At 36.6% G+C, this 525,843-nt stretch overlaps 44 protein-coding genes, 6 long non-coding RNA genes and 1 other non-coding gene across 90 annotated transcripts; 23 read left to right on the top strand and 28 right to left on the bottom strand.

The window, feature by feature from the left end:
* Positions 1-54,223: 54,223 nt before the first annotated feature.
* Positions 54,224-55,726, bottom strand: LOC143302750 (uncharacterized). The gene is made up of 3 exons (XR_013058543.1): positions 55,543-55,726; positions 54,764-55,454; positions 54,224-54,614 (listed from the first exon to the last, which is right to left on the bottom strand). It is a non-coding gene; the product is annotated as an uncharacterized LOC143302750 (long non-coding RNA).
* A 597-nt stretch (positions 55,727-56,323) lies between these two features.
* On the top strand, positions 56,324-57,421 carry Sbat (LSMD1 domain-containing protein Sbat). The gene is made up of 2 exons (XM_033338009.2): positions 56,324-56,591; positions 56,851-57,421. The coding sequence occupies exons 1-2, from the start codon at positions 56,529-56,531 to the stop codon at positions 57,091-57,093; spliced, it is 306 nt and encodes a 101-aa protein (XP_033193900.1). The 5' UTR covers positions 56,324-56,528; the 3' UTR covers positions 57,094-57,421.
* On the bottom strand, positions 57,229-58,709 carry LOC117158746 (uncharacterized). The gene is made up of 5 exons (XM_033337971.2): positions 58,231-58,709; positions 57,951-58,153; positions 57,728-57,851; positions 57,454-57,655; positions 57,229-57,381 (listed from the first exon to the last, which is right to left on the bottom strand). Exons 1-5 carry the CDS (start codon positions 58,282-58,284, stop codon positions 57,326-57,328), a joined length of 639 nt encoding a protein of 212 aa, XP_033193862.1. The 5' UTR covers positions 58,285-58,709; the 3' UTR covers positions 57,229-57,325.
* A 901-nt stretch (positions 58,710-59,610) lies between these two features.
* On the bottom strand, positions 59,611-65,003 carry Grp170 (hypoxia up-regulated Grp170 co-chaperone protein). 2 transcript variants are annotated; one of them, XM_033337950.2, is made up of 9 exons: positions 64,836-65,003; positions 64,206-64,343; positions 63,161-64,121; positions 62,797-63,059; positions 62,581-62,714; positions 62,314-62,507; positions 61,652-61,940; positions 61,134-61,563; positions 59,611-61,063 (listed from the first exon to the last, which is right to left on the bottom strand). In XM_033337950.2, the coding sequence occupies exons 2-9, from the start codon at positions 64,341-64,343 to the stop codon at positions 60,656-60,658; spliced, it is 2,817 nt and encodes a 938-aa protein (XP_033193841.1). In that variant the 5' UTR covers positions 64,836-65,003; the 3' UTR covers positions 59,611-60,655. The 2 variants fall into 2 exon arrangements, with proteins under 2 accessions (XP_033193841.1, XP_033193826.1); XM_033337935.2 differs by having other exon boundaries at positions 62,269-62,507; positions 64,836-65,001.
* A 608-nt stretch (positions 65,004-65,611) lies between these two features.
* LOC117158754 (transmembrane protein 50A) lies at positions 65,612-66,876 on the bottom strand. Of its 2 annotated transcripts, XM_076618962.1 has the most exons (5): positions 66,858-66,876; positions 66,485-66,641; positions 66,171-66,277; positions 65,942-66,102; positions 65,612-65,860 (listed from the first exon to the last, which is right to left on the bottom strand). In XM_076618962.1, the coding sequence occupies exons 2-5, from the start codon at positions 66,581-66,583 to the stop codon at positions 65,760-65,762; spliced, it is 468 nt and encodes a 155-aa protein (XP_076475077.1). In that variant the 5' UTR covers positions 66,584-66,641; positions 66,858-66,876; the 3' UTR covers positions 65,612-65,759. The 2 variants fall into 2 exon arrangements, with proteins under 2 accessions (XP_076475077.1, XP_033193887.1); XM_033337996.2 differs by lacking the exon at positions 66,858-66,876 and having other exon boundaries at positions 66,485-66,697.
* Positions 66,877-67,007: 131 nt separating this feature from the next.
* Zfrp8 (Zinc finger protein RP-8) lies at positions 67,008-68,493 on the top strand. The gene is made up of 4 exons (XM_033337959.2): positions 67,008-67,492; positions 67,568-68,012; positions 68,090-68,192; positions 68,262-68,493. The coding sequence occupies exons 1-4, from the start codon at positions 67,129-67,131 to the stop codon at positions 68,430-68,432; spliced, it is 1,083 nt and encodes a 360-aa protein (XP_033193850.1). The 5' UTR covers positions 67,008-67,128; the 3' UTR covers positions 68,433-68,493.
* On the bottom strand, positions 68,492-72,497 carry LOC117158991 (uncharacterized). Its single transcript, XM_033338446.2, has 5 exons — positions 72,285-72,497; positions 70,109-71,467; positions 69,800-70,034; positions 69,511-69,713; positions 68,492-69,434 (listed from the first exon to the last, which is right to left on the bottom strand). The coding sequence occupies exons 1-5, from the start codon at positions 72,349-72,351 to the stop codon at positions 69,058-69,060; spliced, it is 2,241 nt and encodes a 746-aa protein (XP_033194337.1). The 5' UTR covers positions 72,352-72,497; the 3' UTR covers positions 68,492-69,057.
* A 2,050-nt stretch (positions 72,498-74,547) lies between these two features.
* LOC117159031 (stromal cell-derived factor 2) lies at positions 74,548-76,139 on the top strand. The gene is made up of 4 exons (XM_033338514.2): positions 74,548-74,734; positions 75,131-75,326; positions 75,391-75,615; positions 75,689-76,139. Exons 1-4 carry the CDS (start codon positions 74,659-74,661, stop codon positions 75,855-75,857), a joined length of 666 nt encoding a protein of 221 aa, XP_033194405.1. The 5' UTR covers positions 74,548-74,658; the 3' UTR covers positions 75,858-76,139.
* Positions 76,140-76,156: 17 nt separating this feature from the next.
* LOC117159018 (palmitoyltransferase ZDHHC22-like) lies at positions 76,157-77,852 on the bottom strand. Of its 2 annotated transcripts, none has more exons than XM_033338494.2 (2): positions 77,656-77,852; positions 76,157-77,362 (listed from the first exon to the last, which is right to left on the bottom strand). In XM_033338494.2, the coding sequence occupies exon 2, from the start codon at positions 77,214-77,216 to the stop codon at positions 76,407-76,409; it is 810 nt and encodes a 269-aa protein (XP_033194385.1). In that variant the 5' UTR covers positions 77,217-77,362; positions 77,656-77,852; the 3' UTR covers positions 76,157-76,406. The 2 variants fall into 2 exon arrangements, with proteins under 2 accessions (XP_033194385.1, XP_033194394.1); XM_033338503.2 differs by lacking the exon at positions 77,656-77,852 and adding an exon at positions 77,451-77,585.
* A 180-nt stretch (positions 77,853-78,032) lies between these two features.
* Positions 78,033-84,347, bottom strand: Naprt (nicotinate phosphoribosyltransferase). 2 transcript variants are annotated; one of them, XM_033338473.2, is made up of 11 exons: positions 84,077-84,347; positions 83,444-83,614; positions 83,244-83,370; positions 82,819-83,030; positions 82,081-82,199; positions 81,810-82,003; positions 80,937-81,122; positions 79,782-80,007; positions 79,379-79,699; positions 79,167-79,295; positions 78,033-79,104 (listed from the first exon to the last, which is right to left on the bottom strand). In XM_033338473.2, exons 1-11 carry the CDS (start codon positions 84,144-84,146, stop codon positions 79,027-79,029), a joined length of 1,833 nt encoding a protein of 610 aa, XP_033194364.1. In that variant the 5' UTR covers positions 84,147-84,347; the 3' UTR covers positions 78,033-79,026. The 2 variants fall into 2 exon arrangements, with proteins under 2 accessions (XP_033194364.1, XP_033194374.1); XM_033338483.2 differs by lacking the exon at positions 80,937-81,122.
* Positions 84,348-84,626: 279 nt separating this feature from the next.
* On the top strand, positions 84,627-93,482 carry LOC143302730 (uncharacterized). 4 transcript variants are annotated; one of them, XR_013058486.1, is made up of 4 exons: positions 84,627-85,187; positions 88,869-88,944; positions 93,147-93,251; positions 93,359-93,482. It is a non-coding gene; the product is annotated as an uncharacterized LOC143302730 (long non-coding RNA). The 4 variants fall into 4 exon arrangements; XR_013058483.1 differs by having other exon boundaries at positions 93,147-93,385; XR_013058485.1 differs by having other exon boundaries at positions 84,627-85,191; positions 93,147-93,385.
* On the bottom strand, positions 87,867-93,484 carry LOC117161532 (uncharacterized). 2 transcript variants are annotated; one of them, XM_033343137.2, is made up of 5 exons: positions 93,323-93,484; positions 91,983-92,216; positions 91,685-91,914; positions 91,210-91,590; positions 87,867-91,136 (listed from the first exon to the last, which is right to left on the bottom strand). In XM_033343137.2, exons 1-5 carry the CDS (start codon positions 93,482-93,484, stop codon positions 90,791-90,793), a joined length of 1,353 nt encoding a protein of 450 aa, XP_033199028.1. In that variant the 3' UTR covers positions 87,867-90,790. The 2 variants fall into 2 exon arrangements, with proteins under 2 accessions (XP_033199028.1, XP_076474905.1); XM_076618790.1 differs by lacking the exon at positions 93,323-93,484 and adding an exon at positions 92,468-92,899.
* A 940-nt stretch (positions 93,485-94,424) lies between these two features.
* Positions 94,425-99,533, top strand: LOC143302731 (uncharacterized). The gene is made up of 2 exons (XR_013058487.1): positions 94,425-94,537; positions 94,725-99,533. It is a non-coding gene; the product is annotated as an uncharacterized LOC143302731 (long non-coding RNA).
* On the bottom strand, positions 95,128-96,199 carry Bug22 (cilia- and flagella-associated protein 20). Its single transcript, XM_033343324.2, has 2 exons — positions 95,583-96,199; positions 95,128-95,510 (listed from the first exon to the last, which is right to left on the bottom strand). The coding sequence occupies exons 1-2, from the start codon at positions 95,856-95,858 to the stop codon at positions 95,205-95,207; spliced, it is 582 nt and encodes a 193-aa protein (XP_033199215.1). The 5' UTR covers positions 95,859-96,199; the 3' UTR covers positions 95,128-95,204.
* stau (double-stranded RNA-binding protein Staufen) lies at positions 96,623-103,652 on the bottom strand. 2 transcript variants are annotated; one of them, XM_033342954.2, is made up of 10 exons: positions 103,465-103,652; positions 102,920-102,995; positions 102,562-102,770; positions 101,930-102,472; positions 101,648-101,856; positions 101,238-101,573; positions 100,608-101,136; positions 100,270-100,478; positions 99,985-100,165; positions 96,623-99,470 (listed from the first exon to the last, which is right to left on the bottom strand). In XM_033342954.2, exons 2-10 carry the CDS (start codon positions 102,973-102,975, stop codon positions 99,460-99,462), a joined length of 2,283 nt encoding a protein of 760 aa, XP_033198845.1. In that variant the 5' UTR covers positions 102,976-102,995; positions 103,465-103,652; the 3' UTR covers positions 96,623-99,459. The 2 variants fall into 2 exon arrangements, with proteins under 2 accessions (XP_033198845.1, XP_033198836.1); XM_033342945.2 differs by having other exon boundaries at positions 96,623-100,165.
* Positions 103,653-104,296: 644 nt separating this feature from the next.
* On the bottom strand, positions 104,297-112,910 carry IntS6 (integrator complex subunit 6). 4 transcript variants are annotated; one of them, XM_076618779.1, is made up of 10 exons: positions 112,519-112,910; positions 112,048-112,399; positions 111,793-111,870; positions 110,397-110,636; positions 110,123-110,303; positions 109,309-110,033; positions 108,958-109,230; positions 108,544-108,877; positions 107,694-108,437; positions 104,300-107,584 (listed from the first exon to the last, which is right to left on the bottom strand). In XM_076618779.1, exons 2-10 carry the CDS (start codon positions 112,162-112,164, stop codon positions 107,376-107,378), a joined length of 2,901 nt encoding a protein of 966 aa, XP_076474894.1. In that variant the 5' UTR covers positions 112,165-112,399; positions 112,519-112,910; the 3' UTR covers positions 104,300-107,375. The 4 variants fall into 4 exon arrangements, with proteins under 4 accessions (XP_076474895.1, XP_076474894.1, XP_033198768.2 ...); XM_033342877.2 differs by having other exon boundaries at positions 112,048-112,910; XM_076618781.1 differs by lacking the exons at positions 112,048-112,399; positions 112,519-112,910 and adding an exon at positions 111,953-112,041.
* A 99-nt stretch (positions 112,911-113,009) lies between these two features.
* Positions 113,010-115,859, top strand: LOC117161482 (deoxyribodipyrimidine photo-lyase). Of its 2 annotated transcripts, none has more exons than XM_076618787.1 (6): positions 113,010-113,243; positions 114,061-114,187; positions 114,262-114,590; positions 114,662-115,212; positions 115,278-115,519; positions 115,593-115,859. In XM_076618787.1, exons 2-6 carry the CDS (start codon positions 114,076-114,078, stop codon positions 115,751-115,753), a joined length of 1,395 nt encoding a protein of 464 aa, XP_076474902.1. In that variant the 5' UTR covers positions 113,010-113,243; positions 114,061-114,075; the 3' UTR covers positions 115,754-115,859. The 2 variants fall into 2 exon arrangements, with proteins under 2 accessions (XP_076474902.1, XP_033198945.2); XM_033343054.2 differs by lacking the exon at positions 113,010-113,243 and adding an exon at positions 113,794-113,994.
* On the bottom strand, positions 115,204-150,993 carry LOC117161426 (uncharacterized). 2 transcript variants are annotated; one of them, XM_033342968.2, is made up of 11 exons: positions 150,484-150,993; positions 150,215-150,394; positions 149,359-149,589; positions 148,926-149,288; positions 148,516-148,855; positions 148,295-148,422; positions 148,146-148,205; positions 123,640-123,845; positions 122,854-123,053; positions 116,273-116,517; positions 115,204-116,203 (listed from the first exon to the last, which is right to left on the bottom strand). In XM_033342968.2, exons 2-11 carry the CDS (start codon positions 150,281-150,283, stop codon positions 115,901-115,903), a joined length of 2,145 nt encoding a protein of 714 aa, XP_033198859.2. In that variant the 5' UTR covers positions 150,284-150,394; positions 150,484-150,993; the 3' UTR covers positions 115,204-115,900. The 2 variants fall into 2 exon arrangements, with proteins under 2 accessions (XP_033198859.2, XP_076474897.1); XM_076618782.1 differs by lacking the exon at positions 149,359-149,589 and having other exon boundaries at positions 150,215-150,989.
* On the top strand, positions 116,780-117,921 carry kune (claudin). The gene is made up of 2 exons (XM_033343312.2): positions 116,780-117,072; positions 117,154-117,921. Exons 1-2 carry the CDS (start codon positions 116,937-116,939, stop codon positions 117,654-117,656), a joined length of 639 nt encoding a protein of 212 aa, XP_033199203.1. The 5' UTR covers positions 116,780-116,936; the 3' UTR covers positions 117,657-117,921.
* sinu (claudin family member sinuous) lies at positions 119,078-120,692 on the top strand. The gene is made up of 2 exons (XM_033343279.2): positions 119,078-119,558; positions 119,658-120,692. Exons 1-2 carry the CDS (start codon positions 119,282-119,284, stop codon positions 120,044-120,046), a joined length of 666 nt encoding a protein of 221 aa, XP_033199170.1. The 5' UTR covers positions 119,078-119,281; the 3' UTR covers positions 120,047-120,692.
* Positions 124,871-148,122, top strand: LOC117161518 (uncharacterized). The gene is made up of 5 exons (XM_033343105.2): positions 124,871-126,565; positions 132,045-133,085; positions 137,393-137,834; positions 142,228-142,591; positions 144,925-148,122. The coding sequence occupies exons 2-4, from the start codon at positions 132,387-132,389 to the stop codon at positions 142,512-142,514; spliced, it is 1,428 nt and encodes a 475-aa protein (XP_033198996.2). The 5' UTR covers positions 124,871-126,565; positions 132,045-132,386; the 3' UTR covers positions 142,515-142,591; positions 144,925-148,122.
* Positions 150,994-153,850: 2,857 nt separating the features above from the next.
* Positions 153,851-155,503, top strand: Hacd1 (3-hydroxyacyl-CoA dehydratase 1). 2 transcript variants are annotated; one of them, XM_033343255.2, is made up of 5 exons: positions 153,851-154,324; positions 154,550-154,667; positions 154,736-154,971; positions 155,095-155,276; positions 155,348-155,503. In XM_033343255.2, exons 1-5 carry the CDS (start codon positions 154,254-154,256, stop codon positions 155,425-155,427), a joined length of 687 nt encoding a protein of 228 aa, XP_033199146.1. In that variant the 5' UTR covers positions 153,851-154,253; the 3' UTR covers positions 155,428-155,503. The 2 variants fall into 2 exon arrangements, with proteins under 2 accessions (XP_033199146.1, XP_076474906.1); XM_076618791.1 differs by lacking the exon at positions 153,851-154,324 and adding an exon at positions 154,425-154,467.
* A 467-nt stretch (positions 155,504-155,970) lies between these two features.
* Sirt2 (Sirtuin 2) lies at positions 155,971-161,485 on the top strand. 6 transcript variants are annotated; one of them, XR_013058480.1, is made up of 9 exons: positions 155,971-156,178; positions 156,712-156,844; positions 157,091-157,333; positions 157,451-157,807; positions 157,907-158,102; positions 158,181-158,373; positions 158,458-158,550; positions 159,025-159,118; positions 161,211-161,485. XR_013058480.1 is itself a non-coding variant. In XM_033343150.2 (7 exons), the coding sequence occupies exons 1-7, from the start codon at positions 156,161-156,163 to the stop codon at positions 158,524-158,526; spliced, it is 1,209 nt and encodes a 402-aa protein (XP_033199041.1). In that variant the 5' UTR covers positions 155,971-156,160; the 3' UTR covers positions 158,527-159,007. The 6 variants fall into 6 exon arrangements, 5 of the variants coding, with proteins under 5 accessions (XP_033199041.1, XP_033199059.1, XP_033199050.1 ...); XM_033343150.2 differs by lacking the exons at positions 159,025-159,118; positions 161,211-161,485 and having other exon boundaries at positions 158,458-159,007; XM_033343159.2 differs by lacking the exons at positions 155,971-156,178; positions 159,025-159,118; positions 161,211-161,485 and adding an exon at positions 156,487-156,641 and having other exon boundaries at positions 158,458-159,007.
* On the bottom strand, positions 158,706-163,937 carry LOC117161398 (2-oxoadipate dehydrogenase complex component E1). Its single transcript, XM_033342892.2, has 13 exons — positions 163,609-163,937; positions 162,381-162,670; positions 161,972-162,191; positions 161,516-161,865; positions 161,206-161,427; positions 160,960-161,117; positions 160,624-160,891; positions 160,320-160,527; positions 159,845-160,257; positions 159,655-159,775; positions 159,331-159,519; positions 159,181-159,266; positions 158,706-159,116 (listed from the first exon to the last, which is right to left on the bottom strand). The coding sequence occupies exons 1-13, from the start codon at positions 163,778-163,780 to the stop codon at positions 159,009-159,011; spliced, it is 2,805 nt and encodes a 934-aa protein (XP_033198783.2). The 5' UTR covers positions 163,781-163,937; the 3' UTR covers positions 158,706-159,008.
* Positions 163,197-206,283, top strand: LOC117161566 (cell growth regulator with RING finger domain protein 1). 2 transcript variants are annotated; one of them, XM_033343208.2, is made up of 6 exons: positions 163,197-163,336; positions 186,691-186,848; positions 203,079-203,250; positions 203,383-203,524; positions 203,774-203,881; positions 204,273-206,283. In XM_033343208.2, exons 2-6 carry the CDS (start codon positions 186,695-186,697, stop codon positions 204,723-204,725), a joined length of 1,029 nt encoding a protein of 342 aa, XP_033199099.1. In that variant the 5' UTR covers positions 163,197-163,336; positions 186,691-186,694; the 3' UTR covers positions 204,726-206,283. The 2 variants fall into 2 exon arrangements, with proteins under 2 accessions (XP_033199099.1, XP_033199092.1); XM_033343201.2 differs by lacking the exon at positions 163,197-163,336 and adding an exon at positions 179,389-180,227.
* Positions 164,076-168,697, bottom strand: LOC117161432 (uncharacterized). The gene is made up of 7 exons (XM_033342978.2): positions 168,557-168,697; positions 166,577-167,008; positions 166,443-166,493; positions 166,181-166,273; positions 165,403-166,123; positions 164,698-165,139; positions 164,076-164,409 (listed from the first exon to the last, which is right to left on the bottom strand). The coding sequence occupies exons 1-7, from the start codon at positions 168,615-168,617 to the stop codon at positions 164,176-164,178; spliced, it is 2,034 nt and encodes a 677-aa protein (XP_033198869.1). The 5' UTR covers positions 168,618-168,697; the 3' UTR covers positions 164,076-164,175.
* On the top strand, positions 166,914-169,378 carry LOC143302729 (uncharacterized). The gene is made up of 5 exons (XR_013058482.1): positions 166,914-167,048; positions 167,139-167,200; positions 168,315-168,451; positions 168,525-168,926; positions 168,988-169,378. It is a non-coding gene; the product is annotated as an uncharacterized LOC143302729 (long non-coding RNA).
* LOC117164893 (uncharacterized) lies at positions 169,416-171,172 on the bottom strand. Its single transcript, XM_033348313.2, has 4 exons — positions 171,161-171,172; positions 170,678-170,912; positions 169,940-170,229; positions 169,416-169,867 (listed from the first exon to the last, which is right to left on the bottom strand). The coding sequence occupies exons 1-4, from the start codon at positions 171,170-171,172 to the stop codon at positions 169,724-169,726; spliced, it is 681 nt and encodes a 226-aa protein (XP_033204204.1). The 3' UTR covers positions 169,416-169,723.
* Positions 171,770-175,567, bottom strand: LOC117161647 (uncharacterized). Its single transcript, XM_033343350.2, has 3 exons — positions 175,105-175,567; positions 174,224-174,367; positions 171,770-172,827 (listed from the first exon to the last, which is right to left on the bottom strand). Exons 1-3 carry the CDS (start codon positions 175,156-175,158, stop codon positions 172,531-172,533), a joined length of 495 nt encoding a protein of 164 aa, XP_033199241.1. The 5' UTR covers positions 175,159-175,567; the 3' UTR covers positions 171,770-172,530.
* Positions 177,726-178,800, bottom strand: LOC117161641 (acylphosphatase-1). Its single transcript, XM_033343338.2, has 4 exons — positions 178,579-178,800; positions 178,498-178,514; positions 178,047-178,156; positions 177,726-177,973 (listed from the first exon to the last, which is right to left on the bottom strand). The coding sequence occupies exons 1-4, from the start codon at positions 178,718-178,720 to the stop codon at positions 177,859-177,861; spliced, it is 384 nt and encodes a 127-aa protein (XP_033199229.1). The 5' UTR covers positions 178,721-178,800; the 3' UTR covers positions 177,726-177,858.
* LOC117161660 (uncharacterized) lies at positions 200,577-201,914 on the bottom strand. The gene is made up of 3 exons (XR_004465063.2): positions 201,278-201,914; positions 200,990-201,169; positions 200,577-200,908 (listed from the first exon to the last, which is right to left on the bottom strand). It is a non-coding gene; the product is annotated as an uncharacterized LOC117161660 (long non-coding RNA).
* Positions 206,284-207,688: 1,405 nt separating the features above from the next.
* On the top strand, positions 207,689-210,291 carry LOC117161522 (protein odr-4 homolog). Of its 3 annotated transcripts, XM_033343125.2 has the most exons (8): positions 207,689-207,797; positions 207,875-207,984; positions 208,248-208,430; positions 208,523-208,725; positions 208,795-209,146; positions 209,216-209,429; positions 209,496-209,678; positions 209,760-210,291. In XM_033343125.2, exons 2-8 carry the CDS (start codon positions 207,889-207,891, stop codon positions 209,915-209,917), a joined length of 1,389 nt encoding a protein of 462 aa, XP_033199016.2. In that variant the 5' UTR covers positions 207,689-207,797; positions 207,875-207,888; the 3' UTR covers positions 209,918-210,291. The 3 variants fall into 3 exon arrangements, with proteins under 3 accessions (XP_033199016.2, XP_033199010.2, XP_076474904.1); XM_033343119.2 differs by lacking the exon at positions 207,689-207,797 and having other exon boundaries at positions 207,804-207,984; XM_076618789.1 differs by lacking the exon at positions 207,689-207,797 and having other exon boundaries at positions 207,970-208,092.
* Positions 210,292-210,367: 76 nt separating this feature from the next.
* Positions 210,368-217,560, bottom strand: app (Palmitoyltransferase app). 5 transcript variants are annotated; one of them, XM_076618786.1, is made up of 9 exons: positions 216,576-217,559; positions 216,322-216,482; positions 216,030-216,188; positions 215,818-215,955; positions 215,590-215,744; positions 214,620-214,737; positions 214,432-214,544; positions 213,538-214,330; positions 210,368-212,036 (listed from the first exon to the last, which is right to left on the bottom strand). In XM_076618786.1, the coding sequence occupies exons 1-9, from the start codon at positions 216,779-216,781 to the stop codon at positions 211,732-211,734; spliced, it is 2,148 nt and encodes a 715-aa protein (XP_076474901.1). In that variant the 5' UTR covers positions 216,782-217,559; the 3' UTR covers positions 210,368-211,731. The 5 variants fall into 5 exon arrangements, 4 of the variants coding, with proteins under 4 accessions (XP_076474901.1, XP_076474900.1, XP_076474898.1 ...); XM_076618785.1 differs by having other exon boundaries at positions 210,371-212,036; positions 214,228-214,330; positions 216,576-217,554; XR_013058478.1 differs by having other exon boundaries at positions 211,897-212,036; positions 212,706-214,330; positions 216,322-216,395; positions 216,576-217,560.
* Positions 217,561-218,060: 500 nt separating this feature from the next.
* LOC117161487 (uncharacterized) lies at positions 218,061-223,076 on the top strand. Of its 5 annotated transcripts, none has more exons than XM_033343066.2 (6): positions 218,061-218,198; positions 220,256-220,497; positions 220,584-221,096; positions 221,166-221,273; positions 221,365-221,514; positions 221,588-223,076. In XM_033343066.2, the coding sequence occupies exons 1-6, from the start codon at positions 218,150-218,152 to the stop codon at positions 221,972-221,974; spliced, it is 1,449 nt and encodes a 482-aa protein (XP_033198957.1). In that variant the 5' UTR covers positions 218,061-218,149; the 3' UTR covers positions 221,975-223,076. The 5 variants fall into 5 exon arrangements, with proteins under 5 accessions (XP_033198957.1, XP_033198979.1, XP_033198971.1 ...); XM_033343088.2 differs by lacking the exon at positions 218,061-218,198 and adding an exon at positions 218,370-218,810; XM_033343080.2 differs by lacking the exon at positions 218,061-218,198 and adding an exon at positions 218,923-219,312.
* On the bottom strand, positions 222,824-224,935 carry PCNA (Proliferating cell nuclear antigen). The gene is made up of 4 exons (XM_033343232.2): positions 224,583-224,935; positions 224,206-224,371; positions 223,983-224,127; positions 222,824-223,578 (listed from the first exon to the last, which is right to left on the bottom strand). Exons 1-4 carry the CDS (start codon positions 224,801-224,803, stop codon positions 223,325-223,327), a joined length of 786 nt encoding a protein of 261 aa, XP_033199123.1. The 5' UTR covers positions 224,804-224,935; the 3' UTR covers positions 222,824-223,324.
* Positions 224,936-225,212: 277 nt separating this feature from the next.
* Positions 225,213-228,389, bottom strand: Pof (RNA binding domain-containing protein painting of fourth). The gene is made up of 6 exons (XM_033342998.2): positions 228,269-228,389; positions 227,353-228,021; positions 226,785-227,287; positions 226,307-226,703; positions 225,838-226,191; positions 225,213-225,689 (listed from the first exon to the last, which is right to left on the bottom strand). The coding sequence occupies exons 1-6, from the start codon at positions 228,278-228,280 to the stop codon at positions 225,633-225,635; spliced, it is 1,992 nt and encodes a 663-aa protein (XP_033198889.1). The 5' UTR covers positions 228,281-228,389; the 3' UTR covers positions 225,213-225,632.
* A 712-nt stretch (positions 228,390-229,101) lies between these two features.
* eIF4E4 (eukaryotic translation initiation factor 4E4) lies at positions 229,102-230,598 on the top strand. Its single transcript, XM_033343297.2, has 4 exons — positions 229,102-229,259; positions 229,658-229,836; positions 229,927-230,244; positions 230,348-230,598. Exons 1-4 carry the CDS (start codon positions 229,230-229,232, stop codon positions 230,460-230,462), a joined length of 642 nt encoding a protein of 213 aa, XP_033199188.1. The 5' UTR covers positions 229,102-229,229; the 3' UTR covers positions 230,463-230,598.
* Positions 230,599-230,740: 142 nt separating this feature from the next.
* Fadd (fas-associated death domain protein) lies at positions 230,741-232,449 on the bottom strand. Its single transcript, XM_033343244.2, has 4 exons — positions 231,772-232,449; positions 231,511-231,666; positions 231,305-231,435; positions 230,741-231,231 (listed from the first exon to the last, which is right to left on the bottom strand). Exons 1-4 carry the CDS (start codon positions 232,103-232,105, stop codon positions 231,100-231,102), a joined length of 753 nt encoding a protein of 250 aa, XP_033199135.1. The 5' UTR covers positions 232,106-232,449; the 3' UTR covers positions 230,741-231,099.
* Positions 232,450-232,743: 294 nt separating this feature from the next.
* On the top strand, positions 232,744-234,997 carry LOC117161474 (RNA-binding protein NOB1). Its single transcript, XM_033343041.2, has 6 exons — positions 232,744-232,902; positions 233,084-233,216; positions 233,304-233,515; positions 233,594-234,065; positions 234,127-234,461; positions 234,571-234,997. The coding sequence occupies exons 1-6, from the start codon at positions 232,831-232,833 to the stop codon at positions 234,829-234,831; spliced, it is 1,485 nt and encodes a 494-aa protein (XP_033198932.1). The 5' UTR covers positions 232,744-232,830; the 3' UTR covers positions 234,832-234,997.
* A 70-nt stretch (positions 234,998-235,067) lies between these two features.
* Positions 235,068-235,140, bottom strand: TRNAM-CAU (transfer RNA methionine (anticodon CAU)). Its single transcript has one exon. It is a non-coding gene; the product is annotated as a tRNA-Met (tRNA).
* A 167-nt stretch (positions 235,141-235,307) lies between these two features.
* LOC117163374 (ribonuclease P protein subunit p40-like) lies at positions 235,308-239,338 on the top strand. Of its 2 annotated transcripts, XM_033345599.2 has the most exons (6): positions 235,310-235,981; positions 236,086-236,230; positions 236,373-236,537; positions 238,458-238,583; positions 238,664-238,847; positions 238,919-239,338. In XM_033345599.2, the coding sequence occupies exons 1-6, from the start codon at positions 235,862-235,864 to the stop codon at positions 239,259-239,261; spliced, it is 1,083 nt and encodes a 360-aa protein (XP_033201490.1). In that variant the 5' UTR covers positions 235,310-235,861; the 3' UTR covers positions 239,262-239,338. The 2 variants fall into 2 exon arrangements, with proteins under 2 accessions (XP_076474994.1, XP_033201490.1); XM_076618879.1 differs by lacking the exon at positions 238,458-238,583 and having other exon boundaries at positions 235,308-235,981.
* Positions 236,536-238,410, top strand: LOC117163353 (uncharacterized). The gene has a single exon (XM_033345560.2). The coding sequence runs from the start codon at positions 236,572-236,574 to the stop codon at positions 238,141-238,143; it is 1,572 nt and encodes a 523-aa protein (XP_033201451.1). The 5' UTR covers positions 236,536-236,571; the 3' UTR covers positions 238,144-238,410.
* Positions 239,339-239,473: 135 nt separating the features above from the next.
* Positions 239,474-244,099, bottom strand: Kap3 (kinesin associated protein 3). Of its 2 annotated transcripts, none has more exons than XM_033345514.2 (17): positions 243,894-244,099; positions 243,619-243,736; positions 243,363-243,528; positions 243,079-243,285; positions 242,862-242,998; positions 242,471-242,798; positions 242,222-242,400; positions 241,883-242,152; positions 241,583-241,801; positions 241,342-241,507; positions 241,134-241,259; positions 240,963-241,067; positions 240,766-240,851; positions 240,495-240,681; positions 240,333-240,423; positions 240,103-240,244; positions 239,474-239,969 (listed from the first exon to the last, which is right to left on the bottom strand). In XM_033345514.2, exons 1-16 carry the CDS (start codon positions 243,917-243,919, stop codon positions 240,106-240,108), a joined length of 2,550 nt encoding a protein of 849 aa, XP_033201405.1. In that variant the 5' UTR covers positions 243,920-244,099; the 3' UTR covers positions 239,474-239,969; positions 240,103-240,105. The 2 variants fall into 2 exon arrangements, with proteins under 2 accessions (XP_033201405.1, XP_033201426.1); XM_033345535.2 differs by having other exon boundaries at positions 240,969-241,067.
* Positions 244,100-244,343: 244 nt separating this feature from the next.
* LOC117163383 (inosine-uridine preferring nucleoside hydrolase-like) lies at positions 244,344-245,788 on the top strand. 2 transcript variants are annotated; one of them, XM_076618880.1, is made up of 5 exons: positions 244,344-244,519; positions 244,603-244,794; positions 244,863-245,154; positions 245,230-245,366; positions 245,441-245,788. In XM_076618880.1, the coding sequence occupies exons 2-5, from the start codon at positions 244,603-244,605 to the stop codon at positions 245,786-245,788; spliced, it is 969 nt and encodes a 322-aa protein (XP_076474995.1). In that variant the 5' UTR covers positions 244,344-244,519. The 2 variants fall into 2 exon arrangements, with proteins under 2 accessions (XP_076474995.1, XP_033201512.1); XM_033345621.2 differs by having other exon boundaries at positions 244,344-244,794.
* A 182-nt stretch (positions 245,789-245,970) lies between these two features.
* LOC117163410 (bublin coiled-coil protein) lies at positions 245,971-246,713 on the bottom strand. The gene is made up of 3 exons (XM_033345661.2): positions 246,498-246,713; positions 246,129-246,312; positions 245,971-246,024 (listed from the first exon to the last, which is right to left on the bottom strand). Exons 1-2 carry the CDS (start codon positions 246,604-246,606, stop codon positions 246,146-246,148), a joined length of 276 nt encoding a protein of 91 aa, XP_033201552.1. The 5' UTR covers positions 246,607-246,713; the 3' UTR covers positions 245,971-246,024; positions 246,129-246,145.
* Positions 246,714-247,604: 891 nt separating this feature from the next.
* Positions 247,605-249,296, bottom strand: LOC117163392 (peptidyl-prolyl cis-trans isomerase E). Of its 2 annotated transcripts, none has more exons than XM_033345632.2 (4): positions 249,162-249,296; positions 248,887-249,056; positions 248,190-248,552; positions 247,605-248,085 (listed from the first exon to the last, which is right to left on the bottom strand). In XM_033345632.2, the coding sequence occupies exons 1-4, from the start codon at positions 249,193-249,195 to the stop codon at positions 247,768-247,770; spliced, it is 885 nt and encodes a 294-aa protein (XP_033201523.1). In that variant the 5' UTR covers positions 249,196-249,296; the 3' UTR covers positions 247,605-247,767. The 2 variants fall into 2 exon arrangements, with proteins under 2 accessions (XP_033201523.1, XP_033201532.1); XM_033345641.2 differs by having other exon boundaries at positions 248,190-248,549.
* A 74-nt stretch (positions 249,297-249,370) lies between these two features.
* On the top strand, positions 249,371-251,922 carry Ssadh (succinic semialdehyde dehydrogenase). The gene is made up of 2 exons (XM_033345573.2): positions 249,371-249,511; positions 249,741-251,922. Exon 2 carries the CDS (start codon positions 249,744-249,746, stop codon positions 251,277-251,279), a length of 1,536 nt encoding a protein of 511 aa, XP_033201464.2. The 5' UTR covers positions 249,371-249,511; positions 249,741-249,743; the 3' UTR covers positions 251,280-251,922.
* LOC117163367 (lipid droplet-regulating VLDL assembly factor AUP1-like) lies at positions 251,803-253,904 on the bottom strand. Its single transcript, XM_033345586.2, has 3 exons — positions 253,644-253,904; positions 252,224-253,128; positions 251,803-252,152 (listed from the first exon to the last, which is right to left on the bottom strand). Exons 1-3 carry the CDS (start codon positions 253,682-253,684, stop codon positions 251,920-251,922), a joined length of 1,179 nt encoding a protein of 392 aa, XP_033201477.1. The 5' UTR covers positions 253,685-253,904; the 3' UTR covers positions 251,803-251,919.
* Positions 253,905-254,360: 456 nt separating this feature from the next.
* Positions 254,361-261,268, top strand: LOC117163345 (TBC1 domain family member 14). The gene has a single exon (XM_033345548.2). It carries the CDS (start codon positions 255,206-255,208, stop codon positions 257,060-257,062), a length of 1,857 nt encoding a protein of 618 aa, XP_033201439.1. The 5' UTR covers positions 254,361-255,205; the 3' UTR covers positions 257,063-261,268.
* Positions 261,269-261,377: 109 nt separating this feature from the next.
* On the top strand, positions 261,378-434,141 carry LOC117161771 (uncharacterized). Of its 5 annotated transcripts, none has more exons than XR_013058465.1 (4): positions 261,378-261,709; positions 261,919-262,028; positions 291,742-291,966; positions 432,634-434,141. It is a non-coding gene; the product is annotated as an uncharacterized LOC117161771 (long non-coding RNA). The 5 variants fall into 5 exon arrangements; XR_013058462.1 differs by lacking the exon at positions 432,634-434,141 and adding an exon at positions 410,314-410,653; XR_013058466.1 differs by lacking the exon at positions 432,634-434,141 and adding an exon at positions 372,443-372,611.
* Positions 434,142-484,873: 50,732 nt separating this feature from the next.
* Positions 484,874-492,012, bottom strand: LOC117160500 (toll-like receptor Tollo). The gene has a single exon (XM_033341272.2). It carries the CDS (start codon positions 491,387-491,389, stop codon positions 487,460-487,462), a length of 3,930 nt encoding a protein of 1,309 aa, XP_033197163.1. The 5' UTR covers positions 491,390-492,012; the 3' UTR covers positions 484,874-487,459.
* Between the last annotated feature and the right edge of the window lie 33,831 nt (positions 492,013-525,843).

Below are 525,843 nucleotides of genomic sequence, written 5' to 3'. Positions count from 1 at the left end.
TCTTACCGATCCTCGAAAATGGGCCTTATCGTACTCCATCGGTTCGTTACCGATCTCTGAGAAGTGTTTTGAGGTAAATTTCTTTTCTAGTGATCTGCAGTTCTTTTAGAGGAAATGTCTGGGAAGATACGCTGGTACAGAAGGTATACCTATAGATGTTTGGTTGATGTTAATTAGATTTTGTTTGAAACTAATTGTGGATGGTAGATGAATAATTTTTAGCAAACTGAATTCTGAACACTCTGCGCTTTGCGTACTGAAGTACGAAGTTGTACGACAAGTTGTGCAGACGAGACTCTTGAAACTTTTATGACTCAAACTTGAGGCTCGAGTGTGTAAACTGTGTTCTGGTAGAAAAGTTCTATTGGCACTGGAGCTTCGGTGGAAAACATTATGAAACGATGATCAGATATCAATGAGAATCTTAACAGAAAAAACAGTTCAACTCAAAGCACCCAATGTCACTCAGAAGCATTCTAATCTAATCTAATCTAATCCAAAGATTTTATCCCAGGGATCATAAATCACAAGAGAATTCTCAAATGTTGTTCAACATACGCACGACGTAAACCATTGGCAATAATCGGAGATCAAAGAAACGAGATGAATCAAAACTCTCGAACTGAAAACTAAATTTTTCTTCGTAGCCTGTTCACGGCCGCGCGTTAATAAAATACAGACATCGTGGCGAGCCATGCGGCACGATTTAACCTTCGATTAAGGGAGTCAAGCCGGTCGTGACTTACCGTAATGAGTCGAACACACGTACACAGAGCGCATATATCAAAGTTATATAGCTGCGAGAGATAATTCCGACTGATGGCGCGAGCACCTCGCGATGATGTTTTCTACGAGCGAAGAAGCGCGAGAGATTCTGGGTCAATAATAATTTACACGGCTCGCATCGACGAATACCGTAATTTCACCGTTGGTCTATCGTGTCATTTTCATCATGTTTCAACGACCGAAACCCACTGTCCCTTCCAACATCCGTTCTCGAAATTACTCGACCAGCTAGAAGTGCTGGAATGCGACTGTCGCGGGTATTTTAATAGGATCCAATGGAAGATGATGTCCCCGCATTGCTTTCGTAGAATACTAAGCCAACGCGGCCTAAATTACCACGAGAATTACAAGAATAATATCACCGTTTCCACCGGACGATAACCTCATTCCTGTCCTGGCGAATTTCGACAATGAACAGAGCGAAAATTAATAGGTAGAATGTGGTGAGCGTTCCGATAAAAGAGCCGTAGAGTATTAACCTAATTGAATCGAAAATTGCTGGGATCGGTGGTGCAGCGATACGAATACTGTGGAGAATTTTCCAGGGGGAAATTGTCCGCGTTCCATGGCGATAACACGATCGTAACAATACTTGGGATATCCCCGACGTAATCGGGACTGGGGCTAATATAATCGAAAGAGATAATTAGTCGCGGCAAGTAACCGACCGTGCCGGATGAAACGCGTAATCAACAATAATCGTGGCGTGAAATCGCGTTGGTTAAAGAGCGAGTTTCGATTTGCATCGAGTCGTGCAAGAATTTCTTGATCATCGGCCTCGTTAGCGGCCCTCTCCCGGATAAATATAGAGATAATCGCGGTGACAAAGTCTCCTCGTGTGTCTAAACACGTTAATTAGTCACGCCTTCGATTAGACAGCCTGCCTGACAGCGATTGCTCGTTATCGCTTGGCCACGAAATACGTGTAAAGCGATTAGTTTAATCGACGGCGATTACTCTGTCCGCGATCTTTCATTTTCACCATGTACGTTTTATTTTTATTTTTATCCGTCACTGTTAACGATGACTTCGAAATTGCATGTGAAAATTACTTTGCCCTTTTCCGGTCCGTACGTGAGAAATTAAAAAGGATAAAAGAAAGGAAAAAATACTGAAGTACATGTAAAGCATTTTAATCGCCCGATAATTAGCTGCAGCGAGTGATAGCTATTACCTGCTCGTACGTTGCTGCAAAAAAACCGGTCATTTGCCTATCGCCAACGATTAACATCATGATCGATCGTTCTATCTCAAATATTTAACATTCATTTGCTTATTCGTTTGCCTCGGGCTTTTTACATATTACCGGGTAACGCACGATCGTCCGTAAAAAAGCGAGGTTACTGAGAAAATTGGCTGAGAGAACGGCCGCAAAAAATTGCACGCGATAAATCCATCGGTTTCTAATTGAAATTCAATAATTCCATTGCAGGCATTAATTTTTTAAATCTCATATTGCTCGGTATCCCTTTTATTTCTAGTTTTGTTTCGAAAAGAAAAAGGTTATAAATTTCTACAGTATCTTCTTCCCCCTTTCCACCCTTTATCGGTGAAAACAATGCAAGAAACGCCGGTGAACTATAAAGGATTAAACCTCTGACTATTGATATAGTAGAGTTCTAAGCAATTTTTTAAAAATACCACATCTCCGCGTGATTTTTCATTTCCAAGGTTTTGTTTCGAAAAGACACGGATTATAGGTTTGAAAATTTATTCCTACAATAATTTTCATCCCTTTTCCAGTCTTTATCAATGGGAACAATACAAGTAACGCCAGAGAAGCACGAAGGTTTAAACCGCTGTCTTCCGACATAAAACTCTAATCTCTGATTTAGCCTTAAATCCCAGCATATACAGCAATTTCGTAAGTAACATATCTTATGGTATCTTTTTTACCTCCAAGAATTCTATCTTAGAAAGAAAATATTTGAAAATGTTTATTTTTACGTGAAGTTTCCTCCTCTCATTTAAGAAACAATTTTCGCTTTATCAATACCTCTGTAACGACACCAGTGCAGTGCAAAAGGTTAAACCACTGACATAAAACTCTGATCTCTAATTTAGCCTGGATAGTCCGACCGTACACAGCAATTTCTGAAGTAATACACCCCCGCGTGCCTTCTCACCTTACCCGGCCGATATAAAAATCCTGTACCAGGAACCCATAAAACCTTCACATCGACGATAATCGAAATAACAAAATCGAAAAGAGGAACGTGCAGAGGAAATATTCGGATAAAGGGGATTCGGCGAGAGCGCATCCTCTGGCAAGCGAGTATTTTAATTAGGGCAGGCTTTCGAGATCGGCGATACGCTGGAGTTGGACGTGCAGGGTGGGCGGCGTCGCGCAATCAAGGCTCGCAGAAAACTGGATTAGCGGCCGTTCGCCTCTTTCTCTCTCTCGTTTTTGTCGCGACGCTTATCAACCGATAAGTCGTGGAACAAGGACGTCCCATTTGCGCGGTGCGGCGCGCTGAATCCTTTTCGCAGGCGGTTCCTATTATCGAGCGAACGACGCGCCTTTGCCGTCCGCGCGAACGATGACGCGGCCACTTTGTGTCAGCCAGCGTGAAATAAAGTTCGATCACAGACCCTCTGCGTCCTTTAAATTTCATTTACTTTTCGCTATTCCAAAGGGGTAGTGGTAAAGATCGTTTTCCAACCTGGAGGAAAGCATCGAATTCTTCGAAGATTTTTGGCAATTATTGTGACGGCCAGAAGGATCTTCAGCTCCCCTTCTTGAATTTTCCCAAAGATACGATTCGAACAGATGGTGTCTGATGGAAAGCAGATACGAAAATTGGTAGAATTTTATAAGACAGCTGTGAAAGGAAGGTTATACTCTCGAGAATGATGCTTTGTTGTTTCTTAAATAAATACTTTTCTGGGATAATGGTTTTATAGAAGCCAGCTTTCTTATAGAAGGCTGCTTTGCAAATTTATCACCTTCCTCTTTTCGAAATAAAATTCTTCCTTTCAAAATCTTTTACCATAGAGGTGGGCTAAAGTTACTGGTCATATCATATGATAAAAATCTTGAAGCTGCTATAATGATTACAGCAACTGTACCACATAACGAAAATGTAAACGAAGGACTTGTCCCGTAGAAGCTTTTTCCCAAAAACAAAAACGAAAGAGGTAGGATCGCGTTTCAGGGGCAGGGACCGACGATCCCTGAGAGATCGCGGTGACGCTGACGTCCTGAACGAGTACGAATTTTTTCTGGCGGTTTCGTTGGCAGGATGCGGGGCGGCGGATCAGAAGTCGGCCAGAAGGGCCCGAGAGGGAGACAAAAACGCATCGGGTCCGGTGTCAGCGGGTGACGGATGGGCCCGTAAGCCCGTCCAAGGCCTATCTCTGGTCCCCACGAATCCTCTCGTTGTTGCGTCGTACCGCGTTTACTCCGGTAAACTCGTTGATCCCGGTTGCGTTTCCTCTTCGACTCGAACATAAACGAGGCCAATCGAGTCTCGGGAACACGAGTCGACGAAGAATGAAACCTCTAGGAAGGAACAAATTACCCGTGGAATCCTCATACGTTTCTTCCTGCGCTCGTTTTTATCCTCTCCACCTATTCTAGACGTAATTGATTAGATAATCCTCGGCTGGACAACTTGCAAGACGTCCGCAAGCTTCTTCCATCGAATCGACCGTTCCACGACAGTCTAACCCAGACACCATCTGTCGGCCGTCCAATTATATCCAACAAAAATTCACGCTGTATCAGCGCCAAGGGGCAAATTGATCTATCCGGAGCGTTCCAACGACGACGCACGGAACTCGACACTTTATAACTCACGGCAGCCCTGGCCTGGTTCACCGGGAGTAACACGTGTCAACCGTGTTGAATCAGGCCGGCTTGCTTTTTAAACGGCGACCATCCGACACAGGATGCGTTCACGACGCCGCCGCTTTCCTGATAAACCGCAGCGTTATTCCAGGACCGCGGCGACCGCCAAGTGCCGGCAAGAGCTCATCGGTTTTTGCTCGTAACCAGTAGAATTCTGGACAAACGCGCGACCAGAACGGGGACACAAAGAGCGGAGGCAACGAGAAACGCGTGGACAACGATGGACCAGATCAAATGCCACGGACATCTTCTCCGGCTGATGAATTCCTTCATCTCGCGTCCGTTCGAATTCCAAGCTTCTTCGCTGCAGATCCGCTTTGCGTCTCTTCCTCGTGCTTTTCGTATCTTATTTCAGACGTCAGATTTAACGAAACACGTTCCGGGATTTATCGAAGTCGCCTCGAGAACCTTTTGGAATAGTTGGTAGAATATGCCTTGGCGACGTTCGAAGGTAATTCGATGGAAGCGATACAGCATAACTATAAATCGTGGATCGTTAAATGGTGACACTAAGAGTTGCACGTGTCTTATCGAAACATCTTGAATCTCTGGTTGTTAAAGTTATTTGTGGATTAAAATATAAAGTTGCCCCGTGACACCTTACGCGAAAGCTAGAAAGTTTTGCTTTTCTCAAATTCTCCCTTCAAATTATTGCCGAGTTCCTTATTTTCCGCTATACGTTTCGAATTGCCGTTTCAACTTCAGAACGTGTAAACTTTGGCGTCACCATATGTTCTATCAATATTTTCTCGAAGCAAAGTTCTACGTATTTGGATGTTTCTGCTGGATCGCTTTTCTCCCTTTCTCCTAACTCTGTTTCCCCCTTCAGCTTCGACGGACATTTAATTGGATGGATCGAAGAGACATCGACCGGCGAAACGACCAGCCTGCGTAACAATGGAGGCCCACCCAACTTTTTGCGCCGCGGCTCTCTGCTCGCAGTTACGGTGCGATGCACTCGTGCTCCACCGCGTGGAAGTAACATCAAATCGAGATCGATTCACCACGAAACGATCGAACGGTCTTACATAAAAGCGTGGTAAATCGACCGAGAGATAAACATCTTTTTAAATATTATCCCTATCTTATCTTCCCCTGAGTTATTATGTTCTACGTAATCTGCCGAATCTGATCATTGTATCGTCCTAATGACTGTACATTCTTCGAACCCCTGAATTTTTCGTCAAATAGATTCTTTTAATTCCAAATGTCAAATCATATCAACCATTGTATCGACTGTGGAACTAATCGATGTTCCACATCTCAACCGACAAACTTTACCAACAAGTTTGGAAGCTCATTTTGAGAAAAATATGTTATACATATACATCATTCCGTACTCGTTGAGACGAGCTGTATATTTTCTGATGTTTATGTTTGATATCGATTGATCGTTTTGAACAATTTATGCCAGTCTAAATTAGTATGGCTCAGTGTAAAAAATAGTTTGAAATAGCTGATTATCGTTAAAAGTTAAGTAGATTGAATGCATCTGATTATCTGTGATTTATACTACTTCCATATTTCGGAAACGAAGACGAATGTACCTATGGCATATATAATATTTTTTGCTGAAAATGTCTATCCAAACATGCCAATATTCTGTATATACGATATACCCTCGTCCATAACGTTCTAATACCCTCGTTCTAATATTGAGGCACTTCATAGTTTCGTATAAGATGCGATGATTAATTTACGTTCTGAAGAAAACGATCAATCGATCGTAATTTCGCATTCATGCGAGATAACGATGCAAGAATTCGTAAAAAGTAGATGTAAGAGTTACGAGAAGAACACGATCGATTAAGAACCAAAGGTTAAATCTATACAATCTCCTAATGTTGTATTTAATATTGTATTTATTGATCTCAGTCCGATGACATAAAAAAACCAAAACCTTGGTTTTACATAGTTTATAAACATAAAACTTACAGATAACTTACACACGCGTCTCAATCTCCTGGTAGAAATCTCTTGTTAAAAAAGTTTTGCGTGTATTAGACGCAAAACTCAGCCAAGTTTACTCAAAATCTGTATTAAAATTTGGAGCAGAATAAGGAAAGATATTATAGAAAAATGAATGACACGATCGAAGAGGAATTCGACGAGCGTTCAGTGGAAATCGAGGTGACTTTCTCCCTTTCAATCTGGCGTTATCTCGTCAAGGTTGATTATTTTATGAACACTTCAGGAGATCCAATCTTCGTTATCGCGATCGAGACGAAACGACAGAACAGACGTAGCGCGTCTCCCTCTATTCGGACAATCCACGTTTAAGGATCTCTCGCTCGCACTTGATAGACCAGACCGACCGGGTTTACAGCTTTTCAATATCTAATCGAGCGAACAAATTATGCCGGCCCGTGTACCATGGCGCACCGTTGACGCGGAATGATGGATCGTTCGCGTGGTCCTATCCACCACTACGCCCGATGCACTCGGTGGAATCTGAAAACCAGAAAACTGGCGATCTCTCTTTTTCTGTTCTACGCGAAATTCGGTTGAATTCACCTGGATTCGAGTGCATTTGAACGTGGAAACATTATTCATTATTAAGGGACAAATAGTGAAATATGTAATACGTAGAAGAGATTTTGTTTAATAATGCATAAAACAGATTGTGTTGTTTTCGAACACCGGGAACATTTCCACGAATAAAAAGATAGTTTATTTTAACACTTCAAGAATCCTAATGGAAAGAAATGTTAAACAAATTCCGGAAATTTCTTTTCATGGTCACAGTGCTAATAAATGATAATAAAGTAAAATTCAATAATTTAATATAATTTTATTTAACTTTATTTACGAGCCTGATCGATTTTGCGTGTAAAATATCTTGCATAATACAAGATAACATCGGTGAGACGAGAATAACGCTGACTACTGTTATATAAAATTTAGATAAGTATAATTTAGAAGCAAATACATAAGTTCAAACCATATTCGATTAGAATAATTGCTTTACATTGTAGCAATAATGTAAATTGGAAGAAAATAATAGTTCAAATAAAATGTTGCGTCAACGTAATATTTCATACACACATTGATCCTTAGTAGACAAAAAGTATTCGACATGTAAAACCTTATAGTGAAGAAAGCTGATGTATGAAGGGAAACGAAAAAGCGTAGAAAAACGAAAAATGTCCTTAAAACATCCAAGCTTCATTCATGAAATGAAGGAAACAAACAGATTATCGCCAATGCCAGTGATCTAAATCAATTCAAACCAATATTCTAATCCAGTAACAAGGATCGAAGGATCTCCTACATCGTCGAATTAGGAGACGACGAGCATTCGAACTAAATCCCCAGAGTTTCGATACCTTCGATAGACAAGTTCGCGTGAAACGGACGTTGGGATCAGGGGCTATCAGAAAACCGGGGAGTGCTTTGATATTTACCGAGTTGGAGGAGCTCCGTATCGCGGATTACGAAAATTGCCGGGAACGATATCGGAAAGGGCCGAAGAGAGGAACGGCCCTCGCTATTAATATTACGAGGCCGTGTTTCGACGAACGTGCCTTAGGATAGCTCGAAACGATCCCGGCCCCTCTTATCTGCCCCGTTTCTTCCTCGTTTAAGGTTCGCCAAGGCTTCACAAGGCGCATCCTTAAGGATTCAACGAGTACACCGCTTATCTCGGTCAGACGAGAAGCTATGGTGGCTATAGGAGAAAATGAGATTCGTATAACCGCGGATCGAGACGCGTCTATGCATAGTGGATGGAGGCCTCCGAGTCATTTTGATGATTCCCTCAGATATACGACGCAGATTAACCAGCTGCACCACGGTTTCGATTGCGTTACACTTCGCTTTCATTGTTCCAAGTTCGTGCGACCTTCCCCGCTTCTCTTTTCTTTTCTCTTTTAAAATTTTTTTTTATTTCAAATCCCTCGCTGATATCGCAGGGGATACGTACCGGGATGATTTATATGGAAAAGGCCGATGGAAGCCGCTGGATCCACGCCAAATTCGTTCGTTTTTGCTCCAACTTTATGAACGTGTCACGCAGCCCCGTTCCCGATGATGCTGTTAGCGGTGAAAACTAATTTCGCTCGGCGATGCGAACTTTAATCTGCATTCGATTAAGCCTGTCCTGAGTCGCGAATCCCTCCTCCTCTAATACCCTGATCAATTATCGTTCACAAATGTACCAATCGTTCGCCAAAATCGCAACTTCGTAAGCCCCAAGATGAACGTGAGATATTAACTGAATGATAAATCGTGCCACGGGGAATTTAAAATAATTTGTCACGTTCATCGAGAAGAATCTTTACACTCGAATTGGCTGTTGGCAGACAATAACGGCGAACATGATTTTATTAAAATACTGTAATCCTGTTGGCAGCCATCAAACATAAAGGAAGAGGGATGAAAAAATCATCGTAAGAGCGAACAATAGTCTCTGTCAGCGAGCTTATCTCGCGACGAAACGAGGGAAAGTCGGATCGCGTGTTATGAGGCCACTTTTCGACGTCTCCGAGAAGCTCGACGATCGCAATTTTCAAATCAATTAAGAGCGAACGTCGGACGGAGCGAAGTCGAGTAGTAACGAGGTGCCACCGATCTGATAGTGGCAGTTGAAGCTGGAGAAAAGGAGATGGCCGTTAGTAGAAGGGGAGCGAAGAAAGAAGCCTTTACTCGAGCAGTCACGGTGGCCAGTCGGCAGCGTGTAACATTACGATAGTGATTTATATCTGTTGAGAGTACAGAGGCGTCGGTAATGCACTCGGAAGCTGCGAATCAACCAACGATCCAGGCGTTATAAAGCCCGTCCACCCCTTGTCTCGCCTGATCTAATTATAATTTATTGAACTCCTTAGCAGGCAGTACAACTGCGAGAGAATCGTAATAAGCGACACGCTAATGACTAATGACCAGCCACGGCCGGGCGAAAACGCCGTGATTTATTTCCGGTACCGGCAGTTGTTGCATTGTAAACCGGATAGGCCGAGGAAAATAGAGTGGCGCGGGGGAGAACCGGTGTAATATCCATCGAACGATAATTAATTATCAGGTCAGCCTGTCGATAAAAACTGCGCGCCGTTCCTTTGAATCTAAATAGACGCATCTCGACACAGGGTTTCAGGGTTTAATACTTCGTTACGTGAGTGCATGCTATTATGAGAACGTTGAGTTGGTAAGTTTTTAGTTATTACATGTTAAAATGAAACGATGAAGCGTCAGGGTAACGGAATAACGTGCTATCTAATGAAAACTCTAGACATAGAGTTTTCCTCGGAAAAAGAGAATTTTAGAGAGTTATGGAAAACAGTCTACGAGCCACGTCTCTATGTTAAGCGGGAGGGAAAGAGATACGAGGTAGAAGAGATAGAATGATAGGAGAAAATGTATATTGTAGAGGACACAAGCCAAGGCTTTGACAAGTATGCACCTGTCGGAGTACATTATCGGACATATCACACGGCAAGACATTGACCAATACATGGGCGAGAAGATTGTTAGATATCACCAAATATATTATGTAACATGCAAGGAATACAGTTAGACACGTACTTTTCTAAGCACACGCGATACACACCACTAAAAAAACGTAATAGATATCATCGAGTGTATATTTCTACGACACTGTATAACTAAGTAGATAGAGAAAAACAATCTTTTTAAACGTATCGTTATCGGGGCAACATTTTACTCGCAGATCCCTACCGACAAAGAGATTCATACAACCCCTTTTTAACTTGGGTCAATGACTTTTATACCGGTATACTTCCAGCGAGAGATTCGCCAAGTTTGCAGCGGCAAATCGGGAACAATTTGAATAAGAAATGTCCTAGCGAACTTGAGTGAACTTTATCAACCGAGTGTAGAACAAATTCAAGAAGGAGGAGGAGGAGGAGGACGGCACGCATCTACGAACGTTAAACAACTAAAAGAACGGCATCGTTTTGCGAGGCAAAGAAAAAGGAAAATGAAAGGAGGGTGAATAGGGGAAGCTAGGGTTGCAAGTTTTCGTCGCACGGTATAGCGAGAAGACCATTAAGAAGGCAAGTCGATGGAGGCTTCTTGCGAACCTGTATCGCCTTACCCTTCGTCGTCTCCTTTTGGTTTAATTAAATTCTCGAAGTGGCGGTGCCTTGCACCCCTTTTTTTTCTCTCTTACCCTCGACACCCCTCTCTGTCCCTCCAGACCGCTCGTTTCTTCCAACTGTACCTTCACGTGGTCAGACCTCTTAGGCGTGAGAGTGGTTCCACGCACACATAGCGCCGTTACTAATTGACGGATGAATTAATTAGCGGGAATGATCGATCGTATCCGCCCGCCCACCAATAGGATTTATTTTCCGCGGGTACCACCACGACGCACAGCTACCTGCATGTATTATGACCCGAGAAAACCAAGATCAGGACTCGATAAATGAAGTAGAAAGTGAAATCTTACAGACCATAAAATACGTCTAACCCGATAGTAGCCCGAGATTTAAAAGATTAGATGTACATGATATAACTTAATATGAATGAGACCGGTAGGGTAAAAACAAGTGCAGACTGAAGATGGTTTCAAAGGGGCTGTTTTATCGAGGTTGCAACCAACTCGAAAGTTATACAGAATTATCTAGGACGCGTTACCAACAATTTAAACATTACTTGAAAATCACTGAAAAGTCATCAAGGTCGTGACATTAGTAAATGTGACCATCGCACTTGTTTCATTTCTGTCGGAACGACCGAATCAAATCAAATTGCTAATACTTAAATTATCTAAAAATGCTAATTCATCACGGTATCACGCTATTTTATAGTTCTCAATAGGCAAGTACCGTAGCAAATAACATTATCATTGATAGAAGGAACGCAAGGAAATATATGCATCCATTATTTTCCACGACTGTTGCGTGAAATGAGAAGAAACTGTTTAACTTTCTTCCATTCCCCTGCACTTAACGGTCGTTCGAGGGCGGATGCGGCAAGGGTCCGCCGATCAATCGTGCGATCGCGTGAGACACGTACCGAGGGAGTTTGGCACCGCATTAATTACCGGTCGCCAACAATGGCACAATAATTAACAATTACGCAGTTTGATAATTATATACCTGCTGGCTGAGTTATCGCCTGCCGTTTGCCGTGACCGGGCCCTGTGTTTCGCGTGCTCACACACGCGTACACACGCGATACCACACCACCTGCAGGCCAAGCGTGGCGCATAGAAGGCAATAAATACACGCGGATCCGGCGGGCCAACGATCTAATTATGCCCGAACAATGGCACCGTATCGGACGTCCCATTGAAAACCTGATAAAGCAGATAAAACGCGAGTAGTCGAGTTCGACGTCCACCATCGTGTTAGTATATAGGAAATCGACGAATTTTAAAAGAGACTCGTCGACCTCAAACTCCCTTCCCTTACCATTCCTCCTGAATGGCACAGCTACGGCCCGCCATAGTGATTTATCTCTCCGGTTCGTAGGAGTCTCGGTTCTCGCGCACGGGACGCGCGTTGAATCCGTCTTGATTTATAACGAGGCCGCGGCTCGCATCGATGCTTCATAATGCCTTGTAATTACCGATGGTTCCCTTAAAAATTACGCCGTCCGAGATAAGGTTCCGTCGCTCGGGCGACGAAACTTCTCGTCCCTAGGCATTCCCTGATTAATGATACGAACGACGTGCGTGGGACTTCACCATGCAATCGTCCCTCCGCCACGAGAACTCTCTCTGGTCAATAGCGACCCTCGACTCCGAGCTACGAGATCGCGTGCGATTTATTGCCGATTCGCTGGTGAAACGCTACTGTTTCAAACGTCGTGGAATTATCGAGTGTTCGTAGAGTCGCTGGAAAGTTCGCAACAACGCGAGAATCGTCAGGGTAAATTGTGTAAATTCTTTTCGTCTGATTTATTTAGGAAAAGTTAAATTTTAATTTTAATACGCGAAATATCAAGGACTGAGTGAAATCGTGCCCCTGTAATATGATTTATATAAAATTTCTCTGTATCTCTCGCTTGATATGTTGGATTTTGAAACGTTGAAGCGTTGGATTTTTTTACTACTCTTTCTTTATGAATTGAAATTCAATTACTCTGCGGTCAAATTAAAGAGAGTGCTACTAGTAAACTTATTGTCTACCGTTAAGCTTTTAAATTTTCTTCTAGCAGTACCATCGTTCGAACCAAAGTGCTGATCAGCCGTATGAAAATTGTATAGGATCTGAAAGAACGATAATTTTAAAAATCAGTATCGAAAACATCGTATCTCGATGTGTTCCAATTAGTAAACTCATTCTGGTGAGAAGTAGAAAATATATTTACTTTGATCAAAGAATACAGACGTACGATCTAGTATTTTCTTGGAAAAAAAATGTTGATGTCTCGTAGAATAAAATTCGCGATGCCGAAACACGAATCGATTTTCCGGTTCCCCCCTCCACGTGTTCTTGCGCTGGTTTTCGTCCAGCTGTAAATTCTTTCACGTAACGTGACCCATGTAACGCGCGAGCGTATTACACCGCGCGAACCTATTTACGCGACGAACGTCTGCCTCCTATTCACGACGGTCCGTTGAATAACACGAGCTAGAGGGTGAGAGACACTTTCTATCGTGGTTATCATACATTTACATTAGGCGGCCGTTGGCGAAACGCGGAACGAGTATTTCATAGACGACGTTAAATCAGCAATTTCGAGACGTCACCGATGGAAATGAAGTCGTGCCTCGTGTCCATATAAAAACAAAATTACATCTACTCTTGAAATAGACGATTGCACAAGAATAGCAGGTGAAAAAATACTCAAAATTACGCGAAAGCAGTACAATTCAAATATTGAAAAATATTATAAAGTGGGAACGTTGCAAAAATTAAGAAAATATCAAGCGTTATACCACCATCATAAAATAGTCCTCTCTTTTCTTCGGTCAGTTTAATAGAATTATGAATTACGGTCGAAAATGTGTACACTTCTTTAATGTTTCAAAGTACTGACAACCACTACCAAAAGTGTAGAAAAGCGAATTTTACAGGTGCGTTTTGAATAGTTAACTGGTGCGTGGTAAATTTTGATTCATGGGGAATACATTTTGTGTATAGAATAAAATATACATCGTTAGGAACTAAAGCTTCTTTATACATGCATAACTCGTCAAAAGAAGTCGATGTTGGTAAAAAAATTCAATCAGCGAAAGAATACAAGCTGTTAAATTTTGAATGACGTTACACGATGTAAGATAAAATTTGTAGTATGAAAAGACCACGTAGTTAAATTAAGACCAAGACCATCAGCGCGGAAATCTGTGCTCGAAGCCGAGGTGACCCGGTTCCCAGTGCATGTTTTATTTATCGAATTCATCGGTGGCCGATGCAACGCGCCGCGAAACAGCGGCAATGTGCCGCGCCACGTCACGACGAAGACTGAGAAAGGTGGTACGTACGCGGTGTGATTTATGGGTGCAACACCTGACGGCATTTTGTTCGCTTTTGCATCAGCGTTGTTACGTTGGCAGCCAGTTCCGCCCTTTTTTACCCCCCTCGCGCTCCATTAGTAATGCCTCGGTCATTACGAGCCCCAGTCGATTTCCCGTGGCTAATAAATCCCGATGAAATTTCCATCCTCGCCCTTCTTTCTTTTCTCTCTTTCCTAGGGGAGCTCGTCCGTCTAAGTCTCTTTTTCGAAGAAAAGACCAACCCCTCGCGACCAAACCATCGGAACAACGGCAACCGACATAATATCCTGACAGATTGAAATTCAACGCATTGTGGCCATTTTATTATCGATATTTATTATGATCGGTAGATAGTAATTTTGTTATATGAAATATTTCGAAATCGCTTGTTGTTTCGTTTAAAAGTAAGTAAAAGCAGATTTTAATTTAACATCGAAATATGATATATTTAAGAAAAAGCTACCGCCTTTAGAAATAGTTAAAACAAAAAGGAGTGGATTATATTGCAAGATTATTAATGAAAAAGCGATAAAAATCTAAAAACCCCTGACTGTGAAATACAAAACGCCAGATATCTCCATAACGTGTTAAAAGGGTAACATACGGTTGGTTGCGATAGCTACGACATAATCTATGCGAAGTCATCTTGAGTTTGTAAAAAAGCAGATCGCAGACTTCCTGCTTGGAAGTCGGTCTGTTTTCGAAGTAAATCAACCCTTGATTCTTACGATAAATTCAAGAGGGACGAAAAATGAAAGAAACCACGAGTAATTTAATCGTGTAATTACAATTTGTACGGACGCCACTTTTAATCCCCGTTCCTCGGACAAACACCGTTATCGAAGCCCAAATAAAGAATCTGGCCGTGGATAGAAAGTCGTCGTCAAATATTTAATCCTAGCGCCGCGCCAGTATTCCGCGATCAATATTATCCTGAGACACGATTGCCGCGAGAATTTCTCACTTTATTTCAACTTTTCGCCTCGCGATCGGCGAGAACAAATTCCTCTCCTTGGTCAGTGGAAAATTTTCGAATATACGACCTTTGGCCGACGATTGGTTTTCAAAGGTAATAGGTCTTTCCCTTTTCACACAATTACACGAGGAATAGCTACGATAATCAGGAAAGAGTTCGTTAACTGTAACGAAATTATACGACAACGCAATATACCTGGGGAATATAGATAAAATAATCTACATATTATTCTGACAAGGTTCAAAAAAATGTATCACGATATTTCATAAAAGCTTACTACACAAATCAGAGGCGCGTGGAGGAATTTCCATAACTTGAAAAAGATATTTCAATCTTTTTGTACTTCGTGAAATTATAAAATTTATATCAGCGAAAGAAAAAATATGTAATGGGAAAAGAAATATTAAGCAAATTTTTGGAATTTCTCTTCGCAATGGCAATGCTAAAAAGCAGAATTCAACAATATCAATCGATTGGAGAAAGAAATTGTAAAGGCGACCAAAAATAAAATAGACCTAACAGGGCTGTCTTCGATTAACTTCGGTTCCACGTGATAATTAAGAGAACCTCGAAATAAACGTCATCCATAAAATCGTCACGCTCGCAGTCATAATTGTTTCAACGATCCTTATGATGGGTATTCACCGATCGCAACAAATGTTCCTTTTGTTGAGAAATTGCTCGATGATCCACGGTAAACGACGGATTTTAAAGGATCTCGAGATTCTCGTGCACGATACGAGGAAGCTTCCATTTGGATTTCACGAGGTTTATCTTTTCAACGAATCAATGGCAACACCAAAACCAGACAAAGAGAAATCCACGGCATTCAACTCTGCGACAATCCTATAATAGAACCGTTGCCCGATCCCCTATATCGCGTCGTTAAAATAATTCACGACTCGACCGACTAATCCCTATTTCGCGTGGTCGCAGGCAGAACACATACTTCGTTGAGCAGGATAAACGCCTTGAATCGACGCATTCCAATTTAATATCGGATTAAGCCGACAATCATGTTTTTCATACGTTCCTTGTTTCTCAATCTAACAATATTGTACGATCAGTTCTAGTATGTATCACGATAATTTCCTGCATGAAATTGTTCAGAGTGGTTAGTTGGTTTAATACTGGGGCTACTATAGATATTGTAGACACATTAATAATTAGAATTAATATGTCGATTATAAATCCATTTCTCGGTACCTATAATGCTGTATATTAATAAACGATACTTCTTTCTGTGTTATAAAACTTTACACATGAGTTTGAATATATATTATTATGAAATCTTTTTCCACAATTTCGTGATTTTTAATTCACATGCTTAATACACGTAATTTCAAATTGTACTATATGTATATTCCACATGTATGATATATATTATTAATTAATACATGTTTAACATATATTATTACTTAAAACCACAGTTGGTTTATTTAATAATTTGCAACCGCAAAAGATTGTTGCTCGACTTATCGTCCCTTTGCGCCATAAAGAGTTCCGATTAAACTCGAAAATTGTACGTAAAAATCCTTGGACATGGTGTTCATTATGGTTGCATACCGATAACCATAACGCCTGACGAAGCCCGGAAGCTACGATAAATTATTATAAAAGCGTAGCGAAGCGTAGGAAAAGGCGATCACGTGCATCCTTCCGCACGCAGAACCGACATGACGGACGCTCAATGGACCCGGAAATTGATTTTATTCGTCTCGGTTGGTGGACACGACGCGCGAGACAGCGTCAAACAGTCCCGCCGCCGCGCTCGAAATATCAATTTTCACAACAAATATGTCCATAACTTTGCCCGAATAAATCTGAGAATGAGAACGCGTGCGCGCGAGAACGATGCTTAGAAGCCCTCAGCGATACAGAGAGAAGCGCACGCTATGATTTATCGCGCGGCTAAGTAAATTCAAGACCTGTTGTGCAGCCAACTGGTCAACGATGTTTCCTTTCGTTGACGTGGCAATCTGCCAAAAATTTCTTCTCTTTTCTGGTACGGTCATTTTTATTCGATATATCGATCGCGCTTTGTAGTACGAGACATACGGTACTGTATAAAGGTCTTAGACCTAACAAATAGAAATGTTGCGGTGGAATATAAGAACGTAAAAACGTGAGACGTTTTATTTCAATTCCATTGTTATTTCTAAAAAAATAATTGTCCAAGAATCGGTTATTTCTTAACAAGCTAATAAATAGCTCGAAGAAAAAAAATTTCGTCGAGCAATTTTTTTCCTCGGCAATTTTCTAACTCATTTTCTGTATATTCGAAGCATTTCTAAAAAAAAAGTCATAAATCAAGGATTCACTAATAAAACTTTGCACGGTGCTGTATTTTCAGAAGTAGCTGCTTATTTCGTCAAACGAAGCACAGTTCGAGTGTTTTCTCGATAAATATTTTCGAAATGATTACTTTTAATTTCGTTGGAGTACACTCGACCCTCATCGCGGAAACTTGTTAAAAATACTTTTAACTTGTCAAGATACTCATTAACCGGCGACGGCCTGCACTGTTCTACTTATAGAATAGGATCCTCCAACGGATCCTATTTCTACTTGAGAAATCAATCTTAATACTCATCTGCCATTGCGTAACTGCAACTTATTACCCTCTTGTTCACCAACGAAGAACACCAAACGAGGCACCGTCATCGCAACGCTTTCAATTACGAGACAAACGACTCTTTTGTGTTTTCCCTTATATTTCAATGGAAGGAAGCGACGCGTAGGATGCAACCACGCGCCTCTATCATCCGAACACCTCACGATCGCAATAAATCAACGTGCAACCTAATTAACCGACGGCCCAGCCCATAATGGGGGTTTCATTACCAGCGAGCACGCTAATTACGTGAATCCACGACTGACACCAGGTGAACATAAGTTTACGTGACCGTTTCACGGCCCACGATTTCGCGTTACTGTCTTTGATTGCTGATCGTTCCGTTGAATTCTCCAATTAGCCTGTCCGTCCAGAGTGACGTTCGTTCTACCATCGGGCTATCTCACACGAACCGAAAACTTCGTTTAGTAATACATCGAGAAGCTTAGCATCTGATCTGTCGAATCGAGACGATTAATCTCAAACGCGATGCAATTTTGATAAAAGTACCAACAATGATATCGTGGAATATTATAAAAATGTAGGAGAGATAAATTATATTTACCCTCGCTAGTTTAGGATTAAAAGCAATCTAGCCAGGTGTTCATTTATCTTTATTAATTTTTAATTCCGTGACGTCTAACAGAGCCTGGTTAAAAAGCGACCCAGTTAAAAGTGTTAAAAATCCTATGGAAATAATCATATTACCGCCAGCTATTCCTCAACGTTCCTCGGCCGGAAATCGCGTCGAATCGATCACCGCAGCGGAATTAGCGAACAACGTAAATCTTCACGGTGACCCGATCAATTTCGCGGCATAAACCGATAAACTCGAAATGTTTCGAGCGCGTCGCGCGCGGAATATTCAATGGGGGCCGCTGTATAAAATTGCCGGTGCTTTATCAAATTTTTTTTTTTGTCTGCACCATGTTCCTCCGTTTACAGGTTATATCCGCCCGTTCTTTTATCACCAGAGTGCCAGTGCACTGGCGTGATTCTGTCCGCGTGACTTGCTGACGCGATACGACAACGGCGACAAATGGAACAAGTTGCATGAAGAAAGTTAAGGGCGAGACGGAAGCGTTGTCTATTTTAGAAACGAAAAGGGAATGGCAAATGATTCGCTATTCGGTTTTCAAGAGGGGGGGTGAGTAATAAACAAACGTCGCGAGATTGGAAAATAATACACGACTAGAAAGCATTTTCATGAAACGTGCTTCGACGATTAATATGATAAAACGAGGACTCCGATACGCGAACGGTAATTGTTCGATCGTTTTTGGCTACGAGCGAGTTGTGATTACGTTGATTGTAAAACACGGTGTAATGCCATCCCCGTAATTACGCAGCCTTTATTTTCTGATCTGGAAAACAACCGAACGTCACCACGGAATTTACTCGTAATTGCGTATTCCACGTTGTGGTAATCGGCAGGTTTCATTTTCTTTCCAATCCGGCGAGGAATTGGTGGATAGCATATAACACAATCGAATCGTATCAACCCTTGCCCGGAGGATGGTGGCTCACCTCTGTCAAAAGCGTTGAACATTTATAGTAACAAGGCACAGAACCGAATTAATATACTTTTCATATCTCAATATAATAATAAAATTAGATCTTTTATCGATGAGGCTTAGGAAAGATAAACTTGAAATATCTGAATCAAAATTAATCTAGCGTCCTGCTTTTGAGAATTAACCCTAGAACAACTGAAAGGGAAGTTTATCTCGAGTCCGCCAGTTAGAAATTATAGAAAGTTCATTAGCCCTCTGATTCCGACAATTTCCAAAAAATTATTTAATATTCAGCAATTTAGCAAAGATATAAAGACACGAGAATCGAAATGAAGGACACGAGCTCAAACTCTAGCGGACTATTGCTTTCTACACAGTTAGATAATTCGACTATAGACAAAGGGGCTGATTTTTCGAGCAGATACTACCGAGTCTCGAGGAATGAATATTTAATTAAACGTTGAGGATGTTGTCTCGCGAAAGGGAGAGCAAAAGATCTTTGAATGGTTCGAGGGTGGAACGACGGACTTCCGCTGGAGAATTCGAATGCACGCGGAAGATGAGCGAACCCTGATACCCGATGATTTGATCGTTAAGAAACTTTTGAAAAGTTGCAGCTCCTTGAGAACACGCCGCCAGTTACTCTTGCACGGTTAAAGAACGGCGGGACCTTCTGTTTTCGACTGACTGGTTGAAAAGAAAAGTTTACCTTGTCCGTGATTAAAGGGAAGAAAACTTATCTCTTGATCTACGCACCTGGCTAGCTATCTTAGAGAGCATCCGAGAGAACTTGGCGCAACGATAATGAGATTTCGAATCAGAACGAAGAATCTCCTCTATCTACCTCATTGATTTCTTCCTTTAGCTAAGAGGGTAATGCAGGTACAGTATACGCGCTTGAAATTATTCGGATAGAACTCGAAGAAAAAACGGACCGAGAGATAGATGAATCTTCTTACATGGCACGTAGAAATTATTAAAAAATTAGAGGAAATAATAAAAGAACGGTATAATTATAGGAAAGCTTTGCATGAAAAGTCCAGATGCTGTTATTAAGAGATAAAGAGGCTACGCGAAAATTGAATTTTCCTTCAAATTTATAGCGATACACTATGCAGTGATATAGGTAAAAAAAGAACATATAAATTACAACATATAAATTAATATACAACATATAAATTAACACATAAATTTAATTTAAACGTAAATTAGATTAAACGTAAGTGGTCCAAGACTCTCAGATAGCACTGTGTTAGTTCCGTTACGAAACAATATCGAAAGCGGAACATAAGATAACAAAAGTGACTTATGATGATAGGAGATTGTTATATTCTGTGTTTACGTTCTCGGTTCGTTTGACCCCATTTTCAAATTAATCAACTTCAAACCAAACGATAATAATACATCATAACAGAACTACTTATGCTCAGAACAGGGTGAATAGTAAATTTAACATGTACGACCAACAATAAGTACGTATGACATGAAAGTTGTTAATACGCAGTTCGCCAGAAAGGAGGCATTTTAATGACACCAGATCCGGCACGGAACTTTCTGTATTCACTCTGAGTATTCGTTCTAGGCGTCAGACAAGATTACCGGGAATGTTACCGCGTTCAACTAGCTCTTTGATACATTAACTGGCGTCGCGATGATGATGTAACATCGCCTCTTAAACTAACGCTTGCTCGAAATACAAGGTGTAATGGCTCGAGGTGCTGAGTTCCATAATTTGTCGCGTTCAGACATAGAGAACGAACAAACACATCGTATTTACGCTGATCGATCCGATTTCGAAACATTATGCCACATGGGAATTGCGTTGTCAATTATTGTCGACGGGCTAAACACTTATTTGCATGATGAAGCGATTCTACGAGAGATAATCGTTGGGAGATATAGAAAGCTTCGAAACTTCTGATGAATACGTTATTTAGACTGGCTAGAAAGATGACAGAAGGGAAAGGTTTACGTTACAATTTTGAGGGAGGAAGAAAAATCGAATATAGTAGTCTTCGGGAACGACTTAATTCCAATTTCGAGTTGCGGAAGCTTTTCGAATTACGCGGAAAACTCAGTGTAACAGCAATATTTATTACCGTGTAAAAGTTTCCAGAGGTTGTTTCTAAACAGGCAACAGCTCACTTCTTGAGATAACCGGAAGCGGTTACGTTTTCGTAACGTGCAGACGTTGCTCGCGTTTGCGCGTAATCCATTCGCATTAAATTTTGCGCGTAAAAACGCGAAACCGTAAGAACGCAACTGGCGCTCTTTATGGTTTAATTACATTCTTTCCTCGCCGCATACTTTATCTCCATAAACATTCTTACCCTGTAAAGGATAGTAGATACTTAAAAACCTTGCTATTACGAGACCAAATGAAAATTGTTTCTCGGTCACGCCCAACCCAAATAGTAAGATAATAATACTAATTGAGGAGGTGGATAAATGATAAAATTTTCTTCTAAGAGTGAGATACATAAACTCCATATTTGTTCAGATGATTTTGTTTTAGGTTTCCACAGTTTCGCGATTATATATTAGTATTTTGAATCGATTACAGATGTTTACATGAAAATTTAATTTTATCCAGGATTTCAACGGCCACATTGAAATCTTCTTCGCAAGATTGTCTGATCAATATGAAGGAAGAAATATCAAACGAATCCTTTCAACTGCCTTTTATAAATACGATATTAGAGACAGAATTCAATAACGTACATTAAAAGCGAGAAGGACAATTGGAAATGAAATGTTGAGTAAAATACCACGTCGATTCTTAATGTGTTAATCACTACAAACAATGGAACAAAGGAAGCACAATAAAACGCGACAAACAATGAAGTGAAAGTAGGATGAAAATTGCTATAAAATCTGATCAATGAAGAATAGTTTCCGAGTCGACGACAACAGAAGGGGAACAAATTAACTTTTCCAATCATAATTTACACGAGCCTGAACAGGGCTAGATTAATGCGCAGCATTAAATCAATTGTGCTAATGCGGCCCGTTGCATAAATACGCAAAGCTCGTTAAAAACAAAAATTAATGCCCTCCGGTAGTCTCGCGGCGGTCACGGCACGAACTGCGATATTTCCGCGTTTCACGGGCCCGCGATCGTTAAGTACGCCCGGCTAACAAAATTATCGCCGGCACCCGGCCGCCGTCGAAATCGAAATTAACATCAAAGAGAGGCTCCATATGCCGTTGGCCCCTATTTATCGATCGAATCACTTAGCCAATGCAAAAATCGACCGACAGTTTCAGGCAACTTTGGCGATCATCCACACTCGATTAGCTGTTAATCGACTATCAGTAGGTTGAGCTCTTTTCCATGAGGTACGAGAGAAAAATAGATATATAAAATATACACAAGGTATTTTAGTTTCTCTAGTTTTAGCTGACAGCACGAAGAAATTAAATTCATTACTTCAGAAAAGCGATTTTCATTCTATTCCATCTTAATCAATCAATTACTCAAATCAGTTCACCACGTGTACCAATATTTTTCTGTGAAAGTTTCTCGATCTCTGACATGGGACCAAGAGCTACAGGAAACCAATATTTCGTATTTTTATTATGACCTCTTAACGAAACTCTAAGTTTGCCAGAAAGAAACTACTAGGACACCTTGTATATCATACTGGTATTTCCACACGATTACTCAATGTTAAACAGACTTTTTTTTTAGATTGTAAATAACTCAAGGTGTAATTACAAGTTTTAGTTTAGGAGCAAAGAATATCTGTTAAAGAATTCGGTTCGGACAGGTATAAATCTAAGCGATCACGATTCACGTCGGTGAAAAAGCATAAATTTTAAGAAAGAGATATCCAATTACCAGAACGATGCGTTTCATTGTGCGAAAAAACCGCCGCAACAAAATAACAGTCGGTGAAAGTAACGAGAAACGTCGATTTAACTGGTCCCGTCCCGATCCCGGTCAATTGAACCGTTTCTATTTTCGATGCATGGAACAGCTTGAAACGATCCGCTCGCTGTTCCCCGTAAATTGTCATCCGCGATTGTTCGTTCCTCCTACGTAAATCTATTACCCGCAACGCGGAGCCTTCGCGCCAGCCAGGTGCATCGTGATGTCTATCCCATAAAGTCCCATAAAATGAAACCAAGTTTGATCAACGTTATGGAACTCGATTTATCGTCCCTATACTCTGTTCGCTTGCAATTCCTATGTTCCACGGCGATAGAACTATCTACTAGTTGATTTTTCTCGTGATTGTGCGATGATACGATAACAATTTTAAGAATTTCTTAATTTTAGAATTAACAATCCTTATAAATTTGAAATAACAAAACTGATCGATGAAACTGATTTAAAAATTGCATCGAATTTTAAAAAAATTAATTTGCTTTTTGACACATTTCACGTGTGTCAATTTAACAGTTTATTTATCTATCCCACTATTTCTAATAATTTTATTTCAAGCGTTGAAATCAGGACTTGCGTATCATCCTATACAATGTCCTCTCCGACATTTCTGTAAGAAACAACAACTATATTAAGACTCACCAGAAGACAGCTTAGACCTCTGTAACAGCCAAGTCTGTAACGCAAGACGTTCCCTGTGCCTGCAGAAGAACTCCGGCCTGATCCCATGCCTCTTGAGGAACTCGTCGCACTTTCTGAATGCGGCCAAAGCCTTGGCCGCCTCGACCTCGTCGATGTCCGCGAGAACATTCGGGCAGGAGCTTCGTCTCGATGACGAGGAACGCTCCTCGTAAGTCTCGTCGGGCAAGAGCATCCCCATTCCCGCGGGATAGGATCTCCAGGACCACCAGCACCGCTCGACGATCCCCTCGTCTTCCTTTCGACAGCTGTCGTCGGTGTTCACGCCGCTCTGGCAACTTCCAGCTCGCGGCACTCGTCCAAAGCACATATTAATCCCGGCCCTTTGCCTCAGAAAACCGTTTCTAATTGGCCAGGAAACGAGTCTCAAGTTGCTTCACGCAAAAGCTGCTTCTTTTTCTTTTATTCCCTCCGTCTTTCTTGGCCGCTTTTCTTGCGATGTTCGCGGCCCAACAGTTAATTTTCCGCGGCGCGAGTGACGGCCTGCTTCGTCGATCTCACCCCTAGAGCAGAGGGGCGACACGGCCTTAATGAGATTTCATCTCGATTAATAGGATTTCATCGCGGAAGCAGTCGGTCGCCCGAAGCGCGACCTCTTTCACGCGTACCACTGTTGTTGCAGGCATATTGCTTGGCAGATATTTTTTTCCACTTGGCAAGGAAGGTGGCTTCAACGGCGCCTTCGTTCTCGATTTCTCCCAGGTCGCTAATTGAATCGAACACCCGGCGAATCGGTTTATTGGCTACGAAAGCATCCACACCTTCCCTCTTGGATGATAGTCAAGCCTCAAAGATTTCCTCCAGGAGTTGTTCGACTCAGCGTGGTACGTGGCTCGAATTCGAACACATCCGTTTCGTAATCTCCGTGAAATCGATCGTCCACACACCGGTAGATCGGCATCGATCCGGATCACGTCGCAAGCGTTGATACTCGGCTTTCACCCGATTCGACATTTTGCGTCTCAGCTTTGCCCGCTCTGTTCCATGCTTTCGCTGTTGATCGCGTCCAGAACCGACTTTCCAACGGTGTTTCCACGGTACAGGGAGATCGCTTACGTTTCACACACTTCCGCGCCATCGTTCTTCCAGACGAGACGACAGGTCCTCTGGGTGCCCTGGAAAAGGAAGGACGTCGCTTGTGAGCCACAGGTTTAACATCAGAATCTCATGTTTCTCTGTGTCTATCGACCCTTTGTCCTTTTTTTTTTTTTAGTTACAAGAAATCATCGTTTGTAATAACTAAACTGTGAGTGTTTATGAATTTTTGATATATACAAATTTGGGAATGCACAGAATGTACGTAGTATGCAGAAATGTATTAAACATTTAAAATATTCGTTAGAGTGTTTAGCGAGGTAAACGAATCTCTTTTATGTTTTCGTTTCTTTAGTTATCACCAATTTGAATTCTACGCGATTCAATTTAAAAAATGCTACAAATTTTGATTGGATGACATTCCGACTCGGATACGCGCCTCTTTTTCCCAGCTGCTGAAAGCTTTTTTTGTTTTCATCGGTGCAACGATAAAAAGTGTCGTTTCGGTTAATAATAGAACTTTGAATTCCCAGCGTGGAAATTGATACATTTCCTCGTTTATGAGACACGAATAAAACAACGGTATGCTAAGAGTTATAGCGGATATTCATGGGATTATGGGAGACAGCAGTACGATTTAATAGCGCGACCATTTCCATTTTAGAGGGTTGGCCAACAATAAACATATTAACGGTCCCGTTACCACCGTTACAGTAACAATACACGTTTTCATTCAACCCCGACACGTTGACGTATTTTCCAGCATTTGCTCAGTTTTTACACGCCGCGCAATATTCCTTTCACGTTCAATTTCGTCGCAACTGTTAAACCCTTTTTGTACATTTAAAAGGACGCTCATCGATAAAGCATTTTTTTTCTTGTTTTATGATCTTGTTTAGTTAACTCGGTGGATTCTGCCAACGATGATGAGCTTGCGCGAAAGGTAAGTTCGCCAAACTTGTTTCGTCGTTTCCAAGAAAGATTAGCCAACATCGCCATACAGAGAGAATGTAAGACGAACCTAGAACATTAATTAACGAAAACACGCCGTCGATTCGACTGAAAAAGTCTCGCGACAAGCCGATCGGTAGCGTTGACGGTCCTACAACACGCGAACACGCCGTAGCCCTTGGTTAATCCTGCTTAATCGTCAACACACATTATTGTCGTTTATGGAATCTTCTTCGATATCTTAAGAATCGTACACAATAACAGGGATATGTCACTGAAAGTTCTACATTACCTTTTTACCGTATAGCAACATTAAAGTAAGTCGATTTAAAATTAAAAATATTTGCTAGAAAAGATAATTCTAAACAAATTATTATTTTATTATTCCCAGTAATATTTTCCAACACAAAAATTAATTTTAAACCGTCCAGTTTATAATTTCTTAACGTTCAACGAATCGAGCTACTTTCGTGTCGCCCTGCATTAGGAAAGTAACGCAAAATATTTCATCTCTAATTTATTTATTAACCACCGACCTGAAAATTACAGGCTGATTTAGTAGCCTATCGTTTCGTACAAATCATTCCTTTTCTATTATTCAAAGATCATCGATAACGTCCAATTAGGCGTACTAAATGCCACTCTCGATTGCCTGATCGTCTCAATCGTCATGTAGGGAAATACCGTTACCTCGATGTTAATCCAGGAGCTGTGGTTCGTTATCGTGCGGAAAACATTCATCAGAAAGTCCCATAGGAGCCGTGATACGTTCGATCGCCGTGTGGACGTCGCTTTAAACCGCGATGCATAAACATCGCGATGAATAAGAGGGAAGGTACGGTGACTCGACACGTGCCACCCACGGTGAATTACAGTATTCGTGGATCCACTCGACGATCCGGGGACCACCGGTAGTTCAATACACGAATAAAGATTGAGATTGGAATCTCCGACACCAGGAAACCGTTCGTTTCATCGAATCGATGCCTTCCTTTGCCTATCTCCCACGAAATCTAACCGGCCAATCGACCGAATCGTCGTAGATCGTCCGAGAAGACCCGACCACGGCCACGGGATCGATTTTTCGTTTGGTAAATTACTTTGGTAAATTATCGTGCGTTGTGAAACAGCAAAAATCTCGTACATAGAATTCGTGTATGCATAGATAACAAGTGTGAAAAATATCATCATAATTCAATGAATTTCCTAGAACATGAAGGGACCAGCGGAAAATGGTACAAACGTCTTGCTTTTTCCAAAACCAGGCAAATACAGGATGACACGTAAGTCTCAGATTTATATGGAAGAAATATGCTACAAGTGTTTTTACTTACGTGTACGCGTATAGTACAATGTTTTAATATTCGAAGACATAACTTTCAACTCTTCTTGTGAATTTGAATAATACTTAGCAATTTGTACTTCTAAAAAAATTTAAGAAAAGATCGAGATTAGAAGAGATTAAGAAAGAAGAAAAGATGATTTAATAAAAAATTTAAGAAAAGATCGACAAATCTTATTTTTCCCTTTTAACAATTGCAAAAATAACTTCGAACTGTTAACGATCGAGGCACATCTTGTGCTCGTGTTGTGCTCGCTGCTCTTCCGTTCGTACATCCGAGTCTCTGACCTCGCCTCTCCTCCACGTCGAAAAGCAGAGCCCGGGGCGACAGCGCGGGAACCTCACGGCCGCCTGATAAATTTACGTCCAATGAGTTTAAAGCGTATTAGTGCGAGATAAATTTCGTCCTTTGCCTTACAAGTCCCGCGGGCGACGAGAGCCAAGATCGACTAGCAGCTAGTTATACTTCCCTCGTGATCCATATTTTCCCTGCCTTGCGATTATTGCGAATCAAAAGGATTCTCTCTGGCAGTAGTGCGCCGCGAAATTCTCCAAATTTTTCACGTGTCGACACGCCTCGAAAGATAAAACAGAGATAAGATCTCAACGACTATCAGAAAATTTTGGGAAAAATAAAACAGAGATAAAATTTCAACATCTATCAGAAAATTTTCGGAAATACCGCTCTTTCCGTGGCTACAAAAAGTATCTCTACATACAATGAAGTTTAATGTTTCATCGGATTCTACATTTCGTTCTCATAGTATCAAATTCTGTAAGAAATGTAATATACTTGAATGTGATTAATTAACATATATGTAATAAACGTAAAAAAATCGAAGATAGATAAAGGCCTCTTTGTTCTCCACTGTCATTTTCCTTTATCCTCAAAAGACAAATTAATTCTGAAATTTAATAAACTATCAGCGTTATACAAGTGCTTTGATACATTTAGAATAAATAGAAATGTAGCGAACCTAATACCCGAAAAAGCCAATATTAGATCCAATATTAGAGTGAATAAAAGTCAAAGATAAAAACTACTCTCTATTATTGCGAAAATTTGCAAATACCAATATCCGGTCCTAATTTTAAACGGCAACTTTAGCGCTGAAGGCGAGGCAAGGTCTCGATTCTCGTAAATCGATACCGGCGCGGCAGTAAAGAGCGAACGAAAGCGCTGGCCACGCGAAAGTTAGTTTAACCGCTCGCCCCCTCTCCCGGAGATTTACCTTAGAACGTAAAGCGCTCGCGATAATTTTATTTCGTCGGCCGTGTAAGCTGTTCAGCGTGTGTCTGAGTGTGCGTGCAAACCGCGCGTGTATCGCGCCGGTCCGGGCATATAATATGCAACGCGGACACCATGCATCCTGCTCTGCACCCTCGTGTCTGCGAGTCGTGGGAGAGATAGATGCACACAGAGAAGAGAAGAAAACGAAGCGGCGGAGGGACGGGAGAAAATGAGCATGTAGAACAACGTGTAAAGCCCGAAAGCTACGGAAATTAAGGAGGGCGAAGGATATTTTCGAGTAGATCCTTCCGATAAAGAAGCGAGAAAGAAAAAGCCAACAACTTGTGTAAGAATAACGGAATAATCTGACGTGTAGTCTGGGGAATGGTAAAAAAACCGGAAGGTGAAAAGAAACGGGAGACAGAGGGAGGAGAATGGACATCGTCGTGGAAAGTGGCAGGAAAAACGAGCGATACGAGAGAGCATAAATAACTACCTGCGAGGACGAAACAACGAGAAGAACGGGACGATGTGGTTGGCGGAGAAGGAGAAGGGATTAAGATAGCGAAACAAAGGGAAACGAGAGAGAGGTATTCTCTCGTGTCTAAAAGTGGTAAAAGATGGTTGAAGAGAAGAGGAAGAGAAAACGAAACAGGCATCGTAGTGTTGGCGGAAGGGTGGGAACCAACCCGTGGATGGGGGAGAGTTAACAGCGTGTATTTAAGAACGTTCGCGTTACACTCCAGCTTTTAACCGGAGAGACCATTCGTATAGCGCGTTTAAGAAACGCGAACGCATACGTTCTGCGTACGAGCGAGGGCGAGCCTGTGATTAGGGCCCCAGTTGGCCCCTCGGGGCCTTATAACCGCCCACTACACCGGTACTAAGGAAGAAAAGAAACAGGCGAACGAGAGATAGAGGCAACACGAGTTTCAGACATCTTCGCGGGACCGCGTGGGAACGTATCGGCTCGTCTATCATCTTAACCTCCCTCGCGTTGCGTTTTCTCCCTCTGGGAGTATAGGAATGCAGCCAACCCTACGTCCCTGCCGCCTACCGAGTACACAGGGTGATTATAAAGTACTTATCGCACGTGTAGATCGTGTTACCAGGGCCATTCGATCGGATTTACCCGATTACGTTCCTCTTTCGACCAGACGCTCATGTTCATCCTCATCGTCGACCTCTTATCCAACCGGATCGAATGGAATTGTAATTTTAACCCTCCATCCGAAAACGGATTTTTCCGCGCCATACGCGCGCAAATCCCAAATGCGTGTTGGATGTCGAGCACAACCACGTACTTCCGGATTACATAATATTGGAGAGCGTATAAATTACCCTGTCACGTGGGTATTCAACATCGTTCATAAATATTAGGATAATCGAAGTAAATTAAAAAAGGGGATTACCAATGAGAATTTTGAATTCATGGAAAGTAAGGATATAAAATACATAATAAAAGTTTGAGAGAAACTGTCCGCGAGAATTACGGAATAATAAATTAGTAATTGCTGGATGGTTCTATAGATGTTTCAAACTAAATCTTGTTGAGGAAAATTAGAACGATAATTTTTAAATTATTAAATTTCAAATTCAAGTTTAGGTTAAAATTCAAGTTTAGTTATAATATTCATGAACCATGTAACAGTAGACACGATGAGAAAAGTAGTAATACGAACACAGAGATTAATTAAAACTTCAATTAAATACATAATTGATGAGATTAAGATCCCAGTACTAAACACAGTATGATTTCTTTATAGTATAAAGTTTCAAATGAAATAATAATTCTCGACAATTGTACTAAATCCCTATTAATCATTCTGATTTATCTAATTTTTTCATAACACGCTAATATTTATAAACAGGGATTATACATTGTACATTTTCATCATTTAAATTATTTATCGTTAGCCTGGATTGAATCCAACACGGAAACAAATGAATTTTCTGCAACCGATTAGTTTCTTGATATATTTACAGTGTAATGTATATTTTACTTTTAAACGTTGGCGAATCGATGCCGGACACCGTGGAATTTTCGAAGGTAGTCGAATGTAACGCGCGAAACTCATCAATCAATTTTCCCGCGGCGACCATCGGCCCCTCGTAAATTATACAGAATCGCTGATGCACCTTAATCAGCTCGATAACGCGTCGAACGAGCAGAAATCAATTTCGCCGGTCTACTTTTAGCGTCACCGGTTCTGTTCGCGAGCCCCTGATGGCCAGAGCAATTTTACTCGCGTTCACTCGCGGGCACGCATTAAAAACTTCCACTTAGTGAACTCGTTACGCGAACCAGCCACGGCCTGGCAATTTCGTAACGGTGATACCGAAAGAAGGGAAAGTCCTAGATGGAATAAAACGTTATCTCGCCCCGGCTGCCGTTTTCCCACGTTTATAAACCTATTAAATTAAAACGATACCCAAATTTATTGAACAATCTGACATGGCACATATTTCTATCATCGAACATTTTTATTTTTAATTTCAGCGAGTTTTCAGGGTTTCGAAAGATTTTACAGATTTTCGAAGATTCGACGAATTTTTAAAGATTCCGTCCATGGTTTCAGCGATATTTGAAAGGCTAATGTTTCCAATATTTGAAAAGATGCTTGAACTCACACAGCTGTTGGTCGAAACGAGGCAAAACGCAGGTCTTGGCCCGTACACGCTCAACGTGAGAGGCCACGGAACAAAATGTAGCTGTGTACGTATATAATCAAGCAAAAGAAGAGAAAAAAGAGGAAGTTTGGAAGAGGGAGGAAAGGATCGGTGCGTGAGGCGGGCAGCAAAGTGCCGGGTCGTGTGTTGTACACACTCGGCGTCGATGATGACGTGCTGATGTTACGCTGCTATTACTTAGCATCCCCCAGGCGGTCAGCGGCAGTGTAGGTCACGGAAAGGTTTTCGAAACGCCTCGACTGGAACCAGAGAAACAGAGCTTGGTACCGTGAGAAACGCACTTTGGCATCGTACATGAGAAATACACGAAGAAAATAGTCCTGTTAACTCTAAATTATTTCTATTTTGAATTTTAACAAGTCTTGTGCGTAACACATTGTACACGGTATACGTGATACTTGTTTATTCTTATGCTATATTGTACTGTAGAAAATTCTACTGAATTATTTACCAAGCTTTGTCTATATAGACGAAGAAAGATGTCACGTACAAATATGCGTTATGTAGTATTCAACGTGTTCATAAATCACTGTACTATCAACTATTATCTCGAAACCAAAAATAACGTTGAAAATAAAGATATAGTAAAGAAGTGACGAAATGTGTGAGTGAAAATTAGACTGAAGGTCACGATAAAAAACATGTTAAACTTACTCTATCTGGCAAAAGAAATTTTTAAAGATTGTACATTGCACTCTTTTGAATATTCTGCGTTAGATATTTCAAAGAATCGAATTTCTCGAAATTTCGATTCCATTGAACGTCCGGTTGTAAGAAGAAGCGGCGATATCAAACGAATTCTCATTCGGTTCCTGACGCTCGTAGCCTTAGGATCGGCCCAGTTCCCAACGAAAGAATCTCACGGACATGGGTGGAGTGGGCGGCTCGATTAGTCGAGCCAATAGTCCGTGGGATTAAAAGCTTACAGGCGACGAGCAATTTGTATTCCGTTCGCGGGGTCATCGCCGCGACACGGCTGCCCTTCGAAGAATCTTGGCGCCGCCGTCTGGCGCACACACCAGTCCAAGGACACCCGTTAGATCGCGAACGTGCATCTCTTCCGCGGCCACGGGACCTCTGGAGCTGCCTTGCCGGAACAGGGATTCAACGGATGGCAAAAAAGCTTAATTAAAATTCCAGTCTTGCTAAGTCTGCTCGCGGAAAACGTCGACGAGGCCAAAGAGGGAAAAACGCGTAAAAGAGAGGGAGAAAAGCTCGGTGGCTAGCCCTGCTGTAACAGCGACGCGCGGTGACGTCTCGAGAAAACGCGGAAATAAATAAGCCGCGGCGCACTTGGAATATTTCAAAGGCCACCCTGTTCCCGACGTGCTCGCCAGGCGAGCTTTATTCGGCGAGAACGCAGCGTCTCGTTCGAGAGCTTTTTACCCCGTGCCACCCCCACATCCACCAACCCTTAGCGCTAGCCCTCTTTCATTAAGTACGCGCGATTCAAACGTGCGTAAACGAGGCTACGCTCTCAAGCCAAGCGGAGACGTTCTTTAATTTTCGATGTCGAACGGTGTCGGCACTGCCAGCTTCTCGCTTTGTCCCTCTACTCGCTTGAACGACACGAGCACGAGCTCTTAGAGACGTCTTTGCGTTAATAAACGCGTGTATTCGTCGCGCGAAATGCATTCGCTGTTTTGTTCTGCCCGTTTCGTTGCCAAGAGAAACGCGTAATCCCGTGTAATGAATGGAGATGGAAGATGTTCAGTCTGCAGACGAAGAAGAATAATTCTATGGATGTAATTTGTGAAACAGAGAATCAAGGAAGAAGTGAAAATCCTTGATGATTCTAGAATGCTTCGTGGAAAAGGAAGAAGGAAAAGATTAGGTGAAACGTTCATTTTCTGAAATCGCATACAACGCAAGAGAAGTTAATGGACGAAAAGTATCGTAAAATAATATTTCCTAGGATTCTAGAATCCCTCGTAGAAACAGTGGAAAGAATGGAGGAAAAGTTAATAGCCCAACGACGTAAGTTAGCTCGATGATTGTCAGACAACGGGCAACGAGCCGTGAGATGAGCCTCGTACGAGGACTCTGTGCAGGATGTTCGTATAAGATGACACGTCGATTGAGATTTCGTCTACGGCCCGGATGAACGGCCATTCTCCGCAACAGGTGTCACCGTGGCCAGCGGACCGTTAAAAAATAGAAAACCGCTGACCAGACAGGAGACTTTCCATCGATGCCTGAAAAATCCCCGAAGCCCAATCGGCCAGAAAATATTTTAAGCCGCGGAATCGCGCGTCCCTCGATAGAACCGCAGTCGAGATCGATAGCACTGTCCACGGAAATGAATACCGGACGGATCGAGGTTGGATCCAGCGAAAAATCGCGCAACGAGCCACGTTCCCGCGATCATATTTTACGTAGAGAACGCAAACGCGCTCCGACTGACCAACATCTGGAGGATTTAAAAAACGCACGTAAATTTGCGACAAAACTACGCATGCTGGATCTAATTTTTGCGAAAGATCCAGACACGGACCTCGTACAGTTTCGTTATGCGAAAATTATTGCCCGCAACTTGGCATCAGTTTGTTTCTAGCTCTGCTACTATTATTATTCGGACTTTTAGCCGGATTTCATATATCAAACGTAAATTTGAGAAATGGACTCGGAGAAAAAATGAACATCAGCCGTAGAAGGAGAGATCATCAAGCTCCCTCTTCCATTTTTGGATCGGAGACTCGATGCGAACCCGTGTCGCGTGAGAGAAGAGGTCCAATCCGTCTCTTACGACCACGCATCCCGTCTTCACTCCGAGGAACCAAGTCGAAGAAAACGACGAACCATCGCCATCCAACATTGGACTCGATGCACGCAGACAGCAGAGTCTCCACGAGTCCACGAAGCGCGAATAATTATTATCGGACGGTCGGTAAATTTCGTAGGTCGGCTACCCGCCGCGAAAACCTGAACCAAAGCCAATATGGCTGCCCTGGCCTGGCGAATTTTTCGATATATCTCCCGTGTGGCATGCTTTGTGCCTCTCGCAACCGTGACCTCTCGACCTGCGTTCACTCGGTACACGATGTACCATATAATTAGAGGGTCAGACCAGTGGTGAGGTCCCTCCCTCCAAACTCGACGCTCCCACATCGACGCTGAAAACATCACCAGCTCGCGAAACAGCCTTGGCCTTCCACTGGAAACCGAGCAAGAGAGGGAAAAGAAGATGGAACGAGACAGGTAACGCACGAAAGATCGGCGGCCGGAGATCTTTTATCGTTAATTTATCCATCGAAGATTTCACTTAATTCTTTAATGAGCGAGTACCAGGACGCGCGCGCCAGAGTGTGCACGCACGCATCCCACGAGAAAAAGAAAATATCGGAGGAGGCATTATTGTTCCGGCGTACGGTCTTGTAGCAAGTATTATAACCGTGCGCTTTAATTCGTTGGAGGCTAATTTCACCTCAGCAACGCGATAATAAATTACGATCAAGTCCCGGAGAACTGGCGGATGGGTTCCAACGATAACCGAAGCGTTCGCGAATTTAACTCCGCGACTCTCCTGCGTCTGACGTTTATGACGAACGTTCTGTCAGTGGCTTCACCGTGGCAAAGTCAAGGGGGATGTTTATAAATAATTCAAGAGTTTAGACACGCGAGTAGAAGGGATTAATCAAAGCGACGATAAAGATTCTCGCATTCGTCGTCTATGTTCGTTATCTGAACTAGGATCTACAAGCTGCTACATCCACCGAAAATCGAATGTTCTTTACGGAACTATGGAATTCCTTTGAAAAATCAATGAGACTTGTCAAAATCTCTTCTTTTCAAACGCTAATAGCCTCTGTCAAATAGTACAACCGAAGATCATGTCCTAACACGGTGACGATAAGTATCAATTTCTGTGAACTGATCGAATCCTAAATTTAATCGAAGCCACGTTCGTTCTCCCAGACTTTCTAGTTTCTTATCATCGAAGCGATCTCGGCGAGCGCTCACCTATGATTCAACACCATATTTTTCAAACCTGTGACCGCTGACCTGTGACCAGTGACAACCGTAAAAAGTCGAGACACGTATACAGAGGGACACACGCGACGACGTCGTGTGGCGCGATTCTAGACTAATTAAATCTCGATGTTTCACGGTGTCAGCCAGTCGCACTGGACGATCACGATCTGTCGACCGATAAGCCACGAGCAGAAGGGATTAAGGAAACGCGCTTGACTCGGTGTCCCCTTCGAGGAAACAGCTTCGATAACTAGAAGGCCCGCTTTCCTGCCCGCCAACTGACATACTGATCCTGTCCACCGTACTTGCTCGACGTTAAATTAAAGAACGATGGATTCAAAGCGTATCGAATCTCAATAAACGAAAATAAACCAGTAAATATAATTTCTAATTTTTCGTATTGAAAATAAACACAAAATTTAAAAGTACAAAAGAAAAGTACAAAAATACAGAGAATCTATGTATCGCGCGTAGATTTATACGCGCGTATTTAGCGAATAAAAATCTATATTACATTACATTACATTTCTATATTACAATGCCGCGATTCAAACCCTAGAAATCGTGAACTATTCAAGTACCAGACGAAACCTAAATTCCAAAGCTTTCTATTTATTCCGCGTGAATAGGAAATTCAGTTTAGTTTCTATCATTCCATTAGTATTCAATTTAGCTTCCACGTTCCTACACTGCGATCGCTGAAATCAAACCCGAAAATCTCGAAGCCTTAGAAATCGCGAACTATTCAAAAATCTACGAAAACTGAATTCCAAAGGCCCGGTGCCCGCAAAACCGTAGTTTATCCTGCATATTGAAATCGAGAATCATTCACTTGGAGAATCGAGGACGATCAACGATCGAGGGAACAAGCAGCCTGTGCTACCGCCTTTGCAAACGCGCGGCCTTAAAACGACGATGCCACGATAACGATACGTATGGGCTCCGGCTAGCTTAAACGTCTACCTATCCCGCTCCCAGGCCGAGAGGATACGTGTACGAGCGCATCCTGGTACACGGAACGATGGCTAGCAGCCGCTAGCACCGACTCGGAGAAAAAGGATAGAAGGAAATGAAGGAGAAAGAGAAGACGCGGCCACGGTGCCTATTTACCAGCCCCATATTTACACGCGTACACCAACAGAGAAGCCCGTACGTACTCACGGCCCTCTCTTTACCGGCTAATCTCTCATCTTAGATCGCGTCCGACCGGCGCACGAACCTTAGACTCTCGCTCGCAATTATCGCAACGCCGATATTCGGCTTCAAAGGATATCGGGGAAAGGACGAGCACGGAGAATGTCGAAGATCCTCTTTCTATGGAATGAGAAACGTCCTAAGCGTCCAACTACACGCTGCACTGAAAGAGATTCAAACCGATCGTACCCACGACGTACGTAGCAATTGAACATCCAAGACGAAAGGCTGAATCGGTGATTGGGAATTCCGAATGAGAATACAACGTGTTATTCCGTTTTAGGTCGTTAGAAGTCCCGAAAGGATTATAGGCTTTAATCACCGAGCGATCGTTAAGTTTGGTCGATTAAGGCATCTCTTGGCTGTCACCCATCGAAGATAGGAGACGTCTCGTTTTTCGACCGGACACCGATGCTCGACATCTTAATGGAGTTTCACAAGTTTTTCTTGTACGAAAGACGCACGCTGCACGGAAGTGAAAGAGAGGCAGAAGAGGCGATACTTCTCGGCGGCTGTGTAGTAAAAAATAACGAGGACGGGGAAGCCGGAGCCCGGAGAAAAGGGCAGAGAGAATTATCGGTGTAATTTGTACCGCTTCCTCCGCGAGAGGCCGAACCGTAAAGTAACTTCGACCGTTTGGAACGTGACGTATCGCGGCGGGAAGTTTCAAGGAGCGCGGGAACCGTTGATAAACTTGTGTTTGGATGATCGTCGAACAAATGGGAAACGGGTGGCATTGGAGAACGGTAGAGATCCCGGGCTGGCAAGAGGCGCCGCTTAAAGTCAAGAACGTGCAACCGACTATCCAGCAACCGACGTCGCTTATTTATCTCTACGGTGGATCTGTGACGAGGGTTGCTTCGAAACAGCTCTTTTCCCCAAAATTAATCGAACTACCGTGTTTCTCTTCTATTTCAACTTCTATAAAGAAATAGTTAAAACGTTCTTCGTTCGAACCATGTGAAAGTCAATCCCCAGAAACCGACATTTCGAAATCCTAATGATTCTTGATTGTCGATTACTCTCTTCTCTTTCTTGATTGACAACGATGACACGAATTCCGTCATACGACGTTCCTGCTGCATCATTCGTTTCGAAAGACCTTTCGATGTACCTTAACCAACGTATCAAGAACAGACTCGCCTAAAAGAGTCGAGAAATTATCGCATGTATATCCATCCAATTACGTCTAATTGCCCTAGAACAACGTCTAACCATGTTCACCAATAGCAGGGTTAACGAGTCGCGCGTAAATTTCAATTCTGACCCCATCTTCAGCCACATTTTACCATCCTCGATTCCCCTCGGAAGTACAGTAAGCCATGGCTTTAAAACCGACAACCCCCACGGTGGGTCGTGTGATGCATACACACACGCGTGCGTGCACAGTGCACGTGCACCATCGTCGTCGCGCTCGTAACCCCCCTTCCTTCACCAACCCCTCCCCGTGTTACGTACTCGCTAATCTACCATCTTAGATCCTTAACTGCATTTGCATTCGAAACACGACGATGTAACGCCGACAATTACGAGACACCAGAATTACCGCGCCGCAATTGTAGTAATTATCACTGCCGTGTGCCCCGCAGCGTCGTGAGATCGAGGGGGTGGGCCGGCAATGATTTGTCCGTTTTCGGCAACCGGACATTTGCATGCCGACCCGTTTCCTTCGCCGTTCGTTGGCCCCGTAAGCTCTTCACTCCCACGCTGATAAAACCTCGCGGAATGTGATACCGATTCATTTCCAAGAGATTAAACAAAATGTGCAGCACGCGAGGAAAAGACGACAAGTCTACTTATACTTAATTTTTTTATTGAAGCTCGATCTCGTTCGAACACGAAAGTATAAAAAACTTTACTTATCACGTTTTCTCTCTGTAGACTTTCATTGGATTATAACCGCCTCTTATACGAAGGCCATAGTTAGAATTAGATTACAGGTGTTTACATTTTTACCTGCATACGTGGCAATTGTAAATATGCAAAAATGTACAAAGTCTCAAAATCGAAATACATTTTGCGTTTTATTCGGAGGACAAGATATAGTTGAATTAAAGTTCCACCGCTTTATCAATGTCGGGAAAATGCGAATTTAGGGCGAACGGACGTGAGAAGGGGAGCACCGGATTCCGGCAGTCGCGAATCGAACGAGTCAGACGTCGATATGCGTAGGCCGCGAATGTAAATTAACATATTTCGCGTGTTTCACATTTCGAGCCATTCGCACTACATTTTTTATTTGTCTTTCTTCCCGATTATCGCGTTAATGTTATTTCGAAACTATTCATGGTAATTCGTCAAAGATGTTTTATATCATTCTTTGTTTCTTTAGTTTTTATTATTATTCTTTATTTTATTTATTACAGTATTTATTATTATTTATCCGTATTAGAATACAACATATTAGATATAGAATTTATTTATTATAGTATTCATTATTATTTATCCGTATTAGAACATCCGTATTTTTAATTAGGAGATTTAAGAAGAACGATGGATAAGGACACCCTGTATGGCGTTGCAATGCGAACGCCCGTGCCGGTCTATGGGGCACGAAAGGACAAGGTTAACATAGAAAGGGGTGGTCATGCCTATTGTATTGTAATACTGTTTAAACTCGGCCAGGTAATAGGGCGTGCTTACAAGTATTTAGAATGTAACGGGTGTCCTGATCGCAGTTGACCAGCCGCCAGAGTTCCACGCAGTCTCCTACAAGCGTAATCTGCCGTGAATCTCCCGTCGTTTCTCCTGCAAGAGAGCATGCCTATACCGAATAAAGAAGCGGCCGGTAACAAAGTAGAGAAGCAACGGGGACTGGATAGTAGCCGCGTGATCGCATCCTATTATACATATTGTTGTACGATCGCAACTATACCGGGTGAGATCGTTAGAACTTGTTAATTCAATAGAGAATTTACGTGAGGAGAGCGGAGAATGGAAAGATTTTGATCGTACGTTAAATTCAACACAGAGATAATCTAGTAAGCGTAGAATGCTTTGTTCTAGCACTTTGCTAAACGAAGAACGTTTTAAGATCAAGACAGAAACATCGTTGAAATGGAATTCAGCAAATCGTGATAACTTCAGCTTATTTACCTCTACCTTTCGCTTTGATTGCTTTAATACAAGTTCCATACGATGACTAGGGAATCATCGCCAGCTCTAGTGTTGAAAGGTCGAATGAGAACGATCAAAATCCACTTGAAATTCTTACGATCGAAAGTCAATTTAAATAGCAATCTCGAGCATCGAAATTACGTTGGAAGATAACGAGCCATCCGATAACATTCATTCCAGCTACGCAACACCATAAATCCTGGCCGTGTCTCCAAATTACCGGAACGTCTAAAACGCGCGTTTACTTTCTCAGATTGCTCAATTTCGCGGAAACCTTTCATTAGCGGCGCGAGCGCGCCGGCCATCCTTCAAGCTGCTTCGCTTAATGCCCGTCAAGATATGACAGTTCCACGTCAAAATTAATCCCATGACCCCGATTACATATTCCCCGGGCGAGGCTATCAGAGTCCGCCTGCGAGTCGCGTATTCCTTCCCGACGAGGAAGTAATTTCTTTTGTTCATGTACCGGGTGCCCCACGGATGAGGAACGGCCCCACAGATCTTTCGTAACGAACCGAAAGGCCTTTATGGTTTTTCACGCGGCGAATTCCCTGCCCCGGTCGTAAAGATAAAGCGTTAAGTGCGGTTATTAAGATGTGCCATAGTTCCATTATGAATTCCCCGCGTACCGCCACGCTCGTGTCCTCTTCACGGTCCCGTTCTTGTCCTCCTCCTACACTCCCGGCTTAAACTTTTCCCCGGTTACAACGACTGACTCGGGAAAAAAAAGGATCCTCCTTACAAATTACCGCGCCATCGCGAAACGAAACGGTTCTCGCGTTCAACGAACGAGGATTCGAATCAATATCGTGGTAGAGGCAAAGACAAGATAACTCGAGGGTACGATAGCGGTGATTAACAGGGAACATCATGAATTTCAAATCACGATGATTCATGACGGAGGAACCGACACCGTTACTCTGCGCCATGATCCCCCGACGATTTGCGAACAGGAAGAACTATAACCAAGGATCACGATGGAACTTCATATTCTACTGCAGTTCCTTGATTATCCAATTAGTGTTACGTATGAAATATTTCGTTTTTGCGACTATAAGGATATGTGTAATAAATGGTAAATTGTTCTTGGCTGTCCAAATGATCATGAAATACATAGACGATTACATAGCGTTCGTGTCACGGAATTCTTCCCATCCCCTACTTCTGCAGTTAGACAATTCATACGATTTGAATGCCATCGAGAAGGTTTTAAGTCTGCTAAAAGTGTAATACTTCTCTGTATTTATCTCTTGATCACCGCGTTATTTGTTTCCAAGAAATATATATTCAAGATATTCGAGGGCATGAAAGAAAACGGGAGAGAGAAATATATATTATTAACCCTCTATAATAATCGAATTTTATCTCTTAAGAGAGAAGAACGTCTAATTACCTATAATTTTGTATTCGGATTTAAAAGTTAAAAACTGATCATTTCTATAAGCAATACTAATCGCAAATACAATGGTACAGTGATACGCTAACGAAATGGAAATTTAGTAATTAATAAAGTTTCCTCGATGGATACTCTGATCGGTGTCTTTCAATTTCATCGAAAAAGCAAAAAATGTTAAAGGACAACTGGTCTTGATTCAACAGCAGAGGCTTGTAAATCTGTTCGGTTTTTTTTTCGCGAAGGAAAAATCGTGTGAATTTAATGACATGAACTTGAATTCCGTTATTTCTACGCGGTTATAAGGCCGATCGTTTCCACAGCACGTCGCAGTCCAAGAGAACAATTAAAATTCTCCGACAGCGACGGCGCAAGATCGAAGCAAGGAACGATAACAAGTTTGAACGCGTCGCGCGTGAAAACCATACGATTCGTGCAATCCCACGAGAGCCGGGTAATGTTCGCAAAAAGCTAACCTCGCTTCCTCGAGAAAATATCTTAAGTTTCGCCTCGACGCGGCGCGGCGTCTGGTTTGATCCTCTTAAAGGCTGGTTTCTCGCCCTGCCCTTGCTTCCATCGTTTCAACACGCTTCAAATCACCATTAACTATCATCAAACATTCTTATTAAACATCTGATGGATCAACAAATTCCAGAAAAACAACAACGTTCGAATTTAAAACTCCGTATTTTTCTAATTCCCAATCCCCAATGACCGTTCAAAATCTGCCGATATTTCCAATTCAAAGGCGCGCAAAAATGCATAGTATGCGCGTAACTACAAAAAGCTAAAAAATATATCCAAAGTATAGTACCTCTTGTAATATCTAGTAGATGAAACAATTTTCCATCTAGGCTCCATTTTTTTAAATTACATCCACGAGAATATGAATTTGCATAAATATCTGGAAAAAAATAGCGCGGAAACTCGCGAACGGGACACGGGTCGTAGCGATCGATCCGCGGAGAATGTAACGACAACGATCGATACAGAACTAAAGACTGGTCTGGATGAACTGGAAAGAATCGTAAATCGAGCGAGTGAATGGGATTCCATCGGTTTTCCTCGAACGAGCATTGCGCGCTGGTTAATTGTGACGGATTAGAAATTCAAATGACGATACCGTGCGGCCGTAAAACCGGCGTAAATGAGTTGGAAGAGCAGCGAAAAGTGTCGGTAAGTACAGGGACAGATGTAATTCAGTGGGTCCGGCGTCGAAGGACACCGTGCACACGCTCCTAGGATACCGATATCCTTCGCGCACTTGGTGGCGCGGTTGAATATAAGTCATGAATTAAAGATCAGTCGGAAGGGGATTCTAATTAGCTGGTACACGTGGAACCGGGATTCCTGGCGCACCGTGAAAACGTATCGGTTTAATTGGAAAGAAGTTAAGCGTCTTTCAGCACCGCTGATCCGTCCGAGGCTCGAGCTATTTCGAGACAACGATACTTTACTGAGACCAGAAGAGACTTCGTCTAATTACCAACCAGCTCTTCCGAAAGACGGAACAAAAAAACTGTTGAAAAATGTTCCTCCCACGATCGAATTTAATATCGCCCGAAGAGGAATATCGGCGGTCCGATAACTTCTACGATGAATTCTTGTCTCTGTAAAAGGTGCACTATCGGCCGAAACTATTCAAACGCCGGTGCCTTTCGATAAGAATTTAATTTAATTAAAGAAATTATGCATGAATCGAACTGCACTGATTTCGTTCCTTAGATATATTTATCATAGCTATGTATAGTGGAATGCAATTCAAATAATTTTTTTAAATCTCTCCCTAAAATTTGAAATCCAAATTCATGAAAAAACTGACGTTAATGCAAGCAGTGATATAATGGTACAAGGCAATGGTATAATGTATAGGGAATAATAAGACATATTACTGTCAAAATATTTGACTCATTTCTAATTCAATAGATAATCTCAATTTGCAGTTCGTTCACTCTATAAATTTTCAATTAATTTGACAGTTACGAGTTAGTAATATACTGCTACTACAGGTCGAACGAAGCATCCGGATTCTTATGAACGGTAGGCGTATAGAAACATGTGGCGCGTTTCAGCGGACTCGTTTTTGCAGAACAAGAATCGTTCGACTCAATTTGGCGAGGAAACGATCCACAGTTGCCCCACGAATGACCAATCCTATTGATTCACCGTTATTTACTCCAATTCTTGCTCGCGTTAAACGTACAGGGCACCACTTTATATTAAGTAGAATTCATTGTTTGCCTTTCGAAGAAACAAACGTAATCGGTCGTTATTCCGTAGAGCCATTTATCGTTATTATCTGTAAGAAGAACATGTTCATCCTTTAACAGCATGGAAATGAAACGTGAAAGCACAAAGGTGTCGGAGGTTTCGTTAACGACCGCGATTCCCAATGCAAATCGTCCCAGAGGAACGCGACTAGCCAGGATTCGCGCGGACGTTTATTACGAGCAAAGGTGACACTAGAATGGACCACGGTGGACGTGGCTTTTTGCCACATCGTCGCCGTCTCCACGCGGTCTGTTTCCTTGAAAGGATTAGGAACGTGTCGACGATCCCGGTTTTTGCCACAACCGCTCGCGTAGTGTGGAAATATCGCGCTGGAAAGAGGAACCATTTCGCGGTTATTCTCGACTATGAACTCGCCTGAGCCTGACGTAAAAGCTCGGCCGGCGGTGTACAGTTCCCCAGACGCGATAAAATTCATCAAAGTGGCCGAACCCGTTCTCTAACGAACACGTGGACGTTCAATATTTCCCTCGACATTGTTGCACGCGGTACGAATACGGTTGCTTTAAAGAAACGGGAGATTCCTCGAGACGTTTCTATTACAACATCTACCTTGTTACGTTCTTCCGCGTCGTGACCGTGTGTAATAAAACTATCCCGCACAATAAAACGGTACAGAAACAAAATTACAAGAGCAGGCCAGATCATTGAGGAAGACAGGACAATGTATTTCCTCTCAAAGCACAACATAAAATGCCTATGAATTCGCGAAAAAACTTACCCGCTATCGACTCTCGTAACTTGTAGCTTATTCTCTTTCCGCGATTGATCGTAAACTACATAAATATCGTTAAAACACAGTAGACTCGATCGATACTAGAGCGAATTCCATAGGAAAAACAAGGGTGAAAGAAAAGGGGTAGGAAACTTAGGCAAGACACGTAACGAAGAGGAGAAGTGCGGCTGTTGCGCAAGTTTTTGTATCCGTTCCCTTCGAGTATCGGCTTGTTTTTGCGGCAATCGACGAATTACACGATTCTATTAAAGATAGTAACAGTCACGGATACGATTCTCGTCTATCCACCTCTTTCTGTCTCTTTCCATGTTGCGTTCGCATCGATTCGTTTCCCCCGCGACTAACGCTGTTCGTGACCGTTCACCGCCAACCCATACGGGTTTCACGGTCATGAGGTCTTATCTTTCTTAAACGCTCCTTTCTCCTCCGCCTGCGCCGATGGAACCCCGTCACGCCGGCGGGTATCTAGTTTCGTACTACTTCGACGCGTTTAGCCTTGATGGGGAAGCCGAGTAACCGAGATGATACGTAAAAGATAGAGGTGAATTGCAGACACGTCCAGATGATTCCGGATGAATCGTTGCCCCATTGATGGATGCGTCTCGTTAATCAATAACGCATAGAACGCGTGAACAAGCAGAAAATTCTACCAGGAGGCGTACAAGGGAAGAACGCGTTAACGAGGATTACATTCGGATCGTGATCGCTGATATCGATTCGCTTTACAATTTTTACCAAGACTTTACTCACTTGTTCTTGGAAGTTTTAGAAGCAAATTCATTCTGCGTAAATCCTTTCTTTGGACTGCTAAGACCCAGATAGTGAAGGAAACTAGTAAATGCTACTCGATTTTTATGGAAAGCTTTCCTTGTCTATCATCGAATTAATCGCAGATGGAAGGGAAGATTTCTGATTAAACTCGCAGCTCGAACCGCTTAAGGAATCCCACGATACCGAAACGTTCTTAGAACTTGAATACTGTTGAATTACTCGGCCGAGGATAGGATTGTTGCTACTACTTACTCGACAAGCAGTATCCTGCAAGTCACGTTGCTCTTTCATCAACAGAATGGGGAAATACATAGAGAAATCCTTGAGACGAAGTAGTAAAACGACGAGGCCGCGTCAATCAAGAGGAGGTACTCGAAGCACGCGCCTTTTAAATCTTCGTTTCGCCTGCGACCAATTAAAAACTGTGATTCTAACTTGCGACCAGAGTGGATATAGAGATCTGTCTAGAGAGAACTGTCGAGTAGTGGGAAATTGGTAAAAATAATATTCATAATATATTAAGAATGCTTTAACTTATTAATCGGGTCGTTCCTTAACCACAGACTTTCTAATTATACAGTAACGACCGAATAAGTAAAGATCGTATAATTATGAAGTGAAAAATCAATAAAGAAGAATTATTTCTAAGAGAGGTGATTCGACAATTTATGATTACATTTCCAAATAACTGGATCCTTCGCTCAAAGCTAAGAATCAAAGAGAACGAGTTGATTCATCTTTCTCGATGAACAACTTAAACGATCAAAGATTCTTGGCGAATTTCGTAAGAAATCATAGAGCGTTGAAGACAGCCAATAATAACCTCGACGAAACAAGAATCTTCCCCGCGAGGTGCTGGTTCGATTTCCACTTACATTTCTCGTAACCCAATACCGTCGCGTTCGATCTTATCCCCCATGTCCTTTAATTTCCTACGCAGCGTCATTACGTCGTCGATCGCGACGGAATTCCAGTCGATCGACAGAAATAAAACGAGGAAAAGAAAAGAGGACGAGGCAAAAGTAAAAGAAGAAGGGCAGGGGGGAGGTGAGAGATATCGAGAATGGAAAAACGCAGCGACACGGAAGGGATTCAAATGAACTGGAAATCGAGAAGGCGCGATCTCGAATATTCTCGACGTTTCTCGAGAAACTGTCGATCCTCTCCGGCTGTCCCCGTTACTCGTCTAAGTTGCACGCGAACCAAGAAAATCTGGCGATAATTAATCGACCCTACTCCACGATACTCGAACCTCCCCGGAGGAGACGGTGCTCGACGTCGGCTAATTGATCGCGATCCGCTGTTCTTTGATTGATCGCTTAATCGACCGGAGTGAAAAAAAAGGAGAGAGAAATAGGAGACCAACGGAGTGGAAAAAATTGGAACACGCTAAAACCTCGATCGCAAAAGTCCTCGACGAGACAAGGTGTACGCGACTATACATATACGTATGTACCCTACGTTCATCTCGAACGCGAATCTTTGTTTAGGAGTTCGATGAACGAGACCGCAGCTCCGAGAGGACTGCTGGTGCATTGGAGTAAACGGAAATAATTATTCCAGCTTTTCGACGTCCCGGGTCATGTCGACAACGATTATTGACAAGCGTAATTTCCGTTATCGTTCGTCTATTAATTAGACCGCACCAGCGTGGTTTTCCCGTTTGTCGTTATTTGTCGGCAAATATGTTGAAACGTGTCAACAAACGGTAATAACGTTCGGGATTGTTTCACAAATTCGAAATTAATGATAATTTCTTGAATGAAAGAATACATATATATTATAGCTACGCTGGAAATAATTCGATTTATCGGAATTGATACAGAAATTTTCCAAGCACCGGGCTAAAAGCACCGTTATAGTTAGGAGTAGATTGAAAATGCCACCTGTCGAGTAGGGAGAGAGGGTGAAGATTAATTCGTTTAGGAAGTCAGGTGAACCGGAATCAAGGGTTCGCCTGACTTCCTAAGGGAGAGGAGAAATTTCGATGAAGGTTCGATCGATGCGTTAAACCCGAGAACAAGAAGCTACCGGCGGCATAGCAATGCGATTTCATGTTTCGAGTTATTACATTCGAACGACGTGAGACGATCGTTTCTGTACTGGCAAATTGTGCATGTACTAAAATCCAATTGCGCCGATGCACGACCGTAAAATATACATGGAATGGCTTCAAACGTTTCCTGTAACCCGTCCACGATCCCTAATTTTCCACAAATATAATCTGTCTTTCTGTTAGAAAACCGAATATCCAGCCAGACTCTACGATACCTCTTTCCTATCCTAAAATTGTTTATAAGCTTGTATTTGGAGATGTATGATATGCTTTAGAATATAAAAATATATAAATCTTTTGGTTGGCGGTATTAAAAATCTAAGCAGAATGAAATCGCAAAGAGAATCAAAATTATTAACAAAATATTAAAGAAACCATCTTTTCTCAAAATGTTGATTGGCAGACTTGTGCTATTTTAGAATTCATGTCTCTTTAGAATTGCCCTCTTCAATAAGTAAAAGCACGTTTTAAGGAGGATCACACTCGAAAGAGCGATCTTAAGATACATACTCGAGTCAAGATATGTTTGTACTGAAGATATTGGTACTAAAAGATACTCCTACACGCATGGTTCGATCAAGACTAACGCAAGAGGAACGACAGAAAAGGGGACGAATCCGTGAAGTAGACTGATCCTCGCCGAGCAGTCTCGAGGCTTAGTGTCAACAATGATATGACGTGATATGCAAATGGAAGATCATTCGAAAGAGAACGATACGTGGCCACCTAATGAATATTTACTCGCGCTTGAAGACACCGAAGTACGGCTACGGATATCGGGGCAATCCGTACGACGATTAAACGTATAATTTTCGAATTAAAGTATCGATCAAATCGTTAAACAGTTGTCCCATGCAAATGGAAGGTATACGCCAAGTAATGGTCGCTCTTTGATCGAACTACCTTTTACTCTTACCTTTACTTTTACTCTTTTGGTTCTACTTTTCTACATTCACTAATAACCTCGTTTTCATCGAATTTTACAATAAAAGTTTATTATATGACAAATAAAATGGCTTTGAATGTTTTAAGGAAATCTTTAGCATAAAAGTAGAAGAAGAAATTACGTCGAGCAACGATGATTCTCTCATATTCTTCTCAAACATAAGAGATTTTCTATTTTCTTTCTTCTAGAAGATAATGCAAGATACGCAGTACTGCAATATTTTAATAATGAATCTTTTCGTAATTTTTTAGATAGAAAAGATATTTAAACTCACCTCGGTTGTAACATCCGACAATTAATCCAACAAGTCGTCCAACTCGATTTCCATCAAACACTGACACAATCACGTCCCAAAGATCACCTCAATTGCCAGCATTGAAATCACCGACATCGTCGAACCCCCAGCTTCGAATGCCTGGGCACGTAAACCGAATACTTGGAGTATACGAACTAGCCTCGCGTTAGCGACCGTTTAACACGGACAATTATGTTAACCAAGGAAGCGAGGTTAATCGTCGTTCTCCATTGTTTGCTAAAACAAAGCGTGGAAGATCGCGCGCGAGCCTCCTTTCTCGCGACGTTCCCTCTACCCTTTTTCGCTGGTTCCGGACCGTTAATCCATCACGGTTCACGGCGTCGACGAGAGAGAAAAGCATCCGTGACAAATCGAAGATGGTGCCAGCCGCGAAAGAAGTTGCATTAATTTAACACATGTTCCTCTAGGTCCGATTGCACGGTGACAAATACGGCACGACTTGACTGTGAAAAAGCCACGAACAGGAAGCAACCTCCCACGACGTAACCACGTGCTAATCCTCCAGTGAAAACCGGTGCTTCCAACTAATCTTCAAGATCTTGCAAACGGTATGACAGAAAGACTGATTAAAATCTCCAACAAGTATCTTCCGTCTTCGAACGATCTGCAGTTTAATTAATTTAACAAATTAAAGACGTTGTAAGATTTCCAATGTAGGAGAATACTCGTCTTTTACGGAAAGAAGAGTATGTGAAAGACTCGTTAATTAATTGTACCACGTGCTTCTTCGAGTTTCTGGTCCCCCGACGCTCTCGCCGTCAGGTGCACGTCGCGGTGTCAAGGTAACCACGTGCAAACGAGACGGCAGGACCGCTGTCGCCTCGAATTACACCGACTTCACTCCACTTTCCTGACTCCCATTCCACCAGCTCCTCGATGTTTTAATTCAGTACCACTGACCACCTTTTCAAATAACACTGTTTGACAGTCTCACCACGTCGAAGATATCGATCTCTGAAACACAAACCTTTCGCGTTAATCGAAAACGAAAGATTCACGGATTCATCCTCGAACCTCTAATCGGCAGACGTAAACGATTATCGACGACACGATCAAACGAACTCGGCACGTTTCTTTTATCCTTGTACGAAGTTTCACTCGTGATCGAACACAGACTAATTTTTTGATCAGATCCACTGGAACTTGCCGATTTCGTTTAGGAACGCACGGATCGAACGAATGCCACCTAAGTTCCGGAAGAGACGCGTGCACGTACCGGCGCGTTACTTCATCGAGTTGGAAGAATAGCAAAAGAGGTGGAGTGGACGTGGTGTTCACCAGCGAGTGGTGGTGAAGCGATGCTGGCCGCGACGATGCCGCTGGGTGGTGGTGGTGGTGGTGGTGGTGGTGGATAAGAAGAAGAAGAAGGAAACACAAGAGGAGGTGTGCTTGGCGCGATCTAGCCGAGAGTGGTACCAGCGGCCACTGAAGAAGAAGTGGCGTGTGCGGATCGCACGGCCGGGTGAAACGAAGACAGCGGCCTCGAAATGGTAAGAGACAGAGAGCAGAGCGGCCGAAAGAGAAGTAGACGGGAGTAGGAGGGATGGGAAAGGAAGAGGAAAGAGAGGGAGAGAAGAACGAGAAGAGGGAGGAAGGAGTAAGATCCTCGGGAGAGCGTCCTTCTTGGTAGAAAGGGAGGACGAGGAATGGTCCGTCAAATGGTATCCCTGCGTACCGAAACCGTTGCCCACCTGAAAATCCTGGCTTCCTTCTTCCTTCTTCTTTTTTGCCATAGCTAATTGTACGGACGTGACATCGTGCTTATGGCGTGGAGCGCGTTCGAGGACGCGTTTCGAGAGATATCGGATCGTGTCGAATGGGCAAGAACGAAGAAGAGATAAATTTCTGTGTAGAAGAAGAAAGATTGGTAAGATATCCTTAATAGAAACTGGTTCTGAGTCGACATTGCAATCGATAATTGAGCATGTACAAAAAGCATATTGAAAAAGAAAATAATAAAAAAAAAGATAGATCTGAGAGTTTTAAAAGAAAAAGCGTACGAATAAAAGTGGTAAATACTTGCGAAAGGAGGAAAGGAAAAAGCACTGGAACGGCAAATATTTGTGGTAGGGAACTGGCGAAACTTACGACGAAACGATACCGGGGACAGTCACGAGTCGCATTCTCGTATAATTGTTAAGTACGAAAGCATCCGGGATATCCTCAGGACGAAAGGCAGAGAGTAGACTGCAGAAATCACGTATAACGAACGAGATATTCCAAGATTTTCCACTTTTCGACGTCTGCGAAGAAACAGTTGGCAAGCGGTGTGCGCTCGCTTAATTTGCAGATGTGCTCGTCGTCGACGACAACCACGGCTACTCTTCCCTTACGTTTCTGTCTCGAGCGACCTGCATATGTGCACCCATACACAACACTTCCACCAACTTTATCGCTCTCGAATTCTCGGAGAAATTGTTTCTCGTCTACGTACAACTTTATCGACCATTTTTTACCATTAAAAAGACGTTGGAAAATATGTTAATTGCTGTATATAGATCATTAATCAGTAGCCAAAGGTGATAACCGACAAAGATGGTAATTCTTCGAACCCGAAATTTCGATACTTTCTCTTCAACTAAAGCGGTATCCAACATTAGAGATAATCATACAGGTTTAATGGCCTTTGATTAAAGACAAGCTAATAAATCGCCCAGCCTCTAATGATACCTCTTCTACACCCGACGACAACCAAATCCTACATCTATCTAGTCGCTCTTCCTGCCTGTCCGTCTTCGCCGGTATGTACATCCGCGCGGCAGGCACAATATCCAGCAGGTTCTCGCGATCGTTCTTTCCACGTCGTGTAAAAGCACAGGTACGCCTCGTAACAACGTCGTGGTACAACGATAGAAGAGACAGAACCCACGACAGGATATCACGTGTCTCTAGTGCGCGTCCTTTAAGTCCATGGATCCGCGGCCGTCCGCGATGCGCTTTTCACGGTCTTCTGATACATTGCTACCGTTTCGAGGAGGGTCCCTGTGCATCCTCCAGCCGTACAGACTGCCCCTCACCGAAGGCCTTGTATTATGGTAAACGAGACATCGGAGCCAGAGGCTGCCAGTCACCGGTACTCCTTCCACTTCCCTCCGATTCTCTCCTTTCCTCGTTTGTCTACTCGCAGTTGTCCTCCCCACGTTGCCTCTTCCTGCTTGCTCCCGTTACTGCCTCCCCGATGTCTTCTGTTACAATCCTCCGTGTCTCGCTGCTCGAACTCCAACCGCCGCACCGTCTTCTTCGAAGACTTAATAATCTTAATGAATTTGAGAAATTCGAGCAGTGATCTCGAAGATAAGTATGTACTTGGACGGATCTTCCTCTCTGGCTACGTTAGAATTTCTGAAGAACACCGAGAAAGGATCGTAGATGCGATGACTGAATCACGCAACTAGAACGTGAACAAGAAGAAAACGCGTTAAATCTCGTTATATCGCTCGTTTTATTCTCCTCTGCGCCATGAGATTACGTCCGATTTTACATTCAGTTTTAGTTTCTGACTTCTAAATGCAACGTTTGAACTCCGTCTTCTCTGGACGAATCGAGTCCATCGCTACTCCTCAAGCTTTATGCCTCAATTTCCGTCTCTGTCCCTCGTTTAATCTCGTCCCCTTGATCGTCCTCTTTACCCTCGCTCCCTTTCGTTCCATGGCTCCTTCTTTTTGTCTTCCGCGTGCTCTGTCTCTGCTCCCTGTCCACCTTCGCTCTTGTATTCTTCCTCTTCGACTTCGATGCTCATAAGGGGAAGGGGGAGGATCGTTGCGTCCGCCTCGCTTCTGTCGCGCGACGATGCATCACGGGGCCCTCTAATGAAAGCCTTTTCTCCGACTGCCAATTAACCCCCACGCGACACCGGCCAAACGGAAGAAAATAGCGGACCGACGCGACGCGTGCACCTATACAATCGATCGCTTCTGCCGCGCCACCGTGTTTAATTGTACGTCGTACGTCGTATCCCGATGTTTTCTGTCCCTCTGATCTTCCTTTAAAACATATTCAAAGATCATGAGCCGAGAATAAACGGAGGAATCCATATGAACAAACTTCTCTTCCATATTTAACCTCGTGATCCGCGTTCTTCGCGTACTTTAAATCTTACAAATGTATCTTGAATACATTTTAAGACTACGAAACGATGTATAAGTAATAAATGTAGGTAGATAAATAGATTTCATCAAACTGATTTAAATAACTCGCTGCGTTTTATGGGACTTGTATCCAGACCGATTAAACGAAGGTTAAAAAAAAAACAAATAACCAGAATGTACGCACGTGCTTAACAACAAAGTACTTAACAGTACACGTTCCCTCCGCATGATTCTCCAAGAATTACAACTTACGGTTATTCACCGTCTTTCTGATATCTGATAAAAAAGAACAACGAAGGAAACAGCGTGACGTGATCGTAAGCCTGCTTGTAATACTTTCAGGAGAGCGCGAAAATTACGCTAACACCGGCTAGAAGCCAGCGGCGGAACACGTTCCATCGATGTATGTACGTACATCGTAACATTACCTTCATCAGATAAACGAAATTCTTCGTCGAGAAATAAATAAAAAGAGAAAAAGAAAAAAGGAAGAAAGAAAACGGCGGAGAGGAGAATCTTAACACGAACGTGAAAAATCAGAGGGCAGAAATTCATCTTTCGCGAGACGTCCAACACCCGGGACACTAATCCGACGATAAATACGCTCAGTCACGGGTTAAGGGAAGCGGGTACGTGATTGACAAGTCAAACGAGTTTCGCGCGATCCACCGACCACGATCGATCATCGCGACTATCCACGCAGATCTCTCGATCGTCTCCAGAAAAAATCCACGCGACGCCTTCTCTTCTACCCCGTGTCTGCTCGACTAACCCCCACCGTCCATGTGGGACGTTGCAACGTGTAACAAATAACGTTAACGATGCGAATCGCAGACTAAGATCACACGCCGCCGCCGATTATTAATTGTTTTCATTCGTCAAACGGAACTTCACCCGAAATTACTGCCTTGAGATTCGATAAATCCACGATTATCAGATATAAATATAGACATAAAGGTGAAAAGATGTGAATATTGAATCGATTATTCGAAATCGGAGGAATGACGAGGGGCTAGGTAAAAAAGTAAAAAAGACCTGTGGGGGAAAAACGAGAGAGAGAGTGAGAAAAAGATGCGTAGAGCGCTAATTAACAAAAGGGGAAAAATAATTGTCCCTTGGTTCGTCGATATCTCTCCACTTGCTAAGAATAATTACACTCGACAAGGGACCCGAGCTTGTGTCGCGTGTATGAATAAAAGAGGACGGCCAACAAGGTGCCGGGAGACCGTTTAACTTTGTGTTTGGGACCGCCTACCCGACGCCCAGCCTTAGGGGACACGATTGCGCCTCGCCACTTTCTAATTTACCATCGAGTTTCGCCAGCTGACAACGCGCAATTTCTCCATGCAACACATCGACCCTGTGCAGTCTCGGAACTTGACAATTTTCAAGCTGGGAAGCTTCATTTGGTTTCGCCCCTTAATAAGGAATTCTCGAAGAAAGTATCTTTTTATCCTTGCTAAGTTACGCTTAATATCTTCATTTCCTCCATTCAACAGTTCTTAAAATCTTCTCTGCCTTCTAAACTTCAAACTATGTCCCTCGAGATTCATCAAGGACTCTCTCTCTCTCTCTCTCTCTCTCTCTCTCTCTCTCTCTCTCTCTCTCTGAAAATAATTGGTCTGAACAGAAAATCTGATGATTATCTATGTAAAGATAAATTTAAGGATAAATAAAGAAATGCAATAGAAATGAATGTATATAATCTCCGACTTCTTTGATTTGACGAATAGAATTGTCATGGTCCTGCCGAAGAAGAACATCGCGTTGAAGTTCGACAAAGTACGAGGAACACCCGTTATATAAATCTGGTCACTGGATCGGCTTAAACGCTCCTCGGGGCGAACTTTTACGAGACACGCATTCGTTATCCATTAGGGTAAGTATAGCACGTGTGGTGGGTTCTGGCCGGTGTTACCAGAGCCGAGTATACGATATTCATGCTCTCGCAAGCCATTCCGGCTGGCGCGTGTAAACGGCGGGCATAATTGAATTATCATTCGAACCGCATGAAAGACAGCTAAAGCCCAGCCCCGGTAATGAGCGAAATAAGCGTAACGCCCGCTCGGCAACGCGGTTTCAAAATAACCCCGGTATATTTAGGCAACAATGGGCCCCGATAAAAGCTGGTACGATAATTCCCCACGGCCTCAACCACACCTCCACTTTTCGCCGAATTATCAACGCTCGATGACAAAACAGCATTACTGAAATTAATACATAATTAATTCTAATACACGGCTAAAGCGAAGCAAACATCCAATCCTTTTGTTTTCTTTATATTGATGTCGATTTCGATACTCTTAAATATTCTACATAGTGATAATTATCATTAGATTCACGAAAAAAAGAAAGAAAAACTTTATATACAAGTAGGTACTATATGTTCCTAGATTTTACAAGTTCTGAGAAAATACATCACGCAAATAATTGAAATAGTTTCTGTTTTTATCTGTCTCGATGGGTATGTAATATTCAGATAAGCCAATTCCCATGGTATTTTATTAATGGAAGTTTAATTGCACGTGGTGATGCTAATTAATAATCCTCTCCTCGACCTCCAATAAATCAAGTCAATTTTCAGTTTGATTAATTTCACCAGCCGCCGTCCAAGTTAATTTCTTGAAAATAATCGGTATAACATTTAATTAAGAGTTTCACACAAATGTAGCGTAACGATCGAGAATTCCATGCGCTGAAGCTCGTTCGAAGAGTATCGTAGAATACTTGTTTGTTTACTACAGCGATAAATAACCTATTTAAAAAAACAACAATTTATGAAAAGAATCACGTTATGAATCTTAGGTTATGTGAAACTTCTAAGGAATATGAAGCAAAATAAGTACGTTGAAAATCATTCTCATCGTACAAGAACAAAGTTCAAATCAAATAATAAAAAGTTACTTTTTCATATAAGAGGAATGAACGTAGTCAGTTTCTCTCAGCTAAAAAAATTCCTAAACCCCTCTTGGTAGCCTCTTCTCACAGATGTTTGAATCAAGATTACAACATTCTTGCTTTTTCTCGTTCCCCGGGTGAAGATTAAAATCTGGACCGGCAAGAGCAGTTGGACCACCGCCATTTTTTTTACCGTGTAACATTATACCGCGGGTCATTTCCATTCAACGAACACATGGCACACGAAACTTGCGAGAGAAACACTTATATATACATACATACGTGTAAAAAGAATATATCGAGTAAGAAAGAACAGAACCGCTATCAAACAATCAGGAAATTCTGAAAATGTTAACGCGTTGACACAGGCCAACTTCGTTTCTGCCATATTTTTTTTTCTTTTGACAAATAAATCATTTGAAAAATAATTATTGCCTCAGGAAATTAATAGGAATTATTTTCCTTTGATTTAAGAAACTGTTCATATCGTATGTACCCTTCTATGACACAGAAAAAGAACTAAACTTACTTTAACTGTATCGTATATTAAAGCTACAAATTACGTACAAATTGCCGCAACACGTTGTCCGCATATTTCATCTGACGACACAGAAATCAAGAGGACGTTTAACCGTTCGTTACACCGACGCACGTAACCTGCTCTAGCATTTAAACGAGAATGTTACAAACACTGCTCCTAAATAACATACACGGGAACTAGTAATGCTTAATGGAACAAAATCAAATCAAAGAAGTAAATTTTATAACTATAAAATTATACATACCTAATCCATAATAAAATTCCAACTCTTGTTGTTGCAAGTGTGATACGCCAATTGATGCATACAACTATTTATTGACATCACAGGTCAACTAACTAGAAATAACACACAGTATTTATTTCATAGAATATTATATTTATATTTGCTTGTGACAGTATTTCGCCATTCCAAATAAAAGTTATAAACTAATAAGGAACGTCAGTTTTCACATACCTTGCTTTTTGTAAATGCAAAAAAAGCATGTCAGATGGCGTCATTTGAAACAATTCCGCGCGCATTTTTAATTAAACAATACTGGAGAATAGAAATGATTCCCTTTCGTTATTGCAACTCCAAATTTATAATTTTAAATTATTAAATAAAATTAACTTATTCTGTTTAATTTATGGCTTCCTAAGATATTTCTCTGTATTTATAAAAAGCATCCTTTACAAAATTATTACTATTCTAAAAATGACTATAATTTCAATACATATTTAATCTTCGATTAAACGGAGGTATTATCGCCATCTATGTGTACTCGTTTCAGTATTAAAGAAAGTAAACTGTTTTGAGAAAGTTTATAAAAATCATTATTCATATATGAAAGTATAAAATGACTAATATTGATCGAAAATAAAACATAGTTAGTAAGGGAATTGATTAAAACCTGATTAAGTCTTGCAAAATTTATCGACTGAGAGCAGACAAGACATAGACGATAATAATAAAATGGTAAGAGGGCTGTAGAGACGCTGAAATGTGTGAGACAAAAATCTGTTGGGTGTCATATCTATCCTATACCTCATTTATGATTTAATGTGGACTGTTTACATTGTGAATATCTGAAGAATTTGAGTTTTATATGTCTTAGAAATTTATAGAAATATAAGAACATCAGGAAAGAGATTTTATTTTTTTTTAGTAGTTTTGTGAGAGGTGTATACATTGACAAGTTGAATTAATATCCTTCTACTTGAAGCAATAATTAAACAAATAAGAAAATAGACATGAAAGAAGGGCATAACGTGTCTAATATAACAAATGATGATTATATTCACGAAAATGGAGAGGTAACTTCGTAATTGCATATTTCATACAATATTTTAGAATAGAAACATTATTATCATAAATAGCTTTGTAGTATAGGTTACAAGTCTTGTTTAAGAGGTTACATTTGTGTTTACTTAAAAAGTATTTAACCTTCCATGTCTGACAGTAATATTTCATTGTTTAACATGTTTCTACTGTTGTATATAATTATCATATTAATAGTAACATATATGTGCTGTGAATTAAGTTAGTATGAGTTTATTTATGCACTTATAATAGGCTGTTAATACAGAGGAATCTCCAGCAAAGCAAAAATTACGTGGATGGCTAAATCGAAACTTAAGAATAAAAATGACAGATGGGCGTATTTTAATAGGTGCATTCTTATGTACTGACCGTGATGCCAATGTGATTTTAGGATCATGTTCAGAATTTTTGTCAGAGGATCATACAGAAGCAAGAACTCTTGGTTTAGTAATGATACCTGGTAGACATATTGTAACAATACATCTTGATGCTTGATGAGCAATTGTTTTGTTTAAAACTAGCTATAGAAAATTTATTGTCCTCTATTTTTTCGAATTATATAGAATTTTATTATCTCTGTATTTCTAAAAATATACTCAGTAATGTGAATAAGATTACTAAAGAAGAAAGTAAGATGTGTATATAATTTATTTTCAACATGTTGCTACTTACTGTACAAAAACTTAAACATAAACTATAAACTGTAAACAAAAAATATTTCATCAAACTAGATGAATTCATTTGGTTTCTCTTTATCTGCGGATTCATTATTTATTTTACTGGCTGTAAAGAAAATGTAATAAAATTAAAAAGAGTCAATTTATTTAATAGTAGCACTAATTTCATTATACTTACAATTTTGTATACATTCTTTTTGTACACCACAGTATTCTTGTTCAAGTATCATAATATGATTAACTTCTTCCTTTATAATCCTTAATGCATCATCTATTCTCTGAGTAAGAGTGAAAGACAAATTATCCAATCCTGACAAGTAACTTAATTCTGAAGCAGCTACTGCCATTTTATGAACATATTCAATATATCCTGTTAATTTCTACAAAAACATATTAAGAATATTTTTAATAAATCTAATATCCCTATATAAATTTATTTTATCTTTTCTTACAGTTAAGATTTCTTTTTTACTTTGTACTTGTGACCTTAGTTCAACTATCATGTCCCAATGTGAATCACTAACATTAAACTCTAAGGTTTCCCTTGAAAGGGTAATTAATTCACATAACAATTCCCTGTAAAATATTTTTATGTGATTTTGATATAACAAAAGGGTTTGTCACACTTCAATAAAGTTACTTAATCCTTTTTATTTTACATAAAGATTTACTTACTTGTATTCTTTACTTGTTTTCATTATGGCTGTATATGTAACAGTTAATGATTGAGTTGCACTGTTAACAGCATCTATAGTTGATTGTTGTATCATATATTCAGGAGTTAATTTTTTTATATCAACAGGTTCAAATTGTAATTTATCATTTTCTGTGGGTTTATTAGTTTCTGGTTGGTTTACAAATGTAAAGCTAGTAGCATACTGCATAATAAAAAAAAGTATTAACAAAGATAAGATATAAGAAAATTAGAATGTTTTTAACTAATTCAGGATTTTACCATAACAGGACTAGCTCTTTTCAATAATACACGCAGAAGTTGACGCAACGACATGACATTAATAAATAAATGTTCCTTTTTATAAAGTCATTAAAGTCAGGGTTAAGATACGTGATTGTTTTGAATAACACCAACCAAATAATTAATACATCATGAAAAATGAATTTTTGATTCACGTATTTAAAATTGTAACATACATATTTTATTTGCATAAAAATCTGTCAAAAAATAGACGTTAGTACCAAAGCAACTTGTATTTATTTCCGAACTATATGTAATATTTTCTCGCGACTGTGGGACGATCTAGCGACATGACACTAAATCAAATATAATCACAGCTTTCAAATTTTAAAGATATGCGGAAAGAATCTTAATATATATTTCTTAAAAGAGTGGAAATACAATTAAGTACGATATTTCATAGCCTTTTATTATAATTGTCGTAAGTAATAAATAATGTAAGGCTTATTACATCTTATGTATCATACAGTAATTATTAAAATACACAAAATATCTTAAATTTTATAAGATTTAAAATATTGAAATCTTTTATAATGCACTAAGAAATAAGAAAAATTATGAATCACACATTAATAATACTAGTTGCCATAATATGTAAAAATAAATAAACAATTATAATTTATTTTATTCGACATATGATTGTAGGAAGACTTTGTGTATCTATATTTTCTTACAATTATCAAATTTGACGATGTATTAACTGAAAGTAATATTAATTTTCCCCTCCTTTGGTAATACCTTACAAACTCCTTTATTCGCCCAAAATAATAAATAATATAATTTATAAATTTAAATTACAATTAGATTCATTTGGAATGGTTCTAATCATTTTGCAACAAATTCATAAAAAAACAAGTTATTTTACACACAAATTGCAACTCCTTTTAAAAAAATAATATTGTTAGATGTAGTTTTACCTCGCTTAGTTTAATTGGCGTTATAACAAACTGCATACGTTTGATTATAACGAAATAAAATATATAGTTGCACTATAAAAGGAATTATACTATAGATATAGTGGGGCACGTATAAGGTGCTGTGAGGTTAGGCGTTTTGTAACGAGGATTAATGATCAGGAATGTAAAAAAAAATGAGTAAAAAAAGAATTGAATTTTTTTAGTAAAGATGTTGTCCCATATGTATGTATATGTAATTATAATGCTTGATGTAGATGCTTGTAGAAAATCAGTTTTAAGCTACAGCATAGAGCATATCTAAGAATATAGTATCAAGTATCACAATTAAATATATTCACAGTAGACGAAGTCCGACCAAATATGAAAAGCGATGTCATTTGTACATAATGACTTCATACTGGTAATTTATTCGTTTAGTAAATGTAATGCTCTTTGATAATGATCGTTTAAAACTATTCAATTATTATTCAAACCTGTTACTACTTGGCACTTAAGAAAACAAATTGTTTTATGATTTTTTATATAATGGTCGGCTATCTTTTTTTATAGTTTTGAAACGAATTACATGTTCCGTATTTAGTCTTATACAAATATACGAAATTAACTAAAATAACATTTAGTATTCACATTCGCAAAATAATTCATCCAGCCACATAATTTTTCGTATCTGATTTTAGTTTTTAAATGCACTCGTAAATCTGTTCTATAACATAACAAATTATCTGACTAAATTTCATTATATGCAAGGTGATGGATTCCCATAAGCAGGATGTCATTCATTAGATAGAGCCTCGATAGAAAAATCTAACAACACTAGTGGTTTTGCGCCGGAACCGCAGGAAATTTAAAAAAATACACCATTTCGGGGAATTTGTTGAAAAGCTACTTTCTCTCTGATTTCCGTTATTTTGAAATATGTTGTAAAATTCAATATTTTGAACAACTTTCCCTGTACTTATAACCGACGGTCGGTCTTAGTTTTGAAGTTATATGCAAAAATATTTCACCACCTTAGTTTTCAATGTAGATTGGGTCAGTAATAATATTAATCCAGCATTATTTATATTAATACCGTTAAGGGGACTAATATTACTACTAATTCAACCCAACTTGAAAACTAAGGGGAAGCGGCGGGATATTTTTACGTATAACTCAAAAACTAAGACCAATTGCCGGTTATATGTGTAGAAAAAAGCTATTCAAAATGTTGAACTTTACGACATATTCCAAAATCATCGAAATCAAAGAGAAAGTAACTTTTCAACAAGTTCCCCGAAATTATACATTTTTTTAAATTTTCTGCAGTTTCCAAAACCACTACTAGAGTGTTATTACATTTTTCTATTGATGTTCTATCTAGTGAGTGACATCTTCCTTGTGTGGATCCATCAGCTTGCATATAATGAAATCTAGTTAATTATGTAACGTATTAACCGAGATGCAATCGGCCAATAATAAGAATCACACACTTTAAAATAAATCCTTTTTTAAAGTTCTTGATGTATTCCTTCTTGAGTATTTTCATGAATCATCTCAGGTTCGTTATCCTTTGATGAATCTGTTGATTCTTCTGAATCTAATGATTTTTCATTTTGTACTTTTCTATTTTCAGACGTATCTTCGCTCTGAAAATTTTCCGTTTCAGAATCAGCTGTTGATTTAAGAACAGGTTCAGATTCCGGTCCTTCTTTCGTATTTGTTGCATTCTCATTTGTGCTCTCTGTATGATTTGTAGCAGATTCTTGCTTTGGTCTCCATATTTTTGCCTTATTTATGAGATACTTCACTTCTCTATCAAGCAATGCCATTTTATTTGCAATATCACGAACTTTATATTTCACTGTTTCGTATAAAGCTGTCTCAGCAAACGATTTGATAATTGTGTCATAGTATTCCTATAAATGGAAATAATTATACGATCAATTATTCAATAAATTTATAACAAGATATGATTAAATAATTTACCTGAGTTTCATTAATTACTTTCTCTAATGTTTCTATCTCAACTTGAGTAAAGATTTCACTCGATAAACTTAAATTGCGCATATTATTTAAAAAAGTTGTACTTCCATTTAACATAGAAGTCATGCCTTTTAATACTTCTGGGCGTTCTCTATGTTCATACACGCGTTCATATACATCATTAGTAAGTTTTTGGAGTTGTAACAATTTTTCCTCATATATTTCAGCAGTTACACTGAATCCATCTTCATATAGCCACTCAGAAATCTCAGAACATGCTTTAAGTATGTTTTCTGCTTCTTGAGAAGTAGCAGCAGCCGCATATTCTTCGGATTCTAATTTTTGTTGAGCATCAATTATAAATGTTTCCAAATTATTTAAAGCTGTTTCACGTTTTGTTTTCTCGAAATCATACACATCTAAACGATGCAATCTAAAATAGCCATATATGGTATTCAAGTTAAATTATATACAATAAATACTTTACATGAAATTATTATCTAATTGGCTATTATACTTACTTCTCTCGAGATTCAACAAGTTTGTCTCCAGAAAGTATCTGTGATCCTAACTTGATTTCATCTGCTTTGATAGGTTCTTTAATCGTTATAATCGTGGGCTTTTTTTCTTTCTCTTTTTCTACTTTCTCAGTTTTATTTAATGTTTTATCCTCAGCAATTGTACTCTCATTTTTCTTTTTTGTTTTTTCTTCTGCCTCTTTTTTTAGATCAGAGTATTCAGGTTCTTCATGAACTGGCTTTGTATCTTCTTTTAATGATTCCTCTGTTTTTCCATCTTTGTCTTCTGACCCTACATTTTTTAATTATACATATCTATCTCAATACTTCATTCACATTGACGAGAAAGTTATGTCAAATGTAATTACACTTCTTTTCAATAATCTTGTAAAGTTACAATGCATTTGACAATTTACACTTATTTTTAAAGTGTACTTTAACTTTCTTCCATATCATCTAATATTTCATAAATGCTTGCAAAAAATGGTTCTATATTTTTAAAAAATCTTCCTAATGATTTTCTTAATTACAATTCTTTACTACAAACATTTATCAAAAGGAAAAGAACAAACAAAAGGAAAAAAGATTATAACATTTTTTGCAATGCATTTTACACAAACCTGCAAAAAGTTTACTAATAGTCGAGCCAAGTATTGAAAAAGTACCCTCTTCTTCATCTGGAGCTGAACTTGATTTTTCTGATACTAATTCTACATTCACCAAATTAAGTATGCCACTTTCATCCATGGCAAAATGTGCTTTAATTCCTTTACTTTCTGCACCATCTTTAGCATGTTTATCTAGCGCTTCATTTATACCAGATAAAGTTATAGTAGACAAATTGAAATTACCGATAACACTAAAATTAAAAGATTATAGTAACAAATATAACTATTAATATACTTTAAAGAAGAAATATTAAATATACATACGCTATTTCATTAGGTGATAAGTAATCTAATTCAGCATAATTGATATGAAATTGGAAATTTTCTGTGTATTTATTAAATGTGATAATTTTCTTCTGTGGGTAAGGATTCATTTTGCTAAATAATGATTTTTTTACCTAAAAGAACCATATACATTTAAATAATATATCTACCTTTAACAAAAATTAAAAGATAATAATGTATAATGTGGAAACTTACTTGTTTCACTCTGTTATCAACTATTCTATCAAAAACAATATGTATAGGAAACAGTACAGCATCTTTAGTAACAAATTTCTTTACTTTAAACCCTTTACTAAGATCTGCAGCTTTATATACTGCACCTAATGCAGCTGCCTCATCTGTGTTGATGTTTTTAGACAATTCAACTGTTAGATACTGACTTAGATGCTCTTGTATTTTTGGCATTCTGGTCGCAGCTCCCACTAATACAACTTGAGATATAACATCCATTGTTAAACCTATAAGATTTACATTAATTTATGATAATATAATAAACATATTTTAACTTAATTTATTTCAATATACCTGGTGTCTTATTTATTAATGTATTTCAATATACCTGATGTTTTTAAAGCAATCTTAATCGGATTTGCTACTCGCTCAAATAAATCAGCACAAAGTTCCTCTAGTTTATCTCTGGTAACTTGCAATCTAAAGTCGTGTTCCTCTATTAATCCTTCAATTTGAGCAAAATGATCAGTATTTGCACTTAATACATTCTTAACACGGCCAGCTTCCTTAAAAAGTTTTGCCATTGCTCTTGAATTGCTAAACACAGAGCTTGTTGTTTTGTTTAGAGCATCAAATTCTTTTGCCAAATGGTGTTGTAATCTAATTTGCACTTCTAGCCCTCCTAAAATACGATCATAACCCACACCCAAAATAGTAACATGTGGATTAGTTTCAACAAATCCTTTTTCCTTTGTTTTCACATTCTGATAACTGACAATTGTTGCAGTTGTACTACTAGCTCCCATGTCATAGAACATTACATAATGTGCAGTGTCATTTATCTCTTTACTACGGAAAATTCCATAATTTAACGCAACTGCAGTATAATCATTAATAAGTTGCAAAACTTTGATTCCTGCAAGATCAGCTGCTTGCATAAGGGCTCTTCTTTCAATTTGATTAAAGAACCCTGGAACAGTTATTACTGCTTCACTGATTTTTTGGCCAGCTGAATTTTCTGCAAATTCTTTTCCTTTATGCAAAATTTGTGCAAGCAATTCTTCTGGGGTATATGTGGTATTTTCATCCAGTCTAAATGCAATTGTTTTACGCTCATCATCAGATATAATATGATAATATGGAAATCTTTTCTTATAAAGCTCTACCATAGGATTATCTATACTTTTTCCTAAAAGATCTAGAATATAAGAAAAACTGTTTTGAGGTGATCTGATTCCCACTACTTGAGCATCTTCTCCAAAACTTCTTTCTCCATTTCTAAATGCAATTGTAACTGGTGTCTTCCTCTTTGACTCTTTATTTAAAGCTATTTCCATAGGAACACCAGGCTAGGTAAATCATTAATTAATAATATTAATGAAACTTGTAAATAACTAAATTTATTGAAGGTTCAATAATATGGATTTACTTACTGAAACAATAGCAACTTTCATTGACTCACTACCCATATCAATGCTCATAACCGCAACTCCATTGCTATAGTCAATAAAAGATGCAATAGTAATCAATAGCAACCAAATAATAGACATATTTAGTTTATCTGGTTTCATCTACAATTTAGAACAGATAAGAATACATATATAAATCTTTATATTGCTATATACATAAATTCACAATCTGTGGTACATTTAAATTTAATTTATAAAAAAATATTTATTACATGTGTTAATTTACTAAACATTGTTAGCTAATTATTTCACATTTAAAAGGATTTTAAACAGAAAAATATAGAAGCTAACTTAATTTATTTAATAAAAGAATTATATAAAGACAAATCATTCAATAGCACAGTATTTAAAAGATGACTTAAATTACATATTGCAATAAGAAGACGAAATTGCGCTATACATTTTATAACTAGAAATAAATATCTATGAAACAATACACAAGAAATTTGTCTAAAAACTGATGTTCATTCTTAAAAGACACTTTTAACCGTACAAAAGATAGTACTTTTAATTGCATGAGGATTTCCATAAGATTGTCAAACTTGGTTATGCTATCCAGAAAACTGAGAAATAATTTCAAACAGCATTACTCACTTTTTCTTTTTATTCTAAAAACGTTAGTCTGACGACAAAAATACTACAATCCTTAAACCATTGGACATAGGTCTACGTACGTTTTAATTTGTTTAAAACAAGAAAAACAACGTACACCTCTTACTGTTTCGTCAAACTGAACAAGAACCATGTGTTTGTGTGGCACAACGGGATTGGTAAAATAAGATGGAAGAAAACGTTCATATTGGTCCGCGTTGGCAAATCAAAACCAATAACCTGTTATTCCTTCCCCACTGTTACAATAAAACTATGTAATTTCAAAAAACTTCGTGTAAAAAATTTGTCATTGTTTTTAATTTGTTTATTTACAATTGGCTTTTTAATTGTAGTTATAATGAGAAAAATAAAAGGGGATGATGAATAAAAAATTACCTTAAATTATAATTTATTTAAAAAATCAATGTATAATATTCAATTTTCAGTTATCCAATACTATAACAATAAATGCGAAATTTATAGTAAATTATATCCATGTTTACAAACACACAAACACAATATTTGTATATAGACATTTATTAAAAACAAAAGTGTTATCAAATTTTAGTTCAGCTGTTTATCCTACATTTTATAATAAAAAAATTATAACAAAAAAGTTGTTACATTATTAAACAAACTATTCCTATGTAATTGCATAACTTGTATTATATTATACACATAATTATTTAAATTTGTGACAATTCATAATGAATAGGCAATGTGAGTAAGCATATAAATAACTACTTATGTGTAAATAAAAACAAAAAGAGTTATACAACTTTACAATGAATTAATACAATTCATTCACAATACAATATGTAATTATTTGTTCTTTGATATAAAGTACTCCACTTTAAAATCCAGTAGAACTAGAAACTTCTGCACAAATATAAAAAAACGTTTATAACGTACAAATATTAGGTAACCTTATAGCTCTTCTATTCTTCCAAATTTATAGGTCAGAGATCCCAAAAAAATAAATACATTTTGTAAAAAGAGACCTACACCGGGCCAATGGTGCTGAGCTCCTAAAAGATCAAATTAATAGAATTAGGATGATAAAAATCAATAATCGAATTATCACATGCAATTAATAATCTCATACCAACCTGCAGCTACAAAATCTGCAAATAAGATCCAACAAGCTGCAATAACTGCAGCAAATCCCATTACAAATCCAACAAATAACCAACCTCTTGCACCTCTAGCTCCAAGATAACCACCACTGAGTGTATCACTTCCCATTTGTGCATTTGTTACAGAATTTATCCTGAAGTCATAATTTTCAATTATTATATACTATCGTACAAAATATAATAAACTTAAACATTAACTTACATGAATAAAGATATAGTCCCAAATACTCCACATACATAATATGCTTTTGACATTTCACTAGGATACTTGGCATTAGCATCAATTATAAACCACCACCCTACAAAAAACTGAAATTGCGGGACATAATAATTATTTTGTTATATATTGTCTTTAAGAATAATTAAAATTCTAATAAGAAAAATCATGCATTTTAATTGTTCATATAAAGGATAAAAATTATGCAAATAGACATAATTTATATATAATTAAATAAAGTATATATTGTTATGTACTGTGTCAGTTTTATATAGAATAATGTAAACTTTGATGTTTACCAGAGTTCCGGCGACCATAGACACTATTACATTCCGTTTATTGCCTATTCCGAACCATACACATGTTGCGGATTGTAAACTTTCGAAAATTGACGTCATTTTTCAAAAATCGCAATAAAATAACTCGCGAATTAAATATTACGTTTAGACGACTAACCTAAATAACAACCATCAGTTACCAATATCATCACACAAACACAGTATACGTATAATAGCATAGAAAAGCTACATCTACAAAAATAGTTAGTTTAACGTAATATCGCGAGATTTTATTTTATAAAATATTTTCTTAATATAATATATAAAAATAATAATAATAAATAATAAATAATAAATTTAGTGAAATATTTTATAGAATTTTCAATAAAATTACCCTGTTGAAAAGTTTAATAAAAATCTTTAAAGAATTACTTTTTTTATATTATTACTTTTTTTATATAACATTATAATTCATACTAACTTATTACTTTGCTTGTAGTAAACAAAACTAAATATTACTAATTTATAGTAACATTTTGTAGTGTTACATGGTACGCTTTAAACCAATAGAAAGATAAATTAACACGTATATAATTGCGAGCACACGTCATATTAAGCTGTATACTTTTATAATAAAAATAAGTTGAATAAACATTATTCAGAAAATGACATTAGATTTAGGTTTTGTGGAGAAATGCGAATCTTGGCAATTAGAAAGCAAATTTTTTCCAAGTAAAGTCGGTGGTAAACCAGCATGGCTTGACTTAAAAAATATACCCGGAGAAAAAATTCTTCAATGTGAATATTGTAAAGAACCTTGTATCTTTTTATGTCAAATTTATGCACCGTACGAAGATAGTGAAGATGCTTTTCATAGAACGATCTTTGTCTTTATGTGTAGAAACGTAGAATGCTCGAAACTGAATAAAAATGGAAATTTAAGAGTATTTCGCTCTCAGTTACCAAAGTTAAATGAATTTTATCCATCTGAACCTCCTATAGAACAGAGTGATTGGAGAACTGATATTAGTATGTATCTTCAAGAATTAGTAAATTTATTGTATAAATGATTATAACAATAAAAAACAGCTTGAATAATTTTAGGTGTAAATAAGTGGGTAAAAACATGTTATATTTGTGGAATATTAGCACCTAGCCATTGTTCTAAATGTAAAACTGTAAATTATTGTTGTCGTGCACATCAAATATATGATTGGAAACATGGACATAAAGAGATTTGTGGTAGTAATAAAAAAATAATAAGGAAACCTGAAATCTTGTTAACTGAATATGAAATAGTGATTGAAAGAGAAGATAAAAAAGATATAGATGATTCAATTAAAGGAGAAGAAGAAGAAGAAGATGAAGAAGAAGAAGAAGAAGAAGAAGAAATTAAAAAGTATGAAGCAATGGTTCAAAAAGGTGAAGCAGGAATTTTTCAAAATGAAGACATGCCAAATGAATTGCTAAATATGGTTAATGAAAAGGAAGATAAATTATTTTCTACATTTCTTTCAACTGTTGATAAATATCCGCATCAAATATTAAGGTTCAAATTTCTTATATCACTCTTTTTTGCTTTATAAAAAAAGAGTTTTAAATATAGCAAATTTTATATGTTTGCAGATATGATAGAGGTGGCAATATTTTATACATTTCAGGAGAAAGCAAAATTGATGACATACCAAGGTGTTCAGAATGTAATGGAGAGAGGCAATTTGAGTTTCAGGTGAAGTAAAAAATATATTATTTTGTGATCAAAAATTGCATGTATGACTAACAAGATTATTAATTGCAGATTATGCCTCAATTATTGAACTTCTTAAATCTTGGAAATCCATTAAAATGTATTGACTGGGGTATTTTAGCAGTATTTACTTGCATAAAATCATGTGTACCTAAAAATGGATACAGCAAGGAATATATATGGAAACAAGACATCATAGAAAATGATAGTAATAAAAAATGAGTAAAATATAAATACTTGTAATACATAATTAAAATGTAAAAATATTAAAAAGCTACAAATATTTTGTAGAACAATTTTAATAATCCAAAATACATAATTATTTTGATAATAATAATTTGATTTTTACATTCTAAAAATCGTATATAATAAACATAGTTGATGAAAAATATAAAATAAGTATCATCTCCTAAAATTAAATCAACACTCGAAATTGATTATCTTTACATAATAAAAGTAAAAAATAATCTTATATATTTTTGAGCATACAATGTCATAAGAAAAATAACAATTGGTAGCACAATATGACATAATTAAAGAAAGTATCAAAATATTAGGTTCCTTGAAAGATTGTTAATAGTTGTAGCACTTTAAAAATGATAATAATATATATATATATATATATATATATATATATATATATATATATGATCATTATATGAAACATACACTAATTATAGAATTATATACAAAAATATACTATATATTAATAAAATTATAAAAAAATATATTAATGTCTTGCATTAAATTTCCTGAATATTGTTTTATCGACTATTTCTATTTGTCGATAGAGGTAGTATAAAAATTATGTCAATCGTAAAATTAATAGTAGTTGATATAGATAAAATTACTTTGTCGAAGAATGTAATATACATAAACTTTCTTGGCAATATTGCTTGAAATACCTTAAGGTAATACTCGTCACGGCCTTTGTTAAATTATAAGATAATTCAAAAGGATCTTGTACACACAATGGAGAATCAATACGGAAATATTCAGGATTTTTTGAGGTTCTCAGATGTTTGGTGTAATGTTTCATTTCTTCAGGCAGCATGTTTGTCTCCACAAAAGCTTGTTTAGCTATAGGTTGACCCATAAGTGGACAAATAATGTAATGCTGATAATCAAAATTTGTATAAAATTGAAAAAAACCCATTAACAATGTTGGAATTGACTGTTCAGATTTATTATTATTTTTTGGTTGTGCAACACCAGTTTCCCATCCTGAAATAAAATTTCAAATCAAGTAACTATAAGTAACAAAAACAAGATTTATTTTGTTGGTAATGATATATTTTACCACATATGAGTTGAGATTTATTTTTCTCTTGTATTAATTCTGCAACACTTTCTAAATAAGATTTTCTTTGTAAGTAGAATATAACAAGCCAAGCAAGAGCATAACTCGTTAAGCCATGCTTTTCAGGTAAGTTAATGTAGGAGAACCATTTTTTTATAACCAATATTAGTTTCCTACAGGGTAAATATGCATCATTGAAAGACCTGAAAATTATTTAATATATACATAACATTGAATAAACATGCTGATCTATTTATGTATTAAATTAATAAAAAGTGAAACACATTACCTTATTAGTTTAGAATTCTCAACAGAAAGACCGTTTGTAGTAGAAACATCACAATGTAAACCATTTCGTTTGTATATTAATTTTATTATAGGAACTTTTGCTTTTTCCACTATTTTTTTTATTTCCCATTCTCCTTTTTGTTCTTGTAAAATTTTTTTAATCAACATAAAATGCGTTTGTGCTAAAGTGTCATTGTCCTGATTGTCATGTAAAGTATCCTGACCGTATGTATTTTCTATGTATATAGCAATATAATAAATGATACTTCAAATTTAATAAATTCTTTATACTCTTAAAATACATACTTACCGCAATCAAGATATATGTCTATGTCACTATTTGGAAATCCAAGTCCATTAACTCTTGAACCAAATATAAACCCTTTAACAGTTGGGAAATATAATCTCACGCTATTTTCTAAAGATTGTTTCACTTCCTGTGATATATTGTCGTTCAATAAAACTTGTGTTTGTTGGAATAAAATATCAGAAATCTCGTCAATTTGTGTTAACATTTGTTTCATATCATCAGGAAAATCCTCAATCATAAAATCTTGACTTTTTAATAAATATTTATGCAATATATCATTACAGTGTTCTGTATAAGAGTCTTTCTGACTTAACCATAATGTAGTACATGGAATACAAAAGTCGAATATTTGATCACTCAAAATTTTACTGTGTTTTGTATTAATATGCATTATAAATTCTAATTTAAATTCAAAATTCTTTTGACATAAAACACAACAAAATCTCTGAATATTATACCACAAATTCTTAATATCTTGTGATATAGAATCAAAAATGGCATCTATAACTTTGGCTGATTCTTTATATTTTTTTTTATGTATACTGCTTTGTATATGTAAATTAATACTGGCTCTATTATCACTAATAGGATTTTCACAAGCATAACACTTTAATGAAGAGTTTGATAGTTTCTTTATGTATTGCCTTGATAGTTCATAAAAGTTTATATCTTCTTTAACTTGATTAACTTGCGTCCTATGTCTTTGGAGACATATATGTTCATATACCAAATATAATTCTTTTGAAACTTTCTCATTGCAAGCTAAACAATAGAGATATGTTCTATCATATGGCATAATTAATTCCAAATTTATTTTAATACTTTCTAGTTTTTGTTGAACATTATACATTTTTTCTTCAATTTCTAAATATTTTTCAATGTACATTTGATTCAGACGTTCTGTTACAGATTTCTTTTTTGATTTGCATTCTTTTGGTGTCTGTTTGTCAAAGGGTGATTTACATAAAAAATCTGTGATTTGTGCTCTCACTATATCTGTTATAATAGAACCATTATCAAAACTATTTAATTTAGAGTGAATGCTATTACTAATAGATAGTTTAGTTATTTTTGTTGTTAATGCAACAACATTACAAGCACTTGATTGATCAATATTTTGACTTTTCAATTTATTCTTATGAGTCATTCCTTTGACATGTGAAACAATATTATGAATTGATTCAATTTTACGATTACATATTATACATATAAAGCTATCAGATTCAAGTATCATAACTCCCTTGTTTAACAGTTCTTGTTGTACCATTTTTGAGCAATTCTTGTTACATGATATTGAAGCACAAATTTTGCAATTCCTAGTCTTTAGATTTGGTTGTTTTTTTTTTAACTTTGTTGTATCTGAAAACATATATTGTGTTCATCAAAATCTAATTCTTTCTTTTCATTACTAATATTGACATTGTTTATAATTTTATAATTGTATTTATTCATGCTATGACTTTCTAATGTTTTTTTCTCCATTGACATGTGACAAAACATGACTTAGAGAAGGCAAAGGACACATACACAATTCGCACTTATACAGTACTTCTTTATTATTATTGTAATGAAATGTATAGTATACAGGAACCATTATTTATGAGAGTTTTATATTTTTTATCTGAATAATTATGGAATGTTCTAAAAATCTTAAAAGGTATATATTTATTATATTCATTAGTAATATATGTTGTAATAATATAATATATGAACTACATACAATTATTAGTCTTAGATTTTACATTACATTTAAGAATTTTTGTACATTTTCATAAATTATACCTGTTAGAATTATGAAAAAAAAGAAGTTATAAAGAACACTAACGACAGGTGTAGCTGATAAATGCGCGAGATGCCCTCTAGATAATGTAAACAAAAAAGGATAGAATAGTATTATAGGGAAAGAGATAACTATAATATAACCTTATCTGATCAGTTCTCGCGAGAGGTATATTTCTAAAAAATCTCGAATATCTTTGTACATTATTGGGTGTGAATAGAATATAAATATCCGAATTATTTGTTCATTCTACATACGTACTCAACACTAGGCACTCATTCCATAAAGTCAGTTCCGAAAAATGGCTAATTAATATGGTTAGATATGATGTTACACATGTATAAATTATTCCATCAGATAAACATTTTAAAAATGTAAGACGAATATTTTATATACCTTGTATAAGTTTAATCATTTCTTCTTCAATCCCAGAAATCTCAATGTTATTTCTTAATAAAGCCATTTAAAATACTATATATGCACTTATTAAAATTTTATATCAGTATTTTACGTCACATTCTAATATTGCACATTTGATAACTGCAGAGGAAGTAACAATTTATTTTCCTTTATAGCAGAAATCTATATCTTAATCATATATAATGAATCATACCAGATTAGATAGTATACTAGTGATAATACAATATTGTTGGAATCCCCTAACCTACTAAGTTTTATTTCTAGTGTCTTTTATACTTATGTAAGAAATACCAACTGTCCGTTTGTGCAGTAAAATTAAGCAAAAGTAACCATTTTAGAAATCAACTTAGCGCTTAAAACATATTAATTTATAATAGTTATAGTGTCATGAGCAACTCTTTACTTTTATACGTGGTAGCCATATTTAATATAAGTTAAGGATTAAATTCTTTCTAACAAGTTTTGAATAGTTCTATATAAAAACAAATTTTTCATACGTAGATTACCATTTAAAACTTTTCTTTAATAAAATATTTTTGATTTGATGTATTTATGTATTGAAAGAGTATATTAAAGATATGTTGCATAAGGTTGTATGGTTTGAATCAATTATACTGATTAACGTAGTTCGATTGAGTACCTCTATACGGAAGTGACAGGAATTGCGATTGGTAGGGTAGCATTATTTTATTACGTGTCATGTACGCAAATCTGCTTTTCTCGATTGCTTGAGAATACTAAAACGAGCTTTTGAAGTTTTTAAATATTTTATTATTTTAATTATTAAAGGTATTTAAAATTTGTATGTTTATCCATTCGTAGTAGAGTGTACAAGTTTACTATTTTCGTTTATTATGAAGTGCACGTTAATAGCATTTAAAATTGTCATAAACATATGCAACAGAAATCTATTTAGTTTACTTTGTTATTTCATACTTTGAGAAATAAACTCGATAGTAGGACTCAAATAATAAACATACCATTCGTAAAAATTGACATTTGTGATTAGTAACACTTTCAAGATTTTGAATTAAGTCATAAAAAGTTACATACATTAATTTTCATTAGCAATTATTTAAGAATATTTGTGCACCTCTCTAATTAATATTCTTCTAGATTTATAGTTCATTATCGATTTATTTACAAAAGAGACGGTGAATTTATTTCATTACTAAATGTCATTAATGTATATTTTATTTACAGCAAGAAGATGCGTCAATTGAAAGGAAAGACAAAAGAAACAAATAAACAGAAGAAAGAAAGGAAAAAGGAATTTCTAGAGAACAAGCAGCGTGTTTTTACTGTTGTGTTACCAACCATTGCTGCAATATTTGTTGTAATAGCAGCATATGTTTATGTTAAAACCCGTCCAAAAGTTGTTGAGTATTAATTGGCATGTGTTCATTATTGATCATTAAACCACAATACACAATGTATTTTGAGAATGCTTGGACAGTTCCTTGATACATTTGTACAATTAAATAAGAATTATTTAAATAAGAAAGCGGATTTGAATGTCTGCTCATGGCACTTCATTCCTAACATTCTATAATCAAATATAGACATTGTGCATTAATTGTATGACTTTTACAAAATATTTTTCACGCTAAATGTTATACGATATTGGGATATATGTATATGTATATATATACCAATTAAGGGAATATAATTAAGACGTTTTATTATATAAAAAGAAGTAATATTGTGCTATTATTGAAAGATCTGTATGTAACAAAATAGTTAGCTTTCAAATTTGTATATTAAATTGCAATTTATTGCATTTTCTCAAATGCAATTTTATAAAAGATGATTAATTTTAGTAAGAAGTTATTCCAATATGAAAACGTAATTCCAAAGATGTTGCATTTTTAGCACAATACAGATGTTTTCCACATGAATTATTTTACATAGATTTATGAACTATCCAGTAATTTTACTATTCTTTAAAATAAGAATAGAAAGTATTGTTTTATAAAATATTTGCATAATAAACATGAATATAAAGTAATTTTAAAGTACATTTATTTCTAAAATTATTTTTTTGCACTACAGTTTTCCCTCTTTTTTTGCATATTGTATATTGTTTTTCTTTCTTTATTTTTTAATAATTTTCGAGTATATATTTTTTTTCATAGACAATATTCCATCTGTGTCAGTATTTAATAAATTATAAATATGTAACTTACGGTTGTAAAAAGATTGAGAACCACTGCGTTAGCCACATTACATACACCCTTATGGTCTAAGCATACACCAATAGGAAGTTAACACGAACATAGATGTACACGCGTGTATTGAACTTTCGGTATCTATTTCTTTGCAGATTGAGCACTTTATTATTATTTTAAAAATGAAAGAAAATTTCATTTATTTCTCATTTGTAATTTCATTCGTGATAGTTATACTCTGGACAAGTTCTGTAAAAGGTATATTAATATTTATTGTGCTTTCTTTGAAACGTTAAAATCAAGTACAGTAACATATATTTTAAAATATTACCAATATTTTAAATAAAGTTAATAAATTAGTATATCTTACACTTTGAAAAATTTTTTAGATTTATTATTCTAAATTATATTATTATTATAGAATAGTTTATTAAATTCATTGATATTTCTTTCTGCTAACCTATTTTCTTTTGTTTTCTTTTTTATATTAATACAAATTTTATAACTAAGCGTCTTTGTAAATATTATTCATTTTAATGTATTACATACAATTGTATTATATTACACACAAAGTATTTATGTGATTTAATTGCACATTGTTCTTAAGAAAAGTTATTGTAAAATTTATAAATAAAAGAATATGTATATATACAGCTAAAGGAACACAACATGTGACATGTGGTTCTACTTTAAAATTAATGAATGTGGATTATAAAGTAAGATTACATTCTCATGACATAAAGTATGGAAGTGGAAGTGGTCAACAATCAGTAACAGGAACTTCAGCAAAAGAAGATGGAAATTCTTATTGGCTTGTAAAAGCAGGAACAAAGAAACAGTGTACTAGAGGGTAAGAATCTAAGGTGGTAATATATCATTTATCTTTTAACAATAATTACAACAATTTTTGATAGAACGCCGATCAAATGTGGAGATATTATAAGACTAGAACATATAGCAACAAAAAAGAATCTTCATTCACATCGTGTTAGTTCACCACTTAGTGGTAAACAAGAAATATCTGCTTATGGTGACAACAAGGGAGAAGGTGACAATGGCGATAATTGGCTTTTAGTATGTCAGATTGAATTTTGGAAGAGAGATGAACCTGTTATGTTAAATCATGTAGATACAGATACGTAAGTTTTCCATATTTTTATGGCTATATATAAGAAAGAATTTTTGAAATATTAAAAATATTTTATTCTATAGATACTTAGCAGTAAGTGGAAGAGTTTATGGTAACCCTATTACTGGTCAGACTGAAGTAGTGGGTGAATATTCTGCTAGGTCTCCTCATGTTGAATGGGTAACAACAGAAGGAGTATTTATTCACCCTAATGACTTTAAAGCTCAACACCATACACATACAGAATTATAAAGCAAATTCTTTAGTTAGATACAAAATTTTTTATGGCAATAGTCTTATAAAAAATAATTCTATATAAACTAAAATTATGTAAAAAGATCAGTATCTGATTACTCTACATCTCTATAGAGAAAGATTCTTCTTAATAGTATAAAAATAATTTATATGATCTTATATAATATATAAGAAGATAATTCCATTAATAATTTTCAAAAAAAATTGTATATTGCCAAAAAATTACTGTTACCTATTTTTATGATCTAGACAACAGCCAAATAAAATGAATAATTCTGATTGCTTTTGTTATGATCTTTATTGTATGTGTGAATGTAATAACAAAAAATTATTTCATGATACTGTATTTATGAAAATTTATATGAAGAGTGCAGTATGATTTGTGCAGATGTATAAATGTATTAAATAGATGTGATATTTATTACAATATAATACAATTTACAGTAAATAAGAAACGTGTATTTCATTGTATGTATACACATTCATGAAAAAATGTATAAACATATTTTAATAATTAGTTGTTGTAATAAGTGTTTCCATTTTACATTATATTTGCTTTAATTCATATTTTCCATTAAGGTCTCTAGTCCCTATAAGACCATTATATGGGAAAATAATATTTGAAAGGCCATAATTTCCAAAAATTTCTCTTAAAGTTTGTTTTCCTGATATATTTGCATACCGCTGTTTACCTGACATACAACTATGCAATTTCCATGTTGCATATACCAAACAAATACACAAGATAGAGACTAATATGTCAAACATTGTTACAAGTAGTATGTAAGTATTTTCTCTAGAATGCAATAATCTAACAAGAGCAATAGGAAAACAGAAATTCAAAAATATATTGAAGGAATCCGTATCTGTTCTTACTACACGATTAATATTGTCATATAAGTATGGCCCAAGAGTACACAATGAATATATACACGTTAGAGATGTATAAAAACAAAATAGAATAAAATTACCTATATTTTGTCTTAATATACAGGCACCCAAGAAAAAACAATGATGATCACGAAAATGGAAGCACTTCCTACAAAAAACACAATGCTGTGTTGGTTTGCATGTATAATTAATACATTTTTCGCAATACCAATATTTATATTCAACATTATCTTCTGCCTCATTATATATTAATAACTTCTTTCCCATAGTTTTAACTTCCATAATTGTTGCGTTATGACTTATAGTATATACCGAATACCAATTCAGATATACTTGAACACAAAAAAAGATGAAAACTGGAGTAAGCTTTTCATTAATATACGTTGTTAGAGTGATAACAGCTATACTATATATTAATGCAATAAATGGACAAATTTTTACAATAATTTGTGGGAATGCTTTCATATTTTCTAATTCTTTTTAATGTTATTTATATAGCAAAAATTTGAATGAAATATAATGAATTTGAAATTGTTGTCTCCTTCACATTCTTCCTTATTATTTTTATGTTAATCCACTATAATTTTAGTACGAGTATATTTTGTCTTTTCCTGCAAAAGGAAAGATATTACACAAATTTTTCTATCTGCTTTTTATACCTTAATAATACAATAAAACTTTGACTTTTATTTCTATAACCTTTTAATAGTTACTGTATAGACTAAGAGAAAAATGTTTGATCACAAAATTCGAAACATTGATTAATTTATTTTTTAGAAAACAAATATCCACAATGAATTCAAAATATATATTAAAATATATATTCAATGGTAGGTTATAAGTCAATTGTTACTGGCTATAACCCCTTCAATATAATTGCAAATATTTTAATAAAAAGGATTACCTTCTTTTAATAAAGAAACGTTGTTATTACAATAATATATATATATATATATAATGTTAGTGGTATTCAGTTCTTTTATTTTTTCTACATATTCAGATATTCATAGAACATAATTATTTGGTAACTATGTTTTAACTTGTAAGACTGCAGAAACTAATACCAGAGAGGAAATTTCTTCTCTGCCAATACTCCAAAAATACGAAGCATATAAAGTATGTAGAAATCATTAATCGAAATTACGAAGTTCTTAATTGAGTTTTTAACATTATAATTGGAATAAAATATGAGAGGAAAGTTATTCTGTCAGTTGTTTATACATAAAAATGCATTTTGACTAAGCACTAATATTGATATCTAGGAGAATATTAATAAACAAGTTTGTTGTATAAAAACAATTATTTTTATTGATATATATGCATACATTAAATGTGAAAAAATAGTAGATTTAATAAATAAAATAATAAAATTTTTGTCTAAAAATTTAACTCTTCATTTTACTAATTATACAAGTTTTTGAGGATACTTTTGAATACAATCAAGTAGTATAAAAATAAGCTTAAATTATGCATATTTTTAAATAGATGGGTAATTTCAAAAATAAAAATTTAATAAATTTCAAGATACATTTAGCAATTAAATATATTCTTTTTGAATATATCAAGTACTAAATAGATTTCTCTTCACTGATTTTTTTTATACATATTTATACATTTATTTTTTATTATGCTCAAACTTTGTACATTTTTTGTAATGAGAAATCGAACTTTGAATTTGTATGTTATGTTTATAAACATATATATAGTATTAAATAAGCACATTAAATGTATGTCATTTTTTTACAAAATTATTTTTCACTTTCTTTTATTTTCACTAAAAAGATGCAACTTTTTTAACTGGAAAATATAGAAAACGGTACTAACATATAAAAAGAAATTTTAAAAATATCGACGATTATTTACATTTAATTTACATTACCGATTTTATAATTTTTGTTCTCTTATATACAATACATTCAATCTTCTTTGTTTACATGTAAAATACTTTATAAATTGTGCATTGTTAATTCAAGTCCACCCGTTTCGTATCATCTTAAACGTCAAAAGTAGCTTAGAGTGTATAGTTCTACACTATTATCTATTTTATTATGTAATCTAAAATTCTGTTTCCTAAAGAAAATTTATCTTGTACTTGTAGAACATAATATGAACATATTATGATTTTTATAAGTTATCAAAATATACTACTATAGTAAAATGCTTGTACAACTAGAACCTGAACCTCCAACTTGATGTGTTGGTAGACCATTTCAGTAAGTATGTGGTCTTCATTCATTGTTTTTTGATAATGATATTATTTAATGATATTTACAAATCACGAAAGTTCACCAATGGGTGCATTTTGTAACCACAAATCATGTATGAAATTATATAAATCATCACTAACAGCCACCTGTATAAATTCAATTATTTTAGAAAAATATCATGTAAATGTAAACATTTATTGAAACTTACTTTATATGGTGTAGGATTTAAATTTCTTTTGTGATCATTTCTGAGTGTTTTTAATGACTCTTGAACTCTATTTCGTATTTCTTGTAATGTAGGCAAAGGTTGGCATAATTTACCATTTTTCCAGTATACCTAAATGTTTGTAAAAAAGTATTGTAAATCTATAAAAATATTATAAAATCGTGCTTATAAACGTTGATACTTGTTCAATTTACCTTATGCAATGATTCCACTCGCGATGGAATAACATAAGCTCTTTTTGATTCTTGGAAAGGATGCCTACAAAGAACTTTATGTTTTACTTGTGGAACTTCTTCTGTTGATCTTTGTAACAGATCGATCAAAGCATATCCATCCGCTCCGTATAATCTGAATGCATCTTTCTTTCCTGGTATTGTTACTTTACCAACTTCCTGACTGAGTTTAATTCTAGGTTGGCCATTAATTTCAACCATTTTATAAACGCAACCTAATGCTGGTTGCCTTTGACATGTTACCAAATGTGTCCCAATTCCAAAACAATCGATCTTATGATTCTATAAAAGAACATCCTTTATAAGAAGCAGAAAAATATGTTGCAAAATAAAGTTGAGATTTCTTTCATGTATATTTATTTACCTGCTCATTTAAACTCAGAATAGTCTCCTCGTTAATATCATTTGACGCACAGATTGTTAATTTTGCAAACCAAGGTATATTGTATTTGATGGCAATTCTTTCGAAAATATTTCTTGCTGTATTACTTAAATACGCCAAATCACCGCTATCAATTCTTATACCAACTGCTTTATAACCCAAGTCATTTAAAGCTAGTGCCACTGCACAAAAATTTAGAAGACCACTCCTGAGTAAAAAATTTACTTATATATTACACATATAAATTGTATAAATGTAAAAGTACACGAAAGACATTATCAATTATACATGCATCTATATGGTATTATGAATGGTATTATATAGCATTATGGAGTCTGAAACATAATGTAAGTACACAATTATTTTGTATTTTATGAAAAATATATACATATTATAGATTCTTTAAATAATATTAAAATCTACTACTATTAATACTGTAAAGTATATAATATGTACTATTATTAATTAAATGAAATGCATGACTTTTTAATGGTTTTATATGAGTTGTAATAGGAAATGTGAATAAAATATGAATTATTAAATTACATGCAAGCTATCAATTTTAAGATTATGCTAATTATGATACAACAGGAGAAAATTTTGTGTTAGTAAAGCAATTCTTTCATTTTATTAGCATATTCTCTTTTTATCATTGTATGTTTTTCATGATTTTTAGTTAACATCATTTTATTATTAATACAATTCAAACAGTTAATTGTTATTTTTTTACATGGCTGAATTGGGAAGGGTACTATATAAGGTCATATGTAGTATAAGATTTACAAAATTTTGTACAAAATAACATACAATTTTGCAGATCCTTTATTACTGTTTTACGAAAAGAAACAAGCAACGATTTATAAATTTGCCCGCTTTACAGAATTTCGATTTTTCTTATAAATCAATTAAATTGAATTAAATAGAATAATATTGCATTTGAAATATGATTGAGTGCATTACATAGTTTTAATTTAAAGTTATTAAGATAAAATCTAACAAAATAAATATTAAATAAACATCAAATTAAATTTTAATAATTTATACTTATTATTCATGAAAATAATTGATTAATTATGTTTGCTAAATGAAAAATATGATGATTTATCCTGCAAAGCAGACAAGGAGACAATATCGTACCTCACATAGAGCTCACCCAATTCGCCTTGACTTAATAAGCCATTCTTGTCATGAGAAGCCGATTCTGATATAATTGGATTGTTTCTGACACCATTTTGGGCATGTGTATTGGACCCATTTGTTAGATGTTTATTCTTTACATTTAGGCTGGCTATACATGCCTGTCTCTTGGCCGAGGATTCGATGCTATAAACACACTCCTGTTAAGCTACAGTGTGTATATGTTTCATCATGCCTGCTTTGTGAATTATTAATTAGTGTACTAATACACATATCAAACCCAATTAAATGTACTTTTAGTTAAAAGTAAAATTAGTCACAAAATATCTCGAATATCTTTCTAGTACATTTTTTGTTTCTCTTTTCCCAGAATATTTTATAGAATTTATTATCTTTAATCTTTATAAAACAATTTTAAAGAGTTTATAGTATTATTTTAGAACTACTCATATAAAACCATATAAGTAATAGATATTTATATACTTAAATTTAAGTATAGATACTTTTGCTAAATATTTTTAGTTATCTATTCTTTTCACTACTTTATATTTATGCATATTAAAAACAGCACGAAAATTAATATTTAAATTAGGTACTATAAGCTTGCAATTAGCAGAAGGTCCTATAAATAAATTAATAAAGGGTAGAGAATATTATTGAACATATTAATACAGCTAACATAGAAACATGGCATTGTACATTTAGATAATATTCCGAATGTATACATACATGCAAATAATCAAATATGCATACAAGTATTAAGAAAATATATATATTCATTTCTATATATCAAATATGCAAAACAAGAGTTCAAAAGAGTTAAGAAGAAGGTGAAATAAAAAAGATATAGATCAAGTAAGCAAAATATTATACCTTTTCACATCATATGTATCTACAAGAGCAACAAATCGTTGAGGGTAAGCAATGGCATAACTAATTAAAGCTGCTAATTCTCCACTAGAAGCTTCAGAAACTAATGTTCCTACATCAGCTGCAATAGAATTCCGATGTTTGTAAGCCAATTCTAAAAGGTCATAAACTTGTCCTGTTCCTTTATGTGCCAAAGTCTGAAAAAATATATAACACATTAAAATGAAATACAATTTCATTTAAGAAAGTTAATTAATAAATAATATGAGCGAACCTTTTCTTGCAAATCATCAATGCCAGTGAAAGATGTGATATATGAATGTGCATGTGTTCCACTTACAGGAATATTATAAAGTTTTCCTGCTAAAACATTACTTGTACCATCAAAACCACCTGGAAAATATTAATTTTTTTTAGAAGAAGGTAGAGGGAGATATTGGTTAAAATATATCTTCAGAATAATATATGTTATCGCTAATACATTAAAAAAAAAAAGAAATAGGCACATCTTAAATATTTGTTCATTATAATTAATTCAGAAAACAAGGGAAGGAACTTGTATTTAATACCATTCATTGTTTCGTTCAATTTAATTTTGTTCTAGATATGAATTTTTCATAAAACGTGAAACAGCTATGTATATAAAAATATATTTAACTTATTTTAAATTATTATCTATCACCAATATGGTACAAATTGTTAAAGAATGATGCTGTTTGTTGATTGTTACTCAAGAAATTATAAAGCAAATGATGTTAAGAAGAAATAATATACATTTATATATGTATATGAATATTCTTACTGTATGCAATAAATAATGTAATAAAATGTAATGTAAAATATATAAAATAATGTAAAGTAAAATGTAATGTAATAAAATAATGTAATAATGTGATATGTTGAATAGTTTAAATATAATGTTTTATGATTTGAAAAGAAATGAACTTAACTGAGTACTACATTGAGATTTTAAAATAAAATAAAAGGAAATAAATATATAAGAAATATTTACCAATATAGCTATATTTAGAGGCACTTAAACCACCATCAGGACCCTGAGCTCTTCGAAGACCAAATTCTAGCAATGTTATATTTTTCCCAGCAACCATACGATATCTAGCTGCATTAGTTGCCATTAAACTTGCATAGTTAACTAATGTCAACAGTGTTGTTTCCAAAAGTTGTACCATTATTAATGGACCTTCTACTCTTAGTAATGGTATTCTGCATAACATATCAATTTGTATTGAGGTTTTAACTTATTAAGATTTGATGTTTCATCAAATATGTAATGTTGATAAGCATTGGAACATTAACTCTAACTGCTGTCATAAGAGCAAGAAAAAGTTTCCTAAACGATGATAATGATGATGATGATTAACATAACTGAATATTATTTGCATGATACATGCAACTTTTAAGAAATTTTTAACTAACCTTGGAAAAACAACTGAACCTTCTTCCATAGCATATATTGTCACATCTTTTGGGGTCAGATCTTTCAAATATTCAAAAAACTTTTGATCAACTGACGATGGCATTGTTGACTTCAAGTACTTAATGTCTGTATAATTTAATATTAATTATAAATCTCGAAGGATTCTTTAAATGTAGAGATTTAAATAATAGATACATACCACTAGAGGAATAACGAAATTTTTCTAAAAATTTCATACATTCTTCTAGTCCAGCAAAGATTGTGAATTCGCCTTGGAAAGGATTTTTGCGAAAATATAAATCAAATACAGCATGATCATTCATTTTTTGACTCTTCCAATAAGCATATGCCATTGTAATCTGGTACAAGTCTAAAATTCAAAACGATGTAAACAAACATTATCTCATATATTATCTAAATAATATTCTGACATTTGCAACAACAAACTTTAATTTTAATTAGAGATTTATTACATTACAAAATAATATGTTATTTTTGTATTAAAATACAATTTCTTTTTATTAGCAAAATAATTAACTATATGCAGAGCAATCCTGTACAAAAAATATTTTTATCAATTGGAATTACATAAATTAAAGAAACAGTTCTATGATTAAGATACTGAGTTTTAATTCTGAAAGAAAATACAAGCGGAAGAATTTTCGCTATTCGTGTGTATCACACACTGAAACACCACGTGTTATATCATGACTTAATATATCTATTAAGTAAACGATAAGATAAAATAGATCTGCACGTTTTAAGGTTACTTCTTTTTAACATTGTTTTTTGCAATTATTAACAATTGTTAACAGATACAGAGGGCAAGTACCTGTTAAAAGTGGTTGTACGACACAATTTTGACGTGAATGACACCATGATTTATTCTCGTTATCTGACATTTTTCTTAAGAATTTTAGTGATTTAACTGAAGGTGTTAATGAAAGGAAAAAAAATTGTAAGATAGCTTTTTCTCTTGATAATAATGAATGTTACACCATTCACTGAACAACAACGGTCAAGCACCGTTACCGACGAACTAGCATGTTTCGACGGTGAACTCCGTATTATACGCTCCGCGTATTCTCAGAATCGATAGGAACGTTTGAAGGACGTTATGAACGACGCGACTTGTTATTCCGCCATTTCCACCAATAGTAAAGGCTCCTCTTAAGAAACTGCTAGAAATTAGGTTGCCACTTTAGTACTAGTACGTAAATGCGCAGAAAAAGAGTGATAAATTTTCTCTGTGCTATCATTAAATTCTTTCCCTTTTTTTCTTCTATCCCCTCTTTTCATCGTGTGAATTACAATCAACCTATTCATCGAATATTTTGAACGAATCTTATTTTAGAAAACATAAAATTTGTCATCTGTGAATGATTTCATGTAACTTGATTTATATGTACCGCTAAATTATCATCATGGATCATGGATTAACAGTTAAGTAGCAATCTTAGATGTGTATCAGTTTAATATAAGTTGAATATACATATGTATTTGCACGGCCTGACTTACCGCTCTACGATACTACTGAAGTCAGTACAAATACGCTGCGACTATGATGTAACTTAATGTTAAATTACTATTAAAAGCCAAATATGTTCATTATGTACATTTTTAAATTTCCCATTGCTATACATATAAATCCATACAATTGTGTATATATCTTTATACAATGTTTAATGAAATTCATGAGAGATTCCAAGTTGTATGATTGAAAGCTATTAAAAAATATAACATTTGTTTCTATTTAATGATGATAGCAGTGCCCTCTTGAACTATAAGTAACCAACTAATAACATTAGTGAATTTACAAATTGCAAGTCGTAATTGTAGAATTCTATTGCAGACGTGCAGTTTTTACAATTATAGGAGTTAGAACTTTTATGTGTATTTTACAAGTGTTCATAGTAGAATGATTATTGTATGTTATAATTTAAGTAAGTGAGTAAAGTTTGTTTATCTGTTATATAGCGTAAATTATATAATATATATTATATAAATAAAAATTGTATAAAATAAAATATAGAATAAAGTTTCAGTGAAAATTAAGATATAGTATGCATACAGTCCCAAATCAATTTTCTTGATTAGCTACAGCTTCATTAAAACAAAATTTATTATATATTGTCGATTCATTTCTTTATAAGGAAAAGAGGATCTTTGGTTGTATCACAATTCCAGGGATGCCTTGCATATACATAAGTATTTATAATATCTGCAATATAATATAATAGTTACAAGTTACAAATTACATTATATTACAGTTAACAGTGATATCTATATATCGACAAGTACAAATGAAAAATGAGAAGTAATTTCTGTTTATGATTTAATCACGGCCATAATTCACTTTACAAATACTGTTCGATTCAAAAGAAAACATTTACAGATTATTATTTTATGCAATTTGTTTCGATAAAGGATTAATTTGTAAGTCAAATGAATTGCTATTTCTGACGCTCCTCCAGTTAACCAGACCAGATAAAATTGTGAAACAAATTGCAACACTCCCGTAGATAAGATTTTTTGGGTACGTCTTTCTCGATTTGTATTGTATCATTTCTTTGTTTTGAAGATAGAACCGCGGTTAACGGTGTCATGCCACGAAAAGTACAATTATAGCACGAGACTTATGGCGATCGAGGCATCTTTCGATTAAACACAAACTTATCGTTAGGGGCAACATGTCCGTACACAACGACCTTGCCGTAATGATACAGCATTGCAGCTGTTCATTCTTCGATAACAAACTTTTTTTAAACATCGAAAATTAACGTGTAACTTTGGAACAAACGCCTCGATCGCGTGCACTATGATGCAACTTTAAACTTGGATTCCTTTCGTATCTATCAATTTAATTGCGCCTTAAGTTCCATCGCTACGATGTTAACCACAAGTTACAACATTGTTGCCGTCGCGATTTTCAGATGCATATGTACTTATATGTGTATATGTGTATACTTATAGAACAAGTCACAAGTTTCTTATCCATATTATTTCGACCAAACAACTTTAATATTTGCACTATGACAAATATCAAATAAAGATATCCTATCTTAACGAATTTATTTTAGCGTGTTTTATTGAGGGAAATAAATTTTTCTTTCAATAAATCGCAATAATTCCTTTCACATCTTTAAAATCTTGCAAAATCGTGATATACCGTGAATTACATTTTCGTAAGACGACCAAGAAGATTGACGCAAGGTTCTGGTAAATTAATCAAAAGTATACGTTCTCTACTGAATTGAGTAATTATTTAAAAAACATCTAAAAACATGTATCCAGTGGCACGATCACGGGAAGAAGTATACTGTAAGAAGTAACATTTTTCGTCTGTCTCGACTGTATATTAAATATACTTTTATAACATTAATCTTTTATTATGCACGAGCTTTTATGCTGACTCGAATAAGCAGGAAATCTTAACGACTGACTTATAAAGTTTATAAAGTTATCGAACTGTTCGACTTTTACGTGTTCATTCCGGCTCTGGATTGAAACCAAAGTAGATATATTTGAAGTGTTTGACTTCTTTAACTCGGTTAATTAAACTGAGCTAACATAGTTTGCATACGTCATATGATCGTTACTTCAGTTTCATCTTATCAGTGTAAACGTTTCAGTTTATTGACTTTAATTATTAATTTCTCTCTATCAGCGTTTACATTTCACATGAATTGTTCTTTGTTAATCTGTTAATCTCAATAATCAGTGAAATGAGTTTCTCTTCGACGCTCGACGATCATTGACCAAAAAGAATCTTATTCGTTCGTTATTCTTACAGATTAGTGCATTTTATAATTGAAAACGGATCCACGTCGATTTTTTAGTTTTTAACTAATTAATACGCAGTAGAAAGAATAGTGGTTAACGACGATTTAATTTGAACGCTGATTCACGTCTTCTTCTGATCTCATATTATATATATACATATACATATGTATATATACAGTACAAAAGGCGAAAAGATCAGACTAACGAATGAAAGTGATTACGCGGCGAATATGTACCGGTTCTTACACGAATCTGACTAGAAAAAGGAAATTGAATTTTACCATTTCTGTACATTTGCCACGATTATGTAAGAATTCTATCGCGTTTCTATTAAGTTCCATTTCATTGAGCATGTGAAATGCAATAAATTCTAGAATATTTTCAGGGTAAAATACTACTAGCTTCTCTGAAATAACCAGCATTTCCCGACGCGACTGATTATTCATATACAATTATTATAATTTTTCACTGCAATGTAAAGTACAAGAACATAGATATCGTGTCCAGATATCGTTTAATATATAGATAAAGGAAGCGAGTTTCCACTTGTTACATGTAATACATTACATGTAAATATGAAATACGGATAAATACGGAAAAAGGATAAGGAAATTTTATGTAGACAAGACAAGACATTGAGATAAAATCTATGACAAAGAATGATTAATTTTTTATCAAGTTTTTGTTTTACCGAGTAGAACTGTAAAATTTCAAGTATTTTTACTGAATCGCGAAAAATCAATGATAAAGAATGCGTTTAATATATTCGAGTTCGCGTTCGTCCTGCTGGATGATTATTTGATGATTATATGAAATGAAAATGATAATTAAGCAAAGGATAGAACATAATGGAATGAAAGCGTAAACTTTTACTGCTGACCTTTTATACAATCATTTTATTATGTGTCACAATTGATATTATCGACAACTCATACCTCGAATCTACATATAATTATCCAATATTTGTCTGCCGGAATACACTACGTTAGTTCACTGCTTTACTGGCACTTCTGAGATATTGTTTTAATCGCTAATTTAAATGCTAATCGCCTCTGTGTTACGTGAACTTTAAAAAAATACTCAATTTTTGACTCCTTATAGCAAGAGTTGAGCAAATCTATTTAAAAATATAGCACTAATAACTAAGACAAGATTTTTATAATTAATGTTTTATAAATAAAATAATTAAATTATAATAATTATATTATATTAATTTATATTATAAATTATATTAATTTTTATAAATAATATAATTAAATTTTATAATAACATGCTTTTATAATTAATTAACATAATACATAAGAATACACTGTTTAACATTGTCAACAACTATAACATAATCCGGAAGCAATGTATTTGGCAGTATTAGGGTTAAAACGAAATTCAGAAGGGAGAAAGATAATTTGCTCATCCCTGCTTCAAAAACTAGATTAAAAATTGAGCCGTGAGAACGAGATTATCTCTTCATTTTTTTTCTATCAAAAATTGATTATTTTCGCGGGTATATAATTATCCAATAATCTTCGTCTACTTAACTACGTAACTGACAAGCGTCTGCAAAAAGGTAATTGCAAAATATACGATTGTATCTCTAAATAAGCTAGGGTGGCTGTTCGTCAAAGCTTCCGCATTATCAAGTATTTTTTGTGTATAAAACGTGAGAAAATATTTTATCGAAACATTTATTTTTAAATACTTTTAAATATCATCTGATTTAAGAAATAATCTTAGAACCGAAGCTAAATACACGATGAAAAAGACCATTGAAATTTGTTTTAAATTGAATTCGATGTGTTAATTACAATACTATTCCATTCTTTCTTGGTCCATTTCATTTTCAGTATGGCGAAAGCTTGGCCACCCTACTACACTAATTTAGCAATGGTAGCACGCAGTTACACACGGTTTCTTCCGTCTGTAAGTACTACTTCTTAATTACGTGATCGTCGTACATTATTCTGTGACCGTCCATTATCAAACATCCGCTTTTTTTTTGGAGTATCTAGCACGTGTGCGATGTATACGATACATATGGAAGCAGAGGCTATAATCCTCTACATTTACATGACTTCTTCTCTAAAAACTCTTATCTAAAGTTTCCTAAAAGCTACTCAGACTTTAGTTAACATTTACTTTTCTTTAATCGTATATCTGTTTAAAAGAATAACATTATGATCGTTTGTAACGGTAGCTACAGCCTCTACATTATTCATTATACTTAATACTGTATTTTGAATAAACTAGACTCATCATCTTTCGTCACATACAGCCATTGATATTGTATACTAATCTCTTACATTTACGCAATTACTCTAATTTGACACAGAATTTCGTATACAGTCTTAACGTTACTTAATGATGATATTGTTCATGTATTGTGCTAAAAATATGCCTCGAACTACAAAATTTTCTACTTTTATTCCCTAAAGAAATGCTTCCTTTTCCGGTTCTTTTCTTTTTTCGCCTTTGGTCATTTTTTAATCATTTCATAAATATAAATACTTTATCAAATATCGTTAAACAGCTCTTTTTATATGGACAAAATAACACGTTCCTTTTTTTAGAACGTTCATCACCATTCAAATCCATTTACGTTATTCGCAAGAAAAAAATAAAATCGTTCCTTCGGTGACACAACAATCGTGAAATAAATATCAAATAATTTCAACGTCCAACCCTTTGTACCTTTTGTCTCTTGAAAATATACTAAGTACATGTTGCTTAAAAATATCACATACAATATACAGAGTACCCGTTCAAGGTTTCAAAAAATATTGTAAATTCCTTACTCGTATTTAAATATTAAAAAAAATTATATTTTGTCAAATTTAGACCAAATTTTGAGCGTACGGAAATAAGTAGTTACGTTACTATTATTATTTTGTTTTATATCTACAATATCCAATACATATATACTTAAACCCATCGGATATGACTGAATTTTCTAATATACCACCGATTTATAAAAAATCACAGTTATCTTACGTTTACTAAATTTTCTTTACTAGTCAATTTTTTATGCAAATTACGAGAGATACACTTTAATCTTAATTTTAAAGTTTAATACTTCATTGTGTTCATTACCGATGGGTTAATTTGTATTACATTGAAAATTATTTGAATAATACTGCTCTTCGACTGAATAATGTTCGACATTACGTCGTTAACGATGGGCATGTAAAATAAAATTTTACTTTATATATAATTTTTTAACGATCGCATTGTCATAAAATCGTTTTTAAGAAATGGTAGCAAGGGTGGTCTATAACTTCTACCCTTAAATATGCAGAAGAAAATGTATACAAGTTAAATATTGATAAACGGTAAAAAATACGAATTTCTTATTTTAACTAGAAAGTTTAAAACCTATCGTTATTATCACTTGTACTATATATGAGTCAATAAATAATAATCACTAAATTCATCAACAACAATGGAAGTATATCAAGTTTGATAACATCAATAAGTTAAAAAATTAAGAAAAATATATATTTGTTTCTATTTTATAATATGTAAAGAAGACCTAGTTACGCCATAAGAACAAACAACTAAGTGCTTGTCAATAACAATAAGTACCTAGTACTATGTTCAAACGACTCAATTAAAGTATACAAAAGTTCCGTTGCTCCTTGCGTTTTAGCACCATTAATATTCAAAATTAAAGCTCATGTTTCTCATTCCAATAGCTAATACACATGGATACGATAATATCGTAAAGTATTTTATTTTTCTAAAACCATTCTTCGTATTGGTTACCCATGGTTCATCTCATTAAATCTGCTGCTCTTTGTCTATCTCGATGTACTTCTCGAGGATGCATTCTTTTACGATGTGAGAAACAATTTCCAGAACTCGCGAAAGCTTTCGGACAATATGGACATTGATAAGGCCTTGCACCTGTATGTTGATTTATGTGAAACTTTAAATCTTGATTTCTTTTAAAGGTTTTATCACAAAGAGGACACGCGTGCGGCCTCAAATCCGAGTGCGTTATACTATGAGCTCGTAATGTAGAATTTGTTGGATAAACTCTCCCACATACATTGCATGGAAATTGTATTCCTCCATGGTACTCCTTGTGTCTGAATAAATTTGACTGTGTTTTAAAGCTGTAATGCAATAAACACTTTTATTAATAGTCACTTTATTGGATACTCAATCAAATTTAACTGAAGTACTCACATTCTACCACATATGTCACAACCATATTTTCCCTTAGGCCGATGAGTTTCCAAATGTACTTTTAGATTTCCTTTAGTAGAAATTTTTTTACTACAAATTGGACAGATAAAATTGCTTGATGAATTATTATCGGTATTCATATGAAGTACACCATTAGTAGAATACACTTGTTGGGATCTTAAAATAGGCTTCCCATCAAGTCGTTTATCTTTAGGCAAATGAGACCATAAATGATTTTGTAAACCAATTTGAGATATAAAGGATCGAGCACATATTGTACATTCATGAGGTTTAGTTGATACATTAGAAATAAGTTCTTCAGTATCTTCTTGTAATTTATCATTGCTCTCTTCTTTTGTTTCCTTTTTTATTTCATCAATTCTATAGGAGATAAATGCAATTGAGTAAATATATAATCATACATGTTAAGAAGATACTATACCATGTTTTGTTATGTTAATATAAATATTCTTACTTATTTGTTAATGGTAATGGTTCTGGGGAGTTTGTTTTTGTTATTATTTCTTCTGTATCAGATGCTTCTGAAGTTTCTGATGCTGAATTCTCCATACCATACTGTAAAAATAACATTGGGTCTACCTTGACTTCCATTTCTTCCATACTTGGAGTATGACATTTATCATCTTGTGACATTAATTCTGATGGTCCCAGTGGTTCGCCTTCAGCCAAAATTTCTATTGCCCCCTAGAAGATGATGGATGTTAAATAAATATCTACAAAATAAATTAAAGCATATAATGATTGTAATATACTTTTGTTAATATTGTATGTAATAATCCCCGGTCTTCTATCCTTCTTGTGTTTTGCACATCTTTAACACTTTCTCTTTCTACATCCTGTATATTTGTATCATCACTATTACTATATAACTGAGATTTTAACTTCTCCTGCGTTCTATATGCCATCATAGCAAAGCGATGAATACTTTCTAATCTTTTAATGCACGTAACACATACCATTTTTGATAATTTATCTTCAGAGGACACCTACAACACAATATAATTACAGTATTGATAATAAACTGATATAAGAATAAAAAGTACAAAAAATATGATATAGAAAAATAGTGATTAGAAATTAATGAAAGTATTAAAAATTATTGAAATAATAAGAAAAATCAACATTTTTAATATTTCATTATTTATTGAAAAAAAATCTTTAGACATTGAAAATGCAAGAAAATTTTTAATAAAAAATCGATTTTAAATTATTTGTAAAATTAATAAATTTTATTTACTTTATTATAAAACAAATGTGTGTTTTCTGGCAGTTTTTTTTTATACGAAAAATAACCTGAATTTTATCTTAATAATTCATTTTGTTTATTTTAATCTTAAAAATGTTTTTTAATATTCAAATTTTATTAAATATTTCATTTACAATTTTTCTTTATCGCAAATTACTCATTATTTATGAATTATTATATGAATAGAATTATATTTATAGATGCGCTAGTTATATAGTGCATATAGCATACTTATCGTAATCAATAAAATGCTAATTTTTAACACTTCTGTATTCCCCCATCAAAATGGATTCTTCCATTTTCCTAATTATGGATATTCGATTATTCCGAATGCAATGTATACACATCAGAATTATAATTACGTTAATTTTCACATTAATTTACATAAATACATAAAATATATCGTTTTGTTTAAAATTCATTTTTAAATACAGATGATTTTACAATACGATTTTTCATTAATCAACCGAATTAAATTGTAAACAATAATAAAATAATAATTTCTATGTGAGTTAATTACTTTACATGTACTATTTTTAATGTCTTATTTGCCCAAAAAGATGTATTTCGAACTTGTATCGATGCTGTGGCATTTTACAAAATTTCGAAGTTCTGTAACAGTTCTCAAATTTTTTGAGATAAATATACATGTATCTCTTGACATGTACAGAAAACAGGATACAGACGGGATTGAGCGCGAAACATCCGGCAACGGGGTACCAAGTGGAGTTTTCGAAAAAAAATCCGCACACATGTTAGGCCTACACACGAAACTGTATGTATATACATGCAGGCGCGCATACAGCGGCGATCGCGCTGATTTACACGGAGCGGAGAAAGACTTACCAAGATGTAGAGATATTTTCGTATTTTGGTCTGCAGGTAGTGCCGTCTACCATCCTCAGCGAAAATGTGGACCCCGTCGTTTCTTGGTATGTCACTAGCACAAATTCGGCAGTGGATCTCGTCCTCCCGATCGCGCTCGAAATCGCGACTCGCCGTACCCATTTCAAAAAGAAAGAAAAAAAAATATGACGAGATATCACCACGCTAAGGAAATATTTTTTTTTCTCACTAATTTATATGTACAAGCACGATTTAAAAATGATTTATGTTAAATGATTCACGCGGCCCCGTTTCACAATGTTAAATTCATTGCTTATTGCTTATTTTCCCTCCCTTTCGTTATCTTAGCACCGTGATGGAAAAACGTCGGAAACGTCCGATATAAAACTTTCAGCAATGCATCTTTACGACGTGCCAGCGTGTCTGAGAGGGTTGATTATTCTAACGATTTTTTTTACTTATGAGTCTCCCGGATTGGGTGAGATTACTCCAGCACAACGTTGACGCTTTAAAAACGACGTCGGCGCCGGGCGTCGGCGTCTCTCCCGAAACGAGTGCTCAATACAAAATATATAATAGCATTCGTCGATTTGAAAAACATATGTATATATCCAATTGTTTTATTTATGGATTCCGGTCGTATTAACCGATATTTGCTATTAGAATATTATAATGTATTTTATTATCATTCGATCGTTATTTAGGCAGGAATTAAAGATTTCACGTGGATCCATGAATTCGTATTTCTAAAATACTACCCTTTGCTAGAAATAAAGAATAAAATGTATCAACGCGGTACTCTTAATTGGTCCGCCATCTTCTTTGATTCATTCGTTCGTATTTTTTATTTTCTTCGTCAATGATTCATCGGAGTTGTTTTATACTCTCCGCCTTTATAGAATTGTGAATTTATCTCACTAGAAATAGATCTCGATCGATATATTTCTTAGAAATTGCGCCACATCGATAAATTTAATGACAATTTTTCCAAACTTTCCCGCCATTTTTCTGAGCATGTATTACTACGCCTCATGGTAGAAGGGATGAATGTAGATGTTTTTGTCGCAGTGAAAAATAGTTCCAGGTACTTGCGAACGAACAGCCTCCCCCTTGATATGCTACGTCCCCATTTAAAAAAATCAATACTTAATAATTAGCAATTAATACACTTTCCAAGTATATGCAACTGCTATCTTGTTTTCTGCAGTTTTTAATGTACGTATGTGCTTTCTCCTTTTTTAATGCGTATGTGTTTTCTTCTTATTTATATCATTAACATTTAAATTATATAGTTTTATATGAAATTTCTGCAAAAGATTATATATTTTTTACTATGTTTCGTTATACATAAAGAAAATGTTATTTTTGATTAATATAGCAAAGTGTGATCTCTTAATTTTAGGAGAATTATGCTCTTAAGGTTAATAGATAAACGAATGTTTCGAACATAAGTTATTTTTATGAATTTATATCATTTGTCTCAGTAACAAAAATTAAATTTTGCTTCATACAAAAAATACAAGTAATTAACCAATTAACTCATACCTTTTATTGAATAAAAAATACAATTAAGGTGATTAATTGAATATAAATGGAATTACCGTATGTACGCATTATGTCATCATTACTTAATAAACATATCTTTTAATATAATTTGTACTGTAATGTTTAACAGAAATATATATACGTCAAAAATGAAATATATTTAATGAAACATATCATTGTTGTAACATGGTAATTTGTTAATGTATTAAACATATATTTATTAAATAAGTATGAACTATCAATAAAAGTCACGAAATTGATTAATTTATAAATATTTGTTGTTTATTCTTGTTTCTTCTTAAACATTTTTGTAAAGTGTTAAGAAATTAGTACTAACTTAACATTTTGCCTTATTTTGAATTGGCAAAAATAATTTAAATTCTGCTGGTAATTCATCTTCAGAATATAATCTATCAGAAAAGTATACTCTTCGTATTCTACAGTTTGCATGGATTTGAACTCTTAATGTTTCCACATAATTTGTTCCATATGCACGTCTAGTAAAATCAGCTAAATTAAACTGAATCTGATTCCATCCATCATCCAGTCTCATTGGCATTGTACAAATAAATGGTTTTACTCTAGTTGTAGATTGATAATTACTAGCACGAAATCTACGGCGCACATTCTTGTCATCAATAACCTAAAGTCAAATATTTATGATCATTTGATATATTGTATTCTGTTACACACGATTAGTTAAATATTTTCTTACCTGGACTTCAAAAGTAAAATATTTCTTTAAATTCTTAATTATCATCACTAGAAATGGTAATTTTATACCCAAAGTTTTTCTGGGATCTGCTGGGCAAGTTATATATGTAGTACTAACATTACTGCCCAATATTTCCAATACTAAACTTTGTATATCATTATCTGTAATTCGTTTTATATGTCCGTTTCTTACTTTTTTATCCCAAATTTGTAATGGTTTGCTACCAATACTATACAATATTGATAAAAATCCACTTTGAAATGTATTTTTAAACATGTTCACTTGCTTATTTTTGTCTTTGTTAATCTAAAAAATAGTTCTTTCTGTCGTGTTTCTTGTTCACAGACATGCGTCAAGAGATCTCAATGAATTTTATGCTTTCGTTTTTATCTGTAACTTAACCTTTCATTTTATGACTTGAGGTTCACTAAAAAGTTACATGTTTTTAATAGATTTATTCTTAAAAGGTGATTTCCACATAATACTTAACATTATTCAATCAACAAAAGCATTTCTAGTTTAAATCGACATCTTCTTTGAGAAATTTGATTTGCTAAATAACTTTAGCGATAAACATAACCTATACCGTTTGTGTTTGATCAATGTTGCCGTTAAATTTACAGCTATATCGAAAATCGATCGATTATCTCGAATTTATCGATTTCAGTTGTTCGATATTGGCAATTTAAATTTAAAATATGGACGATGTACGATTGTACTTGTTAGAATTAAATTTCAGATGTATAAAACAAAAATATAATGCATTTCAAAGTTTTTACAGTCGTTTATTGATGTCAAATACAAACCGATAAAGTTTAAATAAGCAATAGATATCTACGTATTAGATGACCATTCTTTAAAAGAGAGTTAACGATTTTTCGCCATAAAAAACTTTATCAGTGTAAAATCTTTACTGCCATTATTTATTTCTTAGTCTTTTTCCCGTTCGATCATGCTTTTTCTTTGCTCGATATTACTGAAAATTACATTTTATAACTGTATTCTCTTAAGGAATAAATAAGAAAAAACAAAGTAACTGATTTATTTTAAGCGCAACTTTCATTTTCTATACCACAACATTAAAAACAATAAATCGCATAGTATGATCCTTTTTCCCATCATTAGGAAAGCATTCTTTTAACATAAACATATACAGCATTATCAGATTAAATTAACGGGTCGTTTAAACGTTTTTTTAATAGAAATTTTTGGATAATTCACTTACATTTTCAACTACTTTCATTGAAATAATTTCTTTAACTATCGGTACACAATTCACATAAACTTAATGTTTTAATTATACGAACATAAAATCGCTTTAATTGTTGAAAATACTAAATTGAAATTTTTGTGCATTTATTTATCAATAAGTTGGAACACAAAACGAAGTACGTATGTTTTTACGACATAATAATTTACAGTTTAATAATAGTCAGGTATATAAATTTCCGTTCCAATAGTACAATTGTCCGATAGTTACAGATTTAAAAGGAAAGAGTTACTTGTAAAATAAGTATTTATGGTCTGCCCAACGAGATGAAAGAGTAGACACGAATAAAATGTGATTGCTGTGACTGGAATCACCACGTTTATGTCTACTCTCTTGTCTCGTTGAGCAAACTATAGATCGTCACCTTTTATTCTAATGCATCCACATTTTCTCGGAATCACATTAATCGTTGTGTTCCATCGAGATACTTCCACTTCAGACATCTTAGTAATTAATACTTTATTCGCTTATTATTATGACTAACTATTGTATTACAGTTTACGCGGATAAAATAGGTCCTGCAACAGGGGTACATTTTCGTAGGATTCATGTTTCTCTTTTTCTTTCATTTTCTTACTTTTTTTACTGAAAAAACTATGCGAAAGAGGTTCACCACGACTCTTTTTCATTGTTTCTTTTATTTGGAACACTGAATCCCACGTGAAGAAGGAAGGCTCACCTATGAAGCGATATTTCAGAAAAAGGAACATTCATTAACTCGTCCTCGAGTGAGCTATAAATTATTCGGAAGGTTTTGCGTTATGAATGGTTATCTGAAAGAATAAAATATTATAAATGATATAAGTAACCCTTCTTTCCTCTCATCTCCATGATACAGAGCGTATTACATATCGTGGAAAAGTAATCAATTGCTTTACTGAAATTTTACGATCATTTGTTTATGTTCTTTTTCCTTCCTTTTTGTTTAAGGGTTCATTAATATTTAAGAAATCTGTAGATTGATGAAGTGAGAATAATGAATATAAGATAAGTCTTCATAAGAGAATCATATAATAGTATTATTTTCTTTTGTTCTTATATAGATAGAACGAACTCTATTTCTCGACATTATCTTCATTCATTATTGGATATTCTTTATATCATGACCAATTTAGTATCGTTATAAGCTTCTGGCAATAAGACAAAATTCGACGACGTTGTCCCTTTAGCGTAGTCTCATCGGAATCTTGAATATAATTAAATCAAACATATTTTATTAATAACCATGATTCAACGAGACAAATTTTGAATTATTACCATCTTATCTATAATTTCCAATACATCCAGATTATCTTCCATTTTCGTTTTAGATAACGGATGTATGAAAATTTGAATATCCTTTACTTCTCAATATCTTGTAAAACACGAATATAACCCCAGAGTGCTTCTAGGCCCCATAGAAAAGCAAATTGGGGCAATAATATGAATATATCACATTACCTTTCTTCAATTTTACAAATTCTAAAACAAAAACTCGGAGAACAATCGAATACGTTTAAAGAGTCCCCAACCAATTGCCAAACCTGTATCATCTTTGTATTATTTACCTGTGTGCAATCTTGTAAATCATTATAATTAAATTGATTTAATAAAGCATCCTTAAGCATTTGGTGAATATTACGATGATAAAAAACTGTTTTCTCAGTTGGAGACACTTAATACACATAATTCTTTTCAATTTCTTGCTGAATCTCATTTTGGAAAATGCGCTTCTCTTGTATTGATCACTATATATAATTTCAAAATTAATCATTATTAAGAATTTCATTTCGCTCAACAAAACATTGAGTTTTTTATACGGAATAAGACTAGTCTATTAAAGTTGCTTTACATCTATGTAAATGAATCTAAATGAAGATCATGAAATTGTTTCACTGATTTGTACGCGTTCATAGTAGGTAATAAGACATAAAAGACATTTTATTCGCGAGAATGAGAAAGCCAAGGATTAAATAAAGAAATTAGGAGATGGCCGCATTTCATCTCAGATTTCAATATTTTTCGCTTAATGTTTCTACAATGCTTTTATGATCATAAACCACGACTCTCTGGAAAATGACCATTTCATTTACGATGTTTAAACAGTTTATGTTTACTGATTGTGACCCTATCAATGAAATTGTTATAATAAATATAATAGAATCAATAATCACTGTTAAGATCACAATCTTGATCAAGCACCAATAACACCTCTTACTTCAAGACGTTATTATATGTTTAAGCGTAAAAAATATGATTTAAATTATATATATTCATTTACGCAATTGTAGATACAAATTCTTCGTGCCATATTTATAATCGTTGCAGAAATCCATGAAAGGCTGCTGCAAACGATCAGTTGCCGCGAAAGAAAAGAAGAAAAAGGAGAAGAAAGAAGACTGTATTATTTATTGGTGCTTGAGCAATTTTTTGATGCGATTAAGGCACTGCAAAAGATTTATCCTTCATAAAAAGCTACTGATCTTCAAAATCCGCGATCCGTTAAGTTAAAGAAGCAATGGCGTTATGTATGAAGATCGAGAGTCATCGGTGATTCAATATCGAAGTTACCGTGCAATAAGGCCCAAGAAAGATAGATCAAGAAGACTCATTCTCCCTCCGATTAGTTCATTCAACAACTGTAATATATGTAAATACATTAATAAAAATGGAACACATGATTAATACTATATAAAAAATAATTTTTTTAAAGGAAAATATACACATAAAAACAACATACATACTAATAGGAATAAAAAATTGATGATATATAATAAAAAATATTAGAAACACACAATACTGGAAACAATGACTCTTACGCCTGTCTATTTAACAAATTAAATACTATGAAAAATTTTATCATAGTATTTCAGAAGATTTAACATTAAGGTTTAATATTAATGTTTACTATTAATACTAAACCTATAATGAAATCACATATCTTTTAAGTTTTGTTTTCAGACATTTATATTGTTCTCATCAATGACTTTTTGAAATGTCCTTAAATTAATTTTCCTTTGCAATGCCTTAAAAGGGCAATGTAAATTAAGCTTATATGTAAATCTTAAATACTATATAACTACTTATCAATAGCTCCATCCATTATATTGTTTTTAACTTGAATACTAATATGTATTCCATCCCCAGACGCACCTTTTTCTTTTTTTGTTTGTGAGTTGGATGCATTATCAAGACCCAGCTTACTTAAAGTACATAGAGCTTTCAATGCTGCTTGATTACGGCTCGCAGTTCTTGTTGGCCCATTGCCATGACAAACTTGTGGTGGATCTGTACTTAATGTTACAAGTGATAGATATTCTTTGTTTACTGCTCCCTGAAAACAAAATTGATTATTAATTTGTTATTCCACATTATATACAACTACATGTATTATTTGCTATTATATTTTAAATTATAGACGAAGATAGCTATATATACCTTTGGAAAATCGTTAAATTCCACGCTGAAATTAAATAACTGAGACAGATATTTCAATTGATCTTTGGGAGAAACAGTGGGTGGGTTTTGTTGCTGTTGTCCTCGTAGTTCTTCAGCAACAATTTGTACGCTAGGTCCACTGCCTAATTTAGATTCCTGACCTCCGTCTACTAATAAAAGTCCAGGTACTAACTGACGTCCAATAGTTCCTGATTAATGTAAAAATTTTTGAGGACACTTATGTATTATACCAAATAATGTGATTTTTAACTTTTAGTATTCATAATTTGTACATAATGGATGTTATAAAAATTGTTATTAAGTGTACATTATCTTACCTCCTACTGGTGGATGAGATTGAGTTTCATTGATCTGCTCATCTTCTAGGAAGGTAACTTTTCGAGGTTTTTGTTCAGCATTTTCACTTTCTCCGGTTTTAATCGATGGCTTCGTCGGTTGTGGTTGGGGCTTAGTGTAACCTAACTGTGTTAAAAGAGCTTCAGCCGCAGCTCTCTTAGCCAACTTTTTATTAGGACCGATTCCTTGAGCAGAATATTGTCCCATAGTAACCTCCATAACGAATTCTTTTCGCCTCGGAGCACCTTTTTCTTCAATCAGATTATAGACAGGTTCCTTCTCTCGTTTAGCTTGTTGTATTTGATCCAATCGCGAAACTGGATTAACTTCTTCTGCAGAGTCAGAGTCAGAACGTGGTTCTTGATAAACTTTTATAAGATTTCGCGACTTTTTCTTTGTTGCCGGTGGTTTGCGTTTCACACGTACTAAACGATTTTGAATAGTTTCAGGCAATGGAGGTAGACGATTAAGTTCTTCTAACATGAACTCCGCTGCGTGTTTCTTCGATACCTATGCGTTGAATCGCAAATGTATTATATATCACATGCTTTTTAGTTTAGTACAAAGAACCTATATAAAATATGTTATATTTTAAATACAAAAAGACTTACTTTCTTTGAAGGTCCTTCTCCTAATGTAACTTTATCTCCAACAGTACATTTCGTCCTGAATGTCCGAATATGAGGCTTACCAATTTCTGACACAACTTCAAAACTAACAGGTAAGCCACGTTTTAATGCTTTTTCGTGAACTAATGATACAGGGCTCTTCAATTCTGCAATTGGATCTTTAGCTTCACCTAATGTACCGTTTTCGCCACTGTTACAATTATTTGCTATTTCTTCTGGTAATGGCAATTGGCGCAATTGTTCTAAAGCTTTGCTTGCCGCATCATGTCGTGCTGCTTGACCTGTCAGACCTCTACCAATAAATTCACGTTCTCCTACCTATAAATTAATGTTTTGAATAAAATTTTGTATCCAGAAATACAATTATAATGATGTGTTTATTACTCTTTTACCTTCAAAGATACAAGATATAATTGAGGTTCTGTATGGAAACCTCGATTATATGTAGGAAAACGTGGATTAAATATTCGAGGAAAGTGTCCTAAACCGTTTGTAACATATTGTTGTAATCCTGCTGGTGGAGCTTGTCTAAAAGTATAGACAGTGGCTTCTCCTCTTTTCATAGCCAAAGCATTTAATTCAACAGTTGGTGGCAAATTTCCTATAATGGAGAGAAGAGTTTAAAACTTCATAATATTTACATTTTCTGAATATATTTTTTGTAATCAGTATACCAGGCCCGCCGAAACATTTCCCCGGGTGTCCAACTCTCATAGTCTTTGTAGGTTTTGGCGGAGGTCGTTGATACCACGTCTTCGTTAATGCTTCAGTAGCAGCACTGTGCTGAGCTTTTTTTATGCTAGGACCTTCAGCAACATATTCTTCTTCGCCCAACTTTAGCGTTACCGTAAATCGCTTTTTGTGCGCTGGTCCTTGTTCATTAGTCAACCTATATTGATGCTGAATTTTATTAAAACGTGCTAACTCATTCAATAAGCACATTGGTGTTTTTTCTTTCATGTTTGCCAAAGCTGAATCAGTCACATTAACGTGATTTTGAGTAGGTGGACTTTGATCTCTGGACTCTCCACTGTTTGTTTCATTTGTAGTTGGTTTATTTGATTCTATGCTTTGCGGTTGTTGAATGTGTTGCGGAGGCGGGGGATTTCGTTGATTATTTTGCGGTGGTGGATACTGTGGTGGTGGTACATTTGGATTTTGTAGAGTCACAGAAACAGTATTTGCTTGATCCTTTAGACTGACGCTAACCATGGTGCCTAAAAGAAGTGACCCATGTTAGTTAGCTTTCTAGTATTAAAAATAATTTACTAATGTACGATAACACGCTATAATTTATTCAATGTACCATTCGCATTATGTGCATTCATGCCCATCAACATTGGTTGCCTTGGATTTCCATGTGGTGGTCCAGGATGTTGCATGTGATGAATGTGTTGTTGATGGGGGGGCATGGACAGTATTTGTTGATGTGGATTCCGATGCGGTAACGGATGCTGAGGCTGATGTAAAGGGGCCATATTTGCCTGCTGCATAGGACGCATCGGACCACCCATTCTAATAAAACATCAAATAAAATAAATATAAAAATTTAAGTATTTAGTATTTAGTGATCACTTCATATTTTATCATTATGAAATAAAAATATTTAAATATACATCATACTCTGGTATGAACTACAAAGAATTCTATATTATATTACAAACCTGTTATGATCTCGAAGTTGGTTTTGCATTGTGTGATGTTGGTGACGTAACATCATGTACAAAAATTATGCAAAACCTAAAATGAATAAAGATATTGAATAAAAAATATTGTACCAAATTCATTTAAAACAAAAGAGTTTAGGGTGATACCATCTTTTATTCTAAGATGACATATTTGTAATGATATTTCTTCTGCATTGACTATTCTAATATAAAGAATAAGTATTACTTCATCAATGTAAGTATTACACATAAACGGCATACTTTTGATTTTGTTATTTTAGGTAAACTAATATATTGCATGAAAATGACATTGTAATGTTAAAAACAATGAGTAATTCAGAGGTAATAGATATTTGACAGTAATTGTACATGTAAATCATATTACACATATTACGAGCTGTATTTAGAAAGATTCGTTTATAATTGATAGGCGTAACAGCGTTAATCGCGAGTAAGAAATTTCTGTTCTAATGAACTAGTCAATAGACAATGGGCTTGGCCCGGCTATTTGGCAGCGGAATTATGCGGTTGAATTTTCTTACCAAAGTTTATTCTATTTCACGAAAATTTTCAGATTATTCGACAGCGAAATTTCCGGCGAAACAGATCTGCCACTTAAGGGAACACTGCCAGGCCCTTTATGCGGCTATTGGCAAACAGTAAAGAAAAATCGTCTGTAGACTAAAATGCGGCCATTTTGATGTGAGCCTCTCGGTCACCGTCTCTCATCCCTTCCAATCATCCTACTTGCCGATTTTTTTAAAAGTCTCCAATATCGATTATACTTATCGATACTTCTCATTTCTTTAAATCATCAGTTATTAACAATAATTTTTCCATATTATTTATAAGAGTATTTTATAAACTGAGTATTTCGTTTAAATATAGTATTTAGTTACTAATATTCTTCAATATCAATAAAATATATTGTGTGTAACGTTGCATTGTAGATTCAAATTTTGAAACTGAAGTAACGGATGTAATCGACATTTACTTTGATATTATTGATTGAAATTTTATTAATGCTGTTGATAAACACGTGTACATATATTTGTACATTTATGCTTAATTAAAATTTCAAGAAGAAATACCAAAGGTTTGATAATAAAGTCAGTTTCATATGTTAGTTAATTTTATGGAAAATAAATGTTTGATGTATAAATATTAATATTACAATATTATATATACTTTCTGTTATAAATATAATCAAGCCAACAATAGATGTTTATTAACTTTTTGTCACAACTTTGTGTTACAATATTTCAATATCAATGTGTTATTTATTAAATGAAATTGTTTAACGTGAATGTATATTTATCTGCCGCTATAAACTTCCGATGACTGCGCAATAAATTTTTATTCTTAAATAATACTAAAAGAAGTTATGTAATGTCTCCATTTATAAAATAAGATTGTTTATATAGATTGTGTATATAGATTATGTGACCAGTAATTGTTTACGTACAAGACACATTGACTTGATATAAATATCATCGGTATTATCGTCGAGCATAGATTTTCGGATTTTTTACTATTATTTTTATTATATAACTTTTATTTACATTCTGTATTTATATTAGAACAAATTTTAAAGCAAACTTGAAATAATATCAGTACGAAGTGTGGTAAACATAACCTATTCCAGTGTATATTAATCGTCTTTTTATTATTCAAGTACTTGATCATAAATTTTATGTGTAAATGAATAATTTTCGTAATTAATTTGAAACATTAGATGAAAATAACACACCATATAAAATGTTTTAATTATCTTTTAATTTATTTTTTAAGCTTATTTGCTATATTTCTCTTTTTAAATATAAACGTAAAAATGGAACAATCATTTCAATATAAGTTTTTTGATAGTAACCGTTAATATATGCTTATTTACAGTGGTATATGTACAATAACGCACATACTAATACATTAGATACAAGGATAACCAACTGAATGTATTTTAAAGGAGACAATAAGAACACATATATAATATGGATATAATAAATTACAATTTGAATTGAACTTAGAAGTAAATTGAAGATATTTTGCTGATAAAATCATTATCTTAATTTAATGGACTGTAGGGCATAAAAAATTGTAAACACTAATATTTTTCTAGTCTTTTCCTTCAAAGTATATAATTTAGTCTTTTTTAATGTGCAAAAGTATTAAATTTATAATTTTTCATTTTTTAAAATGATTTTTACATATTTGAATTATAAAATTCACTTTCATGAAAAAAATTACAAACGAACACTTTTTTTATAAACTTATAAGATGCGTTATCTTAATCAAAATAGTACAAAGTATTTTCCTACATTTTTGACATTTTTTATAACCATCTTCAATTAATCTGCTTGAATAAACATTAATACATTAAAAAGTACAATTTCTATAACAAAAATTTTGTAATTGTATTACTTATCCCATCATAGTTTTTCTTATCATCTATTAATTCATTATAGAATCGCACTTTGTGTTATATTCATTCAACTTTCTTATTAATTTCTCTTTGGAGCCAATAAGCGTCTAGCATCATTGTCTTCAAGACTCAGCTAAGCTCCATTATTATAAAATAATTTATTAAACATTTAACGGTTTCAATTAATAAATACTATTTGATATACAATTTCACTACTAAATTTACAAAGAGCAGAATATAATGTTCCTGTAAAAAAGTTCAGATTGATTATCTTACTTAAAAAATATTCCTTAAATATAAAAGGGCAATATATATGTCTATTATTATAATCTTTATATCAAAATGCATTCAGAGAAAATCAAAGAATAAGCCCCTTTATATTTAAATTTGTTTAATGATACAGATGATATGTTGTAATTTATTAGTATGCCCCATAAAACTTTCTCCTATTTTTATGTGAATAATGACAATGAATGCAGTGCAGATGAAATTCCTTTAGTTCTAGTACACATATAATGCTCATGATTCAATTAATTGATTAATAGGTAAGATAATCTGCCTGATCATTTAATCCAGGACAATCCACTTAATATTTGGTCAAATCACTATTACTCCTTATAGATAGCAACAAGTGACTTTGACATTATTAATTATTTATATAAATCATTGCTATTACTGTATACCTTTTTTCAACCCACTTCTACTCAATGTAAAATAACGATTAAAGTAATAACAATAAAATTTATTTTAAATATACCTGGCTTTTCTTATTAAGAATTTTATTTTTACAGCCAGTTCAATAGTTTGTTATTTTTTAATAAGACATACATTTGAAACAAAATCGTTGAAGTGGATTAAAAATAAATACAATCGTTTTTCAATAGCATTTGGCACTGTCAACCCTTCATTGAAAATGTTTTAATAAATTCCATTTTTGAGAAAGCTAGAAAAATCAGAAAAGAAAGATTTGTTATGATCAAACAAGTTCTATTTTCAAAGTATTTTAATTTAGCAAATTACATGATAAAATAATATGCACCTTTTACTTACAAAATTTAAATTTTTACAACCTCTTTTTAAACAAAAGATATGTGTTAAATTTTTAATGTTGCATATTAAGCATCTTTCCAGTTTATAAAAATCAGACCCAAATAGTTTCATACTATTAATAATATACACAACTAAATTTACAAACCACATATGTTAATGACCTTGAACCTGCATTTATACACTAGATCACAATATAGTACATGCTAAAATCTTAGAAAAAAAAAAAAATATATAAAGAAAACTTAGTCAAAGAAAACATATAGTCATTTCTGTTTAAATTTATTATTAATTTTGGTCGTACAGTTGGTAAAATTGTACTACTCTAATACTGTTGTACTTTTTCAGGGCGTTATATTTACATCAATTTATTTGAAAAACAGAAGAAGTTACAATTGTTAATTATTACCCAAAATGTGGAGTATCCCAAATGCCTGCATTTGAGACTTAAAATTTATATGAATTTTCTTTCTTTCTTCTTTTTTTTTTTTTTTTTTTAGATAAGAAGAAAGATATAATGAGAATAGCATACAGTAATTTTACTCTAATATCAAATCCAAAAACTAAAAAATTATTACAAATTGTATAATAAATTTATATCCAGAATGTTAAATAATGTTTATAAAGTTATTAAATTGTTGCTAAAAAGATTTTATTGTCGCAACACAGATTTTCTGATCTTTCATACAGAACAAAACATATTTCTACCAACTGTACAGTAACAAAATAAAGAACAAGAGAAGTACTGAAATCATATCTCCTTGGTTGACGTACAGAATGCTATTTTGTTTCATTAGATTTAACAATTATTATCACTTCTCGCGCCTTGGCAACATACATCCTTAAACGCTAGTACGCTTATCGCTTTATAGATGTACGACTTGCTTTTATTGGGGTATTTTGTATCCCTCTTATACTTTCTGCATCTCATTCACTGAATTCGTACTTTTCGTTATCGAAATAATGCCCCGATTATGCAATGAATTCTTAACTTATTTTTGTGGCACCATTGTGATTCACCTTATGGTTTACAGTCCAGTTATCTTCTTGTAGATTTTTCAAATGATCTTCTAGTAATGATGCCAAATTACGTCTTTTAAATCGTAATGATTCTTTCACAATATCTCGCAAAAATGCAAGTCGTATATCTAGAGTCCCTTGAATTTGGTGTAAATGTGAAAATAGTGTTTCATAATCTGAAACAAGATTATAATTATTGGTATAAATTATTTTGTAGATTCCCTTCTTCATAGACTATAGATATACATAAAAAGATAATAGAAATACGTATCCATTTCAACTTACTTGTACCTCTTCTTCGCACTTCCTTATATACAAGTTCTCGAACGGACAAATTATGTCTTCTAATATCTTCCAATTCTTTTTTCGTCAAAACTTTGTCTTTTTCTACTTTGGACTCGCGTTTTTCTTCGATATGATTAGACAATCGTTCATCAACCGAATTTTCAACTCTCACACTATTTTCAACACAATCATTAAGAGGTAGATTGTTACACTCATTCTTAACATTTTCCGTTTTCTCGGTTTTCACTTCGCTCTTAGGTGTATCAACATTATTAACTACCGGTGTTAAAGTTGGTGGAACATCCATGTGATTGTTAGTATGTTCCACTGGAATTGGTTCGAAAACTGGTATTGTTGGCATTTCTGCAAGGCCATTTACTAATTTCTCCGGCGAATTAATACACGGCGCATTTGATACACTAGGTGTAGAATTTGTTATATTTGATGAAACTTGATTCGAGTCGGCAGTTGGGGTCACTTGATTTTTCGTATCGTCAACCCATGGTACTGGCGAACTCGGTGGAGTATTCGTAGGCGTATACGACGGTCTCCGTACGACTACATCTTTAGGAATTGGACCCGGTTTTCGTTTATTTGGCGGTGGTTTCGAAGCAGGCGACCCTCCTCCATCCGATGCAGGCAAGCTACGTTTAAGACCGCCCTTGGAAGTTGAAGATGTTGCACCAACCATATCAATATCCGCTTCGTCGACCATCATTCTTTTATCTATTTTGAATGGATTACCTGGAATTTAATCACAAGAAATTAGATACTCTTTTAACATAAATGTAAACTTGATATTTTTAAATTAAAATAACTAGATTAGTTATCAAATATTTTGAACTATTACCAAACATATGTTGTCTAACTGGAGCACTTTCTATTTCTCTCAATGGTGGAGTCATACGTTTCAAATATTCTTGATAATTTCCCATTTGTGCTAGGGGCATTGAGTGAACGTAATCATCATCAAGTAATTTTGTATGCAGCAACCCAGGTTGCAGGAAGTTGGCTCGCATTCTAACAACTTGATCTAACAAAGATTTTCGTGGAACGTCGAATGCGTTCCTATAACTATGCGCACCACGTTGTTGATTTCTAATTAATCCGACTACAAAACCACCAAATTCATTTAATTGATCCCTCAATCCGGTAAATTTATCTTGTAATAATGGATGTGATACCTGAAGATTAGATTAAAAAACAACATTAATTCTGTAAGAACACAAATATTTTTATATGGTAGATAATAACAAATATTTACCAAATCTTTTTTTAAAGGAGTTCTAGGAATAACCCTCACACCTTCTGTTACTGTTGTACTACCATTCACTAAATTTTTTGTCATATTGGCAGTAGCAAGTTGTTTGGAAAGAACTTCATTACATAGTCTATCAAATTCAATTTTAGCTTGATTTTTTAATCGTTTTAAATAATTTAAGACACTATAGGATAACGAATTATCCATATTATCAGGTATTAATGTTTGAGCTAATGGTGTAGGTGCACCCATTCTAGTTAAAGCTCTCCTGAGGGACTGTAATACAAAATTGCACTATTATTCAAATTTACTAATAAAGTAATTAAATATTCTGATAATCAATTGAAAACTTACTGCTGCATAATAAGTGGGCATTGTTCTCATGTAATTTTGAAATTGTGTTCGCCATTCATTCGTTGGTTTTAATCTATGCACTTTAAACAGTTCTTCCAACAAAGGCAAAAGTACTGGATAGTTGTAAGGCATGACAAACAAATTTACGCACGTTAAATTAGTGCTTGCTTTTAAATATCCAAATGGATGACCCACTTCACTTGATTTGTAAGAATTCGCCACAAAAACTTGCCAACATATTGTCGGTTGTTTTCTGGCTAATATGTACTGCGTCAATGGACTTGGTTCTAATTCATATTTATCAAATGGAAGATTTTCTATCACCATAGGTTCTTGACTGGTGCAAGTAAATTTTACATTCGGATGTGCCGATCTAGCCGGCAAAGAACTAGCACTCAGATCAGGCCAGAAACTTTCAGGTATCGGCCAGAATCCAACCGCGAAACCTTTCTGAGCAGATCTTGGGACATAAATCAGTCTTCTACAAGAATGCCATGCTGTGTTTCCTGGTACCGTTGGATTAGGAAGATACGTCCGTGCTCCATTCGTTGTATTATTTTCATCCTCATTTTCATCGTCGTCTGCATGTTGTGTTTCGTTATTTAAAGATGGAGGATCTGGTCCAATTTTTTCGAAATTTATTACCACACCAGACTGAACCTTCTGTACCAAAGAGTCTATACATTGCATCATCATTCTAAAAGATGTTATACAATATGAACGACCTACAATGAGTAATAGATTTTTTATATCAGTATTTTTATGAGCAGCAATAAAATAAATTATCTTATGAAAGTATTTTTCTTTTCCTTACCTCCAGTAACTTCACACATAGCATCTATAGGAGATGAATCACTTGCCACTAAACCTGTATCTCTTTCGACAGCCGGAGTTCCAGATAAACGAAGTACCAAAGAAAATAATCTTTGATCCCATCTAAATGGCTCCTTGGTTAGTTCAGATCCCGGTATAGGAGAGTGCATTGGTAGTGTAAACTGTAATAATCATTTTTTGTTTTTCAATTATCTTTTCCATAAAAAAGGAAAAAGATGGTATTTCTACTTTTTAAATACAATTAAGAAACTTACATCTTGATTAACTCCACTATTAGTCGTATATTTTCCTCCATCTGTAATCACAACAATTACTGATGGTTCCAAATAAAAGGGACATCTTCCCTGTCCATATGTATCTATGCCAGTTTGCATACGATTTATGTTCAAGACATCTAAAGCATGTTTCAAAGCAGCACCTAGTGTTGTTAGCCCAATGCATTGTAAATTTTTAAGCTCGTTCATAAAAGTTGCTAAATTTTCCTTCCATCCAGCCTAGAAGAAAAGAGTATTTGTTTAGTTATATATCAAAACCAAGAGAAAACAATTTCTTCTTCAACGTAATATAATAATATAAAAAATCATATATGTTCTTATTGAAATGTCTTCCATATTGGAATGATTCAAGAAAGGTACAAAATTGTAACTTATTACAAGGTTTGGAGTTCTGTCACTAAAGTTTAGCAACAATGGAGGAGAAGAAAATTATTCTGCAATAATGAGAACCTCCATGTAACATTAAATATGCAGACAATAAAGAATAGCCATAAAAAATTCACAATGTTCATTGTCAATCACATTGGTGATTTTTTAAATTCATCATTGTATCAACAATATTTACATTAACTTCTATCCAATGCATGATAATTCTTTATTGTCTCAGGATCCACTGTCATATGGAAAACTTATTTTACTTCTCTACCATTACCAAACTGGTGACAGTACCTTAATCCTTATAACAACTTTCAACCTTGGGCCATTCTTAATTGATCATCATGTTCAATTCTGAAAAAAAAGACCTACTTCAACTTATAAATAAATTTCATAAACACAAAATTGAATAGGATGGAATGAAATCAAAATTTTGTTATAAAATTAAAAGAAAATTTTTGTTGGAGAGGGATTAACAAAGCATAGATTCTAAAATTTAAAAAGGAAAGCACATGTGAGTTTGTCTTATCAACGAAATTGTGTATATCAATTTCGTAAATTTGGCGCGCACGTAACCATAAAGAAAGAAACCCTCGTGGGCAGGCCCCCACTCGCGTATTACTACCCACAATGCTGCTCTTCCGTAACCGAGGACAGAAGATACGGCAAGTGCACGCTGCACTTTGCTGCCTTCTTGCTGACTATCAATTATTCAGCAATCGAAGGGGACCAATAACATGGCAATTCTGCATGAATGCATCGATTGGTCATATAAGACAACGAATCATGGATGCATTTAAAAAGAAAAACAGAAAAGATATTTGAGAGAAAAGATATAATTGAAAGTTTTATGCATGAGACACTATACATGGTAGTTAGCTAGCGTATGTGTGCGTGTAAGAAAGAGATGCAATGATCTTAGGAACAAGAAAAAGGGAAAAGGATAAAAAGTGTGAAAGATACGAATGTAAAAGCAAGTGTAATACGAAGAAAAACATACCTTGATATTCTGGGGCGGATCTTCGAAGGTCAGGAGCATGTAACGATCTCCACGACTCTCTGGTGATCTTTGTCTTACCTACAGAAAAAAAAGAAAAAAGGATTAAACGATTAAAAATTACGAGTTGCAGGAAAGTAAAAGGCAGGGAGTCCGTTATTACACGTTGCTCTTTTTGACAATGGCACACGAACTAATGATTGGGCACAGCAATCACAATTGAATCTCCCGGCCGGGAAAGCTGTCTGACTAGCGTACCTTCACGAAAGTCTCCACGGCGCTCTTGGCTACATCCAAAAGCGTGGGTCGCCCGCCCAAATATGCCCTCTGATTCATGGAGGCCGACGTGTCGATCAAAAAGACTATTATGGTCATCTTCGCGAGGCGAACCCGCTCGTTCTCGAGGTCGTAACTGCGGCCCGAGACCTCCCGTAGTCAGAACTAGCTAGCTAACAGCCCTACGACGGCGTGGCGCATAGCTGCTTCGACCATTGAACGCTCCCGAATACGCTCTCCGAAAAACTTCTTTTATCGTAACGGCGCCCGCTTCGTTCTTACTCTTTTTCGATCTCTCTCTTTCTTTTCTTTTTACTTCTCTTTCCCTCTTTTCCTATATATATATATATATATATATATATGTACGTATGTATGTATGTATGTATGTATGTATGTATGTATGTGTATACGTGTATGTATAGTATATATATATTAATATGTATATATATGTACGTATTTTCCCCTCTTTCTCTATACCGAACCGAATATCTACTGCTACGTCGCGCGCCTCTGGTGCTCGAATGTGCCTGGTGAACAGCGGCACACGGGACAGCAGCTGAAACGCAGCCACGAGATCGCGAGTCGGACAAGTCCGTCTGCCAGTCTGTCCGCTCGTTCCTTCGTCTGTCCCTCTCTTCGTTTCCTATTCTCTCCTTCCTTTATCTTTCTCTTTCTCGCTCTCACGATATCCTTTGTCTTTTCACGTATAGTTTCTATCGTTCTCAGTCCTTCATCTCCTTCCTTACTACCGATGTATATACGACTGTCTTTCTCTTTACCTACTGTTCTTTCTTACTCTTTCAATTTAACGAGAACAAAACTTAACCTTCTCTTTCTACGTTTCATTCGTCTCTGTTGACAGTAGCTTTATCTTGCTCGTGGTTACACTGCGTCGCAAACCACGTGACTTCATAGAATTTATTTCTATTGGCTATTCTCCCTCCAAGTAAACTTTCATCTCTATCACTGTTGTATAAAACGCATCGTGTTTCGACATTGTATAAGTGCGTATCGAAACGCTGTTTACTTCTATCGAATAAAATAGTTGTTACATACTACTTCTACACATTTTATACGTTCTACGATCACACAGTGTGTCGTAAAGTTGGGTTTGTTTCAACTTGTCCAAATGAATAGATACATGTATGCAAGAAGAAACATAATGTTACAATTAATAGGTAACCTATTTATTTTATCTTGTTAGGAAGATTTTGCGCTGCTTTGAGTGCATATTTCTTTTTTATCTTTCTTATCTTTTCATTATAATCGTGTAATAGTATATAATGGAATGTGTGTTGTGTAATGTATGTAACCCAACATATTTTGATTTATTCTGTTTCAATGATATCAAGCAGTCAGCGAAGAAACAAACAATGCGTAAGGAATTTGCTGTATATGTTACAACGAATTAAAATAAATTGCTTTGAATCATATATATTATTGAATAATTTTTTACCCATCCATTTTTACGTTTTCTTTCATTTTAATGGTGCACTGTGTCCTCCAGTTATCTTTCATTTTTCTATTTTTACCTATTTGAAGTCTATTAAAAATTATATGAACATATAAAACAGCTGATTCAAGGGAATAACCAATCAGAAAATAAGTAACAGTACGGACTCTAATATGGCTGGTTTCTAACTCTAAGTTAGTAGCGTTTTAGCGGTTAAATGATTTAGATAAATTGTTCTGTATTTCATATATTCTAGGCTGTAAGATATATGTATTGCGTAATATGATTTAATATTCTATAGTCGTAAGTTGTTAAGTTCAAAAGTTGTAAGAATCGTGCAAAGTATTATATGTATAGATATTTCAGTATTATTTAGTATAAATAAAATTGTATACAAAAATATGGATGAGCTAAATCCATCTAAGCGCAAAAAAGTTGTCAATCTTCTAAAAAAATTTGAAGAGAATAGAAAAAATGTAAGATGATTCTTTTTTAAGAAAATTAGCAAAATATACTTCTTTGAATATTTTGTTATTTTTTAGGTATCTGAATCTATTATGACATTTAATTTTAATAAACAACGTATTAAACATTTAAGCGAATTAAATGATGTTAAAGAAAACTGTAAGGGTATCCTGTATTGGATGTTTCGTGATATTAGGACACAAGGTATATATTTAATACATATTTCTACATAGTTCTTTCATTATTATTAGTTTATTAATAAGATTTAACATTTTTAGACAATTGGGCTCTGCTCTTTGCCCAGAAAATTGCTGTGAAAAGAAATGTACCCCTCCATATATGTTTTTGCATAATGCCAAGTTTCCTAAATGCTTCTATGAGATATTACAAATTTCTTTTAAAAGGATTAATGGAGATTGAAGAAGAATGCAAACAACTGAATCTAAACTTTCATCTTTTACATGGTGAACCAAATGAGAGTATTCTTAAATTTGTAAAAACATATAACATGGGGGCTGTGATCGTTGATTTTTATCCACTGAAGTTACCTATGTTATGGATCGATAACGTACAAAAGAATCTTCCAGAAGATGTCCCTATTTATCAAGTAAATACGATTTTAATTGATGATGTAATTTACAGATAATCATTTGATATGTTAATATACATCTTTCAAAGATAGATGCTCATAATATTGTGCCTTGCTGGTATGCATCATCAAAACAGGAGTTTGCTGCTAAAACCATCAGAAATAAAATAAATACAAAATTACAAGAATTTTTAACAGAATTTCCTCCTGTTATTAAGCACCCATATTTAACAAAAGAAAAATTTGAAAACAACAATTGGGATATAACTTTGCAAGATGTAGAAGCAAGTAAGCCAACAACTGAAATTACATGGGCTAAACCAGGATATAGAAATGGTATTAAGGAACTTGAAAATTTTATACAGAATCACTTACAAAAATATGGAGATGAACGTAATAATCCTTTGTCAAATGCCATCAGTAATTTATCACCTTGGTTTCATTTTGGTATGATCTCAGTACAACGTTGTATTTTGGAAATACAAGAATATAAAGGATTGTATAAAAAATCAGTTGAATCCTTCATGGAGGAGGCTATTATTAGAAGAGAACTTAGTGATAATTTTTGTTTCTATAATGAAAAGTACGATCTTGTTGAAGGTGCCTATCCTTGGGCTATAAAAACACTAAATAAACATCGGTAATTTATTTTATTTATTGCAAGTTGTGTACATTGGATTATTGTTAACATTTTATTACATTTAGGAAGGATACAAGAAAATATGTATATTCTTTAAGTCAGTTGGAAAATTCTAAAACACATGATGATTTATGGAATGCATGTCAAAATCAAATGATAATAACAGGAAAAATGCATGGATTCTTAAGAATGTATTGGGCAAAGAAATTATTAGAATGGACTGAAACACCTGAGATTGCTTTAGAATGGGCCAATTATTTAAATAATAAGTACAGTATCGATGGTTGTGATCCGAATGGTTATGTAGGTCAGTTCTCTATCTGTCCTTCTGTGATGTATTTTATTATTACACAATATGTATATTTTATTTGTGCTTCTAGGTTGCATGTGGTCTATCTGTGGTGTCCATGATCATGGTTGGCCAGAAAGAGATATATTTGGGAAAATAAGATATATGAATTATAATGGATGTAAACGAAAATTTAATGTTGCCGAATTTATTATGAAATGGGGAAAGAAGAAAGCTAATGAACTTATATAAAAGCATAGCCACTAATTATGATTATACAGTTATTAATTATTTATTAAAATCTATCCGTCCACATTTAATCTCTATCTTATAAAAATATATATTATATATAATTAAAGTATTTTATACCAATATATAATTTCCAATGGTTAATATTTATCAACGTTGTGCATCATTGCATAATAATGAAAGTGAAGTGGGGACTGCATCTAATGAAGTTAAAGAAAGTGCAGCAGCCTTTAGAGCTAAGGAAAGACAGCTGGTTTCATCTAAATTTTTATGAATTCCATAAATTATTCCAGCAGTAAGACAGTCACCACAACCACTCACATTGTATGTTTCTTTTGGATCATCAGAAATAAAAGATAAGGGGGGATATAGGCGAGAAGTGACCATAGTATGAGCAACCAATTTTCCTCTTTTATCATAAAAGGGATCATTTCCAAGGGCTTTACGAACGACCTATAAAAAATAATTATTAAATTCTATATTTATATTTTCTTAGATTTGTTCCAATTATTAAATATTTACCAATACTCCTTGTGATCCTAATGTACTTATAACCACTGGGATAAATTCAGCTACTTGCTCTGCAATTGTTTTTACTTCTTCTAAGTCTATAGTTAATTTGTTGTCAGGTACCGATATGCCAAGATATTTCCCAATAGCTGATAGTTCATTCCTATTTGGTGATATAAAATGCAAAACATTTTGCCATTGCGATTTTGCTTTAAATACTTTAGTTGCCTTGTTCACATCCGTGGGTTCATACCAAACTAAAAAATAAATGTCATGTTTGATTTTAATACATCATAGTTCAATTTACAAATATAATTATTTTTAAAATTTTATATTAAATATATTTTTTTTATCTTAATACACTGGATGTAATTTTTATATACTAATTGTTTGGTTTTAAGATGCTATTTAAATAATGGCGCTAAGACTAAATGCATTCCTCGCAATATGGAGCGCTGCTAGAGCGCTAAAAATTCTTCATGTGAATGGACATCTATTAATCATTTGTTTCATCGTCTCATAGACGCATACCGCATACACAACGCAAAACATAACGCATAGTGTATGTGTCACATTACCACATTCCGACTTAAAACCTAAAGCTGCTTAAAAGCAAATCTGAAAACCACGTAAAATAAGTCAAACTTAAAAACTATTTACAAAATAAAGCAATAGAATGAGTAAAACTCTAAACGGTAAAGCTGCTGTTATATGCACAGCACTTGCATTTCTTTCAATCATCATTGCATTCACCACACCCAACTGGCTTGAAACCGATGGAAAATTGGAAAATCCAAAATTTGTCAAAATCGGTAATTTGATTTACATATTTGACATATTAGTAAGAAAAATACTATTTAAATACTATATTGCCTTATAAAATGTTATTATAGGTTTATGGCAGGTATGCTTCCAAGGATTTGGAGATCCACATCATTTGTATGACACTAAATTTTATGGTTGTTGGTGGGTGTTTGAAGAAGAATATTACATAATACATGATATACTCCTGCCAGATTTTTTTGTTGCAACACAATTCTTTTTTACATTATGTCTGACTTTATTATTAATAGGAGGTTTCTTAACTGTATTATATACATGTTGCTCACAACATCATGATAAATATCAGTTGCTTCTATGGACAACTGGTGGAAATTTGGTACTAGGTGGAATGTGTGGTATTATTGCTGTTATAATATTTGGTGCACGAGGCGATGGTAGAGACTGGATGCCCAATTGGGAGCATAATAACATCAGCTGGTCTTATGCATTAGCTGTTATTGGTAGTTTTACTTTGGTTATAGCAGGTACATTGTTTTTGATTGAAGGCCGTAGGCACAGAAAGAAACAAGAAAGAATATTACGGGAAGAACAAAAAACACATACAACCATTTAAAGTTATAAATGCAATAATTTTTTATATTTGAGGGAAGTTGGAGGTAATAATATAAAAAAAATATTTTATACGTCTTTGTAATAAAATGTTACATAAATATGCTGTATTTATTGTTTTGTAAAATAATTTGTATGTTAACTTTGTTAACGAATCCGTCCATAGAAGAGATTTTAGATATAAGTGGCCTTAATTATGCAAGTGAAGTGAAATGTTAGAGAATTATATGAAGAATGAAGTTGAATAAAGTAATTTGTTCGAAATCATATCTCCTCTTCTTCGCATTTATGTTAATTTTTCTGTCATATTTGCCTTTTTGACAAATAAATATATGCGTAAGTTGCGGATTAAAGCAAAATAATTAGGTTGCAAAGGGTAAATATGGTCAAACTCTGACCCATTTTATTATCGGGCGAAATAATTCAACGTGAGTTACGACTAAGATTGCGTGCACGAAGATCGACGTCAGGTGTAAGTTGTTGACCTAGTTTAGCTCCTATTTTAATCAGCAACTTCTACAATTTCACGTACTATATCGATCACACCTGGAAAAGGTGTTACTATTGGTTCCGTATCATCCTTCGATATTTAACAATATTTACGGAAACGTAAAATTATTAATAAAATGACACGTATAATGAATAGTAAATTTCAATTTCATCATGAATATTTTTTTGCGATATTGTTTTAATTTTAATGACATTAAGTAATGTGAATTGCATCTCGGTGAATCATACATAAACTGAATAGTAGAATAAGTCATATCGATTCCAAGAATTTTAATTGAAGTTTATGGATATGAATTAAACAAATTCTTTTTTATAAAATACAAAACAACAATTCGTTAGAAATCTTTTTTATCGTTTTTCGGAGCTATCTCTTTAAGCTTAATAGTTTACATTGATTTCGTAAATTTTTATTATTAAAAACTTTAATAGCCGAGAAAATTGACCTAAATAAGAAGAAATACATTTTAGTATTTCCGTTTCATTTACTATTTAAGATTTCGCGATGTAGAAATATGTAATTCAGTTGAAACGTCAATGACGTAATGTCGTTACTACAATAGAAATTTATAAAAAATTCTCATACTAGCAGCGTCTCCCATTTTAAGTCTTTAATAATAATATATAATATAATAATATATAATAATAATATTAAGTCTTATAATATAAAGATTTTTTAACTTTAACATTATTAGATATCACGCAAAATTTTTAATGTGCTTTTTAGCAATTTTTAGCAGTTTTTAACAGTTTAACAGCATTTATCATTTAAATGTATGAATGTTAATAAATGACTATTATATCGCCTATGTTTCGTAACTGATAACAGAAAAAAGATATTTCATTAAAATTTCTTTTTTAAATATAGTTGACATATTTAAATAATATTTTAATTAGGCATTGAGAACCCTTTCCTTGTCATAACTGCTAGTTTGTACTCGTGGGATACTCACGATTTTACAAGGTTAGGTTGGATGGTATGGTAAGCTACATGGTCATCACACAACATAACGTGTTTGGGTGTGGTTAATGCCGTGGGATCTTTACTAGATCAGTAGATTTGAATTGTTTGTCGTACGCGTTGTTTTACATCGTGATCATTCACGAAACAATTTTTTCACAATGAAGAAAAGAAGCTTTTCCGGCAATGTGGGTGTCGGTGTCTTTATCGCTGCTTTCGTGTGTGTTTGCGTTGCATTTGGTACACCAGCATGGTTAGTGAGTGATTATCGTATCACTGGCGCAAAACTCGACAAATTAGGCTTGTGGACGCATTGCTTTAGATCACTTCCAAATCCTCAAGAAATGGACGCACCCAGACGCTTTTTCGTTGGTTGTAGATGGGTTTATGATCCCTTCACTGCAGGTTATTCTGACATTCGAGGCTTTCTACTACCTCGTAAGTTTCTTTTTAGCTTAATCATTCCCATTAATACTTATAAATTTATCAAAGTAACATGTTGTCATTGTATCACTAATCTTAATTTCTTTGTTACAGCATTTATGATAGCAACACAGTTTTTCTTTACTCTATGCTTCCTGTTGAGTATGGTATCATTTGTATTGATATTATTGTTCACTCTATGTTGTGATCCAGAACAGAAACGTTATGTACAACTTATTATGACAATTGGAAGTTTACTGTTTGTTGGTGGAATAAGTGGTGGACTAGCAGTAATTATATTTGCTTGCCTTGGAAATACTGATGGCTGGATGCCTGGACATGCAAACAATTTCTTTGGTTGGTCCTTTATAATAGCAGCTGTGGGTAGTATGTGGACAATTATAGCAGGAGTTCTTCTCCTCGTTGAAGCAAATGTTCAACGTAAAAAACGAGAGTATTTAAAAGAATCTCAAACAAGATTCCAGCTTGAATCTCGTACATGAGTCAGAGTATTATTATTACATGAGACTTGCACAACAATTTAGTGCTAAAATTTTGTAATGTCATTCCATCCATATATTAGCTAGTTTTTAATAATAGTATAATGTAAGATATGTTTTCTATTATTCTAGTACAAAGTAAGTTATAAAACAAGATTTGTATTTTTGTTTTATATATACAAGTTTTATATATACAAGATATGTATAAATTGTATTAAGTAGGAATGAGAAGGGAACCTTTGTATTTTTATTGTTGTTTTACTTGTTTATTAACTTTTTGGAAATTAAATTATACTGAAAATGAAAGTTAATGGAAATATATCTAAAGTTAATTATTTTAGCAAAGGAAGAGTAATCTCAATTGTATCCAATAGAAAAATTTCTTTTTTCTTGAATTATAAGAAGTTGTTATGGAAAGTTGTATAAGTTTTACAATGTAAACATTTACTGCCAATGGTCAATTTATATGTACAAGATTTGTAAAGACTAGTGTAATTTACACATATAAAAATACTAACATAATTATATGAATTAATTTAATTATTCGTCCTTGACTGTAAATTATAAAAAAATTGTTTTTAACTAGGCACAATGCATCGTTTTTGTAATATATCTTTACTTCAATAAAGATAAGATTAAATGTTGAAAATAGTTATTATTTATATATTATTTTGTTTTTGTTTGAGAACCACTGATCTGACTATAGAAAGTAGAAAATTTGCAGGATGTCAACTAAAACTAAGGTACATTACTGGTAGTGAAACGAATGTGGTGTAGCAAGTTTACGATAAATAGAATATTTTAAGGCTTAAAGAAAGAAGCAAAATAATAATAATGTCTGTTGATGAACAAGAATATTATCGCGCTTTAAGTAAGCAATATCATTTCGTAGACTTGCAGTGAGTGAAAAACATTCATAACCTCTATTAATTGTTTATTATGTATTTTTTCGCTATGTTTATAAATATCTTCTGATTGTTAAATTAATTTCATTTCAGTCCCTACTGGATTTAAATTAAAAAAAAGAGATTTTCACTAATTTTAAATATATGTAATTCTAGGAATATTGTTTTGAACAGCTTATTAGATACTCATATTCTTAATTTCGCAAAAAATCAAAAAACAATTTGTTGGGTGTCACCACATTTTTTTCAAAGAATATTATGTAATTAGAAAATGATTATTGCCAGTGACTGATGGTTGTGCAAACATTTGTCACATCTGTTTTTTTACTCTTATTCTTTGCACAAGTTGTGATTGTATTGATCTTAGTCCATTGGCCTTTGAAATTTGTAATGAATTGTGAATGGATGCTTTTAGCTACTGCTTTCGTGTGTTGTGTCATAGTAGGTAAGTAGAAGTTTTCAACAATATATCAGTTAAATAAGCAAAACACGTTTATGACCTTCAAATAATTTTTAAATTTTAGGTACTCTATTGTTTTTAGCAGTATCAATATTTGGAGAGCAATATTGGCATACAGACTGACTAATATAATCAAACCATAGCTATTTGTTATGGTCATATGGTTTGGCAGTTATTTCATTCATGTCTTTCTGATTAGCTTTATGTTAACCGTTTGAGTGCCAAGTGGCGCTATTGCGTTTCTTATATCCTGTGTTAAAAAATCCCAGTGCTCTAGGTTGTGAAACCGATAATAACAGTATGCTCATTTTTTGTCGATACATGTCTTTACAGTTATTGTTCAGTCTTAGGTAAATTAAGACAAAATTTGAGTAATATTATACTTTGTAAATGTACATGTTTTTACTCTTCTAAACAACCATTGCTGTAATAATATAATGAACTAAATTATATATAGTAGACTATAAAAAACGATAATGAAATATATGTTTATATTAACGAGGTAGTTGATGAAAAGACGAATTTTAATTTCAGTCTAACATTTGGATGCAAATATTATTGAAATTTACATAAATGCCATAAAATATCTAAATAATATTTTTATATGATTTAAACCCATTGATGTCAGTACTTATGCTCAAAAGGATATCAGAATAACATTAAACTGAATGAAATAAGACTTATCGTATATAAACATAAAGCAGCGCAATCGCGCTCCTTGGCAGTTTTAGACGAGGAATAGAACAAGCGCTATCACGCCGCCTGCCATTTTTGGACATGGAATGAAAGAAGCGCTATCGTGCCGCAATTTTTTATTGGGAAACAGCAAAGACCAGTGGCACTCAAATGGTTAAACTTAGTAATGCAAATGTAGTACATAAAGCAAAATTTGTATTAATTTTATAGATTTATATGAAATAGTTATTATATACTGGGAGGATATATAGTATTCAAAGAAGATTTATTTCAAATCGATTTATAACTATTTTTGGATTAATTAGAAGTGAAAACTTATAAAACTGCTTTTAAAGTCATTTTTTTATGACATTGCCCTGCAATTGAGTGCGTGTTCTCAGCAACAGTATTAACTTCGCATATTTTTTTATAAAAACCTGTATTTTTAGATAAAAAAAACTGTTCTCACATTTTTAGACTATTGTTTTATATATACATATAAATATATATTTAAGTCTAGAATATTTTAGAAGTTATAAATGTTATTTTAGAAGTTATAAAATAATTACGATAAAAATTATCGAAATTGAAAAATCATAAAAATGTACATATCTTTCTAATTACTTTTTATTGCAAAGTTTTACATAGTAAACGTTAATCAGATTTTATATCATATACCTTGAAAGTACAATCAATATTTTATGAGATTAATGAAAAAAAAAAGAAAAAAAAACTGAAATGAAGTAAAAGCTTATAAAAGTATCACCTACCTGGAATTTTTGAGCACGTTGCAAGATCCAATACGTATCGAATCGTATCTAGAGGTAGATTACCGTCAAGAACGATGAAACTCGAATTCTCCACGTACGATTGGTATTTCTTCACCAAATGCGGGCTGATACTAGAGAACACTTCCATCTCGCCGACTGCGAACCGACATTCGCCTTTGTAATCGATGATCACGGTACATCTTAAAAATCAAACACAAATACATATTTAAGAAGATAAATAAAAGACCAGTGAACAAAATATTCAAATGTACATATGTACATGTAACGCAAAAGGAAAAGATGTCTCTTTCAACGTGTGAAAGAACGAATTCGAAGATGGCAAAAGAAAAACTATTGGAAATCGGGGACAAGTGGTCTCGAGTGGTATTTACGGGGTCAATGGTTATTCCGATCAGCAATTCGCTACAGAAACCAATAACCATTAATACCAATGATGAGCTTTTACTGTCTTCGGATTCAGTATTGCACAAGAAGTATCTTATACCTCTGTTCTTTTAAATCATAATAGCGGACCTTGAACTTGATAAACGTACTCGAGTGTTCTTTTAAAAAAAATCTATAATTATTTAATCTAATACAATTTAGGGACGAAAACAAAGAGAGAAAAGAAATTATGAAAAAGAAATATTGAGTTCTCTGATTTCGTGTGAGTTAATCGATAAGAGAGAAAGAAAAAACTTATAATTGTCGAGATAATTTAGTATTAGACATAGAAGTCGATGATCTAGCATTTGCGGAAAATTGGCGGGGAAAAGCAACGCGTACCTAGCCGTGTTCATATTTGACAACTGCTCCACAGTCTGGGCACCATCTCCTAGACTTTTAATTATAGCTTTCCCAGGCTGGTCGTTACCAACGACGGATATTAACCGTGTAGCGTTCAGACCAAGGTTGATCAAGGCGTTGGCGATATTTCGTCCGACCCCGCCACAATTTTCTCGGCTTCTACCGGCATGCGTTCTACCATCGTCCTGAAAGAATACGTCGATTATTGATCCGGAATATGGAAAAGATGCGCCGCCTCTAATCGCGCGTCGAATACTACGGAGCTCGATTGATCGATCGTCTTTGAATTCTACGTGATAGCGGTAAGCGATCAGAAATTAAACTTCTTTTCCGTTATTTTTCTTTCATTTCTTCTAAAAATTAATTCTTCTAACGGAAACAGACCAAAAGTCTTTCTTTACAAAATAATATATACGTATAAAAAATAGTATTTAATTACGGAAAAAAACAGAAACGGTAAAAAAGAATGATTGAAAATGGGTACGCAACTGAGTTGTAAATGAATTATCTTCAAGAATGCATAACTGGAATAATAACAAACATCTTGTTTCGTGTATTATTCTTTTAATATGCTGTAATATAACTTTTGGTTATTTTACAGTATGATTAGGCTTTATAAAGTCGTTGTCGATCGTGACTAAATCCATAACACGTGTCGTCTCGAGGACATCATGTTCGATGGATTAATTTTCCCCAGTTCAATGCCAAGAATAAATAAAGAAAGCAAGAAAAGCGGGAAATTTTTCAAGGAGATCACTAGCTCGCACCTGTACGCGTACGTTTCCTTCCTCGTCACAACGATTCAATTACGAGGCGAGCATTCTGTCCGGAGGTACTTGCAATGTCATCGAGCAGAAAGCTGCTACTCGGGATTGATGCAGCAACCTCTGCATAAAACAGAGGTCTCCTCTTTTACATTATTTTATTTCATTTGTATTTTATTTTCCCAATTTCCTCTTTCTTTTTCATGGAGTAATTTTTTTTACTCTTCTGATTATTACCTGTGTACCCGTTTGCATCACGCGTCTCTTTTTCCTTTTCTAACGTTCTCTCATTTACAATTTCAGCTGGCTCTCTTAATCATCTCCGTTCGCTTCGCTTATCTTGTTCGCGCACCCTCCGCATCGGCGTACTTTCCTCTTATTTTTCCTCTTATCGTACGATTTACCTTTCTCGCTCCACTCTTCATAAAATTATCCTTGCCAGCTCTCGTAGCTTTTCACGGGCAGCCTCCTCTTTCCTCTCGTGAATTTTTTTATCTCCTTTTCGCTGTACTTTTTTCGTTGTCGTTCTTCCATCTCGTATAACTTTCTCTTTCCAAACTCTCTCCCACGTACAATACCGCTCGCTTTCTCTACGAGCTTTCTCCCCTCCTTCCGACAACATTTTCCCCTCGTTCCTCTTCTTTCTCTATTCTATCCTATCCGAAGCTTTTATCCCCTCCATTTTACTTTTAAATTCTACAAATCGTCTTCTCTCTTTTCAAACAACTTGTCCTCTCCCTCCATTGCTTTTACCCTTGTATCGCATTCTCCGTATCTTTAGAGATATTCCAATTATTCTTCTCTTTCTTGTACCTACGACTCGTAGCCTTTGTTCAATTCCTTCCCATTTCCCACTTTTCCGTCCTCCTTTCATCAAAGTTTCTCCACTCGTTTCATTTCTCTCACGTTCGTACTCTTCCTACTTTCCGACCAGTCTCTGGCGAATCTACTTACAACATTAACCTTCTCGTCCCGTCTATTCCCACAGATTTCCAATCTCCTGCCTCCCTCATCCTCGCCGTCTTTCCTACCGCCCACTTCTCTATCCTCGCACTTCCTCCCTTCCATCGCTATTCTGTCTCTTTCTTGTCCAAATACCCTTCACCCCTCAGAACACGTGCCACCGCAGATTTTCCACCACCGCTGTCTCTCTCAAAGCCACATTTCCCCCTCTTACAATCCATTCCTACCAATCCTCGTCCACCCCCAACGAGGTGCTTTCTCCCCTCCAGCGCCAGCCTTTCTCTCGCACACGATCCACCTCGGTGGCCGCCACCGCCGCCTCTCGCGGAGTTTCTCTCTCGTTTCATCCCCCTCGTATGCAGCCGAACCGATCGTCGATCTCTGTCTCGTCGGTGGTCGCGCTGTCTGTCGCCGACACCGTGCAGCGCGGAGTCAGTCCGGTTGCCTACCTCGGGCGCTGTTGACAGCCACCCCCCGTGCGCGAGGAACTCTTCCCGATGCCAGCCGCGTTACCACCGTCTCTTCCACGATAGTGGCGAGACCCCGTGACAGTAGCCGTCTTCCTCCCGCGAGAAACTGCCTGCACGAACTTACGTGGTGTCGTTGTGTGCCGCTAGATCTAATCTTCTATCGTTTTTACAGTGTAGGGACGTACAGTGCGAGAAACGTAAAACCAAGTAGTGATTCGTTAAGAAACTCATATAATACATGTTAGATTCAAGTGTTCGTTTGTTTCGGTATACGAAACGACTGTTGGCCCAATAGTTGATCAGTCGGCAGTCAGTACGAGATCAAAGGTAACGCTGGTAGCAGTGTTAGGAACGTCAATAGGTGGTGAACAGAGAAAATGACGAAGCGGACGACGAATCGTGTGAGATCATGGTGGTGAATAGTAGCGGTAGCAGCAGCAGCAGCAGCAGCAGCAGCAGAAGCAGAGGCAAACGGCGGAAGCCAGCGCTTCTGGCATGAACGACGAGGACAACAGTCTCGACGAGGCTCGCGGTTGCGGCGATGCTTATAGACGTGACGTGACCAGCACGTTCGTGCCCGTCTCGCCGAACCAACGCTCGCCCAAACTGTCTGATCTCGCTCGTGATACTTGTGATCCTTATGACGATGTGCGTGTTCGATTGACGATTGATGGTGTACCGTGACAACCTAATAACGAGCGTTTAAAGGTCAGTAACGACCATCCGTTTGATTTCTCGAAAGGTCCCCCCCTGTCTGTTTGTCTCTCTCTCTCTCTTCTTTGTCTTTCGCCGTTTTACCCCGGTTCGCTCTCGTTGTTTGTTAGCTTTTCTCAGTTTTTTGGCATCAGTGTGGAGTCACGTGTATGCGGGGCGGAAAGGCAATAATAACATCGTTGAAATATCTGCCCTGCGTCCCGGTCGAGAGTCTTCAAGTTTAGTGCATCCGTAGTTTATGGTGTTTCAAATCCGTGATAGTATATAGACGTATAATAAAGATAGTATGAATGTATATAATGATGGAACAACAAGGTGCAGGTCCTTTACAGAAATATTCGTTTATTAAGATATAACTAGGAGCGAACTAAGTCGCGGAGAGGGTGCGAGTGTACGGAGAAAAGGTTGAAACGATCGAGGCGGGGCCGTGATAGCGAAATTGGCGTCGAATAAATCCGTGTTTTGTCGTTGAACGGCAACAAGGAGAAGAAGAGCGTCTCGTAGGAAAGCGATGATAAATTTCTTCGGGAAGGTCGGGAGGAGGATTGCATAACGTCAATCCCCTCCTCTCCCCCTCGTCCTCGAGCCACTCGAGTTTCCCCTCTCGACTCACTGTTTCACGGTTTTCCCTCCTTGGTATAGCTGAGCTCTCCTTCAAACGGTAACAAACATTCGCGCCGATAGCTAATTAAAAGCTTTTTCACACAGATCCGCTCCTCTTCCTGGCCACCCTCTCTCCCTCCCTCATTCTTTATTCTCCCCTTTCTCTTTTTTCCTCCCCCGCTTCCACAACATTCGTTGTGTAACGAAGGAATTTTAATTAAAAAAGACACCGACACCTATTCTCGGTAGAGGCATCCACGATGTCGTTTAATTCACTGGACAAGGTCAGGTGTCCCCCTTTACCCTTTATCCCGTGCCTAGAGAGGATTTCTACCTCTTTTTCTCTTAACACGACACTGGAGACGAAAAAAAGGAGATCACCCTGTGGGGATCGATTGTTGTCGCTTTTTTCACCGATACTCGCATAAATTTAAACGTATACAGGCTGAACATTGACCCAGGACATTGACTGGGAATCTTATCCTTTCAAACCTTTGACATTGTTCTTTGATAATAGTCGTTGCATTTGCCGATATTTGATATTTATTCGGTGATTTTTGTATCGAAGAAGAATTAATAATAAAAGTTTGCTCATTTCTCCTCGTGGTTGACTTTTCTTCTAACTGGCTCGTGTATTCGAGCAAGCGCGTGGAGGGCTTAAACGATCGATGGGCCCTTAACTTTCTTCCGTGTTTCATTACAATGCACCACTCTCTGCTTCACCCCTTATGTATAACATCGATGCACGAAAGAACGTGTTTTCGAGAGCACGGATAGTCAACACGACGCTCTTTGCGACGTGGCCCCTCTTTTCCCTTCTTACATCCTTCTACCTTCTTCTACCCTTCGCCGTCGTGAAATCTTAGCGAATTTATTGACGACGAGATTTCTCTTGTCTCGTCCCAGTCCCCTCATCTCTGTTTACCCTCTTTCTTTTCTTAGATCCGCGCACAACGTGCACTTAGCTACCCACACGTAAGTACATACATGTACGTACACCTGGACATGTATGCATTCTGAAGCACGGAAGCATGTATCGCCTCTACTTCTCTCTATGTGTTTATCCGTACATGTAGCTACATATATTCCGACACGAGCTCGAGAGAACTCTGGTGCAGTGATTCCCAACCATACGTGGCTACGTGACTACCTCGCCGAGTTGTGCCAGGAATTCGAACCCGTTAATTCAACAATTCTGACATTCTGTCTTGTTTCCCTTTTCCGCACATCCCTTTAATCTTCGACTTCGTAATAGTATGGTATCCGGCAATCGCTGCGAACCTTAGCTGAACAACACGATCTTCGGTCATTGGCAAGCTCTGCTTTGAAAACGCTTTAAATAGGTTCAACCATTTTCAGCTTACATACCTTGTCAGTGTTTGTTCAAAGTGACAACTTTACCAACCATAATGAAAACTCATAGAACTTGGATAAATTAAAATCTTGCACACGGCTCTTGAATCATTTGAACATCTTAATGATTCAACATTTTGAATGTAAATCATCGAAGCGTTGGGATATCTTGTAGAAAATCTGCAAGGCAAGCGAGAGGCAGGAGGTCTAAATAAGGAGCTAAACAAGTCGAAGTAAGGTGTGAAGCGCCTTACGCTATATACTCCAAGCATATTTCTCTTTTAGCAGCCGTGTGGAAGTTTGTAAACTCAGATTTGCCATTTTATCTTCGAGCAATACATTAACCAGCTTTACTCGATGTCTCTTATGGGAACAAAGCCATTAAAACCGATTAACACTTGCACCACGTACAATGTACGCGAGAATGAACATACATTCGCGAGAATCAACCCTCACGTTTGGTTTTCATTCACTGACTTGTCCGACTTGCATTCGTCTTCGCAGAATAAACATGGTTCAAAGTAAAGTTCTTATTAACGGAATAGACACCTTGCGCGTATTTACCACATTTACCGAGCTTGTGAGTCGTGAAACGAGGGAACGATGAATACTTGAGAAGAACGCCGTCGGAAAGAAGCTATAAACTTTAGAGGCCAACCAAGGGTTGATTATCCAGCAACATCGTAAATATATCTGGAACATTTATCTGGATTCTGTCGGTTTTAAATGTCATCCTTGAATATGTTATCGCCGATGTTATACATATAAACATCCTGCTAATACGAATTCGTTTCACGATGATGATTGAGCCGCGACATTTCGTCCTACGGTCGAATTTCTCGTCTATTTTGCGCGCTGCTCGCTTCATAAAGACACGACCCTCTCGCTTCGACGTACCTTTCCTCCCTCTTCTTGCGTGAGCGACCCTCGTTTCCTCTAATTTGAACCAGATGAAAGCGAACTCGCTTGACGTAAGTCGTCTAATAAGAAACGCGAACCTCCATGCTACTGCTGATATGACTTCTGTTAAAAATAACCGATGCCTGGTAGCTACGTCTTCGATATGTCTGACAGTAGCATCTCTCTTGTGGGTTTGAAAAATTCCCACTTCTGCATTATATTTCTTTAGTGTATAGTGGGTCTAGTTATCAGACATTGAAGAAGAGCCTGTATGGGCGATAAAAAATTGGTACGTATTCTGGTTGGATATCATCTTCATGATTTTTTTTCAAAAAATATTCTTTCTCGTGTAATATAAGATGAATTAATATGGTATTATCTTGGGTGTAATTTCTTTTCTTCGAAGGCCGTGTACAATATATAATTCTAATGGAAGTCTATCAAATATCGTTATTATTTGTATCATTGTTATGAGTTATCTAATATTGAAGAAGAATCTATGATAAAAGATTGGCATTTTGAATCGAGATTCTCATAATTTTGTTTAGAAATATCCTCGCATAATATACGGTAAATCGAATGATTGATCCTATATGGTGCTCTTTCGAATGTAATTTTTTGCTTCTACTTTCCTTCGTTTAGATTCTAGTGATTCAGATCGAAGAAAAATTTGCGTGGGTGATAAAAGGTTTGATAATTTGGACAGAAGTTCTCGTGATTTTATCTAAAACTATATTGTACGCATGGTAAATAAAGTGAATTGATTTTAGTTCTATCTGGTACCACCTTGAATGCAAATTTCTATTTTCTCTTTCCTGCATAGAGACAGACTTCGATATATAATTCCAATGGGAGTCTAGATTCTAGTGGCGCCTGGTGTATGCGAAAAACACATTTCGTTTGGGATTTTTATCGCTGATGTTTTTCGTATTAGCGTATTTGCTTGAACTCTTTCTGCTTTGTTTCCGTATCGTTCATTTCACAGTTTCTCGTCTTTTTCTTGTCCAGCGAGGGAACACAGCGTACCACGGCTGGTCGGCTAAGAGAAATCGATAATAGAATTGCCTATTGCACGCTAGAACTGTCAGAAAGAAATACAATTTAGCGAGCCACACGCTAGTGACCTGTTCGTGACGTTTCACAGCGTACGATGTTGCTTCAACGCGATCTATCACGATGAAGGCTAATAATTACTACCTGCTGTATCTGTGTAACGCTCTCTGTGCATCAGATAATACGCGGCTGTGCGTGTTAATTGCGAAATCGAGCGAGAACCCCTTTCGAAATACTTCTGTTCGAAAGACACGAGCAACTTCGATAGAATCGCCACAATTTGATATTTTTTCAGAAATTTGTTACGAAATTAAGCCGAATCTCTTCCTTTCGAATTAATATCTTTCGTTTTTTCTTCGATCTCGTTGTAATGTTTACTTTGTTACGACGAAGGTGCAATGATTTCTTCTTTTATGAATGCCAGAAAATTCCAACCACGTTCAATATCTTCGTAATTTTTCATTTCTTTGAACGTTCAGAGTGACTACTTGCGTATTCCGCAAAATGCGTGCAGCCTGGTAGCCTAATTCCGCTAGCCAGATGTCTCGACAATCTTAGGATTAATTCCTTCATTTCGTACCTCTAATATCCGCGCCAGCTTTATATCAGTGAAGTTTATTGCCTGTCCTTTGCTTCGACTTTATTGATGCGCATTTCGTTCGCCGTAGAGTTGATATTTTTATCAATTTTCGACGTTCACTCGTGACAGAGAAATAGAAAAAGCCAACGGAACCATGCCGTCTCGGTGTCCGATATTCCGGCAAGATAAATTGTGCCCTATCAGGAACTTTATTGCTTTACATCGTTGACACGAATCTGTGACGCGTATTGTTTGCCACACCGAAGCGGAAGGCTGGAACCGTTTTGCCGCCGTTCGATCGGTTTCTGTTTCAATCGTTTACCTAGAATGGTACCCTGCTAACGAGCGCCATCAATTTTGGCTACAGAGAGGTACCTCGCCTGTTTTCGCTTGCACGTCTTCTCAAGGAAACTCCGATAATGCGTTTTAATTCCATCTATAAAGAGAGGACGTGATTTTTGATACTCTACAATTTACTACGGATCATTAAGAGCGTTGAATATCGCAACGTCGCTACTTTACATATCTGTTTACTAACATGTGTTGCATAATAAAAATAGAATAATAAAGATGATTAATAATTAATATAGTAATGAATAGAAAGACTTCGAACATATCGAAATTTCCTAGGCGAACTGAAATAGAGTTCGCGCAGTTTAAAAAATGGTACGATGCAGGTAATAATCCACTGCCCCAATCAGACGGTAACGATAGAACGTATTAGTCAGATAATTGGCCAAACAGCCACTCGGGATATTGTAATCCGTAATTAAACGGGTTCTAATCAATCTACTAACAGAGACGACAAACTCCTAACCCAGTAAACACAGGCTGCTCGCTGTAAACTATCGAGTTGTGCAAGCATGTCCGAGGCGTGTGTACACGCCATAAATCATTGAAAGGTTATTCTTACAGCGATCAGTCTTTCGCCATTACCATCGTCACTATTGTCAGCATGAGTTTTTTTCATTTCTCCCGATATAGGGATTGTCAACAACGTTGTAATCGTGGAAGAGAATCATCGGAAGAAAAAGAGAAAGAAGACGAAGAAAGAAGCGGACGCAGGAAGTGCAAGAAGCAGAAAGGAAGGAACAAGGTACAGGTATAGACCGGTTGGCCGAGAAGCCGCAAGAAACAGACGACTACTGTCGGAACGTATAATGTGGCTCGCGTGACACCAGCCGTTTCTCACTGCACATTTCTCGTCCACGTCTACGGAGGAGGCTCTCCAGGTCTCAATAAACACACACGCTCCCACTTCCATTCTCTACCCGGACGGTATAATCCTTAACGACGAGGACACGCGTACCAGGGAGGCACGATAGTATGACGGTGATGCTGCTGCAACGTTCAGTCACCCTGCAGTCGACGCACAGCCAAAAGATAGCGAACAAGGACTGCAGCGCGAAGCCGCCTTTCTTATTCCTGCTCGACGACAGCCAGGAGCATCGACACTCCACGGACACCACTACGACGACGACAACTAACAACAACAACAACATCAACAACAATAACAACAACAATAACAACAACAATAATAACAACGAAGTATTTAAAGGAGGTAACAGAAGAGACAGTAGTCGTTCGTACGTCGCCGACGAGGCGGCGGCGTCGGTGACGTCCCAAAGACGCGCCGATTGTGGCCAGGACGTCGCGATGCGATATTACCGGCTCTGGATCTACACCTGTAACTTGGTGCTGCTCGGTAGCGCGCTCGGCTTCGCCGCCGCGGTCTCACGAACACTCTTATTCACCGGCGATCCACGCCGGTACATGGTGCCAGGGGTACCCCGTGCATTCGACCCGACAGCCCTTTACGCTTACTTAGCATTAGCCACGCAATTGGGCCTGGTACAATTGTTGGGTTGTATAGCGGCGAGGAGATTGAGCGCGAGACTTTTGAACGCCTACTGGGTGCTGCTACTGGCGCTTCTATTCGGTGACGCCGTCATCGGGGTCGCCTGGGTCTTCCGGTTTGAGAGGATGCGCGTCGAGCTCAGGCCCACTCTCAAACAACGATTACAGGTGAGTATCTTTTTTTCTATTCCATTCGATTTTCGTTCGCTTGTTTTTCGGACTTTTTTGATCGATAGGATTTTTACAGAACGATACGTAAGCGGGATGATCAAGCTCGATACCTGGAAAAAGCATCAGAGATGATAGAAGAATTTTTTATAGTTGTGAGTGAAGTTCCCTTTTTTTTTTTTAGGAATCATTAATCGGTTCGTATCATTCTGTACCGATCTAATCTCTTGTCTTATGATTTTCTTTATTAGCAATTAAACTTTCTTACAAATATGATCTACTTTTGAATCGAAATATTAAAAGGCAAAGTGATAAATCAACGTACTAATATCTTAGTCTAGAAAACTCAATTGGCAGAGTCCTGAGTCCTGGTCTCTAATTATGGCCCAGCAGTTCGATCATTCGACTTTCCCTTTCCTTACTTTCGCTCGCCTTTAATCTCACGTATTATGATCTTGACAATTTTCGATACAGCTAGTAGTTACGAACGAACTTTGATTCGATACGACTTTGCCTGTCGAGCCTTACACAAGCGAACTTCACCTTAGGCGTCTCAAGGTAGCCTAGTGGTTAGTGGAAAAAGTTAGACGTCAAGAGTTAGAAGGTCTTTCCATCGCGGAAACTTTATGTCTGTGGTACGGGATGAGGCTGCAAATCAGATTCCAAGCTCCGACAACGAGGACTCTCTCCTCTTTTCTATTAGACGAAATCGTCCCACGGATCGATCGTGAGCACACCTCGAACGAATTTTATCCGGCCATTTCTTCGGTCGTAATATGCCAGGCATGAAAATACACATTGAATCGTGATACGCATCGCTTTATTATCCCGGGAATGTATGTTCCGTTACCTAGAATTGTTCGAAATTTAGGGACGCGATAAACGATGATATTGAGTAGATACACGCCCTCCTTTCCAAACACCGCACAAGGCTCTAACTTCTGACTGTGTTAAAGAAAGAGCTCGAGAATCTCGATAGAGAAACGTACGACGACTAAATCGTGAAATTTTATGTTCGATGAACGAGAATACCATTATACGCATGTTGAGGGGGGAAGATTGTCGTTAAGCGAGGAATAAGTGGCTCGTTTTCGCAATAAGAGAATCGGTAATATCGCGATCAAGAGTCCTGGGATGGATTTCTTACGAGGAAATAAATCTATTCGAGTCGAGTCGAGCCAACCACTCCATTTTCTTTCTATTCCGACAGAACGAGAAGAAAAAAAAGAAGAAGAAGAAAAAAAGGAATAAAACAGAAGGAGAGTATCAAAGAGAAACGTTAGAGATATAAAAGATTATCGAGAAGGTCACAAAAAAATTATCGAAGCTCACGATACGTCGCGTGTCTTAGCATTCGTAGTTGCCCCTTGGAATAATTTAAAACGTCTCTGTGCTCGATCAAACTTCCGCTCGAAAAGTTAGAGGTTTCGCGCCTCCTCTAAGATTAAAAAGTCTTTCGAATAGAGCCGGACGAAGGACGATAATTTTCGTCCGGGATACGAAGTGCAGTTGCATTAAGGCGGAGCATAAGCTGCGCAAAAAAGGAGGAGAGGAATCGGTTTCCGGAGGAGCTGGAGAAAGCGGCGAAGAATAGCGGAGGCGTGGCATCCCTTATCACTTCTACATAACATTCAATGAAGTATCGACCGCGTGGAAAGAACAGGTTTCCGGTGTCGGAACCGGGACCAAGTCCAAACACTTTTTCACTGTTTGGCAGAAAAATTGTCAGTGAATCATAAATAAGGTGGTGTCTGACTTGGCGAGAATCGAACCGATATTAGAATACTTTCTCATCCCTTTCTAGTCTAGGGGAGTTCCTAGAGGCAACTCAATTGAATCATCATTTTTGTTACGTACGATATTTCATTCGATCTCCGCTTCTATTTGAAACGTGCCGCGCGTCTCTCATTCGATACGCTATTCCCGGTACTTTTTAATCAATAAACATAAAAAATATACAGGGTCGACCGGTGACCAAAAAATCGATCTAATCTTTGCAGTAAGAGGAATAGGATATAACGTTAGCCGTTAGACACTGGTGAATTGTGGTCGTACTATAGTAGGCTCGAGCAAACGTTAAGTTGATTTAAATTCACAGTCGATCATAAATATCTACATACATCCATAAATTTGATTTATGGGAAGAAAGTAAAAATGCACTTTTTTGTTGAATCTTTTATGGTGCTGTATTAATACACGATGAGATTGTATGTTATCGGTATCGGTATATTAATTTTAGTATTTTCAGAAGGAATTAAATCACCTGGAGTTAACGCTCTTACCGTAATAGTTCAAATGTGAAGGATGCATGTGGATTTTTGTTACTCACTAAATATATCCACCAGAACATTCCCTTTGTTTTTTTACTACAAAGTTTTTCACGCGTCATTGTAATGTTTTGCACATCCAGCGCGTAGTGTTATTATAATTCGAACATTCGTGGTTGGCTGACCGGCCACGAGATAAGGTACGGTTTGTGGCATGATACGAACATTATTCATACCATAGCTAACATACAGCCTGCTAACTATTTATAAACTAGCATACATGCATTCACGTATTTCCTAGCAAACTTTACGCCGTGGAACTACGGAATTTCTGCCTCTCTTGACGCTTGACATTAAACCATGTGGGTACATAGATAAAAAAAAAGGGTCGAAGCAACGACCGATTCTGAACTTTAAGATTAATTAATTCGGTCCTTTTATTCTGAAAAGAATGGAATTGTTCTATTCTATATATATATGTATACATCGAGGACGAACGAAGATTAAATTAACACCTCCGACGAGTTTCGAACTAATAATGACTGAGAAAAGATGTAATCTTGAAATTAATCGATCCCTTCCTCAGACTTTTACTTTCCGCGAATCACACGACTCGTTTATTTCCAGCGAATTCTTAATCAACGATTGAAAGTTTTAATCGTGGCGACACCGTTTCCGCCTATCGAGCGAGAACAAGCCTGAAACTTTAAATAACTTCGTAGAGCCTAAACAGTCTGAAATTTTTATCAACGCGAGATCGTTGATATATCGCTGCAGTAGTACTCGTGTCTGTTGAAACTTCACGGGGAAGTTCTGTCTGTCCATTTATCCTGAGGTATTGATTTAAATATTTAGATGGTACAAATTATTCTCTCGATACTAATGTGAAAAAACAAATTTTCAATATTCTTTTTTAGATACCCTTTCCATGAAAAGAGGACTAAAAGTTTTAGAAAAAAAAATATTTTCTCTGCCTCGTTTCACATCGAATACGATATGGATCTTGGAAACATTCGGTGATGAACTAGCTAGCCGTGCTAATTAAGAAACAGTGAACTAGTTTACTGGCGCCTCGTTACTCGTCACGATGAAAAATCAGTGTCACGGGGATTACTAACAATTCCAACTTTTCGCCTGTTTCACCTCGTTTCTCTGCCCGTATCTGCAGTCATTATTCTTAGCCCCGTTCTTATCTAGGTCGATCGCATAATCGACGGAAAATGTGCGTACCCTTGGATAATCGACCTGGATACATGGGACATTCCTTATACTTCTCGTCATTTAAAAATTCTCTTCCATGCAAAAATTTACCATCGAATTTTCTCCATTATCTTTTACATTTAATTCTATTGCGCCCTTTGGATCATTTTCCAACCAATCGTATACTTCTATCTATTAAAAGTTCTCATAACTCTGAGTATCGTGTCACGTTCTTTATGCTTCTTACATTAAAAGATTATGCGTGGTATCACGAACCTCCGATCAATTTCAATCTTCCAAACGAATTCAATAAAAATTTCATAGTGATATTTAAACGTTCCATCGAACTCCATACTAACTGAGTCTATCTTTTAACATGTAAATATTGGTTCGATATCGAAGCGTTAAAAATATCGATTTAAAAATATCTGCAGCCAGTCGCCTTTCGACGAACGATGCGTAAATTTAGCCCCGTCGAATCGATGATGTTTCGAACGAAGCCGAAAACTTCCTAGTTCTATGACCGTCGTTCATGTACTATATATAGCAGGCCATCGACTGTTCTCCGATCGTAGAAAATGACCACTCTTTGTAGATTCTCGACGCCCACAAACATCTAAAAAATGTATGCCTTTCATATATCTTTAATTTTGCAATTTTACTATCACAGATTCTCCAATTGTATAATTGTGCTTTTACAGAATCCCTATTCTTATAATTTTACTCTTACAGCAATTATCCTGAACGTTCAATTCTACCACGATCTATTCGTCTACCAAGAAATTTCTAACAGCTACGTTTCAGATTGACGCGAACTCTATCTTTTCTTTTTCATCGCAGATGGAGTACGGCAAGGATCTACGATTTAGCGAGCAATGGGACCGTTTGCAGAAGGAGTTCTCCTGCTGCGGAGTGACCGGTCCTAGAGACTTCGGTGGTAGATGGCCACAGACCTGTTGCGTACCCACTGGCAACGTCAGTGACACTTGTCAACAACCGTACGCGAGAGGTTGCGAGGAATCGTTGATGAGATGGTTACGAAAAACCGCGGACTTGCTGTTCGTATTGGGCTTCTGCGTGATAGCGTTCGCGAAATTATGTTTCCTAGGGATACTGCGTTACGAGATAAGGGAAATGATACAAAAGATACGGTTGCTCCGAGAACCACCGCCGCCGGCGACTACCCTAACGCAACCACCGTTCTCGCAAGTGATACCGGAAGCCACTAACAACGGAAGCATCGTTCGACGCACGACTCTGCCCAATGCTGTCACTCCTTCCGGTAAATTTGATGAAATATTGCTGGTATAACATATCAATTTTACGAATATATAAAACATGCTTTTTTTCGGTATAGTCTCGATCAGATTAGCCAAGTTATTTAAATTCCGATTGGGGACTCGATATCGAATGACTTGATCAACGAGAATGTAGAGACTTATATTTCAGGTCAAGTAACGTTTTGTAAAGTATAAAGTATTTTTTAGTACAAATTTTATAATACAGTCGATGGTAGCTCTGGCGTTAAAGAAGGGAGAAGGTTGAAAGGAGGGTTGAATGAAATTAGGTACAATGACGGTGAAACATTAATTTTGACCATTGTGTAACAAAGGAACCAGAGGGTTTTAAATCTCTCAATGATTTGGGAGCTCAGAAGGCAGCAACCATTAAAAAATTATGATAGGGGTGGAGTGTTTGTGTGTAGGTTCGACGTAGGGTGTTAGATAAGAGGCGGTAGTATAAATAGCCGTATGGCGCCGACCACTGGAACGCACATTTGACGTCTTTAGGGGATGGTTATCTTCGACCTCGACTTTTACTTCGCTGTAGTCCACGCGGCATTTAGTAAAGATCTCTAAATTCTTTTACCTTTATTATGAGTTTCTGCGATCTAATTTGTGAGAAATCTGTCTACTATATTTTAGAGAATTTCTACACACTAAATTTTTAATCTTTTCAGTAATGAAACCACGGATTAAAATCGAAACTATAAGTCATAAATCTGAAGAATCGTGTAAGATCTGATGATATACCATCTAGCTTAAGTGAACTACAGTCTTTATTCTGCTAAGTAAATAAAAGACGGGCAAGAAAGCACAATCCAAGTAAACGTGGGAACGATTATTCGTCAGATGTCTGCCGGAGTTCTCTCGGGAAATTCCTTAACTTTCGTCCAGACACGTTTTTCCATTCATGGAAATTTTTTTAGGACTTAGCCATTACCGCAATTTCCAGTGTCTTCGACGGAACAAACGTTTCAACATTCGTCGACCGTGTAGATCGTTTTTAACATTCATTAAGGTCGTTCATAATTCCTTGCTTCTCTTTTCTTTCCCTTTTGTTTCTTACACCGACATCTCGCAGTTGGCTGGCTTCGCAGCCAATAGCAGTTACACGGTTTAAACGACGCAGGGACGTGCCGAAAAGATCGGATTAACAGCGAGAAAACCTAACAAGAGGTAATTGGATGAGCATGAAATTAACGAAAGATTAACGCGTTATAAATGCTACGTCGCGTATAATGGAGCATCTGTAACGGGAACGACGACGAGGACAAAGTGTTTCTCAGAATCTTTTCACAAACGTTCGATCTGCCGCTTATTATCTCTCTCGTATCTTCTGCGAACCGAAACTAAAAACGAAGCTGTTGAATGAAGTGAAACGAAAACTCCGATAGTTGCTGGCGAGGAAACGAACAATACCGCGAAACTGACCAGAACCGTAGACCGTTAACGAGATTCGCGGAAGATAAAAGTAGCGCAGAGCGTGCACGAGCTCATTGGAAAATCTAGATTGCGTCGATTGTTCTTTCGACATGCGATTCCTACGATGAGCAAATATGTTTACTGGTTGCACGGGATTCACGAAGAGAGTCTATTATCGTCGCGATTGAAACAGGCGAGTTTCGATCATGGTATAGTAATGGATCCTCCGAAGATTTATAATCTAGATACAATACCGGTGAGAAATATTCAGTCACATGTTTATCTTTGATAGAATACAATTTTAGATTAACGAAAGTATTACAGCGCGGTGAGATTGGTTTTTAAAAGCTAATATGCAACGACAAAATTAGAATTGTCGTTTAAGAAGGCTGTTTATCTAAATCGATTAGTTTCCAAGCTATAGAGCACGTAAAAATCATTGAATCGTGAATTTTATTATAATATACAACTACCAAGCTTCTTTAATAGATATATAAATATATAGTCTGATAATTTCATAAAAAGATACTACTAAATATGTACTGTTTCTAGTTATTAGTCTGCCATCAATCTGTTCACTTTGATCACATTCCCGTATTGTCTTTAAAAATCAACCAAAGTATCCAAACACTCAACAGCGCGCAGTAGAGAAATGTTCGTTCGTCTAATTATTACCAGCCGGAAATTTCGAGCAAATTCGAGGTAACTGAGTAATACCCAACTCGTTAAGCATTTAGATGAGGCGAGGGGTGAAAAAGTTCTTCCAAAAAATAATTGGCATGAAACGACAAAAGGGTTAACGACATGAAAGAACCGTGCGCATTAAACCGGTCATAGAACGAAAGTGGGAACACGTCGGGTCGTTTCACAGGCAAATGCATAATTCTACGTTGAAGCTAGCGATCTTGGTCGAGGCTAGTCATTTAACTAATACACCCTGCACGTATTATGTTGAGCTCTGCATTGTCCGGGATCAGAGTAGAAGAACTAGGACATTGCGTGCTCCAGTATAATAAGTATTTAGCACCCTGTTCGTACTGTCTTGTAATTACACGAACGATAGAGCGGATTTTAACTTGTAAGCTAGACTCGTGGTGTAGTTTCAATCAAAGGTCATATCGTCGAAAGATAAGAAGAACCGTTCGTATCGCTGATCACCGCATGGATTCCGTTCAAAAGTCCGCCATTGTCGTCACATTTTTTATCGTCCTAGACGATCTATATGACTCGTTTAAATTATAAAGATGATGATTGTAATATCGATTTTATACCAGGCATGAATTTTTCTACGGATGCTACTATATCGATATCGTACATCGCGAAAGCTTCGACCAAGTCACGGTTTCGTAATCGGAAGCCTCCGGCAGTGTCTTCGAGGTCTCCCGATCGTTGATGGTTGTTGAAAAGACAGGATGAAGAATGTTTCTTTCAGATCTTGTCAGCTGTCCTCCTTTCCAGAATTGATCATTCGTCTGCCCTTTCTCTGAGAGAAACATTCTTTATACGGAATAAAAAGGGATCTTGACAATGATTTCCTCGAGGATGGAAAAGAGAAACGTTTCTTCCATCGTTTATCGGTCTCAGTAGAGGAATTAAATTCTCGATATAGCTTCCAAATTGAACGAGTAATTATTGTCGCGAGTTTCTTGATAAATGAAACTCCTTCGTTTCACTTTCCGCTAAATAATCTCTGTAATACCCTGTGGGAATTTTTCCAGACCCTTGAAACGGATGGGCAGAATCAGTAACGCGTGCTGCATCCACGAAACACGTGCCGCTAAAAATAATTTTATACGCCTGCTCCGTAATTGGTATTCGATTAATTTTTAAAGAGCAGCCAAAAATAAGAGAATTGATCTCGGAGCGATGCATCAGCGTGCGAAATCTTCAAATGAGAGTCTACCTGAAACCGTTTTCTTTCGATGTTCAGTTCATAGAGGCTAGACACAAAGGGATATCCTACTTCTATTTGTGTGAAACATTCGGCCAATGTATTTGCACGGAAATCAAAGGGAATAGGGTGACATTTGCGTCACCCTAAACGGCCATGAAAATACCTATCTTATTTCCCTTCCGTCATAGAAAAAAGGAGGGAAAAGGCCAGTACGTAGTTCGGAATACGGTATCTCCCCTTAACATCGAATTTGAATCCTTCTCGACCGATCGAGAATATATCAGCGGCTGATTCTTCAACTACCTCCCTTCTTATCTGCAATTGTATTAATCGCAAAGGTTGTAGAAGTCCTGAAAAACCCGAGTGCCATTATCGAGGCAGCGATCTAGTAGCATTATCTGTACGAATGCGTGCGATCGACGCATCGTAAACATATAAACTCGATCTAGCTAACTGCCAGTGAGGGACACTGTAATAAAAGACTGATTGCACGCGATGTACATCAATAACTACCACAACATTAAGACCAGTACGGACGTTACTAGTAATAGAATGTAAAGGTTGAAGGTTCTCGCAATCTTTTTGCTACGACTGTATACATAGTTGTCGCGTGGAACACGCTCTATTGACAATTGCAGCGCAATCGGTATTCGGAATAGTTAACGAGCTAGAGTAGTCGAGCGAGAAAACATCCTGCTGTTTAGCGACTAATTTGAATGTAAGACACGGAGAATAATATGAAGTTTATGCAAATAGTTAAATAATTATGCAGAATGATTATAACTGGGAAATATTATGTAATCACTATGACGCCAATTCGCTGAAAAACCAGTATGAATAATAATGTCTTGATATTAAAGATAAGAAAAGTGCTTACGAAGGAAACAAAATGCAAACTTTTCCATGAAAGTATTGTATCCTTACATTGATAAAAATCGCTCTAGTTGGCACCTATTGATACCCGGAGCAAAGAAAATATCCTTAAAAATTATAATTTAAAATTATTAAAAATAGAAGAAAACATCCTAATACAAGAAATTTATTTTATCCAAAAATGATAAGAAAATGAATTTTAGGAAATGCATCGTTGCTGATCCAAACGGACGAGTGCAATACCGGAAAGCATCCCTTATTGGCGAACAATCTGCAGGACGGTGGCGCAGACAGCGACACGAACAGTCATTGCGCGCTGATTCTCGAGGAAACGACGCCCACCTCGGCGAACCATAATTGCGGCAATCGGGAGAAAAGTAACGGCAACAACAACTATGAGATGCGAGAGTTCAACAGGAGATTGTGGCTGTCGAATGGCGGCAGCCCGGGCACGGGTATAACAGCCGGTGGTCAAAGCAGGCGCACCTGACTATGGAAGTGGTGGCGAAACACGTCGAACCGTCTACTCTACAGGAGCAATCGGTCCGCCGAGATCACCGTGTATAAGTAAGCTAATTCGTATATGCCTGACTCTCCATATGCGTGAATTATCCTGTCAATAACACAGCATGACAGGATGATCTTTTTCTATTTCAAAAAATATAAAAAGAGAGAGATGATAAAATATGAATAAACCCTCGGATTCTCGTATTCGTTTAACCACTTAACGGATAAAGTTTCGCTCGATTTATTAACGATATTAAATATTTTTATAGATATAGGTACATGGATGTAAAATACATATTTTGTAAGATATTTTGATACAAGATATCGTGCACGATCTATACAGATTAATGGTTAAATTAAAAATAATTTATGCCCATATATGTTACAGGAATGTGCTGTTAGGTGGTTAAATTCTTTTCATAGAAAATAGGAAGGAGTTCTCTTAGCCAGAAGAGTTACGATGATAGTTGCATATAGAACATAGTTACAACAATAGAGAGTTCTTTCTGATAAAAAGAAGAGCCGATCTTTCACTTGAAAAGACAATGCACAAATGTCATAGGCACAGCAGATTATAGAGACGTATCGAAAGATATTATGTTGGGAGTATTGATTTTCACGTTAACCCGTCTTCAGCGTTTCCGTTGAATCCGAAGGGAAATCCCTGTTCGATCCTTCATTTCCTTTTTGTCTCTCAAATCACGCAGTGTCCGATCAACGTTCCGCTATTCGTTTCTTGATATACTAACGGCGGTATAAAACGGGTAGTTTTTTCTCGATCGAGTCGGCATAAATCGATTTTATTCGGTCCAATTTTCCATCTTCTCTCGTTATCGGGAAATTGTCGAACATCAAGGAACGAAAATGATATTGTCGCTGTTATGACAAAATTATGAACGCGTAAACTTTCAAGTCTTCAATAAAGACGTAGACCGAATATCTCTTCATTTTTGTTCTTCTGTGCTGTGTAATTTAGATAAATTAAAACGATAAATACAGTATAATAAATTTAACCACGATGATTATACTCTAAGCTTGCTATACTTTAACCGCACATGCACGATATTGGCTTTAGAGAGACGATGTTGCCACCCTGCCCTAATTTCTTCTCTATTAAATGCGTAAATCGCTGTGTATACGCGTGTATCATACGCATATGCGTTTCAGGTCCCATTTTAGATGTTCTCGCTCATTTCGTAGAGTGACGAATGCCCGCGTGAACACGAGCTTCGATTCATTTTCAAATCGATAAAATAACGAAACTAGACGAAAGAGATCAGACTGAACCTTTGAGTCGCTGACTAGTCGAGGATTGACATTCCTTAATATTTTTCTACTAACTTTCGCTAGGATCTTTCCTCTTCTATCTACTAGGCAAATTGCAATTGTAAAATCGACCTATAAATCGTCATACAATAAACCTGCAGTAGATAAGGGGCGAAAGAATCGTGATCGTGAGTTCCTGACATCAGCAGTTTGCCAGTTTCCTTTCAGGCTGGATAGAGAGTACTGATGTTTTTCTACGAGAGAACTTATTTTCGTATACTGTAAGAGATTGTAGCGCATCGTTGATCTTATCAGATAGAAAATAACGTAACGACAGAATTATACACAGTTAAAAGGATTGCGAGCCATCTGGGTCGCAATTAAGAAGGTACACCGTATGCAGATACCTTTCTCTTTTATCTTTACATCTTTCTACTCGCTTGAATCGAGCATTCGTAACAGATCGATATTATCCGGAAATTTCCACCCTTAATTGACAATCGCCTGAATTAGGAAGACCGGAAAGAAAATAATTGGTCGATAATCGATTTTAATTCATCCTATAAGAGGAAATTCTAATTACAGGGGGAATTCGATTGCATCGAAACTAACGTATCGTTAATTTTGATTCTATTAACGAATCTCTATTTTCGTCAAATTGATGAAGTCTCCCATTCAACATCCGTTTCGCGAACTCCTTGATCGAATTAAAGTCAGACATTTTCGTAATCTCGATTGGACTCGAGTTTCCAGTATATTTTTAGAAGTCAGGGGGTTAATTGATAGAAACTCGCTAGATAGAAACGGTAAATGACCCATACCAAAATTTTTTAGAACAGACAAGTTTATTCTGTTAACGTTAAACGAAATACTCTAACGCGACCGAACATTTATATCCCGCAGATAAACAGATCTCGCGTCTCAGGATTCGAGCATGGTAAAATTAAGCAAGACAGCAATGCCAGAATATTAGATGATTGTATAAAAAGAATAAAAAGTATATAAAGAGAGCATTTAATTCGAAATTTAAAACGAAGTAAACCGATACCGCGACGGGATTAATAAACACAAACGAAATGCCGAAATCAAGCCATATACAATACTAAGCGTATGTTCATTTTTTAAAGGATAGGTCAGCAGACCGGAGCTAAGGTTTCTAAAGATTCTACTGACTTCACAAGCACACCAGCCCACAATAAGCGAATAACGTTCAAGGTTCTACGTGTCGCCAGGAAAGTGTATCGTTGAATCGTCCTGTATCAAATAGAACACACTCTAAATCCTTATAGTCGATGATAGAAGTTTATTTTTAAAAAATGGAACCGTTTCGACCAAGGCTAGACTAGACTAGAGTATAATTTGACTAGCTCCTTCGTTTCGTTCTTTTGAAAACCTCGTGGCACGACAGATCGGTTCAATCGTTTAGTAATTACAGGAAATTTTAAAGATACATTTTCCTCGTGACGTCGTATACTGCGATGCGACTCGTAGTGCTGACGAACAGAGTGAATTTCCGTTTGCGTGACGACACAAGACGGCCACATGAAGCGAGAGTCGACACGAACGAATTACAAGGAAGATGGAACAAGAGGAGACGGAAGAAAAAAGAGAAAGGATGGAAGCAAAACATTACGAAAATGAGAAAAAAGCGAAAAAAAAGAAGTACGTCGAAGCTGCACAAAAGGGAACATAAAAGCCTGTGTATGCCTTTCGACGTCCTTTCGATTCTCTTTCTACGCGTATTCCTTACATGTCTTTCCGTCCTCGCACGGTCGGTGAATAAAAAAGAAACCAAAAAAAAAAGAGAAGAAAAATAATCAATTACTTTTGTAGATTTATTTTTAGCAGTAAATTTTCCTATATGAAACTATCTCTCTTCGAATCGAAACAAACCAAAGAGCGTTTCAGACACGGAGCCGTTGTATACTGATTTTTATCGCGTGAATCATGCTAGTAGTATGTCACAGTGTAAAATGTAACTATCGTTCGCTATTTATAAGGATAATACTCTCCAGCAGTTTGGTCCTTCTTTTAATTAACATCGTTTATTACATCGTCATCACATGTTTAATTAGCGAACAATGGATTTTCTCTTCATCGCGTTTCTGACCCAAAACCGGCGAAAGTTGTATTAAGTTGTATCAACGCACTCGGTTGCATTTATACACGACGAGAGTACAGTGCATTGCTCGCTATCAAAAGTTTTTTAGTACCACACTATACCGGCGAGATATATATATCAAAGGTTAATCGCTTATCGTCACGCGAACGTTTATTTTTACTTGTTTTTTTCGATTTTTCTTATCCCTTTTATGGTGAAATTCTACTAACGAATTGTTTCGATGAGTTAAACGTCAAGGATTACATGGATGCGATAGTTACGGCAGAATATTGTGGGATACTACTGCCAAACTGATTCTCCCTCTGCGAAAATACGATTATATAGAAAAAAAAGAGAAAAAAATAGGAAATCTGTTTTCTCGACGAGCTACTATTACTTAGTGAAGATATAAGAAAAAAAAATAAAAAAGACCGAAAAATTGCATTGGGAAAAAACACATATTATATACACACAGAGAGACATACACACAAAGTCACCGCATAAGAGTAACGACTATAAATTCCTAGTTCTTTTTATATAAAACGATACATGCAGCGCGAGTAGTCTGTATTGATTTGTGCAGTAAGTCGTATAAATATAATACGATACTCAAAGTAATTGGCTTCCTAGCTAGGATTAATCGAATCTTAGGGATTATATACGTTTACGAATGCAAAGTAATGGATATACGTATTTAGTAGATTGTATATAGCGATGTAGTCAAATATTAAGAGTCGATCGTCTGTTTAAGAAAAAGCCAGAATCAATTGCATACAGTTCAATCATGTATATGTTGAGAAACATCAGTTTTCTTTACTCTTGTTTGGAACAACATGAATGAAAGTCACGAGGCTATCAAGAATCAAGATACAAACTGTACAGTTCATCGTTAGACTTCAGATTTGATCTTTTGTCTTTCTCGTAATCGTATCAGTCTGGACAACAGGGTATTCTTAGCATCGTACGTTATGACGCATAGATTACTACCAAAGAAACTATTTATTACATGACATGTTTATTAATGCGCATTGCTAATGATGTACATTTTTGAATACATATTTTGTTCCTTTTAGTTCTATCATATATGATTTGGTATCATTAAAGAAAAAACGAAAAAAAACGCGAAAAGAGAAAAATTGCATTCCAGATAATCGAAGGTTCTTTCTTAATCAGGCCATCGAGTTATCGTTGAATGTATTAAGCTACAATAATAATATGAAAGCTTACACCTCGCAGACATACAGCCTCTGCCACTAAATGTATATAAGGATATACTATATGTAAAACATACGACAGATAGCGTTAATTGATTTTTAAACCGATCATTTAGAAAGGCAACTATGTTACTGCAAGCCGCCCAGAAATGAAAACCTACACGCTACCTTTAATTAGAATAAGCTTTGAAACTTTTGACTAAACGAGAAATTGATGTACTGGTTTTCACGTTTTGATTCGTTCCTTTGATTCGTTCAATCATCAGATCGTATATTTGTTAAACGAACGAAAGACTCGTATCTCTATGTTTTAGTCAAACATATATTCAGATAATAATGAATAACGATCCCATAATGAAAAAGGCTTTAAAAAAATTCAACATGTGTAGTAATTTGTAACTGATTGATATTTAAATGTAACATGTATATCGAGACGAATGAAAGAGAGGGAGCTTTGAATAGTGCCTGCTTAAGAAACCTAATTTACTGTATCTGTAAATGGTTAGATATGGTATGTACGTTATTTCGTACACGGTAAACCTAATAGGACTACCGTAGCCAAGTATGGATAAAAGTGTAACTAGAATATAAAATACGTTCGTTATACTTTCATAATCATGCATATTATTATGCATAACGGAAAAAGTTTATCTCGAATTTTTTTTAAGAAATCCTCATAAATACTTTTTTCAAAAAGACATTAAGAACAACTTAGAAGAATTTAATTCAAATGACTATTCCTTTTTAAAATGTTCTATCTTATATCTTAATTTCAATATATTGCATGGACATAGTTTTCTACCTCTGGCTTTAATCATACTTTATGATTTTTATATTATATTATTCTATCAGATCACTCTTCCCTATACTACACTATGAGTTCATATTATTCAATACATATTCTTAAATGTACATAAAACCTATGTGGTCGTAACTGTATGTAAATACTGTTAAACGTTCTATAACTTCTCTGAAATATGAATACAAGGAAAATTGGTTATTTAGTATAATTCTGACTTAAGACTTGACTTACTTTTATCTCGGATTCCTTCACTTGCAACGTTGTATCCATTATAGCTCCACCAATTACAATCTATGACATAAACAAATTACCCGATGAAAATAAAATGACTAATATCTTATATATTTTTTAAGGTAAACGAATATTTTTGTTTTATTTACTGGATTTCTTTCTGATGTCAGAATGCACTTGGAAGCACTATCGTTGAAAGAGCTCTGAAAACTCTTTTTAGCCAAATTCACTGCAATTTCTGCTGCAACACTTGCATTGTTTTCTATGAGTGCCATATCTGTTGATTTTAAAAAGACAAAAATTAAGTGACAAATATTGATCTTGCTTATGTTTTCTTAATTTTTATATCAATGGACTTATTTATACTTACTAGCTCGAAGAGATTGACCATGTGTAACCTTATTTAATTCTTCTAGCAAAAATGGTGTGACATTCTTTCCACTTACATTTTTACTTTTTGCATTTTCTAAAGCATTACATATAGCCAATTCCATTTCTTTTGAATCTAATGCATATTCTGTAGGAATAGGGACAGCAAACAATAATCCTGTTTGAAGACCTAATTCCCTTTGTGCTTTAAGAATCTTTGTTGCTTCTTCTGAATTTGATACTCTATGTGGCACTTTTGTCTTTTGTAATGATTCAGTGCAGTAAAATGCAGGAAAATAGTTTGTTTCACCAATTTTTATAACTGGAACTCCTTGTGTTTCCTACAAATGGAGACAATTACAAATCTCTATTGTAATAATTATTATTTTTTATGCAAAAAAATATATTAACCAGATATTCTAATGTCTTCTCAATATCTAATATAGATTTAACACCAGAACAAACAACAGCTACAGGAGTACGCCCAAGCTCTAGTAAATCAGTACTAATATCAAAACTCTTTTCTGCACCACGATGAACACCACCAATGCCTCCTGTTGCCATTATAGGCAAATCTAATAAATTTGAAATTAACATTGTTGCACTAACAGTTGTTCCTCCATTTAGTTTTTGGGCAACAACTGTTGATATATCTCTACGTGAACACTTAATAGTTTTAGTAGAATCTGATTTAGCTAGTATTTGTAGTTGTTCATCATTCAAACCAACATGTATCTGTCCATTTAAAATTCCTATAGTTGCAGGTATAGCACCCTAAAATGATATAAAAGTATAATGTAAAAGAAGCAATATTTTTCTTTCTTTAGAATTCATAAACAATTACTTTTTTTCTAACAGTGTTTTCTACTTGAATGGCTGTTTTCAAATTATCAGGATAAGGCATTCCATGAGTAATGATTGTTGATTCTAAGGCCACAATTGGCAGCCCATTTTTTTTTGCCACTTCTATATCAGAACTACAAACAATCTTGCAATTGCTGCTGGCATTACGGTTATTTAGTGAATTAATCCTTTTCACTGCTTTAAGCAATCTTTGACTATTCAACCACTGCATCTTTATGTTTTTAGGTAGATATGAGTAATATAAAAAGATTCAAGAAACATTCATACAACTTGCTGCTTATCATTTGACAATAGATTGAAATGGTAAGTTAACAATAATACATTGAACATTGATAATATAGTAATATCTACAGATTATAAAGACAGTGTATGGATTCTTTACACATGTGATTAACCTATATAAACTTCTTTTCTCCCATATTAATAGGACAGCAAATAAATGTATTATAAAATAAATTCGATGTAAATTTCGATAACAAATCTTTTCGATCTATCGACTTTATATATTGGGAGCTTAATTCAACAAATTTTAAGTCGATAATTAATCATAAATATTTTATATCTAGAACAATATCATAATAATTTTTCACTGCTGTCATGTGTAATTATTTAAGATAATTTAGTCGAAGATAATTTTAGTAATTAGTAAAATATTAATTACATCCTAGTTTTATTAGAAAAATTAATTTACTCCTAATTTTTTATTGTTTATAATTTCTATTAGTTAAAAATATTCTTAACACGTTGAATGCCACGCCAGTTTTACAAGGTTTGGCCGTGGCTCCACAATGAATTTTTTTATTATACGATGCATATAATGTTGAAATATTACCTACAAGAGATATGTTACGGTGTATAATCATCATTAATGAATTTATCTCACTGAGGTCACCGGTGACCCCCATGGCGCTGTAGTGCAATTTCGCTCGATCCACTTAATTTTTGCGATTATCAGTTATCTCATATTGTATCTTCGCGTTGCTAAATAATTGTTCTATACTGTTACGTCTCGGGACCTACCATAAACCATAATCCATCCCTCGGTCATACTTATTCGGACCCGCAATAATCCTAAAGAACCATCACAAGATTTAGCATTTTTTACCTTACTGTCAAGCCCCTTAATTGCCATCAAACATCTTTCAAGTCGAAACGTTCCTTAGGGTTATTGTTCATTAAGGTAAAACACGGAAAAAGCGGGGTTTTCCCATGTCCGACAGCCACTGGTGGGGGGCGCACATAATAGATCTATATTTCATGTATAAATAAAACTATTTTTATACATTCTATACTGCATTCATTTCGTCACACTATTGTAGTAACGGTGGTAATAATAAAAAATTTATAACTATTGACATTTCTTCCAATTATGTATTTTTACTAATCTTGGTGCGCCGGTCACCGGTGACCTCCGCGGGGCCACGGTCAAGTTGAGTGCCGGTCACCGGTGACCCCCATGACATTCAACGTGTTAAATATAAATATAGAGTGTCGGACAAAATGGTAGGACACTTTACCTATTTGTGTATTTCATCTTGTTAAAAGAAGGAAATATTTCGCATATCCTATATGTTCCAGAATAACATTTCCAGAATAATATTTCCAGAATAACACATTAAATTTCATATTCATACGATAATACATATACAATACATACAATGAGGAAGTTAGGGGAAAAATAAGCATGGACTGATATTAATTGGATAGTTAATGTTAAGGTTGATAGTTCTATATTCAAACGTATATACGTAATATTCAGTTAATATTTTCTCTCTTTGCTCGATTAATATTCTCTCTTTTTGTTTGGTTAATATTCACAGGGTCATCCCCACTATTACCTGGAATTGACCCGCTCGGAGTTCGCCCGAGGCGATCGTCCGTGTTATCTAATTGGTAATCGATGGTGTCAAGTTACGAAGTCATTGTATGAAGAAAAATAGAATTTGTTTTTTTACCTTATTATTATGAAACTATTTTAATCAGATTGCTGAGGTTTTAGCAATGAAAATGATACCGAACATGACTACATTCGAATGACTTTGGACTATTCGGATTAATCACGATTAAGAAAAAAAATGTAAAACGAATATTATAATTCATTAGCATTTTTCATTCAGTTTCTTGATAATGTAGAATAAATCACTTTTTCGAATGATGTCCTAAAAAATTGTGTTATTTGAGCAATTCTCGGAATGCACTTGCTCGGGTAATGTTTGTCACACGGACCTGACAAACATTAATCATTTAGCAAGCAAGAGACAAGTGAAGTCTACGAGACTACGCAGCTTTATCCAAATTCATAATTTAGTGGTGTTTTTAAAAAAAAAGAAGAAATAGCAATGAGTCGTCAAAAACGTCTTAAACGGTGGAAAATTGAAGAAATGATTCGTTTATGATCAAACAATTATGCAATTACCTAAATTCACAAAATAATAAAGTGGAGTCGTAATGTGATATTACATAATCAATCACGATACAATCTCTTAGGAAACTCTGAAAGAGATTTTCATTTCGTAGTCGAATAACTACTGACAGAAATTGTAAGAATGGAAAGTAGGTCAAGTAAGTCTTATCATTTTTTCTAATCAAATACAACCCAAATTTATATTTCTAACTTCTTTGTTGTATGTCATGAACTTAAGATTATATGTATATTTTCATCTTTTAATTACATGAAATATACAAATAGGTATGTAAGGTGTCCTATCATTTCGTCCCGCATTGTATAGTAACTCTCCTTTTTGAACTAAAATCTACAAATATCATTAAACATTTTACTAATACATATAATTAAAACATCGAATATCATAGTGCTGAAAACCTCGATAGAAAAACATAAACATGTTGCAATTCTTCATAAAAATATAATATAATCGATTACAGATCAAAATTAACAAATAATTAAGGAAATATTAAATATTTCAAATACTTATTTTTTAAATAGTTCTTGAAAACTTCGAATTTTTTTATTGTTAATATGATTATATTTTTAATAGATATAGATATTAAAAAACTTAAGGTGTACAAATCTATATGTGCGGAGCACGTTTATTTGCTATGTTATTGCGATTTATTACGTCAAAATTTATTTATGAATTCAGAAAGGAAATGGCAATTCATTAACATATTAATATTGAATTAATTTTATAATTTACATTTTTCTTGACGTATATAAGTAGAAGAGTGTAACACGTACGTAGACCGTAGTGGTACACATTGTACATATATGAACATACAGTCAGTCTCGAAAACATTTAGACACTAGCCCAACTTCATATTCTACTTGATGTAAAAAGAAGTGAGTCTTTATGTCTCAGAAATATTCGGACAATTTATATGTTGATGTTAAAAGATCTAAACTGATAATTTTTTATAAAAGTTTGATATATATATCCGGGACTCCTTTTGTTTAATAACGTATTTTAAGCACTTTAATATGTTGAAGATTATGTTTTGTTAGTAATCGAGACTGTATTTTATTCCTCTATTATACGAATTTACCATTTTTCTTTATTTATTTATTGTTGTCTTTTACTAATTTTACGGTCCAGATCATTCCATATTTCTAGTCATACTTCTGTAAGAATAAATACAAGAATATTAGGCCATATCAAAAATTTAAGTTAAACAAAAAGCAACAATAAATACTAAAGAAAAATGATTAAATTCGTCTAATTTATACATACTCAGTATAAAATAAAGTTCCCGAAAAGCATCTGTATATTTGGATTAATCTCAAGAATCACTGGACGGACATTGGTGCGATTTTCATTATTTTAAAGCGCATTTCTCGAATAAGGTTTAGGTGTGAAACATTAACCTATGACGAAAGGAAGCAGGAGTCGAAAATATAAACCAGAGATTACAGATATTCACAACGCAACAACGATCTTCTTCGCTACAATCGTATTTTGTTTAAAATCTGCCACGATATAGCGAGGAAATATGATCCCCCCTTCGAGCAATGTCTTTCTCTTTTCGATGTGCGGCATGTCTGATGTTTCACGACTTCACTGTTTGACAATCTGTGTTATTTCGCGAACTGCAGAATAATTACCGAGCCAATAGAAATTCACAAAATCGTCAGCCATTTTATTAAAAAAGATTATATGTATAAGATTTCGGGCAAAGATAGGGTATATCAGAGGCTAATAAAGGATTAAAATACAGTATCGATTACTCACACAAGATGATTTTTAATAGATTAAATTATTTAAGATAATTATTGAATAAAAGTAATCGGATAAAATATTACACTTTTATAAAAAAAACTGCCATTTCAGTCCTTTTAACGTCAATTTATAAGTGCCCAAATATTTTTGAGGCCGGCTATATATAGTTTTGCATTTTGTACTGGATTTTTTCTAACATTGGAGGGACAAAGTCATTCACATTAACATTTTTACAGTTTTAGAAATTATTCTTAATTACCAAGGTGAAGTTCGTAGAAGGTAAGAATATTGCGCCAATTTACACGTTTTACACAATGTATTATACCTTTTCCCTAAAAGTAAATTTCTAGTTTTCAAAAACTAATTAAATATCATATATCAATCATGTGTCAATTTGTTTAAATTTTATCATTTATAAAATATCAGAGAACAAATAAGAAAATATTAGGTCGTTTCAAATTCAAGCTATATAGGAAATTGCTACGTTCCTGCTCGGGTTAAATGCTGTATGTACATATGTAAATATGTATGTATGTATGAGTAGCGTACTACACTTACATACTATACTTGACTCTACCCGTAATCGCCAGTTCACGTTGTACATCCGACGAGTTATGAATTTGAAAGGCACGTAGAAGTATAATAATTATTTATTATTACTGTTATAAATAAGTAAAGTCACACTGAATTAAAAAATATAAATATGAAATCGAAGAAAACAAATAACGTCGGATTATTGTATTTAAAGACTTATAATTTGCTACAAGTATTTGGGTAAGTATTATTACTTTCCTCGCTTTCACCAAATTATAATGAAGTGATTATAAGAAAAAACATTTTATTGTTATTCAAGTTTCACTAATTAACATTTCAGTAATTTCTGCTATAATGTTCAACAATCTAATCTTAATTGAAAAGTATGTTTAATAACTTTGAGATGAAAATAGGTATTATAGAGAATATTGTTAAATATATTAAAATAATTATGTATATTTGCAGTTGGAGTTATATACTTTATAAATTTGTAGTGAATGATTTTTCTTCTACGACAGAAGCAAATTTGTGGCAGAATGTTAAATGGCCTGTTGTTATTTTTCAACATGCTGCTCTTTTAGAAGTAAGCAATAATATTCATCTTGGTTTTGTTCATAAAAGATTGCTTAATAAAGCATATCTTTATTATAGATAATCCATGCTGCAACTGGTTTAGTTAAATCAAACCCTGTACTTACAACTTTTCAAGTGTTTAGTCGTATTATAGTAGTGAGTGGTGTATTGTTGGCAACTCCAAATAATTATGCGGCGTCATCTCATGGTCTTCCATTAGCCATCTTAGCATGGTCAATAACGGAAATAATTCGATATTTGTTTTACTATATGAATCTCAATGAATTTGTTCCTTATTTTCTCACATGGCTGAGGTATGTAATTTAATCACTTCATAGATTTTTTATATAATAAATAATATCTATTCATTAAATATTTTATTTATTAATAATACCTATTTTTCAGTATTCAAAATTGAAATGCTTTAATTATTACAGGTATACGTTATTTATTGTATTGTACCCAATAGGTGTAACTGGAGAATTATTATGCATATATTCAGCTGTAAATTATGCAAACTCTCATCCAGAATTCTGGAGTTACAAACTTCCTAACTCATGGAATTTCATATTTAGTTATTATTTCATTCTTATAACTATTATGCTATCATATATTCCTCGTAAGTTTCTGAGAAATGTATTATCATATCATATATTGATTATATAATAATTTCTTTTCTTTATATTACAGTTTTCCCACAATTATATTTGCATATGTTTGCTCAAAGACGTAAAATTATAGGAGGTGAAACATCCAAGAAAGCGAATTAATATAAAGGAAATTTTAATATATTTTATTAATATTTTATAATATTTATGATAAAAATAAATATTACAAGATATAGCATGACTGTTCCTGATTTAGAATACCATCTGAAAATTATATACCTTGTGATGTATTATAATCCATTATAAGCAAATTATTACTTAGTTATAATAACATTAATAAGATTACAACAGTTTTTAGGAATAAAGATTAAAATTATTTAATTATGAATCAACTATCATAAAATATTAGACATTTTTAATAACATTTAAAATTACTTGCTATAATTTTTATTATAAAATATCCAATTTCTAAATTCATGAGTAGAAAGATCATCTGTACTATTCCCTCTATCTATATATATACTATGCTATCATATTATTAAATAGGATTTACTAATTAGATAATAAATATCATGTATATTAGTTTTAAAAAATGAGGATTTTATATTATTTACATTATTTATAGGAATAGCTACTCGAAATAATACTTATAATTTGCAAAAATATCATTCGATATACATATGTATTAAAAAAACAAAATACAAAATCATAAAGTATTGCCTGTATGAGTTTAATCGAACGCGCGTCATTTGATAACCTATTCTAATCATATGTTCACAAGTAAATATATGAATAACACTATTTCTTTAGTGTGACAACGATAATAATTTTACTTAACATTAGTTGAAGAAGTTACACGAATTTAGAAACATGTCCGGAAACATGTCCGAACACAATGATGACACGGAAAAAGGTAACGTTTTCAAACTGTCATTTGTCTTACATAATGAAATTCAATTTTTCTTGTATATCAGTTTATAATTGTTATTTAATTGTTTAATAAAATTCACAAGATTAAATTTTCTACTTCACTACATATATTTTTTAAAATGCAAAAACTTAAATAAATTTTCAATTGAAATCCTTAATTTCATAATTTAGAATATCGAAACATTATTAAATGACAAAATCAGTATCTTTTATTATAGTATTATAGTGCTTTCTGATTTTTTATCTATTTACGATAATCCAAATTATTTATCTAATAAACGTAGATAAGTGGAACATGATTACGATAGAGGTTAACTGTCATCCATAAGAGTTTGAAACCTTATTAATTAAATAATATGGTAAAATGAATTAAGTGAAATTATTGTTATACACTGATTATTATAATCTCAGAGTACCTAAGTTTTCATATCATCGTAAAATTTTAGGTAATTGTTAAATGACACGTGTCTTTATTGAGTTAAATTATAATTATAACATCACGATGTCTGATTGCAGTGTGTCAAAATGTTTCCGCAGATCATTTTTCCTTTAATTAGCCGTCAGCGGCAATTACTCGGCCAACAACTCTGGCGAAAATCTGTATTTATGTATTTTTATTGCAACGAGTACAATGAATTTATTTCTTTAAGTAACTTATCTAAATGTCTTTGTTTTCTACATTAAATTTATTGTCTTTTATTATTTCAAAAGGTTAACAGTGCATGTTATATTTTTGAAAAATAGGAACTAGACAATCGTGATATATAAATATGTGACAAAATTTAAAGTATTTAATTTATTCTTATTTGTCAAATTGTTTTACTAACAAATATTACATTCATTTATAGCGTTAATTTGTATATTGCTATATATATTGTTCATTTATTTGTATCAGAGAAGAAATCAAATGAGGAGGCTACAAACAGTTCTTCAGAACAAGAAGAGGTAGAAGATTCTGATATGGAAAAGATTCGGAAATATTTGGCACAAAAGTTAAAACTTTTTGATTCATCAGATTATGATGAACAGTCACAACAAAAAGTCCTCCGTGAACTTAATATAGATGGAGTGGTAGATTATATAAAAGAAACTGAAAACTGTAAAATTATTACTATGGCTGGAGCTGGTATCTCCACATGTATGTTTTAAGAAATATTCCTAATCTTGAATTAGTTGTATATCTATATATAATTTTGAATTATATATATTAGGTATATTGCACAAAAATGCTTCTTTTATTTTTTATGTTTTTTAGCTGCAGGAATTCCTGATTTTCGATCACCATCAAGTGGTCTTTATCACAATTTAGAGAAATATAATCTACCTCATCCTCAAGCTATTTTTGAGTTAGATTTCTTTATGGAAAATCCTGAACCATTCTTTATGCTTGCAAGAGAATTGTTACCTGAAGGTTTTAAACCTACACCATCCCATTATTTCATCCGTCTTTTATGGGAAAAAGGACTACTTTTGAGACACTACACCCAGAACATCGATACATTAGAAAGAATGGCTGGTTTACCTCCTGAAAAATTAGTAGAAGCTCATGGTACATTTCATACTGGTCGATGTCTTAAATGTAGAGCACCATACACTCTTCCATGGATGAAAGGTACAACTTTTTTCTTCTTATATATATTTTTTAATGTTATAGTAAGATCATAATTGTTACAATTAAATACATACTTTAAACCTCAGTACCTATTTTCAGAAAAAATTATGGAAGGTGTTATACCAAAATGTGAAGAATGTAACGAAGGTGTAGTAAAACCTGATATAGTGTTTTTCGGGGAAATGTTACCCGAACGTTTCCATTTCCTTATCGATCGGGATTTTGCACAAGCAGATCTTTTGATAATTATGGGATCAAGTTTGGTAGTGCAGCCTTTTGCATCTTTAGTAGATAGGTATGTATTATTTACAAGTATCATATTGTTTCCTTCATTCTCCACATTCAATTAATTATAATTTCAATTTCTTTGAAGGGTGCGACCCAATTGTCCGCGCCTACTTATCAATAAAGAAAAAGTAGGTATGCAAGATCGCTTATCGCGACTTTTAGGACTGCGACATGGCTTGATCTTTGATACACGAAGTTCTCATGGCGGTCGTGATGTTGCCTGGTTAGGTGATTGCGATACTGGCTGTCAATTATTAGCTGAAAAGTTGGGCTGGGGGGTACGTTCCATTAAATTTAAATTATATTTTTAGTGTGCTTTAAACTCAGAAATATGTCTTATATAAATTTATTTTCTTTTTTAGGATGAATTAAAAGATCTTATAAAAAAAGAACATGAACGTTTAAGTGCAGAACATACCAATAAGGATTAAGCTCATCAATTGTCTTATTGCAATGTAAATTTAGTTTTTTAGATTACTTGAGATCTAATTTTGCTGCTATTTCTTTGAGGACAAAGAAATTATATAGATGAATAATATTTTGCTTCAAAGGAATTGTAAAAACATTGTTTAGAATGTTAAACATTTATCACAACGATATTGAAGAGTCATTATTTTACTTGTATCTATGTCATCATTTCTTTCTATAGTATATTATATTAAATTAATGGTGAAAATTAGAATTTTTGAACAAGTAATTTTTCATACAATTAGTGTTGTATTTGATAGTACATTCATGTCATGGATATATTTTATTAATAATAATGTTGATCCATTACAATAATGATCGCTCAATGACATGTAAATAATTTATTTCCTCATATAGTATATAATGATGTTATGCAAATAAATGTAACTTTTGGCAGTTGAATTATATGTATAAATAAAACAGAGTAAAACATACAATACAAAATTCATTTCATATTAAAGGGTTTCACGGTTACTACCTGAGCTTCCTGCTGATGTAACTTTCCCGCACCTACAGCTGCTGCAGCCATGGGTTTACGACCGCTGTATTTTATCTGTAAGTCACAAAATTATTTTTACAAATATGTATCTCAAATATTACTTAAATTATTAACTTACTAGTCTGCCACATAAATTTTCGAATCGAGATTTGACAAAATTCCATGCTCCCATATTTTGCGGTTCTTCTTGACTCCATATGAAAGCTTAAGGAAATATTTATATTAATATTTTAAAATATATTTAAGCAATTTATTTTGTATAACTTACTCTTGGCGTATTTATATCTATCGATTTCTTGCAATAATTCTTGAACTGGAAAAGGGCATAAACTCTCGACTCTAATAATTGCTACATTCTTTTGATCTGTGCTTTCTCTAAAGTTATCAAGAGCATAATAGTGTTTACCGCTCACAAGGATCACTTTAGTCACTTTTGATTCTTCTACCTTTTCATCTCCTGTTAAATTATTATTTATTAAATTATTATTTTATTTCATTTGGAGTCAAATATAGCTAAAGGAGGGAGAAAGATGAAGACAAAGAGAGAAAGAAAGAGAGGGAGAGATCATTTTTTTTATTGTATTCAACATACCAATAACGGTTTTAAATCTAGTCTGTGGTTGCATATCTGTTATTGGCGAGGTTGCTGCGATATGGCGCAGCAATATTTTCGGAGCCATTATTATTAAAGGTTTTCGAAAATTTCTTACCATCTAACAGAAATAAAGACAATTTATTACATTAAAAATATAATTAAGGATTTATTAGAATAAGGATCTTACTTGTCTCCTTAATAGATGAAAGTATTGAGCCGGTGTCGTAGGATTTGTCACACATATGTTAACATTATCACCATCAGGTTTATCTTCGTTACTGTCCGTAAGTTGTAAAAACCTTTCAAGTCTGGAGGAACTGTGTTCAGGACCAGCGCCGTCGTAACCATGTGGTAGAAGTATCGTTAATCCGCTACTTAGCATCCATTTTGCCTCACCACTGGTTACAAAAGTATCGATTATGATCTGTGCTCCATTAAAAAAATCTCCAAATTGTGCCTCCCATATCGTTAAGGTAGTTGGCATAGCTATACTCATGCCATACTCGTATCCTAAGACTGCTTCTTCAGACAGAATACTATTAGCTAACTCTAATTTTCCTGTTTGTCCCTCGACCATTGAATTTAGTGGAATATGTATATCTAAAATCATGATTGATGATAAGACTTTTATTAATTTATGATTAGAATCATTTTATAAATACCTCCAGTGGATTGATCAACAAGCATGGCATGTCTATGGGAAAAGGTACCACGACCAATGTCTTGCCCGCTTATTCTTACATTATACCCTTGATACAATAAAGTTCCAATTGCTAAAGCTTCGGCAGTAGCCCAATCCAAATGTTCACCACTCGCTATTTTTTTTAATCGAGATTGAACATGGTTTTTCAATAATTTGGGATGAATTATCTGTTGCATGATAAAATAGTACGTTCAATTAGCTGAACAATTAGGGAATCAATTAGGGAAAATGAGCAGCATTTATTGTATAACCTATGTTCTCACCGAGTCATCGTCAATATGAACGCTCTTTTCGGCAATGAACCTCAATAGGCTTAAATCAACTCCCGTGTCCCACTGTGTCACGCTCGCATCAGCCTGCTGTATTTCGCTCCACAAGCCTGCAAAATAGGTAGGTTGTGGGACATAATTATCCGCTTCATTCAAACCTTGATTCAATTTGGCCTTGTGATCTTCGATGATATTTTTGGCTTTTTCCATTGGAAGAACATTGTTCTTTACTAGTTTGTCTAAATATCGATCTGGTACCGATCTAATTGAAAATAAAGTAAAGTTAATTAGATTCGACACATCCTATTATTATAATTGAGAATTACTTACGGGCGGCTATGTATAATTTTATAAATAACAGGATTTGTAAAAGCCGGATCGTCTAGTTCATTATGACCCCATCTTCTGAAGCAATTCAGATCCAGGAAAACGTCCTTCCTAAATTTTCGTTGATACTTGAACGCTATTCTAGCAGCTCGGATAACCATCTACGATATTTGAAAATTAAAAAAACTACTAACTAAAAACATACATATGTATATATATAGGAAGAAATTAAAATTCTATCTTGTATACTTCAGGATCATCTCCATTTACATGGATCACCGGAGCGGAGATCATTTTGGCTAAATCCGTGCAGTATCTCGACGATCTACCTCTGGAAGCTGGAGTTGTGAAACCTAATTGATTATTGATCATCAAGTGAACTGTTCCACCTATTTCAAAGTGAGGAACTGCGGATAATGCTAAACATTCTTGGTCAACTCCTTGAGCAGCGTAAGCTGCATCCCCGTGAACCTAGGATAAAAATTGAAATAAGTTCAATACATCGATTTGTTTCCAATTTTACTTTAAATTTTGTCTGATTAATTATCAAACGTCTTACTTGAATATTTAACACTTTATCGCTCCATTGAGCGTTCGCATCTTCACTATATGCTCCGTCTTTATTTGCTTGCATCATTCCTCGAGTTTTTCCCATGGAAACAGGATTTACAGCTTCCAAATGTGAAGGGTTTCGTAATACCGTAACATGGAGGCTTTTCCGATTAATATCGAGGTTTGTGGAAGATACAAAATGACTGATCACGTCACCAGTTGCGTTCACGTTATCCGGAAATTCAGAGTATCCTCGTAGCTGTCGAAATAATTTTTCCGGTGGAAAATTCAACATTCCCGTGAGAAAATTTAGTCGACCTCGATGGGCCATGCCAATTACAATGTATTTTAAATCATCTGCAATTTCATTTAATTGAATATACATAAATTTAATCTTGAATCGATAAAGTATAGATAAGAGATGATCCATGTAATCTTTTTCTAACGATACATTTTTATTTACCATTCGCACATAGTTTAAAAAATTCATAGTAGAAGGCCATCATGCTCTCAGCACCCTCGCCACTGTACCTCTTAAAGTTCACGAATTTGATGGCCAAAAATTGATCGAAAGTTTGACTCTTCAACATTTCCGTTGCGATGCCGATTCGCGTTTCGTCCGTCACGGGTTCCCTTGAACTTTTTTCTACGGTCTCTGCAAACCATTCTCTTTCCTCCTCAGTCTGTGTAGACAGTAATAGAAATCAGGTACTTATACAGATCTTCTACAAAGAAATAAACTAAATAAATAAATATTCGACTTATTCTAATAGAAGAAAATAATAATGAAAGAAATAAACTAAATAAATAAATATTCCAATTATTCTAATAGAAGATTGCTTTAAATTTATTCATGATCAATTACATATTACCTCCAAGTAGCTAAATTCTACTCCTATATGGCCAGTGTATGTCTCGTTTAAAAATTTTAAAGCCTCTTCTACTGTTCCTTCATCTTTCCCCATTGATAACATCCCTTTGAATGGAACTTTATCATCCAAACTTAAACCGAATCTCTCTAGTTTCAACTCTGCCAATGGCACTGGTTTTTTTGACGCAACAGGATTTATCTCAGCCTGTTTATGACCATATTCTCTATAGGCGCTAATCAGTCTATAGAAGTTGCTGTTTTTCGATCGTATTTCCAGGTATTCGTTTGGTACTAGAAATACGAGGAAGAATAGAAAGAAAAATAATGGTAAAAACCAGTAGTTAATATTTATTTTTATCGTATATGGATGTTAAATCATTTTTACGTTATCGCGAAACGTTATCGGTTACTCTCTTGCGTAATAATAAAAATATTCCGAGTTGCGTTTATTATCTTTATCCTAGATTAGTACACTAAGCTTTTCCATATTAATTATAAGTAACTTTAAGATCACTTTAAGTAATATGAACATTACAATAAATATCTCGATATTGAAAGGAATATATTAAACGCATAATAACTTCATAAAAATATATCAACATGCTTATATGAATTTAAATGAATCATATTCAAAAAGGTTAGATTTCATATTCTTTTATTATTTAAAAATGGAATTCAGATATGTCAAGTCCTGATTATATTCGTGCTATTTTTTTAAAACTGGACACCAGGAATTTGAACTTCAAATTTATTGCGCATGCGCGATGCGCACATAGGTAAGAGATTTTCACGCGATTGTTGGGCAGTTGCTTGGGAGAAAGCGGGGAATGTAAGTGTTGTGCGTGCGTTCAAAGTTTCAGTTTGGTATTTTGTGGTTAAAGCGCAGTGATTAGTGTGATTTCGCGTTTTACTCTTATGCTGAAGACATGGATAACGAAATCTGAGGATATGTGCAAGGTAAGAATGATTTATTTCATAAAAATATGCATTTTCTTTCTCAATTTGAAGATGCAACGATGAAACATATTAAAGCTCACTAGCGACACAACGCGGGAATTTTAATAGTTAGTTTTCGAATTCGAATTATGAGCTTGTGCGTTAAAACCTGTCGCAAATATCAATATAGTATCGAATTCCAACTTTTTGTCAAAATGCTGGCTAAAATTTGTATTATTTTTTTATTTTTTACTTATTGTTCCAAATAAATGGAAAAATAATATTCGAAATACCTTCAAAGTGTCTTTGTGGCCTTGGTCTGTACCCATAGACGCCATTTTCACTGTGATAGAGTCGCGTATAGATTTTTAATCGGTAATTTATAGACCTCACAACCGGATGCTTGTCTGCCCATTGAAAACGTGGGTGTTTGGTTCTACAGAATGTTCGAAGAGATGCGTGCATTCTTGTTTTCGTTACGAAATCTACAGCTTAACTGGCAGTTCTCCCTATCGCAGTGCCCAAGTGAGTTTATTACTCTTAACTCCCCCTCTTTCGACAGACCATTATTCAACGTTATCTGTTTATTCGAGATTGCCGATATCACAAGTATGTATTATGAATGGTCGATTTATACAAAACAATATTTATTTCAATAATATTTCAATAACAAAATTTATTCTATGTAACGAGTATTGATACAAATTTCGCTAATAAGAAAATATGTCGTTCTCCATATAAAATTATATTTAAATCCAACTTTTGTATACACGTCATTTTTTATTGCTCTCGTTTGAACATGTCACAAAATTACATTCTATGTTTTTAAATATATAAACAGAAATATAACTTTGATAAAATTATATATCTGGATAAGCAGTTCCTACCAGATCGTTTCCTCTGTACTTAAATTTATAGGTGACAATGTTAAACTTCGTTCCTCCGAGAGACACCGGGCAATTTCCCTCTGGTCTCGCGTAAAAGCACACCGTGTACAGCGCCATCTCCAGTTCAGGCGAGGTACCCACGAATAGTGCCGTTACCGGTTTATCGTACCCGTTGTATTTCGTTCTTATTTTGATGATAGATGCTTTCTGAAAGAACGAACACGTACAAATACAATTGGTAACTTTTCATGTAGTATGAGTCATAGTTCTCTGGAAATACCACAAAAGAAACAATAGACAAACGTCATTATACGAATGATAATAGCTGCTGGAAGTGGAATGGAATCCATTATATATTCATTAAAAACATCTTTCATTAATGAGCCTATTATTAAATAGAAAAACCTGTCATTCTTTTTCAAAAATAATTTATCAAGAAATGATCTTACGATTAAAAAGAAAAAAATAATTTTGACAGAATAAAAATTAACTCACATCTCCAAGGTCAACTTTGTTCAAATATCCAGCATAATTTGCTTTTCCACTGCTTTCCTCTTTGCTATAGAAGATCCAATTATGCAAACCAACTACTTCGGTACCAGATGGTACACTCTTAAGTTCTGCCATGAAAACATGCTCGAAACCTGAGCTACCAATTTTTCCTTGTCCTCTAGAGAACAAGTTAAACCATATTTTTCTTATCGTGTCTTTATATTCGTAATAATCTTTGCGAATTTGTCCTTTGTCCGCTAAAAATCTCATAGCGTAGGACATCACGTTCGTGCTGAGGAACGTGTCTACAAGGAGACTCTCTTCTTGTCTCTGCAACGGGCTTATGTGCTCATTTACATTGGTTTCCGGTTTGTAATTGTCATAGATCGATATCACTCTTTGAATCGTGGGACCTTGGTACGCTTCTGCGTTTACCGTGAACAGCCTGCAAGTAGAGGTTATTTTTATGGAATCTATGGTAACTGAAAGAACATGGCAAATCAAACTAGTCTGTAGTTACACGAACTATACTATCTAGAAATTCAAAGAACCATCAAATTAGAATTCTAGTGATGTTTAAAAAAATGTTTTTAAAATAGATCCTCCTGATGCCTAATGCTCTTCTATTAATCTCCACTATTATTCTTGCTGTAGTGTATAACAACTCTCTTGCCTCCAATATTTTTCATTTGTATTTTAAAAGCTTACGGTTGTGGTGCGTCATCTGTTGTGCTACTACTGCTTGTTTGCTTCTGTAGATTCAGCGTGATATATCTGTTCGCATTATTGTTATCCTTAATGAAGAGAGCCTCGGAAAGTTTCTCCAAGTCTTCATCAGTGATAGTGTTTCCTTTGCTAAAAGTAGGATTACTAGAATAGGTTTTCTTATTTGCTGCTGCTGCTCCTGCTACAGCTGCTCCTGCTAGTGCACCACCTGCTAATGCACCACCTGCTATTGCTCCTGTGGATGGCCCTGTTCTTCCAGGTTGAGTCGGTGTCGATGGTCTTGGTTGAGATTGACCTATACCTGGTTGGCTTGGATAATTTGGCTGATTTGGATATCCAGGTCGTGGAGCAGGTGTAGGTGAGTTAGATCTGCTGCCACCACCAGCAACATCAGCCCAAGTTCTTCCAGGGGAACCAGGACTTCCTGGTGCATTAGGAGAACCAGGACTTCCTGGTGCATTAAGAGAACCAGGACCTCCTGGTGCATTAAAGGAACCAGGACTTCCCGGTGCATTAGGAGAACCAGGTCTTCCTGGTGCATTAAGAGAACCAGGACTTCCTGGTCTAGATGGTGCTGGCGTTGGACCTGGTTTTAACGTTACGAACAACGAAGATACTTGATTGCCTCCAGGTGCAGGTTGATTCGGAGATGGTTGAGGTTGTCCTGGTGCAACGGCTGGCTTAGAGCCCGGTGTAGGTGATCCTTGAAATAAAAGTATATCAGGATGAAAATTATTTTCTTCCACATATTAGTATGTACCTGGTGTTTGTGGACGAGGTTGAGGCTGAGGCTGAGGTTGTTGTTGAGGCCGTGGCGATGGTGCGTTTCCAGGACTCGCTACTGGCTTGGCGCCTGGAATACGTAGCCAAATTAATATTAATAAAGCTTTATCAATTGTATTTCCTTCTTCCCTACTAGTATTACGATAATTTATACCTAGCGATGGAAGTAATTCTCCGTAACATTATATACGTAATTTATTCTATTTTCCGTATAAAATCGTCATTAAATTAATTTTTACCTGGTGTTTGTGGCTGTGCCGTGCCTCCAGGTACAGAGTTCGGTTTGGAACCTACCAAGTTCACCAGATTAATTTTCACAAACTCACATATTTAAGAAAACTATCTAGAAATTCTATAACATTGATCAATTAACCTCCAGAACTTAATGCTGGTCCTTCACTAGGCAGTTTCGGGGATTGTCTTCCGGGCTCTCCAGCCCCAGTAAGATCAACAGCCCAGTCTCTGTATCCTTTACCAGTGTTACCACCGACTCCCGGGTTTCCTGGTTTCGGTGCCGGGAAATCGAGACCCACTTCCGTTCCTGGGTTAGGTCTGCTTGGTCGAGCATTTTCTTTTATTTTTCCTCCAGTCGAAGTGACTCCAATCGCCAATCCAGGGTCACCCGCTCCAAGAACAGCTGATCCAACATTCGTTGGACTTCCTGTAGGTTTGTTTGTTACAGGTGTTGCGCCTGGTAGCGTGTTTGGTTTTGTTTGTACTGGATCTGCGACTGCTGGAGCAACAGTTGTGGTGGTCGTGGTTGCGTCCTTCTTCTTCCAGAATTTCCATCCTGCTTCTGCGTCGCCTAGAAATTTAATTAAAATTAGGATGGATAATAATGGCTGGTAGGAACAGGAATTTCGTGTGATTATTTAGGAATTGCGAGATTTATTACTATAGAATTATAAATAATCACATCATTATTTTGTCCACAGATTTTGTAATAAAAGTTCCCATAATGAGAGATCTCTTCTTTGATCTTCAACAATATGAAATGGTAATTTGCATGGAAAAGTTGTAATTAAGAATGAAAAATATGTTCTGAATCACTTGACAGAAAAAGATCATGACTATTTGCTTGAGATGTCGAATAATAATTACTTAAGATGAATAATGATGTATCGATATGTACTTATATATATACATATAATACATATAATTATACATATATTATATACAGGGTGGTTAGTAACTGGTGGTACAAGCGAAAAGGGGGAGATTCTACGCGAAAAAAGAAGTCGAAAATATAGAATAAAAATTTTTTTTTTTAATTTTTCCATCGAGACAATGATCTACAGTGAGATCCGTTATAACGAGACGTGGTAAAGTGCACGTGTACCGAGCGAAAATTGAAAGTCAATTTTCTCGAAAATAAAGCCTCAAACGAAAAATTGTTATTCTATATTTTCGACTTCTTTTTTCACGTAGAATCACTCCCTTTCCGCTTGTACCACCAGTTACCAACCACCCTGTATATATATATGAGTACATATCGATACATCATTATTGATGATATATACATATATGTGTATATGTATACAAGAATCGAGATTAAGAGAATTTACGTTGTTGATTACATAGTTTCAATTCCTTTTCTGTATCGAGTCTCTGTGGCGTGACTTATCTTAAAAATGCTAAAGTTGTTCTGAAATCCCACATTTTTGCCCCCGATTTCAATAATAGTGTAGTATAGTTATGTGTGAGCATGAACTCACGATAACCTTGACGATATGCAGAGGAACGAAATAAGCATAACGGAATGTTTAGCTAGGACTCGAGATCACGTAGTTTGGTTGCAGAAGATAATAATTTTTTTAAACAACGCTTCTCTAAAATTATTACGTAATAATTGTTATTGTATGTCAATATAATTTATCTATAATATTTATCAGTTTCTATATATTTCTATATTCGTTTCTGTATTCACGATTATTTAATAAACACGATTGAAGTAATACCATTGTATAATACGGTCTTATTGAACCAAGTGTTTTCTCGGAAGAGAAAGTAAATAACAAACTACGTCAATCATCAAATTCTACAATATTTCGAATAATATCAACTTTTTAAGTTACTTTTCTAGAATAATAAAGTCATTTTTACGCAAGTAGGACACAACTTTCATTCATTGTAAGCGATTCGCAGCTCGGAAAACACGAAACAGAAATCTAAATGTAGTCGCTTTCACTTTCGCAAAATTTGCTTTGTTTCCTTGACATCCTATTCTCTTAACACCTATTACACACAGGTACGTACAACCAATTGAATTTCTCTAAGAACGTTTGAAACAAATCGTTTATTTCTTCAAAAATTCTTTTCAGGAAAATCAACAGAAAATAAACGCTTCACTTACCGATAATTATCAGAGACAATCCAAGTATTAAGAAAACAGCGGGCACACTTTTGATATTCATGGTTCTCCGTTGATTGAAACGATCCTGAGGATCGTTTTCCAACGTAATAGAATCGAGAGCGTCGAGGAGCTACGTGGGCGTTTTAAGACGAACTGAAGCCTTACGGCGCCGGAATCAGCCACTTCCAGCCGATTATACTTTCCTCTTGCCTTCTCCGCCTCTCATTGACACGTCTGCAAGACTCTAGTTAAGGTCGTTGCACAGTCACCGCGTCTTTTACACTGAAAAGAATCGATCTTCTTGGAAGGATGATGTCAGCCCCTGATCTTGACTCTGCGTTCCATTTCACGATCTTTCGTTCGACTGCTGGTAACTGGTCATTTACAAACTGATTGAAAAGCGTCTTTTGAACCATCTTGTTTGTTTGTAGATTCTGCAGTGCTTTTGATTGGTTCTATATTGCTATTGAAACTTCTGTTGAGTCAGTTGATGATGAATCTTCTTGTTATTTAGATTTATTGACACAGCGACGACGATCAGTTTGTTGAGAGCGGATGACGAATGAGTTAACAAAGTTCGGAAGATAACAGGCGATTCGAAATCGAGTTAAATTAGGAAATCGAAAATGGATTTACTCGCTGTCGGTACACGCGAGCGGCTGCTGTAGAAAGTATCTCAAGTTTGCCTTGTGAGCTTGAGAGATACTGTACGATATCTGTTAGCTAATGAGCATAGACTAGTTTTAGTTACAATGAAGTTGTAGCAAATTTTAATAATATAGAAAAATAAACTTTGGAAACTTTCATAAATTTACACAATTATATGATAATGTTTAGGAATGAAGAATTTATCGTTCAATAGAAGAAATGATACTTTATTTGTAGAGACAGTATGTACATATTTACACTCCGGAGTTTTCCGATAATCGCGATCCGTGACAATCAAGTATATCGTTTAGTAACATTTAAAGAAATGCTCTATTACATATGAACGAATAACATCCTGTATGTCTGCGTCTAATATGAACCAGTTATTTATTTCTGGTTAGACTTTAGAAATTCACTTTATATATGTGTATCATATGTTATAGATTGTATATTTATATTAAAATACACTGAAGAGTATGTTTATAGAATGATATAGAAATATTATTTTTGCATCGAATTTCAGATTCTAATCAGAGGAAAATAGATGACTGCCCATAAAACGAAAAGAATCAGTAGAGTGATCATCAGCTTAGAACGAAAGTTGTCCCATCCGACTAGGACGTATTTTTGTGGCCTTCCAACATTCTCTATATCCAAAGAAGACTAAAACGTAACAAGATTCGTAAAAAAACAACGAAACGAATAAATTATAGTCACGATTATCCCAATCCTTACGTCATCGTCGTCGATGTCTTCGTTTTCCTGTAGTCTTTGGGTACTTAAATTTTGACGCATTTGTGTTGCTTTGCTTTGAGTGCTTTTCACTTTACTAGGACCAGGCTTCGAGATAGGTTTCTTGTTAAATTGTGGCGACTTCGAGGATCCAGGATGATCAAAAGCTGTCAGTCTGATAGCTACGGTGTTTTCTATGCCTCGTAGTTTATTCGACTGCTGATTTTGCACGCTCGTAGTTTCTTTCTTCGACGATTCACTCACTGTTGCATTCTCCTTTGTCACGTCACTTTCTATAGATAGTGTTTGTTAATTAGAAAAACAGATTAAAAGCTTTTTAAACGAGTTGTAAACAATTCACAAAAACTAGTATCTGAACAACTTAACGGTTGTTTCTATAATGTTATGTTTCTGTATCGTAAAATGTAACAGGTTTGGGCAATTATAAGTGACTCGAACGAAGGGAGAGCAAGAAGTAGACTGTGGATATTTACGCAAGATCATGTTTCACTTTCATATTTAAATTTCTCGTATTATGCATAAACGTCAATAACTAAGAATACATAAATAGTTAATAACTAGATAATAGTAAAGAGTACAGAGTATGATATTTCAAATGTCTTGTCTCCGATTTAACTGTAGAAACTTGTAATTTTTTACTTTACGATTTCCATAAAAATATAAGACATTATATATATATATATATATGTAAAATTTTTGTAGGAAATGTTTCTGACATACCTTTTCCGGGATCATTCTGTTGTGAAGTCCCGCCCTGAGGATCTCGAATGTGAGACAAGAAGCTCTCCAAATATCGCGCAATCGTCTTCTCTTTTTCCCGCTTCAGATTGCTGGCTAGGTGTATTTCCGTCGGTGCATCTATCACGGGACTCGAGTGGAAAGTCGCTAAGGCAACGACAATACTAACTTCCAGACGTTGAACTTTGCTCCTAATCGTCGGGCGAGAATCCTCGATCTATCTCTTGTGCTGCCAAAGAAACAGAGATTAGATAATAAAGTTGAACAATACTTATAACAGTAGATATTTCTCCAACGTCTTAGTACACTCTAAAATATAAATTATAATTTAAAGAATTCATTTTACTCGACACATATTAAACAGATAAGGTTACATAGCCTTGGTAAAAAAGAAATTCGAAAAAAGAACTCAATTAATACATCCTTGTTTGCGCATGAGAGAAAAACATTATAAACGACTCTTACCTTCGTAAACATTATACTAGAGATCCTACGAACTTCGTATGACTCAGATACACCGACGTACAAGCATAAAATGTCACTTCGAAGGCCGCTTGACTCAGGTGCAAAACACGGCCTCGAGATCGCGGGGCATTAACGGCGTTTATCGTCCTTCGTCTTTTCTCTTCTCGGATCGTCCGTCGATAAATCTTCCCTGAGAATTCTGATCGTGTTCGTACCGGGCAGGTCGTTGGTAAAAGCACAGATTCCGCTGGTAGAGCGTCATATATTCGCAGATAACTTCGCGTGGAACCTTTGCATGCGTTATCGTTGACAGGAAGAAATTATATTTCTCAAGTTCAGGTCTAGTCTAATATTTAATTGTTTTGTAATTATTGTCTTTGACGATCTGAAAGACTAGATGGATGAAAATCTGGACGATTAAATTCCCGATAAAGTTGTATTTCTGAATAGATTTTTATCGGTATTGATGAGAAACTGATTTTGATGTCATCTAGTTGGTTTGCAATGAAAAGAAGAATTACAGATGTTTGTACATGCATCAGTTATCAAATAAGATTTCGACAATTATCGATAGCAAGATACGTGGGCAAGATAAAATGACTTCAAAAGTTTTCTGCAAGATAACTTTATTAATTCGCTTTTGTACAAATACTTTGTAAAAAATAGTCAATATTATATAATCGAATACCTTCTATCAAACATTTTACGTATAACATTATAAAGAGATTAGGAATACATTAGTGTGTTACAATCGCAATAATTTTATGGTAACTGTTAATATAGTTAAAAGGAAATATCCAATTCGAACAAATATTACAGGGACTAGTATCACTTCAATTTTATCCTCGCGGACGATTCCTTTGTACATTACAAAAGTTTTTCTACCTTTTTCTATGTCAAGTGTTTCAACACTGGGAATTTCTTCGTCATTGTACCGATAATCCCGAGAGTATATGCTCGCGTAAATAGGAGCCTCGAGATACTCTTTACGCAACTCAAACTCTGAATTTCTAAAACTTTCTGTCCACAAAAGAGTACACGTTTCTTACATTTCCATTTGCTCGTCGAGCAAATAACATAATTCTTCCACAAATCCACGATTTTGAACATAGAATTATTTATTGCTTCGCGCAAGGACGGATTCATCGATAGGAGATGGAGAATTCAATCAAAGTATCAGAATTCTACAGAAAAATCTTCCTCTCTTTCTCCTCACATTTCTGGCTTTTTCTTATACTTCAAAGAGTATCTTCTTGGACATCTTATCATGTATCTATGTTACCGAAGGCAAAGGATTACCCAAATTTTCCTTGTTCGCTTCCAAATGGAAGAACATCGGCCATCCAAGTTTCTCGGTGTCTTTAAATGCTTCACAAGATCCGATATTGGACGAGAAACGTGTAGACGATTACCCAGAGAACCAAAGCGACGATTACAGAGATAAGGAAGATAGTTTTGAGAAAATGCCAAGGGCTTTCCATTCTCGATTCCGCGCGATTGGCCCAGCTCTTGCAGCCGCCGTTTCTGCACGGAATACTACCTGGCTGCACGGGCGTCGACGTCGCGACGGTGCTCATCGGAGGTGTCACCTTCACCTCACCCAGTTCCGTTTCTTCTGCATTTTGGATCTCCGCCTTCGTCAGCTCGAACCTCGATGGACTCTCCATCTGTAATCACATCGAATAGTGGATAAAATTGATCAATACATTGTTGGAAGCTGTTGGATGTTATCAAAAGTGTTATCGTGACTTATGTTTGTCACCAGATAACAATTAATGTTATTTCAGCAGTAATAAGGCAGTTGCGATTTTAATTAATTGAGCTAAAGTCTTCTTCGTTTCAGGCTGTTTCAAATAACGAATTAAGAATTTATAAGGATGGGAATAAAAGAAAAAGTTAAATTTTAAAAGAAACGAAGAAAAGAGTCTAGCACGATTTTTTTATATTCAAAAGAAATAAAAAGTAAAAGATCTCACGATGTTTTTAAGACTATGAGAATTCTTTCACATATATTAATTCCCTATGAAAATAGAATATCACGTTGAAAATTAGGGATAAAATCAAAAAAGTTAAGAAACAATATGTAAACATCTGAGTATGCAACTTGTAGAGGAAGTCACGACGGCAACGAAAAACGGAATCACTACAAGAAAATAAATGCTTAATTTGTGTATTTAACTGACTCGTTTGACTGTTTTTAATATTTGTAGATAGCTTCGGTGTTATTTCACTCCCTCTGGAATGAGAGATCCAATATACACATCTATATAATGTGAATCGTAAAATATTTGACACTCTATTATTAACGTCAAAGAGTTTGAAACGAAAAAAGTATTAATTCAGTAACAATCTCTATCTTAAGCCAAACGGAATACGTATAATGCGGTTTTGGTATAAAGTCAAGATACAGCAGATTGGCCACCACAATTTCCTATTTGTCAAGCAAAAGAAGTAGTCCATTTTGGAACACGTTTGTATATTTTTATCCACCTAACATAACATAACGGTACGCTCGAATGTATGCTAATCGACCAGGCCTCCACTTCTTTCGAAAAAAAGTAGAAGAAAGGAGCCAAAGAAAAAAGGATCCAACGGCATCTATAAATATTCAGCGTGGGTAGACGCCGTGAATAGAATTTGCAATAAATTGAACGAGCCTGAAATGCAACCAGCGTGACGATGCAGCCACTCCAAATTATTGATTATTTCACAATTGTGCTCGATTGTGCGGAGGAACGTGTGCACCGCGTTTCCAATGATTCTTAGCGGTAATCCACGACATTCTTTGCTTCTTCAAGTTTTCCATTTTCTTATATAGTATAGAGTACAATAGTACGTACGCATACTAAAAGAAAAAAAGAAAGAGAAAAGAGGAGAATCGACGCAATTTCTCATCAAGAAAAATAAACAAGAAAAAGTCTCGAGACATTTACCAGAGTACAAAAATTCTCTAGAAAATTAATTGTAAGAAAATTGGGAAGATGTGATATTGCTCGATCAAAGGCCACGGGTGAATGCACTGAAATATCGAAATGGTGAAAGGGTATGGAGTGGGGATATTACATGTGTCTCTGGAATTCGAATCTTGGGAGGGAATAAATCTTGCTCAGGCTTTGGTCGTGTCCCATATACCAAGCCCATCATTCTGCTGACCTGGTTCAAGTATGGATAATCCCATATGGATCCGGGGGATGGCACGATCATCATCTGCCAACGATATTATATATATATATATATATATAGATCGTTAAATTTATTGAGTTTCGGGTTTTTAATAGTATTTCTATAACGCTATGTTATAGAGTTTTATAGCATTTATATCCAAATATTGCATTTTCTTAAATTTAGTACGTTACAACAATAAAATTTCATGGCAGCGTATTTTTTTAACAAACGCAAGGTCAAACTTATTTAAATCGTTGAGCGTCACTTTTACGACAGTCTAATCAATATTCATAACTGCTGACTACCGTAAGTGAAAAATTGTGTTGAAAATTTTGGTCGTATTTATTTTTTTCATGCATGTTACGAACTTCCTCCTTGAAATGGTTTTGTGCACTCACGATAACTTTCACTCGATTCTACAATGATCGGGTCCTCGACCAGGTGAACGAAATAAAATTGAACGGAATAGAATTTGCACGAAGTGTTTTCGAAGCAGAGGCGAAACGTCGTCGTGTAAGAATTGATTAGGTTAACGATTCATGAACTCTATTTAACTTTATCGAGGAGATCATACCTGATAGTATAAATCTTTGTTTTTTTGAACTGGCTTCGAAACGAATTAACTATTCCTACTCGACATTTCTTACACGAACACCTAAACCTAAAAATTGTGATATATATAAAAGCTTTATAGAACCGATACTGGAAGATTTGAGAAAATGATTAAAGAGATAGAGACGTTTTTTAAGGAAAGAGATATTATAAAATCAAAGACTCACGTTATCAAATAAGTAGCTATACTTCCTGGTATGACAATTCCCATCGCTGTTCATATTTTTAAGTAGCTATTCAGTTGCACATTATTACTCGTTAATCACAGATAAATAGCAGAAATCCGATCTAATAAAGCTATCAAAACGTCTAATAATTGACGTTTAGTTCCTGAATGAGCAACACGCGTTTCTTAGACGTGTAAGCAACACGAGACGAGGAAAGTTGTAGTTTATTTGCCTGCGACACCGAAGGAACTGACCACTTACGTCTATCGGGGCCCACTATCAACCTTTATCAATCCCGACCCCTGATCTTTCGTTATCGAACAGCTACTCTAGTGTAAATGTCGACGAAACGTTGCTAACCGGCTCGTAAATCGTTTAGAGGAAGTTCAATCGTTATGATAGTATGCTCTTAATTAGAGTATTTACTTTCCATAATTTCTCATATCGCTTAAATGGTGCGTGCACGGTATATACTATATAAACGATATGAAAAGTTATGTAAAATAAATACCGAATTAGGGTATTCCTACGGAATGGTACTTTTTAATTAAAATATCAGAATTTTAAACACGACAATAATTTATTATGCAATTATGAAAATGTATGTAAACCGGAAGTCGTCCAAAGCCGAAAGGCAGGGACTATGTTTAATAAATAAATATTATCTATGAAAATATTACTGTGGTAAAATGCATTTTTGATATAAAGGTGAAAATAAATTTTTAATACAACTCAAAAATTCGTAGGTCAGTACGGTGCGATGATCTTCAGAGGTACAAAAATTCACGAATTACCACGGTACCTGGATACAGAATCGAAAGGATACAATATGGAAAAGATTCCACGTTATTTGGAATAGAAGAATTGTTACGTGTACAAATGCGCAACAGGTCGAGGATGCACCAGCAATAATGATAAGTAGAATTCGTTGCGTAACCTGGTGAGGCTCATATTTTCAACAGGTAGTCAGAAACTTCGGCACAAGAGAATCGAAAGAAGAAATTGAAAACCGTCTTATAGAACATACAGAGAAATGAAACATTACCGCGATCGATCACATTGAAATTTAACCCTACAGAAACATGTTGCTTGTTACAAACTAAGACGGACAGATTGAAGTTTGTCAAGGAATAATTCATAAATCTCATTAATTTGTTTCCCCTATTTTCTTTTAATATCATCACTGATCGATCTCTCTTGCTTTTTATTGGTCAGTCACGTTAGTTCAATGAACTTCGATGACTAATTATTAGAAGTGAGATTCCGTGGAAGTGAAAGTACGGCAAGTTTGCGTCTAAAAGTATTGACGAACGAAAGTAGCTGCTTCACAAAGAGTTTCAAGGCTACCGCTCAAATCACGATGTTTATCGATGTTCTTAAAAATCGTGAACGTGCTTGTGTACGTAGTACATAGCTTCGTGAACGATGCGATTAAATTGTTTGGATCATGCCGTTTGAAAACATCATAAAATAAAACAGACATTCTTAATATTACATCGACGATCGTTTCCTTATGATAAGACAAGATGTAATTGCTACTTTGCACATCCACAATTACTTGATCCAAGGTTATTCGGATATTACAACATGCAAACATGTTTAAAACAGCATCTTCGTTAAAATATTATTATTACTGTGATTATAAAAGCTATCATCCTTGAATTTTAATGCTGAATAACTGTATGAAACTCGTGTCGATAAATTTATTCGCATAAATTTAAGTAAGCAACATGTTGGAGGTACTTGTTTAGTTCTTTCAGAGAAGTATTATATTTAAGGATCGAATAGATCAGATCAAGAAAGATTTAAGAAATTTTAAATGTTCTGCGAAACACGCGTTCTCACCTGTTGAGGATGCCAAGTGTGCTGAAAGAAACTCTTGAAACACTTCATGTTGAATGCGACATTCCTTCACGTTTATCAGTCACTGTATTATCGCGATCATCTAATCTGTTGGTTATTGCTGGTCCATTCTTCTCTATCTATTTTACGATTTAAGACTCACTTTTGATCTGACACGACTGTACATCCGCATAATTAGGTCACACGCGTTATTTACAATTCCGCGTTCGATATCGCGGAATGGAAAATTTTAGATTTCCCAATATAGTTTATAGTAATAGATTACTACAAGTTGTTATCGAATTAAGTAGAAAAAAAGAATTATTTCCAACAATCGTATGAGTATCAGAGGATTATAAAATGCAATCGCATCTGTACGAGAGATCGCAGGCGAAAGTTTTGAAGCGCACACGTCGGTGCGCGCTCGACAACTAATGAAGTTCGTGCCGATAGTGGTAGAAGTTACACGAGACAGAATTGTCGTCTGTTAAAGTCTATCCATCGTACGCTTGTCGCTTGTGACATGTAGAGAAATGGCGAAATTATTTCGTAAAGTCTTACTATATAACGAGAGATTACTTGCGTGGTGAATGTCAAACTTACTATTAATTACAATATTTCAAAATTGGAAAAGAATTATAATAAATGATACGATAGAAGTAACTTTCCTAATTGCATAGTATGATTCTTTCTATCAGTGTTAAATTGGATAAACACATATACAATTATTTGATATTTACAGAGGTTGCAAATACAGGTTATATAAGTACAAAACGTGATAAATTGAACAGTTTCTTTTATTTTAACTGAGGCGCAAATTAATGCACATTGTTTATAATTTTAAATAAATTAGTATACTAAACAAAACAAAAAATTAAATACATAATCGGAAATAACGTTAGGTAAAGATTTCTATTTTTTAATTTCGAAATTAGCGAATGTAGGTTGAGATATTTCTTGCTCATTTCGAAACTCCGCCTTGTCTATGGCTGATTCAGGACTTCCGGTATATCGAAGCCAATTTTTCCTATAAACAGATACAAATAAAATAAGGACAATAAATATATCTGTTAAAATGTTTTAAAGAGGTAAAAACTCACATTTCTTCCACTTTGCTTTTCGATCCTTCAAGACGACCAACAACAGTACCTTGATGGGTATTCATACACCATCCTTTTAAACCTAATTCGGTCCCACGTTTTTGGGTATACTATATCAATAAAAATGACAAATTATTGAAAGTTATTTATGATCGTTCATAGAAAACTGATTTACCGATCATACGAACATGGACATATAAGTACGTGTTACATTTATAATTCAAACATAAAAAATCATTTTTTAATTTGAAATTTAAAAAATGTTAGATACATTTAATTTTCAATTTAAAATACCGATATATATGTATATATGTATACACTCATAACTACATAGTAACTGTTTCACCTGTCAGATGTCAGTTCTGTACTAAACAAGCCATAAAACTTGCAGCATATTTCTTCGTGATTTACGTTAATTATTGACCGTTACTTGGTGCGATACATTACTTACCTTTCTAAAGAATACGCCTTTAAAAAAGAAAACTTAAGATCAGTATCATCATGATTCTATTATAGAAAAATGGTTACTTACCTTGTACTCTCCCATAAACTTCAAAATCAACACCGACTAACTGTGACATTTTCGGATTTGTATTTTGCGATGTTATCACTGATAAAAACGGCAATGTGATAAAAAGGCAGAGAACAATTGTAAGGTATAACTTGATTAACATTCAATCATTATTTGGAAAAATATCTGAATGTGCGTATGTTATTTCACGAGACGATAATTGACTAGATGTCGCCAGTTGAGATTCTATCAGCTGTTCCGGTTGGTTAATAGCGGTATCCTTGGAAACCACTCCTGATGTGTTTTAGAGCGAATTAAACTTAATTTGAATTTTAAGTAGGGTTGATACAGACGCAGTTCATATTTTTAAATCCGTATGCTCAACTTGAATCAATTCCAGCATTAATACACATTATGTACGATGAGATAAACATTGCAATAATAAAGAACAACGTTCTTCTAAATAATAAATGTATATATTTATGCATTTAGATTAAAAAATAGGTAAATGCATTAGTTTATATTTTAACCTGTTATGGACTTATTCACTACATTTAAAGGATTAAACGATTCGATGTGTAAATAACTTATATAATATAGATAAAACTAATCAAGTAATTAATAAAAATTAAATGTACGTAGGAAAATAATGAATCATTTACAAGGTGGAATTAACACCTTATTTGAATTTAAAAATCAAAATCTATTCGCACATGTATATGGCTGATCAGTGTAGTTTGTATCGGCGCTGGTATTGGTCGATGTTCCGAAGCGCGCGCACAGGCATAGCAGCAAAAAAAGTCGCCAAGTATAGTGGCGTATAAGTCGTCCCCACCGCGGTATCTACGACCAGTCTCAAGCAACAGTTAATACGTGGTGGTTGTGTTTATGCGGTCCTCTTCAACCGTGCATGCGATTGTCCTTACGAAACGCAACGAGAATCTCATCATCGAGTCAAAGCAATCAATCGATCGCGTTATCATTATGTGCTACGTATCTCAGTCTACGTGTACCTGTCTCCCTGTCTATCTTTAAAACCCTTGGCACACAGCGTTACCCTCGTCTACGGAGATTCTACGCTATGGTAGACGATCACGTAAACTCAAATGCACGTCTTTTCGATAAAAACATTCGCGACGTTTAACCAACAGAAAAAGAAGAAAAAATCATCCCGTTAACGCGAAATCGTCGATCATTGGCCCGTAATCGATACGAATACATGATACGTACGCGATAGTCCGTGTATCTGTATACGAACACGCGAAATACCAGTCTTGTGTCAGTCGATGAGGTTAGGCTGGCGTATTTACGCAACGAAAATTCGTGTCGTCGGCGTACGGGCACACGATGCGGCTCTGACAGATCGTTCTATCGTCCTTGTTATATCGTTGGTTACACGTCTCAGGGCAGAACGTTGTGTGCAGTGCTTAAGGGTAGCGCCGGATTATTCGTCGTCGACGTCGGTGGCGACTTTGACAGCTTATCTGTTCGAAAAGTGAGGTTAATTCGGGAGGTGTGTCGTTGTGCGTGTGCGTTGACGTGCACGGAGGAACAGCAGGACGATAATATACGATGACGGCGATGTTAGTATCTGTGGCGGAGCTGTCGAACATTTTCTTTGTGCTCGCAGTGTCGATATGCTTCTGCGGAGTTTTCTTGTTTATCATCAGGTATTTATGTCATAGCTTCGGTTTACACTAGAAAAGTGGCACGAATAATTATTAATTGCTCGATTATATATGTTTTTCCTTGTAAAATTTTACGAATGACCTACGCTGCACCTTTTATTCAAGGCGTTTGGCATTTTAATTGTAAAAAGAAACATAGTCAAATAATTTCTGGTATTATCTATTGATACACAATTATCATACATATTGCAATATTTTGAAGAAGTTGTTTTGATCGTTGGTGATATCTCTGCAGATATCGTAAAATTAACAATTATTAAAATACGTCATTCCTCAAACAAGTCGATGATATTGTATATTGTTTTTTTCTTCACTTGTACGTATCACGTTTAAGGATGTAAGTAATTCCCCTCAATACAAGCATTTCCCCTAATCTCTCCAAAAAAATGTTGTCCGATAACAATGATTAATACGAGTCGCTATCTTCTATTTTCTTTTTTATTGTGGCACTCCTGCGCGCGTTCAGAAACTAAACTGTTAATACTGTGGCAACTCTTTTACGCGAATGAGATTGTACGCGTTAAAAAGGGCGTCAGAATAAATAGAATACACGGATGTAGGCGATTCAATTTTTATTTTCTCATTCGGAAAATATTTGCTCGTTCTTTCTTCAGCGAAATCAGCTCCTGCATATTGCAGCCTGACTTTTGGACCATCGTCGTAATGTTTCGAGAATAGTCTCGATGGAAATCATATTTCCGCATATAGAATTGACAAAACTACATCTCTCTAATCTTTCCTTTACTCATCAATATTGTCGGTTGGAGAATATTCTATGACTAATAGTAAATATTTTGTGTTTTATGAGTCACTGGACCGTAAGTTATCAATTATCAAACTGGTGAAAGATACCATTGCGCTAGAGCAATATTACTCTGTCAATTGGTATAAATTAAATTATCACCATTGAATGCGAAGAGTATCGTTAGAACAGAAAGATTGTGTTTTTCTTCAGTATTACTCCATTTCACTCTCTAGTTTTATCTCGGAATATTATTTGCAAAGTTATTCAATGAACAGGACCCTGCTTTAAACAAATTTTTATTTTAATTCATTGCAATAAATCACATTAATTTTGTTGGTGTCCTTATGTACCAGGACAAAACAGTGCGTTATAATAGGTCTTTTCTTGTTTTTATTAACTTAGCCGTGTATTTTAAATTCAGTTGTATAACATTGGAAAATTTTGTTACCAATGGTTAATAAAATAGCTCAACTGTTAAAATTGTAATTAAATTATAATAGAAGGATCAAGGATATCAATGAAAATATAATATCCTATACTTCATAATTGAATATCTAGATACCCAATTCTTTAACGCTGTTTATATTAACACATTTGAAAGATTGAATTGTAAGGCTTGTCAGACTGTCGTTGAAATATTTAAAACAGAACCGAATTTAGAAATTTTTTATCGTACTATTTATTTTGCACCACCTGTGACGCTTTAAGATCAATTTCTACACGATGTCTCATTTATTGCATTATGAATCTCTACGAGTGAATAAAAATATTAATTTAAACATTAACGGTGCATAGTGTAGTAACTATTTCGTCATTTCATTTTTCTGATTGCATAATATCAATTTATTTTATAATACGATGCCCCTTAGTTTCATAACATTTTGCTACAGTAACTTAATAAAGATCTAAATGGTTATCTCTATAAAAAGTTGTTCCCCAGGCCAATAATCTTAATAGTGGAGTTAAATTTTGTTTCCTTTTCTGTTTCTTTCTTTCTTTTCTTTTTCCCTTTTACCTCACCTCAGAAGTTTCAAGGTTAATTCTATTTCTTTTAATATCTCAAGGCGAGATCAATGGAATCGGCGTTATTCTGTAAGACGATCGTAAAAGTGGGCGATAAATTGGCACTTTCAATTTGCTGGTAAAAGTGTGCTGTAGGATAGAGGACACGATGGCTGAGAACAGCTGTTTAAACATGGAAAATCACCGAAATTCTTGTAATCGCACTTGTAGAGTTGACAAGGAATTATTACATTGAAGGCTGGAATTAATTTACTCCAAAATGTAAGATGAATTATATAAAAAAAATTGGGTGACCTTGAAATGAACGAAGTTAACGACTGACGAGAGAGTCAGTCAAAGTTCCCGCTAGTCAAAGTTTCTCCTCTTGTCAAAGCAGACAACTTTCTTGCTTCTTCGACAGCGCAAAATTGAGACTTTTGTTTAAAAAATTAGTTTCAACCGTGCAATTTGGAAATCTGGAGAACCTTACCGGTGAAAGTCAAGAAGCAAAATTCCATATAGTAGAACGGTTATTTATTGTGACCAAAGTTTAGTTAATGTTAGATTAAATGAGCTTCTGTTGATTGAATTCATTTATTTGAATGACGACTCATTGTCTATGAGGAAAATCTATAAATTTAATTTTGTTTTAGATAAATTTTAATTCCTTGCACGAGAGTATGAATTTGTATAAATATCAGTAGTAAGCAAAAATTTATGAAATGGAATTAATATTAATAACTTAACTGTACATGTTTATGCAAATTCATGTCTTTACTGGCTGAATTGTAGAAGAAGAATATAACTATAGAGTTGTTTTATCCACTTAATAATGTATTATAAGGAATGTTCTATCTTCATTATTTTATATATTTATGAATATCATGTATATTTTTGCCACATTTTCAAATTCTCATAAATGTATAAACATCCATAATGTATCAATAATCAGCGATCTACCAGCTTAATTTGAAGGAAACTTTTGAAGGATCATTTCTAAGGCAATCAAGTATTATTTTTTTACGAGATGCTTATCTTATTAGATATGTTTATGGAGAATTTGAAAAGAGATATAAAATTGTTATTTATGACAAGACACTTTCTCGTTTACCTCCTTTTCGAATAAAGTAACAAGTTAGCTGCATGATGGCAATCTGAGGTCACTGAGTGGCATTCAAACAACCTTATAATATTATGATTTATCTCGTTTTACCTATGATTAAATAGAAAAAGCGAATGGAAATGACGAATAAGGTTTTCAAACGTTACATTGATTATGCAATCGCTTATTCTAATTCGTGTACTCGAACCGACGCGTTATTACATTGCAAAATCGGTGATTTGCCAGTTTTGCCGGTCGTTCGGCTTTTTTCTGGAAATGATTTCTGTATACTTTCATGGAAATTATGCAACGCCATTGGAGACGGTTGATCAAACCGTTATTATCTTGCGGTATTCGTTGTTGCTTGTCTACTGCACTACACGAAGTAAATACTTCTCAAGAAAAAAAAGAAAAATAAAAAAATAAAATAAAAGAAAGAGAGAAAAACAATATAAATGCAAGAACAGATATATAACATTCCAATAAATTTCCAAATCTTTATAGTTACATATGGCAAGCTATTTTAATGTTTGAAAGCATACAGATATCTATATTATAATTTAACTTTATTCGGTTTTCTGAAATCATGGATTTTGTTACTTTTACAACATTTTCTCTAAACCAGGGATAGTAGACCTACCATAAACCAAATGAAAAGTTATGAATTGCCGTGGTATGTATAAATAGTATAATAAACTGAGCTCATTTACACGTGAACTATCCTACCTGGTATCCAGGTAGTATCCAGGTAGTATCCAGGATAGTATCCAGGATAGTATCCAGGTAGGATAGTTCACGTGTAAATGAGCTCGGTTTATTACATACCACGGATACCTGGTATCCAGGATACTATTGTATCCTGAAAATTTTATCTGAAGTACAGACTTATAAACCAATAACAGTTTATCAGGTAAGAACCATTTGCTGCAATAATGCAAAGTTCGTTGGACAATTTCGACCTTAAAAGTTAATTTAGTTTTTCACCTTTTCTGTTATTATTAATATAATGACAATTATTTGGTGAAACTGCAAGTCGAAGGTTGAAATCCCGTTATTGGGAGTAAGAAGAAATTTCTATGCATTGAGGCATAGGATTGTTTGCGTCGATTGCAAATGAGGAATTCAGAGGAAAAATGGTACAAGCGACAACATCTATAATTTGCTCTCAAATTCTTTTTCGATAAGTCTCTCTATATAAGAGTAAAATGTAAAGCTTTAACAAAAGGATCTACGTCTCTAAATATTAAAACACAATCTTGTGGCTATAAAATAAAATACTGTACTCTCTCTAGGTAAATATAGATCTTATGTACGGTTCCCTTCACTTATTTCAATTTCGGGTGAAAAATTGACACAAGTGATAGACGAGGATAAAACTGAAGTTTGGTCTTCCCGTGAATATCAAGGTCTGTGCGAACTCTTTCAGGAACTTTCAGTTCCATTTGGAATATTTCTTCGCGCTGAAGGAGCCGCTTAGTCCAGCTGTACGATTCCCAAATCCAGCAGCCTTATGTCAATAAACCGTTAACACGCTTACGTGAAACGTGCGATTCGCCTATTTGAAAGGAGAAAGCCGTCTGAAATTTCAAAGTTGCGTGGTTTACTTTTTACGCTGTCATAAAATAACTTCAAAACTACACAGTCGAATTTAAATCCATCGAAACGAAACCGAGCACGAGTCCCGTTAACGATACTTAAATCGGACATTTTCGAGAACCTAACGGAGGAAATGTAGTGGGAAATTTGATCTCGTGTTCCTTTTGATATCATCGATCATAGGATCGCAGATTGACGAATAATTCGCTGCAACCTTATGTTGCGGTATACGTGCATGTGTTCTCATGGCCGCGAGGTTATTGGCAGTACGCGGCCGTTCGCACACTAATTCGCTCCAAAGGATGAATAACGAAGGCAGTTCGATTATTTTAAATATCGAAGGACGGTATAGTCGCGTTCTTTCATTCCAGAGCCTTATCGTTACATTTTATTGGAACGAGGTCTGCTGAAACGAGGCGATACGTTGATTCTTCTTTTTACCAGCTTATAATTATTTCTTTGCATCTTAATGTCGGTAAAAAAAAATGGATCAGAGTTCGTAAACATAATTTTTCAGATTTTTTATGAAAATGATTATTTATGTAAAGTAGTTGTTTGAAAAAATTCAAACTCGGTCGAATAACTTATCAAGATAGAACTTATTCGTTGCCTTCTCCATTTATTCAAATATCTGATTATTATCTATCCGTACGAGTTACGTTTCTTCTTCGGGAAAAAATAATTTTTCAGATTTTTTTATGAGAATGATTATTTACGTAAAGTAGTTGTTTGAATAAATTCAAAGTCGGTCGAATAACTTATCAAGTTAGAACTTATTCGTTACCTTTTCTGTTTGTTCAAATATTTAATTATTATTTATCCGTACGAGTTACGTTTCTTCTTCGGGAAAGAATGGAGAACGTAGAAGAAGCAGAATCTTTCTTCTAGAATAATTCACCGCGTCCGATTTATTTTTTGCGTTACTGTGAGGAAGAAAGCAAAGGAAAGATGAGAAACTCTCAGCAACTAGCCGATACATGATTTTCAAACCCGTTAGTTCATACTTGTTAATAGGAAAAGGTAGTATACTGTTATTTCTCGGATGGTCTAATCGTCTCGCGTTCAAGATCGCGCATACCTGCACGTAGGACACTATCGTCGTTTAACTTATAAACAGTATCTCGTGTGTCTAGAGAGAGCGGAGTGCTAATTATAAGCTCTGAAGAGCAAATCAAACTTTTAATGTTGAATTATGAATACATTATGCGGAATTGTAAAGTCTCTCGCGAGTTACAAATATTAATTCTTTTACTTCAACGTTTTGAAGCTTAATTAAATTAGTCTATTAATTTAAAAGCGATAATTTCATAGTGCCCTTGTAATACCCTTATAATACTAAAGGAAATTAGGGCATAACAGTTTGAATGCGAACGACTTCGAAGAATTTGAAAGTTTACTTTGTTGCGAATGTAAACAACTCTAATGATTATATAGCGAACATTTATGCATTTACGAGAAACTTATTGATGCAAAACACACAAATGCACAGAATACATATGATATATTAAAATATATGAAATATTCAATGTACAGTGCTTTATAACATTTAACGATCGAAACATATCTCTGCTTTGTAAGAAATATTTCTCAGAATCAATAGCTGATATCTGTCCGGATGTTTATGCTTCTCGAATCATTTCAAAGGCATTCTCTACGCGAAAATATTTTATATACAAAGCATAACAAAAGGATAATAACGGATGAATATGCACATCATCGACCGAGGCTCTTGCATTCTGCAGTAGAGTCAATCCTTCTCCAATTGACAAACGTATCGCATCGACTCGCAGTCGCAGATTAACCGAATGTGTCAACGTCAGTAAAGCGATTTTTGTATCGTCTTACAGCTTAGCTTCACGTTTCGCTAACCATATCACAAAAATATAAACTTGAAAAATCGAGGACTGAAGAAAAATATAAATCCGCATAAACAGCCACGTATTAATAATAAATGACTGAAAATGGTTCGATTAAATGAGAAATCCGATTTCTTTGTACAGGAATATGATCGTGCTTCGTATTCACGGCGACGAATTGATGTTTGGAGGGAGTGGAAGCGTAATGACACATTCGCCGCGCATACCTCAGATGGAGATGATGAAGGTCCACATTCCCTTCACCTTCAAGCTTCACGAAAGTTTCAAGAGCACTTATACCGGTGAGTCTTTTTCTTTCAATTTTCCTTCTTCACAAGTCTGTCGAAGAAATCGCAAGCATGACACTTTCGAATTGATACCGAGAAAGAAATTGAAGAAACGCTTGATATGTTTTACCCAACTGAATCACCAATTTGAATAATTTCAATGTTATCATCAAAGGAAGAACGATTAAATATATAAAAATTATATAAGTATATAAAATTATACAAGAATTCCAATTCAGCATCTCATTTCGAACGAACAAGAGAGGAGTACACGAATAGTTGAAATATCTAATTAATTGAATATCCAGAGAAGTTCGCAAATTATTTTAAAATTCAAGTAGACGTACTATCTAGTACGAATGATGAATTATCATTAATTATTCTCGCGTAATTAACATTCTAAATTAGGAATGTCGTTGGGAAAAAAGACAAACCCGTTTTTGATAAACAGATCGGAGATCGTATCTCGCACAATCGATGTACTAACGCTCGGACGTGTCTCGTCTTCGTTTCATCTAATACTCTCGGGATTAGTATTCGTTGCCGTTTGAATAGTCGTCAAAATTCACGCGTCGTTCCAAGCAAACACGGCGATTCATTACGAAGAACTCCATAACTTTTCGAATCTATATCCTCGCTCGCGAATCAACGTTCTTCCGACGATTCTTCTCTACAAGAAATCTTTATTACTTTGCTCTCTACCAACAGTAAGCATCGTTTAAATTTCGCAAGTCTTGGTTCGTTGGGCTAACTGACTCTTGAAAGGAGCAAAACCTCCTTCGCGTCTCGATCGGCTCAAAAGTAGGTTATAGACACCGCGTAAGAAGAAAAAGAAGAAAAAAGGCGAGACGGTCCTCCCGTTGGTCGTCATTGTCGCTTGTCGTAATTGGTATGCAGGTGTGAAGATATCTGAAGTTACGAAACGTTACCTTGACCGCTTGGCCAGGTCATTGTGAGTCATTTAACCGGGGATAATTGATCGCAGGCAAGGGATCTATCTCATAATTATATTACTTCGCGCAACACTTTTTAAAATTGCTTCCCATTTCGAGCAAATTCATAGATTAGTATGTAAATATTCGTTTTTACATACCTATGTATGAAACAAATTTTCTTATTGCACATCGGGAAAAAAAAGTTTGTGAAATATTCAAATAATTGTATAGCTTGTTCACAGAATTATATTTTTCTTTATTCTTTTAAAAGCTAGATTTTTATACGTATTTTAGGCAGAATTTGATTTTTAGTAGCCCATTGATACAATGGGTGAGATTAATAAAGCGAAGACTTATTAGCTTTAAAAAATTTCAATTACTATTCAAAAGTATTAACGTAGTTGGCGTGGTAACGATTTTCGGAATACGGCGGCTTAAATATGCAAAGACATGCAAAGCATTCATTGTAATGTTTAAAGGGTAACACGAATCTTTATTTAGATTCCGCATCTATAATTGTTATGATAAGCACCTACAATTTATTCATGGTAAAACACTTATTCTACGAATAATTTATACTTGATTGATTTATTATGTGAAGGAAGTAAAATCGCTTCGATTCATTATTAACAAATTAACAAGAATTATCTTCATCCGTAAGTATAATTATTCGCAAGTGCTTGACTTTTAAATTCTTACGCAATTTCTGTTTCTCGAGTGCATATTGTTCTTCCCATTGATTCCCGTTACATACATACAGCTTGTGCGGTTTCTTCAAAGCGATAACAGATATTTCCTGAACAATCCATCTTCGGTCAAAAGCACAGTTAAGAAGAAAAAGAAGCTTCAATAGCTTTAGAGTTAACGAATAACCGACGAAGATATATCCTGCACAATGCACACGGTTGAGAACGATCTTCTTCCCCCGCCGTGGTCACGTTTTATTACGCGACCGGTTGATTTATGCTTGACACCCGCCGACCCTCGATAAATTCATTAAACCACGCGTATTCGTGTGATCGCGGGTGTATTTGTTACGCGCAGGGCTAGTCTCTGTTAACCTTGCGAGTGTGCCTTGGATTTTATTCGAACCATGCCACGGACCATGCAGCAACAATGATGGAGCACGTGTCCGATTGTTAATGGAAACTCGATTAATCAGAATGATGATGATCGTCTGCAATAGTACTCTCGTGTATTGCTCTTTAGTATGAAAGAACAGCAATTCGTAAAATTATCTTATGTTGTTACAACTTTTTTCTTTGGATTCTTGTTGGATACGTTCGTCTTTTTCTAATTATGTAAATCTTATAATTCGATCAGGTGTGAGGAAATTAAAATATTCGTAAAATTACGATACATTGATTTTTTTTCAACCGTAGATATTCCTGTGTCCTCGGCTCGTTTAGTATATATCTAAGAAGTTTCTGATATATCTTTTATACCTTAAGTTATCTTTTTCGCCAGTTGGCCATTAATCATTTCATTGGAACAGCTTCTGCGTGTTATGTGTCCTGTCGAAGAATTCTCTTACGTTAAGAAATCGACAAATGTTTGCTTCATCTTTAAGTTTAGACGAAACTCTAATAAACACGAATATTGTCCATTATTCGCTATCTGATACGAATAAATTTGTCGTCAACATCCGTTCTAGAGAATTACTGATTAACTTAAACGTACGTAAGATAAATGAAACGTCAGAGATAAGTGATATTTTCCTCGTTGATATCTAACTCGAAGACGATAGTGGCTCGTTTCTCGTGGAAACGATGAATTTTCCCGGTAAGGCGCCAATAGAGGAGAGTCATGGCAAGGGCAGAGTATTTTCGAATTCCAAACTCGCAGGCAAAGCTGACCATGTAAAACCGTGAGGGTCGATCGCGGAGGTATAGACTGTAGAATCGTTCATCGAGGACAGCGTTTGCTTGTCGGAACACACAAATGTTACGTAAGTTACGTGACAATATGTGTAATAATTTCCACTTGATCCTGTGGAATTATTGATAAACTCAATGTAAGAATTATTAATAAATCTGAGCCACCAGCTGCTTGTACGTGGGTCTTTCTCATCCTTGATAGTTTCGAATAAGGTTCTTCGATCGTTCTTTTGGCAATAATGTACCATAATGGAAAACACATTAATCGACAAGTTGCTGTGTGTTAATGCTGGTCGTTGGCAGATGTTTGAAAATCAATCGTACTTGAACGATGGTTAGTAAGTAAAGTTTCTTAATAATTTACTATGTTTTGAAAAACTCATTAGGATCAATAAACGCCATATCGCTAATGGAGATCTTTCAGAATTTTATAAACATGTAGGTATATCTAGAATCTTCATTTTGCAATGCTTTTTCGACTGGATTCCAATGTAACGAAATCAGATTTGAATTAATAGATATATCTCCAATGAAAGAAACGCAAAGATATGTTTTGCTAATGGAGCTGATTATCATTCAAAAACAAAATTACAAAAACAAAATCTGACGTCGGACATTGATTAATCCTATAACGACGTAGCTTGAGAGAGAGAGAGAAAGAGAGACTCATCAAATGTAGCAACATAAATTTCACATTTTAAATATCACCGTGTATCTAACGCAATTATTAATATTTGTTTCTTATATGTAATTAAAGTAATGTACCTTTTGCATCTCATACAATAGAAACCTGAGAAATTGTCTTCCTAAATCTGAATTCTTCGTCGTTTTATCAAAGGATTAAAAAACGAACGATGTCCTCGAGAATTCCGTAACAGCTCTAAAACAGAACCTTTACCATCGATCGACCGATGGTTGATCGACGTTATGCGTGTCAAGTTCACCGACTCGTTCGAAAAACTTACTTAACAAGCATGTTACGAGTTGCAGCGAGCGAGATGAAAGGCAACGAATCGAAAGCTCATTCATAGCCTGGCATTTTACCGAGCAAATATTACATCTGCCTGCGTATCGGTGAACGGTTGCCGGCACTAAATAGCTCTCTCGGTACTAAATAGCTCTCCCGGTCTCATTGTGCAACATGTAATCGCGATTGAATCGAGAGAGAGAGAGAGAGAAGAGCTTGTGGTCCAGGTTACGAAAGGTAAACCAACCGGTGATGTAATGTTGCGAGTCGATTGCAAGATTCCTTCTTCGACGGGAGAAGCGAGTTAACCTGGTGGTGATCGTCCGCTCGAGACGAAATCTTCTCATGATCATCGCTATTTAGTTCTCGTACTTCTTAACGATGTTAAAGCTTTCGAAACTTGTACGTATCTCGATAATTGCCGCGTTTCGCAGTTCCACGTTTCAATTTAGTTGTTTGGCGATTGCTACATTGTAAATGTAGGATGGAAGAACGAAAATGATTCGAAATAATATCTCTAGGATAATACGGACGAATATACTTAATAGTGATATTAGTAATTAGCAACGTCGATATAAGTAACGTATGAGTTTTATAGCAAATCCAATGGAGTAGAGAAGTTATAAAGTAGATTTCTATTTACTTTTAACGTAACGTATGTTATCTTCATTTGTGTACATATTTCGTATTTCATGAATATTTTACTTTCTTGTCATATTATGTTGCTAAAAGATATCTTTCCTCATGGCGTTGAATTATGAATAACGTCAGGATGTATGTTCCATAACTTCAGGTAGCATAGTGAAGACCTTGTTCTTATTTTTTGGCTCCCATCTTGTAAATTCCAGCCTTGTTCCCATATACCAGCCTTGTTATAAGTTCAAGATGTACATGAGTATGAATAAACTTGGTGGGCACTTAATGAATCATCAACGTAATAAACGAGTTATTAAAAGAGTTAATTCCATTAAAGGGACATTAATAATAATTTAATTACTTGTTACACAAGATGAACTTCGTAAAAGGAATTATCATATTCATCTGGAATCTAGAGTACAACAATTATTTCTTCATCGGTTCAAGGCTCCAGTTATCTTACTTTCGTTTCTTAGAATTCTTTCTTTCATTTCTTTGAACGTATTTTTAAGTCCCAGTTCTAGTATCACGCAAACGTGACAGATTTTATTACGGTATCACATGTCCCAGAACCATGTCGTTATTAGACAACTATACCACGTACGTTCAAACTATCATTTAAGATAAAAACATTCTTACTCCCTTTCCCAAGCAATAGATAGCAGCAATCTCCTTCAATTTCAATCTCATTTCTATCATTTCGAACATGCTGTGCTTTTTTTTGATGATCTTGCATCTATCATATTATATCCATCGTATTTTGCTATCGCTAACGACTCTTTTAGTTGGAGGAAAATATATAAACCAATGAAGTATGAAGCCTACGTAGAAATTCGTTTCACCTATCAAATATTATAGCGAATATCGTACAATTTTCGTTTTCAATCTCAAATAAACGTTAGAATAAATCCTCTTCCTTCGGATCTCCAACTTCTTTTGTTTCATCGTTTCTCTTTTTGCATTTTTTTTCTATTCCTCTCGTGACGTGTCCTATTCTCAAGCAAATAGAGTGCGTCGTTTTCAGGAAATTTTTTCGCAGGCACGTACTCACGAGCATCGTAGCGTGGCGTCGCACATAATGCAACATCCTGTCGAATCATTGCTTTTGTATTACGTAAAACGCCGCCCGGTATACGAGGGCAGGATAAAGAGAGAGGAGGAGAAAAACGCACACTGCAGCGCCGTTCTTTTTCTTCTCCTCCTTCTCTTTTTCACTTCTTTTTCAGTCTTTTTTCTATTATTATACGCGTGTCCCTGGCCAATTGCACAGAAATGAATTCGCCGACTGCAATTATCCTCGCGAGTGAGTTCTCGACCGCCTCCTACTTTCATTCTTGTTCCCACAATACATAATAGGCTGTATTGTTAGAAAAGAAACTAGACTACTCCTCGTCCTTTTACCAACTAGAAGTAAATTCTTCTCTTTTCTTTTCATATATATTTTTTTCTGCTCGTCTATATCCCGTTACGTCGTCTGTAGTCGCTTCATCGAATATGTAATAGTAACTGAACTGCTCGTAAATTTTCTCCAAGGAATCATATAGCACAATTTCTCGCATGAAGACAGTTTTAAAATACAATCTCTGTCAATCATATATTACCAAAAAACTGTCATCTTATTAAATTTGTTTACGGAGTTCTGTGAAAAAATATTTACGTGAAAAGTGTTACTTTCTCAACAGTATCGTTTCTCCTTTTATATTATACTATTATATTATACTTTTTATACTTATATTATACTTTTTTTATACTATTATATTATTATACTTTTTATATTATACTATTATATTATACTTTAAATATTATTATATTTTATATTATACTTTTTATATTATATTATACTAAGCTACGTTCTTTTATCTACCAAACAACACAAAAACCAGGAAACCAACATCATACTCATATTTTCTTCCTTATAATCTCCATACAAAGTCAGTTAAGCTTCTGGAGGAAGCGTACAAAGTAGAGGATTTGTTCATCGATCTCTTTATCGAATCCCAAATGAAGAAGAACGGCGCCCTTGAAATTTTAAATTACAATCGCGTTGATTCAAACTTCTCATTCAGCGCATTTAGCCGTGTGAAGAATCGATTTTGATGTGCTGATCGAAGCACACGGTGAAGAATCTATTTTAAGAAATCGAGTTATGCGGTAAATATTCCCCTGCATATATGCACACATGTACGTATGTACGTTTTGTTTGATCTGTCTTTCTGTGTTGGATCGATAACGCGGTTTGAGAATCGGACGAGAAACGTCAGAATAATTTTAGAAAAAGGACACTCGAGAAGCCTTAAACGGGAACGATCGTAACACTGTAACGTGTAAGATAACGGTTCCTGCCGCGCAAAAAGAACGGTTTCTCGTTTGGTTGCCAAAGTCACAGTACATGTCAGTTAGTACCAGAGTTTAGAAATGTGCTCACGTAAGAAATTATACGTTCTACCCCACTATTGGTGATTTATGATCCTCTCAGAATTGTAGTTTCGTAGGTAATGATTACACTTGCGCTTTTTTTAGAACAGGTTTTAAACGGAGAGATTATTCGTTTAAAAAGAACCAATTGTTACATTCAAATGATTTTTCTGTAGCTAAGAAGTTTTCGGATATTGCAGAAAATACGTTTCAGATCCATCAAGAGTTGTTTTCATCCCCTTCGATATGGATCTTGGATTTTCGTTAAAATTTAGCCATTTACGTTTAAAAATGGTCAGGAAGTTATCAATTCTAAAAATGTTATACCGAGCTACCACAGTCTTGATCTTTTTATATTTTCACCTTTTTCATATTTTCCAAGAAACGATAATTTTTTGTAATTAACATTGTCTAGTAATCTTCTTTAAAAATCTACATTTCTCAATGTCAGCTCTGAGTCTCCACTCCTCTTTTCACTTTTCTTTATTTTCATGGCTACCGTATCCAGCTTCGCAGTACAAAGTTAACAATGGCGATAATAAATTATTATTGTTATTATTATTATCTATTTAATTCTGGCTTTTTTGCTTTGAATAGCTTTCAGTTATCGGCCTTGCAACCGTACATAATTTTTACCCAATACAACAATAATGATAGTGAATTGTAATGAATAAAGAAGTATGGAATTCGATAAAAATTTCATACGTCGAGAAAACAAAGACTCTCCGAAGTGGAAGGAAAGGAAAAGCGAACGGGCACAACGCAAATAAGAGAAATTTACGTCAACTTGCTCAAGGCATTTTTGCACCTACAATGACCTACATAGTTCTGTTGTTTCTCTAGTCAATACAAGAGTTTCTTCTTCAAGGAAAAAGAAGCGTACACTAACTAACGACTATTTTTGCACAGTACGCATCCTTTCCATCTCTTCTAAGCTTTTGTAAATTTACACACGACAAATATTTATGCCATTTGTATCCACTCGGGATTGAGAGAATTTATATTTTATCCCGCACGACTTAGTTTTTCTTTTTCCTGTTTTCCTTTCATTTCTTGGAAGCTATCATAGAACTGATATGAAAAAGAAATGACCGTGTCTTTTTTATAGTTAGTTAATTGCAGATATCATGTATATCGCAATTGATTTAATTAAATTAAAAAATCGCAAATTTAATTAAATTAAAAAATAAGTTGTTACGTGTAAAAAAATGTAATGAATTTTTTTCTATATTCTATATATATATTTCTATTTTCTATATTCTATATATATTCTATATACGAAATTGATGATCTAATCGTAAGAAATCTAGTTTATCACGTGTACTGCGTACATCTCAAATCCATATTTTTTTACGATATACTTTATGATACCGACTTGATAAAGTCTTTTTAAATACTGAAAATCCAATCAGCAATGAAGGTGTTAACCTATTCATTAAATTGCTACCTAATCAAAGAATTCTATATTCGTAGAATTAAAATTTAACAAAAACGAATCAATTTTAGTTAGACCAATTTCGATTCTTACAATTCCTAGGAAAATTGAAACAACACATAAAGGGTAGAAAATAAAGAAATTACTATATTGCAAAGATTGAATGAGTTAATATTGTTCGTGATAATATTCGCGGTAAAAATTCTGTTTGGTAAAAGGTCAACAAGAATCAGCTAGCAAAGTTAAAAAAGCGGACAAAAATTCCGAGTGAGCCTAATGAAGATTGTAAACTGCACAGAGCGACGGAGCTTTAAAGATCAGAAACCCAGCGGAGAATTGTAAATGAGTCGTCAAGTGGTTGGAGCAATTAATGGCTGCGGCTTGCTTTCGCATATATTGTACTGCAAACGTTTGCTTGTGGAAGCGCTAAAGAGTTGCAACAATAGGAGCAAAATAAAAGTCAGTGCTTTCACACTTCATGGTCACGCGAGCAATTATCATCTCCCCTTTGTTCCTTTCGTTCAAATGAGAATCATAAACTTTTAAATTATTGGCCATAGTTTCATTTACGAAACAGTTTTTAAATTGTAATTTAATGTAAAATGTAATTTAAATTGAAATAATTCGATTGCATTATTTTGATCTGTTTTTCTTGATAAAGAATTAACGTGGTATTTGGAAGAGATAGACAATTTTTTTCTCGAATTATTAAAATTAGTCTTTGACATATTTACAGATTTTTAAGTGCTTCTAAACTTCTGCATATGCACCGATCTCTTTTCTTTTTCTGCAACATCGCCTTTTACTGATACTAATAATATCATACCTGTTAATTCAAGGACGAATAATATCATACTTTCGTAATAAATCTATTGCAATAGAAAGTTCCATTAACCGAGCATAGCCGAGTAAAATCGCAGAAACAAATCTACAGAAAGGAAATCTTAACTCAAGTATCCAAGACCTCTTAAAATACCAAAAATAAAGCTACTTGAATTGAATCTCGACTCAGACCATCGATCCACCAAAATGCAGTGCAATGTTGAAAGATAAACAGATGAGAATAAAATACAAGATATCTTAACTATAAAATAGATTTACCTTCTAAGAAGATTATAGGATATTTAATTATATCTTAATCAGTCTTATCGACATTTAAAAAATACGATTAAATTATAATAATCCTCTTAGCATCCATAAACATCCCATTTACATCCTCTTAATTGATTCACCATTCTTACAATACACTTAATTGCTCAGTATTCTCTAAAAATTATCATCGAGCTGCCTCAAATCGATTATTTGACATTACTACTAGCCAAGACTGTTGGTCGACAAAGGTTTAAGATCTTTCTTGGCACAACTATGATGTTGAGTTTTATTGAAATAGAAGCATAATTATGTACCAGACTATGGATATTTATACAAACTTATTTGTTTTGTAGTCTAGTGGTAAATTTGTACTCTAGTCAGTGAATCTACTCGCAAATTTGTTTTACCTATTAATAATATAAAAAATATTGTACCTTGGTTAGTTACTTATTTTTGTACCGAGCGTGCATTCTATTTATTTTTTCATCTTTAAATTCCCACGGATGCATAAAAATCCGTAGTCTAACGATCAGATATATCTCATTATTTTCATAACTGTTTTTCCTTATTATACGCTACTTTATCCGTATAATATGCTTCAACGAATATGCTTCTAACATAGACAGATACTGCCTTTCTCCGTAATCCTCCAGTATCTCTGGCTAACTATAATCTATCATTTTTGTGGAGTAATGCCTCCAGTTTCCGCGGCGACCGGACATGATTGAAGCGCGGTTGCGTGTTCAGCAGCCGGCTTATTCCACGAGAGGATTTCGACATCGTTTGCTCAAGGCTAGGAACTATTACACGTACATATGACCGATCGCCAGTCGCCGGTTTTGGATCGGTTTCTCCGTGTTGTTGCGATCGCCCGAGCAAAACGATACGAAGAATGCTACTAGTCGTAGCGTACCAACATCTTGTATAAAATGGAATAACAAGAAAAACCCGGCTTGTCGTACGTGACTCTCTGGGCGTAGAACAATCAAGGTCGATAGAAACGATCATATGCCATTTATGTAGGCCTTTCTGTTTCTGCGGATATATTTACCCTGATATATCACGCGTTCTTTTCTGTTCTAATCGAACGTGCGCTTCGAGTAGATTTTTACGCCCGATCTTATGTTTCTTATCGTTATGTATGTAGCGGGCAACAACAATGAATTGACGCTATATATCAATTACGTCACGCAATATCAGAAGCTAAATTGATTAAGTCCATTTTCTGAAAGTATCGTTGCTTTAGTGTCACAATTACATGACTCTTGTTTCATTCTTTACAGACTAAAGAATTAACTTCGATGGAGTTCTTAATTATAATTGAACATGTATAGGTAACGTATTATGGTAGATATTATTATTATTATTACAACCGATATTATAATCTCAAGAAACGAATTAATCTGCTATTATCGCGTATACATACATAGATATGTTCGTGAAATGATCCCAAGTTTTAGATTTGTATATATGTACGTTTGATAAAAATAGCGTAGTTGGTACGGTGGGATGAACTTCACTGTATCTGCAGTGACGATGACTAACTTGGTATATATCTTGACTTAACTGAAGAATTCACTTTTATCTATTAGATTTCTAAGTAAGTCAAGGTCAGTGTGTAGACGGTCAGTGCTGATCGGCAAAAGGTTGGTATTTGGATTCATCGTTCTACAAAAATTAGATAAACCTTGATCTCTTATCGTTTCTTGCAATGAAGCAATAATCAGGGAAAAGTTAGACACGGTATTTTTATTAACTAAAAAGATATATGTATACATAAAATATTTAAAATAGAGTACTCAGTATAATATTTAGTACATGATGCAAATCTCACTGCGTTTGAAATCCGGTTATGATGATCAGTTCTCTCCATCGCCTATATTCTATAAACTTTCCATTAGCGAAGGAAGTGATAATCTAGTGTTCTCGACACGAGTTTAAGTATCTATCTAAGTATTCAAGTTTGTGATTCGCGATGAAAAAATTGTAGAAGAGATCGATCTCTCGGAAGTCGTGTTTTCCCCGAGCCAATTAAAGCTCGGTGGTGACGAGCGACTTTTTGACGCTGCGTCGTATGTCTCCTTCTGTTTTCCCAATTAAAAACAACGAAGACAAATGTATGACGTAGCGAGAACACAGCGTCGAAAAATCGCTCGCCCTTACTGTGCGCCTAAACCATGCAGAAAAAGCAGACTTTGAAAGAGCAAGTACGTTCTTGTTGCCATTGCCTGGAATTCTCTGGCTGAGTGGTTGAGTCACAGTTCAAACAGGGGAGATAGAAGCCTCGAGTATTGCTCGAGACACATAGCAACCCATCGACGAGACAAAGAGGCGGAGATACTGGTTTCCATCTTACTGCTATAGGATGAAGGGATATAGTCGATAATATTAGCAAATTTATTTCGAAATTAAAGTGGACACGAGATCGATTAATATGACTAACGTTGAATTGTAACGCGCAATAAAGAGATTTATCAGGAAGCAGCTTCGAGAATGTCCACGGGAATCTTCGTTTCTACATATCTTTAAAGGAATTAACGTTTTGTTTTGCTTACCGTATTCCGCTCGATTTTATAATCATTGTTTCATTCATGAAAGTCTCGTGAATCACCATTTCCGTTTGAGCTTGTGTCCATCGAAGAAATATGTGACAACGAGAGGAAAGGGGAAGGAAACAAATGAAAATTAATTCACGTCAATACGAATTCATTAGCAATCGATAAGATTATAATTAGCTGTTGTTTAATTATCATCGTTCTCACTATCTCTTACAATAAAGGAACGCCGACCTTCGATTCTATTTTTATTATTTGGAATCCGCAAATGGATAAGAAAAAGTAATTTCACAATTTCACCAGGTTACGTAGGTGTTACGGTAATCGCACTCGTGCTCAGCTACCATTGCACTGTACGTTCTGTTTGCCCCGTGAACGAAAGAGACGGGTATGTGCACGCAAAATGGTCCGATTTCCACGAGTAGCTGGTGCAACGGTGCAACCAAGCGAACGGATTAGTGGGTTTGTTCTGATTATGCAATGACATTTGATAATCGACTATTCCACGCTGGCTGTTATCATCATAATTCAGTCGGCTTTATGGAACAGTCGCTTTTGTTCCTTTTTCTCCGCGTAGCAGTTTATTGAACTGGACATTAATTGTATTATATATTATATATACTGATTTTATATTATTGCGGCTTTATATTATATTTATTATATTATATTATATTATTTTATATTACATTATATTATATTATATTACAGCTTTATATTAAGAATTTTAATATCACTTGTAATTAGTACCATTCCTATTTTACAATCGTCGTACAGTAACGCAAAAACTCAGCCATTAACGCGAGTATGGTAAACACGAAGATTCCTGCAAGAAATAGCAAACTTGTTTCTTTAAATTCTTAATAACGTAAAGTAAAACTCGCAACATTCTCTAACTGATTAACTTTGAACGCAAACTTCCTCGATAAATATTTTAATAAAGACCGACTTCACTTAGAAAATTGAAAATATAGATTCTATGGGAAATACGAAAGAGTTTCAAGGCTTAAAATTTCCAGCAACGTAAAGTAGAGCTTCCAATATTTTCTAAGCGACCAACTTCGAACGCAGACTTCTTCGATAACTATTTAACGAAAACCGACTTCAATTAGAAAATGAAAATATAGATTGCGAGGAAGATACGAAAGAATTTCGTGCCACGAAACCGAACCACTGAACTGTACTTTGGAATTCGGGTTAATTACAGTCCTGTAAATCAAACACTTGAAACTTAGATTATCATTAAATTTTGCCCCTATGAAAAACCAATTTTGTCAAAAATAAATAGCTATATTGTCGGTACATGGTCCACTATCACCTACCGAATGGCAAGAGATTTATGTGTGTTCACTTTGTCAAACCGTGGGTGATCATAGTGCAATATACTGTGCAATTGCAGTTGATCTGGTTGGCTGACTGGCCTTTCACCGATCCATTCCATCGTTGTATGTACCACTCGACTAATCGATCATGTTGTATTCGACGATCGGAAAGGTTCGCGAATCCTCATGATCGAGATAGGTCAGTCATTGACAATTCTACTGTTGAATACAAGCAGAACTTCAATGTCAACCGTAAGCTTTTAGAGCCTGTAGTGAACTTATTTTAAACTTTGCACGGTGTAAGTTTCATATTTTAAATGTCACCATACGTAACGCAATAAATATTTTGCTTTCTATAAACAATCGCAACAATAATGCACATATTTCTCGTATCTGATAGCAGAAGAAGATAACTATTCTGCAAGTTATCCATTTTCAATTCTTCGTTATCTTATTACATCGTTAAAAAATAAAACTATCTCTATTTAAAAATTGACTATTTCCGTTCTGAAGGCAATATCAATTCTCAAAATTTACTGTGGCGTCGGCGATTTTAGATATAGGAAAATAAAATTTAAGGAGCACGTTAGTTAAAGCTCTTACTTTATTTACGCGTTTTGCACAAAAAGAGCTTACATATTCCGAGGCCTTTTTGCATCCAACAGTGCAATTTAATTCGACTTACGTTAAATCATTCCTTAGGATTGACTCTATGCAGGATGAAGCCCTTCGAAGAGAAGCTTCGTTTGCAAACTTTGAAAGAATCGAGAAATCAGATTTCTGGGATTTCTAATGTCGAAGAACGCACTCGACGGATGTCTGGAGCTTTTTGTTAAACTCAAGACTGTAACATTCAGTATTCAGATTAATATCAGATTATACAGAATATTCTAGAGTTTCGAACGTTTCAGGTATACTAGTCTACCTTGCAAAAGTCAGACTCGTGTTCCCTCCAGAACTTCTAGGATATCATTCATGAAGTTTGACCCACATCGCGCAGCTCATTATCACAGCCTACGTGTTAAGTCTTTGCCAACTACTCCAGTTATGCTTGACCAGCCATGCTTTAACTCGAAATTGTGCAATTTTGCATTTGCCATATCACCTGGCAATAGGAGAAAAAAATATATGAGAATATAAGCTGAACCTTGCGGCGCATCCAAGTTGCATTAGAATTGTTGCGTTGATGTAAAAGTTTTATTTTTATATTTACTGTCTGCTAACACGAATGGCTCTGCTATGCTTTAATTCGCAATTATGCTGTTTTCATCGCGCTATTATTGTAGCCGTATGAACACAAGTTTAAATGCAGGTAACTTGACTAATCTGAACCTTCAGATCGTCGGTTTGCGGATCACTGATCGTCTCAAGATGAACTCTGTTGCAAGACCTCGCGTAGACTCGATCAAAGCGCGACTAAAAAACAACTCTGTGTTCTACTATTTCGTGGCTTCGTGGAATGGCCGATTTGATACTTCGTCTGTGTCGGAGTCTACCACGTTAAACGATCCATCTTGACAGCTTTCACTTTCGTTCACACTAGCCCCGCGTGATCTCCAAACAATCTCCCCTTGATGGTAGCCTCTCCGCGAACGACGAGGATTTTTGGCTAGTCTGCCTGTTTGAACCTCGAATTGAGAAGTGACTCGAGGTCCAAGACCCGAGATTACGAGATTCAGGTCATGATCCTCCGCTTCCTGTGTCGTTTTTCGCCACGAAACGTCGCCTGCAATTATTTCTTTCTCTTCTCGAACACAACGATTCGTTAATTCGCTTGGTAAACAGATCTACTTGTCGTTTTATTAGCATGTATAAGTGTGACAAGGTTGACGGAAAGGTTTATGGATATACTACACATATTACCTGTTAGAGCTCAGAATTATAGTTGACGTCAAAGAGTTTAGAAAGGCCGTTCTCGAGATACGTGGTACGATGACTCATTCGAGGAATAGTTATACACATTATCACTTCGCAAAGTTCAACGTATCCCATGTCGCGTATAAGCAGTGTAATTATTGTAAATAGTTGCGTTTCGAATGTTATACGCCTCGACTTTCGTACGCTTTTAAATCTAAATTTAATTGATAAAAGATTAAAGCTTCGAAATAGTTTCGTCATCGTCTCGAATTAATCGGGTTCGCTTTTAGTAATTTTCTCGATTTGATTTTCTTCAATCAGTTTCTCGACAAGCAAGAAGATGGCATAAAGAATTCCAAGATAACGCTCGTAACTTCACATCACTTTCCTCCATTTTTCAATTTATGCAGTTGATTAGTACAGCCTTTGAAAGGCTGATATGACGCAGCTGCCAGCCAATTATTATATTGAAACACAAGAGATCTAGATAGTAGAAGCAGAGATCGTAAATGGTACTCTAATAACCACGAAACGAGTAGGGTTCCTAGGTACTCCTTCACAGAGAACAATGAGCATTCGCGAGAATTAGACCTGCAGGAAGTACGTTGTGGTTTGTCCTCTCACGCATGACCTGGAAACCCCGTTGGCCGAGATATCTTGGAACCAGACGAGAGGGAAAAAAAAGGTTGAAAGTAGGCTTGTTACATAATCATTTTGAGTAACGTCACGATGTGAAATAATACGGTTAACATATCGCTGCGAAACTCTTTTCTTAAGTTACTCTCAGCTCTTATTATGTTACAATAAAACGAACGTTCAGTAGTTATATAGTCGTTCCACTAGCTTATGATTTTCCATGATCTTCCATGATTATCGAGTAACCGTAGAATGTAATGAATGTATTACTTGTATAATAATCATTTGCGCGAATTAACGATGATATGCTCGAGGAGAAAATTTAAAAGCAATAGAACTATAAATTTAGTCAGTAAAAGGTAGGATTCCACGCTGTAACAGTAACAAATGATCCTTAAATATCTTTTTATTTATAAGAATATATCTTTTACATGAACAAGTTGTAAATCTTGTAACATTATTGATACATCACCCTGTATATAGGTATAATACTAAAATGTCCTCTTACTTTCTTGTTACAGAGGTAGAATGCGAAATATCAAGTCAAGTCGAGTACTCTCTGCAGGCGCTTTGGGGCGTCAGTATAAGGGAACTTCACTTGGCGCTTTGGAAACCTTGGAGCACCCTTAGAGACGCGTCCTTGAACGGCACTCTTCTCCAAGGTCACGCGCAGTATCTCACACCACTACAAACGTATCCTTTTATAAAATAATTTTAATTCTTATTCTTTTTTTTTAATTATCTTTTGTAATTTGTAAACATTTGTATCGTAATTAACATTACCGTTAATGGTACCACTGATAATTCCTTGATTGAGAAATACAGTAGACAACCACACGGGGAAGAAACATTGAGATTGTCGCTTCCGGCACCAGAATTAGAACTTGGGACACCACCTAGACTTTGTTATCCTTTAGTAATCTTCTTAACTCGCAGGGATAATGGAGATCCTCATCCAGACGAGACCGTGGGTATCTTCTGAGTTTTTACAAAAGCATCGGTCATCTCAATTGCTAATTTATCGTAGAACTTTTGTGAAACGATTTAAATTCTGTAAATACAATGATAATTGTAATGCGGAAAATAACGTATAACTGAAAATGAAATGCAAAGGAGCAACTACTTTAATGTATATTGTCGAAATATAACAAGCATTGCGTGACTCGATTACAATCTTATTACCATTAATTAAACTCGGTTTTGTTTTCCTTGCAAGGTGGCTCTGGTAAACGTTGTCCACATCAAAGACAGCGTGTGCACTTTACCAACCTCGATCTTGGCGCAATATCTAAAACAGGCAAATGGCCAGTTGTCTTGTCTTAAGGTAAGTCTCTATATTCAAATTCAACATCAGGAAAACCACTCGAAAACTTCCAAGTTTTATATATTGCATTATATACTTTTATATGTTAACGTGATAAGAAATAATTTTCTTCAAAGAACTAGTTTATACTTGTTCTATAACAGTGTATATAAGTATAACAGAACATTTTATTGCACAAAAGTTGAGTTTAGAATATAATAAAATAAAATTGTAACGATAACTTATCACTAACTAATCAATTTTTTAATCATTTTCTTGTATTGTATCTGGTACCTAATACCTATATAAAGATTGAAGATTTTACGGTGGTTTCATAGTTTTATGAGACACACCATATTTCTATCTCAAGCACAAATTAAATTCTGTACTGATAAAACTATTTCTGTTGCAGCAACTATACCTAGCTACCGGTAACTCGACGAACTATGATGAAGGAGACGTGTCTTCGGGTCTAGGCTCAGCTCTAGCCCTCGCAGAACCTTGTAACAACAACGGTAGCTCGACTAGAGGCGCATTGGTTGCCTCCGGGACCGGCGATCCCGAGGGATCGTTATGGAACACAGCCGGAGAACAACTCTGCGTCGTTTGCCAATACTTTCCTCTTTCGCGTGCTCTGTTGCCTTGCAGACATACTTGTATCTGCGCATCCTGCTTTGGCAAACTAGATCGGTGTCCAATGTGTAGAAGCCCGATAAAGAGTTATTTCTGCATCAGGGGCGAAGAATACATGCCCTTGGAGTCAGAGATCAATCCCTGCAAACAGAGGCAACCGAGCCATGGACCCACTCACTGGCTTCACGATTGGAACGATAGACTCACAGATTTTCTTGGATTCGCACGATAGAATACTTGGTATTCTAAAATGTTTAAAATGTACAGCGTGCAGAATACGATAAAACGGAATGATTGTCATTTGTTTATCCAACTGCTTGAGAAAGTTGTACATTTTGGTTGGAGAATAGTTTGTTTGGAGTCTTTAATTCCTGTGAATTGAATCGAAGTTTGATGAGAGGAAAGTCCTTGAATAAGATCATTACAAATTTCTTTTAAGGAAGAAATCTGAGAAAGATAGGCAGGGCATTAATTCATATGGAAAACAGTAGGAAGAACGGATATTACAAGTACAAGAAAATGAAATTTCTGAACAGAATTATCATCTTTGGACTCGTGAGATATTGATATCTTTTTTTCTTGATGAAAGTTTTATGGAGAGTTAAATGAGCATGAGTGAGTCATAGTTGTGATAATTTATGATTCCTTCAGTTCGTTACTTGTATAATTTTCAGGAAGTTATCGTATCTCTTCTATTTTTATTAATTGTATGTCTTTGCCGTATAAGTTAAATAGAATATATTACTCTGTTGGGCGTTTGAATGATCTTCAATGATTGAGGAAAAAAAATGGATAATTTGTTAACGTCCAAATATATAGAAAACAAAACGGAAAATGTTTGATAAAAAAGAAGAAGTACAGAAAAACGTTTCAGATTTTTATCGCGTAACGTTGTATAAATATTTAAGGTGTAAATACAAGATACAAATAAGACATGTCCAACTTTAAGATGTAATTAATAATTAAGTTATTGATATTATTTCATACGATACGCAGATTTATCCAGTAGCTATAGAAACATTAGTTCCGATATGCATGCCTTTGAAGTATTCTTTCCCTATTTCTCTTTTTATCTTATACAAATTGAAGATATTTTTTCTCTTCCGTAATGCTCTGCCGTCCATGCACAACGATAGAGCTAATTCCCCTAAGGTTCTTTTCAAAACAACATCACAAGAAAAAAGAACGCTGCTAAATTAATTTAAGAAGGATATTACGTTAACGTTTAAACTGTAAATACACAGACTGTGATAATTCTAATAATATCTATTATTATAAACCAGATATATGAAAGAGTCCTGGATGGGGGACATAACAAAGGAGAAGGAATTGGTACGAAAGAGGAACATGAAATCATTTTCAGATTTCGCATTTGATACATACGTTAGCCTTTTTTATATCTTTTTGGCACTTGCATAAAGAATGATGATACTCTCTTACTCGGGCTTTGCAATGAAATAAAAATTTTATACCTTTTTCATAAAATTTCTTTAAACAAAATTTTTTTTATGGCAACAGAATCAGCAAGATTATATTTAAAAAAATTATTTACTTATGATAATAAGATATAATTGCAAGCCTCAATATGTGAAAGAACAAGAGTATTTGGGATTAGACATGTTGATTCAGCAGTAAAGGCCTCTAAAGTCAATGTTATTGTAGTCGAAGATCTTTTCGTATTATAATTTATATTTTATTTAGTAAGTATGTAGCATTTTGATAATGCGACAATGTCTGTATGTGAGAGAACCTGTATATAATTTATTTAATAAAGCGTATTCATGCTGTCATGCCCTATTGTTCATGAACGCATGCATCCTGACAACGAGAGTTACATTTCTAAATATAGAAATATAACTATTAAAAAATAGAATAATTTATTAATTATTTAATATTTGTCCTAGATGTTTAAGAAAAGCAATTATCAATCTTGGACTTTCTTCGCATTATCACGGATATTTGCGATATATATAGTCAGAGATGAAATGAGTGTTTACGCACGTAGTTCTAGTTATTTCACAGTACAGGTGCTGCACCATGCGGCCAAGTATTAAAAGGAACGAGCATTAGCATATACAAGAACCTATAAAATTAGGGATCTGCCTTGTTTGATTGCAATTTAGCATACATAAGAACCTATATATTTAAGTTTTAAGTTAGGGATCTACTCTGTTTAGTTGGACACTATCATAAACAAGAACCTATTTAATTGTACAGTTCTATGAAAAACTTCATATCTACTTCTCTATCCGAGCTAGACAAGTATGAGAATGACAAAATCGCGCAATAATGAAATTAATGGTAAGTTGCCTAAGAAGGAGAAATGAATCGTTTACTATATTTTTTTAGAGAAAAAAGAGAATATTCACTTTCAAACGATAACGGATCAGTGGAATGGTGCAGTAACTTTAATATATTTTTTACACACGATAATGTTTTAGATTTAAACATTAAATTTACTTTTGTCGGGATAATGTTTTTGTTATGGTAAAACCTAAATATCAATGTTTTAATAATAGATCGGCGAACAATGAATAATATTTTTGATAAAACATATGTATCTCTGGTATATGTTTTACATGCATGTTCATTTACAAAAACAATAAAAATAGAAAAAACAATTGACTATTGGTAAGATATAAAGATATGAAGACGTAACGGCTAAATTGTGTAACCCCGTAACTAACCATGCTTTTTATCCATCTTACTTTCGTTACTGGCGCAAATTTATTAATTCTATGAATTTTGATATTGTTAAAGTTAAGAGGATTATATTAAAATGAACATTTCAAATTATATTAAATACAGACGACACCTCTCATTTGGCATCCAGTGAAATAATGACAAAAAAACAGAAGGAAGATTGTGAAGATGAAACGAAAATATCAAATCTTTATTTTCTTTCAACAGCTGAGCACATTTATTTTCCAATTTTATTTCTCGGAAAATTTTCCTTAGATTTTCCTCAATTTGTCCTTCGCAATTTATCTACCGTTCAATCGTTAGCCATTCTACCGAATCCTCATTATCAGAGAATCTTAACAGTACTCTTGTATATTCCAACATTGGTTTATTAACAAATAATTCATTTTCCTCTTCTTCTCCTACCTCTCCACCCTATAATATCATTAATTATAATTCTTACCATTTCAGTAGTGTTGGTATCTTATTCTATACTGAACCGATAATGTCGCATGTGATAATAAAATGCCATGAGAGGCTACGTAGCTTGTGTAGCTCGAACCAGGGCCTGTGGAACACTCTTTTGAATTGCATGCATAGTCTATCCTATTCTTAGTCAATGGTTTGTACGCTGTACAACTAGTGATAACAGTGGTAACGTTAACATAGTAAGCTGTAATACAATTTACCTGTTAACAGAAACATCAAAAGCAATGGGCCGAACTGTATATGCAGAACAACGTCTTCATAATTATTTGACGTCACTAGCAAAACCAGATGAATACACGATAGGACTAATTGTGGGACAGGTTCGATTTTTGTATGTTCCAATTTCACGTCATCTCTGCTCTTGTCACTTGTCCTGACATATGTACTTCTTAACAGACACTCTTAAATCATTTCAATAAATATAAATGGTACATTTTTATAGAATTTTTGTCGAAATACATACAATTTTATTTAACTTATGTTCATTTTAGAATTGTGGCTTTAGATGAAAGGTTGGAATATTGTTAAAGTTTCAATGATTTCATTTTATATCATCCAACATAAATTATGATTGATATTACAGAGTGCTGGTCAAAAAGATTATATTGTGCACTTAGCAAAGACACCACCACCCCTTGGTAAAAACGTAGTGGAAGAAACATTGCTTAGTTCCACAACAAAATCTGAACAAAATACTGCTACTGAAAACCACATTAAAGCAGTAAAAGATATACCAGAGAGTTGGGTTGCAGATCATGCTAAACATGTATGTATTTTTTTCATTTTAAATATATCAAATAAATGTAATTAAAATATAGAATCATAAAAAGAAAGGATCTTTAATATTGTTGTTTACAGGTTACTAGAATGTTACCTGGTGGAATGCGTGTCCTTGGAACGTTTATTGTTGGTCCAGAGGATATTTCACATAATAATAATAATGTACAAAAACTAAAATCTGTCCTTACAACAATGCAAAAAAATTTATCATGTAATAAATATTTATGTGGGGATAATAATGAAGAACATCTTATCTTATATTTAAATAGTGTTACACAAAAGTATGATATATTGTCATATATTTAACAATTACTTTTCATCATTATTTAACTTTCTATTATTTTTTTTAGATACACTTGTAAATCTATAGAAATCCGTAATGAAATATTAAAACCAGTAGATTGGAAATTTCAAGCTAAAGCAACCAACTGGCATCAACTTGAGGCACTTATTGATTTTGATCGTCTATTTCTCATTGCTGCTAATAAAGATCCAGAAACTCTTAAAAAACAACTACAAGATATTTTAAAGAGTGTGTCAGATATCATTGAATCTTCCCTTATTGTAATTGAAGGAGAAGTTCGATCCCCAGATGATAGATTAGAGCTAATTAGTAAAAACAAGAAAGATGAAAGAAATTGTAGAAATAATGAAAAAAATAATAATGACCGATCAATTCAAATTAATTTATATATTCCATGTGTAAGTACTTGTCTTTAATAATATATAGTAATATAAATAAATATAACAGTTTATCTTGTGAATTATTAGCATGAAAAGAATCTTAACTCAGATGTGAGGATAACACCATGCAATGCATCTATACGTTTGATTGGACAATTAGTAAGTAGAACTTTCGTCCATCAAAAAGCAAATGTCGAAGAAGCTAATGCTGCAATAAAGCAAGACATAATAAGGTCATTAGCAAGTAGATTAGAAATGCATTGGGATAGTTTGATTGAAGAAGAAAATGGATCTCCAGAAGGTATCTATTTCACCACATAAGAAATTAAATAGTTATACAAAATTGTTCATTTCATTACTTTCTCAGAAAATATAACGTTACACGAACCTCCAAGAAGAGTATTAATAGCATTGCCTGAAAGTAAAGTAACATTGTCAGACTACCTATTTCCTGGTGAGGGACCTCAAGAAGCTCTTTTATCGTTGCAAGAACTCTTAGACTTAGAGGTTCAGGAAAGTAATGTTCAAAAAGACATTGAATTTGAAGCTGGTAAGTATTACATGCTTGATTGAAAGATTACATGTATTTATATATATGTATGTGTACTAACATAAAATTTTTTTTTAACAGATCCTACAGAATTCTATTCTCAAAATAAAATTGATGTGAAAACTGTTGATCTTAATATAGATTCATCTGGAAACTATCAAACAAAAATATACATTGTAAGTTTCAGTATTGCAGTTTTAATCGTAATTTTTGCTATCGTAATACAAAAGCTTTATTAATATTTATAAAAGAACGAATTTATATTTTACTATAATATGTAAAATATAATATATGTACATTTTTTTAACACAAATCATCGTGATGTTGGGAGTACAAAAGAAAACGATAATAAATAAAAACAGCATTTGCTTTAACATGATGGTGATATATTTATGCATATAGACTTCAATCGGTCGCATTGTCTGCAAATTATTGTGTAAAAGTATTAAATTATTAACCTACATTATAAGTTATGTATAATTGAAAATATTTACAAAAAATAACACTGTATCAATAATTTTATTCCAATATTTTGTGTCATAATTAAATATTTTTGTAAAGATATACATACAATTGATGTAAAACAACTGAATAAAGATACTTTTACCTATTATCTGTAGTATTTAATTTCTGCACTTTGAGGAGTACTAATCATTATCTATGTGCATCATCATCTTATACCTGCTAAAGAATTTTGAAGTAGGTTTAATATGATATAACATATTGGTATATTTTTAACTTATAGTACATCATCTTATCATAATAACATCTACACAGTATATACATATGATATTATACACGCATATATGTACAAAAAAGATACTCTCAAAATCAATATAATGGCAATCAGTATAAGATAAAATGACAACTAGTAAAATCGTTTCTTTTTTCATTAATTCATTGTATAAATAATTTCTATTTTCTGATTACATCAAATTAAATAATGACATGCAATGGCGACGCATAAATTATTTATAAATGAGGCAGTGATATTCCTATTTTGAAAATGCTTGGTACAATTCACTTTGCTTTATAACAAATTGTTCAAATGCTTGCAAAACTATGCTAATATATATGAAAATTCCTATATTTACAAAATTCTCTTTACACTGTACATAGCAAATTGAATAAAAGGGATAATTATGATAAAGTTTACCAATATAGAAAAGTAAAATTAAATAATACTTTATACTTTTAGTAGCAGTTAGTTTGTAATAAAATTAAGATTAAAATTTTTAAGAATTGTAGTTTTTCTGATTTTTAGTAGTATTCGTTTAAATGCATATAAACATTTTCTAATAATACAATTTGCACACATATTAACTACCACACTTTTTCTCACTGTTTTCAATTCTATATTTAATGATAAATTTTTATTTGGTGAAGATTTCAAAATGTACATATTACTGCAGTTAAAAATGAAATTTGTTACTCCAATACAGTGCATGACAAAAATAAGAAGTTGGAGTTTATATTAACAGAAAAATAGATATAAATTTATGTTAAGACATAATTAAGCAGTACATTTTCCTTAACTCACATATCATCTGCTTATGTATAACAGTAAGAGTATCATAATATGTTAAATCACCACATTTTATATATAGATATACGTATATTGTAGGTAGGGAATATTTTCATTTACTAATTTCATATAATGAAAAAAGAAAGATGTAAATGGCTGGAATGAAGTTAACAATGCTAAATGTAATGAATAAATAGTGCAGATCAAAAACAGACATATTACATCAGGAAGCTATCCCTTTATTAAATTAATTAAAATTTAAATAAATTCGTCATAAACCAAATAATAATTCTACTCTTTTACTCTTGCATGGATTTTGTGCATCTACATATTGTAAGCTATACAATAATTATTAAATTTGTAAAATGGTACATACACGTACAGGTACAATATGAAAAAGGTGAACTTCGACCTGCACTATTCTTCGATAAGCGTCGAAAATTTTAAAAGTCTATGATCCAACTAGATAAAAACTTAATCTATAATCTAACTAGATAAAATCTAACTAGATAAAATAGATTCAGTTATTTATACTGCTCCCATTTTTATAAGTCCTGCCTGACTGCCTCTACCGACGCTTGCGTCTTCCAGCGAATCTAAGTCTAAAGCAGACTCTATCATGGTAGTATCTTGTAACAATCTAAGTCTAGATGCAGACAAAGGTGTTGTTACAGTTACCGAAGGTATAGAGGACGTATCTAACGTGGATGAAACCACAACACTTTGACGGGAAGGCAGCGGAGCGATTTCATCGATATCAATTGGAGCTATATTAAGTGATGCTAGTGGTACTTCATTGGTAACAAGTTGACTCACGCTGTTTGTAGTACTACCTAAAAACAAATGTTAATAACAATAAAATGTACAAAATTATTTAAATATATATACAGGTCATATACAATATACAAAAAATATTAGAATTTCAATAATTGCCATTGAAATCCAATAATAAGCTGTTATAAACGCTCATTAGCAACATAAATTATATAATGCAACTCATTGCAAAAGTGCGGTACTGTGTAATTTTGCTGCATAAATGAATAAGATAAATAAAAACTAAACTGCAATAAAGAAAATATCCCAGGCAGTAAGGTGACATATTAATGTTTTTCCTATGTGTACATATTGATTAAAACCAAAAATCATAGTAATAAATAACTTACATGATCATTGCTGTATAATATACAACAATTTTGATATTACACATATGAACATAAATCTATAAAATATCCCTTATATATGTGAAACTGTGTGCATATTTATTTATACATATACTTATATACATATTGTATTTTCACAATCCCAGTGCCCGTAATAAGAACTAATTAATTAGTCACAATCCATAAACCCTTAAATTGATATAACATTTTGAAATTAGTCTCCAATAATGTGGGGCGTATATATTGTGTTTAAAGTGTTTATTAACAACTATTAATAAATATCAATTCATTCATATTAAACATACACACAATGACGAGTGGAATAAAGCAAAATTAACTTACCAAACGGTATGCTCTGAGCCCTCGATAACAGGACGTAATTTTTAAACAACAAAGAAATACAATTTATTGAATCATGTAAAAAGTGCGGCTAAACGGTAAAAAACTTAAATTTATCTTATATACTTGATGATGGTTCAAATATGTATATTCAAATTAATCTTTGTTTGACGTTAAAGATTAACATTGTAAAATTGACTTTGAATTAAATATATCATATACCATTTGTTTATAATATACTCTATAATGTAAAAACAAATAATTTTAATTATCCGCGTATTTTTAAAAAGTATATCATTATAAAGTATTAAAAGTTGTAATGAAACTAATATTTCAGTCCCATTTTCAGTCAGGATATATAACATTATAACAAGAATATTAATTTCTCCTTTATCTTTTTTTAAAAAAAATATCTATATGTCCAATACCAAATTGAACAGTCAAAAAATAAATAAATCTCTGTTGTTAACAATCAAATTCAACTAGAATGTTCTTTGTTTATAAAGATCTATATATGTTATAATATGAGAAAACATGAACAATCATCATAATAATGATTACCTTTGTTATTATTATAAATGTCATTTTAGATATTATTACTTTCACTAATATTTATATATACATCAAAACTTCATTTATATAAGCTTTTGCTAATAATAAAGGATAGAATTAGAACTTATATTATTTTGATTCTAATATACTAAAAAATTTGTTAACAAGTATATTATAGCCATTTAATTTTCTTCAATAGATGGAGTAATATTATTTAAGAAACATAAAGAAAGAAAATTATCTTATAAAGAACATTAAATATCATCATTATCGCTTATTGAGCTCATGATAAATCTCTGATTTAAAAGATCTTCTTCAGTGCTATCATTTGGACATAAAGAATTTTCTACATAAGAAAAAGCATTATTTAAAGGTCCTGAACCAAATCTGTTAACTGCAAGTCCTATTGCATTTTGACCAATAATTGGCATTCCTCCTGCCCCTAATATTCGTGACATTACAACAGTTGGCAAGAGGTTCTTTGATATTGGATATTTTAAACCGTGAACAGTGCATCTCAAGTTATTATACTTGAGAGTATGCTGAGATTGAGAAATTCGTATTGGATCTTCAGAATAGCATTGTGGAAATTTCTGGAGATCAGTGTAAATGGTTTTGTCATCAATTTTATATCGTATAGGATCCTCAGAATATCTTTGTAGATATTTTTGAAGATCAATACTATATTTTTGATCACCGACACATTGATCGTATATCAAATTATTATCTGAACATCTATGATACTCTTCCCTACACCTATGAGAATATTTATGTAAATTTTCCTCACGCCTACATGGATATTTTTGAAAATCTGGGTTTGTTATTTCTGTATCATACTTTACATGTTTCATAGGTTCCTGAAAACAATGTTGCCGAGGATATGCCGGAGCATAAATGTCATTAATATATCGACGTGGATATTTTGGAAGATCTTCGGGATAATGAGCGGTATGCCTTAAAAGGCTTAACTCACCGTTTATCGATTCAATTTGTGGTGAATGCTGACCAGAAACAAGATTGTTCATGGAACCTGTGAGATCTGGGCTGGGATTTGTTTGAACAGTTGTACCATTAGACTGCAATGATAAGAAAAGAAAAACGATATATAAATAATAATATATTATACAACACGATATGTATATATAAAATACAAGGAAATTAATAAATATTTCAATACCTGTGGCTGTACGATTTTCACTGTACCATATGTTTTATTATTAGTAATTACACTGTCACCACCAACTCTTTCTTGCTCTGCACGATATTCGGGAGTTACTATACCTCTTCGATCTATAAAAATCGATATAGGTAAATAACATCTCCAAAAATTAAGATGGGAATACTACGAATTTAAAAGTGAATTACCAATTAAACTAGGTGGTGCTGGTCCACATAATACATAGAAACAATTTCCACATATATTTCCTTGGCTATATAAATTAAAACTTTCTTGTCCTGTTTTAATTGAAAATGACCCCTTTATCTATAAAAATGATTCAAATTATTTTAAAATTATTTAATAATTTCAAATACATATTTATTAACCAGTTAACAGCGCTTGACGTGTATACATGTCAAACAAAAACTTTACTTCGATGCGTTTAGTGTATACTCGTCGTGTAAAATAAAAAATTACCATTTACTATAAAAACTCCAAATTTTAGTGAGAAGAAATAAAAATGTCATTTAGTGGTATGTTTACTTTATATTGCCAGTATTGCAGAAAAATTAGATTATTTTCTTTGATATATCGGTTATTCCCGAATTGTATATTATGTAATAGAAATACTAAGGAAGATATTTCTCTATCTTATAAACGTTATGTGCTTTTTTATTTAGACGTATTATATAAAAAAAACAACCCCAAACTAAGTCGATTAAATTTTTAATCAAATGTGTTGAACAAATTATTGAAGAGCATGCAATTCAACAAACACAAACTTCGAAACTTGATCGACCAACTACGAGTTGAACTGCAAAACCTACACGTCTCATCAAAAAACATTTCCCTAATTTTTACCAGTTATATCACCAAAAGTAAATCCACTTCGAAGACCTGCCGTCTGTTCAAAAAATGGAATTCGTAACGTGTCATGGTACTGGCGTTCGATTTGTAAAGTGCTACTTTGTGTGATATTTCGAAAAGTACCACAATAGGAAGACCAACTGAATTTCTTATATTCTTCTTTAATTTTTCTTTTTTGAAATATTTTTAGGAGCATCTGCCCTGCGTTTGATGTGTATACTCGTCATCGCTTGATTTTATTTATCTATCCCATGAGAGATTTCTAAAACTAAATTCCGCAGCTAACTGGCTAAAATTAATAATGCTTACATCCTCGTTAGTTGTCTGATTGCTAGTAGTTAAATATGTATGAAAACCAGCGAGACCAAGAATACTCCATACAGAGAAAAAACATATAACTGCTACAACAACACTTCCAGGAGATATCCTTACTGCGTCTAAAAATGGTCTAACGTCTTTTGTGACTATAATTAAATAAATAAAAAATTAAACCATCTAATTTTTTTATCTTTCATTTGCTTTAATTAATACACTTACGCATTACTAAATGTGTAACAGCACATACAAATATAAAAACACAAAGAAATGCCAAGGACACAATAAAGGCATAAAAATATCTGTAATTTCTTCTGCCAACACAATTCCCCACCCATGGACAATGATGATCAAACCTCTCTAAAAATATAATTACATATTTCTAGATTCTCATAAAAGTAATTTTTATAATAAATCATGATAAGTATACATACCTACACAATTGTCACATAAGCTGCAATGTGAAGCTCTTGGTGGTCTGAATATTTTACAAGTAAAACAATATTTCAACTTTACTGGTTGCCCTTTGACTAATACTTCTTTTGTTCGAGGTGGTGGTCTGTACATTTTAGAATTACCATTGTTTGGTACCTCTTTACCCAATATGTAAAAGACAAATTTTTTAATTGTAATAAAATTAATCAATGTAAACTTGAATATAACTTTACAATATATTAAAACATAAAACTAATCAAAATTATTTCTAAGAAATATATTTGTGTGTACCAATTTGTTTTTCAATATAGGCAGCTTCATCGAGTGTTGCTCTTGGAATAACTCCAGGATCACTAAAGCTTGTTCTAAACAAAGCAGACATTACAAAAATAAATAACAGACCACCAATAACTGGTATAGCAGGTGTTATATGAACTGCTAAGAATGGACAACTAGAAAAAAATACATAAAACTGTTAGAACAATTTTTTGATATATATGATTTCGTTTTATATGTGATTTCTACTTTAAAAATAATAATCTTACTCAAAAGCAAAAAATAATCCACTTGTTCCAGCAATGAGGCACACAGTCACATAAAATACTCCAGTTTGTGGTGCCATCATTACTCTGCCATCACAGCAAAATCGATTTCTGCCTGGGAAAAGTTCCCATTTTCGTGTTATATGCGGCATTTTGTAAATGTAAGCAAATTGCTTCATGCACTCCTCGTATGTACAAATATGTAACATCCAATTTGTAAGAGATAATTCATTAGGATTGTGTAGTGGTTATTTAATATTATCACATGAGTGTTCGAACAATCATATTTCATCTTGATCTACTGCTGTTTCTCAATGAACTGTAACACATTTTATAGATAACTGCACGGATTCATATGGATTTTTTGATTTTATCTAATCTTTATAAAGATTATTCACAAATGTGTAAGTTTAAAACATCAATGTTGTGCGCTTTCACGCACATTGTTATTTTGTATAAATAAAACATCTCAAAACCCCTACCATAGACATACAAAATACTATAATGCTGTTTAGTACTTGTAAAGGACCGTGTTTCTTGTCAACGTAACCTAATTGTTTCATTCGCAGAAAACACAATGACATTCATATTTCATAAAAATTCTCGTTCTAAACAGATTAAACGGTATCGTTTACTTTCTTCCGCATTCTATAAACAGCCATGAACTCACTTTCGAGACAGTATCGCTACTGTCTCACGGAGACCACCGACTTCAAGAACACTCACTGCAGGGTCATAGCCAAAGAAAATTCAGAAGCGAAAATTCATTTGTAAACTAGGTCACTTCTGACTGTGACATATAAACACTTGTGCACTCTCCATATAGCCTTTAATGCCACGACGAGCATTACATTTTTGGAAGCCGTGGCATTGTTTTAGTTAATCGACCTCACTTTGATGACAATAACGTATGTATGTATTTACAGGAAAGGATTGTTGGCCGTCGTGCTTGCTCGAGATCATCTGTGCTTCCCTCTAACGGAGTATGCAGAAGCGCCACGTGATCTTATTGCCACGTGACCTAGTACAGAAACCGATTTCGATTTCAAGTGCAACGCTTTTAGCGAGAAATCGATAATAAAAGAAAATCGCGATTTTGAAAGCGCGAGAACGCATAAAAATCGCAATACCACTTCGAACACTCTACATATTACTACCAGAGTTTGTACGAAGGAGTAGATCTTCTAGAAAATAATACAAAATAAATTTCTGACTCTAATAATATAAGTTTCTAATGGTGATTGAAATACACCGAAGAAATAACCATGTACACGTAAATTGATTATGCACATAGAGAACTGTAGTTCGAACTATGGGATTGATTATTTAATGGTAGGAAGGTGTGTAACTTATCGCTCCTACTGCAAAATGGGTCGTCGACGCAATGCAGTACGTTGTCACATATACATGCACACTTTCAAACGGAATCTTGAAAATCGAAGAATCTTACTGTGAACGCCATCTTCAGGTATGTTTAGCAACAAAGCAGCAGCAATTCTAAAAATTTTACTGCATATATATATAAACTAACCCCGGAATATTGCCTCATAGATCTATAGATCCAGCATTTCAGGTTAATGAACTATTTACAAAGAGATTCGAGCGAACATCGCTGCATTTTATTCGGTAATATTTACATTACTATAGTATTGAATAACAACCTACGTTTTTAAGAAAAATTGATCGTTAAACAATATAATAACATAGTGTACAATAGATAAGCTCCGTTTAATAACGTATATGTCTCTTACTATCGTATCCGAGCAAGAACCCCATCTGAATTTAAATTTTTTGTAGGAAAAAAGGTCATCTAACTCAACAAACGAAGATATGTTTTTGCATTGAACGAATTCAGCAACAACAAAAATTGCACTCGTCTAGTTCCACGTTACACTCACCCGAACTCTAGAGTTTTACCGCCGCGTCGTAAAATCATTACGCAAATTTGAAAAAATCAATATACAACGCATCGCTAGGGGCGACAACAGACTTTTTTGATCTTGCGTTTTTAACGTGATCGGTGCACTCTGAGTTGCAACGCAGCATTAAGCATTAACCGAATATAATAAAAGGATCGAGTGGCAAGAAGTGACGTGAAGGATAGAGGGATATCAACAGGCAATGGAGTCAACATTGGGGCGTCGTGGATGAAGCAAGCCAAGTGATATCGTGGTATCCGGCGTCGCTGACGAAAAGGATCGTGAAGGGTCGCGTTTAGTCGCGTCTATACGGCTTAAGGTAGTAGCTGACGAGGTGGTTTCAGGGTGGGAGGTTGAACAGAGGATAGGATATGGAGCAGGGTGTGGGGAAAGGGGTCGGGTGCGGCGGGGTGCACGGGTCTGAATCGTGGAGCGGGCGGATGGACGGACGGACGCAAACGCTGAAATCAGCTCGGGCGATCGATGCGATAAATGGATGCGTGCGATTGGTAGCCGGGAAAATCGATGATGAACAGGGGGCACCCTACCTAGCCGCGAAAGCGAGCACGGCTGCACCGCCGGAGAGGATGGAGCAAAGACCGAAATATCGATTTTTAGGCCCCTACGCGGCGGTTCGATGCTCATATCTGCCCCGTGTCCCGTATCCGCGCGAAGCGCCTTTCAAAACACCAACGACGCGTGCGAGATACACTGTGTGGTGCCGCAGATCTCGAGGATTATCGTGTTACAATTAAAATAAGAAAAACGGGAGAGAGGTGAAGCCGAGTGACGCGTTGCGAAGTTCTGGGCGATGTCGTCAGGTAACCACGTTGACAACGTAACGACGCGCTGTAAAACGTTTCGCAGCCGAGATTTTTAGTTCTTTGTGGTTCGACGTTCGTGCGACGAGCGGCAATATCATGCAACCGTTTACGCGCTGAGCAATCAATGATCCTCGCTATGGAAACGATCTAAGATCGTTGATTTTCGAGTGCGACAACGACGTTTCGTCCCGCGTAAGATTATTTTTTCCAAAGACATTATGTACAACGTGCACACGATCGTTGAACGAACGTTAACGAGGATTCAGATAAGGGTGTGAATGTGGGGTGCCGAAGAGAGTGCGTAATTATTTCATTATCATCCATGCTCCGTTTTCCGTTCGAATCCGTTTAATATTGTATTGAAATCGAGCCAACCTGCATCATAAGTAATCAAAGGAATTTTCCTCGTGATGTTTTTTTCTGTGATTTTAGTAACGGAAACGTATATATTGGAAAACATTCGACGCCGCGATCCGAGTTCGATTAAAAGAAAAGAAATTTGCAATCGAAGTGTCTTCGACAATTATATTCAAATATAATATTAGTAATCAGATAATCGATAATAGTCATCATGAAATGACGATTATTTGTTTACTATTGAAACGGTATGCAAATATTAAAGGAACAATAATATACGAGATACTATTTTTCTTAGTATCCAATAGTACTTTTGCGAGATTATTAGAATTATTAAGCTCCGTTGAAACAGATCGTTATCTTTTTGTATTTTCAAATGTCTATCAATCTTTTATAGTGTATTATTTTATATATTCCTTTTGTAGAAATGCACGATACAAGAATTATACGAATATAAACGAAACGCGGTCGACGCAACAGGCTTAATAAATACAACAATGGAATATATGTATTACTACATAGGTATCGTTCACTAACAAAATCTGTAACAGAATGTTTTTTTTTCTGTTTGTTAATGATACAGAAAACATGGCCATCGTTCCTTCGGAGAATTATCAACTTAAATGGCACAGTTATGGCGCGCATCTACACAGCTCTGTCGCGACGTTACTCCATTCAGAATCCTTCGCAGATGTCTTGTTAGCAACGTCCTGTGGCCGGCACGTGGCGGCTCATCGATTTGTCCTTGCCGCTTGTTCGTCGTATCTCAGTCACATTTTTCAAACATGTCATTTTGGTGCAAATACGAACGCTCCAATAATTGTGGTTCGTATATCTTTCCTCATTCCATTACTGATCTGTTAATATATAAATCATAGGAGATAAGTCAATAATGTAACATTATACTGCAGGTATTACCAACAGAAATTGGATATCGCACATTAAAAATTCTGATTCAATACATGTACAGCGGTGAAGCTACCGTGACAAATGATCAATTAGAAGGTGTATTAAAAGCAGGTGATATACTGCGTGTACGCGGTTTATGGAGATCCAATAGCGGAAGTAAAAAGGAGAATGTACAATCGAATAGCCAGAAGGTGGATCGAGACAAACGGGAGCAGCCACCTTTAACCGGTCAAATTCAAAAAATCAAATTGGTTCAACCAAGTACAGAGAAAATTGTCGAAAATGCGCAACAGACTACGCCAATGCAAAATGACGTTCAGAAACCTACCTCAGAGAGAAAGAGTACTGAGAAAATCGAGGAGAAGATTAGCGAACCAGAATCGAAAGTTTTGGAGGAAAATAAGAATATCGAACAGAGTAAGAATAACGAAAATCTGGAGACCAATGGGAAAAAAAGAAGAATTACTAACAGCGATGTGGAATCTAACAAATCTAAAAGCGAAGATGGTGAAAACGTAAGATGATATCATCTAATAGAATTTATCATATCGAATAAAATATTTTTATTTTATCGCATGTTTTAGACCGAATTGAACTTGGATCTTTTAGTGAAAGATGAACCAATTTGGGAAGAAGCTATGGATGATCCATCGGATTCATTAACGATAGATCATGAGATCGATATAAAACCGGTACGTAGTATTTTGAAAACATTCTCTTGAATAAAAGGTGTGTAAAAAGTTTCCTTTAGTAAAAAAAATTATATAATACAAATCATTATAGGAAATCGTACATAGCGCAGATGAGGAGGAAGAATACACCCCGTTAACATGCGACATGTGCAGTCAAACATTTCATCAGCCATCGGATTGGGTAAGACACATTGAATTGACGCACGCTGATATAGCCGAAGGTAGGAGAAGAAGGAGAAAGGTAAGAACAACAAAATATCGCTTAATATCTCGGATGTTGAATGAAATTATCATTGTATGCATTATTTTTACAGGGCGAAGTGGATGACGACAGCAAGGATTTTCCACCTTTAAAATGTGATCTTTGTGGTGACATGTACATAACGCCTCAAGAATGGGTACGCCATATACAGACAGAACATACAGAAGAGCAGTTAGCTGTGATGAATAACTCGGCGCCTCCTAAACAAAGAAAGCTTCAAAGTCATCAAAAATTGTGCAACATTTGTAAAAAAGAATTTCCAAGCCATGCATCCATGGTAATTCACCAAAGAACGCATACAGGGGAAAAGCCTTTTCTTTGTTCCTATTGTCAAAAAGGCTTTAACGTAAAAAGTAATTTACTAAGGCATTTAAGGACATTGCATGACAAGTATGTACATCCCAGCTTATATGGGAGTAATGGCAACACGAATGCTTAAGCCCTTACATAATTTTTCAATTGTACATGTTCTTTTACTTGTTGATACTTCATTCATAGAGTAAATGTCACGTGACATCTCATACTTTTTAAAATTATATTTATAGACTGAAAGAACAGTATATGCATGGATAATCTCGCATAAGCATGTCAAATTGGTCCAAATAATTAAATGTTACGATGCGCGTGGCATCTTCTTTGAAAATGAGCAGATATTAACAGCTTGATTAGTTTTATTACAATTTAGATGAATAACTTCAGTATTCTCTTTTTCCATTAAATTCAATAATTGTACGTGAGTGTAATTTACTAACGTGAATGCGTCTTGATCATTTTATTATGTACAAAAATAATGGCTTTAATTTTAAGTGCGAAACTATTATGTTAAAAACACAAAAGCAATACCAGGGCTTTAAAACCAAAGAGGCTGATTACTATTGCCAAAGTGTCATGTTTCGTTGCTACTTAAATTCATTTCTTGAACATAGAACAGGATGTGAAAAATATTTATTTTGATTAAAAGTTTCATTTAAATGCGTAAAAATAAGGATTAACGATATACAAGTCTTCGCAGTATGTGCGTGTGAAATAATTTATAGTATAAATCAACATCTATTGATTAATATATAATTATTTAGTAACTATATGAGATCCAAATTATGTAAGATTTAACTGTATACTTCTAGGCTATTCCATCCACGGTAGCCCACTTATTCCCTCAGCTCGTAAACTAATCATGTATTTTTATATTAAACTAGCTTATACACAAAAGGTATAAGAAATAAGATAATTAAAAATAAGTGAAAAATTTGAACTTTAATTAGGCTAGGATATAAGAAGTAACACATAATTCAAAATTCATCAAATGTTTTGGAAATATATTGAGTTCTTCTTACATGTAAAAAACGCAATATTATCAAAATATTGTCACAGTTTATCAAACGGTAACAATATGAATCTTATAAGAATGACACCACATTACCATGTTAATCATGATCGTGTCACTCTATTATGAATCTAAGTGTCAATTCCACGTTACGCTAACACTGTGACGAGCCAAATGACTTTTAAATGTAAAATTTAAATATATGACCTTCAAAGTATTTTTAATTATCCTTAATCGTTCCTCAATAATGAATATCAAAATATATCTTTTTTTTATCTAAGCAATACTATCATTCTGTTTTTAGTAAAATCTTGAAATATACTTAATCTTTAATAATATGATAAATACATGAACAAGAAAATCAAAATACATGAAATTAAAGCAATGCTATAATACATTATATTTATGATGTTATTGACTTATACACTAAAAAAAATGTTTAAAAGTTTGAAAGTGTATAAAAATTTAATTTTCTTCATCATCATCAATTTTTGGTGCCAAATAATATCTAATATGTCCAATATCTCCAATTTTGTATTCACATACTAGGGGCACATCATTAGACATTGATAGTTGTACTTGTGTACATAAAGGCCCAGCCTTTATAAAACAATTAAGGTAACGACATGAAAATGTTAGTTTGACTGGTTCTTGCATATTGACAACTACTGCTTCTTCTTCATTATCTGCATCTGCTGTTTGTGCTAACTTAACAGTGGCTGAAAAAAATAATTTACATGAGTACAACTGTAATTTATAACAATATTCATTGTATAGATTTATTTCTACATTGTGCAATATATATTTTTCATAATTCATTTGTATTTTAATGAATTTTACTACAGGAAGAATTATCTCCTTTAAATATACAAATATAAGCAGACATAAACATAAATACATGTATGATCTATTCTTCATAATAGTGAAGGTCAAGCAAATAAATACTTTTCAGGTCATTTAATTTCAGCCAGTTGCTATATAACTTCTGAATAGTGCTAACTACAAGATGTTACAGACACGAAATGCTTATATAATTAATGTAAGTATTATATAATTAACATACAAAAATAAGTTAGTATAATCCTTCCTACCATTTCGTTTTATTACGCAAAAAATGATATACCTTGTCCATAATCTCCAGAAGCACTGAACTTTATACCCTCCTTAGAACATGCAAAAGTTATGGATTCTCCAAATTGGCTCAAATCTCTACAGATACGTGAAAATTCTTGAGATGGCATTTTTACGACACACGAATATGAAGTATCCTGTGATAATTAATAAATTTTATAATTCTATTCTTTAAAAGAAAAATTTCATATATGTTAATGTATATGGAATCTTACAGGAATACCAAGATGTTCCTGATCCATATTTATAAGTTTCATTTCATATTCTGCAAGCTTTTCTTTATTTGGTGATTCAAATATAAATGTAATATTTTCTGGATTATCCAATGCTCGCAATGTCACTGTATCTTCGGAACCAGCACATCGTAGAATTTTGGACATGCTAAAACCATTTTATTAATTTTCATTTACTATTTGAAATTGATGTAATTTCACTTTGTTATATATATACGAACATAAAACATTTTGTCTTTACAAAAAGGTAGGAATTACAGGTACTTCTTTTGTTTAAAAGTATCTACTCTTTATTTTATTATGGAAAAAAGAGAAAAGCCATAACCTTTGTAAATATTACATTGAAATTAATATCTTACCATGCAATACTCATGCCCATTGATAAATTTCTATCGCATCTATATTTATCAAAGCCATCGCTCCTAAGATTAAGAGAAACTAAGGAGACATGAGCATTATCCATAGCTTGTACTTGAATACCAGAATCAGAACATTCAAAGGTGGCTTCGGTTAAAAGATCTTTTATTGCATCTAACACCTTCTTCAAAATCGCACTCTGTACCAAACGTGCCTCAAACATTTTTACTATTTTGCTCGACTTTTAATTCACACAACTGATGAATGTAATAAATATCGACAATTAAAATAGTAACTACACCGGTAACGCTACCCGCGCTTTCTTACCGGTCGACTGGTAGGAAGTAGGTGGCACTTGTGTGTACCGGAAATACATTTAATTTTCAAATTATGATTCTCTCGCAAAGTATTATTGTATACTTGCTTCACTTAATTTGAATTTATTAAAACACTTCTACTGTAATATAAATTGCAATCTGTTTATTTTACATAAAAAACACTCCCCTTATATGTTATTTATTTGTTATATATCAAAATTTTGATTTAGAAATATAAGTTGCAATTATAGAAATCGCAATGCAAATTATTAAAGAAAACAAGAATTTCCAGTTTATGTACTAAATATTAGTTTTTAGTACGAGTTGTTTGAAAAGAAAAATATAAATTAATTAAAACTATAAGGGTTTTTAGTACTCATAAAATAAAGTGTAAAGAATGTTAAGGTTCATACTAACTAATCCTAGAGAGTTAAAAAATGTTTTCAAGAAAAAATAGATCTAACTAAAAATACAGAAAATAATTTTAATAATATTCACAATTGTTTACATAAAGAATATTCTAAGCAAATGTAAGCGTAAAAATCTATAAGGTAAAAACATATCAGTACAAAAGTATTTAAATATAACTCAATTACTAACATTATACTTAAATAAATGCAGTCTCACTCGTTACATTCATCTCACTTCTGAACTAGAATTATGTACACATACTGCGTGACATCAACCTCTTTTTTAAATCAAATATTAATCGGTATGAGAGTTCAGTTTAACGAATTAAAAACCGATGTCACCAGTCATGTTCTCTAATTCACTGAACATTTGGTCAAGATGCTGAAACAAAAAACATGGAAATTAATATACGCTCAAAAATTTATTATATATTTTTAATATATACTATAATTACAATAAACGTAAAATACTATTATAAACATGCTTAATCCGAAATGATATACATAGTGATTAAATATGTTTTACATACATCAGATGGTTCGTTAACTTCTGCAATTTCTCGTTTATTATTTAACGATAAATTTCTACTTTCATCTATATCTTCCTCCTCATCTTCATAATCGTCTTCGTTATCATCATCATTATCATCTGAATCGTCTTCTTCTTCTTCCTCTTCTTCTTCTTCTTCTTCATCGTCATCATCATCATCATCTATATCATCGTCTATATCATCATCAGAGCGAATATTACATTCCATTTCTTCATAATCTGCTGGCTCTTCCTTAATTTCTGTAAGCATTATCGTTTCTGGAACCGATTCTCTTTCTGCTGAACAAGGTGGAGGAGCTTCAGATGCTGAAGGTATTTGAGGTGGTTGACTAGTCTAAAAGAAAGGTTAATTTTTAGTCCGCCCTATCTAGTTTTGGTATTATTTTTATTATTATTTCATTTTTTCTCATCATTTCCTTGATATACAGAATGTATATGAGTATATTTACCCATGGTTGTTGTTGTTGTGCTGATTTGGCTGATGCAATTGAAGTTGGTGTAGAGGAAGATGATGATTGCAAATTTGCATTTTGTTCTTGGACCTGAGATGACGTTTTATTTTGCATTTTACTAGAATTATCTTGTATTCTATTTCCTACATCAGTTTCTAGTTTTGCCTCATTTTTTTCGGTATGATTAGCTTTCTGTTCTTTCTTTATTTGTGAATTACTATTTGGTTCTTCTTTAACCTTTTTAACATTAGGTTTAGGTTCTCCAGGAAGACAAGTATTACCACGCTGCCTTCTAAATCTAACAATAATACTTCTGGTATCCCACATTAAATCATGTGCTTGTTTATAAGCAGATATGGATTCATCCACACTATTGTACCTTATAAAAGCATACCTATAGAACAAAACAAAATATATACAATATTATAGAAAGATATATATGATTATTACATATTTTATGAAATAAATAACTTACCGAGTATTTCTCATTTTTTGTGCATACCCTACATCTACTCGAGCAGCTGTTGGAAACTTACTTTTTACTTCATTAACGTTAACAGATTCTGGTAAATTTCCTATGTATAATGTATATGGATCTATTTCTTCAGGCATGGGATTATCTTCATCCCTTAGGGATTTTCTTTCAACTTTCAAATGACCTACTCCAAAGGGTATTTTTTCCAACTCCTTTATAGCTTCATCAATATCAACATTTTCTGCCATCTGTATAAAACAATATCTAGGACCACTGGGACTTTGAAAATGAATATTCTGTATACCAGGATGAAATTCCCTCACAATATCTTTATTTAAATCAGGGTCTGGGAATTTGATTATTAAACTCTGAGCTTTGACTGTTTTGTTATATTCGTTTTCAATTTTCAAAGCTCTTTCTGCATCTTCTCTATTCCATGGTCGACTAGGATAACTTTGGGACATAGGTTTTCTTTGTTTATTCTTTTTAACAACAACTTCTTCCTAAAATAAATAATGAATAATTAAGTAAAATAAATACATTTGTTATCAATCTTATTGTGTCTTACCAGAACAACTTTAGCATCCTGATCTGAAGTTTCTTCACCGTGTCTATTTGTCAAAATCCCTGGTGGTATAGGAGGCAAAGGATGATTAGGAAGAGGCATATGATTCATAATTGTATCACCTGTAGAGGCAGTGTAATTATTTCTTTGCCATTCCAAACCAAGGTTATTACTCAATGTTGCACCAAAATATGCTGCTTGATCAAACTGACCCTGAGTTTGTCCAAAACGTGGAAGTCTTCTATTTTTACGATGAAAATTATTTCTTTGAACATACATATTACTTTTATTATGTGTAAACCTTTCTCGTCTCATGTAATTACCTCTGAGAGGCATTTCTCTTTGAAATGAATTTGCAGTCATATCACGTGGGGGTGGAGGGGGTAAAGGAGATGTTTGAGGTGTTATCCATTGCCATGGTGCAGGAGGATGTGTCCATGCCTGTATAGGTGTAACTTGAGAAGGCACTGGTCCAAATACATGTGGAGGTGGTGGAACTCCACTAGAAGGAGGAGGCATGGGAGGTAATGGTGGTTGTCCTGGTAAAGGTTGTGTGACAGTTGAAGGGGATGAAGATGATGAAGTATAAGCAGGATAGGAACCATCGTATCCAAAATTGATACATTCTTGTTTAACAAAAGATCTCTTTGCTTCTCCATTTTCTTCAGTTACCTAAAAAGTAAACAATTATGAATTAAAAATGAGAAGATGTATACAAATTTTGTTATTATAAAAAATTTAGTATCATAATATTATCGGTATTGTAACATTAGGCCGGTTTGTTAAATACATGAAAATATTCTATAAAACCGCTGTCAAACTAACCTTACTTAAAAATACTATTTATGAAATAAATATAGATTATTAATATTATTATCATTGCTGTAAAATTACGAGAAATAGAAAAATAAATTATTACCGAGCGTTTCATACTGAAGATAGAACTGTTGATAATCTTGAGAAAAAATGTCGTTCCCTAAATTATAATGTAAATACATTGTACGACATAACGACAACCGCCAGTGTCAAGCCACTGGATATTGAAGTGTATCTCAGGAATACCAACCCTTATTTCAAATTCTTTATGTTAAATAAATAGAGTAACCAACATTATTTATTATAATTATTACGGTATAATAAATAATCTATTTCTGCTTTTTCTACATATATATAACGTGTTGAATATATATTGAACAAAATTTTGCTTTTGTTCATATTAATTTACTCCGAACTACTGTGTACATATTTTTTATATTGTTTTAGTATAATTTTGTTTAAATATCTATAGTACATATTACAAAATTAGATATAGCTTTTTATAGGTGTATTATATACATAATTTGCTTTACATATAATACTTTATTTAAAATGCCTTTGTAACAAAAATCGCAATGTTATAAATCAATCATAGATTTACTGAAATGTATTTCTGACATACTTTTAGGACATCTGTTAACAGAAGAAAATCTAAAATGTCATAAAAGGAAAAAAACAATTGCATAATTAAGAAAAAAATAGAGAATGAAACAAATGCAATCGATGTCATTATATCAGATAAAATGATACGTTACATTAAAAAAAATTCCCGCGATACTGAAATAATATTGGTTCAACATCAAAACGAGGAAAGTGTTAAAAAAAGATTAGATATAGAATCGTGTTTCTCGATTGTTTTTTTTTTTATAATATTGTAATATAATAGTACTTTATTCTTCACCTAATTACCTTATTTAAATTTTATTGCGGCAGTCCTCCGATGCGCCGATGCAATTTCACGTTTCTATCTTAGGGAAAGAAAATTTCGTGTAAAAAATTTTGCCGACAGATGCCCTTGCTGTTAGTTCACCGAGCGAGCATATTGTGCATGTAGTTTGTGTGACATGGCTACTAGTAATACAGAAGAAATTGAGGTATTTTCCCCAACATTTTTGCAATATTACGTGCATTGTAAAAATAACACGATAATACTTTCGAGTGTATTTACGATTCATACGCTGGGGAAAAAATTGAAATATTTTTTTTATGACAGCGTGGTCACTTCATTGCCTCTTACTCTTACCCCTCCCATCTGCTCCTAAGCATGGTGAAAACTGTCTGTCTAACGAGCTTAAAAAAGACATATTGTATTACTGATATTAAAATCATTTTTAATATTATTTTAATTAATTTCATTCGCACGCTACATGGAATTCAATCCTTAGCATTTTACATTATATAAAATAAAAGAAATCGATACAAAAAGTATTAGGAAGTAAAATTAGCTAGAAAACTAGCTAAATTTGAAATTATGATTTGTAATTATTTGCAGGAAGTCGAGAGGAAGGAACCAGAAGTAGTAAACTTCGATGAATTCCCGCCGGAGGTTTTAATTAAACATCCACTTCAACATACATGGACTCTTTGGTATTATGAACCAGACAGAAATAAATCATGGGAAGAAAGTCAAAGAAAAATTACAAGCTTTGATACAGCTGAAGATTTTTGGAGGTAAATTTGGTATCACAATCCAGTAATACTTGATTATTTATTATTCATATATATATTTTTAAATTAATAATACTTATATTTTAACAACAGTTTATACAATCATATAAAGGCAGCATCAGAATTAAGACAAGGTTGTGACTATAGTATGTTCAAACAAGGAATCAGACCCATGTGGGAAGATGATGCTAATAAATGTGGTGGAAGGTGGCTTATAAATTTGGATAAAAAGCAAAGAAATACAGATCTAGATCACTTTTGGCTAGAAACACTTTTATGTATGATTGGTGAAGCGTTTAATGGATATTCAGATGATATTTGTGGGGCTGTTGTAAACGTAAGGCCAAAAGGAGATAAAATTGGTGTATGGACTGCAAATGCCAATAATGAAGATAGCGTTATAGAAATTGGGTAAATAATATATATTTGTACTGTATATGTATAACATATACCATAATATATATGTAAAAATATTTATTGGTACAAAATCTAATTACTTCATTTCTCTTTACAGACGCAAATTAAGAGAAAGATTAAAAATTGCATCAAAAGTTACTATAGGCTATCAAATACATAAAGATGTTATAGTTAAAGTAGGGAGTCAAACAAAAAATGCCTATGTTGTTTAAGTCCTATTAATATCATGTTATTATCACTATTCATTAAAATTTTCTCAAATAACATTACACATATATTATTAATATGGATATTATGCAAAATTTAAATTCCTAAACCAAATAAATAAAAGAAAAATTTAATGAAGAATGTTTAAAATCTACATTTTTATCATAACTAAATATTTTCTTAGTAAAATCTCTGATCAATAGCTAATAAATATGTATATTGGGATAGATGTATATTATTGATATAAAATTTATATCAGTATAATGTATAATTTAAAAATAGATTATAAAAAATATATGGGCTGCTGTATTTTTAAAATATAGCATACATCAATTACAGTTAATATCCCAACATTTGATTGAATAGTTTTTCTATGTACATCTTCTTCAATGTTACTTATATGAACAACAAAGACTGCTGTAACAAAATTTTTGAAAAAACCTACATACTAGGTTGCCTTTTGTAAGTGGTGATCCAAAATACAGCAACCTATCTCACTTTAAGATAGCATAGTAATATTTAATAATATTCTCTTAATTATTTGAAAAATCATTATGTCCAAGTTTTTCTTACAAATATATCATAAACATAAATTACTTTTTATGCATGTTACTTTTTTTATTTTCAATTTCCTTTAAATTATTAATTATTTGATTCTAATATTAGTTTCTCAACAATTTCCTTCAGATCCCTGCGTCTTGCTTTCTCTAGAGCATGTATTAAATTTATTTTCCAATTGTTGTTACTATACTGAGTCATATATAATTTCAAAGCCTAAAAATTATTTATGTTACTTTTATGTAAAGAATTTTATGTGAAATAAATCCATATTATAATTATACTTTACTTTGTAACTCTGTTCTTTCAAGTGAAAAGGATGTTCGTGTTGAATTATATCAATTTGGTATTCAGGAACTTGTAAATATCTGAGGGTATCTCTCCAAGAGCGACCAATTCTTTCACTTATGCGTGATAATACTTAAAAAATATTTTTCACATTAATTTTATGGATAAATAAAAATATATGTATTGAGAAAAATAAATTATTCTTACTCATTTGTTGTAACATAGCTTCCTGTGTAGGATGACTGCTTTCAAGATCTTTATACTGTAATGTTGATTGATTTTCCACATCATCAAATACTTTTATTTGTGATGATCTGTTTTCAGTTACATATGATATTTTACATTTATCTTCATCTTTATTCTCTGTTATGTATTGCAAGTTATTTAGCATAATTAAAAGTGTATTATACCCAGACAAAAATGCAGAAACTGGACTAAAACAGATTATAAATGTTAAAACTAACTTACCATTTGATTCCTGATACATATTACGTGATAAAGGATATTGCGTGTTTTGAATATAAATTTGATAATTCTTTAATTTGCTTTGTATTTGAAAATCATTTAAAAAATTATTTGATATATATAGTAGTGGTTCCACATTATAATAACTTAGAACATCACGTTTTTCCAATGTGTCCAATAATGTTGATAAATCTTTAATCTGACTCAGTTTGCGGTTTGAATCTACAGATTGCTTATAGTATTCCTTAAGTATATTTAATGCAATTTTATTAACATAACCTTCAGCAGCTGATAAGAATTCTTTACGTAGACTTATGTACTCTTGTTCCATTTTCATACTGGTTAGAGGAATCCCCTTTGTCAATTGAAAAACTTTTTGGTCACTGCTTAATGTTTTTCTCAACAATTTAGAAGTATCAAATGATCATCTCAACATTTTTATATAATTTCACATTCCTTTAATGAATATTTCTTTATATAGTTTCGTTAATTTAAGTATAACAAATTTTGTAGTAATATTAGGGAATATAACAATAAATATAGATTTTATTCAGTATGTAGTTGGTAAGTAGTATAACTGTTATTTTAAAGTTTTATATAAAATTTAATGTTTAAATATTCAAAGAAGAACAATTGTTAACATTGTTTAAGAACAATTGTAAACATTTAAAATGGATGACAACAAAATATCTGATAATATACTTTGTTTATCTTTAATCATATGATTAAGCAATCAGGCACTACTAACATGGTTTTAGGGATTGTTTACATGAAAAAATATGCTATATTTGTTTGATATTTAAACAAATAGTATTCTTTTCTACAATTTTTTAGCAAACGATCTTCTTTTCCACATTTGCTAATTATGATTTATAAATAAATAAAATTAATTCATATAGTTTAGAATATAACTATGTATAATAATATAGTGTACTCGTATGCTCAACATACACCCATATATAGTATTCATAGAAACGTGCACTAACCTTAATAAGTGCTAAACTTCTATAAAACACGTGGATATATACTTATGAAAGATTTATATTATAAAAATTGTTAAATATGAATGCAACACAGAAAGTGCAATACTTAGTTGTTGATACAAGTGCTTTTATCCGAAATGCATCCTTACAGGTGAAGTTTTTCTTATATCAGTGTAATGTCTTGATATGATTTACTTATTTTTTAAATATAATTTCATTAGTAACATTTATATTAATTATATGTTAATTATATTTGTCAATATTGATTTTATATAATCTTTCAATATTATACGAATATTAATAATATAATAATAAAGATATATGAATTTCAGGATGTTGGTGTAAATATAATAACAGAGCAAGATGTAGTAAATGAAGTTACAAATAAAAGACAATTAAGAAGACTTGTCGTCTTACCATATGATTTAAAAATACAAAATGCATATTCTGAAAACATTAAATTTGGTAAAAAGATTTAATTTTTGTCCAGTAATGTCTTAACACATTAAATTGTAAATTCAATGTATACTAATTTTTATTTCATATTTATAGTGACAGAATTTGCTAAAAAGACTGGTGATTACACTAGTTTATCAGCTACTGATATAAAAGTAATTGCATTAACATATCAGCTGGAAAAAGAAAAAATAGGAACTGATCATTTAAGAAGTAAACCAACGGTAGCACAGACTCTAGATTCCAATGTTGAGAAAACTGAAGATCTTCGTACACCCTTAGCTGGCTTTTATATACCAGAGAAAAATGTAAATGTTTTTTCATTTAAATTAATGTAGTAATTTATTAAATGATTAATATAATAATTACATACTTTTAATATACAGAAAGATGTTGTTGAAGATAATACAAAAGAATATAATGATGAGGAGTCAAAACAAGAAAAATGTATAGTAAATAATAAGAAGAATGAGATAGAAACAAATATGGAAAATAGCATAAAGAATATGAGTTATGAAAGAACAGAAGAAGAATCGGAATCAGACTATAAGGAATATAATGCTAGTGAATCCAATTATGAAACAGCAGATTCTGAAGTAGATCAAGACAGAAAAAAAGATTTATCTACAATATTTTCAAAATTAACTTGTGACTCAACAAGTTTTATAGTTCAAGATAGAAATAATATTGAACATAATATTGATAATATTCTTGTTCCAATTAAGGAAAACTATGATGATACAGATCAGCATAGTGAATATGAAGATGGCAAAAGTGATGATAACAATGATAATAATTATGAATATGATGATGAAGGTGGCAATGATAATGATGATGATAGCGGTTGGATTACACCTGGTAAGATTTTTCAATATTTCATATAACTATCTGTATGAATAAAAAGTGTCCTTTATTTCAGGAAACATTCGTAATATAAAGAAAGAATTTGATTCAGACTTTCTTGAACAAAAATCTGTAACTGTTGCATGTTTAACAATGGACTTTGCTATGCAAAATGTTTTAAAACAAATAGGATTAAATGTGATTTCATTAGATGGAAGAGTAATTAAACAAATGCGGACGTACATTTTTAGATGTTACGCGTGTTATAAAACTACTAGTATTATGACAAAAGTTTTCTGTCCTAGTTGTGGTAATAAGACATTGAAAAGAGTTGCAGTTACATTAAATGATGAAGGAAAACCAAAAGTTCATATCAATTTCCGGAAGCCAATTTCAAAAAAAGGAAAAAGAGTATGAATTTCATATTTTTTTATTGTTGTTAATACATATGCTAATATTAACATTCTTAGAATAATAATAGTAATAATAATAATAATGTAAACGTTTTATGAATTTTCAGTTTTCTTTGCCGCTCCCGAAAGGTGGAAAACATGCAAACAATCCTATTCTTTGTGAAGATCAACCATTACCTCATCAAAGACCATCAAGACTAGCACGTACAAAAAATAATCCTTTAGAAGATGATTGTATAGCTGAATATTCTCCGTTTATTATGCGCGACGTACATTCTAAATCGGCTATGTTGGGCATAGGAATGAAAGGTCCTGTCAAATATTGGATGCAAAAAAATCCGAATGAAGTCAGAAGAAGAAAAAAATAATCATTATATTTTTATCTTTGTATTTATACATTTTTAAAATTACATTATAGAAAAAAAACCTTTTTGAATATATAAATTAATTTACCTATAATTTTTATTCTAATATTATAGAAATACTTTAAATAAATAAATAAATGAATAAGTTATGAACTACAATTAATAAGAATTAAGTACTTTCAAAAATTATTTCAATTTTACTCAAAATATTTACTATTCGTACAAATATGGAAAAAAATTGCCCCGGGTGAGGATCGAACTCACGACCTTAAGATTATGAGACTTACGCGCTGCCTACTGCGCTACCGAGGCACATATTTAACTTTCTTATAATAATACAAAAGGAGAAGTAAATATTAAACAAAATATAAACATAAAGTAAAAACACGTATACTCATTTTAAAAGATAGCAATGCATGATGGCTGCTTATATAGTATTTGCGCATAAACATTCTAATAGTAAGAATCTAAATTTGACTCTTTAACCCGTTGAATGTCACGGGGGTCACTGGTGACCCCCGCGCCAATATTTGTAGAAATACATAATTTGAACAAATGTCAATAGTTATACATTTTTTATTGTTACCACTGTTACTACAATGGTGCGACGAAATTAATGCAGTATAAAACATATAAAAATAGTTTTCTTTATACATGAAATATAGTTCCATTATATGCGCCCCCACCAGTGGCTGTTGAACATGGGAAAAGCCCTCTTTTTCTGTGTTTTACCTTAATGAATAATAACCCTAAGGAACGTTTCGACTTTAAAGGTGTTTGATGATAATTAAGGGCCTTGACTGTAAAGCAACAAATGCTAAATCTTGTAACGGTTCTTCAGAATTATTACGGGTCCGAATAATACTCATGGTTATAAGATGGCAACCATCTTGACCGAAAGATGGATTATAATTTACGGTAGGCACCGGAACGTAGCAACGTGGAACAATTATTTAGTAACGCGAAGAAACAGTATGAGATAATTGATAATCGCAAAAAATAAGTGAAGCGTGCCATTCAACGTGCATTAAAAATGCTTAGTCCAGAAGTATGGAACTTTAAACCACCTCAACATCATTTTTCTACCGAAAAAAGAAATTACAAGAAAACTGATGTGCCAGATGTAGTCAAATTACATTATTTTAATCATTCTGTATGTAAAAAATGAATTGTAATCAATATTAATTTCAAATTTCATAAAAATGATGCTTTAAGAAATCTTTACATAATTCGCAATTACTGTTGGATTTTTGCCAGATATCTTTAATACTTCCTGATGCAGCTAGAATTCCGGATGAATTGCGAACTTGTCTTTCGGAAGACAGCGATTATTATCGAGTTAATGGGCTGAATGTATTTGAATTAATAAACAAAGAATTCATCGAAGCATTCGTTAAGAAAGGTAATCAATTAAATAATTTCCATTAACGTTTTTCAATGTTTGTCAATTGATCTTTATATTTTGTACAAAAATTTTATTGAAAATATAATTGAAATAATAAAATGTTTTATTATATTTCATATATTCTTATAAATGCTTCCAGGAGAGTTGACACTTTTAACAATAGGAAATAGAATAGATGTAGACAATTCAGTTGCTGTTACACCAACTGGGCATTTAATATTATCTTTATTAACAGAAGATTTTCAGAAGCTTGGTTTAGAAGGCAAAGCTTCCTTCTTTGATCGTAAAGTGCAGACACGTTATGGTAAGTTCTAGGAAGGAAAATAATAGAATTTAAAATGCCAAGAAAGCACCAGGTACATAAGCTAGTAGATCTAGCACTATACTCTATTGGAGAATTTGTAACTGTTTTTGGTAGATACTTGACAAAACATATTTGTGTGATTTCTAAAACAAATCCAGAATATGGATATGCTAAGTTACATTCAATGTTGAAATTTATGAAACATTTACTAAGTTACAATGTACCTAGACATCTATATGATAAAATGTCTAGAACAGTATTAGCTGCAATTGTTAATCTAGTCAAAGAAACTAGGGGTTCATATAATGAATATGCTTTAACTGCAACTTTTTTGTCAGAAATAACAGTTGCTCTTCATTTAACAGAAGTGGTTGTAGATACACATTTAAAAAGAATTGAATTTTCTGCTTGGCCTAAAATTATGCGTCATATTCTTTATAATAAATTGCCTGATATGGTTGGACTTGAAGTTTTGGATTTAGGCTCAGGATCAGCTGGTTGGAGAACATCTGATATTGAAAAAGTTATTATTAGTGGCGTAACTGCTATGCCAAATTTAGTATGTTTTATTTTATGCTTTGATTGCACAGATAGTATTATAGCAGCTCTATCTCAAAACTGTAAAAAGCTGCAGCAATTAGATGTAACTGCATCTAGATCTGTAACAGATCGGAGTGTTGGTCCTTTACTATCATGCAAATATTTAAAAAAAATTAAATTATGTAAAACTTCTGTGACTGTACCTGGTTATGCAACTCTCTTTCTAGAACACTTAAATATAGAAGATATTGGTAGATGTGATGAATTTGGATATGTTTTAGAGCATATTCATCAGAAAGATATTAACAATACAAATTCTTTTCATATAAAAACATTTGAGAGCCGAAATTTCAATGTGGAACATTTATATCTTTTAATTGATATGTGCCCATATATTACAAGTCTTTGTATATTACGTGATGAAAAAATTATGGATCTTACAATTTTAGCTGCACTTAATTATTTAACAGAATTAAAACTTCTATCTTGTGATTTTTATGCCCATGGAATAAAAACACTATTAGAAATAAAAGGTTGCACAATTACAAATTTACATTTGGAACATGTAGATGGAATTGACTTAAATGCACTTATATCTATAAGTCAATATTGCCCAAATATAAACAGTCTAGTTTTTTACAACTGTGAATTCTTAGAACAAGCACCAACTTATCCAAGAAAGTTTGCAATCCCGCCATTTCAGTATTTAGAAAGAATCAAATGTGTAGTAGAATGTGCAAACATGCATCTAGAGTTTTTACTCTCTCATTGTAAAAATATTAAATTTATTCAATTGGGTTCATCAACTGGTATTGGAGATGAAACAATAAGAAGAATATTTTCAGAAAATCCAATGCATAAATTAGAAGAGCTCAAAATATTGTATAGTCATGATTTATCAATGAAAACTATACAATTATTAATGCATTCTTGTAATAATTTATATCGTCTATCAGAATTAGAAAATTGGCAAGGAATATCTCCCACAGAATTAGATATGTTTAGAGAAGAGTTAAAAAATACTAATATTAATTTGGACACAAGTCCAAGCTTATCTTTTGCATAATACAATGTTAAACTTAACTAGATATTTATAAATGACTCAAGAAAAAAAATATATATATTATGTAACTGAATGAAACAAAGTTATATATAATAATGAAAATAATATATGACTATTTGTATACAATATTTAAAAGTATAAAAAATCATAAAAAAATAAAAGTATCTATATATGTAAATTTCTTTTGTTTTTAGTAAAATACAAATAGCGTTTAAAGCTTCTAAGAGTTTACTAATTTAGATTATGTTTTTGAGTCATTAACATGCATTGTACATATATTTTTTTATTTTTTTTTTATCGGTAACGTGAATCAAAAGTTGTAACTATTGATTTAAAGTCTGAAAATTTTACACCTGGTAAGAAGAATTATGAACATGTTCAAACATCACTACAGGAGCGTCTTAATACAAAATTTGATGTTATTGTGTCATGGAATCCACCAGGTAGATCTTTTATTATCTTTAAATTTTACATATTTTTATGATACATTTTTATTCTATTTATTTTATTTTTATATTTTCAGATGAAAATTTGTGCCCTTCATCTGTGGCAGCATGGTTCCATAAACGCAAATACAGTGTATCTCTTTGTCGGCAAACGTTTTTACAAAGAATTGAATATTCTTTACCAATACCGATAATTTCGAATGAATTTGATAATGACAAATTTTTTGAATGGCTTGGAATTTTTAGTATCTGTGGTAACTTGTATGTATAATAAGTTTTAAACAAATGTTCAAACGGATTTAATTTTTAGAATAATAAATTAATTTTTTCAGAGGGAGTAATATAGAGAATGATTATGTAAACACATATAAATATCCATTGTCAGTTATAAATGTTGGTCAAGTATGGTATTTACAATGGACTGGCTTCTTCACAACAAAACAAATTAAAACTTTCTACAGTATTGTGGAAGAATATGTATCAATGAAAAACAGTTTACCTTGGGTTGCTTTACATGTCCAAGGATTTTTAGATAGCCCTGTTAGTTGGGATTTAAAAGAGCATACATTTTATACAGATGGTGACAATAGCTACACTATTGTATTTAGGCCAGGCGCTCATTCTATTATACGCAAAAGTTTAAGCTCAAATAATAAACCAAGGATCTTTCAATAATTGTAAATTTTATTATAATTGATGACAAGTATTTCTTTGTAAGAAGAAGAATTAAAATATATTATTGGTAATCCATACTTCCACTTATTATGATACATAGAATAATAAATGTTTGGGAGTAAGACTACTTTTTAACACATATAACACTGTTTTACATCAATATCTAAATTCTCAATATTTAAAATAAAGGAATAGTTAAGTAAAGAATACAATTTTATATACTGTCTTGATATAAAATAGATTTTTATAAATTATTAACTCGGACTATGGGGTTTTACAATTTTTTGTTTTTTTTGCTGCTGCCTATCAATTTTTTGCTATTAAATGTTATGCAACAGAAGCATATGTGTAGTACCGTATTATTACTAAAACTATTTTTTCATTTGTAGCATAATAGCATTATAATATTGCACATGCTAAAATATATAGTGAACAAAATTATCACATTAATTGTATCAATTATTTTATAAAGATACAAAGCTATAAATCAGTCTGAACTAAATATTTTCATTCATAAATTATATTAATTTATAAAAAATAAAATTTTTTAAAAATAAAATATTACATTATGAGATCAAAATAATTTATCACGTACACAGTTTTTAAAGCTTTTTAAGATTTGTCCATGAATAAATACGTATATAATAAACTATTTAAAAGTTGCTACAGATGTTAATTTTGTTGCTTCAATGGTGCACAGTGCATCACCTAAAATGAGAAGAGTTAATTATGCCTTAATTATCATAATAATTAAAATTAGTTCCATTAAATTCATTAAAATGTACGTAATCAAACAAAGTAACTATTACATTATTAACGTATAATTTTATATAATATTGACCTTCTATATTAGTACATGTGAACCGTCTGATTCAGGAAATTTGACTTTAGAATTGTAATAAAGATCGTCCATACCAGAACTAACGGACATACGAGACTTAGAACGTGCCATAAGTTCACCTAGTTCATCAAAATCTTTATACCTAAAATATGAATATTAAAAAAGTATGTGATGTTATTATACTTAATAATTTTGGATTTTCAATGGATTTATACATATATGTAGCTTACCTACTAACTGGACGACTTTGATTTTCAGATGACTCTGATGAATTTTTCATAATTGAAAATCGATCATCTGTATTAAATGATGCTACATTACCTGTTAAATGTATAACATTGATTCAATAACACAACATTTATTTCATCAAATAAAATATAAAAATCATTTACCCGATGGAAAGAGCATTGTATGCTTTAAGAGATCACCATTCATAAATGGAGAAAGACTGTCATCTTCTTCTGGTAATAAGTGATTGCTACTATCATTTGTTATAGATTCTACCATTTCCAACCATTGTTGATTATGTGATCTGAACTTTTCTACTGTTATGCGAGCTGCCCAATTTTTATCACACATCTAAAAGTTCATGATACAAATTTATTTATTGTTCTAAAATAATATTACTCAGTATATGTAAAATTATTTTACAAATCTACTTACCGCAATAACATCTAAACACGCATCACATACTTTCCTAATTGCTGGATTTTTATCATGCATAAGATCTATTAAATACCCAGGTGCTTCTGCAAGTAACAAAAATATTTCAGCAATAAGAAACATGTCAAATTTTCTATTTTTATATAGGTTTTACCAATGCTATGTTTTGATAACAAAGCAGGAATTTTGATTATTACCATTACCAGTCTCGCGTATTAAATAATCCCTTGTCGAATCATGTTTAGATATTTGATAAAAAACATAAATTATTTGTAAAACCATTTCATCATCCTCTTGTTTTGCTAAAATAAAATTATTTTTATTAAAATAATATTATTGTTTATACATATTTGTAATAATATACAAACCTTTAAGAAGCTCAATAAGAGATAGCAATATATCGGCTTTGCACAGTAAACGTGCACAATCTTCGTCAAATGCAGCAGTACCCAAAAATATTACAATTTCAAGTACTAAATCGTCTGGAGCTTTACCTGGATAAAACCAAATGCGTATAAATGAAATATAAAATATTTAAAAATAAGGTGTTTATATAATTTGATATGAATGTTGAACCTGGAACAAGATTATTGCGTATCCATGGTATCAAATCACATCGATGAAGTATTTGCGAATAATCCAAATCAGGTAGTTCTAAATTTCCTAATACACCTATAACTTCAAGCACAAAATCTTGAGAATCTGATTGATTTAAGGCCATAGCAAAATCACCCACAAATTCCTAGCAGTAATTAAAGGTAATTTTTAAATATTTTTATTAAAAACAATTGTTTCATACAATAATTTAATTACTTACAACAAAGTTCTCTTTTGTTGAATCATGTTGAGAAATATTTCGAATCATTTTCATTATTAAAGGATCTTGAGTCCGAAATGCTTTTTTTATGAGACCTTGTAAACGATTGTTTTCTACCATAAGTTGCGCGTTTTTGCCGTTAATTGCTAGATTTATACCAAGTGCTATTAATTCTAGCTTTGGTTGATCATCTTCAGAATTTAGGATCATATTTGTGATCTTAAAAACGTTTAAATATAATATATTTTATATGAATCATAAACGTTATTTATAGTTATACTAAAATACTTTATTACTTACCATTTGGATACATTCAGTATTTGTAAACATAGCTTTTACTTTATCATCCATACTGGCATGATATAATAAACCCAAAATTGTCGTTTTATTTTTAATGTCACTTTGACCAAGTAGTTTAATTAACTTTGGTAATATACCCACTCTTATCATTTTTGCTCTGAGTTTTGCATCAAAGGAAAGATTGAATAGTAATTTTAAAGTACTTAAAACAAGATCTGCATTATTGCTCTGAAGAAGTCTTGGAATCTTTTCGATAATATTTTTCTCTGCCTAAAAAAAATAGTTATAAATAAATAAATATATACCACTACTATGTGAATCTCCAATTTAAAATGTTACCATAAGATCCTTATTCTCGCGAAATATAGATAACTTTTTTAGAAATGCTATAACAAGTATTAACAGATCTATATTTGTCCTATCTAATGTTTTGATGAGCATACCAATTACATTCTTTTTGCGCATTTTTCTTTCAACTTCCATATTTTCAGCAATATTTAATAACAAATAAAATGCAACTGTAAAATAGGTATATATGTAATATTTAAAGAGTATTAATATTAACAAAATATGAAATTATGTACCAACCTCGTAATAGTTGTTCCTGCTTTTTTATTAAATTTTTGAATTTTTTACGACTTTTCTCAAGTTCTTCTTTTAATTTCTTTATATCATTTTCAGTTACAGTAACAGTTACTTCATTAGATCGTTTTTTAATTTCATAATCTAAAGGACCATCTGTATTCCAAATATCATCAACGACTTTTGTTTTCTTGTCGCAATTATCATTTCCAGTTGAAAAAAATGTCAATCCTGTAGTATTTTCGAAATGTCGCCTACGTTTTTCCATATCCTCTTTCCATTGATCAAATCGACGTAATTCAAAGTCAATTATATCCATACACAATGATCCAATCTAAATAAATTCTTAAATATATTCTTATCTTTTCCCATTCTACTTTATTCTTACAGTACTTACCCTGTATTCAAGAACAATATTATGAAATTGACTATATGTTGAAAAACAGAAGAAAATGTATACAATATTTGTAGATAATTCTATGCTCCTTCTCCAATCTTCTCTTAGAACTCTAGCTAAAGCACTTAACAAAGATTCTATAAAAATTGATATTAATTATTTGTAATCAGAACAGCAGATGAATGTAAGTTAATAACTATTATATAATATTTAATACCATTTTTTGTTAATTCATGAAGATTATCAGGTACTCTTGCTAACTGTAGAATTAGTGATGAACCTTTGATTTTTCCTGGTATTTCTTCATATAATAATTCAATATAATTATCAACATTGCTAATGATTGCTCGTTCTGTTTCACCATTATCTGTAGATACTGAATTTGATGATGTTGGTCTTGATAGTTGAGAATTATTATCACTGTCTACCATAAAATAAATATATAATAAAAGAAATGGGAAATATCATTAAAAACAATTTCTTATGCATATGCAAACTTACTTATAGTATCATTTGTTTTACGATTTTGAAGATAGTAAATTAATTGTTCTACTTCATGAAGCTTCGATTCATGTATCAAAGAACATTTTTCAATTACTTCTTTAGCTAAAAGTGATACATTTGTGTCTGAATTTAAACTTTTTAGTCGAATTATTTTTTGACATTCCTGTAAATGTATTGTATTTTATAATCACATAATCATTCCAATCTTCCCAATCTTTCCAATCAAAATAGAAATAAATTATTTAAAACTTACTTTACGATCTCCTAACATAGGATCTCCTAATTCACCCAAGATTAATGCTTCAACATCATAATTTACTACTAAAGCTCTCTCTGTTGGATGCACATCTAAAGTGCCAGATCTCACTTTTCTAAATTTGGAAAATGCATATAATATAGTTACAAACTATGTATTAATTCAAAGAGATATAAAATATTAAATATAAAATCTAAATGTATATTTCTCAAATTCATGTAACAACTATATAATGTATAATTCATAGTATATTGATGTGATAAAATACTTACCGTTTTAGAAACTTTGCCTCATCCATTTTAATATTTTATTTGCAATTTAAAACATGAGAATATGGTATATATTATGATATTATTTCGTCAATTCTTTCGTAATTACTTCATTTTGATGGAAAAAATCAAGATTATAACTACCGTTTATAATTCGTTTAGGTCCTTTCGTCGCCCTGTTATTCCAATATCTTTTTGGTTCAAAATTACGCCATCTACTATAGCCTAATGTACTATCTTCGAAATTCAAACTATGATTAGCAGTAGATAAGGTAATAATAATTTAGGAAAATATAAGAATTATTGTTAATATTTTATTAATACAATTTAGTCGATATAGTGTACAATTTAAAAAACTATATAATGGCTAAAATCGATTTTGTCTGCACTTATATTTTAAATTCACCTACCTATATAGTACCTTATATGTGATATGTATATATAACTATATATGTGTATACATAAACCTATAAATACATACATCTGGAGTTAAACTAAATCAAATCTTAAAGTGTGCTTAATGAGATTAAAATTAATGTTTGTTACAAACACCTACAATAAGAAATTAAAATATTTAACACCTGTACATAATAATTCAATTTAATATACATTTATTTACATTATAACAAGTAAAATATCTGTAAACTATAAAGTAGTAAACTAATAAGTTCTTTATATTATAAAATAAAAAGTAAAATATTTTTCAATTAAGATGGCAGAAACCAAAGTTATCATTGATTGTGATGCTGGTATAGATGATGCACTAGCATTAATAATATTAATTGCTGCTCATAAACAAAAGAAAATTCAGATTGAAGCGATTACTTGTGTCAATGGCAATACAACTGTAGACAATGTGGTAAAAAATGTATTTAGAACTTTAGATGTTTGTAAGGCAACAGATGTAAGTTCTAGTTTTTTTACATATTCTGTGTTTTTAACAAATGTATGTTAAATACTTTATTATTTTAGATACCAGTTTATCAAGGAGCATACGCACCTTTAGTTTGCATTAAAAATGCAGTTCAGGATCATTATCATGGCATTGATGGATTTGGAGATGTATATAATACCCAGATAGATACAAGTAAATTAGAACACGAACATGCTGCATATGCATTGAATAAGATTGTATCAAAACATCCCAATGAAGTGAATGTCTTATGTATAGGACCATTAACAAACATAGCATTAGCTATAAAAATGTACCCCCAATTTGTGGACCATGTGAAAGAATTTTACATTATGGGAGGAAATGCAACAGGTGATATTTATTCTCTTTATTTATTTTTATTAATCATGTTTTCGTACTTTTATTCACCTTCATTATATACATTAGCACAAGGAAATATTACACCTCAAGCAGAATTTAATTTTTACATGGATCCAGAAAGTGTACATATAGTATTTAATAATAATAAAAATCCTTTGAGGCTGTTACCATGGGAAACATGTTTAAAATCTTGTATTTCACATGTGTGTATATTGATTTAAGTACTGTGTAAACTACTATCTAATAGACATCAATAACTTAATTTAATACTTTTTAGGAATGGCGGAGAGACGTATTAGGTAAAATGGATAAACCTTGCATTCAGCTTATGAATGATATTGAATATGCATATCAAAAGACAAGAAAAAGACGATTTCCTAATTATATTACATGTGATGCAATTTTAGCTGCAATATTATTAAAGCCAGAAATTGCTCAAAATGTAGTGCCATATCATGCTGATATTGAATTAAATGGTACTAGAACACGAGGTCAGGTTGTACTTGATCATTTATTGTTAAATGAACCTAATGTACTCCTAATTCAAGATTTTGATTCAGAAAGTTTTAAAAAACTTTTAATATTTTCTGTAGATAACTTAGATTATAATATGACAAATATATAATAAAGTTAAACTACAATATGTACATGAATAATATTTTGCGCATATATATATATTTTTATATTTGGTTTATTATTATATAGAAACACAAGAATGATTTTATATATTACTCAAATTCTAACAGGAATGTTCCCAATTTTTAAATATTTAGACAATGCCACATTGTACTATAAAACAGTAAAAAATATAATGTCATACTGTTTTATTATTCAATATATGTATTTACAATATATTATCATCTGGAACAGTAAAAAGGTTAATTTATTGTAATGTAAAACATTGTAAAAATTTGAAATATATTATTAATGGAGTATAAATATGTATTTTCGGGGTATAATTATACCTATTTCAAACAAAATATTATAAATCCGATTTCACGGAATTCTGGAATTCTTGAAATTGTTTTCTTGCTTCTCGATTTGATTGTAATAACTGAATCAATTCTGCACGAATATCGTCATTTTTTTGTTCGAGGTTATCCAAAACTGAATTAAGCTGATCTAATTGAGCATTTATAGCTTCAAATTCTAAAATCAGAAAATTTGAATACATATGTTTTATTCAATAAAACTATACATTCTATACGTAGAATTTTATTAAAAATATAATATGTAAATATGTATATGCAAAGAAACTATATATACCAAATACTAGACAAACTAAGAAAACAGTTTATCTATCTTGTATATTTTTATATAAAATTATTATTTACCAGCATCATTACAATTTTCTTCATCTTCTTCATTTTCCCATCCGTTTTTATCGTCTCCTTGATTTTCCTTTGGCCGCACTGCGTTCTGAACCATATTTTCATCTGCCATTACCTTTATCTACCATTATCGTTCGATGTGATATACATATAAATAAAATTTTGATTATATACATAATAGTACATAAATGTTAAAATTAGCAGAGTTGCAATTTGAAGTGAATAATTTTGCCTTTTATAACTGCTACTGTATGAATACAAATTATATAATTATAAGATCAGGTTTTTTGTACATTGCAAATATATCCTAAATCTAACCTATTTCGAAAAATAAACTATTAGTAATCGTATGAAAATATAATTTTGTACAAGACATTTAAGATTTAATTATTTTAAAAATATAAATAACATATTTTTAAATTGCAATATTTTATTAGAGATATAAACAAAATTGCATACTACGCAAATATATGAAATATTTAATAAAATAAAATATAATTTTAACAACTTATAAAAGTAATTTCAAAAACAATATTTAGAGTCTATTTCGTAATACATCAGCAGCAGCAATAGTTTCACCAGTAATGTATGAAGCATTATCACTTGCTAAAAATGTAGCAACTTTTGTTGTATCATCTGATTTACCAAACCTCTACATTGGTATTGTTGATAATATTGCTTTCCCTAATTCATATTTATGAAGTTATGTAAAATATTATTATGTATTATTAATAATATAGTAAGATAGTAACAAAAGAATAAAAAAAAAAAAATGTATCATTTGTGAAAATTTAGTCTTTATAACACCAGGTGCTATGCAATTTAAACGAATTCTTTCAGACGCAAGAGTAGCAGCAGCTACTTCATTTATTTTTAATAAAGCAGTTTGCTAATGCAATATACGCTGAAATGCTGCAATATAAATTTTCAATTGCAATTCATCATGAAATATACATAATAATGCTCAGTATAAAATACAAGAATTACATCTATGATATCAGATGTATGTGTTAGTACTTAAAACACGTTTTTTAAAAGAAAATTTCTTAATTAAATCTTAAAATTTATAATTGAAAGAAAATTTTGTAAATCAGAGCTCAAGCTGAAAAATAAATAATTATAGGACTGTGTATTTTCTTTATCATAATTACATATAACATTCTTACATACATTTTTTTGTTTGATTAGCACTTTTCATAAATTTGTTTATTAAAAACTCTAACTGATAAAAAATCTGTGAAAACTGATATAATTAAGTAATAAATGTGATTATTTAAGTCAATTCTCCACAAGCTATTATAACAACTTTCTGAGTAGGAGTGCCTGTTTTTGTTCCACATTTTTCCATTTTTTTTAAAACATCTAAACCACTAAGAACATGTCCAAACACTACATGTTTTCCATCTAGCCAATCTGTACGTGCTGTACATATGAAAAATTGTGATCCATTTGTATTTGGACCAGAATTTGCCATTGACAATGTACCTGGTCCTGTATGTTTTAGTTCAAAATTTTCATCATCAAATTTATTTCCATAGATTGACTTTCCTCCTGTTCCATTATGATTTGTAAAATCTCCTCCTTGACACATCTACATTTGTGTATATAAGGAATATAGATCCACTGTTACACTTGTTATATAAAAGATACATGAAAAAAAGTATTTAACTTTGTAAGAGAATAAATAAAGGATACAAATTCTGGAATAATTCTATGAAAAGTGCTTCCTTGATAACCATATCCCTTTTCATGAGTACAAAGGGCACGAAAATTTTCAGCAGTCTTTGGTACAATATCAGCTCTCAACATCATAATAATTCTACCCACTTCTTGTTTTCCGATACTAATATCAAAATATACTTGAGGATTCTGTTTTCCTTTTTTTGGTTGTACTGTATCACTTGATTTTGTATTATCATCATTTTTAAGTGTTTCACCTGCATGCTCTTGTAACCATACATCATCAGCCCAAACAGGTTTCGATGAACCTTCCTTTATCTTCTGCGGTTTTGCAATATTTACTCTGATTGTTCGGCCAAACAACTCAGAATCATTCTGCTTATTCAAGATAAGGTTTGATAAAATTTATGGATTAAATGATTTTAAGACGATCAATATTATAATGATTAAATAAATGGAATTAGTTTTTTGTCCACATTTATATGAATCTCATAGTAATAGATAGAAGAGAATATAATATACATTGTTTTTTTTATATTAAATTCTTCAAACTTTTTTTTGTATAATTGTTATTGCAAAGATAGAACAAAATGTTAAAAGAGCAAATATTACATATATTATCGAAAGAATTTGAGATTGAGAGATTTGGCAGATCTTTGTTATAAAACTATATTAAATAACTCACACAGATAGTGTTGTTTTATACATGTACCATATTATCAATTGCTGCTGCTGCATCTTCTGCACTTTCAAACTCAATAAAAGCAAATCCTCTATGTTTCTCTGATTCATAATCTAATGGTATTTGTACATCGACAATTTCTCCAAAAGGTATAAATGCCGCATGTAATACTTTTTCATCAACCTCTTCGGCTAAGCCCCCTAGATATCGAAAATAGTAATAAACAAGATATATAAATTATATTAAAAATAGGTTATATTATCATAATATATAGGTAGAATTAATAGTAACAAATTGCTACCTACCCACATAAATAGTTCTTTTCGTATTCGTACTCATGGTGCATAAAATTCTTGTATGCTTTTTGTTTTGTAGAATATGATACTGTAATAAACATTTAAATCCGATAATAATTTTATTGACTGAAGGACGCCGGCGCGCCGGCTACACACACTATTCCAAAGTCGAAGAATAAACTGGAATACGTGTATAGGTTTAATCAGAAAGTCGGAATAAAGCAACGGCAAGTTATATAAGGTCAATTGCGATAAAATTAATAAGACGAGTTGATAACGTTACTTGAAAATAGCTGTATGCAATAGAACGTTGCATCGAACACATAAGTTGCCTTTCTTTGATATTCATCTATTCAAAGGTAAGTGTCATTTTGACAGCTTACTAACATATTCATATGCAAATTATAAAATACGTGATTGAAATAACATCACCGTGTCATTTTTTTAAATGTTACTTTTATTCAATATCAATTATAACATTTAATGTCCAGTTTCATAATCGGTTTACCTACATATAATTATCATTGTGTTTTCACTCAAAAAGTGATGTAACTTTTTTATAATCTTTAATAAATTATTTGGTTACAGATTATGCATCCAACTTTCTCCAATATGCATCTATTACAAAGAAATATTTCATATTATACTGCTTTCTTAAGTCGATCAATGCATCTTTTAAGAGATCAAGCATATGTAAATGGAAAATGGATAGGAGGAAGAAAAAATGAAACATTTCCTATTTATAATCCAGCTGATCAATCTGTTATTAACAATGTGCCTGACATGGATGTTGAAGATACAAAATTAGCAATTAATGCAGCATCTCAAGCTTTCAAATCATTTAATGAGACAACAGCAAAGGAACGAAGTGATTTACTTAGAAATTGGTATAATTTAATGGTAGAACATTCAGAAGACTTAGCAAAAATCTTAACTAAAGAAAATGGAAAATCTATCACAGAATCCAAAGCTGAGATCAAGTATGGAAATTCATTTGTTGAGTGGTTTTCAGAAGAAGCTAGACGAATTGATGGAGAAATACTGCAAACACCAATTGCTAACAGAAAGCTTTTTCTATACAAAGAGCCAATAGGTGTTGCTGCTTTAATTACACCATGGAATTTTCCACATGCTATGATTACACGTAAAGCAGCTGCTGCTCTTGCTGTTGGATGTACTTGCGTAATTAAACCATCAGAAGAAACACCTCTTACTGCTTTAGCATTAGCAGATCTTGCAGAAAAAGCAGGTTTTCCTCAGGGAACAATAAATGTAATTACAACAGGTTTAAAAAATTCTCCTGCTGTTGGTAAAGAATTATGTGAAAATTTTGATGTAAAAGTTTTATCATTCACTGGTTCAACGAATGTGGGGAAAATTTTGTACAAAAACAGTGCTTCAACTGTAAAACGGCTTAGTCTTGAATTAGGGGGTAATGCATCATTTATTGTTTTTGATTCCGCAGACTTAGATATAGCTGTACATGGTGCTATGGCAAGTAAGTTTCGTAATTCTGGTCAGACATGTGTTTCTGCAAATAGGTTCTTTGTACACAGTAGTAAATTTGACCAATTCATAGAAATGTTTTTATCAAGAATTAAAAGTGAAATTAAAATGGGTGATGGTAGTAAGAAAGGTGTCACACATGGGCCTCTCATTAAAGAAAGTCAGTTAAGTATGGTACATGCATTAGTTACTGATGCCGTAGAAAAAGGAGCTAAAGTGCATTGTGGTGGTACACCATTACCTGAGTTAGGACCGCTATTTTATGCTCCCACACTTATGACAGATGTTACTAAAGACATGCAAATTTACAGCAAGGAAATTTTTGGCCCAGTAGCTGTTATTCATAAATTTGAAACCGAAAATGAAGTTATAGAATCCTCTAATGATACATCTGTTGGATTAGCTGGATATTTTTATTCCCGAGATATATCACAAATATTTAGGGTAGCAAAACAATTAGAAGTTGGAATGATTGGTGTGAATGAAGGGATAATTTCTACTGCAGAAGCTGCTTTCGGAGGAGTAAAAGAATCAGGTCTAGGAAGAGAGGGTTCTAGACATGGTGTTGATGATTTCCTTCAGATAAAGTATTTATGTCTTGGAAATATTAAGTATCATTGAATTTTATTAAGTGATTTATTTAAATTATCTAGTATAATAATATTAAGAGGGTATTAGATCCTAAAAAGTATCGAAGTTAAAAAATGCTCAGTTAGTAATATATTCTCATAATCAATACAATAAGTTGAAACTTTAAACATCTTTTGTGTAAGACAATAGTTTAGGATAATTAAACAGTAAAATATTGATATAATATGTACTATTTATCAAATTGAATGTCTTCCAATAGTTTATAAGTTATAAGAATATTACAAATAATATATATAGATAATGAAATATATTGTACATTTAGTGCATTTTGATATGTATATATATATTTGTTCATAATTTATTAATTTTTGTGCCATACGGAGTAATGAATTTATTTTTATGTATAACTAATATATAAATGAAGTTTTTATTTTACTTAATAAAAATATGAAAAATATAAATCGACTGAAAATATTGTCTTCCAAAATGTCTTTCTATAATAATAATATAATATTTATGTAAAAGAATAGGACATTATAAACATATACAGTCGTATTTTTGAAATAAAGTTATATTCACAGTATGTAATAGTAAATACACATACGGCAAAACGTTAGATATTTGTAATCAATAAAGATACAATAACCAGAATAAAACTGTAATGAGAATGTCAGCAGTTTTTAAGTCCATGTTTTTGAATATACCTTTCTCTAGCTTCCCTTAGCATTTTAATTTTTCTTTCCTGGAAGGAAGAAGATCCTACATTACTGTTGTCTTTAACTGTACTTTTTTGTAATTGATCTAGTGATGCTGTTCGTGTAACTGTTTGAGATGAATCTGGAGTATAAGTAACTATGCCATCCAATATATTGGCAATTGTAATATCAACATTGCGTGTTTTTACTGAAATAAAGATTAATGAATTAGAATTAATGTTAAAGATTAAAAGTAATAATAATTATTTGTTTACGTACAAAGATCTCTGAGAATCACATTATGCGGGACTAATGGAAGCACTTCACTGACTTGTCGGACCATCCTCTGTATTTCAATGCTATGTATAACTTGTGAAGTTGGAGAATTTCTATTGAACCTCCTACTTTGTGCCTTCTCCATAATATAGCGTTTTTCAAATTCTTTTTTATCTAACACAGTATGAGAACTTGTTTGAAGTCCAAGATTACTTGCTATGTCTTTTTCTACTTCCCGTACTAGTACTTCACAATCTGGATTTTGCTTGATTTTCAGGTACTTAAATATGAAAACTGTATAAGGAACAAACATGAACCAAAAAATATCTATCCATCGTCTAGATGCCAATGAGGTAAGATGAATGGATATAAATTCTGGCCTCCATGCTTTAATTGCAACTGGTTGAACAGATGCTTCTATGGTAAATGGCCAAGAATTGAACTTTAACAAGGCTACACGACTATTGGTTATACCAAATTCAGGTTGTATCGCAATATTGCTATCTGTTGTAGAAAGAAACTGTTTCATATTGGCAATTAGTGCTTCTTTGCTATTCATATCCATTACTTGTAAACCTAGTGCATTGCCCATGGAGGTAGGTAGTTCCCACATAGTAGGACTTAATGCTTGTGTAGCTTTATATAAAGCAAAATGATCCAAGACAGAGACATTATTACTAATTACAATTCTTGCCTGTTTGTCTCTAACTTCACCCTCATTGATCTTTACCATTATACCAAAAACAAAACTAAATCCATGATGCAAAAATGTCCGAAGAGTATTATAATCAGGTAATAGTATTGCAATAAGCCAAAGTTGTAGAGCAATTAATAATCGTAGTGATACAAGTAAAAGACCAACTGGAGTATATAAAAATATAAGTGCAAGACGCCAACCACTGGGAAACCTAAATAATATATTTAATTTTAACATATTATAATAATATTCTAATTGATAAATTATTATTTCTACATTATAATTACCATTAATTATTAATAGTAACATTTATAAATAAAAATTGAATGGCTTTTTATATCTGTTATTGTGAAATAAGTAATCATGTGAAACAAAAATATATTTTTAACTGTTCTTATGCAATATATGCTGTTATACATAAAAGGTTTTCTACATATTTCAGAAGCTAACATAAAAAGAATATTATGTTTTTGTATTAATAATAATATTGTATATAGAAATCATATTCTTCATATTTCAGTTATAAAATATTATTTAAATAATATTTCACATATTTATAAAGTATCCATATGTTAATAACAAAAAATTAATTATTTCAGAATCCCAAACATATATTAATATCAATTATTAATATTAAAAGTTAAATTATATTTGCCATTAAAAAAAATTATGAAAATTAAGTGCAAAAGGTTATTTAAAACCATTGTTTACAACTGATAATATTACCTGCTTTTATCAAATAAGTCCTGAATATCAATTTGTGACATTTCTTACAATAAACATCTGTTATGTTAAAAATTCACAGTTGACAATTGTATTTCACTGAAATAATCACAATCTTTTACTGAAACTTAACAATGACGTGACTGATATTTGACCTTTTTTAACCTACTTTTCAATAGCTTTTCAATTAATACGAATTTTCGTTTTCGTCAGTTTCTGCAATCAGCTGTTTTGATACAAACGTTCTAGGGATTTTCGCTCTAAGATTGGGTACGATGTTCAACTATAAAGTCATGTCATCTTTAGTTATGACCTGATACACTGTATGTATACATATATACATATAGATAATATTTTCATCGCATTTTTATATGACCTTCGTCGCTTTATAATGTTACTAGATCTAACTACCTAAAACAAATTTTAATTGCGCTTTGAATAGCATTATTATAAGCTATTTAAAAGTAATAAATATTCAATCACGACTGAAATGGTTTTGAACCATCAACAGTTATGATTAAATATTAATTATAATTTTTCTTATTTTATTTATTTATAATTTTATTCTTTTATTCTATTTATTATTGTACATTCTCTTTCTAATATTAGATTATTATGTTTATTAACATCAAAAATATTTGAGCTTTAAAGTTATATGTATATATGTTTTTATGTTTTATATTATAGGTATAAAACGATAAGCAAAGAAGTAAGGTGTATGTTAATAATATAATATTACGTTAATAAAAATGAAAAAGTTACTGTACGTATATTATTAATTTAACAATGGGAAATGATAATGCAATCACGTGATTTCATACTGTCGCAGTGGTAAGGATCAGTAACCAGGCACGGAACAGTTTTCTTTATAGCTTCTTGTATCATCAAAAAGCTAGAATATTTTTCTTCGAACTAGAATATTACACACGTACAATTTAGAATATTAGTTTATCGTATATATAAATTAAAGAAAAAATATATAGTTTCTGTTCCTTGTAGTATCGAACGTGTATGTATTTGTCAATTTCAAGCCAGTGTTAAGTTTGGAACACAGCATCACATTATAATTACGTTAAATATTTATCAATGGTATTATACCATTTATACCTACGTGTGTCACTGTTTGGTGTGAAAATTAAATCTACTCTTTTATAATCTCTTGTAATACATCGAATTCAACCAAAAGGAATTACGAATATAATAATTGAAGGCATTTCTTCAAACTACGAATAATCTGTTTGCTAAAAATATATAAATGTGGAATTTATTTGTCTTTGTGACAGAGTAAAGTTGATAAGGTAATTGTCACCTATCTACAGAAACTCCTATAATGTAAGAACTATGCCAAAAGGAACAGATTTTATATGTGGGTGTTATTCCATCGCAACATCGATATATTTGAGAATATTAATGATGTGTATATATAACACTATTAAAATGTAATGAAAAAATATGCATAAATACAAATCTATAGATATTGGATATGAGAACTTGATTTCTTATTGGTTTCTCCTGATTGGAAAAACATTTAATATATCGATAAGGTTAGGAAACGGGCGTCAATCATGAAGAATCCTGTATCTAATCATTTAAATGGAAATAATCATCATTCATCACAAAATGTACCTCCATGTATTGTGTCTCGTTATGGAAATATGTCTAACAATTATCAAGTATTAAAAGTTGCCGGACGAGATTCTAACTGCTACATTGCAAATAATATTGTTCGAAAAATTGGCAAACAACAATTGGTGTCATTGAATGGAAGTTCTATATCCTGTAATAGTGTGAATATCAATGAAGCTTTGGCATGCGATGTAGCTTCTGTGCCTGCTGTAAAAACTAAGGCATTATGTGTCCATATTCGAGAAAATAAATGGTACGATGCTGGTAATGTAGTTTCTGTAGGAGTTGCTGGAACTAGCTTAAACCATGCATTGGAAAGTATGTCTTTAGCTTATAATCCCACTACAAAACAAATATATTCTTTAGAGGAATCGAATGAATCACAGTTGGATACTAAATCTCAATATCTAGATTCTCCTTGCGATTATAAGGAAGAATCTTTAAATGACAATTTCAAGGTTGATGAAGAGAAATATACAAGACTGGAAAATGGTAGTGCAAACAGTAGTCCTAGAAACAGTCTGCCACGTTCTTGTAGCAGTACAGTGTCTTCCCTTAGTGAAGTCTCTCCTTCTGGAAGTTTCCTGGGTTCTGATGATCAACAAGTTACAGAACGGACTGAGAAGTCTAAGCGTTGGGGACTAAATACTCTTTTTTCAAAGAATGTATTTTCATGGAAAAATAAAGATTCACAACAATCTACACCTACAGGTAGTCCATCAAGAAATATAGATAAGGTAGGGGGAAGTTTAGCTTTAATACAACAGCCAAGACCAGCTAATCTACCAGCTAAAAATGCAGTTGAAGAAGAACGCCATCGCAAACAGTACAGTGCTATTCTAGAAGCAGCAAGAAAACGGGAATTAAGAGAAGAAAAAGAACGTAAACATCAAAGAGAATTGCAACTTAAAGAAGAAGAGAGATTAGCAGAGGATTCTCATACTTGGAATGTACACATTCTTCCTAAATTTGAAAGTGTTAAAAATACAAAAAAGGTACGTGAATTATGGTGGCGTGGTCTTCCACCTAGTGTTCGTGGCAAAGTGTGGAAACTAGCAATTCCAAATAATTTAAATATAACAACACATCTTTACAATATATGTTTGGACAGAGCAATATCAAGTCCTATAAGTGAAACATTAGCTGCAATCAAATTAGATGTATCTCGTACTTTTCCTACTTTATGTGTCTTTCAAGAAGGTGGACCATTATCTAATAGTCTTCAAGGTATTTTAGCAGCCTATGCAGTTTATAGGCCTGATGTAGGTTACGTACAAGGTATGAGTTTTGTGGGTGCAGTGTTATCATTGAACATGGAACCTCCAGATGCCTTTACCTGCTTTGCTAATTTATTAAATCATCCCTGTCACAGATCTGCTTTTACATTAAACCAGAAACAGATGGATATTTATTACAAGGTATATTCTAGCGCACTTGCACATAAGCTACCAAAAATTTTTTCTCATTTTACAGTAGCTGGTCTTAGCCCAGATTTATATTTGTTAGATTGGTTATATACTATATATGCTAAGGCAATGCCTCTGGATGTTGCATGTAGGGTCTGGGATGTTTTTCTTAGAGATGGGGATGAGTTCCTTTTTAGAACAGCACTTGGTGTGTTGCACTTGTATCAAGAAGAACTATTAAAGATGGACTTTGTACATGGAGCACAGTTTCTTACTAGGTTGCCAGAAACTTTACAGGCAGAGGCTTTATTTAACAGTATTAGTCAAATGTCTACTACTGTTGGAACAACAACGTTCCAACAAATGTTAGTTCAATTTTCTTCATTGTAATTTTGTGAATTATGATGAAGGATATAGAAAGGTAGCCATATTTAAAAAACAAAAAGAACGAATCTCAAATACTATTTTTGTTATTGTGATTAGTAAAAGATATTTTCTATGCTAAAAATTTAAATATTATTTATATAAATTTAAAAAAGTACATATATAAAAGTTTGCATAAATTTCACATAATTTTAAAACATAATTATTCTGTTTTTCTAAATGAGCATTAGAAATTTCCCAAAAAGTTTTATTTAGAATAAATATTATTGTGATTCAATTTGTTTCCATAATTAATATACAAAGAAGATGATCTTGTATTAAATTTTACTATATGAATTACAATACTGAAAGATATGATGTACTATTTCATACATTTAAAACATAAAGAAAGCAAGAGCTTCCCAGAAAATTGTAAACATATTTTAATAAGTTAATTGTGTAATAAACAAGGTATGTAAATGTATTCTGCTATTAAATAAAAAAAGGCGAAATGTGCTATATTGAAGGATAAAATTGGACATAAATTTGATAAATATATATATATATATTTTATATTTCCAAATAAAAAATTAAGATATATATCATTTCTAAGATACTTTTATGGAACTTTAAAAGAACAAAATTATTAATGTCTGAGCTTAACTCACTTTTTATATTTGCAATATTTCATTGAAAAACAAAATTCATATATTTCTTATTTTTGTTGTATAATTACAATGCGAAAATATTTTCACAATTTCATTATTACATATTTTACAAATAGTGATACATACATGAAAGTATGCTATGATATATTATATTGCACTATAATTTCATTACTTTAAAGTATCTATCATAGATACTAGATCTCAACTGCAATGTACATCTTAAAAAATACTCTGATATACATTTAAGTATACTTATTGCAATCAGGCAGAATATTACATACTCTCGTATTATTATAAATAAGCAGAATATTAATTGAAAATGTCTGAATACTTATATTAATAGTAAATGCATTAATAAATATAACATAAATAATAAAATTATGTGCCACGTAATACATATATATGTATATCTAAAAAAAAAATACAGTTAATTTCAATCGATCTTGGATTTAAAAGCTGACTGGTGCAAATACAACTGTTGAAAGGCAAATAAATAATTAAGCTATTTTTTTCGGATACATGATTTAATGTACAACATTATATCAATACATCTTCTAAGCTTTATGATACTCAATATATGTAAGACAATTGTCCATCAAATGTGAATTAAGAGATAAAATTTCATTATACTTTCATAATATGTAATAGCAAATAAATTTTGGCAAAATCTGTATGATGGATTAAGCAATCTCTAAAAGTAAATAATATCAAGAATAAAATTATATCAAGATTTTTGTCTATTTAAAAAGTAATATTTCAAGAATTAATTATAAAACTCAATAATATCTATTTACAATAATTTTATTCATAAAATCCTTTTTTGTTTTGTTTATTGTTGTAATAGATTACATTTTATTTATTCATATATGTAGAAATTAATGATGCAAAGTGTAAGCAATGTCTTTAGTTTTATTATATGCACAAGAAGACAGTAAATAGAAAGTTGCAATATTAGTATCAATTTAAATAATTCGAACATTCATTTATTATTAATTAATATATATTTTATTTGCTATAGTCTTATATAATACAAGATCTTGTCCTTTAAGTGGCCTTTATAATAAGAGGAATATATTCAAATTAAGAGTTTATAATTTTTCTAATTATTAAGCTTCATTATATATAAAAGTTTCAAAAACATATTTTTTTACAACTTAGCTATTGTAAGCTTATTGTATGTGCTTGTTGTATAATGTTTCGTTTTCGTCTTCGTGTTATACTTTCCGTTTGAATCGTTTAAAGTAATAATATACTGAAAATAGAACGCAGAATATGATATAGCTAATGTCAGTGTTAACTGAATTATTCCATTTCATTATATAAACATTTCCAAATACAAGCACATTGCAATAACTTTGCTTATAGCATGGCTTAATGCTTTAGATAGAATTTGAACGTTATACAAACTAGTTATCTGAAAATATATAATAACATCTAAATAAATATCTTGCGAAATATATGGCAACTAGTGATAACATAAAATATTATAAAATTATATTGTCTGAATAGATTTGGGCTTCTTTTTTTTGTCTTTTTTGCAAAAGAAAATCCCAATGAACAACTCGAAATATGAAGAATAGTGGAAAATTAAATGTAAACTCGGAATCTCTTAAAAACCCGTGATATTCTAATTTTTAATTGACAATACTCTTATTCCATCCACTATTCAGATTGATTGATTACTCAACGGTTTAGCGTTCGCTAATATACATTTACATTACTAAATACAATTGTAAATATAAGCATAAGATGCAGAATAAAATAGTATGAAACTATACGAAAATGAGCATAATTATATTACGATAATTTGCTTTTTGTATGTGTATGTAGAGGAACGCGCTCGCACATTTACGTATAATCGATAAATTCTATTAACGAAGTATATCGATTAAAAAATAATGTTATTAACATACGTACGACATTATGCTAAATGATTATTAGTTTTAATTTCCCAAGAATTATAGTTTAAGGGTCGTTTTACTCAAATTTCTGTTTGTCAAATACTTTGAATTGTTAAATCAGTAATAAATTTATGATATATCGAATATACACATATATAAAATATGTTCGTACTAATGTATTCTTCGTAATCTTTCACGATCTTCTCTCTCTTTCATAAATTAACATACGTATATAATATAACAAACAAGTGCGTGTTTCTATTTCTAAACATATAATGACAACGTGCCAACCGTTTAATGGTTGTACTACTAGAGAACAAATAAATTATCCTCCGTATACATGTCTTACTATCATGTCTTCTATTCTTTTTTCAATTATTACAATAGTTTTAGGTGGTTATCGAAACACATACATTATATTTTCTTTAGGGAATTATATTACCTTACGCCTTCTTAATTACACGTCCTATAATCAGATTATAATTACAGAACCAATTAGTTAAATTAGCTTAAATATAGAAAACGGATGTGTGTGTATCGTATGTAAATGTGTTGTAAGCTTGTATGAAATATGTTGAGATACATGTAGGCGTATCTACAAATGTTGTGTAAATATTAAACTTTTATGAAAAATCATATCTTGAATATTTCACATATTATATTTATCTTATTAACGTCAAAGGTAAAAAAAAACACTAACTTGTTAAGTATCATTTTAAGTATATGTAACTTTCCTGTAATTTATCAGTATTAAAAAGAAAATGTTTCAACGAAACAAATGATCATTTTGTGGAATATTTACAGAAGAAATCTCATATATCTGATATTATAATTAAATTTGATGAGTAGACAGATGTTGATATATTGGGAATGAACATATGTGACTATATCTATATTGAAGAGTATCGTTGTCGTTATACCTACACGTATCTTATGCCCTTAATTTCGTTGTTTAACAGAGATTAAGATTAAAATACCTAACAAATGATAAATAATAAAAAAACCAGAATTTTCTGAATGCGAAATTGGATATGAATGAACGAACAGTTACGTATGATCTATATGCGACACTTCTGTGTTCCTTGTCGTTAGTGCCTCTTGATAGAGGAACTCATTGTATATTTTTTACGCGTTTTATCGTGTACATTTACCTTAAGTGCGATATCCTAATATATATTTTGTAAAAAATCGAACTCAGTATTTATTTTGTGAAATGTGCACATCAATAATGATGTAAAACTTGTAGCTAGGGTGTCAGTGTGTTAAGCGACTGTCACGAAATTTTTACACAGACAACTGAATCCCTTCTGCAGGGGCTTAAAAGCTGTCGAAGGTGAACAAATTTCAAGTACATATTTAAAAAAATTTCGTAAATAATTTTACTTGAAATTTTCATACTCATGTCTCTTTGAATATATTTAGTACTAATAATATGAAAAATATTTTGTATATAAGGGCGTGCTTGCTTCGAAATTTAAAGGTGAGAGATAAGAAAAACTCGATTCTATTTATTGCAATGGTGTAACAACAGTTTTTATATCGTGTAATGGACGACAGTGAAATTATATAAATGTACGTGTATGTTATACTCTAAATGATGCCAGCGACATATCTCAATGGATCATTTTTGTTCGCATACGAATAAATTACACTTTAAAATATTACCTGTATATATATTTTTTCAGATTTCAACCTACATAAACGAGAAATATTTTAATTAATATGTTTTTGAAGTATTTCTTTTTCAATTCCTCAAATTTATATTATAAATTTAGTAATTTTGGAAATATACTACGATACAAACGTAGAAAGGGGAAGAAGATTATAATATCGTAAGTTATAGATTTTGCTAATTTTACTCTTTACTACTTATTAAATACATTGTATTAATAGTTTATGTCGCCAAAATTTGAAAGAAATATACGGGATGTAAAGATTCAGCATTTCTGCAATAGATGGCAGCACCTTCAACTATGATCAAGGAATCGGTCGCAGTTGTACGCGTATATTCGCTTGTGTAAGACTTCATTTTATGTAATTATCTTAATTTTCATGTCAATAAGGAATAGTTTATCAGAAAGTAACATCTACTTTTTTCTTTACATGTAAGTAAACCAGAACTAACGTCTAGGCTATTTATTATTTACAGCATCGTTTAAAAATTTACATGCTATAGCGTGTAATTTCGAATTCATTTTACCGTTATTTACGAATATAAATTGTAACATATATTTGTAACAAGCTATAATCAATAGTATCTTCATTAAGAAAGCATAGTCGACATTGTTTTTCAGAAATAATTCATTTTTGACAGACAAATTTGCAGAAAAAGGTGCAATAAGCTTTGTACACAATATTGCCCGTAATCTAAACAAAAGACAAAAGTTTTCAACCTTCACGTCGCTTCGATGGAGAATGTTGCACGTAAGTCAAACACAAACACATACTTCTACGTACATATTTACTCCAATTTATCGTAGCAGTATAGATATTCGATATAACATTGTTCGTCGGCGCGGCGGCATGTCGTAAGATACGTATTCCCAATTATCTCTCATCGGGAGAGCAATTCATCAATTATTCTCCCCGTGACGAATATGCATAAAGTATCTTGTCAGCGATGATTACAAACACGCGGTATGTATATATTACTCGAGCTTGAACCGCACGATGATTTAGCATATCCCTATACGAGTTTTGCCCCTGCAAAACAATGTTAGCTTCAAGTCATGGGGATTTCAGACTCTACAGTTAGGAACGAAGTCAATAAATTAGGGGAGATAATCCCATCCAGAATGAAGTATGATTTAACATAAAGTAGGCTAGAAGCCTACATCACTAGTGACGTGAGCATTTAGGCAGTGAACGTTAAACGGATTGGACCTGTGCAAACTCTTTCCCTAACCTCTCTTATTTTATTTTGAAGCATAAAAAATGGCGAATGTTTTCGAAATTAACATGTTTGAGTTCCAAACTAGGTCGAATGGAGATCAAATGATAGCTTGTATCGTTAAGCATTTGAGTATGGACGTGTGGATCTATTTAATGATTTTTGTATTAATTGATAATTATGGAATTTGGAGATTTTTTCCAATTTTTGTCTGTTTGATCGTAATCTTTTTTTTCTTAGAGCTTTATTTTAGCATTAATACAAAAAGTTAATCGAGAGAGTACGAGAAATTAATATATTTTTTATTATTTTATTAAGAAGGCGTTAAATTTTTAAATTTTTTATCATTTCGCAAAAATAGATAAAATAAGAGTCAAATAATCAAGATTGGAAGAAGTTATTAGACATACTGCATAATTATCAATGAATTACACTACTTACTACTTAATCGCACTAGTCATTTACGTTTATTGAACAAATTTCTACTGTAGTAATAATAACTATAGTAATTTGTTGTTGTATAACTGTAGTAATAGTAACTACTTACTACTTAATCGCACCAGTCATTTACGTTTATTGAACAAATTTCTACTGTAGTAATAATTTGATTATAAATTTCAACATTGAATATACCAGACGATAGATGCGATATTTCTTTCGCGGTGGTTCGATTCAAAGTAGAGCGCTTATTCTTACGTTTTTATTGAGCCATGAAAACACATTCTTACATTTATCGATGCTCCATGCTTAGAGTCTCAGCGTTTCCACATCTTTTTTTCTCCCGGCCGATACCGAAGAGAGGCGAGTATAAACTGTTTTCCTACGCACGACTATAAAGCGGTGCCATGCTTTAAGCAAATATCCGGCTGCTTACTTGGATATTCGTGGCTGGTTCGGTACAGAGGAGAAATAGCCAGGCCAAAAATGTGTTTGTTGCTGCTAAGAACGAAGACGAATAGGCACGAGTTGAACCATAGAGGCATAAACCAATCAGTCTAATAGAATCTCCCCTGTTGCCTATCGAATGATTCATAGGACGTCGCATGGGAAGCGAATTTATTAATAAGAGGCAGTCAGCCATGCCACCAGACCGGCTCCGAACTGATTCGTCATTATTACATGGGCTCTGACCCAGCGATCTTAACATCCACCGCTAATTGGTCGCCGTGAACGCGTTTCAGCTGCTGATTTATTGTACCAATAAATAGTTACGTTCTTCTTTCGTTCCTCATCTCTGTTCTTCTTCCATACGCGTGTGAGATGAACTGTTAACAACTGTTGGATGAAGATTTAACGAAACATAAGGAAGAACTCTAGAATGCTGTTTCGCGAAAGAAGTGTATTTTAGTATAACGATGGTTGGTTAGCTGTATACATGCGATTACGTTGTTTTGCAAACAAGGGACAAACGATTTGTCATGCATTATACGTCCTCGCGGCGTTTTATATGGCTAGACGGATAGATTAAAACACTCGATGTTATTTTGCTCTCCGACTGTTATAGATGATCGTCAATTTTCGAGTTGATACCAAATATGTATACAATTATCTGCGCTATGAATTATCTCGTCGAATATCCGAATGGAACGTGCGTTAATTATGTACTTGTTGTTCCGAGAAGAAGATTTGAGTAAATTGAAATCATTTAGCGATTTGTTGAATTAAATAGGTTAAATAATATGTATGGAAATGTATCTATATTTTTCGAATTTTATTTTATTTAGTTATAACGTTACCAGTGTATTTTATTATTGTATTATTCTATTGATACACAGATATTTTCAGTGTCTGTTGGAATTATTGGTTTCTAGTTTTCAAATCAAAGCAAGAAACTGTGATCGATTATAATTCTGTTTCTTATGACTAAACCGCAGATGTTTATGTATTTTTGGGAACTTTAAGATTTCAAAAATCTACAGAATGCATATAATGCGCAAAAATATATAAAATATTTAAAGTAAAGTTCTTATATCTATTATTATTGATATTGATATTGCTATTCAATTTTATACAATATAAGATGAGATATTCTTGGAATACTCGTTACGACTGAATGTTTTTTCAATTCAATCAATATTCTGGGTGTCGACAAAGATAGTCTTTTTAATTTCTGCCACAATATACGTTGGCTTAGATGTTCCATATTATATTAAATACAGTGTAACGATATATTTACACAGTTATATCATATGTGGTTAAAGTATAGAGCCATACCAAATACCATACAGTAGGATATCACCTACGTATACAATAAAAAATACAATTTAATCTAAGTGAGAGCTGTATGTACGATGGAGAACATGCCACGTGCTATGTCAAACACGTCGTTCTCGAGGCATCTCGAAACGCAATCTCGCAGTTCCTTCGAAACTGCTTGTTGTATTTTTCGGCGAATACCGTCCTCTTTTTTGTTACGAAAGCAAATGCACGGAAGTTTTCAAAGTAAGTATTAATGCCAGGAATATGAGATGCACTTATTTATCCGACTGTTACATCAGGATTTACGTAACCGCGTCGGACACTGAAACGCATTATTACGGTTAAAGCAGGTCTATGAGTATTTGAGGGAATCATGAAGGGAACAGAGAAAGAGGAACAGAACGCATGGTGAAAACATAGCCAAAGAGAGAAGAAGAGAGAGGGCAAAGAGACGTTACAAGCGCAGTGGATGTGCAACTTCTTGCGCAAGAGGTGCTCTGCAGTGATTCATCATTGTTACCAGGAATATTGGGATATATATCGGGAAGGTCCCTCGGGCTGAAAGCAAATGGAGTAGACAGGGGTCTATACCCTCCATCTACTTAAATGCCCCTACATTCCACCGATATAGGGTACTTACGCGATCCCCGTTCCCTGCAGTTTTCTGATTAAACTACGTCGATTTCCATAAACGGAGCGCACTTTACGCGAGACTTCACACGATTGACTTTATGCTCCTCATCGTCTATATTAATCCTTTCTCCAGCTTCGGTTATCGAACAACACGAAGAACCAACCTGGATGCATCAGGAAATCGTAGTTGGCATACATAATGGAATTTTCGTCGAATTTGAACGAATCATCCATTTTAATCTCTAAATGGATGCATTTTGGACGATATACAGATACCATGAAATAGATCGTGGAACGAAACATGTTAGGTATGGAATAGAAGACGATATTTCGAAGTAGTTTTACTTCTTTTTCGTTTCATTACGCTTGCTACATTCTTCCGGTCGTCTTCGATCCAACAGTATTTTTCTAACGTTAGAAACTATCTCAAGATTGAATAAAACATGAACAAGTTCTTACCGGTATACCAGATTTTTCTCGTTTTAATTCTAAGTGAAACATCTACTTCGTATTACAAATTCTTTTTGTTTGTTATGACGAAAGCGATATAAATAAAATGAGATTCAGTTACACATAGAAGTGAGATTTTATCGTAACATTGAATATATGAATAGCTTTTTCGTTTTAAGATTCCACGATATTTATCTGTCTTTATAAAATTTCCAAATTAGACAATAATTCTCAAGGGTTTTAACGATTATCAAATAATTGTCTGAGGTTTATCTCACTCTCTGTAAATGTTCTGATACTTGGCAGCAAGATCGAAATACTTATAAAATTTCGATGACTGCAGGATCGCATTGCAAACATATTACAAGCGTCAAATAGTTTTTCCATCGACTTTATTAGTACATAATCTGACGTATATCGTGCCTCGTATCATGCACGTGTTTTCTTTTTTACGATGCAAGAACTTCTTCCGGATTTTTAACGAATCTGCCTCTGGTCGACTCGAACGCAGCTGTAATCTTTCGCGGTCCCAGCCTCCAATCTGTCATCGTGGTATCTACCTTCACCGCGTGCGGAATTTCATCAAACGAGAACTGTATAAAAATAACAGGCGCGGAGAACGTGCGCCATATGCGAAACGACATGTGGCAGAGGGGCAGAGGGTCAACAATGTCACTGAGACGTCGTCTTCCCTAGAAGAATGTTGAAAAAGGGTGCTCCATGTTCGTGCAGCACCTGCCTGCCTCGAGGTGAGACTTCGACTCCGAACTCTTCGAATCTTTCTTCGGAAAAGGGATTATCCTTCCTCTGTTCTCTCTTTTTCATCGTGATGGTGGTTAGCTAAAGTGTAACGCGACGATCAAACGTTCTCCTGGTTGTCGTTTATGCCCCGTCAAAGAGAATTCTTCTTCAGATTGATGGTGTGCGTGCACGAGATCCTTTCGTGCGCAAGAATTTGCCTCGAGAACGCACGCGTGTATCAGAAGTTTCCCGCCATCGTATGATTTTGCTGCACGATAAAGTCGAAAGTATTTTTTTCCGTGAAAGCACAACGAAGGAACCAAGAATTAATAATTTTATTATGAAAAATCCCCGGTGATTCTGTACGTCCTTGCTTGCAAAACTTTGATGCTCGCTATCGTTCGTAACTTTCGCGATAAACCTCTCGTAAATCTGAAACTACCTCGAAGAAAGCTTGTTCCCCACGGTTCTTGCTCGCAGATTTTATATTGAGATCCCCGCGGCTGCAGAATTCTGTCGAAACGATAGAACACGCGTTTCATTTATTATAATAACGAGAACGGAAATCCTGTGCGAGTGTCGTATTTTCTTATCCTACGACGAGAAAGAATATCCAAGAGGGATTGGAGTGGAGGGTGACTTTGACCTACGCTAATACCGAGTAATACAATTAGTCCAAGTCGTCTTTCTTTCTTCACATTGTATAGCTTTCCAGAAACCAGTTCACGTTCTAAGCATGATCAGATCGTAGCCTAAGACTGAACGTGAATAAGAACGGCGCCCACAAGTTAAACAGCAGAAACAGATAAACAAAATATATTTTCACATTTGTTTCGAACTTTACCAATCTAATCGTGATAGTTGAGTTTCATTACAGTTCCAATGAAATCTCCAAATGTTTCATATAAGACGCATTCGTATATTCGTAAAAGCTTTCCACAAACGTTCTTCGATACTTTCATGTGGAAATGGAAAGAACGCGAGTCTGCTCGTTCGTTACTTAACCAGCAGCAAAAATCAGAAGCACGAAACGGCACACGATGGTATCATAATTTTGGTGTGGTGAAATAACAAAACCCGTGTTCGGTCTATTACAGTAATGAGAAGCGAAATCCCGCAGTGAAACCATGTTTCTGGTGTCCTAAGGCGAGAAAGAACGTGGAGAAGGGATTGTTGAACGAGGGCAAACCTGCCTGAAGGTAAAGTACCCTTCGGTCCCTACTCGAGAAGGGATTATCCAGGCCCGACTGTATCGGTGGTTTGCCACAGTGTAACACGACGATCAAAGTTCTCGGTGCGTCGTGTCCCGACCTATAAAGGGATCCTCGGTGCCGCAGGCATCGCGGAATCACGAAAATACATAGACACACGTATAGACACGGTTTACAGCGCGCGTAGCCCACGTTTCAGGGCCCACCAGAGAGGGCTGAATCTTGTTATTGTTAGTTATCGCATTAATACTCGACGACGATGACGGTCTTGAGGTATCTGTGTGCGAACATTGCGCGGCCACGTCGCTGTTTTCGATCTAGTGTGCACAGCCATTAGCAACGGACCTGGGGTTGTATAGGCGTCCTGTTCAAACACTTCCTCCGTAGGAATTTGATCCGTCTGTTGGGATCTCTGCCCTGTTCCGGGACCTTGGCAAAGTAGTACATCGGGTATCCGGATTTTCTTCCTTCACAGACACCTCGATAGGTCAGATGATACTGCCGGACGATATTTTCCGATCCACACTCTGCTGCTGGTGAGGTTACTCGCTGATGCATGCAGTTTTTGTAGAGTCTTTACTTGTTTTAAATCAGGTTTCATCATTAATTTGTATGTTTTGATAAAGTTCACACGCTGTTGCTATAAATTCATCAAAGTGCCTGTTACTTGCGAATAGTAAAAAAATAAGGGAGGAGCAGCAAAGTAATCATAGAACCTAAGCAGAAATTCCTTTTATCTACTAAATATCGTAATAGGTACTAAACTTTGCATATCTTATATACTGCACAATTATGCGTATTCTGTGCATTCTTGCACTTTTAAATCTCTCATAAGTGCATAAAAATTGGTGGTGTACTTACGAGCGATAGTGTACATGCCTATTCAAAATCTATTTAGCGAACGTTTTAAACGTTTTAATCATTCGAATCCATCGATGCTCTAAAAAACAGAAATAAATCAACTCGATCAATCTCATCTCCTTTTTAGAAGTCACGTGCGATTTGAAGGTTCGCGTGCGATAGAGCTTCCCATAATTAGCTTAGGAATTTAGATCAGTGATGTATCGAGGGAGTCGTAATAACGATATCGAGCGATAGCGATAAGGAAGCCGAGGAAATATGGTGCTAGAAAGAAGTTCAAGCCTCAACAAGCATCAAAAACAGAGATAGGCGACCCCTGCTCTATAAATCTAGGAACAAAAGCGGTGGGCTGGTAAATGTCAGGATGTCGTCGACGGTGTTTCTCCCGCTGCGTGGCCACGGTGCAAAAGGTATTGATGACGATGGCGACCAAGAGGTCGAGAAGTTAAGGCTTTCCTCCTTAAAAGTCACAGCTGCTCTCACACCTCCGTGACCACGTGGCGTGCGATCTCGTTCGACCGGAAGTGGCTGTGCATACCGCAGTATGTTCAATGTCAAGGACAGCTGTTCTTCTGAAATTGTAATACGGATTTCTTCGGTCCTCGTTCCTTTTTTTCGTGCACGTACTCGAGAAGCTCGTGTGTAACGTGTCACGAGTCTTGATCACTTTTCAGGAAGTAATAATATATCACGAGTGGCGTGCGTCTTCCACGAGGAGCAACGGAACGGAAAAGACCGATCCGGGACGATTAACGTCCGCCACGTATCTTGTGTCTTCGACATTACGAAGCGAAAGTTAGATGCTTTTGATACGGGACAGCGTAATTGTCGCGGTCGTGAGAGGAAATTAAGTAAATGAATGTATCGTGTAATCAGAAACAGGGTATCTTATCATTTTCCGTCGCGCTTGTTCCATCAAAAAACGAAAGATAGTAGAGAGTTTCGTTTCCTCCTTATATCATTGCATTCTTGTGAATCTTTTTTTATATTGTATGTAATTGTCGATGGGAGATATTAAATGAACGCAAGAATTCTGTCGACTTAATAAAAATGTAACAAGTGTATTTTTATGTGTCTACGTATTGTCCATTTAATTTTATTGAACAATTTAATTTAATTTTATTAAAGAACAGCGATTAACATAAATGACTTCGTAGAAGCGTCTGTTTTATCAATTTTCTCGCAGCTATTAATATGGCTTATGTCTAGTAGACAATTCTAATATAGTAACATATATTAAGAAGTTGGCTGTAGTCCAGCAATTAAAGCGTAGACAGAGAAGTGTTCGTTTCTGGAAAGATCGTCGGCCCATTTATTCGTGGGTAAACGTTTCATGTGGTCGACGTGGCTTTTGATAATTGTCTCTCAATGTCTACGACATCTGGGAAATTAGCAAGAGATAATAATTAACGTTTCTCTTTCGCACAAACGATGGTAGAGTTCACAAAGCGTCTTTGGTAGCGAGATCGTGGCTATGCGGAGATCGTACGCGTCCTTTGCTCGAACCCTTTGATCCCGTGTTTGTAGATGGAGACCGCCTTACGGGCGTGCACTTGTTATCACTTTGAGTATCAACCTCGTTGACGATTAACTTTATTAACGTTATTAAGATAAAACTTTGATACGTTTATCCTCGTTAATAATTAACGTCGTTAATGTTTCTCTTCGTTGAAAGATGTCTTAAATGATATAGAAGAATACGTTCGTTTCTAACTTCCAAATTATTAAAGTATTTCATTATGAGACTTTGAGGGATGAAACATTTTTGTACAGATGGCCTAATTTTGGGAGCCTTTGGAAATTATTACGTACCCATTTTTCAATTTATGAAGTTGATCAAATGTATGCAACGTTTAAACAGCTCATTTATCGTCGAATAGAATATAGTAACTTACAGTGATGGAAAGAAAGTCTAAAAGAGCAGGTGGAAAACGCGCCACGATCTTGTAAGATGAAATTGTAATTAACAGTAGCAACGAATACACACAATACATACTCCAGAATAAACAACTATTATCAACATAATGAAAACTATCTAGTATCTGCAAAAGTTGCTAATATAACTTGTACATACAAATATTAATTCTAAACTGTCTTCATCCATCATCATACCATCTTTTCAAATATTTATTCAAGCTTCGCCTTCAAAATTAGCTTTTTACGTTAAAATAATCTCACCCGTATATCCACAACCCTCAGCCCTGTTCCTTACCGTTCGAAACGTGCCCTCTTACCGCACAGTTCATCAAACCCCAATCGAGTTTGCGACTGCATGAGAAAGGGGCTGCAAATGACACACAGCGAACACGCTTATAAAAGAGCAGCGGTACAATAGCGCGACGAAATGCATATTGATACAGCGTGGAGTTGCGTGACGCACGAGTAGATAGGGCACGCGCGTTTTCAAACACCCAGTCGTCGTTTAGATGCGGTTCGGGACTCGTATCCAGGGAAATTAGCGGGCAATAACAATTAGCGTCCTGGTTGACAAACGGCGACTAGCAAAGCTACCATATTTTCACCCCTCCGGATGTTCCGTGAAAATCGTTTCTGTGGACCAAGCTCCGCAGTTGGTAGAGAAAAGGATATTGTCCTGGTGGGCTGGAAGCCAGCGGGTGGCTGAGAGCTTCGCCCAACCGCACCGGCTACCTTTTGTGCTCGGTTAAATGAAAAGTCATCTCGAATCTATTACTTTCGAGTTTTGCCACTGGCCAGTGTAAATATTTGGTCTTTCGGCCATGGTGTCGCTATGCAGATAGGGAGGATTCCTCTTCTCATTGTTGCCGCTCGATAATTTATGGTCCGCCACCCTCTTTAGTATCTTTTCCTTTCTCTGCTCTTCTGGCCTTCACGTTTCTCCATTTTCGTTCTCTCTTCTACTGTCTTTCAGCCTCACGAATATATATATAGCATTGGCGTGTGAGGGGGTGTGATCCCCGCGGCGATAATTGTCGGATGGATTCCGGACGAGCAGAAAGCGAACTTTTCGCACTTTTCACGCGATCTTTCAGAGATGGTAGGGCCGCGACGCGTTCACCGCGACGTAGCAGGGGTTGTTCGTTGATTGTGGCGATTGTTCGTTGCCGATTTCGGCGAATCTTCTGCTGGGACGAGGCTTTGTTGGCACATTGTGGCCACGTACCCGGTGGCCACGTGGTCTATCTGACGATAGATTTTGGTTTATGGGCGGTTTAGGAATTGGCGGTTTGATTGTCGCCTATAGATGCCCAGAGAATAGGTGTTTAACGATACGGTAAATGGTGGAATTCATTTAGGGAGGCGGGGATGACTTGTACGTGGGTATGAAAGGAAAAGGGAACGTTATTCGAACCTTGTTCTTTTGTACCATCAGTTTGTTCTAGTATATGTTGATACGTATACCATAACAATATGTATTTTTATATAGGAAGAATCTGTTCCGAATCTACAATATAAGATAACATTACTATCCAATGATTTAATGAGAAAAATTCAATTCAAAATGAAAAACGTTATTTCTTATTATATTAACGATATCTCCTAATGTGTATTAAGTTTGATTACTCTGTGTAAAGTTTAAGAGTGAATTTCAAGATGTCAGAGCTTGGGTGATCTTGAATTTCAAGTTGTCGGAGCTTGGGTGATCTCAAATAATTCTGGCTATATGAAAAGAGAGGACGAAGGGAAGTTAGTGTAGAAATAAACAGTTTCGTTTTCGATCCAACGAAGTCAGAGAGAATGGCGGTGGTTGGAAAGATAACCGGCACAGGAACCACGAAACCGTATGGAAATTCGTGTTTTAAATTAAAGATCCGTAGACAACGCGGAGCGGTGTATAGACAAACAATAGAAACAATGGATGCTTGTTGGTTCTGTACATTGTACGCTGGCCGTACGCGTAGAGACCATTCTTGAGTACACAATGGTTACAAGGTTTTCCAAATAAAAAAAAGGATTAACAGAAAAAAGAAAGAGTAGAAAGACAGAGTTCGTCATAGCGTGGCGGCGAGAGTGTGTGCTTTGAGATGTTAAAATCGTCCCGCGGCTCGCGGCAAATATTTGGTCGGGAAAGCAAATGTTCTCGACATTATGGGAAGAGCTTTTCAAATAATAATACCATGTATCGACCGAAACGAGACGGTACTCTATACGCTAACGAAATTTCACGCTCATGAGCGTTTAAGAGTTATTCATTCGAGTCGTTTCACGTCACGTCATTGTGATCGACGCCGCGTTATCAAAAGGTACTTCGAGTGCGACAAGACATTTTCATTTCAATATTACAGGAGAAAGACTTGACTACAGAGAAATTTTAATTTGACATGTGCTCCCGTTCGTAAGTGTTAGGATAGACGCGAGTCTCGTATAAAACGTAATAATTGATCGAAATTGTCAATGGAAAGATTAATCGATTGGAATTATGTAGTCGTGATAACGATCCAAGATTTACAGCAAAATTTTGAAAAGTAAAAATAACGAATTAAGTTTGAGACTTGTCATATTTTGCCTATACGATCGTCACGTAAAGAACGAAAAATGTGACTTATCGTGTGTTTCCTCTGTATCCATTATTTGAGTTCTCCATTTTGCTCCCGTTGCCTTTTATTCGTGATACTAACGTCTCGATTATTTCCCTTCAACTCCACCTTTCGATATCGCCTACGGCATGTCAGCAAAAGTAAACTTTCGAAATTTCTTCGATCCGAGATTGGTAGCTATGTGCTTATCTAGTAGGAGAAAAAATCGGTTATATACGCTTGCGAACTGTACGCGGAGATCCTCTGCATCTTGCTGTTATTCTGCGCGCGGACTTTGTCCTGGAAGTTCAGGGGCCGAGGTTTATAAAGGTAAAGTTCGAGTGAAAGGATAGGCATAGCCTCTCGTTGCTGTTGTTGCAGCTGCCAGCCGGAATTTCGGTGAGAAAACAAAGTTCTTCGAAAAGTAAAACGCCTTGGGGCGCATTGAAACCATTGCCGGGTCCGCTCTGCTTCCCATCGCCGTCGTCAAACTTTATCTTCCATAAATTTATATTCCACCGTGTTTCGTGGCAAGTAGGCGAGGTCTGAGCAGTGACTTCGCGATTCTTTCATCCCCCTGTGTTGTTTGAACGATTTAACCCACCCTTGTCTAGTGGGGTGTACCCGAAATCGTGCGTGTTGTTCTTTGAAAGTGTCGTATCTTTCGCCAAGTGCAATCGTAAAAATTGAATGAAGATTAATCGAATGGAAAACCATATTATATAATTCCTTGTTCCTTGTAAATTATATTGACTTCAATTTACAACTAGACATATCCATTTCCTAATTATTTGAACTAAGTCGATGTTACAAACGTAGTCAATTTAAATAAAATTAAACATTTTAGTCACAGATATATAGCACCTCTTGCATCGCTTAATGTTCTCAAAAAAAAAAAAAGAAAAAAGAGAAAGATTAATAGATTAGTAAGACGGAGTAAAAAGAATCGATCGTACCTGCCATAAAGCAATCGATAGAATTTTTCCATATTCATCGTAGTATTTTGATCTAATTTGTAGGAACAGCTAGTTACAGTATTCGTTTGTCATGAAATCATTAGCATACTCCACTATATTCAAATTAATCGTAGATAGTCTAGCAGCTAAAGACTCCAACAATAAGACGATATTTAACTCTTCCGTTTCAATCTGTCGTTACGGTGCTTAACTAGAAAAAAAGGCCGTAACCCAACTCTAGAGTAGAATATCACGTGCCGAGACATATGGTATGACGGAAAAAAAATGTCCAGATTGCCGTAGCGTGTCGCAAGGGATGGCGTTAGGTGCGAAATTTAATTAGGCTGGCACCTGCTCGTTATTATTTCCATTCTGTCGCACCTGAGCAATTCCTTGGTAATCGATGCTGAACGCTCGAAACGCAACGTGAAACTGCGGACGAGCTGGATGCAAATGAAGCAGGAACAGGGCCAGGCAGCTGCGGATGTTCTTGTCCGAATGCGTCCGAGTGATTTGTATACATATTTGTTGATCATTTGTTCCTGCGCGTTAGCCTCCATCAAAGAGAGATTCTCCAACAATGAATCTCTCAAATATTATTTCAGGATGGTCTTTCGTTCGACCGCGGAAGCGCCTTGAAACTGCGGCCCGATCAAAAACACGGCCACGATTCTCTTTTTCCCCCGCTGAAATACAAGGATTAGTTTCCTGGAACCTCGAGGACGCGTCACACTCCGTCAACTTTCTTCTTCGACGTATTTGAACAGGTTGCCGATGACAACAGCCCATAAAAGAGAGAATTCTGCCTGCGGTCACTTGGTTCGTGAACACCTTGGCTGCTCTCACAAATGTTTTCTGGAATTTTGAGGATCGGTAGACTATTGATATTTCGTTAGACTTATTAGATGTGTGTCAAATTTCTTTCTGAAAGCATGTTTGCCTCCTCTTTATACTGTTGAAAATACAGTAGAGTTCCGGCCGGTTATTTGGCCTCGTTTTATTTATTTTCAGGAATTTATTTATTACCAGAAATTAATATAAACAATCGCAAGCTTCGAGATACATTTTGAAAAATGGTGTCTGTAATTGTTAGTCTTCTTCTTGTTTCAATTTGTGTGGTTGAGAAGTATGCCTTTTGAGTAATCCAGATGATAATTGGTATATATTTTCGGATACACCAGCCATTTGTTTATCCAGTCAGAGATCCCATAAGGGCCATAATCATAAAAAACAAGGGCAGTTTTCCAAGTAAAAAATACTGTAATGTAGACTGAATTGGTTGTGTTTTCCATGAAAAAATGCAATCTTGTGTCTCATAAATCTGAGAGAGGCCCCTAACGTACGAACTACGGAGCAATTTATAAAGCAATTTCCGTTCGGTTCATCGATATATGGTTTGAAACTTCTGCTCGACAGAGAATATGTCCTAACACGGTTCATTTCAGCCAGGCGTCGTCGTTTATTTCTTTCCTTTTTTGTTTGAGAAATGTCTGGCCTCGGTCAAGCGTTGCAGATAACGCTCGTACTTCCGCCACTAGAAAGGTGGTTGTCTGACAGCGAAAGGGAGCGCGGAGAGTGTCCTTTGCGAAGCACGCGAAAAAATCAGATGCAGCGACGCGAAGAGCACGGCCATCGGTCAGCTTTATCTTTCACGTTGGTACGAAAAGGAGTGCCACGTGAAATTTAAGAGCCAGCCAAGCTGTGTCTTGTTTTTAACTCTCTGGGCAGATGGCTGCTCGATGGAATTTACGATGTTCCGCGTACTTGCTAATTTCGCGGCATATTTTCTCGTAAGTTGCGCGCACGTTTCGGTGGCCATATGACGGACGTCTCCGTTACGCTATCGCCACGTGCCTTTAAGCTTTAAAAAGATCGCATCTGAACAACGTATAATTATCAGGGTTGGGCATATGATGTACAGTGACGTGCAGAAATATTGTTTGGGCAGACAAATTGTACACGTTTTGCTTTTTTCTTAATAGGGTATTTGAGAAACTTTTGTCGATTTCCGAACCGCGAACAAGAAATACGGTATTAGCATGTATGGATATTTATCCATTTCCAGAAAATTGGAACGTACAGAAATGCACACATGTAATATTCGTGAAAAGCGTGGCAGACATAGGCAAGAAAAAGAAAATGTGAATTTTGTTAAACGAAAAATGTGTAAAAATTATTACTATAATATTGTACATGTTATTACTTCAAACGAGACAATAATTCTTACAGATTTTAATAATTTCCTAATGATTTTAAATAAAATAATTAATTTTCAGAGGTGCCCTAAAATTTATAAATGGAATTATGACCAAGGACTTGTGCACGTCACTATAAATTCGCTGTAATTCAGGTCACCGATAAGTGTCCAGCTGGTTAGTGGTTCTCGTGATGGTGGTCGCAACACGGAGTCGTTTTAAATTGATAAGGAGTTTTCGACGAATAAAGTAAAATGCAAATCAAACACGTGCGCTCCGTAAGTTATCTCTTATTAACGTGAAAAATGCATCTCTCATGCAATGCATTATGCGTCGGTTCATCAAGCGCATTTATTTCATGCACCGACTCGTTTCCAACGACGATGAATGCCAGAACAGAACGTACCTGAGGAAATTTCTTCCGTTTTATCGTATTTACCGTACAAGCCGTACGCTCTAACCGTAATAAAAGTCAAAGACGTAAATCTTTTTGCAGTGTTTTTTAATTTGCCTACTACTGTTATTTCAATAAACCTGCCACTTTTAAAGTTTTAAAGTTTTATTATGCTCACTAGAAATGGTGCGTTTTAACGTTGGGGACGAGAATTGAATGAAACTTGTTTGATGTCCAATGAATTTAAACAGGTTTCATTAGACCTGATTTTAGATAGTAAATTGTACGATAAATTGAGGAAAATGGCTTGAGGAAGTCTATTTAATATTATAGTGCTTCTGAACGATTCATTTACGTAATATTTCTAGTTAGAAAATATTATTCTGAATTATCGTATTCTTCAAACGTTTTCAGAAGGATTATTACATTATTGAAATAACGAGTTCTCGAAACTACTATTAAATAATAGTAAGAGCAGTTTTGTTTATTTGTTAATATTGCAATATTATACAATAATTGAAACTTAAAATAGAAGTTCAAACCTTATTATCATCATCTTTCTTAAGAGAATAATACACGCGTAACAGAGGTATTGATGTTCGGCGATATTTCTTCACATCTTGTATATCTCGTTTCGTGGCGGGAAACGGCGAGCCTAATATCAATAAATCGGTCTCTGATAGCAAACCAAGTCGTAGTTTCTGTCTCGTTACGCAGGTACGTCCTATGGGATACGTAGTTGGAGGCATAGGAATACCTTGCCAGTTTGTATAGTAGCAGCCCTACTTCCTGGCGCCCCTATTGATCCCCCTTTATCCCGGAGCTCCTAGTCACGACATCGCCAAGAGGCACAGGCAGAATCTCACAGTCAAGGGGGTGATGTTTAATTCAAGTCCAAGCACAATGCTTCCTCAAGAAGCGTCTCTCTCACTTTCCATATAAATTATTCCGTGGTCTCGCATTCAAAGCCCTCCCCGATCTCCTTACCGCCCCTATTCCATCCTCTTTCGCTACGCAAAGGAATGTGCCGAAACGACCTCGCGAAAAAAATCTACGCACCTTTCTGCAAAGTGTCTACCGTTCCGTGAAAAGAGGCTGCCTCTTTGAGGCTCCGCTGCCCGCTGAAAAATTGAGGAACCTGTCTCCCGGAACGGATTTCGAAAGGTATTTGTGCCTAATGACGGGATACTGATACCCTGCCCCGAGAAGACACTCTTTGTCCGTACGAATTTAAAGAGAAAGCTTCTTCATTTGGAAATTTTCTTTTCGTTAAAGACATTAACGATTCATTCGCGTTATTAACTCCTGCTACATGATTTGTTACTCATCGATAGTTCCGATGCTAAGAAATACATTTCTTATTCGTGACGAGGTACTTGCAGTCTGTCACGCGTGTATCTTGATATTATCAGTGAAAGGATTAATCTATTTTATTTCCATCCGTCTGATTTTCCTTGGGAATATGTCATGCCAGTCTAATGTAACCTATTTTCTGAAGATTCTTCGTTTTATTGAACTGATATAAGTGAACTCTATTTAATACAAGATTCATATTCAGTGGACAGTGCGTGATTTATAATACGATTAGCGAGTAACCATTAGCCTTCTTCGAGTACAAACTTGAAAAATCTCAGTGCTTCCTTGTACACAAGCGATCTCGTTGATCAAGTATCGGGAATGTTCGCAACAACGTCGATATTCCTCTCTGACCTATTGAGGCCCGTCCTCATAAACAGAAATTTGGAGTAATTTACTTTATCGGCGGCTGGTTGAAAAAATAAAGATATATTTCTTGAGATATTAGGGCGAACCCCATTATTTTCTTTCGACCGCGAAGTATTCGAAATGCAGTTGTTCCGTGAAACTCCGCCTTCTCAGCCAAAAGAGAAAGAGAGAGCTAGATATTCTTTTTGCCAGGGCACCGATCAATCTCTCTGAAAATACGGACAGTTATCCAGCCTTCTCTTCGGCCAGGACGTCTTTCGACTGTACGAAATCCTCTTCAGTGCCGGCTGGCTGGACATTAGTCGCGAGGCATGTCGTATCGGGTCGGGAGATAAGACGTCCGATTTAAGTTCGCGAGAAAGGAAGCCCGCGAGTAGAATTAAAGGTCAGAGCGGGAGGCAAAGAGAGATAGAAAGGAGAGAAAAAGGGGACGATGGAAAAGGGTGGTAAAGAACGGTAGGCCAGTTGGAGAGATGTAGGAGCTCAGGGGACTCAGAATCTTTTGGGACTGTCGACCGATTTAATTGGCTTTCTGGTGGAGGACTGGTCTCGTGGCAAGCACAACGAGTCTTGATTCTTCTCCAAGACAAGTCCAATAAATCCTGCTGGTTCCTTCGCCGGCCACGTTCCCCCACTCTCCTTTAAACGATGGTGACAAACTAAACCGAGGTCTTTCCACTACTCCGTTTCCCACCCTCCGGACTTTTTTATCTGATCTCGCGGCGGAGGATACACAAGAAACACAAACCGCCGTTCGAGCGAGGGTAGGAGGTGTAGTAGATTCTACGTACCGATAGGTTCGGTTAGAAAGAGAAAGAGAGAGAGAGAGGGAGAGAGAGAAAGGGATGGTGGAAACCTGAGGGGACACGAGGTGGTCCAGAAAAGGGGTTAGAAAGACACTGGCGAACGAAGAGGACTGGATCGTTCCGTTGGTACGCGGGATAAGGACACGAGGAAGTTTCGGGTCCTGGTAGCGGTGATGTCCGCACATTAAGAACTCGTTCTCTTATCGGCGATGATTTATGGCGGCATTCAATTTTTAACCTCCTCGTCGAAAGGGAATCACCGAAATAAATATGGCCCGTTGCGCTCTACCGATTTTTGACTCATGCCAGAGGACAGATGTTTTCACCGATCGTGTTCGAATTGGCTGCGCACATGTGCAAAGACTTTTCTGGCGCCTACTCTTAAACCCACCATCCTTGGGCTATATTTCAATCATCGTAGCCTGCCCAAACGATACAGAATTTATCGTGTGTTCGTGTTATTTCTACGACCGGTTGATCGAATATCCAGAGACTGCTAGCAAGATTCAGTCAATGCTTCGTTTATTAATATATCAACGACTGTTCACGTAACATTAGCCCTTATACAGCAATCTTTAATAATTCTAAGGAAAGAATAAATTTGTTATATTTGTTTGAATCGAAGGTAAATGTTCAAGTGACAAAATCTTCAATTTAGAAAGACTGTTGAGGTACAGCTGAAGTTTGATAGAAAATTTCTAAATATCAAGATATAGAAACATTTGGGACAACAATGCAGTTGTACTTTCCCACTGAACGTCCCAATTTAACAACGACGATAAGCGATGCAAAGATGCGTGAAACTGAAGTCTCCAAATTCCCGTCTTTGTCTTAATTACGATAACACGAACTCGTAACTTGCTACTGAAGGATTTTCATAAAAGTACCAACTGTGAGTTACTTTCATTTTTCTTTTTGCTAATTATTACGCCCGAACACGACATAATTCAATCGTTTATCGTTCAAAATGTTCCCATCAATTACGCCTATCTATCATAAGAGCGCAATCGTGTTACGTTTCATTAATTTACCGTTGTCTCGCGATAGTCACGTCTCGGGGAGGTAGTCAGCATATTAATGCCGACTGAGAGTCACTGAAGTTCTTCGGTCGCATCAAGTGGAATGTATTCATCCATCGAGTTAACGCACGCTCAATTTGTCCGGGACTTGTCAGCCTCGCTGGAAAAGGATACCTTAATAAATTGTTGCCATGTTCCACCGGCAGGACGTTCCCTCTTTTTTAAACGATGCTCATGGTGGTCGCGGCGCGACGTTTCGAGTTTTGCAGGAAGGGTATTGTTTTGTAACTGGCATCGGATGTTCTCGCTTTTTTACGCGCTCGATCAGAAAGGGGACTCTCCGCGATGTTGTTCTTTTATTTTTTACACCTGACGCGTTTCGCCCTCGAATTTCTTGCCGTTGATCGTCGCTTATTAACCTCGCTTTCTCGCCTCGATTGATCGAGTACCAATAGCTTCTTAGGTATAGTAATTCCACTTTTTTTTTACTTGAACGTAAGAATTATTTATAACGATTCGATCTCTGCATTGTGATCTTGTTCGACTGTTGCCGGAAATCGTTGCATTCGCTCCATTTACTAGTAAATTTAGTTTTTCGCGAAACTGATTGATTTCGGAGAAATTTCTCAATTTAGCACGTAATACATCCAAGTGATTATATTTCATAAAGTAAGCGTTGGAGTAAATTGAAAATTAATTTTCGCGATAAAACATATTTTAATTGTAACGTCAATCCAGCTAAGTTTACCGTGGCAGGAGTATTTTTGTAAATTTTGATAGCATAAAATGGTGTAACAGGACTAGTCTATATCATATTGGGAGAAAAGAAGTTTAAACATTCTAGAAATATATGAATATTAACTAGAAATATCTAATTAATGGGTTAATCTCATTAGGTAAGGTTAATTAATAGTAGGCTATCAATCTAATATTTAATGGTAGCTTATTAAATGGTTAGGCTTATTGTCGCTTAAAATCATTGCTTGAAAGAAATAATGTAAAATTTATCTCTGGCATTCTTTTCGCCAATAACAAATGGAGAACGAAAGATATACTTACAGCATAAATAAATTTACAAACATTCATACGATCTTTTTTTCTTCGAAATAAAACTTGATTTCGAAAAGATTCGCTATAAAAGCACGCTAAACTTGTTAGCTGATCGTGTCATAAAAATTCTAAAAGTTCAAATGCCACATAATAACACATTTTAAGTCACATAATAGAATTTCTCTCGAAGCTCGCAAGTTTTGCTCATTCTTATCTCCAGGCAATGATACGTTAATCATCGTTATCGTTGCTATGTATATCTCGATGGGAGAACCAGAGAACCGCGTGCTCTTTAATCGCTTTAACTGTACGACTATATACAGGCCGGAAGAAAATAGATCTAATAAGAGCGTGTACAGGGGTTGCAAAGGCCCGGGCAGAATCAATTTCATTTTTCAATTTCAACCGGCCGTAGAAGGAAAAGCCACCTCGAGCAAGAAAACGTACCATTTTGCGTCTTACGTATATACGCGAGTAGGAGGATCAGGAGCTTTGCTCTATGATTACGTGAGCTAGTTCGAGTCGGACAGACAATAACGCAACCCGACCCGACCTAACCCAAATAACTTCATCTTGCCCAATAATACTGGCCGGTCTGATATTTCCACCAACGAGATGGCGCAATCCCTCGTCCGAAATCTACCAGTGGTCACTAGAAAAGGTACACGTCGAAAATAAGATTTTCATCGGGATCAAATACAATGTCTTCCTTTTTAACGTATCCACATCGTCAATGAGTCTCCATTCGATTGGGCAATTTCGATAGGCATATTTCTAAGTTTTTAAATTACCGTTCGATATCTAGACACGTCATTTACTTGTCAAATTATAGATACAAGCGGCACAGATGAAAAATTGGTAGGGGCGAAAAAATGTTTGATTTGTGAAAATAGTAATACTTAATTTAACGGATCCTACATATCATTTTCTATATTTATTTCGTTTTTGAAAAAATATTCACTTTTGCTACCTCGCCACTAAAATTTTAATAAAACATTTTTTCCATCAATCTATGAATTTAGCGATTAATCTCTCTTAACGATCAATTTTGTAAAGAATACATAGTTATATCGTTATCATCACGCATGCCTCCGTCTCTCGATCGATCGTTGACGACAGAGCCGCGAAAATTAGATGGACGTTCTGCATAATAAACGAGATAATCGCGGATCTTCGTTGATAAGAATCTGTAAAGGGGGTCTTGGAAGCGTCGAAAATCTCTGAGATGGGCTCGTTTGATTTTTTGCCTGGTGGTTCAGGAATTTCGTGAAACATTGACACGGAGTAGTTGTCGTAAAAATTTACGGCTCTGAGTTAAATCCAGCGAAGGCCTTATCTTTACTTTCACACCCCGAATGACCGACACGAATCAGCCCCTCTCGTCGGAAGACTTCAGACGATTTCTGTCGGCGTGCTTTAACCCTCCCTCTGTCTCCATCTTCGCACGCCTCTTCCCAACCAAGCAGCCGAGCCAAAGGTGTGTAATCTAGCGACGTCGTTTCGTATTTTTTCTTCCTTCTTTCCCCTTAACCGTGAACTGGATGTCGACTTTCTTTCTCTCACTCTCTACTTCTGTTCCTTTCGTTTCTTTCAACCAATTCTTGGAGACACGAAACCGTTACCGAGTTAAAGGCAGAGGAGGAAGCACGTGGAATCCGGGAATTCCCTCGACTTCGTCGTATGGAATGCCAGGAATACGCGATGGGGATGGTCGAACGTTTATTAGGCATGACCAAAGGCCTGATCCTCCTGTGGTCCTGTGCGCGCAATCGCGAAAATTCCCCGCGCATATTTCTACTCGACGAGATGGAGTAAAGGGGTTGGTGAAAGCTACGTTGGTGTCCCTCGTGATAGCGAAGGGTCTCATGAAAATTTCACCGATCGTTTTCATACTGGAGCGCGCGTTTTGCGGTCGACTGTGTTGCGACGAGAATCGCTCTGGTCTATCGATTTTACAATATTAATCGCTTCATTTCCGGACCATCACGATAATAATAGTCCCCTGCACGGAGAGACGAGGCCGAACATTGTTTCATCTTAAGTAGGGTAATTTGAGTCAGATTGATATTTCAGTCAAGCTAAGTAATTTGCCTTGTAATTCGCCAAATTCGATTACCAACAATCTTTAAGCGATCCATGTTTGGAAACAGATTCTGAACAAATTGGAAACAGAATGGCGTGGTAAACAGTGAAATGCGCACGTATGACGTATACGAACATTGACTGCACTAACTTCTACCTAACAAAAGGAAAAAGGTTCGTTTAATAAATAATACTCTCAGTTGCAGTTATCATGAAACAATAGCGGCTGTATCCTACTTCATTTCTGAACGTTATCTTCTTGTTCAATGGTGTCTCGTAATATACAACGAATTTGAGTATTCTGCGCAAAGTTGAAGATAAAATTTTAAGATATTGAACTTTAGGTGTCTCGAATAATCCTACCTCGCTATATACAACATATATATCGTACCGTATCGCGATTCCAAGAGAAATTAGTCCACACGTACTTATTTATTTACTCGTTAGAATTCTTTATAGATACAGAGAGGACCTTTTTTAAAAACACAGACTGCTTCGGGCTGTTTGCGTTGGACGAGTAAAAGTCTGGACGAGTTTCGTCGCGTACAGGTGCCACTATATCGGAGGCCCCTATCGCGATGATAATAAATTCGTGCAACCGTAAAGGACGTTCGTTTCCGATTGTTATCGGCGAAGCGGCGTGATTTATCGCTAATGGATTCAGTTTAACCGCGGCTCTTCATCCACCGGTTAACGAGTAAAAGCAGCAAGGTAATTAGGGGAACGTATCCGTCTTCTCGTACTGTTACAAGTTACAAGCGAGAAGCGTTTCGCGGCATCTTGTTAATAATACGCATCCAATTAGCAGCTTCGTAGCGTGAGGCTACGTCACCGGCTCTCATTTGTCAACTAGTGTGTCTCTCCCCGCAGTGACGAAAGCCATATTGCACCTAAAACTTTCTCCGGTCGTCTTCGATTATATACAGGCGTCGTTGTAACACGCGAGGTAAGCCGATCAGAACAGGGATGAACATCGAGGGCTTCTTCATGTAGGTGAAACTTTAATGTAACATCACCATCCCTTCGTGAGTTGGGAAAAAGTCGTGATATCATTCGTTAAAAATACCGACGATGAAGCTTATCGTATCTGTCGTCAAAGTTTGCACAGGACGAAGACATGTGCACACACAGTGGTTCGCAAAAGTATTTGGACAGTTTTCACGAATATACTCTGTATATTATACAAGACACTTTAAACTTTCATTAGCACTGTAATGAGATATGATTGTCATGATTGCGCGTATTGGTAAAATTTGAAATGAATTAAAAAATGTATACAAAAGTTACAAGATACCTATCGTAAATTTAAATATCAAATAAATAATGAAGAAGTGAATAATTATCACGTGAAATTGGTTGACGATACATTGAATTTTAAAGTTGTGATTCGCCGTATTCTTTTTCATCCGTGTTGTTCATACATTATAAACGAGCGTACCTTAAATTAGTAAAATCAATTGTTGGAACGAGATTAGGAATGATGTTTCAGTGAAATTTATTTCAGTTAAATGATACGATAACACGAGCACGAAGCGAGTGGCGCGGGCTGCTAACGAGGATCTAATTGAGTCGAGTCGAGATAAATTTACAGGTTTGTCGTGCGTTAATTGAAAGTAATTATATTCGAAACTTTATGTCAGACAAATGAATTTCTGATACTCGCGAAAGTTCACTGGGTGTAGCGTTCAACTTTCAACCCCCATTCGCTTATAGAGAGTAGTTTGCAGGTACGCGGTAGGACCCGGGAATGCGCGAAACTAGATTGTTTCTAAAAGCTGTTCCCAGTGGTTCACGTAGTAAGTTTACGGTTTGTTTTGAATCACGTGCTATCAATTTTATTTTTCTCTTATGCATTGAATTATAATAGAACGTGGATGTATTAGGATGTTCCGTGATATACGGGATGTTCATTTCGAATCACATACTGTCAATTTTATTCTTCTATTGTACGTTCAATTACAATAGGAGATAAAGTTAGAATTCGGAGCAATATAACGTGGAATATCTCAAAAAGATTGGACAAAAATTTGGATATTCGATCTTTGTGCAAATGTCACAAACTGTTTGTCAAAACGTCATTTTATCGGTGTTATCATGTAAAAGCGAATATCGGTGAAAGGTCAGGGATGGAAGGGAAGGTCAGAAGGAAAGCAACAGAACAAAGAAAAAATGGAAAAAGAGCCAATGCAAAGAGGGAAGTAAGATAAGAAGAAGAAAGAAGGAAAAGATAAAGGAAGAAGGGATATTTCGCAAAATTTTTACAAACATTATTTCGCTGGAAACGTTTCCAAAGATGCCACCAAAAGAAGAGACACCCAATAACGAAGGAAGCAATAAACCATTCGCTGGTCACAGTTTGTTATCACAACGTCGCAGTTAATAAAATAGCAGTCTTTGCGTAAGCTCATGTGACGTTCGTGTTGATGTACACCGGAACATCAAAGCTCCAGTTTTCAAATAAGAAGCGATCGCCACCAGCAAAAGAAGGGGAGATTCTAGGGGGATCGACGACTCGTGAAACGTTTCCCTGGCCGAAAAGTGCAAACCAATAAATTATAGCGGAGACGGGCGTAAATACACACGAGGCTCGATTACCTTGAACTTAAAGGGACAGGGGAGAGAACGAAGGAGAAAGAGGATCGAAATGACAGACGTGCTCGAGCCAAGAGAAAGGTGACTGCTTTTAGCGGGGAAAATAAATAGGCGCCATGTTGTGCAAGGGAACGTATTTAAAAATAGTTCCGGGACGATTCTACGGACTCACTTTCGACGTACACCCTGAGACTCGATGGCTTATAGGTACGCTCGTTAGGTTCGAGGAAAAAGCTAATTAAAAAGCAGTAAAGGAAGTGACACACGTGCGCGACGGAAATCCTTTTTTCGACTGAAACTCTATTTTCAAAACGATCTCTGAGAATCGTGTTTTTGGAATGAATCTCGCGACCAATTGCAAGGATCAAGATATTTAGTGAAGTTGAATATTTTCAGATAGAAGAGGGTAGGGTTACTCGACGAGTCGAGTTAAGTAATTTGTCTTGTAATTTGCCAAATTCGGTTATCAGCAATATTTAAGTTACCTACATTTCTATTTTCCGCGTCCATTTCAATCTTCTACGAAGTCTCTATACAACGAGCTCCCTATATAACTTCTATGAACTCTTTATATAACTTCTACTCATCGAAAAGCAAAGAGTTTGCTCGATGTTCATGTTCTCGATTGTAACTGGCGTTTATACATTACTTTATTTCCGGAAATTTCGTTGTATCGTGATATTCCTCGCAATTATCGAGTGAATTCTTGACGCGAGCCAATTAAGAATCGTTTCCGTGAGAAGACTGGAGACGACGATTAAACGGGACGACCTCGAAAACTATAAGATATTCTTGGAGCGGTCCTAAATTTTAAACCGGCCGCTCTTCGCGCGATTAACAACACGTTGCGAGCGATTTGTCGGCGTTCCAGCACGAAGAAACATCGCCACGGTCCCCGACGAAAACGAGCGTTACTATTTTTGTGCGTTCTTCCATGGGATACGAGATTCTCGAGGCGCGATTAACGCTTCTAGGGGAGAGACACTTCGGTCCATGATGTATTTAAAGGATCAATTTTATAACGGGGCATTATGCTGTACGTGTCACGTTTGAACAGTTGTTCTTTTAGCTCGGTGAAGAGTATACGTTTTCGTGCTGTTAAATCGTGGACGAAAGAATCTTGCGCGAGTAGGAACTATTCTCAATTTCTTTTATTATATGGAAAGCAATAAAATTTTAGTTCAGATGAGATGTCAGCTGTGAGTAATAACTTGTATTATATACACAGGTTTAACATATAGTATATATGTATGTACTGCGTATACATTATTATATGATTTAGTTCGTAGATAAGATACTTTACGTTTCAATGAAAACATACTTGAGATACATTTCATCTAATGAACAACGTATCGTGGCGAAATAATTCGTTCGCTTGTACAGATATGCGAAAGAAGAATTTAAAAATAAGATTCGTGGAAGATTCTCAATAAACTCTTGAATCGTACAAAAAAACAGTAACAGCCACATGTTCATCAGTTTTCGCAGATCAAGCTGTTAAGCCGGGCAACATCTCGATCGTACACGTGGATCAGGCTTTAAAGACGGTACGTAATAAGATCGAGGACCTTAAGACCTAAAGGTTAAGTCGTGGTTTTTATTTTCTCTTGGTTGGCCTCGAAATTACTTCCAATTCTCGTTTGTGTGGCGGGATATCGACACTGGCTAGCGGTTCTAAAATTTCGATTGCTTAAATTCAATGGGTGCAATGTATGGGAAAAGGGAGAAGCGGGAAAGAAAGAGAGAGAGAGAGAGAGAGAAAGAGAAATGATTTAGAGGAGGAAGGATGGAAACGGTTGGGAGCGTTGAGTACTTAGTGGGGTGTAAGAAATTCAATTGCTCGGTATAATATCACGGCTGAAGAAGGCAGAGAAGCAATCAGAAAAAGCCGCGGGCGATGCGCTAAACGATCTGTGCAACGAGTTTATCCATCTGAACCGTTCGGCCTGTTTTGCTCGTCTTTCTCGCGTTCTTTGTGTCTGCTGCACGTGATATTTGTCGCCACGTATCCGAGCCTTGATATTACATTCTTATGATAGCTCACATCTCGTCATTACACGCTTCAGTCGTCATGGACGTGAGCTTTACCAACATCGTTGGATCGTTTCTGAACACGTTACGGCTACGAATAATATATGAACCGAGTCGTTTCTTATCCGTTCGTCCATATCAAGAATTACTTTCCCTCAAGATGTTGATCGCTGTTATTACGTTCCAGGTGTACTTATAATCGCTTTCAGGCTAACGCGCGGTTTTAATTTCGAGATGGTTGCCATGGAACGTTTTTATCACGGAGTTTCTCTCTTATATCGTTCTCGCGCCGAACGTGCTTCCAATGTGTCAAATACGCCGACGAACGAAAGTATCGAGCACAGATTACACTTCCCTGTAAAATTCTGTGTAATTCTGTGAGACATAGGATTCCTTTATCCAATTTCGTCATAAATTATAAGTTTTGAATGGCGAGATATAAAATTACTAGCATAAAGTTATTCTAAGCTCGATACACTACGCCACGAAGAGGAAAAGGGATGCAGGAATCGCGATAGAAACAGAAATTTCGTGTCTTGTAAAATTTTTGTGATACGCTCATAAGGTTTTAACCATAAAGTACCGGACACATAATGTGGTCTTGTAAAATGGCCCCAATATGCGCTGATCGTACCCGGGAAGCATCTGACTATCCAATTTCTTGTCTTTATTACAGTTATTCAGAGGATAGATTTTACGTAATGATTTCAAGGCTTGAGATCGTTATAACAATTATTTCTTAGTGAAAGATTAAAAATTATATTTTACAAAAAGATCGAGCATAGAATCACATTCTTCACAAATTTACGCAGGATTTGACAAGGAAAGGTGATCTGTGCAAATACTTTTGATACAGGTATACTTTCACGTTTACGTGTATGTATACCTTTGATTTCGGAGAAATATTTGTAACCGAACGGAAATATCAATGCACATTGCATTTCGAGTCATTTTAGCAGTGGAAAGCGATATCGAATGTTCAATCATGCAGGTATCCAAAGGGATTGCTAGCTATTTGGTATTTTTGTCGAAACATCGGTTCGTATCAATTACGCGCGGCGGACATCGTGCGTAGATAAATTCACGAAGGGATGCCAGTTTTTAATACCAGTATTCCAGAGGAAGACCTCTATTCAGTCGGTACTTCAATTTCCATTTCTCCGTAAAATATTTCCTACCCTTTACAGTTCTTCCTAAATTGTTGGCCCGAAAATTTCATAACATCGCGTGTCTCTCTGGATCTTTGTTCGATTCTTTTTCTCGCTAACCAGTTTTCAAATATTCTGTACAACAAAGAGACGCTTGTATTTATAGGGTAAATTTTTTTATATCTCGTTGTTTAAAGATGCCTTAAATTTAAATACTCCAAAACTACCAAGTACCTGTTCCTATCCACTTTGTGAAGTTGAATATTTTTGAATAGTGAATAAATCGTAGTTTCCACTTTTCCATTGTTACTCAATAAGGTCTACAATTATATGTTCGTTGGGATAAGTTGCAGAACCAAACTTAGTGCTTGAACAAAAAATGCCCACAACTTTATATCCAATAGGAATTTTATACAATTTCATTGTATTAGCAAACTCGTCACTCTTATGTGAAAGAATTTGTTAGCACTGCCAGCTCGTAAAATTTCAACTAACAACGTTGGTACAGTTCTGCAAAAAGCTACCCTGTTCTACCATTTACATTTTATCCGCGTTTTTAGTCCATAGAAAAAGTGATAACGCAGGAGCGTACGTGTTCGCGAAAGCCAGGCAGCCTATAATGAAATAAATATATTTTTAACGAGTCTGGTTTTTATTCTCCACGAACGAAAAGAATTTTTTGATCGAGTCACGTGAAAACAAGCGTTCGAGGTTAGAGGGAAGCCGAACAAAAGAAAAAGTCCGACAGAGCTCGAAAGACCTCGACCAGTTTCAGTATCGCATTAGCTCGATCAGGAATGCCCGTATCTCCGTTCCATCGGCCTGCTGTCAGCGAGCTCTATCCCGATGAATGTTTAATGTGAATTTAAGACTCGTCTCTTTCCCCTGTTGCCCTCCTCCACGACCAGTCGTCAACAACGTTTCCCGCTCGTTGTCACGTTTTGGTGGTTTCAGTATAAATTCGCTCGTGGCCGTGGTCATAGTCACGCGAGCACAGAGCCGTAGACGAGGACAGTATAACCCCTTGGGAGGGAGGGGAGGGATAAATTTACATTCAACACGGGCGAATTATACGGCTACGAAAAGCACCGGTTAGCTCTCGCGGTTCTTGCCAGATGGAGGATCGGCTGAGAAACGCGCGCTTTTCGCTGGAAAAGTCGTTTGCCTCGATTCTAAAATGTTTATCCAGTCACCTCTAATTTATCCATGATTGATTGCAGTGGATACTTTGTAGAATGGAATATTCGTAACAGGCTGTTAAGAAATTGCCTCGATCTCCGTGGATCGCGTTTGAAAACGCTTTGTTGCGACTTGCAACCTTGGGTTAATGGGATACTTAACCCTTGATTTGAGTGGGTCGTCAGTCAATAATTGTACTTTGAATTTCCGCGAATCAATGAATCATGCGAATTTGGAGAGCGAATGCAATTTTTGTTGCTTCTATTGTTTACTTATTCTGGATGATTTATTTCTAGAGGTGACGTTTCTTTCTGTTTTTTCTTTTTGTTATTAGAAGTGGACTTTCGAGAACAGGGATTTTGGAACGTGCAATTTTATTAGGGCGAGGACATCTAATTTGGTATGGAAAATTGAGAATCTTTGAGAAAATGAAATTTTTGGTAGATTTATTTTGAATCTTTAACGGAGAGAAACTTCCAATAGAATGGACAACTCAGAATCTCTTGGGAAATGAGAAACCTTTTGCTCGATATATTTTGAGTTCTTAAATTGAGTTTATAAGATCTTTCGATCAATCTGATATGAATTAAAATTCAACTGTTATTTTTAAGTCACAGTCAGATTTAAATTAAATTAGTTTGAAGCTTCTCAACTCTGCTTTGATAGTTTTGCTAATTTTATAAGTTTTATAAAAACTTTTTATCGTTAAAAATCCTTTAACTTAGGGGAAGATATAAACCATTATTAACGTACATCATTTTCTATTTCAGTGCATTTGCAAATATTTCTTTAAATATTACATATTCTCAAAATAAACATATATTTCACTGTCATTGTTATTTTCTGAATCACGTTATACGGAAGTAGTAGCGATCTTTTGTTCGCGTTGAGACTTACCGTAATACGAAACGTATTTCCCGTGTTGTTGTATAATATAATACAAAGATGGAGAAATAAGTGGAAGGGGAGAATCGTCGATTCTCATAGCTCGATTCGCAGTAAACGCACAGTTGATGTAAACAAGGGCTGATATATACGTCCTACGTAGCTATTTACGATCCTGTTGACGCCTAAACACATGAAATAATATCGCGTGGTGCCAGTCAGCGACTGCTCCCCGTAAAAGAATTATCGTGGTGTTCGCAAATAGACGCGTGTTACGTATAGATGCCATGGCGGAGCAAGTTAGAATAAATTCGCTCGTGCGAAGTGAATCAAAGGAAGTATGGATAATAAACGAAAAGATGGAAAGGGCTCGTTTCACGAGTGAGTTACGCTTGAAGAATTTTAATTATCCGTACTTGTAGCGGTGGTACGTGCATGATTCCGGGTAATGATAGGTAAACGCGGAATAAGGACTCGAATAACAATGAATTCTTCTATCCCGCCTTTCCGCAAATATTCCTCTCTTCTTCGAAATTTCACCTTCCTTCTCCGCAATGATTACTCACTTTCTTCCTTTGCAATATAAAATTTCAGAGTGCCTTCCGGACAAGATGAATTCGTTTCGGAGAGCACAGTGGACGCGAATAGAGCTTAGTATCGAGTTAGCGAAACGACGCAGGATTATAATGCGAATCTAATGCGAATGATTCCAAGATGTTCTCCTGGATGCACATGGAAGAAAGAGAGGAGACACGCAGGGAATGGCGGTTGGCGAAACATCCGAGTGTTTATCACGCGACTGAATGATTACAACGATGGGTGAGTATTATATGCATTTATTACGCGCACGGATGCGCATATACACGTGAAAAGGACAAGTTGCGCGCGTTACGCTATACGTAAAGACCGACATAAATTATCCGCGTAATGCGGACGAGGGAGCGTAATAATAACATTGTCGAGTAGCGAATGAGAATACACCACCAGGTTTCCCTTGGTATTCCCATTCCACACCGTGGCTCCCAGTTGTCTCAAGGGATTAACTCGCCTCGTGGAGCCCATGCTATACGTCTCGTGTTTCCGCTCCAGTGTCTCAAGAAGTCAACCTCGAAAGGTTCAGCCTAGATAGCTCGCGTTCGTGTTTTCTCGTACGTGTATCTCTCTATATTCGTGTAGTTGTGTGTCAGCACGTGTACACCCACACGCGATACACTTATACGACCGCCGTCAGAACGTATGAGCTTATGTTTCGCTCTTGGAACCGGTCGAACCTTTCCGAAATTCGCTCGATGTGTAACAAGGCCCGAGCTAATGCCTCTCGGAAGGACCGTGACTAATGGCTGTGTCATCAGATTTCACGAGCTTTCAATCCCTTTTTTAATTCGATGCATCTGATTTTTTCGATTGATAAGCGCCGCCATTCTGTCCCATAGCCTGTCACCGACGCACGCTATTCGTTTCCATCGGACGTCATACGTCAGCGTTCACCTTTTCCTTTTTCAGTGATTTTAATTAAAACCGTGAATCGGATCCGATGCACGAACCTCACCGGTGGTTCAAGGCTCAAGGAAATGAAAAAAACGCGGTAGTGCGAATTGTTCACGCGATTATTTCGACCGATACCGATTCCCATTATATCATATTCTATTGTAAAATATCTACAACTTTGCTGATTCCGATGTCATTTAATGCTTAAAAGAGTGTACTTCGATATAACGTGCTTGAAAAGAACAACGACCTATAACGAACAATCTAGTAATTAAAAAGACGTGATCTAGATGGAGAATTGCTTCTAAAATTTGCGTACTGAATATTATGAAATGCGTCAAATGAATCAACTGCATTCTATCCTAACTCTACCACTTTTGTCGTTTTTAAAATTCTTATAAACGCAGAAAGGTCCGTAGTCTAATAGTAATTAATATTCCCCGGAATTTTGACTGTCCAGGTAATAAATGACACATTTGGCTAATAATGCCAGTGACCTCGTGGTTCTACGATTTATGAAACTCGCTAGCCGAGTAAATCTGTTCCGTTATCTATATAACGTTTAATCAAAATAAATATCGTTCGTCTGTTTGCATGCACGCGTAGCTAGTCGACCGGATTAGAAATTCTTTTGCTTCCAGTTGCTACTGGCCGATCATAAAATCAACGGCTATAAATTAACATCGAACACCGTGGCCTACGTATCGTACAATGCGATCGACGCGAATGATATGTAAATATATAAGTGCAGCGTCCTATGGCCGCGACTATATTTGTCAGACAATACACAGTCGACCGGCCAGCGGTTTCTACATGCGGTTTTCCGCGTTATTTTCAGTGTCGTATGCCGGCTATGACGGCTATTATGTGCAAAACACGATCGCGAATCATGATTTTACGATAAGTTTGTTTGCTGCTATTTACTCGATCGAACCTTCCGGCTATCATAATAACCGTTTTCTTTGTACCTTTTTTCGCGACCGTGCTGCGACAACACGTTTATTCAACGAGGAACTTCGTTAATGTCTTTCTCCGGTTCCACGATATACTCGATGTTACTTTCTTCTTTCTTGTTGAGAGATCCAACAGTTGTGTTGATTTCCTTGCGATCAGATTATTTGGAGAAACGATATCTCGACGAATTAATTTTCATTTTCTTTGATATGTCTTTTGTCCCTATAGTAGCAGTAGTAGCAATATTATAAAGAATATTCCTACGGAATCTTGTTTTAGAGATTTTATAGCCCGCGTAAGAGACACGACGATTTTTGAAACATAGCATAAAGGGATATTTTTAAAGCACAGACATAAAAAGATATATTGTGAGGTGTGTTAATTCGGAAAATTCTACTTTGATTAAAAATTTCCATTTGAAAGGAAACTGTAATACTTTTATACAGTATTTTAACGAAATAATATTTAGTATGCAATAATTTAATGGGATAGTTGAGAACTAACGATAGTAGGAGTAATCTAAGTAATCTGAGTAGGCTAAGTAGTTTTCATCAGAAGCTAATCAATGTTTTATTTTATTGATTCGTAAGCGATTTTTGTATATTTTTATGAATTGCTTATTTATTATACAATAGAAGGCAAATAGTTAAATAATTTGTGATTGAAAGGTTTGAAATTATCATTTAAAGATCGAATAGTATTGGTGTGCATAGCAGATACTCGCTATTATTTCGTATAACACAGTGGACACGTTGTGTCACTTTATATTAAGTTGTCGACGTATTTTTTTCGGGATGCAGATTCACTTCGTAACGCGTTTAATCGATTCGTTACGTGATTCTGCACGCCAGATAAAAATACCGCCTGTATAACTGTCTGTGGAACATCTTCGTTTAAAGCTTCGTACCACTACAACTTTTCGTTTTAACACTCGATGTAAATTAAATGAATTAAAAATTCAAACTGACAGTTGCGTCTAAATCATTGTTACGAGTCAGTTTTAAGCGAAAACTTGTTTCTTCAGATTCATCGTCGTGTCAGGTAGATTGTTAGACGGAAAATAAATGAGCAATATTATTCGTTCTCGTTATTAAAGATCGACGTTGATAAAAAATCATGATTGGTCTATTTCGTGCGGTTTACTCCTTCGATTTATTGCTGAGTTTTAAGTCGAATCACGAAATTTATCCCGTCAGAACAATTTCTTAATAATATACATATATTTTAACGCTTCCTCTTCTCTGTGCTTAGTATTTTTCATAATACATATACTGCAAATACCTATGCAATTTCACATTTTTACGAATATAATTAAAAAAGTGGAATTTAAATACAGACTTGTTTCATCTATTAAATATAGTAGATTAGTTGGAACATCTTATATATTTTTGTAAATTATGTTCATTTTATGTATTTTTTAATATTTAAATATCCGACGAATGCACAACAATCTAATAATAATACGGCAAAAAAGAGGATTGAAAAATCTTATTATATAAACTGAATAATTTTAGTAGGTGGGCCGGTGGAATGAGGATCGGAGGAACGGCGAAATATTCATTTTCGTTGTTTGGGTTTAATTTCGCGACGGTTCAAGCCGAATTCGTTTCGATCATTCTTTCCCTTCCTCTACCATGACGTAACCCCGTGGCCAGACCCCGGCACAAGGTGCATTTATTTTCATGTAAATATGCTTCTCGCTTAGTAGCACCACGAAAAGGGGACGTCAATCAAAGCGATAAGTATGCGGGCTACTTCAAAGCGAATACTGATTGTAAGTTAAAGCGGCCAGGCCCGTAAGTCGCTCAGGACATTGTTAAAAAGCTCAGGCAACGGGAGAGACTGTACACTGTCGGAGGGCAACGCGATAAATGCCTCGCGTTCGTTGGATAAAGACCTCTGTCAAAGTTGGCACATGCAATAAACCTTTAGTCAAAACCACCAAACACAATAGAATCACTCTTACACCGGTACTTTCGTTATACCAGTGTTCCTCCTGGAACCTGTTGTCACCTTAAACATTTCTCATATTCTCTGATTGAATAACCACTTCCATTATGAATCGACTTTGTTGTTCCAACGCAATATACATTTTTTTAATTCATTCTCGAATAATTTACGTTATTGAATTCTTTTTAATATTTCTTTAATATCGTAGTTCCGACAAGGAATTTTAATATTTCTTTTTATTAATTATTATTCCATCTAGTTACGATTTTACGCAACGTGGTGAAGCTGAAATATTTATATTACAGTACTATGATAAATTAATTTCTGTGATTAAAATAACCATTTTCATTAATGAATTAAAGAGCAACGTGACTTGGAAGCAATATTTCATTTAAAATTTCTTTCAAACAATACACGTTGCCGAATCCCGATTTTTGATATCGTGGCTGTGAGAGCGAAATTTAAAAAAAACAGACGATGGATATAAAAATAGTTGCTTTGAGACAGCTCTGACGTTATTCGAAAGGAAGTCGGGTGTATTATTTACAATTCAATACTTAAAAGATGCGTTTCATGTGACTTCGGTTTATGAGGTTTGCAAAAGCTCGAACCGCATCTTTTGAATTTGCTCGGCTCCCTACAAAGGATGCAACTCAGCTCGGTTCCTTTCTGGTCTTCCATCGATGCACACGCAATTTCCGCGACCTAGCTACTGCATACACGCGTGTGCACCATTTTTTCTCAAAAAATTTTAATCTTTCCGCCGTGGTTTCGCGTCTCTTTGAGGGCGGCAAAAAATTGGAACGAATTCCTGACAAATTGTAGAAACGTCAGCCTACTGCGGATTTCCATTTTTTCTTCTCTTCCTTTCATCCTTTTTTCAAGAAGAAGAGAAAGAAGCGTGGTGGTACGTTCATTAGGGTCGTTCGACACGTGCAATCACGCGCGTTTAATCGATTAAAGGGGCGATCGTTTGAAGTTTCTGCTTTTTAGCTTTGCCTCTGCTCTGATCAGAAAAGAGGAAGAGAGAAAGAGCGACGGAGTCAGAGCGTTTCCAGTTCCCGGTCACGCGGAAATTCAACTTGAGTTTCCATGCGTCCCTCTAATAAAATGATTCGCGCCGGCAAACATGTAATTAATATCGATGGTAATTAGAAGCACATATTTGCCAGTCGCTAGGAAATTAGGCAAGGTACACGCGGTCGACAGGGGACCGTCTATTTAGGTCGCGAACACTATGTGTATCTATTTTAACGTGTATGTTCATAGATTCGCAAAGAGCTCCGTTGCCATCGGGTGGAGAAGCATTCGTGATTTTTGGTCTATTTACATTTAAAATCGAGTGAATATCGAGAGATCTATTTATTGAGGCTGCGGACGCGCGGCGGAACGAGATAAATTTCACGCGCGGGGCCGGTATACGCGATCATTCAGCGATATTGGAAAAACCATTTTTCACTTTTTTCCCCTCTCTCTCTCTCTCTTTCCCTCCTACTTTTCCTCTCTTGGTCGCCAAAAGTAAACACAGGTTGGCCAACCCGTTTTATAGTAAACAACTTCCACTCCGTTTTTCGAGCGTTTCGAACTTGTCATTGTATGTCCGAGAGGCTCGAGTTATCCACTCTATAAATTAAACTGTGACATAAAAAAAAAGAGGAGAGGGAGAAAGAAAGAGAAAATAAAACATGCATATAGTATAAAAAAAGGGGGCGGGGCAAAAATATCGCGGAGAAGATATCAGGCGCGGTATCGACAGTTTGTATCTCTCGCCTAGTGGTCATACGTTTATTTTTTTTCAATCTTTTTTTACCCTTCTGTTTCGTCGGTATTCATTTCTCTTTTGTTACCAAACGGACAATTAAAATTCACGTAAAGGAACTTTATTCCCTTTCTCGCTGTTCCCCGCCGCTCTTTGTCAGGCGGTCCGTGACATATTATACTGTACATTCGGGATGAGGCTGTTTGAAGGTGGACAAGTCGGGAGAGAAAGAGAGAAAGAGAGAGAGAGAAAGAGAGAGAGAGAGGGAGAGAAAAGCGGTAGTAGCGTGACGTGGGACCAACCGTAATACTATTTCAAGTTCCGTGCTGTGTGGACGTCGTGCCACGTGGCATTACTGCTTAATGTCACGTACCGATTCCCTTACCGACGTGTGACTAAGAACGAACCACCACCGCGAACGTCCTAAAAATCCTTAGACAGGAACGGAATACGAATTACTAAACGCTGTTATTCTCTGTGAGTTGCTTCAGCTGCTACGCGGCACGGGTGCTCCGACGAAACGATTTTTCTCAGGAGGCCAGAAGAATTTTATGCGATCAAAGACGGCCGATACGCGGCTTCCAGGGTTTCGGAATATTCAAACGCGCGTGGCATACATACTGCATTCACGTTTTCCCCGACATAAATCCGTTTATTATTGAAATCTCCGCGCGCTTCAAAACGAAAAATCTACGGGAATTAATTTCGCCGTGAGGATCACGTTCACGCGTTCTCGTTTTATTGAGCAAATTTACAGAAAAAGGGACGAGGCCAGGATTTTAATAAAATAAAACGAGGACGCACAACGCGATCATATCGGTCCGGGGTTATATGTAGTAACGATAACCTCCTGATCTCGATGCGCTTTTTTTTCGTTTTCCGTTTGCTCGTGATTGTTCAATTGATTATTTCGCGTATAAAGTTTTTCTTGGCAGCGATATGGATCGATGTAATATTGGCGCATCTACATTTTCGTTTTGTTAAACGTTGCAACGAATAAGTCATGGAAGAAGGAGAAATATTTATCAACTAGTAAATGTATCGCGTAGAAAGTTTTTAGAAAGCATAGAAGAAACAGACGTAATGCAATATCTGGAGCTATAGCTAGTATAGCTGGTTCGAATCAAAGCTAATCTAATTTGTAAGTCGAAAGCCGTGTGTCTAAGACATGTGCAATCTTGGTATTCGCTTAACGAGTAACCTAGTCCTGATTCAGATCCAATCTAATCTAACCCACGCTTAGTCTGCGCATAGTTTAAACGTAACTCAAGTACAGGTTACAAATGAACTGTACTCAACTTAATTGCGACTAAACGTACATTCTATCCAAAAGAATATATGTATCCTATATTTTCCATTCATTCCCCAAACAATCACTTTCGCATAAATAGACTGCGGATCCCTAAGTATTTACGCAAAATTTGTTAAAATGCACAAAATGCATAATATGCAAAAATATATAATATTCAATAAGTAAAACAATCGTCTACTCGGGTCTCGTTTCTTTAATTTCTATAAAAATATAAATTTGCATAAATATCCGTAGCCTACTCGGTGATCGATAATTGCACAATTCATTATACACTATATACAATACGTTACAAGATCGACATGACAATTCTACAAATTCGATTTCACCCCAAGAAGGGTTCATTTAATCGTCCTTTCGCACAAAGGATTCGATTCATTAAAAAGCAAGCGCGTGTAATTGCACGGAGAGAAGGGGGCTACGTCTGGCGTGTGCGAATTCAGAGTGTAAAAGAATCGGTGGTATCCGTGCGAGCAATTTCTCGGTCTAATCGAGGATCGATCGACCGTACTCCCCGTTATATACCGTTGGCTCTCTCAGTGCTAACGAACGGATCACCGAACAAGTTTCTGTAGCGTGTGCCGGGTCTCGTTGTTGGCCATCGTGGTTCGCCAGACGACGAGGCGATGGAGAGCCCGTAAAGAAGCAACAGAGAGGAGATGCCAGCGAAGCCGAGAGTATAGAGAGAGGGCATTGTGGCCTCGTAAAAGGTCATGGTATGGTGAAGATTCGTACGAAGTGGGTGTCGAGGCATCTACTGGGTGGCGAGGCCAGACGAACAAGAAGGGTTCATGGTGGAGAGGGGGATATATGATTACAGGAGACTGTGTATTCAGTTCGGGTAGTTGTCGTTTCAGACACGAGGCACGTAGCATATTATCATCGTTACGCGGCGAGGACTGAGGCCGTTCGTTGATACAACTTTGCTACATGGCCATCGTGGCCTTACAACCCCGTCTTCCATCAGTTATACCATGGCTGGATACCATGGAACTCATGAATAAGGCAAACTCCGCCGTTATGTCTCCATTCCGAAACGCCCTCTCACCGAAACTTTTCGATGGGCTCTGTGTTCCCTTCTCCTTCTCTCTTGTCGTTCCTTTAACAATGGGCTATCAAAATGCATTGCTGTTTGACGGAGGAAACCGACCTTACGCGCGAAAGGAGGAGTAAGATAGGGTCTGACAAGGAAATTTGTGAAGAGGCACATTCGAGTTCAAGTCTTCAAGCGCGAGGGTTGATCGAGTCCTGAGATAAACTCGCGGAAACTCTACGACGTATCCCGCCGCCGAAGTACAGCGAATGAATTTCCTTGTTTACGCGGGAAACTTCTTCTTAATCTGTTTATTCTCCGCGATGTACTTTGCCGGTATAGAGCAATCTGATGACGAATAGTTAGAGACTACTACGTCTGAAATTGTCGCGTGTCTTTTTCCTTGAGATTGCTCTAGTAGTTTATGCAATTATATAATTTTCTTTACATTTATTTCAATATTTATTTCGAATTAGATTTGGTTGAGTGGTATAAATGATCAATTGGAAGTATTTCACAGAAATTTTATTGTCTTATGGGGCTATTTTATAGACTTCACGACGAGTATATATTTATTAATTTATCGATTACAACGTCATTCTAGCATCTTATTAGATCCACAAACATAGGTTTTCTTTAAGTAACCGATGAGTCTGTACAATCTTGTAAACAGTTAAGCGAAAAATTATCATTTGAATGGTCAGCAGCGCGCAAAGATAGGCGTGCGAAGATACATTTAAGCTCACAATGAAACGAAAGAACAGTTTTGTTAACATAGAGTTGATTATCGAATTCTAAAACCGTTTCCCTTTAAAGGGTAGAATATCATTTATCACGTTATTTCCCTCTAATCTTCGTGTATCTTTCATTTTGACTTCTTTGGTACAAGTTTTACACTTTACTCGCCTGTAATTTTTAAATAGTGCTAAACGCAACCTTCCTCGTGCAATATCGTATCTCGTGGCAGGATTAACGTAACAAAAACAAAATGCGAAAGAAAAAAAAGAAAAAGCAAAGGGAGGGAGAGATGAGACTATTTTGCACGATTTCCTCGGGCCAATAGGAGACGGCAGTAAGCACGAAGTCAGAGACAATTTCGATGCAAAGCAGTGGGTGGTTTCTTGTTAAGCGGTTCAGAGGAAAACGGCCATCGGCTTGTTTTGTCTGTATTTAACCAAATGACCTCGTTATGCATATCAGCCAGGGCAAAGTAGCGTTCGTAACACGGTCTTCAATTAAACGACCAAGGCAACCGATGCAGTCCCTTTTTTCTGATGAATTTCCACGCTCCACGGCTAATCGTACAGATAGTAAATGGCTCGGTGATGGATTGGTCGACGTCTTCCATCTGACGTTTCTATCTCTGACACTGTGCATTACGATCGTTAAGAGCACCGCGGAGAATGGCCTTTCTAATTAACGCAGAAATTGTCTGTTCTATCTTAGTAGTCGCGTAGACGGGAACGCGATTATTGAATTATACCGCACAGGATTATGTTTGTGCCTGAATTCGTGGTTGACGTGTTGCTCGTAATGAATCATTTGGAATATCACTTTGCTTCTTGTCACCCTTTTCTGGTGTTGTGCATAGAAATGGTAGGAATTTATACGAACAGCGAACGATCAAAGTGACCATTTTTAGTATTTCAGTGAAGCGATATTTAATTACAGAAAGAGAAAATTTCATCATTCCACTTTGTTTGATTCATAACGTTGGATTTTTGAACGTATTTACCGTGATAATTAATTTGCGCAGAACGTTTTGCATGTTCTGTACGAATAAAGTTAGTGGCAGAAGCTAAAATAATGTGAATTCACGTTTCCTAGAACCGTTACTCGTTGGAACCGTATGCATTTCTGTCCTAACGATCAGAAAAAATATTCAGAGTGTGTGTTATTTGAACAGCTTTCGTGTTCTTGGAATAAAAATTGCGGCAAAGGATCGACGATAGCATAATTCAGTACCGAAAAGATTAAAACGTTTTCGTAACTAACAAGAAGATGTTATTGTAATATTCAATAAACGTGTTTGTTGGAAGTGCGAAAAGAAAATTGCAAATCTGACGATAATGTCACTTTCTTAAGTACGCGGCATGTTTCATCCATATCTCGAAAATCATATCAGATGGTTATTAATTTTATGGCATTAAAATAAATTTAGCATACTTCTTTATGAAACGTGGAAATCCAGTATGGTCAAGTGTAGCTTGCGACAAAAGACAAAAATTAACGAGGATTATCTAATTGAAATTATTCCCTCTGTGGTATTAAAAACCACGATACGTAGTCGATGAATTTGATATTAAATCCGGTTAGCTAGTGTAGTCTGTCTGATCCGTCTGTGAAAGTAATTAACTAGCTTGCGAAATTCATCGTTAAAGAAGGTGGCACGAAGGGAACCCGTGGGGCGCGGGTAATTTGAATTACTTTGGCGTGGGGTATAAAGTGACCATATTCGGCCCCTTTTTCCTAGACGGTCAGTTGGAACCGGTTTTCACATTAATCATTATCGTAGGTATCTGCCTCTAATAACGAATGCAACCGGCCAGTGTCAGCAGGAGCTTTCATGAGTAAAGTGGCAAATAAATTGGGCTCTGACTGCATTAATTTTGTTGTCAATTAGATTGTTCGACGTAACGTAATGACTTATACATTCCGATTTCTCTGCGCCTTACGAAACCATTGCTTTAAATCCTCATGAAAACGTCGTCGTCATGATTTCAATTCAACGTCTACGCTGTATTAAACTATTTAGTCTTTTCTCTTATACCCTTTCTTTTTTCATCGGTTTTTTTATCTCCAGTTAAATCTCATGATTCGCGAAGTTAACAAAATTGAATCTCGTCGGTATTTCTCATTAACGCTGCGTCATTGCGACAGTTTTAACAGTCGTGTGATTTGATCCTACGATCAACGTGACATTCGTAACGGATGACTCTCGGTGGAGATAGGAAACCACCACTATGACGATGCGACGCGTGTCTTATAAACTAGAAAGACCTTATCACGAACCGTTTATTTGTCTTTTCAAGGAACGTCACGCCAATCTGTCCCAATTTAAACAACTTTCGTGGACTCCGTTGCAGTTAATAAATAACACGAAGTGGTAGCACCAGAGCTAGCACGCATACCTCTCTAAAGTGAGGTTAATTTCGCGGTCAGTTACCAGCTATATGAGTTCGTTGGCTCTCATTGTCAGCCGGCCAACTTTATTGACAGCAAAAAAGAATCGGGCTAAGCCGTTGCCCGTTCATCAGCGTTAATAGCGATTCCTATTGCCCGTACGAATTCAAACCTCGCAATGCACTCAGTGTTGTTACGCCGCGTGCTTTCCTTCCGCCTATATTTAGCTTATGGATAATCATAATTAAAGAGCGTACCGGTTATGATTTATTTATTAATTTAGATATAAAAGAACCGTGATATCATGGACATTAATTTATATTAGGTTGTCCGAAAAGTTTCTCTCGTTTCATAAGGTGATAATAGATGAGCAACAATTTCTGTTTTATATTATTTTATTGAATTAGGTATGATTCATTTCGTTCAATTTCTATTATTATATTCGTGCATAATTCAATAAATTAATATAAAACAATTATTTCCTTATAAAACGAAAGAAACATTTCGGACAACCCAATCTTACATGAAATAGGAAATTCGTACAGTGACGCTCGAAAGTACAACATCAGTTATTTTAGGAGCCTGTTTGGAATTTTATTCGTGGAGGATATTTGGATTTTTTAATAGGAATTTCTCAGAAGATGATATTTGCATCTTGATTTAATTTCGCTTTTCGATGATTCCTTTTCACGAAGAAACTTTACTCTTTCTAAACTACGTAATTTGATAGAATCTGTAATACATTTGGTACAATAAATTTTATATAGAGATAGCGAATGTCATGAAATTCACGTTACGTAACAAATCCAGTTACGTTTTATTTTTAGAAACCACGAATATCAAAATGCGATTCAAAACTTTTGGATCTAAAAGATCAACTACGAAAGGGACGACAGGGATGAAATTTCGTTCCTCACGATTTCTTCTTACTCGGGATTAATTTTTTCGAAAATTCATCAATTCTAAGGAGTCTGGTGTCGGTTATACCTGACGCTCTTCGACCTCGCTCCCACAAGTGCTTTACGCGTCATTAATCTTTCACATAACCGAATGACTCTATACGTTTACGGTAGCCAGTGGTCAGAGGGTCGTTTAATTAACTTTCTCACGAATTTACGAGATTGTTGGCGCATACCAACCAGTGGCCGATCTCCAAGATCGATATATGTACAACGGCGTACATTAAGCCACGGTATTAAGGATAAGATTCGAGGTGGTTAGCGTATATTGTTCTTGGGGGCCAAGGAGAGAGAGTTAGTCCCTCCAGTATCGGTATCCGGCGTACCCTAAATTATTGCACGAGACTTGACTGCAGCACAAGAGGTTCTCGCAACTATGCTCATACCTCGTCGTAACAGCGGTCCAAAGGTGCCGATAATTGACCTACTATACCACTATCTTCTGCTTCTGATCCTTACGATGAACTTAGAATACTCCAATCTTAAGATGATGTGCTCCCTCTATCGAATAGTTTCGCCCGGTTTCGTTCTATACGTTATTAAAATACCATCGAGATATTGAAAAGAGAGGGATGTTGCAAAACTAGCCGTTTGGTGTCTTCAAATCCCGGACAGTGTACCGGATCAATTTTGATGCACAGATTTGGAAAAGTTCGTTCAGCGCTTTATTTCGCTTGATGACCATCTTGACTCGTTGAGGATTAATGTTACATTAACGCAATGTTTCATTTACCCTTTGTCTGTGGCCAATTCATATTATTGAATTTTATTGAACTCACATTGCGATTCTGAAAAGAAATTGCAAGAATTTGTTCGTAAATGGTATAATATTATCGAGAAGCTTTTTGAAAAAAAGGTGTGCAGATATGTAATAGACGTCGAGTATTGTCTAGTCAAATATTTAAATTATTATGAAATTTCCACTCGTTTTATGGATATAAAAAGAACAAAGTTCTGTAAGAGCCATTGTAATTATCAATTAAACGGTTCATATCAAAAATCACCCTTATGACCCTTATAATATTCTGTTTTTAATTTCTGTTCAATGTATTTTTCCAAAGTATCCTGTTAACAACTTGTTTTAACAAAATATTTATTATGCGCCTATATAACTGTAAGGTAGAACTGTTTCTAGTTAAATCATGACGTCGTAGAGCCGTGATAATCATTGGTGTTAGTTCTTCGCCCGAGTTCCATCAGAGAAGAAGAGGCTCTCGAGTAGCGAAATCGCTGAAATCTTGCGGAAGTTTGTACGGAAAATTTCGGTAGGATCTTGGACCAAGGGAATCGAATGCATCGAACATTCATGAATTTCGACTGAACGCTCGTAATAATGGCAAGCGGTTGGGCAGTGTCAATAACTGGCCTACTAACTTTCTTGCGATATTGTGTATCGGCTTTTGCAACTGAAATGTGTTAGCCGATGTCCAAAGTACAGGGCCACGGCTTCCCTGATATTGGCCGGTGTCCCTTTTGACTTTAGTTACTCGCTGGAAAATAATAACTCGATGTGAAACGCTTACGAAATGAAGGAAGTTTTCACCCGCGCTTAGAATACGTACGAGGGTCCGTTCGATAATTATCTGGAATGTATTTAGAAAATTTATTGGGGCATTAATAGATTATATCCTCCTGTGTTATTTTTTAATATGGTCATTCAATGTGATTATCGACTTTCAATATGTTTAATTCATTGATACACAAGTTCGTGAAATTAATAATTTTTGTAAGTAAGTTTTCGGTCGAAAGATAATTCTAGCTGGTCATTTATTAGAGAAATGTTCCACTTTTTAAATCATTAATTTGATAATGGATCGCACTACTTTGCAAACTGGTTTTATTATACTATTTGTAAATTGTGCCATAAATAGAATATTGGAATAATCGCGTTACAGCTTGCTGTTCTTTCTTGATAAATTTTGATAACGCAACAAATTGAAACTTCGTATGTAGTTGGTCGATTGAATATAATCTCATTAGTGAAAGGTTATCGTCTTATTCGAGATAATTATTGACTCATCCTGGAATATTGATTTTGTTAAACTAGTTTATCAGTAAAATTATCTTCCAAGCGTCAGTATCTATCCGCATGATTTATAAATCAATAAATTCTCACAGGAATATTTCAAGGAAGGAAACCATCTCTTATAAGCAGATGTTTACGTAAATTCATATCTTTATGAATACGATTAAAGAAATAGAAACTAAATAAAGATTTCTTTTATCTACCGAATATAAGTAGTATTTATATATTTTTATACACTTATATATATTCTGTGTATTTTGTATCTTCAAATTTCCCAAATAAATTCCCAATTATAACAATTTCAAGTACCAATTTCTTCATCACGCAAAAAGCTTCCGCAATCGAAAGCACAACAAATCGGTCTCTATTAACTCTAAGACAATGCCTACCGGTAGTTTCAATTGAAATATACGCGGTTGCCTGAAGTTGCATTGTGCCGAAATTCGGAATCAGAATATACACCGCATCCAGGTGTGTTGGCAGAAGCGAGGTCTGGTATCGGCTGGTGTAAGCTAAGTTATTGCGCGAGACTTAATTGGATGCAAAAGGAGTTACAAAGTTGGTAGGGACCAAGGGTTCTTCACGAACACGATCTCACGAATCCCGGCTCTCATTCCCGCCTTTTTCTTTCTCCCTCTATTTGCAATCTCCCTTTCGTTCCATCTATTCCATTCTCTTTCTCCTTTCCCCTTTCTTATTTTTTTCCCATTCTTCCTAATCTCCCACAGCAGCGGTATCTCGTACAAATAACGCAGCTTGCACGCGCGTATGCGTGAGAGAAATGACAACGAAGGTATAGCTCTCGCGTAACAAAGAGGGTTGTTGAGAAGAGAAGAGAAAAGGAAATCGAGGGGATACAAGCACGCGGTTTGGGAATAAAGGACGAAATCTGTAGAGAAATATACAAGTAGAAGGGAAGAATGGTAGAAACTGCGCAAGGATGGTACACACGCGAAAACGAGATAAAGTGGCTCGCGAAAGTATTTCGACGCTTACCACAGAAAACTATCATGTACATAATATTGTTGTGTTATGTATATATACACATATAAAATATTTTGGAAATTCATTAGTGTTGTAAAGATAACGACTATCATTATTATGTCGCTAAAGTTTGGATCGTAATCTGTAATCTGGAAATGTATATATGTAGAAGTTACAATATATTTATCAGACATTTATCACGCCATGAATAGCAATCTTAAACGTGGTTCCATCGATATTGAGGTTTGTTAATGTAACGGGTAATTCGCTATTGAAAAACCTTTGTGGTCTCTGCGAAATATATACTTGCACTAAGGATAAGTGTCTCGTCGCTTCTATGCAGATTTTCACATTTATCTTAAACTTTACCGATATGACCATCACACCTAAGTGCCATTATAATGCTAATGAAGTTTCAAAATGTTTCTTTCTACGAGTGTTCGAATACTTTCGTCAGCTATAGTAGCTTTTTGGCTGGAGGACGAGAAAAGGACGAAGGGAAGGTCGGAGCTCGTGTAACCGGTAACCCGGCTCTGTCTACTTATTAGCCGCTTAATGGACCGCGATGTACGGACCACGAACGTATACTGTCTTCTGCATCAAAAGAGGCGGGAGCGTCTCGTTTATTTAGCAAACACGCCAAACCGCAAACCCTATTTCTTCGGGCGATTTAAAGGGATTAAAAAAAACGGCATAGAGAGAGAGAGAGAGAGAGAGAGAGAGAGAGAGAGAAAGAGAGAGAGAGAGAGGGAATGGACGAGGAGTAGCAGGTTAAGGGAGAGAAAGAAAAAGTAGAAAGGAAGAAACAAACGAATGGTCGGGTTTGAAAGGGTGAGAAAAGGGACGGAAGAGCGAGAGAGATAGAAAGGGCTCAATTACGGTGGGACGGAAATCGATAGGCCTTTGCGAGCACTCTCGCGGGAAGTAATTAAAAGCGCGCGAAATTTGTGGCCACGTTCCTTTTCACCTTTACTCTCTCTTCCACCGCTTCTCGTCGATCTTTTCATTGTTGATCTGTATCGACGTGGATACCGATGGGAAACGAGACTTTGTATATATTTCCCAGCCTCTGTATACAGGGTGTCTCGTTCGAAGCTTTACATTATTTTCGAAACTATTCTTATTCCAGGAAATGGAAATTGTTTTACTTCGAATGGGAATATTTTCTACGATGATTAGAAGTCTTACCTGGATGGATTTCTTCGAGATCTCGAGATAATTTTTATCTCTGTTAAATGGAGCTATCTGTTTTCATTTAGGTAGGCACGTAGTTCATAAAATTAAGTAACACGTAGTCACGAAGTAGCATGTTGGTCCTTTAAAATTATTCAGAGGCAGTAATTAAAAAAATGTTTACACTTAACAGTGATTATCGTGTCTCGTAATAGTATCGATGAAATTTCAAAGTGTTTATTACACATGATATATTCGTAAGAAAATTCTACAAGTGTTGGATTACTTTCGCGAGCCACTGTATATACAGATGATTATCGGTAATTGCGATCCGCTTGCGTATCCATCGGAGGTCGATATAATAATTTCCGGTCTGTTGCCATTCGAAGGAACGATATCTCTGCGACCAACCCTTGTATCTTATCCCGGACTTTCTTCCGTCTTTCCGTCATGCTCTCCAGCGAATTAACGAAGCTCGCGAAGCGTTAGTTCACGCCGTAAGAAATTTCCGAGCTGCAAGATAGAACCTCGATATCGACAGTTTCTCCCAGAGCCGGTGGGTGCGTTTCCACGAGGCGAAGTCGAGCAAAACAAAATCGAACGAGTGACTCGCCGTGGAATCTCACCCACGTAGTAGGTGGAGAGGTAACTTTGTGGCAGCTGTCGATCGAGCGGCGTTCAACCTCCGACCTTCGCGGAGAGAAGCAGCCGAGACACCCTCCTCCTACGTCGTAGGTCCTCGATGAAGTATCCAGTCTCGCTTGATAAGGATCTACGAGCCGAAGATCGAACGAACGAAAGGAGCCTGGTCTCTCTCGTGATCGTGGCAGTGTGTAATTCGGGTTGCTTGGACTTGGTCGTGGCGCGTTACGAGGCATCCTGGAAGGTGAGCCTGAAGAACATTAGGTGGAGGATCGGTGGTAGACTCTGTGGAGTGGCCACTAAAAGTTATAGGAAGAAAGGCAGTTAAAGAGACGAAGGTGGTATGCGTATCGGTGGTATGTAGTCGACGATAGTATGCGTAGATTCTTCTGTTTCGGTTGAATTCCGATTGCGTGAATAAATTATCCTTCGACGAAGCCTGAGAGAAGAGAGAGAGAGAGAGAGAAAGAGGCGTAGGGAAGCAAACACGGTGCACCGGGCAACGAATTAACAATGGACCTTTGTTAAATTGTTCAGTCTATAAATCTTCTGATGGAACGGAGTATCGCTCGATTCCGGAGCCGGTCGAATCATTTTCTTTCTATTTTGTTCGCGCGCCCACTCGTCTCGGGAGTGAAAGATCGTGTTTATAGAAAAATTCTGTATTGAACCGTAACACGGTTTGGTTACGGTGAACGTTTGTGGCGATCGACGTACAGATGAGCAGAGAAAGCCAGGCCGAACTTGGACGTAGAAAGATGCTGAAGAGGAAGAAGAAACGGCGGTGGAAAAAAAAGAATGCTATATGCCCTGGCATTCGGTTAGGTTAAATTTACTGACACGCTTCCAGGCTGCACTGGCAGCCCTGCAGCCATCTTTCTGTCTTCATCCTTCTCTTCCCTCTTGTTCCTCCCTGTTCTTTATCCTTCTCTTTTTCATCTTCTTCGCCTTCTGCATTCTACTCTTCTTCCTCTTTCTTCAGTCTCTTCCTCGCATCTACTCTTCGCGTCGTAGCTTTATGATTACCTCCACCAGGCTCCGTCCGTCCAACCCTTCACCGTGGAATCTCGGCTGGCATCTAGTTAACCGAGAACGACGCCGACGTAGTCCCTTCTGCACGAACTTCGGACTTCCCGCTGCGAGAGAGGCCGCAACACCATCCCTGAAGCCTTGGACATCGTTTCTCCTTGTTCGCTTTCGGCTCACGAGAGCGCGAGATAGCTCGCGCCTCCTTTCTTTTAGCGCACGCCGGATCGATTATGGCTCCTCGCCTTGGCTCCTCACTTTATGTGTCTATGTGTGTGTGTATGTATGTATGTATGTACGTATGCATATATATGGAAGTCTCGTTGTCTTATTTTCTCCTTTTCTCTTTCTCGTTTCGCTCGTCGCATACTCTTCTCTCCTCAAAGGATTTGCCGAGACCGTTTTTTCCTTCCGTGATCGATTTTGCTGTGATGGCCGATCCATCGGACAGCAGGCAAGCTTTTGGTAATAGAAAGGGATTACGCGCACTAATTGGATGGAAATAGCAAGGATTTTTACCCTTTGATCGGATTTAACGTGATCCCCGATAAAGCCGCGATCGTTTGACTATACCTCGTCCTTCTCAAATATCGCGTTCCCTTTCTTCTCGCCATTTGTCATTTAGATTAATTTCCACGAGCGTTGCAGGTGCAATGACGAAGGACAAGTACCATAAATGATCGTAAATATCGAATAATTCTTGTCGATTAATTTTTTTATCGTATTTGCGTTGTACTCGGTTATGATTGGTTTTATTCGCGTCTCAGTTTCGTTAGTACGATGGCTCACGAAACTATTTAGACACATATCGTAGAAAATTTTTGTATCTCTATATATATACATATGTATCGTTCGTATCATAAAATATTTTGAAATTTCATAGTATAATAAATAAAGGATTGTTCAAATATTTTTATGATCTCTACGAAAGATATCTGCATTACATATTTGTAGCTCGTACATTCATTTCGATTTCTTTCAAATTTTCCTAACATGATCGTAATAGTCGAATTCTTTTCAAAGATACAAATGATCTACAAATACTTTCACGAACTAAAGCATAGAGATCGGTATGCATATAGAGATATGAAAACGTGGAAAATAGAAATCGACTATGGCGGGAGAGACAGTGGGACCGTTACAATCTTGTGGATAAATAAAACTGGATATTTTTATTATTCTATCGATTCTCCATATCGCATCGAAATATCACGACTCGAGAATGCATAAATGAACGTTGGCTCTGATCGTTGCGAATGTTCTTTTCGATGCTTCCGGTGAGACAGTTTGACGAATAATAGTTCGCAGTTGCGATCGTTAATTTTATGCGATTTTGTCGAATGCGAAAAAGCTGAAGGATATGATGGTTATTGGGGTTGAGGAGATTACGATGCCCTTTTCTGAGCAATTTTCTAGACTTGGCGCGATATAAACCGAGATACGTAAGCTGGACATCCCGCTGAGAACGCTTGGAACCATCCTGGATCCTTGGGCGAGATAGCTCGCGCCTCTTTTCAACATCCACCGGATTGATTATGGCTCCGCGCCTGACCGTCTGAGAAATGCTGTCTGCTAACTCTCCTTACTGGTCGCTCCTTTCGTTTGACCGGACCTGGACAGGCCCGATCTTTTTCTTCTCTTCTTTATCGATGCTCGACGTTCGAATTTGTTTTCGTGAACAGCACGTTCGACCTGATCGACGTGGGAAATATTTCGTTTATTTATGATGCGCCTCGCGTTTCAGCTTGGAATTTCGGTGCTCGTATCGCGACCGTTCCGAGAATACAGGGGAAGAACGATCGGGATCGCAGAAAGTAAACATTTTTACTGTACAGGACATGTGTATATTCATCATTCACGAAATTTTCGGTATGTAGAAAAGAAACTTTGTGAACTCTCTTTATTCTAAATGACGCAGAATCTATTATTCTTCTACTTTATGATAGATTTTTTAATTCTTTTGGCAAAATTAGATATTCTTAAGAAGTTTCTTCGTCAGTTTTACGAAGGTTTACGGGATAAAAAGATAGAAAATGATGCAACACCGTTGTAACAGATATTTGTTTAGGACGCTGATATTGAGTAAAAAACACTAATTGGAGATTATTTTTGCATTGGTAAGTCTTCCCCGAAGTAAAGTGCTTAATTTTTGCGAACTATGCTTCTTATGGCTTTGCCTAAACTCTATCAAAGTACGATCGTGTTTCCTCTAAAAATTCCAATTTATATGCCACTTTTTAGAATCTGGAGCATCGCGTACAACAAAATGCCGTTGAAAATAATTTTTAATAGATTCCTTTTCAGAAACAGCCGAGCGCATAACAAAGTTTGTAATAAAAGTTTCGAATAGACTGACACATTTTTGGCGCTATTGAGAAATTAGAAAGTTGGCCGAGATGCAGCAGCGTGTTGTAATGGGTTTTTTTGCATTTGACCTGGCGTTCGATGATGCAAGTTGGCCCCTCCGTTGCCTCGCGGAGGTCGACCTGTATATATCTCCGCGCGAAATTGCTTGGGCCGCTTTTCAACATCCAGCTGATCGATTATGGCCTCCCTTTATTCCGTAAAATACGGCGCGACCGGCGTACTCGGAACAAAGTGTTTCGTTTCGTCATCATCGCCAGTTGTTTTAACTGTTTTCGGACAAAGCCAGCTACCATTTTCTCCGACCACCCGCGTTTCACCCTCGTGAACATCAATTTTCGTCTTTGACTTCCAATCTTTATTCCGTCTATTCAGTTATTTCGTTGCTTGTTCCGGTTTCGATTCGGCAATGTCGTAAATTACCGCGTGCAACTCGTATAGGTCATTGGTGAAAATGGTGTATCATTTTTCGGCTTCGGCGAGGAAATGAGGGACCGATGGCTACCGCTAATAGCGTTTTCTCCAAGTTTCTAAAGAGGCGCGCGAAACATTTCCGTACTGTCCCCGAAAACTGACCGGAATATGTTCGAACGCCGAAAAGGGGGATCAAAGCAGAAGTGCCACGCAGTGGAAAATTACGTTTGGTCCCGTGCAGTCGGTCGCACAAGTTAGAGTTTAATTAACGCACGGACAAAAACACGCGCCACTATGCGCCTGTGTAACTATTCGCGTCAGTGTGTTTTTGTGTTCGTTCATCTCTCTCTCCCTTTCTTCCTCTCTCTCATCTCTTCCTTTCGTATACAGGCCGACCGTAATAACGTACGACTAAGTGGCGATTCTACGGTGGAAAAATAAGTTGAAAATGTAAAATAAAATATTTGTGTCCAGGATGCTTGGTTTTTGAAAAAATTAAATTGGAGAATTTATCAAATACGCGTACACCTGGTCCACTTTTAATTAAACACGTTGAAACGCTTGAAAACGAGCCCTTAAACAGAGAAATTTTATTCTACATTTCTACCTTCTGGTGATTGCGTACTCGTATCCAGTCGGTAATTAGTCAACAATTCACATATCTGTATTAAACAAACTTTGAAATGTAATTTTCTGGAAAGCTAAGCAAAAGCTTGCAGAAAGAAATTTTATTCTACATGTCCGACTTATTTTTGCACGTAGAATCACTCCCTAGCTGGTAATACTATGTTATGCGCAACACCTTGTATAAATGCATGTGTACAATGCATTGCATACACACACATACATACACACACACATTTGGGCCATGGTCTCTGTTAGGTGTAGCCAAGCGTTCTCGCAAGATTCTCGTTGTACGATATTTCTCTCGTGACGTAAGAGCATAAATATCGCTACGAAGGGGATGTTCGTGACCCAACGGGCTGTCGAGGTGGGGCAGTGTCGTTTTTATTAAAAAAAAAAAAAAAGGAAGATGAAATGAAAAGAAGTAGGAAAGGAGATATGAAATGAGCAAGCTGGAGGAAAAAGAGGAAAGTATGATGGAAAAAATACAGATTTATCAAAAGTATGGAATAGAGTGGGAGGCGCGTGGCACACGAAGGCGGTGAAAACGTCTCGACAGTTTATCGCGCTGCCACTCCACTGATGCTTTTTACTCTGCATAGCGGTGTTTTATAGCCTTCGAAGTGGACGGTTAAGCCACAGGATTTACGAGACTCGTGTGATATTCGTATACCACCAGATGTTTCTTTCGCGCCCTCTGGCCTTTTTGCGCTGTGATTAGTGGTGGGATCGAGTTCGATATGTGCTCACAAATCCAAGTATGTACCGCTACAAGTTTCTTTTCGTCGAATTCCACTGTTATTTGTAAGATTACGTTTCATTTTTTGTATGTACAAAATACACAGATTACGCAAGTTTAGTTCGAATCTTCGGTTACATCTTTTTGTTTCAAATTATACAAAGGAAAGTGTGGAAATAAATATCATTGTTACGGGGAAATTTTTTCCTTCGAAATATCCATATCTGTTCGTAACGTATTAGGTCGTAAGATAAAACAAACTCCCTCGACTTTATTGATCCGACAAATACTCTGATGTTCGTAGATCATTTTATATTTATCCTGGTATCTGTATCGTTCTAAAGTTGACAACCTTTTTTTCTCATGCGTGATCTTATTTTTTTTTAACGTAAGTATACTATAAATGAATCTTGTTCGGGATTCAATGAGATATAAATCGTCAAAAATCGAAAGTTCCATGTCTTACAACCTATACTTTATTTCATCACTAGTTCGTGATACCATGACACGATAGGCGTAGCACCAATATTTTTTTCAAACAACAAGATCATGCGTACAGTTCGTGTCACACTGATATGATATTTTGTTGGATCACCGTGCGTCCCCTTCATCAGCTATTAATATCGTCGAGTCAATAAATGTTCACTCGTACCCCGGACCATTTGATATCGTTCGCGTTGTATATTTAATTTTCTGCGCAATTACAATCGGTCCTCTCTATCCAGTCGGATCGGTGGCGGTCGAACCACAATTAGTTTGATTTGAAACGATGTCATTCTGAGGCTGGCCGAGATTTCCCGCTAGCTGCCGACACGTTTCGAGTCCGCCTATTACGTCTGCTCCGGCTATCGTCGAGCAATTATAAATGCAATGGGATCGATTGTGGTTACAATGTGGCTGTTCTCGCGTTGTCGGATCAGTCTGCTCGTATCCCATTATATTATTGCACCATCCAACGAAAATCATGTGATTTTAAAGAGCTACTGCATTATAATTCCGAAAGAGGTTGGTTTGGTTAGATTTTTGCTGCATAAACAGTTTCTATTAGGTTGTCCGAAAAGTTTCTTTCGTTTTATAAGGTGATAATAGATGAACAACAATTTCTGTTTTATATTATTTTATTGAATTACGCGTGATCCATTTCGTTCTATTTGTATTATTATATTCGCGCATAATTCAATAAACTAATATAAAACAAAAAACATTGTGCGTCTATTATTTCCTTATAAAACGAAAGAAACATTTCGGACAACCCAATACAATATTACACATTAACGTAGAATGGAAGAATCAGTTGGCTTGCTATTTGTAAGATACTGTCGGGCGATCTTATTTATTTTATTACATCGTAATATTATTGATAATAATATAACAATAATATTATCGAGAGCCTTGATCTTTCATGGCTCCGGTTGGTGCAATTAATTAGCACCGTTACACTTGCCATTGTTCTAGATAATATTGCAAACACAGCATTACTGTCCACAGCAGTGCTAAGTGTAACAGTGCTAATTGTAATGACATTACTCTTATAATAATATTACTATCACGTATGCCTAGTAGTAATCGTTCACTAACCTGTCAATTTGACACCAAGGGAAAAATTAAATTAAGAAAACAAAGAATGGACGAGTTTCTTGTTTCTGCAGTTGGTAAGCCATCGCGTAAGTTAAAATTACACCGATCACAAAGGATAGAATCCGTGGCTAGGCTCGATACGCGGAATGGATAAATCAAAACCGTCTTTAGGATCGATTCGAGATACAGGATGAAGCCGTTCGGACTGCAAAGTCCTGTAAATCAAGATCAAAGCGAGGAGAGCCCGTCCATAGATTTCTGCAAGTAACCCAGTCTATGGCCATTCGGACAGTGGCTAATAATTAATCAGATTAGGACCCATTATGCCTACGTGCATGCACGGACATTTCGAATGTAATCAGAGCGGCACAGGGTCAATACGACAAGGCCGAGGGAGAGAGAATTTGGATTCATTATTCACGATCGTTTGATCGGTTTATTCGGTTCTTAATAAACCACGAACAGCTTCCAGGCCATCCTCTTTCCCCCCCGTTAAGGTTAAATATATTTCATCGATACCCTTTGATAGAATGTTCCTTAAATATTAAACATCCTCAATTTTGTAATACGTCGCGGAATTCTTACAACTTCAATCTGTTAACGAAGAAAACGAAGTAATCGTTTGAATCGTCAGTCTCTTGAAAATTAATCTATTTAGGCATTTTTACGTAGCGTTCCTCTTTTTCTTATTTGGAAATAAATTATGTCACATAAAGCAGGGAATAAAACCGAGTTAATAAGAATTATAATTAGTACGTTTATCATTTTTGTATTATGATATTATTATTAATACTTGATAATACGTTTTCATTGACTTTTTGATTTTAACGTCACTTCGCCATTAAGAGGGAATATTTTAATATAAAACGACCCGTTAAATCTGACGTAGTTGATGACGTTCCGTAGGTGCAAAGATTATTACGCTCTTCATTTATCTCTGTTAACTTTTAATTTCACGAGCGTAGAAGGTTTTTTCGTTAATCGAACTTTTGGAAATAAGAAAATAATTTGTGTAATGGATATCGCCGTATGATTTTACTATAGTGCTTTAACGTGTCTCCAATGGAAGCTGACACGGTAAAAGCTGTTGCGACGTAACAGTTGTATTACAAGTTGGAAATTGCGTTCAAATAGAATTCAAAGCCTCGTAATTTGGTAGCAAACGGTGAACAGTATGGTTAGTAGTTGCTCTGATGAGAGAACGCGCCGCTTTTATTTCCACGTGTTACAACCCCCATAGAAATACCTGACTACGGTCAAATACGCTGTTATTACGTGTAACAACAACTTTCGGTGCACGTGCGCGCCTTACCAATAGGAGCGGAACTTGTTACCTTAAATTTTCTATGGTCACAAATTTCGTCGGCACGTATCTCCGTACACGAAAATAAAGATCACGTTTGAATTATCCTAAAAATGGTTTCATATGGAAGAGACTGGTTTAGGCACTGTGATTTAGATGGGCGATTGAGATAGCTGAAATAATGTAGAGTTTCGTATTAAGAAATTTGGATATGTTAAAACATGTTGAAGCAAGGAACATACAATTAATCGTTCGAGTTCACACCTATCGTAATCAATTTCAGTGCTGACAAAAAAGCAATATATACAATCAAAGCTATTTAACATCCAAGCTAATGCAAAGTAATCAAACTTTTAAACGTTTTAAGTTACATTATATCGCCATTTAAATTATTATCGAAACTAATTCTAAGCAAACTATAGAATAACAAAACATTATCTTCTTAATTTCTGGATTCTTCAAACATTTGACCCACTGAACCATCATGGACCAGCATACAATGCGTCAAACTGGCACGAGAAACGGACGAGAAACTAGAAGGGACGAGAGCTAAATCACTTTCTGCAAAGGGCCAATAAGTCGATAGTTATCGAAAAGGGAAGGGTCTTGACGATTTCTCCTTCACCAATGAAATCTTCCACGTTGAATCGTTCCACCCCTAGCTAACTAATTAGGATCCCGTGAAGCGTGCAACGATCGATCTCTCTAAAGCAGAGACTCTCCTCTGTCTCGTGGCGTTTGCGATTAATTTCCCTGCCTTTTCTTCGCCGGTGGCCGATTTCAATAAAGAAAAGAAGTGAAAAAGCGCGGACAAAGTGGCTGGAGCGCGACTAGGAATTCATAATGTTCGCGTATACGCCTTCCGGCCGTGGACCAGATTTCCGCACGAGGAAATCCCGAGCGTGGCGCTCGCGCGAATTAGCGAATGTCTGGTCTCAGATTCCCGGCGTGATAGCGCGATGCATACGTAATGCATTTCACGGCAGACTGAGTTCGGCCAACCCGCAACGAGCATCTCGTTTTGCGGAGACCGTCACGAGCTCGCTATCATATCCCTTCGGAAAGCCCAGAGCGCCTTCCAACGTAACCCGTCCGGCTAGACACGGAGGAAACACCTTTTTGCTCGGCTCAGTCGACCTCCTCTAACCCCTTTCTTCGCTACGTTCCTATAATCCTGTTTAATAGGATTAATAGTTGGAACCTTTGTATCGTCCAGTTTGGAGAAATACACTGCCGTCTTTGTAGCAGGAATACCCGGTATTCTTATAGGCTGGTGGATTAGGCGGGTTTAGCCGTACGAAATTTCTTTTCGCTTTTGTGATTTATTTTTAATATTTTTTCCTCTTCTTTGTTAGAAGTTCGAACGTTTTGTGTTAGTTTCGTCTCAATGGAAAATTTCGTAAACAGATAGATAATATCCTTGTTGGTTTCCTTACGTGTTACAAAGAATTCCGCTTCTTTGGTTTGTTTTTGCCACTATTTCTACCTGTCACCTAATAATTCTTATATTACTTATCTATTTCACGTGGATAATTAAAATACAAATCAGCCATCTTCTATTAGCTACGTTACAATTTTGAAATGTATTATACGCTTAATACGAATCAACGAGGAAATCTAGTAAATGTATGTGACGATTAGACGATCTATGGATTTGTAAGGCAATGTATCTCTTGTTAGGTCTTTTATTAATATTAATTTTTGGCTGTCTTATGGTTTGTATCGTCAAGTAGCGATATCCTACAAACATGTACTTCAATTGGAAATTTAAAGTTACCATACAATAATCGAAGTTCTCTAACCAGATAGTGTTTTGTTTTCGGACGAAACGACTCAGACGAAGCGGACGTTGAAAATTTTTAGTTTGAGATGTAAAGAAACGAAGTTTTCTATTCGTGTTCACTTTAATAGAGTGTCAGAATAATCGAGTTGGTATTTTATAAATTAACTCACATCCTGTGTACTAATTTATCATACTGCTCCGTGCACTTGACATCGAACCAATAATTTTTAACGATTATAAATGATATTGGCTCACCACTATATCTACTATAGTATTTACGTATTAATTAATTACTTTCCAGTAGGTATATCATATTATTAAATAGCTGTTTAGTACGACTGCAAAAATTTGATACTATGAAAGTGAAATGTGTGAAGCTTGATTCATGAAACATTTCATTAAGCATGTGCCACTCTACATTAAGAGACTCAAGAACCACTAAATGTTAAAACTACAGTTTAATCAAAATCTAGGTTCATTACGAGCAATTTACTGCATCGCTCGCAATGAATAGAATTCTTCCGTAAAAAAAGCAGAAGAATGATATCATTTATATACAGACCATAACCTACATCAAGAACACGAGTCGACAATTACAAAACGACTGTCCAATAATACCCGAGCCAATCGCATCGCAAGACTTACAACGCAAACACTGTTCAAACTTTCGATCTCATTACGCAACGAGCCATACATCGTTTGGTGGCATTTCTCGGCTCAATTAATCTGGACGCTCTTAATAACGTTCTTGAACCCTTTTGAAGGCAGCTGCCGGTGGACTATTCCCGTCTCTCGATTCTTATGGTTTCGCGTACAGAGACCGCGGCCGGCTACCCTGAGTAAATTTGCAACTTGCGCTCCAATTTACTTAAGCTGTCCGGTGCACGTGCTAGCAAAACGGGGATCGGCAGCTGCGAGCGGATCGAATTGCTCGCACGCGTAGGAGCGCGTGCGCGTGTTTGTGAATGGCGTTGACGTGGCCAATGTAAAGCTAATGCTCGTTTAATGCACTACCATCGAGGTGCTACTCGTCGCGTCTGATAACCAACCAGGTCGCAGATTTAACGTTATTTTGCGCGCCAGCCTTCGCGCGAGTTTTCGCTTCCGTTCGTGCCTGCTGTCACGCTCGGTCCCGCTCGACCGGAAACACGCTCGCTTGACGTTCCGTGTACGCGTTAATGCGTTATTAATAATCGATCCCGACTCATCACCGACGTGATAATAGCATTGCGGCAGCCGGCCTCTCGTTGAATTTTGCACGCCGTGTTTGCGCCTCGGTGTCGTTAGACCGTGTCCACCAGCCGCGCTAATCGTCGCAAATAAAATTTGTAACGATCGGATCCCCCCGGCTAATTCCCGCGAAGTTTCCATGATGTTTGTTTCCACGGTTCATTGTCTTCGTTATCGCGCGTTCATAACCGTACGCACACACTTGTACGTTGGAAATGGAAAAAGTCGGTTTTGAAGTGCAGTCTCCTCTTCGATGGAATTATAAAACAGCGAGATTTCGGAAGGGGAAAAATCGTATTTCTCGATAAAGTTTCAATATAAATCATTCGAAAGGCTTTTGTTCGATTCAAAGCTAATTTGTCTCGTACTGTATTATTTGTTAAATTGCAGTTCTTTTACGGTAGAAAATCTGGAATTTTCTTGCCTCGAAAATTTTCTCCCTTTCGAAGAATATCTTAATTTTCGGATATATCGAACAGAAAACTGGTATTCAAACGAGACAGGAAATTAAAATAACGTGACACAATTAATATCTCCAAAATCTCGTTAGAGTACAAATTTTATACGATCAAATTCATCGGAGTTCTGACTTTGACTGCTAGTCTAAAATTTCGAATTTTACTTTACCGATAAAACTGTTTCGCAACGTTCCTTGTTTTTCCTATCCTTCGTATAAAAATCACAATAAAATAGTAGAATAATTCGTATTTTCCTTTTTTACACAAGTCGCCGTAAAATGGTTAAAAATTGACCTACAATGTTTCTCCACATATACTCCTTCAGTGCAATAATACGAAAAATAGATCGAGAAGCTTCCTAATATAATACCGTAATATCGAAAAACTCAACAAGCGGGTCCGATAGATTGCACAGAACAACAAGCCGTAAGTCTCGGGGAAAATCATTTTTATATCGTCCCGAAGATAACTCGTTTCCGAAGATAACTCGTTCCGCGTGGACCAACATAAATTTCTTAACGGCACACGGACTTATCGTACATTTTTAGCTGTGGCCGTTTGTCGCCAATTTACGATCGAAACGACGCACGTTGGATACGGGATTTTTTCGTAAACGCGCGCTCTTTTTCATCGGAATCGCCGATTCCGATCGGGATCAATTTGCGACTGGAATGCTCCCGCTGGGTCAACGATGACCCGGTACGCCATTTCACGAGGGCATCGTATGATGACGGGGAAAACCACGGGAACCGAAAGTCAAGTACGTACTCGACTTGTACGTTGGCCAGTTTGCGAATAGTTTCGTCGTATTCCGGGCTGCAAGTACGTGGAAAGCGTTCGTTGTTCCGGAAAGAAGGTCATAAACCGCGAAATAGACGAAATTCATGACTCGCGACGAGCAAGGGAAAATGTCCCTTTAGCCACTCGGGTCGAAGAAAACGTGGCTGTGTTCTCTGGTCGTGTAAAGTCGTCGATATCCGGCCCACGCCACGGCTGGTTTGATGTCCTCGCATAAACCCGACCCTGTTGTTCCATGTTCTATACAAGGATATGAGGATACGAGGCTGCTCTGGTCAAGAAACGATGGAAAGAAAGCAACGAAAACGTCGATCTCCTCTCTCCTTCATCTACATTCGACGAACGGGAATGAGGAAATTCTACTGTATCCGCTCTCGTCCCTTTGAATAATGTAGTCATTCGTAAATTTCAAACTGTCTCGGGATCTTCCCCAAATGCCTGGATAATGTGGCAGCTAGCCTTTAGACTTTGCTGATCTGCACGAAGAAATTCTGGATGAAGAAATTCACATAGATTGGGAAAGGAAGCGTACACTCTCGCTCATAACTATGAGCTTTTCGATTTTATATAGGTTGTGCTAATTCGCTAAAATTATTCAGAAAATGGCTAATCATTGTGAAACGTGTAGTGCAACGAAGACTTGTGCAAATTATTTATAATGGTAACAAGAGGAACGCGACGAATACGAATTAAGAATCAAAGTTTGGTACGAGTTAGATACGAAACTCAGAAATGCTTGTTTGAAAATTGAAAATTGGAATTATAGTACAGCAATGGCCGTGAAAAGACTTGTATCTTCGAATCTATCGGTTTATTCTCTGTATCGACTATTTCACATATCGAAATAGTTAATTTATCTTCTACCTACTTCTAAGATTAATCTCGCTGTCTGTAAGTCTTCTAATACTTACAAACAACAGAGTGTACATGCAGATTCGCGTAGAGAACGCGCTTTGTGTTCGATCGTTAACTCTTAACCACATTTTTCCCTTCGTTTGTTCGGATTTTCTTTTTTCGTTTGTGCTTTCGGTATCTAGGTTTTTCGTAATTCACTTTTTCTAATTGGGCTTTTTTCTTCCTACCGAAAAAGTTTTCTACGTTTTAATGAAAATGAAACGTAATACCCAAAGTAGCCGAGCACGCGAGGCGAGGGGTATAGCCGACTAGATGCGTTTGATATAAAAGGGACGCTGTCAAAGAAACAGAAGCTAATTGGATTAAAAAGATGTATATCCCCGTTTACCGGGCTCGCGTATACAGGATGAATCAGAGAAAGAGTGCAGCAAAGTTAGCTGATTAAAAGGTATATTCTTTGATTCCTTTTTATTTAAATTTATTTGTTTCGTTCTAATTATTCTCGGCACGGTCGTTACGTTACGTTACGTTGGTTCGGTGAAGAAGTTGCGCGAGAGGCGCAAGACGTGGTCTCAAAATTTTCCTCGATGTACTTTGAAATTAACAAAAACTGGGTCTTCTAAACTTCCGTTTTTGAAGCGTATCCTCGCTGAGTTATGGAACGAATTACGTCGAGCTGCTTCTAAGTAAACTTAGAAACTGGGATGATCATTAAGGTTGTTTGTCAACGATCTTACTCGTGGTGTATTTTGAGTACAAAGTACTAACATTTCCTAGACGTTATACACGGTATGTATAAGCACGTACTGTGCGAGAATCGATTCGAATATGCGCCAGGAATGGTCCAAATCAAACTAATTTCATCTATGGAACATATCAAACTAGTATAAATTGATTTTTATGAAATTTATATTGGAGATAGAGTTCTGGGAGAAACGTGTAACATATTACAACATTTTAAGGAATAGTTTACGTTGAAGAACTGAAAACATCCCTCGAAATTGAGGGTTGGAATATTCAAATCTTCAAATTGAATATTCAATTTGATGTTGGAATATTCAAATTGATTGTTGTTGTGTGGTGAATTCAGTTACGTATAACATTTAATGAAAAACACATTTATTTAAATAATGCATTAAAAACCTGAATATTTTTGGTAATTTTTCTTGATAAATATTAATTTGTTACGTTATAAATATGTTTTCTAAAAATTTGGTGAATTATGAACTATAGTAGAGAATAGAATAAATGCGTTTATTGAATATCGTCTATAAAATTTCGACTGAAAAATAACTTTTGTATCTAATTCACTTCTTTGTCTTTCAATTTAAATCAACTTGAAAAACATCTCCAACCTGAACAACCTATTAATTAATCTACAGATTTTCGTGCTTCCACCTACGTTTGGCCTGCTCTTTGAATTTTCCTAAATCCTTCGATACTTTGTCTGAACCACCCTGTACACAGATTTTCGGACAGAACGCGAAGAGGACACAGACGAACGTGAAATTCAATTTCCCTCGTAAGAATATTTTCATTACTTGCCTGGCTCTTTCCTCCCCGAGGATTCTGATCCTACCCCCCGATGATGACAAACAAACGCGTTCAGCGGGGAATATTAAACTTGTCCTTGAAAAGTCGACCTCCCCAGCGCCAAGTGATTTCATCGTTCGGCCAGGGAAAAGAAAAAAAAGAAAGAAGAAGAAGTGGAAAAGGAACTTGATGAGAGAGAAAGATTTCAGTTGCTCTGATCCGGTGAAAAAGCAATCGGTAAGCAGGAAAACCGGTCACGGCCGGTATAATGCAGGGTGAAGACTGGCTGTATAGTAGAGGACGTAGAAAGAGAGAGAAAACGAAGAACGAAAACGGGACGGCTAAACTCGAAACGAGGTAAAAATTGATTCGGCAGGTGAAACCTCCGGCTCTGTTCTCTGTTGATTTAAGCAACGTACCGGCTGCCTCGTGCTCTATAATCATGGTGAGCAGTCCGTTATTACTCCACCGCCAGTACCTATCTACCCTCTCGTTTCTTCCTTTTCTGCCTGGTTTCCACAGCTTCTCTCATCCTCTTCCACCTCCTCAACCCTCCACCTCCTCTTTTCGTCTTATTGTTTTCTCTTCTTCCTCTCTGCGCACCCATACTCTCGCTACATCCCTAGCTCGTTCACTCGTTGAGGATCCTCTCTCTCTCTTTCTCTTTCCTCATCTTGCGCCGGACCTAGTCTTTTGGATTTCTTCTGTTGTTCGCAAAAGGCGCTTCTTGTCGAGGCGTTCGCCTTGGTAACGAGGATAACGAGGATCGCTTCTAAGACCGCAAATAATAAATGCTTTTCTGAGCCCCGTAACATCGTAAAATTCCAACCGGCGTGATTTTACCGCGTCGCTTTCCCAGAGAGGAATGGCGCCACGCCGTGGTGGCCACTGTCCGAGAAGATTGCCGGGTTATACGCGTTTCTTAGTTATAGTGGAGTTCGAGTTGTTCGACGTAAGAAAGATTATGAACGTTTTATGCAATTGAACTAATATAGCAGGAGACGGTTGTACGATTACTCAACATCTGAAAATTCAGTCTGAAACTTTGCGTAGAACAATGAAACTACGCGTATTTTATAAGACACCGCAAGGATGGGAAATATCACGTGCTTTAGGCCCAACAAGAGAGAATATCAAACTCACTAAAATATTTCAAGTTACAGTAGCGCGCGCTTCAGTTCCTACAGAATTACGACCAAACATTCTCAATTAACCAGATAAGTAATTTTATGAAATTTAACTTTCGTTTATCCTATAACTAGAACGTAGCTGAAAGCGAAAAACAGGGAGTCTGTGAGATATAACGAAACGTCGTAGAAAATTAATGAGTAGAAGCGCTATTTTCAGTTCGAATATAGCCACGTTAATGATATTGTAATCGTAAGAATCTAAACAACCCAATTAAATCTTAAAACCCAATCTTATCCTATCTGACGCAACAAAATGACGCTCGAAGAATTTAGAAATTATGCTACGAGGGGCCCTGATTCTCATCCTTGTTCTTAGCATCTTTCTTTCGTCTTTCTCTTCGGTTCGAAATTCGCCTAACCGTGGAATCGTGTAGCAGAGGATCATAACGAAAATTAGCGAGACGGCTACCGGTCGCAAATTCTGATGGACCCTCGTCGTTTTCGCCGAGGAACACTTTCGGTTTCTTCTTCGTGTTACACGGTTACAGATATTGAAGGAGCAACGCAGTAATCGTGGTAAATGTAATGCGGAGGTTCGTATGCAAATTGGCCCAGTTGTTATTACGCGGCGGCCGCGTACGAGCCGGCAGCCGAGATTGATAGATCATAAGGAGACGCGATAATGGAAAGCTGGGATGGAGTTGTTGAGTCGAGACTCGAGACGTCGTTGGGGATCGTTGGTTCGCGTTTCGTTTGGGCCCACGTTGAAATGTGGCGTCCGCAGCGCATAAAATAACCATGCGAATTTACCCCTACGCCGCTCCTGTAATATTGCTGCACGGCGGCGGCTGCTTAATATTGTACATGCTTTGCGATGGGTAGGCCTGTTTCTCCGCAACCGGGTAAAAGAGACCGAGGCTGAATTGTTATAGCCGCACAATGGGCATGCTGCGAATTTTTGATGCGGAGATTCGAGATGAATTTCTGGTGGGTTTGATCGATCGCCAAATATCGCGAAAATATCGCGAAATAAATCAGCAGGAAATATTTCAATTTTTCGACTCCGCCTGGTTTATACGCGTGACTGATTTTTATACGGCCAATTTTAACAACTGGCAGGCCGCGAACGCTTTAACTTCGGTTCCGATGAAGTTTTGTAAAGCTCCTTTAATTTTACAGATAGACAAAAGTTTTATTAAGAGAAATTGAAAAATTGCTTTTCGACATGTTAGAAGAAGCTGCAGGACAAATTTTTACGAATGTGTCTGCATATTTTTTTTCTGTATTTAAAAACGTGTTAGAACTGCGATTTTCAATATACGTGGATATTTCAAGGTAGGGAACAGGTTCGTCGAATTCGAATTTATCTTTGATATTTGAATCATAGTATACCGAGGGATAGATATTGTTTTCTCTTTAAATATATTACTACGTTTGTCGTACATTTATATGGTCCTATTCAACGATTGCAAACTTCCACAACGCCATGCGGAGAATGTGTTACAGAATGTTATTCAACACATACATGTTCGCAGGAAATTTAAATTTGTCCGTGATGTTTCGAAAATAAGTTGGGAAATTATTATATTGTCAAATTGAATTGTGTATTACATATCGCGTTATAACGTTTTATTTCGTTATATTTAGTGAATATTTTAAGCACCATTAATGCGACTACCTCAAATTACCTGTTTGAATTAATAACCAAAATTTCAACCTTCTACATATATTCGTATAAATTAAGTTCTAATTATTCTCAGTAAACAATTCCGCATCTGTTTTTACTAAAATATCACAACTACCAGAATAATTATAAAATCACGTGTTTCGATCAATAAGAGAAATGTCAATATTCTAAGCATAAGTTGCAGTTCGAACATAGTTCTTATCTTATATTCTAGATATTTTCACAGCAAACATCTCGTCCGATTTTAGACAATAAATCGAAGCAAATAATCGTGAGACAGAGATGCACCACTATCCATAGGAAATTCAGTATTGTCACAGTATTCTCCGGACGCATCGAGGCTTGTTTCTCGTCTCTCAGATAGATCCCCCCTATGCTTTCTTAAAATCACACGGATCCGCGTACTCCCTCGGTTTCTGCTCGTATCACTCGATCAGGGAATACAAGGTGAATCGTATTTCCTATATGCGGTTTTTGAACTCGCATTCAGCCGGTGTCGCATAGCATAGAGAAAGAAGTAAAACCGAGTCGTCTGATACGGTATACACAAAATGATCCACCCACGTTTCGCGTTATCCTGACAAGAAATACTTTGTTGTTCGTGGACCGAAGTCGTTGGTCGCCGTTCCGCCCGTCTTCGTGCTTTTACCACTCTCTTCTCTCTCCGTCTTTTCCTTTTTTCTCTCCTCTTCATTTATATTTCACGTTTCACAACGTCTAACGCCTCCTTCGGATGTTAGCTCGAGCGTTTCCCCTGTCACCGTTCGCGTCCGGCCGTAAAACAAAGACGAGTGCCCCGTGTCGTTCGCTACGTTTATTCAAATGAGAGACTTGTAATTCGGGAATTCACCGCCCAGCTCACCGTGCATGTTGCCGAACGACGCTTCGTGTTATGCGCCAAGAAATTTCATCCCGGAATTCCAGCTCTATCCCCCTTGGCCGTCTTCCTCTCCGTCTCTACCTCTTCCTCGTCTTCGTCGAGTCTTCGCTGGCCCTTTTCCGCCACGCGAGAGACCGAGTCCTCCCTCGAAGAGCTTGCCTCGACGTCGCACGCTTTATCCTTGTCCCATATTTTTCCTACTTTACACGCAACTTTTTCCCTTGCCTCTGCGAACAATGGCACCCGGAACCACGTACGCTCCTGTTTATAAATATCAGCACACTTACATGAAATATCGCAAGATAAAGCATAAAAGTGTTTCGGAAATTATTAACCCCCAATTTGGTATCGTCTGATTTTAGACGAAGTTAAGAATCCATAATAACTTTAATTAATATAACTTCCATTTATCAAAGAACAAGATTTTTGTCCAATGTTAATATATTCGGTTGTGGATCATTACGAAAGTATAGTTCAATAGCGTGTATATATCACCTTGTATCTGGAGATTATTTTGTTATTTATTTCAAACAAAAAACTTCTGATAACTTTGCCATAGGTTTATTCGAATTATTTTTAGGTTTTCATATTTTCTCTTACCGTATTCTAAGATGTACGATATTTTCTCATTCTTTCATTATTACGTTAAAAGATACGAAAAGACTAATCTCGTAATATACAACAAGTTTGATCGTTCTGTTTAAGATTAGATTTTATGACGTCGAGATTTAGAGTGGCTCGAATAATCCTATCTTACTATACGTTACTATAGTTATGAGTATATGTGAATGTTTTATCTGTTGGTTTCGAGACCATCGAGCAGAGCCACTACCCCCATGGCAATCTGCAAATGTGGTTCGATGGAACGATGGCGACGAACGAATTCGACGAGATTAAAATATCGCGTCGTTATTATTAATAACGAGGGCGCGGAGTGAATTTTCTAATGGAAGCCGGACGTCTGATTTATTCGAGGCCGGGGGTGAGATCGATCGTGATTGCGATTTCAACGGCGCGTAGTATTTCGCCGGGAAAAGAACCACCGTACTATCGGTGGCCACGGTCTGCGTGAATTATTGGTCTATGAAGTGCAAAAATAAACGTTCGCTGGCTTCGTTACTTGCCAGCTAACCGTGCCAAGACGAATATTCACAGTAGACTGTTCCGAATATTTATCGTTCGCTATAACATGTATAACTGGGGTTATTTGGTCCTTTTTCTAATCATTTTGTGCTTGTTGTAGTTGTTGCGTGCGAGACAAGATCGTGTACATGATTTCTTTGATGCCTACGTCGTATCCTGGAAGCGATGCACCTCGTCTTTTAAAATATTTCACAAATAAAAGTACGGAATATCGTATTTAGGAATTTTTACGCAGAGAAATATCTTTATACATAGCTACAGAAATAAATAACGGTGACTACGCGTTATTAAAGGTTATTTTACAAAAATGGTGCTAGCATCTTTTCAAATAACAAATATTGATTTTTATGACCGCGTAAAAACAGATTAGCTTTATCAGAAAATAAAATGTTATTTCTCGTTAACATTTTATGGGAACATTATGTAAAGTACATAGACACGCTCGGTTACAATCACGACAATAGAACAGCACTATGTGTGCGAAAAATATTAAGCTGAGGTCTCTTAAACGATAATTTACTGACTAATAATAATTGTAAATTGACAAGTTATGTCTCCTTTGCAGTTTCATAATGTTTTTTACACACGATAATCGGATAATTTGTCTCCCTTAATGATTTAAGTTGACATACGAACAGAAATTATCGCACAAACGTATTTACACCAATTCCACTGGAAACTTCTCCAGAAATAAAAATGCACACAGTCGAATCGATGGACAAAAGCTTCTACGAGATGCATAGTTACCGCAACTCGAACTTGCGGTAATGATTTCACGAGCGTCGTTTGGTGTACCACTTTGCAGGATGTCGGTCGAGCAATTAGCTGAATCGACGCACTTTTTAAAATATGTTTACCTTGCATATAAAATATTTAAATTGCATCGCCGGTTTCGTGACTGCCGTGTTCCCAACAGGGTTGAAGCAAACCTGAAACTGGGTCGAAGTAGACGGCGAAGTGAACGAGCTCACAGGGCCTCAACAGAAACCGTGAAGGTGATGGAAGATTTCTGCAAACTTTGTCCCCGCCGTTAAGTTCAACTTCAAATGCAGACGGTATTGCTATCACCGGTCGATGGATCTCACGGAAATACCTCGACAAGCCGACGTCAATTTTAGCCAACCACCATCCATACATTGGTAAATACAAAACCAGATTTAATCCAGTCTGTCTTCGAATCTGGCATTTCGTCGAACTTTCAAGAGTTTCGAGGAAAAAAAGATCGTATGTTTTTTCCGCCCAAAGGGCTGTTTGACTATAAAAGTGCAACTCCTCGAATTTCTTCGCCGCTTTTCGCTAAACGAAAATGGCTCGCGTATACGAAGGTAGGTCGATGGATCAAATATTTGGAAGGTTTAATTGCTAATTGGAGGTTTACAATTGAGGTTTCGTGTTCGGGTATAATTACATCTCTTGGTGTACTAGTTTGCAAGACGGGATAAAGTTGCGCCTTTTAAAAATTTTATCAACGTAGGAAATAGCGAAGTTCATCATGAAAACGAGTTTCATATTTCGACAACAAATTCACCGTTATCAGCACACATGTTGCATCGACGCATTTATCTAACAAGAAGTAACATCGCTACTGATACAATTGCTGCATTTTTATTTATTCCGCGTTTCGACACAATGCGCTCGACGATTAAACGTCGCTTTTCCGTGATTTCAAAACCATCTAAACTCCTGTTCGCTATCCAAACGATCTTTCAGCAAACGTTTACTGCTAACGATTATTGATTCGTTCGTTAACGGCGTGAACGGCTATGCATAATAAAAATATAACGATTGGAAGTTAATATCAACGACGTAACACAGATGATAACTCAATTTGAATGAAATGCACTTTGCTCGCGCGCGGTTAATTTATCGACAGTGACGGTATTCAGTGAAGCTTGAATCGCAAAATGGAATTGCCCGTTGTACGATCACAAGACTTGTATTGTTACACGTCGTCTGAGAAAGAAACGCGGTGTTTCGCAAGGGGAGCACTTCAGACTTAAAAAGGATAAGAAGTCAAATGCGTGGCATGAATAAAGCATTATCAGTGTTCCTTTCGCTCGGAAGCGTGTTCTTTGACGTAAATGCACGCTTTTTACTCCATCGGGTGTCTTACATGCTAACAAGTCAGCAGGAAAGGTAGCATGATTTTACGAACTCGCAGACTCATTCCTTTTCTCATTAACACGATACTGCTACATACCGATCGTGATTTTTCTCGATGATTGCTTTCCCAGCGATCTTCTTTTGGCCAATCTTTTTCTCGATCGATGATTCTGGGAAAGTTGCCAATGAGATGCCATATCGTTTATTGCATATTACGCGAAGGAAAATATTTCCTTTAACTTCGACTTTAATTATACAGCAAAAACTGTAGAAATATTTGTTCATATATAATAATAACATCAAATACTTCAATGTTTTATAGTATACAGAGAGTTCTGTATCGAAGTTCAACTTTACTTAAGTAGTCTCAAATTACAGATTTTGTTACTCGTACCAGTTTCCTTCTGAACCTTTTGAATCATCAGCAATCTTTTCTTTCCTCTTTTAATCATCACTATCTTTTTCCATTTTCCACAATTGTTCACCGCTCTTCTACTTAACTTTCTTATCCCTCTTCCAGAAAACTTCTCTCGTGACAAATCCTATTATTTTAAACTTAACCCTTACAAAAGAAAAAGATATTTACAGCTCTATAAATATCTCTGACCATTCAGCCTTAACCTGTTCACAACCGAAACAACTCAAATCGAGGTACATTGATGGACATCGAAGCAGTTTCTACGGAATTCCGATGTTCTCGATAAATGAACGAAAATTGGTAACAAATCTGTCTTTGGTTCTTTAGGTCACCGAAACCAGTAATTAACGATTCTCGGTGACAAGAGAATCTGCCTTGTACGAGTGGTTTGTCTCGCAGTGGCAAACGCGAGCATTTGGTTTGTCCTATTTGTAAGCAACAAGTGTCTCGCTTCAATGAGAATGAATATTTAATCAAGACGTTGAGAAGTACGGTCCTAGGGGTTTTTATCGCGAAACTAAGGCAGAAGGGCAAAACCCTTCGACGCTTCGCGTTTCCAGGAATCCGCTGTCGCAGCTGTCGTCGTTCCGCGAATCTATAAAATACACACCTACTACGTGGCTGTGAATTAACTTCGTTTCGTTTATCGGTCGATTCATTATGCAATAATCGTAAATATCGTACCGTGGTATGATTTAAAATTAATATACACAGGTAATACGATCGGAACCGATGCGACTGGGGTGGCCGACGAAAATTGCGTAAATTTAACCGGCGAATTAAAAGTAATTAACCAAACCCGCTGATTATGGTGCGTGCAATTTTGTCACGGTTCCCGTAATCCGGTCACGTTTCCTCGTAAATTCATGCGAGACTTTATCATCAGGCAATATCGTCACTTGTTACGTCGTTCAGCAAAGTGGCCCACGGGTTTTTTACAGTCTCTCCCGGAATGGTTGCAGAGATGATCGACAGCCAACCGTGAGAGAAAAAGTCGATGCAAGTCGGGCTCCTGTGTAGTCATTACGTAAAAATGCGACAGTTTCGACCAGGAGGGAAACTTTCGCGACGCTCGAACGAGAAATGTTGGGAATGCGTGAAAATGTGTTTCAGCGTAATGAAAGATTGTTTGGTTTTGCCTCGCGGGCAGTTCGTCTCGTTGAAATTATACGTGTTCACCGTCTCGTGTTTTTTAATTTGTAAATTAATATGTCACAATTTTATTAATGTCCATTTTGTTAACTATCATTTTGTAGCAGGGAGTTTCACGTATTGTATCAAGGAACGTAGAGGTTTAATTAATTAAACCGTAATTAATATTCTTTTGATATACAGCCTAATACATTTCTGTAAAATTGACTAGTGTATTATCGTGTATCGAACATACGGGTCCCTTCTTTATCAAGTTTCAAGCGAAATAATAATTCTTAATTGTCTTCGTAATTTCTTAAGGATTTCTCGAGATTATTTATATTTACGCAAGCGTCGTGATGCTTATGAACGGGGCTGTACGTATCTTGCAGAAACAGAACAAACCCAAGAGATAGAACGATGGAAATTGATAGTCACAGAAACGATTCGAAATCGTCGAGAGTTAAATCGACGGAATCCTAACGTTTGTTTTTCATGTTGGCTGTGGTTCGATGAAGACAGCCGGCGCTTGACGAACTGAACCGTGCAGGACTCGCGTTACACAAATAGAAAGAGAAGAAGATGAAGAAGGCAAGATTAGCCAGTGGTATTTCCACGGAGAGGCGAAAGCTCGGATGCCACGACGAACAATTTGGCTCTGTAATTGCGACGAAGGAACAAATTGAATTCCTGTACGTATACGTCCGTACGTCCGGTTCTCCATCCGAGATAAACTCGAATAGGGGATCGCAATCTGCGACAGACTTTTCCTCCCGATCGATCCCGAAATCGCTCGTTGTCGTCGAATTAACTCGACTCAATTTCCACACTCTGTAATCCTAAAACAATCTACGCGCGAATAAACGGCTGTTTGGTTAAGACGAAAAGTTACCATCTTTCTCTCGATTAACCATCGTCAGCGACGGAGCAACCTTTCGATCCAGTATCGATCGAAGCATATCGATAGGCGTAAAGAGGAAAGAAAAAATAACGCAGTATATAAAGAGAAAAAAGTTAAGAAGAAGGAGAATCGAAGCGAAGAGGAGAAAGAAGGGTGAGATGAAGAGAAGACGGAAAGAAGGAGACTAGCGGGTGGCATCTTTCGACGAGAGGCTCCTCGAGATAGAGGGGGATGCCACGAAGAGAGCAGTTTGGCCCTGTAATTACGGGCAAACAGCGTGGCCAGAGGGAGACAGGGCGGGAGGCAACCCGACGAACCCTATAATCTTGCTGGGACCGCCCCTTGTTTGCTTGTATAATTACCCTGTGGCCCTCCTTCGATGGGGCCTCGATGAGGCCCCGGTTCCAATCCTCGGGTCCGTTCGTCATTTCGTTCGTTCCACGCTTCGGCCATAATGCCGATATCATTACCTAATGCATCGCGCATGTATTCTGTTGCATGTGCCAGCGTTGGCATGGCCCTCGGCCTCTTCGCGATCCTCCGTCGCTTTCGTTTCCTCCCACCTTCTCGTTTCTTTCCTCTTCTAACCCCTTTCTCTCCTCCATATCGTTCCCTTCTTCTTCTTCTTCTTCCTTTTCTTGCCCATCTTCTTCCTCCTCATAACCCTTCCTCTCTTCTTCTTCGACGACGACTTCCTCTTGGCTTTACATCGACTCTGAGTATCCTCTCCCATCCCTCGACTCCGCTGCTCACCCTTAGTCGACGATTTCTCAGGATAGACGTAATTGGCTTATTTGCATTGTTCCGTCTGTGCCTGGGCTCCATCGTTCGCGATGCATCATTCGCGAGCCGAGAAAGAGGGAACGATTTTTCCTTGCAGCAACGTCGTTGCGTCACGACGCGACGCTACGAACAGAGTGCACTTTGTATATGCATTATAGTGCTGGGAGAGGCGCGTGCTGGGAATATTCGCGAGATCGTGGACGAGAAATATGGAAATTTATGCGAGAACGTTCGGATTTTACGGATCATTAAGGGGATATGGAGCGTCGACGGTACGACGCGAGGATCTTACTCCTCCAGCGTCAGCTTGTTGCCGGCTTTGTTACCCCCCTTAGTGATTGATGAGCGAGAATGACGACCGCTGTGCTTGATTCACGCGTGTAATTTGTAACTGTTCTTTTAACGGTTTCCATTGTACTAGCCTTCGACTTCCGACTATTTACTTACCGATGTTCTGTTCCAACCACCCTGCAAACAACGAAGCTTATCAAAGCGAATGCAGTCCAGTCATGCACCTTAAAGTCTCAATCACCATTGGTATCCATTATACCGTATCGTTTCTTTCTTATTTCCTTCAACGTGCTATATCAAACTGGAAGAAAGTTGTCAGGTTTATGTAACAATTTGGCGCGTACCATGGAACTTGGAACATTTATTATCGTTCTGAGTGTATTATTTTGTTCGTTTATTATACATATAGCAAGCTATTGAATTTTTGTTAGTTGCCTACGGTGTTACTCTATAAAAAAATTACCTCGCTATATTATATCGGCACATTAAGCAAGAAGCATTCTTTGATTTTATGACTGCAAGTTCCAGAATCTAATTTTCTAATTTTACCTATTTATAGAAATTTATAGATATTATCGTTTCTAACGTTATTACTGTACAACTCATTCATTAAAATCATTTATTTCTTTGAATTTCAACGATTCCTTATGAAGTGTTTTTGCTGAAACTATTTTTTATATATTTTCTATCATAGTGTAAAAATATAAATTTCGATAAAAGCCTAGGGACTTGTACATGCCAATGTTCCTCCAGCATACGGTATCCCACGAAAGACTACGGTTCGTTAATCGCGTGCAACCGATTCGGCCACACGATTCGAAGCACGAGAATATGATTCGAGTGGAAAAGTGTATACGTACGCGTGCACTTTATCAAGGACCGTTTCTATCGCTGCGAGGAATCGCGACGTATCGATGCGGGACTATCGATATGATCGCTCAGTCGCGTGATCCTCTTTCCTTTTTTTCCATTTCCCTGTGCATGCTGGTGGTTCACCCCTCTTCTATGGGAATAGGGATTTGAAGCGGTTCTTTGTGAGACTGTTCAAAATACTGGCCTTGAAAACGTATTTAAAAATCGTTGATACTCGTGCGCAGAAAACCTATCACGAATTCGTCATCTTCCACCTAATTGTATTTTCCTAACGTTAAAAAAATATCTCGAGTATGAGCAAAATACGGAAAACTTGTCACTGATACGTACGATTTCTCCTTTCAATTGTACGTTAAACATTTTCTTAAACAGTATTAAAAAGACTGTTTCGTTTGCTAAAACGAATAAGATTGAAAAGATTTGAAGATCGCAATAGAAAAATAGTATAATTCGTTTGGTCTAACTGGCACAGATCAACTACGAAAGTAACCACGTGTCATAGAGGTTTTGACAAGACGCTGACGCATCCTCGAGGATTAGTAATTCACGGGGTGTAACTCGGTCCTGCTCGAGCCAAGAAGATACTCCGTGGAATAACGGAAGTATGCAGATTTTCGCGTAGTGACAGAACTCGCGGTATGCTTTTGAAGTCGACGTCCCACCTACTGTTTTAACGGCTCCGACACGTTTTATACCTGTAGACCCCTGGTGTCAGGCATCAGCCTTGGATATTACGCCGTAAGAGTTACGTCTTTGATGTCGCGCCACGACTGTTTCCGCGCTGTCAGTCGTTTTAGTAATTCTTCCTCGTCGCCTCGGAACTGCTCCGTGTCTGCTAATTGAGTCTTCAAGCCAGCCATTTCAACGAGAAGACCGGCGGAGAGTACGAAAAGCCTTTGTGTCGCGATCGACAACGTTCTTCTTCTCTTCCTCTGTGTGTGTAACCGGCTGGAAGTTGAACGTTACAGGGTGTAAGAGGAAACTCACGTTGTAAACCGGAGTCGTAAGGCATTTTCTTGGCGATGCTTTTACGATCGGCGTGTGTCTCCTAATGAAGCGTACAGGCTGACCTATTTTTGGTTGTTTCTGGGTTAGGGAGACAGGAAACGTAAAAGGGGGCACCGAGATGTTCTGGATGCGTCTGTCTAGATGGATCTTCTCCAATGTGGAATTCGTTCAACTTTCGTTAGACGTTGAGGTTTTACGTCGAAAACTTTGGTTATTGTGGTCTGACAGTTGTAAGGATTTCATTTCCATTAGATGATATTTGGAATGGTTCAAGGTTTTCTGAAATGTAAAGAAACTTTCTTTACATTTTTGTACTTTGTCACAGAATCGTTTCTCGATATATATTTCTTCGTATATCGCAGTTTTATAATTACTATATGGAATTTGATCTGTTGTGACGTAGTAGTTGCGAGAATGTTATTTTTGCTACGCATTATATCTTGCTTTTACATTTGTCATAACTACGAAAACATCCATCCAGTTCAGTCATCACGCGTACTTAATTCAGATAAAAGGCGACAAGTTGAATCATTTAACGACGCCATCAACCGGGTACTAAATCATTGTTTAACACGTAGATAAGCCATAATTGTGCGCATTTAATTACGTTTCTCCTCTATATTTCTACATATATATCTCTGTATAAAGAGAGATAGTAATCCAAAGGCAAAGAACTCGAGGAACGAGACGATCACTGATTATTCCATTCGCGGCATTTCGTGGAATCGTAAAGTTTCAAGCAGTCAGTTTTACAGCATAATATTCGTCTCGCAGATATTTTATTCTCAAGAAGTTCATTCTCTCCTTCGGAGCACCCGTAGAAAAACAATTGAAACTACGACTGGTTTTCGATCTATGATACTTGTATACTACCTGATTTAGGACCTCGTGTTGTAAATGTCTGACACTTATTTATAAGACGTCAGCCAGCAATAAAATTTACATTCTAAGGGAACCCGAAGACGACGTATCAAACTGTTTGGTCCAAGTTCGACGCGAAAGTTGTAAAACGTGTATCTCGTCATCCGTCGTTGCCGTTTCGTAAGCCAGTGGATTATTCGTGGCCGGGTAATTCAACGTTTCCAGAGTACATCCGCGGCTTTTTCTTCTCCGTCTCCGGTATAAATTAGTGTCCCCTAATCCGCGTAACTACGGACAAAAACCGGGAGAATTATTTCTTGGCCCGTCTACGCTCAAAGATCCAGGATTAACGCGGCGACGTTGCGCTTTGTTTGCTCCGCCTTTGTTAAACGTGCGAGCGTTTTCATCGACGCTGTTAACGACACGAAAGATCAGACGACGATAACGTTACTTTCTGCAATGGAGAAAGATTCTGAGCTTTTCGTGTTTACAGTTTATATCTTTCGCAAGGTAAAGGACCAAAGTTTATTCTTAAGCTTTTTAAACGACGATGAAGTTACTTTTAGTGTGGAAAAAGATTCCGAGTTTTTTAGCTTTGTATGTTGTGTCTTTCATAGAGAAACAACATATCTTCGGTATTAGAATGTGAAATATCCTCAATCGTTAAAACTTTTTCTTTCATATTTCTTCGTTCACACGACGTTGCCATAATTGTTAGTATTTTTGGATCTGGTTTAACGATTATCCAGGGACGTTACACGTGATAACATAGATGGTTTAAATTTTTATTCTGAGAAGTCGATATAAACGTCGCGATTGAATAATTTAGAAGTTTCGAAAACGATCATCGATGCAGCCACCTTGGTCCACTCGATTACGATTACAGACGGGTTAACAATCACATTATATCGAGTTAATTAATACAATTCACCGTTGAACGAGCGTGCATACGTAATTGCGCGCTGAAAGCAACCTTTGCTGGATGGCTTATCACGTTCGCACAGTGATTACAGCAGACCACATGGAAGCACGTGAAACCACTTGCTTGCGTAATGGGATCCTCCTTCTGAAATATTGCATCGTGTGAATGTTCCGTAGAGGCACGACCGTGTTTGAGTAGATCTGAATAGAAATTCGTGTTAACGTTGCCACCCACGCATGCTGTTTCCTTTATAAAACATTGTCTTTACGGCCCGTTCCTTTGACCTTTACATTGCTTAATTAATTTTTGTAATTCTTGAAAGTATTCATTTTTAGAGACAACGAACGTTCTTTAATTTTCTAGAACATTACCAGAATGTTATTAACATATGCTTATTGATTTGTCCATAACACATTCTCTTTGCTCCTCGTTGATTTAATCTTTGCGTCCATCGATTAAGCCTAACCGAAATATAATGAACCGACTTATGTTATCGTTAATTTTTAAGTGAAATAGAAAGACGATAGCTTTTTGCAAACAACCGTACTTTTATTACCACGTACGAACTTTAGGTATTTCATTTGTTAAAAGAACTCCGCATTATAATAATTAATTTAACATCAACCCATAAGATTAATGTAATATTAATCTATAACTATAAACATTGATCTAGATATTAATTATAGAAATTAATCAGGTACGTGCAACTGAAAGTATTCAGACACTGAAGCGTCTAAAATTTTACGCTAAATTATAGTAAAAAAAAAAAAAAAAAAATAGAAATGGAAACTGCTCTCAAGCACTTCTGACCGCGCAATCTCAAATCAGAAGACACCTTTACAAGCGTGCACCGATTAATTGCAACAATCGCGATGGAAACAATCGCGTTCGACGTGCGGGTGGCGATGGTTGATAAATCATTGGGAAACGGTGCCGGAGCCAGCAATTTGCCAGCAGACTGTCATTACAGTCGGATGGTGTGTGGCATGAATCACGAGCGTCCTCGTAGGCATCCACGATACACGAATGTGTATCATGGTGCGACGCACCACAGAAAAAAGATTTGAAGTTTTATACGAGCGGAGGGTTTGAGTCGATCAGCTGAGTAACAATTTGTCGTGATGTGGGCGGCTGGAATCTTACATATCCCTCGAATGCTGGCTATCCGAGCGTGTTGGTGAGACACGTGCGGATACGCGCGAGTACGCGCTCATACGTCCATGAACAGGCGACACCGTCTCCCACACAGGTCCACAATGAAATATATATACAGGGTGTTAAAAAGAATGAGATATAAGGAGTAATTCTAGACATGAAGACAGAAGTGAAAAAAATTTATGTATTACAACGATATTTGACATGTATTTTTCGAATTAAAAACGATCTAGTTTTACGCTATAGGTGAATGTGACAGCTGATAAATATTTCTCTTCGTTTCGTTTATTCTTCGCGTTCCTCTCGGAGGCAACCGAACGAAATTAAACGAAGACCACGGCCAGGAAATAGGACGAGCAATTTTGAGATTCAATAATCGACACCGTGTTAATAAAGCTGTGCTTCTATCACGATACATCTAATTAATCGTATCCTGTTGAACGTTGCTAAAGTGATTCGTCGTTGGATTATTTTTAAGAGTAAAATTCAATAATTAATTCCACGTTAATAAAACTGTCTCTCTGTTTGCTTGCGCATTTATTTTCCACCCTATCGAACCTTCCAAAAATGATTCTTCATTGGATCGTTTATAAAATTCTTATGCGTTTCCGTCGTTTCTTTCGTTAATTACTGTCGCGAATCGTTTACTAATTTAGCCTTTCAGATAATCTGAAACATCTCCAAGTATTGGGTTGTTCGAAAAGTTTCTTTCGTTTTATGAGGAAATAATAGACGTACAACGCTTTGTTTTATATTATTTTGTCGAATTACGTACGATCCATTTTGTTCTGTTGAGATAAACACCGCGACATTTCACAGACTTGATTTCACGTTTGTATGAAGGTGTATTGTGGTAAAAAACACGTTTGCGAAAGAAAGACACTTTTCGGACAACCTAATATATATACATACTTATTAGCGTCTTCGTTACGTCACACAATCGTTCGTTGAGTCAAACGTTTGAAGCTTTTCTCCACGTATAATGTTCAGCTTTTTGTAACACCGTGTATATACGCGCGTGTAACACCGATTTGTCTGGTCGCATCGGGAGAGAAAATGGTGTGGCTGTCTGCCGCTGGCTTTTCGCCATACGCCCACGCACATCCCCCTGCGAGCCCCGCTCGCTTCTCCAAACATGTCCCGAACTTAGAACAACGTCGCCACACTAATCCCACGGATCTGCAGGCAGACGCGACGGGGACCGATTCTTTCCCGTGTTTCTACACACGCAGCTGGCGTCTCACTTCTGCGTACTCGCGCGGATTAACCGTAAAAAGCATCGAGCTGTTCTGTGCGCGCACTGTCAAGTCAATGGGATCACGTTCAACCTCGATAATGGTTAAAACGGATGATATTTTAATTAAATTAGTTTATCCTGCTGAACTTATACTTGTGTGTTGACGGATACAAGGGGAAGTTCATTTCGAGGAAGATCTTTTAGAAGTTGGTTTCGAAGTAGTTGAAGCTCTTTGGATAAAGTAACTTTTGGCAGAAGTTTCTGTATGTATTAGATAGCTGAATATTGCATAAATGTGGCGAGGTTTGTCTGAGACCGTGTATTTGAAAATTTGGTATGATTGGATTATTGAGATTATGTGACAAATTAATTATCACGATTGACTATCGTCAGAATTATCTTGCGCTCTGTTTGTATAAAATGGACATATAACATGGCATACATGTTGCTACGTATAACATTATTTTTCATTGTTCATTGTTCACATTCATTTAATCTTTATATAATGTTTGAATATATATACAATGTTGGAATAGACATAGTCTTCAAATTGAAGAAAATAATAAAATTTGAAGAATATACATATGTAGGAAAGAATGAAGAACAAAAAGAGACAGACTCTTCTCGCATCCATCCATTCTGCCTCTCGTATCCCTGTATTTAATTCGTATCTATCTCGAATCGATTAGAAGCTGTCACAAATATTCTAACTAACAGTCTCGAATTAAAAGAAATTCTACTAAAGTCACACAGGCGAATAAAACGAGGGTAACAGGTCCGAAGGTTTTTCGGAGCTAGTCGATTGAATGCGAGTTACGTACAGTGAATTGAATCCGTAGAGACTTATAAACGTGTTAGAGAAACAGAAATGAAAAGGAAGGAGTTGTTTGTTTCGTGAGCTAATTGAACTCATCAGTAATACTTAGCTGGCAGGCTCCTCGTTAGACATCAGGACATTTCCTACCAGTAAGCATCTGCCATATGAAAGAATCCCCAGAAACTGATATTGTTTCGAGCCTTTTGACATCTGTCTATAATTTATCCTGTATCGATACGTTTTAGCAATTTGTTTGACACGAGATGCTTTCTTCCCTTTGATGAGAGAGAATTCTATAAGAGAAATCCTATCCTTTGTTGTATGGAGCGTGTTATTTTCGCGTTTACTTCAGGTGACTCGCGTGGATCTATAACGAGCGAAAGAAGGCTTGGGTCTTCAAAAATCGATACTCATAGAGGTCGACAGGAAGGATCAGTACACGTTAGACACAGCACTGACTTTGATATCCTCTCTTATGACTTCCTTTCTGGACCTAGCTTCTGTCTTTTTGGCCTTACAGTACCGTGCAAAAGTCTTACACTGTCCACGAAAAGCAAATGGTTTACCTTTAGAAACCGATAGAAGGTTATTTTCGATTTTTTAATATCGTCGTTATTTATTTAAAAACGTCATAGAAATCATCGGAAGAGGGTATCATTAACGAGTATCCTAGAATTTTCTCAGATTATCGACTAATTTGAGATAATCAACGTTTTACAGGACCCTCTTTTGCTATTCACACAACAGTCGGCTTGGAAATGTCGTCGAATAATTTTTTAATACATCCGTTTCTGCTGTGACTCGCCGAATTCTACTATTCTCTATTCAATTCTTTTTTACAAACATACTGTTCGTGACAAATGAAAAGTTTGTTAATTTGAAAATTACAAATATTTAGTTAGTTGCATAAAAGCATATTAAATTAGCATTACAAAACCAGAACAATAGACTGCGAAGTCTACTACTTTTGCATAGTACTGTATTTCTGTAGATCTCAGCGACCGGTCCGCAAATAAGTCGTCGTCCTCCGTTGTGCCTTTTGTGTTTGTAAATCAAAAAGCCGAACCATCGAACGTAGAAACTGAATCAGCGGCACGGAAATCCTATCTTCCTACCGGTTCATAAAACGTAACCGATGTGTACGGTATCTTTGCTCTCCTGGCTGGCATGTATTCCCTGGCAAAAACGTCTTTTGAAGTTTCCTTGGCGGAAAGAGGCCACAGGGCACGCCATTGATTTAATGGGTGTACTTTTAGCCGCGGTTAAACACCACATCAAACCGCGCCCGCCTCGTCGACTTTCTTCCTTCCTACTTTAAGAGAACACAGGCTTCATTCGATAAATGACTTCTATACGACCGCTATCATTCCTCCACCACCGACACGGCTTAAACTCTTCCGCTCTGAGCAATGCTTCCGTGAATCACGTTCAGCTACCGTGGCGACCATTTCGAACGACGAATTCTTTTTCTCTCACTTCACTGCTATTATTATAGAATTATCCTGATCATTGGACGACTGCAAGGATCGTTAACGATATGACAGCTGGCTAGTTTCGAACGTAATTGAAGGGCTCATAGCAAAAATGGCTTTAGTCCGTGTTTCTTTCCTTCTGTGACATTCCGAGAAACTCGGTGAAAAATTAAAATCTCAACCGTAGATTGTAATTATTAGACGTATAGAAATGTAATGTTTGTTTTTCGTCAACGACAAAAATTCGCTTTAAAAAATGCCATTATTTTCGTATACACTTGTATGTAGTTGAAATGTAAAGCTGAAGCTAATTGAAGATTCGTGACATTTTACTGCTATTATTATTTGTAACATCTAAAGTATTCTAGAAATCCAGAGTTACCGGTAGCAGTTACCGGTTAAGTCGCGGAAAGTTCGTGAATCGAATTAAACTTTCAACCTGTTCCAATCTTTTCCCCTTATTTTTTCCCATTATTATATAACATTATCGCAAGCACGATAGATTGACGAGCTGAGCTTTTAGCCAGCGCGAAATTAAAAAGCTGTCCAAAGGTTAAACGACCGGCTTGAAATAAAGCAGTATATCGCGTGCGACGTTAGATAGTAGAGCTCCCGTTGAAACGATATACACTCGAATTCCTTCCCTCTATTTTCCCCTTCATTTTTTCCCCTTTCCACCCTTTCATACTTTCTTTCGCTCCCTTCTTTTTTTTTTCTTTTCAATGAGGATTAACGCTACACGTTTCTCGCGTAAATTATGTATCTCGCGTTACACCGCTACGCATTACGAATCCTTTGGCTTTTCAAACTTCCTCTTCCTGTCTTTTTCTCTTCTTCTATTTCTTTTCTTTCTCTCTTTCTCGTTTTTTTCTTTTTTCTTTTTGATACAGCACGCGGTCTCGTGTTCGCGTCTTCTAGGTATTCATCGGCGATGTATAATGTAAAATACGGAAACGTATTATCATTATGGCCCCGACGAACACAGAACGGCAATTATAATTAGGTCGGCTGACGATGATAAGCCTTCTGGGAATGCGTGACTCTTGATAAAGTTGGTGACATTTTTCCGTACTCACGAACCAGCCTCGTACGTGCGCCGTAAAACAAAAGGGCATTCTACGTTTCCTGTGAATTTATTACGCGACCATTTTTTTCGGCGACTTCACGCCATCGTTCTCTTTCTCTCTCTGTTTCTTCAAATTAATTTTCTCCAACAAGAATTTATAGAAGAAGAGGTCTTTTTATTTATCTTTCTTTTCTTTTTTTTTTAGTTCGTTGAAGTTCGTTGAAGTTCTCTTCTGTCCTTGAAGTATGACGTTAGAAAGATGGTCAGTATTGATTTTGATTGGAAAACGGGAAGTTTGAAATATCAGCCGAAGAAGGTATGTAGTTAGAAGCAAACATTCAATATTTGCTGTTTACTGTTAGATTTTGCTCAAATAAAATATTCCTGGTGGATCGATGTCTATGTGTGATAGACGCGAGTGTGCGTCTCTGTTGTTTGCTTTGTTAATTCTTACTGTTACTTGTTTATGTTCAAGTTTAATATTTTTATTTGTCTTGGGCTTTTGAAAAGCATGTACAAATTTTCAGATATTTACAGATGTGTCTACTATGTTATATCGTTCGTGTGTTATAATCGTTCATCGAAATGAACAAATATTTGAAACTTCGCACGATAAAAATTAATATTCTTTTGCAAGAACTTTAGCAGTGAAATTTTGCTTGATTCGTTTATCTATGTAGATTCAAATTTCTTTAAAAATTTACTTTAAAAATAATTCAAAATATTCGAAGTCATATTACGTTATCGGTAACAATACAGGAATATTGTATAAATATGGAAAATCTAAAAAAGAACCATGTTTCCTGTTAAATCATTCAACGTGACGAATAAAAGAACAAGTTTCAAGAATCAAATTTCATTCGCACTGTCAATGATATAGTTTATATATGCTGTGATGAATCAAACGTCATAAATAATTCATAAATAATACGGAACAATGCTTAATATCAATATTCTATACGCTTATCTCACAAAATCTGAGATATTATTCGCTTAAACGCAGACTATCCATTCCAAAGATACACTGTTCGATCACAGCTCTCTTGAGCTATGAAAAAAGAAAAGAAAAAACGATTTAGAAGAACCGTAACACAGCATACTTGCTATCTGTCGTTCAATATTTTATCTATTACTAAATTCGATTTTGACGGAGCGTCGTGTTTAGCTTTCAGTCAACGACAATAGAGCAACCTCAACCTCGATATACATCGAGTATGCGCTCGCGTCACGCGACAAGCCGCGTTATGAATATTGACAAAAATCGCTCGATAATTTATAGTCGATTGTGCCAAGTACTCATGAATTTATTCAATAGAGAACTCGACCTGGGTAATCCGCTTTCTATAAGTTGCCGATCTTGGATCGACGCGTTTTATTTCACCCTGGTCTTGTCCTCGATACACATGGAACAATGCGGAAACATGGTGCTAGCACGCGTCTTGCTTCAACCAGTTTCTTACCTTGCTCCGCGATTTATATTCTTTGGTATTTGGAAGACAAATACACGAGGTATGACTATCGAGTCTCGAGAAATAGTTTTGAAATTGTAACGTTATAATCGGAAAATATGGCATATATATATAGTTTTCAAATTATCATAGATATAAATTTATTATAGTTAAACAAGTATCAAACATACGTAGATTTTCATGAGTGTATGCATTGTGGCCTTCAGATGTTTCATAAATTTGTCAGAAATTTGTGCGGATACGTGTGGTAATTCGAAAACTGTTCCTCGAAATTTTATTTATTTACGACACAATGTCTGAATCATCGGGGACATGGTTTTATAATGATTCGACGACTATCAAATGTGTACATGTAGAAACGTTCATTCGTCAAAAATTTCTACACACGTAATTCGAGAATTCTGTTTCTCGAAATTTTATTCATCTTTGACAATATAGTCGCGATATATGTGTTACACGAGTATACCGATACACGACAGCCGAGTCTCATTTCAGTCCTAACTTTCGAAACGTTTCGTGTCTATAGCGCACATAATACATCCATAAAAGGTGTCTACAAGTGTTCGAACACTTTGGTTGGCCTGTGTATGATAAGGTAAATTTCGTAGGGGTCGCTGGTTAGGGGTCAGAGGTTTCCTCGTATGTTCCATGTAAGCCCGGTCTGTTCTCGAGAAAGGGCACACGCGGGCTTCCAATCAAATACACGTCAAGGAGCTTAACAAAGGACGGGCATAATTCATTGCGCGTATTGGTAGCCACGATCTGGCTTGGTCAAGCAAAAGGGTGAAGGTTGAGAAAAGTAAGAAACAGCGTTGTACGATGCGAAAAAAAGAGAAGGCTGTATATCGGTAGGGGATAGAAACGAGGGAGAAAATGCGCGAGATAACAAACCAGAGAGCTCGCGGCTCTGCCAACCTTGTGAAATATGCACCCATATATCAATGGCGTGCATATCAATTGCCACTACTGCCAACTGGCATGACTATAAAGCCAGCCAACTGCTCGGATGCTGGCCAACGCCGTGGAATCGTACAGGGAGAAAAGGAAAGATCCGAGTCCCGGGTCCTACCTCCGTGCTCGGCGAACCTTTCAGGGCCCGCGAGCCTGTTATTCGATCGGCCTTTATTAGCCATAAATTTGATATGATACGCGAGGAATATGATAATGGCCATCAGGTCATGGGGAATTGCCGAACGGATAGGTCGATGTTTCGCTCCTTTAACGTGTTGATGATGGTGTATATAGGTGTATGCGATATAGGTGTTGGGTTGGTAGTGTGGACGTATACGCTTGACAGTCATTGGGCGAACCTTTTCGAGGAAGTTACATGGAGACTGATTGTATAAGTAGCTAAATTGGAAGCCTACGGGGTGGTCAAAAAATGTATTATGGGCAGGTTCATTTATAGGAATCTATTTGGAGATGAATACGTATTTGCGATAAAGTCTACAATGTAACTCAAGCTCCTGTACACTTTCTATTTGAAACCTATTTGGAGATGAATACGTATTTGCGATAAAGTCTACAGTGTAACTCAAGCTCCTGTACACCTACATACTCACGTGTGTATATATGTATAAACCTTTGTTGAGGTTCCTCAAATTAAAAAAAAAAGTAGAAAAGTTAGAGCACCCGGTCTACGAGGATTAAATAATAGGAATTACTTGCGTTGAGATAAATGAATTCAACTATTATGGGAGCTTTAGTTAATCTACTAACAGATAAGATTTCATTAGAATTTAATTTAATAGGTTAGTATGTAATTTAATTAGTTGATAGGTTAACGGAGTTCTATGTCAAATAATGCAAGTGTTTCGAGTTTAGATCGATCCTATGAAAGTCATGATTGATCTGACAGATACAAATTTGAATAAATACGCAGACACGTTTTAAAGCTTACTGTTATACGATACAATAAATCTGCATGTTTATTACACGCGAAATTTCTATATCTCTGACATACAAATATTATTTTTATATATGATTCACGTTGTAGATATTTCACACGCATCCATCAATGGAGATACTTGGTTAATTCATCTAATTTCATAATTTATTTTACACATCTTATTCGTACAACGAATACAATGTATCTTACTTATCAGTCTGTCTCGAAGCTTGTACTTATATTCCGTTTAATAATTATAAATTGAACATTACTTGTATATTTTTACGATCCTTATAGAATAAGTGACACTTCATCGCAGGTTATATTCACTGTATCTCTCAAATATATTACGACTAAAGGAATTTTTAAGACCTCTAAAGTCTCCAGAAGATTTTTCTAACCTTCTCATAATCTTCCGGATCGGTATTCGGCCGGTTTACCATTTACCGGAATTCTCGACGATTTTACTTAACTTTAGTCGTATTAGATGCAATGATTCACTGGCCGCAAATGGTCGCACGATGAACACAATGCGCTCGTTAACGCGTCGGAGGGCAATTGGCCGTAAGTGTCTTCGTCTTAAATCCCTCTGACGTTATTCCCGCGCGTTATTACCAGTCGCGAAGTTGCCCCGTGGTAAACTGAATTAACGATAATAATTTAACGGAGGGGTGTACACGGAGTCCAGCCCGAGAAGCGAACCACTTCAGATTACAAAATTGCAGTAAACGCTTAAGCTCCGTGTGGAGTTCGAGTAAACTTTTCGAGAGGAGCTTAATTAGCATCAAGCCAACTCGAGGTAGGTGTACTGGAACACAGAGAGAGAGAGAGAGAGCCCTAAATACATTCGTGCGAGTTCACGCGGAAACCAGAGTGGGGGCTGAGGGGTCAAACGTAACCCAGCGTTCGCGTGGAGACACACGATGAAAGAGAACGAGCGAACGAAGGTAGAAGGTAAGAGACGGAACATGAAGAGAGAAGAAGCGAAGCGAATCCACTCGTTGGACTCGGCTCATGGTGAAGCAAAACGAAATTCATCTCTGATGGCCATCCATATGTATAAACATTTATTATACACGGCTTGGTAAAACGAACAGGTGGTGCAACCGAGCAAGGAGTGATTGCCAAAGTAAAATTTGTATTATATTTTCTCGCTCTTTTGTTATTATTGTATACTAAAGACTAATAATATCTCATAACGTACAACAAGTTTGAGATGTCAGGTGATTCAAATAATGCTACCTTGCTACATGTATTAAATATTTGAACAATATTCGGTAAGATGGTAGATTCCATAAAACTAACAAGAAATTTCTTAATAACTTCGTCTTGCTAGAGCACTGAAATGTCACACTGTGCAGTTGTGTGTGAAAACTGGTGCTAAAACGATGGAGGCGGACGCGACTCGAGGGAGAGACGAATGATGGAAATGGTAGAAAAGGGAGAAGATACCTTCTGGCCGGTGCGCTAGGCTCGGTGAAGCTAATGTTACTTTTTACCAAAGGGAGTTGGCAGCCAGTTTGCTTTCCACGCCTGCCTCGTCGAGGCAGAGCCCTCTCCTCCGAGAGTGGGCGGAGGTTCGACTGTGCAAAATGACTTAATGAACGGTATCTTCTACTGCTGCTCTCTAATCATTCCGGCCACTTACTTCTTGCCGTCAGCCATTTACTTTCGCAACTAGCGCTTCTTGTTCTCCTTCTCCGTCTCTTTTCCTTTTTTCTTCTCTTTTTTATCCCTGACGACGAGATTCGATAATTACGGGAAAATCTCGCTGGAACACCTACGTGGACGTAGTTACGTAGCGGATCTTCATCGCGTGCCGTATCTCTTTCTTCCTTCGGATCTTTTTTTTCCTCTTCCTCCTCCTCTTTTTTTCCCTTCTTCTTTAGATTCGAATCTCCGATAGAAATGCAGCTTCGTAGATCTCGCGGCGATTGGATGCTCGTTTCAAAGACAGTCTGCCATCCTCATTAATGGCTGCTGCTACGTTTCGGTGATGCCTTGCTGTAGGTATCGTTGAATGCCATCACGAACGAACCTCGTTCTACGTAACCGACGTCCACCGGCGTAATGTTCGGGAAAACGATTTTGAAATTGGACGCGATGAGATAGGCTGTAAAGGTATTCGTTTAAGGGTCCGGAAAAATCCTCGTGGACTTTATGAGCGATGCGCTCTTTAATAGCGCTTAATTAACTGTTATCTGCGGATCTATCTCGAAATACCGATTCCTTCACGTAACCTTAACAGACCTCGATAGACCTCGTAGGATACCGTCTCTACCGGAAGGATCATTTTTCATGAAAACTAGTTAGCTTGTTCTTAGCATTTCCTTCGTCATTAATGGGCCGACATATTTTGCGGAAGTTTAAGTTAAAAGCAGAGTACTGTACACAATGGCAGACTGTTGTATAGGCCGTTAAATGGGCAAAATGGTTACGCGAGTGTCGGTAAATCTGCCTCGTTACCAGTGTCAGTGTTTTACACGCTGGAGATACAATTGCAAATTGAATGTCGGTGGTGGGCCAGTCGTAGGGAGCGGAAAGAGAAAGGTAAAGCAGAAAGAGAATAAAAATGCTACCGGACGATCGTCGACCACGGACAGATTCATAACTTATAAATTAGATTCGTGGCGTCCGAGGTGGGGCGCGTTGACGCGTCGACGGGTAGCCCCGGGTCCAGCAAATATATTATGACGCCGTGGACTGCATTCTTTGCGAAATGCAATAACACTTCCCTTGTGCATTCTCCCTTCTTTCCACTCGGGGCCGGCGTAAGGTGAGTTCAGTTTGTTCCTTGGGAACCAGACTTTGTTTCTTTACTTTTCCACAAACTTTCTACTTATAATAAACAATCGATACGATAAAAGGACAGCCCCAATAATTTGAGTAAAGAAGAAACTAACGGAAAGCAACTTGAAATCAATCGAAGCTTCACTTTCCGAAACACGTTATAAATTTACAGTCAAGTGTTATTCGTAGCAATAAAGTCTTGCACTTTTCAATATGAAACCTACATCCTCCACTTTCCTGTAATAAATTCAATTTCCAAATTGGAGCTACCTTATCGCTACAGACGCTTCAATTTATTACCACAAAATCTATCGACGTTATTTTTGTCACAATTTCTGCACTGTCTGTCTGCACTGTTTCTCCCCCTTCACTCAGTCGCTTCCTTCATCCTTTTTCCACCCTTCTTCCATGCGTGTTTGCGCGCTATACGAAATGAAGGAAATGCATAGGATCTTTCAGTCTTCATAGCGCAGTGGCTGTAAACGCGGCGAGGGGAAAGTATTAATATTGCATTCGAGACCATCTGGCGACACGGTGGGTTATTAAAATGTAAACTTCATTATCATTCCGCCGTTGTAATTACATTCCTTTTTTCCTCGCTTCGTTTTTTACCACCGCCTTCTCAACCCCTGCCCTTATTCCATGGTCGACCTATCTGACTGTAGCCACTCGTTGGCTGCCAGTTACATTAGCGAGATCTCATTCCGATGCCAGATAGGGGTTGAGGGAAAGAAATCGAACTCGTGGGTGAAAATACCTTTCTCGTTTCTCCGCCGTTCGATTTCATCTTTGCTTACTTTTCCCCGTGTTCGAGAGGGTTGGTCTCCTTTATACGGCGAAGCTGGCCGTCGCCGGTTTCCCATCCGTGGGCGAATTTACATGGGGCGTTTGATTGTCCCGGTTCGATGTCGTTCGACGGGTAAATTAGTTTTAATCGACGTTTCGCTTCAACTCGTCCATTATTGACCCGGACCGAAACGACGAGTATCTACGTAGTATACCTTTGCCACTGTTCTCATCAGGTAGAGTCTATACCTCGAGAAAAGTAAAACAACGAGAACGAAGTTGATTTTCGGCTCTGTTAAACCGAAAATATGCTACAAACGTTTTACTATTGCTTAGTGACACATTAAACGCCTTGGGGCGTTGAAATTCAGGGTTCAATAAAATCCGTAAGTTGCCAGCGAAATATGAGTTTGAATTTTTATATCGAATATTTTCCAAATTTTCAAGAGAATTAAACCATACATATCTAGTTCTGAAAGCAAACAGAAAGACTTGGCGAACGTACCGAGTCTGAAACCTGCTCTCCTGTAAAAGATAGGAAACTTGACTTATCGCGTTCTTCCCTTGTAGTCCGCGTTTATTATCGACCTAATTATCCAACTATTATCACGATTAACCATCCAGCTTAGAAGATTACTGGCAAAACTGCCGCTCTTGACTCCAATTACCCCCGGCAGGATAATAGTTGGGTTACGCGGTTACGTTCAGCCGCGGGATCACGAATTAATAGCGATCGCGGAGGAGAGAGGATACGAAAGCACAAACGAATGTAATTACTTTTCTCATTTCGTACGGAATCTGCCGTGGAAATTACACGGAGGCTTGGATCCGCCTTTCGCGGTTTCGCTCAAAATTAACCACTTTTCGCGCGCGCGCCAGCCCTGGCGAATTGTTGTTAATTAATTCAGCCAGTAAGCGGGGCATATGGGGATCGGTGTCGAGTCGCACACACGTTCGTCAACAAAGAGGCCGGCAATTAATTAACCAAAGTGGCTCCGGTGAGGGCGGACGCATTGTTACAGCCTGCCAAGCTTCGGACCATTGTTGGACGCAGGATAGTCGGCGACCAACCTGAACCCCCTTCTGTGTCCTTGTTTCCGCGTCCTTGCACCGATACAAACTTCCTGACCGCTCCTGCGGTCCAGGATAGGAACCGACGTAGCCTCTTTCGACGGTTCCGTGAGCATTGTTAGCCCAGGAGTATTGTAAATGCTGCTACCAATTACGATTTCGCGATTTATCGCCGCTGTAAAATCACAGTTTTGTCGACCGATTATCGACCAGGATCGACTTGCTTGTAAAAGGCAATTTGTGCTCAATTATCATACCAGTTGAAGTAGCGTTGGGATTTCTCGAGATACCGTTCGTGCTTTGTAATTTCAAAGAATTATTGTTGATCGAGGTCTTTATGAAGTACACTTAGCAGCAAAAGAGCAGAGTTTAAGTTTAGGCAATTGTTTCTAACGTAGTAGAAAATGTCTAGGAAAGATTGCTGTGAACTGAACGATACTCACCCACGTGAGTATCAACTTTAAATTTTGTTTCCTCTCGTACATCTGTACGAGACGATTTCACGAGTACCGTCTCTCCTTTCTCACTTCGAATTTGTAAGACAAAATTATACGATAACTGGCAATCGGCGGTTGCAGGAATTAATAAAATAATATGTAAATATAAGAAGTAAAAAATAATGTGTAAGTGAGAATTATTGCAAGCCGTGCTCGTTATTGCAAACGAATACACGTTACATTGTATTCTCTGCCGTAGCAATCATTTCCAGCAGACATCGACAAAAGTACGGATTCTCTCCTTTTTCCGAACCCATTCATTATTACTCTGTATTAGGAACCCGTTTTATCGTGTAATCGATTTCCGCAAAAAAAAAAAAAAAAAAACAATACACCGGAGGGTAAAATAGGCGAATACGTTTTCACCAGTGTTTCTGTAGGAAACGCGAAACAAATATGGCGCCGGTAAAAGCTATCCGCGACCGTTTTGCAAACAATACATTCCGCCGTGTTCTTCGAGCTGCGTCGTAGAAATTGCAATTGCGTCGGCTATATGGAAACTCACTTTGCCAACTCTGCCTTTGGGTTAACTTCGAACACAATCCTTTCGAAAACTTGACCCCCTCCCCCTTCCGTGAAACGAAATCAAATTGACCGAGAGAGGCGCGACGAGAAAGTATACATAAGGGGAGAGAAAGAGAGAGAGAGAGAGAAAGAGAGAGAGAGAGAAGGGGAACACAGAGTCGTCCATTCGTAAATCGGTCGCACCTGTTCTTCGTAAACTTGGCAAATATCGTTTGGGACGATTTAAACGCGAACGATCGATGCATCGACGCGTACATTCGCGTGAAAACTAAACGAAAGCAGAGGGACGTGAATCGAGGCCCTAGAACGGTATACCAAACGCCGTGTTGAGGGTGTTGGATGTTGGGTCCAACAGATTTAGTTGGTGGCACGAGTACGTGACATGGAACCAGAAATCCGGTCAGCTGAAAAATTCATATCCGCGCTATTAACGGTCCGGAAACTGAATATGCCATATTGGTTTTCTGCATCACGCGTGAAGCGCGCCAGGGGAAACAAATCGAGCCCAGCACAAACACATGCACCAGCTTTGATTCCCGTACCGATTTTTCCTTTTATATTTCGCGTATAGTCGCCGGCAAAGATATAGTGGGGGAAATTGGATATGAGTAAAATTGATACATTTCATAGACAGTGTTCACAGTGAGGATGTACCGAGTATCCATAGTACGTTCTCCATCGAGTGTATACCTGCTCTTTCAAAGAGTACAAACGGTTGTAAACGTCGAAACAAAACAGGATCGAAACCCGAATAATAACAAATATGTCAAGTATAAATGGAATATACGATATGCAAACTCAGTGTGAAGAACTGCTATTGACTAGCAAATCAAAATCCCACGCAAGTCAACCCTCTCGCTCTCTTTGAATTATTTTACACACAATCGTGCTTTTTTTATCGTTCACGAGTTTCTTGATTTTCAGTATTTAATGTAAAGTAAAGTAAAGTAAAGTAAAGTAAAGTAAAGTAAGTAAAGCAAAGTATTTAAAGAATCGCTGTTGATACGCGCGATTTCCGATTTTGAGAGTGCGAGTCCTCGAAACGTTTAAGATCCTTTTGCTCGTTAAAAGATGTAAACTTGTTACACAAAACAGACGAGGACCGCATCAACGTAACGTGTATGCATCTGTACGTATATATGCAATATGCGTGTATCTGTTCGGAGAACTCCGCACACGCGTGAACGTGTTTGTGACTCAGAATATCGACGAAAATAACTGTCAAACGTGTAATGTATATATATGTAGATCCATCCCGTGGATGGTTCACGTGGTGTTAAGTCTGAGGGTGGTCATCAGGTCTCGCGTCATAGGTGAAATGTGTCGCGCATTTCAGCCAACGCGGGTTAATACTGACATCGACGTCAACGCAATATTAATACTTTCACGATGACTGGCGCTTGTCAACGCTCCAACCTTTTCGTCCTATGGTTTCTAGTCATACTATACAGAGGGAGAGAGAACCTGCCGGCTGGGAATTCCGTTTCGTGATCAACCGGGTAAGCACAATCAATAGAAAGAGGACTTACATCGGGGAATAACAATGATCGTATTGAACGCGGGATCGTGAAAAACATTCCTTGGTCGTGGGCGTGGGTGATTTATGCGTCTGGTGGACAGGTAGTGTGTCGCTCTATTTACCGACCAACCCCGATTTCCATAAATAAAAATGAAGATAAAAATGGAATAAAAAGGAAAGGAATAAAAAAAAAATGAATCTGTTCTATTTGCATGGTACAGAACGAAAGCGCGTCGGATCGTTGTTATCTTACGCTCTCGCGGACAATCGGTGATCAAGCCGCTCCTCGGGTAAATATAGCCGGCCTTCGTGCTATCTAGGCGAATAACAATAAGCTCCGATTACTGCTGACGAAACGGGATCTATGCTAATCGGCCCGCGTATATAACCGTGATTGGACCACTTTAAAACATCCACACGTACGTACATACACATATGTATACGAGATTACGGATAACTTCTGGCTGCGATATGCGATCCCTGTTTGACCTAATTTCTCTCTCAGGCTTTATTTCAGGACAAACATGACGAAACGCGGCGAGAGCAGCAGGCCGGAGGTCAAGGTTGAAACCTCGTAGTAAAAGCATAACGACTAGGAGAGAAAGGCGTCCACTGTTCCTCGACGAGTCGAGTTATCCTTTCGACGCGATATTCTAACCGTGTCGGGTTCAGGTTTGCCGAAGCGAACTGCGAAATTGCAGTTCTACGAATCAACGCGATCAAGGGGCACACCGTGAACCGTAGGGGGAACGTAACAATGATCGCATTCATCGTATCAAACGCGCAGTCAGCGCCGGTTCCCCTGTTGCCTGCCACGAGTGATTGGTAGAAAGTGATTCTGACACTCGAACTCAGAGGAGCTGTTGAAAATCGTCAACCGTTCATTGAGCGTCAGGCTTGGGCTCTTTATACGAGCCGGCTGGTTCCAGTCTTGCTTGTTCACGGCTTCACCGGAGGAATTACTGGCACGAAGTCAATTTAGAGATCATTCTTTACGTACTGATCCTTTGCTTTCTTGTTCACTGTTTCGTGGATCTAGATCGCTGTGTATACAAGGTTTTTCTGTTCCTCGGAGAATTCTTTGTGGCAGTCAGAACTCTAGTTTTGCGGACATTAGAATTTCCTTGGAAAATTGAACTAATGTTATTGGCGAAATTGTATAATTAAATTACTAAATTAATAAAGAGGACATTGGTAAATTGCTAGACGAGAAACGACGCGGTTATCCAAAATGTTCTGGTGAAATATTTCGGGATGTGAGTTCTAAGCATCGTTTTTCTTAAATCTGAAAGAGAAATGAAATTGCAGTTCAATTCTTCGTACAGTTACATCTCCAATATCTTGGCAAGTTAAGTTTACCTACGTTTGTGTAACTTCTTCGAATTGCAAATTTTAAACAATTCTTGAAAATGAATCAGCAGTTTCGCATAAAACACTTTGCTATGTATAAAAAGAGTGCTTTAAAAAACGTAAACCTCGAGGTGAAAAAATTTCGAAAGCAAACTTCGAGCAAATTTCGAAGGCAATTTCTAGCGAATTCAGCGGGCAACGAAAAAATTTATTTGCTCGTCAGCAGATTTCTAACACGCGTTTTTTCCTCTTTCGAACGAATGAGAAATCAACTGGATGGCGATCGAGAACAACGATAACAAGTCTCGATTTTAGACGCCTCGTATCGTACGTGTTTCGGCGCGATTGATTGACAGTCGATCGCGAACCGGTTCTCTGAAAAACATAAAACCACCGCTAAAGCCGTTCAGATTAGTCAAATTGAATTCTTAATCATTTTTCATTTATTATAAATGATAAATACAATATTGCTCGCGCGTATCGTTTAATCCTTAAAGAAGGTTCGAAATAGCTCATTGAATTCTGATATTTCTATTAAATATTTTTAATATATATAATTTCAAATATAACATAAAATAGCTTTTTTGTAGAATTAGTTGCCGATTGATGTATTTGCTGCAATAACGAGAGAGTTCCGTTTTTCAACAATTTGAATAAATCGTCTGAGTAAATGTTAAATCATATTCTGAAACGTGCTACCAATTTACATTCAACTAATGTCCGTAGCAATAAATTTTTCTCCTTTCCAATATGAAACCCATACCTTCCTCTCTCTTTCCGTAAATAGAACCCAATCGGATTGTTCAAGCCCAAGTTGCTCGAATTCAAGTATCTTGCCTAATCTAAACGAGACTTTAATTCCTGTCAAATCAGAGTGTAGTCGAAGGAACGCGATCAGATTGTTCGAATGCAAGTCGCCCGGATTCAAATATCTTGTCTAATCTGAACGAGATTTAAATTTCGCCGGAACTTCGTCCTATTTACCGTACGTTGCTCCGAGAAAAAATACGTATTATGATTTATACCGAGTGTCGATCGCGACTATTTCGTGTGACATTAGTTAGCTCGTTGTACAGGTAATCTTACGCAAACCGCAATTAGAGTCTCGATAGCACGGTCGTGATAAGGCCTCGAACAGATCGATCGGTCGATTTCTGCATTTGCACGTCCTGTGCACGGGCTTATTCGTATTTATAAGAACGATCGTTCATTGTCGAGAACAATGGAGGCCAGTTGCCGATGAGCGATCGAAAACGATCAAGCTCGCGAGACACTTTGCGGTCCAGTGAACGCCTTGCTAAGAGACGATAAGAAGGAAATGCAATTTCACTGATGAAAACGTACACTCGTTCGCCCCTAACGAAATAAATTGCGCGCTGGCTCGGTTGCTATGGTTTCATTGTTGCTGGCGCTTATTTTTCTGGTAATTGCTTTTTATAATTGCGACCACTATCGTTGAGCTGGCGAATGGTTTGCTCGTAAGACAATTAAACAGGTTGGTGGATTGAAACGTATCGTTACCGCATGTCGAAATAGTAAAATACGTCGCTATGGACTGTAACGAGTTATTATACGTATTATTGCTGCGTGGACGAACACGTGATCCGAAAGCGATGTTGTTTCATGGCGGAAGAAAATTTCAATAGGGAGATGTTGGTTCAGCGTGGAAACTTAGAATCTGCTTGTTTGATTGGAGGACGTGAATATAGTACATATTAAGACTAAGTAATAGTAATAAGCGTTTAGTATTGTAGACGTAGTATTTGTGACTTTCTGAGGAAAAAGGAATTCTAACGATGAAAGATAAAGAAACTAAATTTCAAAAGATCAAATTCCGAGTAGTATCGAAGATACCAAATAGAGAACTTCGATAGTAGGAGAAAAGCAACAGGAGGATGTTAGGAAAGAACTGCAGAAATAAGAGAAAACAATAGAAAAACTTCAAATAGGGAATTCCAGCAACAAAGGGATACGAAGAAACGGGATTCCGACTACCGGGGAAAAGCAAGGGCAACGGGAAGAAAGGTGCCGCAGCAATGAGAAAAGCAAAAGCGAGACACCTGGAAGTAGTTTCAACTACGGAAAAAGACATTCAACGCATCACAGAAAAGAAGTTACAATTAAACTAAGAAAATCCAGGAACGGCAAGGAAACTACACGATTCTAGTAATAAAACAGTAGAACGGAATTATCAGACGAGACACCAACAACATCCAAGTGTTGAATCACAGTCAAAGTACGTTTCTCGAGTTTCTATCAATTCGCTTCAACATATAAACTGTGATATTTGCCTCAATTTACGAGTTCGCAATATCATGCACGCTACTGTAATATAATCCAGTTCGTCCGTCGATTTGCTCTCAACTCCATTATCTGCCGATAAAAACGTCTGAGGTAGTCGACCGGCTAGAGGACTTAATCGTTGCGGCAAGAAGCGGTCACTGGATGGTCTGGGCAAATCGCGAATATCGGCAAAAACTGTTTATCATAAGGGCCGACCGCCACGAGGGGGACTTTTATCGAGAGCATGATACTTCTCGGTGGGACCATTAAGCTGGCAAGGTCAGGAAGGTGTAACTGTCGAAGCTTGATAGCAAGAAAGCACGTGTCTTATGTCGTTTGGTCACGGAAAGTGATAATCGAGTAGAATTCACAAAGGAATGAGAGAGAGAGAGAAAGAAGGTGGATGATGCGAAAAATGTGGGAGCCAGCATTGTCCAGAAATTTTGCCATCTTCCAGTATTAATTATACGTCGTTGTATATTGACACTTTAATCGAAGTATCAATAAGGTATTTTCATGTAATTGAAAGGATATGAATTTTTTCTGATAGAATATAAATGGAAATTCGGAAGTTGATGTCGATTAGGTATCAGTCTGAACGCTAACCACGACACACAGGTTTATGGGAAATTTGAAAATACTAAAGTACACGGAATTCATACAAAATGCAAAAATGCATAAGATATCAAAAATACGATATTGTAACGTTCGATGATATTCGAGACGAGTCTCTGTCCAGATTCCACTTGTTTACCTGTGTTTATAAAGATATGAATTTGCAAAATAATCAAGGTGCGTGAGAATCGAGCAGAATTCGCGAAAGGAAGGGATGAAGAAGAGGAGGATGCAAAAAGAAGAAAAGAAATAGGATCGAGCATCGTCCAGAAAGTTTAAAACGTATGCGAGGATGGGCCAGAACGGTGGGTGGAGGTGTATGGATGCGCGACGACAACGGAGGAGGAGACGCAGAGTTTGGTCAAAGGATAGGAGGACTAAAAAAAATAGGGGGAAGGGTTATTTGCTGCATGCCGGTGTAACGCTGCCATGGCGATATTAAACCTATATGATTTACAAGCGTGAAATTTGATTCGCTGGCGAGGAAACAACAGGCAATAATCAATTTCTCCGGGCAACAAAAGATATGGCGTTTCATTATAAATTATTGGCAGCCCGTAACCCAAGGCGGACGCGCCGTTTGGCGTGTGGATCCGCCAGAAAACATCCAGACCACCGATCTCATCCGACGTCGAACATGAATTGTGATATTCCTGATGAAAGGTGCTGGCGAACGTATCTTTGGCGTTTTGTTGTTTCCGTGAATATTTTAAAGGGTGCGTCACTTGGAATTTTGCGAATATGGAGATTGTGGGTGGGTGACGTTAATACGTTGTCGTAGGAAGATGATGTTAAAATGTTGTCGTGGGAAGATATTATTAATATGTTATCGTATTACTAGCGAGATTTTACGTGCAAGTGATGTTATAGGTATAACAGGGGTTGCTGCAATCGATTGTAACATTTAAATTAACTAGAGAATCATATTCGTAAAACTTTTAATATTACGATAACAATTTTAAGCACTGAATGTATTATGAACTGTTTAAATAACTTGATCTTTTAATAAGATATTTGGGCGATTTGTGCAGTATGAACAAGTCGTATCTTTTTTTCTGATCATATTTGGAGAAACAGATCTCACAAAGGGCGTAACCTAACATACAAACACTCACCACACTAAAAAAATAAATCAATCAAATTCGAAGATGGTATCCCACTGGGGGTAGCCATCCACATGCTATATTGCTATATCACTAAGCTATAATATTTTACCAAATGTCCTACTGGACAAATTGTAAAATGCAAATAAATAAATAAAAAAAAAATATTTGGAGAAATATGTCAGAGGAGATGTACTATTATCAGGTATTATGATATCTTCTTTATACTGTATACTCTTTTTCTTCCAATATTTTCTTCTAATTTCATTTACAAACGGAACATGACTTATTTTACCCTTATTATACATACACATATTACAACGTACGATGCTGAAACAAGCAACATCGTTTAATCGCTGTAAATAAGAGACACGAAATTCCTTTTAAACTTAAGATGTAACAGAGCCTATGATAAATCTACGAACGATTAGAAATGGCTAATATTAACTCGCTGCTTTATCTAACTGTAACACAAGATAATCTTAACGTGGAGCGTACGTCATCGAAAACTGTTGTCCGTCATAACACTCGGCTTTTATTAGTCATTCGTTTCGTAACTTGTAAGTCACCAAGGTCTAAGAAATGCAGGAAATGCACTGAGAACTATCTCCCTCTCTCACCCTGTCCTTGTGTACATAGATAAAAAGAAGCAAAAAGAATGGAAGAGTGAGGAAAAAATGGGACTATAGTTCGTTTTTCGTAGTCTGTCGGAAACGCCTTTATAAGAGAGATTTTACACCGGGGCACTAAAGATAAGCCGAAAACCTTGTCGATGATGTATGTCTGAGAAATGCAACGGAGGAATTAAGATTTACAACGTCGTATAACCATTGTGGCTCGCGTTGTAACACGCGCGCGCGTCTGCAACTAGGGTCACAACAATTTTAAGGAGATCCTTTTCAACTTGAGCGGAACATAATAAAGCTCGTTTGCCCGTCGCGGTCATAAATATTTATCGGTGGAGAAAAGAGTTATACAGCGGACGGCAAAACGCTTTATTTACTCTGTGGCAGAGCGAGAGTTGCAAACGTGCGTCGATTTACGACCGTTCGCCCCGATAATTCCTCGGCAAGTTGCTTGTGACGAGCCTTAAACATTTTCACTCCCGTTACCAGTGCCGACTCGCTAACTAGAATTACATCCTTCAATTACTACAATACCAATCAATTCGAGAAAACACTTACTTATCGAAAACTTTTCCGTTACCATGAAACACGACCAGATTACTATCGTAAATGGGCTAAGACTTTTGCACGAGTAAATAACAACCATCGTTGATTCGACGAATCACATCGTGAAACAACAAACGTAATACGTAATCTCTTATTCGAACTATCTTGTACTAGAAATCAAACTCTATCGTTAATCGTTTGTTTTTCGCAGAGTCGAGCATTAATCGCGTGTGTATTTTGATACTAAAATGAAGAAATTTCCAAAAAATTCAGTTAACCGACTTGGCTTCCGACAAAACGACTCTGCTACTCCAATTTCCTTTTAAATCGTTAAACACATCGAGTAAATGAGACACTACCCGCTAGACCTAAACGATAGATTGAACTAGTTATTTAAATTAAGTAATATTTACTTATTTATAATGCTTACGTACAAATTATACTTATCTATAATAAGTAATAACTTATTATAAATAATTAGCCATGTTACTGCGCCACGCCAGAAAAACTACTGAAAATTCTCAACGCGAGAATTGATTGTAATTTTAATAAATATTAAAAAAAAAAAAAACATCGAGTAACTAAAATTCCCTGTAGAAACCGTTGACGAATTCCTGAGAATGTTTCCAACGAGTCATTGTGTTTCGACAAATTGTACGAATCATAGTACTTTACGTATATTTTAACGTGCTGCTCTGCAGTGGCCGGCGTCGCGTTACTAATCTTGGTGGCTCTTTTCGATCCGTGATTACGTCTAAAACAGGTAACGCGCGACAGAGAGAAAGAGAGATAGAAAGAGAAAGAGCGCTACCGGGTCGTGTGGCAAACGTTGAAAAGCGGGGCGATCGTATCGATAATAATCGGCTACGGAAAATCGCGAGAAACGGGAGTGACCGTAAGCGTGCCAAGGTGATTCTCATTCCGTCCACGTTTGCCGTATGCGTCACAGAGAGACGGAATGGAAATCCATGCACAGGTATATCGGGTTAGAAGCCGAGTAGAGGGCCAAGGGATCGCGTCAGAGCTCGATCGTTAAAGGGGCTAAAGCGTTTACAGTGGCGTGTGTTTCACCGGCCAGCAATGCGAAACAGTTACACAATTATCGAAAAACCATTACGTCGACATTGGCCATCGACGATGTGTACACACTCGAAAGGATGTACAAGTGTGTATACCAATGTACACTCTGATTCATAAGTAGCAGGAGCAGCTGATGATTTTATACAAAACGTGACAATTAATCGAGGTTATCAAGAGAACGATTAATCGATCAGAATTTTACATTGCCAAGCTGTGAATTCGATATACATAGGTGAAGATGACGAAAGAGAAGTAGTATTTTAACACGGCGTAATCTAAGATAAAAAGAACCTGTTAGATATAAAAATATGTCTCTTATTCATCGGTTAATTATAATAAATACATCGGTCTGTAATTACGACTTGATAAAGAGAAAAGATTGCTAGGAAAAAGGAATTAGGTAAGAAACGACAGGAAGATCGTTCAAAGTCTGAATTCGTATCATCAAAGTCATTTATAATAAACATGAAATCGAATAACAGCTATCACATAAATATATAACTACTATTACAAAATAATGTGAATATGAAGATTGACTAAAGTGAAGCGATCAAGAAACGCGACAGACACGGACGAAGAAAATAATTAATTTTATTATATCAGATTACCATAATATCGTGTTGTATTATTATTTCAACTGAGATAATCGTTCTTAAAATGTTTCGATGATTTGTCAATTACTTTTCACGTATTCTCATGCTTTCGTAAAAGTGTTTCAATACTTATGAATGAGGGTGTACGATGTACTTACAGAAGATCGTGTATATATGTATGGGCGCGATTCACCCTTTCCACCAGCGTTTTCTGGTAAGCAGACGAACCCGTGATTTATAACTCTGGCTCCTCGTAAATATACGCACGACGATATATCTTTCGAGGTTGTCGTGAGAGGGCAAGCGCGCTTTTCGAACCAGAGAGAGAGTTCCTTTTCCTTTCTCCTCCTTTCCTTCTCGCGGCTACTTCGCTTTTCTCCTTCTTTTTTCCTCCGTCTTTCCTCTGCCTTCTCTTTGGGTCCTCGCGGACTCGATTGCGCGATGACTTACACGCTGGAACGCGGGGAACGCGACAAGCCGATCGAGTTTATGATCATCGTAAAATAAATCAATAGACGTGCCTCTAAGCTTACCGCCATCCCCGATATGGCGCGATTGTGCTTTGTACCTTCTTTTCTCTTCTTTCGTTTTTTATTTCGGGTTTATAAGATCCTCGTGGCAAGGTCTATATTAGAACGTATAATGGACTCGATCTCTTCAACCTTTTTTTGAATTTCTTTTTATAAAACATTATGTAAATGCGAGATCGTATTTGCAGCTTTTTCGCGCTATTTATGTCAGTGAATCTTGTCTCTTGATATTCGTGATCATGAAAGAGAATTTCAAGGATTCTTTTGCCGTTAGTACCTTTTTTCGTCCCTACTTCTTATTCTTTCGTTTACATAGATTCTATTTATTCTCTAATTTGATAAAGTTTGGACGAGTTTGAGTATGTACAATACCACAATGTTCAATATAAATAGAGAATTTATATCGAGAATTTTCCCATTTTATTTTTAGTTTTATACTCTTTTTTTTATATCGATTTATTAAGCTTATTGATTGCAATAGAACTTATTCATAGTATCGGTGCTCTAATTCTTTCCATCTTTTTTTTATTTTATTATTTATGTATATCTAACTCGTACAATTTTTGTTATTCGCCGATTTGTATAATGCACTTTTATTACTCTATAAGGTATTATTCTATATAATTATTCTGCACAGTATTTATGATTCTAATATATATTGATGTTTTTCCCACCTTCGCAAAGAGATATATAAATTAGGAGAATCTATCATGCATAGGATTACAGGAAAATTACTCAAAAATTTGGAGACTGTGGAACGATAGAAAGAAACGATCAACGTCGACACATCTGAAGTCGCACATGTTTTATCTCGTCGGGATGCGGCATCAACTTCTTTACTTCTCCAAGAAAGACGCGAATTCCACGAACTCCGGTCCAGTTCAAGGGCTGTCTAGACCAGCGAGCAACTTGCTGACGCCATATTCTTTGTGATTTCCCATCGAGAGGATCTCGGGAGTTCTTCATCGTTCAACCATCCATTTACTAGTACATAAAAAGGCCCTTTTTCTATTTCCTTTTTACCTTCGCCTTCTTATCAACCCATAACTATAGACTAAAACAAAGCATTAACATCGATATTAACGAATACCAGTTAGCGGTGCAATTTCTCCCAAGAAAAAAAATGAATTTATTCGTCAGACATGGTCCATGGATTTAGGTCGAAGGTACTAAAAATGCTCGCGTATAAATACGTTTCGTCGCCGCTGTGTATATCTTTACGTATTGTGTGCATTCTACGCTTTTTAAAGCTTTCTAATCCTTAAATTTCGCATAAATGCGTAAACACCCTCTGTCCAATCATGGTGTTCAAGATATGAAATTTATACCACGACATATTTATTTGACAGTTTGCCCGAGTCTTTTTACGCTGTTAAAGAATTAAAGTTATTATATCGCGAGGCAGCATCGTCGGATAGAATTTAATGCGACCATAAATCCGAATAAACGAAGATCGATTTCGTAATTCGTGATCATTCGTTTATGCGCTAATCTTTCCACCTCTTTCACCCCGTCTACTTTAAACGCTTAATGAAATATCAATTGGACGCAACGACGCGCTATCGTTTCCGCTCTCGCGGAATTGTACGCGTTTAATCTACTACTCGCCCTCGTCATCGGTTGATATTAAAATTGCAGAGTATTCATCGCTGGAGAATTGAGGAAATTAACCTGAACCTGATATCAACGTTATTCGTTGGGTCGATATCGTTGCGGAGAATCAGCGTTAGGGGTACGGGTAGAAATCTTCGTTGAATTTCCACTAGAGTTCTACAGCAATCAATGAAACGTTGCCGTCGGTGTTTAACTGCGGATGGCAAGGTCTCTGTGATACGGTTGAGAATTGATATCATTCTTGAACTCGCGAGTTTTCCATGCTGACTGTACATTAATTCTCGTTTGAGATAATTTCTCTTTGATCAGGACTCCTCTTGAAATTTTACACGTTGCAAGTTACAAATTACCAGAAGTATTAAATTCCCCTGCATAATGGTAACAAGCGTAACAATACATGAAATTCAATTTTACTGTATTCTACGTGACGTAAAATTGGAAAATTAAAAAAGGGAATTCTATAACTTACGAGTTGCAACCTGCCGATTTATTAATATCATTAGGTAATAAATTATTGTGCCAGAGGACTCAGAAATGCTTTCGTAATACACGTTCCAGATGATGTTCCCCCTAGGTGTTCCGACTTCGCGTCTTGCTTTAACTCAACCTTATCTCGAGATTCCAATGTAAATTGCTCTTTGGTGCTACTTTTGGTGACGAATGTCTCCTTTAATGCTTGATATCGGTCGACTCCTTTTAAAGAAGAATTTGGAAAAGGTGCCAGAAAATAGTACCTTTAATGGAGCGATAGGATGATAGAGGAAACTGTATTTTTAACTGTACTATTTTACTATTGTACTTTTAGCTACGCTCATGAGTTTCAAGATAGGAGGGTTTTTCGGTCAATCCATAGTCATGGCGCATGAACGTTACTAAAATTTACGTAGCAAATGAAGGAAAACCCGACGAGCTCGGACAATGTAAATGTTTTATGTGAATATAATTAAAGATACTTTATATATTTTTACACCATGTGCAGTCATATTTCTTCGCAAGAAATATTCTATCCAGTCCCCTTAATTAAGACCGTTCTTGTCAATTTGCAATTTCGTGTCAGAAATGACAAACATCGACACACGTTTATCGCAGTAGTTGTTTTGATTGATGGCGTATCGAATACTTTGTCCCCTTATGATCCATTCTCATTATCGAAGTTTCTGCGCCATTTGGGGGAAAGAAAAACCACCCCGAAAACACGTCGACGAAATGAAACAAATTTCGTGAAGCGATCTGACAGAAGTGATGAACACGTCGCCGGATTGCTTAATATCTCGGTTCACGAGTTTCATAGATAGTTGCTGTCTTTTCGATGGGATCCGACAGAGATTGAGTTGGACGTCGATTAGCATTTTATCGGTGTCGGTTTCGCGGTACGTGACGAGAATAAGGGATCTCGCGTCAATTACAGACGCGAGCAGCGACTGTTTTTACGCGAATCGACGCGACACGGCCAACGAGCTGTCGGTAATTGGCTATGTCATCGCCAGGACGGTATCAGTTTGTCCTTTCGCCGTGGGAATGGGGGAAATTGTGGGTTGATACTGGATATTGTTTCGAACTCGGGTTGTATAAAGCGTTGTGGAACAGTGTAGTTACAAACTTTGTTGATTGCAACACCAAAGGGAAAATAACGTTTCTTTACCTTAGAGAGAAGCGAAATTTCTTTGAAATGTAATACTCTAAGTCTGTACATTACACGTTAAATATATTCATTTTATGGCATAAAATATTGTTGCGAATATCGACTTGATTTCACTTAGGAAAGAAATGGAAGGATATTGGTTTCTGGGAACTGCAAGTATTTATTTATTAAAGAACTAGTTTTTCATAAGATTTTATAAACGAATTAAATGATTATAATAGTTGCATGATAGTTAAATTAATAGGTATGTAATTTATAAATTAGTGTCCATGGTATTGTTAAATAAAATAACAGCTCATTTGTGTAGTTGAAATTGGAAGAATGCAGCAACCGTAACAATATCTTTCACAGTAGTGACAGAATACGTTTTAAATTAAAAAGCAAGTATTGTATGAATCGTGCGTTGAATTATTTCAAAGTCGTATTTTTAGATAATAAACTTGGAAAGATATTCAGTAACGTATGCGATACTACATGATATTGGACGTATGTACAGATCTTTAGACTGTAACTATCGCTTTGTTTGATACTCATAGGTGGGTTCACAGTCCTGAAAAGGTTAATGCACAGTTCCAATATTAGAATCTTGGGATTCTACGCAACATCACGCAATTCTGTACGGTCTATATGTGCACACTATTAGTTACGTAAAATTAGAAAATCATTGAAACGCTTAAAAAATATGTTAACGTTTTGTTGGAAATTAAGTCGTTGGTTTCAATCAAATTTCGATCAATTACGCGTAATGAAATTAAACAGTACGTCGTTCGTGGTTTCTCGACCATCTAAATATTTCATCAGCCAGAATACATTTATTCATATACATTTATTTGTAGATATTAGGTTGTCCGAAGAGTTTCTTTCGTTTTATGAGGAAATAATAGACGCACAATGTTTTTTGTTTTATATTATTTTGTCGAATTACGTACGATCCATTTTGTTCTGTTGAGGTAAACACCGCGACATTTCACAAACTTGGTTTCACGTTTGTACGAAGCTATACTGTTGTAAAAAACACGTTTGCGAAAGAAAGATACTTTCCGGACAACCTAATACTTGTAGAAACGTAAATTTCAATTGTAATTTTCAAATATAATTTCTTCAACGAATCGATATTAACGTAGTTAACGGCGATTTCTTTCACTTTGAAATTTAATCAAAAGTTTCCGGCTGGCCGATATTAACTCGGCAATTTAATAAGGGTGTATCGTCTGTCGATTAACGACGATCATCCATGTAAAACGCCGCTGTGTAAGCTGTAGACCATTTAACGAGAAACGTGCGAGCGCGCGTGGGCTTTAAAAGACAATATCCCCGGAAGTTCGCGGCGCTTGTTGCCCTTACGCCTGAGTCGCAACTGTATTTTGCTTCATTTTAAGTCGTTAGTGTCGACTCGTAAAATGCGCCACCGCGTACCCGTATGCTTCACCCCCGCCCTCCGCCCTCTCGCCTATATACCCACCCCTAATCTCTTTCGCTGTTATCAGAGCTGCATATTTAATGCACTTAGAAACCTAGCTCTGTATTCATAACTCGCCGTTACCGCTGATAGTACCTGTACAGACCACGTAAAAAGCATTAGAAAGTTAAGAGCGCTGCTAAAAGAGTTTCGACGATATCGGACCGAAAGGGTAAATTAAGGTGATTATATTTCTGTGAAGGATAAATTGTATTAATCTATGAGCTTGAATAATTTTACTATAATTTTGTGATTTGAGAGGTCAGAGAGAAAGTGTTGGTAGAATTATGAGTCGCGAATTCTCGCGATTCGAGAAAGAGAATTCCAGCGTAGAAGTATGCTTTGCAGATTAATACGACCCAGTATTTGTATTTAATATAATTTTACTTTGCTGTTTCTCCATCGTTATTATTACTTCCCAATTTTTTAATCGAAAGATTCTAATATTTCCATGTACTTATAGAGCGTAAATTTTCAGAGAAAAGAACGACGCGGGAAACAGGATAACATTTGTTGCCATACATTGCCGAAATTCCGTGTCCTACATTAGAATCTTTGACTTATTAGCCGAGAACTAGAAACCTGTAGAGGGTGGTTGGTTCAAATGACGAGATATCTTGGTATTGAAAACCGTCAAATATATTATTAAATAATTTAGAGATATAGAGAATTGTGGCGGCACTCGACATCAAATATCACCGGACGACACTAACTAAGGTCAGACGACGGCAGCGCAGTGGTTAGCGCAAGCATCCCTGAGTAGCTCCGGACGAGTAGCCCCCAGAAGCTTTCCTATACCTAGACGAAAAAAACTACCTCCAGGATCAAAATAATATCCCAATAATCTATCACATAAAAAGAAAAATAAGGATCAAAACTATGCTCTACGAAGAAAACTTAAATGGACAGACCGCAGACACTAGGTGGATACAACATGGCCCTCCCTCTGAAAGACGCTAAAGACAAATACAGAAAAAACACAAAAAAATATTGGTGGATACCGAACCCATAATAAAATAAGAGAGAAAACCATTAAACCGACAGAACTCAATTCTGGCACCGTATAACACAGGTGTAAACTGTAAATATTTGTAAATTTTGTAAATAAACCTATTTCACATCCCCCTCCCCCGCCCCCTCCCTCTCATCCCACCCCTCCCCAAAGTTACACAGCACAGCGTCCTGTTTTGCGACCAGTGGTTAGCGCCTTAGGTTACGAACGTTTCGGGACCTAGGTTCAAATCCCGGCGACCAGAGCCTACCGGCCTCCTCACCAGCGGAACACACTAGCAGAGTAGCGCACTATCACAACCAACTACTACTATCACTATCGGTACTAACTGATTCGCTAAAACTGTGTATAGATCGCTATTAAAATCGCTCGAGATTGAAACTGACAAACAGATATTGATTCGCACGACTGACTCACTTCTGCAGAACATGGTCATCTATTTATACTGGTCGAGGGAGTACTGGAAAATTTAAATTTGACTTTGTTTGACGGTTACACGTAGCGGCGACGTTGTTTTGCCCGGAGTTTATTTATTATTACATTATGTATGTCCTAACGATGTTGATACTCCGAGGCAAAACAACAACATGATTTGAATTGTCCCCCTATTTCATGTGCCGCTACAAACCTTTTAGAGCATAACAAAAATGATGAAAAATTGCTCGTATCTAACAATTCTTAATACGGCACAATGCATGCCGGTTTAAATGAAAAACGAAATTCAGCATTCCCCGTGATACTCTCTGCCTTGTAAAAAATATATGCGGTATACTGGTCGAAACGGTACCATATACTTACGAGTAGTTTCAGAACACAAGGGCTCGGATAATTGATGCACATCCTAAATGAGGCCCGACTAACGTTACACGTAATAACTTAATTCTATGAAGTATAGAAGCGCGCTCTCGCCCGTCTCGTTGTATTTCCATTCGCGTAAACCATACGATACGGTGGCACGTGTAGCGAATTTTCACTGTTGGCCATCGCGAGAATGACGAACATCTCGGTCGTACTACGACCAATGTGATAAAAATGGTCGTCGCTTTGGAAATAGGTAGAATAGGTTGACGGTGGACGCGTTGGGCGCGAAAGTAGGTGAAACGGTCGAAGATTTCTGCAACGAAATCCACTTGTTTAGAAAAAACTTGTGTGCGCTTTTACCAAGAAACGAGAAAAAATAGAAGGCGAGAGGGTAGATGATAGCGCGCGCAAAAGGGTAAAACAGTGGAGCGAGTGGTGGAGCGGGTGGATAATGAAATTCGCGACGGTTCGTCGTGCTTGAAACGAAGCGAAATTTTATTCGCTTACGAATTTTTCGAGCGCGAAACACGCGCGCGAGCCAACTTGTCCAAGTTTTATCGAAAACGGTCCGAGGTTCGAAACCGGTCCGAGGTTCGAAACTTTTAAAAACACTGGGCGCGCGCGCGGGGATGCTTTCTAACGCGTTTCTCTGGCCAAACGTCGAACGGAGACAGAAAGTAACTGCGAGACTGGCGAGCACGCAGGGGGAGCGAAGTTCGGTGCAGAGAGTTTCTGAAGTTTGGAAATTCAGCGACGCGGCCGTACTCGTGATATTACGTACGAAATTATGAGCAGAGATGCTGTCGCGAATGGGTATATCGACTCCCGGGAGTATATCGGTTTTCATAAAAGGACACGTACGGCTGGCTTTTTCGTCCTTGTGGAAATTCAGCAACTCCGTCAGATACCCGTTGCCGCTATCGTGCAAACTCGGTCGATTGTTAACACTGATAGCTTCGTGTTTGTCGAGCTAGTGTATAGGAAAAAGCCGTACGAAACTATATACAGTAAGCTAACGTTATTTCAATCACTTGAGCTTCAACGTTTCAAAAGTCGATCGTCAACTCTGCGTAGAATAATCAAACTTGCATACTATGACTCATCTTTAGTATATTGTTACGGATTATCAAATACTATGTAAAATAAAATCGCTCGACCATCGACTTCGATATTTTTGGTTCGCCTTCTATCGACTATATGAGTAATGCAAAAAGAATTGGTTACGGAAATAAGTACGACACGTGGCTTTGTGCAGGTTTTGCCTTTTGCATAATTAAATTGAAAAAACGAAGATAGACGAGGGAAACTGGGAGAACATTATAGCAATGAGGTGCTTCTGTTGTATTATGGCACTTTATTTCGATGAAAATCTGTAAATAGAGATATAATGGAGAATTGCTTGATAAAGGGTTGCGAGTACGTGATTACGCAGTGTATGTTCTATTTTCATCGTGGTATATTCTTCTTTGTCGGGCGTGATTTTACTTCCTTTTTTTGTCGCTAGAATTTTCTACGAAAAACTAATTAGAACTCACGTCCTTGGGATTTGTGAATACGTTTTCAGGTCTTAACCCAGATCCGAGAAACAGCTGTGTCATTTCAATTGTGCTTTTCAGTTTTTCGAAAACTATTGTTTTAGAATGGGACGAAAGACGCGTGCAATTTTCCCGAACGGGTTTCGCTGTGTTTTTGACATCCAAACCACATTTTTGTCGTTTTGAACATCGTTTCGTAAACCGGTAATTTGCGACGAACGAACGACATATGGAACAACGTTTTAAATAAGAGCAACGAAATTTCTAATTCCTTTAATCATATTCAAACCGTATCCTTACAAAAACAACCACTAAACGCATACATTGTAAAGACGAAGAATCGAACGAAAATGTTCATAATCTACAATTTGCAACACGTCAATTCGTTGACGTTGCTAGTTGGTAAATCACCGAATGTCTGGTATATCGAGAAAGTTACGAAGCATTCGTTGACCCTACACACCCCACGCGATTTCCATTTTGTCCCAGCGATATAAATCTTCCAAGAAACCAACAAATTTTTACCTACGGAAAAAATAAACTTGACACGATCGCACGTGTTACGTGCGGAATCGAATTCACGCGAATTCGCATGCGAGCGGCGAGACAGAGCTGGCGATTCTAAAGTTTCGTAATTGCCTGTGCATACACCAGTTTACTGGTTGCACGATCGTTGCACGGATCAAGTCGTCACCTTTTTTAATCGTTATAACTTTATCGCGACGCTCCGAAAGATACACGGTCTCGGGTTACGTGGCCTGTTCGCATTATAAACGTCCCGCGGGCAACCAATTTCGCAAAATTATGGCGATCCCGCCGTTGGTTAACGTTGCACTCGTGGAAACGGGCATTAATATCGAGCGTGGCACGTTTAAAGTAGCAGCCCTCTCACGCGTTCCTGCCCTCCATACGCCCAGGATATGAAGCTATCAGTTTTAAGTTGACCGACCGAAAGCGCGAGCTGTTAAGACACGAACACCACGGTCGCCATTCAGTTTTAGGTTTTTGTGCGCGAAATTGCTGTTCGTGAGTCGCGCTTTCTACCACCTTCGAACGTTCCGCTTTTTCGTTTTTAATGCTTTATTTTCCTTCGTCTGTTTCTTCTTATCTTTCCTCGATTTCTATGATCGTTAAAAATATTTCAAGCTTGTGTGCAGCTAACAAAGCGACTGGAATTGGTATGAAGAGTCAGTTCCGCTTTTCTGACGATTTATGTAAATGGAAAAAATCGTTTAAGAATTATGCTGCTTCTTTTTCTCAGCGTGTTTAAATTCACTGGCAATCAGTGTTCGTAATAACGAATCTTTCCGTTTAACGTAATTCTTGGTCGTTTTCCATAGATGCTATTTAGATATTGGAACTGTTTTTTAAAGATCCAGGGAAAATGAAATTATAGCGAACGATGTGATTAATACGGAAATCGTAGCGATAGAGCAAAGGGTGGAAACGAAATCTCCCAATTTGCTAATATCACTAATTGGCAAATTATTGTGCGAGGGAAGTTGGACAGTAAAACATTGTAAATCTGATATATGTATGATTCGACCTTTCCATTCGATTTTTCCCTCAATTTTTCACCAGTTATGTCGTCATATTTTAACACACCGACCATTGTTATCGTTTAATGAACACGACGGGAACGGGTCTCGTTATAAAATACAGTAACGACGCGACGATGGAAATTTTCGAAATCGTGCACGGACATCGCGATACACGGGCGAAATGCACGGCACGCACCCGCGCGCGTACTCCATTCAGATTGATAAACGGCACCGCAAATTTAATTAGAATGGTCGTGCGGGCTTAACATCCGCTGTAATTTCCAGCAAAAATTATTCGTAGACCCGCCGAGTAAGTCCAGATTAATTATCCGATTTCGAAAAGTCCGAAATATACCGAAATAACGTCGAAAGGTGATACGTATGTCGTTTAATTAGTTACGAGCTGATTCATTCATGCTATTTCATTTATTTCGTAGTGTTGGCTGATCCAATTTCAAAGATCTGCCTTTCGTTACATTCTGGGTAACCCTTTCTGTTGCTATCCAATGGCAAACACATTTAAACCGAGCACAGCCGCTACCCTGTATAATCTGGATGAAGTGGTTGTATAGGAAGTTGTGGAATGAAAAACTGATACAACTGATGAGGCAGTGATTCTATGTGAAAAGGTAAGTTGAACATATGCGGTTACATTTTCTTCATACGTAATTTTACTTCGGAGAAGATTGCCTTAATCCTATTGCAATTCTAAAATTTCTATCTACGTGTGTTTGAATTTTGTTCGTGTTTCGATAAACAAACAGACTTTCATTTTTCTCTAGAAGCCTATCATAATTTTGAGAATAGTTTGTATATATCGAAATATTGGGTTGGAAACTATGTGATTGCGGATTTTGTCATTAGGTGGTATTGACAAAATCCGCAATCACTTAGTTGCCAACCTAAGAGTTAACGCCAGTTCCTTGGTGTTAACGTATCGACGTTAACATGTTGTGGATAAACGCATCCTATGAGGTTGAATATGTGACACGGTTCTTAATTTTAGCACGCGTTGAGTAGACGATATTTCGAGGAGAGAATACCGGCGTAAATTTAATTCTGAGTTTGCGATTTTCACACTAAATGATATTCGACGAAATGAAATTTGCCGCGGGAAACATTTCTATCAGATGTTACCCGGTTGCTCCATTTTTCCTCGCGCTTCGAACGTCGCGGCCACCATTCCGCTGGAATTACACAGAGGAGCATCGCGATTATCCGATCTGTGTTAAACGTTATGTAGAAACAAGATATTCGATAGGTACATAGGATAAACTTGTAGAACGATGATAATACAATACAGAGGATTATTAAGTCCTAACAACAATAATATTAAGTCATAATAACAATAATATCGATTTTATTCGAGAAAATTTGATTCCAACTTTTGATCCATTTTCAATGTATATACGTTTTATTTGGTTTTATTTATTTATTGCCTATTTGGTTTTATTTATTTATTGCCTATCGAAGAATAACGTGTTTTATTCCTCAGGCGCGCTCTTGTTTCAACAAGTGTGATGAATTGAGAAGATTTTCGAAAAGAATTCCCTGTAAAAGCATTTTCTCCTGTTCAGGATAAACAACAGATTAGAATACAAGGTAATAATAAAATCTAACACCCTGTGTATGATACAGTGAAATGTTACAAATGTCTTCTATGAATGAATCATAAAATGAATAACGCAAATGCGGCAGGCTTGCATTATGTTTACCTCGTTTCTTAAGTCATTTAAGCCCCACGGGAACGATGTCGTAAAACAGCAAGTCAGAATACTCAGCAGTGTATGTGCGCGCGTGTGTGTGTGAATAACAGAGCTATCTAAACGTCCGATGACAATAAATAGCCAAGTGTCAGAATGATTCGTTTCTTCCGATATCATTAATATTCACTTAACTTTCTAACTTTCTAGTCATTTTAACGCTTCTTACACAAAATAAAAAACAAAGGAGAACATCAAATTACTATTCAACAACCTTTCGTTCGTCCTAACAGGTCTTTCGTAAGATTCGAACGAATAGATTCGTCCGGTGACTCTTTATGTTTGAGGCGGCCACCAGCTGTACACATAGAATTAAGCGGACCGCAATAATCCTGAGGAACTGTCATAAAACCAAGCTTTTGATTTACCGTTAAGGCCGTCAATTGGCATAAAACATCTTCGAGTCAAGAAGTTCCTTACGGTTATTGCTCCAACAGGCAAAAAATTGGGGAAACGGGTTTTCCTATGTTTCCCGGGATTCCACCCGCAAGCGACCACCACCGAGTAAGAGTTTTCCTTTGCAACAGCATCGTCATCGGACTTCACTGGATCTACGACTACAGGTCAGTCAACATCTCTGAACTGGTTCATCATCTTTAGAACAGTCAACATCTCTTTACTGGGTTTTCACCCTTCAATCATTCACCTACTTAATTTATACCCTACGCACCAGCGTAACTATCTTTTCTACAAAGTTGTTGGAATTATATAATATCTTTGAACTGTTAATCAAGTGTTATACTAATCGAAATAGGGGATCGATCAGTTCGTGGCGTCGATTGTCAAATCGTAACGGGAATTTACGACTCCCGTTGACGCGCTTCCTCGCGATTGCGTCTTTCCGCGATTGGTTGAATAAACAGGTAGCAAAAAGAAATCTACGGAAGCAGGATCATCTCACGGTTATGTCCCATCGATCCCGATAGTCCTCATAAACTTGGAAAGAGTGGTGGTTCTTTTCGATACGATTAATATTCGCCGATCCATGCAAATCTATCTTATCTCTTCACAAAAAAAGAAAAGAGAAAGAATCGTGATCCGTTACGAACTACGAAAAACCTGTCAGAACGGTCTCTTATTATTAGATCTAACTCCCCTACGTCGATGCTTGCGACAGAAAAACGAAAATGCATACTCGTGTTATTCATCTGGACGATTTATTCCTGTCGATTAATATTAGGTTGTCCGAGAAGTTTCTTTCGTTTCATAAGGTGATAATATTATAGATGAACAACAATTACTGTTTTATATCATTTTATTGAATTAGGTATGATCCATTTCGTTATATTTCTATTATCATATTTGTGAATAATTCAATAAACTAATATAAAACAAAAAACATTATGCATCTATTATTTCCTTATAAAATGAAAAAAAATTTTCGGGCAACCTAATATATTGTGTTGGTAACTAAGTGATTGCGGATTTTGTCAATATCACCTAATGAAAAAATCCTCAATCACTTAGTCGCCAACCCAATATAACCGGTATTCATCGATTCGTCGCTCATTGCAAACACCGTCTGCTCGAAAAAGAAAGGAGGAGGAGGAAGACTCGTAAGCTGGTAATAGAAAGAAGCCTACGAACCTGGATCGTGTTGCGATTAGGTCGGATCGATCTCTCGCTGACCTCTGCTGGCGGGAAAACGGTAGTCTTTATTGTGATCAAACAGCAAAGAGAGATACTGGACGGTCGGCAGCAAGTTTTCCGCCTTGGATCCCAGTAGGAAACTGAGGTGCGGAGGAGGAGAGCGCGTGGGTGATATACAGCGGCTCTCAGCAAATTAAATGAGGGTGGTTTGCAGTGCTGACACGTACACTCGTTCGTCACACCCTAACCACAGGGTAGCCCTCTCACTTACGCCGGACAGACTTGCCCTCACTTTCAGCCAAGGCAAAATTGAACTGCAACATCGATGATAATGGCGAGGCATACTTCAACCGCGTGCGAGAACTGAAAAGAGAGCAACCAGACAGAGAGAGAAGATTCACGAGGAACGGGGTATGATCTAACCGGTTCTCCGGACGTGACGGGCTTAGGAGCCGGGCCGTGGATCCGCGTGCATTTACATCCTCTTTAATCCACGTCTATGTTTAATTTATAGGAGCCGCGACGTTAATTCGGCTGATAACTATGTTTCAAAGCTTCTTTTTCCTTCGTAAAAATTCGCATTCGACTAGCCCGCGTTGAATCAGCTCAAAATTTATCGATATTAAGGGTGTCTCTTACGATTGCACTAGTATTATTAGCGGAACTTTCGAAATTACACGTTGTCGACATTAATAAGTGTGTTTGCATAATAGTAAGGATAAATTTTAGAAATACATTGGAGAAATTACGAGCCAGCCGAATACGTTCTATTTGATGAATACACTCGCCTAAGAGTAACGATAAATCCTATTTGCCAGAGCGAATTTTATAAATTACAATTTATGTCCGTGGTTATCCTATTCCATGATGAATTATACAACCGCGATAGCGGTCTATACACTTCCACTTTGTCGATTTAATGATATTCATTTGTTAATAATAAGCCTGTCTCCTGCAGCATTCAACTACTATTATCAACGAAATGTTACAAGTGTCAGATTACCAGTATCAATAATTTGCATGAAAGTAAGATGCATCTCTTGAGGATCAGGATTTAATTATCCTGTTGGACGACAAATTATCGTATGACGAAAGAGAAGTGTGCGATCTACAAATTGTTACTTGTCGTTGTTATCAATGCAATTAGTTCATAGATTATCGTGCAATAGGACCAAGTGCTCTTTTCCTCGTTTTACTTCCTTTATTTTATTCCCAAGTAACGTTTTCTCTTACCTTTGGTTTTGTTTTATGTCAAAAATTTTCTGAGACCAAGGAAGTTGTATCGGGACACGCGAAAAATTCATCGTTCAATTTTAACCGGGCGTATCGTGTGGTATCGCGTAAAAGTTTGGCAGAATCCGAGGAAAAGTGTTTCATAAATCAAGCGCAACTACGTGACGTGATTCATTCTGATCGAGTAGCAGATCGGAAATAAAGGTCTTTATAGTTTAAGTAGATTGTGCAGCGCGGATTTCTGTAAATTAATCTTAATAATGGACGAGTATAAAAAATTGACGATGTAAGTGGATCGAAGAAACTTAATAAGGGTACAATCTCTTGAACACACTCGCTGGACAACAGCACGGCTTTCATTGTACACATCAGCTTGCTGCACAATCTCAATCAACTTCCAACAGCCAGACACCAGACAGGAAAGATCTATCCTTCTTGTTGTGCCACGTTCGAAATCTTCCACTCGTAGCCTGGCCTTCTTGCGCTTCTTCGATCATCTTCATCAGTTATCATTAATCATCGCGATCTTTCATGAGTAATCACTCTCGAACCTCTTTTCCGTGGATGATTTCTTCGAGAGCCGCCGAAGACTGATTGCTTCCTGTGTTTTCAAACTTGTATATTATCGTGTTAAAATCCTCGTAAAACATTTCACTGGCTTTGTAAAGACTCCCGCGTGCGTGAAGCTAATTCGATGATTTTCTCTTACTGAAGAAATAAAGAGAGAAACCTTCGTTCGTTTAAATAGCGGGGATAATGTAGGAATTTTGGATTACACAACTCTTACTCGAGGGATTTGGAATGAAATGCTAATGATAAAGCAGAAATAATGTAATCATAATTTAAATCTACCCCGAATCTCTCCAACTCTGTCCCGCTGAAGTCTTACTCTCGCTTTTAGTTCTTATTCGAGACATTCTTCTAACACTCTCTCGACCTTTTTCTTTCGCCAAAAATATGACAATTTTAAGCTCTCGTTTGTAACTGAGAACAAGTCCTGAAGATATTTTAATATTTCAAATGTAATTGAAAAAAGGAATAATCTGATAGATTCGAAGGTGCAGACATTTTTGGAAATGGGAGACAAATCCACGATTTTGTAAGACACAAACGACACTAGTTTAGTTGTTCCGGTGGTTTAACTTGATCTATGTGGAAAAAAGTGACAGGAACGTTTCGTCGGAAAATCAAACGAGGAGATAGTTTCGACACGGAATTGATTGACGACTATCGAATTTAAAAATTGCTCTTCCATAGAAAGGAGATCATATTGTAGTTTTCATATGTTTTTATATATTTTATTTTTTCATCTTCAAATTTCTCGCAAATGTATGGACTTGTCCTAACTGCTCTATTCATAGATTTACTATTTGATAATAAACGTTCTTATTATATACTCTTATATATCGTAGTCGTATCATTTTGGAAGAAAACGATGGAAATGTCTCTAGAGACACGGTTCTGTCGAGTAGTCGGATTAATCGTGTTCACGCGCATTAATCACACGTTATAGCGAGTGCAGCGTTAAGTTGCGCTATTAATCACGCGGTGCTCTCAAGCTGAACTCCCGAAATTCGAGTAGACTCGCGTAGGTACACACCAGTGGCTGGTTACAACACCGCGTGCGTCGACTTTACCCGGCTCTCAAGAACTTTCCACTTTAGTCGAGTCGTTGCTCGCACGGCTCCGCAATAACTTATTATGCTCTCGCTTACGAGTCTCTGATATCCAGCCGTGTAAAACAATGCGCGTGTACGACGTGCGCTATCGCACGCGTGCATCGTCAATTATTATGGTTACGCAACGAAGCGCTCCATCATTTTCATGCGTTCATCTCGAGTGATAAGGACACAATTAACAAGCGAGAATTGTTCGGACCGCGTTAGCGATGCTTCTCGTCGGCTCTCGTGAATTGTCGGTGAGAATCAAAGGAAATGTATCTCTGCAAGATCTGTAGAAATCAAAGGAAATGTAGTAACATCGTTATTTTCGTTCACGTAGCATCTGATCTATAATCTCTATAGTTTCTTTTTCAGTCAACTTAGATTATTGAATCTATCGGATTCACATCGCATTTACATGCAAAGGAATTTCAAGAATTTGCTCGATATTATTTTCGTTATTTTTCGTATTTCTTCTTCCATGTAGATGCTACAATTTTATGAGATTTAAAGGAATTTAAGAGTTTTATATCGCTGGTGAATGAAAAATATAGGTATGGCGCCACGTAAGTAGATTTGCTTGTCAAAGTCGGACGAATGAGCGGAATGCCGATATTAAATATCATCATTGAAAGAAGAATCGGAACCTACGAATGTAGGGATTTGTCTCATCCTATGAACGTTGTAACGAGTGCTCTACTTTGAACATCTTATATACATTATACTCATCTTGTTAAGTTTTCTCTGTACATACATGTGTCCGCAGTCTGTAACAATGAAATATGTCAAAAGATATTGGCTTCTAGAGGTAGGTGGAAATCTATAACATTTTGTGAGAAAGTCAAGAGCGTAACTAACGCTATAGCAATTTTTCTTTTGTCTCGTACGCACATAAACATCCGTACTGTGGTAATGAATCATCATACCTTCGAGTTCAACCATGAGATAATGCAAGAATGTCTCAGGATTTCTCGCATGCTTGCCGAGTTGCGTTTTCCAAGACCTCGTAGCACTTTGAATTTACGGTTTTCTTTTATAATCTTGATGAAACCAGCTACCACGTTCATACATGTTTCCTAATATTTGTAACAATAAAATTCATCCGATTGTTCGAAGCTTGAACCAGTACAGCCGTCATGAGTCGCTTGAGAATAAATTATCACGTCATTCTCGTTAAACCATAAATTAGCGTGTTATAATTTTCACGTTATAAATGGCATTTGGAATCTGGAAATCTTCATGTATCACTTTATGATCGTTCGTTGATGATCGAAACGAGGCGATAAACGGAGTAACATTTTTCTGCATTCGACAAGCGTGTGTGGTTATAGTTCAATAAAATATTGTAATTGGGCCGCGGCCAGCCGGATCAATACTCTCTCTCCCCCGCCACGTAAACTGACCTTTTCGCGGTACCGCCACGTTTAAAAAGTTTTTATCATGCGGTCACTTTGAGCGTCGCGTAGTCTCGCGCCATTTGATTCCGACTACTTTCTACAAATTAGAACGGAAGCGAGCCTTATACACACACTCTCTCTCTCTCTCTCTCTCTCTCTCTTGTGTTCTGGGTCGAGTGTCTTTCATAAATAACTGTATGGGATGCGGAACACTTTACCCAAATTTCCTTTCTGTATCAAGCATTATTAAAAAGAACCAGCACAGCGGTGTGTTTTCTGTGTAGAACATGACTAGCATTACCAAAAAATATAGCAAACCTGTTTTTCTGTTTCTTCTACTTTATTCGGAAAACCTTTGCAAACCCGTTCTACAAACCAACCAAGTCAGAACTTTCGTATAAACAATTTCTCTCTCATTGTGGGTTACTTAAAATTAGTAGACGCCGGTCTTTTGAAGCGGTCGACACGAGGAAAAGCATTTCCTTTGAAATTTTTCGTCCCGGGAGCACAAAAAGCCAGCGAGAGTCAGTCTTTCTTCAATGCTTTGACCGGCACACGCCCGAAGGAGTTACATTTCGGTAGCCACGCGCACAGTCGGCTCCGCTGCAACTGCAAACTCAAACAAGTCGCTCGCTCGGCGTAGGCGGAGCACGGTTATGCCCACTTGACTTAGGCGTACGCCAAGTTGCTGCTTCCATGCCGTCCAGATACCCGAACCAACCCTTTTCGTCTTTCGGTTAGCCACGCTCAGATTGTATCTCAGCCGCCACGGCCTTTTCCCCTCGCTTATATAGGGTGTACCACGGTTCAACAGTCGAATTCTGTAATTTAAGATCGTATTTCATTCATTAAGATTTTATCACGTCGACCCATTGATCCTCGCGTTAACAAAACTTCAGTAAGTTCGCTTCACGTTCAACGTCACGTTGTGATGCTCTTGAATTTTTCTTAGCGTACGAGAACAATTGTTTGTTTATCGATTACTAGCGACAGAACATTCTTTCGGATAGTTTTCTTAAAGAAGACACAATGCGGCAAAATTTTACACCTGCAGATAAATATGTTTATCGTTTAATCGTTCAGTCAAGTAACTATTTGACAAAGTACAAATTTTTGTATGAGCGACATCGAGCGTGAAACGATTAAGATTAATTTGCATTTCATTTCATATTATGAAATGCCTTGTTAAACAGGCAACTTTCTCAACGAGTTATTGCTCGCAACAAAAGTATGTTGTACAAAAGTGCGAGGAGAGAAATGTAACCCGTGGTAGACGTTTTGCTGCAATCCGCTATGGCAGCGAACTTGTTACGTGACCTACATTCATACACATGTATATAACATTTTTGTGCTTGATCGTATCTATACAATATACTGACAGGTTCTGGCTGCTAAATCCTGAGACACCCTGTATATGTTTGTACGTGTGGAAACGCAAGCCGCGCAAAACCCTCCAACTGCGAATTAACAGCGAAACTCCTTAAACTCCGCCATTCAGCCCAGAACTAGAAACCAGGCAATGGACGAGCCAATAAGCTATGCCGGCTTGAAGTCTTAACGCGTGCCACTGCCGGACCTACCAGTTGCGATATACCGTTTATTAGATTCTTAAGTGCGTCGAAGGGAGAAGTTTCGAGCGTTTCCGGGCCGAACGAACGTTGTGCCCTCGATAAGGGTTGCCGTGGTTGAATTTGGTGATGGTGAGTGAAAGGGTACGCGTTGCAAGGGGATGAATCTTCTTTGGGGCGTTTCTGTGAAAATGGGTTCTCCGGTATCGTATCTTTAGCGGAAGACTGATATATCTGAGAGATTGTCGATTTTGAGGCGTTTGAAAAGATAAAGAGGAAGGTAAATATCAAAGAGTCGAATGTTATTACTTTTATACAATGAGATTATTTAGTGTTTAATATGAATTATGTTACAATTCGAAATACAACTGTTTTAATTCCTTTCCTGGTAATACGTACTGTACGTAATATTAGGATGGTAATATGTTATTTGATTTTTCTTAATGGAGTGCTTAATAGCCTGTTTTGATAATCAAGCGTAGCCTATTTGTCGCATTTCCGAATATCTATTTATCGATTAAAATAGGGCGTTGCAAATGTAATATCGTAATGGTATAAGTGATATAACAGTAATTGATTGCTCGTATAAACAACTCCGAAATTATATTGTATTATTCATCTTCTTGAATCTCACCATACTGCTTGCTTTTGCTCGCTAAATAGGAAAATTAAGTTCTCTGTCGCTTTGATAAAATCAGTCTGCCAGAGTTAGGAAAATAACGTATCGCCAATATTTCAGTATAGGGAAAAAGCTTAGATCAGTGGAATCGGAAAAACTATCTACAAACACAACAAGTAAAATCTTTAATATTTGAAAATTTAACTTTGTCGACTTTAGTGATTTTATTTATCTTAGTGATACATTTTTCCACCGATCTTTTTTCCCCGAAATTAAAACATTTTGGTTCATAATTTTTTTGAACCCTACCGATTTTTCTCTTACCGTGAAAATTTTCTGAAAACTGTAAAGCACGTTACTGAATTCTTAATTTCAATCAGCAATGGGATTTTTCGCCTAAAATTCGTCAAATATAACACGATTCGTGCAAATAGTTCCTTTTAACGTACTACATGTGAGTTTTACGAGAAATAAACCTAGTAGATTAAGCAGACAATATTTGACTATGTGAAAACCAAGACAATGGACCACTGTAATTAAGATGGTAAGTGAATAAAACTACGTGAATGTAACTAGAAAAAAAACGAATAGGTTTCCGTCAGGGTACGATGAAAGAATACAAAAGAATTGAATGGCAGCCAACGTGTGCGTTTCGATTGCATAATCGGAGACATTATTCGCTTCCAAGCTTGCTATCATTTATCATTGTCTCAACATTCCCTCATATGGTACAATAGCATATACTACAAACTATTCAGAAAAGATACTACCAACTCAATTATAAAATGGTCAAATTTATTTTGAAAGGAACGATATCATTGTACCATGGATTATAAATGAATCGCATTATTCGTGAATCTGGTTAAGTAGATTATGTCCCCCGTGTAATATTTAGTCAGACGTCGAAAGTGTTGGACAGTAGAATTTCAGATTGAAAAACTAAACGTTTTAAAAAGAAAATTAACGTTACAATTGCTAGAAAAATAGAAAATGACCAATCTATAATTCCGCATAGAAATTTTTCAGAATTACAATAATACTTTTAACAGTATCAAATCTTCGTAGTAGTATGAAAGTATTAACAAATAATACAAAACTTAATGCATTTGGACTTGACTAATTATTATATAAATAGCGCGATAAATACAATAGCGTACAAATATTTTTCATAGCTACTATATATTTCCATGTTTTCAATCAGTAGAAATTCTGCGTGTATATGCTGCACCGAAGAATGAAAATCTCGAAGGATTTGCGGATCTAATCCTCTAGCCGAGGATTTGGACGTAGCTCGCGAGATCTGTCCTGGTTTATTATAGAGGCAACGCGTCAGTGGTCGAACATTCGTAGGAAACGTCGCTCGGAAAACGGGAAATTCTCGAGTAGCGTATTAACGGGTGGAAAAGTCTCGAAAGTTCGGCGTTTCGAACTCAGTCAACTGGTCTCGAGTTAAACGAGTGTACGTGGCTAATAAGCCGTGCCTCGGGCTCCTGTCGAGTCTGTGTCGTTTATTAAATTCCTTGGTACACAAAGAGAGCGAATGCTCGAGAAGAAAAACTCGCGGCACACGGTACTCTTTCTCAACAGTCGTTACGGACCTACCTTGGATAGATCCATGGTGAACTATTCAAACGAAGTAATGATCCAGACGCACAAAGGTAACGTTACGTGAGCCGGATCGCATGCGGAGTAAAGAAAGCGACATTTTTATTTCGTATTTTTTGTTATAAATATGGAAATGCAGGCTTCTGACGAAGAAACTGAGCACGTTTTGATGTTGATCGGATGGAATAATTATGTTGTTTACTGCTGCATCTGGAAATGTTTTATTCGAGGAATAGCATTAATAATGAGATTTCCAATTTATTAATTTAATTGGATATAATCCTACTGCGATGCGCAGTGAAATTTATGTAATCTGAAAATATGGTGTTTTTAATTATTATGTTATGTTTCAGTGTTTTATAAACGCGAAACATTTTGAGAGGATATTTTCTTCATTGGTTTAACATGAAATTGATATTATATGTGCCATCTTCCCTTCGTGTAATGTCAATACAGAGAAAATGTACGATAGAAGATACTTTGCAAGTTACGTAAAAAGCAGTAGCGGAGTTTATTAAAATATTGAAAGTATTACTCACTTCGAAATATTATACATATATATAGTATCAGAAAAAGATTATCTAGACGGTTAAAATGCAAACAGAATATTATTCAGTAGAACTCAATGAAGCTTGATACGTTATATCAAATGAGCGATTTAGTATCAAAAAGGATATGGAATCTATAAGCAATCAAAAAGATATTATGTACATTGACATTTATTGCATTTTATCCTTTACCGTTGTCAGCAATATTGCATTTCTCAAGCTACATGTAATCGGTATGTATTATATTTAAAACTATCAGTACGTAAATAACGTTGTCCTCGAATATCATCAATAAGGAAATAATTAAAATCAATTCAATGAAAATACTAGAATATATTTGAATATTCCAGTAATGGAATTCCTGCTAATTACAGATAACGTCCATAAAACAAAATGTCGAAAACAATAAATATTTTTCCTATCAAAAATTGATATCTATTCGATAAGAATACTAGCATATATTTTATGAAATTTCATTCTTCTGAAAGGAGAGAAAAGTCAACAACAATTGTCTCGTTATGTATCCTTCAACTGCGTCAAGGCGATCGCCAGTATCGTCCGATAATTGCATCCTAAGAGGGGAAGCATTAATTCCGTCAGGGTGATTGGCTTTTCGTCGCGTGTTTGTCGAAGCACGACGTCTTGTTTCATTAAATTGTCAGTAGCAAGCTCCTGGGAGCCGGCTCGGTAAGGATTCACGGTTCGACGGCCACAACGTCACCCTCGATCGAAACCACGAATGAATACATTCTGTCGAAAAGTTGCCTCGTTTTTGCCTCGTCCGTGTTTCCTGTTCGAGAACTTTGCGAAGGGATGCCCATTGACCTTCTTTTTACCGAATTCTGACCTGCAGCAAATCGAGCCACTTTTTAATCGATTAAACAACAGGTATTAAGGTGACCTGTTTTAAACCGGCCAATTCACTCCGATCAATTATGTATTTAAGTACTTACAAAGTACCGTAAGGAAAGGCAGAGCTATTTTAGTCACGGAAATATTTCAATCAATTGAAATTTGCTTTGTAATTGGCGAAATTTCTGAACAATTTTCATGACATCCGGGTTTGTAAATAAAGTAATTTGACTCGTTGTTAGCGATAATGTCTTTTCCGGTTTAAAGGATCTAAAGTACACGATATTTTCTCATTCTTCCGTTATTGCGTTAAGAATGAACGGTGTCTCAAAATATACAACGGGATTGACTATTCTGTGCAAGATTCGAGATTGAACTTTAAGATGTTGATTCTTGGATGACTTTAATAATCCTGCCTTACACGTAGTGGCGATAATCTTCGAAGGAAACAATTCTCAGCAAAAACCGTACGTTCCATTCACAGCTAAGGTGAATTAATCGACGGAAGCTGCGTGTATGGCGAAACAGGAAACGCTCTAGGTTGCTGCAACTCGCGGAAACAGTGCATTCTGAGAGGTATTGCAAGCGACCTGCTGGATTGCAATTAGAAATGCCATTATTTTTCTCCTTTAATAAGGTGTTGCTATATCGCGACGATCACGAAATCTTCGTTAATATATTCGGCTTTTACGACACTTTCTTAGAACGATATCCTGAAATCTCTAAAGCAAGTTTTTACCTCGCATTTTTATGTTTCTACGTTATATCTTTCACCAAAGATATTTAAGTATTTATCATATACTCGGTCCGTTAGTTCTTAGGTTACATTAAACAGATTGCACGTTTTATGATTCTTCATCTTATGCGACCAGTTTTTCTTCAACTTCGTGCACTGACGCGCTTTGCTTCGTATCTTTTTACATATTTTTATCTTATGTTTTTTGCAATATTGAAATCCCTCTACAGAATTTCTCCAAATTTTTACATAAAATATTTATTCTCTATATTTCATTAAGGATATCTAATCGGCACTAGATTTATTGCTTATCAAGATACATCGAATAAACCGCAGATTTTGTGATTCTCGATCCGATACGACCGGTTTTTCTACTTCTTCTATCACTGCCAAACGTCTCTGCGCCATTTATGAGACGTAATTGTCGAACGTGTGTCGAACGCGATATAAAAAAGGCAGGCTCTGAAACGTTAATGGAATACATAGATAGACATACATACATATACATGTGTGTACGAAATGTAATAAAAGTTATAACTTTCCGCAACATGCCGCTCTATAAAACGAGGGAGCGTGGTGAAAAAAGTCAGGTTGAAATGTACATAGCTACGTATGCCGACGTATTTACGTCGTCTTGCTTTTCGCGGCCATAGCGGACACGCATTCCGTGTCTTTATCGAGTTCACTGCACCATGAAATTGGCTACTTTCGCCTTCGTTCGGATAATGTTTTAATGCTTAATGAATCCTAGTATACGAGTCATCGGAATTTCCTCCGATACACCTGGTCGCTTAGACGTCGCGGCGCTTTAGTCACGCGTCAGTTCACTTTAATACAGGACGCCCATTATATGCGTTTTAATGCCCGTGAGAGGAACGCTGCTGTGGGATTAAATCTAGCCTAGATCCAACGTCGAAGATTGCGTCAAGTATGTGTGATATTAACGAGGACTGACTGGAAGAATTTTTGGAATTACATATGGGCTTCACCCTTTGAACAGTTATGATCGGCTTGTGTATGCGTTTAGTGGGTTTTATTGCTATAGAACGTTGACGTGGGACAGTGATAGGAGTGGGCAAAAGATTGCTGCGAACAGACGGAGGAAGTAAGTTTCATTTGGATACGTGCAATTAAGCAACGAGGAGAATGTTCGATAATGTCAAGAGTAAAGAATATTTCAGCCGCTGTTACATACGTAAGAACACGTTGCTAAATGTTACCAATATAATAAATTATTACTATGATACTATGACTGAAATATTCGTAAAATATCGAACGGGGAATAAGATATATCACTACGATTATGTAATCATTATTTTGAAAGAATTGAGTATCGTCGATTGTGAGGCCAGCAATAAACATCGTCCACGTGTATTTCATTTTAATCTCAATTGGAAAAGGTGAGCGAGTTGCTCAAGTACGAAGCAGTTTACTAGCAGCTTCTTTTCACGAGTATCTGTCACCATTTCATTTTCACTTGCTCTATGTACATACTTACGTACATGCATATACAGCAGTGGTAGAAAAGCAGGGAATTAAGCGCATTTTCGCCCGACGACGACGATGACAAACAGCAGCTCGTCGCGCGACCGCCGCGAAAATGAGTCTGTCCGGATGTGCAACACGCCGCGACACAGTCGCGACACATTATAACCTTCTGTGTGGCTCCGGCCTGCTAGAGAAAGGCAGTTTATACGCGCACGGCTACCATGCACGTTCTCCGAGTAACAATGAAGCAACAGGTTGCCGCCCCCACCATACCCTGTATGACAGATTGTGCAACCTTGATGGTCCGTATAACCCGACCTGTCAGCCCTTCACACCCACTGGCCATTTTATGGCAGCCGACCAGGCCGACCGAACTCGTCCCTTTTACGAGTCCCTTTTAAAAACAAATAGAGAGAGCGCGCACGCCAGATCGTAAACGTTTTCTTCGAAACCCACCCACACTTCAATCTTTTCTTCTTTTTCTTTTTTTGTATGACTTCGCTATTCGTGAAGTTGATGGGGATACTGTAATATATAGTTTTTTGTGCTGACTGTGTTTTACTATTTTCTTTTTATTGATTTTGTTTGGAGCTATTTTTGTTCTTCTCTTTTCTGACACGTTGGGTGGGGGTGAGGGCATATGTATATTAGGGAATCGAAGCTGAGTCGGGATAAAAGAAAGTCTTGTTTGACGTGGTGTTGAGAAAGGTTGAGGGAATGGAAGGCTTGGACGGAGCGTTTAGCGTCTTTGCCATTGATTGTATATGGCGTAGAGAATAGGACTGTCGTATTTCAATATCCGCGCGTTGCAAGGAAATGTAAAGCACAGAGGCAAACAGTGCGTTAAAACAAATACATAATATTATTAGATTGCGGATTTTTGTTGATCTGATTAAACGAATGGGATTTAAATAGAAATTATGATAATTACCGTAGTTTGGATATTTTGCATATTTTTACACTCACTTTTGCAATCCTAAATTTCCTGTAAGTGCGTACAAACTCGCAGTATATATTAACTTGTAATGTAACTTAACATTAGAACTACCGATAGTTAACACGAAGCTATTTCTACCAAGGCCAATCAAAATGACTGGTCTTTAAAAAATACTTAATAATAGATTAATAATAATTTTTATATTTATTGATCTATTACTTTCATACAGAAGGAATTCCAGGTTATGTAGTATATTTTTGGTAATATTAATCCATTTGCGACCTAAACTAAGGGTTGGCACATTTATAAAATTGTAGAAACAGTCATTTTGACTGGTGTAATATTTCTAGTGTTAGCATCCTGAATTTTCCTGATAATTGATATCGTTATATCGAATGATACGTAGTAAAAATTTTAAAAACGTGTAGCAAGTTCTAGAAAACGAGGAGACTGGTTAATTGGGGTTCGATAAACAGATTGCAGGACCCTTTTATACTTTGACAAGTATCAGTCATTTTGACTACTATTGATATAAGTAGCCTCGATACAAAGTTATTTTGAGTTTAAATACATAACGAACAAAATAAAATTCATTATATTATTCCTTTATTTATCGTTGCGAAAGTCATTACATCATTGCGGGGAAAAAATACGACACGAAGTATGAATTTTAAAATAAAATTGTAAAACCAGTCAATTTGACTGATGTGGTATTTCTAGTGTCAAACGTTCCTTAAAATTTAATGAATAATTCTCTGGGGTGGACAGAAACAATTTTTCGTCTCCCTCGAAAAAATTCTTCTACTTCTCCGTCGCTTTTAAAATATACATCCAACGTATAGATTTCAGCAAAGCACCTGCCCGCTATTACCAACCGCGAAACTAAAAATCCGAAAACCCGTCATTCTGACAGTCTCACTTTCAGTACTTGCACCGTTAATCTAACACACATAGGCCGGATGCACATGGGGAGAATAAGAGGCGTGTGCATCTGGTCGCGCAGCAGCAGCAGCAGCAGCGGCTGGCCGCTAACAAGACGTATTGCGCAACACGCGCGTCGGTTAATCTCAGTCGTGGCTGGGCCTCGTCCATATCAATGACTAACGAAATCCGCGTGTAAAGCAGCCTCGACGCGGCGGGCTTCCACGAAAGCTTCTCCGCCAACCCTTTCCCCGCTCAATCGTTTCTCTTTCTCCTCCGTCTTGTGTCTGCAAATTCGTGAAGCCGAATGCTGGATGCACATGACACGAAACCGGTATACCGGGGCCCAGGATGATCTATGCGTTGCAGGACCTTAGGCCTCGGCTAAGGTGCATTCCCTCCCACCTTACGAAGCCTTCTCTCACGTGCTTATTCTCTCTTGGTTCTTCGTCGTTCACGCTGGCTCGAGCTAAATAATATCAACTATGCGAGAAGGAGGCACACGAGCGAGAACCACACGTACGTAGGCTTCCCCATTGGCCATTGAGGTGTCCGCCAGTGAGTAATGCCATAATAAATTATCTGACCGTTGCTGCTACCGCACTTGCGCCTCTCTATCTCGCTCTTCCTTCTTCTTCCCTTCGTATAGATGTACACAGTTTGTCTTGCAACAGCGTATTGGAGACATCTGTAAAAATTCATATGTTTGTAGAGAATGTAATATGGACGAGGAGCATTAGTAGGTTGGCGCATGTTGGAGTTTGAATTTGGCAACGTAATATCATTCGTTACATTTCGTAGATATCAGCGAAGAAAGACGTTCGCCTTGTCGAAGAATGAAATTTGCTATAAGCAATGTGCATCGAATGGAGGACACTTATAGTTAAGCCGTGGTTGTACGACGTGGAAAATAATGAAAATACAAATCTTTTAACGCGTAAAGTATTTTTGATGAAATTTCTAAATTAAAGTATGTTTCTGTGAGACAGATCATAGGTACTAATATCGATGTCAACAATGTTGACGGAGTCTCATTTCTCTGGTTCGCGCGAGCCTCTTACCCTTTCGCTGTTGAAATCGTACGTCTTCTCCTCCTCTTTCGTTTCCTCGTGTTTCGTCCGATGTAACGAAAAACTTGCGGTTCGAGTGTAACGTCGAAATGTAAGGGAAAGAGAGGGAGTTGAGACGTTGGAGGAGATTTGTTCTGAGAATGTTTTTGAAGGGCGATATTGAGTTTTTGATTAGGCACGATGATAAAAGAAAGTTTAAAGACGTAAGATGAATGGGAGTTTGCTTGTTGTAAGTTTGTTGTCGTGGGAAATCAGAGTTTGTTTTGTTATGTTTTATCATGTATATTAAAGTAAGTCTGCTAGTGGAGAATTTTAAGTATAAGTTTTTCAGCTCAGCTTGCTTTATAATGTAACTTTCGTAAAAAATCTGATTTATTTGTCTGGAAATTAATCTTCCATAATCACGACTTTATTCGCTCGTAAAAGAAAACAATTTTTACTCGATTACAGCTTTTATTTTAATCTGAAATCTGGAAACCAATAATCGTCATAATTTTCCTTTCGTGTTAACATAATATTGTGCGTTACTGACGCTTAATAGCATAATATAGGCAAGTTAAATCAAATTTCAGAGATATAGCTATATGTAAATTTAAAAAATGAACCCTTAAAACCAACTATAACTTTGAATTAATTCAATTATAGTGGATTTAAAGTTAAGAGTATTCTCATTCGTCGTACGTTTCACACCTAATTTTATATGAAACTTTGATGTAGAAATTAGATCACTGGAAAGTTAATCCATCAATCTGCTGTTTCTAATGTATTAACAGCAACTAACTATTACATAATAATGTCTGTACACTTGGAGAGTGATAATATGATCGACAAAGCAGAGTGGTTATTTAAGGTAACTACCATACTAAAGTCAACTATGTGAGATCGAGGTAAAAAGGTGAAATTCTCCTTCTTCAAATTTATATTCGCATCCATATTGATCTAATCTATTTGCAGTGGTACATACGAAGGTTGAGCCTATCGAATAAAAGCGGTCAAGGTGGTTGCCATTTTGGTCACGAGTACGTGATTCCTTTTGGATTCGTAAAAATGTTTAAAATAGTCATGCTTATCGTGATAATTTTACAAATCTCATAAATGTTACGGAACTGTAGGAGAAGGATAATAATACACACGCACACACAATCAAAATCATAGAAACAAATATTTTTATGATTGATGAAGGCAAATGTTATTTATTTGTTGAATTAATTAAAACCTGAACCATTATTTATAAATGTAAAAACTGTTAATGACGTTTTTATTTAGGATCTTGTAATATAAATGATGTATATGATCCATATTAAATTAAGCACTTCATTAATTAAATGGTTTTTTCCATATATATATGTATATTCGCCACGTTCCTCGGTTAATGCTCTAACCTGATTCTTCTATCGCATTCATTATTATTTAATTCCACACAGACATGCTATGAATAATTCTACAAATCAGATGCAAATTTTAGGTAGCCATCTAGAAGTTTGCTAATTGATCATAAATTCTTTTAATAACGTCTAGACCAAGAGATCCCTAGAGGTATAATTCTTAATTCATAATCTTGTAATAACAAAAATTTCTACTATATTTAATTTAAATCCTTATCTTGCACGAAAACAAAATTCTGACAGACTACAATAGCTTCTTTAATAATCCAAATGAACTGTCACAATTCGTACAAAGCCACCCCATATTCCAAAATTTTAAATAAAATAATAATTCTTAAAGATTCCAATAATTTCCTGAAAATTTTTCATTTTCCCATAAATGTTTTCACATTCGTGGACATAGGATATATATATGTCGGGTTATCATTAGGATTTAAGGCGCGTAATGATTCTTCGTTTGAATTAGCCATTGTTTTACGAAACAGAGAATATATTTACGCGAATAAACAAGATTTTACAAAATATTATGAATAATGAGTTTAATAAATGATAAGATTAACAAACGATAAGTTTAACTAATAATTAGATTAAAGAATAATAAGTTTAACGAACAATAAGAGGAACGAATAATATGTCTTACGAATAATAAATTTAACGAATAATGAGATTAACGATTGATAGGTTTTACGAATAATGAATTTAATTAACGCTATTAACAATGTTCCGGGGTTCAAACGAATCCATGGTCAACGGGATAACTCTTTACTATGCGTAGAATAATTTTAAACACAAAAATACGATTGCTGAGACACTCGGTAAATTGCTCGATGTATCACTTTCCAAGGCGATCACACGAATGAATATCTGATGAAAATCTTTTTCGCTATACGACTGCATTTGTTTGTTATATGCTCGCTGGAGGCATCGAGAAGGTTCCAATCGTTGTTGCTAGGCAATTTCTGTCAAAAGTTTGTTGTATACTCTTTGGAAACATCGAGAAAGATCCAAACGCCGTTGCTAGGCAGTTTCTGTCTGGAGATTGATTCCTAATACAACGCGTGTCCCATTATATCGACATCTCTAAAGTACAATTCTATGTGATTTCTAGGGAGAACAATACAACCGATCCACACCTTCGTCAGGCAAAACGTTTATCCCGTGACCGTGGCTACGTTCGGCGACCAGTTGTCACCTCGAACCCACTTTCGTTTTCACAAATATCAAACAATTACAAATGACAATTGCTTAATTACAGTTATGATAAAATCTAGGCTAAAGCATTAGAGGGCTTCCTCAAAATTGCAAAGGGAAGGCTCCGGTTTTCCTTTCATCTCCGACATATATATATGGTCAGGTTTACGGTCAGGATATATATACCTCATAATCAGGCAAACTCATACTTTCATAAACACGAGCAAAGAAATGGGATCTTAAATATCGAATATATTTATTTCACTTTTCAAATATTCTACCGAGTATCTTGCTTGAGATATCGCCTATATTTCTATAAACTACATAAATTCTATATATTTCTATACATTTAACATTCTCATAAATGCACGAACACCATCAATTTATTTCAAAGCTACCCCAAACTGCCACCGCTAAGAAACAGGATATACTGCAGACTGTAAAATGGCCATTAAACGAAACTCAACTGAAATTCGCCATCTTACGAGGCGAAAGAAATTCCTAGGGCTTCGTGGGCCCCTCTACGACCTTTTGAATTACAAATTTCCGAGGCGTGGTAATTTATATCGCCACTACCTGTCCCCGATCACCGCCACATCAATATCGACTTAACGAGCCCGATGACGTTTTTAACGAAGGTACAGGTTCATCTGGCCTCGCAATTTGCCGCAGATTATCATATTTTAATAATTCAGCGTAATTTAACGGTGTGGATCTCTCGTTAAGGGCAGTTGGTAGATAAGAAGGGCAGGGAGGGGGTCGTGTGTGAGTATACACGATAAAAGGGGGTACCAAAGAATAAAAAGGGGTGGGGCTCGAAGGAATGAAATAAATGGAAGCGAAGAGAAATACGAAATGCAAAATACGAAGTACTCACGCGATGATCGTAAACTGTATGACGGTGTCAGGCTGGGACGTAACACACACACACACACACACACTCACACACATACACGGCGGGATTTGAAATTTCGGGTTCGCATCACATAAATCATACACACCCATCCCCGGAAGCGAGTCGCGATTCCGGTCATGCCGTCGATCATATTACGCGGTATACGGTTCATAATAACGAGATCAAGTTCACGTGAGAGTGGATTCGCGAGACGCGTCGGTATATCCGCGGAACGCAATTTAATTCTCGTGCCGCCGGAACCAGAATCCAATCGGGCTAATTCCGTCGACGAGTTCGTCTAAAATCAGAAGCGTGAACGCGACGTTATTTCGAGCCTCGATAATTGGTTAATGGAAACGGTTAACTGTAACGTACGTGTCCGAGGAAAGTTCCTGTTTTAACTATTCGATGGTCTTTTCGGTGTGCCAGCTATTAAAGATTACCGATACGTTACAAATCGAAGAGTACACGGGAAGAGTACAGTTTTAAAGCATAGTAAAATTGTCAAAATCAATAGTGTTACTAAAATTGTCTTCCTATATATCCGGTTTTCAGATCATCCATGAGCTTCTTAACAAAACTCCGACCGTCATAATTTATCCGAATACAAACTAGTCGAAACTACTTTACCAATGTGAGCTTATTGCTTACTCGATTCGAAAATTTCAATTCGAGATATTACGTTCTCGAGCTTCTCTGCTTATTCCCAGCGATCTTAACTTCAAATAGAGATTTAAGACACGTGCCTTCTATACAGTTTCTTTTTATCGCCAAGTCCACTGTCAAAGCCCGAATGAAATGCAGCTCTCTTTTCTTTCTCTCTTTTTTCCGCCCCTAAAATCACAGTATCATAAAACAAAACGCGCGCAAACTAAAGCGCCCCTTCGAACGTACTCTGCGTGACCGTATTTTACCCATTCACACCGAATCCGGTAAATCTGCTCCGTTTTCACCACGCGATTCCTGCAACTGCGCCTTTCCAAGCCTCGCCAATATTCCGCGCCATACATTGAAAGCCTCGGTTCTATTATCAATTTCGCCGGAAAGCCCTGAAATTCGCATTCGCACGCAGCTCCGCGAACAGCCTGGGGACATTTGAACTCATAGTCGATGCCGACACAGGGTAAGAGAAATAGAAATAGAACGAGAGAGACGGGTATATACGGTTTGCGGCAGTTGCTGGTTGCGTCCAGGCAGGCCCAATCAAATTCCAACAATTACCAGTCCGTAGTCCGGGGCTGGTTTGCCTCCTCCGGGCGAAAACCGGCTCGTTTTACAGTCGGACCAGAGCAAACCCTGTTTCTCTCTTGCCCCTTCAGCCTCTTCGCCGTCCTTCCTTCCTTCCTTCGCTACGTACCCACCGTAAACCCAAATTGCATTATTAAAATCTAATCTACCTTCGGCCGAGTACGTATGCCACGACCATCGGAAATCTGATACACCGATCCTGACGGGCGAACCTGCCGCGCACTCGCCACCAGACTCCAGAGACAGGAAATAGATGGACAGGATAGAGCGACGAAGAGAATCGTTGGTAATACGATGGGTGAAGCGAGAAAGAGAAAGAGAGATGAATGTAGCAGAGCCGAGAGACCCGGGAAGATCGACAGATTAGAAACGGTTTCGAGGGGTTACCGACCCCTATCGTAAAAGTTTCCCTTGCTAATAGATGCAACGTGAACGTTGCGTATATGACTGTTATAGGAACGTTTGACTGTTCTTATTGCTGCGTGTGGTGTAAGTAGCGGAGGTTGGCAAGAGTTTGAACTGTGAGCACAACTTTTGTTGTTGAATGAGATTTGGGTAACGCGACGTTTCTGCGTGGCTTCTGATTCAACCTTCTAGGTACGATGCGCCACTATAGTGGCTTAGTCTACCAACTCATTCGCTCACCGTTTGAACCAAATGATCCTTTTCACTTGTCCTGCTTCGCAGCTTTTTTGTCCTCGCAATGTTTTATAACAGTGTTAACAATATACAGGCATAATATATAGTCCTTGTTTTTGATACGTCAGTGTCAGATATCAATTGTTGCTTTTCGTTAAAATAAATATACCATTATTAGATGCTCTTTTTAATATGCCGATCCATATCCTTATAATTTTTTAGAATCTTCAAGCTCAAAATGTCGCTTCAAAATAGAAAACGAAGAGCAATTCGAAAAACACTATCGCGCTATGAGTGTGAAAATTGTGACGTGGGTCTATGTGTCGTACCGTGCTTTAGAATATATCACACTCAATTGTATTATTAATTGTTAAAGTAAATTATTAAAGTTCAAGTATATGCGTCATATCTTTAAGAAAAATTATAATTTAATTGTGAAAAACTTCATTCCAATGTGCTTGCGTAGAGAACAGCAATATCCGTCACACATTGGAGTGCTGTATCGTTTACGTGTAATTCGCGTCAAATTCTGCCGTACAGAGAAACAGCTTCGCACCTAAGAGATTAAGGTAATTAGAAAACTGGATGTGGATTGAACGAGCGTCCGCTTTGGTATACACAAATCACTTGATATCTAATCAAACAATAAACATGATGGAATATTATCATATATTCCTTTGATGGATATAGTATGTTGTTCTATTAATAGACATAGCGTACGTTTTATTTCACATGGGTTAAACGACAAATAATTTTTCTTACAAAGCCAGTTTCCTCTGTTACATCCATCACGAGTCGTCCATTCTGGGTAAATTATATTTTAAACGATTAAAATCTCGACATATTTAAAATACATAAATTCCCTTTATTAACTGATTAATTTCATAATTGTGCATACAATTAATGATTTATTACTCGAAGTTCTGTTTCACTTACAGTCAATAATACGCTCGTCTCTTATACGCCATCGTAGCTATTAATTAATTAGTTCCAAGTACATTAAATTTCGTATCATCTAGCAATGTGTGAAAAATTTGATGCTACAATGTGCAAATACTTTCATAGTACATTGCGTATCTCCATCGAGAAGCAGGGAAAATTGTGCTATATACGGAACACATAGAGAGGAAATTATTGAGATACGTATAAGTTTGTGTGCTAGACTAGATTAGCCGCATAGTAGTGACACACGTATGTGAATATGAGTGTATGGAAGCGTGTGTGTGCACAGCGTTTCGAAAAACAGATGAATGCAACTGTTCCGTTAGAGCGGTGTGGTATAGAAGATGGTGAGCCAAAGAGAGTGCTAAGACGCGTGCAAATGTATATCGACGGAGATCCTGCAAATCGTTTATTAAATAAATCTAAAACTATTTTAATATAAATTCTAAGTGTAATTTTAGTGTTCCTTTACTATTATTTCGGCGATTAAGATCCACAATTCTCAACAGAAATAATAGTACAGAGAGCAAAGGAATCTGCTATATGAATAGAGACGCGTTAAATCAAGCCACTGAACTGGGCTCTCGAAGATCAAACAATTAGAAATGATTTGGGGTACACTTGCCTCTATCGTGAAAGTTTAATTAGCTTCCTTCAGATCTATTTTCGAACTGATATCGGAGATTGATAAATTCAATTATATATCATTGACGTCAGTATTTCTTACACAGACCATATTCTGAATATCATCAAAATGTTATTCTATGAATCGTAGAAATATTTTCGCAACGTATATCTTCACTATTTTTAATGTTTCGCTTGTCTATTTCAATCTGTCCCGCTTTCAGAAGCTTTGACGTAAATCTCTTATATTTCTATTGTGTACAGAACAGAACAGACTGACTTTTATAATTTCATTACCAGTTTTTAACTGTCTTTAGAATTGCTGGATATCTGATTTGTTTTAGATAAGAGACTCTGGAATAACGCAGACTGATCATCCATATCAAAATTCTAAATTCTTTATGAGCTTGGTGACGATTTCGTTCGTGCAGCAGTCTATTCAGAAATACATAAGTAGTGATGTTTTAATCGAACCACGTCGAAGCCAGACTGACCGGCCCTATTTTTTCACGATTTCCTAATTTTAGTAGTAAAATACGTGTTGAATTCTTCGGAGTCAATCAAACTAAACACGATGAAAAATTACTATATATGCCTTTAATGGATACATTGGGTTTCGACTAAGTGATTGCGGATTTTGTTAATATCACCTAATGACAAAATCCGCAATCACTTAGTTACCAACCCAATATATGCCGTTATGTCAATAGACGTAGCGTACATTTTATCGCATATCAGTTAAACGATGAATAATTTTTTTTACAAACCCATCTTCCTCTGTTACACTCGATATCTACACTTGAAATCACTTGATATCTAATCAAACAATAAACATGATGGAATATTATTATATATTCCTTTGATGTTGTTCTATTAATAGACATAACGTACGTTTTATTTCATATCGGTTAAACGATAAATAATTTTTCTTACAAACCCATCTTTCTCTGTTGCATCCATCACTTGTCGTACATTCTAAGTAAATTATATTTCAAATAATTAAAATCAACTGAATATTATCAACTGATCAATTTCATAATTATAGAAATTACTCGACTAACAAGTTAACAATCTTTCTAACAAACCCACTATCCCTCATTTCCCTGTCGCGTCTGCCAGAGATCATTCATTTAAAATCCGAAACCGACCCTTTGTTTCCCCCGAGTAAAGCAACCGTTAAACTGTCCCATGAATAAGTCGACGAAAAAGAAAAAAGACATGATAAACGCACAATTATCATAATTCACCGATGGATAATCGATTCCCTTTTTTATATCCCCTTTTTAGCTTGTTGGTCGGTTAACCACAAAAAAAGCGGGGGGGGGGATACGATTTACCACGGAGAGTCTTTTCTCGCACGGAGGCGTATTAATTTCCGGAGCTCGAATGCTGCTCCCTCTCTTTCTCTCTTTCTCTCTCTTATTCCTGTTAAACGACGAAAACAAACGGGTCATTTGAATGTGCGCGACAGACACGATCATTATCTTGCTGGTTTATGGAACTAGGCGAATCGTAGGCAACAACCGGCCGGTTTAATATTTATACGTTTGCAACAGGTGAGAAGCGTTGGTCGGTTTAGTATGGTTCGAGTATGGGGCGCAATTAACGAAATAAAAAGAAGAAAGAAAGAGGGAAGAGGAACGAAGAGAGGTTAACAGACGATATAAACGACGGTCGACTGGCTACTTAGTCCACGCCCTTCGTGAGGTGGAACTGTAGTTCGAAAGCAGGGCCGAATTTAAGATAGGATGTTTAAGTAACCTCGAGACGCTCTAGGCGGGGCCAAAACAATATTTTTAAGTGGTTTCCGGGACGTTCCATCGGGGAACCCGTCTTCCTATTTTTTTTTTTTTTTTTTTCGTTCGGTTCGTAGAATAATGTAAACCTTCGCGATGGACACGAGGCAAACAGAGAACCGCTCATTAATCTCGTATATAATTACTTGTGTGCTTCTACACTTTGTGCTCGAGTTGTGTTGTATCGCATCTGGCGTCAGGCAACGCCTGACACGAAACCGTGCGCTCCATCGATTTTAGATTTTAAATGCCACTTAATACGCCAGCCCTCTTGTTAGAAGGCATTCGACAGAATTCTTACAAAGAGAGTGTACGCGATCTTAAAAAGTATAGGGATATCTGAAAGATCTTTAAAAAATTGTTAAAACATCTAAGAATCGTCATGTCGTTTGGAATCACGAATCCGGATATCTGTAGGTAAAATCAGGATCCACGAAATATATTTCGTCAATTATAAGATCGAAAATTAATTCTTATAAAATTGCTCCGTGAACCAGGTGAGGAAGCAATTAACTTGACAAATTGGAGGCAAGAAAGAGCGAAGATGTTACGAATATTCCTTCGTAAGATTAATTTCGGTATTCGTGTTTATTTCTGTTATTTAGGATAAATGGATTGACGAAAGTAAAACATTTTGCTTTTCAAGAAACTGCAAGTTGCTTACGTATTTGGACAATCGAATTGAGAAATTTACCGGGGTGATTTCGATCAAGCGCCCGTTAAGTTTATAACGAGTTACGCGTTCGAAAAGTTGGATCGAGAAAAGCGCGATAATGTAACTCGATTCTAAACAGTTCTCGCGAACATGGCGTTTGTTAATGGAGCGATCGAATTATCGGCGCACGACAGACAGAGCGCGTTGAAGTCGATGAATAATTAACGTGGGATTTTATCGAGCAGAAGTTTTTAAGTAAAGATTAAAAAATGGAGGTGGCTGCATTTTGAAAGCTATGGCAGAAGTTGCGACAGCTTAGCCAGCCAATTAAAAGCGTTTAATGAAGCTAGAAAGAGGACGATAATATAAGAGAAGTTTTTTTCATGACGGACGTATTTTTAAATATTCATGTGATTTAATACTGGTGGTGATTCGCGCAATAAAGTCATGCAAACGAGTCGAGCGCTGTTGGCCATTTCACCATCGCTGCTTTATCCTGCTGGATAAAAGCTTTCTAAAATTATCCGATCGTATCTCAGAATTGGAAACCGCGTTGACGCTCTCTGCTTTCTGTTCTACTCTGTTTATTCGTCCTAGTATATATTCATAAGTTGTGCCAAGATAGAAATTTTTATCCGATAGGCTCCGCAACGGTTTAATGATTTAAAGCAGATTTCACGCGTACTTTAACATTTATTAGGAACGACTCGTTGCGTGTTTTTATTTCATACTCAACTTCATGTATTTACGATTTGTCGTGAATCAAGCCGTGGCTCTGATTTTTAGTTTGTAGACTATCTATATTTTTCCTTTTATTTTGCAGCTAGCTTTTTCCGGTGCCTCAGTTTTGTAATATAAATCCTATTTGTGAGTGGAACTCTGTATGTCTTTTGAATAGCTCGCATTTTGATTTGTATTTTTTCAACGCCTTCCTGCTTTATCTATTGGCAACTAAGTGATTGCGGATTTTGTCAATACCGCTTAATGACAAAATCCGCGATCACTTAGTTGCCAACCCAATATAACTCGATTTCGATGTTCTGATAGAAAACATGAACATTGACCGGTGGAAACATAATAGTCTTCAAAATTCAACTTAATAACATTTAATAACAGTTGAATTTCATATTCTTTGCCACCAACTCGCCATATTATTCTCCTGGGAACTATAACAGGTTCATCGATTGCCGGTTTATCAATACGTTCGTTAAAAGCATCGAACAAACATTCCGTTAACGGCACACAAGATTCTTTCACCTCGGAGGAAGATACCGAATGAATGAAAAACCGCGGAATCTCCAACTTTCCTTTCTTTCGCTAAAGACGATGTTGTTCGTTGCATCTTGTGGACGAGGAAGAATGCGGAGCGGCTTGTAATTAGAAATACAGGCCACTGTAGGTGGAGAAGTCGAGCGAGGCATCGAAGGTCGGAGCCAGCTGGAGGAATGACAGCGGTTTTCAGGAAGAATAAGCAAGGCGTGGCACTGCCTCAACCATATATTTCTTGCGTCGAACAGAAGAGAATATACCCGAAATATTCTCTGCCGCATTGTTAGGCAAATTTACAGGGCACCGTCCAGGGTGACGTTCCCCGTTGTTTCGCGCGAAAAAGCCGAGGCGATAGAAGAACGAACGAGTGCGACAGAGTAGGAAATGATGCACGTTGCATCTGTGAAGGGAAAGGAAAGAGAGAAGAAGAAAAAAAAACAGTAAATCATCGTGGCTCGTTCCGCGAAGACTTTACGAGCGGCTGGCTGTCGACGTTCGATAATGAAAATACCTGTATATTTATTGTTGCACGTCGATCCGCACGGCAATGCTGAATCTCCTGCTAAATCCAATTATCACGACGTGAAATGTTATTGATAGGTAGCACTAAATTCAGTCGGGTAGTTAATGCAGTTGCCACAGATTTTCCTTCAAGTTCACCGTGCAATCCTGGTAAATACACGAATCTCCCTGTGGTACAATATTTGCTATAAATATTCACGAACGTGTCGTTTTTTAACCACATCGTAAATTGATGGTTCTAATGATTTTCAGAGTCTTTCGATACGTACGGAATTATATTTGGTTGTCCGAAATGTTTCTTTCGTTTTATAAGGAAATAATAGACGCACGATGTTTTCTGCTTTATATTAGTTTATTAAATTATGCACGAACATAATAATGGAAATATAACGAAATGGATCGTACCTAATTCAATAAAATGATATAAAACAGAAATTATTGTTCATCTATTATCACCTTATGTAACGAAAAAAACTTTTCGGACGAGCTAATATTTAAGGCGCCATGTAACGTGTACGTACTATGCATTAAATATCTGCTCTCGCGTTCCCTATTTCTTTTAGCGTAGTCACCGATAGAAAGTGCGAAAAGGCGATAGAAAACTTTTTGGCTACAGTGAGCTTCGTTCTAAATTGCCACAATTATGCTAAAATTACTAGTTGATCGTGTTATACAAATTTCCAAAGATAACGATAAGGGTTAAACGAACCGTGAGAAAACAGATAAGAGGACAACACGAAGAAGAAAATGTACATTCACCGCTGTCATTGGTGAAATTATAATTACGCGTCTAACTTTAGAAACAAGCTTTCCCCTAAAAGAGTATCAAAGAAAATTATAGTTAACACAGTCTGTTGAATAAGCACGAATGCTGTTGAGTAAATGTCGGGTCCGGTTCGTTATCGTGGCCAGATAAAAATGGGGCCGCTAACGAACTTTCGGTTATTAATGTAGAGATAGGTTGGTGTCGGTATCGATGGCTTCCGAGGCAGATAAAATTCGTAGGAAGGACCGGAGGCAATTTTTCTTAAAGGCTTCGATTTATCTTGGTCCATTGAACAGCAGCCGTGAATGCCAAAGCGATATCAAAGGGGAAACGCGAATCATACGGATGAACGGAAACGATTGCGATCCATGAATCAAAGCGTTGTGTGCACTATGCATTCGTACGATTTGCCATATTACTAATATTTCCCTGTAACTCTTTATCCCGAGACCGAAGTAGCTACACATACGTGTAACGTGTACATATTCTTATCTGTGACTTTTCAATTAAGTACGGTCAATTAAAGTAATCGGACAGGAAGAAGAGAATATTAAATTAGCGGCTGGAGATTACAGGCAAAGGACATGATAAGTGGCACTTTTCACTTTTTATAGGGGGCAGTCAATATCGATTAATTTCATAATCTTTAAATCGTTTCTTTTATTTACCTTTGCAGTTAATTCTTGATGGTTACTCTCGCTTTTAGGATAAACTAAACATTATGAATATTGTTATAATTATATTCATATACGTATCGTAATATACATTTCAAACGCCTATTCAAAAGTATGTATTTTATAAAGCAGTAGAAGCTGCCTTTACGAGTTCCAGCGTTGAAATTTAATTTGATCCATAAGAATAAGTCTCTTGATGAACTTATTCGTTAATTTCGATGTTGAAACTGCTTATCTTCCTATTAACACCATTACGTATTAACACATCAAGATGCTACGCACGTGCGATATTTGCCAGAGGATCGCGAAGCGAAGAGACTGCCTGGTCGCCCTTTAAATTACCAACATTTTTTACCTTTATGTAGCAGTATAGGCTTTTAATGTTTTCTTCGAGTAGCCAGTACAATTTAACGAGGCAATGAAAACGCGTTGCCAAAAAGATAAAACCGCCGTTACACGCGATTCGTTGTTTTAATACTTTCGTTATTTGCCAATGGTGACCGCTGCCGATCGCTCCTGCAATCTCGCCGGTTAACCCTCTACATTCAGAAGTTTAATTGCTTATGAGCGCAAAAAATTCGATTGTGTGTTTTTCAATTCCGACACATAATCGATTATACTTTCTTACTCTAATTGCAGGTCTGGGAATTAATGACCGGTAATAAAAGGATCATTAATCTCTTGTTTTACGATTTCTGTAATAGCTACTTAAGCGATTGTTGCTTATTTACTGTTATAACACAGTAAACCATGCAAGATATTGAACCATTATACAATCAAAGGATCGTCTTCTTCTTGTCACTTTAACTTTTATGTCTGCATATTTAATTAATTACTTCTGTTTCTGTTTGTTTCAATCATTATCCTACAGCCAATTTTCATCATGCGAATGCAATAATATATTCATAAAATACAGTAATACAGCCACATACAAAACATAGTAGTATGCGAATGAAATAAAAAAGATGTTACATATTTTTTAAATTTCCTAGTACGTTCAATTTTGATGAGAAGGAATTTTTCTCAGGATACGTATCCTTAGTAAACGATAAATGGTATTATAGCCGGAGGAAACATATGAAAGTTCGCGTAATATAAATAATAGACAAGTCAGACGAAGATCGGATAGAACGGTTTAACGAATGCTTAAAATTCAATCGATGAACTCGCGAAATACGAGACAGATAGAGCGCGGAACGATTTCATGGAAATCGCGGGGCGATCATTATATTCCGCGGTTAAACGGAAAATGTTCGATTCGACGGTCGCGAGGTCCGTTGCGTTTCCGGCACGCTTTAATCGCTCGGGAATTAATTAAACGCTGATCCAGTTTTCGATTCTCGATTAGTCAAACGGTATGTCCAATTTCGTTATCGATTCGACGATCCGGTCAATTCTCCGCGGAACTCTTTTCCTTCGCGAATTCTATTAAACCAGAAGGGTCAAACGTTTCACGAAACGAAACTATGGAGGTGGTCTTGTTCCGAGATGTTGAAATTTAGCTTCTTTTAATTTGATAAAGTTTCTCTTGTATCTGCCGGAAGGAAAATGTGCCGCACGCTTCGGTGAACACTTCGGCGGAGAGAATAAAATTCCAATTTCTATATTCACAACATGTCGTAAATATAATTGCCAGTTCACGTAATTGCCAATTGAAAACATTGTTCAACGACTTGAAATTAAACCATTAATCCGCACGTATCTCCTTTACGTCGGATTAACTTCTCAAAAAGTGCATACATTTCCGACCTCCGGCGTTGTTTAACCCTTTGAGCGCTGCGTTGTCCGATGTTAAGCGTGCGCCGTGGACTGCCCACTCTTTACGAAGAAGCACACCGTGGGTTGCGTATTTTTTACGAAAAAAAGCAAATTGAGCAGCCTGAATTTTCATTGCAAAATATATTGATTGTAACTAAAATAAATTATGTAGTGACCTGAAAAGCCTTAATAACCATTTATTTCATTAAGCAATAATAACATGAATAATATAAAAGTTTTAAATTATATCTTTCAAATTGAAAGTTTAATAATTTTGTATTGTATGGTAAATCTCAAAGCAGAATTCAATACATAAGCCAATGTTACATTTTTTGCATTCGTAACGCGAGTCAGTCCTGCGATTATGTTTAGCGCAAACGGCGCATCTTCTTCGTGAACAATGTTTTCTTTAGTTATTTTCTTTAGTTACGCAGGATGTAGGGAAATGCCTTTCCGTTAACCGAAATGGAAGGTCGTCCGAATGAACTTTTCCTCCTTTAGCCTGTACTCTGCATGGTGGGGGAATTTTTGCAAAATATCTTTTATGAGAAGCAGATGAAAATTTTCAAATGTTTCAGTTTTATTATTAGCACTTTTGTAAAGAATATATGCATTATATATAGCAGGGTCTAAGAGGTGGAAAACATATTTTTTATACCATTTTGTGCTTTTTCGAACGCAGTAAAGTGAACTCAAAATCATATCGATTTTATCAACTGCGCTCATCACACTTTGGTTTTCGCTTTGGTTTGCCAGTTTGATAATAAATTTCTTTTGTTTCAACGAAATTATCAGAATGCGAGGTCCATCCATACGTCTTTTTCATCACGCCACTGTAACACCACTTTTAGCCTAAATTGAATGGTTATGTGAGAACGCATATATGCGTTCATAGCGCTCAAAGAGTTAAGAAACCTCTACCACGAAAAATACCGATATTCCTACATTCAAGAATAATAAAGAAATGTTTAACTTTAAGCAAATATCACGAGTATAAATCCTACAAATTTTTCAATTACAAATGATGCCAATTTTTAATTAAATATTAGAATCAAAATACCCGCCACTTATTCCCGGATATTCTCGTCTAAATGGAACCTTCATTTTCCTTGAATTAATTAGTTCGCACATCCAACGAAATTTTCCAGCGAATCAGCCGTATAACTGGAATTCCATGAGCCGCCATTAATACGCTATCCACGCGATAGGTGACACGCATCAAGGTGGCAGGCATCGTATAGCGGGGCAGCCCATTGATTCCATGGAACCAGTTTTACTCGACAGTTACGCTCCATATCCCAATTTATACACGCGGTCGGTCCGCTATGCGACTGTTAGGGAGAGTAGAAAGGAGGAAGAAGGGTGACGTGTGCCATGTACACGAGAAAGCATACGCATGAATGGTACGTAGAATTCAATGAAACCTACGCAGCCTCCCATACGACGATGCTTTTCACGAGGATAATAAGGCGCGCACCATGCAACCAATGTCGATCGACGCAACACTTGGCCTTATGCTTTATGTATTTCCCAATTTTGTAATCGTATTAAATTCGAGGATACGACAGAACTTTTATTTTATTATTCACGTGTCGAGGGAAATAAATTGACTCGATAAAATTGATTTTCTTCGGTTTCATTGTGTCGTTGCGTGCCTTGCGTTGCGATAAGTATAGGGCTGTACCTTTTTCTAGAGATATCTTCTATTAAATATTGCAAACATGTTCTACGAATAAAAGAAAGAGAGGGATGTTATATTAACGTTGGTCTGTAAGTAAGATATATATATAATAATTAGTGAAATAACGAGGAATTACTTTTTCGTTGGATACAACGTGCTAATTATTTCATATGCGAAAAGAAATCGACAAAGAGAATAGAGCTTCCTCATTTGAGGTTTCCATTTATGGGAAAATTGAAATAAGTCACGAGTAATTTGAATTCGAGTTTCTATTTAAATTCATTAAATACTGGACAGATTTTCGTCCGTTCTCGTTGCGAAGGTATTGTTACTCAAATTATATTTGAGAAATATCGAACAGAGATGTCTAATTAGGAACACTAGCAACTAATCATTTCGCTTCTATCTCGTACTGTTTGAATAGCTATTTTTGCACACGTAACAAAGACATATAATAATACGCAAAATAACGGAGAAGGCTAGATAGAAAACACAAAATTCATGAAATAAATTGGCTTCATTCGCAGCTTGATTATATACATGTCAACAATTTGTTGCAATTGTAAAATCAATCAGTACATTCCTCTTAACATTTTGACTGCCACGTTACAATATTTCATACAATTGTAAAAATTGTATGAAAATTGACAGTTAGGGCATTTTGAATAAAACCGATAAATAGAAGATACTTTGAAATAAAAAGTGACCCATTGAACAATTAAACATTTTTATTAGAACATCAATAAAAAAAAATGAGAACAAATCTCGCATCTAACGGTGCACTGTGTTTGCATCCATATCTTTGAGGCGTAATCTACGAATATTATTATAAACACACCTTAGAAAATAATCGTAAATGCTGCTTTATAATCATATAATTGAAGTTAAAAGTGTGAACATACCTTGCTATTATACAGGGTGGTTGGTAACTGGTGGTACAAGTGGGAAGGGGGTGATTCTACGCGAAAAAAGAAGTCAAAAATATAGAATAAAATATTCTTTTTATTTTTTTTTAATTTCTTTTTAAATCTACAGTGAGATCCGTTATAACGAGACGTGATAAAGTGCACGCGTACCGAGCAAAAATTCAAAGTCGATTTTCTCGAAAACAAAGCCTCAAACGAAAAATTTTTATTCTATATTTTCGACTTCTTTTTTCGCGTTTAATCACCCCCTTTCCGCTTGTACCACCAGTTACCAACCACCCTGTATATAGAATGAGCAAATACTGTTTACTAATATCTTCTACACGTTTCAACAATATACTCTGAACGTTTTGCTTACGACGAAATAACGAATGCGAATGGTTTGTTGAAATAAACGAAGTCTTGTTATAATATGTCGCTATCAACTGTTACCAAGGCGCCACGGTGCTCACGCGTGACCACCAATAAAATAAATGGTCCATTGGGGAAGAATGTTGTCTTACATCATCAATTTATTATTATTTTGCCATAATATGCTTTGAATAATAAAAATACTCCCGTGGCGTTCTGAGCGAAACATGTGATTTCGGTGTGGCAGTCAAAGTGTTAAAGAACATTATAAGAATTATTCCAGTCTGAGAATATCTAAACTTAAGAATAACTAAATAAATAGTTAAGCTTCTATTTATTTATTGCAACGAAATTGCAGTGTCTGATTAAATGAATCCCCGCTGACTACATCTCTACCTATTCAAATATAAATTATAGAAATGAAAAATTATGAATAACGATGAGAATCATTAAACTCCTATTATGCAAATTGTCTAATAGTTCTTTGAACTATAAACGCAATGAAAATGTATAACAACGGTAATCAGTATCCTATCTAGAAAATATCAGTTTAGTGAGACAAATTAGCTGGATGCTGCGATCTTTGATTAAATACCTACAACATACGGGTCATGCCGCGTTTTAATTGTAAAAGCAATCATCGAGAACAAGGTGCGCGGCGCGGATGCATCATTATTGAAAAAGGCTGTAGCATTTCCACTGTAGAGAAAAAAAAGACGTGTATACAAGGCGTACACCGAACGAGTAGGTTATGCACGACGTCCGAAGTTACCGTGAGAGACGATGGTTCGCAAATTAGACCTGTTGAACAAGCCGATGCCTGGCTCGTCCAAATAAGATTCGCCATGATTTATTGCGTGCATATATCAACAGCAAAGAACAGAAGTTACATTACAGTGTATTAATACGGGACACAACAGTTTCTCGTAAGTCACTTGGCGAAATGACGCTGATATGTGTGTAGTAGGAACGAGCCTTCGAGTAATTTACATTTTCCCTCTGTATATTTATATTGCACGTATCACCAGGCTACAGTGTCGCCTTTCTAATACGAAAAACCAGAACCAATTCGAATACGAAATGATACTAAGTACGTGGTCCGTTTCAAAAGTAATGAGATTGCTGGCTTAGTAATTCAGATTAGTCGTACTGATAAAAAACGAATTAACCGGTACGATCTCGGAAGTTTATCAAGGTATTCAGGTTATACATGGTATGTTTTAATCTGCTTAGACGATAGAGGATAATTACGAGATAAATTATATTAGTGCTCCAAGTCTCGTTAGTCCGTGATGACAACGTATCGATTCACCTTGCTTTGTTCGCTAAATTTTTTATTCGAACATTGGAGATTTTTCGTAACTCGATATTGCAAGATCGTCGTGGCGACAATTTCAAGATTTTTTTTATCTTATTTAAAAATAATGATGCGTTGGAGGAATGAAAGGAAAATCGATCCGAAAATAGCTATATATAGAAGTTAGTATAAATATAATCTTATTACCTTTGGAACAAATCACGTCGTAAAGTTTGATGATTTTAGGGTCCTTAAGAATTTCCAGGTCATTTTTCTGATTCGTTAAATCTTTCTTTTTCTATGATCCATACTGAGTTCATAACCACGCCTATCGACGAGCAAATTACTCGTAAAGACGTCGTTTGATCTTTTCGTACGAGTTCATAGAACAGGATGGTTCGATGGTCGGCCATACTGACCAACAATGTTCCATGCTGGTTTCACTGTCGCTGACTCGGAAAGAATGGAATGTTTCATTACTACATTTGCGCTCGTAAACCGAGAACGCTCAGTTTCACAGGGTTTGCAACGGTGGAAATAAGTAACCAAGACCGGTAGGTTAACGAGATTCTCCCGTTTTTGAAATTATTTTACAATCGACGTGCTTTCCTTTATCCGTGTAATTAACTTTAATTAATAAGTTATTCCTATGTTTATTATTATAGAAAATTCATTATATATTTTTCCAAGCCATGAAAGCTCGTCGCAACAAAGAACAAAGTTATAACTTGATTAACTATGAAACTAAAGACACGACACTTTTAAGAATTGAAATATAATACGTAATTAAATCGAAACTCCCAAAATCTGGACTATAATTTTCATCCACCAATCGTCTCATTTCTCTCCCTTTAAGATTGTAAATATATAACTAAATCTAAATTCTGAAAATCTGGACTTGCGCCATTAGGACCTTCGCTCGTGAATTATCACGTTTCCCTGCTTTAACAGTAAATAAGCCAGTAAATAAAATATTGTCACATTCGTTGCCCTTCTTCAAGATAAAAATATCTCAATGCTTTGAAACTAAAGTACATATCTAGAGTCAACGAACCCAAATCCACCCTAAAACCGGCATCTTCCTCAACCTTGCTCCTTCGCATAACACGCTTAACTCTAACAAGCCGTACACACGATATTCCCAGTGATTTCTACAATCGCGTCAGAAGATCGAAACGTCGTCAGGCTGGATCGCAACAGACTATTGACAAACAACTTGGTAATTTAGTGGACGTTGGTCGTGACAGAGAGAACTTGGCCCGTGAGCTTCGTCCACACAGATATAAGATCGCTATCAAAGCGACAAGATTTCTCCACGGCCGGCTCCTCCATCGTCGCTTCCTCTCTACACGCAACGCAGACACACGTTGTACCCTCGTACGTTCTCCCCTTGGACGTTGTAACCAATCTCTTTTCCACGCTGTAAAGTTTTCCAGGCGGGGAGAGAGTGGGCTGTGCCTGAAAAGACAGGGCCAGAAAACTATCCGCCGATAAAAAGAATGGTTCTTTAATAAATAATGGGCCGAGTCGCCGTTCAGACAGCCGCGTCCCATTGTAAAGCGTTTCTTTTGGCTCGGTGAAACCAGCCGGAGAAACGAGAAGTTGAAGACGCTTTTGGCGAGACCGGTGTGCTTTTATACGATCTATACACCATCCGCTTCTCTTCGCCATCGTTTCCGTTCCTTTTTCATCTTGTTGCAGGAACAACCCGGGAAAAGTATCGCGTGCCTCGCGACACACGTGAGATCCACCGACGATTCGTTCGATCGACGACGATCTGGTATCGCTGGAAGAGGAAACGCTGGAATTGCGATGAACGAGACGGACGGCGAATCTCGTTCCATGAACAACTGCAGGGTGGAGAATTTTTCTCGTACGTTTGCTGCTTGATTGTTTCTACGAAATGAAAATTTGGTACTTTTCTTTACGTGTTTTTGTAGTACTTACGAAATTCAAATCTACAGTTGGAAGTTATAACTGAAGAAGAATACTGTAGGGAGGGGGCTACTTTATAAGATAAAGTAGCAAAGTAAATTTTAAATAGTTTTCAGTTATAAAGTAGCTAAAAGTTGTAGAATAATTTAGGTATTTGACTAAAAAATTTACTTAGCATTTGTATCTTTACTACAGATATAAGAAGTTGGAGTGGTAAAGCATGTGATTGTTAAAAGAATTAGAAAACGATTTTTTTAATGGAAAAGTGAGTGTATTATAAATTCCATACGGGATGCTGTAAAAGTGAATCAATTTTCTTCTACATTTCCGATGTATTTCCGTATGTACGTAGAATAATTTCTTATTCGATCGTGTATCAAACGCGATCCGATAGAACGTAAACTTTAGAAAAATTAAAAAGATAATTGAAGAGGCACGTGAACGAAACCACGTGAAAACTGTTGTTCGCCGATAAAACCCAGAATGAAAACTACTTCGTAAGTTCTCCGTGGAATTCACTGGAAGTTTAAGCGTCCAGGGACAAGGATCTTCTCCTGGAATGCTTGTGTCGACGAGCGGGATAGGAAAAAAGCTCGTGCTTTCACCTCGACTAAGTGCATCGTAACATCCTCGCTCATTATCTATCGGACGATTATCCCCTGACGCTTTAGCTATTGTTCTATACCAGTTTCCAGCGACGATCGATACCTCTGCGACAATAATAAAGAATAGACTAAACGGTGAATCCATCTCATTAATTAGCAATTTTTTTTCATTAATTAGTAATTTCATTTTAGCGGACGCCCGATTGTTTTATGGTATTCCTCTATAGTATTGCATTAACGCAAGCTTTCGTTTGGAATCTTTTTCAATTAATTAACATCACCGATTTTGAGTAGCAATGCCAAAGATTTACTTTTTTCACATTTCTTATATCTATTTTTTATCTAATTTAACGCTTCGTGGACATTGTCTCGCACTTTCTGTAGGCAGACTGGATCGTTCATATCCAGGCGTGACTTTTTGCTGTTCTAATTTCAAAAAATCTGAAATATCCTAGAGTATCCTGTAGTCCTAGACTACCTGACTAGATAGATACCTGAGAGACTATCCTGCAGTGGCGAGGCAGCCAGCTACGCTCGTTAAAGCCCAGAACTGAAGACGACGCGTCGCGAGTTCGAATCCTCGGCATATTGTACCTTAGAAAAGAACGGAAAAATCAAAATTTCTCTTACAATATGCAAGCGGCCAAGCCCCACCCTTGCATGTGCTGTGGATGTACTTTCTTGGAGTACTTGGTTAAACGTGCTTGTTGTTAAGCACACAGGGGCCCGACGATCAACTCGCACACACTACTGTCGTCTCGCCCGTGGAGGTTTTAGCCGGTAAGAATCCGGCACTACCTTCTGCCCACCTACGAAAGGGTGGGTAAGGTGTCTATGAAGATTTCCTCCACGTAAAAAAAAAAAAAAAAAATTTTGTTCTGCATTACCACGCCGCTTTTAGGCAAGCGGTTGCGAAACATGTGCGGGACAGGGGGCTAAGACAAAAGACACGAGGTTAAGATAGAAGACAAGGAGTTGCTACGGAATGATAAACGAATTAACAGTCATTGTGAATTGAGAAGCCAGAGAGTGCGAATTGCGTTATCGAGATAGTGTTGCTAGTGACACGACCGAGACACTTCAAAACCGACAAGTTGATGACAGCGATGAAGATGTGACGGCACTCGACGACAATGTATATCGTCGAAGCGAAGTACCTAATGAGTCATCAATATCCCAACGATTCTTCCGCCGAATGTTCGAGAAGAAGGCGTGCGTGGTAACGGTCGCGGACGCCTAACAAACGCGTGGATAGTGGGGATATTGAGGGGTGACAAAGGAAAAAGAAACGGATCCGATCGAAAGTCAAGTTGTAAGAGCTTCAGTTTTGGAAAGTCACGGCTGGAGTTCGGAAGTAAACTGTCATTAGTGTAAACAAAGTGTTAGGAAATAAATTCTCTCTTTTTTTATTTTTCATCTTCGATTTCTTTTTTTATTTTACGTGACACTAACGTTGTCGAGAGAGAGTTGGATCCGCGGTGACGAGAGTTGCAAATTAATTATCTAGCTGTCTAATTGTAATACGTTATTGTGATTAGTTCGCGTTAAACAACCATCGTTTCCTGCTTAATGAACATCTGTTTAATCTATTTATTGTAAACAAACTAATTATAGTAAAGATCCTACAATACTTATCGAGGTCTCTAGTATTCTATACGATCAGTTCTTAGTTAAATATTTCAAATGTTTTTTGATAGAAATAAAAACACGCTTGGAAAGAAAGTGAAGAAGAAAATACGAGTGAAACGCGAACGAAACGTAAAATGAACGTAAACGATCAAGGTTGCTTAATGAAGCTTGAAGAAGTTGGAGTATTTATAGCGCTCCCATGGCAGTTTCCTTTGAATTGTAGAATTTTCTTATTTGTATACTAAATTTCCGTATAGCATCTATTATTCTGATACATTTGCGATTCCCCCAATAATGTCGCGTTTATGCAATTTTTATGAATTACGTCACTGCTTGATTCTTAGTGGGTTAAGTTGTTTCGATTAACCTGTCACTGACGAGAGTCGGTTAAAAGAAGAGAGACAGAGAGAGAAAAAAGGAGAAAATACGTTTACGAGAGAAACGTGGATACACGATGGTAGGGACGCGATTATGCGATTAACCGGCCGATCTTTTATGCATTCAGCCTGCCCCACGATAACGTCTCCGTTTTGACGAAGTACGTTCAGGCTATGTGTATATGAGTATGCTAATATTTGTGTAAGACTGGAACACGTAGAGGAACTCGGCGAAACAAGCTTTCGGGGACGATGATGAGGATCGATGAATTGCGACCTTTCTTCTCGCTGAGGTCAGGGGTCAAAGGTATTTATTAGACTCGATTTACACGTGGTCACACGTGATAGTATATATTTTCGGATTATTCTTGGGTTTTGTTTATTTATCACGAACGTAACAGAGAAATATTTTCCGTACTTAATATCTCAAAAATTGCGTATTAGATCCCACTATCTCTATCCCATTATTTGCATACTCTACATTAAACACCTAATATCCGCTATTCCATATCTATTATCCCAAGGCCATTTCACATTTCCATCCCACATTCCATACTTCATGTACCTTATCTCGTATTCCATATCTCGTAACTAGTGTTCCTATCTGAAATAACAAGATAGGAATGTTCTTCGACTAAAATAGCAAATCACGGTGAGCCGAACGAAGATGTGTAACTCATCCCAGTGACATCTCCAATGGAAACTGTATTCTTCCGCAAGACTGTTAAAACTTGAAAGAGAATTAAGCCGTGAAAGAATTCGCAAATACATTCATCGTGGTCGCACAAAGCATCATATTTCTCATTGTCTGAAATTCCGACAAAGAATCATGCACCCTTGAACGAGTACAGGAAATCTTGACGAGCAATCGAAGCCATTCTTGATGCCTGGTACCTGTTTTCCAATTTCCAGCCGACTCGTAAGATCGAATCTATCGTAGAATAGAAGGCCACGATGCAGCACGTTTCACAATATTGTCGGTCCCAGGGCCTGTGACACGAGACCTTCGTCCCCTCCTCCATCCACCTGGAGACTCTCGTCCTTAAAATGTTCCAAGTGGAAGGGGAACTGCTAGAGGGGACTGTAACCCTCGTCACCGCAAAACTCGACTGAAAATCGAATTCTCAGGGCATCGGATGACAATTTGGCCTTTCGACGACCAAAGAACTCGAAGAGCCATGGGGATAGGAAAAACGAGGAGGGGAAGTATAGATAAATCTGAGCAAGTCAAGGAAATAAAGGGAGATGAAGAGAGAAGATATAGATAAACGTAAGCCAGCTAGGAAGTAAAGCGAGATAGAGGAAAATATAAAGTGACTACAAAAAGATATTTGCTCGTATTCTTATTTTTCTAATCAGGCGTCTGTTTATCAAATTCCATATATTTCATTTTTATCGAATATGGTACCACGTATCAAATTTCTGTCATATGGAAGTACCAATAAATAATAAGAAATTTAATATACTCGGATCTAATTCACTAGTATGTAAATGTTATGATAAATATAATGATATACAAATATTTTCTGCGTTCACTGCGTGTATATAAATAGGTGTGCATTTTGTATCGGCGATATACGAACGTCAGTGAAGTATTTATATGAGTCAATAGCAAAGTAATAATCAGGAGCACTGCTGACTATTTTCTTGTGAAATTAAGATGTACATATTATACGAAATTTAAGTCGCTTACGTAAGAGATCGCCAATGATGTATTAAAATTGAATACACGATTCGTCGAGGTGTTAACCGGTTTTAGATACAATCTCCAGAATTAATGAGCAATTTAGAGAACAACCTCCTCTATCCCTTTGCAGCTTGACAACTAAACGAGCCGAGGATGATGAGTTTCTTGAATAACAAAATTGCTCTATAACGTTTCTTAACGTGCTAACGCCAACCTTTTATCGCGCGTTAATTTTTCCAGATAAATTCTGTCGCGCGAAAAATTGCCAATCTTCTGACCAAATTATTTCCAGTTTTATAACTAAACTACGAGATCCTTTATGCATACAGATACACACATTCACGAATCTAAGCAATCTAGGAAATACCGCGAGATAAAGAACAGAAAAGGAAGAAGACACAGATAAATTCAAAGAGGTCGTAAAATAAAGCAAGACGGTGAAAAGAAGGGGGTTGGTGTGACAGAGTGACGACAGCAGGGAGTGTCGAGGGGAAAAAGAACGAAGATAAACAGATAGCAAAGGAAAGACAGAGAGAATAAAAGAAGAAACGATGTCGCGCTACGTTTGTCTAAGGAGATGTTATCATCGCGGAGGAGGTTACACCAGGACAGGGGCGTACACGATGAAAAGGTGCCCGGGAACGAACCAGACCCCTAACAATCGTGTCGCGCATTCTTCTCTCGGCGATCCGCTTGGTCCGATAGTTTCGACAGAGTTGCAATTTGCTCGATGCGGTCGGCGCGCCCTTTCCCCTCTCGCCAACGATCTGTTAAAGGTTCCTCCACAACAGGTCCAAGCCCACGACAATGAGATTCTTATCAAGGATCAGGGCGTTTTCCACGCGCGCTCTCCCCTCGTTCTCGTCTTTTCTTATGCAGCTGTGTATGCATAGCGCGCATACGCCGACAATTGTGCCTCTTCCAAGTGTAGAGCAACGTTCCAGGTCGTTCTTGTGTTTCCTTGGGTACAGGGGATCGTACACGCGTCTCTTCCTGGCGAATATCCTAGGCAAAGATCCGATCGGTGAGGGGAAAAATACAGTTTTCAATATGCCGGTGTGCGTAGTCCGGCTACGCGAGGAAAATCCAGCGAATTGGATGCCGGTATTTCGAAGGAATATAGAGAGAAACTATTGCGCGAAGAGGAGTTTTAAAGATGGCACGAAAGTGGCAAGGATAGGAAAATTGTCTCAGAATGTTTGGAATTTTAGTTGAAAGTGCAGAGGTTTCTTAGGGTTTTTAATTATTGGGAAACGAGAGGCTGAGAGAGGTTTTTGGTATTTTGTTCGGGCGACGTGGTGGATGATATTTCTCCGTTTGTTCGAAGAAAAGTTGATTTCTATTTGTTAGAGATAGACAACCGTAAAGGGGAACTACTATACGAGTATCGATGGCGTGAGATTGATAAGAAGGCGACAATTTTCCAAGGTTGTTGCATTGATATTATGAATTATAAATGAGAGTATGAAAGTCTCGTTTGGGATCTTTAATTTGCTCAAGGTGTAAATATGTGTAACAATGGACGAGTAGAAATTCAATGTCACTTGGTATTGAAATGCGTTAAGAGAAAAGTGGCAGAGAATTATAGAATTCAATATAATCAATATATATATAATCAATATATCAATAGAAATCAATGTATAACAGTTTTCATATTAATCTGTTGTTTATTTATTTCTAAAATCTATATATATTAAATTTATTCTGTAGATTGAAATTGCTTTCCGATATGTTTAATCGAAATAGGTTTTCAAAATATCAAATATCTACGTATATATACGTATACGTATGTACATACGTTTTTATTAAAAAAATTTTGTTTGGAAGCTACGATCGTTGTTACTAAATTTATACAAATCTGTTTTTATGATTCCTAAATGGGACCGTAACAGCTGGTGGATCTGTATCTTCCCTTCTGCTCTGTTTCCAACCCTCTGCTTTTCCTTTCTTCCGGATTTTCACCCCCCTCTCCCATTCTTTCCTCCCTTTCCTCCTTTCTTTCTTCAGTTTCACATTTTGGATATAGAAAGATTCTTCGTTAAAATACTTGGTGGCGTGTAATTTAAGATTATAAAGTTGAAACGTTGAAAGAAAGTTGAAGAACCTTCTTTATTTACAATTATTTTCGGATACAGTAAACAAAATCAGCATTCAAAGCATGCAAAGTTAACTATGTACGTTCGATACTTCTCATCTTTTCTCCTATTCAAAATTCCCGCGTAAATCAACATATTTTTCATCATATTTCTATTGTCGATGAAGCGAAACGATCTGATCGAAGAATCAGATACAAGGTAAACCGCAATAAAATACAATACGAGCGGCCTCGTTATAAGTTTTCCTCTGAAATGTCCGCCATTAGCATATTACGGTCGTTAAGGCGTAGAGACATGTCGCGGTGAAAAGGGAAAAGAAAAAAGGAATAAAGAAAAAAATTAGCGATCGCGTGTTAAACTGGTGGAATCGTTGGCCAGAATGGAATTAGCATTTTTTCGTGACCCGTGACGGAAGCATATATACTCTCTGCTTCTCTCTGTTTCATTTTTTCATTCGTCTGCTTCCTCCGTTTCGACGGGTGTGCCGCTGTTCACGGGTATTCGAACAATTTTATTACATTGAATATCATTTCACGCTCGAGAGTATTCTCTTTATTCCGCTGTCGGCCGCGTTATCTTGTCGATTCGCAATTTATTTATAGTAATCGTGAAATTTACATCGGCTACAGTACAGTTGACGCGGAATCGTTCTTTTAACCGGGACCAAAGTTCAGTGAGGAGAGAAATTCTGCAATAAGAAATGTCAAGCAAGCTACAGATACGTAGAAAATTGGAGAATTTTTAATACCGATGAGCTTTGAAATATGAGTGGAATTCTTCCAGAGCGAGAAATCTTTATTTCCGCTTGCCTTCTGACTTTCATTTACGCTACGAGGAAGAACCATAAAACTTACACATAAACAAGAACACGTGCACACCAAATCACGAAATTTAAGTACTTTGGACTGTATAAATCCTCAGTTGGTATCTTTCGATCGTAAATTTAAATTAAATAGCGTTTAGCTTAATTTTTTCGCTTAATTTTTTAATTAATTGATTTATTTCAGCGTATTAGCATCGGATAAATGACAAGATATTTTACGTCTCACATTTTATAAACTTTGACAAAATACGTACTATTTCGCACTTTGCATCCATAATCAAGAACAGTTTCGACTCCATGACAGATGGTAACAGTCCGATATAATTAAAAAATATTTCAAGCGAAAACGCGATTTAATCACAATAATTTGCCTTTTTACGCGGTAAGGAACTTATCGCCTAAGATATAGAACATAAAATAGAACTAGAGATTTAGTATTCCTTGTTCTATCTTCTCCGATATATTATTTCATTAATTTGGAAGGAGTCTGTCAGAGGAGAGACATTTTCTGACGAATAACACGGCTTTCGCGTCTTCACCGACGACGCGAGCACGGTATAAGTATAAATCATAAAACGTATTCCATCTGGGAAAATCCGAGTTATTCGATATCGTACGCCTTTCATCGAGCACCGCGCGACGACAAGGGATTTCCGTTTTCGAGCGACATTCGTGAATCGTGTAATTCGGCCTCGTAAAAAGACCTGAACTTCCCGATTTGGAACGATTATACGATTCGAGGTGCACGTTTTATCTAGGTCTCCATCTGGTAGTTCGATTGCTTTGAACAGCTTGATACTGTTACGATACGATAAAAAGCTGTGCAAGAAGAATTATTTGAAACGCGGTATTAAATTACTTGGATACTTTGCCAAGCTAGAAATATCCTGCTAGAAAATATTTTGTATAATTTGTAATTGAATTTTAACTATTTCACAGTTTTCACAATTATTCAATTAACATTCGTCAGATGAAAATTAAATAATGGGTTGGCAACTAAGTGATTGCGGATATTATCATTAGGTGGTATTGACAAAATCCGCAATCGCTTATTTGCCAACCCAATATTTCCACATAATAAATTAATTTCGATTTTAGTCAATTATAATTGTTGAAAATGCAAGCGCGATATAATTTATTCTAAATATAGAAGATAGAACTCTCGAAAGATTCCAAAATAAAGAAATTATCATATTTAAGATATCAGCAATTTAAACGACAAATTAACTTTTCCTGTCTCACTAACAATTTCATAAACCTTTAACAGGATCAAAATTCGATTAACCGCTACGAAAAGTCGTTTTGTTGGGCCAACAATGGAGTCAGTAGGAAACGAAACCCTTAAAAAATAATTGGAAAAAACAAAACATCTCGCGTAATCCTCGCTCGCGTAATCTTTCTCATCGTAGGACACAGTTGCTGGAGCGTTCGCAAAGCGGAGCCAGACAGTTTCGTTATTTTCGTCGGTTGTTCGACGGGTTTTAATCCTAGACGGAGGGTGCGCAGAGCTGGTCGCTGGTCGCTGGTCGCTGGTCGCTGGTCGCTGAAAGGAAAAATGGTCGTCGTAATACCGCAACTTTCCAGACTGTCGGGAATCGCCGACTCGTGAGACGAGTTCGAGACAGTTCTCGTAAAGCCGATACCCGACGATGGAATTATGTGGCGTTCACGATTTCGTGCAGACACACTTACACATAGTGCACACCCCTTCCTAGCTTCCGATCCTTCCTGATTGAATTAAAGTTCTACAGCAAGCCGTGCGAACAGCCGTTCGAAGGAATCCGCTGATAAACGTGCAACGACGAAGTTCCTGGAACTAACCCTGGAAAAATATCCTCTGCAGCGATTCGTGTTTTTTTATCTCCCCTCAGAAATCGAGAAGACGAAGAGTTGATTATAGCCCGGATGAGGAATAATGGATATGTATGTGCGTAATCAGATTTTAGAAGAAAGTATGGTTGATTACAAGACTCTCGTTTTGATTGAGAAAATAGAATGTGGTAATTGATTTTGTGAGGGGGTTAGAATGTAGGTCAGGGTGTGTTGTAGGGTGTGTGACGAGTGACTGAGGGTCGATTCGAGGAGATGGAACGTTTATATTGAAGTATTGGTTACGAGTGGACCACGGATGTTTATCAAAATGATTGGAAAGTGAGATCCGAATAGAAATTTCTTTCGTCTTATTAAATATTATTACGCGGCTTTGCTTTGAATGTTTTGCATATTTTCTGATATTACGTGCTTTCTTTGAAAATTCGTGAGCGTTTAAATTTGTCACAAATGCACCAACGTCTGTGATCAATGTGATTAAGAAGACGGAACAATTTTGCCAATACGAATGTATACGAGAGATTTGAATGCCTGGTGACACCTAACATGGCAAGATTTGTGTCATGAGCGTGAAATGTTCGAGGGTATGGAACGATTGGGAGAAGTGAAAATTGCAACGAGTAGATATCGTGTGAGTAATATGGAATGTTTGGGATTATACTATAATTTGCGAACAATGTACAAATGTTTATTCAATTCTCAATTGGTATTGTGGAATCTAATCGTTTAATAACCACTAATAGTCATTATCGTGTAAAACTTAGAAGGCAAACTAAAAATTTATGTAATCTCAACCTTTCGTTGGAATCTATTAGGAATACCAGGATTAAAACTAAACATTTTACTTCCCCATCCACTGATTTTATAATACAAATACATTATTCACTGTACTACAATAGATAGCGATGATAGCGGTAGTAGAATGTCACAGTATAATAATAGGAAAAAGAAAATAAAAATCATAAAATGGATCTGGATCTTTCATCGAAGTGTTATGGATCTGTAGTTTTAGGCAGAGCTACTTCGATCGACTGTTTGTATTAAAAGCGAGATTTCTTTACTAGAAGTAGCGCAGATTTTTTTCCCTGTTAGTTTACGAGTTCGAATCATATGTTGCCTCGCGATATATTTATTCAGTGTAATACGAGCACAGAATTCATCGAACGGAAGGGATATAAAGAAAATAAAGAGCAATATCAATACGAACAAACAAATACGTATGATATACCATAAAGAACAGCGATCGCCGAGATTTCGCAAATCGATAAGCCAGCTTACTCTCGTTTTCGAAAAGAAACGCACGATGCAAATACACGCGACGGCGCACGACTTAACAAGACGAACTAATTGCCCTAATTGAGGTTGACGAGCGAACGAGCCCGTTAATTAATCGCCACTCACGTGTCGGTGATTCCTTGTCGAAAGTGGACGCCAAGATGAAACGGTACGATTCGCAGCTTTTGTCATCGGCTGCACGTGGCTATCTATCTGCGCTTCTCCTTAATCCGATGAAAGCATGCGATACCGCGTACGAATCGCGGATTATATCGATCAAAGAGACCAACCACGAAGTAAACTTGAACATCTGTTCGCCATCGTCTCATTTAATATCCCGTCTTTGCATCATAGTGTCAACATTTGTTTCTGTTCCGCGGCGTGACGTATCCGGAAACTTCGAGCTACATATTATGTTAAGACTGTGTAGATTTTGCCAGAGAAACTTTGGGATGGAGCTTAATGCAGCGGTGTTTATATGAGAAAATTTGACGCAGAATGCTAGTGGTATTGACTCTTGGAATTATGTGGAATAATTAGTATTAAAGGTGTAAGTAGAAGTTAATTGAATGAAGGGAGCAATTAATGGCGGAAGGAATATTTAATTGCCTAGTTAACGCAACGAAACTAAAAACAACAATTTCTTGACGATGGCCATCTAACAATATAGATTTATATATAATATAAAGTAGCTTTTCTTTAATATTTTGAATTGAAAATTGATCAAAAAATGGCGAAGGAAGTACGGAAGTCTTGTTCCATCGGTAGAATAAAGTCTCGAACTTCTTGGTAAAGAAGGTTTAAACACGCAAGCTTATATTGCGATACACCTGTAGCGTCCGTAGTATCTTAGCCATTTCCTAACCCGAAAATTATATCTTGCCATTAAATTCCAACTCCGCGCGATAATAGCGAACATTCGATTAGACTTCTCCAAACTAAGTTTATTTTTGTTACACGCCACGTTCCCCGATAAATCGCCGATTATCTGACAAATTCCACGATAAAACCTTCCACATTTTACTTATAACCACCTCCCGATCTAATTTTAACGAGCTAGTTACACGTATCGCGATACCCGCACTACTTTTCTAATATCGATAACCACCGATAATTACGTGCAGTTATCCCACACTCCAAGTGCCACGATCACCCAATAAAAATCATTTCATATATACAGGGTGGTTGGTAACTGGTGGTACAAGCGGAAAGGGGGTCATTCTACGCGAAAAAAGAAGTCGAAAATATAGAATAACAATTTTTCGTTTGAGGCTTTGTTTTCGAGAAAATCGACTTTGAATTTTCGTTCGGTACGCGTGCGGTGCGTTATAACGGATCTCACTGTAGATCGTTGTCTCGATGGAAAAATCTAAAAAATAAAAAAATAAAGAAAATTTTTATTCTATATTTTCGACTTCTTTTTTCGCGTAGAATCACCACCTTTCCACTTGTACCACCAGTTACCAACCACCCTGTATATGTCTTCATTTGGATTAGCCATTGTTGTTATACGATATAGATGATATTTACGGGTACCAATATGATTATTACAGAATTTGACAAGTAACCGTGGCGATTAAATACTCCAGATGCTAATGACAATGATTTTAGGTTCAATGACGAATCCACGGTCAACGGCATAGCGAATGCGTTTTTTTTTCAAAGTCTAAGTCGAACTGACCTTAATTGTCCACAATTCAAGTGTAACTCAACTTACTTGTACACAGTACAAGTAGAACTCAACTAGTCCTCTCAGTCCAAGTTGAGCTGCATTTATATACTCTTCTCCGTATCTCTGTGTACCCCTCCGGTCAACTATATTTTTAAGGAGAGCTATATAATTACTCCATACCTTTGTTAGGTAAAAACGTCCATTCCATGACCGTGGCTATGTTTAGCGACCCGTTATATCACTTCGAGCCCAAGCCTATTGTTATAAATCTCGGGCACACCTAATCGGATTAAATAATAAACAACTACTTCTAAGTTTTATTATTTAAGTACAGCTGAATGAAATATAAATATAATAGAATATAATGAAAAGTCTAGATTAAAGTATTGGGGGTCTTTCCAAAAATTCCACAAAAAAGGCCCCGATGTCCTTTCATTATATATATTATATTTCTATATTTCTATATATATAGGAGAAGGGATACCCAGTTGGTTCTCCTACTTCGGTTGGTCCAGTCCTGTCGAAGATCGGCTCACTCCTCCCCCGAGGGATAATAGATAATTTTCTTCCCCCGTTCTTCGTCATTATCGTGTGCACAATGCACGAGGATGTGTATTCGTACACGGTGGAAAGAGAAATGGTTAGCGGACAGGAAGCAGCCTGTACACGGTAAAGGAAGGCGAACGAAGAAGCCGCTCCTCTACACAAACCAGGGCCCTGTTCGCCGTTGTTTGGTTGGTGGATCTCGAAGCTTATCGTGATCTACCAAGCAAAAGGGTTTGCTTGCTTCAATTAACGAGGAAAAATGGCCGTCCTGGGCCTACATCTTTATTTTCCGCGGCCGTATCGGCTGCCGTGTGAATTATTAAAACGACCTGCCCTCTCTCGTACTCTTTTCGTGCTCTTTTTGGGTTTCGTTTTATCTTTCCTTCTGTTTCTTCTACAATGGCTGGCGAAAGTATTTGGTCACTTTATCGTAGGTTACTTCTACGGATGTGTCGTATGCGTTGTATAAAACATTCTGGAATTTCAATAGTATTCAATAGTATTGTAACGAGTAGGCTGCGAATATTTGTGCAGATTTATGTTTTTACGAAAATATTTAAAAAAATATAATCTTTAGAGAATATTGTTTTTACATAGGAAATATTACGGAGAGTATTACATTTTAGGTATTTCGTATGTTTTACATCTCTGTATTTCTTCTCTGTATTTCTGTACTTTTAATTCTCCCATTGATGCATGAAAATCCTAGTTTAATGATCGAATATACCTGGTCTATCGGGCATTGACAAAGAAATCCTCGAAATCATTTATTCGTATCAACAGTACAGAAATAGCCAATTGGTCGATATATCGAACATTGAAGAGTACAAACTGAGAGAATAACCATAGAATCATTTTTTATTATTGTTGAAATTAATCCATTAAGCACAGAACAATGGAATAATATACCTGTAAATGCATACGTATAAATCATGATAATTACGATATCTCGTTACGGTATTAATGAACTTGCAGAATGCGTTTCGTATAACATGCGTATAATGATATATTCATGAAACGTGTTCTGCAAATGTTCAACTGTTTTCGTGAGCTACTGCTCGTTGAATTTGATTCTTCTTCTTGTGTCGCCTTCTCCGATAAAACGATCGAAAGGGGAACGTTTCGCGCAGAGAGGGTCGTCGCAGACGGAGCTACATTCCGGCACGGTCGTCGTGTAATTTGGATAAATACTTGCGGCGGTTCGCGGTCTCGGGAATGGCCAGTTCAAACCGCCTGACACGGGATATTTAAGCCGCAGACTCTGTTGTGCGGTTCGAATTACCTAAACGCAGGAATTCTCCGATTGCGAATGGGCCCGGTTAATGGGCAGGTGCTATACTATTTCACTGGATTACGATAGTGCTCCACCCTCTTTTCTCAACGTTTATACTGGAGATTGTTCACTGAAGTGGCAGAGAATCACGGTGAAACTCGCAAAAGTTACAGTCCAAATTGTTCGTCGTATTCGATGGTTTCGTGGTATTCTGGGTAGATGCGCCAGTAAAGGATATCAAATATTTGTTGTTGATTGGTGAAACTTTTATTGATCGAGGAGGTGGAGGTTTATTTCTGAAAAATTGACGTATCCGATGGTGATGAGGCGAAATTTGATAATAGACCCAGATCATTAAATAGTGAATACTTATGCAATTTTGTATTTTTTACGAGGTGGAACCTGAATAAAAATAAAGCTTATAATAGAAATGCGGAGGATTCAATAATGATATGGAAGTAATTACAAAGAAATGATGGATTTCATTTTATTGTACATAATTAACGAGTTTTTTTCATAATATTGAATATGTGGATCTAACTTTGAGGTTTCAAATAGGATAATAACTCTTAGAAATTTTTAATCGTTTCCTGCAAGAGTCCTAATTTTCACGACCGAGGAATATTCGGAATGTTTATATATTCAGAACAATCATTTATTCGCACTGAATCTTATCTCTGATTTATTATAATCGAATCTATTTCAGAGAATAATATCTCTCTTCTTTTTAAATATCTTTAAATAGATATTATACTCGATTTCAAGCAGTCATACATAAATGTAAGATACAATAAAGTAGAATATAAAATAAAATAAAACAAATACAAATATAAAACCAATGAACGATATATGCAACGAAATAATCAAGCCACAAACGATTGCAAACATGTCCTTTGCGACTAAAACCGACTCAAACTTTCCCCTCCTACATCGTCTTATCAGCGCGCAGCTCAAACAGAAGGTGCTTATCACCGAGCAAATTTGCGGACTGGGCTATCGTCCAAGGAAACGTAAAACGTTGGCCGGCCACCGATTCCCATTCAGGCCGCGGTTGGTTTTATCAACGCGCGACGAGCGGATCATAAGCACGAGATAACCGTTGTCCTTCCCTGGGAAGGTTCCCTCGACCGCGCAAACCTCGCTTTATCTAGAATCCACTATACAACGCGACACGACACAACCACCTGGGATCGCCTCCGTTTTCTCCCTGCGGATGTTCCACGCGGATTTTTCCGAATTCCATCCACCTCGCCCTATCACGCTTCGCAACAAGCTGATGTATCGCAGCCCGGTGCCGGAGATATTGTCCTACCGGCTGAAGGTGCGCGTTGCAGACGAAGGTTGCTTCTTCGTGGGGAAGAAGGTAGAAGAGAACCATCGTGAGATCGCCAACGTGGAGAACGACGAAGCGAAACAGTTCTGAGCGCAGAGAGTTGCTTCGCTTCCATCGAAGCGATACAACGGCCTGAGAAGAGTGTAAGAGCGAATGAGACGGACGTAGGATGTTCGAGGAGGATAGTAAGGGCGATAATTAAGACGGACGCTGATCTTGCGATAGCGGGCTTAGTCCTCACGACGAGGACCCACCCGCCCTCGTAAGTACCGCACGTAACAGTACTTTCTTTACTTCTATGTTGCACATGTGTGTGTGCATGGTCGCGTGTGCAGTTGTGTACTTTGGTTGACCACTAGCTGGAAGCTACACCGAGCACCGATATTGTCCATTATAGCGCGATTCTTGAGTCTTATATACGCTGATGATCAAAAGTATTGGGGCACTTGTTTATTTCTGACATGATGTATTTTAATAGTTTCTATCGCAGCATTGCTAGCGATGAGCCTTCTTTTTATGTACGCTAAGGATTAAGAGTATCAGGGCAATTGGTTGGACTGGCAAGATGTATTTTAATCGTAGAATTCGAGGTAAATCAAACTGCAATGATTTCATTCTTTATAATCGTCGTAGACACAGTAGCGCCATAAAAAGTATTCCAATACTTGTAGATACATTTTGTGAACATATTTCTTTTTATTTATGGAACATTTTGAAGTTCCTTTAGCGCTACAGTAAGACACGTCTCGTACGTGGAAACTATGAGATATTTAAGATGTAAATAGCGGAATCATCTTTAGTATTTATTATTGATCGTTGACGCTTTATACTAATTTTTTACTACATACATGCTTGCAATAAACGTCTCGTACCTACACTTTTGAAAAGAAGAGACCTTTATTTGGCTAACTAATTTTCCATCTTCCCCTTCGATGTCGTCTATTATCGAATTAGAACGGTATTTCTATTAACCTCTTCGTTATTTGATAGCGCATGGCAAAAACGCTACGAACTTCCGATATACGTATGCGTGATTTAAAAATTAAAAATTCCTCTTCTACAAGAGTCCCTTAATACTTTGACTGCCACGTTGGTCACTGGTGAGCGGAGCGCTTGAACTTCTTACAATTGTAAAAATTGAATGAAAATTGACAGTCAGGGCATTTTGAATATAACCGATAAATAGAGGATGCTTTGAAATAAAATGTGCCCCATTGAACAATTAAACATTTTTATTAGAACATCAATAAAAAAAAAAATGAGAACAAATCTTGCATCTAACGGTGCACTGTGTTTGAATTCATATCTTTGAGAGCTAATCTACGAATATTATTATAAACACACCTTAGAAAATAATCGTAAATGCTGCTTTGTAATCATATAATTGCAGTTAGAAGTGCGAACATACCTTACTATTATAAATGGAATGAGCAAATACCGTTTACTAATATCTTCTACATGTTTCAACAATATATTCTGGACGTTTTGCTTACGACGAAATAACGAATGCGAATGGTTCGTTGAAATAAACGAAGTCTTGTTATAATATGCCGCTATCAACTGTTACCAAGGCGCCACGGTGGTCACCCGTGACCACCAATAAGGGTCCATTGGGGAAGAATGTTGTTTTACATCATCAATTTATTATTATTTCGCCATTATATGCTTTGAATAATAAAAATACTCCCGTGGCGTCCTCAGCGAAACATGTGATTTCGGCGTGGCAGTCAAAGTGTTAACAAAATTCACTTGTTAATTATTACAACCGATCCACCGCAAACAGTTTGGATACTTACAAGCTGATATAGTCTCAGTTATTCGAAAAATGCCATTCATAGAAGGAGGAAGATTCAAGAAAGCAAACGATCGGAGCTAAGACACAGAGGGGTGAAGTCTATCCAGAGAGGAGAGAACATGAACGAACAACATCTCACGGAGACCAGGGATGACTTTAGAAGAAAGGAGAGAGTGAATGAGTGAGAGAGAGAGAGAGAGAGAGAGAGCCTGGAGGAGTCCAGCACCAAGATTTATCGGCCTCTTACCGATACTGAGCCGTGCTCAAAATGCTGCAAAACACGATGAGACTGTGTGCGAGCGTATATATACGAGTCTGAGCCGGATAACGAGGCGCTACCGCCACGGTAAATAGCCCCCGGTCATTTATTAGCTGAATTTATCTTGCCACGCGTCGAACAAAGGGATACGGACTATACGCTGTGCTTGTTGTCTTCCCTTCAGATTCACCTTAACCTCGCTCTCTCTCTTTCTCTCTTTATCTATCTATCTATCTATCTATCCATCTATCTGTCTCTATCTCCGTTTTATTCGTAGTTCTACGCTCTCCCTTTCGTTTCGTAAGCAGCGATTCTTGTTCATGCAACGGCGGACGAGAAGTCCGTGTCCTGCCACCCCCAATCCCTCCAGCAGAGAATCAGCCGCGAGGCACCTGCGTGGAGGTTCTTGCCTTATCTTCGTGAGACTATCTGCCCGGAATTATCGGTGAATCCGAAAAATGACGGTATTAAGATTGGCGCGCGGGTTCCGCCAGCCTGCGTACAGAGGCACGTATACAGGGTGTTCCGTAAGTGGTGGTGCAATGGGTTACGAGGTTATTCTGTTGCGGGAGACGGCAAGTCGAAAGCGTGCAATGGGAAATTTCTAAATGATCCTTCGATTTTGGAAAGAATTTCGATCAGATGCTTCGTCGCTGTGGTTCCGAACCGTTTGTTCTATCCTCAACGACTCGTAAACCGAGGAAACCGAGTCCGATGTTACTTTGTGGAGCGAGGGCTAAAAAGAACTGTTGCTTTCTCGCAATGATATTAGATCCTATTTAGAATTTGCATCGTGCCATCGTGAATTCGTATTCTTTTCGCCAGTGACACATAATATGGGTCGGCTAATTACATTTTTTGAGAAATGGAATTAGAACGAAGTTTAATCGAATAGACGAATTGTCAAGTAGGCGTGAATTTTGGACAATTTTATTAATTCGGATGTAAGTGGACAATTGACAAGACACTGATCTATAATATATGCGAAAATACATCGAAACGTTTACTCCACAAATTTCCAGCTCTCAATTCCCCTGATAACAAACTCCACAGGAAAGAGATTATTTTCCATACATTCGACCTATTCTTTCGCGAGAATACATAAATAAATATACGGAAAATGATGCAAGAAATTGTATGGAGAAGGTAATATATTTTCCCGAGTTAGATCTCCTCTTAGTAACTAGAACGTAAATTCTAACAATAATATTAAAAATACAATCTAATCGGAAATACGATCTCACGAATAATCACAGAATCAGCCAGCCCGTGGGCAATTATACGGCTAGTTTCAGCACACCCTGTATAAACACGCAAGGGTGGTAAGAATGTTTGTGCGTGTTCGCACGAATGTATACACGCGATACGTCGGAGCGAAGCTGGTGAGCCACGTAAAAGGAAACGCGTGTTGTACGTGCGCGGAAAACGCCTGGCCAGATCCGCGCGAACGTTGATTTGCAATCGTACGTGCAGAGCCCGGAATCGGTTCGTGGCCTGGCTGGCCTCTCGCTTACTGTACTCTGTCCAACTTTGTTTGCGAGTAAGGTCTCCACAGGGCAGGATATCGAACCGGTTTTTATGGACTCTGGTTAATTTGCCGCCTGGTTGCACGCGTGCTCCACGAATATCTACCGAACGATAAAATTTTCGTATATAATTCCGGGGTGTAAAGTTGCTCGCGCCGCTTCTGCTTACATGTAGAAGAGACGGCTGATGCCGTGTTTGACTAACTAGCGGCCTGATGATGAGTCCGAATGAAAGGATCGGTGACTTCTGGCGATTTTTCGAGCGAAACGATTCTTTCGAATCACCGCTTTTAACGAATACTGTTTCATGGTTGCGAGTCACGAATGATTTAAAGGTTAAGAATTTCGGATGGTGAAAATTACCGGCTCTCGAGATCGAGGCCTTGTTCGATGTTGTAAAGCTCGAGAAATGAACGGTATTTAAATTCTGTTGATTTTATGAGCTCCGAGATTGTGACTGATCGTTACACTGATACATGCAATCGGAATATTTTAAATAATTAGAAATATTTTGTCATAATTTGTCACAAAGATACACAGTCATGGTGATTAAAAGGAATGCTGATTTATGATTGGACGTCGCGAATTATTTAAACGACGAAATTTAACTCTTCCGAAAGTCTATGATCAATTTTATATATTTTTAATTAGAATATTTGAAATGTAGATTGGCACGGTCGTTTAAACGAGTCATCGTCTTCGCTGTTGGCTCGTATTTGTGAATAATTTCAAGATTAAGAACTTCAAATTCTAAAAATTAGAGTTCTTCGATCGAACATTTCATATTTAAGAAAGCAAGAAAGCGAATAATCTATAACCATCGTTGATCTCATATCTCTTAAAATTCTGATCAATTCTCATGTCTAGGTACGTATTGTTTATTGCATTATATGATTGGAATATTTAAAACAATCAATAGCGTAGCTGTTGAAACGTTTCTGCCACTCCGTGTGTTGTTTAAGATTTCGTAAGAGTTCGAGATCGGATCTTGATAATGTTTTGACACTTTGATTATCTGTATGGGTTATTTAGTATGCCACAGCGTTCTTGATGTTCAATACGTCCGCTTTCAGTCATGATTCCGTAATTGCTTTCGCGCGAACTTTCATGCAGCTCGCGACCATATTTTTCATTCGCGCCGCGATTGCTCGTTTAAATTCTAAAACAGGATATCGTGGTGATGAATAGAGATCTTCGTGTGGAATGGGAAATACCCAGTCACTTTTTTCTTTATTAAGATAACCAAATAATTTCTTTTTCTATTTTAATACTGCTTTTACCAATATCCTCTCCCAGAATAATAATGTTAAAACTTGATTCGTTCTGTAAAATCGTCCAATATTACAATCCTCTCTGGATCACGTTCAACGATACAGGATATGCTACGATGTTTATCTCCAAGTGAAAATCTTGGAAAGTTCCTCAGAGAATTCACATCTACTTCCTACATGAATGCAAACGATCGATGTTTGTTATCTCGGTAAAGAAACTGTTTATTAAATTAAATCGATTAATTTATCGATAAGAATAAACACAGGTTACAGCGTACCAAATTTCTTCAAAAATTTATACAATCTTCCATTCCTATCGTATATTCCCTTTTTTCTATACTAAACATAAAGATAACATCAAGTCAAGGAAATGAAATTCATCTAAAGAATCGTATTAATTTAATTCTGGATATAACAATTTAACAATAGGGTGGTTAAAATGAACAATTTACAGGAATCTCATAAATTTACAGCAGTACGTTCTTGGTAATTTCAACGATGTTTAACAAATTAATTCTGTCTCTTTCAATAAAAGTTCTACGCTCTAATCACCAGTAATCATAATATCAACATGTTATCTCTATTTCAACTACCAAATCATTTTCGGAACATTTCATCTTATACTCGATCGAATCTCATAAAGCAGCGCAAACCAAACTCTCAGAAAGTTATAACCACTACCCATAAAAGACGAAAAAACCGCAAAAAATCAAAAACAAATATAACGCGCGCCTCTCCTAAGGAGGAAGCGCGAAACGTCGGAGGGTAGACGTCGAGGATGCCGCGCATAAAATATGATACTTCGCACCTTACGATAATTTATCACCGACGCGTTTCCATCTGAATCGAACGGGCCACGAGAGATGCTACCCCATCTGCGAACTCGCTTCTCTCCCGGAAACCAAGGGGGATAAGCTTCGGTACATTCGGCAAACCGAAGACACGTTTCTGGTTCGGCGTGGCGTTCCTCTTCGTGGCTGGCGCACGTTCCTCGTCACATCATTAAACGAGCCACGCCGTGTATGATCACAGGACCATCAGAGAGGAACTGAGGCATCAGCCAGGACGGTGGTTTCGACGCGATTTATCGCCTCATGGGTGCCGCTTGTCGATCGAAACCAACGTATAAACCAAACCTTTGCCTGAAGGGTCGTAGGTCGGGATCGTACCTTGAGGCCTCGATGAACCGAGAGAACGAAGGGGGAAAGGGTTGTGTTGATCCTCTTCTTTCATCGGTGTCGCGCAATGCGCCCCTAGGGTTAAGTGGAATTCTTCGAACTTTTATAATTATTTTCTACGGAGGCGAGATCGTTAATCAGTAATTGGACGAGCGGTTCTTGCCGGGAAACCAGAGTGTCCACGAGGCAGGAAGAGGGAGCAAGAGAGAGAGAGAGAGAGTGAGAGAGAGAGAGAGAGGTTATTACGATGTTCCTAGATCGAGCACACGAGAGAGGTTTACGAAGAGGACCCGATACGCGGGTAAAAGCGACGTTTATGTTTCCTGCTAACGGTGTATTTTATTAACTAAGGCTCGCGGCTCTTTGTATCTTCTTTGTATCCGATGGATACCAAGCTCTGATCGATTGCCGCGCCTTTGCTAACGAGTCGAGCAAGTTGGTGTCTGCTATCGCTTAGGAAAACGCCCTCGGGAGATGAAAATCAACTGTGATCCAAGAGATTTAAGAGCAGTTAGAAGCTTTTATCGAACTGTTTGCACGTTTGTGGTTGTTGTGGGCCGTATTTGTTATCTGCGGGCTAGTTTGACAGAACTTACTTTGTTGAAATCAAGGATCAAACGTGGATTGAATTTATAAAATTGTGGGCTACTTCATAGGGGATGGTTGCGGGATAACTCGCGGATGTAATTCTCAATCTGTGGGCTACATTTGTTGGCAGATGTATAGATAAGTAATAAAGGTACAGCAGCTGGAAAAATGATTTGCACGTCATTATATCTGTTATACTTGAATGTTATAGTTGTGCGTGAAAAATACTTCAGAGTACTAAGAATAATTTTAGCGATGTCTCATAAACGTAGCCCGACTCCATTGTCGTGATGTTTTACGATTTCCTGTGGTTTCTTTTTCAGAAGCGTCACGTTCGAAGATTAGCATTACGTGCGCCCTAACGAGGGAAGCTGATTCAAGCCGGAAGAATTCTACGTTGACTTTTAGTATTATAGAGTTGTTCTACTTTGCGAATTTGATTTATAGAGAGACTAAAGCAAGAATGGAGAAAAAGCGGTAAGAAAAATGACACGGTCTCCGGTATTTCACGCATGTAGTTATCTGCTACGACATTTAATCCTGGATGTTTTCACGGAATTTATACAACAAAAATAACGTCGGATTCTTTCGAAACGAATCACGTGCAACGATCTGCTGTAGAATATTTGACTTATATAGCACGTATCTTTAGAAATATACTGGCAGTGAGCCTGTGACATTTTTAAACAATGTTCTAAGCTATAATAATGATGCTAACTGAGAAAACCGAGTCAAGGAAAAGATATGTAAAGATTACATCAAGAAAATTATATCATTTACAGATATTTAGACAAGACGATAAAAATCCAGTCAGAACGAACCACTGCTAGAAAATTGAGGTAGAAACTTTCCAAAATCAGATACGAAAGATCTTCTATCATTCTTAAACAACGTACCACGTTACTAAACACATTGCAATGTTGTTAGTAACTGAAAACTAAATAAAGAACGATTCGTGAATCTCATAAGATCAATCAAATTGGAGCAACCCACCCCCGTATTTACAAACCTATATCAATGACACCAACCCTACTCTATCTCACCCTTCAATTCAACCATCCGGCGATTGAAATCAGAGAGCCAACGAGCGCATCGAACGCGTCGTTGATCGCGTAGCCACGTGAAATTTGCCCCTCGTAAATTTCAACCTGTTTCACATCGTACAGAATTTACTATAACATCGATCCGTCTCCCTGGTTCGTGTTCTCCGGCGTTTGTGCTCCTAGGATGACTAAAACCCAATGGACGCGAGCAGCCCGATAAGAAACGTCGACGTGACGTTCCCGGTAACTGTTCCAATTTGGGCCCGAGCGAGACAGTAAGAAAATTGGTCCGATCGTAGTAACTCACGTATTTACCCACTCGCTTCGATGTTTGATCACGGATATATTGGCGAAGAGAGGCGAAGGCACGCACGGTGGTCTCGCGGTGTGGTCCTCGGGTCGAGAAGAGTCCACTGATAGCATTCTCACACACTGTTCTCTCCTTCTCCATCCTCCATTCCCCCTTTTCTTCCTATACACCTCTTCCACCGGCTTCCCCTCTTGCTTCTCTCTTACCTCTTCGCTGTACGTATATTCTTCCTTTTCCTTCGTTTCATCTTCTTCCTCTTCTTCATCGTCCTTCGTAGTTGCCTTCTTCCTTGCAGCTTCTCTCCTCGCGATCCTCTCTTGTCCTTCTCTCTTTCTGTCTGTCTGTTTGTCTCTCTCTCTCTCTCTCTCTCTCTCTCTCTATTCTTCATCGTCGTTCTCTTCGTCTTCTTCGAGTACCACATCGGAGAGGAAGGACTTCTGACTGTACCCGAATGAGCCGCGATTTTTCGCAAACTCTCGCTAGCCTCTCTCTCCGGACGTATAACGTACAATTACCCGAAGACCAGATTACACGGGGCATGGGAGAGGCTCTCTACGCTCGTTATGCCATCACAAAGCCCCGTTCACATTGGCCCACTTGAGAGAGCGAGCATGGAAGAGAGGCTGGCCGACGAGATGTTGATGCACACCGACCACGGATCCCCGGGACCAGGACCAACTACCTAAAGAGGGAAAGAGAGGATGAAGCAGAAGGAAGTCTTATCGTCTGCCCGCTCGGAATCGGTGTACACGATGCCTCTACCTGGGTACCAGAATTCAAGATGTTCCCAGTCTAGATCGATATTTCAGGTACTCTCGCGGCCTATGGGAGTGGTTCAGCTGCCATTAAAACCGACAACGCTGTCCGATACTAGAAAACCATCTAACGATTTTTTCTTCTCTACTTCCACGTTCGTATTCTCTCTCCGCTCCTCTTGCATCTTCCTGTTGTGTTTAGTCGATCATCCACTTTGTATTGGAATTCTTCTGTATAGTAATTGATAGCGCGACACGTGTTGTTAAGGGGTTTATGACTGACGATGTAACGTTACGTTTCTTCCCGTGTTTACAGCATGCACAGATATGTAAATACAGTTATTAATGGTTTCGAAGGAAGACAAGGATGATTTCTTAAATTTCTTTGAATTAACGATTACATGCGATATGAAATACGCGGTACACAGCACGCGGAATAATCGATAGGAATGTATAGTAATTTAATTTTGAAGAGAAAGATATTCCTTAGTACTAGAACTACCACATCAGTCAAATTGACTGGCTTTACAATTTTATCTTAAAATTCATACTTTGTGTTATATTTATTCCCCGCAATGATATAATGATCTTCGCAACGATAACTAAAAGAACAATATAATGAATTTTATTTTGTTTTTTATGTATTCAAATTTAAAATAACTTTGTGTCAATGTTACTTACACCAATACCAGTCAAAATGACTGGTACTTGTCAAAGTGTAAAAGGGTCCTGCAATTTGTTTATCGAACCCCAATTAACCAGTTTCCTCGTTTTGTACAACTTCCCACACGTTTTTAAAATTTTTACTGCGTATCATTCAATATGACCATATATCAGAAAAATTCCGGATCGATCGCTAAATCACTAGATGCCAACACTAGAAATACTACACCAGTCAAAACGACCGGTTCTACAATTTTATAAATGTGCCAATCCTCGTTTAAGGATCATGGTCGCAGATTGATTAATTATATCAAAAATGTACTACATAACATGGAATTGTTTCTGTAAGAAAGTAATAAATCAATAAATATAAAAATAATCTATTATTACGTATTTTTTAAGGACCAGTCATCTTGACTGGTTTTGGTAACAATTGCTTGGTGTTAACTATCGGTAGTTTCAGTGTTAATTCCACCCTTCTCGACGCCTCCTGAACGAAGGATAGACATGAAACACCTGTAATAAAATAACGATATAGTTCTAGAAATAAATAACATGCAATAAATAAGTAACGTGGTAAATAATAAATCGAGAAATAAAAAACGTAACCATAATTCAGAAATATTCACAGTATCGTTCTAACCATCCGCGAAACTAAAAAAGAAACACTCGCCGCATCCTGGTCCGTTTTTTATCCTCATGTCACCCTCTCGAATGCTTCCTGGACCAAGAATAGAGAAGCGCCTCTTCTTCCGAAGTACAACGTCTCGCGTTGTCTTCCGGTTTTCATATTTAACGAGTCAACTTTTTGTCGAACCGCCTGAAAGTTTTCCAGTTCTCCAAGTGGATCGCGCTCGAAAACCACCCTCCCACATCCCTTATCGTCTACCGTGTTAGCAGCTTGTCGTTAACACTTCGGTTCTCGTCGCACGAGGGAACTAGACCCACTACCGTCCTCTTCCGAGCATCAACAGCTGCTGGCGATCATCGTCTTTCGTGTATCCTTGCACCTTGCCGAGGCTTGTTTCTCTCAGCCTTCTTAAGTGGCCTCCACTCAAGCACAAGCAACTGTGCGCGCGACATCGTGTTTCACGACTAGTAATGGCAACTCGATAAATACCCTGTACATTGCGTGGCTCACCAACCTTTCGGCAAGAAGTCGCTGATGGAACGATTGCCGCTTTCTTTACCTTCCATTCCTTTCTATCTTTCCACGCAATAAAAGTGTCCGGTTACTTTTCCATCTTTATCCTTTAGATCGTTGCATCGTTCTTCAGCGAACGTGCACCACCGCTGATAATTGGATTGCAAATTTCTGTGCATTTACTCAACGAAAATTTAACCTTGCAGAGATGCAAAAGTGGATGAAACCTATTCACACTGTTTAATTAACTTTATAGGTGCACGAACTCGAACGTAGACAATGTATGCGATTTGAATGCACAAGATGGGTAGAGATACTGAGAGGCAGTCTGGACAAAGTGGGGGTGTGGAAGATACTGCGAAGAAACAGTAAATTGGGGTTTGAAAAAGAAAAAGAGAGACGAAGAAAACCAAGGATAGGTTTAAGTAGTAATAAAGTAGACACGGAACAGAATAGATTAAGTAAATAAGCAATTTGTTAACTAAGGAGAAATGGTAAGGTAGATACGTTAAGTATGGAAGGATAAATGAAAGGAATTGTAAGCCAAATCTATTTCTAGGCCGATAAGGCTGAAATTAGAGATAAAAGATAAGAACGATAATAAAAGTAAGCATTTGCGTCAAAGTATGCAGTGTACTCGTAAGTATACGGACACTTTGGTCGATTTGTAGTAACAGTAGCTTGTGAACTTAACCACAGTGTGCATGACAGATATCGTGACTATATCAATTTTCTGTCTACTCTAACAACAGCGAAATTATTAAAAATTTATATTGATTTGTAGCAATGTGTAATAATTTTTTGTAACAGTTAGGTTAGGATTTATTTTTCGTAGTATTCTATTATTTTCATCTTTTCCCTCGAACGTATGCTTATGTATAACTAAAAATACGATCATATTCGTGGATATAATAAAACATTTCGTAATATAACTCTTTCACAATTATTTTTGCTCCAACTCTCGTATAATAATACGAGAACATTGAGAGCGTGGAAATTATTTCCAATGCAAACCAGTCTGAATTCAAGAATCGCCAATGAGTATTTATCCATCGATAATTTCGTGTTTCGCGAAAACCTTTGACTGGAGAGGTGCCTATTTTCCCGGCTGAATTTCGACCAATCGATGGATATGGAAATATTCTACGAGACTTGCTTTATCAAAAAGTCATTAATATGTACACTCGTGTAGACCGAATGAATTAACGAAAAGAATTATGTTACATCACGTTCTGCTGAATTCAATATGATGTTGATATAAGACCTGTTTCGCAGTTCGATGAACAACATTTTAAAATGGAAATCTATGTGTTGCACTTTTCTAATTTGCATTGTATTATATTATCGAAACAGTAGAATATTCGAATATCCGCATGTTTGGATGGCGAAAAGCCAGTTTTTCAATAAAAATACTATGATCAATTGGCAGACGTAATTTTTGCCGGAATTTAATGATATATATCGGTAAACAATTTTAATTGTCGAAGGTGATTTTCAATGGCGAACATTTTAATGGACGTTTATCTGTCGATATTATTTAATAATCGCAATATTACGTAAATGCTGCTTCAAATTTTGTTACGTTGCAATCAAATTTACCCGATATCTATATTCTCAAAATATAACAAACGGAGAGAAAATATATTTTACTCGTAATTTCTATTTTCCGAAAAATATGAGAAAGGGACTAATTATTTAGACAATGTATTTACTTGAACGTTTCGATAATAGAAGTATCGTCCCGTCTAAGAAAGAAAAAGCAAGAAAAGAGAAAAAAGAAAAGAGAAAATATCGCATGATCACAGTCTATGACCAGACTATCCAATTATTTACTACTTTCTAAAGCCGGACGCCACCCCCGAACGATATTTAACGCGCACGTGTCCACAGCTACTTATTACCATTTTATTACATTGCATCCGGCATGGCCGGCCATATTTCACTGTTAAACACGATATTTAGTCCGGTCATGGCAGCAAAATGATTTTAAGCTCGTCCATTATGCCACTTTATGGGGTCCTTCGTTTTTAGGATGACTGTCCCGTTTACGCCCTGCACAGTCCAAACAGACGATTGGTCAGTAATTTTCAACGACTTTAAGGAAACGCCGCGTTGGTCGACAGTTTGCTCGACAGTCTTCCGTCCTAAACAAGCAACGAGCCATTCAAGATGATTACTTTACTTTAAAACGACGTTCTAAATCTTATTATTGCCGTTATTCCACGGATTCACAAGAGTTTTTACTGGCAGAAAGCTAGTCACGGTGAAGATTTACGGACCTCCTAATTTTTTCTCTTGTCCTTGTCCTTGTCCATCAGGAGTTATTTGAAGAGAAGATAATAAATATTGTTTCGCTAATGTCGTCCTTCGCTTTTCGGTTCCTGCCGATTTGTACGGTCAAGGTATCGCTTTGGGACTCAGGTAAACGTTATTAAGGACCATGATTGGACACTGTCGTTACTTGCGTATTCGTAAATATTCGTTGCTCGTGTTAACTATAACTCTACTTTGTACAATTATTTTGTAAAATTGTATATATTATTTATTATGCAATATATTACGCAGTAACGTTTGCATTAAAATTCTTTACCACATTACTAAATAAATACAATATAAATAAAATACAAAAATAACAATAAAATACTCTGGAATATAGACCTATTATAATTATTCAGTGCTCTTTTAAATTATAATTCCACCGTGTAAAATTATGACGTCTTTCAATTGTCGTAAAATCGGCACAGGGATAATTCTATAAATAACTAGAATACTACAATTTCGGAACTGAAGAACTTTTAGCAACATGTCAGAGAATTTGCAAACAAAAATTGTGTCCTTTATGAGCTATAAGATTTCGATTCCGATTGAAGAGATCTACTTGCAAATTTACACAATGTCACTTTAATAATAATAAGTGTACTTACATCGACCATTGTATTAGGTTGTCCGAAAAGTGTCTTTCTTTTACAGACATGTCCTTTACAACGATGCATCTTTACACAAACATGAAACCTAATCTGCCGAACGTTGTGATTCTTATTTTGATAGAACAAAATGGATCATACGTAATTCGATAAAATAATATAAAACGGAAAATATTGTGCATTCATTATTTCCTTATAAAACGAAAGAAACTTTTCGGAGTTAATACTTGCAGATTCAGCACGCTCAACGCCCAAATTCCTTGTTGCGAAGATAAAAGCAGCAATAACCAACGAATAAAAACTACCATATTTCTTCTCTCCAATTACCGAAACTTGCACAATCGCAAGATAAAACAAAGAGCACCGATTCCAAGAGGAAGAATCTTAATCCCCCTGTGTATCATTAAAAACGGTGTTTTTAACGATTATCATCTCTCAGATTATCATCTGCCACCCTTTGAAACCAATCGAAAAAACGAGAACCGACGCCAAACTGAAATAAAGAAGCAACTTATCGAACGATTGGATCTCTTCGACAAAGAAGAATCGCGAGTGAGCGGAAGCGTTCGTATCTGCTCGAAATATCAATTACCGGGGCCAGTGTACATTTAATTATCCTTGTTATTCGGCTGATTCCCATCCCGAAAGTCTTCCGCTTAAATTACAACCGTATCGGTGGATTGAACGCGAGCGGAGCGAACGTTGACGGGTTAATCTGCCGGCTTTACAGCTCTGTTCGGCACGGCTGCTACGCATCCCCGCGCGATGCTTTTCTCCTACGATGATTATTATAATCGGCTGTCAGTGGCTTGTTATCGTGACGGTACGTGAAAGCGTTAAATTAAATTTAAATCCCGCTCGTTTCGTTTCGCTCCGATCCTCGCTCGAGTCTTTCGGTTCCACGAGAAAGCGAAAAAGAGAAGGAAAGTTGAAGGAAAGCGTGGAAGAGAGCGACGAGTATAGAGGAACGCGAAGGAAATAAGAAAAATAAGGATCGAAAGAGGCGAGGAGAAGGGAGGAAGGGTAAAAGACGAAGAGAGCCAGAGGATTCATCGAAAAACGAACACGCACGCCTTCAAGTAGCAAACCGGCAAGAGTTATATCGTAGAGACCCGGTGGTCCTTCCGAGATTGGACGATAATTACCACGTATAGTGTGCGCCGTACGGAAGATAAGTACTATTAATGTTGCCCGGGGAAACGATCACGACCTGTATTATTATATACGAGCCTCTCACACCCCCTGCGTATTGGACGAACGATCTAGGCGGAGAAATTCCCCAAGCGGTTGCAACCCTAAGAAAATAGCGTGGACTATGTTGCGACGAACGGTTCTCACAAATAAAATGCCGCAACTAATGCGAATTTGGAAACAATACTAGTCGTAAGCTTTATTAATTTTGTTGTTTATCATCGTGATAAAAGTTAACGAAATTACTCTTTTTTTTTTTGTTTGGAAGAATTTTACAATCAATTCTCATTGAGAATTATACGTAAATTATTCTGGCGTGGTACTATAACGTGAATAATAAGTGATTATCGTATGTTTCATTCTAGCTGAATCTAATGTTTAAATCTAGAGGGTAATGTCTTTTTAGCCTGCGGATCTGATCCGTCGTGTCAAGTAATTGAGTAAATAATGGGTTTTGGTGGTTGTTAACTCTTATGTTATATCTATTACTGAATTTGGATATTTCTTCTTTAACTGTAGGTAAATTGCTCTTAAGGAACGAGTTCCTTAGAATTAGAGGAAAGTAAATACTTTTTATTCTCTGAGAAAAATAACGCACATACATGGAATAATTCTACCAAATGTCCAAATCGGACAAATTGCGAATGTAAACAACTAAATAAAAAAAAAAAACATATATGGAAGGTAATCATTGAACACCAAGCTTTTTTCTATTCACGATACAATTTCGTACGTTCGATAATATGTATATTCGTAATGATTTTCGGTACGCTTTTGGAATTATGGTATTCGTAGCCGTTTAAATCATCGTATTAGGAGGTAATTTTGCTCTAGAGTAAGGGTCTGGTACAAATTATACGTAAATACGAATCATCCCTTTTATGACAGTAGGTATGAAGGATGTAGGATTCAACAGATTATAGCAATCCTGGTTAGAGCACGTATAATGATCTTGGAGTTGCTATAGGTATCGTATATATATGAAGGGGGGACGCGTTACGTCGCATTCATCATTTTAATTCATATGATTAAGAACAAAGAAAAGAGACATTCCGCTTTTTTATCGGCAAAGTGAAACCTTGCACATTTATGGTTATGATGTAACAAGAATGATATACGTACGTGTACTATCAGCTAAACGTTTGGAGTCAAAACGTGCTTCGTAGAAATGAAGAATTTAAGAAGAATTTCGAGATACTTTTTGATAAAAGAGTATGGTACACATATCTGCGATATTGATGTAAAAAATGATCCCAAATTTTGGCGGTGTACACATTTGCAACGTATAATGTACGAACGAGTTGACACTGCAACAAAGAAATTTCTAGCACCAATTGGCTCGTTTCAGCATATCCCTCTATATCCACAACGCTGAAATAAGAAGAGAACTCTATGACGAAGAAGAGTGGGCGCATTTTCTCGAATTTCAAAGCCGCGTAGGCGGTCGAACGATGTATCGAAATCATAAAGTCACGCGTACGTTTTTGTCTGGTAAGACGCAACGAAAAAATCCTTTTCGTTTCGAACGGACGAGAAAGAAGGAAACAAGACGGAGGAAAAGTAAGGCGAAAAAAAAGAAAAGTAAAGGAAAGAGGAAGGGAGAACATAAGGGAACAGGCATCGATCTCTCTTTCGGATAATTGCGGGCTTCTCTCGACGCGAGCTTTCGGAGAGTGCATCGGAACGCGATTCGCCGCTGCGAGATTCTTATCTCAAAGGATGGCAAAGTAAAGTAAAGGGCCATTACCCGTTCGTAAACTTATTTTACATTATTCTTCGGCGAGGTATCGCGAGCTTCTTCCTTCGGTGCCCGTATAATTCGTATTATTCCGCGAAAAGGTATCGCGTCGATACGGTTTCGCGAAAGCAGCCGCGTGTGCATTCGCTTCGAACCGTTTCTTTCGGCGATTCTTTGAGAGTACCGATTATCGATTAGATAGCTGACAACGATTATAAATTTCGGGCACCGCATGGACCAAGTTGCATTCCAGTAATAAATTTTACCCTCCACTCTCGGTCTGTTTAATTCTTCACCTTTTAACATTTTTTTTTCTTTTGATAATTTCATAGCGTAACGGAATAACGGGAAATACCGTTAATATTGTTTAAGAAATATTCATTACTTTTATTAATAAAGCTTCGTTTCTTCAATTTCATATACGATTTGCTTTATTTGCAGGGACTTTGATTCTTTCTGCGAATGTGACGTTCTATTTGACACCATGAATAGTTAATCATAAACGAATTATCGTGTATAACTCATGTTATGAATCTAAGAACTCTTATCCTGAGATATTTTCTGAAATATATTTTGCTCGCTCGAGGCAGGTAACTAAGGTGAGAAAGAATGAAGAAAACTTACAGAAACGTTACGTACTATTCGCTTCTAATCCTTTCAGCTTCTTTTCAATTTCAAAACATTCCAGCTAATACCGAGAACCGCGAGTTAAAATGGACTTCTCGTACGACAAAGACAAGATGTAACCATATTAAATAACCAATTCACCGGAATAATGAAAGGAAATGTTTCGAACGAAGTCGACGGGATTAATATCAATAACGGGATGGCTAGGTAACAGAATCTCCACTTACCATTTTCAGGACGAGCGCTTCGAATGCATCCAATCTCTTACGCAACGCAATATCCTAGCTGTCCCAACGTCGAATTGTTCTCGTTACCCCGACGAAACGACGTGTCCGATGAAATCCAAGCGGATTATCCTCTTCCTCTTGTCCGACTTTGTACGCGTGAACGGTCGATTCTTGATTCCAAGAGAGAACCGTCGGGGCTCGCGTCTCTTCAGTTGTTAGTTGGGCCTAAGCGAACGATCCTCCTGATTAAGATGGAATTAGGAAGAGAGGAACGATGGCTGGCAGTAGAGTTATTTCTGTTTTTTTTTCTCCTTGGACGCCGCTGCCATCGCGGAAGCACCTGCTGGTTTACGGATAGCAGAACCCTCGTTCGTAAATCCAAACCAGGGTCACGGTCGTCACGGTTGAGCACTATACTGTGGATGGAAGATTCCCTTGCTCAAGGCCACTTAGTTGCTTCTACTGTAGCTATTTTATTTTAGTTTTTTCATTTCTTATTATTTTTATTTTTATTTTTTTACTTATTCGAGTATCGCATGGAATACATTTTTTAGGTACAACTATCTAATAGTTTAAAACGTCCTATGTCCATAGTATTATAAGGAAAAAATAGACGCACAATGTTTTTTATTTTAAAATAGTTTAATGAATTATGCACGAACGTAATAATAGAAATATAACGAAATCATATCTAATTCAATAAAATAATATAAAACAGAAATTGTTGTTCATCTATTGTTGCCTTATGAAACGAAAGAAGCTTTTCGGACAACCTAATACTTTTTCCTCTTTTTCATTCTGTACGTTATTCCCTTAACGTTAGTATCGTAAAACTTTAACGTGTATCCAAATATGTTTACACATAGTTTGTTACAAAGTTAGAGCAAGACGACGAAAATGAATAAATACGTGCGATCATGCTTCTATCTTAGTAAAAGTGAATTGACATTGATAATAATAAAACATATGATTACTTACTCGATACTTAAAATACCGCTACCAAATAAAATACGCAAAAACAATGAAGAAATGTGTCGTTGCAGTACAAATCCTGCAAACATATAATAACAACCATGAGCATTTGAAATGTTTGAACGCACAACCAAAGCTATATCCTAAACGAGCAACGTGGAGGGCTGGAACAAAGAGGAGGGAGATTTTAGGAGCCAGGTTATTACCAGCTTGTTAGGCAACCAGGAGGCAGCTGCTCTCCATTTAAGTTGGAACAATTAAATTGTCTGGTCCCGATGATCCGACCACCTTCGCCATACCTACTCATCGTCTCGTTGGGTACCGTAATAAGATGACCGATTGACTGGCTCACGAAATGCATTATTTCCTGCATTTAGAGGGCAGCCGTGCGGCGTGCTGCTTGTTCACTGCAATTAGCTTGGTCGATCCCGATCCGATAGTATCGCCTTCGGGCCCCGACAACGCCGATTATTTCTGGTGACGTTTCCAACGAGCCACGCCGTGTTCCAGACCGATGGACAGACAGTGGCTGCGGTTTCGCTTTGTTGTTCGTTGTTCCGTTGAAACGTTTCTAAACACCCCGAAGGCTCGTTAACGAGCGTCTTAATCAATTTCGAACAAGCCGATCCACCGGTGTTGCTGGCTTTTCCCATCATTGACGATGACGTGCCGCTACTGATGATAGACAAATAAATGAGAAGCATATTGTGAAGAGAGTTGATGGTGATTGGAAGGCTATATCAGATACTCGCAAGTTCAATTCTATTTCCTATCCTATTTTTTTAAAATTTCTTCATTTTGATTAGATTCGAGAAGCTTCGTACAGGAATGACTTGCTACTATTTGACTAGAAAAAACACTTGAGATTTATGTGTTTGATAGACTCGTAGATTGTTCTTTGATGAAGCTCTTCGTACCACTTTCTAACGCCGAAATTATGGAAAGAACATAGATTAACAAGCATTTGTAATTTCATCCAAAGCAGATAAAATAGCATGTATGTGTTAAAATATGTAACAAGTCACGTGTTGTATGTTAGCGTATAACATGTAACGTATATTATACAACACGTTCAAAGAACAAATAAACAATCCAGTTAACTAACCAGTTAATCGGATGAAACAGAATCGATGAATTAAAATTATATACGATGCACGAGTAAACAAAAGTTATTACGTACCAAGTTCTAATTAGATAAGAATGTAATTGACACGGATTCTTGGCTTTACCAATCGAACAAAACTCGTATATCAACGGATCCGAGATAAGTGAAGATAAGTAAAAGTGATTCCTCTGGAGCACTCAAGTGCCCTAATGCCGCCTGAAAACCCTCGAGAGGTTCTCCCTTCATAGAGTCGCGGCTCTAAATCTCTCGCTTACCACACGTCATTCTCCCTAAGAAGTCTCACCCTCGTTTCTCTACACGTAAATACACTCACGTCTGCCATTTAGCCAGTTCGACATGTGTACGTACTTAAGGAATCCAAAACATCGTGATCGTGGCTCGTTCTAAAAATGTTTTTCACGTTGTGGCCTTTAAATTCCGTGCATCTAACGTGCCAATCAAACACCATAATAATAACCGGTATCCAGAATTACCGGGATCATCGGAAGCCAGAACAGCAAAGCTCTGAAAAGGGGAGGTTGAATAATGAAACGGATCGAGCAGCAGGTTGAATGAATCACAAATTTCAGGATTACGCGGCATGAGAGGGCTTTTCGATCGATCTCGAAAGCCACGATAGAAACGACTGGTATTTGTCGAAAGCGGTGTTAACGGCGCGATTACGCTTCCTCCTGCCAATTACCAGACTTCTCGACGGCTGCTATATCGCGATAATAATCGGCTATCCATTCCATATATCCGAGCCTCTTCGTGTTATTCAATTCTCGGATCGTGTAAGCGCGCGCGCGCCTTATTTCGCGAACTATTTTGAGCGCGTTTGCTTGGAAAATTGCTACTTTGATCGCTCAAACCATTTGCGATTAAGCGTGATTCCATATAATTGATTGTACTGGTACACGCTGGTACAGTCTCCTTCTTTTTTAAAAAACGAATACCTAGAAACTGTATATATGTTAATAATATCAATAATATTAAAGTATAACATCCATAGATATGGATACCAGGGAACAGCCATTTTTTTATTGAAATATTAAGTACATTGTCTGCTGTATGTAACTTTATCGGATAGAAACATTGAAATTTCCGAAATATAAATGACGCAGAAAACAATTTTCACCAAAGTTACTACTCGCAAAGATATTAAAATTATTGTATTTGCGTGCCTCGCGATATCGTTGATTAAAAAGCACTATCCACCAATTGCACGCGAAGTTCCAGTCAAATTTACTACGTAATTCAGGGCATCGAAAAAAAGAATAAAAGAACCATCTGGTATTCATCGGGAACGAGGAAAGTCCAGATAAAATTCACGGATAAAGAGGCAGCAATTTCCGTCAGCATCCGCAGCGAGATCGATCGGAAAGTTCACGGAAGCTCCGTACGATACGCGGTCCTCGGAGCTGGCGACTCGTTTGGAGACGACCGAAAAGTCTGCCGGTAGTTCGGCCGGAACGGTAACATTGATTCGTCCATTATTCATTTGCTGGCATTTTCGATGATGGATCGCCGATGCCATCGCGCTCGAATGACACACTTGGTGCGTATCAACCAGCCGACGTGTGTGCAACGTCGGCTGTCTCGTCTCTTTCCTCCTTTGCTCCCTTTAACCACCTGGTACTCTCATCTTCTATGCTTCTTCTCTATTCCTTTTTTACCCTTATTTTCTTCTTTTTCGAAGGAACCAATTGGAAATTATGCGAAACAGTGAGTTAACAAGAGAGCCAGCCAGATCAGCCAGACTAGGAGAGAAAGAAAGAAGAAGAAGAAAAGAAGAAGAGAGATAAAAAGAAAGAAGATCGAAGGAGAACAGCATGCAACTACGAGGTCCTCCTGCACGAGTATCCATAATGACAGATTACCGCGGCATTAATTCCTTGTTTAACCAACAAACAACCTACCCGGCATGCCGTTTAAGTAATAAAATATGGCGGCTGTGGCCCGGGGCACCTAACGACTCTACCCTCCTCTTTCCCGATGCGTTCGCCCTTTTACCAGGGCCCCTGCCATTCTTTCGTATTTGCACGATCCTCCACCCAGTTACCATTGCACGGTCTGTGCATTTTACGCCGGCCATTTTTAACCGCCGTCTGCCCCTCGATTATTCTCTTTTCGAATCTTCCTTTCCGTTCATCTGCCTCTTTTTTTTCTTTTCTTTTTTTTTTTTACATCCGATTTAAAGCAAAGTAGGCAGTTTCTTTTTGACGGCAGATTAGGTAATAGAGACTTGTGACGAGAATTTTTCGGTGACTTCGATGCGTTTCGTTTTACAGGAGTTTTCACGGGATTATTCTAATTTTCGTTGCATCTAGTCTTATAGAATTTTTGATGGCACTGGAGACATCTTTCACGTAGTTTCATATTTCTACGAATACAACGAACTAAGAGAGAATTAATTCGTATAAATCGGAGAAAGAAGATATCTTTGCAATATCTTCGCAGCAATGATTTCCTATTTAGATTTCCCAGCAATGTATAAGTGCTCGCAGTCTAGTTATTACAAAGTTCAGTTTCGATTCTTCCCATATTGAATTTACTTTTTCAAATTATTCGCTCAAATTGACAAAAGTAATCGTCTTCAATCGACTCGTTCGTAAACTCGTTCATTTTCAACACCGTGTGCGTTATGTGAATAACACCTTGGTGATTAATAAATATTGCGATCAGAATTCTCTCGCTCCTCTTGCTTCTACCAAAGAAATAAAAAATATCGAAAGTTTCGGTGCCAATCCAATGACCAGGAACTGTACATTGTACACGCAACTACATCGTCACCGCGTAAACAGTGTAGCAGTATCGTGAGCAGGGATATTATAGCGAGGGTGGTGTTTTATAACGTACACACGCTGCAAGGGAAGATGCTGATCGCCTAACCATTTTCCTCCATCTTCTTCTTCGTCTTCTTCGTCTTTTCCTTCTTCTTTCTCGGCCGACGTTGTCCTTCCTTTCTGTCGAGGCAGCTTTCAGTGGCGGCGACCGTAACAGCAATTTCCACTATGGTTCTTTTTTTTTATACCGGAGACCAACCACGGCGATCCCGCTGGCCGTCGTAGCCGCCGTAGGAGATCGCCGCATGAAAATGTAAGCCGGATCCGGACTAAACGGGAAGAGAGGGAGAAAAAGGGGCCTTTGGCCGGTCGCGGAAGCTGCACGCGCATCGACGCGTATCAACGAGTCGGAAAAACCGCGGCAATCTCGCGGATTGCTCGCCTGCCAGCACCGTCGAATCGTCCTCAGAAGCAATATCTGCCGCGACGCAGATTTCCTGGTGTTCTTGCCCGCGATTCGTGTACACCGACGTGTTACATACTTTGAAAAACGCCGTGGTAATAAGCGTTCGAACGTGAAGGGCCAAATGAGCGTACATGGAGCGTACAGATCGTACTTTGTATAAATCGTTTTAATAATTCCAATAATTAGTATTTTGCGCTTCACTGGAGATGTTACTGTAGTAGTGCGAAGATCCATTTTTGTATTATTCTATGTTATCGTATAAATTATTTATATTCGTATATCATTTATAATTAGACTACGGATGTTCAAAGAATACGAAGATCCAACGAATGCACGTAATATGCAAATGCGATACAAAATATTCAAGACAGAGAAGCGTCCGTAACATTTAAAGTGTGAAATAAATCTCCGTTTACGTTCAATCTCTCCAGTCTTGTTCATTGGAAATTAGAAATATTTGCATGAAAGTCTGCAAACTGCTTGTAGCTTTCTCACTCTTTCTCCGGTTCGGTAATGCCAAGAAAGTTACAACGACGCGATACTCGTTTTAAAAATTATTTCCGGACTTTTCGTATCGCTAGTCTCGAAAAAGTTACGAGATCCGGACAATTTACAAATTTCCGAAATGCGAGTAGTATAAGGTTGTCCGAAAAATTTCTTTCGTTTCACAAGGAAACATTAGACGCACATTTTCTGTTTTATATTCTTTTGATCCATTACTTTTTTTATCTTACAATTTACATTGTACGATCCGTTTTGCATTACGTGCAGTATATTAATACGTGTAGTAAAATATAACATAAAAATATTTCGCATCTATTGTTTCCTTCTAAAACGAAAGAAACTTTCCAAACAACCTAATACATGAAAAAATCGGGCAATGTTCTGTACGAATCCTCTCAAACTATATCCAACGTTCATCTGTACCAATTTCAAATTAAAATTATTACTCGCGGAATTGTTGAACTGACTCCAGCTACTCTTAGGAAAAACATCGAAAGAAAGAAAGAACAACGTTAACCAAGCGAAAAGAATGAGAGAAGAAAGAGAAAATAGACGACGAGCGTCTTCCCTTGCAGCATGTGTACGGTATAGAACATCCCTCTGACTATTATATCTCTACCCACGATTCTTCTACATCATTCACGTTGGTGGCGGCGATGTAACTTGTGCAACGTTGGAAAATGAAAGTCCAACGATTCGACGAACCGATCAATTTCAATGGGACGCGACTGTTAAGGGAAACGCTTGGACGCGACTCTTCGCAACGTTGTACTTTGCCACGGACACTGTACGTATTACCGTGGTTCAAACACTAATATTAGGCGTTCTCGTGAGCACCACGTCTGGTCATTACGTCTTTTCGCGGAGAAACAATGCGAGTTAAGAGTCGCTCGGAAGTATAGATTCTACGGAGATTCTACAGAGATTCGACGGAGGAGTATAAGGTTCGTGGTGTTTCTCTCTTTGTCTCACCGTTGCTGAGAACGCAACGGGGGTGTCGATAAAAATTGGGGACACTTGTCTGGGGTCTTGCACGGCCGGCAGGTCAAGCGAGTTTACGCGGAAAGCTCGTTCCTTTACCTTGTTCTTTATGTTGTACCTTGGATGGCTGGATGTTTTGAGAGAAAGGTGTTTTGTGGTTCTGACGGAGAGTTAAACATTTTGTGGATGTTAAGTTCGGAAGATTTCTTTTCTGGTTTTATTCTCCGCTATATAGCGCACAAGGCTTGTATTTTATGTACAATGTAACTAATCTTGATGTCAAGTTGCTGGAAAATTACAATAGTAGAACCATGAAGCAACGAGCATAAGAGTAGATATTCTTTTATCGAAAACACGAAAAAGTTTCTGTATATTCGAGCATAGAATTCTTGATATCATTGGGAAACAATTAAACGATATGTAAAACACACTGTTTTTTCGCATTTATAAAACAACTCGGTTACAATAAAAGATCCAAGCGATTGAAATATAAAGTAGTTAAAGATATTCGCGTTTAAAAAGCATTGTAGAAAAAGCATTCCACGTTAAATATTAAATGTGAAACACATGTGAAACTTCATTTTACTGCATCATCCTTTTCAGACAATCGAAACAGAAATATTCAGAACTATCCATGTTAAAAGACTCACTCTGAAAAAAGAACTCCAACGTTCCAGAATACGAAAGGAACGAACCGCACTTGATTCCTCTGGCTCATCTTTTTCAAGCATTTTGTAAAAACACTCGAAAATATCCACTTTACAAAATGTACATTAAAATATTTTTTAAGTCGCAAAAAATAAAAAAGGGAAAGGAGCAAGTAAATTAAAAGCATCCAAAAAACACGTCTTGTGAAAAAATTCCACGCACTACAGTCTACGAAAGTGAGGAGTAAAATTTCATTTTCCAGTTGTTCCAGAGGGAATGATCGAGCCGGTAGAAAGTATCTCCTTGATTTTGAGAAAAAGAGGGTCGCGAGTATGTATAAGCTTAACGCGGTTTTCGGGTCGGCATTTAGAAGTCTCGGGGCGACGCATCTCGGACGTAAACGGCAGGAAAACTCGTTATACTAATCCGGCTTCCTAATTGTGAGCGGAAGGACCGGGGTCTGCCCCCTTTTGAGGGGCCGTTTCCGCGGCCTTTTGTGGTAATGTCTTTTGACTCTTACCGCACGCTCGGACCACCCCACTGTGAATACATTTCTGCCAGGACAGCCCCTTTGAAAACGCCAGGTTACGTGACGCGCTTAGATATTTTCTTTTCGTTGATCCTAATTATTCCGGTCACCAACGAGGCAGCGTGCCACCGAGCAGCAACCTCAAACCCTTTTCTTCTTTATTTTATCTTCATTCTTCCTTCTTTTGTTCACCCTCTTTCTCTTCGAGCTAACGAAAGGGTTGGGGGGGGGGGCGATTGTCACGACCACGTAATCGAAATTTATCACACCGGTCTTTGGGTAAATCTTAACAAGGAAATTTTACAAATTCATACTTTGAATATCAAGGTTAGTAACAGGATTGTAAACCGTGTTCTTTGTGAAACAAAACTTTCACTCGTTAAAGGATTCGTTAAAAGTTAAAATGTCTTGATAATGCTGTTCCATGATAAATATCATATTTCTCTCTAAATGTGTTATGTATATAAACGTAAAATATTAGAACGGTTCGAAAATGTTTTATTCCTTCAAACTTGTTTCCTTTTTTCTTTTCTCTCGATTCCTTTTCTCTTGGAGCTTAACGAGAGTGTGAGGGTTGTCGCAATCACGTAATAGAAATTTATCACGTCGGATCTCGAGTAAATTTTAACAAAGAAGCAGCCGAAAAACTTTTATTCTTCTCCGGGGGAATATCAACGAAGAACGAAATCAACCACTGAAGGGACCACCCGGATGGATCACCAGATGCACTTAAGTATAGTATTATCTATTAAGGCCACTGTACTCCAAAGGCTGGTTTTAATAGTAGAGGCTTGTAGCATCTGGTTGTATATATGTGTGTATAATTGTATAATTAACGTAATTATATAATTCATGTTAAAAAGAGGATGTATCGAGTACTTGCGATCTCGTAATCACTTTTGTTCTGATATCTGTATGTGTGTATATATATATATAGTTTGTGAAAGAAGGTTAAAAAGACTTAATTAGAAAATTGAGCGAGTTATAATTAGGTGGATAAATCGAGAAGAAATTATGGCTTGCGAAAAGGAATGATATGAAGTTCGAAGGTAAAGTCAATGATATGTTGGTTGATAATATCGTTGGTGAAACAACAGTTGGTGCAATGAAATATTATTTATAGAGAACTAGATGATGAAGAGAGAATCGCAACTCTGTGCAAAAATTCTATATACTCGGGTAATCTGAATGACAATTTTACATTTTATCAAATGTTAAAATACAGTTCTATCTCTTTTTATTAAAAGAAGTAAGAAGTATTAAATCAATATTTCTGATAACCGTGTCCTAGCAATATATTGGAACACTTAAAACGCTACGCTCGCGTGTAGTTTGAGTAAAAAAATGATCTGACGTGCCCTTTTGACATGAATCTTGTGAAAATAAAATTTAAGGGATAAATAAACCTAAATATGATCGTAATACCTTTACTAGGATTACTCTTTTAAAGAAACGATCATCTTTTGAAAAATTACGTTAACCGATAGTTTAAAGAAATATAAAGATTACTAGTTAGAAAATTAACCAAAAGTAACCAAAAATTTAATCAGTACTCTCACTGTAGAACTCAAGTAACAAAAAAATAAAGTTATTTAAAAAAAACAGTATAAAAATAATGCAGTTGAAAATATCTAAATTAACGCTTCACCTAATTTCATGGAGGATTCTCGTGCAGCAGTTAAAGCAAGTGATTTTTATACATTTTTTTTAGACTAACTAGTTATATGAAACTAGGCCATTCTGGGATGTAAATATAGTCTTGAAGTACAAGTTTTATTCTTTTTTATTTCGATTCTTTTCATCGCTTATTAACTTTCCGGACAGCCACGTTTAATAAATTTTGAAGCTGGCGTGCGCGATAACCGAGAAACTAATCGATTAATCAATTTCGGACAAAGCTTATTCATTTTCCTATAAATTTCTCCACGGATCAAACTACAAATTTTCCTTTGATTATCTATTTATAATATTTTTTTCAACGATATAAAATTTATCTAAAAAAAGTGAATTTCCTTTCCGAACGCCAGAACTATCCAATTTTTCACGTCCTTCTCTCAAAAATAGCTTCAATCACAGCGCGAGCTATCTAACTTTAAGAAACTTTCATAACTTTTGCATTCTGACGACTGCACCAGATGCTACACTGCACTCCAACAATGCTTACGTAGTTGAAGACGATCGCAAGACTTGTAATATACAGTATACAACAAACAATAAGAAGAACTGACATCAAAAGATTACTTTCAATGCATCCAGACTGTCTATTTACATCCTAAAAAGCTCTAGTTCCATATAACCAGAGGTCAGTCTAAAAAAAATTCACAAGTCCCTTACTTTTATTATTGTTAGACGAGAATCCCTCCCTAATCTTCGTATCGGCGCTTCACCCTTAGCCGCTTGTAACGTCTTCTCTTCATTGAGCGAAGCCATATCGAACGACCCGGGTGATCTCCGCTTCGTCACCGCTTCGTTTGACGCGTGTGCGTTCGAACGGGCGGAAGGAAAAAATCGCGGAAACTCGGTGCGCTCGACTCGGGAAACGGTGGAATATGGGACAGTCGATGGCTGGATCCGGTGGATGAAATATGATTACTAGATTTGTCAAAAACAGCTGTGCCATGGGACATTTGTTGGCCGGACGTGAAATGAAAGTCCAGGGAATTATAATCGAGGCTCGATCGAAATCGGCATCGAAAATAATCTTTCTAGTTCTTCCTCTGTCTTCTCCACTCTCGCTTCGCGTTATCTTGTCTTCCAGTGTCAAGATGGCGCGTGACGAGAAACGGCAGGTGAAACGTACACGCGCCTCCCTCTCATGATCTTCGTAGCGAAAAGGAACAACCGTGATTGATGGAAATAGCTTGCGTAGGTAGCTCTTAAGCAGATTGGTACTTTAGTTGTAGTTAGGAGACAGGTGTTCGAATATTTTTCTCTTTGACTAAGAAATAATTATTCCAAGAGCGTGTTCGAGATTGGCGGAAACCTGGAAGAAATGGTGAAATCGTTTGTCATGAACAGAAAGTGCAATAGTGAATTTTGAAAATAATTTGTTTTGTATGTTGTATTAATCGAGCTATATTGTATTGATTGATATTTATTCACCTTATAAGGCACAAGATATTTAATGGATTTAGAGTAATAATAAATTAATTCTACATTCTCAGAATGATGTTAGCTTGTTAACCGATTGTATTACGAAGGAAATTAAGTTATTCAATACTACATTGCCGTAATATCTTCGAAAGCCTGGTTTAGTTAAAATTTTACGTGAAATTAACAGTCCATTGTCCAATGCCTGTAAATATTTTAATTACCAAAGTATTGTTCATGCACGCGGATAAGAAGTTTGGGATATTTTAAATCGCGATTTGTATTGTTGAATCATTGATGATCTCCAGAGTCTGCTTTACACTGGAATTAGGTTATGTAATTTTAATTTCTATTCCACATTTTATACCATAAATATAATTGATAATAATTATCATGCAATCTAAATTGAATTAAAATTACTCTTAACGCAAACTGAAATGGTCAACAATCGAACGAAGGTTAAAATGTAAAATATATGATTTAGCATTTTATCACTGAAACATTCAACCATATTACAGATTACAACAACAATCTATAAACAATTAAACAACTCTATATAATTATTCAACCCGTGTTTTCATTAAAATGCTCCAACTGCATTACTGATAATGATACCAATCTTCCTAAAAAGATTTAAACTAGATCACATAATTATCGTATCCATTTCGTCATTAAAACATCCAACTGTATTCCAAACAATAACAGCGATCTCTGAACAAAACCATTAGTATCTCACGTCAAGCAAAAGCGGAACAAACGCTCAGAATCAAAGTAACACATCGACGATCTACGAATTAACATTTATCCGACGCTCAGCTTCGAGAACTTTTAAGCAGAACGAATTTACGAGCAAACGGAAAGTCATTTCCAGACGATTCTAACGAACACCCGTATCGAGAAAAACTAAGCTTACATCGATCGAGTCTCCGGATTACGATTGTGGATATACGGTGCGAGTTCGCGATGCATTCGGGTATCGAGCATGCGTTTGAAAAACAAGACAGTCCGCCTTATATATATATATATATATATATATATATATATATATATATATATATATATATATATGATATACATATATCATTCTGATTTACGATGCGATATATTATTACCATTTTCTATTATCTCGGTCGTTCACGTTGAACTAATACGCGGATGGCGCTCTGGAAACACAGTCATCGTCGAAACACGACTCCCTCGAAACAGTATGAGGAAGCATGTGTGACACGTTGCCCCAGAAAAGAACACTGTGTCCATTTGTAAAGTCTGGTCAACACATAAATTCGTAAAAGAGGACGATCTGATCAGAGGGGAGAGAAACTATGTGTGAGGGCAAAGAGAAAGAAAAAGGAGCAACTTGAGCTTGAAGGAAGAAGAAGAAGAAGAAAAAGAGGAAGAAGACGACGAAAAGGTGGAGAATGAAGAAAAAGGGGGAACCAGTGTTCGAAGGAGGGGTAGACAGGCAGACGAATTTTTGCTAATAATGTACAGGCAAAATTGTTTGGAAGACTGTGTATTTATAGGCTGTAGCTATTTATACAAATGTACGCGTTTATGAATATAATGAAAAAAATAGAAGCTAGATAGGAAATTGCTTTAGCTACTAGATATTACAGAGACTGCAATACTATTCGCTTTCGAATTTCTTATAAATGCATAAACATCCGCGACCTATTCACAAAATACTGCTCTGCCCTTATTACTACAAAAATTTCATTACGTTTTGTCCAAGTCATAAAAACACGGTATGTGCAAATACTTTTTGCGGTAACTCCTGCACAGGAACAACTTTAAGAGAAGAAGAAGGAGAAAAAGAAGAAGACGGAACTCGTGGTGAACGGTGGTATAGACAGAGAGACGAACAGAAGATGTTGTGGAAGGGGAATGAAAAGAAGAAAAAGTGGGAGGAGAAGGAGGAGGAAAAAGGGAAGGAGAAGGTGGGAGGCAAAGAAAAGAAAATGACGCGCAGGTTGCGTGCGGGTGGTCCCCTGCGGCATAGGTAGATCGCCGAGACGTCACGCGTTTTTACGCGATTCTTAGGATGCTTTCTTCGCCGGTTTCCTCGATTTTTAGACACACCACGGCCTCGTACAAGAAACTCCTCCAAATACGATATGCGTTAATCGCGGTTCCAATGCATTCCGTTGTTTCCTTTCGATTTACCATTCGTTTCGTTTTACCATTCGTCTCGTTCCGCTCATCCCCTTTCCGCGGAACGATTCTGTTGGCCGTCGTTCAATGACGATTTGTTACGTCCAATGTATACGTTACAATGTACGGTATGGAGGTTTTGGCGAAATAGCGGTGAAGTTTGTTTAAGGTATATAGATAATTGAGTGTGGCGAATATCACATGAAATCTACGTGATTGGTAAGATTTCAAATGTGGTAGAAATGGTCGAGAGTTATTAGTATTAGGAGTGCTCTTATTGTAAGTGTGAGGTTATTACAGGTGCGGTGGTACTTTATTGGTTCAAATTAGAATGGTCATGGTCAGGAAATAATAGTGAATTTTGTGCTGGGATATTGCATCTCTATAGTATGGCTGACGTCAATTGGATATTCCCGACTATTATTACTATCTGTCCTTCGTATTAACACATTAATGGTCGATGATGTAATGTTCCTCTGTTTTCTGGTTAAAATATGGTCAGGTAGGCCAATTATTATCAACTACAAGAAGAGTAGAATTTCTTATACTTTTTTGGATGAGTAACCCGATATATGAAAATGAACTGCTGTCCTTGCAGAAATTTATTCTTGACAAATATTTATTGTCGTACTACATAGTAATGGAATATTAAAGAGAATTTATAATGGACGATTATCTGTTAAAAGTGAAATACGGAATATTCACGCGATGGGATGTTATTGCGATTGTACGCTGTTTAAATAAAAGAAATTAGTATTTGAAATGAATTTTATTTAAAGGTTTCACTGAAAGGTTCCAATTTCTATATTAAAAATAAATAACAGAAAGAGGAAGAAGCATGGAGCGAAAGAACAAGAATTGTAGCGGCGGGTTCTCTCTTAATAGCTTTCAGTAGTCAATTGATTTTGAACAGACTATAACTCAGCCACCTTTTTAATCTCACTAGCTTCTTTCCTGCTCGTTTGTTATGAAATAAATCAGCTCGAAAGCACGAGCGAACAGCCAGTGCATACGATACACCTGCGCGGATGATTTAACTCCAGACTTACCGTGTAATTCGTAAATGAACTTTTAATTAAATTATGCGAGGACTCGTGGTCTCGACGTTCTCCTTAAGCAGGGGATACCGTTTATTTTTGCGTCTCATAGGATTTGCGATTCCTTGAGCACAGTTTGCACAGAAAGCAAGAACACGGAACGGAATTTCCGTGTGAATGTTACTTTGTCTAGCAAATAAATTAATATTTGAGGCTTGCTACACCTCGACAAATTTCCACCTTTAAATATCATTAATAGAACCACGTTCGAAACTCTCGAGAACCATATTTAATATCGCCAATGGTTATTAAAATCGTCACAGAATTAGCAACAATTATGACGAAATATTATTACTTCACGTAATAATATAGCGTAGAATTAATATAAAATTATTAATAAAAGATTTATGAAATATGCAACATAATATCAATCAAGTCGACAATTTCAATAACAATTTCAATATATATAAATAAAGATAAATCTCGAATTTATCGAAGGACTATATAATAATAGGTTTATATAAAATTCAAGAAGTTAAAATAACACGAAGATGTTTGAACAATTTGTTTTTAATTCAACTGGGCGCATTCTATTCTTTCAACGATCGACAAAATGCTCTTTTATTACTCTGTTTCGTATCGTCCAACACATTGATTCGAAGGCAGACCGGAAACGTGACGTCTCCGCCATCAATTTCATTTTGTTCGTCGCGCCTCGCTTTCCTCCACGTCGCCCTTTTTGTCTCCCGGCTTCTGTTTCTTTCATCCAGATCTTTTTGCTGTTTGCGAAAAATCGAACACGATAAACCGGGTCGCCGTCGCGCGATCCATTAGGAACGGGCTTCGTTCGCGTTGTTTCTGATGCAACCAAGAATTCTCGACCACGCAGAATAAACCTGACGTTCCATTAAGACGTCGTGACGCCGCAACGCGAAACGTTTGAGGAACCTGTTAAACGTTTCCGAGAGAAATTAGATTAGATCCAGCGGAAAAACCGCCACGAACTGGAAACTCATCTGCGAACTACGTTGCAATCCTTTGAGAAAATGTTATAGTTTGCGAGTGATTATTTAGCTCCGTAGAAAACTGTTTACTAATTACTTTACTAATATCTCCGGAGAATTTTAGATCTACCTGCTTAAAATTCTTTACCAATTATTTTACTAATATTTTCTGAAAATTTGATGAACATTCTTTATCAGATATCTTCCTAGTACTTTCTGAGAATTTCGAGAAAATTTTATATAAATCATTTTACTGTATACTATTTTTGGTAAAATCTAAGTAGCTATATACCGCAGCGAATCTCAAAATTAACGTTGTACAATGACATGATTTCTGCATATCACTCTGGCTTAAGCGTTTTCTTATTTAAAGAAAAATTAAAAGCACCGAATTTCGAGAAGATCAGAATTATTAACGTACCTTTAATTCTAGAAATTCGTCAGTTCGAATGAGACTTTGATCGTACGAAATACCAAGTTACTTCTTTTTGTTAATTCGTCTTAGATTTGGACATTTTAACGCCACTGTAAGTTCCACTCGAAGATGGTATCCCGCTGGGAATAGCCATCCACAAGTTATTTAGCAATAAAGTTAAAAGAATTTACCGAATGTCCAGCTGGGCAAATTGTAAAGTATAAATTAAATAAAAAAAAAAAAAGAAAAGAAAGACTTTAAGCTTCACGGAGGACAACTTGGAAAAGTGTTCAGCGGAAAATCCAGGTTTCCACGAGCTCCGACCAGTTTCATGTTACTCTTTACAGTTCTCCCTCGATTTCCAAAATAACGAAGTCGAAGAAAACGTTTCTTGGTCCCTTTTATCGTTTTCGCCGTGGGTCCGAGGGACTTCACGCGTGTTTAATTCTAAGCTGACTGCTTCTACTCGATTGTTGGCAAAGGGTCCGTCGCGTCGGCACCGCGTTAATCGTCACGCTTTCCAATTCCTCGTCGTGGCCGAACCACGATTTGTCTCGCTTATCCGCCGTTAACCGACCTTCGAGTTTTTCAGCTGGTCTTCAGGTTGGTCGGCCTCTTCTTTCCACTCTTTGCTCCGCTAAACAACGGGACCGTTTCCCAACGGCGGTCCATCCGTTGGCAAAGTTGGGAAAGTAAGCGAATAACGAGCAAACCAATAGTTGTGCAGAATAATAATCGGTCGAGGGAAACTTGGAAATGTACAGCGTTGGCCAAATATACAAATGCTGCTACGAATGGATAAAATTAAAAATACGACAAAAAGTTAAACTATCGATGCACAGAGTAGAGATCGCAAGACAAAACGTCATGTGTCGTAAGAAAAGAAAATAGAAAATTAGAACAGGTACATTGATATTGGAAATCTACAGTACATTTTTACGATATTTTACTAGAGCCAAAATACTGCGTGTATAGAAATATTGTACGTCGATGTAGATCTTACAATAACTACCAATCTTGGCTGTACTATGCGCTATATTAAAATTTTTTTATTATTATCATTATTTAATTTTTACTTTACAATTTGTCCAGCTGGACGTTTGGTAAATTTTTCTAACTTAATCGCTAAATAACATGTGGATGGCTACCCCCAGCGGCATACCATCTTCGAGTTTGACTATTTTATTTCTTTAGTATTATACTTATCTATAACAAGTAATGACGTATTATAAATAATTAGTCATGTTACTGCGCCACGTCAGAAAAACTACTGAAAATTCTCAACGCGAGAATTGATTGTAATTTTAATAAATATTAAAAAAAAAAATTTCTTTAGTGAGGTCAATGGGGTGCTTTCTTTTTAGTCTTCTCTATACTAAAATAACAGATATGTTCGTTTTCCACATACAATAAAATACTTTTCTTTAACCACCAAACAAAGCAAGGAAATCATTAATTTGCAAAATTTCTATTTCATACGCTAGAAGATGTACTTATACACAGAACGCGCGTCTACTCAAACTTTTGGACGGTAATGTAGGCTTTTATTTGACAGCGGAACTCGCCTTTAACAGCGAAAACGAACGGCCGATCGGTCTGACGCGGAATATCTAACTGCTGCATCGATTTACTGTCGGCGGATCGTTGTTTGCCGGCAGTACAGTTCGGATAAATATTTCTCAGCACGGGGGATAATAGTGGCAGGCAACGCTGCCCGCGGAAACCAAGCGGTTGATCCGCTGATTTACGAGCACTCGCCTTTACGATTTCCCCGGGAAACTTCTTCCCCTGCAATTAAATACTTGGACGGGCGCATTTGTACGCTCGTTGAAGAGAGAGAGACACCCCTTTCGTTCGGGGCTGTATTATGTGCTTTCTTCTTGCTTTTGTACCAAGGACTTTTGCCCGATTGAGTTAACTTCCACCGGTTACCGTTGTAAGGCTGATTAGTCGATGGCTTAGAAGTTTATTTATGAGACACCTATTTTAATTGGATTGGACGCGAGAGTCCCGGATTCGAGAAGCTTGAGAACTCGAATGTTCGAAATTTGCAGATTGAAATCTAGTAACTGGAAGATTTAGAAATTCGAGAATTTCGAAGCCCGAAACTTTTGAAAATTTGATAAGGAAGTTTAGAAATGTCGATGTTTAAAAATTCTGAAATATGACGTTTGAAATTCGAATCTTTGGAAACTGAATAATTTGGTAGTTGGAATATTTAGAAATTCGTAAACTCGCGAACTTTGATATTTCACAGTTTAAACAATACGTGGATTAAAATATTTCAAACTCTGACAGAATCTATTTTTGCTATATCGTAGATACTCGTTGCTCTCAAAGAATCATTCAATTATTCCTATGATTTCTTTTCGTGATTCAAGTGATCATAGGCGCCCTTCGCACGTGACACTTCATCTATCATTTACTCAACTTTCACAATAGTGCATCCGACCCTCTAAATCGTTTATACTATGCTATACTGTTCCCTCATACGCGACGATACTAATCAAGTTGTTTCCCCAGAAAACCAGGATTGATCGAGCACTTTGAAACGTTACAAGAGTAACACCAAAATATTATACAGGATGGTTGGTAACTGGTGGTACAAGCGGAAAGGGGGTGATTCTACGCGAAAAAAGAAGTCGAAAATATAGAATAACAATTTTTCGTTTGAGGCTTTGTTTTCGAGAAAATCGACTTTGGATTTTCGCTCGGTACACGTGCACTTCATCACGTCTCGTTATAACGGATCTCACTGTAGATCGTTGTCTCGATGAAAAAATTAAAAAAAAAAAATTTTTTTTATTCTATATTTTCGACTTCTTTTTTCGCGTAAAATCACCCCCTTTCCGCTTGTACCACCAGTTACCAACCACCCTGTATATAAAACTATGCAATTACTAGTAAAACGTGTCCTTAATCTGCTAGATCTCTTCAAGCTAAATAAGTGCATGCATATAGAAATAATAACAAACCTTAAATAATAATAATATCCTTTAGCGCACATTATTATTAACAAGATTAACGGATGAATATAAATTCACTGGCAAACGTATAAATTTTCTACAGTCTACTTGCTTTCACGATGCCGGTATATAATAAACCGTGCGTATTTTCTACACTTGTCCGATTAATCAACTGCGTATAGCGATGAACAGAAATATTGGCAGATAACAGATTTTCCTATAAAATCCTCGTATAAATTTGTAAAACATAACTTTCGAGCCTAGAGTTTAAACATAGACAGCATATTCGTGAAATATATTAAGCAACCGTACGATAGAAATTCATAAAAAATATTTCATGAACCGTTTTCGCTGAAATGTACAATTTTAATTATCGTAAAATCATTTTGGGACTGTTTAGAAACTAATGTCTAACAAAAAGAAAAAGAAGATAATTTAGAAGCGATATAAATTGTAAACGAAATAGAGACTTTGGTTCTTTATAATTAGACTGCGGATGTTCATGTAAATTCATATTTCCGCGCATACATCCAAAGATACGGAACATTAATGAAGATTTGTTTCGTTTTATAAATTCCGTAACGAATATTTTTCTCTGGATACTTTGTATATCTTTGCATATCATACGCATTCTATCTATTTCTGCATATTCAAATGTTCCATATCTAAATTTTCCGTATTTTAACAATTGTTCATAATGAAGATTCCAAATAAAGGGACCAAAAAAAAAAAAAAAAAAGAGGAAGGAATATTCTCCAAACGATGCAAGAGCCAGCATAAAAATCGTAGCCAGAGAAATAATGGTCATCTCTTTAAAGTCGACACAAAATTATCTAAAACAACGAAATTTCTCTCTACGCTGTATCTCTACGAAATCAGCTTCACAGACAATTTACGATAATTCTACCATTACAAGTTCATCGTAAAACCCAACAGAATTTCTCGTTGGATCACGAGCGAGCGATCAACTGAATTTGTACAAGAAATGAATTCAAGAAGGGATAATTCGCCACGGCTAACAGAATCTTGTTCCCTTAAGAAATTAAGAACAAGGGTGTACGCCAACGTTTACAGAACCGTATGTTTGATCTAGACTTATCGATATCTGGCAGAACGATACTCGGTTAAAACGTGGGGTGGTGCAGAAAGCTTGTTCACGCTAATTTTACCTGCGATTCGGCCGCCTCTCCTTTAGAACGCGATCAACGTACCAGCTACCGTTTTGTATACATAGAAGACGGCCGTTCACTTCTAATCAGGTGGCTCGGGTAAACCTGGCACGTTCTCTCTGTGTTGCACGGATTTTCCTGCTGCTGTTCGCGTACGAACGAGCCTCATCGACCGTTCCAACTGTTGAACTCGTCGTACGGTCACGAAGACAGGCAGGAAATGATAAGAATGGGTTTCCGGATATCAGTGAACTTTTCGATATTAATTTCGATGGCAACCATCGTTGCATGCTGGCAGAAGCGTAAAATATTAAAGCAACCCGTTTTTGTGTACTCTTTGTTTTGCTACAGGAAGAGGAAGTTTCGAGAAGGAAGAAGAACCGCCTGCGAACCTTCTTATAATATATAGTTGAGTTTACTAGAAAGTTTCAACCCTTTAATAAGGAAGGTGCTCGGAATCTAATGAAAGATTCACAGTTTCTGAGAGGAATACTCCATCGCTTCTTTATACAAATTTCGTGTTGAAGTTCTCCGCCGTCACGGTATCTTACGTATTTCTTTGTTAATTCGACCAGTTCATGGTCGAACCAGGTGGTCGGACGAAGACTGCGGAGGAAAAATATCGTAAAATTATGAATTCATATAGTACATACTAAGTTAAATATTTAGTATTTTACAGGGTAATGATTTAAAAATTTAACGCGTCGCCAAAAGCGTAATTTTATTTGATTTTGAGACCTATGTTTTTCAATGCTATGTATTTTGATATTATATTCAATTTTATAATAATGTACTATATTAAAACCTCTTCAACCCTATCGTTGTGTATTTTTGGAAGTATTAGGTTGTCCGGCAAGTGTCTTTCTTTCGCAAACGTGTTTTCTACAACATTGCACCTTCATACTAAACGTGAAACCAAGTCTGTGAAATGTCGCGGTGTTTATCTCGACAGAATAAAATGAATCGTACGTAATTCGACAAAATAATATGAAACAAAAAACATTGTGCGTCTATTACTTCCTTGTAAAACGAAAGGAACTTTTCGGACAACCTAATAAATGCGGATATCAGAAGAAATCATAAATACATATTACTTTTTTCTTATTAAAGTTCTAACTTCTAACGAGTTTCGTTATCTCCCAGTTCATAGTAATTATCTTATAAATAGTTATACTTCCATGAGCCGCTATAAACAAAGAATTGCCATAATCACATGGAAACGAATGACGTGCACGCAATAAGAAGCATGCATCGAGGCGCACGCATTTGTCTTTTATAGGAAATCTCCGCTTTCGAGAGAAACTTTTTGATCGATAAATGAGCAGTTTCGCGATTAAACGGCAGCTGCTGACGCGCCTCCTTATAGCGGCGAAACGTGTCGCACGGGGAGAGTTCTGTTCGTGTTTCCCATGGTTTATGAAAAATCGCGCGTCGGTTCACGGCGAGCGATTTAATTAAGACGCCGGCTGAAACGAAGCCGGAATATAATGTCCCGACGAATCCGCGTCGGGAATTATTAACAGGTTCCACGCGCCACGTGGTACACACCGGTGACTCTCTTTCTCTCTCCTCTCCAAGGATTTTCTCTTGCGATCACCGCGATACTTTTCCTATTCGAAACAATCTCGTGAAATAATGTTTCGAAAGTTTGATGCTGAATTATTACACGAACGGAGAGCTTTGTTGCCGACTTGTTTCAGGATTTCAATCCTATTTGATGGAATTTTTTAGTCAGAGGATGTAAGGAAAATGTGATAAATTAATTTTTTTTATGAATTTTTGTTTTTTGGTGTCATTTTATGATACGCGTCTGTCTGCGTATATTTCTTTTTTCAACGTTTACCGAGTGCACAGAATATATTTATGAATATATTATGCGCATTACGCGAAACTTTATGAAATTTCATTATGTGGTTACGTTGACATTATCTGAAAGTAATTTGAAAATATATGCAAAACTTACCAACATTTACCAAATATCGATTGCAAACATATTCCGCATATAGTGCAAAATTCCGAATTTTTTAATTTTACGTTATGTCAGGAACAGTAAAAAGAAAAGAAAAATTAGGCAGAGTATAAACAATAGAATTTATGTTCGAAATGTATGAAAAACTTACTTGAGAAGACTCGAGGTAACATTTTCTAATGGTATATTTCCCCTTCACAAATTATACCTTCAAACTTTCATCACTACCCTAACTACAATTACACTGCTTACACCTAACAATTCATTTCTCGCATAAACCTACAATCTGAAGAACCTATCGTTTATCCATCGGATCTTGATGAATCTAAGTAGAAACAATCGTTTATCCGTTCTTTTCTGCAGGAATCACGATAAATCACAGTCGTGAGAAAGTCAATGCAACTTTCAATTATTTCACCAAAGGTTCCGATAGATCGTCGAGGGACCACGATCTGAAGGTTCGACTCGATAAACATAACCCTGCTATTCCTTGGTCGTTGCTTTTGATTTAATAGAGCTTAATGGATAGGGGTGGGTCATCTATCCGGGTGGTCCTGTCCCAGTACTTCGTTTAATTATGACGTATGGACGATTCGAGACGCGCCTTAGCGCGAAATCGAGCGAAAACATTGTTCAGGTGGGGTTTTCCATAAGCATCAGAGAGAGAGAGAGAGAGAGAGAGAGAGAGAGAGAGAAACGCGTTTATAGCATGAATTTTATACCAACACAAGGAAGAAGTATGCTTTTGTATTATGGCCCACGAGAGTATTCGAACAGTTGCCGAAGCTTTTGACGAGCATGTATTGTAATTATATGAATATTTGACAGCTCTAAAATTCAAATATATGGAAATTTAGAGATCGAAGAATGGAAATGCCGAATGCTTAAAGAAACTTGGAAATTCGAACGTTTCAAAATTTACCAATTCTGATTTCCTTTGAATTTCCTCCATTTAAGTTTTTTTTTTTTTTATTTATTTGTTGAAATTACAATCAATTCTCGCGTTGAGAATCTCCATTTAAGTTGAAGAAACTTTTTTTAACTTTTTTAACTTAAAAAAAATAAAAGGAAAGAAAATCAGAAAATTTCCTATATAAGAGCCAAATTGCGTTTGAAACTTTGTTCGATAATAAAAAATTGTTTGCCATTGTCGATCTTTTATGAAATATTGAAATTATCTTTAAACCAGTGTAAAATATCTGATACTATGTTACCCGACGAAAATTCATTGGAAGGGTCTCGCAATACGCCGAAAGAACTCGAAAAAACCATCTTCCCCTCTAAGATGATTCAGCGTGTCGAGTCAAGGTACGGATTTGAAAGCATTGCGATGATCCTATGCCTTGTGGATGCTTCGTGCCGACGAAACGTTGTCACGGTGGCCAAATTTCGAAGCGATTTCCACGTCCACCTTCACAGAGCTTCTCTCTAGACATCTCACAATGATCCAGATGCATGCGTGCAACTGACGTTCCTTCCTTTCCGCTACTAAGAGCAATAGAGGGTGGTGTTTCATAGAAACTTCGACCTAGGCCATGGTATCCGGTTAAATTGGACACGGGCCGGAACACGTGTTCCCTTCGATCCCTGACGAATCGGTGCATGTTTTTCCCACAGAATGACCGAGCACGATCGCGAAAACTGGCTTCGTTCGAGGTAGAAATATAATAATCTCGGATCCATACACCAGCGAAGTTTGAAAATCGTTCAAAGCATGGCTCGAGCACGAGCAAACATCGCTCGAGTGTCGAAGCGAAAGTTGACAAATATTTTGTTTCCAATATTTCTAACGTGACGTAATACGATATTTGGAGATTCGAGGACGAAGCTGTAGGAGAATTATTCTTTATACAGTTTGGTATAATATTAATTGTGGGTGGGCATCAGATACGCGAATTAAAGAGAAAAATATTTTTCTTTTTCGTATCTTAATTTTGATAAATTTTTTGTATCTTAATGGAGAGTAAGTAGGACATGTTCGATATACGTCAACATTTTATTCATATTTTCATCTTCGCAAAACATCCTTTTGATATTAATCTCCTCTATTTGTAACTTAAAGATTACGTACTTGCGTATTTAGATTTTTCTAATGTTAATTTTCGTTATTACATTGCACCGTTATACGATTCATAATATTTTCTAAGAAAAAATTAACCAAAGGTTAACAATAAACATATTCCTTATATAAAAGTTGTAAAATCGTAGCGCGAAAAGCTTACAACAGGTTTCTATATAAAAGCTTGAGAATAGAAGGAGAATTTTATAAAGAGAAAGTGTTCTTCATATATTTTTTTGAGCATAACAAAGCAAACGTTCGCAAACATTTTGCACTACGATCTTCCAAGAACTTCTGTAAACTAAAACTTCCATTAACGCTCTGTTAGAAGACATACTTAGAAGTATGTGTCCCCTTCTTTAGTCCGTATAATACAAGAAACCGACACTGTCAACGAGCCGATTATAAATTCCTTGGGCTTATCAGAAAACGACCGGCGCGCTAGCAGTCTCCTGTTCCGCGTTCCCCGCGAATTTCCTAAAAGGCTCGTAAAATTTCCTTTTACCGGCTAGTCGGTTGGCATATGCTCGTGGAATATACCGGTACTTGTGTTAGGTAGGGCATGTTTAATCGAGTTCTCGATTTCATTACGGCGTAGCACATTTCCCGATGGGAAATGTATCGACAGGTCCCTCGACCCTTCACCTTAACGAGGTTTGTTGCCGAAAGACTCGCAAAAATGTATTCCGCAGCACGTTTTCTATCCACGCTCCGACGAACAGCAAATAAGAAAGAAACAAGAAAGACGAAGATGGGAGAAAGATGAAGGAAAAAACAGAGAATCAAGCAAGTTTCTAATAAGCCTGTCCTTTAATAAGCGATCTGGCGTGCCATCTAATTTGCGTTATCGGGCCATCTCGTTAGCAGTTGCCGCTTGTTCCTGTTCCCGTGGAATAATTAAAACCCTGCGACGTGACGGGACGCGATGAAACGCGGAATCTCTACTGCACCAGGGAAACAAGCTCAGCGAACCTGCGAACGACCGCGAGAAACGCTCCCAAAGAACAAATAGCATCGGCATGCAACGCAATATTATCCGATGAGGACACGAGTCACCTCGATCTACTCTCGCTCGAAACTCGCAGATACTTCGTTAGAAATATTAGAAGAGTGGAAAAATTTGAAGAGATACGAGAGTTTGCCAATTTTCAAATGTGGAGTGTTGTAAATTTTTTAATTTTAAAATTTTTTAATATTAGAATTTCCGAATCTTTTAAAACTCCGAATATTTAAACTCATCAATTTTTATGTTTCTAAATATTCGAACATCCGAATATTCGGATTTTCAAATATTGGAGTTTTCAAACATCGAAATCTCCGAATTTCCAGGCTATTAAATATTCGAACTCCCGAATTAAAAAATTTCCAAGTATTAAAATCTACAAATATTCAAATATTGAAGTTTTCAAACATCGGGATTTCCAAATCTCCGGATTAACAAATATTCGAAGTGGCGAACTTTGAAGTTTCCAAATATTAGAATTCCCGGATCTCCGAATTTTCAAATATTTGAGTCTCCGATGTGTAATGTAAAAAGTACACAACGCGCGCGCTCGCTATTTGTCAAGCAATGTGTTACAAAACTACGCACAGATGACATGATTTTCTTGAAACCTCGACAACTGTATAATATACAAAACACAGCAAGACGAATAACAAAAATTTCAACAACCTAATACGAACTATTGGGTTGGCAACTAAGTGATTGCGCATTTTGTCGTTAGGAGGTATTGACAAAATCCGCAATCACTTAGTTGCCAACCCAATAGAATGATTGGGAAACAAGAGACAGAGGGCTGCTGGAAGAAAAGGTCGCCTTCAGAGGCGACGGGTTCAACGAATCGACAAAGAGCAGCTGTTCGATCGGTAGCGTAGTTGGCCATTCCGCGCAGATCCCGAAGGAAACGTTCGATTTGGATAGCCGGTCCCTGTCGCGGAAACTGACTGTGCCAGCGATCTGCGGCTGACTGGAATCTCGTCTGGTTCTGCTATGAACAGGCAAAAGGACAAACTGTATGGGAGATGCCCCGTGAGCGGCCGAAACGAACTCGGATTAGACACGGGTTATGGGGGTCTGTGCGCCACCCGGCTTTTCGGCTTCCATTCACTTCACAAGGATCCTCCTCGAGTGGATCCACCGACTCTCTTCACGATCGACTCGACCTTTTTCCTCATTCTGTATATTCGCTTCGTTTCTCGTCTCGCGGACAAATGGAATTTCGCTCATTTCATTAGAACAACTGGTTACCGCGTCATTTAACTCGAATTTATCCGTTCGATTTTGTGAACCTGTGTTTGGGATGGAACACTGTTTTTAGTGAGCCAACCAGTTCGACTCCCACGAAGAAACGTTCGTATGGAATCATGCCGTTTCTATTTTCAGATCAAATGGAGAAGTGTGTCCATCAGATTATTTCATAAATAATTCTACTACGTATGATACAATAGACACTTATAATTGCTATTTTTGCGAAAAAGCACGAAATATCTCTAAATTGAACATTTAACAGAAACATGACAAATTGTGGAAGAACGAATTTTGGAAGAAAAACGAATAGGAAATTAATAGTAAAATAGTACAATTTATTATGAAATGACATTACATTTTATGTTTGCATAATACAGGTAAAATTTTTCTAGAATTCGTACCTTCATGAAGACAGACAAAAATGGTGCCTGTGTATTTTTTAAACAAACCCGAGATACAGGAAATGATGGTTTTAACTCCTCCGAACTTCACGTGTGTTGCATCATATATCACTTCCCTAATGAAAGAGTCAGTCGTCAGAAAAAAATCCCAGACTTCGATGTCGAAAAGTGATCGATTTGGGGTGAAACGACCCTTCTTTCATTCCTACCTTGTTCCATAAATCCAGGGAAGATTTCTTAGGAAAAATTAGGTCAAATACGAAGAATTTACTTTAATAAATGACGATAAAAAGAGACAAAAATGTCTCAGACTAATATTGCACCGAATACTGTGGAATTTTTTAAAGCTCCCACTTGTGCCTGAGGGTAAGTTTATTTCTTCGACAGCACGTCGAATTTCCCAGCGTATCCTGCTATCCGTATTCGATAATTTCCAAGAAAATTTAATTATCGAACGAATATCGTAGCAGACCGAATCGCGCCGGTCAATGAAAAACGGTCGACGGATTTCGCGATATTGAAACGATACGTGTCTTACGACGGCACGTTAAGAATTTCCCTCCCCTTCCACACTCTCCTCCATCGTCGTCGTATACTTACATCGGTGCACCCCTACGAAATTCCGGATTGTATGGTAATTTTAAGACGGAATTTTCGCGAAATACCGTCACCGACCTCTTCCCATCCCCCCAACTGCGCCAGAAATTTCGTATTTATAAGGTTTCCAAGGCTTTTCCCTCGACGTCGAGATATAATTGGAGCCCGGCTGCGCACGCAATCCACCGATAATAAATTAGCCAGCCGCGACTTCCATTGAAATCGAAGGAAAACGAAATTTTCTCGAGCCACCCTTAACATCTCGTTCCACCCCCCCCCCCCCCGCTCCCCCCAATCTAATTTTCAACTCTCCTTTACATTTATTGTCGTAAGTAGCAGGACACGTCCTGCTTTTATAGAAAATTTGGCAATTTGTTTAAACTATCGAGGAGAAGACTAACTGAAAATATTTCGCCTCTTATTTCTCTACTCCAAATATACAAATACTTTCTTCTCTCACTGTACGCGCTTCAAATCAGATAATAGTTCGTAGATCGTAAACCTTCACGATGACATATTTACATAATTGTCCAGGGTTCGGGTTAGGTTAATTGTCTTCGGGACTACTTTGAAGAAACGAACTGGAACGTTCACGAAACATTGGAACAGAACGCGACATACTAATAACACGTTTCAACTTAATGGTTTGAGTCAATCGATTAAATCGAGTTAATAACAGCACGAATAATCGCAATTAAGTCAGATAATAAAATTCTTAAGTACAAAAGCAAGCATCGATTATCAGTCGGGACCGAGGTGGTTGGGAAGATCGAATTGTTCTGGTAATCGAACAGTTCGGATAAAGAAACATGCGTGTACTTAACCACTTGAATGAACTCTACGATTACTTACCGAATACAAGGCTATTACTGCTGTAATTTATACAAACTAGTAACTATAATTAATCGTAAATTGTTTGTAATTTGTAAACAACATACACACGTTCCTTTTACACGAATGAAAAAATAAGCACGTAGAATAAACAATACTTACATATAGTTAATGTTAAGAAAGTTTACTTTTTAAAGTAATAGCGACGGTTGTAACACCGACGGTTCGAATAATCGAGATTCGACTAGTTAACGCTCCGCTGTAATTTTATATTTTTCGTGCAACTAATCTCTGTAAATATCGTAATATTTAAAAACGACAGCATACCTCGTAGTGTCGCGTACGAGAGTGCGACAATTTCAAAGAATGTAACACATTTCCGTTGATATTTCGCGAGAGAAAGGGGGAGGTTAGGGTTGCCTGTAATAACACAACTGTGGGAGCAGCCAGAAAGCCTTCTCCAAGTTAGTTTCGTCGTTTTACTTAGCTTCGTCTCTCTCCTTCTAACTACTTTATTTATCTACATCTATCTCTGTTGCACGAGCTTCCTTTCTGGTAAGGCAAGCCCAGGGGTGCTCTTGCATATTTACCCTTCGCTCTCTCACCCTTACCCTCTCACCCTTGTCAAATGGTCCGTTTTATTCGGAGAGCATCCACCGTGCGCCCTTTACCTCCGCAGCCCGCCCTTTACGCCCCTTTGTCTTCGACAATTGGAGCGATAGTCGCGACGTTCACGAGTGCTCTCCTGGATAGAAAGCGTCTACGGCTAATAAGTGGCCTTTCTGCGAATTAAGCGTCGTCACCGTTTTTCCTCAGCCACTCGACCCTTCCTTGTCTTCTCCTTTTGTTTCGTTTCGCTGCTTTCCCCTTTTTCGTCTTCTTTCTTCCCTCTTGTTTTTCATTTAATCGTTCTTATATCGAGTACGACTCGAACGATGTAACTTCAGTCGCTTTATTGAGCCCGTTTCTGCTTAAACAGATGACGGCAGGTGAAATGAACGCATAGGAGTTTTGTTGGAATTTCCGTTGAATTTTAGAGAAAACGCGGCATGATTAAGGGGCGTGTTGCTTTTGAACTTCAGAAACTTGGAAAGATGAAACTTGTAACATAGGTTACTGATGATGTTAAGAAATTCTTGACGCTAAAGCTACTTTAATGTATATTTACTTAAATATCCCGTACCAATGATTCTATCGGAATAAAATTCAACAGATTTGTTTTTACAGGCGCTTGCGTATTTTTAACAATTACAAAAATGATAAATTATAATCCTCGCACGAAAAAATATTTACTCGCAAACTTATTCACTTTCAAAGCTGAGTCTTTCGATACCTTAACCCTTATTCAACGCACCAAATTCAAACCTGATCGGACTCGATCGTTGAAGCAAGGGATTGTTCGTAAAATTGCGCGATACTATAAGACACGATTGGGGCGAAAACGAGCCAAACTATTTGCCAAAGGAGCGCCTATTGCTAAGGAAATACGGAGAAGCAATAAATTACCGCGTCCCAGTCAGGAAACAATTTTGATTCAGGCAGAAACGTCACACAGACGTAACATTGTAATGTCCTTCGTTCGGAGAGTAAATCTTAGCGACATTCGGCACTCTCACTTAACATGCCGTTGCACGAGCAGCGTCGGCTAATACTAATTAAACGTCGTCACTCATCTTTATTAACGCTGTCTGTATTCGCGATCCCTTGGAGCAAAACGTACCTACGCACACGTACTGTGAATGTTATATAGTAGGTGTATGTACGTAAAATCCAGTGGCATTTGCGCCAACGTACACCCCCGTTCATAAATATCAGAACATTTCCTGGTTTCGTATAAAATGTGATAATTCGGCTAAATTATCAAGGAAGTGATTAAGCGATCGTGATTTCGTATTTGTGCAAGATAACGATGCGAAAATTTGTGAGAACTGTTTGTGAGAATTGCAAGAGGAATGTAATGAGTTTATCATATGCGTTAATATTTCTAATTTTTTGTAATTTAATTTATATTAATTTATAATTTAAGTCTCGTCGGGGAATTTTTTTGAACCAGAGGCAAAACTCAGAAAAATTGACCTAAAATCCGAATGGAAAATCGAAATTAAACTGAGAGAAATTAAATATACCCTTCTGAGGGTGGAAAAACTAATAGCACGTGTATCGAGATTGGTTATAATATAGTACATTATATATCGCAGTCTTCCATATGAAACCTATATTTTTGTTCTCCCTCTTGTCCAATAAATACAATTTAAACGTAATTTACTGCAAACCCTTCAATTTTCTGCTTACTTTTCAGGTTTACCTCGCTTTCTGTAAACGTTCTAATGCTTATAAACGATGGTGTACGCGACGATTCTCTCCACTCTCGAACGCATGCCAGCTATTGTCGCAGAATAATATTAACAAATCGTAATCAACGAAATGTCAACGAACGAAACGGTCATGAAATATTTATTTCATGCTCTCTGGCACGAAATAACAAAATCGCAGTTGTTGCGTATCCGTGAAAGGAAATATTAAAGCGACAACAAAATTCGACATTTTGTTTCAAGCCGCGAATATTTGGGAAAATACAGTGGCGATGGTCCTCTCGTAATACCGAATACTCGTCGCAATCGACTATTAACCACCGAGGTAATCGTTTCGCTACGGAATATTAAAATACGCGTGACAAATCCGTGAGGGGATATTAACAAATTGTGGCGGTCGATTTTATGCCAAAATATTAACGAATGCTTAATTATTTCCGCGCGAAATACGAGCGAATTTCAATCAACTCCTGACGAAATATTCATGCGATCGTTCGTCGACAGGGAAAAAATATTCAACAGATGTTTAATCGTAACCCTCGAATCGTTAAAGTCTTAACGTGCATTCAGCAAAATGGAACGATTTAGGGCGACCGAATTCGTTTATATGAGATCAATCGATAACGATGGTTAAGGGATAGAACGATTAATAAAACTGGCTTGCTAAAATCGCTGGGTTCAAATGTATCGTTAGTTTATATTCAATATCGAATTTTTCCTAACGTGCACCCTCGTTTATGAGAAGCCACATGGGGTGAAGGGATTTTATAAGCTTTCGATTCATTATGTCTCGCAGTGATTATTAATTTTATGAATTTAAGTGGAAAAAATAAAGAATATTAATATCCGAGGAATTATTTAAAATCGTTTTTCACGTACGTGCATCGCAAGTTTAACGTGATTTCATTAAAGAAATTTTGATTGTTCAGATGAATAACACTGCAGTGTTCATGTTCACATTTTATCATAACGTTTCGTCTCGAAACTATTCTCGTAAATGAAAAAAATGCTTTCGTCAGATTAAATGAGAGCTACCTCTTTTTACTATTTTTCTTTCCTTTCTCTCCCTTCTATCCTTTTAACGTCGTTCGTCTTATTTTCACAACGTTAAGTATGTAATTCGTTTCGTTGCCGATCGGACCATTTTAAGCGAACCATTGTACATTTTTCGCGAAGCTTTTTGACGACTTTCAGCGAATTTTTATACATTTAAGCCGTGCAAAAACTTGTTATTCACCGAAGATTAATGCGGTCTCAATGGACCTGGAGCGCAACGGGAGCTTGGCGAATAAAGAGCCAGCATTTTATACTGAGCGTTACATTGAATCCATTTTGTAATTGTACGATCCCCCTGAGAATTCAATTTGTGTGTAATATTTGTTTTCCTTTTGTTCTAATTAATCTGACAAAATTGTTTCAGATTAAAGTTGCTCAATTTGTGAATATTTTTATGACTGATTCATTATTTATGCAATTTGCTCTCTAACTACCAGATTTTTCAAATACATATTTTGCCCGTCTAGATAAAGAAATATTGAAATCATTGAAAAAAAACATAGATTTCTTTCATTATTGTATCTCAATAAAATTCAATAAACGTAACAATTAATCCAACCAATGAATGAATTTCTCTCGAAGCTCTTTAAAATTCTAAATTCCTTTTTGTTATTACTTTAATATCGTAATATTGAAAAATATGTAAAAATATAAAACAATTTTAAGAATTTTAATACTCTTCCAATAATCCATAATAAAAGATTTAAAACAAAAGTTTCGTTTCAATCCGAGGCTTTTCAAAATTCCACGCTCTACCGACGTAGCGATATTTTTGGAAACTCTAATATTCTTTTAATAGTACACGATACAACATGTTTCAATAAAACGTAGCGAAAATATGTCAAATAAATATTTGAAAGCACGCAACGTTCCCAAATATACCAGAAAGAGGAAGTTTACACAAAAATCCTACCTTTCAAACGAAGCACCTTTCACGACAAGTCCTCTCCTATCACAACTATACACACATATATAAACACGTTTTCCCAGCATTCAGATAAATGACGCCCGGATAATCGGTTAAACGCTGCCCCGATAATCCGGCTTCCAGTGTACACGAGTGGAACACGGATGACACCGTGGTCGGGACAAGCGTTTCACACCTTTCATCCAAAAACACGATAAGATCCACTCTTTCCCTTCTCTCTTTCTCTTTCTCTTTCCGCTATACCGTCTGTTACGATGCATTTTTTTCCGGACTCGTCAGAATTTCGATATGACGAAGACCCGGCACAGGGAAATTGAGTTGATGGCTGTTATGGCGTAATCATTCCTAATAAGGTAAGCGAGAGGAGGGTCGTAGAATGGCCACTTAATACAGAATAAGTTTGTAATTTCAGGCTGTGACGCGACGATGACTCTGGAGAAACGTTGAGACGTGCAAGAGGCCGCGCTACAATTACGAATTCGACGTTGTCGATCCTGCAGGACACGCCTGTCAAAATACATTACGCATCCTCGAGGCTAAAAGTCTTCGATTGACTGTGGATAAGTCGAGTGTTCGACGATCAGCGATTTCAGAAAGTAATAATTCCAACGGTGATTGTCGATTGAATGGAAGAGGAATTTTTGTAGTTTTTTTGGTTTGCTTTCGCGTTGTTTGGAGAGCGTTTGTGACGACCTTCCGCGCACGAGTTTAAATTACGACTGAAGAATTTCGTGTCATTCAGCGAACGGCAGAAATTACGAGTATTCGATGGAGGGGATTGTTTATTTTTTCGTATGGTAAGAGATTAAGCGAGCAGTAAAATATTGCGTAAATGTTGTGGAAATAATGTTATTGAAGGGCGTACGTTACATGGTTGGTTCGTTAGAAGGGCAATACATGTACCTAAGAAAAACAATTTTTTTCTGAAAATTTATATAACAAGCGTATATAAAATAATTTCTACTAAATTTATTATACAGGGTGATTGATAACTGGTGGTACAAGCGGAAAGGGGGTGATTCTACGCGAAAAAAGAAGTCGAAAATATAGAATAAAAAATTTTTTTTTTTAATTTTTCCATCGAGACAACGATCTACAGTGAGATCCGTTATAACGAGGCGTGATAAAGCGCACGCGTACCGAGCGAAAATTCAAAGTCGATTTTCTCGAAAACAAAGCCTCAAACGAAAAATTTTTATTCTATATTTTCGACTTCTTTCTTCGCGTAGAATCACTCCCTTTCCACTTGTACCACCAGTTACCAACCACCCTGTATAGAAATTAGGGACGTAACAGAATTTTCATGATTTAGGACGACTGAATTTAAATTCTGCGTATGATTCGTCTTTACTAAATCTTCTGAAATTTTCACAATGTTAGAAAACAAAATTTAACAATATACGTTAATACAAAGAATACAAAATCGCAAATAAAACGTTGCATTGACTGAATGTTGGCTTGTGATATTGATAAAAGTATACAATGAATCTTCTATACTTTTATAAACTTTCTTCGAAGCTTTCCATAATCCAAAGAACTCTCGACACTATCAATTAACAAACTCAAAGTAGCAATAAAAATTCTCCAACGATTCAAACAAACTGGCTCCAAAAAATACAAGGTCGTTCAATGAATCTTCAACACCCTCTCTATAAATATCAAACAAAAGCTTAACACCATACCCCACCACCTAAGTCAAGAGCCAAAGGCTATATACTTGAAGCCTAAGCTTCCCATTGCCAAGCTTAATAGAATCGATCAGAGCTGATAAAATTGCTTATCGGCAGGGCGTTGGTAAGAATCGAAGTGAACGAGAAAAGAACGTGTCGCGAATTTATCTCGGAATCATATTTAATCCTGTTGGCGAGACGAGGACGAAAAGGAAAAGAGAGCGCGAGAGAAAGAGGCAGAGGTTGGGAGCTGGCAGGGGCAGGCGCCAAACTCACCACGGGCGGCGCAATTTGTTCCTTTTATCCGGGGGTAGCGTTTCTTGTTTCTGATGCCGGCCAAGCCGGGCGAGAGTGGAAACTGCTCACTTAAGATAGGCTATCTGACCAGCCACGTTGGAGGAACGTCCGCCTCCGGGACTACATCGTTCCATCGAGCACGTCATCGTTCTAATTAATTCCAACGCCCCACACTCGATTGATCAAGATATTATGGCCGGTGCAATTAGCGGTCGCTCGTTCGACAGTTGATTGATGCGGCGGCGCCTCCAGCTTGCCTGCATCGCGTGGAAACCACGAAAAAAAGAGCAATGAAGGATAAAAGGGGTAGAGGGAAATAAAATGGAAGGGTAAAGGATGAGAAGAAAATAAAGGAATAGAAGTGGAAGAGGTGGAATGGAAGACACTCGTATATGCGGAGAAACAGCGGGATGGCTAAGCCTGCCGCGAACCCTGTCGAAAATAAATGACCCTCGAAATTGTGGCGTACGGTGTACCGGTGTCTCGATAACGCCGAGACTGTACCTGGATATCGCATACAACGTGGCTATCGGCTTCTTCGGACGAGCACCGACGATGGTTCCCACCCCTTCAATGGTTGCGTTTATCTTGTGTCGTTCGACGTCCTGCGAACCGAATGGGAGATTCACAGACGAATCGAATGGACTGGGAAAAAGGGATGTTGTTCCGTTCATTCTTTTTACGTTGCTGTTTTCTCAGAAATTGGCGAGGATAGAGAATGAGGTAGTTTCGAGGACTGTACTCTGTTCGCGATTCACGATGGCCTTGGCAATAAAGGAATTTTTATAAATATCTTTTTTTTATAATCATTTCGTGACTTGCAATTATTTATGTTATCTTCCGATATATAAATATACTGGAAACTTGTCGTCTGTTCCTTAAAAAGTCGAACGTTGATATGTGTCTATATAACGAGTTCAAGAGATCGTCTAAATAATGGAATAGATCTGTTGGATTTCTAACATGCTTAAAATTATGCTTATAGAATGATAGGTTTTGTGATAATAAGAGAGCAGAAGATTTACTTTTGTGAAAAATTTGGTGTTCGGCAATGGATGAAAACCTGAAGGTATTAAGTTACGTGCATTGTTTGTCAAAAATAAAGATTCGTCATAACGAAGAACTGCCTTTTGTATGTATGTATTATTAGTCAATCTGACAGACAATATCTGTCCGCATTGCCTGAAAAAGAAACCTATTGTTTGCTCGGGAACCTTATTGAAAGAGTTGAATATTTCCATCGATGAAAAATTTCTATAACGATCCAAATAAATTGTAACCGATAGGTTGGTTAATTGACGCGGCATCAGTTTCCAATTTGAACGTCCAATTCTTATTCAACGTTTTTTCAATCGTATATTGTACGCGATCGATGAAGAGAGGAACTCTTCGTTAACAATGGTTGTTCATTAAAGTTGCATATAAACGATCAAAATCACTATCGGTGAACTTTGATTAATTTAAAAATCGTCTGGTTAGAATTGTTAGTTCCGATTATACGATATAGATTTTTCATTTCGTTACATTTATTCTGTCGTCTTCGTTAAGTGACTACCAGTTGTGAAATCTGCCGTTGTTCATAATTAAGTGAAATTCGATCGAAGACTCCGATACTTCGATGTCGAATACAATAGTCTGGATTCTCTTGCAGAATAATTTACCAACTAATAACGTTAGTGTATTGGCAAGTTACAAGTATCGAATTATAGATTTTCTCTTACAAATTTAGTTTAATTAAATGATCTGTAGTTTATAAAATTTACTTTATCATAAAAACTTCATTCGTTTTCCTACTGTAACACGATCCAGTTAATAATAAAACTTTGTAACTTGTGGCGCGTAAAGTTTCACTAATAATACTAGTAGAATCGTAAATACAAAAAAATTCTGATAGAAGAGCAATCGTCAATAGTTAACACATTAAGTAGTTTGATCTTGCAAAGTCGTTACGCCTTTCAGATGCGAGCTTCTAAATATTTCACGTTACAATTGTAGCGTATAACAAATATTAACTCGTCTAGTACGAAGTAGTTTTCATTGATTATTACACGTGTTCTACCGGAGTCCAATTAATTCATAATTATGCCATAGGCATTGTTCATATCTTCCCATGACTCGTGCACGAATGCATTCTTTTCCAGCTATAGGTATGTGCTATAGAGCTAACGATTAAAAGTCTCTCTGACGATCGTTCTAATTTCCATTTCTAATTGGAACCTAGTTAACGCAACATATCTTCCAACACTGGCAATTTGTGCTTCGAAACAGAATGTACGGACTACTTCGTTCTTTCTTCAATTCTAACAAGCGATATTTGCACATCATTGTGTTTCATTATGATATTTATACGCCGATTAATTAAATTCAAAGCAATTGAGTCTTCCCTTGTTTGATAATAAATAGGTAGATAATAAAGTTCAGGCAAATTACAAGGAGATAAAAATGTAAAAGTAAATTCCTTTCTATTGCAAGTTTTGATAGGAAGATAATACTTCAATTATATACTTTTATACTAACTTCAATTTTATACTTAAAATTTACGATCTCGTAACTCTATAACGAATTATCAAATACTCCTTCTAGCCATTAATTTGCTATCAATTCGTACAATTTGGTCGAATTTATATAATTACTGTTACCACAAATCTACCAAATTTCATAATAATATTCCTACAGCAAACCAAGAGAGTCGCCAAACGTTTGTCAGGATCGTCATTAATTCAGCTGTCAGTCGTCTGTTCAAGCCAACCACGATCTTGATCTTACAATTGGTGGTCCGAATTTGAAACTGTAAGGTAACGCTTGAATTTGTCAGCATCGCCGCCGAAAAGCCTTAAATTATCGATCCACTTAACGGGGGCGGGCCTCGCGGACGGCTTACTTTGATTATTAAACGCGTCTATATGACCCACTATTCCGCTCGATATCAGCATGCTCTTATTATTATTCCATTTGCTGGCCGCGCGGCGCAACCCGCCCGGCAAATGTAATTTGCCCGAGAGCATCCTAAAGTCATAATGTCATTAGCCTGTGCTCGCCACGGCTCTTTTCTAGTATTCGTGGCCCGCGGCCATTCAAATATTTGACTCGTGGCGTAGTACACGCGCGCCACCCTCGCCGCTTAATTCCGCGCCGCTTTGGGATTTTCTAGCAACGTGCTTGTATATCTTTATGCCTCTTGATAAAACTATTACCTTCATAAGAGCGAAGGGATAGCATCTTTTTTCAGCCTGTGGAAAATGGAGAGAAAAAGAAAGAGAGAGAGAGAAAACGACGCTTTAAAAGCCGATCCAAACCCATCCTCTTACGAACCAACTGTAACTTATGCCCTCGAATCTTGCTCGAGGACGTGACCTGACGGTGTAACGCGCGTGAAATTCCCGGATACCCAGCTCAAGCTTCTCTTGGTTCAGGTTGCGGCAGGGGTTGCAACCCTTTGCGGTCAAACAGTCGACTGCGTAGGTCTCTCATCGCGTATATGCGGTGTACAGAATTAAATATGTGCGATATAGCCCGCATAATGTCGAGTCTCGTTGGGACGAGAGAAGAGATCATGCGTGATGTTCCTGATGAAGATTGGAGGAAGAGTATGTTAAAGGGTGGTTTTATGATAAAGGGGAACAAGTTTAAGCGTCTTTCAACTCGATTTTGAGTAGAGCGAGTGATAGATCTCGAATCGTTCAGAATGAAAGGAAAGTTGACAGCTTCGTATTTAATTAGTGTCGGAGACATCAAAAATACCAAATAGAAGCTAAAATTTCTAATCTAAAAGTTTCCTCTGAGGAATGTTAATCGCATCCCTAGAAGGATCGCAAATAAATTAAAAGATTCCAAACCTAACAGTTACTTGCTGCAACATTTTAATCACACTGCTCTGAAAAAATTCCATGTAGGAACCTAACATTCCTAACTTAAGAGTTCGTCCCAAAAAATTTTAATCGTTCGAAAAGAATTCCAAATAAATCCTAAAATTCCTAAGTCAAAAGTCCACGCTAAGAAATGTTAATCGTATTCCTCTAAAAATATCCCAAATACGAACCCCTAAAATTCTCAACCTAACACCTTTACCCTACGAAATCACGCGTTGCCATATACGAAAGTATGACACAAGACTGCAAAGGGTTAAACACTTTCGTGGCTCGGTATTCGCGGGACTGTAATTTCCAGCAGGTTGAGGGGATGGGCGTTTCCGTTGTTATCACGGCCGCTGTGCTGGCCGTGTTGGAAAGGTCTGTTCGGTAAGTTGGCCGGCGTGATAAAGGTATTCTTGGCGAGGGTGCATGTACGCGCCGTATTTAACATTTTATTCCCAGAAGCGTCTCAGTTTTCCGCGATACGGCTAACGCGATAAATTATTCCGCGTTCCGCTTATCTTAGCCATTTCTCCGTCGCCGCAAGTCTCTGTGTCGTTCGCTTCTTCCGCATCGTCTTTCTATACGGTACTCCTTCTTCTCGTTCTTTTTTCTCTCCTCCTTTTCTTCCAGCCGTCTTGCTCGCTTAATGTCGGCGTTATTTAGCGCACGCGTGGGAAAACGTTGCCCGGCTTGAGTTACAACTGGCGCGGGGAAAAACCAACCAGCCTGGCTTCGGATTAACGTTCAGAGCCATCGTGTCAACTGCTGTGCTCAATCTGATCGACCTTATTTCGGTTTCCTTGAATTCGTTCGAGTAATTAGTACGACTCGCATTATCAGGAGGCAGTATTAATTTTGGATAAATCTCTTGCCGAGTAAATTAATTTAAGGCTCCAGAGGATGTATAATTTATCGTATAAATAATCATTATATTTGGGGGAAGAAAATTATGTAAGGTTCGAGCATGCATAAGTTTGAAAATTTATGGGTTATTATGCTACGCCCATGTTGGATCGCGAGGGTTAATAAAGGAGAAATGAGGAAAGTACATATTTCATGCAAAGTGTTAATCAAAGTGTACACAGTCAGTTGCAAAAAGCTTTACGATTTTTTTTTTCTAGAACAGTCAACCAAATAAATTGATTGAAATTTAATGTAATATTCAAATATGATACTTTGTGCCGAAAGTTCGTTGCATCTCAAGTGACTGAGGAATTGAAATAGAAAAAACTTCTGGTACTTACGTTGTTTACCATTCCAACTCCTCGTTGTATCTCATTTAATTTCAAAAAAAGGAGCAACAACTTTAATATCTGTATGTCTTCGCAGCTGTTTCGAAGAAACGAGATCGTAAAGCTCTACGTGACTCACCCTGTATTTGAATATGAGTTGTATGACGATATAGGGAACGTTTCGCTATTCTACCTCGAACAGATTTAAGGCAATGATTGGAAATCATTTCGAAGTGTTTATATCGTGATAAAGGTCTGCTTCTGTAATAACTGTTACCTTAGTACGAACAGGCAAATATCCTATTCACAGGCTGGAAATGAACACGCTAACTCGTTACGAAACTATAACGTGTCGTTCATACGTAACAGATTTATCGTTTGACGATATATGATTCAATTTCTCCGCACTCCATTAGTTATTGAATAGCACAGAAATAACAGCTTAAGGTAAGCGGCTCTTATAATTAATCACGTACAACATGCTGCAAAAATAATGTAGATTTTTGCGATTTATCATTTTCATTATTAATCATCCTCCTCGGCAAAATGTTTCTAGCGTAAAGCGGGTTCTTTTTTTGGAAAGCCGGCAGATTTTTTCTACTTATGCTCCCAAGCCTTTTAAAAATATATCATGTGTGTATGTGTATTATACACGAAAAATGTAGAAATTTCATCAGCACTATAATGTACTAGACTGTCATGATTATATTAATAATGTTCAAAACAAATCTGGATAAGTACATAGACCCTGCAAGATATTTGACGCAAAAATATTATTTCGTAAAGTTTGCAAAAACCCTTGTATAATCAATTATTCGTTGTAATAATTCGATGGAAGTCGATCTCAGTGTCAATCGTTATTCCATAGAACAGTCATTAATAGTTAAAGTTAGTTATAGTAGAATAGTTCATTTTTAATAAGCCTCAATATTCAGTACGGTTACTCATACTATATATTAATTTTTTTTTGCAATAAAAATCTTATAATTTCTACATACATCTCGAAATTCGTTATAAATTTTACCAATGCAATCATGATAATTATGTCACGTATACTGCTAATCAAGTTTCAATACGTCTTTACATAACACATATGATACGTACATAAAGGTTTTCTATGGCAAGTGTTCAAGTACTTTCCCGAGCCACTGCAGCTAACGTTCTCAAGTGTTCGCGCCTTGGTCGAGGATCTATTTCCTGTATGAGCCTGAAGAAACCTCTCGAGAGGATGCTTTCTCGAAAACCAAACACTTACGGCCGTAAATGATCGATAACGCTCCCAAAATATCCACCAGGTGATTCAACTTAGAGATTCAACTATCAGAGAGAAATTCAATTTATCGAGTATAATCCAATCTTAATCCAGACGGATTAAATCCAACTGTTCACGTCGAATTCGATATAGATCGTATTAATAGAACCAGCAGGAAACTACTCGAGTAGAAAACTGTGAGTAAGACAGTTTCGTAGACAGAAAGATAGTGATTCTTCTTCGCAATATGTAACGAATAATCTATTGGTCTGAATCGCGCACAGATATCACGATAAGAGATATCGCGCATTTTAAACCATCAAGTACCAAACAGTATAAAATTCACATAAACATAAAGTTACTAAATGACACGAGCAAAGTAATTTATATCTGGTTTTGTCAAAGTAGATAAAGTATATATTAGAGTAATGGACATTTTGCAGAAACTCGTTACAAATCGGAGACACAGAGACAGTTTTTACAATTTAGAAAAGATATCGCTATAAATGCTTTGATGTTTCCTACTTTCGTAAAACTGTGAGATCCGTATGGGGAGAAAAATAGCGACGGAAAGAGTATTAAGCAATGATAAAGAAACAGAAACGAATTATATGATATATATATAATGGTCTTTAATTGGTAAAATGCAACCTCTAAAAGTCGAATTAAACCATTCTACTTCGAATTTTATAGTCAAGCGTCCCTATCGTACATGTATATGTATAATAAAGTATAGTAAACCACGATAAAGTGAAAGTTTAGCGAATGCTGTGTTGTATATTCGCACGTCTCATCCACAAAAACCATATACCTCCCCAGGGTGAGGCTTGAAGTGTCTAATAAAAATTCCCTCGAAACCCGACGAATAATAACTGGCCATTATCAGGTTTGGCTACTTGTGGATACAGCCAGGTGAAAGTGTGAACGAGTTTATGCAGCCAGAGGTATACCATTATCGATGGAGCTCGATATACATCCTGAAAATTTATCGTACGACTGTAGCCGCCACGTCATTCAGTCGCGGAATATTAATAAGCGCTTTAGGTACTCGCCCATCTCACGCAGGGAACAATCACCGACCAATATTAATAAGTTTCTACGTTCGATGTTCAAGTTAAGAAAAAGAGAGGAAGAAAAAAGAAAGAGTGAAACTGAAAAAGATCAGACAAAGGGAAGAGGGGGTGGGATAGAGAAAAGCGATCAGAAGGCGAGCAACTTGGTGAAAAGAGGAGCCACGTTCGACGAGGGGAGAAAGCTATTAGTGTCGGACGAATTAAAACGAGTTCGCGAAGGACGTCAAAGTTCGGGGCTTTCCTCCGATGGAAAACTTTCGAGTTAGCCGCGTTCACTGACCCGAACACGGTTTCTCACGGGCGAAGTGACAAGGGAACAAAAGAATATTCTTCCTTCACTTATATTTTTTTTTACAAAACAAACGTGTTTATTTCTCATGGTTCTTTGCTGAAATGGAAAGTGGCAATTAATTTAATAATCACGTAACAGATCGTGAATACAATATACATATATATATATAATATATATGCGTGATCCGATGAGCGTATTTACAACAATACAATACAATTAATAAATCCGCAAATTCCTTGAAGAGAGTGGAGAAATTTTCTCCCGTTTAAGAGACCAGTTTAATAGCCCTATATATAGGTACAAGTGCCTGGCCACTTTGATGTGCTCGAGAAGTGTGCGTGAAGTTATTTACAACGTTAGATTATACACAAGTATTTACAGGAGGTATTCACTTACAGACTAATAAGCGTTTGGCGACCGTTGCTTTTTCTCGCAAAAGACAGTCGTGAATCTTAGGAACGAGGTGTGTCTCGCTAGACGTCTCCTGTCTTTTCCTCTTTTTTCCCTTTTATTTTCTCTTTTTTTATTTTCACACTCTCTCATCTCCTCCTCGATCCATGTACCAACTAACTTCTCTTTTTCTTCTCTTTATTCTTTTTCGGACACGCGCTTCTAAGAGACGATATCTTTCGTTAATGCTCCCACACATTCGTTTAAATTCCTTTCTCTCTAGCTAACGAATTGACGAACGAACGACAGGAATGAGAACTAGGGGTGTGCCGACTCCGTCTCCCGAGAGCGGGGGAAAAAATATACAATTAGTACGAAGAAGAGCGCGCCCCGGGATCACGGAGCACACACGCGACACGTACGACACGTATCGTTCTCGTCTTTTCTCTCTTTCATTTCCGATCGGTGTACGGGCCGCTTCGAACGCTTCGATGATCCTGTAGCTACCAACTCGATCGCGTTCCCGAGCGCTCTTTTACGGGAAGAAAGGGAGAAAAATATAAAATACACCGTATTGGAAGAAAAACGCTTGATCGCTGAAGTAAACGTACAGTCCTCGGAAATAAAAATTAATCTGGAACTAAATACGAGCGTATCCATCGCTTTTGAGAAATACGAAGCTACCACGATGGTTTTACGTGTTTTTCACGAGAATGGGGTGAATTATATTTTACATCGTGCATGGAGAAATTTATACGAGAAATAGAAATCTTTGAGTAGCTTTAATTCTCCCCACTCTCGTGTTCGTTAAATCGTAAACAAAGGTTATCGAAGAACGTCGAAATAACTAGATTACGATTTTTAAAGAAACGAAAGTATCGTCAAAAAATAAAAAGAACGTCACGAACTTTTGTCGATTAATAATTTACGAATCTTCTAATCATTCGGAGAAAAGTATATATCTCTCGATAAAAACCATCGTAATAGCCTCTGAGAGACACATAATCTCGCAATTTTCTCGTAAAACAAAATCACATACTTCAAAACGAAAACATATTGATCCTTAACAAAAACGTATCATATCGCAATCGTCGAAGGGTCGTAAAACAAACGAAATCACAGAACTTGGTCGGCTAAATCGCGAACGAATGGAAAATAAATAACAACGTACGTGAGAAAAAAAGGTGAAAACTCGCGATCGATCGAGGTGCACGGTGAAATCGGTGGATGCTAGTCTGACGAAGCGGCACGGCCGGTGAGAGTTATTTTTCAAGCGTGATCGAAACTCTCGACGTCACGAAAGCCCCGATGACGAGAAGAATTTCGAGGCCTGGCCTTTTCTTCGCTCGCTTTCAGAAATCGAAGGATGCACGCGAAGACGAATCCTGAACGAGGTGGTCGTGCAACAACGAAGAAGAATTTCTATAATCTACTTCGAATCTCTGGGGTTGCGTTTAATTTAATACTTTTTTTTTTTGTCAGTGTGTCTGTTTCATCTTAGGCCCTAAAGGAATGACGAGAACAATAATTACATTCTATGTCCTCATTGACTGCCATATTTTTTTTCTTTTTTTATCACCTAAAGCTCTTACTCTTTTCGCTTCGTACACATACACATATATCCGAAAAATGTTCGTCGTAAAGAGAAAAAATTCTGTATTTTGAATTCCTCCTCTCTAGTACGAAAAAATAATGACTCGATCACGTGTGCGTTCCCTGTTACAAAGGAACCTGTATCAAATAAACCTGGCTCTCTTGATTTTATCGACATTCGCGTTCGTACTCGTCGAGGTAAACGAAAAGGTTCGAGGCCGCCTCGCGTCCTATGGAAAACACTTTCTCGCGAGGCGATACTCCCGATACCGACGTCCAACCCCGACCCCGAAACCCCTGCATAAACGATCCTCCTCGCTCGTTCCGTAACACGGAACACGGAAACCCGAGGAAGATCCCTAATCAACCGATTCTAGTGGAAGAGCAAACAGAGCGACGCCGGACGAATCGTCGCGTGTACGCCATCGCGTCGGTCCATCGCGAACGAAACTGTACAAATATCCTACCGCAACATACGTTCTCTCATTCTCTCTCTGTTCCTTTCATTTCCTATTTTTCTTTCTCTCCTTGTTCCACTCTCATTCCCATTCCTAGAGCGAATTTTTTACAATCGCAGACTCCATCAGAGTCCAGCCTCTGACACGGTGAATCGTGGATCGTCGCGCGACGGACGACGAGGACCGTCTATACTAGACGAAATAAGTACGAGGATTGGCTGGATGCGTCAAGACCTCACCAGGAGGTGCAGTGGGCACCGGTGGTTCCGGTATGGTGCTGTAAAGATGGCTGCCCCTCGAGGACAGGCTCGCCGGCCGCGCGTTTCCGGTGTGCAACGCGCTGTAACCGCCGTGCTGATGTTGATGCTGATGCTGATGTTCCGCGCCGCTGTCCTCGTCCTCCGTTCTGCTGGACGCCGAGCTGACATAGGTGGACTGCGTGGGCGTTGGCGTGGGTGCGTGCACCGGTGCGACCAAAACGCCATTAGGCTTGGTCCATACGTCGCCAGCGGACGGCGCGGCGGTGTAACGCGCCGGTTTGCGATTTCGGTCGTTCACCTTCTTGCTGTCTCGCCTTTTGCCCACGGAATCGGGCATGGCGAACCGTAGTTTCTCCCAGAACCTCTTCTCGCCCCACATGACGACCGTGCAGGTTTGAAGCAGCAGCTGGAATTCGGGATCACGGGCAGGAGCTTCCGTGGCCAGAAGAATGACCACGCGTCTTTTCCTCGAGCTGGGTCTGATGTTCTCCAGCGCGGTCCTCAAGGCAGCACGAAATTCCGTATGCTGCCATTCATTTGCCAAGAACACCGGCGAGAAAATGATAACGACGCGTCTGGCTGCCGCCGCAGCCGGTGGTACAGCTTCTTGCGGCCTGGCCGGTGGCAAATCTCGCCAGTGAAGACAAAGAGCCAAGCCAGACTGTTCCAATTCCGCGGCCAAGAATCTGGAGACAAAATCCTCGTCTCTCTCGCTGTAGACTATGTAGCCGTCGTAAAGGCGATCCCTTTCTTCGTCCGGCGGCGTGGTCATTTTTCCAAGGCGGAGACCGTAACGTGCGTGTGCCCAGAGACGCACGTCCTGGCGAAAAGCGAAGGCGAGCGCGACGAACAGGCAAATGGCGATCACAACCACCAAGGCGCCCGCTAAAAGCGGCACAAAGTTGCCACCTAGCAAAGGGATTTCCTGAATGCCACGGCTGACGGCCTCTGTAGACGGATCGCCGCAACGCTTCATAGCCTGCGCCAGAGTCTCGGCGCCGTCGCGGCAGTACATCTTCTCGGGATCCCCACGATGCTCGGCTAGCCAGCCGCGCAATTTAGCAGCGCTGCCGCATTCGCAGCTCCAAGCGTTACCCTCCAAAGCGACCCGCGTGCTATCCCCGACGCTGGGCAATGCTTCCCATGGCCTGAAGTTGACGATTCGATTGCTGTCCAATCTTAACACCTCGAGATTCTTCATTTTTTTGAAGGTCGTGTTGCCCACGGTCGCGATCGCGTTGTGATCCAGATAGAGCTCGGACATGCGTTCCAGCTGATCGAACTCGAAGCCACGCAGCTCACGTAGCGCATTGTCCTCGAGGTGAAGGACGCGCAACGCACCCACACCGTTGAACGTGAAATTATGAATCGCCGATATGCCGCTGTTGTTCAGGAACAGTACCTCCAATCTGCGTTTTCCGATGAACACGTGGCTACCCAAGTCGCCGAGCTCGTTCCCATCCAGATAGATCTCGGTCGCGTCCATAGGTATCCTTTCAGGAACGTGTTTGTAACCGGCGTTCGAGCAGTCCACCACGTTGCTCGACCAGCTGTGGTCGTGATAGCACGAACAATTGTCCGGGCAGGTCATCTCGCAGTCGCACGCGTCGAAGTCACAACAATGGCACAGGGCGAAACAATGCGCCACGTATTGACAGAGGAAGTCCTTCGGTTTCAGCGACAGTAGAGGCCTTCGCGGTGTCGCGCGCGCGTGAACCATTTCGCACGTGACCGAATCGAGGTCCATCACTCGAGGATGCTGTCGAAGACGCGCCATTTCGTTGATTCTTGGTAACCATTCCATGGAACAGTTACACAGAATAGGATTATTTCCGATATAAAACTGTGGCAATTCTACGTCCTCTGGTACTGTCTGCAACGCTATGGCGGCCACGTCCAGGCTTCTTATCTCGTTCTCGTACAATACGACTTTCTCCAAGCTCCTCTTCTGAAGAAAAGTTCCAGGGACGATCGAGCGTATTTTGTTGTTGTTCAGGACCAACGTCTCCACGCTATCAGGCACGTTCGCATCAGCGATCTCGACGATTTGGTTGTAACTCGCGTCCAGCAACTTTATACGCAGCGTATTCCTAACCGCGTAATAATTCCCAAGCTCGCTTATCTGATTCGCGTGTATGTCCAACCACTCTATACTGCTCGGCAGATGACTGTAGTCGAACCATAGCAACTTATTGTCCGACACGTTCAGCCAGACCAGGGTCGTGAGGCTGGTAAACGCGCCGCGAATCTCGGTTAGCTGGTTCCCGTCCAATCTAATAGCGCGCAACACCGGGTTGTTCGCGAACGCGCTCTGCTCCACGTGACGGATGTAATTGTTCGCCAGATTTAACACTTGCAGCGCGGGCAACGCGGCGAACGCCTCGCGCGACACGTTCTCCAGTTTGTTGTCTACCAGCCGTAGTCCATACAGTTCGCTCAACCCGTCGAACGAGTCATTGTCGATTCTGGACACGTGGTTTTTGCCAAGGTCAAGAGTCTTCAGCGAGCGGAGCACGCGAACCGCGTACGGGATCTCCGTTAGATAATTTCCTCGAAGAGAAAGATCCTGCAGGCCGGTTAGATTATCGAACACGTGACGATGAAGCGTTCTGAGTTTATTCGTATCCAGAAAGAGCTGATTCAGAGTGGTCAAACCTATCGTATGTGCTGGATCGAATCTCGCTATGCGATTGTGCGAAAGAGTCAATGAGTGCAAATTCGTCAGGGAGCCGAAACATCCATCTACCAGTGTTTCGATATCGTTGTGCTCGAGTTTTAGAATTTGAAGGCTGTATAAACCCTTGAACACGTGTGCGTCGATCCTCGTAAGCGCGTTAAAAGACAGATCCAAAATGACGAGTCGAACGAGTCTGGAAAATGTGTCTCTGTTAACCCAGCGATTCGTCAATTCGTTGCTGTTTAAATCCAGTATCTGCAGTTCGACCAGATTGTCTAATAAGCCCGGCGCTAATACCGCCAGCGAATTATTGCTAAGTATCAGCTCCCTTAATTCCTTCGTTCGTGAGAATAATTCCGGCGGCAATGCTACCAGACGGTTGCTGGACATGTTGAGCGAGTGTAGCGCGGTCAATCCAGCCAGAGCGTGATCACCCACGGCTGTGATCACGTTCTCCTGCAGCTTCAACACCGTTAGGCTGCGCAGATTGCTCAGAGCTCGATCATGCAGGGTGCTGAGATCGTTGTTGCTGAGATCGAGCACCTCGAGACTAGGCGTACACGACTCGACCAAATCGGAGAAGCCCAGGGAAACGATGTCCTGTAACTTGTTGCGCGTCAAGTTCAATGTAGCGAGGCTCTGCACCGGGCAGAGCAATTCAGACGGCAGTGTCCACAGATTGTTATCAGCCAGATCTAAATGCTGTAGATACGTTAAGCTACGAAGAGAATCCCTGTGTAGCTCTAAAGTCATCGCCGACCAATCTCCGTTGTGCGTTCTCACGGACAACGTGCGTAAGTTGTGCGCGGACGCGAAAACACCGCCTGGCAGATATCGGATCTTGCAATAATCCACGCGAAGCTTCTCCAAACGAGGCAGAGGGGAGAAGAAACCGTGCGGCCCGTCTATCTGGCTCTCGAAGAACAACACGTCACTGCATTCCAAGGCCAAAGAACTGATCGAGTCCACTTGAATGGCCGAGAGATTGCCAATTAGGCTGGGCACGTTGGCGATAGTTCTAACCCTACAGGCCAGAGCTTTTTCCCCATCCTCTCCGTCCTTTTTCCACTCGCAGCCGGTCGGTGCCTCGAGACTGGTGATGCTGCGGCCGTGTATCGTTCCAGCGTTGAAAAACAGCGACCAGACGATCCCCAACATCGCCAAACGAAGCCGTGTCGACTCCATAGTCGAGCAATTGTCGCACGCGCGTCGTTACTCGCAACAGCTCGCAAACTGACTCGCCTCCGTCGCGTGAGTCGCGTAAGCCAATCGTCGTAACGTTGCACTCCGGTCGTCACGCACTCATAGTCACTCTGTCACGGCACCACTTCTGTTCGAGCCGATTCGGATACGCGTTACACGCCGTTTTCCCCTTTCCCGATAAACAGCAGTGGAAACTTTCGAGATAATCTTTGACGATATCGTCAATAGCGCGTAGCAGAGATTTCACTGATCGACGAGACAAGGACACTAAAATAAGAGAACGGATAATCCCCAATAACGATGTTGTTCGACCTGCGAATAAAATAAACACCGAACGATCATAACCACTGACTGACACAAACTTTGATATTCCTCGATCACTTGTATATTTTATACGTTGTCACGGTTACTACTTATCTCAAAAGGCGACTGCGGTTAAAAATAAGATCGTTTAAAAGTAAGACCGAACTTCGTGAGAAACTACGTGTGCACAATGGTACGAAGTACAATCGGAGAGTGGAGAACGTGACAACGTTCCTCCAAGAACGTCCGACAGCAACTGACTTCGACTCCGAATCCCTATTCCATCGACGGTCACGCACCCTGCATGACTGCCGGCGTGCAGCAACCCCCCACTCCTCTCCCCACCACTGGCCAATTTTGCCTCCACCACCCTCTGTATATATCCCTCCAACGGTCCCCACTGAATTCCCTCCCGTTGAATACGAATATACGCTATAGTAGTAACGCCCGACTCACTCTCTCTCTCTCTCTCACTCTCTCTCTCACTCTCTCACTCTCTCTCTTTCTCGTTCTCTCTGCGTAACACACACAGATGTATCCAAAGAGAAAGGAACAAGTATACACAAAGGAGTAAGCGTGCTAGCGTTTTACGCCACGGGCGGCTGCCTCGTTGCGAAGATGCAACAAACCAGCTGACTGACAACGCTACTTACTAGGTAAACACGAAACTGGTTCCTAGGCGTACGAGCGCGCATTTATCAAGCGGCTTCTCTCCCCGTCTTCGAGGGTTCCCTCCCCCACCCACGGACCTTTCTTGCCTTCACCGGGGTTGTCGGTGCTTAATAAGCGACGAGCAGCGTCGTGTTCCTTTGCATTCGACCGGACAACCCCTGTGATTTGTTGTCTATGGGCTCTACCGCTGATTTGTACACGCGTCCTCTGCTTCCGGTACACAGGATGGGAGAAGAGGCAAGTCTTTCTGGTTGGAAGTTTGTTTGGAAATTCTCCCGGCAGAAGGACGAGAAGTCATGCTTTGAATTTTATTCTTCTCGAGAGCTTGAGGGTTAAACTGTTGGTTTGGGATGGATAACGTTGGGGGATGTTGAGAATTTTATTGAAAATTTTCAGAGAGTTGCTGGACTTTCTGCATTTAGGTTAGACACCAAAGAATATTTTGTTAGTTTAATGATTTAGTCAAAATGTTTTTATAGCAGTCTAATTAAAAACAATAGTCGGCATTAATAATGTTACAGCATTAATCAATAGTTAAATAACATAAGTATTAGCAGTACTTTATTATATTTTCACATTGCAAAAACAAAAAATTGCTCCATATTCATAATTTTGTTAAAGATCGTGAAATATTTTAACCGTTTAAGGATTTAAAATAATGTAATAAATAAATATCGAAGAATAAATACTATGAAATAAAGTATAACAAGATCAGGCTTAGTGTTTTCGTACTAGTTTCATTAAAAACTAGAGTCAGTGATAATAACGACTCGGTGTTAATGCTTTGTTACACTTCCACGTTAAACTTCGTAAACGACAACGCTTAAAAATCTGTCGGCAAAGCTGACCAAAAATATTAACACTTATTCCTATATTCTATCCGAAACGATCTAGAATCATTAACACTTGGCTGTAGATATTTTTTCTCGCGATCCAGAAACTTTAACACGTTCCAACACGTAGCTTCCAACTAACTTTCCAACCTAACGAATGTAAACATGTATCAATATTCAACCTAACGTGAATGAATTGAGAACACCGTCAGAAAAAGTTGTCTGGTATCTTCTTCACAGTCGAAACTCTAGCTCCTCGATCCTTAAGACGTTCTTCGATCGTCAAATATCATTGTCCCTTCTGTTTACTACAACAAAATAAAAATATTTATATGAAAATTTGATATGGCCTCATTATTATTCTTCGTTATTTTTTAATGAAGTCTTTTCTATTCAGGGGTAGTTTCAAAGATCAAGTATACTTCTAGCGCCATCCATTCTACGATCTTCGAACTATGCCTGACGTTTCAAAACTATGCCTGATGTTCAAGATAGTGAAAAAAATTGTTTAGCCCAATTATGTACAAATATTTTTGCCCCTATTGAATATTAATATTTATAATTATTATTATTATAATTATTATAATTAATATTTATAAAACACTTCACGAAACCAATCGTATCTCACGAGAAAACAAAGCTATTCGATTATCCAAGCAATGTGTATCATGATTAGATCGAATAATCAAAGATCTACTGCAAATAATTAGTATTTAATCTCTAAAAAATAAAACGATTTATTTTAATAAAGTTGATCAGTTTGATTCCAGTATGGCTTATTTAGCAATCTTTCGTTCCATCTGTCTGTCTCTCTCTCACTCTCTCTCTCTCTCTCCCTCTCTCTCTATTCTCTCGATTAACATATCGCGATTCTAACTTGGAAGTTCTAGGGATTGGAGCTCTTCCTACGCTTTATCGATATGTACAATATATTCAAGATACATCGTATCAGAAACAACAGACGATTTAATAGTTTCGTTACATTCGTTCGAAGAGATGGTTACTCATCTGTCACGGACACGTATGTATATACGTAAGGCGATGAATCACGCGAAGTATACCGGATGAACATGTGGGATTATAAATTCGGAGCCGCAGAGTGAGCGCACAATGACGAATGGAGGCGTTTACAGTTTCGAACGCTAGGGGTTTCCACACTTCATTACGTATTTACATGTTGTCAAACTGATATCACTTCTTCGTGGTCAAAGATTAACCACTCTGTGTGCCAATTGGAATACTTGATCAATCTCGTCAAACGTTTGGCGGATTAATTGTCATTCGTGTCATTAAGACAGCCTTTGAAACATGTATCAACGGATGATGTAACAAGTGCACAAAAAATTCAATATAATTGTTACGTGATTAAGCTTCGTGTCATTTGTGAAGATTATAATCTCTATTGTTATAATTATTTCATTCTTTATCGGTCTGTTTCCAATTAAAAGAAAGTGCAGAATACTGTATTGTGAAAATTAAAACACTGATCTTTTTTTGGAAAGAGTACATAGTTTTGTACAGTATCACAGTATTGTATTTCTTCGTTGCGATACCCATTTCTGCATGATAATTAGGGTATAGTACTGCGGAGATTACGATGCTAGTAAATTAAAAATCCTCTACGAAAAATAATATTTGTTTCGAGAATAAAAAGTCTGGAGGATTAAAGATCTGTGAAAATCGATGCAAGGGTTAATATTCTAAAACTCCAAAAATTCCTTCGCCCCAATTTCACACCATGTTTGCTTCATTTTGCGCTCGAAGCACAGCGTATGATGTCTCTGAAGTCAACTAAATACAATTTGAAACCACGATAACTACTCAACCACGTAAGTGCTTGGCTAATCGCGTAGAATCGAAAACGCATTACAGTATATCGAACTTCCTGAAACTTGAACAGAAGATGTACAGCTTGAGATAGCAGTAACTTAGATACCTAGATCTATCCTCGTAATGCCCGAATTTCAAAACACATCAGTCAGCCGATTCCACCCAAGCAAACTCGATAACAGAATCAATTTCACTCTGCAACTTGTCCAACCGATTGATTCGAGGAAACAGCGTACGCGAGAATCGTTTAACAGGTTGATTTTATCAACGTGTTACGGACACACGAATCTACTGCAATACCTTAAAATCTAACCTTGAATTTTGCACACAATAATGGAAGTTGTTATACAAAAAGCTATGGAAAACGTATAATATACTAAGACATATGAAATATCAAAAGTGAAGTACTCGTCATGATATTTAGTAAGCGAAATAAATACCTACGTAGGTTTAATTTTCTTCATAAAAGTATAAAATTGCATAAAAATCCGCGATCTAATAATAACAAAATAATAAGAAAATATTATGTATATTCTACACATATGACTCACAAAAGTGTTTCAACGCTTATCACCTATCAAGAAAATTTTCAGGTATTGTATAAAACGTTTTAAAATTTCACGAGCACCGTAATGAGAAATAACTATCATAATTACATTATAGTCTTTTTTGTCTCTGGTCTTCGTCGATCGCTTCAAAATTATTCATAAGCGAATTTGACGAATTACGAGGCAAATTGCCTAGTCTGGCTCAAACATCTTACTTTTTGCAATTTAAATAACTCCATCTCAGCATAGTTATATAGATAAGCCAGCGATGTTTAAAGTTTCAAGTTGGATTTACAGCTATTTCAGACAGCGATGTTATTCACGTATGGCATATATTCTTATTCGAACAGTCACGATTTCTTGCCTTACGAAGTTTCACGATATATTCTTTGTCGAATGAAAGAAAAATCGGTTTCGAAAAGCAGTTTGCCCCTGCCCGTACAACAGCCAGGATATATTAACGCATAAATCGTTACTCGTTATGGCGGCTGGGCATTGGAGATGCCGCACTCCGAAGGCAGGACTTCATCACTAACCGCTAACAAGCCAACTAACGCAAGATACAACGCCCTCGGTATACGTCGAACGAAATAAATTCTTTGAACCCTTCGAAAATACGTACTCTGTAAATTCTGAATATGTAGTTAAATGTAAATTAAATTCAATAATAGGCCTAATTATATAAATTAAATTCACGTAATGTTAGGATACAACGATACAGGAATGCATCAAATTAAATAAATTCTTCCAATTCTACGAAGGTCCGTTTTCTAGAGATTCCTTGTGTAATTAAATATAAATTAAGTCCAACAATAGGTCTAACTGCATAAATTAAATTCATGCAATACAGGATATAATAATTCAGTAATACATGAAATTATTAAATATGTAAGTTCTTGCAGTCCTTTGTACATTTATTTCGCGTGTAGTACAATCTGTGTTAGTAAATCTAAGTTGAGCCTGGGTTTAATTATATAAATTAAATTAATATTAATTAATTATATAAATGAAATACATTTTTGGAAATCAAAGTCTAAAGGTAACGTTCTACGAACGCCTTGCAAACTAGGACGAGGTTATTCTACAACAAACTTTTCCAACTACACGTACTCTGACATACTTACCTATTTTGTTAAACTAGAAAAATAAATATATCCTAATAACATAATCATTGCACCAAGAATTATCCATAAAACATCTTTATTCCATCCATAATTCATAACATCGTTCACCATAACATTTACCAGGTTTTCTAAGATATCCAGATTGGGTCACATGATATTCGAACTCAAAATGAACATAAAATATCTTTAACACGCCATATGCTTCCTAAAAATAGGATCATACAATATTCCGTTTATCAAAGTGTACTCAACACCTATCACAAGTACACCGCATTCATCTCCATAAGAATAAGGCCCATTTTATGCAAGGAGGTCCACCCTAAGAATTCAAAAAACCGTGCCGTGAAGGTTTCATCGATAAAATTCACTCGAGTCACAGCGAAGCTCGACTACGAGAGTCTCGAATAATAATGCTCGATACATCCTCTTTAATATCTTGCGTCAACCTCAAACATCGATATTTTCTATGGAAAATCTAATCCTTCCTTCTGTACGATTCGCTTTCCCAGCCGAATCTCGTCGAATACGAAACGTTCAGGATGAAATCCGCTTTAGCGAGGGGCGAAGGGAGGTCAGAGTTCTTTTCAATGGGACACCAAACTGGTTGTGTGTCGTTGGCGATACTATCCGTCCACGGAAGTCGTCTATCGGCCATTCCGTGGGTCGCCTAGCTCGTAAGGATTTCCGTCTCGGTTACGGGATCGATCGATCGGACGTACTGCGAGGAGAACGTACGGTCAACGGGCATCGTCTGCACTTTCACTCGCGGGTCAACCAAGGGTTAAGGAGGAAAACTGTATCGTGCCATGATGCGCCGTGCTGCATTAGCATAGAGGCCGATCCTATCCGGTAGAAAGTCACGGGATCGTCACGCTCTCGGTTCTACTGTGTGACAAACATTCCTGGTAATCCGCTGGTACGTTCGAACATAATTGAAGGGAAGGTGAAATTGAGAGCATGGGTCGAGAGAAATAGGAATTTTTGGAAAATCTTTAATTTACTAGTGTGTCTGTAGTAAAGAGATAATATTTAATAGTCAGTATTCCTTCAGAACGTATTTAAAATAGTAACTTCATAAATTATGATGGACAAATATAGCGATCTAATAATGACTATTCTTTCTCTATATCTAACGATTCTATGTATATTCTGCGAATTAATAAATTTATCGTAGCGTACATTGACACATTCTTCCTCCAAAACCACCTAAGACCAATTGCCCCAAACAACATTAAATAATCCAAATCGTCCCATACCAGCAACAATACTCAATAATACGTTCATCGATAAAACAAGCACGCTTAGATAACAACGTACAATACTCCCAAAACAATATCTTATTCCCATTGTCCCAAGAGCAGCCACCCTATCATAGAACACCCACCCCATTCACCTGTTCATACTGGCGTATACTCACTAGTAAACATGAATTATATAATGTATTATATGTTGTAAATTATTCTGAATGATTTCACTTATACATGTAACCGTCCTTCGACTTTGATCTCCTTCCGAGATACACGGAAAGGTACTTTTGGGGAGCTTGGGTTGGTGTCATATAGCAGACTTGGTTAGGTAATAAATAAAAAGAAAAATTACAATTTATGTGGAATCGCATGAGAAAAAATTCGACATACAATGTACCAAATATAGGGACTTTTGCTATTTTGGAAACTAACACCGCGTAGAATGGTTCTATGTATAAATGAATTTAAAAGGACTAAAGTACGAAGATAAATAAATGAAATCGATGATGTTTTTCTCTGCATAATTACGAAACTTTGGCGTAAGAAAGACATTTTTCACGAACATCATTCATAGGCTGGGATCGTACGAGCATCGAAACAACGTCCGTTGCATGACGTCCGTTGTAAAAATATACCGTCGTATATCGGAGCCTATACGTTATAGACGTGCGTCTCTTCAATGTAATACGACGATATATTTCTACAACGGACGTCGCCGCAACGCCCATGTGACTGCAGCCTTACACGTCGATTCCTGTTCTCGAGGATCGACATCGTGACCAGGAAGATTCCATCGTGAGACGCCAGATCGACAGTCACGGTTCCAGACATCAAAAGATCGCGGCTGATCAAATTCTCGCGCGCCTTACGATCGCGCGTATGCCGCATACCAATGAGCCGGTCTCGCGACACGTGGCGAATGGCCCTGGCAACGCGTCTGGTGTCCTGCACGGTCCGATCGCGTACCGGGATACCTGAAACGTGTCGGCAGATGCGGAGAGAGAACACAGGGACGATCGGCCCTCTCCGTGGCTCGTAAGAGAACGTTGACGTTTCTCAGTGCATGTACTGTAGCATCGAGTCGCAGGCGGAGCTTTCGTGCTGGAAAGACCGCCTGCAGACCGCCCCTGTGTGCTTCGTTTCATCACCGTCAATGTTGCGTGCACTGGGCTACACGCGAATAAACGCGTGCCTTCTGAATACCGCACGACGACTCGTCCGCCGTCGTCTAATCGCCAGGAATCGGTCCAACGCGAGTCTCCGGAGTTGGCACAGGTGGGAGATTGGAGTCTGTTCGGTGGAATGAGATTGGAAAGGTTCGTGCAGCTTGGTTGAAGTAATAGTAACTTCTTTGGGATAATTATGCAGATAGTATGTAGGAATTTTTGTTATTGATTGAGAATATCGTACGTATAAAAATTGGAGCATGTATTGTTGCCTAGTAAGAAGGGTGAAAGAAAATCGAGATTAATAAGGGCAAGACATTGTTGAAACAAGTTTAATAATTTAGCAGTATGTATTTATAGAGTACAGCAAGACTCTAGTAGGGTTTCTCGCAGTGAAACTTCGTTTTTTAGATACGTGTGTTTAAAGTATTACAATGGTACGTAGAATAAACCGATAACGACAGACACGATGAACTTGAAAGCGTCGAGATAGATCCGTAAAATAATTTAAAGAATAAATGACGGAACAAATGAAAATAAATGGTTTGGTGCTGGTGCACTGGTAATAATAAAATGAAATAGTAATAGACGAAGAAAATAAAGTTCGAAAAGAATGAACACACGTGCCTTGTAACGTGAAATATCAAATACCGTAAAATTTGCTAGAATTCTTCAATAAATATAACGGGTACATGTTTTAATATGTGACTTCTATGTTACGCGGTATTGTAAGTGGTCAGTATAAAATAAAAGTATACCTCCAAAACTGTAAAAGTATGAAACAGATCGATTTGCCAGCTCTGACATAATACCAAGGACCGTGGATTTTGAAGAAATTCTAAATTCCTGAACGAATCGAGTGTCGAAAATTCCAAAGGATGTCGTCGAAATATTTTCGAATCGCTTGCCTCTAAATTGGCCGGGCATCGTGAGAACTTGTTGGAACAGCCTCGTCTGTTCCATCGACGTTTTCGCTAACGAGCCAGTATTTATTCGACACGGATCGTTTCACCAGGTCGAACTTAGGGTTCCACCAGGCCGCTCCTAAAAGTCTACCAGGAACCAAACACGAGAATCGAGAATATTTCTTGGCAGGACAAATATTTAGGCTACCAGATGAACCAGAAAGAGAGGGAGAAGATTCGATCGTTGGGATGTTATTTAGGTGCAGGTTCGACAGAACTTGTACATGGGTAAGGTAGCGTCTAATTCGCGTGGAAAGCCATGAATTTCCCTAGCAGCGAGCCGATCGAATTCCCGGCGTCGTTCATGGATCACGCGAAGCCCGGGATATCCGGGGAGTTTCGGTGTAATTTCGTGAATACTTGGGACGCCCGGAGGTAAATATCTATCGGCTATTCCGAAGCTATTCGACACAGAAGTTCGTCCGGCAACGAGCGAACTCGATCGACTTCGACTTCGTAACGTAACTTGCTAAGGTTTATCGAAGACGTATACCCTAAACGCTCACTGAGCGTTCCCTAAACTCTTCTCTTCGACGTTCAACCAAGAATCTACGTACAGTTGCTTATGAAATCATTCCAGCAGTTGTACAAGCTTTTTTGTGAAAATATTCTGAAATTTCATTGCCACAGTAACGGGATTTCGCTATCATGATCGCACTGGTACGATTTAAAACAAGCTTGAAAATGTACATAGAAGCTACGAGATATTTAGTACAGATATATATTTCACGGAGATCATTACAGTATTTAAGCAATCAGTTATTCGTTGTACCAATAAACCTCGATATTTTTAGTGACGTTATCTTTAAACATTTATGCGTTTAAAACAGCTATTCATGTTGCGCACTAATTTCTTACTAAAGTATGTTTGCAGTAAATATCCTGTAACTTCTATGCATATTCTCAGATTGGGTGTAACTTTTACCAATATAATTACCACAATCGTGTCTCGTTATAGTGGAACTTGAAAATGTTGAAAATACAACTGACACAACATATATGTATATACAGATTTTCTATGGTAACTGTTCAAATAAATACATTCACGAGCTGAATATAAACCTTTGTTAACATGACTGAAACGTATCGCATCTTCCATAACCTTCTCGAACTTTATACAGCTTTCTGAAGGTTTGTCGAACGAATAAAACGTGTATATCTGTCTGGTGTATTGAGGAGATCGGCCATTTTACGGTTACGTGGCTTTGGGTGAGGAAATCGAAGGAAACAGGCGTCAGGGAGAGGCGTTTTCTTGGCGAGAATTTCGGTGGACCCTTCTCGACAATGAGTCGCCTTAAATCTCTCTCTCTCTCTCTCTCTCTCTTTCTATTTCTCTCTTCGCCAATATACATTTGTAGGTACACGCGCGTGGATTTACATTGGATCGTTCCCGACGGGGTGTAGCACGAAGGGATCGGTGTCCACGAATCAAAACGGAGCCCGATATTTCCGGGGGCGCACAGCATTGTTGCACCCCGTCGAGATACCATTAATCCGACACTCGGCGAATCCTCGCAATCTGCAATGTCAACGGGAATGTTATACTACTGATTCGTATCTTTGGAGAAGATTCTTTAGAGGAGATTCAGTCAGTGACGAGAACGGTAAGATAAAAGAATATCTAGAGATGGTTTATAGGAGAAGTTATCGTTGAAGATAACGTTTTGAAACAAACGGGGGTCCAGTCGCGTGAATAATGGATGATAAAGTAAATGGAGAGAAATATGGAGTCTTTATTGTACTGATAACGTATCGATCCTCCTGCTTGGCAGTCGCGTTTGTTGAATTTTTATTATGAAAATTTCCATTTCTGCGGTGCATCCACATATATAGATATACGTCAGCAGCAGCGAATTCGTCAATGCTTTACGTACATCCACTTTCGAATCTCTAACGGCAATTAAAATTAATTGTATCGCGTCGGATAAAACGCGATCTCACTGTTATTTCATAAACACATATTCGTATCAAAGGTTTCCGCATTAAACGCGCAGCTCGCTTAAAATAATTAAACTTGCGTTTCACAGAGTTTATCGCGAGGTTATTTTCGATCGGGTAACAAACACTATCGGAAAACGTACACTGGGAATCGCGATAACTACCGGGCGAGACGTCGATGAAATTCATTAGAACGACTCTCCCGGTAATCTACTCACCGACTGGACATTGCGTAATGAACGATAAAACAGCTCTGAACGCGGTTACATCGATAATGCGACGTAATATTTCCTAGTGGTTTATCTGAACCACTCCCAGTACGTAATAAAGTAGATTCATCGTTATACGGGCACGATGCACGTGTTTCCAACAGCTAAACTACGCGATACCATCGCTAATTACTTCATCATCGTGAAATTGTTTCCGATCTTTCGTGGGAAAAAATGCAACAACGAGGGAGAAAGCGACCACAAATTTTTAAGTACCGTTCACAACTACGTAAAACTATGTACGTGACGCTTTCCCTATATTTTTTCGTGTTTGATTAATTCTTTTAATAAGAATCGAAAGTTTATTAATTTTTGAACATACATTTTCTACATTTGACCTTGCTACGTTCTTTCAATTTTGTTTTATTCAATTCTAGCGTGCTTTTATTGTTGAAAAAAATTTCTTGTGTTTGACGTTTCTCATTTCAATTTTATTATCCTTCTAACTACAATAATAGTGGGAGGATTTTAAAATATCCTTCAAAAATTCCTGTTAACACAAATAGCCAAAACAAGGGTTTAAATTCTAAAAAAAAATTCTGACATTTAATAACTTTCCACAATATTTTTTTCCGTTAAAACAACACTTACGTTCACGCGACGTTTCACTTTAAACCGAAACGAATTGCACGACCCCTGACCTTAAATATGGCAAGCTAATTAATCCTTCTACGCATTCAGAAAGTTTGCACCCGCGTTCGTTTCGATCGAACAAAATAACGCGACCTTTAAACATCGAAAAACACGATCCTCGTCAAAACTTGCTTCTCAGAACGAATTATGTAAGTACACCCCCGTTTATAAGTATTTGAACACGTGTGAAACAATTAGATAAACCTAAAACATTATTAAGAAATTACCTTCTAAGAATGATTTTTTTTCGAAATCATGGATTACGAAGAATTCGTGGTTAATTAGCAAAATTATTCAAGTAGCAAAATTATCTTTATATTTAGTTGTGCAGCTAAACATGTATTTTCTCATCCCCTTCAAAATTGCCATTACAACACTGAAGATATTAAAATATTCTTAGCCTTAATAATTACATGCATCTTCGTCTTCGATAAAATTTCGTCGATTAATCAACTATTTTTAAAAGACTTATACCTTCGTCCCTAACAGGATATCTTTATTCTTAATTGCGTCATATTAAAATTCTCCTGATTAATCATAAAGTGACATTGGAATCAGCAGATCAACAAAAATGTAGCTATCACGTTTTCTTCCTGTGATCGTCGCTTATGAACAACATCGTAATGCATCTGCATAAAGTGGAACGAAGTGCACGAACCTTTTTCTCCCTCCCGAGTTTTTACATTGATCGATCGACTCGACATAGAGACTCGATAAGGATCGAAGAAGTCCCAGAGATCGTTCGCGTTTTTTCGTTATTCGCATAAATCCAATCCATCACGCGGCGCGAAATGCGACTCGAGGCCTGAAAGTTCTTTTGGATGGCGGTACAGGACAGTTTTAAAGTGTTTCCAAGTGTTTCGATTGAAAGAGCCGCGGGACGTCGATGTACCGCTGCGAGCTACACGACATCCCGCGGTTCTTTAAGGCGAAACTCACTGACAACAGCGCCGGGGAACGTGTCAAAGTAGTTATAGAACAAGCCCCGTGCCTTTCGTCCTTATAGGCAACCCTGACAAGAGGCTTAGGCCCACCCTGTCGTCCCCTTTCCAACCCAACTACCTGGGAGAAACGCTATTTTATCCGCGGATGCGTGTCAACCAGATACCCAAACGATTTATGCGACGTATCAACGATTCCTTTAAGCCTCAAGGGTTGTTCGAGACCATATTTAACGCGCCTTTTAACTGTTCACTTGCAGTCTCCAACGCTAGATATGACACGGATACTGTCTTTTTCTGTGAAAGTTAATTTTGTCGATGAAATATTTTATAATAATTTTTATCAATTGGAAATACGTTTAAATGATTATTAGGTTATAATTAGATAGTAGATGTTTGTGCAATTGGGAAAATTTAAAGATGCAAACATCCGCAAGATAAACATAATGTCTAGACAGTATCGTAAAATATTCAGGACGATAATCTTTGATGCGTTGGGAACAAAAAGGGTGTGACCTCGTTATATTTATTATTAACAAATAACAATTCCCTTACGAACCTCACTGAGAATAGATCTGATCGCGAAATATTCAGTGCAATAACTAATTCCGATAGAATGTCTAGGTTCGACATAGAAACCACGAACTCCATTGCTTTTGTATGAAAATAACGCGACTTAATCCACTTTTCCCACACAATGACGTTCCTTTTATCATTTGGCAATTCCATATTCATGCATAATTTCAAATCAAAAAAGTTATTTTTGACGAGCACTTTTTATTTGTTGTTTTTCATTCTATCTATTTCCGCGTATAATGTACAATGAAAAGAATTATCCTCAACAATAACGAACTTCGCTAATAAAAAATAGCACAAAACATTTGAAAACTAAAATATACTACTCATCGGAGAGCTACATTTTATCAACTAATAGTAACAAACAACATCCACTCACTGCGTGCTTCACGAAAGAGAGCCAAAAATCCGGCTTCGTGTATCCATCCGTATAGCAAACAACGTAACAAACCATCATGTTCCTATCCATTAAGGGGTTAAAACGCAACAAGGGCTCCGCTTTCAGCTTGATTCCCGACCAGGCAATCGAACGCCTCCAATCTGACGTGCACACGTGAACTTTGAGGGCACGTGCACGCGAGTGTTCAAGTTTCTCGAAATTGCATATGCCGAAGGTTGCACGCCGAACAGAGAGCAAAAAAGGAAACAAGAAAAAGGGGGAAGAAAGAAGCGATCCACCAGTCACGAGAGTAACACAGTCTACATGTAACGCATGATCATGTATAGGCGCTATATCTTAGCTATAAGTATAATTCGTTTCGTATAAAATTTGACATAAATGAAAAGCAGTTTTAACATGCAGCGGCTCATCAAAGTATTTAAAGATTTCCACGAGCGGATGAAAGAAAGTTTACAGCGTAGGAAATATAGGAAGACTCCATAATTTTACAAAATGAATTTATATTTAATGGAATAGATGATTATTAATAATATGTTAGAAAAATGTTTGGTGCAAGAATTACTAAAATTCATACTGTATCCATTTTATATTTTCTTCTATCTGCTATTACACCATAAAACGTTTTCACAAATATATTTTATAAATATGTTATACAAATATAACATAAACAACAAAAAATAAAAAAGTAATGATAATAATATCAATATAACCCTTTGGAAGAGTGCTACTAATTTTCTACTATTTATGGTATATTTAACAATAAAAAACGATATTCCAAGCATTGAATGTTGCTTGCCGCGCGAAATAGTTCTCTCTATTTCAAATCATGCCCGGACATGGAATTATCAAAAGATAAAAAAAGAATTATTAGAACGAAGAACGGTGCCCCGAGTACGAAAATTCGATCATCATTGTGATCCCATATAGATCCGCAACGCCGGTGAAAGAGCTTAACGAGTACGATTATGAGATCGATTTAATTCACGATTGAATATTGAATATGATAGAATGCATCAGTCAAAATCGACGAGTCCATCGGTTTTACTCGTGGCGGCTAACAATAATGATAATGATGAAGATGACTATGGCAGTTGCGATGATTAACGACCGACGCCTGACGCTCGATTCGCTTCGATTTGTCTTCGTATCGGTCTCGGGTAAACTATCCTTTAATCGCTTCGCCACTTTCGATCGCGATAATGAATTTACCATGGCAATCGGAAAGAGTTTTTCGAAGAGAATCGCCTCTAACTGGATCCTGATAGATGATATTCCACCTTATAAAGACGTCAAGCAGGAAAAATCGATCAGCCTGAAAAATATGTATATGGAATTCGATTCTATTGTATTTTTTATGGCAACAATTTTTCGGAATTATAATCTTCATTATGGAGAATATCCATTTTAAGGCATCGTTACGTTAAAAAATACTTATATCAAACATTAAAACTTTGTTCTTCTTATTCTTTCCAATACAACCTACCAATTACAATTAAAGGGTTTCGCAAAGAGCTATTGGATTTCATTATACTTCCTAAAATACTAGTTCGTCGAAGCAGCGATTCTCTCGTCGTCATAGTTGATCGATAAATGAAATATTCTAAGCTTCGTGAAACTTCACCTCTTCCCTTTTTACTTCCAACTCAGTCACTATTTTTAATTTTTTTTCCTTTTCCCGTATAAGCACGAAATAAATCATTTCTTTCTTAAAGTTTGTCATGGGCAACAGTATTTCAACCGTGAGAGAACGACTATAAAATATTTCAAATCCATGTAATTTTCCATCGAACTACAGCCGATAGCGTCGAAGAACGTTAAAAAATGGTCCTCGTCCTGGCATCGGTTGTAAACCGCGTTTACATTGACCGCGCAAGATGATATCGATCATTTCGAACTAGCAGCCAGTTTCTATTGTGAGTATCAATCAGTCACCGCGCGGACGTTTATTGTAACATTAAGACGCAACGACCGCCGAGGAAAAAAAAAGCAGTGTAATTTATTTTACAAGTGCCGTGTCCTCCATTGCGGCCATTAAATTTGATGGGACAGAGTTCCGGAATGCCGTCCATGCTAGATCCCAGTAGAGAAACCTTTGAAAGAACTATTCGTGTACAGCTATATACCTTTGGTTAAAATATTCCAAACAGAAGAAAGGAACTTGTACCGATTATGCAACCGACAGTTTCACGTGTCACGCTGTACGAACAATTTTTATTTAAGCGAAGGATTCTGCAGCTGAACGTGAGATATTTGCAGTAACAATGACGACGAAATTTGTATGTATATTGACATCGATGTGCGGGTATTTCGCTGTGAATATTTCATGTTCTCCTGGATCTGTTGGATCAAGTATTCATCTATCGGGAATTTTTCGCGGCGTGGCGAAGAAAACGCGGTAAAATCCACTGTTGGAAAAATGTTAGAAATTCCAAGTCTTAGACTTGGCGCGAAGTATCGAAGAAAGTTGCAACTTTACAGCGATCGCTTGTAATTTGCCAGGTTTATATCTCTAGGTTTCGGTGTAAACGAGCAATGTAATATTGTTGCAATTTTGCAACGTAGACGCTGCACAGTTCGATCTTCTGACGGCGACTTTTATCTGTACATTTTGAAATAACGAGTTCGCACGCTCGTACATATTGTATTATTAAAAATATAATCCTGTAGAATTGCGTAACGTTATCGCTGAGAAATCACTCGTCTGTATCGGCCCTATTAATAATACAATATATACGAAATATGTAAAAGATGAAAAGACACAACTCTAAATCGAGCTTTAATAAAATTTTGTTACGTCGCGTCCATACCAACCAACGTAAAATCCACTGCATTACTTATATTATAATTTATCATGGCCAGAATTTATTACCACAAAATATCCATTGTCATTACAAATATTTCCCGATAACGCGTAAAATCGCTAAATTAAACGTTTGAAGACAGATATCTCATTTTACATAATACCCTCATTCAACCATTATTCTTCCCAATAAATTCGAAGCTCGTAACATCGCAATGACCAAAAACGCTGCGAAAGTGCACGAAATGAAATTACATTGTAACCATTTTTCGCTGCTCGATAAAATGGCCAAACAACCTCTCTCTCTCTCTCTCTCTCTCTCTCTCTCTCTTTCTCTCTCTCTCTCTCTCTCTCTCTCTCCATCGTGTTACAACGATTAACTAAAGCACGTATTTCGAGTTATTAAAATATAACCAAACGACGACACGAGAGCCATATTGGAACAACACTTGTCCGTCGCTTTCAATATATTATATATGATAAAATAAACATTTGCAGTTTTTAAAACCGGACGCGTGTCACCGTATATGGGGTGGAAAAACGCGCGATGAACTCTCTGACAAATTTTAGTCACGCGACACTGCATGGGGTGGGTAAATGGCACTAATGCAACGACAAAGAAGGCACAAGAGTGCATATGGCGGTTTCGATGTTTATTCACGGTGGTGATAGCGCGCTAGACAAAAAGGATGAAGAAGGAACAAGTGAGGAAGAGGAGCAGGGAGGAGAGACTGACGAAACGATCCACACTGAGTGTGCCGTTAATAATAACCAGTACACGGTACAATGGCCACCATGTGGCAGGTTGTTTCGCGGTAGACTGAATGAGGCTGATTAAATTGAAGGGCCAGGGGGAGAAAAGGGACAGCAGACTAGGGCGTGCTTCATCGTGAAGGGTTGTTACTTGTTTAACATTTGTGAACGCTGCTTGAGATCCAGCAGCATAACGCGTTGTGCTTCAACCATTAGGGACAATTATCTGCTGATGCTGCCAGATAAAAGTCTTCTACATAAGCAACCTATGAAACCGTTTTATACTCTTGAGAACGATTGATCTCGTTTGTTACGGCACGATATTTGTAATTTATAAACTTCTACATCTTTTTTTCTTCAGGGACACGTAATAAATATCTTATCGCGCAAAATATAAAGCCCACATCTATTTTCGTAAGCGTAGAAAAGTATGTAGAACGTGTGATAAGGAATTGCGCTGAAAACTGTTTGGTAATGTCTAACAAGAATGAGAGATAAACGGTATAGGTAAGTATGTGGGTCATCGATGAGTCAGACGGCCTGTAACTGAAACGTAACAAAAAACAATCGGGAAAGTAGTACAACGATGCACGTAATGTTTAATAAATATTGTATTGTCGCATAATAAACGTTTGTTTTGTCAAGTATCTCAATATAATACCGCAAATTTTACATCATAAATTTAATTTTTAATATTTCTTTTCTATGAAACGTTGCGAAAGTGTTCGTTTTTTGTATCTGATATCAGAAATGCAAAAAATCCTGACGAAAAAGGAATAACCATTTCCTGAATCCTATTTTGAATTCTGCCTATTCTTCTTATCCATTATTTTATGTTATGAATCTTCGTTACTTGACGTGGATCACGAACTTTAAATTGAATGTGTTCTTTAGTAGAATTGATAATACACTTTACATGTCATTTAACTCTGCCCAGTCTTCAACTATCCTAAAACTTTCGAACAAGGATATACGTAATGGAAAATTTGGAAGACTCAGCCGACGATTTGGACGACTATTTTAAAGTAGAGACTAGAAAGTAGCGCAGGAAGGATCCTTAGTTCATTGTTAATTTAAAAAGTACACAGTACGAACGAGCTGGAAGAAATGCCTGAACGCTGACTGGAGTCCAGTTAATGTTTGCTTTGACTCCGGGAATTCTCGTGCATTTCATTAAGCTCGATCGTGTTCACCAATTGAACTCGTTACTAACGTTTCAAAGCAGAAGAAAAATACCGAAGAAAGGATGGCGTTATTCGTGGGACAACAAACGTTTCGTAACGGCACATTCTTCACCGGCTATTTAACCACGCGATTCCCACGTGTGTTCCTATGGAACACTCGAAACCTCATTTCTATACATTCGTTCCAGAACGGAAGGGGATGGAAGTTATGCTAAGCTAGGGTTATTTGAGTCACCAATGTTTCAACTTTGCTTTGCTTTTGCGATAATCAAATTTGTTATATATTACGATACGCCATTAATATGTAACGTGATAACAGAAGACCGGGGAAATATCGTGATACTTTAGATTCAGCAAGAGAAGATATAAAAAATGAGAAATAAATTAATAAATAAATTAATAAAAAATAAATAAATAAATAATAAATTAAAACACGCCATTGAATTATGCTGATTGGAACTGAGAATATCAACAATGAAGAAACATATTTTCTCTTGATAAGCAGGAATTATATCTTCGTGGAAAACACATATTTAAATGTCTATCATATATGTCACGCTAATCACGAACTAAATAGACTATTCTCAAATATAGATCTTTTTCAAAAACTCATTAAACGATATTTGTAGAATTAAAAAGAAGATGATATACCTAGCGTGACTCAAATATCCTTCTGACTCAAATAATCTTACCTTGCCTCGCACAGGGACAGTGAGGAAATGGGTCTGAAATGGGTTAAAATATTACCAGCGACAATGAGGATCATCGAGCCAAAAGACGCTCCACCTCCACTATTTGTTTCTTTCCTCTCTTTCTCTTCCTCTCATCTCATTTTTCTGTGAAGTGTAGCTTTGGCACACGATGTGATGGATGCGAGAATATTTCTTTGGTAAACGTCGCGTTCTTACGGCATGGTGGCGTATTCCGCGGCACCGTGGTACCCTTTTGTTCGTCAAGGGATACGTATGAAGCGTGACAAAACGCGCGGACTTAAGAAAGTCTCCGCGTTTTGTCACGCGGCAACATTTGGACGACATTCGTGGCAAACGAGTCGTGACGACGACTCCGGGGCCAATTCCCGCCTGAAAAGAATATTCACAATGCCCATTCCGCGGCTCATCCTTTATTTTTAAGGTGTCTTCTCTATGCGCTGTGCCCGTGGATATCCCCCTTCGCTCTACTTACAGCGGCGACAAGCGATAATGAATAACCGCGCGACGAACAAACGCGAGCTAACGGTCGACCAAGACGATCGCGCTTTCGTCACCTGGAACCACGATGCTACATACAAGACGTTTTGGATTTGTATGGCGACGAGCCATGGATCTGTAATCGTTCGCCTTTGTACGGTGCTTGAAATTGGAGAATGAATATCGTCCAGGGTTTTTGTTGCTATTGTGCTGCGGTGAAATATTTGTCGCGTGGAATTCTTTTTGGGTGGGATCGTGTATTGGGTTGGTTATTGTGTAACAAAGGTGGTTTTCGTAGTGAAAGTTCGGATAAATAAGTAATAAGTGGGATAAGCGTAAAGCTAATAATAATGGTATTGTGATGCGATGAGATATTTGTCGTGTGGAATTCCTTCTTGGTGGAATCATGCAGTAGGTTGTTGTATCATAAATGAAAAGTACAGCTTCGAACCTTCGATCTTGGATAAATGTAAATATTCTTCTGTGTCTCAGAAAATTATTTTCGATATGGTAGGAAAGTCCTTCTTTTGGAATATCTGTACAAGTACCAGGAAAATATACCTGTCTGATGGAATCAAGCCGAACACTAATATTTATAATATCCTAATATTTTCAGTGTAAAAGTGAAGATTCTTAAAACAATGTCCGAAGATGTAAGAGAAACCTACGAAATAATCTAAAATTCCAAATTCCAGGCTCTCGCTACAGAAGCAAGCACGACATACATATTTTGATACAGCTACCATATAACCAGCAACGGTAAGCATTGATCGGAAAAATTCCAAAGAATCGGTTCGAATTCGCAAACTTGCACAAGAATGGGGTTAAAAAAGGTGGCGCACGTGCCACGAGCGGCGTGCAGATTGTCTCATAACGTTCGTGCGGAATATCGTCTTCTCGTGTGCAAGCGGACGTTCCCGAAATCCGATGCGAAGCAAAGAGAAGGCGCGTGGAATTCCGGAATGCGGACGATGGGTCGTCTACGGCCCTGATCTTGGATGCAGCCAGCTCGTGATCGAGAGGCGTTTAAGGGATGGCAACAGCGGCGGATGGCAAAAAGTATGGCAGATGGGGTGGCAATCGGTTCGATCGGCCGTATGTCAGATGTTCATGCAGATGAGACCCTACGAGGCCGCGTATAATACGGCTAATACTCGCAGCAAACAGCGTGAATCGTTTAGGGAAACCGCTTACCGCTGGGACCAGTCCATTATTGGCCTAAAGAGGTTTCACTCGCAAAAGGGGAAAAAGGGCGTAAAGAGTAATATTAATCCATTAAGAATCAAAATCTTGCCATTACACTGCCAGTGTTTATGCACTTGTTGAAAATTGAAAGCTGCAGAACTGCACAGAGTACACGTAATATACAGAAATACATAGAACGTTCAAAATATAATCATTCTATTTCTTCAATTGCATTCACGAAAATTTGACTTTGCATTAATATTCGCGATCTAGTTGTCATAGTATTGCAGACACTTCAATTTCTTTAAATTGTAGGATCTAGGTGGAAAAAATAGCGATAAGAAAGAAAGTAATATGAAAAGAATTCTTGATATTCCCTTCCATAGACACAATGTCGATGAATAAAATTCGATAACAATAAATTAACTGAAAAAAATTGCAAATGAAATATTGCGTTAATGCAACTTTGATGCTTAATGGGTTAATAAGTATAAACGTAAGATACGCACGATACTTTGGGAACGTGATGGCTTTCAAAGCCAATTAGTCGCCTCCTGGCTCATTAATAGTCCGCGAGGAACGTCCGCGTCGCGTGCGGTGTATTAATTGTAATTAAAGCTCTTCTCCCAAAATGAATCGCGATGAACGCCTGATGGTCACTTTAACGACGTACTTATTGCACCCGTGCGTCGAATGTTTGATGATGCACGATTTTGTTTCAGGAACGGGTTCGTCTTTGACTTTGCTCGTGAGGCTTCAAGTGGCGAAGAAAAAAATGGAACTTGTACTTTTAAAAGCTTCGGGAAGTTATTGGTACAGGAATTTATCTGACGTTTTTGTAAATTGCGCGTTGAAAAGACTTGAGAATTAAGATTTAATTTCATCGAAGAACGACCTGAATCTTCCTTTAATTTTCACTCTTAATTATATAACTTTTGTTTAATTCAACATTGGATTATCGCGTTTAATTTGTATTATTTTTTCAATCAATTCCGTGATTTAACATTGAGAGTATAAAAAATAGATCTTACGATCTTACGAAGTTTGAAGAAATTGAAATATCCACAGCTATAGCATAAGCAATCTTTTTAAATGGTGAAAATTTTCTTTATGCCTCTGTCTTCTTCGCCGTTATAGTCAAATGTTATTTTAATACAGTACTTTACAGTATAGTACTTTAAGAAAACAATATATTTATATCTTTCCTTGAAAAAACACTATATTTGTCTTTTGTACCTTGACAAAATCAATACACGTATTTTACGTATTACATCACTTTCAACCCTTTTAATAGATTAAGAAAAATAAAGATAAATTCGGTAAACATCTAGCCACCAACTTTCTTCATAGAAGCACCAATAACGAGGGAAAGATGGTCGTTTATGGTAATTGATATTTGTTGTAACGTACGTTGTGTACGGAAGAAACGTCAACAGTAGCCAGTGTACGCTCGGTTTCGCGTCTACCTTTCGCAAAACTGTTCCAACCGCGTCGCGGTTATGGCCGGCAGTTTGCGGTCTGCCGGGGGACGTTCGTAAACGATGAACGATAAGGCGATTTCTATGGAGTCCCTTTTTACCGTCGTTCCCGTCTTTTTGAATTCCTAGGAGACGATGGAACGGCCGTCAGAGAAAAAACGAACGCGATAACGTCTTATTGCCCGCGGCTGCGACTTTTCCCATTTGCCGACAACGAAAATTAATTATTGCACATTCTTCTTTGAATATCATCGTCGTTTATCTTCCCTCTCGCAGTTTCTATGCACAGTTTCCTGTAAATGTGCGGTAGTCGTTTACTCCTAAATTGTTTAGTTGAGTGTAATACAAGAAGTCTGTAGTTAATGTGCTTTTATATTTTTGTAGAGCTTCATGGAAAGAAGACCGACACGAGAAAGCGACAAATCAAATCTTTCTTCTTTTTATTAGAAAGTATGTTTGAATTTACGATTAAATAATCTTAGTTTGTTATTTGTATATACATTTTTTATTTACGGCAATGTTATCTTGAGGATATGCTATAATAATATGCTATATGATAAAATAAGTTGTAATTTAAATTATAATAATATGTTGCAACAGCCGTATTTATAATCCTTTATGAGTTATAAATATTAAGTTCAACGAAGCTCGGTATTATAACTCGGTTAAAAGTAATTTAGCAGAATAGATTCGTTCTTCAGAAAGTTCGACAATTTTTATTTCCCCTTTTTCAAATTAACTCTCACGTTATATTACTCTCGACATTTATTAATCCATTCGAGGCTTTTGTTCCTAACTATAAATTTGCTACGTCTTTTCATCCTATCTTCCTATATAATAACGTCAATTATAACCCTCGTAACATCGACAGTACCTCTTCGTAAGTAGATGACAGTCATTCTATCGCTGTCAGTCATTCTGTCGCTGTCAGTACGCGTAGTCAGTATATTGAAAATTATTGGAACGTTGCACAAATGTAACAAACCATTAACGTGAGTGTACACGTAACGTGCTCTTGCTCCATCAAGTGTATTAGAAACAATGGGGACCGTATGAACGACTGAATATGATGCGCGTATCTGAGCTACTGGGCCACGGTGTAAGCTTGATCGATTATTTAAAACAAAGAACAACAGCAAATCCATCGCAGTTGCACGTGTAACATATCGAAATTTAATAAATTTCAATCGACGAAGAATGGTAGTGGCAATTTTTCCACGAAATTCGAACCCCGACTCTGTTCGTTTCATTTCGATTGGTTGTCTCTGTCTTTTTTTTCGTTTGAAATCTTCTTTTATTTCATTATAGTGGTCCGATATTGAAACAGACCCAGCAAGACACGAGCCATTGCGAAACGTCCGAAATAAAATTAGCTCAACAGCTTTTTCCCCGAATCGCGATCGACAGCACGCTAAACCGAATTTCGCGAACGTGCTTTGACGCGAGCGCGTGTATCGAGTTTCCTGTGTGAAAAGAGAAGCGAAATACCAGGTAGAAGCGAGTATTTAAAAGCGGGGAAAACGGAAGTGCTTCGCGCGCCATTTATCTTCTTCGCACGATTCGCCATGGTCCAACGTGGTTTCTCTTCGTTACTTCGACAATGACCCTTCTTTCGGAAGCGCAAATCCGTAGCTCAAAGATCTCGGCGTCTTCGACTTCTCTGTAGATCCACGTGGATTTTGGCATCTCGCGTCAATCGTTTTTCGGGACAAAAGGTCTCGCACATCCACGAAAGAGAACGAATATACTACGTTTCAAAGTTCGATAGTATCCGGACATTCGCTTATTTCTGATAAGATTTATTTTACACTAAAATCACCAGAGCGTAATTCATATTTATATGTAATTCGCTTAAATTTATCTTGAATTTAACAATTTTATAGGTTTAGGACGATGCATTTTTGGTGACGATTTCGTAAATTCTTCATTTTCTTATCGATCAACTCCGCAAATTAAAAAGCACAGAACGACGATGTTAAAAACATTGTTTTTCAAATCCACTTTAGAATCCACCATTATCTATGTCATCCTCTCGTATCATCAATTCACGAACATATCAGGTCATTTGTGTTCTTTAATCCAACACAATGATATTCGGCGATTAATAAAAAATAATCAATTCAGCCTCTACGAGGCTCGATTCATCAAACTCGAGCACTATCGTTATATACAGATCAATCAAAATATCCAGAGATACTTACGAGCGATAGCGTTGCAGCGCGTGGCTATGTGAATTCATGAAATAGGAAGAAGAGGAAGATTCTTCAACTTTCGCACACTGTCACGCGTTTCTACGTAGGCCGTCGTAAATAGGGTGGGGAAGAAGTCTTTCAGAAAATCGTGGGGTGGCTTTGGAAAAAGTCAGCTCGGGGCATGAGGCTGTGCACAAAGGCTCACACGATCCGATCGACGCCAATATTTTGACAATGCACCGGCCATCGACACTAGGGGTGGAGAGAAGGACGCGTCTAACCGTGGAATTCCCTCGTGGGGTGGCAATGGCGATGGCGCCCCTATAGAAAGCAGCGGCGTGTCGCTACTTGAATGAAACCGCTTGGCGAAGGGTAGGAGACTAAGGCGACGACGACACCACGGTGTCGTTGTTGCACGGTGGTTGTGGTTGTGGTTGTGAGGTGTGGTGTTTTTATTGTACGAAATCCACAAAGTATCGAGCTCAATACCGGCAAATGTCTGCCTGGCCAACTGCACCTTAGCCAGCTACCTCTGCAACTCTCTGTCTACCTATCTTCCCACCACAATGCCCTGTTGCCGTTGTTTATGTAATCCTATTATTCCATACTGTGCCTTTTAAGAAACTTCAGCGATGCTCATCCTGCTGAAATCAAGGAACAGAAGTTTTTCGGAGATTTACAGCGTTTTAGAGCAAACAGGGGTTTTCACTTTTGAATTTTTAGTTGAGCGCGGTATTGTTGAGTAGAGTGAATGGTTTGTTCTCTCTTTTCGAATAAAACGACTTTCGTTTGATTCCTAGGTGGGGAAAAATCATTGATCATTCTTTTAGAATAATAAATATCATGTATATGTTTAACAAGAGATGAAACTATAAGAACACCTGTTTCAACATTAATATCGTTACTTCGAGCGTTAACAATGTTACGAAGTGAATAGTTTTTCTTTTTTTCGTAGTTCAGTAAGAAAAATGACGGATGAAAAAATGTTACTCGATGTTATCTTATATATTTTGTTATATTATATTATATATATTATATATCTTTTGTTTTTCAATTATATCTTGATGTTTTCTGCGCTTGCAGTTATTTTTCGTTTGTTAAATATACTGTTATTGGAATTCCAATGTTGAAATTGCTTGTATATTCTAGTTAGAGCTAGTAGGAAAACTAGACGGTAATTCTGTGCTTTGGTCTCTTAATATTAATATAACTTTAATTAGGTGAAAACCTTTAGAGAAAGCTAAACTCGAACTAAAGTTTAAAGGGAAAATGCAATTAATTAATCAGGCGAGCTTCTTCGAGTTTTGCAGCTTTACCTGATAATTTAAACACCTGGTTTACTTAGTTCTCAGCCAAGTAAGACATAATTTGTTTTAATCCTACGAATATTACATTATTAGCACCTAAACGAACAGTGTTAATATTTTAAAAGGTCGCACTATTACTTCCATTACTTCCATAAGTTTTATATACGAGACTACATTTATCGATGTAAACAGAAGGTAACTGTAAATACAGAAACGTCAAGACTCATCCATGTAACGCTATATTTAACAAACAACAGATATCTATAAATACGGAAAACACGAACATCCACGCAACACTTATCTATCAATAATTTTTCCATTCAAGCATATAATTACATCTCGAGGAACGTCCCTGATGGCGTTAACAACAATCCATGCTTGTCTCGGTATTAAATTATAGATTTCTGTCACGGTCGAGCGATCAGGAAAGCTTGAGAAACTCTGGCCACACGGGGTCAGGTATGTCAGGGAAATATATAAATAGGGTTCCCACAAAAACGCACAAGTTCATCGGTTGACTGGCAACAGGGTGAGCATCGGTTCGTTCTTGCCTCATTGTTGCCGATTCCTTCTCCTTTATGCGCCCGTATCTCTCACTATCTCTCCTCCAAGGTCTTCGAATATCACGAAGAAAGAAAAGGACAGAAAATGACTCCCGAGAATGGAAAGACGTCGAATTTAGTTCTCATTGTGAGCAACTGAACACCCCCACTGCGATGGAAATTCTCTCGAAGTAAATAACAAATAAAAAAGAGAATAGAAGAAGGAGAAAAAGGGGGAGAAGAAGCAACACGGAAGGCAAGGATCGAGATAAAGGGGAGAAAAAAAGAGTTGTATCCCTTCCGTTCGTTGAAACGACGTATCTCGAAAGGGAGCATCGTGGCTGAGACGAATCGTTCGCCTCGACATCCCCGATGTTCTACAGATGAAACGGTTATGTCTACTATTAGACGACCACGTGTACCGGTATCACCTACTGTGACACTAAGAACACAGTGATGATGAGTGCTCTGGAGGAGCCACGTACGAAAGTCAACCCTTAATCGCCGGCAGATTGCAGGATAACGAAAGAAGGAGCTTCTTTGGTGATAGAGAAAAACTAAGGAATCGTAGGTAGTCCTTTTGTGAACAGCTTTGAAGTGGGATTAGACTCGTGGAAGATAATCTTCTCTCGAGCGGATGTTCTTAGAATGAAGAGGATGGGTTGGGTTAAAAATGATCTCTTCAATGATGGGACTATACTTTAATATTGGAATTATCAATTTTTAGTTTTCTAGCTGGTAGAGAAAGAATGAAGAATTGAAGGTAGTCCTTTTGCGAGTGGCTTTGCGGTCAGACTAGACGAGTAGAAGATAATATCCTCTTGATTGAATGAAATTTCTTGAGTGAAAAAGATACATTTCGGTAATGGCAGTAAACTTTATTATTAGAATTGTCAATTTTTAACTTGTATTTAATTGTGCTAGAGATATAAAGTAATTAAAGCTGCTAGCTCGTAAAGTGACCAGATTAAAATGATAAAAGATAAACTATAAAATGATAAAAGATAAAATGATCAATTCCCTGTCAATATTTTCTCAAAGATCGTTTCGAAGAACATTCACATTCGAATAAATACTCTCGCTTTAACTTTCACAGTATATTTTACGGAGAATATGCAGTTGCCGTGTAGCATTACGACATTTTTCCAGAGTAGTCGGCGCCTCGCGACATCGTGATACTTTCATGAAAGAGAATTTCGGAAGAACGCGGGGAAAAGAGAATACCAAAACGCGTTCGACATCATGCCGCTGTATCTCGGCCCGTTTGTCTGTGAATTTGAGTAAGTGTCTATCGTTCAATATTTCAACCTTTCAAGACCACCGTAGAACGTTTCTAAGGTAGTATTGAGTGTCAGTGTCATCCTAGAACCTGACATAGCTAGCTACCTGCAATGTTGGCTCGAACCTCGACAAGAAAGGGCATTGTTTACACTTGGAAGATTTAAAATTCATAGATACGATAAAATATTAAAAGAATCCATTATAACCACCGTCTTTCTTTTACTGAAAAGAAAATTTATTTTCTTGGGCTTGGAAGAATGGAAATTTTAATTCTTTTCCTTTGAAGTAATTTCAAACGTTTACATTATATTGTTTGAACAAGAATATATAAGATATTTCTTATAAATGCATCGTTGAGTTTCTCCATTAATTATTATCTGTAGCATCGCAGCAAGCTAATTGCCTATTCTTAATGACGTCGAGGAAAAGCATCTGCATTAGTCACTGGGTTTCTGAGAATAAACAATCGACTTGTTATCTTGAAATACGGATTACGTAAGAAGGATGCTAATAGAATAGTTGAAACACAAAATGTTCCCCTTACTTCCAACTAGAAACATTGCATTGAAGTACAATTACACAAGATTTCGAAGAAGAATCACACAAAATTCAAATTCGATCATTTCAAATCATCCCATTCCTAATTTCCAATCCTGGTCCAATTTTACAAGCAATTTTTCTACGTTAATGTCAAGTTGTCCTTTTGGACGAAGCAACACGGACGTTTCCGCACCGGAAGTATCGTCCCTTGAGGCCGTTTAAGATCGTTTCGCGATCCCACGAGGCCACAAAGCGAGTCTCGTCCCTTGAACAGTTTTACAGCATCGATCCCGACCGGCGGAAATATTTATTCGCCGTTAGAAAATCTTGGGGACAGTTCGTAGCGAGGCCTGTTGGTACACAACGATGGAGTTTGTTGTGACGTACAATATTCCCTTTTCCTTTCTTCTCTTCACGCATCTGTGGGCCCACCCAAGGGATCCGGAGCGCCTATAGAGCACCTATACACCATAGACGCAAAGTCGTTCCTGTGATATAGGTTCTATGGTTACCGAAAAAGCTTGTTACTTAAACCGGTAGCAAAGTGCTAAGAAAAAATTACCTAGCTGTTCCAGTGAACTTCGTGTTACGGTATACTATGGCGTTGAGTAATCTGTTTAATAAAGAGATTTAAATTTCTTGATCATGTAGATAGTGAGGATTTTGAAATTGATAAATTTGGTATTAAGTTTCCTTACTTTAACCTATCAATTTTCATTGTGATCTACAGATTAGTATAATACAACTATGTATATAACAGTTATAATACAACCTATTATACAAACAATTTGCTTATGTAATAGGTTTGTAACGCACTTTCTATCTAACGACCAGTTTAATGAAAGCAACGTTTGAAGAATATAATAAGTAATATTTTGAGATTTTTATGGAAGAACAATTTAAAATTTAATATGTCTTTAATTTTTAATGCCACGTCGAAACTACCTTTCCATTTAATATTGGCAATTTAATATTACAAAACGCATTATCTAGCATGACTCGAATGTCCTTCTGACCTTCGACTAACTCTACCTTAATTCACGATGATATGATAAAGACCTTAATATAGCATCAGTAATTTGAATAAGAGGAGGAAACATTTTCCACTGAGGAAAAGATTCACCGTGAAATTTATCTCAGTTAGCCACCATAATGTACAATTCTAGGAATAACCGTGCAGAGATTTCTCGACGCGTTTCGCTTCATCAAGCAAGAATCAGGACCGGAAATAAATACGAGAAGCTCTTACTCTACAATCGCCCGCTTAGCTTAATTGCGATATTCGTTACTCACGCGTACATAGTCATTACGACACGTTCTCACTTTTTAATGCCCGATTACCGAATACAATATCAGCCGGATAAATCATACGATAAACCGTGGCTTCGCGTTAATACGAATACACCGTATCGAAAGTACTGTATTCATGTTTGATGTTTGCGTTCCATGTTCCAAACAATATTTGGATTACACGCAATAATAACAAAAGCAAATCCACGTGTATTATTTCACGAATGTTGTTAATACATCTTTTATATTTATATTTTTTATTTATTTGGAATATAGTACAAAGAGATATGTTTAGGAAAGTTTGTCAAAGAAATAAATTATTTACTTTCACAATTTTATTAATCGTAAGAAGATAACATAGATAAGCGTAAATTACAGTTCTCTATATTTTTCCATATTACGTATACTTCGTTACATTTGAATATTTCCTAAATGCATAAAAATCTACAGTATAATAGCGACACACGCAATCCTTTAAAATTGATTTTTGCGGGTATTTCAAGATGCGTCAGTCTTTTAGCAAGCTCACGATACAAAAACGATATGTGTTTTTATTTCTCCCGTCACAAATCCACGAATCAACGGGATATCCAAAGTTGCACGTGCAAGAAATCATCGCGAAGACCGAGCCAGTTCAACGAAAGCCACCCACGGCTTTATTGAAGTGGAGGAAGCGAAAAAGAGGTCCGATACGAATCGTATCAGGCATGGAGAAGACGGAAACAGTTAATTATCCGACAGGTACGCGTCAAAGTTGAAAACCTGTCGGCCACACGTCCTCTCCAAATCAATCGTGCGAAAAGCATCACGGAAACGAATGAACAGTTAAGCAAAAAAAAAAAAAAAAAAGAGAAGAGGAGGACACGGCTCGATAAAAACCGGTTTCCGGCGCAAATCAAACTATTCAGCGTGTTTCCATGGCGGAGGGCCATGGCGAAATGACTGGCCAACGGGTTGGTTGATCACCAGAAACCGACGCACCATCGTCGAACGATGGCGTTTTATCTCCGTGCCGATCTGACGCGTTTCCAAACCTGTTTACGACATTGGTGTTTCTTTCTTTTTCTTCTTTTTTGATACCCACCTTCCGGCGACCATAAATATTCCGTTTTCTCAGACGAAAGGTTATCGCGGGCTTGTTAGATTTCAAAAGTCTAATTTATTCACGGAATCAGCACGATCGGTGTCGCACAAAATGGTCACGATCAGCGATGAATACGACGACGCGTAGGGTTCTGGAACGATTGTCTGATCGGGAAAAAAAGAAACAGAATTTTGATCGTTTCCGATCATTGAATTTTTGGTGTCATTATATTTACAACAGTTGTGTAATACGATAAATATGTTGTTAAAAAAACGTTGAAATCCATTGAACGTGATTTAAAGATTGCAGCGTAATGTTTTGTTTCCATGGGAAAAGACAAACATGGACAGAGCTCGTTTTAATCATGAACCTTCCAATCTCTTCAGTTACGGATTCTCGTGAAACGACGTCTGCATTAGAAAATTGTACAAATAAAATGGAAAGTGCCTTTAATGCTACTCTGAAGTTATTGGCATTTAAATAATCATCAAGCAAATCTTTAACACCATCGTCAATTTTCGTTTCTTTCACACGATCCTGTTGTTATCTTGATAATTTTGTCTCTATAGATGGATTTAGTTCTTTCATAATAAGATCATGTCATATCCTTATTGGCAGTAACGAAAAAAGATGGTATTCGTAACGAGTAATCGATATTTTTATTATCACGAATGATTTATTTTTGGAAATTCTTGGAACCTCGTCGACATCATTTGGTATTTGTAAAATAAACGTGAATGGTTTTACGAAACGAGAGTATGCACGTTAATTAGGAAAAATATAAAATATGGAATATAATGTTTTATTGGTTCGTTTTACCGAATTAGAATCATAAAATATCCAGATGAAGAGTTCGGCCCGATTCCCATCGAGCTAATGACATCGTGTAACCAAAGGGATTATAGAAATTCCAATAGCTCTTCCGTTACTTTATAATCAGATTATCGCGTCCTTATCCCTGTCATCGTGGCTCAAAACCGTACGAACGAACGATCTCATATACTTGGTATCCAATTTACGCTGAAACTTCGTAAGCCGACGAGATGAAAACGAGCAGGAAAAAGAAGCTATCAACGTCGTGGTTCAATAAAAGAATTTCTCGTAATATTTTACTCGATACAATCCCATCCTGCTCACTTCATTTCCCATTTTCAACAAATTATCGGATTCTTGCATAATAAATATTGTTGGTTATTTTCGAATTTTCAATCGTTTCATTTATTCTTTAATTGAAACAAATTACCCATTTATAACCCTGTTATTTATTCTTTAATATCATTTATCCTGTAACTAAATTGGTATCTTTTTCGTTCATAAAGAAATGCGTTATAAATATTGCATATTTGCATACTATGCTTTAAAATAAAACATAGGTCCTTCAGTTTAAATCGCTTTAAGGATATGATTAAACCATAAGAGAGAACAGTAGGCTGAATGCTTCTGAAAAACAATTATCGAATGTTCGATGATTTCAAATTGACTAGAACGTTTCCACCCTCTTTGGAAAGCGTGTTATTCCGCGCGAACCTAACATTTATAAATCAAAATAAAATCGAATAATTCCCTCTCGGTCCACAATCCAGCCAACCGCATTGCCTCACGCATTTACATTTAATATTCGCGAGATTCGAATGAAGTTCACCAAGGTATGCGTAGACGAAGAAGAAAAGCTATTCAGATCTTTAGAAGTCGACCATCCGCACCCGTAAAAACGTTCGGACACAAAGAATTCGGGATAAATTTCTCGAACATGTAGCCAAATAATCGGGTAAACACTTAGTGGTACGGCTTGGATTTGATATTTATGCACATAATCCGTGCATTTTTGTGGTAATTTATTCGGCGCACGTTAAGCAAGTAACACACGAACTCATTTTCTCTCTCTCTCGCGGTCTCATGCTCTCTCTTTCTCTTTCGATAAACAAAAATTGTTGAATAAACGTTGAAACCTGAAACAAACGGCTCCCTCGGCGCAGAGAATTTACCTCTCCATCCCTTTTCGTTCCCCTGAACGATCCAGCGCGTCGCGGTTTTGCCCCGGAACCATGCAAAAATAATGTGCAAAGATTCGAGGCTCGTTTTCACGATATAATTAAATACGACGAGTCAACGTTCTTCTCTTTCAACACTGTTTTCATTATAATTTTCGCCGCGTATTTGTCCTACTTTGTTTAACGTGGTGACGCTCAACTACGAGGAAACGCTTATTCTTATTGAGTCATTTTCTCCAATGTGCCGGTTTCTTATCATATATCCTGTGTAATTAATCGTTTTCGAAAATGAAGATTCGCCTAGGCTGACGTTTCTCTTGTTATTATTTCAGAAAGGATATTTACGCGAAATTGCATTTTTATAAACAACGCTGAAGAGATGGAAATTTCATTTGTGTATTAAAAATTGACACGAGTACTCCACTTTATCGCCATAAATTTTATGTATCTGTACATTATAAATTTTGTATAAATATATGAAGATTCCCAGCTTATTTATAATATATGCTCATACGAAAAATTAGACAAACCTTGAAGAGTCCTTGAAAAATAATCACAACCATTAAGAATTTTTATAAAACCGTACGTTTTAAAAAGATTGATACATTTAATGTCGTAATAATAATCTCATCGGTTTGATTATAATCCCATAATCTACAACAGGATTGATTTCCTTTCGTATCGGTAACAATCGCGAGTTTCGATTATTCTTCTGAATTAATTAATATTCATAAATCATATTATTAATTATTCATATTACTGTTCCTGTGCGAATGTTTATGAACGATAGTATATATATATTATAATTCAGATTTTGTTTGGCATAAAAGTTACGGAATGCGTAGATTTCGCTTGGATCGAAAGCTGTTTGTATTCGGTCTATTCGATTTCGGATCACGTACTTTTAGTACAAGACTTTGTCGGAGGCCGCGCTATTGAATGATTCATCTGTAGTAAGATTCAACGAATCTTCGCTTATCCTTTCGCGAATCTTAGTTTATCCTTTGCTCAAAAGAAATAGGATTTGTTCAAAACAAGCCACGGAGCCTTGTTCAAATTCCACGGAGGCCACTTTATGATATAATTTTTTGCATCTCGAGTAACAAAATCCTGAGCACCTCGTTTGTAAGATATTCCAACGCTGGTCTCCGCTTCCTTTTTTTTTCTATCTTCTCTCCTAATTAAGGAAGATAAATCGCGCGAGACATGAAACAGGGGCAACAAAAATACTGTACAGAGTCTGCCCGGCAGAGAACCAGAAATGGAAATGTACTTTTTCAATGAGGATACTTCTAACTGCAATTCTCCACAAGTTATTTAAGAAATATGTCCGACCTGATGTTTGTTCAGTTTGGTATAAAATACGGAAACCAAGAAACCACTATCTTTACATTTTATTTATTTCAATTGATATTTGTGCTCGATTCGTCTACTTGTAACAATAAGCGACTATTTTATCTTCGTCCTCATCACACAAGCATTCTTAAGTTGCCTTCGACCATTTATTTTATTTCTGCATAAAGCAAACAATTTTTTACCAAACAGTTTCGAAAGAATAGTTTCTGTTTTTCAAGAAGAAAATGAAAATCGAGTACATCAATTACGAGACACATGTATATTTAATACATAAAGTGTGTAAAATACATTTAATACATATTTTAATATGTAAGCTCGAATTCATAATAAAAAATGAAATCATATTAAAAGAAACTATAGACGAAAAACTATACAATTATTAGTCATAATGAAAACCACTGTCGCTTGATTTTTCCCGGTACATTATGAATCGTATAAATATCGAACATCACATTTAAAAATAAAAAAAGGCAGAAATATAAAAACTCTCATAAATCTAAACGTCAACACCGAGAGACACCATCCATCGCAGCGCCCCTTTTTTTCTTTTTTTTATCCCAGAATAATCCATTGCGCTCCGATCTCTCGATCGCGTCATCGTTGAATAATCAAAAGTGCATTACTCTGTAAGCGAACGTATGTAGGAAAGATTCATTTCCGTCGGCTCTTCGTGCCATTATATCGCGTAGGAAGAGTTTCAACCCTCTCTGTTCTATCTCTCTCACCACCCCCAGCCAACCTCGCCGTCCCTCTCTGCAAAGCGATTCCGAGCACTGGGATTGCGGGTCAGCTGTCATTTCCCAGGCAGAACAAACACC

The sequence above is a fragment of the Bombus vancouverensis genome, chromosome 5, assembly GCF_051014615.1.
Source record: "Bombus vancouverensis nearcticus chromosome 5, iyBomVanc1_principal, whole genome shotgun sequence".
NCBI classification, from domain to species: domain Eukaryota; kingdom Metazoa; phylum Arthropoda; class Insecta; order Hymenoptera; family Apidae; genus Bombus; species Bombus vancouverensis.
Note: the sequence above shows the minus strand (reverse complement) of the source record. Positions and strands in the feature narration are given on the sequence as shown.

Excerpts from the sequence above, each read along its gene's own strand:
- Sbat (XM_033338009.2), top strand. The coding sequence starts at position 56,529 with ATGAAAGAAGGGCATAACGTGTCTAATATAACAAATGATGATTATATT. Across the intron at positions 56,592-56,850 it reads ATATTCACGAAAATGGAGAG|GCTGTTAATACAGAGGAATC; the intron begins GTAACTTCGTAA and ends CACTTATAATAG.
- LOC117158746 (XM_033337971.2), bottom strand. The coding sequence starts at position 58,284 with ATGTCGTTGCGTCAACTTCTGCGTGTATTATTGAAAAGAGCTAGTCCT. Across the intron at positions 57,656-57,727 it reads GTAAAAAAGAAATCTTAACT|AAATTAACAGGATATATTGA; the intron begins GTAAGAAAAGAT and ends ATGTTTTTGTAG. Across the intron at positions 57,382-57,453 it reads AAAAGAATGTATACAAAATT|CCAGTAAAATAAATAATGAA; the intron begins GTAAGTATAATG and ends TTTTCTTTACAG.
- Grp170 (XM_033337935.2), bottom strand. The coding sequence starts at position 64,343 with ATGAAACCAGATAAACTAAATATGTCTATTATTTGGTTGCTATTGATT. Across the intron at positions 64,122-64,205 it reads TGAAAGTTGCTATTGTTTCA|CCTGGTGTTCCTATGGAAAT; the intron begins GTAAGTAAATCC and ends TGATTTACCTAG. Across the intron at positions 62,715-62,796 it reads TTGATAACAGAGTGAAACAA|GTAAAAAAATCATTATTTAG; the intron begins GTAAGTTTCCAC and ends TGGTTCTTTTAG.
- LOC117158754 (XM_076618962.1), bottom strand. The coding sequence starts at position 66,583 with ATGACGTCAATTTTCGAAAGTTTACAATCCGCAACATGTGTATGGTTC. Across the intron at positions 66,103-66,170 it reads GGGACTATATCTTTATTCAT|GATAAATTCTGTAACAAATG; the intron begins GTAAGTTAATGT and ends TTATGACTTCAG. Across the intron at positions 65,861-65,941 it reads TGCAGATTTTGTAGCTGCAG|GAGCTCAGCACCATTGGCCC; the intron begins GTTGGTATGAGA and ends TTGATCTTTTAG.
- Zfrp8 (XM_033337959.2), top strand. The coding sequence starts at position 67,129 with ATGACATTAGATTTAGGTTTTGTGGAGAAATGCGAATCTTGGCAATTA. Across the intron at positions 67,493-67,567 it reads TGATTGGAGAACTGATATTA|GTGTAAATAAGTGGGTAAAA; the intron begins GTATGTATCTTC and ends GAATAATTTTAG. Across the intron at positions 68,013-68,089 it reads TATCCGCATCAAATATTAAG|ATATGATAGAGGTGGCAATA; the intron begins GTTCAAATTTCT and ends ATATGTTTGCAG.
- LOC117158991 (XM_033338446.2), bottom strand. The coding sequence starts at position 72,351 with ATGGCTTTATTAAGAAATAACATTGAGATTTCTGGGATTGAAGAAGAA. Across the intron at positions 71,468-72,284 it reads AATGATTAAACTTATACAAG|ATACAACAAAGTTAAAAAAA; the intron begins GTATATAAAATA and ends ATATGTTTTCAG. Across the intron at positions 70,035-70,108 it reads AGACATATATCTTGATTGCG|AAAATACATACGGTCAGGAT; the intron begins GTAAGTATGTAT and ends CTATATACATAG.
- LOC117159031 (XM_033338514.2), top strand. The coding sequence starts at position 74,659 with ATGAAAGAAAATTTCATTTATTTCTCATTTGTAATTTCATTCGTGATA. Across the intron at positions 74,735-75,130 it reads CTGGACAAGTTCTGTAAAAG|CTAAAGGAACACAACATGTG; the intron begins GTATATTAATAT and ends GTATATATACAG. Across the intron at positions 75,327-75,390 it reads AAGAAACAGTGTACTAGAGG|AACGCCGATCAAATGTGGAG; the intron begins GTAAGAATCTAA and ends AATTTTTGATAG.
- LOC117159018 (XM_033338494.2), bottom strand. The coding sequence starts at position 77,216 with ATGAAAGCATTCCCACAAATTATTGTAAAAATTTGTCCATTTATTGCA.
- Naprt (XM_033338473.2), bottom strand. The coding sequence starts at position 84,146 with ATGTCAGATAACGAGAATAAATCATGGTGTCATTCACGTCAAAATTGT. Across the intron at positions 82,004-82,080 it reads TTGATGATTTGCAAGAAAAG|ACTTTGGCACATAAAGGAAC; the intron begins GTTCGCTCATAT and ends ATATTTTTTCAG. Across the intron at positions 79,700-79,781 it reads TTCTGAGTTTAAATGAGCAG|AATCATAAGATCGATTGTTT; the intron begins GTAAATAAATAT and ends GTTCTTTTATAG.
- LOC117161532 (XM_033343137.2), bottom strand. The coding sequence starts at position 93,484 with ATGGGTACGGCGAGTCGCGATTTCGAGCGCGATCGGGAGGACGAGATC. Across the intron at positions 92,217-93,322 it reads GAAAATATCTCTACATCTTG|GTGTCCTCTGAAGATAAATT; the intron begins GTAAGTCTTTCT and ends ATTGTGTTGTAG. Across the intron at positions 91,915-91,982 it reads TACATACAATATTAACAAAA|GGGGCAATAGAAATTTTGGC; the intron begins GTATATTACAAT and ends ATCATCTTCTAG.
- Bug22 (XM_033343324.2), bottom strand. The coding sequence starts at position 95,858 with ATGTTTAAAAATACATTTCAAAGTGGATTTTTATCAATATTGTATAGT. Across the intron at positions 95,511-95,582 it reads ATTTTACTTTTGAAGTCCAG|GTTATTGATGACAAGAATGT; the intron begins GTAAGAAAATAT and ends ATTTGACTTTAG.
- stau (XM_033342945.2), bottom strand. The coding sequence starts at position 102,975 with ATGATGTTACGTCACCAACATCACACAATGCAAAACCAACTTCGAGAT. Across the intron at positions 102,473-102,561 it reads GAATGCACATAATGCGAATG|GCACCATGGTTAGCGTCAGT; the intron begins GTACATTGAATA and ends CACTTCTTTTAG. Across the intron at positions 100,166-100,269 it reads AATTTAACGATTTTCCAAAG|GGAGCAGTAAACAAAGAATA; the intron begins GTATATATAGCT and ends TTTTGTTTTCAG.
- IntS6 (XM_033342877.2), bottom strand. The coding sequence starts at position 112,164 with ATGACCATAATAGTCTTTTTGATCGACACGTCGGCCTCCATGAATCAG. Across the intron at positions 110,034-110,122 it reads TATGTGTGAAGTTACTGGAG|GTCGTTCATATTGTATAACA; the intron begins GTAAGGAAAAGA and ends TACTCATTGTAG. Across the intron at positions 109,231-109,308 it reads TGCCCACTTATTATGCAGCA|TCCCTCAGGAGAGCTTTAAC; the intron begins GTAAGTTTTCAA and ends TTTGTATTACAG.
- LOC117161482 (XM_033343054.2), top strand. The coding sequence starts at position 113,920 with ATGGATGAGCTAAATCCATCTAAGCGCAAAAAAGTTGTCAATCTTCTA. Across the intron at positions 114,188-114,261 it reads TCGTGATATTAGGACACAAG|ACAATTGGGCTCTGCTCTTT; the intron begins GTATATATTTAA and ends TAACATTTTTAG. Across the intron at positions 115,213-115,277 it reads AAAACACTAAATAAACATCG|GAAGGATACAAGAAAATATG; the intron begins GTAATTTATTTT and ends TATTACATTTAG.
- kune (XM_033343312.2), top strand. The coding sequence starts at position 116,937 with ATGAGTAAAACTCTAAACGGTAAAGCTGCTGTTATATGCACAGCACTT. Across the intron at positions 117,073-117,153 it reads TCCAAAATTTGTCAAAATCG|GTTTATGGCAGGTATGCTTC; the intron begins GTAATTTGATTT and ends ATGTTATTATAG.
- sinu (XM_033343279.2), top strand. The coding sequence starts at position 119,282 with ATGAAGAAAAGAAGCTTTTCCGGCAATGTGGGTGTCGGTGTCTTTATC. Across the intron at positions 119,559-119,657 it reads TCGAGGCTTTCTACTACCTC|CATTTATGATAGCAACACAG; the intron begins GTAAGTTTCTTT and ends TCTTTGTTACAG.
- LOC117161518 (XM_033343105.2), top strand. The coding sequence starts at position 132,387 with ATGACGGTGATGCTGCTGCAACGTTCAGTCACCCTGCAGTCGACGCAC. Across the intron at positions 133,086-137,392 it reads CTCTCAAACAACGATTACAG|ATGGAGTACGGCAAGGATCT; the intron begins GTGAGTATCTTT and ends TTTTCATCGCAG. Across the intron at positions 137,835-142,227 it reads CAATGCTGTCACTCCTTCCG|GAAATGCATCGTTGCTGATC; the intron begins GTAAATTTGATG and ends AATGAATTTTAG.
- LOC117161426 (XM_033342968.2), bottom strand. The coding sequence starts at position 150,283 with ATGGGGGTCACCGGTGACCTCAGTGAGATAAATTCATTAATGATGATT. Across the intron at positions 149,590-150,214 it reads TACACCGTAACATATCTCTT|ATGCAGTGGTTGAATAGTCA; the intron begins GTAGGTAATATT and ends AAAAACATAAAG. Across the intron at positions 148,856-148,925 it reads AGAAGACATTAGAATATCTG|GAAACACAAGGAGTTCCAGT; the intron begins GTTAATATATTT and ends CTCCATTTGTAG.
- Hacd1 (XM_033343255.2), top strand. The coding sequence starts at position 154,254 with ATGAAATCGAAGAAAACAAATAACGTCGGATTATTGTATTTAAAGACT. Across the intron at positions 154,668-154,735 it reads AACATGCTGCTCTTTTAGAA|ATAATCCATGCTGCAACTGG; the intron begins GTAAGCAATAAT and ends TCTTTATTATAG. Across the intron at positions 155,277-155,347 it reads TATGCTATCATATATTCCTC|TTTTCCCACAATTATATTTG; the intron begins GTAAGTTTCTGA and ends TTTATATTACAG.
- Sirt2 (XM_033343150.2), top strand. Across the intron at positions 157,334-157,450 it reads TGGAGCTGGTATCTCCACAT|CTGCAGGAATTCCTGATTTT; the intron begins GTATGTTTTAAG and ends TATGTTTTTTAG. Across the intron at positions 158,374-158,457 it reads CTGAAAAGTTGGGCTGGGGG|GATGAATTAAAAGATCTTAT; the intron begins GTACGTTCCATT and ends TTTCTTTTTTAG.
- LOC117161398 (XM_033342892.2), bottom strand. The coding sequence starts at position 163,780 with ATGCACGCATCTCTTCGAACATTCTGTAGAACCAAACACCCACGTTTT. Across the intron at positions 159,520-159,654 it reads TAGATTTAAAACCGTTATTG|GAGATGAAAAGGTAGAAGAA; the intron begins GTATGTTGAATA and ends ATAATTTAACAG. Across the intron at positions 159,117-159,180 it reads AAAATTTATGTGGCAGACTA|ATAAAATACAGCGGTCGTAA; the intron begins GTAAGTTAATAA and ends TGTGACTTACAG.
- LOC117161432 (XM_033342978.2), bottom strand. The coding sequence starts at position 168,617 with ATGAATATCAAAAGTGTGCCCGCTGTTTTCTTAATACTTGGATTGTCT. Across the intron at positions 166,274-166,442 it reads GGCACAGCCACAAACACCAG|GCGCCAAGCCAGTAGCGAGT; the intron begins GTAAAAATTAAT and ends TACGTATTCCAG. Across the intron at positions 164,410-164,697 it reads ACAAAGTTGACCTTGGAGAT|AAAGCATCTATCATCAAAAT; the intron begins GTGAGTTAATTT and ends TCGTTCTTTCAG.
- LOC117164893 (XM_033348313.2), bottom strand. Across the intron at positions 170,230-170,677 it reads ACAGAATGATCCCGGAAAAG|AAAGTGACGTGACAAAGGAG; the intron begins GTATGTCAGAAA and ends CACTATCTATAG. Across the intron at positions 169,868-169,939 it reads AAGACATCGACGACGATGAC|TCTTCTTTGGATATAGAGAA; the intron begins GTAAGGATTGGG and ends GTTACGTTTTAG.
- LOC117161647 (XM_033343350.2), bottom strand. The coding sequence starts at position 175,158 with ATGAACAGCGATGGGAATTGTCATACCAGGAAGTATAGCTACTTATTT. Across the intron at positions 174,368-175,104 it reads ATAGCTACTTATTTGATAAC|ATGATGATCGTGCCATCCCC; the intron begins GTGAGTCTTTGA and ends TATCGTTGGCAG. Across the intron at positions 172,828-174,223 it reads TTCGAATTCCAGAGACACAT|ATGGAGAGTCCATCGAGGTT; the intron begins GTAATATCCCCA and ends ATGTGATTACAG.
- LOC117161641 (XM_033343338.2), bottom strand. The coding sequence starts at position 178,720 with ATGTTAATCAAGTTATACCTTACAATTGTTCTCTGCCTTTTTATCACA. Across the intron at positions 177,974-178,046 it reads AAAAGCAAAGTGGAAGAAAT|GAAAAATTGGCTTCGATATA; the intron begins GTGAGTTTTTAC and ends ATCTGTTTATAG.
- LOC117161566 (XM_033343201.2), top strand. The coding sequence starts at position 180,130 with ATGACGGCGATGTTAGTATCTGTGGCGGAGCTGTCGAACATTTTCTTT. Across the intron at positions 203,525-203,773 it reads ATCCTCATCCAGACGAGACC|GTGGCTCTGGTAAACGTTGT; the intron begins GTGGGTATCTTC and ends TTTCCTTGCAAG. Across the intron at positions 203,882-204,272 it reads GCCAGTTGTCTTGTCTTAAG|CAACTATACCTAGCTACCGG; the intron begins GTAAGTCTCTAT and ends TTTCTGTTGCAG.
- LOC117161522 (XM_033343125.2), top strand. The coding sequence starts at position 207,889 with ATGGGCCGAACTGTATATGCAGAACAACGTCTTCATAATTATTTGACG. Across the intron at positions 208,726-208,794 it reads TTAAATAGTGTTACACAAAA|ATACACTTGTAAATCTATAG; the intron begins GTATGATATATT and ends TATTTTTTTTAG. Across the intron at positions 209,430-209,495 it reads AGAAAATGGATCTCCAGAAG|AAAATATAACGTTACACGAA; the intron begins GTATCTATTTCA and ends TTACTTTCTCAG.
- app (XM_076618786.1), bottom strand. The coding sequence starts at position 216,781 with ATGTTACATATTTGTACATACGAGGAGTGCATGAAGCAATTTGCTTAC. Across the intron at positions 215,956-216,029 it reads CTTATGTGACAATTGTGTAG|AGAGGTTTGATCATCATTGT; the intron begins GTATGTATACTT and ends TTATATTTTTAG. Across the intron at positions 214,738-215,589 it reads ATCAGACAACTAACGAGGAT|ATAAAGGGGTCATTTTCAAT; the intron begins GTAAGCATTATT and ends TCATTTTTATAG.
- LOC117161487 (XM_033343066.2), top strand. The coding sequence starts at position 218,150 with ATGAACTATTTACAAAGAGATTCGAGCGAACATCGCTGCATTTTATTC. Across the intron at positions 221,274-221,364 it reads ATGAGATCGATATAAAACCG|GAAATCGTACATAGCGCAGA; the intron begins GTACGTAGTATT and ends AAATCATTATAG. Across the intron at positions 221,515-221,587 it reads GTAGGAGAAGAAGGAGAAAG|GGCGAAGTGGATGACGACAG; the intron begins GTAAGAACAACA and ends TTATTTTTACAG.
- PCNA (XM_033343232.2), bottom strand. The coding sequence starts at position 224,803 with ATGTTTGAGGCACGTTTGGTACAGAGTGCGATTTTGAAGAAGGTGTTA. Across the intron at positions 224,372-224,582 it reads ATGGGCATGAGTATTGCATG|CATGTCCAAAATTCTACGAT; the intron begins GTAAGATATTAA and ends AAATGGTTTTAG. Across the intron at positions 223,579-223,982 it reads TTCTGGAGATTATGGACAAG|CCACTGTTAAGTTAGCACAA; the intron begins GTATATCATTTT and ends TATTTTTTTCAG.
- Pof (XM_033342998.2), bottom strand. Across the intron at positions 226,704-226,784 it reads CAAAAAATGAGAAATACTCG|GTATGCTTTTATAAGGTACA; the intron begins GTAAGTTATTTA and ends TTTGTTCTATAG. Across the intron at positions 225,690-225,837 it reads AAGTTAACGAACCATCTGAT|CATCTTGACCAAATGTTCAG; the intron begins GTATGTAAAACA and ends TTTTTGTTTCAG.
- eIF4E4 (XM_033343297.2), top strand. The coding sequence starts at position 229,230 with ATGGCTACTAGTAATACAGAAGAAATTGAG. Across the intron at positions 229,260-229,657 it reads GTAATACAGAAGAAATTGAG|GAAGTCGAGAGGAAGGAACC; the intron begins GTATTTTCCCCA and ends AATTATTTGCAG. Across the intron at positions 230,245-230,347 it reads GATAGCGTTATAGAAATTGG|ACGCAAATTAAGAGAAAGAT; the intron begins GTAAATAATATA and ends TTCTCTTTACAG.
- Fadd (XM_033343244.2), bottom strand. The coding sequence starts at position 232,105 with ATGAAAATGGAACAAGAGTACATAAGTCTACGTAAAGAATTCTTATCA. Across the intron at positions 231,667-231,771 it reads TATGTATCAGGAATCAAATG|AGAATAAAGATGAAGATAAA; the intron begins GTAAGTTAGTTT and ends AATACATAACAG. Across the intron at positions 231,232-231,304 it reads TGAAAGAACAGAGTTACAAA|GCTTTGAAATTATATATGAC; the intron begins GTAAAGTATAAT and ends AATAATTTTTAG.
- LOC117161474 (XM_033343041.2), top strand. The coding sequence starts at position 232,831 with ATGAATGCAACACAGAAAGTGCAATACTTAGTTGTTGATACAAGTGCT. Across the intron at positions 232,903-233,083 it reads TCCGAAATGCATCCTTACAG|GATGTTGGTGTAAATATAAT; the intron begins GTGAAGTTTTTC and ends TATGAATTTCAG. Across the intron at positions 234,462-234,570 it reads TTTCAAAAAAAGGAAAAAGA|TTTTCTTTGCCGCTCCCGAA; the intron begins GTATGAATTTCA and ends ATGAATTTTCAG.
- LOC117163374 (XM_033345599.2), top strand. The coding sequence starts at position 235,862 with ATGCTTAGTCCAGAAGTATGGAACTTTAAACCACCTCAACATCATTTT. Across the intron at positions 236,231-236,372 it reads CGAAGCATTCGTTAAGAAAG|GAGAGTTGACACTTTTAACA; the intron begins GTAATCAATTAA and ends AAATGCTTCCAG. Across the intron at positions 238,848-238,918 it reads TTTAGTATCTGTGGTAACTT|AGGGAGTAATATAGAGAATG; the intron begins GTATGTATAATA and ends TAATTTTTTCAG.
- LOC117163353 (XM_033345560.2), top strand. The coding sequence starts at position 236,572 with ATGCCAAGAAAGCACCAGGTACATAAGCTAGTAGATCTAGCACTATAC.
- Kap3 (XM_033345514.2), bottom strand. The coding sequence starts at position 243,919 with ATGGATGAGGCAAAGTTTCTAAAACG. Across the intron at positions 243,529-243,618 it reads CTATGTTAGGAGATCGTAAA|GAATGTCAAAAAATAATTCG; the intron begins GTAAGTTTTAAA and ends ATACATTTACAG. Across the intron at positions 241,260-241,341 it reads ACGCAATAATCTTGTTCCAG|GTAAAGCTCCAGACGATTTA; the intron begins GTTCAACATTCA and ends GGTTTTATCCAG.
- LOC117163383 (XM_076618880.1), top strand. The coding sequence starts at position 244,603 with ATGGCAGAAACCAAAGTTATCATTGATTGTGATGCTGGTATAGATGAT. Across the intron at positions 244,795-244,862 it reads ATGTTTGTAAGGCAACAGAT|ATACCAGTTTATCAAGGAGC; the intron begins GTAAGTTCTAGT and ends TTATTATTTTAG. Across the intron at positions 245,367-245,440 it reads TAAAATCTTGTATTTCACAT|GAATGGCGGAGAGACGTATT; the intron begins GTGTGTATATTG and ends AATACTTTTTAG.
- LOC117163410 (XM_033345661.2), bottom strand. The coding sequence starts at position 246,606 with ATGGCAGATGAAAATATGGTTCAGAACGCAGTGCGGCCAAAGGAAAAT. Across the intron at positions 246,313-246,497 it reads AGAAAATTGTAATGATGCTG|AATTTGAAGCTATAAATGCT; the intron begins GTAAATAATAAT and ends TTCTGATTTTAG.
- LOC117163392 (XM_033345632.2), bottom strand. The coding sequence starts at position 249,195 with ATGAGTACGAATACGAAAAGAACTATTTATGTGG. Across the intron at positions 249,057-249,161 it reads GAAAAGAACTATTTATGTGG|GGGGCTTAGCCGAAGAGGTT; the intron begins GTAGGTAGCAAT and ends TTCGATATCTAG. Across the intron at positions 248,553-248,886 it reads CAGCAGCAATTGATAATATG|CAGAATGATTCTGAGTTGTT; the intron begins GTACATGTATAA and ends ATCTTGAATAAG.
- Ssadh (XM_033345573.2), top strand. The coding sequence starts at position 249,744 with ATGCATCCAACTTTCTCCAATATGCATCTATTACAAAGAAATATTTCA.
- LOC117163367 (XM_033345586.2), bottom strand. The coding sequence starts at position 253,684 with ATGTCACAAATTGATATTCAGGACTTATTTGATAAAAGCAG. Across the intron at positions 253,129-253,643 it reads GACTTATTTGATAAAAGCAG|GTTTCCCAGTGGTTGGCGTC; the intron begins GTAATATTATCA and ends TATATTATTTAG. Across the intron at positions 252,153-252,223 it reads TGTGATTCTCAGAGATCTTT|TAAAAACACGCAATGTTGAT; the intron begins GTACGTAAACAA and ends TCTTTATTTCAG.
- LOC117163345 (XM_033345548.2), top strand. The coding sequence starts at position 255,206 with ATGAAGAATCCTGTATCTAATCATTTAAATGGAAATAATCATCATTCA.
- LOC117160500 (XM_033341272.2), bottom strand. The coding sequence starts at position 491,389 with ATGGAGTCGACACGGCTTCGTTTGGCGATGTTGGGGATCGTCTGGTCG.